This window comes from Typopeltis vanoorti, chromosome 19 (assembly GCF_054136105.1).
Source record: "Typopeltis vanoorti isolate ZY-2024b chromosome 19, IOZ_Tvanoo_1.0, whole genome shotgun sequence".
NCBI classification, from domain to species: Eukaryota; Metazoa; Arthropoda; class Arachnida; order Uropygi; family Thelyphonidae; genus Typopeltis; species Typopeltis vanoorti.
Genome location: NC_143567.1, coordinates 69,349,485 through 69,852,887, shown reverse-complemented (window position 1 = coordinate 69,852,887; position 503,403 = coordinate 69,349,485). Strand labels below are relative to the sequence as shown.

General features: G+C 35.4%; 1 protein-coding gene across 1 annotated transcript; it reads right to left on the bottom strand.

The window, feature by feature from the left end:
* Positions 1 to 98,755: 98,755 nt before the first annotated feature.
* Positions 98,756 to 478,514, bottom strand: PolQ (DNA polymerase theta). The gene is made up of 23 exons (XM_090409009.1): positions 478,334 to 478,514; positions 471,561 to 471,859; positions 468,215 to 468,275; positions 453,576 to 454,194; positions 417,638 to 417,921; positions 403,590 to 403,746; positions 398,359 to 398,455; positions 372,204 to 372,571; positions 352,875 to 353,021; positions 335,925 to 336,137; positions 317,393 to 317,532; positions 274,695 to 274,893; positions 258,849 to 259,003; positions 234,805 to 235,129; positions 205,234 to 205,477; positions 184,552 to 186,806; positions 173,202 to 173,348; positions 166,903 to 167,184; positions 151,979 to 152,131; positions 127,484 to 127,665; positions 113,367 to 113,588; positions 101,551 to 101,794; positions 98,756 to 98,955 (listed from the first exon to the last, which is right to left on the bottom strand). Exons 2-23 carry the CDS (start codon positions 471,842 to 471,844, stop codon positions 98,756 to 98,758), a joined length of 6,978 nt encoding a protein of 2,325 aa, XP_090265135.1. The 5' UTR covers positions 471,845 to 471,859; positions 478,334 to 478,514.
* Positions 478,515 to 503,403: the final 24,889 nt, after the last annotated feature.

Here is a 503,403-nt window from a genome sequence, read left to right as displayed (position 1 = left end):
TCTCAGTTAACTATGCTAGATTATTTGCAGTACAATTTTGATAATTGAACTTGTGATATAAAACCTATATCTGTACTTTTTTTTTTAATAATTGATATACTGTCAGTCTTTGCATTGGATTTTGCTAGACATTAATTTAATAGCTTAAATTACATACATTTACTATTCTGGTTTTATTATTAACAAAATGAATGCCACAATTGAAATAATCAGTAGTGCCTTGGTAAAAAAAAAAAAAAAAGTGTGTGTGATAGACAAATCATCATTGCATACAAAGTGGTCAAAGGGTGTCTGACTGCATCTACAGGGTCAAACACCCTTTTGAATGAATCGCATTCTAAAGCAGGAGCTGCATAAAAAGAGTCATGGAACCAATATTTTGAGAAGTGTGATAAGGCTCAGGAGCAGTTTATATAAGGAGCATGTCCGGAGAGTGCAGCCATTGTGAAAAAAGTGAAATGGGTGAGATTATGAAACATGTTAGCTGAACAGGACAAGGGAAAATCAAGAGAATTTTTTTCACTGTGTAGCAAGTAAAAGAAAACATAACCATGGAAGAATAACTTTAATGAAATTAAATGGTAGGAAAGCATCAGATGCACTACAAATAAGTTATTCTATTTTCAGGTTAGTATGTATACTTTCTAGGTACACCCATTAGCTCTCTGAATGCCAAGGGAAAACTGAATGAGAGAATAAAGAGGTGGGGTACAGGTCTTCAAGCCATTTCAGGAGCTTGATTTGAATACCATAGTGTGATTGGATAGAATATTGGCATGGGTTCAAAAGAAATGTGCATGAGTGTTGGCAGTGTCTCTGATTGTTCAGTTTGAGTTTGTGTTCCATCATACAAAGGTGTGCTAGCATTGAATTCATAGACCAAAAAGGTATCCAAAGGGTAGATCATCTTCGTCTGAGGGAAGCATGGTTTAGTTAAGGGTAAATATTGGTTTAGCAATCTGATCATATTCTATAACTGTATTTCTGAATTTTCCCAAGGCATTGATAGGTAAACAGAATACTTGTAACATGAGTAATTGAACTGACAAGTATTAGATATGTATCAAGGCACTAAGTTAAAGAGAAGAATGACCAGTAGTGTACTACAGGGCTCTATACTTGAGCCACTGTTTTTAATCTAAATATTATAAGGATATTAGAGGAAGGATACTATTCCAGCTATTGCTAAAGATGCTAAATTGGAAGAGAGGGATAAAGAATTGGTTTCAGGGGACCATTTAAGCCACTGCATTGGACAACTGCACAAATTTATAACAAAAAAGAAAGTTATTCTCCCACTTTCAAGGACCATATCTGGATGTTGTCCACAGATATGATCACCTGGGTTTCAAGGAGATGGAAAGACAGCTGAAACAATTCAGTAACTGACAACTACTCATCTATTAAATTGTGCCTATTAGGATAGATTGAGAGAATGTGGTCTTCAAAGGTTGAGATAGACAAAGAGGTAATATGATAGAAATATTCACTTAATAATTTGTATGTTTCTAAGTGGATCTTACAGTATACAACATACAAATGGGTCTAAAACTTGAACATCCTTAGACTAGCTAGGAATATGAAGAAGTATGTGAGGTCTAGATTTTCCCTTGGGAGTGTGTTGGAAATTACTGTTAGATGTTAGGAGTTCATATCTGGTTAATGTATTCAGCGGGTCTTGATACTGATAGATATTGAAGCATTTGTAACCAAAAGAACTGTCCCACAATGAGTGTCCTTGGATTTCTTGGAGGAGCCATAATAATAATTCACTACCTTAAGTTCTGAATTGTATAAATTATTATTACGGGCAACTCCAAGGAGTCCTTAGACTCATTGAGGGAGGCTGTAAACATCATGTCAAGAACTATCACATGTTTGTGCAATATCTATCATACTTTGCTTTGAACTCATTCACAGTCATGGCACTGACAACCTAGTCCTAATACCCTTGCTAACCACACTCAGTTTCCATGGATGGCCCATGGTTCTCCCACCACCACACCTATTCTAAAAAATTTCCTTTGAGTTAATCTTACAAAAACCCTTCAATAATTTGTATGTCTCAATCATATCACCCCTTTTCTGCCTGTCATCCAGTTTCTGTAACCCACAAATCTTCAACCTGTTCTCGTAAGGTTCATTCCATAGACCCGCTACCATCTTGGTCACTTGCCTCAGGATCCTCTCCACCTCCTCATCACCAAGAAACCCTGGTGCCCAGATCTGCACGCAGTAGTCAAGATGGTGTCTTATCAATGCTTGATAAAGAGGAACAATAACCTGCTTGTCTCTATTCGTCAAAGTATTCTTTAGTAACCATGTGAACTGATGAGCTGCTTTAGCCACTTTTGCTATATGCCCCTAAACTTAACTCCCTATCCACTAACACTCAGAGGACTCTGGCTTCGTTAATTTCCTGGAATACAGTTCCACCCCAAAATACATAGCCTTACACTTTGCCACATTAAACTGACATCTATTCTCCTTTGCCTTGTCTGCCAATCTATCCAAATCATCCAGTAAAATCATCTGTATTAACTGTTGTTCTACCCGACTTGCATCATCAGCAAATAACTGACCAGTTCTGAGATCCTTTCCTCAGTGATGTCGCGTGACCATTTCGGCTGGGTGTGCTGTCGTGGATTATGTAATCTGCACTGCAAAATTCATGTCAGTTTGACTGTATGATTGCATTTTTATCGATGTATGAAAATTTTAAGAGTTATAGCACATCAGTGCTCATCTTATTGATCTAATGCAATTAATTGTCATAACTTTAAATACTTTAATTTATAGTTAATTGTAACCAAATCTGTGCAGAGTGGTGGACAATGTATGATAAGATACTGTATATTAGAAAACAATAATGGAGAATGCTATATTTGGTTGGTATTTTTGAATTGCTCAAAGGCGTAGAATTTTGAAAAGGAGGATGAGGCTTACCTCCTTTGACTACAATACTGTTCCATTGTAAATATGGGCAAAAAAAAAGTTATATTTATTGAAAATTATATATTAAAAACTTGTCTATATTATATATTGTAATTGTCTGAAAATACTAGTGGTGGTAGTGGTCGGCTGTAGATGGCGTTGGTGTAGATGAAGGTAGTTGCGGTTGGTGGAATGGTAAAGACAGAGCTGTAGAGTAGGTATCCTCCCTCGATGAGTCTTTGGACTCCCTGGAGGTGTTATGTAATAATAATAATAATATATAAAAACTTGCCTATCACATCACTTCACGCACACAAAACAGATGAAACTCAAAACAAAAACAACAGCTCATGACAATGTTCAGTTGGATTGGTTGACACAATAACCAATCACTGCCTCTAGATGTTATTGTATCAGAGTTCACCTTACCTCGCCTTCTGAGCAGTTTAAAACTACTAGCACAATAAGAATTTAACCTGCTGCACCATCTATACATCTTTTCAAAGGGCTCAATGGCGTATGTATTTTAAATGCACATTAGGGCTATCAATGTGAATGCAATGCAATGTTTAAATGTCAAAGTTTACTCTTCGTGAAGCATTAGTATTTAATTTTAGGAATCACGTGAAGTCTGGAAACAATTAGTGGAGTCTTTAAGGAATAAATGCAAAAATATCATATCGGTGATATTGCTATTCAGTGGATGCACTGCACACCCAGAATATTCACCCCTGCCTTTCCTATATCGTTAATGAACAAATTAAACAGCGGTCTAAGAACAACCCTGCGGCATGCCACTAGTCATAGGCTTTCTTTGGAACTACTCCTGAATAAACTACTTTCTTATATTTGATATCTCTCCATCACCCACTCTCTTATCCACCAAAATAAACAGTAGCAGCCCAAGAACAGGAGCCCTGAAATATGCCAGTAGTCACAGGCTTTCTTCTGTACTACTCTGATATCTCTCCATGAACCACTCTCTTATCCACCTCACCAACCCTATATCCATCCCCACGTGGTGCAGTTTACCGATTAGAATTCCATGTGGTATCCTGTCAAAGGCTTTTGCGAAGTCCAGCAGTATCACTGTAAACCTATTACCTTTATCTAACTCAGCTCTCACTGTACTATAAAACTTGAGTAAGTTACTATGGCATGACCTAAGTTGCCACCCCTATACAGTGTCCCATTTCTGTCTATCCATTCTTGTATTTTGCTCTTGACCAACTCCTCCAGTACCTTGATGCCAGTTCCTGATGTGCTGATCAGTTGGTATTTTGCTACATCAGTCTTGGGGCCTCCTTTATGCATTGGAAAGGAGGCTCCATTTATAAATTTAATTTAATTAATCAATAAATTAAAATTTATTCTGCCAGAGAGGCATGTGGTGAGGTTGTGTGCAAGGATAAAAAAATCAGAACTCCCTGGTGGACACAGGAAGTTAAAGAGGCAGTGAAGGAAAAGAAGAAAGCATATCAAAAGTTCCTGGCAAATAAGTCAGCTTTTACTCTTACAGAATACAGAGACAAATGTAAGAAAGCTAAACAGTGTGTAAAACTAGCTAAACAAAAGTCATGGGAGGACTTTGGCAAGAATATAGAAAATAAATATCAAGAAGGTGGCAAAATATTCTGGAGGTTGTTGAAGAAGCTTAGGAATGGAGGAAAGAGTGCTGTAAAAGGAATTAGAGATGATAAAGGTGAAATGAAAACAGGAGAAAAAGATATCCTTGAAGTATGGAGTAATTACTTTGAAAAACTGCTAAATGAAACAAGCAGTGATGACAGCACAGTGATAAAAAACACTGACCAGGCATGCAGTCAGGAATACATATCCATACTTGAAGTAGAAAAAGCCATCAAAGGCTTGAAATGTGGAAAGGCAGCAGCAGGAGTAGATGATATTCGACCAGAAATGCTGAAGTATGGTGGTATAAAAGTCTTACAGTGGCTGCACTGCATAGTTCAGAAAGCCTGGACAGAGGGACGAATTCCCGATGATTGGAGTAGAGCTCTCATAGTACCCATATATAAAAAGGGAAATAAAACTGAATGTGAGAATTACAGAGGTATTTCCCTACTGAGTGTTCCTGGCAAGATCTATGCAAGTATACTTGAGAAACGGTGGAGAAGAATTGTGGAAGAAAAGCTTGGTGAAGAACAAGCTGGATTCAGGCCAAATAGAGGCTGTCAGGATCAGATCTTCACTTTACGACAAATAGTCGAGAAAGCATGGGAATATAACAAAGATCTGTATTTAAGTTTTGTCGATTTGGAAAAGGCATATGACAAGGTGCCAAGAGAGAAGCTATTCAATACGCTGCAGTTATATGGTGTCAATGGGGCATTATATCAAGCAATACTTAGTCTTTATTTGAGTTGTGAGTCAGCAGTTAGAATTGAAGGAAGTACAGGAAGATGGTTTAATGTTAAATCTGGTGTGAGACAAGGATGTACATTATCCCCTCTGTTATTCATTATCTAAATGGATCACATTATGAAGGAATGTGGTATTAAACCTGATATCAAAATTGGAGATGTTAATGTCAGCTCTTTGCTTTATGCGGATGATGTTATACTCCTAAATAAATCCGCTACAAGTCTGCAAGATTCTCTGACTAAATTGAATAGCTGTTGTAATAGATATGGTATGAAGGTCAGCAATAAAAAGACAAAGACAATGAAAATGTCAACTGTGTTGTGAATGGAGAACCTGTGGAACAAGTAAAACATTTCAGCTACTTAGGCACAATTTTTACTGAAGATGGTAAAGCTAAATATAGAAATAGACAACAGAATCAGCAAAGCTGGTATCGTGGGAAGTCAATTGAATAATTTCATATGGAATAAGAAAGAAATTAGTCGGAACAGTAAATTAGCTGTATACAAGACTGTGTTCAAACCAATTTTAACTTATGGATCTGAAAGCTGGGTCAGAAGTAAAACACTTGACCAAAGACTAGAGACCGCAGATACGAGAGTCCTGAGAAAGATTAGAGGCGTGAACAGATGGCATCAATGGCAATATCATATTAAAAATGAGGATATTAGGAAAGAACTTGACATCATCCAGAAATGCGTTAGCAGAGCTGATCTCAGATGGTATGGTCACTTAAATAGAATGGGAGAGGAAAGATTAGCAAAACAAGTGTTCTCTGCCAGGTTGGCAGGAAAACGACCCAGAGGAAGACCAAGATATAGGTGGATTGATATGGTACAAAGTGCCTTAGATGATAGAAATATAAGATCTGATAATGTTGGAGTCTTGACAAGTAAAAGACTGATTTGGAGGAAAATTGTAGATAGGAAGTTAGTAATGATGTAATTTTTTCATGTAGTACTGTCATATCCTGTACACCCCTTGAGGGTACATGGCAGGAATTTGATGATGATGATGATTAAAATTTATTTTTAATTCATAACCTTTTTGGACAAATGGATTGGATGGTCAATTTCTTTAATTCTTTTGGGTCAGGTGATAATTAAATTAAAAACTTAAATATAATTAAATGAATTGAATTTAAAAATAAAAAAAAGATATATAAAGAATGTATATATATCTACTTTCATTTTATGTAAATGAATAAGACTTACCATACACTTTTGCAAAGAATTACATGTGAGGAGCATTAAAAATACATGAAATACACTTTACATCATTAGTCTCGCTTTTACCCTGGCTTGGCTAGTTGTTATTTGAAGGCTTCTGCTTTAATTTATTAATATTTTGCATTTAAAGTGGCTGCATAAACTTGAAATCTTCACTTCTCATTCATTTCTGTCTTGTCCAGATTTGGCCATTTTCCTATCCATTTGCATCTCTCATTTTATTCTTACACTACTTGCCTCTGCATTTGTAAACATTTCTTCATTCTCAGATGAGACTGAAGAAATGTTTTTTTTTATAAACTACACTCCTTTCTCCTTATACAGCTCTAACAGTATTTATGGTTATTGGAAGTTTTTTCACTTGGTTAGACTATAAATTATATATTTAGTTTAATCCTTTATCCAGGTGTAAGCAAACAAAGTTTGCACCTGAAGTATCTTCAGGACTGGGAGACAACTCGTAGCAAAGGTGGACTGACTTCACATCACTTGCTTTGGATGCTATCCCAAAAAGTAATATCTTCAGGATTAGGCAACCCAGAAAAATATGACTTCTGCATTACTTCTCCAATCCAGAGTAATTTAATTATAAGGTGTGACACCTTTTGGCAACTGGTATAGGAAAATATCTGTATTACTTCAACTTAGTATCACCTCTGGATCTGGCTCCCACTGAAGAGACCTCAATAAAGATTGAAACTGGTCTGTGTAGTGACCCTTCCCATAATGCACAGACATTATACATGTCTGCAAGGAGATGTGCTTTGCATTATGGGATACTAATTCAAGTGATGTGAAGTCAGTCCACCTTTGCCATGAGTTGCCCCAGTCCTGAAGATACTTCAGGTGCAAACTTTGTTTGCTTACACTTGGATAAAGGATTAAACTACATATACATATATAATTTATAATATTTATGGTCTTTAATCACTATATCAACACAATATCGTCATACCTTTGCAACACACCTTCCTTTATTGGGGGGGGGGGGGGGTGGGGGGGGGGGGGGGTGGGGGGGGGGGGGGGTGGGGGGGGGGGGGGGTGGGGGGGGGGGGGGGTGGGGGGGGGGGGGGGTGGGGGGGGGGGGGGGTGGGGGGGGGGGGGGGTGGGGGGGGGGGGGGGTGGGGGGGGGGGGGGGTGGGGGGGGGGGGGGGTGGGGGGGGGGGGGGGTGGGGGGGGGGGGGGGTGGGGGGGGGGGGGGGTGGGGGGGGGGGGGGGTGGGGGGGGGGGGGGGTGGGGGGGGGGGGGGGTGGGGGGGGGGGGGGGTGGGGGGGGGGGGGGGTGGGGGGGGGGGGGGGTGGGGGGGGGGGGGGGTGGGGGGGGGGGGGGGTGGGGGGGGGGGGGGGTGGGGGGGGGGGGGGGTGGGGGGGGGGGGGGGTGGGGGGGGGGGGGGGTGGGGGGGGGGGGGGGTGGGGGGGGGGGGGGGTGGGGGGGGGGGGGGGTGGGGGGGGGGGGGGGTGGGGGGGGGGGGGGGTGGGTGCCTGTTTGTGATATTTGCAGATGAATTGGTCTCCAAAAGACCGTCAAAAAAAAAGCGCCCCATGTTGGCCACTGATGATACAATACAATGTACAGGACCGAACCCGATGGTAACGAATCCGGATGCTTTCTGATTATAGCGCGATGTGTGAGGAATACCGTTGAATCCGAATAATCCCCAGGAGATTGGATACCCTTGTATGGAACAGGTTCGTGGTTTTTTCATCTTCATCAAACTCCTTCCTTTTCCTCTTTAATTAACTTTTTCTTTGTTAATTATGGAATTACAAATAATTACGTTATTTTTGCATATAAGTATAGAAAGCAAGTGGAGGAGGGTGTGTCGTGCTTTGGAATTTTAATAACAGGAACAATAAATGTCAGTATTTAAAAACAGCTATTTTAAAAACAAGGGGTACAATTTATAGAAATGGGTTTAAAAGGGGTACACAAGTGGAAAAAGGTTGGGAACCACTATCCTAGTATACTTACAGATGTCACGTGGTCACGAACTAAATCTCGATGAACCTCAAACCCAAAATTATGCTCAGTCATATCCAACGTTTCGTTGCAGATACGCTTGACGTCTTTTTTTAATAGCCAGAGTTGTCTTTTCCCAATATGCTATCAACCATTCCATCGAGAATTCTAAAATTTTTCGACATTAATCAATGTTTATTTTCAACAATAAATGGTTGAACTATTATTCTACTATAAGGTATAATGATTATAACAATCATTGTTATAACAGTTATTGTAATTATTGTTATGGATACAATAAACAAACAAACTAATTATGGTACATCCTGTATAAACCACAAATAGTAAACATCAAATAAAAGAAATAAAAATTGTTGAATCAACTAGCTTCTTAATCCTGATGGTGTATGTGTTCACGATTAAATTAAAAATAAATAAATAAAAAGCATGTATTAGCGGAATCATTTCTAAACTAACAACCAGGGCAGACCTAGGAATTTTGTCGTCCCGTGCAATATCATATTTGTCTCCACTTCCCCCCTAAAAAAACCTCTTTTAATGACTTCTGATGAGGCACGATGTTAAGCTAGGCTTCAATTTGTCTGATCATAAATTCTAAATAGTAGCATTAGCTAATGAAAATTCATAAGTTAATAAAAAATTATTTTCATTCGCTTCGCTAAACTATATTTTTTACAGAAAGAGAGGCAATTAACCCTTTTGGGGTGGAATTTTATTCTGAAAATGTGCATCTGCACGGGTAATTAAAATCAAGCGAAGACGGGTATACTCGTCAAACGCAGAGTAAGTGCACCTGCTGTAAACTGTAATTAAATTATAACCAAGTGGCAATTATTAAAAGTTAGTTTATTTGAAAAATCAATAATTTTATTGCTCCAAAATTCATTAACATTACAAATACTATAGTACGCCCACAGATTCGAGACCCTTTGAAACTTCTGCGCATGTCAACAGAAGGGGGAATCCATTCCGATAATAGGGTAATCAATCCGTATTATGGGATGAGTTGTTTATTATTACACGTCGAAAAATTAACTTCTCTTTTATAACCATTGTAGTTTTTAAAGTGGTAACTAATTTGCTTATATAGCAGTTGGAAAATTTTATCTATAAAGCACGTGATTTCGTGTGTGTATCGCTGAAACTCTTTAATCACCAAGTAGTTAACGTAAATTCGTACATTTTTTATTCTCTTTCATGGATGTTTTTCGGTGTGTAAGCAGTAAATACATTACATGTCATCCTGGGAGAAGGAAAGATATGACTCCTTGATTGAAGTAAAAGAGATATTTCGCGCGCGCGCGTGTATGTGTGTGTGTGTGTGTGTGAGAGAGAGAGAGAGAGAGAGAGAGAGTCCGTTGTTTGTTATAACATAATGATAGTGTACGAGTGAAGATCTAAAAATTCACCTTGATTGGTTTAGTGGTTAGCGTATCGGGTCTTCAACCAAGAGGATGTGAGTTCCTTTCCAGCTGAAGGAATGAATGGTTGTGATTGTCTTAAGATCAGTTTCATCGCCAAATGTGAGACCACCCTCCCTCTAATGGGAAGACTGAAGTGATTTAAAAATTTCCATGTTTGATGAAAATCTAATCTTTCTCCGCCCATGGGACGCATATACTACAGGCTCATTAATAAACATTCCGTGTGTGGAAGCCTGCATAAAAAAAAATAATAACAATAAAAAAAATTAGCAATTCCTAAAAAACTGGGTATCTGATATTGACTGACGCATGCGTGTTGTCTTTTATTTTTTTCCCTTTTCTCAAACTAAAATACAGTATTATATTAAACCAGAGAGTGAAGAAAAATGAACAGAATGCTACTCCTGGAAATTTACGTTTCTGTTCGCATGATTATCTGTGCTTGTAGCACAAAATCAAGATTGCCGAGGCTGATAAGTGGGAATTACTCCGCGAACAGCCCAAACTGTAACTGACAGAAGTAAACGAAGCGAACAATTCTGCACCAGGTTAAAAAATGGCATTGGTCCGTTGCAGTTCATATGTAAACTTAACATCTTATCAAATGTATACGAATACTCTGAGATTATTATTATTATTATTATACGGGAACTCCGTGGAGTACGAAGACTTATCGTGGGGGATCCAATCTATCCACACAATCGATCATAACTCTCCTTGAACCCATTAACACAATAAGCATTCACAACTGACTTTGGCAACCCATTCCACTCATTCAAAACTCTCCAAGCAAAAAATCTAGTCCTCACACCGCTACTAACCACACTTTTATTCAACTTCGAGGGATGACCCCTTGTTCTGATCCCTCTAGCCAAGTGAAGTGCTGGAAATTTCCCCTGCATCTATCCTATAAAACCCTTTAAGCACCTTACATGTTTCCATCACATCCTCTGTTTTTCTCCTATCAACCAACTTCTGATCCACACATCTTCAGTCTATCTTCATATAGGGAACATTCCACAGGCCACTCACCATCTCGGTCACACACACCTTTGAATCTTCTCCACCGCTTCCTCATCCCCCAAAAACCAGAACAACAGACCAGAAAACAGTAATCCAGATGTGGACGGACTAAGGCCTTCTGACGAGGAATAACAACTTCATTATCTCTACTTGTTAATGTGTTCTTCAATGGCCAAATAATCTTATTGGCTGCCTTAGCAACCTTATCAATATGTCCTCTAATCTTCTTCTCTCTATCACCACATCTAAATCACTAGCTTCATGTATTCCCTTGACTACAGTGCCATTAATGTGATACACAGCCTGTAATCTATTTATCCCAAAATGCATAACTTTACAGTTATCCACATTAAACTGAGACCCAACATCTTTTCCCTCTATTGACAGCCTATTTAAATCTTCCTGCAAGCTTTCCACATCGCTTTGATTAACTATTACTCTACCCAATTTCGCATCATTAGCAAACAACTGAATATTTCCTTGCAGGTTATTTCCTATATCATTTATGTACGAATTAAACAGCAATGGTCCCAGCACTGAACCTTGCAGCACCATTAGTCACCTGTTTTTTGCCTCAATTCTGCCCCTCCATATAACACTTTTTGATATCTGTCCAGCAGCGATCCTCTTATACACTCAACCAGTGTGATATCCGTTCCCATTTGTTCTAATTTTCATAAGAGAGTTCCATGTGGTATTGTCTCAAATGCATTTGCAAAATCCACCAAAATCATCTTGTAGCCAATTATTTATTCGACTGCTGTTACTCTATTGTAAAAAGTTAGTAAATTACTAAGATATGACCGATCCTTCATAATACCATGTTTACCCGCACATAGTATGATATTTTTATCTACCTATTCTTCAATTTTCTTTTTTACAATTTTTGTAGAACTTTTAGCACCACATCCGAGATACTGATTAGTCTATAATTTGCTATATAACTATACAATGCAGTAACACATCTCACAGTTCAATAGTAATAATGATGATGGAATGATTCTGTACTAATATACATAATTTTTCTGCATTTTGTCTTTTGTGTTTTTTTTTAATATTTTTTTAAAATTCTATATTTAATAGATATTTTACTTCTCTACAAAAATTCAGTATACAAATTACTGAATACATTCTTGTTGATATATCTGCTTTCTTTCTTGAAGCTTCTAACGAGTTTATTTATTTATTAATTATCTTGAAAACGGTAAAACAATAACAGGGGAAAGTATGGGAGCCACTTCTGACCAAATCAAGATCAAGATAAGATAAGGAATCGTGACGTGATTGGTTGTTCATTTGATGACGTCATTATGTGTGATGTCATTAGTTTGTAATGTTTGAAATTTCCCTAGGGGCATAGGTGTCAGTGACGTCAGTTCTTGTGTTTTGGTTCGCCTATGAAATTATGGGTGATGGTAGATATTAGGATTCGTGTTGTGATTGGTGGGGCACTTCTGAACGATCAAGAATACATAAGGGATTGTGTCGTGAATGTTTGTTTTTATCAGATGAAGATAAGTGACGTCATTTGTTAGTTGTAAATAAGTGACGTTGTTGTTTTGAATGGAAAATGGCAATATTTTAGTGGATAAGCATTCGTGTCGTGAATGGTGGGACACTATGAACCAAATAGGGGTAGGGTGCAAGGGGAAGCAACGTCAGTGTCCTGGATGTGTGTTGTTATGAGTTGTAGATAAGTGAATGGTTTGCATATGGCGTTATGGGTGATGGATAGTGATAAGATAAAGATTGGAAATGTTTGGAATTTTGCTGGGGCCCTCATCTGTCAGGAACATCACGTGGTGTGTTTGGTTCGCTTAGAGCATTGTGTGTGACATTTAGAGATAAGCAATCGTGACGTTTTGTGTTTGGAAATTTGTGGGGAACATATGTCTCTCTGTGATATCACATGGTGTTTTGGTTTGCCTAAGAAATTGTGGGCGATGTTTTTGAGATAAGATATCTTGGAATTTTCCCAGGGTGACCAACATCCATTATTGCCATCATGTTTTATCTTTGGTTGTCTATAGATGGCTGTACTAATTTTCCAATACATTTTGGGGTATTTCTTTCCTGTTAAAGGGTGGGAATTCTTAGAGTAGAGTCGTGATGGCGGCAGTGTTTAAGCTTTTCTGGATAATTTAATTACATATGCTGGTGTCCCTCAAACATGCACTTTTTTTTTGCTCCGAAGTTATCACTATCAGTTGGAGGTGACATCACTAAAAGATTATTGGCATATGACAACCTCTTTTTCGAATTTACGTTATCTTGTTTACAAATGGGTAATGGTGTTTTTTTTAGTTTACATATAAACGGAGACTTAAAAGCTTACAATAACATTTTTTTTGTATGTAGTCTAAAAATTCTAATGATAATTTAAATTGACTTAGTCTTTCCAGAATGATTCTTCTTAATGCAAATAGATATTCCAAAATAGTTGAATTTTTATCCACATCACAACACACAAAATCTTGAAAGAACGAAATTTCTGTAATAACCTGAAAAGCTATTTGACTTTTGTTCCTTGGATTTTCTGTCCGTTTGGTACACCGTTAATTCCTTAGCATTGGATCATACTATGTTTTTATTCCCAAAGTGGTGAGTGTAACCTCAAACTGTCTTTTGCTGACTAATATATCTGCCAGTGATCAGTAATTGTTGTGTCTACTTGTGAACTTTTCTGACTGGGGGGGTTGGAATTCTCCAATCCCCCCAGTTTGATAATACTTCCCACACCACAATCCAATCTTCACCTTTTTCATGACTCATGTTCTCCCTTTGATGTTTTGCGCGGTATTATCAGTTCGGGGAAGTAGGACTGTTTTTCTAGTGTAAAATTCTTATGACACATCCTAAAATTATTCACCTGATTAAGGATTTTATAAACTTATTGTTTTCAAGTAGATGGCTTGTTTGTTTGCTTACATTTTGTGTAGCTAGGAAACTGGAATTTATTTCAAATGAATATTAGCTCTGTAATATATGTACTTTGTTAATTTCTATGTTACCTTTTATTTGACTGTAATATTATTAACAAATTGTATTTATTGAATCTAACATACAGAAATTAAATAAAGTGAAAAAGACAGGTTTTTTTTTTTTTCTTATTCTTCTGATTTCACATTTGCGCTGATGTTCATAGTGTATGATTTTCCCACGTGAATTATACACTGCTTATGTATAATTCACGTTATTTTTCTCCATGTGACATTTCAAAAAAGTTCAACTATGGTTTTTACATAGTTCAATTATGTAAAACTCATTTCCGTTAGTCCCGATTGACCTGTTGTCCTCTCAGTCCGACGTTTATTTCGCAATAGGGATATTTATATATATATATTTTTAACACAATTATTATATTTCTTTCTAATACAAATAAATAATTATTTATTCTTATTTCAAATGAAAATTAGCTCAGAAAGAAATAAAGAAATATTGTAAAGAAGAAAAAAAATGTTTACCCTCAAATAAATATTTATGATCACAGCAAACAAGAAATTCATCATGTTTTTCAAAGTTTTGAAATTCATGCACATATTGTTTTCATCATTTGGTATCATTTAAATGAAGAACGGGTCTGGCTATTAAGTTCGTTAATGTTTTTTGATTTTTCTCTTCCAATGGCTAGTATTTTTTGATATATGCATGTTGATTCACTTGTTATCTACATGCTACGATACCTTTTTTTTTGTCACTTTTCAGGTGAAATATTCTCCACTAAAATTGTGCCTATTAATTTAATACCCATTTCCTTTTGCTTCCAAGAGTTGACAGAGTTTCACTGAGTGGATTTTCAAAAAAAAAAAAAAGTCTCTGGTTAGTTTGTGGCATGAAATTTCACAAGGAAAAAAAATGTTATGGTCTTACTTAAATTTGCATAACACATCAACGACACCCAATTTGTTCATTTAAATTTACACATTTTATTTGAATGAAATATTATTTACAAATTGTATTTACTGAATCTAACAATACAGAAAATAAATAAATTGAAAAATACATCAAAGGTTCTCCCCATGCTTATGGAATCTTTCGTTATGTTTCCAAAAGCATTTAAAAGTATACACGTTATGTTTTCACGTTTTGGGCATCCAATTTCATTTAAATCAAGAACAGGCCTCCCTATTAACCTCGTTAATGTTTTTGATTTTTCTCTTCCTTTGGCGAGTAATATATGATATTTGCATGTTGATTCTATCATCCAATTTCTTAGTTTGTCAAGAGATAGTGAACCAATTTCCCAATTCAGCTGATGGTTATATTTTATTAACCAAGAATTCTGTTTTTTAACTCTTTCAGATAATTCTTTCCAACTACAATGTATTTTGTAGTTGGAAAGAGGTCCATTTCGTAGTCAACTCTTCTTTGCAAGTAGCCGAGGATATCAGACCACTTCCTGCGTAATTTTTCCCAAGTGGTCCTGGATAAATACATCACAATGTACGTGTCTTCTAAAATAATTATCGATTTCCATCCTTTTAGAGCTATGTGAAGAGTTTTGTCTCGTGTTATTTTCCTGAAGAAAGAAAATGTCAATGACTTTTGTGACTCACTAATTATTTTACTTTACTTTCCTGGATACAAAACACCACAACACAATACCATACCTGCAATGGATGAACGAATTGCCGTAACTGCAAAGACACTTGACTCGTTTGCTTTTCCTTATAGTACTGTTTACCTGACCCTTAACCCTGATTGTTCCTTCTAAAATGAAACTTTCACGCAGATGATTCACGAACATCTGTTGGATATGATGTTGATGTAAGATTATCTTACTTTGAGACATCATAGGGCAAATCTTATCTCTGTGGCTCGAAGGGTATTCTGTATTATTTGTCCTTATTATGTTAAGTATTTTATCCTCCAAAAGTGCTTTTGACTAGACCATATGACTAGTTCTCTCACTCATATGTCCGAAATTGTTGGGATGGGGAAAAAAAATTGCATTAGGTGGTGGAAGTGAAAATGTCGTCAAGAGGATGACAGAGGACTTCCCTGCAATGCTCCCCCACCCCACTCCCTAACCTCATCATCCCCCTATTCTCCCCCTTTCCTCCAGAAGATGTGTGCTCAGGCTAGTGGAGATGAGCGAGCTCATCATTTGTGGATATCTTTTAGTGATGTCACCTCCAACTGATACTGAAAACTTTGGAGGAGGAAAAAAACAACAACCTCCAACCGATACTGATAAATGCAGAGCGAAAAAAAAAGAAAGAAACGCTTCCCTGCAATGCTCCTCCACCCCATACTCTAACCCCTCATCCCCTCTCTCCTCCAGAAAATGTCTGCTCAGTCTAGTGGAGATGAGCGAGCTCCTCATTTGCGGATATCTTTTAGTGATGTCACCTCCAACTGATACTGATAACTTTGGAGGGAAAAAAAACACGCGTTTTTTTTTTAATTGCAAAAGGTAGTTGACTCCATAAATCAAATATAAAAAGTGCTGTTCACTTTTTAATTTCACAGAACGAAAAAAATGTTAGGTCGTATCCTAATAATCTCTCTCTCTCTCTCTTGCCATATCATGTCCACATATATATCTTTCTGGTAAACTTTTTTTTTTTTTGAAATCTGTGCACCTCCCAATATGGAATCTTTGAACTAAAAAAATAATAAAATTAAAATCTCTGCATTGTGGTTGCAGGTTTGGCATGAATGTAACCAAGATTTTTTATATCCCCAGTTAAAAAGCTAATATTTTTATGATTGACTTTCATGTGTAGGGTGATTGATTCAAGAAACAAAGCATAGGCTGCATGCCCCTATGCTTTGTTTCTTGGGTGGCGGACTTGTGTACATAACTCACAGAGAGTGCCCAGACTCCAGCCCAAGTGTGGCTTCGGACAGTGTCCCCTGCATACCATTGACCTGGTCTCCCTTCGTGCACTACCTAGAAGGGTAAGCAGCGTCAGGATTATTCGCCAACTGATCAGGAAGCCTCCAACAGGTGCGTTACCACTGAATTTGATCCCGTGCATTATCTGATGGCCAGCCTGTGGAAAACGGTTATTATTATTAAATCTCCGTGGAGTTAAAAGCCTCATCGCGGGAGGCCCCACTGTTTTACACACACACACACACACACACACACACAGTTTATCACACCACGCCTGAAATATGTTGATTATCTCCGTAATCGCCACATTCTCGGGCAATGCATTCCAATCACTCACCTCTCTCCATGCAAAAAAACCTGCTCCTCACCTTGCTCACACTCTCCTTATACAGCTTCCAGGGATGACCTCTTGTACTCTCCCTATGTTCACCCATTTTATGCAAAACATCCCCCACATTAATCTGGTAATAATCCCTTAACCGCTTATATGTCTCGATGATATCCCCTCTCTTCCTTCTATCCACCAATTTCTGCAAATTGCATTTTCTCAATCTGTCTTCATACTCAACATTTCAGAGACTAGAAACCACCTTAGTCAATCTCTCTGGACCTTTTCCAATATCTTCTCATCTTTTAAAAAAACCAGGTGACTAAATCTGCGCACAGTAATCCATGTGCGACCTCATCAAAGCTTTATACAAGGAAACCATAACATCCTTAATTCGACCAGTCAGTACCCTCCTCATCATTCCCATTATCCGCTGTGCTGTCCTCACAATTTTAGCACCATGTCCCCGAAATTTTAGCTCCTACAATCACTCTCAGATCTCTCATCTCCTCTACCTCTTCCAAGATATTTCCACCGATTGTGTACTCTAAATCCCATCTCTGCTTCCCATATTTCAAAACCTCACACTTCGCAACATTGAATTGACATTCCATTCAGCCAGTGTATTCATCATCTTGCTAAACCCCGTCATCCACTCTACTTCTGATAATTCTTCCTAACTTTACATCATCTGCAAACAACTGCATATCACCATTCAGACTTCTACATACAAATTACACAACAATGGATCCAATAAGTCAAGACTAATAACATTTCCACTTTGCTGCTCTAAGAATGGAGCAAATACTTATCTGGCTGATGCATTTGAGGCATACGGTAAGACGCATGCAAGCTGGAAGATTCTTTTTTGTCAGGTAGCGAGAAAATTTCTGTTGCTGTACGCCATGTCTCTTAACAAGCAGGAAATGAAGAAACGAGAAATTAGATTACTACATTGAGATAGAATAGAATTATTGCACATAACATTTGCAATCAATTGTTTAATAGGAAAAATATACTTAATACGAAAAATACAGCGTATATCTGTATGACCGATAGTAATCACAAGTCATGTGAACCAGCCTGAAAAAATCCACTTTCATATTGTGTATTGTTACGCTCTCTCTCTCTCTCTCTCTCTCGATGCCATGAAAAAAATCATCAAATAACCATGAGCTCTGCTGTTGGTGACTGTTTAGGACAGGACCCTCTGCCCACCGATTTCCAAAAAGTTAGGACTAAAAGAGCTCTGCCAATTCCTTTCAGGGAATGAAGAAAAGTGTCTGATTAGAATGCGTTTTATTTATTTTTAGAAATATATTTATTATTTATTGTTAATTTGGGAGTAATTACTTTAGTATTTATTGTATAACTTTATTATTCAGTCATACAGCCACCGTGAACGATGTCAATAATTTTTAAAATTTAGTAAGGAAGACAAATTAATGGCGGTAGAACTAGAATCACAGTAAATTGAAACCGTCATTTTTACAGCATTAAATTTACATTAATTTTATAGTATTAAAATTTTACAAGTGATGCAAAAATTGATTGGTTTCGTCTGCTGGGTTTTTTTTTTTTTTTTTTTTTTTTAAGATTTCTCTTAAAACTATTACATCTGTTAATTTAAGAACAACATAAAATTATAAAAGAATAATTAATGCTGATTTTATCATTTTGAAAAACTTAATAGCTAATAAATGTATATACTTACTTGCTCATAATAAATTTACAAATGTACCTATTTGTTTCTTTTTTTCTTCTCTCAAAACCAGCTAAACACACTCGTGTGTGTGTGTGTGTGTGTGTGTGTGTGTGTGTGTGTGTGTGTGTGTGTGTGTGTGTGTGTGTGTGTGTTGACCTTCCGAAATGAGTTCTGAAATTTGTTGTGTATTAGTAATAATAATTTCCTCTTAATAATTAGTGATTCAGTCCCAATTATGATTCTGAACGTTAGATCTATCAATTCAGAATCGATTCTCATAATCACAATAAGTATCATAATGACGGTATTACTGTTTAGGGAGTAACGGGGTTTAAAAATAAAAACAAATAAAAATTAAAAATATATATAAATACTAATTTTATTTTTTAGCAATATATATATATATATATATATATATATTAGGGTTACCAAGTAATTTTATAAACTTAGTAATTTTACTCCTAATCCCATGTAAGCAAAGTAGTTAAGTTTGCGCCTGAAACGTATATATATATATATATATATATACAGATATATAATATAATGTATATTATATATATATATATATATATATATATATATATATATATAGTTACCACAACTCATTGTGGTAACTCATTCTGATCACTATTCTTAGTATTTTCCATAATGTAAAGCATATCTCACTAAGAGATGTATATTGCAATACATTATGGGTGGGGTCACTACCCAGACCGGTTTCAACCTTTTTTGAATGTAAAAGTGAAGCGGACTCTAAAAATAAGACGATCCCGAAAGATCGCCCAAATCTGCGTTGTTCTACTCAATGACAGGCTCACCCCGTCACCGAGAAGAACTTCTCAGTATTGGCTCTACCCAGTGGCAGGCTCACCCCACCACCAAGCAGAGCCATAATCTCAATGGTGGCCCCACTCAGAGACAGGCAAAAACCTATCCCCAAGCAGAGCCTCATGGAGCCCCCACCAGTTTCAACCTTTTTTGAGGTCTCCTCAGTGAGTAGCTAGACCCTAAATACCAAGGTTGTTAAAAGAACTGGGAGATGGACTGAGTTCTTGACTCTTTATCCCGTCATCTGAATGAAGAAAATCTGTGTGGACGGGGTGTTATTGAGCTAAAAACCCTAGTCATGACTGGGTAACGGCAATAGCCGAGCCTCAGTTAAAACTTCACTGGCTACAGCATTGCCACCCTGGAAGTCCTAAAAAGGACTTCTTTTTTTTTTTAAATACCAAGGTTTTAGTAATACAGTGCCTTATCAACTTTACCTATGCAAGTTGTTAAACGGTGTTTTTATTTTGAATAATCTCTGGAGGAGAAATAGATGTAAATGAGTTTTTTTACCTTGGGAATAATGTATATTAGGGTTACCAAGTAATGTTATAAACTTAGTTATTTTACTCCTAATCCCAAGTAAGCAAACAGTTAAGTTTGCGCCTGAAACGTAGTTCAAGTCTAAAGGTGGTGCAGCACCAGGCAACTCATTGTAAACGTGGGTAAAGCTCTGATCACTATTTTTAGTATTTTCCATAATGTAAAGCACATCTCACTAAGAGATGTATACTGCAATACATTATGGGTGGGCACTATTACTTGGTAACCCTAATATACATTATTCCCAAGGTAAAAAAAAACTTATTTACATATATATACTGTATATATATATAATTAATAGAAGCTTAGTTCATGTTTAATAGTTTAATCCTTAGCTTTAATTTTATTTGTTCTCCCCATTTGTGCTCTAAAGTGGTAGTTTTTATAGAGAAAATAACTCCGTTATTATTATTTCATTAAAAATCACGTGATTGAAAGTTGTATCAGGAATTTGTTTATGTTAAAATCATAAATTCTCCGTGAGTTGTATCGAAGCCCAAGTTGCACAACCTTCCTTTCCATGAAAGTTGTGCAACCTAGACGTCTGTTGTGGGTCTCTTCCAATAGTCATCCTCCTGTTATCGAGAAAAAATACGGTCTTCTCATCCGTTTTTAAAATAGCTGTCATTAATAATTAATGACAGCTATTTTTAAACATATAAATTTACTTGTATTCGCCTGGTCGTTGCGGCTACACTGTTAGCCCATACAAATCAACTCACTGTACGCCGAATTTCTTTAGCGCTTTACAGCTAGCTAACTTGGCATATATTTTTACTTAACATTTCGGCAAGACAGTTGATTAGCCAATATCAAATACTGTCCACATCTTATGACAAATTTATTATTATGGAAAGTATTATTGTTATTATTATTATTTAAATTTAAATGTAAAAAAGAATGCTAAAAAAAAACGGTGCATGGCTTTCTTTAAATGACTAACTCGTTCAAGATGGGACGCAGTATGGTGACCTCGGCTATTTGTTAGTAATCGCCATTCACGATAAATATTAATGAGGCTGAAGAGGAATCAGTACAAGGCATTTAACTATTCTAGACTAAATACGAAAATTACGCCTATCACCAATGAAAGTATGAAGTACACAGCGCAATGCAAAAAAATAGATACATATGCTTATAACAGCATTAAACTTCTTGGAATCAGCGATCCAAGCTGCATTTCTTAATAAATACAGCTGTCATCTGACGCCGCACGTTGAAATGAAAATTTGCAACTGTGGCGACCTCTTTAAATTACTACGGAAGGATCTTTAAAAATAAAAAAGACTCCAAGGACAAACAATACATTTGTTTTCACTATAACCTGTCTCTGTAGTTATATTAATTCCTAAAAATTGTGGCGAACGACCTCTTTAAATTACTGCGGAAGGATATTTACAAATAAATAAAAAAAATAAAATAAGACTTGAAAGAAAAACAATATGTTTGTTTCCACAATGTCTGGGTCTGTAGTAAAATTAATTCCTGAAAATTATATGGTAACCATATCGAAATGGTGGTAGTAAATTACGTCTTATTTATTCCAGTTCCATGCTGTTCTGGATGCATTAAGTTTTATTAAGTACAGCAGTCCCTCGATTAATGCGCCCCGATTAGTGCGTCATTTTTTTCGATAACCCAAATTCGATTAGTGCGCCTATATACATCTTAAAAATAAATGTTACAGATTTTAAAAATTTTCGATCTATACATTTTTTACGGCTAACTATTTTAAAAAATCACTCACCATGATGAAATAACTTAGTTACCGATTTCAAGCATTTTACGAAATTGTTTTTTAATGGCATACTACACTATTTTCAATGTACGCTATGTTCCAAATTTACCGCCAACATTTATGTCGTCTGCTTTACATAGCATTTTGCTGATCATATCTCGTGCAATTGTTTTCCGTACTTTTTTTATTTTAAATTATTTTCCTAACCTTTAATCATGAGTAAAAGAATTCGTGAGCAAAAAACAGTAGTGCGAAAATTATTCGAAAAGTAATCTGATTGCAAGAAAAACTTGAAATAATAAAGAAAAATGAACAAGGCGAGTCCAGAATGTTAAAATTTAAGAGTTAAAATTAAAATTAAGGGTCAAAAAAGAAATCTGAGGAACGAATTATACATTTTCCCATATATTTGATTAGTGCGTTCTCGATTAATGCGCTTGTTTTAAAGAACATTAGGCACATTAATCGAGGGATTGCTGTACACAAGTTTTACTTCTATAAATAATATTTTATTTGCAATATCCCTAACTCCTATTTCTCCCTAGCGCCTCCATTTAATGAACATGAAGGATAGATATCTCCTTGAATGTATTTCACATTAAATAGGGATTCTACAAGGATCTATCTCATAAACTTATACGTTTATTTTAGTATTTTTTTAAATGTCATATGGACAGCGGCATAATTAACATATCGCTAAACTATACTTTAGACTTTTTCTGCTCCTCGGAGATTTATAGTTGTGCTCCCGAAAACCAGAAAAATTGTCAAAGTTTCAAATAGTCCAATGAGTATTTAGTAATCAGTACTATTTAGTTCGTTAACCTGTGTGAGAACAAAAGCGTGGGAGCTGCTATATATGTTGTACGGAGTTTACCATCGATTTTTGTGAGTGCATTCTATCGTAGGAAACGAAAGGATACCATTTTTGATAAGAACATAAGTCATGTTTAGAAATGTGCATATGAAAAATTGGCAGTTCTGGAACCTCTTTTAAGTGACCAGTAGGTGATTGCACTGAGACAAACAGAGAGATGAATGTCGGCTATCTCTGTATTAATTTAATACGAGCGTCCAAGAAAGTATTGCTTAATGAATTCGGAAGGCCTTTCCGAATTCATTAAGCAAAATTAAGTCTAACTGGCTCGATAAAAACAGTCGTCACTTTTGCTACATACAGGATTTTTAACATTGCGTAGGTAGGATTCCCATAAAAGAAATAAATAAATAAAGTACAAAATAAAATGCTAATCGATTCGAAATCAAATTGTGGAAGCAGATGCCAGAGTATCGTGCAATTTGCACTGTAAATATTATTGTAAATGTACAGGGACACAACAGCAGAATTCCTATCAATAACAATGATATATTTTGTAAACCAATGCTAGTGAAATTAGCGTTTTTCGCTTGCGTGTTCACAGGTTCACGAAATTTTGGCAATTTTCTACAAAGTCCACAGAACAAGTGATGCTGAGCTCTTTACTGTATTGGGCATGCGTATTTTTGAATGTCAAATGGCACTGTTCAAATACTGCAGAAAAACTTCAGTTTCATGATTCCAGTAAGTGTGTTAAGCAAATTCAGATCGGAATATGGAAAGGGTTTGCCTTAATGACTTGTTGGTGACATAAACAATTATAGGAATCTGGTCGTGTTGACAGAGGTAACTGTAACCAGACATTGGCTGAGAATCGACTTTGAAGCGATAAAAGAAGCTTTTTAATGTGGTTCTGATAAATTCATTTGTCCAGCTTATTACAAACTGTTTATATCTACTGTAATGCAGTGCACAAAAGATAGTTGTTTAAGATTTATATGAGTACTTTGGTGCACAAGTTTCAAGCAATGCCAAACGATAGAAGGTGACAATGAATTTCTTGACTACGTTTTCTTCTTCGATCCACCAATTACACCGAAACAGTAATCAAATTTAGAGAAATGAAAATCCGCACACGTTGTTATGGAGCAAGACTGTGACAATCCCAGATCGAAAAAGTGGCGTCCTGACTTCAGGTTCGGTGATTGGGACATTCTTCTTTAAAGAAGCACAGCAAGAGTCTCCGCAGCTCATTCGGCAATGATAGCGTATCCTTTGTTTGGATTTGGACTCGCATTCCAATCTCGTGTAGAACGTGAACCCTTGCAGGATTTTTGAACTGAAGGTGAATTGAATAAGCTAGTCTCATGCCGAATGGAATGACCGAATTTTTTCGTCCTGTAAACTCGGATTTTTCATCTCGAGAAACAGACAAACCAACCAGAAGAACACACGCAATTAACACACATAATATACTAACCTCATAGTCTCAGTTGCAGTTATCCTAAATAATCTAAACCAAACCTTCCTTCCGGAATGGGAGGGCGGGTTTGTCGCATCTTAAGTTTCGACCACCTCCCCTTGGAAGATTTCTTCTTATGGAGTTCCATAAAGGACTAAATGCAGTAGAAGAATAATTCGGCTCCTTCGACGTGTATCTATTCTGAAAGTTTACCACATATATATCATTTTGTTAAAGCTGTACTCTAAAATGTATAAAGTGTATTGAAAACCCAGTCATTTTTCCCCACTAAAGCCATTAAAATTTCTTTTAATGGCTTTAGTGGGATAAAGCCCCACTAATTAATTCCTCAAAAAAAACTGTGCAGCTCTTTCTCCCTTGACATTTATAAGCAGCATGTGTTATGCAGGTTATCGACTGCTATTACAGAAAGACAAACTATTGTGAACAGATGAATGCCTTTGCACCGTTGTATGACCTTGAGAATATTAATTCTCTATGAGTAACAGAAAGGAAGTCTGGAAATTGAGGGGAGAAAAAGAAGAATGAATACAATAAATTTCCTTTCCTGTGCTCCTGAGTCATCGTTCGCTTAAAAAAATAAATAAAATATTAAAAAAATGCTCCGCATTTTTATCCAAACTTATATCAAACTTATACCCAGTCACCATATTAATATGCTATATGTTTAGAGCCTTCTGTGAACCTCTGTAGTTCAGTAGGTGTAGACAAAGCCAGTTGGTTGGAAAGACCTGGGTTCGATTCCCATCACCTGAGGTGAAGAACCTTTATCTGGTTTCTTTCGACGAAAGGTGAGTTAGCAGGTCTCATATAGGAGTAGGATTTTTTTTTTGCACCCGGAAACTCGGGTTTTTTGTCCCCTACAAACAGGCAAACCGACCCCTGAACACAAACACAAACACACACGGATTACATTCAGGAATACCTAAACCCCAGCCATAGGCCTGATTCATTAGTTATGTCGGTCCCGAGCCCGGATAAAATTAGGGGGAATTGAGATGGTGCCGTCCCTGTAAAAAGGGCCTCACGGCCATTGTTCTATTTCATACGCTAAATAAAATAAACGCCTTTTGTGGACGGAATTTACATAAAAAATAACTAAAAGTACCATATCATAGCAAAGCATTGGATTTATATGCATACATAAATAAAGTAGAGAATGTTTAGAAGTGTACCAGATTTTTGCTCTCCAAATTCTGTCGGCTTCATTCTACTGATATTAAGTTCTTATTACTTCGCTGGGAGGGGGGAAAGGTATTTCTCATTCTCACTGACACTCAACAATCTCCTTTTATTTTTTATACATTTTTTAATCGAATTATATTCTTAAAAGTTGGAAAAATATGATACTTCACAACTTTCTTCTGGACAAGAATTTATTTCTTCGTTTTCTTTTTCTTTCTTTCTTTCTTTCTTTCTTTTTTTTTTTTTAATTCGTTTCCATAACGGTTTAGAAAATCATAGTATACCCCTTGCCTCTACTCAGATAACAGCCGTTCAAATTCGAACTTGCACTAGAATTTATGTAAAGTAGAGTAGTAAAAAGAAGCACTATTCTATACTACTTGTTTAATTCTTTTTTTTTTTAATTTTATTCAGATATACAACAATATATGCTTAGAAAAACAAATTCAAGAAAATCAAGTTTTTTAACTTGATTTTTTTTTACTTCACTTTTTTTCCTGGCACTATATTCCATAGCGCACTTGTAAAGTACCCAGAGGGTTGCTAATGTCTTGATTTTATACAGCGCCTTTTAATAATCTTCACAGCGAAATTATCTATGGTCAGCATATACATCTCTTCTCTCTCTATTATAAAAATATAGAGGACAGATGGAACGATACCCATCAAGCATTAGCGACGACACAAACTAGGATTGGCGCGGAACGATACAAACGCAGTAAACAGCGCGTCAATCGTTTCTCATAAAGCAACTTAAAAAATAGAATGTTTCCGAAGAATGTAACATAAATTATTGTCATAAATTATATATTAGGTTATGATATGAATACGCTTTTATTTTTTCTTTTCACCCCATTTTTATAGTTGGGAATCTAAATATTTGAATCTGCCGTTGCTGCACTCATTTCACTCAGACATTACTTTGTTATTCTATGCGAATATGAAATCATTGATAATTTTCCATCATACTGAAAAAAATTTATTCTTAAATACATTTTTTTTAATAAACTGTCATAACAGTAAAGACCGTTTTAGCCGAGTTAGATAAACGCCTTATTTTCTTTGAAAAATAAAATAAAAATAAAAAGTAATATGATATTGTATTTATTACTTTTCATTCCAGTGGCGGACCTAAAGAATATGCTCGCGATGTTATCAATAATCTCAGAACATTTTTTTAAACTTTTTTTTTTAAATTTGATTTTATCGTTTTGTTTTCTATAATTTAATACCAGTGTACAGTGTATTGTGTTAAATATTAATCGCAATACATTTATGTTTAATACGTTATACAATAATATAATAAGAATTATCCTCATATAACGAAAAATGAAACCACGTCTTTATAACAATCCAAAAAAAAAAAAAAAGTCTTAGCAAAAGAGAATGAACGTATTTTATGATTACGTTAGGCAAACTTAAGATGTTACTACAGATAAGGGAGAAAACCTTAACACACTCTTAGGTTATTATTAAAAAAAAAAAAAAAAAAAGGATGACGTTAAATAGTTCCATAATTTAAAAGAGACAGAATAATAACTGTTCAAGTCATTCACCCCTTTTTCAAGTTCCTAATAAATGTAAAGATTGCTGGAATCGAAGAGAAAGGAATGAACGAAGTGTATGCAGCAATTTCAGCACTGACAAATAATTAACTCAATTAAAACATTAACGAAATTAACTCAATTAAAATATTAACGAATGTAAGTGCAGTACATTTTTATTTTATCCATGTTATACGCAATGACCCTTAACAGGGGGGGGGTGATAGCTTGTTATGTTCACTTGAAGGAACTGATTATTCCTAAATATATATTTCTAATTTTTATAATTTAGTCGTTGCTAACTCGCATTTCACAAGTGAATGAATTATCTCATCGTTAATTCTATTCCCGCAATATTAATTTTATTATATTATTAATAATTAATAATTATAATATTGTTTATAATAATATATAAACAATATTATTAAAAAATATAATAATAAAAACACTAATGTTATTTACAAATATTATTTTTTAAAGAACGTGATGAAGTAGTTTTGTGAAGTTATCACCAGGGGATCATGCATAAGCACTACGGAACTGCAGCACCCCAATTTTTCTCGATATATAAATATATTTATTAATTTATTTCTATTTGCTTGTAATATTTAATTTTATCATCAACAATCCTATATAGTTCTCTTATTTTGTATAAAAAAATAATAAAAAAATCCATCTTGTAGCACTTAGGAGGACGAAGGACGCTAGCAGCACTGTGTTTACCACAGTATCATAGTGCTACTCGCTCAAGCATATATTTACGTCATAGTGAGATGCGAGCTATTAGCATAATGTGGCACTGTCCGTCGCGCAGTTCCAGTTGTTTATATGCAGTTTGCGTCGTATTAGTGCTTTATCTTTAAATATTTGGACATTGCAATTAAAGACATAACATTTGTTATAGTTTTTATTTTAGAACATTATTGGGGTTATGATAATGGATTTTACTTTTAAGTAATTTTGAATTATATTAAACTGTATAATTTTATCGATAATAAACAATATTTTTTCATGAAACAAAACAAGAAGAATATATTTTATTTTTAAGAATTATACCAAACTGTATAATTTTATGGATAATAAACAATATTTTTTCATGTTTAATTTTTTTTTTAATTTTTACCATAATTTTAATATTTTATCCCAACACGTATACACTGTACATACAGTGTGTATGTATATTTCGAAAGTTGCAGCACCCCCACGATTTCAAGCCACGAGCTGCCACTAGTTATCACTATGACATACCTGGTTTTGACTCTTGTAAAACAAGACAAACATTCAAAACTTTTCAACCCAACATGAGTTAGCCATTCTCAATATGGTAGTGAAAGGAATTTTTTTCCATATCTAGGGATCTCACAGCAAAACAGACTTTAGAATGCAAGCAAACTCTAAACTGCATTGAATTGATGTGAATTTTGTACTTGGAAATGTAAATAGAAACACTTCATAAAAATGTTTTTGTTTACTCGTTTTTACTATTGGTGGCAAATGTTAAATCCCGATTGTCTTGTTGATGCTAGCAACTGAAATTTTTTACTCTTGTTTCTATCAAAAGTCATTTTTTTAATTACTTTTGTTAGAGAACAGTATAGTTTTAAAATAATCTTTAAAATCAACATGAAATAAAACCAATAACTAATAATGGTTTTTAACCAATATCTTATTAGTTAACCAAATTAAACGAATTAAACTTATTTAACAAATAATATATTAGTACGTTATTATCTCTGTTAATGATGTCTTATCGGCAGATAAAGCAAAAGTATGTATTATTAAGGCGATGTTGGAAATATTGAAAGTTCATAATTAAAAAAAAAAAAAAGGAGGGATGTGGGGAAGAGTAATATAGGGGGGAAAAGTTAAACAACAAGGTGATGATTTAATATTGTTTTGGTTTGATTGCAGAGTGTTCTTCTGTTTTCTTTATGTTTCTTTATGTTGCCCGGGGTGACAGTCTGGGCTAGCCGATTTGTGATACTGTTTCGTAAAATTCGCGCAATATAAAATCTAATACGATTGAACGTTTTACTTTTAACTAAATATTTAAACAAAACTTACTTGGTTACTTTTTTTTTTTTTTAAAGGAATATCATAAATTTAACTTTTATCAGCTAATTACCAAATAATAATTATGGCAATGTAATGAAATAGAAATCACTACTGTTATATTCAATAGTCTAAAAATCACGTCTTTATCCCTGAATAAATATATTCATTCATCAGTGGCTTTAACGGGCACTTAAGTGCCCACAGCCTTCGAGGCATCCTTGTTGGCATAAATCAAGGGGTAGAAGTTGAGGTTTCCCTGCTCCTGAATCCAACCTTGAGTGCCAGAGGCCACGAGGGGCAGAAAGGAAGTAATTCATCCCTTGCTCAGTCCGACCTCGATTTCCGATTGATAGAGTGCAGCAGTATGCAAATAGGAAAAAAAAGATGAAACAAAGACGAGTGAAGGGAAAAGAAGACAGAAGTTTGCAATGCCTTCTTTTATCCGACTTCTTCCGATTACATCTCAAGTGGCCCAAAAGAGGTTTCTCCTCCAAAATATGCCATCCTCGAGTTCCTTCTGAACGGAGGGAAAGGAGATGGCACGTTGGGATGCTTTTCTCCTTTTTCCAACTCCGGAAGTGAAACTTCTTAAGCGGGATGGAGATGCAAGTTACATGCAAAATCTTCCAAATCCCATCTAAATGCCTCCCCCTTGCATAACGGAAGATAGCAGTTGGTGATGCCTTTCTTCTTTATGCAACATTCGGATCTCAAGTGGCAAAAAAAAAAGAGGTTTCTCCTCCAAAATAGGCCATTCTGGAGTTCCGATTTATGTCTTCTGAACGGAGGGAAAGGAGATGGCAAGTGGCGATGCCTTTCTTCTTTTTCCAACTCCAGAAATGAAACACCTCAAGGGGATGGAGAAGCAGGTTTGCTGCAAAATCTTCCAAATCCGACCTTGAAGACTTCACAGGGGGAAAGGCATTTTCAGAGGCTTTGCTTGTAATTCAATTTAGAATAAGGTTCGAGGGAGAAAGGATCGAAGGTGTCCTCCTTTTTTCACCTATTCTGGAATGTCGGTGAACAGCTCAAGGAAGAAGGAAGAGAAGAGAAAAGTTCCTCCTTCTAAACAGCATCCAGAACCAATTAGCAACTCATAAGTTCAGGAACAAAGTTCATCTTCTTTTTGCCCCTTTCGATAGGACCGCGAGAACCGATTAAGAAGCTTTGAGAAAAATGAAGGAATCTGACTTTCCCTTACCCTGAAGGCTGAGGCGGGGTCGGAGAGGGCTGGAGATTCGGCTATTTGATACTTAACCGTGGAAAGGAAGGAGAGCTGCTAGTATCCGTCAAAGGTCTTACGGGTGACTGAAGGCCCACGGAAGCCATTTCTTCTTATTTTTCTTATTTTCTTATATTGAATTTTCTTTTTCTTCTTCCTTTCCTTTTCTTATATTGAATTTTCTTTTTCTTCTTCCTTTCCTTTTCTTCCTTTTTTTGGAGAATATTAACCTTTTCTGGAAAAGAGCGAGAAACCTTTTGCAGCAGAAATGCGAACAACAGTGAGGTGTGTTTCATAGTGTCGGACGATTTCTTCTTTGTATTCTTTCTTTCTTTTCCGGCAGTTCCGACTATAGATGAACATTTTCCGTATAAATACAAACAGTAGTGAGCTGAGTTTTGTACCATTGCTTCTTGCTTTTTTTTTTTTTCAACAAGTGTTTTTTTTTTTTTTTTTTTTTGAGAGAGAGAGAGCATCTAAGTATGAAGATATAGCGAACAATATATACAGGCTTTCAATAAAAATAAAAGAAAAGAAAAAAATAAAAAGAAAAGAAAAAAAATAAATTTACAAAAAATTACAGGAATTTTTTCTTCTTTTAAAATTAAAATTAAAAATTTTTTTTTTTTTTTTTTTTTTTTTTTTTTTTGGAAAGAACATCTAGATATAGCGAATAATATGTACAGGCTTTCAATAAAAAGAAAAGAAAAGAAAAAAATAAAAAGAAAAGGAAAATAAAAGAAAAAAAATAAAAAGAAAAGAAAAAAAAGAAAAGGAAAAGAAAATAAAAAGAAAATAAAAGAAAAAAAATTCACAAAAAATACAGGAATTTTTTCTTCCTTTAAAATTTAAATTTTTTTAAATTTTTTTTTTTTTTTTTTTTTTTGGAGAGAGCATCTAGATATAGCGAACAATATATACAGGCTTTCAATAAAAATAAAATAAAAAAATAAAAAGAAAAGAAAAAAAATAAAAACAAAAGAAAAGAAAAAAAATAAATTCACAAAAAATACAGGAATTTTTTCTTTTTAAGTTTTTTTTTTTTTTTTTTTTTTTTTTTTTTTTTTTTTGGAGATAGCATCTAGATAGAGTGAACAATATATACAGGCTTTCAATAAAAATTTCAATAAAAATAAAATAAAAGAAAAGAAAAAAATAAAAACAAAATAAAAGAAAAAAATAAAAATAAAATAAAAGAAAAAAAAATAAAAGAAAAAAAATAAAAATAAAATAAAAGAAAAAAAATAAAAATAAAAGAAAAGAAAAAAAATAAAAATAAAATAAAAGAAAAAAAAAAATTTTTTTTTTTTTTAAGTTTTTTTTTTTTTTTTTTTTTTTTTTTTTTTTTTTTTTTTTGGAGATAGCATCTAGATATAGCGAACAATATATACAGGCTTTCAATAAAAATTTCAATAAAAATAAAATAAAATAAAAAAATAAAAACAAAAGAAAAGAAAAGAAAAAAAATAAAAGAAAAGAAAAAAATACATTTTTTTTGTGTTTTTTTTTTAAGTTTTTTTTTTTTTTTTTTTTTTTTTTTTTTTTTTTTTTTTGGAGATAGCATCTATATATAGCGAACAATATATACTGGCTTTCAATAAAAATTTCAATAAAAATAAAAGAAAAGAAAAGAAAAAAAAATAAAAACAAAATAAATGAAAAAAATAAAAATAAAAAAAAATTAAATTTTTTTTTTTTTTTTTTTTATGGTTCTTTTTTGTTATCTGAAAAGAGAAAGGAAAAAATAGGTGATAATTACCAAACTTGCTATAATTATCTCAACAATTAGCTACTACTATTATTATTATTATAAAAAAACGAAATAGACGTTTTAATACTGACTGAAGTATCTACGACAAACGAAGAGGCATCCACCTACCAAATGCCACACTTAAAACAACACAAATACTGCAGACAAACAAAGCGAGGCAGTGGTATAATAATATTTACCAAACATAAACTAGAAGTAATAGAAATAAACTAAAAATTAGAATACGCAGAAAACGTATGCATCGAAATTAAAAACATCAAACTCCCTGATATTAAACGCAATATACAGACTTAAGCACCACGAAATTCCTAGAAGAACTAAACAGATGGCTTTCAGCCACGGAAGTAGGCGCCTCAGAATACTTGACAATAATAGGAGACATTAATATAAACATTAGGAACATAAATAACAACACAGAACAATACCTAGACCTATTATCGGCATATAACATAACCCCATGCATACAGTCGTATATATACACGAGAAGAGATTGTCGTAAACACAAAAACCTCATCCTGCATTGATCATATAAATATAAGGGCCCCCTCCAAACAGCCACACAGCAGCCGTCATAACATCCAAACTGGCAAACCATTATTTCACAGCATTACAGTTACACACTGAACAACCAGAACCCATAAAAATCACAGAGACTACAAAACAGTATTATAATTCTAAACGAAACAATAGTAAACGATGAAATCAGAAAAACAGACTGGATGCAGATAGCATCTTTAGCCTCTGCTGAAGCTGTATATAATAATCTTAAACTTGCATTTAACAAAATATATAACAAAGCATTAACAAAAATAAAAATACGCCCCAAAACGAAACAAAATCCATGGATGACAGACAACATACTAACAGACATACAAAGAAAAGATGCCCTATGGAAGCAACTTAATTTAAAAGCTGAATACAAAAGAAAACGGAATTTTCTAACAACCCAGATTAGAACGGCAAAAAGAAACTATTACAGCAACAAATTAACAACTCAGAATGACATAAAGGAAACCTGGCACCTGATTAATGAGATGGTGGACAATATACACAGAACCACTGCCTCAGAAACAATAAAACACAGCTTTACCTGCGACCCCAAATCCCTCAAACAGTTGTTAAACAACTTTAATCAGCACTTCGTGAACTCTGTCTAAAACTACAAGAAACAACCTTTCCTCACACAAACGAACATTCTCCACTAGATCCATGAGCAACCCAGTCGATGTGATTCCCCATAGCAACAATAGAAGAACTATCACTGGCAATTCAACAAATTAACCCTAACAAAGGACCGAAGATAGACGGAATCAGACCAAAAGACATCAAGAAACACTCAACCAACCTACTTCCAGTTATACAAAAACTGTTAAATAAAATCTTCGAAACGGGACACATACCTGAAACACTGAAGACTGCATTAATCACACCCATACACAAACAGGAAAAGAGAACATTATAAGTAATTACAGACCCATCGCCATGTTGTCTGTAATCAACCAAATCATTGAGCGCATCGTGCATCAGAAAATCTCCACATACGTTGAAAAATTTCAAATCATACCCAAAACACAACAGCAAAGAGGTACACGTAACCTGTGGAATACCGCAAGGAGCTGTCCTATCTCCCATTCTATTTAACATATATATACACACACATACACGACATAAGCCACCTTCCCCTAAAAAGTAAAATCTTCCAGTACGCAGACGACACGGCCATAGTATCCATTCACAACAATGCAAATATCGCTTACACAAATATGCAACACGACATCAATCAAATCACTAACTGGTTAACCGAAAACGGCATATATATAAACCCTGGAAAAACAAAGCTAATGGTATTCAAAAACCCCCAAACCCTGCCCATAGAAACTAAATATCTCACTATCCAACATTCATCCTCCTATACACAAAGCGCAGAACCTAAAATCACAACTATGACACAGGTGAAAACAATACGCTATCTGGGACTTCACTTCGATGCTGATCAAAGTTGGAATAGCCATACAAGCTACCAACATACCAAGCTTAGAATAATAGCAAGCAAACTATACAGATTAAAAGACATTGTCCCAACCCACATAAAAATACTAATCTATAAAGCATTATGTGAAAACATTTTAAGATATGCAATCACATCATATGCATTCTGCACAGACTACAGACTTAACAGGCTACAATGGTTGCAAGATAAAATGGTAAAAACTGATATTCTGGGAACAACCCACTCTTATGCAGGAAGCACGGACAAAACACAAAATATTTAAGGTGAAACACTTATGCCACTACACAGTCATGTTAAAACATTACTACAGCCCAACCTATAGAGTAATCAGAACAACATATCAAATAACAAGACCAAAGTCAACAAACTACATAACATATAAGTACAACAATCACCACGGCAAAGCCACCCGAAACTTCTACGTACCTGACATGATAAACAAACTGCTGTTCGACAACAGAAACCTAGGAACATACAGAGAGCTGAAACAGGCTCTATATAAATATTATAGCGAGAATGAAAATTAGAGCAATTCCTGTTTCTCTCCCCCCACACACAAACCTATGACAAACCCCCCCTCTCAAAAACCATCACTACAAGAACACAAAGAAACAAACACACCATGTCTAAATCCAACCCTATTTGCACACACACACACACACACACACACACACACACACACACACACACACACACACACACACACACACACACACACACACACACACACACACACACACACACACACACACACACACACACACACAAAAGTTAAATTGTAATAGCAGTCGAAGTCTTCCAAGCAAGTACCAACAAACAGTAAAATCAACACCTGGCTTGTGACCAGTATAGAAACATAACCATGAAACCACCACCATCTATCATCTATTATCTTCCTCAGATAAGCTCTGCTAAGCTTCGAGGAAGAAAATTATTAACTTGCAAGTATCTGTTATTCACAATTGTAATGTGTTATAAATACTATATATATATATATATATATATATATATATATATATATATATATATATATATATATATATATATATATATATATAATATATATAATTATTACAGCATCTATGTATGCAATTTATCTGAGACATAAAAAAATAAAAAAATAAATTATTATTATTATGTATATTCTATATTCAAAAATTCTGTATAATCTTTATTGTTAATATTAGAACATGTGTTGTAAATACATAATATAGAGGCAAAAAAGTATTTTTAAAAATTTTAATTGAAATCCAATGTAGAAAATGTAGCACTTTGTGCTGAATTCTGTAAAATTATAAGTTGCAATGTCACTCAAAATGTTTATTGTATGTGTAAATATTTTAGCAAATCAATAAAAAATATTATCATTAAAAAATTATTATTATTATTATATAACACCTCCAGGATGTCAAGGACTCATTCAGGGATGCTATAAATCATCCAAATCCACTGTAATACCTTCCGTTAAATTTATTCACACTAGATGCACTTACTACCCAAGGAAACTATTCCACTCATTTATGGCTCTCTGGGAAATTAAACCTAGCTCTCATCCCTTCTTGACTGTGAACAAAGTTAACTTCCATGTCTTCCCCCGTGTTCTTTCCCCACCTTCCATATAACGAAAATTTTTATCAGACGATATTCTATAATACCGGTTTCGAACATTATAGACCTCTATAATATCACGACTCTTTCTCCTGTTAATCGGCGTATGTCATCCACATACTCGCAATCTCTTCTCATAATCTAAATCCCATAATCTGGATATAATCCTTGTCACTCTTTCCACAGCTGTTTTATTCCCTTGAAACCCGGGATACTATATCTGCGCATAATAATGCAGGTGTGGTCTTATGAAAGCCTTATAAAAAGGCAAAATGAGTTCCTTATCCTTACATATCAAGGTCCACTTCAACATCGCATTTATCCTCTGAGTTGTATTTGAAACTTTTGCTATGTGACCTTTGAACTTGAAATTCCCATCCACCAATACACCATGATCTTTTTCCTGCTCAGTTTCTTGTAGCTTAACCTCGCTAATATTATACGCTGATGGAACTCTAATCACGCCAAAGTGCATAACTTCATACTTACTGACATTAAACTGAGAGCCATTTTCGTTTGCCCAAATTTCCAGCCTATTCAAATAATTTTGTAATTGCTGAATATCTGTAGCATCAGTGATTGCGCTGCCTATCTTCACATCATCGGCAAACAATTGCTCACTTGATGTTAGATCCTTCCTGATGTCATTAATGTATAATGACATCAGGAAGGATATAACAACAATAATGACCCAGGGACTGAACCCTGAGGTACACCACTGGTCACCTTAAATCTGGCAGATCCACACCCACTGTATACCACTTTTTTGACATCTGTCTGTCAACCCTCCTCTATAGTCTCCAGTTTATGCAACATCCCTTCGTGCGGAATCCTATCAACTACCTTAGAAAAATCCAACGTCATCATAGCGTATCCATTCCCTTTATCCAACTCGGCTGTAACATTGTTAAAAAATATGAGCAAATTGCTAAAACATGATCTTCCTTTAGTAAATCCATGTTGCTATGCTTGTCTACCCATTTCTGTATGCGAGGTCTTACCAACTTCTGTAAATTCTTCACTACCACACCAGAGATACGGATAGGTCGGTAGTCAGACGCATTAATTTCTGCATCACCCTTCTACGATGGAACTATCATACATTCCTTCCATTCCTGTTGTATTATTCCTGAACTGAGACTCAAGCTGTACAAACATGTGAAAGGCCTAGCCAATTCTGCTGAGCATTCTTTTAGCAAACGGGCTGATAGTCCATCTATCCCTTTAGACAAATTATTATCCGTTTTGTGCAACAGGTCTTCAACCTCATTTTCATGAACCTCTAATTCTTCATCCAATGTACCAGTAGCACTGTTCATCATGTTACATAAACCTGTTTGATATATCTTAGCAAAGTGAACACTCATTAACTGAACTATCTCATTAGCTTCGACACTCGAGTGTCATCTGCATTCAACAAAGTTATTCTTTCTCATTCATTAATTTTTTTTTGCTTGCGTCATCACAACGAAATTCTTTTGGATTGCTTTTAGCTTGTATGGCCAATTTCTTTTCATACTGCGATTTAGCTTTCCGCACAATACTTTACTTTTCTGGCCTGAGCTTTATATATTGCATAACTCTTCCCCTCTTATTCTCAGATCATCTTCTTCATGTGGATCTCTTGCTTAATAAGGTTGCACATCCATTTCACTCCCAAGCTATCTATTCTTCGAACACTAAGCATACATTCAGATACTGCCTCATTTAAGCACTTTTTCAAAGATTCCCATGCATTGCTAACAATTTTTCCATTCAGTAGCTGATACCATGGGACCAAGAATAGTATTCTCTTAACTAAAACACTTTTTTTGAATGTTAGTTGATCATAATTTCCAGCTTTGTAGTTCAGCATGTAACCTGTTTTAATCGGAGAATCAATACAGTTAGATACTTCCCAAAAAAAGCACAGCATGATCGTGTCACCAATTGGTGGTAAAATAACCATATTCTTAACAGAGACACCTTCTGACGCTGTGAGCAAATCCAACATTCTTCGACCTCGAGTTCCTTCTTGAGAACATGCTGCTTGAGAAAGTTGACTAGTAACAATTCAATAAATTCTTCTCTATTCTTCTCATGAGATTTCTCTTCTACCCAATCAATGTTTGGAAAATTAAAGTTACCCATAGTGATCAATCATTTGGTATCCATAAGGCTAAATTGGCGATGCATTTCTTCGTCCCCTGCAACTGAGCCGCCATGTCTGTAGCGACACCCGCCACATATTTCATTCTCTTAACCTCCACTTTACCAAGAGAGATTTAAACTCGTTACTTTTCAGACATCAGACTTAAGTCATCTTATATCATTAGCAGTACTCCTCCTCACACTTCTACTATCTCTTCTGTCATTTCTAAAAAATAGTATACCCATTACACTCGATCCCGCTTTGCATATCTGACTGTGATTTCACTAATGCCAACAATCTTAAGTCACATCGCATTCAATATGGCAATGAATTCAACCCTTTTGTTTCTGATGCTCCTGGCATTTGTATATTGACATAATAAATTGCCTATTCTTATAATTAAATATGCAATTTATTTGGTCTTGTTCTAGAATTTTCTCTTTTCCCTCCCCAGATATACTTAAAAGATCCAAACCGAAAGCATATTTGATCATTCCTTCGCCACAACTATGTTCCATAACTATGTTCGAAGACATTCATATGTTTATCCCGTTTGCATACCACAGCTGAACTTTCACACCCACTTTTTTCTCCCTTGACGATCTAGTTTCCTTGACTTTCTGCATTAGGTCTCATACCAAGAAGTAATTTCTCCAGACTCCTGATGCCAAATGAATTCAAGTGCAGACCATCCCTCTTATACCAGTGTTTTCAGCCATCTAACTCACTCCACACATTTAAAAACTCACATCCGTTTCTTCTACACAGCCCGCGCGTAAAATCATTTGCGATCACTGCCCTCCTTAACTCAGTACTCTCATATCTGGGTAGCAATCCTACAATTTTTACTCTCACATTTCCTTCTTGCTTGTTCCAACAGACCTTTCATATCTTCTCTCATAGGATATTTGTCACTACTTAAACTATTAGTACCTACCAGAACCACCATCTCTTTTACTTTTGTTTTCTGGTTTTTAATTATGTTTGTCATATTTTTAACACCTCCCCCCGGGGGAAACTCGAAGTGGTTACTACTGCCGAGTTTTAGACAAGCTCTCCATTGGCTTTCATTACGGGTCTTTATGGATATTTAACATATAAATCCACCCATTCTCTCCTCGACATCTACTCAAAATTAATGCTTTCATTATCAGAAAATTAACAAAAACTATCTGCTAACACCTTTCATATCCCAACGAAAATAGGTGACGCCATTTAGCTCTTAACAAACGCTTTGAAGAATGGTCGATCTCCACCCTTAGTCTTCACTGATAGCAAGTCCAAGGCTCTCAATGATTTTCACAGATATCTGGGGAGGAGAGTAGGGCAGACAACTTCTGTCCTACTCTCCTCAATTCATCATCAACATCGTTATGATTTATTTATTATTGATAATAATATTATTTACCATGGAAATTGAACTTTATAAGGAGGGCTACTCTCCAACCAAGGTCACGTTAAAACGCCTAATGATGATGTCCTGCAACAGGTGCATTGAGTCACTGAGAATGAGAATGTATATTGCAATGGCTGTAAAAGTAGACTGCACTATTGATGTTCTAGATTATCAGAATGTACTTGAAATGCTAAAGATGCAACAAACGCTGTTGCCCACAGCATTAGAGAGAAAACAATCCATCAAAGACCAACAAGGCAAGTCATGTCCTGACTTATTTTACCAATAACACAGACATCATGAAACGCATATAAGATTTATTGAATTCACACATGGAAAAAATAAGTAAAAAAAAACATATTAGAGCCCCAGCATAAAAAATGTAATAAAAATCTTGTGTGGATTGGTTTATTCATTTCATTTCGTATGGTGATTCAACGGCCGTGAGCCCTTTTTATGGGGAGGTACGGCACCGGCATAGGGGGCAATCATCTTGATTGTAATGGAAGTCGCACTCCCATGGTCCCCTAGCTGGATCAATCCTCTTCTTCTACTTTGAAGAAGATCCACTCACTTTATCTTTCCTATAAGGCCTTATCAGCCAACTCTTCTTATTTTATGACCCTTACGCTATTAGAGTACTAGAGGGCCATAGCTTCATTTCTGGCCTATATCTGTGTCCCCTTCTATAAACCTTTACTATAATTCTACTCTATTCTCCTATAATATACTCTTTCCTCTTCAATATACCCCATTTCTCCTATGGGTTTAAATTTGGAAGAAGGTTAGTCCAGAAGCGTTAAGGTAACAGCCCTACCACTGGACTATCCATCGCCTGGCTAGTCACCTGATATGGAGAATATTATTCTACTTTTAGGCCGACAGAGAAAAGTAATCGAAATGAATCTATGGAAAGCGAACGTGGATTGGAAACGACAAAATATAGAGAACTGGAACGTAAGAGGAATAGCATATAAAGAAATAGAATTAGACCAAATATTAAAAACAAAATTAAAATTTCAAATAGCAGTAGTCGCTGAAAAATAAAAAGAAATTAAGAGGAACTACGAGAACTGAAAATTTTAATGTAATATATAATGGAGTTGCCAGAGACCAAACAGCACAAGCAGGCATTATGATTTGGATTCATAATTCCCTTTCAAAACAGATAAGATAACGAGGAAGTGACCACTTCCTCGTTAAAATAAAATTAAGATTACCACCTGAATGGCTACAAATAACAAGAACAGAAAGAAAATTTAAAACATTTGTTTATAAAAGTAAATTATTAAATGACACAAATATACAATGGCTATATGAACAAAGAATTAACAAATATCTAGATAAAATAAAACAAAATGAAGAAATGGAAATAGAATGGCTTAATATAAAAACGATACTAAATACAGCAGCAAATGAAAGACCAACAAATTCAATAAAAGAGAAAAAAAAACACCGAAGATATGGGATCATACAATCAAAGAAATAATTCAAATGAAAGAAGAAGCGTACTATAAATGATTAAGTAGTAAAAGATTAGAAGATGAAATAGAATATAAAAGAATAAGAGCCACTGCTAAAAGAGAAGTCAGAAAAAGACAGAGAATCATGGAACAAATTTGTTTCTAATTTAGAACATGATTTATATAAAATAAGTTGAAATGTATATATACCCAATGTATATAAGTTGAAACCCTTAAGTACAGATACAAAAGAAAACATAAAATTAAACTTCGAATTGAAATTAGAAGAAATTCTAAATTTCTATATAGAATTATGGGCAGACAAATACTTTAAAAACGATAACTGGCAAACATTTAATGAAAATGAAAAACCTAAAGAAAAATTAGAAATCAGCCTGAAAGAAACAAGAAACGGAAAATCACATGGAGAAGATAAGCTAGGTTCAGAACTATATAAATACGCAGGAACAAGATTCAAAGAAACACTCCTATTATTTTTAAATAAAATATATTCAACTAGTAACCTCCCAGTAGAATGGAAAAAAGCAATTGTGATCTCTATCTTTAAAAAATGGTAGTAGAGACGATCCTAAAAACTATAGAGGTATAAGTATACTAAATTCCTGTTACAAAATATATAACAGAATTTTAAATAACAAAGTAATAAAACATCCTGAAAACTATTTTAGAAGTACAGAATGGATTTAGAAAAGGACGATCATGTATAGACCCGGCCTTTTGCCTACAATTAATAACAGAGAAAGAAGAGAGTACAATTTAGAAACACATATTGCATTTATTGACTTTGAAAAAGCATTTGACAAAGTTAAAAGAAACATATTATTTAACATATTAAAAGAAAGACAAATACCAAATAATATCCAAAACGCTATCATAAGTATTTATGAAAATAATCAAATACAAATAAGACTAAATCATGAGCTATCAAATAAGAGAGAGAGAGAAAAAAACCAAGAGTCCGACAGGGATGTCCCTTTCGGCAACTCTTTTTAATATTTATCTAAATGAAATAATAATAAAATGGAATGAAAATTTCCTTCAAGGTATTAAACTTTCTCCTACTGTGAACTTAAACACACTCCTTTTTGCTGATGATCGAATAATAATTACAAATTCTGAAGAGAACTTACAGAAAGATATAGTCAAAGATTATGGAATGATAATATCAACAGAAAAATCAAAAAAGATGGCCTTTAAAGGACAAGATCAAGTAAGAACTAAAATAGTAATAGATAACAAGATCTAAGAACAGATGAATTCATTTAACTACCCAGGATGTATTATTACATATGAAAATGAAAAAGACATAAGCGTAAAAATTGCAAAATATTTAAAAACAACAGGTGTTTATATTTAAACCAAATCAAGTACAAAAACAAACCAGACTAAAGATATACAATACATTAGCCTTACCGGTCTTAATGTATGGAAGCGAAATCTGGACAATAAAACAAAAAGACAAACAAAGATTAATAACAGCAGAAATGAAGTTTATGGGAAAAACTGCAAAGTATACCCTATTTGATCACAAAAGAAATGAAGAAATTATGAAAGAATTAAACCAAGAACTGGTAATAGGAAAAATTAAAAAATATAAACACAAATGGATGGAAGTCGTTGAAAGAATGAAAACAGAAAGATTACCAAAACAAGCCTTAAATTACAAACCACTAGGACGTCCTCTTAAGAAATTCAACGATGACTTCTAAAAGGCACGAACAGGCCACTCTAGGCCTATATCCTTGACAGGCATGATGATGATGGAAATATAACAGATAAACCGACCGAGAGTTCGCTTACGGAAAATACATCTCTCCCAAGCTTCGAGTTCCTTAGTACTGAGAGTTTTTGCTCTCTTAGGTTTCTGCCTAGTCTCTGACGAAACCCAATGAGTTTAAAACAGCTGTCAGGCTAGTGAAACCTTATCAAACAAACAACACTGGAGGCGAATATACGGACGCTTACTAGCAATCGTGCTTCCTATCGTTTGGCTGGGTTAACTCGTAATATGGCGGCAAGTGTATTTCCGTAAACTCTCTGGTCAAAACTTCGCTGAAAAACTTTTATAGTTTCTAACTATATTCGGCAATATAGTTAGAAACTTTTATAGTTTCTGTATTGGACTTTGAAATGTTGGATTTAATATCCACTTAATTTATATAATTTTGCATCGCCGAAGTGAAGCCTTTTGGCCCTTCATTTTAGTAAATAACAGATAAATTTATTTACTTTTAATTTCAGGTCATTAGTTTTAATCCGTTATACGTGTGTTCAGGCTTAAGTGCTGTGAAGAATTCATGTTAGAGATTTAACGGAATATGAACAGCACTGAGAAAGGATCGAAACTAATTTTAATACTTCCAATATTTCTTTTCCGTCACAGAGACATCTTCGGGGATTAAAAAACTTTTTGTAACAACACAAATACAATACAAAGTGAAACTAAAGTCCTATCTAGGTGGTGCGCCCTCTATGGCATTTGCAGGTGGCCTGGGATGTAAAGAAGGATCTCTGATAATTAAAGTTTCCCAAATTTTGGGAAGTTTAATGCAACTGTATTTGTTTAAATTAGGTTAATTCCTGAGTGCAGATGCATATTCAAAGAATAGTCTTTCTTTTTTGAATTTACTATGGTGGAACATGATAGTTTTTCCTCTGGAGATCCTGTGGGATGTATATAAAACATGGTCTGCAAGGTCAGATTGACCATAATCGTGTTTGCAGATGTAAGAACTGTGTTCTTCTGAGCTGCCTGTTTGTCCGAAATAGGCAAGTTTACAGGAACAAGGTACTCTATATACACCAGGCACTGAAAGAGGAGGGAGCTGGTATTTAGTGGAGCGGATAAGGGCAGCAAGTTTACGGTGGGGCTTAATAGCTGAATGGAGGTTGTACTTTTTTAATGATCTGGCTATTTTTTTCTGAAGTACCACGGATGTAAGCGATGGTGATGGCATTCCTGAAGAGATTGTTGGGGAATGGGGAAGGTCTTGATTATTTTTTTAATTCTGTAGTCATTATAGCCATTGGAAAGGAAGCTACTGTGTATGTGTTTGAGTTCGATTTAAAGGGTAGTTTTATTGAAACAAAGATTGTGGGCCCTATTAGTCAGAGTTTTAATAATGCCATATTGCTGGGAGGGTGGTGGGAGAGTTTGTGAATGTATCCGCCTGTATGAGTAGGTTTTCTATATGCAGAGAAAGAAAGGTTACCATTAGGAAGGTGTGTTACTAAGGTGTCTAGGAAGGGTAAACTATTGTTATTTTCCTTTTCCATCGTAAACCGGATTCTTGGATGTAGACTATTGAGGTGAATGAGGAAGGAATCTAATGTGTCTGGGCCATGAGGCCAAATAGAGAACACATCATCTACATATCTCAGCCAGATAGAAGGTTTTAGAGGGGAAGAGTCAATGGCTCGTTTTTCAAAATTTTTCATGTATAATTGTCGAGGGGAGGGGGAACCCATAGCAGTTCCGTCTATCTGTTTGTAGATTTTGTTCTTCCAAGAGAAATAACCAGAGTTGATGGCAAAGGAAAAGAGCTCTAAGATATCAGAAGGAAAAACGTTTTTTAAGAGTGTTAAGGTGTCAATTAGGAGAAGATTTGTAAACAAAGAAATTATGTCAAAGCTGACCAATATATCTGTATTATTTAAAGTAAGATTTTCAATTAAGTTTTTAAAATGGGTGGAGTTTTTTACATAAGATGAGGTAAGACCAGTGAGGGGGGGGTCAAAGAGTTAGCTAGCTGCTTTGATAATTTGTAGCAAGGTGCATTGGTGGCATCTATTATAGGTCTTAGGGGAGAATTAGGTTTGTGGATTTTGGGAAAACCGTATATCCCGGGGGAGAGAACAGAATGGTTTGAGTTTTTTTTTTGTAAATGCCAAAAGATATCGGGACTCAAGAGTTATTCCTAACTGTGTTAAGCTTAAAACCAAATTTAAATCTAATAAAGCCCTCCGAATATACAAACGTCCTAATCTGGCACTATTACGAGAGCAGATTACTAAAACTCGCGCCAACCTCGCTAGGACAAACGCCGCCATTGGCTCATTACAGACAGAGCTGTCTGCTATACTCAATCCTGAACTTCGGTCTATTCTCCTTAGCAGTTTAAATTTGCAACCTTTGCAAATTTAATAATACATCAAAAAATTTTTAAAATAACATCAGACTTGACGTAGCTAGCATTCTCTCCCGTTCTTCACCTCCTAAAGTTAATTTATCTTCCAGTCAACTCTCTGCCCTCAAAAAATTACGGAAAGAAAAAAGTATTGTCATCACCAAAGCTGAAAAGGGTAATGGCACTGTTGTTCTCAACGCCTCAGAAAATGGATATTATTCTCCGTGATCGCGCTACCTACATACCACTGGAACACAATCCCACAAAAACTCAACTTGCTGGACTCCTGACATCACAAAAAATCTCAAACCATTCTGTTCTCTCCCCCGGGATATACGGTTTTCCCAAATTCCACAAACCTAATTCTCCCCTAAGACCTATAGTAGATGCCACCAATGCCTTGCTACAAATTATCAAAGCAGCTAGCTAACTCTGCCCCCCCTCACTGGTCTTACCTCATCTTATGTAAAAAACTCCACCCATTTTAAAAACTTAATTGAAAATCTTACTTTAAATAATACAGATATATTGGTCAGCTTTGATATCATCTCTTTGTTTACAAATCTTCCCCTAACTGACACCTTAACACTCTTAAAAAACGTTTTTCCTTCTGATATCTTAGAGCTCTTTTCCTTTGCCATCAACTCTGGTTATTTCTCTTGGAAGAACAAAATCTACAAACAGATAGACGGAACTGCTATGGGTTCCCCCTCCCCTCGACAATTATACATGAAAAATTTTGAAAAACGAGCCATTGACTCTTCCCCTCTAAAACCTTCTATCTGGCTGAGATATGTAGATGATGTGTTCTCTATTTGGCCTCATGGCCCAGACACATTAGATTCCTTCCTCATTCACCTCAATAGTCTACACCCAAGAATCCGGTTTACGATGGAAAAGGAAAATAACAATAGTTTACCCTTCCTAGACACCTTAGTAACACACCTTCCTAATGGTAACCTTTCTTTCTCTGCATATAGAAAACCTACTCATACAGGCAAATACATTCACAAACTCTCCCACCACCACCCTCCCAGCAATATGGTATTATTAAAACTCTGACTAATAGGGCCCACAATCTTTGTTTCAGTAAAACTGCCCTTTCAACCGAACTCAAACACATACAAGTAGCTTCCTTTCCAATGGCTATAATGACTACAGAATTAAAAAAATAATCAAGACCTTCCCCATTCCCCGACCATCTCTTCAGAAATGCCATCACCATTCCTTACATCTGTGGTACTTCAGAAAAGCCAGATCATTAACAAAGTACAACCTCCATTCAGCTATTAAGCCCCACCGTAAACTTGCTGCCCTTATCCGCTCCACTAAATACCAGCACCCTCCTCTTTCAGTGCCTGGTTTATATAGAGTACCTTGTTCCTGCAAACTTGCCTATTTCGGTCAAACAGGCAGCTCAGAAGAACACAGTTCTTACATCTGCAAACACGATTATGGTCAATCTGACCTTGCAGATCATGTTTTGGATACATCCCACAGGATCTCCAGAGAAAAAAAACTACCATGTTCCACCATAGTAAATTCAAAAAAGAAAGACTATTCTTTGAATCTGCATCTGCACTCAGGAATCAACCTAATTCAAACAAATACGGTTTTGGGAAACTTTAATTATCAGAGATCGCTCTTTACATCCCAGACCACCTGCAAATGCCATAGAGGGTGCACCACCTAGATAGGACTTTAGTTTCACTTTGTATTGTATTTGTGTTGTTACAAAAAGTTTTGTAATCCCCGAAGATGTCTCTGTGACGGAAACGAAATATTGGAAGTATTAAAATTAGTTTCAATCCTTTCTCAGTGCTGTTAATGTTCCTTTAAATCTTTTAATCCTATAGCATGCAACTGCATACGTAGAGGGATTCCAATTTAAGCATGTGCACTACCCTTTTTTTAATTCATTTCCAGCTGTTGTTCGATACTAATCATGTCATACTGATATGATACATAAGACGAGATATTTACATAATAAAAAAAGTTATTTACTGTGGCCTACGTGTTATTCTATTCAATGCGATAGAGTATCGCACTGAATAGAATCAGCTAAAGCCTTTTATTCCCTTGTAAATAGGGAATAGGCGAGGCGTTTTAGTCCTATCTAACTTCTGGAGATGAAGTGGGCAGTTCAGTCTCCACTGGTTAGCCAATTAGAGATAGTTTGCCGAAGGCTATAACTGATTTACGCGGCACGTATTGAAGAGACGGTTAATAAGTGCCACCATCTCGTGGTCCCTAACTCTAACTCAATATTTTTAATATCTTAAATAGTGGGGGTTCTACGGGCGATTTTCTTGAGTTTACGGGACCAAAAACCCGAGTTTCCGGAGGGGAAAAAAAACCCGCTTAGCCATACAAAGATCGACAAACTCAGGAAACAATGGAAAAAAAGGCTTAGAAAAAGTTCTTCTAGTCGCCCTTTCTTTGGGGGGGGGGGGGGGGTCTAGCGCCGAGGAGTGCAAACCACTTCCACTGAGCTACTTGAGTACCAGTAAAATTCGTTTCATGCTTATGTAATGATCTAGCTTATCTGTTGAGGTATTTAGTTTTATCAGTATTAATTTTAAGCCGCTTATTTAGTTTCAACGTATCATGGCTATCCGGTTTTCTAAATCCTCACTGATAGTTTCCGTATACTATATATTAATGTCGTGTCAACAGTGAACAACATCATTTTATCAAAATTATATTGTTTGCTGATTGTTATGTTTGTACGCACAGGTCATTTATATTTATTAAAAATAAGATGAGTCCTTATTTTCGCTGTCAGGATGAGTCCTTATTCTGACAGCGATCCTTAACATATAAAAATTAAAACATATTTAAAAAACAGTATTTTGAAATAATCCAAATGAGATACTTACTATATAACTGCACCACTTCCGGTCTTTGCCTTCTTCCGGAAGAGGCTGAAATGTATTAGAAATACCAATATTAAGGAACAGACTTTTTTTTATTAGAATTTTTATTATTTGAATGTACTCGAGAAGCATCGCTTTATTGAGTCAACTATTCTTAATGTTTCAACTGTGAGTTTGATTAGGTTTTATAACTGACTGAAAATTTAAAATTATTTTCACTGTACTTAATGCACTAGAAAGCGAAAAGAATTTAATTAATATCTGTGCTTAATGTAATTAAAAAAATAAACTAATTAAACAAAAATACACCTTTCTTACGGAGTTATGTTGACGTAACTGAGTAGATGGACAGTCATAAACGTGATTTACGTAATGACAGCATGGATAACTGGTTCTAATCTACGATACGAAATGCTTTACATCCTGCCTATGACAAACCGAGTTTACGAGAGGGGAATCTTCAAAACCCCCCCCCCCCACCTACGCGTTGAGTCCAGCTAACGTGTTTCTACTTAAAAAGTCCTTTTAAAGGTTTAACTTTTAATTTTTATTAATCTTATACTTATAATTTTATATAGCTTATAAAAATTTTAATATTTTCACTTTAGTTTCAAAGCAAAAATAAATCGATACGAAGTTTAGAACCATTTTCCGAAACGTAAAAGGAAGGAAGCGACTCAGTTGAATTATTGTGCGATGCAAATTTCCTGTAAAAGATCAAATACTACGAGGCATTTTGAACGTAGGCAAGATTTTAAAAAGGGCCGAAAAAAATACAGAACCTTCAAATAGATCGAAAAGAATTAAAGCTGATCAGTCGATTATAGACTTCGGTAATTTCAGATTGGCCTCCGAAGATGAAATCTCAATTCTAACAACTACCAACAGTTCTTTCGTATGCAAATCAGTTTCAAAGCAGAATTACTTGTTACCACGTAAGAACCAATCAGAGTTCTTTACTTAAGTTTAATTTTCGACTCCTACGAACATTAAAAGAAGAGCAAATATCAAACATTAAAGAATTAATAAATCCTGTTTTCGCCTTACTTTGGAGGAAGCCTAATATTAGAAATAAAAGTGATTTTCAATATCGTTCTTCAGTTAGACAAATATTTTATATGTTTCTGTTTTAAACATACTTGAATAGAACGATAAATGGAGAGAGGATGATGCCCAAATTTGGATATGAAAGCTCAGTTGAAAACTTCTTGCCATTTATTGGCACATTTTATAAAAATATAATAAACAACATTATATACTTAACAAATAATTTCTCGACAGGATACGTGTTTAATTTCAACAGGAGTAATAAAGTTAAATGTTATACTCACCTTATGAAGAAGCCGAAGAGGCTTTTACGTGGCTTCTTTTTTTCTGAAACACACACAAAATGCACATTATTACTTATTATTCTGCTTTAACGTAAATTTCAACTTTTTTTTTCTTTTTCTTATCCTCATCAAAATGAACTCGACAAATTTTCAATAGCTGATTATGTACATATTGATGAAATGTTCACAAAACTAAAATATTTTATGCGTGCGTATGTATATATATACATACTAGGGGGGGCTCTTCCCCCCTGACGCCTACAGCCCCCCCCCCCCCGAGTTCCGGACTGGTAGGCTGGTTCTATTTGAATTCTGATGACTCGAATTTTGAAAACTCGACACTCGGGTTAGCCCCTGAGTTTCAAATAACTGGACAAAAAACGTGACACAAAAAAAGTTACAAAGAAAGGCTTATCATTTTATAAAGGCTTATCATTTTAGAGTATATATCCGAATGTAGCCAAATGTTAAATTAGAAAATAACTAATTTTTCTTAAAGACTACTAGTTTGGTCTTTCTAGCATCTAGAAGACTTCATCGGATGCGTAGTAGTAACAGAGAAGTAACAATCAGAAAGAATGTGGCTGAGGTTGACATTAATGTGAACATGATTTAGTGCAATTTCTGTTGATTCCGATTTTTCTTTCAACTTCATGATAGCATTTATATATCTATCTATCAGTGGGGCCACGTGATCATTCCGATTGGGTGTGCTGTCATGTTTTTCAGGAGTGTGTGGGGAGGGAGAGCTTGGAGACAAATAATTACATCAATAAATTTTTATAATTATTGATTTAATTAAATAATTACATCAATAAACGTCTTTTAGCTTATTTTTATGCAATTATTTGTCGATGTAAACTATAAATACATTATTTTCATTTTGTATCATTTTTAATGATCTTTAATTCTTGGGGGGGAAAAGGCATTCAGAATTAATAGTTTTTAGCACAATTTCATATATTAAAAAATTGATTGGCATATTTTATTAAAAATCAACTAATTAATTAATCCTAAATTAAATTACTTCAGATTAAAAGCAAAAAAATAATATTAGTAAAATAACAAGTAAAATAATGTTAAATGACATACACGTACCTTTAAAAAATGTATTTTTTTAAAAATTTGTTTCACTATAAATTTACAATTCACACTTCACTCTGTAACTTACTAGATAGAGGACAAACTAACCAGTCACTCTTCACAAATCAGAAAAAGATGAACCAAAAACAGGAACACGTGTTTTATTACTGCAATAAAACATGCGTTCCATAGCTACTCCGCGACAGGCCAACCCATAATAAAATTTTAAGACAGACAAAGCGTTCCCAGGGTCGAGGGTGTAAGCGTAAATTATAAGCGTAAAAATTTTACGCTTATAATTTGTGGAATTTTTTAATCGATCCCGGGGGGGGAATTCCCCTTCCCCCCGCGGACGTCCATTACCGTGTGATTGCATTTGATTGATGTATGCAAGTTTTGACAGGGCATAGCGCATCAGCACTCATCTTAATTGGTCCACCGCAATTAATTGCAGGATAACTTTGAATACTTCTGTGTACAGTGTGGGAACAATCTGCTTTATGATCGATTAGAAAACCTATAAGTCGTTGGGTAGAGCGAATAGCACGATCCTATAAATTCTAAAAATAAGCAAGTGAATTTATGATGGCATAATTAAAAAAAAAAAAAAACTTATGAGAGAGAGAGGAAGTATTGCAGGAATAAATATGGTTTGATGGAGCAGCAAATTATCTCGTAAAATTTGTTTCCCATGTTATGTGTATTTCTCTGGTTTGTGTATATTTCGCTCTGTTTTCCAAGAATTTTATTTTGTTTACTGAGACTCAGTGTACATAACATCCGATCATTATCGGAATTATCCACACTTTCGGGAATCCTAAATTCATTAGTTTTTTGTTTAGTATCAGCGGTTCTTCTGTCGTATCAATCTCATATATGCCGGTATTTTGTTCTAGATCAACAACATCTTATAATACACAGAATATTAATTTATTCGTGAATAGATATTTTTTACTGTCTGTTGTTTCCGAAGACTAGAATAAAAATGTCTCTATACCGTTAAAAAAACTTTGCAACCTCAAAAGATGCTATACTGCACAAGCAAAAGAAAAAACAATTAGCATTTTTCTCCCAACATCCACCTTCAAATTTTCAGTTCGGGAAAACATGTGTAACAGCAGTTTGTAATAACGCCATCCGATACAGAAAGCGCTCAACTCATGACAACATTCAATTGGATTGGTTGACACAATAACCAATCACAGCCGCTAGGTGAGCTCAAAATTTAAGCTCACCTAGTCACGCTTTCTCAGCAGTTTAAAAATAATACAACACTAAGAATTTGACACGCTGCGCCCTCTTTACATCTTTTCGAATGGCTCAAAGGAGTATGCATTTTGAAAGCACACCCGAGCTATTAACGCGAATGTGACGCCGTATTTAAGCGGCGAAAAGCGCCTTTTTCATGAAGCACTAATACTTTATTATCCTCGTGAAGAGGACAATGAAGCATTAGTACAGTATATTGTGTTCAATTTTAGGAATCGCGCGCGAAGTCTGCAAACAATTGGGGGAGTCTTTAACGGGAATAAATGCAAAAATATAATATCGGTGATACTGATATTTCGTGGATGAGCACCGCACACCTAGCACACAAGGAATATTCGCCCCTGATATATATCTATATATATATATATTATCCAGTGTGTTTCGGTATTTTTGATTCAAGTCTGTCCAATGTTTTCCGTTAAATTTATTCTACCCTTCTCCCATGTTGAATCCATTTGAACATTTTTAAACCCCCACATCCTTTACACTGAAGCCACCTGTTGATTCTTCCTCTAATATGAGTTTTTCAGTTCTGAAACCAACCAACCAACTGAAGTACCCATCTATTGAAATAAACCATTTTCTAGAATCTTGTTCCGAGCTGACTAAGTTCGGTTTTACACACTCCAACTTTGAAACGTTCGTTTTGATTCTTAGTGAAGCATTAACATTAACTGACTCACCCTAACCTGTCAAGATGATGAGCTAATGTAGTAGTTTTTATCGATTTTTTAAGTTAGAAAAATTTAAAAATAAAATTTTAAAAAACCTCAGTACTATATTTTCTTGTAGATATAATGATATGTTAACCTGTCAAATATTTATTGCTGTTCCTCACTTAATCACGGAAAATGTGGCATCCTTTAGACATCTTCAAGGAATTATGTGTAGGAGTGTTGATGCTTTGAATCTCCAATGTACATTGCTAGGCTTCTGTTCCGGCAGGAGGGTCGAACTGCATACAGATCCCTTGGAGCCTCAATCGAATGCAACGAGCGATAATAGAAACTGTATTCCATTTAGTCAAGTTCTTGTGAATAAAAATTGGAATCTTTTGATTAACGAAAGTTGAAGGAAAAGCGGAATTGAGGTACATGAAAGAGTTTATTCCTGCATGTAGAATCACGGGATGAAACGAACGTAAATTAGTACAGTGGTTGGACTGAGGGTTGGATAATCTGGAAACTTTACTCTGAAGTCCAAACATGGAACTTTTTTCGGAGCAGTTTCAGACCTCCAGTACATAGAGAGGTGGTTTCACTACAGATGACGAAAGTCCCTTAATACCCTCCTCTCTTCATAATATAATATAAATTCTCAGCACGTATGCATTGAATCTTAGCTAGGTTATTACTGAAAAATTAATCCGGAAATTTCTGTTTAAAATATTAACAATTATGTCAGCAACTTAAAGGTTTAGGACAGTCCAGTGTAGAATAAAATAAAGTAAAAAATAAATACAGGAAACAGCTTACTTTCAACAGATGGAAGATTTTTATTGTCAGAATCTTTTACTTCTTTTTGAGTTATATCATCATTATTTTCTTCGGATGTTTGCATAAGGTGAACGAGACTATTTAAAAGAAATGAAGCAGTTCGTTTTCATTTTCATACATGAAATAAATAAAAAACAATGATATATACGTCACTGGATATTTACCTTTCCAGAATATGTAAAAAAACACAAAGAATAGAAAAGAAAATCATCGTCATAAGATTCCTCCCCACCCCTAAGTCCACAACTTCTTTCCCCAGGCCAATGTATTCGGTGTTTCACTCTTCTACATACATGAAAAGTAAGTTTTTTTTTTTTTTTTTTTGAATAAATATATTCAATTTTTTTTTTAAAGATTTCGAAAATTTGAAAAAATTCGCAGACGAACCGTGTAGCTTAGAAATATCGAAAAAATGAAGAAAACGTTACATATGTAATGAATGCATAAAATATAAAGGTAGATACAAGTCTATTTTATCATTTACTACCATAAAATATACACACGTCTACTATAAAATAAAAAAAAAAAGCTAAAATTTATCAAAACCTATACACAAAAACTTACGGACCCATACATGACTATTTGCAGTCGCGAGAAATGTAAACAAACGTAAAGATGCAGGGTTAAATCATCGCTGCATGAAGTACCTGTTACTTAGTTAAATTAATTAATTAGCATAAAATAAAAAATATAACGAGTCATTGATTAACGTATAGGTTAGGCTACTGCAATGCACTGGGCTACCATAAAGCAATCATGCCGCTGCTTCTTCGTATCAACGTAGGACTCGTGTTATACCTGTAAATAACTATGAATTTCTTTTCACATTATCTTTTCATTTTTGATGTCTAATGTTAGTAATACTTATAACATCTATAATATTTTGTATCATATATAAGACAATATTGATGTAGATGATTCATCTCGTAAACAGACGACATAAACTTACGGTATCGATACATTTCTTTCTTTTAAAGTGACACGGTGGTAGTTAAGAATTAATGGAGAAATATTTCAACACACGTGTTAAAATAATTATTCGTATTAACTGTTATGTCAGCTGCTTAAAGGTTTAGGAGAGTCCAGTCTAGAATAAAATGAAAAAATAAAATAAATAGAGTAAACAGCGTACCCGTGTTCTTGTATCTCTTCATCTTCACCAGATATTTCTTTGCTTTCTTCGTCTTCCTCTATTCGTGGCATGAAGTGAACGAGGCTATTCAAATGAGAGGAAACTCTTAATTTTCATACATGGAAAAAAAAAAAAAAAAAAAAACTAAACAGTTTCTTTATACGTCACTAAATGTTTACCGTAATGGATATATTATGTTTAAAATAACGATTACTTTGTCGATTTTGGATCTTGCTCTTACTTGGTAAAGTAGGGTAAGATCAAAATCTAAACACTGTGAGCCCCCTATCACTAAGCCTGAGTTTGCCAGCAACAACCTATGAACCTTACTTGCCCCTTTCCAAAATTATTTGCAAACTTGGAATGGAGGAAAGCAGATACACACTTTGCAATCTGCTTTTCAGAAGAGACTTACACCTTCCAATATACACCAAATCTACAGCAGTCTAATGGAAGAGTCCAGCCAAAGGACTTCCTTCATCAATTCCATATCATCCCAGCAAACACCGTTTCACTGGGACCTACCGTTTCTCAACAGCCAACAAACCTAACGCCGATATTGAGTGGAGAATGAGCCACAATGCTTTACACACTCCTGGTAAATTACAATGTTTCAATCCAGGTCTTTCGGTTAACTGTCTGTTCTTCTAACAAGCAGGAACGGTCCGAAATACCTACTTGGAATTCCCTTAACATCAAATTAATCTGTCCCTCTCTGGGAAAGGCAGCAGATGTCTCCATACAGAAGAGGAATATTGCAATCTTGTGCATGCACGCACAGTGAAAAAAAAAGTGGTATGAGTTCGCATGTGTATATTGACCGGTAGGTGTAGCCTCGCGGTAAACAGTGAGGAATAGACTGCCTGAAGGAAGACGTGTGACCAGTGTATCCAGGAGAGGGAGCGAGTTCTGATTTTCAATTTCAATATTAAATTGTATGCGCTCATGTTGTTTGTTCGGGGGACTAAGGAATGTTGGAAGTTTTTTCCGCTTGGTTAGACTATAATAAATTTAGTTTAATCCTTTATCCAAGTATAAGCAAGCAAAGTTTGTGCCTGAAGTGTCTTCACGACTGGGGCAACTCATGGCAAAGGCGGACTGAGTTCTGCATTATGACTTATGCAGTATGACTTCTGCATTGCATCAACCATGGCATCACTTCTGGGTCTGGCTCCCACTGAAGAGACCTCAATAAAGGTCGAAACCTGTCTGGGTAGTGACCCTTCCCATAATGCATAGCATTATACATGTCCGCAAGGAGATGTGCTTTGCATTATGGGATACTGAGAAAAGTGATCAGAACTCAGTCCACCTTTTCCAGGAGTTGCTCCAGTTCCTGAAGATACTTCAGGTGCAAACTTTGTTTGCTTACACTTAGATAAACGGTCAGTGGCAGCCCGTACATAAGCACTGCGACACTGCAGCACCCCCAAGGAAAAAATGAAAAAATTAAAATCTGTTTGTGTTTATAAATAATAGCAATGCTTACAACATTATATAAATGCAATACAACGTGTTAAAGGTTACAACTTATGTTTTGACATTGATTGAATAGTTAATAATTGGAATTGTTCGATTAACGTTTTAGATTACGAAACAAATGCACTGCGATCTAACGCCGATATTCGTTTGCTCTTGTCATTGCACATTACGTCATTTCCAACTGTAACTGCTCAAACGACAGTGTATTTTTAGTATCCTTACGCGCCTTATTTCTGTGAGATATGAAACGTTTGTTATTGTGTGCGTAGTGAACTATTTTTTGTAAATCTTATTTTATTTTGTTAAAATAACATATAATTATTTATTTATTATAGATACAAGGCTGAATTATGACGAGTGTCACTGTTGAAAATATGAAAAGAATTATATATTTTTTCAATTATCGTTACACGAAACAAATGCACTGTGATCTAACGATCTAACGCCGATATTCGTTTGTGCTTGTCATTGCTATTGATACGAAACTTTTATTATTGGCGTTTGTTCGTGGTGAGGATGAAATATTTTTAATATGTAAATTTATTTATTAATAAATTCGTTACTGATTAGGAAAAAAAAGTTTTTTTTTTTTTTTTTTTTTTTTTTTGTATATGCATACCCCCAGGCCGCTACTATAAAGGATTAAACTAAACATATAATTTATAGGCTAAGGAATGTGTTTGAAGTTTGGCGGCCATGTGGCCAGATAACGAAAACATAGTCCAAAGTGTAGGTTTTAGAGTAAAGGAATCAAGAGCACATGCTCAAAAGCTTCCATATAAAAGTTAGCAATTGGGGGGGGGGGGGAGAAATAGTGGTGAGTCCATAGCCGTACTTACTTTTTGTAGGTAAAATTTATTTTGCCACTCGAAGTATCCGGAACGTATTACGTGGACAAAGAGAGCCGTAATGTCGGTCGGAAATTTGTTCTGTTTGAGAAGAATTGTGTCAGTGATTGGGATATTTGTGAAAAGGGCAGAAACGTCAAAACTGACTAATAAATCATCTTTTCCGAATTTTATGTTTTTAATTTTGTTTATAAAGTGTTGTGTGTTCTTTATACAGGAGGGGGGAAATGATCTACCAACTGCTTGAGTGGTGATGCTAATTTCTTTGGCTAGATGATAATTAGGGCTGTCTATTCCCTCAACTATGGGCCGAAGCGGGACGTTATGTTTGTGTACCTTGGGAACACCCCATATTCTGGGAGAAAGGGGGGGGGGGTAATGGCCACACTTAAGTAATTTCACAGTTTTTTCCTTTATCCTATTAGCGGGATTATAGTTCACAAGCTGCTAAATGCTGCAATCGGAGACTAGTTGATTCTTTTGATGAATGTAAGTTGATCTGTCAAGAATGACCATGGTTATAATTATATATTGATTTAATCATATCCGATTTTGTTATAATTATATCTTGATTAGCTTTGAATGACTTGATCGCCGACAGTTCTGTTTTCGTAAATTGCTACCTATGATTTTCTTTTTATTCATAAATTGCTGGTTTCTAAATGAATTTTATCAGCTATGCTATTTGGAAGAGACTTAATGCCTCTTTCTATGTGGTATATAACGTCCAGTTTATTAACAATTCTAGCCGCTATTGCCAAGTTTAGGCCTTTATCAAGTAATGCAAGTTGACCGTTATTTAAGGTGTGGCTAGATAGGTTGATCACATGACCATTGCTTACATGTGGTTGGTCGCTCTTGTCTCACTTGTTTGTCGATCACTGTTGGAGTTATTTGCAGGGGAAGAGATATCCTGATTCGTATAAATTGGCATTCAAATTTCGCTTATTTTAAAGTATGAAATTTGACCTCAAGTTTTTATTTATTACTTTTCAGAATATGTTTAGCTGAATGATCAGGGATTCTTTCAAGTACATTTAAAATATCTGGATTCATATAACTAGAGAGTTCGGATTGTAAATTTAAATCTGGATTTTGGGTCATTGCTAGATTTTTGCGGGATGTTTGAATTTGTTCTCTAAGTATTGCTTTCTCTGTGCGTGCATAGATACGAAGTGCTTGAGGGGAAGTAAATTTCTTTTGCAGCTTGATGCGGTTAGGAATAAGATTGCTGTCTCTGCATCTTTTGAAGCCTTTGGGCAACGTGCTCTTGATTCCTTTACTCTAAAACCTATAGTTTGGCTTAGATACGTTGACGATGTTTTCGTTATCTGGCCACACTGCCGCCAAACGTTAAACGCATTCCTTAGCCACCTGAGCAAACAGGTGTCTAAGGAATGGGCGCATACAACAGGTGCTAAACATGAGCGCATACAATTTAAAATTGAAAATAAGAACTCGCTCCCTTTCCTGGATACATTGGTCACAAGTCTTCCCTCAGCCAGTCTATCCTTCACTGTTTATCGCAAGCCCACACACACACCGGCCAATATATGCATGCTAACTCACATCATCACCCTTCGCAAAAATTTGGAGTCATTAACACCCTCAAAAACAGACCTATAACAATTTGCTCTAATGAACAAGCTCTTAGACAAGAATTAAAAATTATTAGCAATACATTTATAAATAATGGCTATAGCAAAAATACTACTAATAAAGTTCTTCATAAAACTACATCAAAAAATAATATAGATTACAAGCAAAACCATAGCTATCCCATACATTAAAGGGTATCAGAAAAAATTAATAGAATCCTACAGCATTATAATCTTAATGCCACTTTTAAACCACCTTTAAAATGAAAAAAAAAACAAAAAACATATTCAACCCCCTCTAAGGATCCTTTCCCTCCATTGGCACACCCTGGAGTTTATTGCATCTATTGCACATGTAACTTATCTTATATTGGGGGAACTGGACGTACCATCCCTATCCGTAAAAAAAGAACACAAACGACACATTAAATTTAACAATTTTGGTGAAGTAGGCCTCTCAGATCATGCTCTTAACACTACACCAAATTGATTGGAAAAGTACTTGTTCTTTGCATCATACAAAAACCTGGTATGAACGGAAATTTATAGAAGCCTGTGAAATTTTGATTAAGCACCCTAATCTTAACAATAATGGTGGCATAAAAATCCCAAGAATTTGGATGGTACACATTCAGCCCAGTTAGTTTCCAGCAAACCCTAACTTTAGGACTGGAAGCAATTTTTCAGCTTTTATTGGCCACTATCCATATTAGTGTGTAGTAATTTATATGTACACTTATATAGCAGGATATCAGTGGACCACAAAGAATAGGTTTAAAAATTTTCAGGCAACTACAAACAGCAGAAAATGATCAATTAAGATGTTTGGAAATAATCTAATTTCCAAACGGATTAGACAGAACACTATAAAATATTGTGGAATGAAAAACTAGAAATACAAAACAATGACAAAATTCACAAAATTGAAGATATCAATACACGGGAAAGTACAGAAGAAATAGCAATGGAAGAATTAGAAAAAGAATTTAAAAAAATCAAGAAATAGAAAAAAAAACCAGGCCTGGATGGAATATGCATTGAGTTCTTTAAATATGCAGACACTAGCTTAAAAGAAAACCTACTTAAACTCTTCGATAATATCTGGAAATAGCAAAAGATCCCAAAAGAATGGGAAACCGGAGGAGCAGTAATAAATATTCACAAAAGAGGTCCCAAGGACAAATGTGGAAATTACAGAAGCATTACTCTCTTAATAACAGCATCTATGCAAACATTTTAAAGAACAGACTAATTAAATATACAGACAATTATTCAGAAGAAGAACAGTGTGGTTTTAGAAGAGAGAGAGGATGCACAGATGCCTCTTTCGCAACGCAACAGATCATGGAAAAAAGAAAAGAATTTAATCTTCCCGCTTTTCTTCTGTTTATTGACTACGAAAAGGCGTATTCGATAACTTGAACAGAAATCTTCTCTGGAAAATATTCCAAGATGATAAAATACCTCCTCAATTAATTAATGCAATAAAAAGTCTATACAGAGATACAAAAATTTGCAGATGGAACGTCATCAGAACCTATAACTATAAATAAAGGAGTAAGACAAGGTTGTGGCTTATCCCCAATCCTATTCAACATTTATATAAGCAGAATCCTAAAAGAATGGAAAAGAACTGTCAAAGATGGAGTTAAACTAACAAATAATATATAGCTAAATACAATACTTTATGCAGATGAGCAAGTACTATTTTCAAATTCAGAAGATAAACTCCAAATTGTAACTAACCATCTAAGTGAAATAGCGAAAAAAAATTTTTAATGAAAATCTCTAAAGCAAAAACAAAAGCTATGGCAATGTGTGGAAACACCATTCAATAACAATAAAATAATAGAACAAGGGGAAATATAACCTCGCAATACAATACTGATTCACAATTGGAAGTAAGACTACAAATTTACAATAGAATGAATGGCATAATTTTGTTTTATTTACTTTTTTTTTTTCCTTTTTTAAACTTGTTGCTCTACGGCTTAATTTAATTTTGTACCTAATAAATAATAATAATAATAATAATAATAATAATAATAATAATAATAATAATAATAATAATAATAATAATAATAATAATAATAATAGGACTCTAGCTTTGATATAGTAAGTTTTTTTTTTACACCAGAGGTCTGCCCAATAGTTGGTATGGGTTGGTTAGTAACTTTAGCACACCATGTAGTTTGTAGTGGCTTGTTTCTTTGTATATGTGTATACTCCAATGATGACCTTGATATTAAGGTCGAAACGTCCAGTGTTTATTTTGGTTTTTATTAAACTAAAGTTTTACTCTAACACTGTAGTTGTTTCCAGAATTTTCATGATGTGAAAGCGGATTTTCTTGCAATTTAATGGTATGAATAATGATCATTTGACCATACAGAGTAATCATCTTGCTTGTAAAGGAAGTGGCACTCCCATAGTCCTCTAGCTGGATCTCTCCTCTTCTTCCTCTACTTTGAATAAGATCCACTCACTTTATTTTTACTATAAGACCTTATCAGCCAACTCTTCTTAATTTATGACCTTCGAGTCATAAAATAAGAAGAGTTGGCTTGATAAGAAGAGTATGGTTGAGACCCCATAGCCTTCGAGTACTCTAATAGCATAAGGGTACGCGAAGGCTATGGGGTCTTTCTATTTGTGGTCTATATCTATCTCCCCTCTATAAACCTCTACTATAATTCTACTCTATTCTACTATAATTACTTCCCCCCCTTCAGTATACCCTATTCCTCCTATGGGTTTAAATTTGGAAGAAGGCTAGTTCAGAAGCCTTAAGGTAGCAGCCCTACCACTGGACTGTTCATCGACCTAACATGGAGAACATCACTAATTTTAAGCCGACATAGAAAGGTAATTGGAAAGAATCTATATAACCCGATATCGGAATGGAAAAGGTAAAACGACAAAGGAATTGACAAAATATAATACGTATAGTAAATTGGAATCCAAGAGCAATAGCATATAAAGAATTAGAATTTGATCAAATATTAAATGAAAGAAATTTTCAAATAGTAGTAATCACTGAAACAAAAAAGAAATTAAAAGGAACCATGAGAACTGAAAATTTTAATGTAATATATAGTGGAGTTAACAGAGACCAAAGAGCACAAGCAGGAGTCATGATTTGGATTCATAATTCCCTTTGTAAACGGTTAAAACATTATCAATTATGGAATGAAAGATTAATAGAAGCTAGAATAAAAATGCAGGCCTGTGTAGCTCAGTGGAAGTGGCGCTTACGTCCGCGAAGTTAGACTTAAGTTCAAGTCTAGTCGCCGACTGGAGGAACTTTTTCTAAGCAGGTTCCCGAGTTAGTCGATCTCCGGCACGGGTAAGCGGGTTTTTCATCCCGTAAACTCAAGAAAATCGACCGTAGTACCCACATTATTTCAGACAGTAACATATTTTGTTAGAGTTAGGTACCAAGAGATGGCAACACTTGTTTGCCAGCCTCTTCATCGATGGCTGCTATAATTAGTAATAGACATGGGCCAACTATCTCTGATTGGCTACCGGCGGAGATTGAACTGACCACTCAGCCTCATAAAGCTAGATAGGGTAATAAGACCTCGTTTACTCCCTATAAGGGAAAAAAGGCGTTAGCTGATAGAATAAAAATAGATAGAGGTTATTTAACAATAATTGGTTTTTATGTCCCAGAAGAAGGAAGAGAACAGGATAATATTGCAAAATATTTATAATAAAAGAAATAAAAATGATTATGTAATATTAGCAGCAGACTTAAATGCAAGAATTGGAAACACGAAAATTAATAATAATATAGGAATATATGGAGAACATTCTCTAAACAGGATTGGTAAAAAATTGATCGACTTTGTAGTTTATAATAACCTAAAAATAATGAATTCTTTCTATAAACATAAAGACATACATAAATATACTTGAGCAGCAAGAGGATGGAAATCAATATTAGATTATTTTATCTTAATGAAAAGACATCAAAGTTCTCTTTAGATGTTACAGTTCACAGAGGATATGAAATAAGTAGTGACCACTTCCTTGTTAAAATAAAATTAACATTACCACCTAAATTGTTACAAGTAACAAGAATAGAAAGAAAATTTCAAACTTTTGTTTATAAAACTAGACTATTAAATAGCAAAAATATGCAATCGCTATATGAACAAAGAATTAGCAAATATCTAGAAAAAATAAAACAAAATGAAGAAATAGAAATAGAATGGCTTAATATAAAAACTATACTAAATGCAGCAGCAAATGAAAGCTTAGGAAAGACCAAAAAATTCAATAAAAGGAAAAAACTGAAGATATGGGATGATGCAATCAAAGAAATAATCAAAATGAAAAAAGAAGCCTATCACAAATGGTTAAGCAGTAAAAGATTAGAAGATGAAATAGAGTATAAAAGAATAAGAGCCATAGCTAAAAGAGAAGTGAGAAAAAGACATAGAGAATCATGGAACAAATTTGTTTCTAATTTAGAACATGATTATTTATATAAAATAAGACCCAGTGCATATAAGATTTTGAAACACCTAAATGCAGGTACTAGAGAAAGCGTAAAATTAAAACACAGAATCGAAATTAGAGGAATTTCTATACAGAATTGTGGACGGACAAATACTTAAAAAAGATAACTGGCAAACATTTAATGAAAATGAAAAACCTAAAGAAGAATTAGAAATCAGCCTGAAAGAAACAAGAAACGGAAAATCACCTGGAGAAGATAAATTATGCTCAGAATTATATAAATATGCAGGAACAAGGTTCAAAGAAAGACTCCTGTTATTTATAAATAAAATCTATTCACTAGTAACCCTCCAATAGAATTGTAACCTCACTATCTTTAAAAAAAGTGGTAGAGATGACCTTAAAAACTATAGAGGTATAATAAATAAATTTAGAAAATATATAGAAGAAGTTTAAATGAAAAAATTAATAAATCCATTCTGAAAACTTTATTTTAGAAGTACAGAATGGATTTAGAAAAAGATGATCATGTAGAGACCCAGCCTTTTGCCTACAATTAATAATAGTAGACGAAACTTTTAGAGAATACAATTTATAAACACATATTACATATCGCATTAAAAGAAAGACAAATAGCAAATAATAATGTAAAAGCTATCATAAGAATACTGTATATGAAAGTAATCAAATACAAATAAGATTAAATCATGAGCTATCATATACGAGAGAGATAAACCAAGGAGTCCGACAGGGATGTCACATTTCAGCAACATATTTTAGTATTTATCTGAATGAAATAATAATAAAATGGAATAAAAATTTCCATCAAGACATTAAACGTTCCCTACTGTGAACTTAAACACTCTCCTTTTTGCCAATAATCAAATAATAATTACAAATTCTGAAGATAACTTACAGAAAGATATTTTAAGTTTAAATGAGATAGCCAAAGATTATGGAACGATTACGAAATCAACAGAAAACTCAAAAACGCATTTAAAGGACGAGAACTTAAATAGTAATAGATAATAAGATCTTAGAACAGGTGAATTCATTTAATTACCTAGGATGTATGATCACATATGAAAATGAAAAAGATATAAACGTAAAAATTGCAAAATATTTAAAAATAACAGGTGTAATTAACTCTATATTTAAACCAAACCTAGTTCAAAAACAAACAAGGCTAAAAGTATACAATACATTAGCCTTACCGGTCTTAATGTATGGAAGTGAAATCTGGACAATAAAACAAAATGACAAACGAAGAGTAACAATAGATGAAAAGAAGTTTATGAGAAAAACTGCAAAGTATACTCTATTTGATCACAAAAGAAACGAAGAAATTATGAAAGAATTAAACCAGGAATCGGTAATAGAAAAAAAATAAAAAATATAAACACAAATGGATGGAAGACGTTGAAAGAATAAAAACAAAAAGATTACCAAAACAAGCCTTAAATTACAAACCACCAGGAAAAAAAAAACAAAAAAAACAGGACGTCCTCTTTATGAGATTCAACGATGACTTCTAATGCCCGAACAGGCCACTTTAGGCCTACCTTGATAGACCTAAAACCATAATGACGATGATTATTATAATCTGTCTACTTTATATTTAATTTAAAAAATTAAATAAAATATATATTTTTAATTAATTTAAATTTAACATACATATATACAGGGTGGTCATAAAATAACTTTCCCTATTTGGAAACATCCGTAGCTAAAACCAATAAACGGAATGAGACCAGATTTGATATTGAGACTTTTGAAGGCATGGGGAGATGATTTCCGCGAAAAAAAAGATTTTGTACCAAAAGTCGCCGATAGGGGAGATTTTGGCGTTGGCCGAGCCGAAAACAAGCGGATAATTACATTAAAGACAGATAAAATGGAATAATAACATATCGATGGTGTAAGCGACAGCCGCGTCACTCATTCCAGCTGGATATGTGGCGCGTTACAATGATGATAATAATAATAATAATTAAACTTAAACAACAACTTGCGAGAGACAAAGAAATTAATGTAGTGGTTGAAGCAGGAAATCATGTTTTATTCATCGGAATCAGGGTTCCCTGGACCACATACACGATTTTCAATGTGCTGACCTTTCTTGTGTACAACAAATTGCATCTGGTGCGCGACATGCTCTACAGCTGAACGTAAGGAGTCGGATTGGATGTTCATAACAGCCCGTTTTATGTTCTCTTTCAAGACATGCAAGTTGGGAATGCCACCAACATACACAACGCATTTCAAATACCCCCACAGCCAAGAGTCACATGGAGTGATGTCCGGGGATCGAGGTGGCCATGTCGCCAGAAAGAACTGACTGATAACCCTTTCATTACTGAAATGCTGGCGTAAAAGGCGCTGTACTGAACGTTCAATGGCCATGCTCCATCCTGCTTAAAACTTATGGAGTCCAAACATTGTCTTTGCTGCAATGCAGGAATGACAAACGTTTCCAGCATTCATCGATAAATCTCTACAGTAATGGAGCAGGTTACAGGACCTGTAGGGGTAATACGCTCAAAAAAGTATGGTCCTATTATGAAATTGGCTGTGAAGCCACACCACACGGTTTGAAAATGCAGTGGTACTTGCTGGATCGCTTGGGGATGTTCAGATGCCCAAATTCTGCAGTTGTTAGTGTTGACCGACCCATTCGGGTAAAAATGAGCCTCATCACCCCACAATATTCTCCAAGGCAATACCGTACCATTCTCCAGTGCTTGTACACGACTGAACTTATACGGATAAAAGTATTTCCGTAAGATTTTCCAGACTGTACCATAAGCCATATCAAGTTTGCGAGCTGTGTCGTCGAACATCGCAGTAGCAACGTCTGTTACTGTCTCTTCTTGCATTACTTTCCGTCCTCTGCCAGGTCTAACTCCTAGTGATCCAGTTTCTTCAAACTTCTTAATCATAGCTCTCAGTGCTACAGCTAACATAGGACCTGTACGCAGGTTATGAAGCCTTCTAAATTCCCGAAGGGCCGCTACGGCATTGCACTGTTTAAGGTAAAACAACTTAACAAGTAAAGCACGATGAGGCAAGGTAGGACGCAAATTGAGCATAATTCATCAGTCATTCGAATAACTGCCTGAACGTTCCCAATCCCTTTTTACGTGGAATTGCTGACGCTGCTGTCACGTACGCACAATAAAATTTGCATAATAATCCCTTTTACCTGCGTTTAACAAATATTTGACTGCTTTCGGCTCCGCCAGCCCCAAAATTTCCCCTATCGGCGACTTTTGGTAGTAAATTTTTTTTTCGCGGAATTCATCCCCACGCCTTCGAAATTCTCAATATAAAATGTGGTCCCATTCCGTTTATTAATTTTAGCTACAGATACCTCCAAAGAGGGAAAGTTAATTTATGGCCACCCTGTATATATATATATATATATATATATATATATATATATATATATATATATATATATATATATAAAAGTAAAAATTCAATAATTCGAAAAGTATAGACAGTAGAACGATGCGGTTTTCACAGAAATGCACAGAAAGTCATGGGAATTTTTAATAACGAAAATTTTTATTGCCAGAATAGTTACATTTTCACCGGCAGGTGGCGCTGTAGCGGTCCCGGAACTGCTACCTGTCACTATTTAAACCATGAGGTACGTAAATTTCAGATGTAGTGAATACTGAAGTTAAACTTTCAACATTTAACGTTTATTACCGAAGTTAAACGTTCCGCCAAGGTGAGGCATGTTATCGTTACGAGATAAAGCACTTTTAGTTAAGCTGTATTATCAGAACTCCGAACGTGCAAGTGCGGCTTTGCGTACCTATCGTTCGATGCGGGGTATTAGAAGTGGAAAGGGACCGATGTCTTGTTCCTCACTGATAGCTATGACGAAAAGGTTTGTGGACACTGGCAGTTTGAAAGCACGTGCAAGAAGCGGGAGACCCAAAAAAACTATCGCAGTTGTGCACGAGACCGACACACAATCGGCAGCTTCCGCACACGGGGAATGCAGTGCGCGTGAAATTTCAAGACGAACTGGCATTTCGTGCATGACTGTGTGGCGATCACTCAGGATCATCCTCAAGAGGTATCCTTACAAAATCCAACACGTACGGGAACTGAAACCAACCGATTTCGAGAGACGCCATGAATTTGCAAATTGGGCTTTTCGACAGATGGAAAACAATGCGGACTGGCTGTCAAATGTCCTGCGGACTGACGAGGCACACTTTTTCGCTTAATGGAAGTGTAAATGCGCACAACTGCTGCATCTAGGCGAGAGAGAATCCACACGCGATTGTGGAAATCCCTTTGCCTCAGCCAAAGGTGACAGCATGGTGTGGGTTCACTACGTCATTAATTATAGGCCCCTTTTTCTTTGAGGAAGTCCACAGCGGTACATTTCGAACTGTTTCTGTCACAGGCGAGCGTTATGCAGTGCTTTTAAGAGACAGCATCATTCCCTCCTTGCAAGAGAGGCAAGCGCTCCATAGTGTAACATTCATGCAGGATGGAGACCTCTGCACATCACAGGTGCTGTGCAGCACCTGCTGCGAAAAATAATACAAAATATATAGAAAATAATATATACAGCCATAGGCAGAGTAGATTACACCTTCTATGTCGCTGTGGATGCGCAGTGTTTTTATTGCCATGAAGAAGGGGCAATGCAGGAAAATCATGTCCCTATGTACTTAAGAATGAGACATCAGGTGACAAGAGCACAAGGGTTAGCGGATTAGAAAACAAGAAAGATCAAACCATTCCCAGGAAAGAACCAACACCTCATATACAGAACATTCCTTCAAACACCAAGGAATCAACATCAATTACAGCTAAAGAAAATGTATACCTTTGGAAGAACCGCTGCCTGCATCATCGACAAGCAACCCCTCAAGAAAAGGAAGCAGGGAACGAACAACCCACTCGAGTAAAATAACGAACAAGAGCAAGAAAATAGTGGTACAACAACTGCAGGCCACCCAAACAACAAAAGACGAACCACCGTCTGTGCACCGGAGATCCCCTTCCACCGAGCATTCTAGAATAATTGAAGAGAAGCCTACGAATTGTTTGCATACCCAGAAGATTATCGCTTCTTTATGAGCGTGTGAACAGCTTCTACAATCCAGTTGGTGTCCTTCGCATTCTGATCAATGGATCGTGATGGCAACAGTTCAACGCGGAGTGGGACTGTTCAAAAATTTATCAGTATTGGAAATTCGAGTCCGCGATTCTTGAATTTAGGAGAAGAAAAAAAAACATTGCAGATTAATTCGACGGATGAGGGTTATTTCAAAAGTGACTTCATTGCTAAATCTACGGCTGTAGCAATGAATGAGTTTTGTACGAAGCTTATATCGCACTCACTCAGCCAGAATGCTAATAAAATCCCGGTGGAAAACAAACTCATTCATTATTCTTTTGCTTTTCTTCTTGCATCTCATCCCCCCTCCCCCCACACGTTAAATGCAGATATTCAGAATACCAGCATTCTTTTGCAGAAACCCGTATATTGCAATTCACGTTTTGATTATAAATATTTCTTTTTATATGTTTTTTTTAGTATCTTAAACATATTTTCGTGTACTCGTATTTCAAGAAAGCTCCGGACAATTGAAAAAAAAAAAAAACTGCTCGATCATGTCACTAACAGTTTACATTTTTTCTTTCATTTTGTCCAATCAACTTGTTCTCAACAGTCAAATCGATTGGATATCACAACAGGAACCAATGCACGAACAACACTTACTTAAAACTCATACTGGAGTAAATGACTCTTATTTGAAAAGCGAGCAACATTTACATCGGGTAAGGCACATATCTGGTGTTGTTCTCTTAAACGAAATAAGATTTAGTACTGAATGCATCGATGATAAAATAAGATAAAGCATACGATAAAATAATTGCGACTCACTTTAGTATTCCGCCTCTTGCCCTTGTATGTTCTTTTTCCGCAGTATATTCAATAATGGAGTGGGTTACATTTCTAGCATGGACGGAGGTGTACCCTTTTGGTAGTTTTATCACGGCTTGTCTTACATTAATTCCGCACAGATGCACCAGCAGTTTGCTAAATGAAAAATATACACAAACACGTTATCAGTATTTATCTATAAAATTGAACTTAAAGACAACCAGGAATCATTTTTCTATAACGAAGACATTATCTATAAAATTTCGTTTAAAGTATTCGTCGCAGAATCTCAGAATTAAGAGATCATTTTATTTTATTTTATTATTATTATTGTTTACCAAATGCTGAGATCGTTAAGACTAAAAATACAAGCCGCTAATAACTCGTACGAAAATGTGAATAAGCAACTTGCTTGGTGCAAAGAACATCGTCGAGGGACCGAGACCAGAAAAACGAGTGGAAGGGAGTGACGAATCTGTTTTTAAATGTGATACTCATTACTATGAGTGGCAAATGCCAACTGAACGGTATCTGCCAGCATGTGTCGTCCCAACTGTTAAATTGGACGGTGGCATGCTACGGTCTGCGGATGTTTCTCGTGGTATGGACTCGATCCATTGGAGGTTTTGGACGGAAACATGAACGCCACGAAGTACCGGGACATTTTAAACAACACCACACTGCCTACACTTAACTACTTTTACTTTTTGTTTTACTTCTTGTTTCGGCACGACAATGTTCCATGCCATAAATCGCTCTATTTCGACATTCTTTGAAGATATGGGTCCTGTAGAGGTGCTTCGGGATGAAATTGATCGTCATATACAAGTTAGAAAGACACATCGAACTTCAGTGTCCGAACTGACCATTGCTTTGCAGGAGGGGGAACAGAAAAATATGCTTGCGACTGGATAGTAATATCTCATTGAAAGTGTGCCAAGGAGAATGCACAATGTAACTGTGGCCACGGGTGGGCCAACTCCTTATTGATTTTGCAACAAATGTAGTATTGTCTAAACAGCACTGGTGTCCGGACACCTTTTTCCACTTAGGGATTGTGCCGCAAACCAAAGAAAGAATGAATGTTGAAGAATAATTTCGGTGCATGCCGATGATAATCTAGCGTCAGAAGCTAATGATATTGCTCAATTAATAGGTGCTCACTTTGCGAAGATATATCGAACTGCTGTATGTCACATGGTGCACGTTACTGATGCATTGAATGAAAAGTTAGAGATGCACGTGAATAAGATTGAACGCTATTGCGTAACGGATAAGTATTGGATAAGAATTCGTCATTAGGGACAGATAGAATATCAAGATGTTTGCTAAAGGAAGGTTCAGTCGAATATGCTACACTCTGCAAGGAGCACCATGGGATTACTAAAGAATGTCATGTTTTAGCAATTTATTCGTATTTTATAACAATGTCACGGCCGAATTGTATAAAGGGAATGGATACGGTGTGATAATGTAGAATTTTGCTGAGGCACTTGATAGGATACCCCACTAAGGGATGTTGCATAAACTGGTGAATATAGGAGTCCCATATAAACTCTTGACTTGGATTAGGGGATGGTTGAGAGACAGATATCAAAAAAGTGGCATAGGGTGGGTGTGAATCCGCTAGATTTAAAGTGACCACTTTTGTGCCTCAGAAGTCAAGCCTGGGACCATTGTTGTTCAAGCTATGCATCAATGACATTAGGGAGGGTCTAAAAGGTGATATTCAATTGTTTGCGGATGATGCAAAATTAGGCCGGACAATCAGGGATGCTACTGATACATAGCGATTACAGAATGATTTGAATTGGCTGGAAATTTGGGTAAAGGAAACTGGCTGTCATTTGAATGTTATTTAATTGTAAAGTTGTGCAGTTTGGCGTGATGAGATTTCCAGCGGCATGCTGTATTAGCGGGGTTACGCTACAAGAAACTAATGAGGCTAGAGATCTTTGCATAGTTGTCGATAGGAATTTGAAGCTCAATGGTCACATAGCAAAAGTTGAAAATACAACTCAGGCGATGACTGCCGTACTGAATCGAACCTTGACAGATAAGGAAGTCATTTTGCCTCTTTATGAGACCTTGATATGACTACACTGACTATCGTGCGCAGATTTGGGCTTCTGTGTTCCAAGAGGATAAAGAAGCTGTGGAAAGGGTGCACAGAAAGTTACAAAGATTATATCGAGATTATGGGATTTAGATTATGAGGACAGAATTGCGAGTGTGTGTGTGTGTGTGTGTGTGTGTGTGTGTGTGTGTGTGTGTGTGTGTGTGTGTGTGTGTGTGTGTGTGTGTGTGTGTGTGTGTGTGTGTGTGTGTGTGTGTGTGTGTGTGTGTGACTCTGGTTAACAGGAGAAAGAAGGATGATATGAGAGAGGTTTATAAACTTCTGAATGGGTGTTATAAGATATCTGATTTAATTTTTTATTATATTGAATATGATACTCACAAATCGATGGGATCAAACTCTTCGGATAAATGATCGTCTTCATTATCATCTTGATCTTCTGGTTCTGGTTGTTTGTCTGGTGTTCTAAAATAAATGCAAGATATTGAAAATTACGCCGACCACGCGCACACACACGCGACTATTTCTCTGTGCTTTGCGTATACAAAATTATATATATAAAATAAGATAATTGTTATTACTATAAGAATTATACGGTTAATAAAAGAAAAAGTTTTTTATTGACGATTTTTCTTTTTGTTTAAGAAAAGCAACAGATTCTTATCCCGGAAATTATGTGAATCTTATTGTTGTTCTTGTATTCAAATCGAAATAACTAATTCTCTTCTGCATATGCTCATAACTTAAAAGAATCCTATTCACAAACCTCTCAAACACCATCACGAAGACATAAACTGGCCATATCCCATCCCAGCTCCCCCCCCCCCCTCGCAAAGAAGTTACACAGGTTTCCGAGCACATACGTATAAACAATTAAATCAACACCTGGCTTGCGACGGTTATTGAAACCAAACAACGTAACCACTGCGACCTACTATCTTCCTTAGATTCGTTCTGCAGAAGCTTCGAGGAAGAAAGCAGAAATGCCTCCCAAACAAACAAAATTACTATTATTATTATTATTGATTAAAAAAAATATCAATGTTCAAAAGTGATTTGAATCCATTCAGCATCCCCTACTGATAACAAAAAAATAAACTGTAAATATAATTTGTGAATTAAAGAGAACTGCAGATTGAAATATAACTGACAAAACGCTGAAAAGAATCACGTGCGTATGTATATAAAATTATTTCTCATCCAATATCGTTAATATGAAAAATATCTCGCTCTTAAATGAATCATGGTAAATATATGTTTGGGGGAAAATTAAAAATACATCGTTAGTATTATTATTTATACACTATTTATATTAATCAAGTGGATATTAAATTCAGCCATATTTCAAAGCAGAAGTAGAACTATGAAAGTTTCTTTAAAAAATTGACTATAGAGCTTACGGGAATACGCTCTTCGGCATTTACGAGTTTCCCTAGCACGGACCATATAGAAGGCATGAGCGCTTGCCCAAGAGTCCATATCCAAATTCGGAACAGCTGTCAGGCCAATGAAACCTTATGAAAATGGACCAATAAAAGGCGAATACATATGGACGCTTGGGCCAGCGATCATGTAAATATAATGTTGAATTATAATTATAATGAAAACATGATTTTGCATTGCCGAACTGAAGCCTTTTGCCCTTTTTTCTTTTAGTAATTATTTATACACATTTAAATACGCTATTCACTTAACATTATGTACTGAATAATACTTCAATTGTATATTTGTTAATATCCTGTACATGTGAAGGTAATTAACTTTGTCAAAAAAAAAATTACCATTGTTCTGTTTCTTCTTATTATTATTATTAGAGGGCGCTGTGTAGGCATACGAACGGTTACATGGTGATATCGCTGCTCCCGTTTTTATAGTTTTAAAGTGGTTCTAACTCCCGTTTTTAATTTAAAAGTGTTGCAAAGTAATTCTACTTGTTACGCTGAAGACAGTGATATAAAATTCACCGAAATCAGCTAAGTAGAATCCAGTCGCTCAAGAGAAGAAAGGTGAGTCATGAAAACAACCACTCCTGAAGGATCTATTGACCAAAGGAAATCATAAAACCTCAGAAAATGCCTCAGGAATTTCCCCTTTACATGTTCCTGCCTTTCAGAAACAACCTGGCAACGTAAATCCAATGCAAAACGAGAGGTGTGGAACTGCCTATAGTGCATGGAATAGGCACAACTGGAATTTTGAAGACTCAAAAAGGGGGCCCTCCCCCCTGGCGCCTACGGCGCCCAACCCCCCCGAGTTCCGGACTGGTAGGCCGGTTCTCCTTGAAGTCTGATGAGTCGAATTTTGAAGACTCGACACTCAGAGTAGCCCCGAGTTTCAAAATGTTTCAAAAAAAAAAAACGTGATATACAAACGTGACATAAAAAGGCTTATCATTTTATATATAGTATATAAGATAGATTTCATCTTAGGAGAACAAGCTGCATTCCTTTTTTTTTTTTTTTTTACTTTTTTTTAAAGGAAAAGCTGTAGTAAAGTAGCCTGCATATCCTTGTGAATAAGCTTCCATAGTGCCAGATCACTACAAGAATTTTGTAATCAATTTTTACTTAGTCGTGTTTCGTAAACTAGCATGAGTTTCTCCACTCAAAATTCGGGTTTTTAACCACATATAAAAAAAAAAACAAAAAAACTTAAGGTTCGAGAATAACAGATGTAAGTCGTTGTCTCCCATGGACTCAACTCTGATGGAGACCAGTAACCCACCATTTTTCAAACGTTTGTTATGACTAAAAGAGTTTCGTCTAAGTCCTTTAAAAATGAACGGCATCGATGGATTTATTTACATGTCAAAATATGATGCCTACCACAAATTGCTAATATTATAACTACTGAAATCGACAGATGTGTTTTTTCTGGCTACTACAGAAATAACTGATAGCGATCCTTACACATAAAAATTAAAACAAATATTTAAATAACAGTATTCCAAAATAATCCAAACATGATACTCACTGAATCTCGGTCTTGTTTTTCACTTCCTCATCAGAGGATCTGAAAAACAATAGAAATACCAATATTAGGGAAGCGACTTTATTTATTACAATCTTTATTATTTGAATGTACTCGAGAAGCATCACTTTCTTGAATCCACTATTCTTAATGTTCCAACCATGAATCGCATCTGATTGAAAATTGATTGAAAATTGAAAATTATTTTCACTCTATTTAAGTTCTAGTCTGCAATACCACGTGTTTTCTAGTTTGCGTATTTTCTAGGATGAAAAAGCAGAGTTCACGAGAGGGGAAAACTCCCCTCCGTGACCAAAGTATAGAGACATCATAATTTATGCTCACGCGTAGGCCTACATTTTACCGAGTAGGCATTCGGAACGGAAATCCTACGGAATAGGTTGGTTACTCCTTATTCTTGGAGGTGTCCTATGTCTGTAGATGTTCACGGGTGTGGTTTGCCTGTTCTGGGGGAACAGAGAAACCTGAGTTTCCAGGTGAAAAAAAACCCTACCTCCGTATGAGACCGGCTAACTCACCTTTAGTCAAAAGAGACCAGATAAATGTTCCTCACGTCACTGACGGGAATCGAATCCAGGTCTTTCAGACCCAAGGGCTTCGTCTATACTGACTGACCTATGGAGATTCTCCAGCTAACATGCTTCTACTGAAAAAGTCCTTTAAACGCTTTTAAGATAATAAAATTCCTATTCACTTATTTCCAAGCGAAAATAAGTCAATACGAAGTTTCCAAACACTTTACGAAATGGAAAAGGAAGGAAGCGACTCAGTGCAATTATTGTGTGATGCAAATTTCCTCTAAGAGATCAAACACTGGTGACTGACGAGGCATTTAGAACGTATGCAAGATTCACATTTAAAAAAAAAGGGCCGAGAAAAATACAGAACCTTCAAGTAGATAGAAAAGAATTAAGGTGATCAGTCAGATTTAATCTTTTGTAATTTCCGATTTCACCCAAAGCCTGGATTCAACACTATGTAAAATTCCAAACTATCTGGCAATAGACTAATTCTACTGCCTTCTTTAAGCTTTCCAAGAATTCTTTCCCACTCCCTCCACGCTCGTGTAATCATCGAGTGATGTCTTTGAGACACTGCAAGACATCCAAGTTTGCAACTTTATTCCTTCTCGAAAAGAGCTTCCTTCAAACTCAATTTCCTTAGTTCAACCTTTTGCCTTTTATCCTGTTGAGTGCTACCAAATAAACCCCTTTGTGCGCGATTTGAAAGTCGGAATGTGTACCTGCTTTCTACTCGAAATCATCAGTTATACAAACTGCCACAAGCTGAGTCGACTGAATTTGCGGTTTAAAATTCAGAAAGAATGTTCACCATTATATATAACTTGATTTTCATTCACTGTAAAACGATGGAATGATTTTATCACTAAGTCGATAAATATTTGCTAGTTAATTCTTATTAAATCAACGCAGCTCAAATACAAGTTCACAAAATAAAATTAATTTTTGTTTCCAGTAAATTCCCTACAACAATTATTACTTAAATGCAAGAGAAAATGACGAAGTAATCAGCATTTTTTATTACGGATATATTTACGAGCTTTGGAGTTCTTTACAATAAACAAAACAAGTGGTCATTCTGCTGCGTACAAGTCGCTGTTAGAGTCAGTTCCTTTGTTGTAGGACGATTCGTGAACTAGCCCTTGCCGATCATCGAGATCGGTTCTTTAAGCAACGCAGCCGTCCAGTAGTCCAATTTCTATGAACCACTGAACTTCTCATCTTTTTCTCTGGTGTATATGTGTGCGAGACAGAGAGAGAGAGAGAGAGAGTTTAAAATTTAATAAAAATCCGTAATCATTCCACGGTAGGTAATGTATTGCAGATTCGCACATTTTTGTGGGAGGGAGTAACCTTACCAAGTAATAAATAAATAAAACAAAAGCATGTGTAACGAGAGATTATTTCAAAATCCCCCTGTGGGATAAGAATTCAATTTCAATAGGAGTAATAAGGTTAACATTTCAAATCATTATCTAATGTGATGCTCACCCAGTAAAGACTACGAATCTCTGGTTCCCATTCATCCGAGATCTGAAATAAATACGCACACATTATTTAAAATGTAACTATTTTGAGTTCTTTTTATGTATAAAATCAAAAAAGAAAAATCCACCTGAGTCTTTTAATGTAGTAATGTACTGTAGATGTCCGGCCTTTCTTTGGGAGAGAGAGAGAGTAACATTAAAAATATTAAAATAATAATAACTAAAAAATAGCAACGATAGATTGCTTCAACATCTGTCTACATCATACATCTTAATTCCGATAGGAATAATAAGATTGATATTTAAAATCATTATCTGGTGTCATGCTCACCTGGTGAAGATAGCAAATCTTTGGCTTTTCTCCATTTCGTTGGTTTTTTCTGAAATAAACACACACACACACACACACACGCACACACACACACACACACACACACATACACACACGCAACCTTAAAATTTAAACAGGCCATGTGTACACAACCGCTCATCACTGTTGAGTGACGTCAAAATCCCTCGTAGAAAGAAGTCTCTCCAATTCGATCACTGGAATGCTTTGATTTCGAGTGGTCTGCTCCATCATGAACTTGAAGCAGCATTGTCTTTCTCTTTGTATTTAGCAGCTTTTGTATAAAATTGTGTTCTTTTCCTATCTTTTTTCTGGACTCGCTTTGTTCATTCTTCTTTATTATTTCAAGTATTTCTTCCAGGGAGATTACTTTTTGAATCTTTTTCACATTTCCACTTTTTTGCTCACTCATTCTTTCACTCATGATTAAAGGTTGGGAAAATACTTTAAAACAAAAAAGTAAGGAAAATAATTGCAAAGGAGACGTGATTTAATTGAATTAAATCACGTCTAATTGATGTACTAATTGAATCTGGGTATAGAAAAAAAATTACGCGCTAATCGGAGACGCATTAATCGAGGGATTGCTATAATATGTCTGCATTATGAAAGTGTTGATGTACCAGGGACTTTCAGAAAATTACACTCATTAAATTAAAATGATTCAAAAAATTAAAATGTGATGGTGTTGAAGAATTTTGAATTTTCCTTTGGAAAGATCAGAAAATTGGGAAGAATGTCTGATGCAGTGATCGTAAAACTGCCTCATTCAACACTTGATTATAAAACTAAAATATGTCACCATACCTGTCACTAGTGAACAGAAACTCGGGAGCAGTTTCATCATCACTAAGTTCTTCGGTGTTATCAATTTCCATCTCTGCTTCAATAGCCAATTCATCATCAGGAGGATTTTCATTTTTGTCATTTGATTCTTCAGTACTGCAAGATAAGTGGGAACATTAATTTTATTAAGAGATCCACTTGTGGAGAAAATTTATTGTTACGACACTTTTTTTAAGTGTCGTAACATAAAGTGTATGATCCAGAATCTTAAGTTCAATAATTATTTAGGAAAAGAAAGTACGGCTTTTGGGTTTAGATATTTACTCGCCAAGGGTTTCAGTGACGTTACCAAAACTGAGGTTTATTTAGATAAGATTGCCGAAGTGAACAATAAACGATATCTCGTAAAGTGTTTCCAAAAAAAAAAAAAAAAAAAAACAAAGAAAGAAAACCATTGCTAGGTCGGCTAAGACTGAAATCTACAAATTTGTTTGTTCTGGGTAAAACAGAAATCACTGGCAGCAATCCTTAGACATAAAAATTAAAACAAACATTCAAATAACAGTATTCCAAAATAATCCAAACATGATATTCGCAGAATCTCTGGCTCGTTTTTATCCGTCTCTTGCGTTTTTCCTAAGCATCTCAAAAACATTAGAAATACCAATATTAAGGAAGCGGCTTTTTTTATTAATCTTTATTATTTGAATGTACTCGAGAAGCATCACTTTCTTAAATCCACTATTCTTAATGTTCTAACCATGAATCGCATCTGATTTGAAACTTGATTGAAAATTGAAAATTATTTTCACTCTTTTTAAGTTCTAATCTGCAATACCGTGTTTTCTGGTTTGCGTATTTTGTAGGATGAAAAAGCAGAGTTTACGAGAGGGGGAAACGCCCCCCCCCCCATCTACGTATAGAGACATCATAATTTACGCTTACGAGTAGGCCTACATTTTACCGTGTAGGCATTCGGAAATCGTACGGAATAGGTTGGTTACTCATTATTCCTGGAGGTGTCCTATGTCTGTAGACGGGTGTGGTTTGCCTGTTTTGGGGGAACAAACAAACCTGAGTTTCCAGGTGAAAAAAAACTTTACCACCGTATGAGACCGGCTAACTCACCTTTAGTCAAAAGAGACCAGATAAATGTTCCTCACGTCACTGACGGGAATCGAATCCAGGTCTTTCACACCTAAGGGCTTTGTCTATACTGACTGACCTATGGAGATTCTCCAGCTAACATGCTTCTACTAAAAAAGTCCTTTAAAGGCTTTTAAGGTAATAAAATTCGTATTCACTTATTTCCAAGCGAAAATAAGTCAATGCGAAGTTTCCAAACACTTTACGAAATGGAAAAGGAAGGAAGCGACTCAGTGCAATTATTGCGCGATGCAAATTTCCTCTAAGAGATCAAACACTGGTGACTGACGAGGCATTTAGAACGTATGCAAGATTCACATTTAAAAAAAAAAGGGCCGAGAAAAATACAGAACCTTCAAGTAGATAGAAAAGAATTAAGGTGATCAGTCAGATTTAATCTTTTGTAACTTCCGATTTCACCCAAAGCCTGGATTCAACACTATGTAAAATTCCAAACTATCTGTCAATAGACTAATTCTGCGGCCTTCTTTAAGCTTTCCAAGAATTCTTTCCCCCCGCTCGTGAAATCATCGAGATGATGTCTTTGAGACATTAGAAAGACATCCAAGTTTGCAACTTTATTCCTTCTCGAAAAGAGCTTCCTTCAAACTCAATTTCCTTAGTTCAACCTTTTGCCTTTTATCCTGTTGAGTGCTACCAAATAAACCCGTTTGTGCGCGATTTGAAAGTTTGAATGTGTACCCGCTTTCTACTCGAAATCGTCAGTTATACAAACTGCCACAAGCTGAGTCGACTGAATTTGCGGTTTAAACTTCAGAAAGAATGTTCACCATTATATATAACTTGATTTTCCTACACTGTAAAACGATGGAATGATTTTATCACTAAGTCGGTAAATATTTGCTAGTTGATTCTTATTAAATCAACGCAGCTCAAATACCAGTTCACCAAATAAAATTAATTTTCTTTTCCAGTAAGTTCCGTACAACTATTATTACTTAAATGCAAGAGAAAATGACGAAGTAATCAGCATTTTTCATTACGAATATATTTACGAGCTTAGGAGTTCTGTATAGTAAACCAAAGAAGTGGTCATTCTGGTGCGTACAAGTCGCTGTTAGAGTCAGTTCCTTTCTTGTAGGGCGATTCGTGAACTAGCCCTTGCCGATCATCGAGATCGGTTCTTTAAGCAACGCAGCCGTCCAGTAGTCCACTTTCTATGAACCACTGAACTTCTCATCTTTTTCTCTGGTGTATATGCGTGCGAGACAGAAAGAGAGAGAGAGAGAGAGAGTTTAAACTTAAAAAAAAAAAAATCCAGAATCATTCCACGGCAGGTAATGTATTGCAGATTCCCAGATTTCTGTGGGAGGGAGTAACATTACCAAGTAATAAATAAACAAAACAAACGCATGTGTAACGAGAGATTATTTCAAAATCCCCCTGTGGGATAAGTATTCAATTTCAATAGGAGTAATAAGGTTAACATTTCAAATCATTATCTAATGTGATGCTCACCCAGTAAAGACTACGAATCTCTGGTTCCCATTCATCCGAGATCTGAAATAAATACGCACACATTATTTAAAATGTAACTATTTTGAGTTCTTTTTATGTATAAAATCAAAAAAGAAAAATCCACCTGAGTCTTTTAATGTAGTAATGTACTGTAGATGTCCGGCCTTTCTTGGGAGAGAGAGAGAGAGTAACATTAAAAATATTAAAATAATAATAACTAAAATATAGCAACGATAGATTGCTTCAACATCTGTCTACATCATACATCTTAATTCCGATAGGAATAATAAGATTGATATTTAAAATCATTATCTGGTGTCATGCTCACCTGGTGAAGATAGCAAATCTTTGGCTTTTCTCCATTTCGTTGGTTTTTTCTGAAATAAACACACACACACACACACACACACACACACACACACACACACACACACACACACACACACACACACACACACACACACACACACACACACACACACACACACACACCTTAAAATTTAAGCAGGCCATGTGTACATAACCGCTCATCGCTGTTGAGTGACGTCAAAATCCCTCGTAGAAAGAAGTCTCTCCAATTCGATCACTGGAATGCTTTGATTTCGAGTGGTCTGCTCCATCATGAACTTGAAGCAGCATTGTCTTTCTCTTTGTATTTAGCAGCTTTTGTATAAAATTGTGTTCTTTTCCTATCTTTTTTTTTCTCGACTCGCCTTGTTCATTCTTCTTTATTATTTCAAGTATTTCTTCCAAGGAGATTACTTTTTGAATCTTTTTCACATTTCCACTTTTTTGCTCACTAATTCTTTCACTCATGATTAAAGATTGGGAAAATACTTTAAAATAAAAAAGTAAGGAAAATAATTGCAAAGGAGACGTAATTTACAGGGGCGCACTAATTGAATCTGGGTATAGAAAAAAAAAATTACGCGCTAATCGGAGACGCATTAATCGAGGGATTGCTGTAGTATGTCTGCATTATGAAAGTGCTGATGTACCAGGGACTTTAAAAAATTACACTCATTAAACTAAAATGATTCAAAAAATTAAAATGTGATGGTGTTGAAGAATTTTAAATTTTCCTTTGGAAAGATCAGAAAATTGGGAAGAATGTCTGATGCAGTGATCGTAAAACTGCCTCATTCAACACTTGATTATAAAACTAAAATATGTCACCATACCTGTCACTAGTGAACAGAAACTCGGGAGCAGTTTCATCATCACTAAGTTCTTCGGTGTTATCAATTTCCATCTCTGCTTCAATAGCCAATTCATCATCAGGAGGATTTTCATTTTTGTCATTTGATTCTTCAGTACTGCAAGATAAGTGGGAACATTAATTTTATTAAGAGATCCACTTGTGGAGAAAATTCATTGTTATGACACTTTTTTAAAGTGTCGTAACATAAAGTGTATGATCCAGAATCTTAAGTTCAATAATTATTTAGGAAAACAAAGTACGGCTTTTGGGTTTAGATATTTACTCGCCAAGGGTTTCAATGACGTTACCAAAACTGAGGTTTATTTAGCTAATTGGCATAACTTCTGCCTAACCTCGTTTTCGCATCTCTCACATTCTGATGGGACCGTACTACATCATCGTTGAGTGATGGAGTCATCACTCAACCGCGAAGCATACCGTTCGACATCAATCTTTTCGTCCAACCAAGACAACTAACCCCGATAGTCTCTTCTAATCTTTCATCAGAAGGAAATTATTAAAGTCCTCATCACTCTTGATACTTAGTACATCTACTAGTCCAGACGATACCCCTCTAAATGTGCTCCAAACTTTTGCTTCAGAATTAACACCCATCCGCATCGCCTATATAGGCTGTTGTACTCATCTGGCATCTGCCGAACAGCATAGAAGCCAACCATTATCCAGCTGGTTTCTAAAAATGTCTCCAGCTGTCAAATTATCATCTGCCCATAATACTCTCGAAAGTGACAGAGGTCATCCACAACGATGACACACACACACACACACACACACACACACACACACACACACACACACACACACACACACACACATATATATATATATATATATCAGTGGCGTCGCGTGCCCATTTCGGTTGGGTGTGCTGTCGTGTGGGTTATGCAACCCAATTTGACCATATTCATGGGCGTGCGTCCGCAAAAAATTTTGTAGGGAGGTGACAAAGCTTGGAGACAAATAATTACATCAATAAATTTTTATAATTATTGTTTTAATTAAATAATTTCATCAATAAACGTCTTTTAGTATTTTTTGATGTAATTATTTGTCAATGTAAACTATAAATACATTATTTTCATTTTACATCGATTTGAATGATCTTTAGTTTTTGGAAAAAAAAGTATTCAGAAAAAAAAAAAGAAAAAAAAAGTATTCAGAATTAATACAGTTTTTTGCACAATTTCATGTATATGAAAATATTGTGGAATTTTTACTCCATCTTGTACAAATCCTTTCGCTCATCAAACTCATTGCACACGTCCACGAATTCCACACCACACCGTCAGCATAAGCTGCGCATAAAGTCATTGGCAATTATGGCCCTCCTTCTAAACTCCTCTCTGTCGTACCGCGGCAACAGACTCACCATCCTAACTCTGTCACTCTTTTCTTATGCTACCTTACTACAATACTTTCAAGTCCTCTCTCATAAAAACTTTATCTCCTTTCAATTCATTCGTTCCCGCCACAACTATCAATTCTTTCACCTTCTGTTTTTGTGCTCTAATACTCTCACTTACATCCTTAAATTTCGCACCCGGTAAGTACGATTTAGTTAAACTCCCATCTATCACACCTCTTAATAACGAGTCACCGTACAACACTCTTTCCTTCATTTCTGAAACTCTCCCACTCTTACGCTTATTTTTCCTTTCAAACATTTTCTTATTTCCGTTAGCCGAGGCACTCTGGAAAGAGTTTTGCAGGTGCTCCAACTGCCGCTGCGCATTGTGTATTACTCCGCGTAACCGTGCGATCTCACTCCTTACAAATAATTCCTCATTTTTTTTCATCATTTAAACCATTTTCTCTCTCTGTATAATTGCTTTCACTCTCTCTTTGATCACCGCTCTCATTGCCATCTTGTACAACATCGCAATTCCCTATCAAGCCATTATTTTCACTCCCATTCTGCCTTTCTTCAACCACAACAATCTCACGACATGACACATACTTCAATTCCTCACTTTCCTTACACTTTCTGCACATTCTCCCACCACCATCACTTTCCATCCAAACTCCAGCCTCCTTCGAGAATGCATACATCCCACACATATCACACTGGACAAACTCCCTCACATTAAAGTTTTTGAACAAAGGCCGTATTTTTGGACGCCATTATTTTTCGTCGCATTGGCGCCATGTGATTTTAAAGATACGTATTCTATGAAACGTATCTTTTAAATACTAAGTTAAAGAATTCACACCAAAATCACACAGACGCAACAAGCTACCCAGAAATAAACAATACTACGTTAAGATTTAAACCAATATTTCAATTTTCACTCACAATTATACTTAGCTTTCGGAGCTCTCTGAAAACACTCTGAAAACAAAGCTACCAAATTAAAGGATGACATTGTTTTTCCAGACCTGCGATTCGTTAAAGTATACAAGATTACTGAGACTCAGTGCACATAACATCCGATCATTATCGGAATTATCCACACTTTCGGGAATCCTAAATTCATTATTTTTTTATTTATTTTTATTTTTTTTTTAGTGTCAGCGGTTCTTCTGTCTTAATAACCTCACATATGCTGGTGTTATAAAGAGATTTGATCTCCGTTACCAATTGTTATAATAAAGAGGGGGATTATTAATTAATTTATTTATTATCAATCCTCATTTGTTATGAGATTTTCTTTACAACGATTATTTCTATTTCCGAGTGGTTTTATTTATATGTACAAGGGTACAATTCCAATTGGTGCAATGACTTTTAACGGTTTCTTTCAGAATTCGAAAAATCACTGACTCAAGACCAAATACAAAATATACACGTTCAGTAAAACAAAAACAATATATACACTTCAAATAAAATTACACAACTAACTACACAATTACGCTGAATATTCATTTTTATTCAGGAATAGATATTTTTTTTTACTGTCTGTTGTTTCCTAAGACTAGAATAAAAATGTCTCTATACCATTAAAAAAACTTTGCGACCTCAAAAGATGCTATACTGCACAAGCAAAAGAAAAAACAATTAGCATTTTTCTCCTAACATCCACTTTCAAATTTTCAGTTCCAGAAAACACGTGTAACAGCTGTTTGTAATAAAGCCATCGGATACAGAAAGCGCTCAACTCATGACAAGGTGACAACATTCAATTGGATTGGTTGACAATAACCAATCACAGACGTTGCTGGGGGGGAGCTCAGATTCTTACCTCACCCAGTCTCGCTTTCTCAGCGGTTTAAAAATACTAAAACGCTAAGAATTTGACCCGCAGTGCCCTCTTTACATCTTTTCGAATGGCTCAAAGGTGAATGCATTTTGAAAGCACACCTGGCTATTAACGCGAATGTGACGCAATGTTTACGCGTCGAAAAGTGCCCTCTTCATGAAGTGTGTTCAATTTTAGGAATCACGAAGTCTGCAAATGATTGGAGAAGTCTTTAACGGGAATAAATGAAAAAATTCAACATCGGTGATACTGATATTTCGTGGTAGCACCGCACACCCAGAATATTCTCCCCCCTGATTAATATATATACACACACCCACACACATATATATATATATACACGTTTATATTTTTTATATATTATTATAAACAATTACGTTTGCGCCTGTTAATATTTTAAACTTGCTTCGCCCCTTTAAGGACTGGCTTAAAGGGACGAAGCAAGAATGCTTTTCATCTTCCCCATTATCTGTGGAGGACACTGTAGGGATAAGGTGTTATTGAGCTATTAATTAAAGCTCCGATCATGGCAGGAAGGTAACAGCAATCGGATAGCCTCAGTGAGAACTTCATTGGCTATAGCATTGCCATCCATTACCCTCCAATGGTATTAATCACCGTATCTCAGGGTGAATGTTCATTCAATAGTCGGATTAACTTATTTATTTTTAGTAATACATAGCCTTATCAACTTTACCTATACAAGTTGCTGCAAGGTGTTTTTATTTTTAATAAGAATCTCTGGAGAAGATAGAGATGTAATTAATTTTTTAATGTATGAATACTGTATATTAAGGTTACCAAGTAATTTTATAAGTTTGGTTATTTAACTCCTAATCCCAAGTATGCAAACAATTAAGTTTGCGCCTGAAACATAGTTCAAGTGTAAAGATGGTATAACACCAGGGCAACTCATTGTAATGGTGGGTAAAGCTCTGATCACTAGTCTTAGTATTTTCCCATAATGTAAAGCACATCTCATTAAAAGATGTATGTTACAATACTATCTTTAGACTTCAACTATGTTTCAGACGCAAACTTAATTGCTTGCATACTTGGGATTAGGAGTTAAATAACCAGGCTTATAAAATTACTTGGTAACTCTAATATACAGTATATCCAAGTTCAAAAATTAATTACATCTATATTTCCTCCAGAGATTCTTATTAAAAATAAAAACACCTTGCGGCAACTTGTATAGTTAAAGTTGATAAGGCTCTGACCGCGCTAAACTAGGAGAAGGTGGATGGCGAATGAATGCAATCTTGGTAGATTCAATACCCTTGGAGGGTAATGGATGGCAATGCTGTAGCCAATGAAGTTCTAACTGAGGCTTGGCTATTGCTGTTACCCTCCTGCCATGATCAGAGCTTTAATAGTTCAATAACACCTTATATTATTATCCCTACGCTGTTCTCTACAAATAACGGGGAGGATGAAAAGCATTCTTGCTTCGCCCCTTTAAGCCAGTCCTTATAAGGACTATAAGAAAACTCGGAGAATTTGCTTGTTCTTCAAGTTTAAATGTTTTTTTTTTTTGTCATATAATAATTGATCATTCCTGCAAGATAAGTGAGAACATTAATTTTATTAAGAGATCCACTTGTGGAGAAAATTTGTTTTTAAGACACAAAGAGTATGGCTGAGAATCTTAAGTTCAATATTTGTTTAGGAAAACAAAGTAAGACTTTTGGGTTTAGAAATTTACTTGCCAAGGTTTTAAATGATGTCAATAAAACTAAGGTTTATTTAGAGAAGATTGTGTGTGTGTGTGTGTGTGTGTGTGTGTGTGTGTGTGTGTGTGTGTGTGTGTGTGTGTGTGTGTGTGTGTGTGTGTGTGTGTGTGTGTGTGTGTGTGGAGGGATTTTGAAAATCGGTTGCTTTGGTGCAACTGATGAATTTGTCTAACAACAAGAGACGAAATGAAGATTTAATTGTAGTTTATAAAAGTTAATTCAGTGCATTTATAAGAGAACAAGACAACAAGAATGCACTGCATTTGACTGAACAAAGATCTATGAAACAATATCATAAAAATAAGTCAAGAAGCAAGCTAGAACAAGTATATAAAGTTCATTTTTTTTTGTTTTTAGGGTAGGAAATATGTGGAATAGGATTCATCAATGGATTATAAAAGATTTGTAGAGGGTGCGAATTTATACAGAATTAGTTTTTATGGCGGAGTACGTAAATTAGAGTTTAAGTACGTTAATTAAATAATTTGGCATCGTTGAACACATCGGTATTCGAGGATGTCTCAGCACGACTATGCATAGAGAAAACAAAAAAGAAAAATGTTCCTTTCGCTATGAGTTTAGCATTTTAGGAGAAATAGAAAGGAAATGAAGTAAGAAAGGCCCATTCTTAATGGTATGATTGTATAAATAAATAAATGGTACAAGAATAATCGTGTTTCTTGTGGTCTAAGAACCTAACCCTGATAATCCCTTTGGAACTGTATGACTGTGAGACTGAAGTGAACATTAAACGGTATTTCGCGAAGTGTTGCCAAAAAAAAAAAAAAAAAAAAAAAATACTAGGTCGGCTAAGACTGAAATCGACAGATTTGTTTGTTTTGGGTAAAACAGAAATCACTGGCAGCAGTCCTTAAACATAAAAATTAAAACAAATATTTAAATAACAGTATTCCAAAATAATCCAAACATGATACTCACGGAATCTCCTGCTTGTTTTTATCTTTCTTTTGTCTTTTGCCGCAGCATCTGAAAAACATTAAAAATACCAATATTAAGGAAGAGACTTTTTTTATTACAATCTTTATGATTTGAATGTACTCGAAAAGCATCACTTTGTTGAATCCACTATTCTTAATGTTCCAACCATGAATCACATCTGATTTGAAAAATGGTTGAAAATTGAAAATTATTTTCACTCTTTTTAAGTTCTAATCTGCAATACCACGTGTTTTCTGGTTTGCGTATTTTGCAGGATGAAAAAAAAAAAAAACAGAGTCTACGAGAGGGGGAAACCCCAAACTCCCGTCCCACTGCCAATGTTTGAGACCAACTAACACGCTTCTACTTCAAAAGTCCTTTAAAGATTTAACTTTTAATTTTTTTTATTAATCTTATACTCATAATCATATATAGCTTATAAACATTTTATATTTTCACTTTAGTTTCCAAACGAAAATAAGTCAATACGAAGTTCAGAAACAATTTGCGAAATGTAAAAGAAAGGAAGCGAATCGATATTTGCTTTGAGGTTATTCCTCAAAGCAAATATCCTGTAAGAGATCAAATATTAGTGGACTGACGAGGCACTTAGAGCGTATGCAAGTATCACATTTAAAAGAAGGGCGAGGAAAATACAGAACCTCCAAGTAGATCGAAAAGAGTTAAGGCTAATCAGTCAATTTTCAACTTTGGTAATTTCAGATTATATATATATATATATATATATATATGAAATCACACTGTGTAACCGCAACTTAAGTTTAGAGCTTAGAGTATGCATGGTTAAATGCTATGTATGGTCTGTACTGCTGTACCGTGCAGAAACTTGGACCTTGAATAAAACATCGATGAAAAAATTTGAAGTCTTTGAGGTGTGGTTATACAGACAAATTTTAAAAAATACCATTGAGAGCAAAGACTTCCAATCAAAAAGTACTGGAACAAAAGAGGAAATCACGTAAACTTTAAGATACCATAAAAGAAAAAAAAATGTATATCTTGGTCTCCTAATGAAAAATATAAGATACTTCAACTGATTTTCAAAGGAAAAATAAACAGAATAAGAGTACAAGGAAAATGAAGAAGAACTTGACTGTCAGACATCAAACTGTGGACTGACATGAATTCTGAAAGCCCATTCAATTTACAAGGTGGTCGCACACCTTCGATATAAGATAATCCTCAAAGAAGTTTCTTCGCTGTTTTAATGAGCTACTGATTTTAAAGCTTCATCCGCTTCTCTTTTTTAATGTAGTTTTTAACAGCTTATGAATACAGGAGAGTTGGCGGCTGGCCGTTGCTATAGCAGCTTATCCAATGTTGAGAGGGATGTCTTTAAGGGTAGATGAACTATGGGTATACAGTCTCACCAGCCATATTCGGACCAAAAGGATAGAAAAAAAAATCGCTCGTGCTTTTAGAACTATGATACTACTATGGAGTAGATTACTCTCTGTTAGAAACAGCACTATATTTGCTGGCAGTCGGTACTAGATCCATCTAATTTTACTGTTCGATACTTCACAAATTCAAGCTTAAAAGTGGTGTGATCAGAGGGATCGTCGTTCACATCCGAGCACCGTGTGTGTGTGTGTGTGCGTGCGCGCGAGAAAGAGAGTATACGATAAAGAAAAAATCCTGAGTCCTACGGTAGTAATGCACTGTAGATTTTCAGCCTATCGTTGGAGGCGAGTAACATTTCAAAATAATAAAATTTATAAAAAATGGCAACGGTAAAGTATTTCAAAATCTCACTATAGGATTTAATTACTGTATTTAATTACAATAGGAGTAATAAGGTTAACAAATCAAATCATTATCTAATGTCATGCTCACCTGGTAAAGATGGAGAAGATGTTTCTCTTCTTGCGGCCGTTACGTTTTCTGAAATAAACACACACACATAAATTAAAACAGGAAATATTTTGCGTTCTTCGTGTATAAATATATATATTTGTGTGTGTGTGTGTGTGTGTGTGTGTGTGTGTGTGTGTGTGTGTGTGTGCGTGCGTGCGTGTGCGCGGTAGCAAGTATAAAATTAAAAAAAAAAAAAAACAAGTAGAAAAAATCTGTTTTCCACTGTAATTGTAATAATGTACTGTATATTCTCAGTCTTTCGTCGGAGGGAGTAACACTAAAAATAATAAAATAATAATAAACTCACCCTGGTAAAGATGGTAAATATTTGTTTTTTTCTCCTTTTCGTCATTTTTTCTGAAATAAACACACACACACACACACACACACACACACACACACACACACACACACACACACACACACACACACACACACACACACACACACACACACACACACACACACAAATTTTCAATACTGGGATATGTATGCATTAATAAAATGTTTACAAATGAAAATATTTTCAGTCTGTGTTTCTATATGTTTATGACCTCTGACCTGAAAAGTTCTAAGATCTGTAATACAACAGTGCAATGTGTGGTGGGTAAGTGACTAAGGAAAAAGAGGTAGTCTGCGGGTGTGTTTCTTATAATCACTTACTGTTGAAGGATGTTCCAACGAGGTGGGGTGGATTGAATGAAGAAAGAGGAGAATTTTATTCCGGATGCTTGGAGTTGGACAGTGTGTGGACGCTGTCTAGTGGCTGCTCAATTTCTTACGTGATTGGATGATGATGGAAGAATGGCAGTAGCCAGTTCAGCAGAGCAATGTCAATGAAAGAACCCACAGAAAAGTCATAATGTGGAAACAGAGCGCCAATGGAAAAGTGACGAAAGGACAGGGGTCACCTATTAAGCGGGTCGCCCTGTTCTGAATATCATCAAGAATCTCTAGGAAAGTTTTAGGTGCGCTACGTGAATGTTAGAATAGTATTGCAAGGTATATCACATCTACGACTTCTAAAGTGTTAGGAGTTGAGGAAGAAAAGTAATGATTTGAACAAAAAAGAACACCAATATTTTAGAGTCTGAAGAGATGTAATATTTTGAGCGAGCATAAATTGGATGCGATAGTTAGCCCAAGAAAAGAAAGTTGATCTTGATTGGTACATTATCAAAGGTGAGTGCGCGAAACAGTCACAGAAAACTCCAGTGTCTGTATCTACGAGGGCCCACGTAATATGGTATATACGTGACGTAATATATGATAATCATAATTGGACATAATATGTAAGTTATAGTGATCGCTTATAATATAAGTTTAAAATAAAGGCCAGCATAATTTAGTCCCATGAGGTAGTATCTCAATCTTTTTCTTAAAGCATATTCTGAGGTTATTGATTTTATTTCATTTGAGAGTTTATTGCAGCTGCTTGTTGCTAGGTTTTCAAAGGATTTATGAAAAACTTCTTTGTTTACCTTGGATGGTAAGTTCCAGCCACAGTGTAAATCATAATCTGCATTATACACCAAAAAACTTACAACGTTCTTTCTTACATATGACATGCAACCATAAAGATAGAGTTTCTGTAGTGGCAAAACATTAATGAATGGCAAACAGATCGTTGGTTGAATGTGCGAAGTCAGTAATGGCTATAGCTCTAATTATTCTATTTTGTATTCATATCAAAGGAATTCCTCTCTAAATCCTACCCACACATCATCGTGGTGGAGAAGTGAACGGGAGAGGTAGGTGAAGTATGTCGGAAGCTTGATCTTCCAGAAGGGCCACCCTAGGCATGAAGGATACATCAATATTCCCGGCTAACGTGGGATGCGTCTGGTGATTGGAATAGCAACCCGTCATTGGACGTAAAACAATATTGCTCGAGAAATGAAGACAAATATGAATCGGATGGAAAAATGGAATATCGATCGGAAAAGGCGAAGAAAACGATAATAAAACTAGCAACATGGAATGAAAGAGCGATTAATGGAAAAGAGGAAGAATTGGGGGGGGGGGGGGGTGGGGGGGGGGGGGGGTGGGGGGGGGGGGGGGTGGGGGGGGGGGGGGGTGGGGGGGGGGGGGGGTGGGGGGGGGGGGGGGTGGGGGGGGGGGGGGGTGGGGGGGGGGGGGGGTGGGGGGGGGGGGGGGTGGGGGGGGGGGGGGGTGGGGGGGGGGGGGGGTGGGGGGGGGGGGGGGTGGGGGGGGGGGGGGGTGGGGGGGGGGGGGGGTGGGGGGGGGGGGGGGTGGGGGGGGGGGGGGGTGGGGGGGGGGGGGGGTGGGGGGGGGGGGGGGTGGGGGGGGGGGGGGGTGGGGGGGGGGGGGGGTGGGGGGGGGGGGGGGTGGGGGGGGGGGGGGGTGGGGGGGGGGGGGGGTGGGGGGGGGGGGGGGTGGGGGGGGGGGGGGGTGGGGGGGGGGGGGGGTGGGGGGGGGGGGGGGTGGGGGGGGGGGGGGGTGGGGGGGGGGGGGGGTGGGGGGGGGGGGGGGTGGGGGGGGGGGGGGGTGGGCATGAAAAGTTGAATGCAAGAACATTATCTTCAAATAATACATTTATAATAATGACTTCTAAATATCCTAGCATTTAACAAATCATGTATGGCTTCCCTCAAGAAATACTGGAGTACAATATCAAGCAAATGTTCTGACTTCACTTTATGATCTCTTTCCACCAGGCAGGTTACATGAACAGCACTTAACACGTTTATTTGGGGCAATTGTAGTACTCTTGCCATCACCCTAATATCTGATGGAGCAAACAAAATACTATGTCCCACAGAAATTTCGTGCTTATATTTTGGCAGACACGCTACGTACCATAATGATTCTTTAATTGAAATTAAATCTGTGTAGGGGGAGGGAATCGTGTTTGTTTTAGGATATATCAGAAAAAATAACAAAGGAGAATGGTATATTTGATTTGTATATTTGAATAATGCAAAGGTGTAAATGTGTGAACCATCATTAATAAGCCATGTAGGAATGGGAAATGTAAAGACATACTTCTGGCTAGCTGGGTATTACCCTGGTGTTCAAATCCTAAGGAGGAAACGACATTTTTACTATGTGAAAAAATTTCCATGACCACAGCCAAATGGGACATAAATTTGTTGCAAGATACTAATAAATTATATTACACAAAAAATGCAAAATTTACAAATTAAACTGCAATACATTTTTGGCAAAAGTTACAAATTTCCTAAGGATGTAGTTAAGGAATTATTGTACAGTGGTTACAAAAAACTATGCAGAGAGATATTTCAGTATGGAATATGTCCACCCCCAAACTGTGATGCAGCTCTCACAATGTTATATCATGCTTGGCACCAAGCTATTCAGGAGTTCTTGAGGCAAATTTGTCTACTCCTCTTTCGGAGCAAGGATGAGACCTTGTTTGTTTTCTGGAGCAGAATTTTGAGCAGCAATGAGTCTCCCTATTGTGTCCCAAAGTTGTTCTATGGGATTGAGATCTGTGGAGCATGGAGGCCACTCAATTCGATTAATATCCTCAGTCTCCAAAAGTATCTCCACTGTTAGTGTACGATGTAGTGTGATATTGTCATCCATAAAAATGCATTCTTTGCCTACAGCACCACGGAACAATCGAACATGATGTTGAAGAACTTCATTGCAATATCGTGCACCAGTCATAGTTCCTTTTTCCAGCACTTGTAGCTCAGTGCATCCATTAAACATAACGTCTCCTCACACCAAACCCCAGCACAGACATATCTATAAATTTCAGGAACATTCTCATGACACTACCACTTTCATGTTAGATCAAGCGTCATCTAGAATTGGAGGAAAGACTAAAACGATTCTCATCTGTAAAAGTACAATAGTCCACTGGTGTCTTGTCCAATTTTTATGGATACAACACAGACTACAAGCCTTCAGGCATATATGCCTACTTGTTGCAGATGTCTTGCCATTGTTGAGATATCCACATAGCTGTGCTTGAATTGAGCCATCTTGCAAGATGACGTGCCATGGTGTGTCAATTATATTTTGCTCTTAAAATCAAAATCTGTCTTCATGCTTTGTGGTAGAGTGAAAGCCATCTCTTAGCAAACATCTGGAACATATTCCATTGGTTTGAAACACTGCCTAGATGCAATGCTATGTGAGATTCCAAACTCTCTAGTAATATTAGTAATTCTAAGGCCTTCTTCAAGCTTTCCAATAATTCTTCTCCACGTAAAATCATCTAGATCAGGAGTCAGCAATGCAGCACCCGTGTTGGCGCTGGGTTCATGGCGCCTGCAGCGAATCTTTAGTGCACCCTCAGAGAAATTATTATAAACTGCTTTATTTGTGCCTATTAAGATGAAAAACAACTGATCATAAGTAGTTTGAGTTGTTGACATCATCTAGTTATTCAATGCGACTGCTCTCACTACCCTTCACACCACTTCTTAACGTTGTTAGAACACCTTTTGTTTTTTAGTAAGTGTGTTTCTTGAATCACTCCCATGATCAGTGCCAAATATAAAATACTTTCTTCACGAAGATATTTTTAACCTTTTATAATGGATAAACATGAAAGGAAAAGAACGTACTATTTTAATGATGATTGGGAAGAAGAGTATTGCTTTATCAATCTTAATAGCAAATGTATTTGTTTATTATGCAATAACAGTGTGGCTATTTCTAAAAAAAAGTAAAACAGAAAGACATTTCAAAACCATTCATGCCAATTTTAATTTTGACTATCCAGTAAATCCAAAATAAGTAAGGAAAAAAAAAACATTTTATCTATGAAATCATCCATTACTAAAAAGATTTTCTCTTTGCAATCATCCATTATTAAACAGCAAAGTTTTTTACTAAACCGTTGCAACAGTCAAAAGCAGCAACAGAAGCATCTTTTAAAATTTCGCATTTGCTAGCTAAGAAGAAAACACCATTTACAGATGGAGATTTAATTAAAGAAGCTATGTTAGAAGCTGCAGATTCACTTTCTGAAGATTTCAAAAATAAAACCGAAATAGTTTCGGCTATGCAGATACATTATCAGCAAGATCTGTAACTAGAAGAATTGAATCAATTGCAGTTTATTTAGAAACAGAATTAGCAAATGTTATGGAAAAATGTATTTTCTTTTCGCTATAGCTGGATGAATCGATAGACATAACAGGTACATCACAATTAGCAATTTCAGTGAAAATGGTATTTGATGATTTTTCTACAAAAGAAGAATTTCTTAAAAATTGTTCCATTGAAGGGACACACTAGAGGAGAGGATATATTTTCCATTTTTAAAGATTTTGTACTATACAAAATATTACCAATTCACAAATTAACTTCAATTGCTACTGACGGTGCACAAGCAATGACTGGTAAGGAAAATGGATTTATTGGCTTGTGCAGTCAAGACCCTTTATTTCCTAAATTTATTACATATCATTGTATTATTCATCAGGAAATGTTATAAGCTAAAACTGTCAATTTTAAACATTTTGTTACAATTGACATTATGTCAATTGTAACAAAAATTATTAATTCGATAAAATCAAAAGCAACTCAACACAAGTTATTTAAATTACTTTTGAAAGATGAAAATACTAAAAATGACAACCTACTATTACATACTGAAGTGAGGTGGTTGAGCAGAGGTAAAATACTTGAGCAATTTATTATTCTTTTGACACAAATAAAAGAATTAATTACATCAAGAGGCGACTTTTATGAAGAATTAGAAAATAAAAATTGGTTAACAGATCTTGGATTTCTAACAGATATAATGGCAAAGTTCATCATCATCATCAAATTCCTGACATGTACCCTCAAGGGTTGTACAGGATATGATACTACATGAAAAATTTACATCACTACTAACTTCCTATCTACAATTTTGCTCCAAATCAGTCTGCTACTTGTCAAGACTTCAACATTATCAGATCTTATATTTCTATCGTCTAACGCACTTTGTACTGTATCAATCCACCTATATCTTGGTCTTCCTCTGGGTCGTTTTGGTGCCAACCTGGCAGAGAACACTTGTTTAGCTAATCTTTTTTCGCCCATTCTGTTTAAGTGACCATACCACCTGAGATTAGCTCTGCTAACGCATTCCTGGATGCTGACAATGTCAAGTTCTTTCCTAATATCCTCGTTTTTAATATGATATTGCCATTGATGCAATCTGTTCATGCCTCTAATCTTTCTCAGGACTCTCATATCTGCGGTCTCTAGTCTTTGGACAAGTGTTTTACTTTTGACCCAGTTCTCAGATCCATAAGTTAAAACTGGTTTGAACACTGTCTTGTATACAGATAATTTAGTGTTCCAACTAATTTCGCTCTTATTCCATATGAATTTATTCAAATGACTTCCCACCATACCAGCTTTGCTGATTCTGTTGTCTATTTCTATATTTAATTTACCATCTTCACTAAAAATCTTGCCAAAGTAGCTGAAATGTTTTACTTGTTCCACAGGTTTCCCGTCACAACGCAGTTGACATTTTAAACAATTCTACCTATTTTCATTGTCTTTGTCTTTTTAATGCTGACCTTCATACCATATCTATTACAACAGTTATTCAATTTAGTCAGAGAATCTTGCAAACTTGTAGCGGATTTATTTAGGAGTATAACATCATCCGCATAAAGCAAAGAGCTGACATTAACATCTCCAATTCTGATATCATGTTTAATACCACTTTCCTTCATAATGTGATCCATATAGATAATGAATAACAGAGGGGATAATGTACATCTTGTCTCATACCAGATTTAGCATTAAACCATCTTCCTGTGCTTCCTTCAATTCTAACTGCTGATTTCAACTCAAATAAAGACTAAGTATTGCTTGATATAATGCCCCATTGACACCATATAACTGTAGCGTATTGAATAGCTTCTCTCTTGCACCTTGTCATATGCCTTTTCTAGATCGACAAACCTTAAATACAGATCTTTGTTATATTCCCACGCTTTCTCAACTATTTGTCATAAAGTGAAGATCTGATCCTGACAGCCTCTATTTGGCCTGAATCCAGCTTGTTCTTCACCAAGCTGTTCTTCCACAATTGCAAAGTTTAATGATTTAAATCTACAATTACAAAGGAAAAATCCCATATTGCTGATATGATTAGTGCAGTCGATGTTTTCAAGTGTAAGTTGAAACTACTGAAATCCCATCTGATGAAAAATTTGTTGTCACATTTTCCAAATGTAAAACATATCAATGAAAGTTTGAATAATGAAACATTTAACACTACATCGTATATAAAAATCATAGACAGACTATTAGAAGAGCTTTCTTCCTGCTTTCAAGATTTTGCAACTTTAGAACCTGTTCTTAGATTTTTCCTAAATCCATTTAATGTTACTGAAGATGATAAACCTACTAAAATTTCCAATTACTTTGAGCTAAGTAATACAGTAGACTTGGAAACGGAAATAATTTTACACAACAACAGAATTTTAAAAGCTCATCAAGATGACAAAATGTTCTGGAAGTTAGTAGATAGAAATACTTTTCCAATTCTGAGAAAATGCACACTATAAACTTATTCATATTGTGCAACTACATACAACTGCGAGACCCTGTTTTCAAATATGGCATATTTGAAATCAAAATATCGATCTCAACTTACAGACTCACATTTGGATAATTGTTTAAGAACAGGTACTTCAAACTAGATGCTTGATTATAAAAAATTAGCAGATGATGTACAAGGCTAGGTTTCTCATTAAGTCCTAATGAATTTATATTTTTTGTATTCGTTTATTATTTTATATTCATTCATATATGACAAAAATATGTTGTAAAAGCAAGTTAAATAAAATAATGTTAAAATTTGAAATCTCAGTTTTTCTTAAAAACAACTAATCATAGAATCTCTAAGCCTGAAATGAGAGAATAAATGCCTGTGTCATGAGCCTTCCATAATTTTCAAATTTTATATTTTGCTCTTCATATTAAAAAGGTTGCCGACCTCTGATCTAGATAATGTCTTTGAGATATTACAAGATATCCAAGTTTGCAACTTTATTCTTTCATGAAAAAAGCTTCCTTCAAACACAATTCACTTAGTGCAGTCTTTTGCCTTTGATCCCGTTGAGTGCTATCATGTGACCCTTTTGTGTGCGTTTCAAAAAAATTTAAACATGTGCCTGCTTTCTACTCAAAATCATCAGTTATACAAATTACCAGAAGCTAATTTGCAGTTGTAATCTTCAGAAATGATGTTTGTTAGGTTTTTACACCAGTATATCAAGGATAAGGAGGAGGTGAACTAATATCTTTTGCAAGGATACCAGTTGTGGAAAATTTTAATACTTGGGCAACATTGTAAGGTTTGTCAAACAAGTAGTAGCAATGGAGTGTACTATCATCATAAAGCTATAAATGAGATTTGAGGTCAAAGAAACTTAAAGAACTTAAGCAAGGAGAACCTAAAGAGAGAATTCATATTGGCAAATCATGGATTAACTGGTAGTTCTCATGGTGAGAGAGAAGTAAACTGTTGATTACTTTCTCCATTATTTTTGAGAGCTCATGAGATGATCCCAATTGGTCAATAGCTCGATAGCAGATATCCGTTTTTTTTTTTTGGGGGGGGGGGAGTGGAATGAATATGGACTTGCTTTGGGACAGATTCCAACTAAATATAATAGAATGCAGAGATGATATAGATCAGGTGGTAGTTGTATAATACATCTATTAAAGTATATTTGGGGACATGAAGATATCATCAGGAACAGAAGCATTTTTTTTATCTAGATTGTTCAATCTTTATCTGATGTATGCATGCAGTGGATTTTTTCCTGATATAGCTGGAAGTGATTTTCCTTGATGTAGGAGTTAGAAGAGAAGAGTAAGAGTTTGATGTAGAAGAAGAAGAGTGTTTGTCTTCGGATGTTAGAGTAACACATTCTGGGTGGGAGATAAAGGTGACAGAAGATGCACCCAACAGTCTTTGTAAGTGACCAGATGACAACTAAGAGGTGACTTTTTTGCATTTAACTTTTCCAAAGTCAGAACTAAAATTTATAAATTGCTATTTTGCAATTCTTGTGGGATTCAGTGTAAGCTGAAATGAAGCTGGAGCTTTTGTCTTAAGCCACTTGTGATATATTTTTCTCTCTTGGACTTCCTTGCCAAACTTATTGAAAAATGATGGTTTAGATACTGGGTTTTGAATGGAGTGGGAAATAAAGGTCCTCATTCCAACATGGATAATTTCCATAACTCAATCAGAACAAATATTGTTCTGATTGTGAAAGATCTGGAGAATGAAAACAGTAAGCTGACCATAGGTAGAAGAGAAGAAGTCATTCCACTTGGCATTGGAATGCCCAAGGATGTGAAGCCTGGGAGTGGTTGAGTAAACAGCATTCTACTGGAGATGAAACGTAAAACATTATGTTTTACGTTTCATCTCCAGTAGAAGAAACGTAAAACATTATGGTCTGAGTTACCAAGTGAAGAGGTGATCTCAACAGTGTAAAGGAGAACTAAGTAAAGATCAAAGATATTAGATGAAGAGTATTCAGGTTGGTAGAATGGACAATCTGCATTATATCATTATAGCAAATACTTCAGCTTCATTTCCAATTTCACTAGCAGAAACAGAAATGAAAAAACAGAGCTAATTGGAGTTGCAGACATTAGTCTTCACTGTTTAGATAATTGGACAGCAGGAAATCAAATTTCAAGGATAAGAAGTCAAAGAGATCAGAATTATTTTCAGTAGAGTTGCATTAGGGACAGGAAATAAATAATATATAATGAGGCAAGGAAAGAAAATATTAAGTAAGAGAAGGTCAAAGAGAAGCATCAAGATTTGGCATTCTTTGGCTAGGAATATCAGACTACCGAAATGCACTTGTGCTATCTTTGTGGTGAAACAAATTATATAGAGTGCAATATGGATAGTTAAGGTGCACTGGTGTTGCAATTTAGGATTCAGTCAAAAACAGATTTAGGCTGGATATCTTGTTGGTGGTGAAATGGAAGTGGAAGAGATTTCTTTGGTATGGTTCCGTGTTTAAATTTTATTCTACAGTATTTTTTAAGGGAGGTTTTTTTTTTTTTTTGAACAGTAATGACACTATATTCATTCATTTGGCTTTTTTATCATGGTTGTATTTTAGAAGTTAAACAGTAGGAACATGAAGTGAGAGGAAGCAGAGAGCATCCAGTGTCTGTGTCATAATGCAAAGAGATTGGATGGTCTTTTCAGGCATGTGTAGAATATAATGGAAGTGTGGTGGAAACCCTATTACTGTCTTAAAAAAAAGCTAGCCTTTCTTGAAAAGGCTTAGGAAAAAACTCAATGAGTTTTTTAATGTTTATTTAAGTCTTTGTAAAACAAGGAATACTTTAACAAGCAATAGCAAGCATGTATTTAAAAAAATATGCATTCAGTACATGCACTTATGGGCATGTATCATTGGCTGGTCAGTAGGAAGGTTCTTTGTAAAAAATAACTAAAAATCAAAACACAGTTAGGAATGGTGTATTTGGTTATGGAAATGTCAGTCCATGATATACACCAGAAATAGCAAACAAAGCTGTCCTGATTATTATTATTATTTTTTTTAAGTGAAGCACATTTTGCTTTGATAAAAAGGTGAATATGATAGGATAATTAGAACATTTCTGCAACATTAAAATGAAACAATGATTTGAAAGAGATTTCAATAGACTTCTACCTGTTTTGCTTGTTGACGCTGCTGGTATGATACCAAATTTGGTTCAACTTGTTTTAAATGTGTTGCAATAATGTTGAATATATCTACATCACTGTTCAATATATCTTGCAATTTTTGATCACCAGACAAATGAGCAAGGATTCTCATCTCCAACTGTGAATAGTCTGCTGCTAACAGAACACCACCTAACAAAGAAAAACAAAAATGGAAATTATATTGAACATGAATTTCCTTTTTTCAAATCACAATTCTTTAACATTAAAGAACACAAAAATTTAAATAACAGATGTGGGGACTGAAAGGTAGTTATCATCAGAAAGGTAGTTATCTCATACCAGGTGACGACAATAATATGCCATCTGAAGACCTTCACAAACACCCATGACACAGTGGCATTCGAAACCACAGCATGTTCTTGGAAAGCAGGTACACTACTCATGACGTCAAAACAGATCAGCAACAACAGAAAAAGCTTTGCTTATTCTGTTATCTATGAATATTTCATTTATTGTCTTCACTAAAAATTTCAGCAAAATAGCTAAAACTGGTTCTCTAGGTTCTCCATATTCCCTGCATATTTTTCATATTTTATCTTTTTTATTGCCGATTTTCATATCAAATCTTAATGGCATTTAATTTATTTACACAGTAATGTTTTTGTAATAATGTTAAAGTAATAATGTTTTTGTTGCCGAAATGAAGCTTATTAGCTCTTTATATTTAAGTTATTTACACAGTCTTGAAGACATGAACTGGATTCGTTAAGAAGTATAATGCCACCACATTAAGAGCCAAGTTAAATAGCTCAAATTTTGATGTCAGGTTTAATTACCACTTTTTCTTCAAAATGTGTTTATAAATATGACAATATACAGCGAAGATAACATGCTGACTGAAAGTATAGGCTATACTACTCCAAAATGTTTTGCTTGGCAACAAACTTAAATACAGATCCATGTTATATTCCCATGAGTTCAGCTATTTGTCTTAAAGTAACAATCTGATCATGACAACACAGCTTGCTCTTCCTCAAGTTTCTCTTCCACAATTTTTCTTTGTCCCTTCTCGGTGTGCAAGCATCAATCTTACCTGGAACAATCAGAGAAATTTCTCTATATTTCTCTTTTTAAAGATGAATACTATGATAGCTCTGCTCCGATAATCTGGAATTTGATCTCCTACCAGGAATTCTGAATTATGCAGTGTAGTTATTACAAAACCTTCATGTCTGAATATTTGAGAATTGTTCTAATATCGTTTACTCCAATTGCCTTTCATATTTCAGGTTTTTCATCACTTTTTCTACCTTGAGATGATATGTGCTGCTGATTGAATTCCTCTTGAATGTTTTCTATCACTGTTCAGTCAATGGTTATCTCATTTAACAATCAAAGTAATTCAAAATTTTAATTCAAAGTAATGCTGATCTGGTTGGTCGAGTGGTTAGCATATCTATTCTCCAACCAACAGGTCAAGGGTTTGAATCCCACAGTGGACATGGATGTTTGTGAATGTCTTTAGGTGGAAGATGAATTTCATTGTCTGGTGTGAGACCACCATCCAACTTGTCGGAGGCCTGAGGTGGCTTGAAAAAGTTTTTATGTTTGGTCTCTAGAAGCAGGATTTCTAGATCTGGAAAAAATAAATAAAAATAACCAAACAAAACACACACACACACATATATATATATATATATATATATAAAATCAATTAAAAAATCCTTAGCCCACCCACAGTATGAATGCACTATAGGCTCTCAAATAAAACTTTTATAGATGGGAGTACATAAAAAGTTACTCTAAATATCCAAAGTACCTTTATTTAATTCTGTTTCTGAAGGCTATTTTCAATAGCCTTCAGAAAAGTTTGAGACCTTCATAATATTTATCTCCTATTTTCTTATCCAATGACTTTTATTTAGCTACTTTTTTTTTTTACATACAGGTAAATTTTCTTACATTGCTTAAGGTAAGAACTTACTATATTTCTTCTTCCTTTATGGACGGCCTCTTTAACTTATTGAGTATATTATGAAGCTGAATTTTCTATCTTTTATGAAATTCGTTAGATGGCTCCCTGTCTAACCTAGTGTTATAAACAATATTTTCCTCAGTTTTGCTACAGTGTGTCTAAGGTTTGTTGTTTTTGTCTTCAACCCCCCCCCCCCCAATATTTATATATTTGAAACTAAAGTTCACATTTGAAACTGCTTAAATTATAGCCTCCTTAGTTATTTTTTTTAGAACTTTTGTACATATGTTTCTTCTCAATTTGATACTCATATTTATCTTACTCAAAACTGAATTTGTCTTGTATCCTGATTAGTTCAGGATACAAGACAAAATATCTATTACATATTTATAGCATAATTTATATATAGGACAAGAGGACTGAAATCAGAAATTTTAATTTTTCATGAAAAGGAGTTCAAGAAATCAAATGATTTGGGTTTCTGATTTTATTAAAATTAAAAGAAAGAATAATTTTATGTACTTTAACAAAACATTCTAGGTTTACCAGATTTTTATAGGGATGATCCTATCTTTATACTCTATATTCACTTTATAATCTACGTTGAGGTTAAGAGATTCAAATTTACTGATAAAATTTTCTTTTAATAAATGCCTTTTGAAGAATCACCAAATACTATTTAACAAAAAATTCTGAAAAACAGTACTATTCAAATTTTCACACATAAATTTTATTTTTACAATTATTCGACATTAAAATATTCTTTTAAAGAATATTAAAAAATAAGTCCATATAAAACATTAATATACCTTTAAAAGGAATAAAGGCATTCCTAAGACTAATAAGACATGCATTTTCCTCCAATTTATAAGATGACATATTGCTTTGTAGGCTGGTGGAGCTAAATATGTCAAAATCTTTAGGAATACTCTGAAGATTAGGTTCATGCATTGTGGCTCGACCAGTTGATGTAAACATATCATAACTCCCATGCAAACGATCCATTAGTAAAGAGTAATTAAATGCCTTTCTTCTTAATAATGGAATAATTCCCTAGAAATAAGCAAAGCAGCATTAAATAAAGTATTCTCATAGTATCAATGTATTTTACAAGTCAAATTTGAAACCAAATAAATCATGGCATTCAACAAGGCTGCCCTTTATTACCATTACCCTTTAATATTTAATATATAGTGTTTCCTTGATATTTGCAGGGGATGTATTCCAAGACTCACTGTGAATAGTGAAAATCTGCAAATTATTGATGCTCCCTTCCCTGATTACTACCCTTTCGGGGGAACAAAAAAAGGGAAAAAAACATTTTTTTTAAAGTAAATCTACACTCAACTGTCAGTGTTCTGTGTTCAATTGAATATTGTAATAAAATGCAAACAATTTGCTAAAACAAGACTTTCCTTTAGTAAACCTATGCTGCTCCTTGCAGAGCATAGTTTGTTTGTCTACCCATTTCTGTATGCGAGTTCATATCAACTTCTCTAAAATCTTCACTACCACACCAGAGATACTGATAAGTTGGTAGTAAGGTACTTCAGTTTTTGTATCACTTTTGTACAATGGAATTATTATACCTGTGGAATCATTCCTGAGCTGAGACCCAAGTTACACAAACATGCAAAAAGGCCTAGCCAATTTGACTGAACATTCCTTTAGCAAATGTAGTGATATTCTATCTGCCCATATTGCCAAATTCATACATAGGTTATGCAACAGCTCTTCAACCTCATTTTTATGCAACTCTAACTTTTCATCCAATGTAGCACTGTGCACCATGTTATATACACCTGGTTAACATATATAAAGTGAGCATTCATTAATAGAACAAACTCATTAGCTTCTGACACTAGAGTATCATCTGCATTCAGTAAAGTTATTCTTCCACATTCATTCTTTCTTTTGCTTGCAGCATAACAATAAAATTCTTTTAGATTGCCTTTAGCTTGCATAGCCAATTTCTTTTCATACTCCAATTTAGCTTTCTGCACAATACTTGTTACTTTTCTGGCCTAGGCTTTATATATTTCATAACTCCTCTCACTCTTATCATCATGATATTATTTCCACATCATCTTTCTTCTTGTGGATCTTTTGATTAATAAGATTGCACATCCATTTCACTCCCAACCTATTTATTCTTCAACACTAGGGATACATTCGGATACTGCCTCATTTAAGCACTTTTTCAAAAATTCCCATGCACTGCTGACATTTTTCCCATTCAGTAACTGATACCATGGTACCAAAGAGAGTATTCTCCTAAGTTGATCATAATTTCCAGCTTTGTAGTTCAGCATATAAGCTGTTTTAATGGGGACATCAATATAATTAGATACTTCTTAAGAAAGCACAGCATGATCACTGTCACCAATTAGTGGTAAAATAGCCATATTCTTAACAGAGACTCATTCTGATGCTATGAGCAAATCCAACACTCTTTGACCTCGAGTTCCTTCTTTCACATGCTGCTTGAGAAAGTTGTCTCACAAAAATTCAATAAATTCCTCTTGATTCTTATCACAAGATTTCTCTTCTACCCAACCAATGTTTGGAAAATTAAATTCATCCATAATGAAAACTCATTTAGTATCCATAAGGCCAAATTGGTGATGCATTTTTATTCTTCATTCTTATCATGAGATTTCTCTTCTACCCAACCAATGTTTGGAAAATTAAATTCATCCATAATGAAAACTCATTTAGTATCCATAAGGCCAAATTGGTGATGCATTTCTTCATCCCCTGCAACTGAGCTGCCAGGTCTGTAGCAACACCCTACCATATATTTCATTTTGTTAGCCCCCGCTTCACACCAGATAGTCTCAAACTCACTGCTACCTGGGACATTGCTACCATCATTGTTTTCTTCTAGACCAGGGGCCTCCAAACTACGATCCGCGGGTCAGATGCAGCCCGCGACATGATTTTATCCGGCCCGCCAATTGGACTAATTTTTCAATAAGAATCCACAAAAAAAAACAAAAAAAACATGGGTGTTAATAGATTTCAAATGCATTAATTAAAATTAATTAAAATTAATTTTTTGAATTAATTAAAATTAATTAATTAATTCAAAATATATTTCCGAATAGCAAAAAGTAACCGTAATCCAAGTTACAGTCTTTCTGACTGTAAAAGGTCTGTTAAAATGGACTAACGAAGATTTAAATTTTACAAAATTTTCTTCAAATTTACAAGCAAATTTGAAGAAATTTGCTTGTAAATTTATCTCTATTTTTGGGATAACGTATCTTTGCGAACAAACTTTTTCCTGAATGAAATATATCAAGTCAAAATACAGGGAAAATTTATCTGATGAACATTTGAAATCGCTACTTGTAATTAGTACTTCAAAATTTGAACCTGAGTTTAATAAGATTTTAAAAACACAAACACAGTTACATCATTCACATTAATGGTTTTATTATAATTTGTGATGAAAATATGAGAATTTGCTGATAGTGTTCGTTGTCATTAATATACGATAATTTAATCTCACATACTCTGCAATCAGTTTTTATATGCTTTCAATAAAACTCATATATCTAGTTCTAGAGTTTTTATTTACTACAGCCCGCTGAACAGTGCTGAAGTAACCAATGTGGCCCTCGCGGCGAAAAGTTTGGAGACCACTGTTCTAGTACTTTACTGATGATGACACGCACACATATACAGCTGTGAATATGTAACACACAGCTGTATGCATGTGCTGTCTGTGAATAATTCAAACCACAAAAACAAGGGATCACTGTGTGTGTGTGTGTGCGCACGCGTGCGCGAATATATATCAATGCCAATATCAGATACTGGAGATTGACAGCACATGGAAATATCCCATTGTGAAGTAACAGACATCATAAAACACTGTTATATGAAGATGAATAGGTATATTAGGCCAATAAGGAAGATGAATTGCAAAAATCTATACACAATTTAAACCTTATTGAAACCATATTAAAAACCTTTTAAACCATATTAAAAATATCATATCAAGATAACTATAAAAAACTATAGCCTTTCATGGAAAGGAATCAGATGAATGCAAAGTATGTACTGAAATACATACTTTGTGTGATTACAACCAAGACAGTTTACTTACTCAAGAAAACTGCCTTGGTTAAAATCTCACTTACAAAGAAGAAAATGTTATTAATAATAAAATGTAAAAGTACAGCTGCTCACAGAATAATTAACCAAGATTTTATTAAACAAAAGTATAGAGCTATACCAGAATTAAAGCATACAAGATATTAGCAAGACCAATACTTACCTACAGGAGCAAAGCCTGGACCATCCGAAAACAAGATGAATGGCTTTCATCAGTTGAAATGAAATTAATGAGAAAAACTGTAGGATATACATTACTGGACCAGATGAAACACAAAGATATAATGAATAAACTAAATATGATATTTATAATAGAGTATTCAGCAATACAGACAAAAATGGGTGCAGCATATAAACAGAAAGTACAAGACCAGGATACCTCAACAGGTTCTTCAATGGCTTGGGACCAAAACAGGCCGCTAGGCCTACTACTTGACAGGATAGTGATGATGAATGATAATCAATGTAGGGTATGCACATTAAGTATGGGTCAAAGTGTAAATAACTGTAACAATCCGATGTTACCCAATGTTATTTTGTTGATTCCTAGATAACCAAGTTGCATTATATTTTGTTGCTTTAATATATATTATTCACAATAAATACAGTGCAGGCTCTTTCATTATGGAGATGTTCTATAACATTATTATTAAATGACACATCCATGAAGTCATCCAAGGAATCATGAGAGGGCACTCTACACATCACTGTCTATGCTATTTAATTTGTCATTTATACACTATGCAATCCATCAACCACACTGCATCATCAACTGCTCACTAATACATTACATAAACTATCCAAACACCATGCCATCTACTACCAACTAATAGTATTTTTGTCTGTCTATTTTAGTGAATATTAGTAATGTCAGTAATTATTTTTAGTTATATCTTACTTATTTTAGACAGTAATGCAGAGTGTGTGTGTGAAATTTAATACAGAATATCATTTAGAAAGTGTGTTTTTTCATGGCATTGATGTGTACATGGTAAATGGCAGACAAGGGTTTCTTGTTCACTGAATTTAGCAAGGGAATTTGTATGGTGTAGTGTATGCTATATGTATTAATTGGTAAGAGTGAATGGGTTATGGTATGAAAGCGAGAGTAAAGAGAGAGAGTTTGTCATAAATGTTTCATGTGTGAGTACAAGAATTGTGAATCATGTGAAAAGTGCAAAAATGAAGTGAAGAATGTTAATGATGTAAGGAAAGATAGCAAAAGTGTTCTGGCAAATATGGAAGTAGTGAAGTGCATGGAATGAGGACATGAAAGCAGCGGTTGAAGGTAATGTGAGTGATGAAGAGACAGTAAGGAGTGAAATAGCATGCTTATGTGGTGTCCTTTACAGGACAAAAGAGGAGCTAGAGTGACTGGAGAAATTATTGTTGTGTGGTACAGTAAGCAGGAGCATGAAAGAAAAAAGTGAATTGAGAAAGTATGAAAGTGTGAGAAACTGGAAATAAGGAGAAGGTATTGTATGGAGATTCAGTAATAAGAGGTATATACTTAATGGGAAAGTGAAGAAAGTATATTTTCCAAAGTGCAAAGATAAAGGATGTTAGTGAAGTTGCTAGTTTGCAGAAGGCAGAAGTGAAAGAGATGATTCTTATGGCAGGAACAAACTATCTGAAAGGAGAGAAATATGCAATGAGAGAAGATATGAAAGAATTATAGCAAGAAGCAAAAAGCAAGAGTAAAGAAGTAAAAATTGTGAGTCTACTGCCTTGGTGTGATACGACAGAGTCAAGAAGAAGGGCCATGATTGCTAATAAGTTCATGAGAACATTGCAGGAGGAATGGCATGCATTTTATAGACACATGGAGTGAATTTGATGGATGAAAGATGGTTAATATGGAAACCAAGGCTTGCAGAGTGGTGAAAAATTCTGAGTGGAACGGGAAGGGATTAGGCCTTTTTTGATTTGGATTTTATTGATGATGACTATTATTATTATTTTCTTTTTGAAGCTACTGAGATCTACAGTGTAACAAGAGTGCAAAGATGGAGTTTTGCAACAAGCTACTTGCAATATAGTGAATTTTTTTCTTGATGTGTCTTATCATTGGAGGATGGCTTATATAGTGGTCAAGAATTTTGAGTGGAATTTTTTTTTGGGGGGGGGGAATGAAAACTTTCATTCCAATTAGAATAATTGCTGTTATTTAGTCAAAGCAGGTGTTTGGATCATGAGAACAGAAACAGAAATGAAACCATGGTAAGGAAGAGCAGAAGTCACAGAGGTCATCCTATTTAGAACTACTCTAATGCTGATGAACACAAGCTGAGAATAATTCACAGCAAGAGAAACTTGGACAATATGATCTTTCCTATCAAGAGGAGAAAAGGTCCACAGTATAATTGGAAGGAATGCTGGTTAAGAAAAGATAAAGGATGTTTGTTGGCTGGATGGTGAAAACAGGTACATAGATGGGTTATTGATAACAACAAATATCTCAACATCCTACCAGCTTGAGTAGCAGAATTGAAGAAGGGAAGGGAGGATGAGTTTTGGACACCGAAGTTCCCAAGGAAGATTAACCTCACTGTTTGGGTATTTGGGTTGCAGAAATTAAGCTTTAGAAAAAAAGGACCAAAGATGCTAGACTTATCAGAATTTGGAGAGTGTTAAAGATAACAAATGAAAACTCTGTGTTGTGAACAAATTTTGAACCAGAGGACCAAATAGAAGGGGTTATAAATTTTGTTCACTGACAGTGGATGGGTAAAACCCAAGTCACACCTCCCAGTTGGTGCCCCCCCCCCCCCAGGAAATGAGAATATAATTCCAGTAGGCTAACATGGCTGGTAAAAGCATGTTAGGACAATAACCTGATATGTGGATTTATTGCTGATTATGAAAGGAATAGGAAATACAGAAAAATCATATAATACATCTCCACTCCTTTTCCCAAAAGTCATGAAGCCTTTTTGAAAGCATTCAAGGAAGCTCACAAGATGAAGCAGGAAGAGGCAGACACTCAGAACATCAACTATGGAGAAACCCACTCATCATATCTACTTACAATGTTCACATCCTCTTGTTGAAATCTGGAAAATTCCATGAACTTTGCACCAGAGCAGAGTTTGATGAACTCTGCATCCAATAACACAGGTGGAGAATAGATTTTGAACAGAAAAAAGACACATCAAGTTGCAAAAAATGGACTTTCATCTATACATCACCAGACAAATCTAGTAATGGTGGAATTGGAATCCTGGTCAACAAAAGGATCTATAGTCACATCTCATCTACCTCCAAAAGTCTCTGAGAGAATAATGGCCATAACTTTAAACTTTAATCCAGAGCAACAATAACCTGTACCTATGCACCCACTGAGACCTCTGATGAAAACTCCAAGAACGATTTCTACTTTCTACAATCAACTCCAAGACTTTTCTCTACACTGTCCCAACACACAATCTCCACATCATAGGTGGAGATTTTAATGCACAAATAGGATCAGATGTTTCAGAAATCACAAAAAATATAGGCCTATATGTAGAATAGTACAACAAATGAAAATGGATATCTTCTAGCTGAACTATGCAACACTCATAACCTTGTCAATCTGCAGAGCAAATTTCCACAAAACTGGAAGAAAATGGACCTGGGAACATCCAAATGTAACAAGATCACAAACTGATCATATCATAATCAATGGAAAGTGGGTGAGATCAGCTCAAAATTGCAGAGCTTACAACAGTGTAGAACTAAACTCCAATCACATAATAGTAAGTGCAAATATAAAACTCCACCTCAATGCTTTTACACCTAAAACAAAAATAATAAATAAATATCACTGGAATGACCTAACTCCTCCTACCATACAAACCCAGTATAAAGAAGCACTACAAAACAAACTAACAGACTGAACTCAGGACTATTAAATAATTTAAGGAATTTACAATGTATACTAGAATATTAAAAGAAAATTTAATAAATGCTTCCTATATTTCGGCAATGTCACATTTCCATCTTCATGGGAACATACGAATATGGCATGTGCACACAGGCACTACAAAAAAGAAAAGAGAAATGGTGCTTAAATTGAACACAATTTGGGATTACCTCATTATCCCGGCAGCGTTTTAGGAAGGTCAGATGATTTAGTTGTCTAGATATCTTCAACTTCAGTTTAGGAAGTATATTTATTAAATTACTTAATTTAATTAAATAATTAAAGTATTTATTAAATAATACAAATATAGGAAGTATTTATTAAATTTTCTATTAATTAATATTCCAGTGTGCATTGTAAATTCCTTAAATAATTTAATAGCCATGTGTTGCTAACGTATAAGCCTTTCTACAAGAATTACTATCATTCACGGAGATTTCATCGCACACAAGTCCTCGCCAATACAGCAAACTGAAGTTGAAGATATCTAGACAACTAAATCATCTGACCTTCCTAAAATGCTGCTGGGATAATGAGGTAATCCCAAATTATGTTAAATTTAAGCACTGTTTCTCTTCACAGAAGACTCTCCAGATTTATAACTGAACTAGCTTTGCCTTACTACGAGAACAAATTACCGCTACGTGCATTCTCCTAGTCAACAAAAACAAAGCTTTACGGGCGCTAGAGGAGGAGCTTTCAAATACGCTGAACCACAACCTTTGGACGATTCTCTATTACATCTCGTGCTCTTCGGCAACAAAAGTATTTGATAAGATACATAGTCGGCACATCAAGAAATTTGATAACTTGAAAAAGAACTCTACTTCTGTACTACAGCAACCATTCAGCACTGTAGTCAACCTCTCCTCCATTGTTTTGAAGCCTGAAGCATTCACACTGCTCTTGCACGTGGCCACAATTTCATCTTATCTCCTAAACGAATACCTGCTAAGGAAATAATGATCCAAATAGAACGTGGTATCTGCAATCTTCCAAACCATACCGCCAACAATGTCAGACTGGATGTAGCTGGTGTTCTCACCAAAGCAAGACCACCAAAAACCAACATATCCAAAGATGAATATAAAGCTCTACTAGAAATGAAGAAAAACAAGGAAACAGTAATCACCAAAGCGGATAAGGGACACACCACTGTGGTTCTCAACCAAAAGAACTACACAGATAAGCTTAATGCTTTATTATTAGATCGGGCTACCTACCTCCCTATTGAATATAATCCTACCAGCTCTCAAATTAAAACACTATAGGTTCCTTAAGAAGGTCACTTCTTGGCCTGTGGAAGTTACCAACAAACTGAAACCTTATAACTCTAAATCCCCCCCGATTATATGGGCTTCCAAAAATACATAAAATAAATGTGCCATTATGTCCCATAGTGGATGGCATTGATTTCCCCGCATATAAATTAGCCAAACATTTAGCTAAAGTGCTCACACGCTATACTGGCAACACACCATCACACACAAAAAACTCAGCCCACTTCAAAGCCAGTATAGAAAACCTCTCACTCCACACTGACATAATGGTCAGTTTTGACGTCTCCTCCCTATTCACAAATGTCCCACTCAAGGAAACCTTAGAGCTCATACAAGCCAAATTTCCTCCCGATATCTCAGCCCTATTTCAGTTCACTATGAACTCAGGCTATTTCGTTTGGCAAGGAAAATTCTACAGACAGATAGAGGGGACAGTCATGGGTTCACTGCTTTCCCCACCCTTGGCCAACTTCTTTATGGAGACTTTTGAAGAGAAAGCCTTAAACTCTGCCCCACAAAAACCCACTATTTGGCTTCTTTATGTGGATGACGTGTTTGCTATTTGGCCACATGGCTCAGATATGCTCCACTGCTTAAGACACTTGAACACCCCAACACCTCAGAATCCTGTTCACCCTGGAAAAAGAGGAAAATAATAGCCTTCCTTTCCTAGACACTCTAATCACTCGCCAACCTGATGGATCCTTGGTTTTTCTCTGTTTATAGAAAACCCACCCATATAGGCAGATACATTCACCAGCAATCCCCCCACACACACACACACAACAATATGGGGTTATTAAAAGACTATATAACAGGGCAAAATGAATCTGTTCAGATGACAGTGCCCTAACCACTGAACTAAACCACATCCTTAATACTTTCTTAGCCAATGGCTACAACCCTCAAAAAATCCAAAAAATATTTAAACCAGTAACCACCCCCCCTTCACAATATCACAATAAAGATTACACTAAATCTATCACCATTCCCTACATCTGAGCCACCTCTGAAAAAATAACCAAAATCCTGAAAAAATATGACCTTCTTGTTACAGACCATATAAAAAGTTGGCATCCCTTATCTGCTCTACCAAAGACCAACTGCTTCCCCTAGACCCAGTGGTGAGCTATGGAAATTTTAACAAAGGACTCACATCGCAGAGAAAAAAAAAAAAAAAAAAAAAAAAAAAAAAAAAAAAGCCGTATTTTTTTTTTTTTATTAATACAGATTGTGTACAAATTCCAATCAAAAAGTATGAGAGGACAATCAACCCTAAAGAATATCATTTTTAGACAAATATTTCATGATCTAAACATGAAATATTTGCACACACAAGGGAGAAGGGTAAAGATAGTGCATGCATTTATTTTATTTTCAAACTTGGGCGCATTCGTTATAGAGGAGTTGAAACAATAATTCCAAATAATCTATACGCTGCTGAATAGACTAATTTTTGTTAGGTTAACGTATGAGTTTGTCGCTTAATATGTTTCAAAAGAATTTTTTTTTTTGAAAAAATAAAAAAGGAAACAAGACAAACAAAGGGCTCGCAAATTTGAGAAAAATTTAACAAAGAGCCCACACAAGCCCCTTATAGCTCGCCACTGCCTAGACCTACCTGGGGTATACCAGGTCCCTTGCAGTTGTAAATTGTCAGACTTTGGCCAAACAGCAAATATCAGAATTTCAGAACACAAGGACTACATCTGGTTTCACCAGTATAGCCACTCTGGGCTTGCAGACCATGCTCTAGATACCTGCCACAGAATACATTGAAAGAAAGCCAAAGTAAAACACCAGCAAGTTCGAGTACGAAAGATTATTCATGGAATCAGTCTCAGCTCTAAAAAACATTCCAAACCTCAACAAATTTGGTTGCATGAGATTGCCCCAAATTTGGGAGACTTACATCATGAGAACATCAGTCCAACGGCCAAGACAACACCATTAGGACTTTAGGAACAACAGTAGTTTCTTATCTTTGGCCTGATTTGTTTCTTGTAGTGACTGCATGTATGTGCCATATTTCTATGTTCCCGTGAAGATGGAAATGTGACATTGCCTAAATATAAGAAGTATATATTAAATTTTCTTTTAATTAATATTCCAGTATACGTTGTAAATTCCTTAAATAATTTAATAGTATGTGTTGCCAACGTATAAGCCTTTCTACAAGTTTGAACTCAGATAGCCAAGAAAAGCAATCTGAACAACCAAGAAAATTACAGAGGAATCATACTACTTCCTACCACACTGAAAATCTATAACAAGATGCTTCTAAACTGAATTGAACCATATGTAACACTTCTTCTACTCAAAAATCAAGCAGGTTTCTTGAAAAACAGAAGCACTGTTGAACATATCCACTGACTTAGACGGTTGCTAAAAGAAGCAAGAAATAAAAACCTTCCCTTGATCTTAAACTCCAGAACTTTCTCAAAAGTTTTTGATTCAATCAATAGACAAAGGATTTTCAAATTGTCAGTTATTATCACATACCCTTGAAAATAATCAAAGCAATAGCAGAACTATACCAGATCTATAATGTAAGGGCAATCGAGAGCTTTTCTATTTCCACTGGAGTTCTTCAGAGAGACTCTTCGGCCCAATATCTTTTCATTATTAATCTTAATGATGTATTCATTAGACTCAGCAGGACAAACCCACATAAGCAGTTTTGTGGATGATGTTGTTTTGATTGATTCTAACATTTAGACTGCTCAAAACCACTTAGATAATTTATGTAAAAATGTAGCACTGATAAGGTTGGAAAAGTCCAAAAAAATAAATACAAAATAATAATAATAAAAATAGTAAAAAAAGCTTTTTTTTTCTTTTTTTTTTTTTGAAAGAGGCTATGAGAAGGTAGCAATGGATTGGCTGGAGAAGCTATTCATTACACATTACTAGCTCCTGTAGATTGCAATATTCTTGATTAAACATAATACAAGATCCTTATAAATAAATGTATATATCTAAAAAATAATCTGGAGTACTCAGGTCCTTAATTAAGGCTCACAACCCTGCCAAGTATTCTAGGCTATTGGAACTGCAATTTTAGGACAAGGTGATTAGCATTATGCCTAAATAATATATATATATATGTAAGTTCAAATGGCTGGTGTGCCTGATTGTGGTTTCTGGGAGGGGAACTCTGCCATTTCTGGAAGAGACCAGCTAACTTACCTTTGATTACTGATAAATGTTCTTCTCATCCTAGATGGGATTTGAACACAGGTCTTTTCAACAGAAGAGTGTTTGTACATGAATGCATAATTACTTTAAAAAAAAAAGTAAGTTTGGATTCAAATATTACCCTTTTAAGAGCTGAAGATACTCGTCTCCAATCTACTATGATCCCTGGAAGTGGATGTAAAGTTTTAAGCTTTACAAGAGATTCTTTAGATGTGCTGAATTCTTTATGCAATTTTTGACTTCTTGTTTGCATTCGATTTAAAACAAAGGATTTTGAAGTTGGCAGCATGCCACTGTTGTTAGTTATTGCTCCTGGTGGTAGACGAAGTTCTTTATATAAAATCTACAAAGAAAGGTATGACAATTTAATATTGTAACTCCTAAGAAACGACAGATTTAGTTTTTCCACACTGTAAAAACTAAATTAAGTTTCAAAAATAAAAGCCTAAGGGTAAATAAGGAGCAGTTTGATTAAAACATTCATAAAAGATAAATTTAAATAAACACATTTTCTAGTAATGTTTATTTAGAATTGATAATATTATAGACACTTATTATTATTACTTAACACCTCCAGGGAGTCCAAAGACTCATCGAGGGAGGGCACCTCCTCTCCACCACGCTACCAACCGCAAATATCTTCATCATCTACACCAGGCGTGGCCAACTTCATTCTATATAAGGGCCAATATATGATGAGTGGTAGCGTCACGGGCCGCACACTTTTAGACAGAACTTAAATAAAAATAAACTTTGCATTTTTTCAAGGCAATAGTTATATGTATTGAATAACTGTATTTATTAAATCATTTTATTACTGGGAGAACAATATAAAATACTTGAAAATAATATCTCTGAAACTGATCACTGTAACCAGAGCAGAGCTCAAGGATGCGTTACTCTTTCAATGATAGCGCATAGAAATCTACCACTCCCACTAGTACAACTTGCACAGAGAAGCAGTAGAATTTATAAATTGAGTAATCTTTTTAAAGCAATTTTGATTCTGTGTTGAGAATATAAATTGTTTCCATCATCAGAAATAATGAATATAACTAGTATATCAATCAGAAAATCTGAGGTCGAAACTAATAGCTAAATTGATAATACATTAATGTAGTTTTTATCCTGCTGCGGGCTGCACAAAATCACGTTAGAGGCCGCATGCGGCCTGCGGACCTGCTGTTGGCCACCTATGATCTACACCATTAGTATTTTTCACAGACAATCACAAACATCCATGCCCACGGCAGGATTCGAACCAGCAGCCTTTTGACTGTAGAGCGAATACGCTAACCACTCAGCCAACTAGGATGGCTCTATTTTTAACTCTTTAAAATTAATCAAGTTTAGTTATTTTACTGTGGTACATGTTTATTTACATATATTTATGGAAAACCCACAGATCCCTTTATGTACCACCATATACAACATAGGATTGTTAGAATTAGCATCACTGATGATCTTGAATATACTAGTGCTATTTTGTGGCAACATGAGCCAAATTTAAAAAAAAAAATTAATCAGGAAAATCATTGATATTTTTCAAATATCTGCAAATAAAACTTCTAATTTAAAGTAAATTTTTAGAAATAAGTTTTGCCGAATGCAATAAAGGAACAAAACAGTAATTAAACCCATAGTTCACTCTATACAATACTAGAATTATTTCATTTAATGATTAAATTAAGAGAATGTAGGTGAGATCCTACACTGAAAATAGGCACACAAAATTTATCTAATATGTTAATACATTCTTACTCTTTAAAATTTTGGGAAAAAAAATAACAATGGATAATAATAAGCATTATTATTGTTAGATAACGATGATAATGCTTCATATGACTTCTGAGTAAATGGTTCAATCAACAGGTAATGATTATTCAGATATTATTATTATTATTATTATTATTATTATTACGGGCAACTCCAGGGAGTCATTAGACTCATCGAGGGAGGCACCAAATCATATTCATCACAGCTATTCTACATTCATACAGTATCTATCATACCTCACCTTAAACTCATTCACTGTCACAGCATCCACCACAGACTCTGGGAGTGCATTCCACTCATTCACCACTCTACAAGTAAAAAAACCTAGCTCTAACACCTTCACTAACCACACTTTTGCCCAGTTTCCATGGATGTCCCCTAGTACTCCCACAACCAGCCCTGTTCTCAAAAATATCTTCTGAATTAATTTTATAGAAACCCTTCAGTAATTTGAATGTCTCAATCATATCTCCCCTCCTCCACCTATCAACCAATTTTTGTAACACACAAATCCTCAACCTGTTCTCATAAGGTTCATTCCCCAGACCTGCTATCATCTTGGTCACTCGCCTCTGGATCCTCTCCACCTCCTCCCCATCAAGAAGGAACCTAGGTGACCAAATCTGGGCACAGTAGTCGAGATGAGGTCTTATCAAGGCTCGATATAGAGGAACAATAACCTGCTTGTCTCTGCTTGTCAACGTATTCTTCAGCAACCAAGTGATTTGATGAGCTGATTTGGCCACTTTTGCAACGTGCTCCCTAAACTTCAACTCCTTATCCACCAACACTCCTAAATCTCATGCCTCATCAATTTCCTGGAGTACAGTTCCACCAATGTAGTAATCTGCTGCTAATCTTTTCACCCCAAAATGTATAACCTTACATTTTGCCACATTAAATTGACATCCATTCACCTTAGCCCAGACTCCAATCTATCCAAATCATCTTGCAAAATTTTGATGTCATCTGCATTCACTATTGCCCTACCCAACTTTGCATCATCTGCAAACAAACGAACTGTTCCAATATCATTAATGAACAAATTAAACAGCAGTGGTCCAAGAACAGATCCTTGTAGCACACCACTAGTCACAGGCTGTCTTGTGGATTCTACTCCTGAATAAACCACTCTCTGATATCTCTCTGTCAAACATCCTCCTATCCATCTCACCAACCCTATATCCATCCCCATATGCTGCAATTTACTGATTAGAATTCCATGTGGTATCCTGTCAAAGGCCTTAGCAAGGTCCAGTAGAATCACTGTAAACCCATTACCCTTATCCAGTATAGCCATCATTGTGTTATAATAAGTGAGCAAGTTACTGAGGCATGACCTACCCTTCACAAAACCATGCTGTCCCCGATACAGTATCCCATTTTCTTCTATCCAATCTTGTATTTTCCTCTTGACTATTTTCTCCAAGACCTTGATAATGATTCCTGTTATGCTGATTGGCCGGTAATTTTCAACAGCAGCCTTGGAACCACCTTTATGCAGCGGAACTATTTTCCCCTCTTTCCACCCCCTTGGGACCGACCCCGACCCGAGGCTCAAATTAAACAAAATGGTCAAGGGCACTGACAATTCTTTAGCCGCTTCACGTATGACATGAGCTGGTATACCATCCAATCCCACAGATGTATTGACATTGAGTTTCTGTAATAGACTAGTTACCTCTACTTCATTCATCACAATTCCAGTATAAGCTGTTGGTTCTTCCATTCCTGCAATGTCACCACCTGGATGATATACTCTTGCAAAGTGCTCGCTCAGTAATTCCACTATATCGACTGATTCGGTTACCTTCCTACCCTTAGCATTTTTTAAGATCATTCTACCATGAACATTTTTCCTTTTACTTGCAACATATTGAAAAAACTGTTTGGGATTCTCTTTAGCCTGCATGGCCAATTTTCTTTCGTAATCCGCTTTTGCTTTTCTTACCACCCTTGTTACCATTCTGGCCTGAGCTTTATACTGTTCCTGCGCCTGCTGGTCACCTTTCTCCTTAAATTCCCTCCACAATTGTTTCTTTTTTTGCAGCTCAAGTTTAATAGTGTTATTCATCCATTTAACCCCTACTTGATTTATTATTCGGACTCTTGGTATACAGTCAACCGTTGCCGCCTCCCATGCACTATCAACATCCAGCCCTTGCAGTTTTATATGGCATGGCACTGAACCAAGCACACACCTAAGCTTGTCACACTTACCAGCCTTATAATTCCACATGTACCCTGTCTTAATTGTAAATTCCACTCCTTTAGCCACCTCCCAAGTCATGACCTTATGGTCACTCTCACCAATTGGTGGCAACATGGTCATGTTCATTACAGCCACATTCTCAGTTGCAATTACTAGGTCAAGCACTCTCTCCCCCCTGGTATTTTCCACTACATGCTGCTGCAGATAGTTGCCCCTTAATAACTGCATAAAATCCAATTCCTTCCTCCCATGTGCCCTCTCCTCTTTCCAGTCAATGTTACCATAATTGAAATCACCCATAATAATTACCCTTCTTCCACTCATTTCTTCTATTTGCCTATGCATACTATCCCCACCATTGATTCCATCACCTGGTCTATAGCAGCACCCAATTGTATATTTTGTTCTGCTAGATTCTATCTCACACCAAACAGGCTCAAATGTGCTCTTTTCTCTATCCTGCAGTTCAACTTCTATACTCCTTGGCTGCAACTCATCAGCTATCATCAATAACACTCCCCCCCCCTTTTTATTCACCCTGTCACTCCTGAACACGCTATACCCGTCGCATTCAATCCCACTAGCTTTATCATCTTCTGTCAGCCATGTTTCACTAATACCAACAACCTGTGGTCTGGAAGTGCCAACCAAGGCCAAAAACTCTTCCTTCTTGTTCCTAATATTCCTGGCATTAGTGTACATGAATTGCAGAAGCCCATTTGTCCCATCCCTACTTTGATGCCTTATACTAACTCTCTCTCTCTCTCTATATATATATATATATATGTAGAAAGTATATATATATATATATATATAAACTGTGCTTTTACAAAAATAGAAAATCTAATTTAGTTGGCTTTATTTGACACCCGGTGGTTGTTAAGACCCATTTTACTGCTTTATTTAATAATTGATTTATTTGTTAAGTATTTTAACATCTAAAATGAAACTGAGTCTTTGGATCAATCTTGTTTAAGTTAATTTCCACCATACTGTAAAACTGTTTTATATTCTTTAATAACCCTGCACAGTTTTTTCCTTGGGTGGACATATTGTTGCCATTATCTTATATTTAACTCTCCAGCCAAAAACTGCAGTTTTTGGGTTGATGATACATAGATAGTGAGAATTATAGGTGGGACATGGAGTCTAAATCTCTTTCCTTAAAAAAGAAAAACATTTACATATACCAGAATAATGTAGTAGACTGCATCAAATGAATGTCTTTATTTTTTAGGCATTTTTTATTTAGGCATATTGAACCATTTTAGGCATTTTTTTAATGAATTTTTGTTATGAACTAATAGTACATTTGGGCAATAATGCAAGAAGCTAATTTTAAAAGCATTTGACACTCCTTAAGAAAATCAAACCCCAGGAAACTCCTTTACTAACATATGCATGTCAAACATGCACACCATGAAAATCCTCAACCTAGAAGTCCAAAATCTTGAAATTCCAAGACTAGCAATTATGGGAGATAAAAAACCTGAGTTTCTGGCTGGGAAGGTATTGTCATCTCTATAACAAGCCTTTTAATTTGTTTTAGACAATATACTACTTCTGAAGTTTTTTCAGAAAAAGTCTATCAAGCAAAGATTCCTCCTCATCTTGCAAAGTTGCGAACAATTAGTTGCACAAGCCCATTAATGCTCAACTAATGGCAGAACATCGACAGTATAATACCATGATTTATATTAACAATGAAAAATAATTAATTTCTGACAGTTATATGATTTGACAGACAAAGCAACTCATATAGATAGAATTAACTGTTCTACTATGACAGGCCATTAGCAATGAGATTTCTTACAGGATAAAAATGGACTTTGTAATATATATTAACCAAATTTTCTAATAAACAACATGATTAGTTTAGATGCCTGTCCTTTTGTACAGGACTTTGTAATATATATTAACCAAATTTTCTAATAAACAACATGTTTAGTTTAGATGCCTGTCCTTTAGTACAGGAAATGATATGCAATTCATATAAACAAGAACATTGTATAAACCAAGTTTGTATTTATTATATATAATACCAGCTAAGTGGCTAATTACATGGATAGTCCAAATAGGAAAGGATGCACGCTGAATTACAAAGCTGGAAATTATGACAAATTCAGGTGAATATGGTGCTTGGTTTTATGTTATCAGTTACTGAATAGGAAGTATGGAAAATATGCTTAAATGGTGCCATATCTGAATATATTATAGCGAGGGGAGTGGGTCTTTGGATGAGTTGAGTAAGCTTTTTAATTTTGCAGGGGGTTTAAAGAAAAAGAAAAGTTTTTTTTTTCTTCAAAGTATGCATTCTCAGTTGGGGTATAGCACTGAACAACTCTTAGCTTTCCAAATTTAGTTTTAAAATTTACTTATTATTTGCTCAGAAATTAGTTCCCACCCAATCATTGCTTGACTAAATATTTTGCTCATGAGAATTTCAACTCCATATTGATGTATATCAGTTATATTTGGCATCCCTGAAAAAAGAAATGCATTCCTATCGGGAAAATTTATTCTGCCATTACATCTTACTTTGCTAACCCCCAATAATTCAATTTTATATTTTTCCATCTCCTTTCTTAAGTTAGTTTCCTAATCTCTTAGTTTTCCTGTTTGATAGAGTGTTTTAACATTCCGTTAGCCAAATTGACCCCTAATTTTTCAAGTGTTAGTCGATACCATGGAATCCTGTCTGATTTCTGCATTTATCTGACTTTAAAACAATATTTAAATTTTCAGACACTTGCTGGTTGTTAGCCCATAGAGTTCCTATTCTGGTGGAAGGGCTGCTACCTCTGCATCTAGACAAGCATTTTATACACAAACATTTACTCTCATGCAGATGGTTCAGTCATACTGCCAATATGATAACAGGTTCTTCCATAAGAAAGTGAGGGTGGTATTTGAGTGGGAGAGGTTATATGTTATATATCATGAAATCAAGGACTTCATAATATTATGCAATCACCAACCCTTAGAACCCATTGTCAATTTAATGTTGCAAATTGCACTTTGGGTTGAAAAGGTTGCATACAGTGTATCATATTGATGGTACTAGATTGCAATAAATTGATGAGTCTAGGGACTTGGGGATTATGGTGGACAGAGAACTGAAGTTCAGATTGCATATGGCAAAAGTTGGTAAAATGGCTGAAAGGATTACTTAGATGCTGAAAAAAACATGCTAATGTCATGACACAAATTTGTGTACCTGGGTTTCTTGGGGACCGGGAAGTGGTAGAAGAGATTCAGAGATGAGGGACTAGCTGGTGACAGATCTGTGAAATGCTCCCTATAGGATAGGGTTGAAGGTTTGTGGGTTACAAAGTTTACTTGATAGGCAGAAAAGAGGGACAATGATAAAAACTTTTAAGATATTAAAGGGGATTTATAAAATTGATGCAAATATAGCAAATGGAGAATTAGGGGCCATCTGTGGAAGTTGTGTAAAAGTATGGTTAGTAGGGGTGTGCAGACCAGATGTTTTTTTGCATGGAGAATGATGAATGAGTTTAAGTAAAGATACAATAGGTTTTGTGTGTGCAATAGTTAGTTTGGGTCTCCCATGATGAGTCTCTGGACTCTATAGAAATACTGTATAATAATAATCATTATGCTGCAAGTAAAATAAGAATGAAAGTGGGATGAATAACTTGACTGAATGCAAATGGTATGCTGGTGTTTGAAGACGTGATTGTTCAATAATGAATACTCACTTCACTAAAATTTATCAACCTGGCTCATGTAACATGACACACAGTGCTCTCACTACACTTAATGAAAAGAGGTACCCAAGAAGAAGGTTCTAGAACTATTTCAAGTAGTGAGCACATCTGGTGTGTATGAGTTTAAGAGAAGATATAACATAAGTAACATGGGTGATGCATAACCTCCTTCAACTTGAGTCCCTAGAGCCCTCAGATAATAATAATGATAATAATTTATATAAATTTAAAAGATTTTTTTAATAACTATTAACTTCCCAAACGGCTGAAGTGGATGAAATACTCAGACTACCTCAGGATTTTTCATGGATCAAAACATGACTGGCATTCTGCCTTTTATCATGCAATTACACTCCTCTGCCATTAATCCCTTAAAGGTGATTATAGAGTCATTAATGCATTAACTGTAACAGAGTGAGTGACCTTTGTGTCACTAGACTTAAAGCATGCTGTTTTAGTTGGAATTTCCTTCAATGTCCTTCAATATTCCAACTTTTTGCTAAACAATTTATTTATTTGTGTCTATTCTCAAAAATAGACACAAATAAATAAATTGATAAAAATCTCAGATAAAAAAAATTTGATATGTGTGCAAATAAACAGTCTATTCTGAAATGTGATAAAAAGCTCAGCCTTAGCAATGAATTTATTTAGTAATGGTAAATTTATCATCTTGTATATTTCAGATCAGTGCAAAACAGGACAATTTATGCTCTTTCATGTTAATGACAATATTCCAGAAATTATTATTATTATTTATTTATTTTTGGAATTTTCGAATGCTTGTATTGAAAGTTCATTATGTTAAATATAATACCCTGATTCAATATTAAAAGTTCTAGCAGTCTCTAGAAAGCTCAGAAAATAATTTCAAGAGAGCAATAAACAAAATAAGGGAAATAAAACAATTTTGGAAACTATTATTAAAGACTTAGGTGCTGGTTTAAGGTTCATAATTAGGTTTAATGAAATAAATAAAATGCACAGAAATAATTAAACACAGGTTTAAGTGATCTGATATTTCATCTCTGTCACAGAGACATCATCTGGGATATAATATAAAAATTGTAATGATACACATAACACAATAATTAGAAGAAGTTAGACAAGAAGCCTATGAGGGATGTCCTCTATGGGGCTGTTGGATGGAAGGCCTAAGAATTATGAGGGAGAAGGGGATTCTGGATAAATCTGATAAACACCTAGAACAAAATGATATTAAAGCAACTGATACAACCACAAAAAAGAACATAATAGTAGCAGAGTTCTGAAGGTAATTTATATTCTTATATGTTCTTTTTTGTGGTTACATCAGTTGTTTTAATATCATTTTTGTTCTAGGTGTTTATCAGAACTTTTACCCCCCTCGTAATGTTTCTGAAATCTTGAGAAGTTTAACACAACCATATTTTATTAAGATTTGTATCATATCATATCAGTGGTTAAGCGTCCACAACCTTGAAACTATTCTTGGATTTCTTAACTGTAATTTGAGGTTAAGTGGTTAGCCGTATGCCTTCCCAGAGTGTCCTATGTCTGTAGATCATGTGTTCGTGGGGCCAGTTTGCTTGTTCTGGGGGACGAAAAACCTGAGTTTCCAGATGAAAAAAACCCCTGCTTCAGTATGAGACCATAACTCACCTTTAGTCGAAAGAGACCAGATAAAAGTTCCTCATGTCTTGGACGGAAATCGAATCCAGGTCTTTCTGACCAAAGGGCTTTGTCTATACTGACTGAGATATGGAGGCTCACATTTTATTATGATGTTTTTTTTTTTTTTTTTTTTTTTTTTTTTTATAAATCTGCTGCTAATTCTAAAAAAAAGTCTTTCAAGTTTCTATTTGCTATGGCAATCATGGCAGATGTCTTCATATAATGGCAAGTTTTGATGTTACCTCTTTGTTTATCAATAGCACCCTTTCCTCTTCTTGTACTTGAACCTTAAAAATGTTTTACCCTGATCTCTTCAATTCTGCCATCCATACTGGTTACTCCACTTGGCAGGACACCATATATAAACAGACAAAGGGTACAGTCGGGATGCTTAAGGGTGAAAGCCGTATAACTGAGAGGAGACCTCCACATAGCCTTTAAAGGAATGAGGAGAACTGACCTAATGTCCAATCCTAATCTTCTCATGGTGCACCCTGTTGGGTATCTACCTGGATACTGAACAAACTAGGATGGACTGGCAATTTGGGATTTAGCCAGCCAAATTGTATTCTTATTGGTTAAACCAAAATAAAAAAATGATGGTACGACATGACAAAATTTCATGCCGGCTGGGGCGTCGCCCAGTTAAACAAGGGCCCCGTTGTTTTCGCCTGGGAACCAGGGTGAACAGCGAAAAGTCAGCTACTAGAACAAATCTGAAAACATACCCCCAACTCAACATCACCAGAGTTAAAGATCGGTACTATCAAGATAAGAAGCCTGAATGGCAAAGAAATGGAGCTAGCTGAGGAATTAGATAAGTGCCAGATCGACATAATAGGGGTGACTGAAACTAAAAAGACAAAAACAGGTGAGATCTTTCTGAGGAATAAATACAAAATGTTATATTCAGGCAATGACAATCAAGGAAAAGAAGGAGTAGCCATAGTATTCAACACAAAATATGAGGTTAATCTTCTTGAATGGCAGTCAGTCTCAAGTAGAGTAATGTGGGCAAATATGAGAATGGGGAACTGGACAATGAGACTTATTTATGCCTATGGTCCCACAGAATGTTCTACTAAGGTAGACGTGGAGGAATTTTTTGAGGCTTTAGAAAAAGCAATTGACACAATGAAAAAGGAAAAGTTGGTCCTTGTTAGGGATCTAAATAGCAGAGTAGGAAATGATTGTGAGACATACAGAAATATTTTGAGAAAATTTGGAGAAAAGAGCAAAGCTAATAATAATGGCAAATATCTGTTGGATTTCTGCTCAGGACATGGACTGGTTATTACTAACACAATGTTCCAATATAAAAATGTGCACAAATTCACATGGAGAGAAGAGGTAAGGAATAAGAAAAGTCTCATTGACTATGCTATTGTTGAAAGTGATGTTTTCTCCCTGTGCAGGACACCAGAGTGTATAGAGGATTTGAAATTGGAAGTGATCACTATTTAGTCTTGAGCAGGATAAAATTGAATTTCTTATTGAAAAGAATAACATGTAAGAAAGTTTTAAAAGTTGAGCAGCTCTCAGATGTGAACTGTAGACTAAAATACACAAAGATTATTGAAGAAAAAATGAAAGAGTTTGAGAACAGGAATCGAACCTTGGAGATTCAGTGGCAAGCCTTGAAGAAAGCCCTGATTGATTCAGCGAGAGAGGCATGTGGTGAAGTTGTCTGCAAGGATAGAAAAATAAGAACTCCATGGTGGACACAGGAAGTTAAACAGGCAGTAAAGGAAAAGAAGAAAGCATATCAAAAGTTTCTGGCAAATAAGTCAGCTTGTGCTCTTAGAGAATACAGAGACAAATGTAAGAAAGCTAAACAGTGTGTAAAACTAGCTAAACAAAAGTCATGGGACTTTTGTTTAGCTAGTTTTGATATTTATTTTCTGTATTCTTGCCAAACAAAAGTTTGGCAAGAATACAGAAAATAAATATCAAGAAGGTGGCAAAATATTCTGGAGGTTGTTGAAGAAGCTTAAGAATGGAGGAAAGAGTGCTGTAAAAGGAGTTAGAGATGATAAAGGTGACATGAAAACGAGAGAAAAAGATATCTTGAAGTATGGAGTAATTACTTTGAAAAACTGCTAAATGAAACAAGCAGTGATGACAGCACCGTGGTAAAAAACACTGACCAGGCATGCAGTCAGGAATACATATCCATACTTGAAGTAGAAAAATCCATCAAAGGCTTGAAATGTGGAAAGGCAAAAGGAGTAGATGATATTCGACCAGAAATGCTGAAGTATGGTGGTATAAAAGTCTTACAGTAGCTGCACTGCATAGTTCAGAAAGCCTGGACAGAGGGACGAATTCCCAATGATTGGAGTAGAGCAATCATAGTACCCATATATAAAAAGGAAATAAAACTGAATGTGAGAATTAGAATTACAGAGTTATTTCCCTACTGAGTGTTCCTGGCAAGATCTATGCAAGTATACTTGAGAAACGGTTGAGAAGAATTGTGGAAGAAAAACTTGCTGAAGAACAAGCTAGATTCAGGCCAAATAGAGGCTGTCAGGATCAGATCTTCACTTTACGACAAATAGTCGAGAAAGCATGGGAATATAACAAAGATCTGTATTTAAGTTTTGTCGATTTGGAAAAGGCATATGACAAGGTGCCAAGAGAGAAGCTGTTCAATATGCTACAGTTATATGGTGTCAATGGGGCATTATATCAAGTAATACTTAGTCTTTATTTGAGTTGTAAGTCAGCAGTTAGAATTGAAGGAAGTACAGGAAGATGGTTTAATGTTAAATCTGGTGTGAGACAAGGATGTACATTATCACCTCTGTTATTCATTATCTATATGGATCACATTATGAAGGAAAGTGGTGTTAAACATGATATCAAAATTGGAGATGTTAATGTCAGCTCTTTGCTTTATGCAGATGATGCTATACTTCTAAATAAATCTGCTACACGTCTGCAAGATTCTCTGACTAAATTGAATAACTGTTGTAATAGATATGGTATGAAGGTCAGCATTAAAAAGATAAAGACAATGAAAATAGGCAGAATCACTGAAAATGTCAACTGTGTTGTGAATGGAGAACCTGTGGAACAAGTAAAACATTTCAGCTACTTAGGCATGATTTTTAGTGAAGATGGTAAATTAAATATAGAAATAGACAACAGAATCAGCAAAGCTGGTATGGTGGGAAGTCAATTGAATAAATTCATATGGAATAAGAGAGAAATTAGTCAGAACACTAAATTATCTGTATAGAAGACAGTGTTCAAACCAATTTTAACTTATGGATCTGAGAGCTGCGTCAGAAGTAAAACACTTGACCAAAGACTAGAGACCGCGGATATGAGAGTTCTGAGAAAATTATAGGCGTGAACAGATAGCATCAATGACAATATCATATTAAAAACGATGATATTAGAAAAAACTTGACATTTTCAGCGTCCAGGAATGCGTTAGCAGAGCTAATCTCAGGTGGTATGGTCACTTAAACAGAATGGGCGAAAAAAGATTAGCAAAACAAGTGTTCTCTGCCAGGTTGGCACCAAAACGACCCAGAGGAAGACCAAGATATAGGTGGATTGATACAGTACAAAGTGCCTTAGACGATAGAAATATAAGATCTGATAATGTTGGAGTCTTGACAAGTAACAGACTGATTTGGAGGAAAATTGTAGATAGGAAGTTAGTAATGATGTAATTTTTTTCACGTAGTACTATCATATCCTGTACACTCCTTGAGGGTACATGGCAGGAATTTGATGATGGATGAAGGGTACAGTCATGGGCTTTTCCCTCTCTCCTCCTCTGACAGCCAATTTCTATATGGAGCATTTTGAAAATCATGCTCTTGATACTACCATTCTCAAACCTTCTAACAGACTATGCTACATTGATGATGTATTCTCTGTTTGGCCATATGGCTCAGACACATTAGATTATTTTATTCTCCAGCTCAACACTTAGCATGCCAGAAACCAGTTCACTATAGAAAGAGAAAATAATAATAGCCTGCCTTATCTAGACATTATACATAGAATGACATGTCATGCCAATGACACTCTTTCTGAGTTTACAGAAAACCAACACACACACACACACACACACACACACACACAAACTTTCTCATTCCCCCCCCTCCAAAAAAAACAAACCAATATGGTATTATTAAACCGCTTGTCATCAGAGCCTCCAAGCTGTTCCAACCATATTTCGCATATACTTTGCTGAACTCTCCTTTATTCGACAGACTTTCTTGTCCGAATGTATACAATGCCAAAAAAAATTGACAATATAGTTGTTCTTCTCATTACCTCACATCCTTATGAACATATAAGGATACAAGTGGAGTACAAGAGAATAACAAGGTGACCTAGAAAAGAAGCCAAATGCAGAGTACAAAGTTTTACTACGACAATCAGAGAAATGTCATCAAGATCAGGAGAATTTTTTTTGGTATCCAGTTTGGATAAAATTCTTGTGATCTCTTTCTGGGGGGGGGGAGGAATCAAAGGAAGCATTAAATGTTGCATATTGGTGAGAGGAGAACATTTATCAAGATTCCTCGTAAAAGAACATGAGGAGAAGTAAAAAGCCAGGAGATTGGCTTTTATCTGTTGATAACAGAATTGACAGTATGACAGTCTGAGAGCAAAAGAGATGGAAGCAGAATTGAACAAAGGCAAAAAATGAGAAACATGAGCTGAGTGCTATTTGGACATAATAATGCAATTTTCCTGATTTTAGCTCTTTTAGGATTAGGTAGAAACTAAAATTTTTATGACCTAAATATTTAGGCCTTAATACAGATATGAATGTTTAAAATAATTTTATACATAAAACAGAAGCAACAAAACAAATTTAATATTAAGGTACTATACCCTGGCCACATCTTCTGATGAAGAAATTAAGAAATGCCTTCCTGCAAGCCGATATGCTTCTTTTTCCAATATCTTCAGCTGTTTTTGAAGGCTACTGCGATAGCCTATTGCTCTCTCACAATCGAATCCAAAACCATTTTGTTCTATTTTTGCTAAGGTAACAGCTGAAGCCATCTCAAGATCTGTGATAAATCAAATAAATATACATTAAAGTGCTGTTATACTAATAATTGGCATTTAGTGACTTTATCTCAGTACTTCAAGATATTTATTCCTAAGACCATTCTAACTCAGAAATATCATAATAACATAGATCCAATTCTCAAATATAGCACAAATGAGCAGGCATAAAGCCGGTGTACCAGATTTCACTTTAACTAGTGAAACAGCACAAGTCAGATTTCCCCACTTTGTCATATTAAGATGATTACATTATTATTGAAATTAATCATGAACACGCTGTTTATATTTTCCAGTGCAGAACATGCTGACATAGATTTTGCAATGGTAAGGCAACTATACCATTCATTAACATAATATACCATTGGCTTCCATAACAAAGAATCTGGTTCAACAACAAGAAAGTGACTTATTTTTGAGTGTGCATAAAATTACTCAAATGGTAGAATACATTCCATTTCTTTGTATCCAAAGAACTTTTGCCAACCTTCACAACCAATGCATGACCGGGCAGTATCACATACAATGGATGCTGTCTGTATCACATCTAGTAAATTTTCCACATATAGGGATATGGGTCTAATAAGCATTCCCACTTGGCTCAAATATGCTTTTTATGTAAAATGGTTCAGGTGTTATTAATAATTCCATGATAATAATAATATACTGTAAAAAAGTTATAATTTCAAAATTAAAACTTTTTTCTCATAACATAATAATAAAATAAACAACAATTTATTAAATTGCTTCAAACTAAACTAACATTCTGAGATCACAAAAACACATCTGATATATTACAAAGACATTACAGCTTAGTTGACTGAGTGGAGGGTGTATTTTTCTCCAACAGGCTGCTAGTCTGAATTCCATAGTGGAAAGAGAGATTTGTGCTTGTTTGTGAAGGTCTTAAATGAATTTCATATTCTGGTGTGAAGCCCCTCTGCATAATGGAGATATGAAGTGACTTGAAAAAATCTCATTCTGTTCTGGAGCAGGATTTCTGGATAATCTAAGCCTCAGTCTGCTCACCCATCCACAGTAGTAATCTCATCCATCATGTCAACATCTTTGTCAATCAGTATTTCACTGACTGTGAATCATAAGCAACTGCAGTTTTCAGATACTTTTGTTCAACTTGAAAAATTTTTTTTTTGTCATTTTTAATAGCCATGAGTTTTCCATACAAAGTGCTACTGATAAAGCACCTCAAAATCTCAAATGAAAACATAAAAGTTATGGTTTAGATGTGAAAGAAATTGTTAACAGAAAAAGAACTGGTGAATGAATGAATTAATAAAGCACATTCATTTTCCCAACCTGAAAACAACTGTTCATAACATCTTAAGGATAGAAATATTGAAGTAGGACTAAGATGATGGTAAGGTATTCTGAAGTGTAATTAATGTGTAGAAGGAATAATGTAGAGATACTGGAAAGATGATTAGCAACAGGAACATTTTTGTCAACAACATATGCCTATAATCAGGGCTTGAAAAATTCACTCTTCTGCTTGTCTATGATTGGTGAGAATTTTTAGTTGAGTAAAAAAATCAAGAGGCATTTCACAGTTTAATCATCGGTTTTATTCACATAATGATGTTTCATTTTCATGTAGTAAATAATTTCTTGTATATTAAACTTGCTTATTGTATCATAATAGAATATGACCAATGAGAGGATAGGATATGAATGCATCATTTTATCTTTGAAAGAGTAGCATGCATATACCACGAGATAACAGATAACAAGTCAACTAACAAGGAAAACTAAAACAGGTATACAGCTGACAGTGGTAATTTAGCTTATTTCTTACAAAGTGATGGAATAAGCAGAATTTGATACTTAATGATGTTGTTATATGCCATCCAGTCATTTCTGACTCTTGGTGATCTTGTGAACAAAGTCCCTCATCTCACTTGGTCTCGTCATTTCTTTCAGCAGTTGTAAGTTTAAGTTGGTTTTTCAATGATTCATCTGCTTGCATAATATGCCCAAAATACATTAACTTCTCTTTAACGATCATTGTCTCCAAGGAATATCCTGTCTTTATACTCTCTAAACCTTCTTATTAGTCATTCTTGTAGTCCATGGAATTCTTAATAGCCTTCTCCACACCCATAGTTCAAATGAATTAACTCACTTTCTGTCTTTCTTTTTAATGATCCTTTCTTCCTATATCACTAATATATCACCATCATCATCAGTCATTGTCGATCCACTGCTGGATGAAGGCCTTCTCAAGATTACTCCAAAACTGTCTTATCCGTGGCTCTCCTTTTCCATGTCACTCCTGCAAATCTGATGATATCATCAATCGACCGTGATTTAGGTCGGTGTCGTGGTCGTTTTTCCTCATGTGGAATCCAATCCAGTACTTCTATTGTCCATTGTTGATCTTGTCTTCAAGCAATATGCCCAGCCCATTACCGCTTCAGATGTTTCACTCTTCCTATGATGTCAGAGACTTTGGTTTGGTTTCTTATCCACGTATTCCTTTTGTGAACTAGTCTTGTGATACCGAGTCTACATCTTTCCACACTAAAGTGTGTTGCTGTTAATTTCCTTTGCATTTAGTGTCCAAGTTTCACAGCCATATGTCAATATAGGAAGAATACATTGGTTAAAAACTTTTCTCTTCAGGCATAATGGTAGTTGGCTTTTGAACATGAATGTAATTTTCCAAATGCTTTTCACCCAAGCATCGTGTGTCTTTTAATTTCATCCATGATATTTTGTTTCATTGATATCTGTTGTCTTAAATATATGTAATAGTCTACTTATTTAATTTCCTCATTATTGATTTTTATTATTTCTGGTTGGACATAGCTACTGAACATAACTTAGCCCTAATTTTGGAGAGATTGTGTCATTCTGTCTTATACCTCTCTGTATTTCCACAGTAAAGATGTTTCCATTGAAATGAATTGCTGCTGTGGCATTGATGTATGCTGATTTGATGGTTCTGATGTATGGCTCCTCTGCTTGTTGGTTTCATAATGCTCTAAGTATTACACAAGTTTTTAGTGAATCAAAGGCTTTCTCATAATCAATAAAACCAAGACATAATGGTAACTGATATTCATTACACCGTTCAAAAATCTGCTGTACAACTTGAATACGGTCCATTGTATTGTACTAAAGCCACTTCGAAAGCCTGTTTGTTCTTTTGGTTGTGCTAGGTCTAGAGTTGTACAAAGCCTATGAGCTAAGACTTTTGTAAACACTTTGTTAACTAATAGTAGACTGATGGGTTGGTAGTTCGTCAAGTCTTCTACCTCACCTTTTTTTATGTATCAGAATTAGGGTAGCCTTCTTCCATGTTCTTGGTACATCATTTTTCTTCAGGCATAAGGCAAATAGTTTTGCTAAGAGTTTGTAGATTATTTCTCCACCTGTTTTTTTAGACGTTCAGCTATAACTCCATCCTCACCTCCCATTTTGGAAGCTTGGATGCTACACATAACTTCTATTGGTAGAATCTGTGGTACTTCAGTTCCGTAGTTGTCTTCTTCTTCATTTAATTCATCATCCTGATATAATACTGAGTAAAATTCTTCAATTCTTTTTGCTATAGCATATCTATCACTGGTTATGGTCCCATCTTGTAGTTTGACTGCAACCATCTGTTTATTGCTGGTTGTTTTCTATTATGATTGTTTTCAATTATTTGTTGTATGAATTTGCAATTGAATTTTCTTGTTTCTTCTGCGATATGTTTTTCTGATCGTTTTGCACAAGTCAGTATATTCAATTTTATTCTGTAGGTTATTTGATTGTTTAATTTCTCTTCGTTTCTTCATAAGCTGTTTTGTTTCTTCAGATATTTTATTGTTTGTGTTCTGTGGTATCAGGTATTTCAAGTGAGCATTTTAAAAGGTTTTGAATAATAATGTCATTACTTTCTGATGGATCAGCATTGCCATCTATAATAAGATAATTAAATCTGTTGTTTAGTTTATGTTAGAATACACCTTTTTTAATGTTAACTTAGTGTTCATCTATGTTTTGCTTTGATCTTCGAAACATCTTTCTTCTTTCTTTTTGGCAGTTGTTTTTTGGATTTTACAGTGTAACATATGATGATCACTTCCAATGTTGAAGGTATTTATAACAGACCAGTCTTGAAAGATGTTCTTCTTGTTGCAGAGGATAAAATCAATTTCACTAGTTTTTCCCATTTGAACTTTTCCATTTCTGCACTTCTTATGTGTTTTTTTCTTGAAAAAGGAATTTATGATGTACAGTTTTTCTTTATCTGCAAATTCTATTAACCTTGCTCCTCTATCATTTCTCATGCTATATCCAAAATTTCCCATTGAGCTTTCATCTGATTGTTCTATACCAATTCTAGCATTGAAGTCTCCCATTACAATTTTGAAATGTTTTCCTTTATTGTAGAGTTGGGATACATCATGATAGAAGACTCTTTCTTTTACGGTTACACGGTGATTAGCATTCATATTTATGAATTTAGGGATACAAAACACACGTATTGAAATGTTATTTTACTTATTATTAATAAAATAACACTTAACATTTTGGCCTCTGTATTGAGGCCATCATCAGAAAGATACATGTGTATAGGAAACCAAGCTACATATTCTTGCACTCTATAAAGGTAAATTAAATCTATGCTGGTAATTAATCTTTTTCTTAGTCTGACCTCTAGTGATAAATAAATAAAAAATAATTTTAAAAAATTAATAAATAAAATAAATAAAAAACTACAATAAAATCTGCTAAAGTCCTCCTGTACTAAGATTCTTCTGGATATGTACAGTTCAGATTGTTATAGTACGATTTTCTTCTGGACTGGTACAGTTCAAGTTGCTATTGAATGTTAAGAGGGGGGGGGGGAAGAAAACACTTCACCAAGTCTTCTTGTATTGAGATTTTTTTTTTTTTTGGCTGGTTCTGGTTGCTATAAAGGTTGCAAATAGGTCCTCCACATCCTTGGAATGGTTAGACCATCATTTTTGCTCAGATTTGGATTATATTTGAGCATTTCACATGCTTCTTTAAATTTCCTCTTGAACAAGGTTTTAGTGCAGTGTATGGACTTGGTATCTTTCCAATCAATTCTATGGTATGTTTGGAGTGAGTGGTCAGAAACGCCGGTTTTTTCAAAATGGAGGTATTTAATGTGTTTGTGTTCATCCTTCCTAATTGGGATGGTTCACACCGTTTCTCCTATATATGGTAGGTTACATGTGCATTGTATTTTGTAAACCCCTGGGTGGGCTAGATGTGGAAGAGGATCTTTGGAAGAACTGAGTAGGTGTCTTAATTTTGTCGGAAGTTTAAAAGTGGTTTTGATGTTGTATTTGTGTAGTGTTCTGTCTATTTTTTCAGAAATGCCTCTAACATAAAGTATAGCAATAGCATTCTTGAAATCTTTTTTTGTTTTTAGTGGTATCTCTGTGGAGGATCTTGTGAATAGTTTTTTTACTGTATCCATTTTTTATAAATGTATGGTTGATGATCTCGTATTCCTGGTTTAGAGCTTGTTCATTTGAACAAATAGTTTGAGCTCTGTGTTTAAGGGTGCTTATGACCCCTAGTTTTTATGTTGGGTGGTGATAAGAATTTTTGTGTATGTACTGGCCTGTGTGTGTAGGTTTAAAGGAGACTGAGAAGGAGAGACAGCCTTAGGGAAAACATGTAACAAGAGTGTCTAGGAATGAAGAGAGTTGTTTTTTCTATTTCAATGGTGAATTGGATACACTTGTATTGTTTGTTCAGGTGGCTAAGGAATGTATTTAGTGCTTTGCGGCCATGGGGCCAAATGGCGAAAATACCATAGATGTATCTCAGCCAAATTTTGGGCTTTAGGTATGCTGACTCGAGAGCTCATTGTACCCATAGCTGTACCCTCTTTTTGAAAGTAAAAATTATTTTGCCACACACGAAATATCTGGAGTGAAGTACGTGGGCAAAGAAAGCCGTGATGTCGTGTGGAAATATGTTCTGTAGGAGCAAGATAGTATCATTGATCTGGACATTGGTGAAAAGGGAAGTTATGTCAAAGCTGACTAATAAATCTTGGTCATTGAGTGTAATGTGTTTAATTTTGTTTATGAAATGTTGTATATTTTTTATGTAGGAAGGAGAATGACCTACCAATTCCTTGCGTATGCCTACTAATTTTTTGGCTAAGTGGTAATTTGGGCTGTCGATTCCTTCAACAATCAGACGTAGTGGTGTGTCTGTTTTGTGTATTTTTGGCAGGCCATAAACTCTGGGCGCGTGGGCATAATGAGGTATTAGTTTTTTAGTTGCTTCTTCTGGCCATGTTTTAACGGATTTAATTAATTCAGTTGTTTTCTTTTTTGATGCGTTTTGTGGGTTTGTAGTTTACCATTTGGTAGGTGTTGTGGTCCGATACCAAATGGTTCATTTTTTTCTATGTAAGTTGTCAGATCCAAAACAACATGGTATTCCCTTTATCTGCTTTTGTGATTATAATGTCCTGGTTATTTTTTTAGGGATTTGAGGGCCAGTTTTTCCATTTTGTGTAAGTTGCTGCTTAGTTTTTTGTTTGAATTTAGTATATAAGATGTTTCCATATGTATTTTGTCAGCTAGATTGGCAGGGATGGATCTTAAACCTCTCTCGATATGATAAATGATATCAAGTTTGTTATACAGGAGGACTTTAGCAGAGTTTATTGTAGTTTTTTATTTATTTTGTTTATTAATTTTTTATTTTTATTATTTCTTATTTATTTTTTTATCACTAGAGGTCAGGCTAAGAAAAAGATCAATTAACAGCATAAATTTAATTTACCTTTATAGAGTGCAAGAGCATGTAGCTTGGTTTCCTATACACATGTATCTTTCTGATGATGACCTCGATACAGGGGTCGAAACGTCAAGTGTTATTTTATTAATAATAAGTAAAACAATCATTTCAACACGTGTGTTGTGTGTCCCTAAATTCATAAATGAATGCTGATCACCGTGTAACCTTAAAAGAAAGAGTCATCATAATCCATGGAGTTGAAAGTTTATTTTTCACTTGGTTAGAGTATAATAAAATTAGTTTAATCCTTTATCCAAGTGTGAGCAAACAAAGTTTGCACCTGAAAGTATCTTCAGGACTGGGGTAAAGTGGTACAACACCAGGGCAACTCGTTGCAAAGTGTTGTACCACCTTACCCCAGTCCTGAAGATACTTTCAGGCGCAAACTTTGTTTGCTCACACTTGGATAAAGGATTAAACTAATTTTATTATACTCTAACCAAGTGAAAAATAAACTTTCAACATCTTTCTCTAAATCCAGAGTAATTTATTAAAAAAAGGGTGGCACACCATTTGGCAACTCCTATAGGTAGAGATGACCTGCTAATGCTTCTGCCTGGTATCTCCACTTGGCCTGGCTCCTACTGAAGAGACCTCAATAAAGGTCGAAACTAGTCTGGGTAGTGACCCTTCCCTTAATGCATAACATTAGACATATCCACAAGGAGGTGTGTTTTGCATTATAGGAGATACTGAGATAGGAGTGTTGGTAGCTTGCTCCACCTTTGCAACGAGTTGCCCTGGTGTTGTACCACCTTATTCCAGTCCTGAAGATACTTTCAGGCGCAAACTTTGTTTGCTCACACTTGGATAAAGGGTTAAACTAATTTTATTATAATACATGGAGATTTGACCACAAGCAGCACAGCCACTATGGTAAGCTAAAGATACGCATATCGTTGTTAATTAATCAACTAGCCTTTTTGAAATAATGTAGAGACAGCAACTTAATACCCAACTGGATTAAACTAAAGAAGAAATTTACATCAGCTAAAGCGCTCCATATCTATGCCTGGTTGGAAAAAGCATTGTTATAGGAAAAGATCCATGAGGCACAAAAAAACTTAGCATCTACCCAAGCCAAAGTTTTACAACTAAAATTAGAGCTATCCAGCTATGTTAATCCAGAAATTTGGGATATTTTAGACAGAATCACAGATGACTCAGCCAAGCACCTATTACTCAAAAACAAGGAAAAATTAATAATAAAGTTTCAAGCACTAAAACAACATGAAAGCACGAGACAATCAGGATGCCATAACAAAAGGAGCAGCCAATCACCCACAAATGAAATTAGGAGCAACCAACCACCATCGAACCATGGCCTGGTTATCAACAAATCAAACAACAATCTCGTCTAAGGTGAACTCTCACTACTGGAGAAAGGTCTAAACTACGCCATTGTGCAGAGGTCAGTAAACAAACTTGATATCATTTATCATATCGAGAGAGTTTTAAATCCCTCCCCGCTAATCTAGCTGACAAAATACATATGGAAACATTTTGTATACTAAATTCGAACAAAAAACCGAAACAAAATGGGAAAACTGTCCTTTTAAATCCCTAAAAAATAACCAGGACATTTTAATTACAAAAGCCACTGTTGTTTTAGATCGGACAACTTACATAAAAAAAAATGAACCATTTGGAATTGGACCACAACACCTACCGAATGGTAAACTACAACCCCCACGAAACGCATCAAAAAGAAAACAACTGAATTAATTAAATAAGATAACACATGGCCAGAAGAAACAACTAAAAAACTAATACCTCATTATGTCTGCACACCCAGAGTTAATGGCTTGCCAAAAATACACAAAACAGACATACCACTACGTCCAATTGTTAAAGGAATCGACAGCCCAAATTACCACTTAGCCAAAAAATTAGCAGCCACACTCAAGGAACTGGTAGGTCATTCCCCTTCCTATATAAAAAATATACAACATTTCATAAACAAAATTAAAAACATTACACTCAATGACCAAGATTTATTAGTCAGCTTTGACATAACTTCCCTTTACACCAATGTCCCGATCAATGATACTATCTTGCTCCTACAGAACATATTTCCACAAGACATCATGGCCATCTTTGCCCATGTACTCCACTCTGGATATTTTGTGTGGCAAAACAATTTTTACCTTCAAAAAGTGGGTACAGCCATGGGCTCACCACTTCCCCCCCTCCAATAGCTAATCTTTATATGGAAGACTTTGAGCAACAAGCTTTCAAGTCAGCGTGCCTAAAGCCCAAAATTTGGCTCAGATACTTCTACGATATTTTCGCCATTTGGCCCCATGGCCATGAAGCACTAAATACGTTCCTTAGCCACCTGAACAAACAACACAAACGTATCTAATTCACCACCGAAATAGAAAAAAAAACAACTCTCTTCCGATCCTACACACACACTCGTCACAGGTCTTCCCTCAGGCTGTCTCTCCTTCTTAGTCTACAGCAAACCCACACACACAGACCAGTACATACACAAAAATTTTTATCACCACCCAATACAAAAACAAGTCATAAGCACCCTTAAACACAGAGCTCAAACCATTTGTTCAAATGCTCTAAACCAGGAATACGAGATCATCAACCATACATTTATAAAAAAACTATTCATAAGATCCTCCACAGAGATACGAATAAAAAAAAAAAATATTTCAAGAATGCTATTTCCATACTTTATGTTAGAGGCATTTCTGAAAAAATAGACAGAACACTACACAAATACAACAAAACCACCTTTAAACCCCCGACAAAATTAAGACACCTACTCAGTTCTTCCAAAGATCCTCTTCCACATCTAGCCCACCCAGGGGTTTACAAAATACAATGCACATGTAACCTACCATACATAGGGGAAACAGCGTGAACCATCCCAATTAGGAAGGATGAAAACACAAACAGATTAAATACCTCCATTTTGGAAAAACCGGCCTTTCTGATAACGCACTCCAAACATACCACAGAATTGACTGGAAAGGTACTAAGTCCATACACCGCACCAAAATCTGGTTCGAGAGGAAATTTAAAGAAGCATGTGAAATGCTCAAACATAATCCAAATCTGAACAAAAATGATGGTCTAACCATTCCAAGAATGTGGAGGACCCATTTGCAACCTTTATAGCAACCAGAACAAGCCAAAGAAAAATCTCAATACAAGAAGACTTGGTGAAGTGTTTTCTTCCCCCCCCCCTCCCCTTAACATTCAATAACAACTTGAACTGTACAAGTCCAGAAGAAAATCGTAGTATAACAATCTGAACTGTACAAATCCAGAAGAATCTTAGTACAGGAGGCCTTTAGCAGATTTTATTGTAGTTTTTTATTTATTCATTTTTAATTTTTATTATTTTTTATTTATTTATCACTAGAGGTCAGACTAAGAAAAAGATCAATTACCAGCATAGATTTAATTTACCTTTATAGAGTGCAAGAGCATGTAGCTTGGTTTCCTATACACATGTAACTTTCTGATGATGGCCTCAATACAGAGGCCAAAATGTTAAGTGTTATTTTATTAATAATAAGTAAAATAATCATTTCAACACGTGTGTTTTGTGCCCTAAATTCATAAATATGAATCATGATAGAAGGCTTCAATTTCTTCATCAGTATGACTTAATGTTCATGCATAAACTTGAATGATCTTAAGAGTGTAACTTTTTGAGATTTGAACAACAATTCTTGCTATTTGATTAGATATACTATCAAATTCTATTATTCTGTTCTTCAATTTTTGGTTAATCATGAATTCAGTTCCACTGATTCTTTCCTTATCTTGGCCTCTATAATATAGTATGACTCCATTTTTTAATTGAAGAATTTCTTCACCATTACGCCTAATTTCACATAGTCTGAGAATGTCCCATTTTAGTCGCTTTAGCTCTTCAATTAGTTCGGTTAGCTGTTAGTTTTTTTGGAAGGTCAGGACATAAATTCGCCACGCTGGCCCAGTGCAGGTTGGTGAATGGCAATATTTTCACATGGGATTGACAGTCCCCAAACCCCTGGTCCACAGCTCTTTATTCAATATATTCAGAGCTGCCCATATTCAATGGATTGTAGTCAGGGTTTTCCCCAATCACCATCTAGGGGATGCGCTCAGTAGCTCGTGGGAGCCCTGAGCTAATATTTAATAAATAAGAATACTAATATATCTTATTAGTCATTCTTATATAAATATATATAAATATATATATATATAAAATAAAACTTGACAGCCAATATTTCTACCAACTGCAGGTGAAGACCTCTCCCATTGCGGGAGGTTTTGGGTCTACTACTCCCATGGTGACCCAGTCCATATTGTTTGGAGAGTGGACAATCACAAACATCCATATGATGTTTGTGAATCCTATCCTAGGTTCGAATCCATCGAGCAAGAGTTGCAAAGACAAATTTTGTGTAAGTAAGTGATGGCCATGAATTTGGTGGTGCTGTGTACCAGAAGGTAAATGTGGACTTTGAAACAGCTCTCCAGTTAGCTTGGGTTTCCACTACTAATATAGCAAGATTTGGTATTGTTAAATTGTGAATGAAACTATGTTGTGTAATTTATTTTTTTTCATTCACATTTAACATTGCTTATTATGTATTAATCATAATTTGTATAAAGATTATTTATTGTTCCTTAATTAAGAATTACTATTTAAATATTTATTCTAAACTTTATCTACTATTAATTTATTAAATAATAATATGTGTAGAAATTTATGATAACTAAATATATATGTAAAGTAACGAAAAGTGTATTATAAATAATTGTATACGTAATGAAAGAGCGCTGATTAAGTAGCTCAAATATTCTGTTTATTCTTATTTGTGAAAATTTAACGTTATGTAATCACTTATGTAAGAGTAGAGCGTTGTGCTACATTAGCGAAATGTTTACGTTCATGCGTTGTCATGGAGACGCATGAAACAAACAAGCACGAGTCGAATACAGCGTGACCTTAGGACTGAAAGGGTTGGAAAAGAAATAAGAGAAGATTATTAATTAGAGAGAAGAGAGGAAGTTTTTGCGGAGCGGAAAGGAAAGTAGAATACAAGCAAGGAAGTGAAAGAAAATTATAAATTCTCTAGGGCAGAAATTCATGTTTAGAAGTGAGCCAAAACATAGTGAATCATATACTTAGCTGCAAGTGAAGTCAGCTGTGTTGTAAAGGAAGATTAATGCCGTAACCGGATAAATAAAGAACTGGACATTCAATGCAAAATTCTGATTAGTTCCAGTTAGTCTAGGATTACGTCTTAATTCTGTGTTGCCCTGAGAAGAATATAATGAATTTATCTAGTTTCAGAAAAGTAAACAAGGAAAGATATCAGTGCCTTATTGATGTGTTTTTGTTTAGAGTAGTGAAGCGCGATTAACAATAGTTCAGTTAAAGCGTTGAAGAATTTTATTTAATGTGTTCCGCTAGCTCAAATAAGTTAATTCATAAGTGTGCTCGCAATAAATTGATGAATTGAAGATTGTATCTGGTAAGAGTAGTCATACATGTTTGTTTATTCTAACATTAACTATAGCGTATCTCCGAAGTTCAAGGTCCGGAATAAGTTTGCTTGGAATATTGTCTACCTTGATTAGTGCCTGCTGTGAATTTAAACATTAAGTACAACTGATAGATATGTGCAGACTGATCAAATGAGAAGTTTTGTTGTATTAATTTGAGTTAAGAAAACTTGTAATTTTGAAGCTGTGAATTGCATGTTAAAGTTTAGAACATTGAATTGGAATGAGTGACTTAGCAAGATGTATTAAGTTATTTGTATTGTTTCATTTAAAAGTAGAATTCTTGTACTTGTTATATATTATATATTAAATGTTTTATTTTGTTAATCTAAATATTGTGATTGCCTGAATTCCTTTTTATTGCACCGTTCATAAATATTCGAATCTTGCAGGAACCCCAAGTGAAATAGTAAATAATTCGGCCTAAACTAATGAGAAGACTGCTAACTTAATTAAGAATTGATCCTACTATTTTATATAGACTAATCTAAAAATAGGGTGGCGCAGTATAATTATAAATTTCTCTATTTTTTGGATCGGTGGTCAATTTGTGATTAAGTGTTATGTTGATAAGAGTGACTTGAACCAAGATGGCGGATTTAGAACATAACATGAAAATAGAACGTCACGACAGTATCAGATGTGTGTAGAGTAGATAATGATACATTTTTCAGGGCAAAAGTAAATAATTCCAGCCAAAGGTCTATCATATATATATATATATATATATATATAAAAGAATATATATCATATATATTCTTATATTATATGTGGAGGAAACTATTATATATATATATATATATATATATATATATATATATATATATATATAATAGTTTCCTCCACACCCACAGTTCAAGTGAATTAACTCACTTTCTGTCTTTCTTCTTAATGATCCAGCTTTCACATTTTTATATCACTAATGGAAATACCACTGTTTTGACACTTCTGAAATTTGTGGATTTACTAATATGTGTATCTTTTATCATTTTTGTCAGGTTTAACATAACTTTCCCCCCCATGGTTATCATTCGTTTAATTTCATCTTCATATTTACCATAATTTCTTATTCTGTATCACAGTAAATTAAATAATAACTTTCAACAACTTCTATTTTTTTCTCACTCAATCATAAATCCATCTAAATTACCAGAAGCCATCACTTTTGTTTTGCTGATGCTTAAATTAAGCCTAGCTTTACTGCTTTTGCTTTTAACAAACAGAATCCACTGCTTCAGATCTTCCATAGTTTCTGCTGAGGGCTGTAACATCTGTACACCTTGAATTATTTATTTTATGCTACCAATCTTAATCCCTGCTGGGTCTTTGTCTAAGTTAGCCATTTCATAATATATTCATTATAAAGATTAAAAAGATAGAGCAGTAGTATACAACCCTGATGCATCCCTTTTTCCACTCTTGAAGACTGTCAGTTTCACTCATTATAAATTATTCATAAAAGACAGCAAATGATAATGGAACAAAATAAAATGGTCAACAGCTAGCTAATGAGTCACTCTATGGTAACTGTGTATGCGCGACCCATTTCCCATCTCTTATTTGGTGGTAAATTCTGAATGGACCTTACTTTCTGAACATGCCTCATAAATTGGATATAATCCTGGGCTAGATATATGCAGAGATAGACAAGGAAACACGTTAACTAACAAAGAAGAAATAAAAAACAGATGGAGAAATATTTCAATGAATTACTGAATAAGAACATTATTTCTGTAACTCAAAATTATATACTAGCTACTATTGTAGAAGATGAATCTGTAGCTATCATCAAGGTAAGAACTTGGTGAAACATGTATTCATTCAGAAATAGCATATCCCCAGGAATAAATAAAATTCCTACAAAGTTGCAGGAAAGAAAATAGAAGCAAAATATACAAATTTATTTTAACCATATGGAACAAAAGTAAATGAAAAAAGAATGGAGAAAGTCTGATGTGTCCTATATATATATATATATATATATGTTAAAGATACCAAGCTATTTTAAATCTGGTTTTAATCCAGATTTAAAATAGCTTGGTATCTTTAACATATATTATACCCAAGGTAAAAAACTTTCTACGTATATATATATATATATATATATATATATATATAAAGAAAGACAAAACAATTTGTGGAAATTAAATCACAGAGGTATTTCTCTGTTATGCATTAGAAAGTATTTACTTCTATTTTGAAGAACAAATTAAACCCACTTAAGGAAAATATAATTGGTGTATACCAAGCAGGTTTTAGGAAAGGCAAATCTACAACTGATGAGATACATATAGTTAAGCAATTATTAGAGAAATTTTAGTAATTTGATATAAATATTTACAGATTTTTATGGATTTCCAACAGGCATATGACAGCATTAACAGGGATAAATTATATGTGATTAGGATACTTGGGAATATCAAACAAGGTAGTAAGACTCACAAGATTAAAAATGGAAAATTCAGAAGCAAAATACTAAACGATTTAACAGATCCCTTTCCAACAAGGATATTATGATTATTAATATTATCTGAGATCTCCAGGGAGTCAAGTACTCATTGAGGGAGGCTATAAATCACCCAAAACAGCTGTCATACCTTCTCTTAAATTCATTCACACTAGATGAACTCACTATGCGTAAAGGCAAACCATTTCATTCACCCACTGCTCTGGTATACGATTTCTATCTCTCCAATCGATTCCAATTTTCTTCATTATTTGAAAAAGTTTTGGTTGCATTGGACATTTTTGAATGACTTTTTCAAATCTATAGAAGCAATGTATGTAGATTTCTTTATTTATTATTTGTTAGGGCTAGTATTGCTTCTCTAGTTCCTTTACCATTCTGGAATCCAAGCTGATCTTCAATAAATAACATTCAATTTTTGATTTTATTCTACACTTCAAAGTATAATCTTTGAGGCATGAGTGAGTAAACTTAATGTTTGATAATTTTTACAATCTGTTGCATTCCTTCTTGGGAACTGTTACCATCAAACTTTCACAGAAATCATATACACCATGTCCCTTTTAATAGATTAATGTAATTACTTTAAATATGGCTTCTTGTGTTTCATCCCTCAGATTTTTTTTTTTTTTTTTATGTCAGCAAGTATTTCATTTATGCCTAGTTTTACCAGTTAGGTAATTCATTAATCACTTTTTAATTTTTTTCATCGAGTATCTCTGGTACAAAGACTTTTTTTTTTTCAATTTCATTTTCTAGATCAATAATTTCATTATTCCCATTTTCTCCACTATATAAGTTCAATGATTGTTTATAAGATATTCCATCTTCTCTCTTATCTCTTTGTTACCAGTAAGTAATTTTCCTTTTTTTGTCTTATATTACTTTATTTTTTGTTTTGGGATTGCAGGTGTGCACAGCAATTATTCAATATGCCTTGTTAGCTCTTCCTGTCTTTAATTTATGTTCAACTTCTTTATATATTTCTTCTATCCAGTTCTCCTTTGCTTATTTCCAATCTTCCTTAATCTTGTTCCTTTTGATTTCATCTATAGCATCTTCATTTTGGTACTTTAAAAGCATGTTACCAACTATAAGGCCATGTTGTTTACAGGCCTTATAAATCTAACAATCTTTCTCCTCTAATGTTCTTCCTGATTGGTGTCCAAATCATCCAGTTTCTTCGCATTCACTCTCCTCCCAAACCACCGCATTAAATTTGCTCATTATAATTACATTATCTTTAAGTGAAGTTATTAATTCTTTCTCCAGTTATTTGTATGTCTCTTCTATCTCATGATCTTCCAAATTGGTTGTTGGCATGTATACCTGAATTATGGCAAGATCCACTAGAGTTGCAGTTAACACGTTCGCTGCCAACTACGAGTATACTAGTAGTTGGTATGTGAGTCACAAGCCAACTATGAATATACTCGTATGTCGATTACTGACCTCCTATACCAAGCACGAGTTAACCCTTAGTATAAGTACCTCAATTTGGACCCTTCGCTTGTGAAAAAAGCAGAGAGCACGTCTGGGGGCTTGGTAGAAGGGAAATAATTTCAGCTAAAATATAGTATATTATATATGTGCCTCAGAAGCCAACTACGAATATACTCGCATGTTGATTACCGACCTCCTATGCCAAGCACGAGTTAACCTGTAATTTGTAAATCAAAATAAAACTAATGAAATCAATAAAAATAATAAAATGAAATCAATAAAATAAAAACCAATTTATTCAAATTACGAATGATACACTTTAAAACAATTTTCCACACACAATGGTTAGTTTTTCCTCGCAAACAGGACAATAATAACGTGTTTCATGCCATTGTTTGTTTCATGTACATACTCGGCATGGCTTTGTCAGGCAATTTTTTTTTTCTGTAGGTGGTTGATATTCTGTGATGCTGTAAGCTCATCAATTCCAACAAAAACTGAAATTTGATCTCTAAATTTTATAATTACATTATATCATAAAATTGATGTGCATTTTGAATGTATATATCAAAAATGCGTATTGCCAGTTTCTTTGGCCATCTAATTGTCTTTCGTAAGGTGGAATAGTAAGAAATCATTTGATCAGAAAGATCGATGCCTGACATACCCAAATTATAGTCCCTAACAATATTTGGTTTTAAATGAATTTTATCATTCCGATTTTTTGCTTCAACCAGTTCAAATTTGTGTATATTTGAAATGGAAAGAACTTCCCTCTTATCCTTCCATTTGTGATGATGAATTCATTAAATTCATCATTGCTCATATTAGCATAAGCTTCTAATTCTTTATCAGTAAGTTTTCTTTTACTGGTCATGGTGAAACTGAAGGATTTTAGAGACTAGATGTAATAAACACAGTTGTCAGTGAATGTAATACATAGGTGGGGGTGATACGAGATTATTTGTAGTTGGCGTATGAAACAAAATTCTGTCTGATAAGGCGGCTACGAGATTACTTGTAGTGAGCTTGAAGACGTGAAAGCATTTTTTACTTTCTTTCTTTCCGTCATTTCTTCATAACAGATCCATCTATTTTGTCCTTTCTTCCCCTCTACTATAGATGATTCTGTGGCTTCCATTCCAGAAATGGAGACCTCTAATTCACTAAAGACACTCTAACAAACAAATCGTTGCAGACTGCAGCATTGCAGCTGACATTAAGATCATGCCAAGAAACAAACAGAAAGCAGAATAAACATATTTGGAATTAACAAAATTAGCATATGAGATAGAGCTAAAAATTAATCAACAGAAAACTAAACTAATGACTAATACCAGGCAAAGTTAACTGATACAATTATGAAAATTGGGAACCTTGACATAGAAAATGTGGAACATTCAGATATTTAGGAATAATGATTACAAGCCAGCCAAATGACATGGCAGAATCAAATAAAGAGGAATAATTAGGGGTTTTATTCTCTCTCTCTCATGTAAATTTAGCTGAAAATATATCCATTGGAAGATTAAAATACAAACATATAAATAAATTCTTCATCAATTCTTTTTTTTTTTGAAGGTTACACAGTGGTCAGCATTCATAGTGAAGAATTTATGGAAACACAACACACGTGTTATAATAATTACTTTACTTAACATTAAGCAATAACAATCGAAGTTCTGACCTCTGTATTGAGGTCATCATCAGGAAACACACACACATGTACAATATACAAGCTACATGCCATTGCACTATACAAAAGTAAAATGAATCTCATCATCATCATCATCATCAAATTCCTGCCATGTACCCTCAAGGGGTGTACAGGATATGACAGTACTACATGAAAAAATTACATCATTACTAACTTCCTATCTACAATTTTCCTCCAAATCAGTCTGTTATTTGTCAAGACTCCAACATTAAATGAATCTAAATGTTTGTTAATCATTTATCCTAGCCTGACCTCTGGTGAGAAAAAAAAACTGAACTACATTAAACAATTTCTGCAATTCTTTCGTATTGAGATTTTCTTCTGGGGTTGTTCTGGTTGCTATATTGGGTCCTCCACATTCTGGGAATAATTAATCCATCATTTCTGTTCAGATTTGGATGATGTTTTAGCATTTCAGAAGCTTCTATGAATTTTCTTTCAACCCAGGCACCATCCCAATCAGAACAGATGCCTCCACTATGGTAAAACAGGTCCATCAGACCATGCACTCCAAACATGCCACAGAATTGACTGGAAAGGCACCAAGTCCCTACACCACACCAGAACCTGGTTTGAGAGAAAATTCAAAGAAGATTGTGAAATGCTGAAACATTATCCAAACCTGAACAAAAATGATGGATTAATTATTCTAAGAATGTGGAGGACCCATCTGCAATCTATATAGTAACCAGAACAAGCTCATACAGAAGAAAATCTCAATACGAGAGGAATTTAGAATTGTTTATTGCAGTTCCGTTTATAGTTTATTTTTATTAAAAAAATTTTATTTTATTTTTTTCCACAAGAGGTCAGCCTAGGTTAAATGATTAATAAGCATTTAGATTCATCTTACTTTTGTATAGGGCAGTGTCATGTATCTTATACATATGTATGATGATGACCTGAATACAGAGGTCGAAATGTCACTTTCCTAATGTTAAGCAAAGTAATTATTCTAACACGTGTGTTGTGTCTCCATAAATTCTTCACTATGAATGCTGACTACCGTGTAACCTTAAAAGAAAGAAAAGCATGTAGACATAGGTTTCTGTGGTTAATCAGTTCTGTAGGTAGTTTTCGGTATTGAGACCACATAGTAATATAAAGAGTTTATTAAAAATAAACAATTAAAAAACCAGACAAGTTTCATGCATCGTAAGGCTTACATGATCAGGGGTAATGGTACATAAAAGTTTTATACAACAAAAGCTTATTGACAATTAATTACACATATTAGATGTGTTTTATAATTTGACAACTGTTAAATATTGATAAACTAGAATACAAATGTCATATTTGTTACTGTATGCATATTGGAACATTGCTAATAGTAGTTCTGTGGTTCATGAGTGCTATATCCTAGGTCCGGCAGTTAAATTTTTGATGAAGGCAGACCACACTTGATGTAAAATCAAGCCTTGATTTTTTTTTCACTGTGTAGGAATCCTGAGCATTTGTGTGGCTTCTTTAAATTTTCTTGTGAAACAGTTATTATCAATATATGACATTTTTGTCTGTTGCCAAAGTACTTGCTGGCCAGTAGTGGCTGTGTGAAATGCTAAACATGATTTGTGCTCCCTTCTTTTTTCGATGTCTTTTACATGTTCAGACATCCGGATCTCTCCCAACCTTCCCATCTGGCCTATATAACAAATGCCACAAGAGCAATGAATCTCACAGACACCTGATTTTTTTAATGGAGTGATGTGTCAGTTTTGATGGATGTAGGAATCTTGATATTTTTTGTAAAGGTAGAAAAGCCACTTTTATGTTGTACTCGTGGAGCAACATTGCCTTTGTCCATGACATTTTTGATGTACGGCAGCATGATGATTAGATTCTTGCAATCTTGTTTAAGTAAGGGGGTTGCAGAAGCTGTATTAAGAAATTTTTTTGATTGTCTTGGGTTCAAAACCATTGAAGTGTGAGGTTCTGTGCCAGGTAGTGTAATTCTTCATTTCTTTTAATTGGTGTGCTAGATATATTGTATGCCCTGTCTCATAAAGTTTTAATTATGCCTATTTTTTGCAATGGATGGTGGTGTGATGATAAAAATCTTCCCTTTGTGGTGGGTTTACTGCATACAGAGAAAGATAATTTTTCCTTCTTTGTTTACTTCAACAAGTATATCAAGGAAAGATAATTTTTTGTGCTTTCTAGTTCAATAGTGAATTTTATATTGGGATGCAAGTTGTTTAGATAATTTTTAAAAGCAATCAGCTCATCTACCATTCCTAACCAAATGATGAAAATATCATCAACATAACATAGCCAAATTTTTGGTCTTTTCTGATAGGTTTTTAATGCATTTGCTTCAAAATTTTCCATAAACAGGTTGGCTAGAGCTAGAGAAAGGGGGGGGGGGAACCCATGGCAAGTGCTTCTTTTTGTTGCCAATATTTGTCTTGAAAAACAAAAAAGGTGTTTTCCATGCAGTGTTTGAATAGTCCTACAGTGTCTGGTGGGAAAAGATTTTATTTTTAATAAACTCTAATATTACCATGTGGTCTCAATAGCAAAAACTAACTACAAAAAGAAAGCATTTCAAAGATTAGGGACCATATGAGAGTTCTGAGAAAAATTAACATGGCATTGATGGCAAAATCATATTAAAAATGAAGAGATCAGGAAGGAAGTTGACATTGTTTGCATTCAAGAAAGTATGAGCAGGCTAATCTAAGATGGTATGCTCACTTAAACAGAATGGGAGAGGCAAAGTTAGCAAAACAGGTGTTTGATGCCAAGATGGTAGGATAAAGACCCAGAGGAACACTACAATCTAGTGGACTGATTAGTTAGAAGTGCTAAGTCAGAAGACATTCTTCAAAAGACTGAAATGTCATATATGAAACAGACTAATTTTCCTCCTAATTTGGAGGAAAATTGTTGATAGAAGATTAGTAACTGAATCGTAGTATTGCCATAGTAGCCTATACCAGGAAAATGATGATAATGAGATCTGGAAATAGCATATGACAAGATGCAAAGAGAAAATCTGTTCTAAATGCTACAGTTACATTGTGTAAATGGGATGTTATATCAAGCAACATGTAGTCTATATCTGAGTTGTAAGTTAGCAGATGGAATTGAAGGAGATAGAAAAAGATGGCTTGATATTAAATCACTGTTAATCATTATCTATATGGATCACATTATGAAGGAAAGTTGCATCAGTCCTGATATCAAAACTGGAAATATTCAAATTGTCTCTTTACATAGGTGATATTGTTCTCCTAAATTTACAAAGCCAACAGAAGTCTGCAAGATTTTCCTAACTGAACTGAATAACAACTGCAATAAATTCATTATGAAAATCAACAAGAAAAAGACAGACTATGAAACTAGATAAGAACATTGAAAACATCATCCTGAATGGGAAACCTATTGACCAAGTAAAACATTTCAGCTATTTAAGCACAATTTTTAGCAAAGATGGCAAACTGTATATGGAAATAGATAACAGAATTAGTCAGAATACAAAAGCAGCTGTATGCAAGACAGAGTTCAAATAAATTCTAACTTATGGATCTGAGAACTGGATTAGAAATAAAACACTTGATCAAAGACTAGAGACCACAGATATGAGAGTTCTGAGAAAGGTTAGGGAAGTGAACAGGTGGCATCAATGGTGATATCTGTTAAAAATTAGGATATTAGGAAAGAATCTGATGTCAGCATTTAGGAATGGATTAGCAGAGCTAATCTGAGGTGGTATGGTCACTTAAACAGAATATGAGAGGAAAGGTTAGCATAACAAGTGTTTTTTTGCCAGAAGATGGCAGAAAATCACCTAGACGAAGACCAAGATCTAGGTGGATTAAAACAATAAGTACTTTAGAAAAAACCGAAATATAAGATCTGATTTGGAGGACAATTGTCGATAGAAGCTAGTAATTGTGTAACCTTTTTTTGATGTAGTATTATCATAACATCCTATAAATTCCCTGAGGGTACATAATGGGAATTTGATGATAACATAATGAGCTTCAAAAATAAAGATTTTAATATCAAAGAGTTAAGAGATGTGCTTAGGAAATTTACAAATATTTTGCATTAATGACTCTCTTTATGACCATGCTGCAAAAGTTAAATGTAAAAGTTAGGATGTTGTATATTGTATAGTTTTGTTCAAAAAATTATATCAAAGAAAACAAGATTTTATTAATAAAGACTTTCTGTATGTCTTATAGACTACCTTCAACCAACTGGTTGCTAGTTTCCCTTCTTACATTCAAAACATGTCATGATAGTTGATCTTCTCACTTCAGATTTCCTACCTATGCAGGACTTTGTACTTTTGCCCTCATTTTTGTTCCAATACATAAAAGACCTCCCCTCCCACATTCTCTCTTTAACTTCAAATCTCAACCAGTGTTTTCCTGATGACAGTGCAATGCATTCTTCTTTTTTGTTTGATGAAGCTAGTAGTACTTAAACATTTCAAGCTTTTGAATTTCCCTAACTAATGCCCTAAATATAGATCTTTGCTATTATTTGTACCTGTCTTGGTACAAACACATCGCATCCATAGTCTCCACAGCCGTCAAAAAAACTCATTGTTCTTATCTACTGTACCTGTGAAAAAAGGCATCCTTTCAGCAGTATAGGTGAGAAGATATTATATTTCCTATCTGTACAAATGCTGACACTATACAAATCTGTCCAACCTTAACACAGTGTTCTTATATTTGAGGTGGGTGCTGTTCTGCCACACCAACCACTACCATTTCTCCACTTCCCTTTAGTTCTGTAAAAACACAGTCACTGCTGCTCAACATCAATACAAAGTTCTGTCTCAAACTTACTGAACCAACTTCTTGCCCTATTCTTTCATTTCATTCTACCTATGTTCTTTAGAATGGCCTTTGAGGAAGGATGCTTTCTCCAAGGGACATGACCTTCAGCAGTTCAAACTACATATCACTGGACTTCTCTTTAATCCTTTTTTTTTTAAGTAACGACCACCCAAATGGTTGAAACCTATAGTACCTAAATGTAATGGACAGGGTATTTTTATTATTTATTTATTTTTTATACGCTTGAAAAGATTTTGTGTGTTGCAAGTCTTGAAACTTCTTGTGTGTATGGATGATATATATATATATATGTGTGTGTGTGTGTAAAATATAAACACCAACATGGGGAAAGGGCTATCTTTCTTTCAATGATAGTTTCTTGTTATTTTCTTTTTTAGTCAATGGATACAACCTCCATAACATAAACAAAATACTACATGTACCTCTTCTCTCCCCAATGTGATATATAAAATCGTAGCAAAACTATTTCCATTCCCTATACCCAGGATATCTCTAAAAAACAATAGCCAAAGTAATAAATAATTATAATCTTCACACTACTTTTACAGTACGAGTCAAACTGCCTTATCCATATTCCTAAGGACAAATCTACCTTCTGACACATTCAAGAGTGTATAAAATGTCTTGTGACATTTTATACATACTTATTAAAAATATTAATGTTTAGTCAGTTATGGACAAGAACTGCTATCATCTATCTGTTACAACTTAAGAACTGGATACGGTACCATCATTATGGTAAGTATAACTGGCAAACAATGTAAACCACTCCTTCATGCAGTATTAAATGAAAGAAAACTAAAGTACTACAGAGAAGTCATTATTACAAATTTGAGACTTTTTTTTTCTTGAGTCAGGTTTAACAATAAAGTATTCTCCAACAAGTATAGATGAATTAATTCATCCAAATTTGGGAGATGATTATTTTAAGACTACCTTTAGCCTAATTGGAGAGCAATATGGCTAGATGTTAGTTCTTCAGTTCATTACAATTCTGAATTTGAATTATTTGCAGTGTCTTTTTTTCCATGAAAAATGTTTTTTTGTGCTATAAGGATACTAGTTTGAAATACAGCCAATTACTAGCTTTATTTCAATGTCATATTTATAGCTGTATATAATAATTTACCAAATAAATTATTATATTTATTCTGTTCTCTGTATTATTAAGAGTCTATATTCTTTTTAGGATATACACTCATAACACAAAGTTTTATTTACAGCGAATAAATAAATGAACCTAAATGCTTTAACTTTAAATTTTACTAATTATCATTTGATTTAAGAAATTTGAATTCTATTGTTCAAACATGTTGCTATTTGAAAAATAAGTGTAGGAATAAAAAATAAAAAAGGATTTTTTATATGAAAAGTTTGCTAATTTCACACTGAATTAATTCAAATGCTCATTAGTTTCATGTACGACTGAAATTTGGCTAAGTCATATTAAAGAAGTCATTTAAAAATGAATTTGTTTAAAATGATTTAATACATTAACTCAGCGTGAATACTGAATATATTAAATACTGCTGAAAGATGCAAACCTGAAAACACTACTTCTAATTCTTTTTCCTCCAAATGTTCCCACAATTTATTCATTATATGAAATGTCAATACAACTTCTATAGAAGCACGTAATTTGCCTGTTATGCTACTGTTCACTGCCAATCCCAAACTTCTTTTTGACCTCTCGATACCTAATATATGAAAAAATCAAAAATGAGAATAGTAAAGTCACTAAAAAATAATGGCATTAATAAGATAACATAAATAATGCCAATAAAGTCACCAGACCAGTCCAAAATTCTGCATAGAATTTTTAACCTATCAGTGTCATGTGTCCCCATCAAATAAATGAGGACATCTTGTTTAAAATGTATCAGTTTACCAAAAAATCCAATTGTTTCATTGAGGAGTATTTTCCCTTGTATACATTACAAAAATAACATGCTTTATTATCTTTTCCTACCCTAACAAGCATTGCTTTGCAGCAATATCACTGTTGCTATCTTCAAAACATGTGATATATATTAGTGACTGTCAGTTAACTCATGTTTCAAGGAAAAGGCATGTACTGTTTACAATTAAATGATCAAGATATATCTACTACAATAGTAAGCCTTTATCATTTAGTTTTGAGCAGTGCATGCCTTTTCTCCAGGAAAATTTCTACTGACACAGTCTACATGATAGATGGCTCACATAACGTTCAAAAAATCAGAATAGTGGTGTCCTTCTGTCAGGAAATTTGAATAATGGTAGACCATGGTAGACATTTTAGAACATTACTAAAAGTTTCCTATTACTTAACCACTACAACTATTAATGTTCACTTTTCTTGAACAATTAAGATGATGATCACTTACTATTATAATAACGGAATTAACTCATGTAAAATATTCTTTATTAGTAGAATTTTCACCTGAGTATCACAGGCATCATCAGTACAAGTACAAAGGCTAATTAAACAATAACTGATATATTCAGAAAGTGCACCTAAGGTTAAATTTCCTAAATTTATTTCAACAACAACAACAAACAAAATTAAATTAAATTTCTATATATGTGTGTATACAATTACAAAAGATAGGAAAGATTTGCTCATTTACAGAGTACTATCTCCCACAAGGGGGAAAGACATAGACCATTGGATCTGTTAGGTTAGGGGAGTGAGTAATGTTTCAGATGTTTCTTTGTAAAGCTGTTCCATGAAGAACTGACTTTTGTGAATGACCTTTGTCTTGTTCCCCTGAACTCTATGTCTAGTGTTGATGGCATGCTCTGCAAGTCCAGACTGTTCAGGTTCAAATCCGAAGAGCAGATTTCGTTTTTGTCCGAAATATGATAACCCACAAGAGCAGGGAATTTGGTAGATACCTGGATAGCTGAGATGTGGGAGCTTGTCCTTTGGAGACATGAGGAATGTAGAGATTTTTCTGATGGGTCGAAAGGCAACAAAATATTTAGTGGTTTGAACACTTTAGCTATGCGTTCGCTAAAGAATTAATATATTGTAATTCTTTTCATAATAGTTCATCTGAAGAACAAAAAGAGTGGGCTCTATGAACCAGTGTTTTTATAGTACCTGCCATTTGACTGGGATGGTGATGTGATTCAGCATGGATGTACTAGCCTGCATGAGTCTCCTTCCTATAGACCATGAATTGTCCCATCTGGTTACCATCTGGTTGGCAAAGAATTAAGAGGTCTAGAAAGGCTAAATGCTTATTTACTTCTACTTCTAGGGTGAACTGGATCCTTGGATGAAGTGCATTTATTTTTGAGAGAAATTGTTGTAATTCTTCTGAAGTGTCCTTCCATATGGCAAAAATGTCGTCCACATATCTGAACCAAAGGTTAGGTCTAGGTGAAATGTTGTCAAAGATATGTTGCTCGAAGTGCTCCATTAAGTAGTTGGCAACAGCTGGAGATATTGGATTACCCATTGCTGTTCCTTTGATTTGTTGGTATAACTGGTTTTTGAAAGAAAAATAACCGGACTTTATTACAAATTCAAATAATTTGACTATGCCTGGAGGAAATTCTTGGTGCAGTAATTCAATGCTGTCTGCTAATGGAACATTCGTAAATAGAGAAACAACATCTAGACTAATCACAATCTCCGAATCATCTAGATGAAGATCGGAAATTTTATTTCTGCAATCCAAAGAATTTTTTTATATATGTAGCAGTTCTTCTGGTTGAAGAAGTGAGTAAATTTGACAGAAATTTTGAAATTTTGTAAGTGGGATTGATAGATTAAAACACAAGTTTGATTCACTGGTAAGCCACCCCAAATCTAGCAATATTGTCTGTGATACAAATAGAGTAGTTATTAATGTGTCTGGCTGCTAGCTAACAGACAGCGAATGTTTTGTTTTGTCAAAAAGTCATAATTTTGCCATTGCTCTGAATAAGATACCCATAATAGATTTTTTCCATAGCATAGATAGAGGTATTCGATCCTTATCCCAAAAAACAGCTAACAGGACAAGATTTGAATGCGCAAAAATTCTTTTTAATGCCAAGCCTCCTTGGCTGAACCTATCGTATGCTGAACAAAATGCACTGAAATCATTGAGGAATAACAAGAACTTAATTATTATGAAAGCTGACAAAGGAAAGGCTGTAGTCATTCAAGACAGAAGAGAATACGAGAGAAAAATATCACTGTTACTCTGCGACTATTCAACTTATAGGCCCCTCACTTTATATTTGACTACCTACTGGTAGTCAAATAAAATACTTAATGCTCTTATAGAACATATACTGATATGGGATGAAGATAAAAAGAAAACACTAAAAACCTCCTTCTATCACCCACCTAGATTATATGGTCTTCCAAAAGTACATAAGCCAGAATTCCATTAAGACCTGTTGTAGACTGTATAGGTTGTCCCACTCAGATCAAAATTTCTGTCGAATTTACTCACTTCTTCAACCAGAAGAACTGCTACATATATAAAAAATTCTTTGGATTTCAGAAATAAAATTTCTGATCTTCATGTAGATGATTCAGAGATTATTAGTCTAGATGTTGTTTCTCTATTTACGAATGTTCCGTTAGACAGCATTGAATTACTGCACCAAGAATTTCCTCCAGGCATAGTCAAATTATTTGAATTTGTAATAAAGTCCGGTTATTTTTCCTTCAAAAACCAGTTATACCAACAAATCGAAGTAACAGTAATGGGTAATTCAATATCTCCAGCTATTGCCAACTACTTCATGGAACACTTTGAACAACGTATCTTTGACAACGTTTCACCTAGACATAACCTTTGGTTCAGATATGTGGACGACATTTTTGCCATATGGAAGGACACTTCAGAAGAATTACAACAATTTCTCTCAAAAATAAATGCACTTCATCCAAGGATCCAGTTCACTCTAGAAGTAGAAGTAAATATGCAGTTAGCCTTTCTAGAGCTCTTAATTCTTTGTCAACCAGATGCTAACCTACAATTCACAATCTATAGGAAGGAGACTCATACAGGCCAGTACATCCATGCTGAATCACATCACTATTCCAGTCAAATGGCAGGTACTATAGAAACAATGGTTCATAGAGCCCACTCTTTTTGTTCTTCAGAAGAACTATTACAAAAAGAATTACAATATATTAATTCCTTCATAAAAAGAGCTTTAAGTAGTCGTGCTTCAGCATCCTCTTCAAATACAGAAGAAACATATGCTTCTTCTGTATTTGAAGAAATATTTCATTAGCGAACGCATAGCTATAGTGTTAAAACCACTAAATATTTGTGTTGCTTCCGACCCATCAGAAAAATCTCTACATTCCTCATGTCTCCAAAGGACAAGCTCCCACATCTCAGCTCTCCACGTGTCTACCAGATTCTCTGCTCTTGTGGGTTATCATATTTCGGACAAACAGGAAGATCTACTCTGATCCAGTTAGGAGAACATAAGTCGTGTATTCAGTACCTTGAACCTGAACAGTCTGGATTTGCAGAACATGCCATCAACACTAGACATAGAGTTCAGCGGAACAAGACAAAAGTCATTCACAAAAGTCGGTTCCTCATGGAACGGCTTTACAAAGAAACATGTGAAATGTTACTTCACTCCCCCCCCCCCTAACCTAAACAGATCCTCTATGTCTTTCCCCCTTTTGGGAGATAGTACTCTATAAATCAGTAAATCTTTCCTAACTTTTGTAATTGTATACACATATATATAAATTTCATTTATTTATTTATTTTGTTGAAATAAATTTAGGAAATTTAACCTTAGCTACTTAGGTGGTGCTTTGTGAATATATCAGTTATTGTTTAATTAGCCTTTGTATACTTGTACTGATGATGCCTGTGATACTCAGGTGAAAATTCTACTAATAAAGAATATTTTATGTGAGTTAATTCCGTTATTATAATAGTAATATGTCTACTCAAGGTATTTCCTTACTGAAACTTATAAGAAGATGATCATCCTACCAAATACCCCATTTTCCACAATCCTGATATCATTTTTAACACTCTCCTTTGCGCTGTCTCCACTGTATCCGAATCACAATGGAAACTAAGAGACCAGACCTGCGCACGATAGTCCAAATGAGGTCTTATCAAGGCCTTGTAAAGAGGCAAAATGATATACTTATGTCAAATTTCGTTTGAACATCATTTTGAGTTGTATTTGCAATCTTTGCTACATGGGCCTTGAACTTCAACTTCCTATCTACTAAAACTCCAAGATCCCTAGCCTGGTTAGCTTCTTCTATCATAATTCCACTAATATACGACATTCGATATCAAATCACGCCAAAGTGCATGCCTTTACATTTACTGACATTGAACTGGCATTCACTTTCCCATATCCACATTTCCAGCCTATTCAAATCATTTTGCAAGTACTGCATATCAGCTGCATTCCTGATTACCCTACCTATCTTTGCATCATTATCAGCAAATAGCTGTATGTCACATGTCAAATCCCTCCCAATGTCATTAATGTACAGATTGAATAACAATGGACTAAGTACTGATCCTTGTGGTACACCACTGGTTACCTTAAATTTTGCACTCGCATCTCTCGTATACCACTTTTTTGATATCTGTCAGTCAGCCATACTCTTATTCACACTAATAATTCATAATCCAATCCCATATTCTACAATTTAACATAACATAACAAACTGACTAAAATAATATTTGCTACCCATCAATGAAATTAAGATAATCAGAGCAGAATTTTTCTCAGTGTTTCCATGAAAAACAGTGACAAAGACAATTGTCTGTAATTTATTATTGTGATTGTTGAACAGTGTTGAACCACGATGAGTCTTGGGACTCCCCATGGAGTCCCAGGACTCATCGTAGGAGATGCAAACTTCTGCTTGAATTGACAGACAGAGCACTCACAACAGACTTTAGCAACTCATTCATCACTTTCAAAGTGAAAAATCTAGTCCTCAGACCCTTGCTAACCACACTCACTCAATTTTTAGGGATGACTCCTTGTTTTGTCCCTACTAGCCTAGTGCTGAAATATTTACTCTGCAACAATCCTATAAAACCTTTTTAGTAACTTAAATGTTTTCATTATATCTTCTCTTTCCCACCTATCGACCAACTTTTTGAACCTGTAAAAATCCTAAATTGATCATCACAGAGAGTATTTCAAAGACCATTCACCATCTTGGTCACCTCTGGATGATCTCTACCACCTCCTCATCTCCAAGAAATCCAAGTGACCAGACCATAGTAATTTAGATGCGGCCTTATTAAGACCTTATAAGAAGGAATTTTTAATATCTACTTAAATGAAATAATAACAAAATGGAATAAAAATTTACATCAAGGAATTAAACTTTCTCCTACAGTGAACTTAAACACTCCTTTTTGCTGACGGGACAAAATAATTACAAATTCTGAAGATAACTTACAGAAAGTTATTTTAGATCTAAATGAGATAGCCAAAGATTATGGTATGACAATATCAACAGAAAAATCAAAAACTATGGCCTCTAGAGGACAAGATCCAGCAAGAACTAAAATATAATAGATAACAAGATCTTAGAACAGGTGAATTCATTTAACTACCTAGGATGTATGATCGCATATGAAAACAAAAAAGATATAAACGTAAAAATCGCAAAATATTTAAAAATAACAGGTGTAATTAATTCTATATTTGAACCAAAACCTAGTTCAAAAACAAACCAAACTAAAAGTATACAATACATTAGCCCTACCAGTCTTAATGTATGGAAGCGAAATCTGGACAATAAAATAACAAGACAAACAAAGATTAATAACAGCAGAAATGAAGTTTATGAGAAAAACTGCAAAGTATACCCTATTTGATCACAAAAGAAACGAAGAAATTATGAAAGAATTAAACCAAGAACCAGTAATAGAAAAAATTAAAAAATATAAACATAAATGGATGGAACATGTTCAAAGAATGAAAACAGAAAGATTACCAAAACAAGCTTCAAAGTACAAGCCATTAGGAAAAAGAAAACCAGGACATCCTCTTAAACGATGACTTCTAAGGCCAGAAAAGGCCATGCTAGGTCTAAATCCTTGATACATATGATGATGATAAGGAGGAATTAATACTAATTTCTCGCTTACTCTGTATAAATGTATTCAGTTGACTTCCTACTATACCAGCTTTGCTGTTGTGTACTCCATATTTAATTTGCCAACTTCACTAAAAAGTGTTCCTAAATAGTTGAAATGTTTTACTTGTTCTATAGGTTCTCCATTCAGAATGCAGTTGTTTTCAATGTTTCTGATATTTTCTCTTGCCCAAATCATCATCATGAAATTCCTGATATGTACCCTCATATTCCTGATATGTACATTTTTTTTTTTCTATCTGATCCACACACAAAAGGCCACAAGACCTAAAGCACATTAGTGCAGTGTGTAGGTAAGAGGAATAGACGAGAGGAGGGGTCTGTTCACATTTACTTGAACAGCTGAGAGTTATAATCTTTGGAGCAGGCAGAGTGGGAGAGACTGGTCAAAGAACAGAAGCAGATGGAATGAAAGAAATGAAATGAAAGAGGAGGCAGTGAAGTTGGTTCAGTGAGTTTCAAAATGGACTGTAAAAGGACATTGGTTAGCAGTGCCTCTTGTTTTAATGATTTTGGAGAAGAGTAGAGAAATAATAGTGGCCAATTCAGCAGAGCACTGTCCATGAATGTATCTATAGAAGATGCACAAAGCAGAAACTGAACATCTGTGAAAGAGGGACTGAAGTGGGTTTGTGTGAGAGAGAGAGAGAGAGATCATTAATTAGCCAGATTGCCCTCTTCTGGATAGAATCAAACAATCTTAGTGAGGTTTTTGGTGCACCACCCCAGACATGGGGGCAATATTCCATGGCTGGGTGGATTTGGGCTTTGTATTGAGTTAGCAGCTGTGAGGTTGTGAAGTAGTGCCTTGTGCAAAAAAAGTACACCAAGTCTTTTGGTGGCTGCAGACGCTATAGTTGAAATATTGTTGTGTCAGGAAAGATCAGAGTTGCAGGTCAGTCCAAGAAGAGAAATCTGATCGAGTTTGAATATCTCAATATTACTGATGCAAGAGATCAGACGGAACTGAGTTTTGGTGGCATTGAAGTTTACAAGGTTGACCTTGCCCCACTGGAATAGAGCTAGTGGATCTGAATTCAGATCCTTGGTCATGGTATATGTTGAGGATTCTAATACTGGAGCACTAAAAGGTTTTTTTGAATGAAAAGAGGAATGGAGTGTACTGTCATCAGCAAAGCTATGGATATGATTGGAAGTCTGTGAGAGCAGGTCATTTATATACAAGAGGAAGAGAGAGTGGATGAAAGAAAAGAACAAAACCCTTGGTACACCTGCATTGGCGGGGAAATCTGAGGAGAGTAAACTGTCCACCATGACACGTAGTGAGCGACCAGTGAGAAAGTTGGTGATCCAGTTGCAGAGTGAGGAAGGCAGACCGTAGGATGGAAGTTTGGTGAGTAAGCCCTGTGCCAAACCTGATCAAATGCCTTTGAAATGCCTCCGTAGTGTAATTGGAAGAACGACAGTACATTGCGCCCTTCGATTGGAATAAGCCTAAGTTCGATTTTCGTTGCGACAGGAGGAATCTTTATGTGGACTTTTTCAATCGAAGGTGAGTTAGCCGATCTCATATGGAGGTAGCAGGGTTTTTCTCCCGGAAACTCAGGTTTTTCATCCCGCATACAGACAAATTGGCCCTTCAGAACACACACAATTTACAGACAAAAAATACTAATTGTGGTGGTGGGCGGTAGATTGCCTTGATGGAGATGATTGTTAGAGGTTCGGTGTAGTGGTAGAAACAGTTGTATAGTAGGTGTCCTCCTGTGATGAGTCTTTGGACTCCTTGGAGGTGTTACGAATAATAATAATAATGTTGAGGACAACCAAGTGAGTTTCTCCATATTTTTCCAAGGCCTGAGTCCATAGGTAGGTGGTGAAAGCAAGAAGATCAGCTGTAGATTGTGAGTGGTGGAATCCATACTACTGGTCACTGATTAGTTGGTATGTCTTGAGGTGGTTCAAGAATTGGTTGTTGATGACCTTGTCCATAATTTTTGAGAGAACAGAAGTGAGAGCAATTAGACAGTAGTTTGCTGGTTGACTTTTATCACCTCTCTTTGGGATGGGTTGGATGTGAACCTGTTTCCATGTTGTAGGGTAGATGCCAGTCGAACAGGATAGACTGAAGAGGCAATACAGGATAGGTGTTAGTTCTGGGGCAGAATTTTTTAACACAATAGGTTCAACAGATGACTTGTTTGTGTTTTCAAGTTATTAAGGATTCTTCGGATTTCTTTTTTGTCAGAAGACTATGGGAGACATGAAAGGAGCTGTTCCTTGTGAAGGGAATTTTGCCCAGTTCATTAATGCAAGAATTCGAAGAGAAGAGTGATGCCAGTAAGTTGGCTTTGTCTTTTGGTGAGGTGACTACAGTACTACCATCAAGATGTGAGAAAGGTGGAAACCTGGGTGGACGGAAGTTGCACCCAATGGCCTTGGATGCAAGGGACCAGAAGGAGTGGCTACCATTTGGGCAGGAGGCGAGTTTGCACAATTTGGCTCTTTCAAAGTCTGACTTGGACTTAGTGATGATTTTTTTTTGCAACTGTTGCAGGCTGCAGTATAGGCAGAGAAGGAAGCTGGAGTTTTGGTCTTGAGCCAATTGTGGTAAGCAGAAGTTTTTTTCTTTTACAGCATTGGCACACTTTTTTTTAAGAACCAAGGCTTAGATGGTGGCTAAGCATTTGGAGTGGAATAAGGAATGAAATCCTTCATTCTTGTGAGGATGATTTCTGTTATTTGGTCTGAACAGGTGTTTAGATCAGAAGAATTGAAGCAGTAAGTTGGACCATGGGAAGGGGAATAGAAGTCATGGAGGTCTTACCAGTTGGTATTCTTGAAATGCCAAAAGACATGAGACTGTGAACTGGTGGGTTAAGGTTGTTCTGTGACAAAAGACATGTGTATGAGGTTGTGGTCCAAGTTTCCAAGATGAAAACTGAAAACCTCAGTATACTTGGAAGAGGTCAAGTGTGTTGGCAAATTGGAGGGGGTTGTGAATGCAAACAATATCAAGTTCTTTCCTAATATCCTCGTTTTTAATATGATACTACCATTAATGCCATCAGTTCACTCCCCTAATCTTTCTCAGGATATTTTCTATCCTTTGTAATTAAATTTCCTAAATAAGAAAAACATTTCACTTGTATAATTTTGTTTTCCATTTTTAATTTTAACTCATCGTCATCATCAAATTCCTGCCATGTACCCTCAAGGGAGTGTACAGGATATGATAGTACTACATGAAAAATTTACATCTTACTAACTTCCTATCTACAATTTTGCTCCAAATCAGTCTGCTACTTGTCAAGACTTCGACATTATCAGATCTTATATTTCTATCGTCTAAGGCACTTTTTACTATATCAATCCACCTATATCTTGGTCTTCCTCTGGGTCTTTTTCCTGCCAACCTGGCAGAGAATAATTGTTTTGTTAATCTTTCCTCGCCCATTCTGCATAAATGACCATACCACCAGAGATTAGCTCTGTAAACACATTCCTGGATGCTGACAATGTCAAGTTCTTTTCTAGTATCCTCGTTTTTAATATGATATTGCCATTGATGCCATCTGCTCATGCCTCACTCTTTCTCAGGAATCTCATATCTGTGGTCTCTAGTCTTTGGTCAAGTGTTTTACTTCTGACCCAGCTCTCAGATCCACAAGTTAAAATTGGTTTGAACACTGTCTTTTGACTAATTTCTCTCTTATTTCATATAAATTTATTCACTTGACTTCCTACCATACCAGCTTTTTTGATACTGTTGTCTATTTCCATATTTAATTAATAATATCTTCATTAAAATTGTGTCTAAGTAGCTGAAATGTTTCACTTGTTCTATAGGTTCTCCATTCACAATGCAGTTGATCTTTTCAATGCTTATGCCTTTCATTGTCTTGTTATTATTATGTGACACCTCCAGGGAGTCCAAAGACTCATTGAGGGAGAGCGTGCCAACAGCATCGAACGATTGATCCCTTTCAACTACTAACCATGCTCAAACTTGCTTAAGTTTTTGCGAGCCATTAGTAGCAGTAGTGACCTTCATACCATATCTATTACAACAGTTATTGAATTTAGTCAGGGAATCTTGCAGACTTGTACCGGATTTATTTTAAAATATAACATGATCTGCATAAAGTAAAAAGCTGTCATTAACATCTCCAATTTTGATATCAGGTTTAATATCACTTTCCTTCATAATGTGATCCATATAGATAATGAATAACAGAGGTGATAATCTGCATCCTTGTCTGACACCAGATTTAACATTAAACCATCTTCCTGTACTTTCTTCAATTCTAATTGCTAACTTACAACTCAAATAAAGACTAAGTATTGCTCAATATGCAACAGTTATATGATGCCCCACTGACATCATATAACTGTTGCGTATTGAATAGCTTCTCTCTTGCCACTTTATCATATGCCTTTTCCAGATCTACAAAATCTGTGCACACCACCTCTTTCTTCTGCATACTACCACAACTACTTTTTTTTCTCTTTCTTTTCTTTTTGAAGTTAATATAAGACCATATTTTTTTCCTTTGTATGTTTATTTGATCTATTAATTTTCATCTACATAATGAAGATTATATTTTCATTATGCAGATATTATTTATCTCTCCTCCTTATTTTTACTCCCTCGGTTCTTTTGTAACTTCGTTTTTATTTATTTATTGTAGAGATTAAACAGAAGAAAGGAAAGCACACCACCTAACCTTTTATTTTGAAAGTTTTTCTTTGATTTTTATTTGTATTTTGGTTTCAATAAGTTATCATATTGAAAATTGATATTTTTGTTGTTATGTTCCATCAAGTCGTTTTCGACTCCCGGTGATTCTAAGAGCATATGCTCTCATTCAGATCTGTCTGTAGCCATATCTCTCAGAATTTCCAAGGACATTCCAGTTGTTTCTTTAACTCCAACCACCCATCTAATTCTTGGTCTTCCTCTTCTCCTGTTTCCATCAACTTTAGCAAGCATCATCATCTTTCCAGACTTGTTTGCTCGCATAATATGACCGAAGAATGACAATTTTTGCTGGATGATCATAGTTTCGAGGGAGCAATCTGGTTTTATTCTGTCTAATCACTGATTTATTGGTTTGCTTTGCAATCCTGGTATTCTTAGTAAGTGTCTCCAAACCCATAATTCAAATGCTCTATCTTCTTTCTTTCACTCTTTCTCAGGGTTCAACTTTCACATCTATACAGTACCACAAGGAATACCATTGCTTTCATGATTCTTATTTTTGTTGTGAGGCTAATATCTTTATCTTCAAAGATCTTGCTTAAATTTGTCATTGCTTTCTTTCCGAGTAATAATCTTTTTCTAACTTCTTCAGTACAATACCTGTCTTTATCAATTCAGGATCCTAGGAGAACAAAATTGTTAACTACTTCCATTTTCTCCCCATCTACTTCAAAATCATTAAGTTCACGTGTTGCCATAACTTTTGTCTTTTTGAGGTTACGTTTAAGGCCATATTTAGCACTTTCTTCTTTAACTTTCATAACAAGTTCCTCCAAATCTTCTTTGCATTCTGCTAGCAAAGCAGTATCATCTGCATACCTCAAATTATTAATATTTCTTCCACCAATTTTAATTCCAACTGGAGACTCCTCTAGCCCTGCCATTCTTAAAATGTATTCGCTGTACAAGTTAAACAGGCATGGAGATAAAATACATCCTTGTCATACCCCTTTACCTATTGTGAAATACTCAGTTTCTCCAAGATCTGTTCGGAGAGTAGCTTCTTGTTCATAATAAAGATTCCTCAGAATGATAATGAAATGTTCTGGTACTCCCATTGTTCTTAACACATTCCACAGTTTCACATGATCTACAGAGTCAAAAGCCTTACTATAGTCAAGGAAACAAAGGTAGACATTCTTTTGATATTCCTGTGCTCTTTCTATTATCCATCTCACATTGGCAATCTGATCTCTTGTTCCTCTGTCTTTTCGAAATCCTGCCTGTTCATCTGGCATTTCTCTCTTCATGAATGGTTCCAGTCTTTTCTGAATGATCTTAAGTAAGACTTTACTTGCATGAAAAATCAGCGCTATAGTTCTGTCATTTTCGCACTCTCTTGCATCGCCTTTCTTCAGGTATATATATAAATTGATTTTTTCCATTCCCTAGTCTATGTAGTTGTGATCCAAATTTGCTGACATAGAGTTGTTAAAATTTTAACTGCCTCTTCTCCCAGGGCTTTGAGCAGCTCAATAGGTATTCCATCTCCTCCTGGTGTTTTCTTACTGGCTAGCTGTTGCAGTGCCCACCTCACTTTACTCTCCAGTGATACTGGCTCCTGTATGTAATTATGCTCTTCAATTTTCTCAGTAATTTTGGAGTCCTTTCTGTAAAGGGCTTCTGCATACTCTTTCCATCTTTCTTTGATGTCTGCAGCTTCTGTAAGATATCCTTTGTGTTTCCTACTTTTCAATATTGCCACCTTGGCACTGAACTTCCATGTCAGTTCCCTGATCTTTTTTGGAAAGATCTCTTGTTTTTTTTTTCCTTTCTTGTTTTGGTCTTCTATTTGTTGGCATTCCTGGTTAAAGTATTTTTCTTGTCTCTCCTCTTTAAATAATACAGACACATTAGTCAGCTTTGACATCATCTCATTGTTTACCAATGTTCCCCTAAATGACAACTTAACACTCTTAAAAAATGTTTTTCCTTCGGATATCTTAGTGCTCTTTTCCTCTGCCATCAATTCTGGTTATTTTTCTTGGAAGAACAAAATCTACAAACAGATAGAGGGAACTGCCATGGGTTCCCCCCCCTTACCAATTTTTACATGGAAAATTTTGAAAAATGAGCTATTGAGCTATAGACTCTTCCCCTCTAAAACCTATATGGCTAAGATATGTAGATGATGTGTTCTCTATTTGGCATCATGGCACAGACACATTAGACTCCTTCCTCAGTCACCTCAATAGCCTATATCCAAGAATCCAGTTTACGATGGAAAAGGAAAATAACAATAGTTTACCCTTCCTACACACCTTAGTAACATGCCTTCCTAATGGTAACCTTTCTTTCTCTGTATATAAAAAACCTACTCATACAGGCAGATACATTCACAAACTCTCCCACCACCCCACCCCTCTCAACAATATGGCATTATTAAAACTCTAACCAATAGGGCCCACAATCTTTGTTCCAGTGAAACCGCCCTTTCAACCGAACTCAAACACATACACACCTTCCTTTCCAATGGCTACAATGATTATAGAATTAAAAAATAATCAATTCCTTCCCCACTCCCTGACCATCTCTTCAGAAGGACTTCAGAAATGCCATCATCATATCTTACATCAATGACACATCAGAAAAAATAGCCTCACACAGCATTTAAGCCCCACCGTAAACTTACTACCCTTATCTGTTCCACCAAAGATCAGTTCCCTCCTCTCTCAGTGCCTGGAGTATATAGAGTACTTGTTCCTGTAAGCTGGCTTACTTCAGACAGACAGGCAGATAGATCAGCAACAATCTGGTTAGAAGAACACAAGTTATACATCTGCAATCATGGTTATGGTCAATCTGGCCTTGCAGACCATGTTTTGGATACAACCCACAGGATCTCCTGGAAAAAAACCACCATGCTCCACTATAGTAAATTCAAAAAAGAAAGACTGTTTTTTGAATATGCATCTGCACTTAGGAATTAACTTAATTTAAACAAATACAGTTGCATTAAACTTCCCAAAATTTGAGAAACATTAATTATCAGAGATCACTCTCTTTACATCCTAGGCCACCTGCAAATGTCCATAGAGGGTGCACCACCTAGATAGGACTTTAGTTTCATTCACTTGTTTTACTTATCATTGTATTGTATTTGTGTGTGTTGTTACAAAAAGTAATTTGTAATCCCTGAAGATGTCTCTGTGACTGAGATGATATACTGGAAGCATTAAAATTAGTTTTAATCCTTTCTCAGTACTGATAATATTCCATTAAACCTCCACCATGAATTCTTCACAGCACTTAAGCCTCAACACACGGAGTATACTAAACCTGAATATATTACAAATAACAATAAATAAAACTGTACAAAACACATAAGTAATTCAACCATTATAATAATGAAAGTTGTTAATTTACAGAAATACCATTGTGAAACTTTTTATGACTGTATCAGATCATTCCATGTTTGTTTTCTCAAATTTTGTAATTCAATATTTCATGCTTGTAAAATATTAATTAATTCATTTAAATAATTCTAATTAAATTTTTATAATAATTCTTAAAAATAAACAAATAAAATCTTGGCAATCAAGTTAAAGATTACAGAAGATGAGATCACTAATATAACACTTTATTAATTTGTTCTCATAAAAATCAGTAACATATTAATATATATTTAAATTTAGACAAACCTTCCAACAGATGCATTTCCTCTGGTAGATGGCTCAACACTAGATCATTTAAAGATGGTTCACCTCCATCAGGATCAAGCAACCAGTGAGCTATCTTTGGGTCCTCCCAAAATATGTCACGTGTAGCATTCAGAATGATTCCACAACCACTTGATAAAATCCTATACTGTTCCTTTAAGTCAAAGATCACAACTTTCTTTTCTTGAAGCTGCATTTCGAGAAATTCTTGAAGAGCAGTAAACCTTCTTTCCAATGATAAGTTTTGATGATCTGGCAGATTTTCTATGTCGAAAATTTTAGTATAGGAGGAAAAAATCCAGTTATATTATTATTATTATTGTGATAAAGGAAGTTGTTTACAATGCTACACCATTAATAAGTGTTTCCTCTGATTAGACATTACTATTAGAAATAAATCTGAAATAAATTGATAATTGTGAAAATTTCTTCATTTTATATTGGTGTTTTCAGAAGGCTCAACACCAAATTTGGTACCCATTCCATTTGATATCCCATCATCCCAAAAGTTTCCCATCATATAATGGGGTACTTTTGGTATCTCAGGTTTAATATCAAACAAGGTATCCGTCATCCCAAAAATGTTCCTGTCCAATTATGCTGGAATATGAAAAGGCACCATGTGAATGAACAAATAGGAATTTATTTATTTTGAACTTGCTTGCAGTAGATTGCTCTGTGCTTCTATGCAATCATCATAATTAACTGTATTTGAAACTCCTGTTGAAGCAATTACAGAATCTGCTATTTCTCTAACGTCATGTAAAACTTCTATTCCAGTCATCTCTATTACAGTGGACTGTATTTCAAGATCACCATGCTGCAAGAATCACATTTTAACATCTATTTTTTATTATTCTCTGAAATTGTTTTTAGCAAGAGCTTTTTAATAAGTTGAATCATATAATGCATTCTGAATGCATGTATGATTCATAAGTCCAAAGGTTGGGGAACTAATGTAGAATTTGGAGGCAAAAATTCAACCTTAGCATGTTCTAATGCACATGTCAAATTATGTACCAAGCATCCTAGATTTTTAGGCATCCATTAAACATTGCTTGGGTCATTCAAGCATGTTTTGCACAATAATCACAAGTAATCAAACATTCTTATTGTGAATTTGCATCTATTCTGATGATCAATGGTTCCAGCTTCTCTGTGCTGGAAGCCTGCAGCAAAATGGGACAGTTAAGGTTTGATTTCTTCACCCCCCTGCATAGATTTCTCTTAACAGTGAGTGGATGATGAGGTAGTAACTACAGAACACTGCTGTCATTTCATCAGTGTTAAAAATATCATTAAGTATACCACAATTATAAGGATAATTGTAGTATACAATATTAATGATATTTTGATTCCCTGAAAAAACATACCATTCATTAACTTGATTCCGCAGTGTATTCTCTTTATTAAAATCCCCCCAGAAGCTATTCCATATTGTTTTAGAAACACTTGTTGAAAATATCAATGCATAAGTGAAAATTACTATGTTCTAAAAGTTTCCAAAAATCTAATACCTTTTTGCATATCATTACTGGACTACTAATTAGAATATTTCTTGACCAAACATTTTGTAACTGCAAAAAAAAATCAGCTTTATCAATGGCATCACATAAAGTACTTGGAATCTTTTTCCTTTGAGACCATGGGAACTCATTAATCTCATCTTCATTTTTTTTTTTTTTTTCCTGCAGACATGTCAAAGGAGCAATGTTCTAAAGACTTCACTTTTCTTCTTTCCAGCATCTGTTTTTTTTTTCCAAAACTGACAATTTTTCTTTTAATTTGAACTGTCATAATTTTTTTCTTTTCATGTATTTTAATACTCACGAAAATAAAATATTAATTAAATAACTTTGTAATCTGCAATAATTATAACTACACACAAAGTGAGTATGATATACACTAAGCCCAAGAACAGAAGACTAAACAACTTATAAATACAGACTTATTCTAGATAATGCAAATTTAGGTTATGTATGCTATACTGCTAACAGATTTATTTAAGAGTATAACATTATCGACATAAAGCCAAGAGCCGAGATGAATATCTCCAATTTCGATTTCAGGTTTAGCTATTTTCCTTTATAAAAAAAACCCATCCATATAGATGCCGAATAATAGCAGAGATGACATGCACTCTGGTCTTACACCTGAATTTATATCAAACCATCTTCTTGTACATCCATCAATTCTAACAGCTGACTTTGCAATGTAAAGGAACCTGATTTAATTGATGGATTTGTGCATTTCTGTAAGATGATTCTAGTAGCAAGGCTTATACGTTGGTCATATATAACTGGTAATTAGCTTACGGAATTAACAACGCATATAAAGGATATTAATTAAAGGCAACTTTAATGAATAACTTCAATATTTCGGCAACGTCACTTTGCCATCTTCAGGAACATAAAAATATGGTATGTGCATGCAGGTACTAACAAAAGCAATTGAGGAAGAAGGCAAGAAACTAATATTGTTCCTAAAGTCCTCATGGTGCCCTCTGGCAGGCTAATTGGGTTATCTTGGTCATTGGGCTGAAGTTCTCATAATGTAAGTCTCCCAAATTTGGGGTAGTTTCATGCACCCAAATTTGTTGAGGTTTGGAACGTTTTTTAGAGCTGCTGATGATTCCTTGAATAATCTTTCGTACTTAAACTTGCTGCAGTGTATTATTTTAGATTTCTTCCAACGAATTCTATGGTATGTATCTAAGGCATGGTCTGCCAGCCCAGAGTGGCTGTACTGGTGAAACCGGATGTAGTCTTTGTGTTCTGAAATCCTGATATTTGCTGTCCTGCCTGTTTGACCAAAGAAGGACAATTTCTAGCTGCAAGGGACCTGGTATACACCGGGTAGGTCTAGGGGAAGTGGTTGGTCTTTGGTAGTGCGGATAAAGGATGCCAACTTTTTATATGGTCTATAACAAGAAGTCAGGTCATATTTTTTGAGGATACTGGTTATTTTCTCAGAGGTGCCCTGGATGTAGGGGATGGTGATAGATTTGGTGCAATCTTTATTGTGGAGGGGGGGGGTTGTGGTTTACTGGTATTTTTTGGATTTTTTGGGAATTATAGCCATTGGCTAAGAAAGCATTGAGGATGTGGTTTAGTTCAGTGGTTAGGGCATCGTCATCTGAGCAGATTAATTTTGCCTTGTTATATAGTGTTTTTATAACTCCGTATTGTTGTGAGGGGGGGGGGAGATTGCTGGTGAATGTATCTGCCTGTATGGGTGGGTTTTCTGTAAACAGAGAAAACCAAAGCTCCATCAAGCTGGCAAGTGATTAAAGTGTCTAGGAAGGGGAGGGTGTTGTTTTCCTCTTTTTCTAAGGTGAACTGGACTCTGGGGTGTTGGTTGTTTAAGTGTGTTAGGAAGGAGTGGAGCATATCTGAGCCATGTGGCCAAATAGCAAACACATCATCCACGTATCGCCAAATAGTGGGTTTTTGTGGGGCAGAGTTTAAGGCTTTCTCTTCAAAGGTCTCCATAAGGAAATTGGCCAAGGGTGGGGAAAGTGGTGAACCCATGGATGTCTTCTATCTGTTTGTAGAATTTTCCTTGCCAAACGAAATAGCCTGAGTTCATTGTGAACTGAAATAGGGCTGAGATATCAGGAGGAAACTTGGCTTGGATGAGCTCTAGGGTTTCTTTGAGTGGGACATTAGTAAATAGGGAGGAGACGTCAAAACTGACCATTATGTCAGTGTGTTGGAGTGAGAGGTTTTCTATACTGGCTTTAAAGTGGGCTGAGTTTTTGATGTGTGATGGTGTGTTGCCGGTATAGTGTGTGAGCGTTTTGGCTAAATGTTTGGCTAATTTGTAAGTGGGGGGAATCAATGCCATCCACTATGGGACATAATGGCACATTTTGTTTATGTATTTTTGGGAGTCCATATAATCGGGGGGGTCTAGAGTTATAAGGTTTTAAATGTTAAAAATACCAAGCAATTTTAAACCTGGTTTTACTCCATTTCCCAAGTAAGCAAACAGACAAACAAGTCAAGTTTTCACCTGCAAGTGATGCAAGCCTAGCTGATCCTACAGGTAGTGCAAGACCAAGGCAACTCGTGGTAAAGGTGGCATAAGCTCTGATCACTAATCTTAATATTTACCCTTAATGCCAAAATGCATCTATAAGAAGGGGATGTATGATGTTTTGTATTAAAGGCAAGGGGGCCGCTACCCAGATCGGTTTCGAGCTTTATTGAGGTCTCATCAGTGGGAGCCAGGCTAGAAATACCAAGATTTAGTAATACAGAGCTTATAAGTATTTTACCAGAACAAGTTACCATAAGGTGTTTTAACCTTATTAAATAAAAATCTCAGGAGGAGATATAAATGTAGAAAGTATTTTACATTGGGTATACTAAATGTTAAAAATACCAAGCAATTTTAAACCTGGTTTTACTCCATTTCCCAAGTAAGCAAACAGACAAACAAGTCAAGTTTGCACCTGCAAGTGATGCAAGTCTAGCTGATCCTACAGGTAGTGCAAGACCAACGCAACTCGTGGTAAAGGTGGCATAAGCTCTGATCACTAATTGCTTGGTATTTTTAACATTTTCGTCTTTGGATAAGTTGGTTTTTGGAGGTTTTGCTTTGGTGAGAACACCGGCTTCATCCAGTCTGACATTGTTGGCGATATGGTTAGGAAGGTTGCGAATCCCACGTTCTATATGGATCATGATTTCCTCGGCAGGTATTCTTTTGGGAGATATGGCGAAATTGTGGCCACAATTTCACCACAGCTCCCAAAAGAATACCTGCCGAGGAAATCATGATCCATATAGAACGTGGGATTCGCAACCTTCCTAACCATATCGCCACGTGGCCACAATTTCACCATAGCTCCCAAAAGAATACCTGCCGAGGAAATCATGATCCAAATAGAACGAGGGATTCGCAACCTTCCTAACCATATCGCCACGTGGCCACAATTTCGCCATAGTCCCAAAAGAATACCTGCCGAGGAAATCATGGGCACAGCAGTTTTCATGTGGCAACTGTTGATGTAAGAGCATGTCAGAAGTTGCATAATGGAGCAAAAAGCTGTGATAAATTTTACTGTAAATAAGGAAAAACTACTACAGAAGTGTACCAAGACCTAAAAAACGTTTATGGCAATGGCTGAGCCGTGCACAGGTTGTTCCACTGAGTTTCAACATCTAAAGAGGGGAGGGAGTCCTTGGAAGGTTAACCATGCTATGGATGGCTAGTTTCTGCATGGACAAACAAATATGTAGTGCAAGCTAGGGAAATTGTTGCCCATGAAAGGCAAATAACCACTAGACTACTTGCTGTACAACTCAGTGTTGGTAAGGAGATGGCCAGATTAATCTTAGAAAGAGATTTGCACAAGAGGAAGATTTATTCGAGGTTTGTGCTGCATGTCAAAATTTCATCCATGCAGGTGATCAAGATTGTAATTGTTACAAAGAATTGTCACCAGTGATGAAAGTTGGTGTTTTCAATTTGATACAGAAACGAAACGCCAGAGCATGGAATAGTGTGAAATGTGTTCTTCCCAGTAGAAGAAAGTCAGGTTGCAAAAACCACGTGTCAAGATAATGGTCATGTTTTTTTCGACACTGCTGGAATTATCCACTACAAATTTATTGCCTGGGGGGGCACCATAGTGAATGGCCAGCATTATTTAGAAGTAGTGCAAGATCTGTACATCCACATGTCAGATCTTGCACTTCAAAGTCAGAAACTGTGGAAGTCTGTGATCTTTATGATCCCCCCCCCCCATTTGCTTCCACAGACTTTTTCCTCTTCCCAAAGATGAAGTGTGCCTTGAAAGGGGAGCGCTTCAGCGACATTGAGGACATCTGACGTGGTGTGAGGGAGTTTTATTATTTTTTTTATTTTGAATCTGTGTAATTGACAATTCCAAATACAGTTCTTTGTTTTGATATAATAATTGTTGTCTTGTTACTTAATGGGCACACTGTGTACATATTACATACTGAATGAAGTTTTTCATATAAAATTCAAACAAAGGACTTATAGCCTTAATTGTTCTTGAATATCCTGTGTGAGGACAAACATCCTACTTACTAGAGGTTTGCAGGTTCCCATCTTATCTAACTCTCAGCTCACTCATGTATTAAAAATATACAATAGGTTTGCAACCTTTTTTTTTTTTGGTTGGAATTTACATAAAGTAAAAATCAAACTCAAAACAGTGCTCATTTAATGAAAAATTGGTTAATTTTTTTATTTTTAAGAAAAACAATCTTTTTGTTCACTGAGGCAAAATGCAGACACATACATACCTTCAATACTCTCAGGTAACAATGAAATATAAAAGGCGGATTTTCCTTCCCAACATATAGCACAACCAGCAACATAGATATTTTCATCTATTATTTGAAATTCAGTTGAAGCATCTTTATCCTGAGTGTATAAAGTGGTTGTGAATGCTGGAAAAAAAAATGTAATTAAAAATAATAAAAATTATACAAATTATTCCAGATGTCTGCTTAGCTAAGGGATAATATTATCCCTCAGATAAGCAGATATCTGGAAAGACATCATAGGTTTGACTACAGTCACTGACTAGATAAATGTTTTCTAGGCTTCTTTTTTCTTCTTTCTCTTCCCCCCCCCCCCCTTGAAGCTAGTTTCCTGGTTAATTTCCAGTTTCTCACAGTTTCAAACAATTTCTTACAAAAGAAAATTAGGTTTTTAATTTCTCAAAAAAAGTGATTATAGAACTCTGTCAATACTTATGCAATAATACTAGTTAGAATTAGGAATACAAGGTTGTGGGAGTTGTCTGCCATATTCTCGGTTGCTTTTGTCTATACACGTGGGTTAGATATTGTGCTAATCCGCCATGATAACAAATCTCCAAACTTATTTCCAAAAAAGTTAGGGATCAGGAATGCTGCCTCCTCCCTATGGAATAATAATAAAAAAAAAAACTGCATAATTTCATTTACAATTATTTCCTTTTTTTTTCTTTTTTCTCTTTCTGTTAGACATAGCTTCTAATTTTTCAGTAAATGACAATGTAAACTAGATTATTAATTATAAAAAAATTTAATTATTAACTACCTATATTTCAGCAATGTTACACTGCCATCTTCTTCTTCACTTCTGTCTAAGATGGAATGAGTCTTCCCTTGCGCAGGATTTTCGTCTTCTCTATTCCTTGCTGTTCAAAAAAGTTCCTTAAACGTTCTGCATCCCGAAATGTTCTATATTAATTTCAGCCAGGTAATTCTTGGTTTTCTTTTTTCAGTTGGAAATGTATTGATTAGGACGTTAGGAAGTCTGTCTGAATCCATGCATATAGTGCGGCCAAACCATTTCAGTTGTTGTTTTCTAATTTTTTCTATTATTGTCTTTTTATACAATAATTCTTGTCTGACTGTGCTGTTTGTTTTCTTTTCTAACCAATGCGTTCTATTTATTTTTCTTAAGCATTTCATTTCAAATGCCAGTATTTTTTTTTCTTCTCTTTTCTTAACTGTCCCCGCTTCTGCTCCATACATGACTGTTGGTATAATTATTGATTCATATAATTTGATTTTGGCTTGCTTAGATATCTTGTTTGTTTTCCAGATTTTCTGTAATTTCCCCATGGTGGTCCATCCTATTGCTATTCTGTGTTTTATTGTTTTGAGTTCATCTATTGTTTCATAGATCCAAGATATATGAAGTTGTCTATTTGTTCTCCATTTAGGATGGCTGAGATGGTAGTTCTGTTTCTCCCTATTTTCATCACTTTTGTCTTTTGTATATTTATTCATGTCATATGTTTTACAGGTTTCGTTTAGCTTGTTTATCAACCTTTGTAGTTAATTTAGTTCTTGCAATAAGGATGAGATCATCCTCATATTTGATATTATTTTAAGTTTAAACCATTGACAGTGATTCCAGGCTCATTGTCCATTGCCTTCTTTACAACTTCGTCTAGATATATGTTGATAATGGGCATCCTTGCATTACTCCTTTTTGGATCTCTATGGGTTCTGTTGTGAGTGTGTACTTTTTAATTATTTCATTTGTCTTAGAGTAATATTTTATCAGAAACTGTATTATATATTTGTCTATTGCTTTTTCTAGTAGAACTCTGATGGTAGCATCTGGTTTCTGAAGCCATAGAGTACACACAACAAGGTGGTGGTCAGTTGGCACACTTCTCACACGAATGTCCAACAATTATATATATATATTGTAATTTTTTATTTATTTTTTTCTGAAGGATTTCTCTATTGAAGTATCAAAAGCTTGTTTAAAGTCCACAAAACAACAATACAGTTCTTTATGGTCTTCCCAGCTGAGCTCTGCTAGTTGGTGCAATGTGAAAATCTGGTCTATTGTTGAATAGTTTCCTCGGAAACCAGCTTGTTCTATGCCCATCAGTTATTTATAGGTGTTTTTTAATATATTTTGTATAATTCTTACAAATATTTTATAGGTATGGGAGAGTAAATTGATTGGTCTGCAATTTCTTTTGTCTCCTTTCTTGTATATTGGGATGATCTTTCCAATATTTCCAGTTCTCCAGTCATCTGGGATCTCTCCTGTTTGTATTTTTATTGAATAGGGTTGTTAAATATTCTATTGATGTGCTGTCTCCATATGACCACAGTTCAGTAGGAATAGTATCAATGCCTGGTGCTTTATTGTTTTTCATCTGTTTTATTACGTATCTAACTTCTTCTTGTAAAATTTTTGGGTGGTCATTATTTTCTTCTATTGTTTTGTTGTTCGCATTGTTTTAGGCTGTTTTGTTGGTATGCTTCTTGGCATTTTTTTAGCTTTTTCTTCTAACCATTTTTCTTTGGCTTTTTTGCACAGGTTATCAACTTTATTTTTTAGTGCTCTGTATTTTTCTCTATTCTCTTCATTGTTTTGTTGGTTTACAAGTATCTTGACCTCTCTTTTTTCTTCTATTGTAGCTAGGATTTCTTGGGATTTCAAAATAAACAAACAGTGGGTTATCCACTGTTTGTTTATTTTGGGTTTGGTACCTAGAGTGTTTTTTTGCAATCGATAACACTGTTTTTTTTCCTTCTTCTCAGTATTTCCTGCTGATCTGGAAGATGGAGGGTTTTAATTTTAAGCACATCTGTTCTAAAAATTGACTTCTGCTTGAGCTATCTTTTAGTTTTGATTGGTTGATGTTTTCTTCTCTTCTGATATTATTTTCCTGTTGAATTTTATCTTCACTTTGGCAGTTAATATTTCGTGATCAGTGTCGAAATCGAAGCTTTTTAATGTTCGTACATTATTTGCTGTTCTTTTCCATTATTTGTTTATGATGATATAGTCTACACAGTTCTTTATATTACCATCTGGGGATGTCCATGTATATTTATTATTAGGGCGTTGATAGAACAATGTGTTTGCAAACATTAGATCATTTGCTTTACAGAAGTGGAGTAATTGTTTTCCTTTGTCATTAAGCTCTCCGTATCCAAATTTCCCCATCACATCTTTTTTGTCTGCTGTGAACTGCAAAATAGATAATTCCAAAATCTCCCATCACTATCATGAGTTATCTACTTTTGGAATTATCTATTTCTGTTGCAGTTCTTCATAGAAATTTTCTATTTCTTCCTCTGAATGGTTACTGTCTAGTGCATATATTTGGATTATTTTAATTGTTTAACCTTTTTCTTTTGCTTGAAGTTTGGCTGTGATTATTCTAGGAGACACTGGTTTTATTTCAATTACTGAGTGTGTAAGTTTCTTCTCAATTAATAATGCAACTCCTTCTCTGTGTATGTTAACTTTTCTTCCTGAGAAGTATAGTCTTCCTTAATAATAATGAAGCCTAGCTTGCCATGCCTCTGCTACATCCTTTGGTCCATGGTTCTTTATTCAGAGCAACCGATTTGGGTTTCCCCCATCCACCATCCAGGGGGACATGCCTGGTAGGAGTGTGGTCTTCCACTGCCATCTTCAGGGATCACAAAACAATGATATGTGCATGCAGGCACTCACACTAAGTAAATGAGGCTGAAGAAAGGCAATAGAAGTTGGTCCTAGAGCCCTAAACAGTGTCCCCCTAGTAGGCTAAATTGGATTGTCTTGGCCATTGGACTAATAATCTGAGAATGTAAGCTTTCCAAATATGGGACAGTCTCATGCACCCAAATTTAAGGAATAGTCTTAAATTTGGGTGGATGAGTAATGAGAGGAATAGTCTTAAAGGCAGATTTAAGGAATAGTCTTTCATACTTGTATTTGCTGCAGTGTAATAAAGTGGCCTTCTTCCAGGTATCTTGTGGTGGATGTCCATGGTCAGCAAGTCCTGAGTGGCTTTATTGGTGGAACCAGGTGTAGTCCTTGTGTTTGGATATCTTGATATTGGCTGTCCTGCCCATTTGGTCATAGTAGAATAGTTTGCAACTGCAAGGGACCTGGTATACTCCAGGCCATTCTAGGGGAAGTGGCTGGTCTTTGGTGGAGGAGGTAAGAAATGCCAATTTCTTATGTGGTTTGTAACTGGTTACGAGGTCATATTTCCCTAGGGTTTTTGTTAGTTTTTCGGATGTATACCCCAGATATATGGAATGGTAATAGATTTAAAATAATCTCTGATTTGAATAGGGAAGGAGGTTGTGGTTACCTGCTTTAATATTTTTTGAATTTTTTGGAAATTGTAGCTATTGGCTAAGAAGATGTTAAGGATACGGTCAAGTTCAGTAGTTAGAGCATTGTTATCTAAACCAATTAATTTTGCCCTGTTATACAGGGTTTTTATAATCCCATATTGTTAGGAGGGGGGAGATGCTGTGACTGCTGATGAATGTATCTACCTGTATGTGTAGGTTTTCTGTAAATGGAAAAAGCCAGGAATCCATCAGGCTGGAGTATAATCATAGTATCTAGAAAAGAGAGATTGCTGTTAAGACTATTACACTTTTTTTATATAATGTTCGTCAAGTAGCTTTATTTTATTATCCTACATGTTTCGCCAATTTTTTTCTATCGGCATCTTCAGGGAATACAAACTAGTAAGCTATATGAAGGTAACAGACTAGGTTATAACTGATGGTTCTAATTCATACAAAAAATTAGTACTGAACGAGGCAATGCGTGTGTCTCGGGAACATGATTTATTCGTTATGGCTCATGATGTAATTGTCATGAAAGTTCATTTCTTTGATGTTTAATGATCTGATTAAAGCTTTCCAAATTTCTGTTAAGGTTAGACCTTGATTCCTGTTTAGGTTTTCAGTTTTACAGGCGACTGTAACTGCTTCCTTGAAGGTTCTTGAATGGTAGTTATCTTCTATATAGGGCATAAGGCTCTTATCCCACTCAATGTGATGGTTAGTATAGGCAAAGTGGTAAGAAAGGCCTGAAATGTCTTGTCTGTTGTTTCTGACGTATCCTATGTGTTCTTTCTTTCTTTCTTGTTTCAAAGTTTCGTTTCTAGAGGTCTGACCTACATAACTAATACCACATCAGCAAGGTATATTATATACTCCAGAGTACTTGTAGAATGGATGAGGATCTTTTGGTGATCTTAAAAATTTCCGAACAGTGTTGATTGGCTTGAATGCTACTCTGATATTATGTGGTTTTAGAAGGTTAGCTAATTTTTTTGAAATGCTGCTGACAAATGGAATAGTAATAGTACTGATGTATTGGATGTCATCACGTTGTCTATGTGGTATATCAGTCAAGAGAATCTTGTTGTAGAGTCTTTTTGGATAACCATTTAAAGATAGTTCTCTGGATATTGTAGTTAATTCCATTTGTAGATCATTCTTATCTGTTGTGTACTTTATAGCTCTTTTCTTGAGCATATGGATAATGCTAAGTTTCTGCACTATATGATGAGACAAGTTGAAATGGAGGTAACGTCCAGTATTTGTAGGTTTTCGATAAACAGATAGGTTGATACTATTATTGGTTTGTTTCTTTATTAGGATGTCAAGGAATGGCAGTTTTCCATCTCTTTCAATTTCTAATGTGAATTTGATGGTATGGTGGAAACTATTGATTTGGTTAAGGTAATCCATTAGTTCTTCTTTCGTATGATCCCAAATGAGAAAGATCTGTACCAAATTTTCGGTTTTGGAATGATCTGGGATAAGATTTTTTTCTTCTAGAAATAGGAGATTACTGTTGTTTTCCTTTTCCAAGGTAAACTGGATCCTGGAGTGTTGATTGTTTAAGGGTGTTGTGAAATTGTGGAGTAGGTCCAGGTCATGCAGCCAAATGGAGAACACATCATCCATGTAGTGTAGCCAGGCAGTAGATTGTGTGGGGCAGAGTTTAAGGCTTTTTCTTCAAAGGTCTCCATAAAGAAGTAGGTTAGGGGCAGAGAGACTGGAGAACCCATGGCTGTCCCCTATATCTGTTTGTAGAATTTTCCTTGTCAAACGAAATAGCCTGAGTTCATGGTGAAATGAAATAGGGCTGAGATATCGGGACGAAATTTGGCTTGGATGAAGTCTAAGATATCTTTCAGTAGTATTGGTAAATAAGGAGGAGACATCAAAACTGACCATTATATGTCAGTGTGTTGGAGTGTGAGGTTTTCTATACTGGCTTTAAAGTGAGCTGAGTATTTTTGCTTGTGAAGGTGTGTTGCTGGTATATTGTGAGAGCACTTTGGCTAAATGATTAGCTAATTTGTATGTGGGAGGAATCAAGCCATCCACAATGGGATGTAATGGTACATTTTGCTTATGGATTTTTTGGTAGTCCATATATGTATATGGGGGAGGAGGTCTAGTTAAAAGGTTTTAGTCTGTTTGTCACTTCCACAGGCCTGGAAGTAACCTTTTTAAGAAGCCTATGGAGTGTTCTGATTTGTGTGATGGTGGGATCATATTCTATAGGGAGGTAGGTGGAACGATCTAAAAGTAAAGAGGCAAGCTTACCGGTGTAATCTGATTGGTTTAAAACCACAGTGGTATTTCCCATATCTGCTTTGGTAATTACTTTTTTTTTGTTGCTTTTCATTTCTTGCAGAGCTTCAAATTCTTTTTTTGATAGGTTGCTTTTTGGTGGTTTGGCTTGGGTGAGAACACTGGTCACATCCAGTCTGATGTTGTTGGTAATATGGCTGAGAAAGCTGCAGATAACTCGTTACACTTATATCATTATTTCTTCTGCAGGAATCTTTTTAGGTGCTACTGCAAAGTTGTGCCATGCAACAGTGTGCTAATTTTTATAATTAATAATCTAGTTTAATTGTAATTTTCTAAAAAATTAGAAGCAATGTAAGTGTTTGGAACAAGATAAAAGGGATTCCATTCTTTATCTTAATTCAATGATTCTAACGAATCTTATTTCTAACCATAAAAAGAAATAATCACTGAGAGAATGATTACATCTTTCATTCTTTCTCCCCTTCCATATTCTTTTGGTACATATCAGATGGTAATGCTCACCCATTTCCTTTAACTGCTAAATCTAGTGCTTTTGGATTTTTTTTTTTTTTTTTTTTTTTTTTTATAAGTAGGAAGTTAAAAAATATAATTTTAACAAGAGAATCAACAGAATACTTAGCAGTACTGAATGATACCCTTGAATCAGAATTCCTATAAGATTTACATACAAGTGGGGTCCGGAAGGTTCTGATAAACACCTAGAAGAAAAATTATATTAAAGTAACTGATATAACCACAAGGAAGAACATACTAGTAGCAGAGTTATGAAGGTAACTTATGTTCTTTCTTGTGGTTATATTAATATCATTTTAGTTGTTTTAATATCATTTTTTGTTCTAGATGTTTATCGGAACTTTCCAGATCCCCCACCTCCTCGTATATGAGATAATGGACTCACTGCATAAACAAAGGAGGAAGTTGATTTGAAAAGAATCATGAAGAATAATTCATATTACTGTAAGAATGTTTATAAAAAATTTCTTTAACTTTTTTTTTGGTACTTTAAGTTAAGATTATCTAATTGTTGAGAATAATTAGATAATCTAGAAGTCCTACTCCAGATATTAAATGTGGTACAAGCCACTTCAGATCTCCAATAAGCAAGGTGTTGGTCTCAAACTGGGTAATGAAAACTGTCCACCACTTTATAAGATTTTCACAAAGATCCATGCCACAGTGGAATCCAAACCTACTGCCTGTTAGCTGGAAAGTACAAACAGCTTCCAATTCAGTCAACTAGGCCAGCAAGATATGCCCTTTATTTTCAGTTATCTCTTAGTCAAAAGAAAACAAAAAGTTTCTTATAACAATATTCTAGCTAAATAATCCTAGACAGCTGCTAAAATTTTTAGCTTGATTCAGCATTTCTTTTAATTTGCAAACAAAAGTTTGCAAATCTTATAACACAACAGTGACTGGTGACATGGGTAATGGTCAAAGAGTCTTTGACTGTTACCAATGTCTCACAACCATAGAGAGCACTTGTGAATATGTATGTTTCCAACAGTCTTAGCTTTGGTGGTAAGGCCCGTGATTTGTTTTTCAATATCTTGTCCACTGCCTGAAGGTTTATTTTTGCTTTTGTTATCCAAGATCTTATCTCTTTTTCACAGTCTAAATCATGTGTCATGTTGCTCCCCCAAGTACATGAAGCTTCTAATCTAATCCAGCTCTTGTCCACTGACTTTTATTTGCTTTTTCATCATCTTCTCTTCGAACATCATTGTTTTAGGGTTTTTTTTCAATGTTTATTATCAAAATAATGTCATCTACAAATAATAAATTATTGATTTTTGTATCTTCAATTGAAATTCTGCTTATGTTTTCCTTTGTGACATCCATTGCTCTTTCCAATAACATGATAAAGATGCTCAGGGATATTAGTTCTTGTCTCGTGTCCTGTTGTTCGGAACCATCTTCTTGTTTCTCTACAATTTCTCACAAAAGCCTTTGCATTGTAACTGATGTTCTGCAATAGACTTATCAGGTTCCTGTCCACTACATAAGATTCAAGTACAGCCCATGCCACTTTCTGATTTATATTGAATGCTTTCTGAAAGTCAACAAAACAGGTATGAATATTTTTATTTTTTGTTGATGATAATATATTAGGAAGAGTATGAAGGGATATTAACAGCAGAAATGAAGTTTATGAGGAAAAACTGCAAAGTATACTCTATTTGAGCACAAAAAAAACAAAGAAATTATGAAAGAATTAAACCAAGAACCAGTAATAGAAAAAATTAAAAAATATAAACATAAATAGATGGAACACGTTCAAAGAATGAAAATAGAAAGATTACCAAAACAAGACTTAAAGTACAAGCCATTTGGAGAAAGAAAACCAGGACATCCTCTTAAAAGATTCAATGATGATTTCTAAGGCCGGAACAGGTCACGTTAGGCCTAAATCCTTGATATGAATAATGATGATGATGAAGAAGGGACATTTCCATATAATCCTTGCAAGCTGAACTAGATACTGGTTCCCTGAGCAAATGACAATGAATTCCAGTTCAATGTTGTTAAGTGCAACTTTAGGCATTTTGAACTGAGGACACTTGCAAGCAAAGCAGTACATTAATGGTAATTTGCTATAATGTGGTGAATGAAGCTAGAGACCTTGGGTGGTGGTGAACATAGAGTTACGGTTAGGAGACATATTGCTAAGGCTGATGTCACATAAGATAACAGCAATGTTGAAAAGAACACTAACTTACAGGAATAAGGAGACTATTCTTGATCTATACAAGGCTTTGATAAGCCCTCATCTTATGCTGAGATGTGGATCACCTGGATCCTGAGTGAATGAGAGAGAGAGTCAAAAAGACCCAGACAAGCTGAGATGATAACTGGCCTACAGAACTGTGCATTTAAGAACAGACTCGGGAAATGTAAACTTCAAAGTTTCAGTACAGATTTTATAGATCATGGCAAATGGAAAGAGAACTTGTAGAAACTTAATAAGGATCATGTGGTGAGTGTGTGTGAAACGGAATGCCAAAGGATGCTTTTACAGAAAGATATGATAAACATTTAAGCAAAGTGTGAGCAGGAAGGGTCCTCCTGTGATGAGTCCTTGACTTCCTGGAGGGGTCTACATTATTATAATAATAATATTAGAAACGAACTTGATATAATTTGCATTCAAGGATGTGTGAGTTAATCTAAATGGTCACTTAAACAGAATGGGAAAGGAATGGCTAGAAAACAAGAATGTGTTAGGATGGCAGCATAAAGACCCAAGAGACCCAGAGAAAGACCAAGATCTTGGTCTTCTTCTGGATCTTTTTCCTGCTATTCTAACATCAACCATCCTTGAAGAATGACATATAAGATATAACAACACTGTTTAAAGATATGACAATACCTTATAAAAGTATATTAATTTGGAGGAAAATTATTATTATTATTATTATTATCTGAGACTTCCAGGAAGTCAAGGACTCATCGAGGGAGGCTGTAAATTACCTAACCCTGCTATCATACCTTCCCTTAAATTCATTTACACTAGATGCACTCACTACCCATAAGGGCAAATTATTCCACTCACTCACTGCTCTCTGGGAGAAAAACCTAGCTCTTAACCCTTTCTTGACTGAGAACAACCTTAACTTCCATGGATGCCCCCATGTTCTCTCCCTGCCTTCAATATAACGAAAAATTTCATCATTTGAAATGCTATAACACCCATTCAAAAGTTTATAGACCTCTATCATATCACCCCTCTTTCTCCTGTTATCTGGAGTCTGTAATCCACATACTCGCAATCTGTCTCATAATCTAAATCCCATAATCCGGATATAATCTTTGTAACTCTTCTTTGCACCCTTTCCACAGCTTCTTTATTCCCTTGGAACCCAGGAGACCAAATCTGTGCACAGTAATCTAAGTGTGGTCTTATCAAAGCCTTATAAAGAAGCAAAATTACTTCCTCATCCTTATGTGTTAAGGTTCGCTTCAACATAGCAATTATCCTCTGATTTATATTTGCAACTTTTGCTATGTGACCTTTGAACTTTAAATTCTTATCCTCCAAGATCCCTTGCCTCTTCAGTTTCTTGTAGCATAACCCCAGTAATATAATATGCCACTGGAACTCTAATCACACCAAAGTACATAACTTTACACTTACTAACATTAAACTGACAGCCATTTTTGTTTGCCCAGATTTCCAGTCTATTCAAATCATTCTGTAATTGCTGAATATCAGTAGCATCCCTGATTGCCTTGCCTATCTTCACATCATCAGCAAACAATTGCAAATCTGATGATAGACCCTGCTTGATGTCATTAATGTATAGATTGAACAATAAATGGCCCAAGGACTGAACCCTGAGGTACACCGCTGGTTACCTTAAATCTGGCAGATTCACACCCACTGTATACCACTTTTTGATATCTGTCTGTCAACGATCCCCTGATCCAAATCAAGAGATTATGTTCCAATCCCATATTCTCCAGTTTACACAACAGCCTATCGTGTGGTATCCTATCAAATTCTTTACAAAAATCCAACATTATCAAAATGTATCCATTCCCTTTATCCAACTCGGCTGTAACATTGTTATAAAATATGAGCAAATTGCTAAAATTATAGATAGGAAATTAGTAATTATATAAACTTAGCAATGTAATACTAATTGCAATATTCTGTAAACTTCTCTGACAGTACATATCAGGAAATGATCATGATTAAAAATAGTCATTATAACAAATACAGTCATAATAAGAAATTCCAAGTTCAAATACTTACCTCTTTTATTAATTCTTGAACCAATTCCAGTGACAGAGGACTTAGGAGGTATGCTTTCACAAGCAATGCTCATAGCAAAATTTGATTGTATCTTCCATTCTTTGAGAAATTCATTAAATAATGTTTCACTACTTGTTACATCAATGCTGTTAAATTCACTACCTGAACACAACGTTTTGAAGGTATTGTTATTACAACACTGTATTGAAGTTATACTTGAGCTGTTGTGAATGCTTGAATTCCTTTGTAATTCATCTAAAGAAGATTCACTTTTTAAAGTAGAATAATATTTTAAAGAAGCAGATGAATTCTTTGGAGGTGTAGGAGAGATACAGTCACTTAAATTTGAACTACTGTTTAAATCAGAACTATAACTGGAATTTTCTGTTGAGTCTCTCTTTTTTTTTGTTAAAATTTTTGGTGTCACTTGTGTAGTATGTCTTTTATTATTTAAAAATCTTAAATTGAAGATATCAGAATCTTTTTCCGGTTCAGAAATTACATGTAATGCATTTTCAGACAATGGATTTAAGCTGGATATTCCATAAAGTGGATTTATTAGACAAGTGTTTTCATTCTGATTAATTATTACTTCACACAAAGAATTTTCCAGTTCCATTACAGGATCTGAATTTTTGATATCCAAATGACATAAGCTCTCATTTGTCATTACAATATTGTCTGCCATTTTCACATAAGGAGTACAGGGCAAACTAAATTGTGAACTTGTATTTAATGCAACATTTAACCCATTTGAGAAACTTCCTCTGCTTTCAGTTTCGCTTCCATAAATGAAGGAGATATTTGTTTCATTTTCTTTATTTTTGTCTGTTTTTTCCATGGCACACTCAAACAGTTCTTGGCTAGGTAACATATTATCAATCATATTATTTTTAAAGTATAATTCTGTAGAAATTTTAGAATTAGCAGGCATAAAAGGAGTAATATTAGAAACACTAGAATTATTAAATAGATCTTCACTGTCTGGGATATCTGAGCACCTAACGTCAAGAGTTCTGGTTCTTTTTTTATTTGATATTTCATGTACATTATTTTGTTTCACCTTATCATAATCTGATGAACGTGAAAGAAATTTATCAGTATGTTTAATAGAAGTATGAATGTGAGTTAAAGCAATATTAATGCTTTCCTTTCTATAAGAATCAGATCCTTTCAATTCCTGGTCCTTTATTTCTATATTTACTCCATCCACAAGTTTTGCAGTCTGAGAATCCATAAACAAAGTGTCATCTAAATCAAATAAAACTGAATTTTTCAGTGGTACTCTTTCATTTATATAATTAAAACTTTTATTATCAGCAGTGCTGCTGTTACTAGCATTATTATTTGGCACTTCTATGGTATCACAGTTTTTCTGAAGTTGTAAATATGTTTTAATGGATGTACAATGATCTTTTGCACTAGCATTATTTGTTGGCATAACTGAATTTTTTATATCATTTTCCTCAATTTGTTCTAGTGCAAACATATGCTCTTTTTCTATTTCTGGATTAAGCTTAGATTTTTCTAAAAAATTCTCTGAGATTTTACTGAAAGATATATTATTAATGCATGGTGACCTATTTATGTTTTGCTGACCAGATATATTTTGCACTACAGAAACCTCTTCATCAATGCATTCATTTTCAAGATTCTTATCTTTATTACTGACAAAAGATGCTGACACATTTCCAGAATATTTTCTCACTGAATTATTCAGTAGTATTTCACTCTGCACTATATCTTCCTTTTCATTCAGAATAATATGTAAATCATTTTCAGGACAAGTATATTTATTTGAAAGTTTGTTTGTTAACACTTTTTCTATGGATTGATCTTTAAAATCTTTTTGAATGATGATTTCATTTACTTTGCAAATTTCTTTAGTAGCTAGTTCTGAATTACAGATGCTACTATTATTTAAAGACTTTAAAGTATTCATCAAAATTCTAGACTGTTTTACATCTGATGTATTTTCTTGTGCAAAATTAATTTCTTTATCTTTAGTATTAGGAAAAGTAATCTTAGTTGTGGTATTAGTTTTTTCCACATTTGTTAATTCTGACTGATTTGCATTTTTCTGCCAGTGCACACTTTCCAATCCCAAATGTTTCTCAATTGCAGTTCTTGCTTCATTTACAATTAGATGAGCAGCTTCTTTCTCTGTTTTACCCTGCTGTCCAGTAATCCAAACAGTTTGGGCCTCTCTTCTTTGAATAGCTTCATATTCTGTTTCTTCCTCTCTTTGCTTTTTACTGAATTAAATAAAAAGTGAACTATCAATTGCTAAACATATACTTCACAATTTGTTTATATTTATTTTCCTGTGCAGGAAAAGTAATAAATATAATTTTCTTAATCAGTTAGAAAAATTACATTTATTTTCAGTTACAGAAAAACATATTTAACATGACAGAAGATTTATTAAAATAAATATTTTATATTTGTTAAGTACATTAATATCTAGAAATAAGCACTACCAAATATAAGAGTAAGCTTCTTTTGAACATCAAGTAACCAAGCTAGACTAGGAATTCTTAAAAATATATTAATCATATTATATTATGTACACTACTCCTTACTCTTCTTTCTCCCCAACTTCCCATCCCTTTTGATTATTCTTCCCACAATCACTATTAGAGTATTCAAAAGACAGTTTTTTTTCTATATTAAAAACACTCACTCCAATATGCCTTGAGGCAACAGCCTTGCCACTTTCAAGTCACATGTATATCTACACTGTGGTTAAAAATACCACATCTTTTTTTTATTATTATTTTTAAATGGTTGTCCCATACATGAGAAAATGTTCATTTTATTGACAGTATATGAGTATCAGTGATGAGAAGAAAGAAAGAATGAAATTGATAACATTGGATTTGAACACTAACAAATTGTACTCTTTAAGAAATACACAGAAGGAGAGAGTTTTCCAAACAATAAAATAGAGGAATGACTAAATGAAGAGGAGAAAATTTTACACTGTAAGTTTGGAGTTGATCTGTGAGGGAGTGTTGAGTAGTCACTGCATGCATTTTCTATATTAGCTTAAATAATGCCTTTGGTATATTCAGAGATGAGTGATGGAATTACCAATGCCAATTATGATGAACAACAAATAAGGAGAATATATTCCCCTACCTGTAATTGGAAAACAGAGTATATGACTTCTGCATTAATTCAACCTTAGTATCTCTTCTGGATCAAGCTCCCACTAAACAAGACCTCAATAAAGGTCGAAACAAGTGTGGGTAGTGATCCTTCCTATAATGCATAGCAATATACTCTTCTGAAAGACAGTGCGCCTTGCATTATGGGATACTGAGGCAATTGATGTGATGTCATCAGCCTCTATATACAAGTAGCTAGCCATGAAAATACTTCATGCTCAAGCTATGTTTGCTCACATTAAACAATTAAACATTAAACTCACATTAAAGATTAAACAAGAATATAATTTCTTGACAAGTTTCATTTCTTTCCTTATGTTAAGAGGTCTTATTTTCATTTGCCATGGATTTTTTTTATTTTCAGTGGTGGATAGCCAGTGCTTGTCATTTCTTCTTCATGAGAAAAATTATATGTCATTAAAACTGAACTCCTCTAGGACACTTGTTATATTAATTGTGTTATCTTCCTTTGGGGGGGGGGGGGGAGGCAGAATCCATGATATCTTTTAACTAGACATCTATCAAAGGATCTTCTGTGATGCACATGCCACTATTTTTTAATAAGAGAATTTTCACATAGTGGACCATTTATGGTATGCTCTTAGGAGTGATTTCATATCAATTTTGACATATGTGTCCCTAACAATGCCTTCGTTACTGGTGCCTTATTACTATACTTTTGTAGTATACTGCCTCTTCACCTCCTGTTAAGTGATGCATTTTTTTTTATTTTATTATTATTATTTTTTATCTCTTTTTCATTCTTCCACCTTTGGCATTCTCTGGAGTACACTGGGTGGTTTCCCTCGCATGGAGCATTGTGGTGTTCTGCTGTTACAGTCTTTATTCTCATGACCTTTACTGCCACATCAGGCACAGATTGCAGAGCTATGACAGACAATTTGAGAATAACCATATTTCTGACATTCAAAGCAGTGCACAAGGTTCGGGATATAGAGCCTTACTGGGTACCTAAGATAATCTACTCTGATATTACACCTCTAGAAAAGTTCAAGCTTTTGTAGGGCAAACGTATTTGGAACCCCTCCAATAAATATTGCATAAAGTAATTTTTCGGATTGCATCACTGTTGCTGCTTCAATAACATTATCTTCTGAACAGATTTTGGATATCCAGCTAGCCCTTCTGGATAAAGAAGGGTGACATTTTCCCAAGTGGATATTCCCTTGTTGAATGCAGAATTAAGAAAAGTGGTGTAATTGTTGCAGCTTCTGATGCCTCTTTTTTCTTATTTTGGTTATCTGTTGATGTTTCTATGGTTTATAAACACAGGGCTTATTGAGGTGGTTTCCTGGGTGGTTTCCCTCGCATGGAGCATTGTGGTGTTCTGCTGTTGCAGTCTTTATTCTCATGACCTTTACTGCCACATCAGGCACAGATTGCAGAGCTATGACAGACAATTTGAGAATAACCATATTTCTGACATTCAAAGCAGTGCACAAGGTTCGGGATATAGAGCCTTACTGGGTACCTAAGATAATCTACTCTGATATTACACCTCTAGAAAAGTTCAAGCTTTTGTAGGGCAAACGTATTTGGAACCCCTCCAATAAATATTGCATAAAGTAATTTTTCGGATTGCATCACTGTTGCTGCTTCAATAACATTATCTTCTGAACAGATTTTGGATATCCAGCTAGCCCTTTTGGATAAAGAAGGGTGACATTTTCCCAAGTGGATATTCCCTTGTTGAATGCAGAATTAAGAAAAGTGGTGTAATTGTTGCAGCTTCTGATGCCTCTTTTTTCTTATTTTGGTTATCTGTTGATGTTTCTATGGTTTATAAACACAGGGCTTATTGAGGGCTCTGATAAACAAAAAATATTAATTATCTGGAGGAGTCTGATTCAGTGCCAGTGCTCTCCCACCATCCACAGAGCCATGCATGGGTGGTAACTCTCTGACAAAATATGACTGCGCTAGGGAGAGCAACACCAGGGCTATCACAGACACTATTCCAGCACCACAGCAAGCCTTGGATCCTGTCCCTGGACCAGAGGGGAAGGAGACTTACTGTAACACCACTGACCCTTGCAGGCAAGCCCACTAGTCAATTAATCCTGGCTGGGCCATCCAGAACCACCTGTTTTGCTGAAGTATTGCAAGACTACCAGAATCCCCCTTTCTGGATCTCCATAGATCGCACCACATGACAAATACTGCAACAAGGTATTAGAGCCCAGTGATGATGGTCTGGAAGAAGTTAGAGGATAAAAAAAAAAAACCTCAGTATAAACAGAGCAAAGAATATGGGAAGAAATGAATAATACAAGAATAAGAAACAGAAACTGAGATTTCCACCAAACTGACCAGTTAAATGCAACTTAAATTTTAGTTATTAAATATTACTAAAGGATTTAAGCATAAAAAAAATTTATCAGAAGAAATGATTGATAACTCAGTTTCCACATGTTAAAGCTTAAGTGCTGGAAGAACATCCTATTGGAGATTTAATAAAGTAAGAACAGCACTGGGAAAGGATTCAAAAACTATTTCAAACCCACTCACACATGCAGATATTTTCACAACTCCCCCCCCCCCCCACCTCTCAAGAATATGGCATCATTAAAACTCTAACCAATACAATAATCAGTCATCCCCTCAATCCATGGCATCTCTTCAGAGGGATTTTAAGAATACCATCCCTACGTCCAGGGTCCATCCATAAAAAGAGCCAGGTCCTTAAAGAAATACAACCTCTGCACAGTTTTAAGCCCCACCTGAAACTTCCTACCCTTATTTATTCCAGTAAAGATCAGCTCCTTCCTCCCTCAGTTCCCTGTTCCTGCAAGTTAGTGTACTTTGGACAGACAGACAGACCAGCCATCCTCCGCATACATGAACACAAAATATACATCTGCAATAATCAGTATGGTCAGTCTGGTGTCTTGCAGACCATACAATGGATACTACTCATAGGAACAACTGAAAAAAAAAAAAATCCATGCTTCATCACAGCAAATTTAGAAAGGAAAGACTGTTTTTAGAATCTGCAGCTGCCCTCAGAAATCAACTGAATTTAAATAAATACAGATGCAAGAAAACATACTAAAATATGAAAAACATTAATCCTCAGAGATCCCAATTTACAACTACTGCTCCTACAGATGCCCTCTATAGGACTCTAGCATTTTATATCCACGTACTCCCTGAAGGTATCTCAGTGACTGAAATGAAATATTAGAAAAATTAAAAGCTTTTTAATCCTTTCCCAGTGCTGTTCTTACTTCATTAAACCTCCAACAAAATAACTTAGATTCAAATCCAGTCTGGAACAGAAAGAAACTTCACAAGATATTTCAAGAGAAGGTAAGTCAGACAGAGGCAGTAGTCACCTGGAAAATTGGATTTTTTACTCTGCTATTGCACATATTCTTTGTATCACTTATCACTCTGCAAAAGTGATAAACCAGGCAATAATATATGCAATTGACAAACAGTGCATTATGCAGATAAACTCATCTGTATAATGTCCTATGAGAGCATCAATAAGTTATTGAAAGTTTTTATGTTTTGTTACAAAGTATATTATACTTGACAAGAAATTATATTCTTGTTTTAATCATGTACCCATGCATAAGCAAACAAAGTTCATATTTGCATGTGAAGTATCTTCACGTGCAAATCCAAAAGTTTTTTTGTTTTTTTTTTTAATGCCATGTAGCAAGTAAGTAAGAATGATTATGGAAGGATGGCTTTAATCAATGCCAAAGGTAGGAAGGTGACAGAAGCAGCAGAAGAAATAGTTAAGTGATCACTTTGCACAGGTGTAACATCCAGGTGGAGATTTTGCCATTGCTGGTGTGACAGAGATGCATATCAAAATTGAAGTAGATGAACAGGAGGTGCTCAGCATATTGAAAAATATCAATGTGAATACAGCAGTGGGACTGGATAGTGTGTTGGAAGGTGTGATACAGGAATATGCAAGAGAACTGGCAGCACCTATGCAGAAGTTGTTTAATTTAAGTCTCTGGCAAGGTTCCAAGGGAGTGGAAAGAGGATTAGATAGTTCCATTACATAAAGGTAGCTCCAAGAAGCAGCAAATTACCAACCAATTAATATCTCAAGTGTATATTACACACTTGAGTGGTGGTTAAAGTACTGGAAAAGTTGGTTAAAGGTAAAATCTAAGGACATGAATACATTACCCTATGGTGAACGGCATGGCTTTGTAAAAGACATTAATAATTTGCATTTTATAATAGAGTGACGGCAGAATTAGATAAGGGAAATGGCTACATCATGATACTGCTGGACATTGCAAGGCATCTGACAGAGTATCACATGGATAAATATTACTAAATTTGGAGCAAATGGCAATGGATATGAAGCTGGTAGCATGGAACGGGGGGGGGGGGGGACAGACACCAAAATAATACAAATTATACAAATATAGAGAAAAGTTTAAGGGGAGGGGAATATTCAGTTGTTTTGCTGATGATGAAAAACTAGAGAGAGCATTAGTTTATAAAGATGACGTAGATATCTTGTAGGATGATTTAAATAGGCATTGTGAACAAAGGATAACGGGTGTTAATTTAATGTTGCAAAATGTAAGGTTTTACACCAGGTTTAAAGATTATATACTTTGTATAACTGCTAATAATGGACTGCAGGAAATGGATGAGGTCAGAAACTTATTGGTAATTATGGACAGAGCTGAAGTTTAGAAGGCATATTGCAAAAGTTGGAAAAATGAAATGAAATGAAATTCATTCTCGTTATATGTCCAAATCACTACAAGCAGTTCACAAAAATTTCTGCAATACCTTATTCTATCTTTTCTTGTTTTTTACCAACACTGACCTCAAAATTTTCATTTCCATTGCTTGTATTGTACTCATGCCTCCTTTTTTTTTTTGTCAGTGTCTCTCTGTCTTGCTACACAACTCTTAACATGTTCATGTTTGGGTGAGAAGAACCTCTCAGTCTTCCTGCTTTTAGGTTGACAGATGTGCCACATATCATGAGAGGTTCTTTGATTATAACTAAATCTGCATGGGGAGCAAAAGTATGTGTTTGTTTCCGGATAAATTAGAAAACAATAACTGGGATGGAGCAAATTAAGGATGATCCTATAATATTTAAACATACATGCTTGCATTTATGATAGGCATAAAAAAACTTCTTTTGTTTTATTTTCTGACAATTTTCTTTTATTCACTAATGATCAGTGTACACTAAAGATCTGATGATTATCCTATCCTTCTCATTCATCCTGGAATGGGTTGAGTTTCCTCCTAATGAGGGGTTACTGGTGTATTAATGCAGCTGGTTCACCACTCCTTTGCTGCATCCCCTAAGGGTGATATTCATGGCTGTAATCCATGTGTGTTCACGGGGCCGGTTTGCCTGCTTGTAGGATGAAAAATCCCAGATAAACTGGGGGGACCTGCTGTCCACACCCAAGGCCAGCTAACTTGGCTATGGCTAAGTAAGATCCTTGAGCTCCTCAAGTTGTCGATGGGAATCGAACCTAGGACACTCCTTCCCCAGGCATATGGTTGCAAATCGCATAGCCACTAGGCTAACCACACAGACTAATCTGATGATTACAAGAGATTATCTCCCATAATCATCAGAGTTATCCACTTGTTCAAGAATTTTATTTTTATTATTATTATTTTTTTTAAAATTTTATTTGTCAGCTGCTTTTCTTTCATTTTTCCATTCATCTACCAGATTCCTTGCTTTTGTGGATTATATTTTGGGAAAACTGGAAGAACTGCTTTTATTAAGACATACTAGAAGAACACAAATCTAATATTAACACGTTCGCTGCCATGCTACTCAGGCATAGTTTGTTACTGTACACCAAACATTTTCATTTCTTCAAGGTCAATATGGGTAATCTCGTTGCCGGCGGTAAGCGTCATATGAGTATATTCGTAGTTGGCTTGTGAGGCTCATATACCATCTACGAGTATACACACTTTCGCTGCTAGCTCCGCACACCAAGCATTTTCACTTCTTCAAGGTCAGTACAGGTAATCTCATTGCAGGTGGTAAGTGTCATACGAGTATATTCGTAGTTGGCAGCAAATGTGTTAAATATGCTCCAGCCTGAACAGTGTGGACTCAGTGGAGCATACTATTTGCACTAAACACAGAGTTTGGAAAAGGACAACAATCTTTCATAAAAGTTGCTTCCTCATACAACATCTTTATAAAGAAAGGTGCGAAACTTTACTTTACTGTACTAACTTAAACAGATCCAATGGTCTACATCTTTTCCTTACTTTTTAAATCTGCTAATCTTTCCTGACTTTATTTGTGTATGCATGTATCTTTTTTTTCTTTCTTTAAAGTTTTAAGTTAGGAAATTATGGACTGTTTGCTTATCTTACATTAGCTAGTAAGGTGGTGCTTTTTACAATTGTCTGCTATTGTTTATTTGCATGCTATAATCCTGGATACCTTCCTACATTTATGCAAAAATTTTACATTAAAGAAGTATTTTATGTGAGTTTTCCTGTGTTTATGTTATTTTGAAATGCAGGTGACAAATCTGTGCACAGTAGTCAAGACGTGCCTTCATCATCATTATGATCATCTTTTTTTTTCTTTTTTAAATCTCACACACCAGAGATACAAGAACCTATAGTATATCGGTGCCAAGTGCGAGGTGCAGATAAGGGTTGAGAAAGAAGAAACCTATTGACATTCTTCTTAAAGAGCTGTAGGTTGAAACTGTTTGAAAACACATCATGGGAAAGGCTGTTCCAGAGGACAGAGGTAAACGGAATAAATGAGGAAGAGAAGATGCAGGTTCAATGAGTTTGCAGTTGTACTGTAAAGGAATGATTTACAGCTGCTGCTTTTATTTTAACAGGCCAAGCAGCCAATGGAGGAATGATGTTTGCTCATTCACTGTAGAAGATTCGCAGAGTTGAGACACTGTCTGTGAGATAGAGAATGAAGTGAGCCTGTGATGGAAGAAACTAGTATTAGCTGAATTGCTCTTCTTGGAAAACATCAAGAATTTTTAAGGAGGTTTTAGGTGCACAATCCCAAATGTGTGAATAGTATTCTAAGAATGGACAGATTTGAGATTTCTATTAGTAGCTGGGTAGGTGTAAGGCTGAATCATATCCTTACAAAAAAAAAAAGATAATAATTTCCCTATATTTACTTGTTAGCATGTTTTTCAACATACAAGTAATCCTTGGAGCTATTTGATCATTTTTAAATATAATAATATTTTTATTCGTATAACTTTTTTAAGGGAGCTATTTCATTCTATGCTATATTACTTTTTGGAAGTTTAGCCTTGTTTAGGATGCTTGCTATGTCTAAACTTACATTATTAGCCATTGCAGGTGAAAGATTGTAGATGCCCTTTTCTATATTCATCATGATTTCTAGTTTTGGAATTTGTTTTGGTGTAACAGCAAAGTTATGGCCCAGACTGAAAGTGTTCTTAACTTCTCCAGTAAGCACTTATGACAATAAATTCGTGACCACGCAAAGTTGCAGTTGAAATGTAATATGTTGCTGCTGTTGTAGGATTTCAAAATTTCTTCAAGTGCATGCTTTTAACTTTTATTAATTCTTTTTTTTGCTGCAACTTTGGAGATATAATGTAGGATAGTCCACAGTTCAGGATTTAAAACACAATTAGTTCTTCATGTAGAGTGATGATAGAGCTGTTTAACTTACTAAGCACTAGTAGTGGCAATTTGTTGCCGTAGAAATGCTAAACTTGCCCATCAGTAAATACGATGTGCCTATGCCGAATTTAACATTTCTTTAAATCTGAGAAAACCTGGAATAATATTGCTGTCACAGCATCATTTGAGGAAGGCTAACCTGTTCAATTTTCTGGCCAATTTCAGTTTCAACTTAGCGAACTGTTGTGCTTTGTATAAAATATCTTCTCCATGAAGAATCAATCATTAGTATTGGAGTTGTAAGTTAGAATCAAAGGAGATACAAGAAGATAGTTTGATGTTAAATGTGGTATGAGAGAAGGATGTACATTGTCTCCAATGTTATTCATCATCTATATGAATCACATCATGAAGGAAAGTAGAATTCATACTTATATCAAAATTGGAGATGTTAATCTCCACTCATTACTTTATGTAGATAATGTTATACCTCTAAAGAAATCAGTATAAGTCTGTAAGATTCCCTGACTAAATTGAATAACTGTTTTAATAAATTTGTTATGAAAATCTTCAATAAAAAGACAATGAAAACAAACAAAAACATTACCTGCATCCTAAATGGAGAGTATAGAGAACAAGTAAAACATTTCAGCTATTTAGGCACAATTTTTAGTGAAGATGACAAATTAAATATGGAACAGACAAACAGCAAAGCTGGCAAGGTCAAGTGAATAAATTTATATGGAATAAGAGACAAATTAGTCAAAACACTAAACTAGGCTGTATTCAAGCTAGTGTTCATCGTAATTTTAACTTATGGATCTGAAATCTGAGTTTGAAATAAAACACTTGATCAAGGACTGGAGACCACAAATGGCATCAATTGCACTATTATATTAAAAATGATTATACTGGGAAAGAGCCTGACATTGTTAGCATTCAGGAATTTGCTATCAGAGCTAATCTCAGGTGGTATGGCACTTAAATTTACAGAATGAGAGAGGTAAAGTTAGCAAAAGAAGTGTTTTTTTTTTGCCAGGATGGCAGGAAAAAGACCCTGAGGAAGACCAAGATCTAAGTGCATTGATACAGTAAAAAAAAGTCTTAGAAGATAGAAATATCTAATAATAACATAATATTGATAGATAACATATTAATTTGGAGGAAAATTATTGATAGGACATTCGTAATGTTGTAGCTTTACATGCAGAACTATCAAAATTTGCCAGCCTAAGCTTATCCATTCTCCAGCTAATCAGCTGAGGGTTCAAATTCTGCTATAGGCATGGATGTTTCTGATTGTAATTAGGTGAGAGATGATTTCTTTGTCTGGTGTAAGACCATGGTCCCACTTATTGGAAGCCTGAAGTGGATTGAAAATGTTCTATGTTTGGTCTCTAGAGCATGGTTTCCAGACTATGTAAAAAATAAATTAAACACACAAAAAATATATAAAATTGATTAAAAAAAAAAAAAACTTTTGTGTATGTGTGTGTCGCTCCCACCCACGAGTAACTTTTTTGTGGGTGGGAGCAACATAAAAAAAAATCCTCTAAACCCCCATGATAGGAATTAATTGACGATACACCAGGTTTAAAATTTTATTTTAATGGTGACACACCATTTTGTACTTGTATATGGAAAGTTTATGACTTCTGCATTGATTTAACCTCACTATCTTCATGGGTCTAGCTCCAACTGAGGAAATCTGAATAAAGGTTGAACACAGGCTGGGTAGTGACCTTTCCTATAATGCATAGCAATACACATGTCCAAAAAGGAGGTGTGCTTTTCCTTATGGGATATTAAGGTAAATGACGTGAAGTCAACAGCCTTAAATAGCTTAGCTATAAAGATACTTCATGGTCAAACTTTGTTCACTTATGCTTGGGTAAGGGATTGAAACAAGAATATAATTTCAGAGACATAGGTTTCAGAATCTATAGATGAACTTCTATAGAAGTTCATTAGACATTACAAAAACTTTGAATTCCTCTATATGGAAAGTAATATGCATTTATGATACTCCCACATTCACCAGGTTAGTTCAGAAGATATCATCTCTACCATACAACCAACAAGCTATGAATACTATAAAGATATGAATACTATAGTGACATGGGTTTACAAGTCTTTTGGTAGTAAATGATTTCTTTCACCCAAAGTAGAATACATCTTACTTATTGAAGGTCTGAAAAAAGTACAATATTTGTTTTCTAAATTTCCAGATTATCTATTTAAAAAAAAAATTATATACATATTGATTACACACACAAAAAGTTGAAGGACCTATAAGGACATCAGTGATATGTGTTGGGTGCAGGTGAGGACTCTGATAGAAGTTTATCAACTTTTTTTTGGTAGAGTCACATGTTGAGCTTTTTGGGAATACTTATGAGAGGAAGATTGTTCCAGAGGACAGAGGTGGAGAAGCAGGTTCAGTGCATTTGCAGTTGCACAATAAAGAAATGCTAGTTAGCTGTTGTTCTTGTATTAACAGGTGCAACTGAAGGTGGAGGAATGATGGTTGCCAGTTCAGTGGAGCAATGACCATTGAAGTATCTATAGACTAGACAGTGCTGAAATAATGCATATGTGAAATAGAGGTTGAAGTGAAACTATAAGATAGGGGATAACCTATGAGTTGAACTGCTCTCCTCTGGGAAGTTTAGGTGCACAATCTCAAACATGTGAGCAGTATTCTAAGCATGTGTGGACTTGGGATCTGTATATAGTTAAGAGTTGGTTAAGTGTAAAATAGCATCTTGAATGAAAGAGAATGCATAGTTTTTCTGGATATGATGCTGAGGAAGTTACTGATACATGTTTTTGCTAGGAGAGACTGGAGGTAAATGTAAATGTAAAGTCCAAGTAGAAATATCTGACTATGTCTGGTGATTTTTGAATTACTGAGGGCAAGTGTAGGTGTGCCAAGATCTCTTTTGTGAGAGACAGGCAAGACTGTTTTGGTGGCATTGAATGACTAAATTGTTCTCAACCAATTAAAGGATGCATGTAGATCAATGTTTAAGACACTAGTTGTTATTATTATTATGTGACACTTCCAAAGAGTCAAAGCACTTATTGTGGGGGAGAACTTTCCTCTGCACAACTACTGTCTACACTTCTTAATCATCTATCTGCTCGCTACACCATCTAGCCTCTCCCCATACCCAATAATGGTACATTTGTCTAAATTTGTGTGTGTGTGTGTGTGTGTTCGTTTGTTCGTTCTCTGGCCAATTTTCCTATATGCCAGATGAAAACTCAGAGTATTCAATTTATGCTCAAACTAAATGTTGATCACTTCCAATTCTCTCTATACTCTTGTCCTGAAATCAGTGGGAAGACATTACTATCAACAATAATTGGGTCACTGAGACTTTTCTTATTATTTGTATCTTTTCCCAATGTGAATTTGAGCATATTTTTATGTGGTGGTGTTAATAATAACTAGTCAGTGTCCTGAACAGCAATCCAAAAGGTAATACTTACCATTATTATTAGCTTTGCTGTTTGCTCAAAATTTTTCCAAATTATTTCTATACATCAGGTAATCATTTCTTACTTTGGAATTTGGACCTCTAACAATGATCAACATTGATGAGTATGTTGATTTTTTTTGACAAAAAAACCAATGTAATAAAAATATAACTAACACTGGGTTTATAGGTCATAATAAATATTTAATAAACCTACTAGTTTTGCCACTTAAGCCTAGCTTAAGTGGCTTCATCTGGGTTAGGATAAATTTGCAACAAGTAATAAAAATGTGAAATTTGAGTGACTTCCAAATGTCATACAAAATCATCTCATGGTTTCTGTTGAGAGTGCCTTGTGAGTGGATTACCATTGTAACCTCTCTGATGTTGCAGGTGCTGAAGTTGTCTTCTATTATATGGCATGGAGCTCTTGTCCCATTCAATGCTGTGGTGAGTGTAAGAGAAATGGAATGCTAGATCTGAACTGTTTTCTCTGTTGTTTTCGGCATCTCCAATATGTTCCTTTTGTCTTATTTCTAAACTTTTTGATGTATGTCCTATGTAATTAAGGCCACAAGAACATGGAATATTGTAAACTCCAGAATGTTTGTTGAAAGGGTTGTGGTCCTTGGCGAGCATAACAGATTTTGTACCACCATAATGGATTTGAAGGTCACACTAATGTCATGAGATTTCAGGAGATTTGCGATTTTTAGCGAAAGTTCGCCAACAAAAGGGATGGAAACCGAGGTTCTGTAAATGAATATCACTGATCTGTTGTGGACATTGACTGACCATGTGCCAGCTTTCAAGCTCCATGTGTTTCTGTTTTACTTGTATTTTTGTGTAACGGTTCCTACACATTTGGTGTTTTTAGTTATGTAATGATTCATATTTAACACTTGTATATTTATTTGTGTTTATCCTAACCCAGATGAAGCCACTAGCTTAAGTGGTAAAACTAGTAGGTTTATTAAATAATTATTACGACCTATAAAGCCAACGTTAGCTATATTTTTATAACGATCAATTTTTTATTTTATTATAGTTATTTTTTTATTTTTTTGTATCAGCTACCTTCTCTAATGGCTCAAAACTTCTTCTTTCCACTTCTGTAGGACTATAGGCACAAATACATATCATTGTTTAGTTCCCCATTCTGATATTTGTCCTCATCGCTCTATATGATACTGCTTGCTATTCCAGAAGATTATCCTTATATCTTTTTTTTTTGTTTGTTTCAAAATATCTCTTCACTTAAATCTAAAAATCTGTAAAATCACGAACTTAGGCAACAACCATGCCAAAAAGAAGGCACTTGAATTAGCTATTCTGCTTGATCTGATAATAAAATTTGTCTCTGTTCCCTCATGGGGCAAAGATGTTTACTCTATTTAAATTACCTCAGTTATACATTTCCGTGCTTTTTATGATTTTTATTTTCAATTAACCCCCCAACTGGCTACGACGTCGAGCTAAATCTGGATACGAAGCTCTAAAACCCATTGAATAACATAGATAAGACGTGCAATTTGGTGTCACTATTTCATCCACATTGGCCAGTAGGGAGGTTAAAAGATGAAACAAATACCTAACTGTTTTCGCTCATCTTAATTGGTCCAATGTAATTAGTTGTAGGATAACTTTGCTTACTTTCATTTATCAATTAATATAATTTTAAATATGGAAAGCATAAAGGTCAGATGAACAATAGCTATGCTTCATGCATGCTATTGTTCAAGATTATTTCAAGATTATCATTGGCAAATATTAGAATGAGATGAGGATAATTTGAATTCTGATATGATTTTTAAATACAGCCACATAACATGCACAGAAATCGTAAAAAGTAATCACTTGGGAAATTATTATTTTTCCGGAGTGAACCAAAGAAAGGCTGAAATAACTCATTTTACTTATTATACATGAGTCCAACCTCATTCGACTATAATCATACAATCCATGAAAGCTCTGGCAGAAAATGGGACATTCAGTACATCGTCAACACTGTTTCCAATTGTAAATATGGGCATGAAAGTTAAAATTATTTATAGAAATTATAAATATATATTAAAACTTGTCTATATCAGTGTCATAAAAATGTCAGTTCCCACTTCACACACGTAAAACAGAAACTCATGACAAATGACGACATTCATTTTGATTGCTTCACAATAACCAATCACAGCCACTAATGACTTTTGGATGCTGTTGTCTCAGCACACACCCTACCTCACCTTCTGAACCGTTTAAAACCACTAGAATGCTAAGAATTTGACATGTGTGCCATCTGTACTTCTGTTTAAAGGGCTCAAAGGTGTCAGTATTTGTGACAGCACAACTGGGTTATTAATGCGAATGTGATGCAATGCTTACATTTGGAAAAGTGTCCTCTTCATGAAACATTAATATATTGTGTTCAATTTTAGGAATTGCATGAAGCCAGGAAACAATTAGGAGAGTCTTTAACAGTAATAAATGCAAAAATATATCAATGCTATTGCTACTATTCTGTAGGTGTGCGGTGTACACCTAGCACACCCAGAATATTGGCACATATACTGCTTGGAAAGAAGTCAACGGACCATAGTGTGAGGAACAAGCAGCCATGTCATCTACCTTAATAAGATGCAGGACCGCCTTCCACTGCGATGACTGCAGCAATCCTATGGGGCATACTTTCCACAAGCATACAATAGGGATCAATGGGAATTTTGGACTATTCTTCCTGTAGCATGTATTCCTCCTGGACTGTTGTGGAGCAGATATCCCTTCACTTCACCTGATGCTCCAGTTCATCTCACAGATGTTCAATAGGGTTGAGATCAGGGCTCTGTGGAGGCCAGTCAAGTGTGGTGACATTCATGTCCACAAACCATGCTGTTACAGCAGCTTTATGACACGGTGCACTGTTTTGCTGAAAGAGACAATGGTTAGTTCTGTAGAAATGCCTCAAAGTGGGGAGCATTGCATTATCCAGAATGTTCAGATACCTCTTGGAGCTCTATGTTCATGGCACCATAAACAGATGTCCAAGGCCAAACCAGGTAAAATAGGCCCATTCCATCACCACTACCTCCAAGATTTCATAGTTAGAATATGCACTCTGGTAAGAGATGTTTACCAGGCATCAACCACATATGCTCTTTGCACCACTGAAAATAATGGTGCATGTTGGTTCAGATGATGTGGGGCTTGTATATTGCAGTCATACCATGGAAAACTATGTTGTGAGACTTGGTTCTAATGTGTTTTGTGCAAATTAATGTTCCATTCAATGCCTGGAACTCTGCATTCAACATGTCAGCCAACAAGTGGCGGTTTTTACATTATCCTACATAGCACTCTATGGTCATGTTTGGTGGGTCATCCACTGCAGCTGCATTTGCAGTTGACTTATGCTTCCATCTCAGGATGGCATCACTAACTGTTGACCTGGCATGGCCCTATTTGTCAATCCTCAAAAAAGGATATTGGATGGATAATGACAATGGAACAGACCAACATGGTCTATACCAGTAATTAGCGTTATGATGATGATATCATAACATTAATCACAATTAGGAGAGTCTTTAACAGTAATAAATGCAAAAATATATCGATGCTATTGCTACTATTCTGTAGGTGTGCACCGCACACCTAGCACACCCAGAATGTTGGCACATATACTGCTTGGAAAGAAGCCTTATGAAGCCCTATATATATAAGGCTTCTCACATCATAAATGAGATTCAGATGTAACCCTTTCAAAAAATAAAAGATATGTTGTGCTCTCGGAAACAGTTATATCCAATGGAAACAACAAAACATTTGTCATGAAGACCTATCTGACATACAAAAAAAGAAAGGATCTCAATATCCAAAGACAACTCTTCGACATATCCATCCAGTTAATTCCAAAGGCATTAAGCAAAAAATAGACTGCATTCCTGAGAGGACTGGTTCGTTTACTTCAGTTTTATATTTAACTCAAACTAATACACACTGCATTGTGGTATAGAATATTCTCTGACTGAAACAATATGAATATTCAAAATTTCAGCAGTGCTGAAAGTACATTTTTGCTCTGGATATCAAAGTATATATTATAGAATACACACTCGTCAGTATTCTAATTACTAGAACTAATTCTCATAGGACTTAATATCCCCTAATTTTGAACCATTATGGTAGGTCCAAGCTAATTAGATAAAAGGCACCTAAAGGATAGAACACATCATATTGATGTTTCTACCTCTGGAAAATAAAACTACATTTTCTTGAGTCCAACTAATTCAGCATAAAGTCAAAAATTTTAGAAAAAATTTTTTCAGTCATTAATAGCATTCAAATACCTGCAGGTTGTCATGGTAATTCATTCCTATCAGGTGTTTCAATGTCAGGAATGAGAAATTTTTTGAATAGAATTAAAACTTCGATTAGCATGAAAAGTTATTAATATCGTAATATAGTAGCAACACTCAATGACAGCTAGATAAAATTTTTCCAAAGATGATGGGATTTCCTGCTTCTGGATAAGAGGGGGTGGGGTGGGGATAAATTTTTAAAGTAGGTTTGTGGAATATTATCATTCAGTAAACACACTACTATCAAATAACAGCAAAAAAGTGACTGTATCAATGCAATATACTAAAAGGACAGAACACTACACTGATTATCATTGTTCAAAGTAAACTTGACTCTGAAATTTGTTCTTAACAACCTGGTACTCAATCAGACCAATCCAATTAAATTAGGTACAAATGCTGAATTCCTATGTATATATCACTGGTGATTTCTAAGATTCCTTAAACATGGTGTAACAAATATTTAAAATAAAAAGACAGTAATTATTATTGTTGGAAGTTTATTTTGCACTTGGTTAAACTATAATAAATTTAGTTTAATCCTTTATCCAAGTGTAAGCAAACAAAATTTCAGATGCAAACATATTTGCATCTGAAAATATCTTCGGGACTGAGGTAAGGTGGTACATCCCGTGGCAACTCATAGCAAAGGTGGACCAAGCTCTCATCACTCCTTGTGTCAGTATCTCCCATAATGCAAAGCACATCTCCTTGCAGACATGTATACTGCTATGCATTAAGGGAAGGGCATTAAGAGTGATGAGAGCTTGGTCCACCTTTGCTACGAGTTGCCAAGGGATGTACCACCTTATCTCAGTCCTGAAGATATTTTCAGGTGCAAACTTCGTTTGCTTACACTTGGATAAAGGATTAAACTAAATTTATTATAGTCTAACCAAGTACAAAATAAACTTCAAACATCTTTCTCTAAATCCAGAGTAATTTAATAATAAGGTTGTACACCGGTAGGCAACTCATATAGGTAAGTATGACCTCCCCATAGCTTCTGCCTTTGTATCACCACTCTGGGTCTGCCTCCCACTGATGAGACCTCAATAAAGGCCGAAGCCGGTCTGGGTAGTGGCCCTTCCCTTAATGCATAGCAGTATACATGTCTGCAAGGAGATGTGCTTTGCATTATGGGAAATACTGAGACAAGGAGTGTTGAGAGCTTGGTCCACCTTTGCTACGAGTTGCCAAGAAATGTACCACCTTACCTCAGTCCTGAAGATATTTTCAGGTGCAAACTTTGTTCGCTTACACTTGGATAAAGAATTAAACTAAATTTATTACAGTAATTATTATATGTACAGGCAGCTCCCAACTTTATGAGTTAATTTGTTCCAAATTTATTTCCCATACATGTAATGTTAAAACAGGAATTACATTCTCAACAATAAAATTTGACCATAGTAATGTTAAATAATGTTGTTAAGTTCTTTAGCACATAACTATGTAAACTGCATGAATTGCAGATTTTTAATTTCCTTCAAATATTTTTCTTTATCTTTTAAAATTATACACACAGTTGAAGTGCTTTGGTAATATTTCCACAAAGATATATTTTTGCCACATATTTGCTTATGAACTCATATTTTGTTTTCACTGTTATTCCTTTTTTTTTTTTTTTAATTAATATTATTCTTGATAAGATTATTTTGTTTCGGCATACTGTTCAGTATTAATAAGGGAGTAAAATTTGAAATAAGACAAACTAGCAGAAATGAAGAGTAAAACAACACCACTTTTTGTAACATCCGCATGGTAACTGCATTATGTTGCGTGAGTCAATGAGATGCTCTCCTCTGCTTAAACAAACATATGCACAGTAGTTCTGTATTGTATAGCAATGCATTAAGTTTGAAATGCAGTATTTATGAATATTTAGCATTAATTTATTGCAATTAATGTTGATATTTTTTGATTTTGTGGATACTTGGGGGAAAAAAAAAACCCTCATGAACCAATGAACTCATAAAGCAAAAACTCAAAGCGACCAGGTACTACTGTCTGTATTGTTAAATATTTTTGTGAAGTTATTCCTCTTACCTCTGAAATGGACTTGAGTTTTTTAGTAACAGTTCAATGTCATTTGGATCTGCTAAAGCAAGAGCAGCTAAACTTTCATATCCTCCATTATAAATAATTCTAGCTCTTTGTGCATTTAAAGTTGTCAACTGTAGCAATTCACACAGCTCTCTCTGAACTCCAAAATACAGTCGCTTTTGGTACTGAGATAACAGTAGTTCAAGATTACTCCATCCCAGACGGCCACAAAATGCTGTTAACATTCCTGAAATACATAAAAGAAAATGAAATCTGTTAAATAGTACATAAAACATAACTGTCAATTCCTTCACAACATGAAAGAACAGAATTTTTAAAATGTATTTGTGAGCTACACACTCTTTGATGTAAATGGTGTATTTTTTAAGGAATTTACAATTACCACCAAGGCAACCATAAAGCCTATGTATTATGTCTGTTTACTGTGTGTGTATGTGTTCTTCTTTCTGGTTTGCTTGCTTTTCAGGATAAAAAATCTGAATTTCTGATAAGAAAAACCTTTTTATCTCCATATGAAACTAACTCGCATTTGATTAAAAAGCCTTTATAAAGGTTTTTGTGTCATTAATGAGTTTTGAATCCATATCCTCCCAACCAAAGGGCATCATTTGTTACTGAGTGAGCCACTTTATTTATGATATATGCAATAGTATGATTTAAAAAAAAAAAAAAAAAAAAAAAAAAAAAAAAGATTCATAACCCACCTTTCAAAGGTTGCAATCCATTATTCACATAAAGTACTTCTTCAAGGTTCTTTGGACTGGATGGTTCCTACCAATCATTTGTGTTCTATTCTCAATGAGAGATTTCTCACCACTGCCTTAGTTCTGATTCCAATATTTCTTTTGTTGTATTTTTCTAGCAATTTCCCTTGTTCTGTTTCTTGCAATATCCTTTATGGGTTTTTTTTAAAATTTTTCTTGTGTTATTTTCTCCCTGATTTCTTTCATTCGATTTCTGGCAATTTCCCTGATCTGTTTCCAGCAAAACAGAACCCCCCCCCCCCCACTGGATTGGAATGCAATGGAGGTCCCCTATATCTCTGATCCCTAGGTCTGCTATAGCGATGGTCTAATGTAGTACAGGAAAACCTCACATAACGCAAATTTGACAATTCTTTATTATTGTAATCAGTTAGCATGATTAAGTGAAATGATATTATTTCCTGCTTTAAGCAAGTAATTAATCAGTTAAAGTAATTTTTTTATTATGTGAAATTTTACGTTAAGTGAAATTTTTGTGGCGAGCAGCAGCACATGTCAATGTAGCAGTCAGTGGATGGCAGTGCTGCAGGCAGTGGCCGGTGACACTTAGCAGTTGACTCAAAGCTGTCATTGCAGCACACGTGCAAACTCTGTTCTCTTGCTCAGTCACTTTTCCTTCATTTTGCTTTAATTTAGATACAATGATTGTACAAGACATAGGATACAGCGAGTCTACAGTTCGGACTATATTAATAAGAGCGAAGAATAGAAAGAACAAGGAAAAGTTGCTACTGCTTCTTTAAGCATGCAGCTCATCCAAAATAGAAGCCTTTAATGATTGAGATGGAATATCTTCTATCACTATGAATTGAGGATTGTAACCAAAAAAGAATACCTCTTAGTACAAGGAATATTCAGGCAAAAGCTCTCAATATTTTCACCTGATTGAAAGAGACCAAATTTCAAGAGGAATGTGAAAGTTTTACTGTGAGTTTAGGATGGTTTGACTGTTTTAAAATCTGAGCTGGACTGCATAACATAAGAATAACTGGGGAATCTGCTAGTGCTGATAAAGATTCAGTGGCCAAGGTTCCCGAAGAATTACAAAGGATAATTCAGGAGGGTGATTATGACGATCGTCAAATATTCAACATCGATGAAACTGGTCTCTTTTGGAAACATATGCAAAGGAAAACTTTCCTAGCTAAAACTGAAGCATCTCAACCAGGATACAAAGTATGTAAAGATCATCTTACACTTTTATTAGGAGGCAATGCAGAAGGCAACTTTAAATTCAAGCCTATGTTAATTTATCATGTGCAAAATTCACTATCTAACATTATTGAAGAAATCAGCACAATTGGAAAAGAAATTGGATTTAATAAACTGGATAATGAAGATGTGAGAAACTTGCTCAATTCCCATTCAGAACAGTTAAGGGAGAATGATCTCCTTCTACTAGAAGAACAGCATGCATATGAAGAAGAAGAAGAAGATAAGGAATGCAAACAAGAAGAGAATGTTATGACTAAGAAGCTACCTGCAAAAGAACTTGAGGTAGTTTTCAATCACACTGAGCATGCTAAGGAAATTTTGTCTGATGCTGATCCTGGTATAGAACAAAGCTTCAAAGTCTGCAGAAATCTTGATAAAGCAATTGCCAGCTATTGCAAATTGCATGACAAGATGAAAATGTCGAGCACTATTCAAACATCTTTACTTAATTTTTTTGTAAAAAAAATAGGTCAATCAATTAGACATTAAATAAAAATTTAAGCAATTGATTTTTATTAACTTGGATGATTTTATCCTCTAATGTAGCTTATAATTTTTTTTTTTCCAAATTTACGCTAACTGATGGATGTATTGTAATTATTCCTATAGTATATTGTATTCACTTAACATGATTTCGCTTAGCACACATTAATGATGGATTAATTGCATTAAGCGAGGTTTTCCTGTATTATAATATTAAAATTATTTTTAAGCTTTTTTTAGTTTTCTTTTCTAGGTTATGGATCTTTTCATCTGATAGTTGTGCAGAATTCAAAATATAAGCTAATTTTAAGTATAATGAATTTTAAAGAAACTCATCAAGCACTAGATTTTTAGTTATAACAGTTCTTTCAGAAACTTTTTTTTAGCTGCTGCTACAGCATACAATTAGAATCTTTCAGATACATAAAAATTGTTTAACAGAGGGGAGGCACAGGGGACAGAAAAAGCTGGTTGAGGCTGGGCAGAAGTTTGTGCATTGATTCATCAATCTTTATACACTGAACATCCATCCACTAACAACAGGAATATCTCTCTCTCTCTCACACACACACACACACACACACACACACACACACACACACACACACACACACACACACACATAAATTATTTTATCTTTCTCTGATATCAAGTCTGCAGCTATTGCATTTCATATGATGATCTGTTTGATTGGTGACTGACAGTTTTCTAGTAGTGGCAATACCTGAAGTGCTTCAACATTACTGAACTTTATTGGCACACAGGCAAGCATGCTTAGTTGGTTTCCAGTGCATTGCATTTAGGACTTGCTCATGGTCAATATAAAAACAGAAGTGTACTTTTTTTTTCATAGCTGTTCAGAGTTCTTTAGTCTGTTAAGAACTATTTTTACACTTTCAATTTGGTGTTGAGGTTGGAAGGAAAACATTTACAAAACGGATTAAATAGGAGCACAGCTTCGTGGTAACATAGTCTATAGCTGAGTTTCAATGGACAATTAGAAGTGAAGGAGATAGTTTGATGTTAAATCATATGAGACAAGAGTGCCCAACTACATAAACTGCTATTCATCATCTCTATGGATCAAACTATGAAGGAAAGTGGCATCAGGTGTGATATCAGAAATGGATATGCTAATTTAAGCTCTTTATGCAGATGATGTAATATACTCTTAAATAAATCTAGTACAAGTCCACAAAATTCTTTAACTAAATTGAATAAGTGCTGCAACGAATCTGGAATGAAAATTAGCAATAAAAAAGACAGGGACTGAAAACAGGTAGAAACATTGCAAACATGAGCTGCATTCTGAATAGGAACCTATAGAATAAGTAAAATATTTTAGATATTTAGGTACAATTGCAAACTGAATATGGAAATATTATTACTATTATACAGGAATATCCATGGAGTCCAGAGACTTGTCATGGGAGATCTACACTTTACCCATCATACCTTTCTTTAAGCTTATTCACTGTCAGGGTACTCACAACTAATTCTTGCAATCCATTCCACTTATTCACTACTCTGCACACAAAAATAGTCCACACACCCTTACTAACCACACTCTTACATAACTTCCTAGTTCTCTCTCTCTATTTATCATATATTGAAATAAATAACATAATTAACAAAGCTGATATGGTAGGAAGTCAAAGGAATAAATTATATGGAATAAGAGAAAAATAAGTAACATTAAACCAGCTGTATACAAGACGGTGTTCAAACCAATTTTAACTTATGGATCTGTGTGCTGAGTTAGAAATAAAGCAGTTAATTAAAGACTAATGACCAGAGATAAGATAATTCTGAGAAAAATTAAAGTAGCAAACAGATGGCAGAATAATATTAAAAATGAAGGTATTAGAAAAGAAGAACTCGGCACTCATAGCATTCGGAAACGTGTGAGAGAGCTAATCTCATGTGGTATGGTCCTTAAACAGAATAGTGAAGGAAAGGTTACAAAACAGGTGTTCTGATACCATGAAGCCAAGAAAATGATTCACAAGAAGAATAAGATTTAGGTGAACTTATACACCATAGTTAGATGCACCATAGAGATAATGCAATTTAGAGATAACCGGTACAAGAGAAAACAGACTAATTTGGAGGAAGCTGTCAGCAGGAAGTTATTAATAATGTAAACTTTTCATGCAGTACTATCATAGTATCATGTGTATTCCTTGATGGTACATGGCAGAAATCTGACAATGATTATGATGAATTTGAATGTTAGTAATGCATAGGAGATAGTTAAGAGGCATCTAGAGGAAGCAGTATTAAATTGTATACCTAAGGTAAGAGGAGTTTAATCAGGTAGGAGTTAGATGGATGAGTATTATCATTAAGTATGAGCTGCAAGAGAAGAAAATGCTGTAGAGGGTTTATTATTAGATTTGTTGACCAGCAAACACATGAACAGCACAAGGGTCTGGCAAAAAGGTGACCAGCATGATAAAGAAGGCAAAATCAGATTACGAGAAGAATCTAGCCAAGCAGTCCAAAGGAAATCTCAAAGAGTTATTTCATTAAGCAGATAAAATAGGTTGAGCTGAGAGACCCCCCCCTTTGCAAGGGTATATCATCCAAATGAGGTTACTGCTGTGACATATGTAACAGAGACTGCTGTGGAAACAGAGGTGGATGAATTGGAGATTCTTACGATATTGCAGAATATCAATGTAAATACAGCTGTGAGATTAGATGGGATATCAGCTAGGGTTTTGCGAGAATGTACAAGGAAACTGACAATGCCTTTGACTAGGCTCTTTGTTGAAGCAATGTTAAAAATCGTGGTTGAAGCAATGCAGAACTTTCCAAATAATTTATATTCTAACCAAGTGGGAGAAAACTTCCATTATCTTTCTCTAATCCAGAGTAATTTAATAATAAGGTGTGACACCTTTTGGCAACTGGCATATGGAAATATGAGTTCTGCGTTGCTTCAACCTTGGTATCACCTCTGGGTCTGGCTCTCACTGAAGAGACCTCAATAAAGGTCGAAACCAGTCTGGGTAGTGACCCTTCCCATAATGCACAGCATTATACATGTCTGCAAGGAGATGTGCTTTGCATTATGGAATACTAAGGAAAGTGATGAGAACTTAGTCCACCTTTGCCACAAGTTGCCCCAGTCCTGAAGATACTTCAGGTGCACACTTTGTTTGCTTAAATTTGGATAAAGGATTAAACTAAATATATAAAATTTAGAGTTGCTTCTGTATCACAGGATTGTTTAATTCTCGATCTTATGACTGAAAGTTTTTTTTTCCCCTCTCTTACATTCAACACAGAGGTTTTAGTCTTTTTCCCCACTTGAGATAATGGTAGCAATTCCTCTAAGGATGCGAACTCTAGGAGTTGAAATTCCAGGTTGTGAAGAAGCGAGATGGGTGATTAAGGTTTTAAAAGAGATAGTCAGTGCCAATAGGATTTATTCTTTCATCCTATATGGCAGAGGGAAATATTTAATTGTAGTTACAAATGTGGAAACCAGGGACAAACTATTACAGGGTTTTACTTTCAAGGGTAGCACAGTTATTCCTGTAATGGTTGGGAGCAAAGTAAAAAGAGTAAAAATCGAAAGATTTTCGTTGAAATATATAGAGAACAGTAATGAAATTCGTATACAGACATTCTCGAAATGGGATAAGATTAGTAACATACAAAAAGGTTCATCAGATGATGATCCAAACTGGTTTTCTGGTAATGTCACATTCACAATGGATATGAAGATGCCTGTATCAAATTTTGTGAACATCAGTACAACCCAAATTATGGTAAACTATCCTGGAGTACAAAGGTATTTTAGTTGTAGTTCAAAAAAGAACCTGCATTGTAGTTCATACGATCACTTGGGTGGTAACTGTCCCAAATCTAAATGTTTCAAATGTATAGCGATTGGACATATCAGAAATCAGTGTCTCAAACCCTGTAAGAAAAGCGAAAGTTCTGAACACCATGAAGAAAGGAGATACCATGATTAACGAAGTGTCACTGGTAAGTCTTTAAGTTTTGGATGAACTTGATGAGGTGTTCAATCTGTGAAGACCTTTTAGAACTTTTGCTGAAAGAGTGGGAGCACTGGTAGAGCCAATTAGAACACTGTATATATCAGAGAGGCATAATGAAGGGTACCCGGATCTTCCAATTCAGTCTAGTAAAGACAGGGCTTTTAAACAAACTACACTTGGTAAAATCACAAAAATTGTGTGACTAAATCAGCTAGAAATTAGCCTCAAAATTCCAGATTTGCAGGAGCCACTTTCCCAGTCAAATATAGATGGAATAACATCAGTTGAAATTACCAATAATGAACCGAGTATAACCACTGAACAGGTACAAAACAAAATGCAAAAACATGAAACTGTTCTACAAGGAGAAATTGGAAAAGAAAGAGAAAAGCAAGTAAGACAACTGAAAGAACTTAATATGCAGAGATCATCAAAAATGAAAGATGAATTAATAAAAAAATTGAGGATAAACAAAAAAAAGTGAAAAAAGGAACTACATGTAAAAGAAAAGGAAGTAATAAAAAATGTAAAGATGGAGAATGTTGTGGATTATCAAATGAAAACTCTTCAGGCTCAGAAGAGTTTATGGACTATGAAGAACCATCATCATTCTAATAAAGGAAAAGCGAGCGATACAATTAAAGAAAATATAATAAAGTTTACTGGTTCAGTTTTCTCAGGACGATTATCATCTACATCAGTGTTTCTCAAACTTCAGATATCTGTGTACCCCTTCTTAAATTTTCATTATTACCAAGTACCCCTAATTAATTAATTAATAAAATAAATTAATTAATTAATATTAATTAAAATTAAATGTCTATTTTATTTGAATTTATATGTTCATGTAAACAAAAAATATAATTTATTTTTAAATTTTGGTTCTCTAGAAATGTCAGACGACACACTCTTATCAATTTCATTTGATCCAGATGCAATATCAACGTTTTCTTGTTGCTTACAGCTACTTGTATTTGCTATATTGCTCTCTTTTGGGGTTTTATAAATCCAATCTTTAACCAACAATCCATACGTAAGAATTTGAAAGCTAAAAAAATACTGTATTTACTCGAATATAATTCTAACTTTTTCCCCAAAATTAAAGCTAAAAAATGGTGTTGCCAGATACATGCGGGAATTTTCTGAAAATAAAGTTTTCAGAAAAAAATTGAAAATGGTGCGACTTACCAAGAAGCCCCTACTCGCTATCACTACTTTTGGCATCGAGAACAGTTTCTTTGTGTGCATTGTCAAAGTCATCTACCCAAATAGCATCATTTTCTTTCCCATTATTTGAAGCAAAAATTACCAGTAATTTACAAGACTTGAGATACGTAGAGCAGCGAAGAACTGAATGATTGGTGGGGTATTAACAAAAGATCGCACAAACTAAAGACAAATTAGCATTTCAACAGTTGAGTTGAAATGCTAATTCCCTTCAACCGAATTCCATAATATCTGAAACACATTCACTATATATTTCTTAGTTTTAACATGTTAACGACAGGGGATGGTGTCAAGCAAAACCATATGTTCCACCAGCAACATATGGTTTTGCTTGGTCTATACAGCAGTTTCTGTTGGAGAGGGGATATGATTATTAGTTAGTGCCGTTTTATCCCGGTTGTCTCTAATCGCACTGTTTATTGAAAAATATAATGACTCCTTTAATTATGCATAGCTGAAAATTGCCACATACCCTCTAACGACCTTTCGCGTACCTCCGGGGGTACGCATACCACACTTTGAGAAACACTGATCTACATGAAAAGAAAATAATTAGCTTCCAAATCGAGAATGATAGGCATGAAATTGAAATAATGGAAAGCAACCATAAAAAACTGGAAAACAGTTTACAGGAAGCAGGCTACACAAAGATTGAAGATCTCATCAGGAACATCCAAAAGTTAAAAGTTAAAGATTTACCAATGACACTTCATCAATCATAGCATCCCCTTTCTGCATTGCCTTATTAAATGTACGAAGATTTCACAGACAAATTAAACAAGAAACTATATGGAAACTTATGCTACACCATAATATCACGTTTTTGTTTCTCCAAGAAACATACTTCTGCAGATATAAAGATATAAAAACTTTAACTGATAGATATCCACTTCTTTCTTATTGCAGCTTTGGAAGATTTAACAAGGTTTGAGTAGGAGTTCTTATTCTTGATAAGAATAAGAATTCCCCCCCCCCCCCATCTCCTTGGGTCATTCTGTAATATCCAAAGGGATGCAGAAGGGAGAATCTTGACGATAGATCAGAAATACTGTGGATGTGTAATAAGGTTTATAAATGTTTATGCTCCATTCAATGGAACATAGTTAAGAATTTATGGAGACATAACACACGTGTTAAAATAATTACTTTACTTAATATAGGAAAGTAACATTCAACGTTTCGACCTCTGTATTGAGGTCATCATCAGGAAAATACGTATGTATAAGATACAAGCTACATGCCACTGCACTTTACAAAGGTAAAATTAATCTAACTACTTATTAATCTTTTACCTAGCCTGACTGCTTTTGGAAAAAACTAAATTAATAATATTAAATTTTAAAAAAATATATATATAAATAGATTAAAAATAATAATAAAATTAAAAAAAAAACAGATAAATATAAAAATAAATTAAAATTAAATTAAAATACATAAAAAAAGCACATAAAATATATTTTTAAAATAAATAAATTAAAAACAGAACTGCATTAATCATTTCTAAAGTCCTCTCGTATTGAGATTTTCTTCTGGGCTTGTTCCGGTTGCTACAAGGGTAGCAGATGGGTCCTCCAGATTCTTGGAATGATCAATCCGTCATTTTTTTTCAGGTTTGGATAGTGTTTTAGCATTTCACAGGCGTCTTTGAATTTTCTCTCAAACCAAGTTTTGGTGTGGTGTAGGGATTTGGTGTTCCAGTCAATTCTATGGTATGTTCAGAGTGCGTGGTCTGATAGGCCTATTTTACCATAATGAAAGTATTTAATGTGTCGTTTCTGTTCATCTTTTCTGATTAGGATCATGTGTCCTGTTTCCTCTATGTAGGGTAGGCTACATGTACATTGGATTTTGTAAACCCCTGGGTGGGTAGGTATGAAAGAGGATCTTTGGAAGAACTGAGTAAATTTCTTAATTTTGTTGGTGGAGACACAACACACGTGTTGTGTCTCCATAAATTGTTAATTATGAATGCTGACCATCATGTAATCTTAAAAGACAGAATTCAATGGAACAGTTAGATGAAAATTTTTCCAGGAATTGAAGCCATATTTATATGGTGCCCACTACATCATAGCAGATGGAGACCGGGATTATATTGAAAACCACACATTAGACGAAATAGAAGGACACCTCAGGAGTGGGAAAGTGGGATATGCACAGCTAAAAACATGTCTCGACAATACTCAACTAGTAGACATATGCAGGATTCACAATCCTAATCTCCAGGCTTACACATGCATGAATCAAAGTATTGGTACCAATCTTGATCGAATTTATATTTTTTCTTCCCTTATAAATAGGATAATTCAGATAAAAACATCTTGATATCAACATGTAAGATCATAATCTAGTTCTACTTAATTCCACTGCATGGATCTTTTGAACCAAATTCCAGACCCTATGTTCAAATTGGAATAATTATTATTATTACATAACACCTCCAGAGAGTCCAAGAGCTCATCAAGGGAGGGCACCTACTCTACCACTCTCCGTCTCCACCATCCATTCCACCAACTGCAACTACCGTCATCATCTATACCTATGGCAGGATTCGAACCAGCAGCCTTTTGGCTGGAAAGCAGATATGCTAACCACTCGGCCAACCAGGCTGGCATAATGTTACCTGGAATTGGGATATGTGGTTAAAATTCAAACAAGCAGTAAAACAAAATAGGATGGAACGGGGAAAGGAAGAACAAGCTTTCCTCAAAAGGAAAAAGTTGAAAGACCTATATAAAGAGAGAAGCTAGTTCATAACAAACCAATGCAATGGTATAGAAGGTAGCAACATCAGCAGAAACATTAACACTGATTATTATTATTATTATTAATGTTCCGGGAAACTCCAAGGAGTCGACAGACTCATCGAGGGAGGCCCTAACATCATGTCAAGAACAACTATTCAACATTCACACAGTATCTATCATACCTTGCCTTGAACTCATTCATGGTCGTAGCACAAACAACAGACTCTGGAAGCTTATTCCACTCATTTACCACTCTCCAAGTAAAGAACCTAGCTCTAACACCCTTGTCAACCACGCTCTTGCCCAGCTTCCATGCATGGCCCCTAGTCCTCCCACCACCAGTCATATTTTCAAAAATATCTTCTGGATCAATCCTATAAAAACCCTTCAGTAATTTGAATGTCTCAATCATATCACCCCTCCTTCGCCTATCGTCCACTTTCTGCAACACACAAATCTTCAACCTATTCTCATAAGGTTCATTCCACAGACCTGCTATCATCTTGGTCACTCGTCTCTGGACCCTCTCCACTTCCTCCCCATCACGAAGAAACCCTGGTGACCATAGCTGGGCACAGAAGTCCAGATGGGGTCTTATCAAGGCTCGATACAGAGGAACAACAACTTGTTCGTCTCTGCATGTTAAAGTATTTTTCAGAAGCCAAGTGATTTGGTGAGCTGTTTTAGTTACTTTTGCAATGTGCCCCCTAAACTTCAACTCCCTATCCACCAACACTCCCAAATCCCTGGCCTCATCAATCTCCTGGAGTATGATTCCACCAATGCGATATACTGCTGCTATTCTTTTCACCCCAAAGTGCATAACCTTACACTTTGCCACATTAAATTGACATCCATTTTTCCTAGCCCAGTCCTCCAAACTATCCAAATCATCCTGTAAAATTTTGACATCTTGTGCACTCACAATTGCTCTACCCAACTTTGCATCATCAGCAAACAAGTGAACACTTCCTCTCAGATCCTTTCCAATATCATTGATGAACAAATTGAAAAGCCACTGCTTTTCAATTTGTTCATCAGAACAGAGCCCTGTGGCACTCCACTAGTCACAAGACGTCTTTTAGACTCCACTCCTGAATAAACCACTCTTTGATATCTCTCCTTCAACCACCCTCTTATCCATCTCACCAAACCTATATCTATACCCATCTGCTCCAGTTTACTGATTAGGGTTCCATGTGGTATCCTATCAAAGGCCTTGGCAAGGTCCAGTAGTATCACTGTAAACCCATTACCCCTATCCAGTTCAGCCATCACTGTGTTATAAAATGTGAGCAAGTTACTGAGGCATGATCTACCTTTCACAAAACCATGTTGTCCCCCATACAATATCCCATTTTCATCTATCCAATCCTGTATTCTTTTCTTGACTAATTTCTCTAAGACCTTGACAATGATTCCTGATATGCTAATCGGTCGGTAATTTACAACAGCAGTCTTGGAACCACCTTTATGCAGTGGAACTATTTTCCCGTCTTTCCACCCGCTCGGGACTAACCCAGACCCGAGACTCAAATTAAACAAAATGGTCAAGGGTACTGACAATTCTTTAGCTGCTTCTCGTACAACACGAGCTGGTATACCATCCAATCCCACAGATGTATTGACATTGAGGTTATGCAATAGACTACTCACCTCCACTTCATTCACCACAATTCCCGTATAATCTACTGGTTTATTCGTTTCTGCAATGTCACCAACTGGATGATATATTCTTGCAAAGTGCTCACTCAGTAACTCAGCTATCTCAACTGATTCAGTTACCTCCCTACCATCGGCATTCTTTAAAATCAATCTGCCATGTACATTTTTCCTTTTACTTGCTACATATCTAAAAAACTGTTTAGGATTCTCTTTAGCCTGCATGGCCAATGTTCTTTCGTAATCCTTTTTTGCTTTTCTTACCACACTCGTCACCCTCCTGGCCTGCGCTTTATACCGTTCATGTGCCTGCCGGTCACCCTTCTCCTTAAATTCCCTCCATAGTTGTTTCTTTTTTTGCAACTCAAGCTTAATGGTGTTATTCATCCATTTAACCCCTACTTGATTTATTATTCGGACTCTAGGTATACAGTCAGCCATTGCTTCATGCAAGCACTTCTTAACTACCTCCCATGCACTATCAACTTCTAGTCCTTGCAGTTGTACATGCCATGGCACTGAACCAATCAAACTCCTAAGCTTGTCATACTTTCCCGCCCGATAATTCCACATGTACCCTGTCTTAATTGAAAATTCTACACCTTTAGCCACCTCCCAAGTTAAGACCCTATGATCACTCTCACCGATTGGTGGCAATGTGGTCATATTTGTTACAGCCAAATCCTCAGATGTAATTACTAGGTCAAGCACTCTCTGACCCCTAGTATTTTCCATTACATGCTGTCGCAGATAGTTATCCCTTAATAACCGCATAAAATCCAGTTCCTTCCTCCCGTGTGTCCTCTCCTCACTCCAATCAATGCGACCATAGTTGAAATCTCCCATAATAATCACCCTCCTTCTACTCATTTCTTCTATTTGCTTGTGCATACTGTCACCACCATCTTTTCCATCACCTGGTCTATAGCAGCACCCAATTGTATATTTAGTTCTGCTAGCCACAATCTCACACCAGATGGCCTCAAATGTGCTCTTTTCTCTATCCTGCAATTCAACTTCTATTCTCCTTGGCTGGAGCTCATCAGCTATCATCAACAATACTCCTCCCCCCATTTTATTCTCTCTGTCATTCCTGAACACACTATACCCATCACATTCAATCCCACTAGTTATATCATCTACAGTCAGCCATGTTTCACTAATACCTATAACCTGTGGTCTGGAAGTGCCAACCATGGCCAAAAACTCTTCCTTCTTGTTCCTAATACTCCTAGTATTAGTGTACATGAATTTAAGACCCCCATTAGCCCCAACCCTACCTTGATGCCTTATATTAACTATCCCACTCAGATTTGTTGTCCTTATTTGCTCTGGCATATTATATTCATTCTTACATTCAACTGCCTCCATAAGGACTGTATCTCTACCCCCCCCTAACAAATCTAGTTTCCCTGAATTTGCACATCCACTACATTCAGCAACACTTTCTCAAGTCTTCTTACACCGTAACCATTCAAATGCAAGCCATCCATCTTATATAGATCCTTTCGCCCATCAAACTCACTCCACACATCCACAAATTCCACACCACTCGTCATACATAACCCACGCATAAAGTCATTCGCAATTATAGCCCTCCTTTTAAACATTTCACTGTCATACCGTGGCAAAAGACTAATCATTCTAACTCTCTCACTCTTTTCTTTTTCTACCTCAAACAATTCATTCAGGTCTTCTATCATTTCCATTTTATCTCCTTTCAAATCATTCGTACCTGCCACAACAATCATTCCATTCACCCTTTCCTTTTGCTCTCTAATAGACGCAGTTACGTCCTTTATGGTCGCACCAGGTTGGTACGATTTTGTACGATAGAGACAATTCACTAAATTCTGCAAAGAAAGGGCTATCATTCAAATCTGCATTAATGGTGAGTCCATCCCTCAAGACATCTTTGATTCCTTTCAAAAACACTTTGAAAACAAAAAACAAAAATCTGTTTGAAGACAATAGCACTGTTGGAAATTATAACTCTTGGAACATTAATGGCTTTCCACTTCATACCCAAGATGGACTTGACAGACTCATTACAGCATCTGGAGTTACCACAGCCTATAAAGAATGCCAGACAAGAAAATCACCAGGACCTGATGGAGGGATAGAACTTTACCACGAAGCCTGGGATTTTATTCTTCCCATTCTAGTTATACGATTTAATTCCTTTCTCTCATTAGGACACATACCAAGTGAATTTGTAGCAAATCATATCATCCTCATTCCAAAACCTAATAGAGATCACACCTTAATCAGCAGTTGGAGACCTATTTCTCTATCTAATACTGACTACAAGATATTTTTCCACATTATCAATAACAGGCTCAAAGTGGGAATGAGATAAATAATTAAAAGCACACAGGTGTATGGAGTTCTGGTCTGAGCAGTAGAATTTAATCCATTTCTGCTATGTGATCTAATCCGCTCAGTTAATACGAAAAAAAGCTGTTGATGGCAGTGCTGCTATCAGTATACCTTGCTCAAGCATTTGTAATGTCTGACATCTCTTTCTGTTCCACATCCACCAGCAAACTGGTGTAGGCAAAAAGCTGCTATACGTTATTAAAGGAGCCTAAGCCAATTCAACTACCTGCCTCCTAGTGGGTTCCTGTCAGATCTGGTCAAAATTTGAAAAGGAGTCAAGCAAGGTTACCCTCTTAGTCCACTGCTTTTTACATTGTTCTTGAATCTTTCTTACAGAAAGTTGACAATACACTTGCTGTACGAGGAATAACAGTTCCTTCAACTATGAAGGAAAATAAAGTATTAGCATATGCCGATGATGTAGTGGGCATATTGAAGGATAATGATTCCATATATAGCTTTTTTGATATTTTGGAAAAATTCAGAAAGATCAGTGGATTAACTACTAATGCAGATAAGACAAAATTAGAAGTTTTTGGAAAGCGAGACCTTGAAGGCATTCCTTTTGGACTAACCCCTAAGTGAGAACCTCTCATTATACTTGGAATTCCCTTCTCCACTTACCCAATATTACCAGTTCAAGAACTTATATACAAGAACTTTGAAACCTTAGAAGTCTGGAAAATGGGGCCACTTTCCTTTTCTTTTAAAGCCTACTCAAAACAATAATCTTTCCTGCTCAGTTGTACATAATAAATATTATAGACATCACAGAAGCTGAAAAAAAGCAATTATATAGTAAGCCTGTGCAATTTTTTTGGTCCAGCCGATACCAAGAAATTAAAAAGGAATTTCTTCAACTATCAAAGAAGCATAAAGGATTTGGGCTTCTGGTCTTAAAATTCTGCTATTTAAGCAATCCAGCTTCAAAAATCCATAAAATATTGCAGACCAGTCACACATGTGCAGACCTCTTGCACTACCTGGGTTTTCATCTTTCCCTGTTTGGAGTAAATGATTATAAAAGTCCAAAAGCTGAGATTGTTCCTGAATACTACAACACTATGCTTACTCTAAGACTGCTACAACACTCTGGCATTGACAATTTTTCCATTAAAAAAAATAAAATTTGGTATAAAGAAATCTTTAATCTCTTTAGGCATGAACTTCCACAGCTGGGGTACTGACAACAATACAGGTGACCCTTGAACAATGCAGGGATTAGGGACTCCAACCCCCCCCCCTGCATTGTTCGAAAATCCACTTATAGCTTTGGACTTCCCAAAAAACTTAATTACTAATAGCCTACCGTTGACCGGAAGCCTTACTGATAACATAAACAGTCGATTAACACATATTTTGTATATACTATATTCCTACAATAAAGTAAGCTAGAGAAAAGAAAATGTTATTAATACATTTATAGTACTGTACTGTATTTATTGATACCGTATGTTTATGTCGTCTGTCTGTTTACAAGATGAATCGCATGTCTGTCAGTACCTACATCAATATTGTCTTATATGATATTTGATAAAACACTGTAGATGTTATACATATTAATAACACTAGACATCAAAAATGAAAGGATAATGTGAAAAAGAAATTATTGATATTTATTTACAGGTTAACGATTCATGCATCGATAATGAAGTAGCAGCAATACAATTGCTTTATGGTAGAGTAGTGCAATCGATATGATTGCTTTGCAGTAGCCTAGCCTATATACTAATGAATGAATCGTTATAAATTTTTTACTTTATGCTGATTAATTAATTTAACCTTATTAAATAATAGTTAATTTTATGCAGTTATGATTAAACTGCATATTTACATTTCTTTACACTTCTCTCGACTAAAATTGCCATGTACGGTCTGTAACTGTTTGTGTGTGTGTAAGTTTTGATAAAATTTAACTTTTTATAATAGATTTATGTATATTTTTATGGTAGTAAATGATAAAATAGACTTGTATCCACATATATTATATGCATTCATGACATACCTAACCTTTTCTTAATTTTTTTGATATTTTTAAGTACACGGTTCGTTTACAAGTTTTTCAAATTGTTGCAAATCTCCAAATATTTTTCTAGTATAGTTGACCCTTGAACAACCCCAGGGGTTAGGGATGCTGACCCCCCCCCCCCATGTTGTTTGAAAATCTGCATATAACTTTTGACTGCTCAAAACCTTAACTACTAATAGCCTACTGCTGACTGGAAGCCTTAACGATAACATAAACATTCGATTAACACACATTTTGTATGGTATGTATGGATAATATACTAATCCTTAGCCTGTAGACTCCTCTCTTTCCTGAGATGGTCACAGCTGATTACTAGAGAGATAGGACGCGAGGTGGTTTCCCGTTGCCTTCCCTGCCATAAGTATTTATGACTGTAGCCGTGTGTGTGTTCACGAGACCAATTTGCCTGTTTTGAGGGATCAAAAACCTGAGTTACTAGGAGAAAAAACCCCCCACCTCTGTATGAGATTGTTTAACTCACCTTTAGTCGAAAGAGACCAGATAAAGGTTCCTCACATCATGGAAAGGAATCGAACCCAGGTCTTTCCAACCAAAGGACTTCATCTATAACTACTGAGCTATATTCTTACAATAAAGTAAGCTACAGAAAAGAAAATGTTATTAAAGAAAATCATAAGGAAGTGAAAATACATTTACAGTACTGTACTGTATTGTATTGTATTTATCGATACCGCAACTTTATGTTGTCTGTTAACAAGATGAATCGTATGTCTGACAGTACCTACATTATATGTATTGCTAACAGTAGACATCAAAAATGAAAAGATAATGTGAAAAAGTAATTCATATTTATTTACAGGTATAATTATTCATGCACTGATAACAAAGCAGCAGCAGCAACATGAATGCTTTATGGTACCCTAGTGCAATCGATTCGATTGCTTCGCAGTAGCATAGCCTATACACTAATTAGTGGATTGTTATAATTCTTTTATTTTATGGTAATTAATTAGTCTAACTAATTAATAACAGTTAATTTTATGCAGTTATGATTTAATACTTCATCTTTACATTCGTTTACATTTCTCTGAATTGTGAATAGTACCATGTACAGTTTGTAAGTGTTTGTAAGTTTTGATAAATTTTAACTTTTTTTATAATAGACAGAAACATAGAAAATATCAACTGCATCGTGAATGGAGAACCTATATAACAAGTAAAACATTTCAGCTACCTAGGCATGATTTTTAGTGAAGATGGTAAATTAAATATTGAAATAGACAACAGAATCAACAAAGCCAGTACAGTAGGATGTAAACTGAATAAATTTATATGGAATAAGAAAGAAATTAGTAAAAACAATAAATTAGCTGCATACAAGACAGTGTTCAAACCAATTTTAACTTATGGATCTGAGAGCTGGGTTAGAAATAAAACACTTGACCAAAGACTAGAGACCACAGATATGATAAGGGTGTGAACAGATGGCATCACTGAAAACAAGGATATTAGGAAAGAACTTGACATTGTTAGCATCCAGGAAAGTGTTAGCCAATCTAATCTCAGGTGGTATGGTCATTTAAAACAGAATGGGAGATGAAAGATTAGCAAAGGAAGTGTTCTCTGCCAGGTTGGCAGGAAAAAGACCTAGAAGAAGACCAAAATGTAGATAGAGTGATACAAGAAACATAAGATCTGATAATGTTGGAGTCTTGACAGGTAACAGATTGATTTGGAGGAAAATTGTTGATAGGAAGTTAGCAATGATGTAAGTTTTTCATGTAGTATTATCATATTATCCTGTACATCCCTTGAGGGTACATGGCAGGAATTCAATGATGATGATGTATTTTATGGTAGTAAATGATAAAATAGACCAGTGTCTACATACATTTTATGCATTCATGGCATATCTAACGTTTTCTTAATTTTTTCAATATTTTTAAGTTATGCAGTTCATCTGCAAATTTTTTCAAATTGTCGAAATCTCTAAAAAAATTTCCAATATCTTTATTAAAAAAAACCACATATAAGTGGACCTGTGCAGTTCAAACCTGCATTCTTCAATAGTCAACTGTACTTTGTTTCATAATTTATTGAAGTTCCAAGAATAACCCTAACAGGAGGGATCTTGCTTGGAGAATTGCATGTGGCCGCCTTCCTTCAATACCATTAAATGGAGGTAATTTAACAGGAGATCCAAGCTGTGACATCTGTTACTGATTGGAAACAGTAGAGCATGCATTCTACAGCTGCCCTCTTGCCCTGCGTATTTGGAACAGATTAAATAATGTGACAGACATTCAATTACTTATAACAGAACAGAATATTTTTTTGCAGCACCCACCACCTGTCAGCAATGAGAAGAGAAGTTGGATTTTTATAATTAACAAACTAAAATACCATTTATGGAAGGTTAGAAAGAAACGTGGATTTGAAAACCAGCAATATGACATCCAAATGCTTTATAATATTGTACTGCGGAAATTTTGCTGTTCAGTCATACATTTTTGTATTTAGAAAGAAGTATTCCAGGAGATATCAAATTTTTGACTAGATGGTGCAGACCATCCACATCATGCAATATTCACCAGGATGAGATAAAATTCTGTCTATTCTTGCTATGAGAGGTTTTTTAAATAGTTCCATCCTCTTAATTCAATGTGGTTTTATAGTTAATTGCAGGGATCAATGGAGAGCAATCCCAGGCAGAGAAGGCCAATTCAAGGTGGTTAACTAAGATAAGGCTAACCACCTGAGTATCACTCATCTTTGTGCTTTAGTTTCAATTGATCTTTTGGTTGTTCATCTATATGAGATTGGTGAAAAAGGAAAATTGATAGCCTTTGGCTATATAATGATATAAAAGAGCCAAGGCCTTTTTTTTTATCTGTCTTTTCTTTCTCCTAATACTATCAGGTTCTCTTGAACCCCTATACTAACTACTCTGGGCATATGGTTGAAACCAGTCTGGGTAGTGGCCCTTCTCATAATTCACAGCATTATACATGTATGTAAGAATATATACTTTGCATTATGGGATACTAAGGCAATTGATGTGAAGTCATCAGCCTTTATATATAAGTAGCCCAGTCATGAAGTGACTTTATGTGAAACTTTGTTTGCTTACACTTGGATAAAGGGTGAAACCAAGAATATAATTTCTTGGCATCTTTAATTTAAAAACAAGGAACTGGTGACCGAGCATGGGTGGTATAACCCTAACACCCTAATAGAGTGAATGATGTTAGAACTGCCTGTCCAGAGACATTAGGTAGCAACCCAACCACTGGAGTTACCCAGTGAAAGGCTAGTAACCTGTGCTAGGGATATTTGATATACTTTCAAATCTCAACCAAAGAAATGCTAGATGGGCTATCAGGGAAAACAATTATGATTCAGTAAAAGACAAGCAAAATTGGAAGAAGGAATACAGAATTAAAACTGCAACTTGAAATGTAAGGAGTATTACAAACGAAGAAGAGGAACTACAACAAAACTAAACCAAGCCAACATAAAAATATCTGTAGTAATGGAAACAAAGATAAAGTAAAAAAGTAATAATTAATAATAATAAATAAATAAATAAAAGTACGAAGGAAACAAATAACTATGTAGAAATCTATATAGTGGAATAAAAAAAAAGAAGAAGAAATAACAAAAACAGGTATAATGATACATAAATCTATAAAGAACAATATATTGTATATTATAATTACTGGAATGAAAGTCTAACAGAAATGAGATTCAAAACATTAAGAGGTCACATAACAACAATTTGGGAATATGCACCAGAAGAGAGGAAAGAAGAAGACAGTAAAACCTTTCTACAAAGAACTGCAGAAAGATATAGATAAAAAACAAATAAAACATACTATTTACTACTAGCAGGGAATTTAAATGCCATAATAGGAAAGAGAAAATACATCATCATCATCATCATCATCAAATTCGTGATATTTACCTTCAAGGGGGTGTACAGGATATGATAGTACTACATGAAAAATTTACATCATTACTAATCATGTACCATCATTTAATATTGTGGTTTAAGCCAATAGGAATACAATTTGGTCAGCTAAATCCCAAATTGCCTGCCCATCCTCATTCGTTCAGTATCCAGATAGATACCTAACAGGGTGCACCATGAGAAGGTGAGGATTGGACATTAGGTCAGAAGCCCTGGTCGATTCCCAGCATTCCTTTAAAGGCTATGTGGAGGTCTCCTCTCAGTTATACAGCTTTGATCCTTAAGACAGAAAAAACAAGAAATAATGGAAAAACAGGAAATGCAAATAATCAATACTACTAGCAGAGGATTTAAATGCCATAATAGGAAACTGGAAATACAAATAATGGAAAAACAGGAAAGATGTATTCATAAGAGCATATCAAGGCTTTGAATTAAAAGCCTGATCATTATATGATATTGGCAAAATTTTGATTTAAACCAAAGTGGCTAAAAATAAATAAAGTGAAAAATAACTATCAATCAAGTTATAAAACGTTTACACTACAAGATCCCCATACTAGGCAACAGTATCAAAAATGCACTGATTTAAAAACAGAAACCACACATGAATAAATGACAGAGAAGAGGAATGGGAAAATCTCAAACAGATCCTGACAAACGCAGGCAGCTGAAAGCTTAGAATAAAGAGCAAATGGAATAGAAAAAGAAGACTATGAAATGGGATAAAGAAAGAGAAAAGATAATAAAAACAAAAAAAGACAGCTACCAGAAATAGCTAAATTTTAAGACAACAGAAATAGAGTACAAAAGAAACAATACAACTGCAAAATGAGAAGTAAGGAAAAAGCATATATATATAGAGAGAGATGGAACAATTTGTAACAGAACTAGAACAGGATATATCTAAGCCACAACCAAAAACCTATAATATAATAAAGTACGTGAACAATGAAATAAAAGTCTAATCTTTAGAGGTACCTGTGGTACAATAAATTAATCACTTAACACGTATAAAACCAACAGTAATAACTTTAATGAATTAAAGGTACAAATATTTTGTACTGAAAGTAACAGTACATCATCAGTGTAGAACAAACAGTTAAAGGAATGGAATACAAAGTACAGAACAGTCGGTGGATCACCAATTAAATTGTTGCCACGTGCCAGAAGATTAATTAAAATAATATTAAATAATTCTTTAAAGATGATTATTCATTGGTGGTTGCATAAGATAAGAATCTCCCAAACTTTTGGGAGAGAGAAATAGTCATTTCGATTCAAATTCAGTCGATGCAAAAGGGCTTCACAACTTTCTTTAAAAAGGTGTTCATATTTAAACTTGCATCTGTGGAGCAGACAAGCTTTATCCCACTGAATATTATGATTAGTGTCAACACTATGTTGTGCTAGACCAGACTTGTGAGATTTCATGTATTCGATATAATATTGATGTTCCTTCATTCTTTATTCCACAGAATGGCCTGTTTGTCCAAAGTATATAAGTTACATTGAGATGGTATCTGGTAAACACCAGCCAATGATAGAGGTGCCAGTTTGTCTTTTGTAGATGGCAAAAAAAAGAGAAATTCTGTTGATGAGAAAATATGTGGGAATAAGATGATACTTCTTCAAAATTCTGCCAATAGGTTCTCAGATGCCTGAAATGTAAGGGACTGGAACTCTGTGGTCTGTTGAAGAATCCTGAGGTGTTGGAACACATGAGTCAATTATCGGCTGGATTTGATTAGGGTTGTAACCATTAGATTCTATTAACTTTTTTATAGTAAAAAGTTCTTATTCTAAGCTTAAAGGAGAGGAGCACAGTTTATGTGCTCTATTAATTAAAGATTTGATAATGCCAATTTTTTGAGAGGTCTGATGAGCAGACTTTTGATGAATGTATCTGCCAGTAAAAGTAGGTTTTCGATAGACACTTGTAGACAAATAATTCTTTAAAGAATTATTTAATATAATTTTAATTAATCTTCTGGCATACAGCAACAATTTAATTGGTGATCCACCAACTGTTCTGTACTTTGTATTCCATTCCTTTAAATGTTTGTTCTACACTTATGATGTACTCTTACTTTCAGTACGAAATATTTGTACCTTTAATTCATTAAAGTTATTACTGTTGGTTTTATACGTGTTAAGTGATTAATGAAATAAAAGAAAAGGTAAAAATACAATGGGTAACTTTATTTTCAAAATCTCTGGATTGATGAAAATTTTATACAACAAAGAATGAACTATCAGAAAATATTATGATGTCAGAACAAAAAAATATAATAAATAAGATGAAAAATACCAGGAAAAGACAATATAAACATGGAACTATACAAAAATGCAGGTGAAAAATTTAATGAAAGAATCCTAAAATTCTTTAACATGATCTGGATTTCTGGAAAAACTGCAAACTTTTGGGAAAAAAGGACATAAAAATGACTGCAATAACTATAGAGGATTTAGTGTGCTAAATGCAGGGTACAAAATATATGCAGGAATATTAAAAGAGAAACTAAAGAGTATTGCTGAAAAAAAAAACTAGAGGAACAGAATGGATTCTGAAAAAACCGATCTTGCATTGACTCAATTTTTACTCTAAAATTATTAATCGAAAGAGAAGTGAATTTCAAAAAGAAACACATGTGGTCTTCATGATTATGAAAAAGCCTTCAATGAAATTAATAGACAAGAATTATTTAAAATAGTGGACAGACTTATGTGTTCATCGTACATGTTATTTCTTAACGGTATATATTAGAACACAGAAAAATAAGTAAATAATTAATTTATGAACTTATTGCTGATATTTCGCTGGTGATATAACCAGCATCTTCAGAGCACAAAACACAGTTTGTCACAATACGCGAGACTATAACAACATGGTGTAATCAACGGACTAGTTAAACAAAATTGTAGCAGCAACACAAAGACTAGAGTCCTGATTTTGGCACCCTCTATCTTAAAAAAAAAAAATTGTGGGAACAGATTAACAGCACTCATCTGGAATTAGCAAAATCAAATTCAACCATCAACGCACTACGTGAATCACTATATAATATTCTGAATACGAAACTATGGGAGATCCTAGATAACATCACCGACACAACGGCTAAAAAAGAATTCAACATAGTCAAAAACCGGCACCAAAATAAGTTTGAAAATCTCCAACAACGCAACACTATACAACGACCACAATTACGACAAGACCTCATCGTCGTGAATTTATCGTCGCTCACCTTAAGAAAAGAAGCCATAGTGCTTTAAGTCGAGGGCACAATTTTGCCGTCACTCCCATGCAAGTTCCAAAAGCCGAAATAATGGTGTCCATCGAATGGGGAATATATGACCTGCCGCCAACGATAGCCAACAACATACGTTTAGATGTGGCCAACATCCTAATCAAGTCTAAGCCTCCCAAAAATAATATCCCACATAAGGAAATCATTGCTGTAAAAGAGCTACAGAATAATAGCCAGATTATCATAACAAACGCAGCCAAAGGGAATGCAACCGTGGTGATGGACACAACAGAATATGAAAACAAAATGCACACACTGTTACAAGATCAGTCAACATACAAAATTATAGATCGCAATCCCACCAACACACAAAAGAATAAGGCACATAAATTATTGAAAAAAGTCACTTCCTGGCCCAAAGACACAGTAAACAAACTCAAGCCCTTCCATGTTAAAACACCTAGGATTTATGGAGTACCAAAAATTCACAAACAAGGTACACCCTTATGTCCAATTGTGGACAGTATAAATAGTCCCACATACAAACTGGCTAGACATTTAGCTAAGCTAGCTACTAGCCACTCTCACAAACAATTCTTCCTCCTATGTCAAAAATTCAGCCCACCTAAAAAGCATCTTACAACACTATACCCTAAAAAGCTCAGACTTAATAGTAAGCTTTGATATCACCTCACTATTCACAAATGTACCACCAATAGAAACCCTCAATCTACTGAAGTCACCCCCCCCCCCCTCTGATATATTTGAACTATTCAAATTCACAATACATGCAGGATATTTCACATCAAAAGGAAAAATATACAAACAAATAGATGGGACAGTCATGGGCTCCCCCACTTTCCCCCCAGCCAACTTTTACATAGAACACCTGGAAAAACTAGCAATCAATACACCCACTCTCAAACCAACACTTTGGCTACAATATGTTGATAATGTGCTTGCTATTTGGCCACATTACCTAGAGACATTGGAAACATTCTTAGCGCATTTAAATAGCCCAACATCCAAAAATCCACTTTACAATGGAACTGGAAGCTAATAGCTGTTTGCCCTTCCTGGATACACTTATCACACATCTTCCAGATGGTTCCTTATCATTTTCAGTTTTTAGAAAACCCACACATATAGAGAGATATTTGCACAAACAATCATACCATAAGCGCTCACGAGCTCTTATATGCACGCACACATCTAACAATGTACCCTATCGCCTCTACTATTTATAAATAAAATAATAACAATCAGGAAACAGCATAACCCATTTAGTATACAAATAAACCCACAAATAAATATAGATACACTATTATTTGCAGATGATCAAATTATATTAGCTGCATCAGAAGACGATTTACAAAGATAAGTAAAACCATTAAATGAAATTTCAGAAAATATAACATGAGAATATCTAAAGTAAAGACAAAAATAATGGTTTTCAAAGAGAAAACCAAATATGTAAAATAATATAGATATAAAATATTAGAACAAGTAAACACTTTAAAATACCCGAGATGTGACTTATCATATTAATATGAAAAAGATATAGACATTAAAATATCATGTTAGGTTAAAGTAAGCGTCATAATTAATGTATTGAAGCCATTCCTCGTACAAAAACAGACCAGAATCAGACTATGTAACATCCTGTCTAAACCAACTTAATTATATGGATGTGAAACATGGCCCATAAAAAAGAATGAAAAATGGATTCAAACAGCAGCAATGAAATTTCTCAGAAAAACAGCTGGATATGCCAAGTGGGACTGTTGCAAATGAAATGGCTGTTGAATGACTGTCAGGTTTCTACTGGTTGCTGAAGAAAGCAAGTGCTGAAGTGTGCTCTTCTCTCTTAAGAAGTAAAGAAGTAAGGTTCCTGCAACGAATTGTGACTGTGGATGAGAAGTGGATGTTCTATGACAATCATACACGTTCGTCGCAGTGGTTGGAGTGAAAGATGCTCCAAAGGCACCTCTGCATCCAATGAAGATGTTGTTTACTGTATGGTGGTCTTCTGCAGGTGTTATTCACTACTCATTCCTTCCACGAGGTGAAACGATAAATGCAGCTCGATATTGTACAGATATGCGACAAATGCATGACAAATTGTGCCTTAAGCAACCAGCACTTGTGAATAGACATGGAGGCCTATTGCATCAGGATAACGCCCGACCATATACGGCAGTGTCAACCATACAGCAAATCAACAATTTGGGATACGAAATTGTGCCTCATCTTCCATACTCTCCTGACATTTCCCCAACAGATTAACATTTTTTCCGGCACTTGAGCCATTTTTTGTCCAAGAAATGCTTTGCCAACGACACATCAATTTATCAGGCAGTGGAGGACCTCATCACTTCCAGAGACACTGATTTTTACAAATGTGGTATAAATGACCTTGCCACACGTTGCCAACAATGCATTGATGTTGCTAGAGGTTACTTTGATTAAACAGGTATTCTTCTTCTTTTTATTCTCTTCTTTTTCAATCGTTCTTAAAATCGGCCATTTCATTTGCAACAACCCAACACCAGAGTAGTATGTACCTGAGAGGTTCATTACCCTTTTAGTTAATATCACAGATTCAGATTTGGGATATTACTATAATAAGATAACTTAATCAATTGAGATGGAGAGAAAGAAAATTCAAAAATAATATTTTCATTTACAGCAATTAATATTAGTGTAAATTTATGATATTACTTTAGCAGTGTGTGTAAAACGTTCATGTTTCACAAGCACTTTATACAAATTTGCATTATAAATGAAAACTTACTTCCTAAAGAGCCCACAAACTTAATATCAGACTTAAAACAAATACCATACAAGATTTCTTGTCTCTTCTCTTCTCTTAAAGATCAAGGATTTGATGAGAATACATAAACTTCAAACTTATAAGACAGTTTCTTCCACTCTTAACAGTAGCCACAGAAATCTAATTAGCTCACACATGTTTTTCTTTGAAAGCTTTCCAACATGCATCGAACTTGGGCTGAAGTCCCACAAGGTTTTGTTTTAAGCCCACTCCTATTTCTCATCTATAAGAACAATATTCATCCTCACATAATAAATGACACAAAAATATCATGCTATGCAGATGATATAGCAATCTGGCACACAAGCAGTAATCCTCAACAATCTGAAAAAGTCCTAAATAATTCAATAAAATGGCTCTGAAAGATGGGTTAAATTACAGATAAACCTAGAAAAAACAAAACGGAGTATCTTCTCCACTAATAGAAAAAATAAACACAATTACAACCCCCAAATCAAAATATATATAACAACAAAATAGGAAAAACAGAGTCTCCAAAATACTTAGGCCTAACCCTAGATACTGAACTGAGATTTACAACTCATATTACAAATATATCTAATAAAACTCTTAAAAAGCTTACTATCATCAAAATGCTTTGTGGAAACCAAAGTGGGGTGCAAAACCTAAAACACTCAAACTACATATATGGCACTCATATGACCCACTATGGAATATGCCTCATCAATCTGGGCTCCAGCTCCTACAAGCTCAAAAGAAAAAACTTGACAGAGTAGTCAAGAGTAGCAAAAATTATTATAGGTGCAGTCTCATCCACAAATAATTTAAAAGCTCAACAAGAGTGTGGGCTTCGCATACTAGAAGACAGAAGAAAACGCTCCACAGTTAAATTCACTAATAGAATCAGGAGCCAACAATAGAATCACATCTCACTCAGGACTTTCGATGCCTGGAAAGGAAAATCTAGACTAAAGAGATCATCTACTTTACAATATGATAATGAAATTAGAAACAGATCGACTTAGAGAACCTGTCCACTGAAATAAGCCAAGAGCCATCCTTTTCCACTATACTACCAAAAAATACAATGATTAACTTAAATCTCCTAGAACCTTGTTCAAAAAAGGATTCACAGCATGAAAATAAAAGAAAACGAGTAGACACTATACATCATTTAAATAATCTAAACCATGTCATTGCCTATACTGATGGATCATTTGATGAAGCACTCAACCAAGGAGGAGGAAAGAGGTTTTCTAACTCTACCTGGAGGCGAGGAAATGCAAATCAAAACCATACAAGCAGCTCTCAAGTTCTATTATTCTAATCCAGTAATAAACATTATAGAAGGAATAACCACGTACAGTGCCTCAAAATCTGCACTTGAGGTATTAAAAAATGAAAAAACAAAAGTCACACAGGAAAGCCATGAACTAACAATTTTAAATTAAAAAAATAAGAACTGTGCACTGCAATGGATACCAGCCCATGTAAATACTGAAGGCAGTGAGTGAGCAGACAGACTAGCCAAAGCAAGATACTTACCTGAAAAATTACACTCACTATCACTAACTGATGTTAATTTTGTCACAAAAATATGATTGGTAAAACAAACTATCAAGAAGAATGAAATCAGCAAAATTAATGAAAATAGAGAAATAACCACAATCATTACCAGACTAAGAATGGAACATTTTAAAGGCGTGAAAATTCATCCGGATAGTACTAGAAGCTATGAAATATGCAACTGTCCAGGAGTTGAACTAACACCTGTCCATATCTATTCTTGTCCAGCAATTGCCACTGCTCTACAGAAAATTGACAATAACCCTATAGAAAAGGCTCTACTCCATCAAAGTTCAACAGATTGCCTAAGCAGTTCTTACAGGCCCACAGTTATATCTAGAAGCTCTTCAATGGACTTGACAAAAACAACAACAACAACAGGATATCACACAGAACCTAATTATGTATGGCAGATCTTGAGGTTTCTAATAATTAGACACTACAAAGTTTGTCAAATGAAAAGGATGGTTGGAGTGTATTGTTGTCAGAAAAACTATGAATAGGATTTGAAGTGAATACAAGCAGGTCATTTATAAACAGGAGGATGAGAGTGGGTGAAAGTAAAGCCCTGAGGTATCCCTGCATTGGTGGAGAAACTTGACAAGAGGAAAACCATCCACCTTGAATCATAGTGACCAACCATGAATTTTGCTAAACTTTTATGTTGATTCCAGAGGCTGGAGGAGAAAGTTGGAAGATCATATCTAATCACTAATTACTGGTAAACCTCCAGATGGTAGAGAAGTTGGCTGGTGATGACCTTCTCCCATAGTTTTTGTAAGAACAGAAGAAGGAGCAATTGAATGGAAGTTTTTGGCTGACTTTTAATAGGCCAAACATGGGCCTGTTTCCATGCTGTAGGGTAGATGCTAGGTGAATAGGACAGACTAAAAGATAGGCGTTAATGCTGGACCCTAGTTCTTAGTACACAATAGGCTGGATACCATCAGGACGAGATGAATTGTTAGTGCCCAAGATTATTCTTTCTGGTAGAAGATTAGGGGTAGCATCGAGTGTGTGTGTGTGCATGCGTCTGAGTGTGTGTGTGGGGGGGGAGACTTTGCCTCATCATCAGTGCAGGAGCTGGATCAGCAAGTTAGCCTCATCTTTGGGTGATGTTACTATGGTATAATCTGGGTGTGAGAGTGGTGGAAATATCAAGATGGACAAAAGTTGAAACCAATGGCATTGGCAAGGCACCAAAAGGTTCAAATGCTGTTTGGACAGGTGCCAAGATTGCAGTGTTTGGCACAGTGTCTTCTCTAAAAGGATACTCAGGAATGATCATCACACTTTTTTTTTTTTTTTTAAATGCTCATTACATATCTATTTCGGTATTTTAAATCAGATCTTATGCTCAGAATTAAACTAGAAGAAGGAAAGATAATTCAGAACATGCAATGTTTACAAAAAAAAATCAGTAAGAAATAAATAAAAAATAACACACTTGCAAGTATTTATAATAGTGACATATCTAAAACTTTTATAAAATTACCAGCAAAAGTTGCAGCACTTTGTTGAAGTGATTGCAGCATACCCCGTGTGCAACCATATTTATCAGCAACAAACGAAAGAGGGATTTCATGAACTAAATCATTTAAAGCCAGTGCTACAAAGAAGCGCCGATGAATAGCCAGTTGGCGTGCTTGTTTAGGAACATTATTATTTATCTGTCCTCGTATAGCTCGAGATATAAATCTTTCTTCTACACCAACTAGCTCTCCAACATGCTTCATGTCTTCTGAAAGTTGCTCCCAAATAGAGAGAAAATCTAACCAATCCATAGATTCAAGCTGATCACTCAAATAAGGTGGAGTCACCTGCAAGAAACAAGAAGCATTTTTTAAAATCAGTCATGTAGTCAGTGCATAGTAGACTAACTCTGAAAATCTAAAAAAAAGGAGCTCCAAGCAGTTTAAAAAAAAAAAAAAGAAAAAAAAGTGTAGTATTAAAACTGAAGCGACTGCAACTGCATTATGTGCAAATATAATTATCACAGGTCATTTCATAAATTAAAGTATTTAGATAATCTGGAAACACTAACATGGAAAACATCAAAAGGCCACCTCAGGCCTGCAATAAGCAGGGTGGTGGTGTCACTGTAGCCCAGGGGTGGCCATGTGGCTTGCGTCCACACATCACGCAGCTCTTCACGCTCTACCAGGAAAAAAATAAACAAATAGAGCAGAGGAGACAACAAAAAAAAGGAACAAAATAAAAAAAAGAGAGATGAGGGAGAGAAAAACAGGGTTAATAAAAATTACTACAATAAAAAAGTTTAATTCAAAACACATTAAATGAAGTTTACTTTGAACAATTAGAATAATTTTAGTTACTTATTTACTAGTAGAAGCCTTCCTTGTATCTATTTTCTTAGAGAGCTCCTTAAAATTAGATGTGTAATTAGTCAAAGCAGTTCTTACAAGCTCGTTCAAATGTTCATCATTTAAAACAGATCTATATTTAGATTTAATAAATTGTAACTAACGTGTTGCGGTGGGCAGGCATAGATCAGCATCTCCACCTCGCCATGCATGCACGCACACACTTACACCATACTATCGCATCGGTCAAAGGTTGCAGCTCTTCTAAGTCTTATCGGAATTATTTTGGCTCCAAAAGGACACGTAGTTGGCCACCCCTGCTGTAGCCAATGAAATTTATTCATCATAAATAAAAATCTATGAATTTATTCAGAAACATCCATACCTGCAGTAGGGTTCAAACTTGGCATGTTGGTTGGAAAGCAGATCCATTATCCATTCAGTGACCAGGCTAGCCAACTATAATTATGTGAATACCATACTGTTGGGTTGGATGATGATGTGATTGTTTATATAGATATCTTCCTGTATACATTGGCTTTCTATAAATGGAAAAAGATAGTGAACTATATGAAGGGCAGGTGACTAATGTGTTATGAAAAGGCAAACAGTTATTGGATTACTTTTCTACTGAGAAGTGAATTTTGGAGTGTTAGCTGTTTAGGTAAGTAATAAAGGAATTCAGAGTGTCTTTCCCATGGGGCCAAATGGCAAACACATCATCAGCAAAGCATAACCATACAAAGGTTTATATGTAGTTGAGGTATTTTGTTTTCAAAGTGTTCCATGTAAAAGTTAACTAAAGGGGGAAGGACCATTGCCATACCATTAATCTGTAGATTTTTTCTTGTCAGTAAAGTAGCCTACATACATAGTCAATCTAAATAATTCAAAGATATACAGCGAGTGCTGTATGGGGATTCGCTATTAAGAGGCGTAATAATTGAGAGTTTAACGAAGTCGTACCAGCCGGGTGCGAACATAAAGGACGTCAGCGAATCTATTCGACTGCAAAAACAGAGGGTGAAAGAGATGATAATAGTGGCAGGAACGAATGATTTGAAAGAGGACAAAATGGAAATGATAGAGGATGTGAGGGAGTTGTTTGAGGTAGCAAAAGAGAAGAGTGAGAGAGTTAGGATGGTGAGTATCTTACCGCGGTATGACAGCGAAGTGTTTAGAAGGAGGGCCATAATTGCCAATGACTTTATGCGTGGGTTATGCATGGAGAGTGGTGTGGAATTTGTGGATGTGTGGAATGAGTTCGATGGGCGAAAGGACTTATATAAGATGGATGGGTTACATTTGAATGGAGTTGGTGTACGGAGACTTGAAAGAGTGTTGATGAATGATGTGGAAGTGGATGTACAGACTCAGGGAAACTAGATTTATTAAGAGGGGGGGGAGTAGATATGCAGACTTTAGGGGGGGAAGTTAAGTGTATGAATGAGTATATTATGCCCGGGCGAGTACGACGGACAACAAATCAGAATGGGATAATTAGTATAAGGAATCAAAGTAGGGATGGGACAAATGGGCTTCTGCGATTCATGTACACTAATGCCAGGAGTATTAGGAACAAGAAGGAAGAGTTTTTGGCCATGGTTGGCACTTCCAGGCCACAGGTTGTCGGTATTAGTGAAACATGGCTGACAGAAGATGATAAAGCTAGTGGGATTGAATGCGATGGGTATAGCGTGTTCAGGAGTGACAGGGTGAATAAAAAGGGGGGAGGAGTGTTATTGATGATAGCTGATGAGCTTCAGCCAAGGAGTATAGAAGTTGAACTGCAGGATGGGGAAAAAAGCACATTTGAGGCTGTTTGGTGTGAGATACAATCTAGCAGAACAAAATATACAACTGGGTGCTGCTATAGACCGGGTGATGGAGTGGATGGTGGGAATAGTATGCATAAGCAAATAGAAGAAATGAATGGAAGGAGGGTAATTATTATGGGTGATTTCAATTATGGTAATATTGACTGGAAAGAGGAGAGGGCACATGGGAGGAAGGAATTGGATTTTATGCAGTTATTAAGGGACAACTATCTACGGCAACATGTATTGGAAAATACCAGGGGGCAGAGAGTGCTGGACCTAGTAATTGCAACTGAGAATGTGGCTGTAACGAACATGACCTTGTTGCCACCAATTGGTGAGAGTGACCATAAGGTCATGACTTGGGAGGTGGCTAAAGGAGTCGAATTTACAATTAAGACAGGGTATATGTGGAATTACCGGGCTGGTAAGTATGACAAGCTTAGGTGTGTGCTTGGCTCAATGCCATGGCATGTAAAACTGCAAGGGCTGGATGTTGATGGTGCATGGGAGGTGGTCAAGAACTGTTTGCAGGAGGCAATGGTTGACTGTATACCAAGAGTCCGAATAATAAATCAGGTAGGGGTTAAATGGATGAATAACACTATTAAGCTTGAGCTGCAAAAAAAGAAACAATTGTGGAGGGAATTTAAGGAGAAGGGTGACCATCAGGTGCATGAACAGTATAAAGCTCAGGCCAGGATGGTAACAAGGGTGGTAAGAAAAGCAAAAGCAGATTACGAAAGGAAATTGGCCATGCAGGCTAAAGAGAATCCCAAACAGTTTTTTCAATATGTTGCAAGTAAAAGGAAAAATGCTCATGGTAGAATGATCTTAAAAAATGCTGAGGGTAGGGAGGTAACTGAATCAGTCGATGTTGTGGAATTACTGAGCGAACACTTTGCAAGAGTATATCATCCAGGTGGTGGCTTTGCGGAAATGGAGGAACCAACAGCTTATACTGGAATTGTGATGAATGAGGTAGAGGTAACTAGTCTATTACAGAACCTCAATGTCAATACATCTGTGGGATTGGATGGTATACCAGCTCGTGTCGTACGTGAAGCGGCCAAAGAATTGTCAGTGCCCTTGACCATTATGTTTAATTTGAGCCTCAGGACTGGGTCAGTCCCAAGGGGGTGGAAAGAGGGGAAAATAGTTCCACTGCACAAAGGTGGTTCCAAGGCTGCTGTTGAAAATTACCGGCCAATCAGCATAACAGGAATCATTATCAAGGTCTTAGAGAAAATAGTCAAGAGGAAAATACAAGATTGGATAGAAGAAAATGGGATACTGTATCGGGGACAGCATGGTTTTGTGAAGGGTAGGTCATGCCTCAGTAACTTGCTCACGTATTATAACACAGTGACGGCTGAACTGGATAAGGGTAATGGGTTTACAGTGATTCTGCTGGACCTTGCTAAGGCCTTTGACAGGATACCACATGGAATTCTAATCAGTAAATTGCAGCATATGGGAATGGACATAGGGTTGGTGAGATGGATAGGAGGGTGGTTGACGGAGAGATATCAGAGAGTGGTTTACTCAGGAGTAGAGTCCACAAGACGGCCTGTGACTAGTGGTGTACCACAAGGATCTGTTCTTGGACCACTGTTGTTTAATTTGTTCATAAATGATATAGGAAAGGATCTGAGAGGAACAGTTCATTTGTTTGCGGATGATGCGAAGTTGGGTAGGGCAATAGTGAATGCAGATGACGTCAAAATTTTGCAGGATGATTTGGATAGATTGGAGGTCTGGGCTAGGGAGAATGGATGTCAATTTAATGTGGCAAAATGTAAGGTTATGCATTTTGGGGTGAAAAGATTGGCGGCAGTTTACTGCATTGGTGGAACCCTGCTCCAGGAAATTGATGAGGCACGAGATTTAGGAGTGTTGGTGGATAAGGAATTGAAATTTAGGGGACACATTGCAAAAGTGACCAAAACAGCTCATCAAATCACTTGGTTGCTGAAGAATACGTTGACAAGCAGAGACAAGCAGGTTATTGTTCCTCTGTATCGAGCCTTGATAAGACCTCATCTCGACTACTGTGCTCAGATTTGGTCACCTAGGTTTCTTCTTGATGGGGAGGAGGTGGAGAGGATCCAGAGGCGAGTGACCAAGATGATAGCAGGTCTGGGGAATGAACCGTATGAGAACAGGTTGAGGATTTGTGGGTTGCAAAAATTGGTTGATAGGCGGAGGAGGGGAGATATGATTGAGACATTCAAATTACTGAAGGGTTTCTATAAAATTAATTCAGAAGATATTTTTGAGAACAGGGCTGGTTGTGGGAGGACTAGGGGACATCCATGGAAACTGGGCAAAAGTGTGGTTAGTAAAGGTGTTAGAGCTGGGTTCTTTACTTTTAGAGTAGTGAATGAGTGGAATGCGCTCCCTGAGTCTGTGGTGGATGCTGTGACAGTGAATGAGTTTAAGGCGAGGTATGATAGATACTGTATGAATGTCGAATAGTTGTGATGAAAATGATTTGGGGCCTCCCTCGATGAGTCTAATGACTCCCTGGAGTTGCCCGTAATAATAATAATAATAATAATAATAATATTGGGGGGGGGGATTAGACTTCATTAAATCAAGAGTGTCTATTAGTGGTACATTAGTAAATAAGGAAGTGACATAGAAACTAACCATTGATTGGAAATGAACTACAGAATTTTTTATAAAAGTAGAGAAGTTACCAGTAATAAAGGCAAGCAATTTAGCTAATTGTTGAGCAAATTTATAAGTAGGCCTACCTACACTATCGACTATAAAACATAGCAAAATATTAGATTTGTAGATTTTAGATACCCCATAAAAACGGGGTGGTTTCACTAGAACAGATTTTATTTTGTTGATGATTTCTTTGGGCCAATAGGCCCAAAAGGAATTTTTTTCAATAACTTATGAACTTTTTTCTTTTCAGACAAAGTGGGATCTCGATCTGCAATTTAGTAAGTAGAGAACTGTCACCTAGGAGATCCTATATTTTTGTTGTAATCCTCTTGATTCATGATAAGTGTAGTATTACCCTTATCAGCTTTAGTAATCACAGTATTTTTATTCTCATATAACTTTTATAAAGCAACTATTTCATTATGCATTTTAGGAGGTTTTAGACTGTTTAGAATGCTTGCTATATCTAAACATACATTACTGGCTATTGAGGGTGGAAGATTGTAGATACCCTGTTTTATATTCATCATAATTTCTAATTTTGGAACTTGTTTAGGTGCAATTGTGAAGTTATGACTTCGAATGAATGTGGCCATAGTATCTTCTGCAAGTGCCTGTGACAATATATTTATGACCACACAATCTCGTTGAAGGTACATTTGGAGTATAGTACATTAGCACTGTTGCAAGATTTCAAATTTCTTCAAGTGCCTGCATTTAACTTTTGTGAATTCATTTTTGGCTGAAACTTGTGATAAAGGTGATTCACATTTGAGGATTTAATATATTAAATAAGTCTTCACGTAGAGCTGTTATAGCTGTTTAACTTGATAAGCGCTATGTGAGTAGCAGGAATTTGTTCCATAGGAGTACAAAATTGTTTTTTTTTTTTTTAATTTTTTAATTTTTTTTTTTTTTTCACCAGAGGTCAGGCCAACAATTGTGGTAGCGGTTAGTCAGTGTCTTTAACGAACCAGTATGATTGTAGTATAGCTTGTTTCTTGTGTATATTTGTACGCTCCAGAAGATGACCTTGACATAAAGGTCGAAACGTCGAATTGTAAAATTTTAGTAATAATAAACTAAAGTTTTTATTCAAACACGGTAGTTGTCTCCATAATTTCCAAAAATGCATTCGGATCACCGTGTAAGCCTAAAAGAAAGGATAGGAGTACAAAATTTGTCCATCAGTAAACACAATGTGCTTTAGCAAAATGAAACTTTTTTTTTTTTTTTTAAATTTCAGAGAAGTAGAAATTATATCCTTATCGTGGCATCATTTGAGGAAGGTTAACCTGTTCAGTTGTCTGGCCAATTTCAGTTTCAACTTATCAATATGTTACGCTTTGTATACGATACCTATTCCATGGAGGACATAAATCTAAAAGACAAGCTTAGGCATTGGACTTTATTCATAACTTATGTTAACAGTATTACAACACTAAACAAACTAAATTATAAAAAAAGATGTTTATTAACTGGCTTATATTTCACTGGATTTCAAACCAGCATCTTCAGAGCAAACATGTTAGTTTGCTGACCTGGTTGGCCGAGTAGTTAGCATATCCACTCTCCAGCCAAAAGGCTGCAGGTTCGAATCCTGCCATGGGCATGGATGTTTGTCTGTGAAAATACTAGTAGTGGTGGTCGGCGGTAGATAGCATTAGTGTAGATGATGAAGGTAGTTGCGGTTGGTGGAGATGGAGAGTTGTAGAGTAAGTACCTTCCCTTGATGAGTCGTTGGACTCCCTGGAAGTGTTATGTAATAATAATAATAATTTACTTATGACAACAAGTGAAGCAATTCAAATTGTAAGGGATAAAAGATACAAAGCCGGTTACAATTTGAACTGTTTCACTTAATCACTGCTGCAGGTAAACTGAAACATATTGTTTTGCTCTGAAAATGCTGGTTTGAAATCTAGCTAAATACAAGTCAGTTAATAAACATCTTTTTATAATTTAGTTTGTTTGGTATAGTAATACCATTAAAATAAGTTATGAATGGAAATTTATTGACCATCTGTTGTCCTATTGATGCTGTAATAGTGCTTTATGAAACTGGTTCTTTTAATGAAATTTCATTTCATGTTCATTGTTGTTACTGAACTGCAGATGCCTATCATACCTAGATAAAAATTTTACTGCTAATAAATTTATTTGACATAAGTTTAAGTGTTCATCTTTAATTTTCTAAAAATATCTAACACCTAAGCTTGTTTATTAGTTCCTAATGAAGGAGGACACAGAAGACATTTCAATGAGATATTTAGAAGATCTCAAGGACTTAAAGAACAAAAAACGAAATTAATTCTAACTTCTATTATATGCCAACACCAGAAGACTAAAACAAATATGGATGAGCTTCTCATGATGAAGCATACTGATGCAAGGCCTGATATGATTGTGCTGTATGAGATAAAGGTCAAAGAGGAAAAATATGAATGTTTGATTGATTGATAGATACCAGATTTTTAACTTGTATACAAATGTTTACTTATATTACCTAGTCTCTAGCCATAAATACTGTTATTACAACTTGAACAGCACATAAAACTTTCATCTATCAGTAAATCATTTATAGCTTTCAACACATACACACCACATGTATAACATGCATATAAGCAGCCCTCAATGTTCGAAATGTCCTCCTTTTGCCTTCACATATGCTTGAAGTCTGTGAGGCCACATACTGATTGAAAGCACGCACAACATACAATGGAAAAGCTGCCACAGCATGCTCCAAATCCACCTTCAGACTGGTGATGCTGGGGTGCCGTTTCTTGCACACTACTCTCTCAAGCTCTGACTACAATTTTAAACCCCAATGGATTCAAACTGGGACTTCCAGATGGTCAATCAAGTGATGATATGTGGTTGGGTACATTTGTCTCCAACTACTGTGTGGTCATCGCCTTGTGTGCAGGGGCTGAGTTGTGTTGGACGGTCCACTGTCTACTGTGAAGCAAGATGTTTTTTTTTTTGGGGGGGGGGGGGGGGGGGGGCTAACACAGGTTTCAACAGAGTCTTGATACACTTTGGTGGAGGTTTTGACACCTTTCTAGCAGAAATGCAACTTGGATTTCCTCTGATATATCACCGCACTCTCACCAAACCAGGATGATAACCTCTCTGAATCCTGGGTGCTATGGCATGTGCCCATTCCAAGCATATACTTGATTGTTTTGCAGGTTAAATGCTCTTCAATGGTGAAAATCTTCCCAGCTGTAAAGCGGATATGGCTGTTGTTTGCATAATGCTGGAGAAGTGTCTTTTTTTATCACTCTATGCCACATAAGTTGTGGTGTTAGGAAGTGTCCAGTAGAACGATAATATGCTATCATCCTCAGGTTTATGTTTATGTTATGTCAGTGAATGTGACATTGTTCTCTGTAAAACATTCATCTCTTGTGACATCACTTTCTGTGTTCTCACAGGATTATGATGGAGGTGTGCCTTCACAGCTCTCATAAGCTGTTGCATCCTAACACAGCTTGTTCTTTGGTCAGATATGTCTCCTTTATCATTATAACAGTTAATAGTCCAATACACAAACATCCTACTGATCTCAAGTGTATTTACTGTGTTGAAAATCACAAGTGGCTACATTCTGACCTTGTGAAGTGCTATTACTGCTACACAGTTTTCATAAACTCCCCACTGCATATTAACCCCTACAGCTAGACACTGATAAACATGTGAATATTGGCTGCACACCGCACCACTAACGGAATTGGCCTTGCACAATTCTGAGGGCAGCACAGTGGTGTGCAGAAGTGGTAACAGTATTTATAGCAAGACTGTGTGTATTTCCTCTATATGTTTCACTGTCTATATGGCTAACAGCATGATTGGGAGCTAGCTTAACATAAATAAAGAACGACAAAAAATTAAACAATTTCCAACAGCAGTTAATATCTGAGCTGAAAAGACTGGAATGATGAAAAATGGAGGAGGACACAGAAGGAATTTCAATAAGATATTTAGAAAATATGAAGGACTTAAAGAACCAAAAATCTGAAACTGATTCTAATCTCTATGAGGTTACCCTCTCGTATATACCAACACTAGAAGCATAAAACAAATGTGGATGAGCTTCTGGTCATGACGAAGCATACTGATGCAAGGCCTGATATGATTATGATATATGAGATAAGGGGGATCATTCCAGTCTTTTTAACTTACAAATATTAACTGCTGTTGGAAATCATTCATTTTTTTGCTACTTTTTTATTTATGTTAAGCTACCTTCTGATGATGCTGTTAACTATATATATTAAACATGCAGAAGATATACAGCAAAACATGTATCATAATACATCTAGTATAAATAAACATTTGTATATGAGCTAAAAATCTAGTATTTATCAATCAAGAAAATTTACCCATTGTGAATCGCAAAAATATAATAAGTAACATGGTTTTATGAAGGGTAGATCATGCCTAGTAACTTGCTCACGTTTTATAACACAGCGACAGCTGAACCGGGTAAGGGTAATGAGTTTACAGTGATTCTACTGGACCTTGCTAAGGCCTTTGACAGGATACCACATGGAACCCTAATCAGTAAACTGCAGCATATGGGGATGGATATAGGGTTGGTGAGATGGATAGGAGGATGGCTGATGGAGAGATATCAGAGAGTGGTTTATTCAGGAGTAGAGTCCAAAAGATGGCCTGTGACTAGTGGCGTGCCGCAGGGTTCTGTTCTTGGACCACAATTTTCAATTTGTTCATTAACGATACAGGAAACGATCTGAGAGGAAGTGTTCACTTGTTTGCTGATGATGCAAAGTTGGGTAGAGCAATAGTGAGTGCACAGGATGTCAAAATTTTGCAAAATGATTGGATAGTTTGGAGGACTGGGCTAAGAAAAATGGATGTCAATTTAATGTGGCAAAGTGTAAGGTTATGCATTTTGGGGTGAAAAGATTAGCAGCAGTATATCACATTGGTGGAACTGTACTCCAGGAGATTGATGAGGCCAGGGATTTGGGAGTGTAGGTGGATAGGGAGTCGAAGTTTAGTGGGCACTTTGCAAAAGTGGCTAAATCAACTCATCAAATCACTTGGTTGCTGAAAAATACTTTAACAAGCAGAGACAAACAAGTTATTGTTCCTCTGTATGGAGCCTTTACAAGACCCCATCTAGACTACTGTGCCCAGATATGGGCGCCGGGTTTCTTCTTGATGGGGAGGAGGTGGAGAGGATCTAGAGACGAGTGACCAAGATGATAGCAGGTCTATGGAATGAACCTTATGAGAACAGGTTGAAGATTTGTGGGTTGCAAAAATTGGTTGTCAAATTACTGAAGGGTTTCTATAAGATTAATTCAGAAGATATTTTTGAGAATAGGACTGGTGGTGGGAGGACTAGGGGCCGTACATGGAAGCTGGGCAAGAATGTGGTTAGCAGGGGTGTTAGAGCTTTTTTACTTGGAGAGTGGTGACTGAGTGGAATAGGCTGCCAGAGTCTGTTCTGGGTGCTATGACTGTGAATGAGTTCAAGGCGAGGTATGATAGATACTGTGTGAATGTCGAATAGTTGTTCTTGACATGGTGTTAGGACCTCCCTCGATGAGTTTGTCGACTCCTTGGAGTTGCTCGAAATAATAATAATAATGTTTGCTATTTCCTGGGTACCTCACAATTTTTTTAAACTGAACAGTATATAAAAATTGAGTGGTGTTTTAATTTTTTCAATGTATGCATATCATAATCTAACTCAGTAAAACTTAAGTATGAATGCAAATGCCTATATTTACACAATAAGGATGTAAAAAAAATACTTTATTTAAAATTTTTTTATTATAATAAACTTTAAAATTTATCATCATCATCATCATCATCAAATTCCTGCCTTGTACCCACAAGAGGTGTACAGGATATGATAGTACTACATGAAAAAATTATATCATTACTAACTTCCTATCTACAATTTTCCTCCAAATCAGTCTGTTACTTGTCAAGACTCCAACATTATCAGATATTATATTTCTATCGTCTAAGGCACTTTGTACCGTATCAATCCACCTATATCTTGGTCTTCCTCTGGGTCGTTTTGCTGCCAATCTGGCAGAGAACACTTGTTTTGCTAATCTTTCCTCGCCCATTCTGTTTAGGTGACCATAACACCTGAGATTAGCTCTGCTAACACATTCCTGGATGCTGACAATATCAAGTTCTTTCCTAATATCCTCGTTTTTAATATGATATTGCCATTGATCCCATCTGTTCACGCCTATAATATTTCTCAGGACTCTCATATCTGCAGTCTCTAGTCTTTGGTCAAGTGTTTTACTTCTGACCTAGCTCTCAGATCCATAAGTTAAAACTGGTTTGAATACTGTCTTGTATACAGCTAATTTAGTGTTCCGACTAATTTCTCTCTTATTCCATATGAATTTATTCAATTGACTTCCCACCATACCAGCTTTGCTGATTCTGTTGTCTATTTCTATATTTAATTTACCATCTTCAGTAAAAATCGTGCCTAAGTAGCTGAAATGTTTTACTTGTTCCACAGGTTCTCCATTCACAAGACAGTTGACATTTTCAATGATTCTGCCTATTTTCATTGTCTTTGTCTTCGTATTGCTGACCTTCATACCATATCTATTACAATAACTATTCAATTTAGTCAGAGAATCTTGCAGACTTGTAGCAGATTTATTTAGAAGTATAACATCATCTGCATAAAGCAAAGAGCTGACATTAACATCTCCAATTCTGATATCATGTTTAATACCACTTTCCTTCATAATGTGATCCATATAGATAATGAATAACAGAGGGGGATAACGTACATCCTTGTCTCACACCAGATTTAACATTAAACCATCTTCCTGTACTTCCTTCAATTCTAACTGCTGACTTACAACTCAAATAAAGACTAAGTATTGCTTCATATAATGCCTCATTGACACCATACAACTGCAGCATATTGAATAGCTTCTCTCTTGGCACCTTATCATATGCCTTTTCCAAATCGACAAAACTTAAATACAGATCTTTATTATATTCCCATGCTTTCTCGACTATTTGTCGTAAAGTGAAGATCTGATCCTGACAGCCTCTGTTTGGCCTGAATCCAGCTTGTTCTTCACCAATCTTTTCTTCCACAATTCTTCTCAACCGTTTCTCAAGTATACTTGCATAGATCTTGCCAGGAACACTCAGTAGGGAAATAACTCTGTAATTCTCACATTCAGTTTTATTTCCCTTTTTATATATGGGTACTATGAGAGCTCTACTCCAATCATCGGGAATTCGTCCCTCTGTCCAGGCTTTCTGAACTATGCAGTGCAGCCACTGTAAGACTCTTATACCACAATACTTCAGCATTTCTGGTTGAATATCATCTACTCCTGCTGCCTTTCCACATTACAAGCCTTTGATGGCTTTTTCTACTTCAAGTATGGATATGTATTCCTGACTGCATGCCTGGTCAGTGTTTTTTACCACTGTGCTGTCATCACTGCTTGTTTCATTTAGCAATTTTTCAAAGTAATTACTCCATACTTCAGGGATATCTTTTTCTGCAGTTTTCATGTCACCTTTATCATCTCTAACTCCTTTTACAACACTCTTTCCTCCATTCTTAAGCTTCTTCGACAACCTCCAGAATATTTTGCCACCTTCTTGATATTTATTTTCTATATTCTTGCCAAAGTTCTCCCATGACTTTTGTTTAGCTAGTTTTACACAGCGTTTAGCATTCTTGCATTTGTCTCTATATTCTCTAAGAGCACAAGCTGACTTATTTGCCAGGAACTTTTGATATGCTTTCTTCTTTTCCTTCACTGCCTGTTTAACTTCCTGTGTCCACCAGGGAGTTCTGATTTTTTTATCCTTGCACACAACCTCACCACATGCCTCTCTGGCAGAATCAATCAATGTTTTCTTCAGAGTTTGCCACAATCTCCAAGGTTTGATTCCTGTTCTCAAACTCTTTCATTTTTTCTTCAATAATCTTTGTGTATTTTAGTCTACAGTTCACATCTGAGAGCTGCTCAACTTTTATTCACTTTAAAACTTTCTTACATGTTATTCTTTTCAATATGAAATTCAATTTTATCCTGCTCAAGACTAAATAGCGATCACTTCCAATTTCAAATAATCTGTACACTCTGGTGTCCTGCACCAGGGAGAAAACATCACTATCAACAATAACATACTCAATGAGACTTTTCTTATTCCTTGCCTCTTCTCTCCATGTGAATTTGTGCGCATTTTTATGTTGGAACATGGTGTTAGTAATAACCAGTCCATGTCCTGAGCAGAAATCCAACAGATATTTGCCATTATTATTAGCTTTGCTCTTTTCTCCAAATTTTCTCAAAATATTTTTGTATGTCTCACAATCATTTCCTACTCTGCTATTTAGATCCCCAACAAGGACCAACTTTTCCTTTTTCATTGTGTCAGTTGCTTTTTCTAAAGCCTCAAAAAATTCCTCCACTCCTACCTTAGTAGAACCTTTTGTGGGACCATAGGCACAAATAAGTCTCATTGTCCAGTTCCCCATTCTCATATTTGCCCACATTACTCTACTTGAGACTGACTGCCATTCAAGAAGATTAGCCTCGTATTTTGTGTTGAATACTATGGCTACTCCTTCTTTTCCTTGATTGTCATTGCCTGAATATAACATTTTGTATTTATTGCTGAGAAAGATCTCACCAGTTTTGGTCTTTTTTGTTTCAGTCACCCCTATTATGTCGATCTGGTACTTATCTAATTCCTCAGCTAGCTCCATTTCTTTGCCATTCAGGCTTCTTACGTTGATAGTACCGATCTTTAACTCTGGTGATGTTGAGTTGGGATTGATTTTCAGATTTGTTCCAGTAGCTGACTTATCGCTGTTCGCCCTGGTTCCCTGGCAAAAACAACGGGGGCCTTGTTTAACCGGGCGACGCCCCAGCCGGCATGAAATTTTGTCATGTTGTACCATCATTTTTTATTTTGGTTTAACCAATAAAAATACAATTTGGTCGGCTAAATCCCAGATTGCCAGCCCATCCTCATTCGTTCAGTATCCAAGTAGATACCCAACAGGGCGCACCACGAGAAGGTGAGGATTGGACATTAGGTCAGAAGCCCTGGTCGGCTCTCCGCATTCCTTTAAAGGCTATGTGGAGGTCTCCTCTCAGTTATACAGCTTTGGCCCTTAAGCATCCCTTTAAAATTTATTTCAATATGCAAAAAAGTTTTAAAAAGAATTAGTTGAGCTTTTACATGTAAACTGTAGACTCAACCATACAAGCATTATTCAAGAAAAAAATTAAACAGTTTGGAAACAAGAACCAAACCTTGGAGAACTCAGTGGCAAACTCTGAAGGAAACATCGATTGGTTTGGGTAAGGAGACGTGGTGAAGTTGTCTACAAGGATGGAAATGATTGGCATAAGAAGTTGAAGAGGCAGTACTGGAAAAAAAAGAAAGCATACTGAAAGTTCCTAGCAAATAAGTTGGTAGATATCCTAAGAGAATACTGAAAAAAATTTAAGAGAGCTAAGCCACATGTAAAAGGAGTAAACAAAAGTCAAGGAAAGACTTCAGTAAGAATACGGATCATGAACATCAGGATGGTGGTGTGAGATCTTGAATGATGAATCTATCATCGTATGGTTGAGTGTACAGTTTACATGTAAAAGTTGCCGAACTCATTCTTTTTAAACTTTTTTGCATATTGAAATAAATTTTAAAGTTTATTATAATAAAAAAATTTAAAATAAAGTTTTTTTTTTACATCCTTATTGTGTAAATATAGGTATTTGCACATATTCATACTTAAGTTATACTGAGTTAGATTATTATATGCATACATTGAAAATGCATAACCAACGTCTAAACCTTTCCACGAGAAAAGATATTCTAGATGTCTTGAGTAGTTACTTCAAAAGATTTAAATGAAACAAAGAGCGACAGAACAGCATTAGAAAATATTTAAGAGGAATGCAAACAGGAATAGATATCAATATTGAGGTAGTAAAAACTATGTTAACTCTGAAATGTGGAATTCAGCTGCAGTAAATGATCTTCAACCAAAAATGCACAAATATGCATAATTCTGAAGGTCTGATGGGAAGGTCAATTTCCAGATGATTGGAGTAGAGTTCTCATAGTTCCTATCTATAAAAAGGAAATATAATTAAAACTAAATGCAAAAATACAGAGAAATTTTTCTACTAAATGTTCCAGGTAAGATTAATACAAGCATGATTGCACAGAGGCTAAGAAAACCATGAAAGAGAAACCAGGAGAAGAACAAGCTAGGCTCAGACCAAATAGAGGTTGTCAAGATCAGATTTTCCCTTTACGACAAAGTTGAGAAATCCATTGGAATGGAACAAAGATTTCTATTTAAGTTTTGTAGATCGGGAAAAGGCATACAAGGTTCCCATATAAAATGTTTTCAAAAGCAACCATTATATGGGATGGGTAAATAGAACATTTATAGAGCAATATTACACATAGTCTATATTTAAGTTATAAGTTGACAGTTAGAATTAAAGGAAATACAGGAAGATGATCAGATGTAATATAAAGTTGCCCACTCTTCACTCTTATTCTCATCATCTATGTAGATTGCATTATAAAAGAAAGTAGTACTAAACCTGATATTAGAATTGGAGGCATCAATCTTGGCTCCCGCCTTTATGAATATGATGTTGTACTCCTACATATGTTCTGTGCAGGTCTTCAGAATCTTTAAAGTTGAACAACAAATTTGGCATGAAATCAGCAACAAAACTATGAAAATAGGCAAAGGGAACAGAAAACTTAAGCTGCATTTTCAATGGAGAATCTATAGACCAAGGGAAATATTTCAGCTATTTAGGCACAGTTTTTAGTGAAATATGGCAAATAAATTAAATATGAAATAGTGGGGATATGAAATAAGAGAGAAATTAGCCAGACCAGCAGTGTACAAGATAGAGTCAATCCAGTTTTAAGTTATGGATCTGAGAGTTGACTAGAAATAAAGCATTTGATCAAAGACTAGAGACCATAGATATGATAGTACTGAGAACAATTAGAAGAGTGAACAGATGGCATCAATGACAGAATCATTGATTCTGTCATTGATGCTAACAATCTTTTAGATGTAATTTCAGATGTAATCTAGAATGTATGGTCACTTAAACAGAATGGGAGATGAAAGGTTAACAAATCAGGTGAATGCTAAGATGTCAGGAAGAAGACCCATAAGAAGACCAAGATCTAGGTGGACTGATTCAATCAGAAGCACTCTAGAAGATTGAAATATCAGATATGACAAGTAACAGACTAATTTGGATGAAAACTGTTGATAGGAGGGTGGTAATAATCTAGATGTAAACATAAACCTACTTAAAAATACTAGAGAAATTAATAAAATATCTAACATTGTGTGATCTGGGCTTTTTTCCTTTTTTCCAACTAGGAAAGTTGGAGATGATGGTTCAAGTACTGAACAATGAATAGCACATGTAACAAAGTTAGAGTATCTGAATACCACATAACAAATTATTTCCCTATAATAGTCAAAATAAAATGCACTATAAATGAGAAGCTGAGGTCAATAAAACAAGGATACACCTACTGAAAACAAAGACAGTAGCAAAGCAATCAATCACACCAAATGGCAAATATATAGAGCTCTCAAGGAGGCTGATTTCCAAGCTTCCTCTGCATTCATTTAACATTCATTTGGTATCATGATAATGCCAAAGAACACAAGACTGAGAATGACTAGGTGAAGGGCATTTCATAATTAAGAATTTAGAGGTTAAGGTATGAGTTACCAACAGAAGAATGTCTTCGTTAGCCTCCTTCCATCCACTGCTGGCTATTCCAGTTCCTGCTGTACCTAATGTCCACTATCTCATGTGGACTTGGTATTTACTCAGTGTTTAATTTTTCCCATCTTTCACCTCTTAATCTGCTAATACGGCTAAACTATTTCCACGTATAATACTTCACAATATATTTACTTAGTCATCTCTCTAATTATATTCCATATTGTTATGTAAAGTATTCTTCTCTCCAAGGTTCTTTGGACCACACACACACACACACACACACACACACACACACACACACACACACACACACACACACACACACACCTGTTTTTTTAGTCAATGCCCACATTTCACTTCCATAAATAAACACTGGAATAATGCACACATTAACTTCCTTTTTAAATAGATATAGACAAATCTCCTAACAGATAATCTTTACAGACAAAATTCTTTATTTCCTTGTATGATTCTTCTATTTACTTCTTTATCTTGTTTTTCCTATTTCTTGTTTTTTGACAGACCACCAACAGTAGCTATACCAGATATAGTGACAAAGGTTAATGAAAATCACTTCAATGTAATTTTTACTGCTTCATACAAATCAAGAGATTTGGTTGTATATTTTAATGGCACCAAAGAAGCTATTTCTTCAATAATATTTGTTATCAATACCTCTAATAAAAATGGCAAGTTGAGCCGTATCTGTAGCATCAGTACTTTCATCTAACACCAAAGCATAAAATTTGAAATTGGCAGCTTTACTCTTCAGATCTCTTTTGATACATTTCCCTATTTCTTAAATTCGCCTAGCTATAGTTTGGTGAGACAAACTGATTTTAGAATATAAATTATATATTTAGTTTAATCCTTTATCCAAATGTAAGCAAATAAAGTTTGCACCTGAAGTATCTTCAGGACTAGGGCAACTCGTGGCAAGATGGACTAAGTTCTGATCACTTTCCTTAGTATTCAATAATGCAAAGCACACCTCCTTGTGGACATGTATAATGCTATGCATTATTGGAAGGGTCACACATGTCCACAAAGAGGTGTGCTTTGCATTATGGGATACTAAGGAAAGTGATCAAAACTTAGTCCACCTTTGCCACGAGTTGCCCTAGTCCTGAAGATACTTCAGGTGCAAACTTTGTTTGCTGACACTTAAATAAAGGATTAAACTAAATATATAATTTATAGTCTAACCAAGTGGAAAAAAAAAACTTCTGACATCTTTCTCTAATCCATAGTAATTTAATAAGAAGGTGTGATACCTTTTGGGCAACTGGCATATGGAAATATGAGTTTTGCATTGCTTCAACCTTGGTATCACCTCTGGGTCTGGCTCCCACTGAAGAGACCTCAATAAAGGTCGAAACAAGTCTGGATAGTGACCCTTCCCATAATGCATAGCATTATACATGTCTACAAGGAGGTGTGCTTTGTATTATGGGATACTAAGGCAGAACTCATGGCAGAACTTAGTCCACCTCTGCCACGAGTTGCCCTAGTCCTGAAGATACTTCAGGCGCAAACTTTGTTTGCTTACACTGGGATAAAGGATTAAACTAAATATATAATTTATAGTCTAACCAAGTGGAAAAAAAAAAACATCAGATTTTAGAAAAATCCATTTTTTTTATATCAGGACAAATTATATCTGTGACGCTATCTATACACTGCTTAATAAACTCACTCAGTAAATGGTTTTGATTTTTTGCAATCAGACTTGCTACCACATAAACTAGCTTTTATAACAGAGTCTGTTTGAGTTGTAACTTCCTTGAAAAAACTTTGTTGAGATAACACACTTTCTTTCATTTCCTCTATTTTGCCTTTACGAAACATTCCCTGATATATATATTGAATTAGGCAGCATGTCTTTGCATATAATGTCTTTTCAAATTATAATCTTTGAAAACTGACATGATTTCCAAACATATGAATCATAGTGCCTTGTTATTTTTCTCAGCAAAAAAGTGCTCATTTGTCCATTTTTTTGTTGAACACTCTTCCTTCATCTACAATTTTTCTTTTTCTTGGTTCTGCTTTCTTTTGAGATGACATTGAATGCAAGCTGAGGTAAAAAAATTAATAACTAAATAATCATTTATTTTTATAGTATTAGCAATGTTGTAAATGTAATTATAACAATATCATGAGCAAAAAACTATTTGATAAATTTTTGTACTTCCTATACCATAGCTGCTAAAAAATTATTTTAACTTATTAAATTATTTTATGAAATAACACAAGAAGCTCAAGCTTAATAATTAAAAAAGAATACCTATATATCTGTTTAATGACAAAAATGACCGTCTTCATAGGAACATGCACATGTAAGTAGGTTGAAATATTATTATCGGTAATCGCTGCATCTTCCTAGCCAAGTCATACAAGCACATGTAATGTCTGATACATGCAGGGGGAGAAGTTAGCACCACACTCTACCCTTCCCTACACAGCATTCTGTTGTCATCACTCATGCAGTCCATGCTCAAGCACCGTGCAATAGAGTCACATGGAACTTAATACACTCTTGGATGTGCAAGAAGATGAAGCTGATCCTTAGAAGAATGGATGAAGGTTGATAGTTTGAATGAATGATTTGAAAGTGGTATGGACATTATATAAGCAAAGAACTTTAGCTATCTTTACTGATATACTTCAAATGCAATATTCTATCTATAAAATATATAAAATACTGCATGTCCCTCTATCCTTTCCATAATTAACACACAAGATCACAACAAAACTATTCATATCTCTGTGTTCAAGGTACATCCGAAAAAGACAGCTGAAGTCCTCTGTTTTCTTTGTTCTCAATTTTTTCTGATATTGTTTACATTGCAAAACACTGTTATGAATAACAGTGTTTTACAGTATAAACAATATGAAAATTTACATTTTCATATTGTTTATATTTACATTTACATTTCACTTCCTCACACCACATTTCTCAGAAACTTAGTATTGTACACATGTTGAAGAACCGTGCCTCTCTCTCCTTACAACAGATCAACAAGACCTCCAGGAAGAACTATCCCCGATATCCACCAACCTTACCATGAATGGATTTCCTCGAAGACTCGTCCAAAAGATACTTTTCTCTGAACCCCAACAAAGACAATAAGATGATGTACATTATATTTCTACCATCGTCATTCCATACCTAGGGACAGTTTCCAATAAGATTGCTAGACTCCTTAGACCACATAAAATAAGAGTGGCCTTTAAACCCACAGAAACGATTAGACAATTCTTAAGATCTCCAAAAGATAGCCATCCTTTCTCCAAATATGCTGGAGTTTATAACATACCAAGCTTGTGCGGCTTGAATTAGATCGGCCAAACTTCAAGGAGCCTTGAAATTAGGCAAAAAGAACATATAGGTGACGTCAATAATAACAGAGAAGAAAAATCGGGGTTAGCATTTCATTTCTCAAGAACGAACCATACCATAGAGTGGGATAGAAGCACAATTCCTTACATGGAGGAGGACTTCTGCTCCCGAATTTTTAAGGAGGCCACAACAATTGCCCGCTGTACACAAAACCTTAACAGGAACCAAGGACTAATCTTGCCCGTGATCTGGAAGATCCTTATCAGATCCTTCAACTCGCCAGAACTGAATTATAGTGCCAACTATAGAACATTCCTAAATAACAACAAGTGAGATCATCCACGCTCTCTGAATGTATTGTACGCGCTCTGTTCTTTGTTTAATATAATTGGAATCAGCTGATTTTAGTTTGTAACAGTTTTTTACTTTTTAGTGCCTTACATCAGTTATGTATTGATGATGCCAACAGACTTAGTTGGTGAAACTAGTTGGTATAACTTAGTTGTTTATTATATACACTTGATCAATATAATCCCAATAAAAGTTTTTCCAATATGAAAATTTCTTTAGAACATATGTTATATGAGTAAAATCTCCCTTTAAGTAACTCACATATATCATATCTCCTCTTTTCTACTTCATCAGCTAGAAGTGTGAGATCCACAAACCTTTAGTTTATTCTTAGAGGGAGCACTCCAGAAACCAGTCACCATTCTGGATACTCTCAGAATCCTCCCCCCCACTTTCACATCCCCAGGAAAATGAGGTGATCAAATATGTGCACAAAAATCTAGACATTATAGTAGTATCAAAATCTAATGTTTCTTAACATCCAAGTGACTTTTCTGGATATTTTGCTTACTTTTGCAATATGTCCTCTGATTTTTCTCTCTGTTGCAGTCGAGTTCTATTTATGTAATACAGAGCCTAGTTTTTCCCATTCCAAAGTGCATAACTTAACATTTTATCATAATAAATTGATAACTATTATCCTCTTCCCAAACTACCAGATTATTTAAGGCCATCTATAAAATCCATTTTGTAACTTATATGTTTCTATCATATCCTCTCTTGTCTACTTCATCAGCCAAACTGTATAATCCACAAACCTTCAGTTCTATTCTTAGAGGGAGCACTCCAGAGTATCCAGTTGCCATTCTGGATACTCATCTCTGAATCCTCTCTCCCACTTCCACATCACCAAGAAAATATGAGCAACTAGATATTCCCCTCAAATCATTCTCAATATCGCTTATGTAATCTGAACAGCCTGGGGGAGACCTGACTCCCACCAAGAGCGTCCCTTGGGTAGCAGATGAGGGAAACCCCCCAATGGGTTGCTCCGAATAAAGAATAAGGAGTCATGGACCAAAGGATGCAGCAGAGGAGTGGCAAGCTAGCTGCATTATTCTGCCATTCAACCCTATGAATCAGGAGTCTCCACTGTGTCAAGAGAATGTTACTGCATCCGAGGAAACCGATGCGACTGATCCTAGATCACAGGGAGCAATTGAGAAGTTTAGTATGTGGTCAGTCAATAGAATTTCGCTTAAATATAAGGACACTGTTAAAACCTGGGAAAATAAATTTGATGGAAAAAGAACTTGCTAGGATTAAATGGGACATTTTAGGTTTGGCTGAAACCCATTGGACAGGAAAAGGAGTTATAAATCTAAATTCAGGAAAACTATTCTACTCTGGTAGAGAGGACAATATACATAGAGAAGGAGTCGCCATTTTAGTGAATAATAGTCTACAAAATGCAATCACATGAAGATGAAGAAATCGATACCTTTTATGATAAGTTGCAAGATCTAATAGACAAGACCAATAAGAAAGATATATTAATAGTGATGGGAGATTTTAATGCCAAAATTGGGAAGTTCACCCCAAGCAAGGAGGATGTTATGGGCAGATTCGGAGTTGATAACAGAAATGAAAGAAGTGAAAGAATTTTAGAATTTTGTAAAGCAAATAATCTATTTATCTGTAACACCCTTTTTATCCATAGACCTCCCTACAAATACACATGGACCTCACCAGATGGTACAACACAGAACTGTATTGATTACATTCTAATCAAATGCAATTGGAAATCATCAGTGCAAAATGTTAGAACTTTAAAAACTCCAGACTTCGACACTGACCATGAACTGCTAGCAGCAAAAATTAAACTAAAATTCAAGTATCGTATATCACGAGCTCCTATCAACAAAGTGGACCTGTCAAAACTGAAAGAGAAATCTATGCAAGATAATATCAGACACTAATAGGAAATGAGTTTAGAAGATTATCCTACGACAATATAGAAAATACATGGAATCAAGGTAAAAAAATTGTTATAAGTACTGCAATAAACATACTTGGTACAACATCAAGACCAAATCATGAATGGATAACCCCTGAAATTCTAAATACTTTAGAAGAAAAAGAACAGCAAAGCATATATTAAATATAAAAAATACAGAAGAAAATAAACAACATCATAAGAATCTTAAAAACAAAATTGATAAAATGTGCATATCTGCCAAAAATAACTGGTTGGAGGAAAAAGCAAAACTCTGCAAAGAAACTAATAAAAGAAATGATAATAAAACGGTATACAAAATTATCAAAGAATTAACTAAGATCTATAAAGATAAACCATTAACAATGAAAGATAAAAACAATCTAGAAACTGGGTCAATACAAAATATTAAAATAATTTGGAAGGACTACTATCAAACATTATTTCAAAAAGAACAGGAGGAGGAAAATATAACAGAAAAGATGATATATGAAAAGGCACCACTCATAACCTCAGCAGAAATTATAAATGCAATAAACCAAATGAAACTTTCAAAAGCAACAGGTAAAGATGAAATATCTATAGAACTATGGAAATATGGTGGCAAGGAAGCCATTAATTTCTTAATGAATTTATTTAATCAAATTCTTTATACTGGAGTAATTCCAACTGACTGGAAAACAGGAATTATTATACCAATTCACAAAAAAGGAGACAAAAGAATATGTGAAAATTACAGATCCATAACACTCTTAAGTCAGAGTTATAAACTATTCATTTGAATTATACAAAAGAGAACACAGGTGCTTACAGAAAAAATCATAGAGGAAAACCAAGCAGAATTCAGGCCACATAGATCCACTATAGACCATATCTTCACCATTAATAATATAGCAGAAAAATTAGCTCCAGAATATTAATTAATTGAAATCATTCCATACTCTACAAAAACAAAATAATTTCACTTTCCTGAAGTGCTTCCATTTGAGCATATGATTTTCAGTAACAAATGAAGTATACTTCACCCTTCCATGTATTATTTCCGGAATGATGAGCCAAGTGATTAGTGTATCTGTTCTACACCCAAGAGGCTACAGGTTCAAATCTTGCCAAAGGCATGGATGTTTGTGATTGTCCTACAAATCAATTACCATATGTACTGCTGTGACCTATGTCCTGGTGCAGTATGGCCTTTGATGTCATTGTGCCATAAAAAAAAATCAAATCATATCAAATCAAACCATGTATTATTAAAGTTTTCCTATTAACATTAGAATTCATCTAATCTGTGCACCGTGCTTACCTGATATAATATATGTAGTTCATTCTCCAAAACAAAGCATTTACGAGCTTGCTGTAATTCATCAAAAAGTCGTAAACTCTCGTCAGGTGACAATGATGAAGCTAAAACTGCCTGTCCAAGTTGAGTAGGCTGATATTTCGTCATCATTATTCCATCTATAATAGAAGTAGGCACAAAGAAAAACAAATAAAAGACTATGATAAACTTTAACAAAAAAGTTTATTAGAAAGTACTATAGCTAATCAGCATCATTAGAACAAACTTTGGTATAGTAACATTATTTTAAAGTATGTCCCTATAACAATATTAAAATGGTCTTTAAGTTTACACACACACACACACACACACACACACACACACACACACACACACACACACACACACACACACACACACACCCAGTGTGCCTGTTAAGTAATGAGACTGATTTTTTAGAGGACAACCCATAATGAATAAAAGTAACAAATATGTTTATAGTTTTGACCGCTAGAGTGCGATGTAATTGCAGGTGCAAGTGTTTTAGTAAGAGTGTGAGAGGGAGCGTGTCAGAAGTTGCATCATTGAGCAAAGAGCTGTGATAAAATTTTATTGTAAATCAGGAAAAACTGCTACAGAAATGTACCAATACCTAAAAAAGGTTTATGGTGATGACTGTCTGAGCCGTGCACCGGTGTTCCACCAGTTTTCAATGTTTAAAGAGAAGAGGGCATCCTTGGAGGATGAACCATGTTCTGAAAGGTCAGTTTCTGCATGGACAAATGGAAATGTAGGGGAAAATTGTTGCCCATGACTGGCAAATAACCACTAGGCTTTGTGCTGTACAGTTTGGTGTCATAAGGGAATGGCCAGATTAATTCCAGAAATAGATTTGGACAAGAGAAAGATTTATTCAAGGTTTCTCAAAATTTCATCCATGCAATTGATCAAGTTTGTGATGTGTTGCAAAGAATTGTCATCATCATCAAATTCCTGCCATGTACCCTCAAGGGGTGTACAGGATATGATAGTACTACATGAAAAAATTGCATCATTACTACCTTCCTATCTACAATTTTCCTCCAAATCAGTCTGTTACTTGTCAACACTCCAACATTATCAGATCTTATGTTTCTATCGTCTAAGGAACTTTGTACCGTATCCATCCACCTATATCTTGGTCTTCCTCTGGGTCGTTTTCCTGCCAACCTGGCAGAGAACACTTGTTTTGCTAATCTTTCCTTGTCCATTCTGTTTAAGTGACCATACCACCTGAGATTAGCTTTGCTAACGCATTCCTGGATGCTGACAATGTAAAGATAATTATTAATAATATCCTCGTTTTTAATATGATAGTGCCATTGATGCCATTTGTTCACGCCTCTAATCTTTCTCAGGGGTCTCATATCTGCGGTCTCTAGTCTTTGGTCAAGGGTTTTACTTCTGACCCAGCTATCAGATCCATAAGTTAAAACTGGTTTGAACACTGTCTTGTATAAAGCTAATTTAGTGTTCCGACTAATTTTGTTCTTATTCCATATGAATTTATTCAATTGACTTCCCCCCCATACCAGCTTTGCTGATTCTGTTATCTATTTCTTATGGGTGCTTAAGGGGTGCTTAAGGGTCAAAGCTGTATAACTGAGAGGAGACCTCCACATAGCCTTTAAAGGAATGCGGAGAACCGACCAGGGCTTCTGACCTAATGTCCAATCCTCACCTTCTCGTGGTGCACCCTGTTGGGTATCTACTTTGATTCTGAATGAACGAGGATGGGCTGGCAATTTGGGATTTAGCCGACCAAATTGTATTCTTATTGGTTAAACCAAAATAAAAAATGATGGTACAACATGACAAAATTTCATGCCGGCTGGGGCGTTGCCCGGTTAAACAAGGCCCCCGTTGTTTTCGCCAGGGAACCAGGGCGAACAGCGAAAAGTCAGCTACTGGAACAAATCTGAAAACAAACCCCAACTCAACATCACATGAGTTAAAGATTGGTACTATCAACGTCAGAAGCCTGAATGGCAAAGAAATGGAGCTAGCTGAGGAATTAGATAAGTACCAGATCGACATAATAGGGGTGACTGAAACAAAAAAGACCAAAACTGGTGAGATCTCTCTGAGCAATAAATACAAAATGTTATATTCAGGCAATGACAATCAAGGAAAAGAAGGAGCAGCCATAGTATTCAACACAAAATACGAGGCTAATCTTCTTGAATGGCAGTCAGTCTCAAGTAGAGTAATGTGGGCAAATATGAGTATGGGGAACTGGACAATGAGACTTATTTGTGCCTATGGTCCCACAGAAGGTTCTACTAAGGTAGAAGTGGAGGAATTTTTTGAGGCTTTAGAAAAAGCAACTGACACAATGAAAAAGGAAAAGTTGGTCCTTGTTGGGGATCTAAATAGCAGAGTAGGAAATGATTGTGAGACATACAAAAATATTTTGGGAAAATTTGGAGAAAAGAGCAAAGCTAATAATAATGGCAAATATCTGTTGGATTTCTGCTCAGGACATGGACTGGTTATTACTAACACCATGTTCCAACATAAAAATGTGCACAAATTCACATGGAGAGAAGAGGCTAGGAATAAGAGAAGTCTCATTGACTATGTTATTGTTGATAGTGATGTTTTCTCCCTGGTGCAGGACACCAGACTGTACAGAGGATTTGAAATTGGAAGTGATCACTATTTAGTCTTGAGCAGGATAAAATTGAATTTCATATTGAAAAGAATAATATGTAAGAAAGTTTTAAAGCGAATAAAAGTTGAGCAGCTCTCAGATGTGAACTGTACACTAAAATACAGAAAGATTATTGAAAAGAAAATGAAAGAGTTTGAGAACAGGAATCAAACCTTGGAGATTCAGTGGCAAACTCTGAAGAAAACATTGATTGATTCTGCCAGAGAGACATGTGGTGAGGTTGTGTGCAAGGATAAAAAAATCAGAACTCCCTGGTGGACACAGGAAGTTAAACAGGCAGTGAAGGAAAAGAAGAAAGCATATCAAAAGTTCCCAAATAAGTCAGCTTTTACTCTTACAGAATACAGAGACAAATGTAAGAAAGCTAAACAGTGTGTAAAACTAGCTAAACAAAAGTCATGGGAGGACTTTGTCAAGAATTTAGAAAATAAATATCAAGAAGGTGGCAAAACATTCTGGAGGTTGTTGAAGAAGCTTACGAATGGAGGAAAGAGTGCTGTAAAAGGAATTAGCGATGATAAAGGTGACATGAAAACAGGAGAAAAAGATATCCTTGAAGTATGAAGTAATTACTTTGAAAAACTGCTAAATGAAACAAGCAGTGATGACAGCACAGTGATAAAAAACACTGACCAGGCATGCAGTCAGGATTACATATCCATACTTGAAGTAGAAAAAGCCATCAAAGGCTTAAAATGTGGAAAGGTAGCAGGAGTAGATGATATTCGACCAGAAATGCTGAAGTATGGTGGTATAAAAGTCATACAGTGGCTGCACTTCATAGTTCAGAAAGCCTGGACAGAGGGACGAATTCCCGATTATTGGAGTAGAGCTCTCATAGTACCCATATATAAAAAGGCAAATAAAACTGAATGTGAGAATTACAGAGGTATTTCCCTACTGAGTGTTCCTGGCAAGATCTATGCAAGTATACTTGAGAAACGGTTGAGAAGAATTGTGGAAGAAAAGCTTGGTGAAGAACAAGCTGGATTCAGGCGAAATAGAGGCTGTCAGGATCAGATCTTCACTTTACGACAAATAGTCGAGAAAGCATGGGAATATAACAGAGATCTGCATTTAAGTTTTTTGTCGATTTGGAAAAGGCATATGACAAGGTGCCAAGAGAGAAGCTATTCAATACGCTGCAGTTATATGGTGTCAATGGGGCATTATATCAAGCAATACTTAGTCTTTATTTGAGTTGTAAGTCAGCAGATAGAATTGAAGGAAGTACAGGAAGATGGTTTAATGTTAAATCTGGCGTGAGACATGGATGTACATTATCCCCTCTGTTATTTATTATCTATATGGATCACATTATGAAGGAATGTGGTATTAAACCTGATATCAAAATTGGAGATGTTAATGTCAGCTCTTTGCTTTATGCGGATGATGTTATACTTCTAAATAAATCCGCTATCATTCTGCAAGATTCTCTGACTAAATTGAATAGCTGTTGTAATAGATATGGTATGAAGGTCAGCAATAAAAAGACAAAGATAATGAAAATAGGCAGAATCATTGAAAATGTCAACTGTGTTGTGAATGGAGAACCTGTGGAACAAATAAAACATTTTAGCTACTTAGGCACAATTTTTACTGAAGATGGTAAATTAAATATAGAAATAGACAACAGAATCAGCAAAGCTGGTATGGTGGGAAGTCAATTGAATAAATTCATATGGAATAAGAAAGAAATTAGTCGGAACACTAAATTAGCTGTATACAAGACAGTGTTCAAACCAGTTTTAACTTATGGATCTGAGAGCTGGGTCAGAATAAAACACTTGACCAAAGACTAGAGACCGCAGATATGAGAGTCCTGAGAAAGATTAGAGGCGTGAACAGATGGTATCAATGGCAATATCATATTAAAAATGAGGATATTAGGAAAGAACTTGGCATTGCCAGCATCCAGGAATGCATTAGTAGAGCTAATCTCAGGTGGTATGGTCACTTAAATAGAATGGGAGAGGAAAGATTAGCAAAACAAGTATTCTCTGCCAGGTTGGCAGGAAAACGACCCAGAGGAAGACCAAGATATAGGTGGATGGATACGGTACAAAGTGCCTTAGACGATAGAAATATAAGATCTGATAACGTTGGAGTCTTGACAAGAAACAGACTGATTTGGAGGAAAATTGTAGATAGGGAAGTTAGTAATGATGTAATTTTTTCATGTAGTACTGTCATATCCTGTACACCCCTTGAGAGTACATGGCAGGAATTTGATGATGATGATGATATTTAATTTACCATCTTCACTAAAAATCGTGCCTAAGTAGCTGAAATGTTTTACTTGTTCCACAGGTTCTAAATTCACAACACAGTTGACATTTTCAATGATTTTGCCTATTTTCATTGTCTTTGTCTTTTTATTGCTGACCTTCATACCATATCTATTACAACAACTATTCAATTTAGTCAGAGAATCTTGCAGACTTATAGCGGATTTATTTAGAAGTATAACATCATCCGCATAAAGCAAAGAGGTAACATTAACATCTCCAATTTTGATATCATGTTTAATACCACTTACAACTCAAATAAATAATACAGATCTTTGTTATGTTCCCATGCTTTCTCCACTATTTGTCGTAAAGTGAAGATCTGATCCGGACAGCCTCTATTTGGCCTGAATCCAGCTTGTTCTTCACCAAGCTTTTCTTCCACAATTCTTCTCAACTGTTTCTCAAGTATACTTGCATAGATCTTGCCAGGAACACTCAGTAGGGAAATACCTCTGTAATTCTCACATTCAGTTTTATTTGCCTTTTTATATATGGGTACTATGAGAGCTCTACTCCAATCATCAGGAATTCATCCCTCTGTCCAGGCTTTCTGAACTATGCAGCGCAGTCACTGTAAGACTCTTATACCACCATACTTCAGCATTTCTGCTCAAATATCATCTACTCCTGCTGCCTTTCCACATTTCAAACCGCCTTTGATGGCTTTTTCTACTTCAAGTATAGATATGTATTCCTGACTGCATGCGTCAGTGTTTTTTACCACAGTGCTGTCATCACTGCTTGTTTCATTTAGCAGTTTTTCAAAGTAATTACTCCATACTTCAAGGACATCTTTTTCTTCCGTTTTCATGTCACCTTTATCATCTCTAACTCCTTTTACAGCACTCTTTCCTCCATTCCTAAGCTTCTTCAACAACCTCCAGAATATTTTGCCACCGTCTTGATATTTATTTTCTATAATTGTCACCAGTGATTAAAGTTGGTGTTTTCAGTTTGATCCAGAAATGAAATGTCAGAGCATGGAATGGTGTGAAATGTCTTCTTCCCAGCAGAAGAAAGTCAGGTTGCAAAAACTACATGTCAAGATAATGGTCATTGTTTTTTTTTGATGCTGCTGGAATTATCCACTGTAAATTTGTTCCTGAGGATAGGTACCACAGTGAACAGTCAGTATAATGGAGTAATGCAATGTCTGTATGCCTGCATGCACTGTGTCAGGAAAGAACTGTTCAACAACAGGAACTGGTTTCTGTTGCACGACAATGAGGCTGTGTTGCATGTGAAGCAGTTTCTGGCTTCTAAGTCGATTTGTGTGACCAAACAACATCCCCCCCCCCTCCCTATTCAACAGATTTGATTTCTGGAGACTTTTTCCTCTTCCAAAAAATGACGTTTGCATTGAAAGGGAAGCGCTTCAGCAACATTGAGGACATCCAACAAGGTGTGACCCAGACAAAGGAGGTTCTCAATCAGGACTTCCTCCACACACATTTACATCTGTCAAATATGACAGATGTAAATGTGTGTGGAGTTAGAGGGAGATTATTTTGACTATAGTTCTTTGTTTTGATATAATAATTGTTGTCTTGTTACTTAACAGACACACACTGTGTGTGTGTGTGTGTGTGTGTGTGTGTGTGTGTGTGTGTGTGTGTGTGTGTGTGTGTGTGTGTGTGTGTGTGTGTGTGTGTGTTCCCCCTACAAGAGCAGTCAAAAACCTGTAACACAACAGTGCCTTATACAGGCAAATGTTCTGGAAGAAAGAAAGAATATGCTGACATTATCAAACAACTGAAAGTAATAGTTCAGTTGAAGGGGGGGGGATGAGATAGGAAGGGCTGATCCAAAAATCAGAAGCATATGGAATAAAAAAAGAGGAGGAGGACAAGAAGATACATTTGTATTAGTTCAGCCTAATAAGCTGAACTGATACAAATGAAACTATCACATGCTTGCACACTACGTTCATGTCCAGAGGAAAATGGAGGAATAGTGGAGGTTGGCCAGTATGGTGGAGCAGCATCCATGCAATTACAGAAAAGGCACAAAGAAAGAGAGCATGAATCTGTAAGAGAGGGTCATCAATTGAGCAGACCATCCTTCCCTTTGCTGGATAGCATCAAGGACCACAAGGAAGTCCTGGTACACCATCCCAATATGAGAAAAGCATTTCAACTGTAATGAATATCATTACAATATAAGGAAAGAAAAGTGAGATCACCTCAAGAAAAATGACAGGACTACATCCTGACAGCACCAACGTTTGTCAGATTATTCCCATTCAAATGGTGAATAACAAGAATGTCAATGTCCAAGATTCTGACTGTGTTGACAATGAAAAATTCCTAAGCCATAAAATTCCTATACCATAAAACTGTAGCATTTTGAAGAGCTTTTCTCTTGCTACCTTGTCATATGATTTTTCAGGTCTACAAAGCTTAAATACAGTTCTTTGTTATATTCCCACGATTTCTCAACTCTTTGTTGTAAAGTGAAAATCTGATCCTGACAGCCTCTATTTGGCCTGAATCCAGTTTGTTCTTCACAAAGCTTCTCTTCTACAATCCTTCTCAACCGTTTCTCAAGTACATGTGCATATATTTTACCAGAACACTCAGTAGAGAAATACCTCTGTAATTCTCACATTCAATTTTATTTCCTTTTTATATATGAGTACTATGAGGGCTCTACTCCAATCATCTGGAATTCATCCCTCTGTCCAGGCTTTCTGAACTATGCAATGCATCCACTGTAAGACTTTTTATACCTCCATACTTGAGCATTTCTGATCGAATATCATCTATTACTGCTGCCTTTTCACATTTCAGGTTTTTGATGGTTTTTCTACTTCAAGTATGGATATGTATTCCTTATTGCATGCCTGGCTAGTGTTTTTTACCACTGTGCTGTCATCACTGATTGTTTCATTTAGCAGTTTTTCAAAGTAATTACTCTATTTCAAGGATATCTTTTTCTCCTGTTTCGTGTAACCTGTATCATCTCTAATTCCTTTCAGCACTCTTTCCTCCATTTCTGAGCTTCTTCAACAACCTCCAGAATATCTTGCCACCTTCTTGATATTTATTTTCTATGTTCTTGATAAGTCGTCCCATTACTTTTGTTTAGCTAGTTTTACACAGTGTTTAGCTTTCTTACATTTGTCTTTGTATTCTCTAAGAGCAAAAGCTGACTTATTTGCCAGGAACTTTTGATATGCTTTCTTCTTTTCCTTCACTGCCTCTTTAACTTCCTGTGTCCACCATGGAGTTCTGATTTTTTCTATCCTTGCAGACAACCTCACACATACCTCTCTAGATAAATCAATCAGGGTTTTCTTCAAGGCTTGCCAATGAAACTCCAAGGTTTGGTTCCTGTTCTCAAACTCTTTCATTTTTTCTTCAATAATCTTTGTGTATTTTAGTATACAGTTCACATCTGAGAGCTGCTCAACTTTTATTCGCTTTAAAACTTTCTTTCATGTTATTCTTTTCAATATGAAATTCAATTTTATCCTGCTCAAGTAATTGGAAGTAATCACCTACTAAATGGTGATTACTTCCAATTTCAAATCCTCTGTATACTCTCATGTCCTGCACCAGTGAGAAAACACCCCATCATCAATAACATAGTCAGTGAGACTTTTATTCGTTGCCTCTTCTCTCCATGTGAATTTATGCACATTTTTGAACATTGTGTTAGTAATAATCAGTCCATGTACTGAGCAAAAATCCAACAGGTATTTGCCATTATTATTAGCTTTGCTCTTTTCTCCAATTTTTTCCAATATTTTTGTATGTCTGACAATCATTTCCAACTGTGCTATTTAGATACCCAACAAGGACCAACTTATCTTTTTTCATTGGGTAAGATGCTTTCTCTACAGTCTAAAAATTCCTCCTTAGCAGAATTCCTACTAAGTCCAAAAAATTCCTCCTTTATGCCTATGGTCCCACCTTCTGTGGGACCATAGGCACAAATAAGTCTCATTGTTCAGTTCCTCATTCTGATATTTGCCCACACCACTCTACTTGATATTGCCTGCCATTCAAAAAGATTAGCCTCATATTTAATGTTAAATACTACAGCTACTTTTTTTTCTTCCCCTGATTGTTATTGCATGATTAGCTAGTTTTTCACAGTGTTTAGCTAGCTTACATTTGTCTCTGTATTCTCTAAGAGCACAAGCTGACTTATTTAGCAGGAACTTTTGATATGCTTTCTTCTTTTCCTTCACTGCCTCTTTAACTTCCTATCCACCATGAAGTTCTGATTTTTCTATCCTTTCAGACAACCTTACCACATGCCTCTCTGGCTAAATCAATCAATATTTTCTTCAGTGCTTGGCAATGAATACTTGAAGTAGAAAAAGTTGTCAAAAACGTGAAATGTGGAATGGTTGCTAAGTGATATTCAACCAGAAATGGGCATCTATGGATATATAAAAGTTTTACAGTGGGTATGCTGCATAATTCAGAAGGCCTGGTCAGCAGGTCAAATTCCAGATGATTAGTGCTAAACGTGAAAATTACAGAGGAATTTCCTACTAAGCGTTCTTTATAATATTTATGCAAGTATACTTGAGAAATAGCTAAGAAAAATTGTGAAATGTAAGCTTGGAGAAGAACAGGCAAGATTATGGTGAAATAGAGGTTGTCAGGATCTAATTTCCAATTTAAATCAAATAGTTAAGAAATCATGGGAATATAAGAAGAATCTGTTATCTGAGTTTTGTAAATCTGGACAAGGCATATGACAAGTCGCCAAGAGAAAAGCTTCGAAATGCTACCATTATGTGGTGGAAATTGGACATTATATCAAGCAATACTTAGGCTATATTTGAGTTGTAAGTCAGCTTTTAGAATTAAAGGAGGTACAGGAGGATGGTTTCATGTTAAATTAGGTGTGAGACAAGGGTGAACATTATCTCCACTGTTATTCATCATCTATATGGATCACATTAGAAAGAAAACTGGTATTTAATCTGATATCAAAATTGGAGATGTTAATTTCAACTAATTACTTCATATAGATGATGTTATACTTCTAAATAAATCTAGTATGTCTGCAGGATTCCCTGACTAAACTAAATAAATGTTGTAATAAATTTTGTATGGAAATCAATAATAAAAAGATAAAGACAATGAAAATAATCAGAAACAATGAAAATATGAACTGCATCCTGAATGGAGAACCTGTAGAAGAAGTAAAACATTTCACCTATTTATGCAATTTTTAGTGAAGATGGCAAATTAAATACGGAATAGACCAACAAGGCTGATATGGTAGGAAGTCAACTGAATAAACTTATATTGAATGAGAGAGAAATTAGTCAAAACACTAAACTAGGTGTATACAAGACAGTGTTCACACCAATTTTAACTTACTGATCTGAGAGCTAGGTTAAAAATAAAACTCTTAATCAACGACTGGAGTTCACAGATATGAGAATTGCGAGAAAGATTAGGAGAGGGAACAAATAGTATGAATGGCAGTATCATATTAAAATGAGGATATTAGGAAAGAGGGTTGACATTGTTGACACTTAAACAGAACGAGCAAGGAAAGGTTAGCAAAACAAGTGTTCTTTGCAGGATGGTAAAAAAAGGATCCAGAGGAAGATTAAGATCTAGATGGAATTATACAGTAAAAAGTACCTCAGAAGACAGAAATATAAGTTCAAATAATATTGGAGTCTTAGCAGATAATATATTAATTTGGATGAAAATTGTCTATAGGAAGTTAATGTTATAACTCTAACATGTAGTACTATCATGATATCCTGTATATCCACCCACTGAAGGTACATATCAGGAATTTAGTGATGTATTTAAAAAAATAGAGTACAAGTAATTAATATCTTAACAAGAAATTAATTAATATTGTTAATGCAGCTGTTAATAACTGTGCTGTAGGCTTTCAAAGTAGGCTTTGTTATCACTGACCATTCTGTTATCATTCCTAAAGAAGATACATAAAGATAGACAAATGATTCACGATTAACCATAATAACAGGGGATCTTTCTGAAAAAAGACAGAGAAGTCTAACTCAGTCTAACTCGGATATCAGGCTTCTAGTTCCAATGACATTGTTTTCCTCTTTCAATTGTAGCCAAAAGTTGTGCTGCAGGATTAGTACTCATCTTATACCATCTCTAAATGTGTTGTATACTATAGAGATGGTATCATCAAGCCAGTATATCCTACAGCACACAAGGAACTTATATTCATCTTAAAAAGTCAACCACCAAACTACTATTGCGTTATCTGTTTATATAATCCTTCCCTCCCCCTTTTTTTTTAATTAGCTACACAGATTCTTTGCTGTTCACTACAACATGCACTTAAAACTAAAGATTAAGTTTTCACCATTCAAAATAAATCAGACCATGTCTTTTCAGCATTTTATTATCAGTGTGAGGGTGTGTGTGTGTGAGAGAGAGAGAATTTTATATAAAAACATTAAATCTGCATGAAAGAAACCTTTTTACTGATTCATTCACAAAAGGATACCTTAAATTGATGGGTCATGACTTTTCTATTAATTTTGAATTGTTTGTAGAGACAAAAGCATATTTCATCCATGATTAAAACATACACAAATTGTCAACAATCTAAGAACAGCTGACTACTCTAGTCTTTGAATTTTCAAAATCTGCACTCTTCAGTATACTTGGGCAATTCAATCCTGTGATCTTTCTCAAGAGAAACAGAAAAATAGCAGCAGCAAATGTTTCTTCACACAGTCATACCTAAAAGACAATGGCAATCCACATCTATTTTACTGTAGATATATTCAACGTCTATTTAGGCAGGAATCAAATGTAGTAATGATTTATTTCAAACTTTACTGGTAATCAACAAGAACACAATCACTTTCGAACATTCCTTTTCTACTTGACAATTATTACATCCATAAACACACTGTATAGCCTTCTCTTCAATTCACAGTGACAAAAGTTCACATGATATTTTTCAATAGGAACTTAAATAATGAAAACACATTATTTAAGTTCACATTAGAAAAATACTATTCATTCCTAGTAATAATTCTTTATTTTTAAAGAGATCATTAGCAACGCTCTCTTTTCTTTCTAATGTAATCCATTCATTTTTTAACTTCAATCAACACATATTCTTTTCATGTCCCTCAGCTGTTCTCTTCTCATATCAGTATAGCATACTCTGTATTAATAATCATGACTATGACTGACAGTACTCCATTCTAAGTGGTATAATCAATAAAAGCTTTTTTTCTACTTGATTCTGAATGAATATAGTTGGCAGAAAACCTTCTGCTGGTATTTTGATTCCAATGATACATTTCACTGAATCTTCTTTTGGAAAAACTCTGCGTCAGGAAAGCATATTTACACTTTAGGTAAAATGAATTTCATCAACTGGTGAAACCATCACAACCCTTACTGGAGGCCAGAGGTGATGTGAAAAAAGTTAAGTTTGGTTTTTTACAGAAGGGTTTCCAAATAACTAGAAGCCAGAAGCAATTACTGTTAACAATAATGAATAAGACTTTTTTACTTCTTGTGTGTTCTCTTGATGTGAAATTTTGTACATTTTTATCTTTATGGTTGGAATATAGCGTTAGTAATGACTAGTCCATTTATGAATAGAAATCTAGCAGGTACTTGGCATTAATATTAGCTTTGTTCTTTCCTACAAATTTTCCCAAAGCATTTCTATGTAATTTAGAATAATGATTAATTAATAAACATGTTAAATAATATTTCTATATAATTCATTTCCTATTCAAATGAAATCATTCATCTCAATGATTTCATCTGAACAGGGAATGAAACAAAATTAGTAGAAGCATGCAAGTTTAAGCATATAAACAATGTAATTTATAATGAATTCACATGTCAGATATCTGTTGACTGCAATTTAGAGAAGCTTAGTGTTTACCCAAATACTAAACAGCATCTCTATGGGTCATTATAATATTATGCTGCAAACTTGATACATCTTGAGGGGAAGGAAGAACGAACACACCCACCCACACAATCTACCAATAATTATCCAGACATCCCTGTTAACTGAAGTTATGGAACATTCCAGGTTTGATAACAATATAAAAATCGGTGCATACATAGTAGGAAGCAGGATTTCATTGTAGGAGTTGAATACAGGTGGTATGGCAACATGACATGGACTCAGTGACTTCAAGAGGTGTCACTGTGGCATGTCTATACGTGCCATTGTCACTCAACTGGAACATCCAAAATCAACGGTTGGTGATGTGATCAACAAATGAAGACGTTCTGGCATCACTGGTGCGGAAAACACCCAGGACAACCACTAAAATGACTGACAGGGACAGGAGAGTGTTAAAACAGGTGGCATTGCAAAAACCAGCTACAATCAGTACAAACTATCTGTAATGAGTTCCAGAGTGTCAGTAACACCATGGTGAGTACTAATACTGTACAAAAAGAACTCCATTTACTGAAGTGCTATCACAGATAAAATGCATTTCTTCTGTTTTGATTCATTATCATGACATTTTGATTAGAATTTTATTATTATTGTTAAGCTTTTTCTTGTGTGATGTTTGTGATATATACTATCTACCCATAATTATCTGGACACTTTAGTAATATGTAGTTTCCATGGAAGAGTAGCGATATGTAAGCTGAACATCACAACAACAACAAACAAGGCAGCTCACCTGGCCTGGTGCAAAGAGCATGTAGACTGGACAATTGACCATTGGAAAACAGTACTCTAGAGCAATGAATCACAGTTTACCTGTTTCCAGTCTGATGACAGGGTGTGGGTGTGGAGGCAGCCTGGTGAACGCTTGATACCACAGTGTGTTATACCCACAGTAAAGTTTGGTGGTGGTGGAGTTGCTCAGTACCTTGATATTCTGAATAATCAGGTACTGCCTACACTGTGGAGTTTTTATGGAACAGACCTGTGTTACTATCAAGATGACCACACCCCATGTGACAAAGCTGCAGCTGTTATGGAATGGTATGAAGAGATGGGTGTTAAACGACTGTCCTGGCCTGCGCAGAGTCTTGATCTCAACCCAATTTCAACACCTGTGGGACGAACTGGAGCAACAATTGAGGTTCAGAGCAGCACATCCTCTATCTGTTACTGGACTCAGTTCTACTATGATGGAGGAATGGAGACAAATTCCACCTGATGTCTGCTGCACATTGGTGGAAAGCCTCCCTCAAAGGATGCAGGAGATGATCAGAGCCAAAGGTGGACACCTGCTATTAGGGTTTGTTTGCTGATATCAAACTACATATTACTAAAGTGTCCAGACAATTATGGGTAGGTATATATCACAAACATCACACAAGAAAAAGCTTAACAATAATAATAAAATTCTAATCAAAATGTCATGATAATGAATCAAAACAGAAGAAATGCATTTTATCTGTGATAGCACTTCAGTCACAATTATATAAACTGCATTATCAATGTATTTATCAACCCACTAATAAATTTAATCAATTCTGTATTATTAATAAATATACAATATTTCTATATATTAGATATAAATGAATAATAAGTACAATAAACAGGTTTAAAATAAACCAACTGATGCTCAGTAAAACATCAACATCAAATTCCTGATATGTATCCTCGGGGTGGGGTATAGGATATCATGATAGTAAGACATGAAAAAAGTTACATCATTACTAACCTTCCTATTGATAATTTTCCTCCAAATTAATCTGTTATCTGTCAAGACTCCATAATTCCAATAAGTGAAAATATTAAGATATAAATTTTCAATGTGATATTTGCAATGTACACAAAAAGATCATGAAATATAAAGAGAAATGAAAAGGGCATCTATTCAGGATGAAAAATATCGGCTACCAAAAGAAGTGAATAAATATAGGCAAAAGGGAAAGAGGGAGACCAGTGAAGCTGGAGCAGGCAAGTGCCTAATCCTTCAAGAGAAGAAGAAATTTTCCATGTATATTTTCCGTGGGTCAGTGACATAGTTGTTGGAAGTTTTTACACTTGGTTATACTATAAATTAAAGATGCGAAGAAATTATATTCTTGGTATTCAAGTGTAAGTAAACAAAGTTTGCGCCTGAAGTATTTTCAGGACAGGGCAACTCATATATAGAGGCTAATGACTTCACTTGCCTTGGTATCCCATAATGCAAAGCACATATCCTTACAGACATGTATAATGCTATGCATTATGGGAAGGGTCACTACCCAGACTGGTTTCAAACCTTTAATGAGGTCTCTTCTGTGGTAGCCAGACAAGATCGAAGTAACACAGAAGTCATATTTCCATATACGAGTAGTCAAAAGGTGTCACGCCTATTATTAAAATGCTCCAGAGATAGTTGTTGGAAGTTTATCCACTTGGTTATAATATAAATTAAAGATGCCAAGAAATTATATTCTTTATCCAAGAATATCATTTCTTGGCATCTTTAATTTATAGTCAGTGACATAGCAACAGGAAAACAAAATGGCAGTCATCTGTATATCACTAATGTTTATTACAATCACATACAAGTACCTCTAACCCCTTTTTTAATTTTCATTTCCTGTTGCTTCTGTTTTTGAATGCACATGACTTTGCAGTTCAGCATTCATTTGGTTTGCAATTAACATCATCAAGTATTCTACTACAATCTACTAGATGATCTCAGTACCACTAGTTAGTAGTTCAGTCAGAAGAATGCTATTCTGATTATGCAAGGAACAAAGTTGGATGAATATTGAGCTGCATAGTAACATATGATTACATATGATTTGGGGTGGAGGAAAATGTTGTCCTTGCAACTGGGGTAACATCTACAATATGTCACTGTATAGTATACTAAATGATTTTAAATAATTAGTCAAACACTGACTGCTCTGCTGAGTTAAGAGTAAGAAAGTACAGCAGCTTAATTACCTGAACTCCCTATTTTCTGTAAATGTATAAATTCATTATCTATCAGATATTCTATACATGCATGAATTGCACTTATAACTCCATGCTCCAAAGAATTTTCAGAACATTTCTGCTCCTTTTTTAATGATGTGGCTAACAGCATGCAGGAAGCATACTGCACTACCTCTTCAGGCTTGCTTGCAACATGACTTGCAATTACCTAAAAAACAAACTCTTAGTGATTAATAAGCAGCATTTTCACTTAAATTATGCAAAGGATATATTAGAAATTAGCATGTTTAATAAGAAAATTAATATTTAGAATGAAAACTAAAAAAAAATATATGTTCTGATATTAAGAATTTAACTGTATTTATTAATAAATAACTACAAAATAAATGCAAGTATTTATTAATGCATGGCTTATGACAATCCTGAGAGGGTTGCAAAAAATCTTAAAAATAATGTTGAAAGTTTTGGAAGTTAGTTGGAAAAAATTTTGGAAGTTAGTTGCTGTCGGGATATAATATATTTTGGTTACCGTCGGAATCGAATGCATAATGGTCGAAGACAAAACGAAGCTAAGTTTTCATTACTGTATTTAGTTATATTTCATTTTATTTAGTGTACTTAAATGTTTTGTTTTGCTTGTAATTGTTTGTACTTTTTTTCTTATTTATTTAACGAAATTTATTAATTGAATAATTAATGATTACGCTATTCGGCATTAAGGAATGATGGCGGATTCAGCTGCAGTCACAAGTGGCGTATCGCCAAGTCCTCCACCATTTAAGAACTCTATTATAAGCAATATCATAAGGGACTTTGTGGCATGCAGTACTTGCGGCATGTATGCGTCTTGGGAATTGGATATGTGGCTTGTGAAAGAGGGCGGAGGGCGTATGTGCGCAAATTGCAGGCAGTGGGAGGAAATAAGTGCATTAGAAATATCAATATCCGACCTTGTTGCTCCAGGAACGGGGAATGAATGTAGGAAGACAAGTAGTGTGATAGGAGAGAATGAAAAAAATATATATGTGAATGAGAAAATAATAGTTGATAGTGTGGAAGGCGTGAGTGACTGTGAAAGTTTAGGAGATGGTTTTGTTTGGGAGAGTGAATTTAGATTAAGAGTGACTGACCTGCAGAGGGAGATAGATGAGCTGAAAGAGGAGGTGGAATGTCTTGTGAATGAGAGCAGAAGTATGAAAGATAAGATTAGGAGAATGGAAGAGATAAATGCAAGCCGAATCAGAGTAGGGGAGGGAGAGAATTTTGGGAGCATTAGAAGAGGAGAGAAAGGAAACAGTAGAAGAAAGGGAATGAATGAGAGGTATGGGGATGCTAGAAGAGGAGAGAATGGAAACAGTAGAAGAGAGGAAATGAGAGAGAGGTATGGGAATGCTAGCAGACGAGAAGATGGAAACAGTAGGAGAGATGGAATGAGAGAGAAATATGGAAGTGCTAGAAGAGGAGAGAATGGAAACAGTAGGAGAGACGGAATGAGAGAGGGATATGGAAGTGCTAGAAGTGGAGAAAAAGGAAACAGTAGGAGAGAGGGAATGAGAGAGATGTATGGGAGTGCTAGAAGAAGAGAGAATGGAAACAGTAGGAGAGAGAGGTATGGGAATGCTAGAAGAGAGAATAGCAGTAGAGGAGAGGAAATGAGAGAGACCTACGGGAACAAAAGAAGAGGAGAGAATGGAAACAATAGGAGAGAGGGAATGGTAAGAGGTATAATGTATGACGACTCAATGATCCATGGTGTTCAAGATAGGAGTGTTTGCCAGGAGGTACAATAGAAAGGGTGGCTATGGCAATTAAGAGAGGTGAAAGGGTGGATGAGATGATTGTGATGGTAGGAACAAATGCCTTGAGTGGTAATGTAAGTCGGGCAGCGAGAGATATGAGATTTTTGCTTGAGGCTGTACGGAAGAAGACAGAGAGAGGAAAAATAGTGTGCATGTTGCCTAGGTATGATAATGATGAGCTGAGCAAAAGAGCGGTGATATTGAATGGCATAATAGCGAGAATGTGTGACAAGAGAGGACTGGTATATGTGGATGCTTGGAGTGTGTTTGAGGAAAGAGAGGAATTGTATGCAAGAGACCGCTTACATTTGAATAAGGAAGGACGTAGGCATCTGGAGAGATTGCTGTTCTGAACAAGTCAGTGTGTCCCAGGGAGGATGATAGCAGGAGTGGCCTCTTGTGGGAATGGATACTTGGGAGAAGGGAGATGACATCAGGTAACACTGAGCCCAGTGGAGTCTAGAAGGGATAATTCTGGGTATAGAAACAATGGCATTTACATGCTTTATACTAATGCCAGTAGTATCCGGAATAAGGGAGAGAAATTGGTGGTGCAGATAGCATCAGCCTGGCCAAAAGTTAAAGTTATTGGGATCACTGAAACATGGTTGACAGACGGGGATATAATAACAGGAATAGAAGTCACTGGGTACAGCATTTTTTGTCAGGATAGGAGGGGAAAGCATGGTGGTGGGGTACTGCTTATGATAAGTGATGACCTATGTCCTCTAAGAGTGGAGGCTTTGAAAGGAAGTGAGACAAATGATTTTGAGAGCATATGGTGTGAGGTAGAGGTAGGCAAGACAGAATATTTAGTGGGGTGTTGCTACAGACCCAGGAGCACAGAGGATGGTGACCAGGAGATGTTTAGACAGTTAAGTTTGGCAAGTGCAAGAAGAATGATTGGTATGGGAGATTTTAACTACAGTTGTATAAAGTGAAGAGAGGAAGATGCATGTAGCAACATGCATCTTCCAGTTGGAGAGAGAGTGACCATATGGTTTTGACTTGGAAAATGAATAGATATGCAGGAGTATTAAAGAGACGGGAACTTATGTGGAATTATAAAGCAGGTGATTATAATAGTCTTAAACGTCAACTTCGGGAAGTTTCATGGAGGGAGGAATTGGAAGGCCGAGATATCATTAGCGCGTGGGAAATTGTGAAAGAATATTTGTTAGCAGCAATGGTAGGTTGTATACCACGAGTGAAGAAGAGGACACAATTCAGAGTAAAGTGGATGACAAACAATATTAAACAGGAATTGCATGCAAAAAAGATTTGGTTTGTTGGTTTATAGTTTATTTGGTACAAAAACTACAAAGGTCATACTGTACCATACTAAAGGTTATAACATTAGCATTTACAGAAAAATTGTTTCTCAAAGCAGCATCTCTAGGTAAACAGAACTGCTGCAGAGGGCACAGCAACACACAAGATCAGAGGTTATTACAGTAGTGCAAAAATAGTTAACAATATAAGTCAATACATAATATATGAAACACTAAGCCAAGGAATGCAGTATCTACATATATATAAGATTATAATAGATGCCTTTATAGCAGTACAAAAATAGACAAAAAGGGATTATTATACAATATGCAAGGATGAAAATTAAATTTAGCAATGCAGTAGAAACAGAATTTATAGAAAGTACACAAATAGGTAAGATGTCCTACAGCACTACATGATTATTCGAAAAATAAAGTAGTAAATAAGATGCATACATAAAATGCATGTTAAGTGATGCAATATCTACATATAAACAAAATTACTGCAGAGGTTTCAGCAGTACATAAACAGATAATTATAGGTTAACATATGTATATACAAAACAAGTCAAGGAAAGCAGTGTCTACATCTAGTAAGATTATAACAAACATTATTATACTAATAAAAGGAATTATTATACAGCATTGATGCATAAAATTTAAGTTTAGCATTATGGTATTTACATATTAACAAAATTACAGCAGGGTGATACAAATATACAAAATCAAGGCCTATGGTAATACATAATTGGTCAGATTTAACCTAATGAATAATATGTATGTATAAAAGTTAAGTTAAGCAAAAAAGTATTTACATATAAACAAATTTATGGTCAAATGTGTTTGTACAAATTAATTCTTTCTAAAAAATTAAAACCATCATGCAAATTGCCTGAGTCTGCTAGCATTTCCCTGGGTGTATATGGCTTGGTTAGATAGGTGAAAATTTCATTCCTCTCTCGTATAAATTTTTGACAATCTATCAGAATATGATGAATAGTGAGATGCGTGTTGCATTTTTCACATATGTAAGGGTCATCAGCTCTCAGTAAATGAGAATGCGTAAGGTGACTGTGACCTATGTGGAGCCTAGAAACAACCTCCTCTCTTCTCTTTTTACGTTGACTAGAATGCCAGTGTTTAATTTCAGGTTTAATGTTATATAATTTGTTTGTTGATGTTTCTTGCCATGTTAACTCCCACTGAGCAATTAGCTTTGATCTTATAAGTTGTCTGTATATGGAACTGTCAAATAGTATGTGGAGAAGGTATGGGCTGATTTAGCAGCTGCATCTGCAGCCTCGTTTCCTTTGATTCCAATGTGGCTGGGAATCCAGCAGAACTGAAAATTGTAATTAAGGATTTTCATTTTGTGAAGCAGGTGTAGCACTTCATAAAGTACTGGATGAGGATTATACATAGGAGAAGAGATAGCCTGTAAAGAGCTCAATGAGTCTGTATAAATTATACACTTTTGGTAGCAGTTTTCTTTTATATGCACAAGTGCAAGCTGAATGGCATGTAACTCTGCTGTATAATTACTGCATGAGCAGGTAGGCATATGGAAGAAAGTATTGAGTTTATTATTTAGAAGGGAAAGGTTATTATTATCAAGAATTTTTTAAATGCTTCGTCCTCGTCTATTAGTGTTGGCACTACCCTATAGAGTATTGTGACCGTTAAAGTCACCCATCAAAAGTATGGGTTCAGGCAATTGCGAGATAAGGTTATCAAGATCAATTTCATTTAACTCAGCATTTGGTGGTAAATAAATTGAACATACTGTAATAAGTAATCCCACAGAGAAGCGAATCGCTACCGCTTCCAGAGAAGTATTAAGTTGGACCTGATGGAAAGGAGTATGACTGCCCACTAGGATAGCTACTCCTCCATGAGCAGGACCATCTCCAGTTCTATCCTTATGTACAATAGTGAAATTCCTAAAGGTATGATCCTCACTGGGTTTTAAGTAAGTTTCCTGTAGACAAAAACAGAAAGGTTTGTGTTTCTGTAACAACATCTTGATATCGTCAATATTCTGGCGGATCCCACGACAGTTCCATTGTAAAAATTTTCCTATTGTTATGATTTTATTGACTTGTCTGGTTTTCGAGAGGTTGAGGGCTTACCTTTATCAGATTTACATTTATCCACTGTTTTAGGGAAGTATGGACGGCCAGTGTCCATCTCTTCCTCTGGTAGAGTGTTCAAAACATCAAATGTGTTAGGGTCAGTTGGTATGCTTAGTTTGCTTTCAGTGGGTATCGAAGTATCCATTTTTTCTGTGCGAGTGTCTGGTGGTTTATCTTTGAGTGAAGTCTCCACCATAATTTTTTTGACAGATGAGTTTTCATTGAATGGGACCATTTTTGAAGTTGTCTCTGGAGTAAGGACATAGGTCTTGTGATTAATGCACTCAACAGAGAAGCACTTACAATCGTCAAGTTCAGATATGGTGAAATTATCAAATGGTGGAATAGACATACATGTTTGAGTTGCTGTTGGCACTTTTTTAATTGTTACTTTTTCAGCATAAGAGGATCATAGAACAGATGCAATGGTGGCTAGCTTTCTTTTTGCATCCTGATATGTAATGTTTTGTTCTGTTTTTATTTTTTGTATCTCTTTTTCATCTTTCCATTTCTGACATGTGCGAGAGTATGCTGGATGATCTCCCTGACAGTTGACACATTTAGCTTTTTTTTCACAGCAAGATTTATTTTCATGTTCTTTACTACCACATCAAGTACAGGTAGTAGAACCACGACAGGCAGTTTGGGCATGTCCATACCTTTGACATTTAAAGCATCTCAGCAGGTTAGGGATATATGTTCTAACAGGACAGCTGAGATACCCTGCTTTTACAGATGTCGGAGGCCTAGGTGTATCAAAAGTAAGGATGATGTTCTTGGTTGAGAGTATCAGGATGCACCTCACACCATCACTCCTTGATCTTTAAGCTCTGAACATATCTCCTCATCAGGAACATCAAGGAGATCCCATTCTGATATCACTCCTCTACTGAAATTGAGTGTTCTGTGAGGTGTTACTGCAATTTGTATTCCACCCATTGTCGTTGCTCTCAGTAGTTTCTCAGAATGTTGTTTGCACATTGTTTCCACGAGGATATCACCAGAATGCAATTTCTTGACAGTTTAGGGAGATCCTGCCAGGCCTTCTAAACCTTTTTGGATAAAGAAGGGTGACATTTTCCCAATTGGTTTTTCACCTGTTGCATGAATGATTAAAAAGATTGGTACATTTTTCTTAGTATCCGATATCTTTTGTTTCTTGCTTCTGTTCCCATATGCTGTGTCTATATTATCAGTACTTGGTTGAGACTTTGTTAGGGTCCCTGAAACATTTGAGGATGAAGAATTCATATTTTAAGGAATTTTTAATTTGGCGCCAAAGCTCCCCACCCACCACAGAGCCACACATGGATGCCCACTACCCGGCAAGCAAAAAATGCGCTCAGGAGTGGAACGCCAGGGCTACCCTGGACGCTATACTGGCACTGCAACAGGTCTAGGATCCCGACCCCGGACCATGGGGTGAGAGACTTACTGCAATAACGTTGACCCTTGCAGGCAAGCCCACTAGCCGATTGATCCTGGCTGGGCCATCCAGGACCACCCGTCTTGCTGGGGAAGGGGGCCAAAGTAGTGCAAGACTACCAGGATCCCCCTTTCCGGATGTCCATGGGTCGGACCACACGGCAAACACGGCGTTGGATCCCAGTGATGGTGGTCTGGAAAAAGGATAGTGAAAAAGACTCAGGAGAAGTAGAGCAAAGAAGACGGGAAGAAAAGCAAAGAAAAAGTGGAAGAATGAAAAGGGCCAGTACCATCACTGGGAGGTCCCCTCCACCACGAGGGGTGCAAAAAAGAGGCTATGGAAGAGATATAAGGAAACATGAAGTGAAGATGCATGAAGAATATAAGACACAGGCCAGAAGAGTGACTAGTGTGGTAAGGAAAGCGAAACTGGAATATGAGAGGAGATTGGCCCTAAGATCCAAAGAAAATCCTAGGGAATTTTTTAGCTATGTGGCCAGTAGGAGGAGAAATGATTGTGGAAGAAAAACATTGTGGGATAACAATGGGAATAGAGTGACTAATGCAGAGGACATAGTGGAATTGTTCAATGAACACTTTATTGGAGTATTTCATCCTAGAGGAGTCAGTTTTAATGCGAGAGGGATAGGGCTGGTTCGAGGTTTAGATGTACAGAAGGAGGGTGTGTTTCAGATACTGAGTACTCTGGATGTCAGTAAAGCTTTGGGACTGGATGGTATTTCACCAAGAGTTTGAGAGAATGTGCTAGGGAACTGACAGTGCCTTTAACCTGGCTTTTCAATGAAAGTCTGGCTGCGGGAAAGGTGCCCAGGGAATGGAAGGAAGGTAAGATAGTGCCATTGCATAAGGGTGGTAACAGACTGGAAGCGTCTAATTATAGGCCAGTCTGTATGTCATCAGTGGTTGTCAAGAGCTTGGAGAAAGTAGTGAGGGACCGTATATAGCTTTAGGCAGATGAGGGTAATGTTATTTGTGAGAGTCAACATGGATTTGTGAAGAGATGCTCTTGTTTAAGCAATATGCTAGCCTTTTATAATAAAGTTACAAGTATAGTAGATGAGGAAAAGGCATATACTGCAATTTTCATAGACTTAGCGAAGGCATTTGACAGGGTGCCACATGATAAGCTGATGTTTAAGTTGCAGCACATGGGTCTGGATGTCAGATTGGTCAACTGGATTCAGGATTGGCTGTCTGATGGGTATCAGAGAGTTGTGTATGGTGGAGCAGTTTCAAGGAGGCAGAGGGTTACAAGTGGGGTCCCACAGGGTTCAGTACTAGGACCTATATTGTTTAACCTTTATATCAATGACATTGCCAGTGGATTGCAAGGGGATATTCAGTTGTTTGCAGATGATGCGAAGCTGGGAAGGATTATTAGTAATAGTGCAGATGTGGTAGCCCTGCAAGAGGATTTGAATAAGCTAGACAGATGGGCAAATGAATGGGAGTGTCAGTTTAATGCAGCAAAATGTAAGGTCTTGAGGTTTGGAACACATCGATGGGATGCTGCATACTTTATTGGAAGAGCTATACTGGAGGAAGTAGGGGAGACAAGAGATCTGGGGTTGATGATTGATAGAAACCTGAAATCCAAGGGACATATTGCAAAGCTAACACAAAGGATATTGCTGCAATAATGAGAAGGGCACTGACCTGCAGAGATCAAAGAGTTATCATTCCATTGTATAAGACTCTGATCAGACCACACTTAGACTATTGTTCTCAGATTTGGTCCCCAGGATTTGAAGGGGATAATTAACTGTGGAAAGGATACAAAGACGGATGACAAAGATGGTTTCAGGACTGTACAAGGATAGTTATGAGGATTGGCTGAGGGAATGTGGACTGCAGAGTTTGGTGGATAGAAGAAGGAGGGGTGATATGATTGAGACTTTTAAACTGTTGAGAGGTGGTTACAGGGGTTGACACTGGGGAGTTCTTTCGCTTGGTTGAACAGCGAGAAGGAGTGATGACAAGAGGCCATCCCTGGAAGTTACAAAAGGAAACTGTGAGCAAGAGGGTGAGGAGTGGTTTCTATGTGTGGAGGGTGATTGAACCGTGGAATGCATTGCCTGATGGAGTGGTGAGAGCGAGAATGGTCAATGAGTTTAGGAGTGGTATGATAGACTTCGTGTTTCTTAGGGGGGACTTCCCCTCGATGAATCTTGACAGACTTTATGTTCTTAGGAAGGGCCTCCCACGATGAGTCTTTTGACTCCATGGAGGCCTGAATAATAATAATAATAATAATAATAATAATAATAATAATAATGTTGAAAATTTTTTAAGAATTTTAAGAATTTTAAAATATATTAATTTGGTCAAGGCTCTAGTGATTACTTAATTTATTTTTATTTGACTACTGTCTATATAAATTTATTTAAACTGATAATTTAATATGAATTTAAATAAACAGGTACTTTAAATTAACCATAATTAAATATTTATAATCAAGAAATAAATATTCAATTATTAAGGCAGCTCAAAATCTGGATGAGATGGGAAGATAGCAAGAGAAGTCGTAAATGAATTAAATGTTTAAACAAAAAATTTATTTTTTTATGGAGCAGAAGACAAGTTCATCTCGCTATTCTTCATGTCATTCATTTTATTGGCTTCAAGCCAATAACAATTTGTCAAGCAATCCTATAGATATTACCTATATCTACAGTACATGTGAAGTAGTGAATGAGTGGAAAATCTGCTAGAATCCATTGTGAGTACTTTTAGTATAATAATAATATATTTTCCAATATACCAATGAATTAAATCCTAGCATTTGATAGTATTTGATATTATTTATTTGAAGTAACTCTCATTTAGTTCATAGAAAAACACTAAATATGGAATCTTGTATTTAAACCATTTGTCAAGTAACTAATCTGTGAATATGCAAAACTTGTTTTTGTCTTGTATATTAATATATATATAATAAAACATATGTCATATGCAAATAAGTGAGAGCTAGTGGACAAATATGTGGTTAGCTGCAATGTAAAAGCAGCTATTCTACTGATATTATTTTTAATAATTAGTGACATCATTGTAGGGCACCCAAAGAAAGACTATTCAAGTTTAATTAACTAGAGGATTATAAATAAAGCCAAGATTTATTTTTATAAAGCACCCTTGGATAGGAACATGCTTTTTGACTGCAGCTCTTAAAATAAAAAATTAATAAAATGATCATATATAGGTATCATTGCCTACCTTTGCTGTATGTTTGGTAATTACAATCTTTAAAACTTGAAGCAGAGATTGTAGATGATGATGAATGCATATGACATTAATGATGGGTGGAATAGTGAAATGAAACTCCATCGAATCTTCTTCCTTTTCCTTTCCAGTAACAGGCCTAGTGGCCTGTTAAGGTCTCTTCTCATCTTTTCAAAGGCCATCTCTATTCCTTCTCCCTTGAGGTCAATATCTCTGTATCTCTCTGGGGAATTTTCCTTCACTCATTCTTTCTGTATGTTGTCTTCATCTCTCTCCATAAAGATTGATGTAATCTAACACAGACATCACCTCAAGTTCCTTTAAGATAGCACTATTTCTTTTGAAGTCTAGTCTATTATATCCAGCTGTTTTTCACAGGGATCTCATTTCAGAGCTTATCAGTCTTTTTCTATCTGCTTGAGTTATGGTCCAGGATTCTGAACCACATATTAGGATAGGTCTTGCTATGAATTGTACTGAGTTATGAATTCTTATTCTTGTTTATGAAATGTGGATTGAATATCGATTAATAGCTTTTGTTATTCCTATATAATTGTATTTTGTTATTCCTATATAATGGTTATTTTATGATGCATGTCTTTCTCTCTTTCATCAGATAAGTGGTAGCCTAGATATTTGAATCTATTAATCTGTTCTATAATATATTGTTGATGCAAATTTTGCTTCTAATTGGGTCTCGGCCTTTAAATTCCATATTGTATGTTTTTGCTATTTTATTTAATGAAAAAGGCTGCTCACTGTAGTGAATCTTCATTATCTTCAGTTAGAACCTGATCATCGGCAAATAAAATTGCTTCGATGTTGGTGTAATCATTTATTTGAATATCAAAACTGGTTGTTTCCCACCCTTGTTGAACATCTGCATTTATGTGCTGTGATTCAGATTTTTGTGCAACTATCTTTATTTTAATTTGTTATTGTTATATATATATATATATATTGAAAATTGCTTTAATTAACTGGTCAGGAATATTATCATCTCTTAAAATTTGCAGTAGCTTATTACGATTGACTTTATTAAATGCCTTTTTATAATCTATGAATAATATGTAGGTCTCTAAATTGAATTCTCTTCTTTTTTCTATCAGGAGCTAGTGTCGATGCAGGATCTGCCTTTAAGGAAACTGTTTTGTTCCTCTTCAAAAATCTTTTCATAATATTTGATTAATTTAGTCTTTAAGTGACTTGAATATATTTTATATCCAGTATTTAAAAGGCTTATGCCTCTATAGTTTTGACATTCATTAATATTGCCTTTTTTGAAAATAGAAACGAACATGGCATTTTTCCAGTTTTCTGGTGATATTGGCCATTTAGGATCTTATTCATGAATTCCGATAAAGTCTGTATCTAAAGTTGTCTGCATAGCATTTGAAAAGGTTCATATTGATACCATTTTCTCCTAGGTTTCTGTGATTCTTGCACTGTTTAAGTTTTGATTCTAAATCTTAAAAAGTAAAGGAGTCTGATGAATTATTTGCAGACAATGATTCTGAGAGTGGGTTGTCATCAATTGTCCATAATTCTTTATAATATTTAAGCAAGTCCTCCAAAGGTATGGTATTGATCCTGATCAATTTTCTAAGGTTATTATTCAGTCTTATAAATTTCTATATTCGTGTTTGAGTTTATCAATATCATTTTCTAAATTGGTAACGAAATTGTTCCATTGAACTCTACGTCTTTTACGTGTTTCTCTTTTTGCTATTGCTCTTTTGTGTTTATATTTAATTCCATCCTCTATTTTGTTTGTGCTTAACTATTTTTTATAGGCTTTAATTTTTTCATCTTTTTTTCATCATCATCATCAAATTCCTGATATATACCGTCAAGGGGTGTACAGGATATGAAAGTACTATATGAAAAATTATGTCATTATTAACTTCCTATCTACAATTGTCCTCCAAATCAGTCTGTTACTTGTCAAGATTCCAACATTATCAGATCTTATATTTCTATCTTCTAAGGCATTTTTTACTGTATCAATCCACCTATATCTTGGTCTTCCTCTGGGTCTTTTTCCTGCCAACTTGGCAAAGAACACTTGTTTTGCTAATCTTGACTCTCCCATTCTGTTTAAGTGACTATACCACCTGAGATTAGCTCTGCTAACACATTCTGGATGCTGACAATGTCAAGTTCTTTCCTAATATTATCGTTTTTATTAATATGATATTGCCATTGATGCCATCTGTTCATGCCCCTAATCTTTCTCAGGGACTCTCATATCTGCAGTCTCTAGTCATTGGTCAAGTGTTTTACTTCTGACCTAGCTCTGAGATCCATAGGTTAAAATTGGCTTGAATACTGTCTTCTATACAGCTAAGTTACTGTTTTGGCTAATTTCTCTCTTATTGCATATAAATTTATTTAGTTGACTTCCTACCATACCAGTTTTGTTGATTCTGTTGTCCATTTCCATATTTAATTTACCATCTTCAATAAAAAGGGGTGCTTAAGGGTCAAAGCTGTATAACTGAGAGGAGACCTCCACATAGCCTTTAAAGGAATACAGCGAACCGACCAGGGCTTCTGACCTAATGTCCAATCCTCACCTTCTCGTGGTGCACCCTGTTGGGTATCTACTTTGATACTGAACGAACGAGGATGGGCTGGCAATTTGGGATTTAGCCGACCAAATTGTATTCTTATTGGTTAAACCAAAATAAAAAATGATGGTACTACATGACAAAATTTCATGCCGGCTGGGGCGTCGCCCGGTTAAACAAGGCCCCCGCTGTTTTCGCCAGGGAACCAGGGCGAACAGCGAAAAGTCAGCTACTGGAACAAATCTGAAAACAAACCCCAACTCAACATCACCAGAGTTAAGGATCGGTACTATCAACGTAAGAAGCCTGAATGGCAAAGAAATGGAGCTAGCTGAGGAATTAGATAAGTACCAGATCGACATAATAGGGGTGACTGAAACAAAAAAGACCAAAACTGGTGAGATCTTTCTGAGCAATAAATACAAAATGTTATATTCAGGCAATGACAATCAAGGAAAAGAAGGAGTAGCCATAGTATTCAACACAAAATATGAGGCTAATCTTCTTGAATGGCAGTCAGTCTCAAGTAGAGTAATGTGGGCAAATATGAGAATGGGGAACTGGACAATGAGACTTATTTGTGCCTATGGTCCCACAGAAGGTTCTACTAAGGTAGAAGTGGAGGAATTTTTTGAGGCTTTAGAAAAAGCAACTGACACAATGAAAAAGGAAAAGTTGGTCCTTGTTGGGGATCTAAATAGTAGAGTAGGAAATGATTGTGAGACATACAAAAATATTTTGGGAAAATTTGGAGAAAAGAGCAAAGCTAATAATAATGGCAAATATCTGTTGGATTTCTGCTCAGGACATGGACTGGTTATTACTAACACCATGTTCCAACATAAAAATGTGCACAAATTCACATGGAGAGAAGAGGCTAGGAATAAGAAAAGTCTCATTGACTATGTTATTGTTGATAGTGATGTTTTCTCCCTGGTGCAGGACACCAGAGTGTACAGAGGATTTGAAATTGGAAGTGATCACTATTTAGTCTTGAGCAGGATAAAATTGAATTTCATATTGAAAAGAATAACATGTAAGAAAGTTTTAAAGCGAATAAAAGTTGAGCAGCTCTCAGATGTAAACTGTAGACTAAAATACAGAAATATTATTGAAAAGAAAATGAAAGAGTTTGAGAACAGGAATCAAACCTTGGAGATTCAGTGGCAAACTCTGAAGGAAACATTGATTGATTCTGCCAGAGAGGCATGTGGTGAGGTTGTGTGCAAAGATAAAAAAATCAGAACTCCCTGGTGGACACAGGAAGTTAAAGAGGCAGTGAAGGAAAAGAAGAAAGCATACCAAAAGTTCCTGGCAAATAAGTCAGCTTTTACACTTACAGAATACAGAGACAAATGTAAGAAAGCTAAACAGTGTGTAAAACTAGCTAAACAAAAGTCATGGGAGGATTTTGGCAAGAATATAGAAAATAAATATCAAGAAGGTGGCAAAATATTCTGGAGGTTGTTGAAGAAGCTTAGGAATGGAGGAAATAGTGCTGTAAAAGGAATTAGAGATGATAAAGGTGAAATGAAAACAGGAGAAAAAGATATCCTTGAAGTATGGAGTAATTACTTTGAAAAACTGCTAAATGAAACAAGCAGTGATGACAGCACAGTGATAAAAAACACTCACCAGGCATGCAGTCAGGAATACATATCCATACTTGAAGTAGAAAAAGCCATCAAAGGCTTGAAATGTGGAAAGGCAGCAGGAGTAGATGATATTCGACCAGAAATGCTGAAGTATGGTGGTATAAGAGTCTTACAGTGGCTGCACTGCATAGTTCAGAAAGCCTGGACAGAGGGACGAATTCCCGATGATTGGAGTAGAGCTCTCATAGTACCCATATATAAAAAGGGAAATAAAACTGAATGTGAGAATTACAGAGGTATTTCCCTACTGAGTGTTCCTGGCAAGATCGATGCAAGTATACTTGAGAAACGGTTGAGAAGAATTGTGGAAGAAAAGCTTGGTGAAGAACAAGCTGGATTCAGGCCAAATAGAGGCTGTTAGGATCAGATCTTCACTTTACGACAAATAGTTGAGAAAGCATGGGAATATAACAAAGATCTGTATTTAAGTTTTGTCGATTTGGAAAAGGCATATGACAAGGTGCCAAGAGAGAAGCTATTCAATACGCTGCAGTTATATGGTGTCAATGGGGCATTATATCAAGCAATACTTAGTCTTTATTTGAGTTGTGAGTCAGCAGTTAGAATTGAAGGAAGTACAGGAAGATGGTTTAATGTTAAATCTGGTGTGAGACAAGGATGTACATTATCCCCTCTGTTATTCATTATCTATATGGATCGCATTATGAAGGAATGTGGTATTAAACCTGATATCAAAATTGGAGATGTTAATGTCAGCTCTTTGCTTTATGCGGATGATGTTATACTTCTAAATAAATCCGCTACAAGTCTGCAAGATTCTCTGACTAAATTGAATAGCTGTTGTAATAGATATGGTATGAAGGTCAGCAATAAAAAGACAAAGACAATGAAAATAGGCAGAATCATTGAAAATGTCAACTGTGTTGTGAATGGAGAACCTGTGGAACAAGTAAAACATTTCAGCTACTTAGGCACAATTTTTACTGAAGATGGTAAACTAAATATAGAAATTGACAACAGAATCAGCAAAGCTGGTATCGTGGGAAGTCAATTGAATAAATTCATATGGAATAAGAAAGAAATTAGTCGGAACACTAAATTAGCTGTATACAAGACTGTGTTCAAACCAATTTTAACTTATGGATCTGAGAGCTGGGTCAGAAGTAAAACACTTGACCAAAGACTAGAGACCGCAGATATGAGAGTCCTGAGAAAGATTCGAGGCGTGAACAGATGGCATCAATGGCAATATCATATTAAAAATGAGGATATTAGGAAAGAACTTGACATTGTCAGCATCCAGGAATGCGTTAGCAGAGCTAATCTCAGATGGTATGGTCACTTAAATAGAATGGGAGAGGAAAGATTAGCAAAACAAGTGTTCTCTGCCAGGTTGGCAGGAAAACGACCCAGAGGAAGACCAAGATATAGGTGGATTGATACGGTACAAAGTGCCTTAGATGATAGAAATATAAGATCTGATAATGTTGGAGTCTTGACAAGTAACAGACTGATTTGGAGGAAAATTGGAGATAGGAAGTTAGTAATGATGTAATTTTTTCATGTAGTACTGTCATATCCTGTACACCCCTTGAGGGTACATGGCAGGAATTTGATGATGATGATGATGATGATGATCTTCAATAAAATCGTGCCTAAGTAGCTGAAATGTTTTACTTGTTCTACAGGTTCTCCATTCAAAATGCAGTTCATATTTTCAATGTTCCTGCTTATTTTCATTGTCATTATCTTTTTAATGCTGACCATCATACCTTATCTATTACAACAGTTATTCACTTTAGTCAGGGAATATTGCAGCTCCGTCTGCATAAAGCGAAGAGCTGAGATTTAACATTTCGAATTTTGATATCAGGTTTAATACCACTTTCCTTCATAATGTGATCCATACAAATAATGAATAACAGAGGGGATAACGTACATCCTTGTCTGACACCAGATTTAAGATTAAACCGCCTTCCTGTACTTCCTTCAATTCTAACTGCTGACTTAAAACTCAAATAAAGACTAAGTAGTGATTGATATAATGCCCCATTGACACCATGTAACTGTAGCGTATTGAATAGCTTCTCTCTTGGCACCTTGTCATATGCCTTTTCCAGATCCAGAAAACTTAAATACAGATCTTTGTTATATTTCCATGATTTCTCAACTATCTATCGTAAAGTGAAAATCTCTATTTGGCCTGAATCCAGCTTGTTCTTCACCAAGCTTCTCTTCTACAATCCTTCTCAATCATTTGTGAAGTATACTTGCATATATCTTACCAGGAACGTTCAGCAGAAAAATACCTCTGTAATTCTCACATTCAGTTTTATTTCCTTTTTATATATGGGTACTATGAGAGCTCTACTCCAATCAATCTGGAATTTGTCACTCTGTCCAGAAGTCTGCAGTGGCTGCACTGCAGACTTCTGAAGTCTGCAGTGCAGCCACTGTAAGACTTTTTTATACCTCCATACTTGAGCATTTCTGGTCAAATATCATCTACTCCTGCTGCCTTTCAACATTTCAGGCTTTTGATGGCTTTTTCTACTTCAAGTATGGATATGTATTCTTGACTGCATGCCTGGTCAGTGTTTTTTACCACAGTGCTGTCATCACTGCTTGTTTCATTTAGCAATTTTTCAAAGTAATTACTCCATATTTCAAGGATATCTTTTTCTCCTGTTTTGTGTAACTTTTATCATCTCTAATTCCTTTTACAGCACTTTTTCCTCCATTTTTGAGTTTCTTCAACAACCTCCGGAATATTATTATTATTGGTATCTCCATGGAGTCAGTAGACTCATTGCAGTAGACCCAAACTAGCAAAACAATATCTATCATATCTCTTCTTGAATTTATTTACAGACAAAGAACTCACAACTGAGTCAGGCAATGAATTCCACTCATTCACCACCCTCCAGGCAAAAAACCTCGTTCTCACACCCTTGTTAACCACACTTTTCTTTAATTTCCAGGGATGACCTCTTGTTCTTCCATCACTATCACACAGCTGAAACATTTCCCTGCATCAATCTTATAAAAACCGTTTAGTAATTTAAATGTTTCTATCATATCTCCTCTTCTCCGCCTATCAATCAACCTCTGCAATCCACAAGCTCTCAATCTATCAATGTAGGGAGCATATTTTACATCACTCACCAACCTAGTCACTCTCCTCTGAACCCTCTCCACAACCTCCTCATCTCCAAGGAATCCAGGCAACTAGACCTGAGCATAGTAATCCAAATGTGGAAGTATCAACGTTTTATAAAGGGGAATAATAACCTCTTTATCTCTGGATGTTAGTGTGTTCCTCAATAACCAAGTAATCCTGTGTGTAATCTTGGACACCTTAGCAATGTGTCCCCTGAACTTCATCTCCCTATCCACCAACACCCCTAAGTCCCTAGCCTCATCAATCTCTTGGAGTACCATTCCATCAATGTAGTACACAGCCATTAATCTTTTAATCCCAAAATGCATAACCTTACACTTTTCCAAGTTGAACTGACATCCATTACCCTTTGCCCATTCTGCAGCTTATTTAAATCATCCTGCAAACTCTCAACGTCAGCTTGATTTTTTATTGCACTACCCAACTTTGTATCAGCGGCAAACAACTGAATATCTCCCCTCAAGCCATTTCCTATATCATTTATGTACAAATTAAACAACAATGGCCCAATATCCATTCCCATCGGCTGCAATTTGCGTAACAGTGTTCCATGGGGTATCCTGCCAAAAGCCTTAGCAAAATCCAGAAGTACCACTGTGTAGCCATTTCCTTTGTCCAACTCAGATGTCATTCTATTATAAAAAGTTAATAGATTGCTAAGGTAGGATCTACCTTTAACAAAACCATGTTGACCCCTATCAAGTATCATATCCTGATCCACCCATTCTTGAATTTTGTCTTTAACCAACTTTTCCAATACTTTTACCACCACTCCTGCGATGGTGATTGGTCTGTAATTAACGACCGCAGTTTTAGAGCCACCTTTATGCAAAAGAACTACTTTGCCTCGATTCCACTCCCTAGGGACCATACCAGAGTTCAAACTTAAGTTAAATAACCAAGTAAGAGGCATTGACAATTCCTTTGCACATTCATGCAACACATGAGCTGATATTCCATCTAAACCTACAGCAGTGTTTGCATTTAAATTTTGCAATATATTTAATACCTCTGATTTCTTAACTTCAATTCTCACATGTTATTGCTATAGGTACAGAGATATCCTCACTTGGGTGACAGACTTTTGAAAAGTGATCACTCAGTAACTCGACTGTTACATCTGAATTTGTCACCTCAATATTATCAGCACCCACTAAAGTTATCCTTCCGAAGTCATTCTTCCTTTTACTTGCCACATAGCGGAAGAACTCTTTGGGATTACTCTTGATCTCATTGGTTAAAGGCTTCTATAATCTGATTTAGTTTTTCTTACTATGCTGGTAACCTTCCTAGCATGAGCCTTGTACTGCTCATGGGTGTACTGATCACCTTTCTCCTTGTACATTCTCCATAACATTTTCTTTTTTTTGCAGATCAAGCTTGATACTACTGCTCATCCATCTAACACCAACCATGTTTGTCTTCCTGACCATGGGGACACAATCTGATATTGCTTTCCTCAGATACCCGCTGATTTTATCCCATGCATTGCTAACATCTTTTCACTGTAATATGTTCTGCCATGGGATGGCTGGAAGCTCACTCCAAAGCTTGTTATAATTGCCTAACCCGTAGTTCTGTATATGCCCCTTCTTAACAGAAAAATCCATAGATTTTGCAACCTCCCAAGTCAATACCACAAGATCGCTCTCAACATTTGGAGGTAACGAGGACACCTTACTTATGCATATATCCTCTGAACCAATGACCAGGTCCAACACTCTCACACCACGTGTCCCTTCAGTTATGTGCTGTTACAAGTAATTATCTCGCAGAAGACATATGAACTCCATTTCCTTTTTGCCACGTGATATTTCCTCCTTCCAATTGATATTACCATAATTAAAATCCCCCATAATAATCACTAAACCTGCACTCATTGCACTAATTTGCTGATGCATGAATTCAATATCACCCCCCCCCCCCCTGTACTCCCTGACCTATAGCAGCAACCAACTGTATATTTGGTTGCGTTGGTCACTATTTCCCACCTGACCACCTCAAATGAACTCTCATTGACATGTCTATCATCTTGATATACCACTTTCACAACTAATCAGCTATCATGGAGGAAAATTGTAGATAGGAAGTTAGTAATGATGTAATTTTTTCATGTAGTACTGTCATATCCTGTACACCCCTTGAGGGTACATGGCAGGAATTTGATGATGATGATGATGATCAGCTATCATCAACAGTACTCCTCCCCCTGTTCTATCTTCTCTATCCTCCCTGAAAATACTATACCCATCACATTCAATTCCAGTGACCACATCTTCTGCTGACCTACAACTTTTGGTGAGATTGCAGTGACTAATGCCAAAAATTCTTCTCTCTTATTTCGAATGCTTCTTGCATTGGTATACAAAAATTGCAGATTCCTTTTAGTTCTTGTACTGGCTTTAGAACTGATATACATGTCACTAATTTCAGTAGTCCCATGCCGATTTTTATCCCCTCTATTCTGCAATTTATTCTGCGAATAAGGATCAACAAATATACAATCACTGCTAAAGTTTCTCTCTCTTACACTCAACCTCACTGCTAAAGTTTCTCTCTCTTACACTCAACCTCACTGCTAAAGTTTCTCTCTCTTACACTCAACCTCACTGCTAAAGTTTCTCTCTCTTACACTCAACCTGTTCCATTTTAGTTTCCCTGCTCAATTACTTCAACTTGTTCAAAAAACAGTAACTTCTTCAATCGCTTATGACCTTCCATGTTCAGATGCAACCCATCTCTAGCATACAACTGTCTTTTTCCTTCAACACACTCCAGACATCAACAAATTCCAGACCTCTTTTTTTTTGGACATTCTTGCAATCATATCATTCATTATCATCGCTCATCTACTTAACTCATAATTGTCAAAATGAGGTAGCACACACACTATCCTCCCATTGACACTTTTCTTCTTCACAATATCTAACAATGTTCTTAAATCTTTTGCTACCCGATTTATACTACCAATTGTGAAATTCAATATTTTCATCAGTGGTTTTGATAAGTTTGCAACAAATTTTGATAAAGCAGATATTGTGGTATTCTTATATGATTTGAAGAGGCTATTAGGATAACCTTCTTTATGTATTTTGTTCTTCCCAAAGATGGTACGTGGGTATTTTGTTCATAGTAAAAGATTTTTTAATCATGAATTTATCTGTTTTATCTTTTTTTTTAATTCATGTAAATAGTTATCTATTTTCTTCATTAGATTTGGAATTGGATCAAAATCTATTTTTCTGCATGTATTAGGGTGTGAAATAGTATTTATTGTTTTGTTTCTATAATTTGATTTATTAATAAGAACAACAACATCTCCTTTATCAGTTTTTGTTAACAAAATATTGTGGTCATTTCTTAAGGATTTTATTGCATTTTGTAAATTTAGGGGAAGATTTGGTTTCATAATGAGTTTACTATTAATAATATTGTTTATTTTTTTGAAATATGTCTTTGTTAGGATCGTTTTCTAGTTGCTTGAGCTTCTAAAATATCTTCACAAGGAACCTTTCTTTGGAGAAGAGTGAAATTTAGGTATTCAAATAATGAAGTTTCATTCGGTGTTAGATGATGATTAAAAACGGTTCACTACTAAGTTACAAATATTTTCTTTTTGGGAAGCGTAGCAAGGGGGGAGTTTTTTTTTGTGATAGAGTTGATTTTTAATTGTATTCCATTTCTTGGAATGTTTGGTTTAAAATTGAGTAGAAATAATAACGATTTCTAATACTATGTCATTAGTAAAGTCTGTTTCATTCATTAAGGATTTTAGCCTGTTTTTGTTTTATGAATATATTGGTAATCTTGTTTTTTTTAATATGAAAATGATTCCTAAGAATTTGTTTGATAAGGGAATATGATGCATTAAAACAGATTCTGTTCTCATTGATAAATCAGAATATAGAAATATTCCAGGCAGGCCCAATAGCACTCTGAATGTTGAGTGAAAAGCAGATACCTGGAAAAATGGGAAGGACTGAAGGCTTAGAAGTGTATGAGGAGAATGCATTTCAAATACTCTGGAGGTCAATAAGGCAGTCAGACTGGATAGGATTTCACTGTGTGTTTTGAGAGAGAGCTCAAAGAAAGTCTATCCTGAGAAAGTGCCCAATGACTGAAAGAAGGGTAAGACAATCCACTGTATAAGAGTGGTGGTGGAAGAATACAGGCATCAAACTATAGAACAGTTTGTATCTCTGTCAAAGTTCAGTATTTTTTATTTTTTTAAATTTTTTTTGCCTATGAAAGTTAACATGGATTTGTTAAGGGGGTGTTCTTCTTTCAGTAATCTGCTTGCCTTTTATAATAAAGTGACAAGAGCAGCTGATGAGGAAAAGGCATATATAGTTGACCTTTGAAGAACGCAGGTTTGAACAGCGCAGATCTATTTATATGCTTTTTTTCTATTTTTTTGGAATAAGTATATTGGAAAATTTTTTGGACGCAGACAAACCACATAGAAATATCAAAGAAATATCAAAAAATATTTGATAAGGGCAGTAGATATATAGATTGTGGAATATTGTGGAGTACAAAGGAGAGTGTTAAAAATTATATCAGGATTGTGGAATACTGATTATGAAGACAGATTGAGAATTTGTAGACTGCAGACACTAGCAAACAGGAGAAAGAGGAATGACATGATTGAGACTTACAAACTTCTGAAAGGGTCACATAGGATTTCAATTGATGGAATGTGTCAATTTATGGAGGGTGGGAAAAAGACGAGAGGGCTAGATTTTTCTCTCAGAGGGTGGTGCGTGATTGGAATGGATTGCCATTGGATGTTGTGAGTGCAAGCAGTGTGAATGAATTCAAGAATAAGTATGATAGCTGGTGTGTGTGTGTGTGTGTAGTATGTGGCCTCCCTTGATGAGTCTCTGACTCCCTGAAGGTCTCTCTTAATAATAATAATAATATTAAGAAAAAGTTAGGTATGTCATGAATGCATAAAACATATGTAGATACTAGTCTATTTTATCATTTACTTCCACAAAATATACACAAATCTATTATAAAAAGTTAAAATTTATTGAAACTTATGCACACAAACACTTATAGACCACACATAGCCATTTGCAGTCAAGAGAAAAGTAAACAAATGCAAAGATGCAATATTAAATCATAACTGCATAAAATTAATCATTAATAATTAGTTAAACTAATTAATTACCATAAAATTTTATAATGATTAATTCATTAGTGTATAGGCTAGGCTACTGCAAAGCAATCATATCAATTGCATTAGGCTACCATAAAGCAATCATATTGCTGCTTCTTTGTTATCAATGCTTGAATCATTATACCATACATAAATATAAATTTCTTTTTTTTGCATTATCTTTTAATTTTTGATGTCTAGTATCAGTAATACATATAACATCTCCAGTATTTTGTATTATATAAGCCACTATTGATGTAGGTACTGACAGTCATATGATTCATCTTGTAAAGAGATGATGTAAACTTACAGTACTGAAAAATACAGTACATTTCTGTAAATGTATTCTCACTTCCTTATGATTTTTTTTAATAACATTTTCTTTTCTCTAGCTTACTTTATTGTAAGAATACAGTATATAATACACACCATAAAAATGTGTTAATCAACTGTTTTATGTTATCAGTAAGGCTTCCGGTCAACGGTAGTTAAGTTTTTTGGGAATTAAAAGTTATACGTGGATTTTCAAAAAATGTGCATTGGGGGGGGGGGGGGTCCCTAACCCACACATTATTCAAGAGTCGACTGCATTGCCATTTTTTTGGATTCTGCAAAGGTATTTGATAGTGGTACCACATGATAAGCTGATATTTAAGTTGCAACACATGGGGTTACATATCAGATTAATTAAATAGATTGGAAATTGGCTATCTGATAAATACCAGAGGGTTTTGTATGGGTGAGCTGTATCAAGGAAGAGGAAGGTCACAAGCGGGATTCCACTAGGATTAGTACTGGGACCTTTGCATTCTAACTTTCATGCCAATGATATTGTCACTGTTTCAGGTTGATATTCAGGTATTTAAGGATGATATGAAGCTTTGGAGAGTTATTGGTAATATTGTGATGTTTTGGCTCCTCAAAAACATTTTAATAAGCTGGAAAGGTGGGCAATTGAATAGGGGATGTCAGTTTAATATACCTAAATATAAAGTCTTTAAATTTGGGATCCGCAGATGGGAGGCTATATACTCTATTGGTGGATCTCCACTAGACGAAGTGGATGAGGCAAGAGATCTTGGGATGATTATTGATAAAAATTTGAAGTTTATAGCACATACTGCAAACATGGTGAAGGCAACACAGACGATTGCTGCAATACTAAGATGGATTTTGACCAGTAGCGATAAAAGAGAGTGGTGATTCCATTGTATAAAGCCCTGATCAGACCACATCTAGACTATTGTGGTCTGATCTGGTTACTGGGATTTGAAGAGGATAAATTAACCTTGGACAGAGGGTACAAAGGCAGATAACCAAATTTATATCAGGACTCTAGAATGTTAGTTATTAGGATAGAAGGGTAGACTGAGGGCATGCAAACTGCAGAGTTTGGTGGATAAAAAAGACAAAAGAGGTGACTTGATTGAAACATTTAAACTGTTAAGAGGTATTTACAGGATTGACACTGGGGGGTGGGGGGTCATACAGTATAACAGAAGATTGGAACAAGTACAAGAGGCCTTTCTTGGTAGATGCAAAAGGAGGTGGTGAGTAGGAAAGTGAGAAGTGGCTTTTTTTCATGGAGGGTGGTTGGACCATGAAATTCATTGCTGACAATGTGGTAAACATGCAGACAGTGAATGGGTTTAAAGAGTAGTATGAGAGACCTTTGCGCTGTCTTAGATGGACCTAACCTCCATGGGGGGAAATTTTCATACAGTAGAACAAGAAAGAGAGAGAGAGAGAGTAACAAGGACAAGAGGCTTTCCCTGGAAGATGAGAAGTGACTTTTTTTTTTTGCATGGAGGGTTGGTTGGACCATAAAATTCATTGCTGACAACGTGGTAAATGTGCAGATGGTGAATATAGACCAGTATAGACTTTGTGCTGTCTAAGATGGCCTAGCTTCCACGATGAGTCTTATGACTCCATGGAGATCCATAATAAAAATAATAAAAGCCACAAAAGAAATGAAATTCCTATGTAGTAATAATCGCTACACACTGAGATTGCAAAACACAAAATACATAAAGAATCAATACACATTCAATAACAGATAATCTTTTATACATGTATGAATAGGGAAATATATATACAGGAATATTCATGTGACAAAACTTATGAATATTAATATAACAAAACTCATGGAGATAGTCAATTAGATGAAAGTGAACCAAATTACTCTGTTTTGTGCCAAATGATAAATGTCAGATGGTTCACGAGACTCATATTGAAAAAGAAGTTTATGTATTGACACCTTTACCTACATTCAGTGCTCTTGCTCTCTACAAGCCAACTGTTGGACACAGAGGAAGAGGTTAGAAAACTAAGCTGGTGTCCCAAATCTCAGCTGACTTTTCTGAATTGTTTCTATTAAGTATCCTTGCTGGCTTTCTTCAAGCATGATAATCTTAGGAATATGATCTTGCCAATACATCCTAGTATTCTTGAAAGGTATGCTGTCCCAAAGCTTTGATATATTACTGCTTGTTGAGTAGTGATGTTCCATGTTCCCTATGCACCACATGTATATATATATATGGTTTGACTGGTAGTTTTGTACAGACAAATTTTGGTAGTTGTGATAATAAGATTGGATTTCCAGATATTAGACTTTTAAAGAACCGAAGGGCTTCAAGCTTTCTTTTCTTTATGTCAGTTAGCATATCAAATGTAGGAACCAAGATATTGAAAATCATTTACTTCTTCAAGAATGTGGTCATTTAGCCTAATATTTTTAGGACTTTAGTTTTACTGCTATTGATAACAGATAATAAGAGATAAAATCTAAAAATAATAAAAAAAGAATACATCGACTGGTAAACCTGAATAAAGTAGAAGTCAAGGATGACGAAGAAAAAAGATACAACAAGACTGAAAGCTACTGAGTCCAAAATCTCTAGAAAGATGATGACAATGACATTAATTCCAAAGTGGGTGGACTAATGGACAATGCTTATCCCAGCATTATTTAACAATCCTCATCAATGTTAATTCAATTATTTATTTATTTATTTAATTTTTTTATAACTTTGTTACTAATCCCTGAAAGGACTCATAGTTAGGACACATGCCACTCAACTAAAATCTGTGGTGACTACACAGTCTATTCTTCTTTTATTCATGTTTGTGCTATTATTCCTTCATTTAAAATGTGGTAAAGATGTTATCAAAACAATAAGCAAAAATTTTATTAATAAAGCATTTTTCTGTATGTAAGTAATCCATTTAAGAAATAAAATTTATCAATACTAGTTCTCAAATTTTAGTAAACTTAGATTCTAGTTGCAAAAAAAAATTATAACCTTCCAAGGGTTAGATTAACAAAATATATACCATTATACAGTGCATTTCACTTATGGAGTATATTTTGCATCTTCATCTGTGCTTAAATCTGAATTTGACTTAGCCATAAGTTTAATTTACTGTTAGTATTTTAGGAGGGGAGAGGGGGAACCCAAGCCACACCTCCTAAATGGTATTCCCTGGAAAATGCTGCATATATTATCAGTGGGCTAGTGTTAAATTGTGAATGAAGAATTTCGTGATTTATTAATACTTCATTCATGATTTAACATGAATTGCATTTCCTGAGCTAAGTTTGCTCCTAAATAAATTGTATTTAAACACTTATTGTTATTTGTTCATTGAAATAATAATTGTAATTTTTTTTAGTTATTTTATCTTGTCATCATCATCATCATCATCATCAAATTCCTGCCATGTACCCTCAAGGGGTGTACAGGATATGACAGTACTACATGAAAAAATTACATCATTACTAACTTCCTATCTACAATTTTCCTCCAAATCAGTCTGTTACTTGTCAAGACTCCAACATTATCAGATCTTATATTTCTATTGTCTAAGGCACTTTGTACCATATCAATCCACCTATATCTTGGTCTTCCTCTGGGTTGTTTTCCTGCCAACCTGGCAGAGAACGCTTGTTTTACTAATCTTTCCTCTCCCATTCTATTTAAGTGACCATACCACCTGAGATTAGCTCTGCTAACACATTCCTGGATGCTGACAATGTCAAGTTCTTTCCTAATATCCTCATTTTTAATATGATATTGCCATTGATGCCATCTGTTCATGCCTCTAATCTTTCTCAGGACTCTCATATCTGCGGTCTCTAGTCTTTGGTCAAGTGTTTTACTTCTGACCCAGCTCTCAGATCCATAAGTTAAAACTGGTTTGAACACTGTCTTGTATACAGCTAATTTAGTGTTCTGACTAATTTCTCTCTTATTCCATATAAATTTATTCAATTGACTTCCCACCATACCAGCTTTGCTGATTCTGTTGTCTATTTCTATATTTAATTTACCATCTTCAGTAAAAATCGTGCCTAAGTAGCTGAAACGTTTTACTTGTCAATGATTCTGCCTATTTTCATTGTCTTTGTCTTTTTATTGCTGACCTTCATACCATATCTATTACAACAGCAATTGAATTTAGTCAGAGAATCTTGCAGACTTGTAGCAGATTTATTTAGAAGTATAACATCATCCGCATAAAGCAAAGAGCTGACATTAACATCTCCAATTTTGATATCATGTTTAATACCACTTTCCTTCATAATGTGATCCATATAGATAATGAATAACAGAGGGGGATAACATACATCCTTGTCTCACACCAGATTTAACATTAAACCATCTTCCTGTACTTCCTTCAATTCTAACTGCTGACTTACAACTCAAATAAAGACTAAGTATTGCTTGATATAATGCCCCATCGACAGCATATAACTGCAGCATATTGAATAGCTTCTCTCTTGGCACCTTGTCATATGCCTTTTCCAAATCGACAAAACTTAAATACAGATCTTTGTTATATTTCCATGCTTTCTCGACTATTCGTCGTAAAGTGAAGATCTGATCCTGACAGTCTCTATTTGGCCTGAATCCAGCTTGTTCTTCACCAAGCTTTTCTTTCACAATTCTTCTCAACCGTTTCTCAAGAATACTTGCATAGATCTTGCCAGGAACACTCAGTAGGGAAATACCTCTGTAATTCTCACATTCAGTTTTATTTCGCTTTTTATATATGGGTACTATGAGAGCTCTACTCCAATCATTGGGAATTCGTCCCTCTGTCCAGGCTTTCTGAACTATGTAGTGCAGCCACTGTAAGACTTTTATACCACAATACTTCAGCATTTCTGGTCGAATATCATCTACTCCTGCTGCCTTTCCACATTTCAAGCCTTTGATGGCTTTTTCTACTTCAAGTATGGATATGTATTCCTGACTGCATGCCTGGTCAGTGTTTTTTATCACTGTGCTGTCATCACTGCTTGTTTCATTTAGCAGTTTTTCAAAGTAATTACTCCATACTTAAAGGATATCTTTTTCTCCTGTTTTCATTTCACCTTTATCATCTCTAATTCCTTTTACAGCACTCTTTCCTCCATTCCTAAGCTTCTTCAACATCCTCCAGAATATTTTGCCACCCTCTTGATATTTATTTTCTATATTCTTGCCAAAGTCCTCCCATGACTTTTGTTTAGCTAGTTTTATACACTGTTTAGCTTTCTTACATTTGTCTCTGTATTCTGTAAGAGTAAAAGCTGACTTATTTGCCAGGAACTTTTGATATGCTTTCTTCTTTTCCTTCACTGCCTGTTTAACTTCCTGTGTCCACCAGGGAGTTCTGATTTTTTTATCCTTGCACACAACCTCACCACATGCCTCTCTGGCAGAATCAATCAATGTTTTCTTCAGAGTTTGCCACAATCTCCAAGGTTTGATTCCTGTTCTCAAACTCTTTCATTTTTTCTTCAATAATCTTTGTGTATTTTAGTCTACAGTTCACATCTGAGAGCTGCTCAACTTTTATTCACTTTAAAACTTTCTTACATGTTATTCTTTTCAATATGAAATTCAATTTTATCCTGCTCAAGACTAAATAGCGATCACTTCCAATTTCAAATAATCTGTACACTCTGGTGTCCTGCACCAGGGAGAAAACATCACTATCAACAATAACATACTCAATGAGACTTTTCTTATTCCTTGCCTCTTCTCTCCATGTGAATTTGTGCGCATTTTTATGTTGGAACATGGTGTTAGTAATAACCAGTCCATGTCCTGAGCAGAAATCCAACAGATATTTGCCATTATTATTAGCTTTGCTCTTTTCTCCAAATTTTCTCAAAATATTTTTGTATGTCTCACAATCATTTCCTACTCTGCTATTTAGATCCCCAACAAGGACCAACTTTTCCTTTTTCATTGTGTCAGTTGCTTTTTCTAAAGCGTCAAAAAATTCCTCCACTTCTACCTTAGTAGAACCTTCTGTGGGACCATAGGCACAAATAAGTCTCATTGTCCAGTTCCCCATTCTCATATTTGCCTCCATTACTCTACTTGAGACTGACTGCCATTCAAGAAGATTAGCCTCGTATTTTGTGTTGAATACTATGGCTACTCCTTCTTTTCCTTGATTGTCATTGTCTGAAAATAACATTTTGTATTTATTGCTCAGAAAGATCTCACCAGTTTTGGTCTTTTTTGTTTCAGTCACCCCTAATATGTCGATCTGGTACTTATCTAATCCCTCAGCTAGCTCCATTTCTTTGCCATTCAGGCTTCTTACGTTGATGGTACCGATCTTTAACTCTGGTGATGTTGAGTTGGGGTTTGTTTTCAGATTTGTTCCAGTAGCTGACTTTTCGCCCTGGTTCCCTGGCGAAAACAACGGGGCCTTGTTTAACCGGGCGACGCCCCAGCCGGAATGAAATTTTGCATGTTGTACCATCATTTTTTATTTTGGTTTAACCAATAAGAATACAATTTGGTCGGCTAAATCCCAAATTGCCAGCCCATCCTCGTTCGTTCAGTATCAAAGTAGATATCCAACAGGGTACACCATGAGAAGGCGAGGATTGGACATTAGGTCAGAAGCCCTGGTCAGTTCTCCGCATTCCTTTAAAGGCTATGTGGAGGTCTCCTCTCAGTTATACAGCTTTGACCCTTAAGCACCCCCTCTTGTATAAATTATTAATATAACTTGTAAATGTATCCTAAGTGAACTGTAATATATGCATTTTATTTGTTGTTACAGAAAGTGAAAGTATTTCTAACTGACTCTACTAATGTGATTTGATTGGCTGCTGTCAAAAAACTAAGCTATTTTATGATAGTGCGTGCCTTAGCATTGAGAACTGTACAACGATCACGTGATAATTTCGTGGTTTGGGCGGGAAAAAGAGAGAGGATTTATGAGATAGAGGAAGAAGGAACCAGTAGGAATATGGAGCGAGTGTAGATAGGTAGTGAGACGTGACCTAACCTGAGATCGAATGTCGCAACAAAGATTTGGAAGCTTGTTCCGATTTTAATGAATCTTACTTTGAACTCATAATTATTTATAGTTTCCTGTCACCTTGTAAAGGAATTTACCTGAGTGAATGGATAATAATAATATGATTGAGATTTATCGTAAGACAAGTTATTACGAGCAAGAAAATATCTTTTCCAATCTTGGCAAATAAGTTATTGAACTCAGGAATACCATAAGTTTTGTGTTGCCTATAGTGGAAGATTATCGAATGCCTAGAAGTATTGTAAGAGTTTTCCATAATGTGCAAGCTATGATGATCATATCGGTAAGAATATCTATTCTATAACTAACTTGTGATAGTGTTACTTGTGTCCGGAGAACTTGGTCAAATTTCGAGTTGCTGGAGCCAGCTAGTCAAGCTTGAATGAGTGATATTATAAAACATTTCCTTGTGAGATTAATGTGAGAAACTTCATTGAAGAATTAGTTCGTGTTTGAATGTGTTATCTCACTACGTATATGTAAAATCGAGACTGAGCCTTTTAAGAACTATTTTAATCTTCTGACAAATATTGATGATGCTTGTTAAGTGTTTGATAAATTGAAGTTTACGAATATTTCACTGAGACTAAAAAGAACTAACTTTTGAATGTTTTGCTGAATATTGATATTGTTTAAATTGAAACTAAGTTGAAATCCTAACGGATATGAATTGTGAAAGTCATATATATAAGATGCACTTAGCTGAGTAGAATCTTAATACTTTATTGAATGCATATATTATTTTCTAATTGTATTGATCTTAATAGAGTTCTTGTTTCTTATGTAAGAATAATTTTGTGAGAGAATTAAATATCTTGTTTAACTTGATTCTTGTGCTTGTCTAATTTCAGTTTCATTGCACCGCTCATTAAAATATGAATCTTGCAGGGAAACCCTATATATAAGTAAGACAATTTCAGCCTGTAGTAAGTTCTTACAGCCAGCCATATGCTAATTGGTACTTGATTCCCTCACAAAAATTGTGTGATTTCAAACATAATAAAAATTTTCTTTATGTTTGAAAGTGGGTCAAACAACAGCTAGCAAATATAAGGTTGGACGAAAGACAAACCCAACACTAGCATAGCTGCTGAAGCATGTTAGGGTCAATCATCTGATACATAGATTATTGATGATTATGAAAGGAATAAGAGATACAGAAAAATCCTGCATGCAACCTCTATTCCTTTTTCTCAAAGAGAAGTTATGAAGCCTGTTGGTGAAAGCCTTCAAAGAAGCCCACAAGCTGAAGCAGTAGACACTCAAAACATGTAATCTGGAGAAACATACTCATAATATCCACTTACAATGTTCATAATGTTGATGCAGTCTACATCCAAGAACATGGAGAACAGATTTTGAATGGAATGAAATCACATCAAATTGAAAAAAAAAAAAAAAAGAAAAAAAAAAAGGACTTTCATCTATGCAAACAAATCTGGTAATGGAGGAATCAGAATCTTAGTCAACAAAAGATCTATAGTCACATCTCATCTATCTCCAAAGTCTCCCAGAGAATAATGATAATAACTTTAAACCCTAACTGAAAAGCAACAATAACCTGTACTGAGACTTCAGATGAAAACTCCAAGAATGTTTTCTACAGTAAACTCTCAGACTTTCTCTACACTGTCCCAACACACAATCTCCATATCATAGGTGAAGATTTTAATGCACAAATAGGATTAGATGTTTCAAGAATCACAAAAAATATAGAGCTTTTTATGTACCATAGTACAACAAAAGAAAATGGATATCTTCTAGCTGAACTATGCAACACTCATAACTTAATCAATCTGCAGAGCAAATTTCCACACAAACCTGGAAGAAAATGGACCTGGGAACATCCAAATGGAACAAGATCTCAAACTGATTGTATTTTAATCAACGGAAAGTGGATGAGATCATCCACTCAAAATTGCAGAGCTTAAAACAGTGTAGAACTAAACTCCAATCACAGAATAGTAAGTCTACATATCTTCATCTCAGAGCTTTTAAACCTAAAACGAGAATAATAAATAAATATTGCTGGAATGACCTAACTCTTCCTACCAAGCCCAGTATAAAGAAGTGCTACAAAACAAACTAATAGGAAGCCCAATGCCCGAAGAATCATTTCAGAGCTTCACTCATATTCTATCATCCATCCAATGAAGCAGCAACAACAACTTTGGTCATCAAGACTTCTTCATCTTCTCAAAGGAAATGGGTAATGCAAACTACTGAAGAAGTGATAAAAAAAAACACAATGACATTAAGCAGCAATACAGGAGTAGGCACAATCTATGGTACACGGTCAACTGGGCAAAACCAACTGGGCGATGGCCAAGTGGGCAGCGAACATCTGGGCAATAAAATAATAGATCAAATATACAATTCTATTCTATTGATCTACTACCTGGCAAATTTAAATAATATTTTTTTGAGAAACGAATTAAAAGAACAGTATAAATATAAAATTTGAAAAATCTTGCTTATAATTAAGTTTATTTTTATTGTGTAGAATTACGAAATTGTATAGAAGTTATACTGAAATTTCCCATGCAAAAAATGAGTCAGCAAGTTAATAAATATTTTCGTTTATATCATAATGACAATATTAATTTTTGGTCATGAAAGTTATGCAATGTGGAGCCAAAGCATGAATGAATGAATTATTTGTGAATGACACATTTTTACTTTTTACTTTTCTTTTTGCTCAAATTTTTGTTATTTTGGCTAGAAAGGATGGAGGTCCTGTTTTCCATGTTTTGTATTGTTTACTACCTAATAAGACTCTTGAAACATACACAAAATTATTTTATATGATACATGAAATGTGGCCATTACTTGATCCCGAAAATATAAATGTTGATTATGAAATTGCCATTCATCAAGCTTCACGTAGTATTTCTGCAAGCTAACATAAATGGTTGCTTTTTTCATCTCATACAAAATCTTCGTAAGCATTTAGCTTAATGCAAACTTTTAACCAGATACAATTCTGATACGCAATTCACTTTAAATTCAAAAATGATCACTTCACTTGCTTTCATACCAGAACAAGATATTATTTGCGCTATTTCTGAACTTGAGAATCATTTATCCAATGAATTTGAAGCTATTTTAGAATAGTTTACGAACACATACATAGGCCATCTAAGGAATAATAGAACCAGGGCTCCACCAATTTTTCCCTCAAACATTTGGTCTGTATACCAAAGAACAACAAATGGAAGCGATAGGACAAATAATTTTCAGGAAGCCTGTCATCGAAAATTGCAATTGAGCTTTGGTAGCAGCACAAGTCATCCAAATTTATGGATTTTTATAAATGAACTATAAAAAATTCAAAAAACATATGATGTTGATTATGAAAGAGCAGTAGCAGATTTTTCAACATCAGCACAAATGTAGACGTTGTGATGAAGGTGACCAAAGAATTTTAAAAAAAGTTATAAATGACGATAGGGAAAATATAATATAATATTTATGTTGTTGTGTCGTCCATCTTGCTAACTGATTCATTTATGATGGTTAATCAAACTTATCCTTACTTCTTTAAATTCCGTTTTTATTTGTTAGATGTTGATCAATACTGATCCGAATATAAAGAAATTTATATTATCCTGCGCCACCTTATATCAGATTAGTCTATATAATATAGAGGAATCAATCATCAACTAACGTTTTCAATCTCACTCTTCTACAGGCCGAGGTTAATATTATCTTTTAAGGCTTCCGCAAGGTCCTATAAATTTTTTTGTGAGCGGTGCAATGAAAGAAAATCAGACAAACTTCAAATTTAATTCAATAAAACAAAACATTTAATGCAGGGTTATATAATATGTACATCTAAGTATAATTTTCTAAGCAAGATAATCTAATTGAACAATAATCAAAATATCTCTGAGACACTAGTAGCCACTCGGTTTGGTTTAAAGATTAAAGTTAAATTTACAGATCTTATTCTTCAATGCTTAAATACTATTATCACAACTTGTCTCTATTCAATGAGATAATTCAATTCTTTTATACATCAACTTAGTTCAAATACTCATAACAAACAAAAAACATTAGGCATTAAACATTCAGCTGTCAATTCTATATCCTTCCGAATAATTGAAAATGGTTCACGCAGTTCAATGTTCCAGAATTTTACAGTAATTACTCTTAAGGTAGAATTCTCTAATTCTCTCTTAGTCGACAAACACTTAATTTAATTATGAGGCAGTTATCATTTCAAGGTGGAAACACTTTAAAGCTCCTTACTTTGGCTATTTTTAGTAGAATGCCATAGTTAATGTTAAGATATATCAGGCAGAGCTAACTCTTATTTCTTCACGCTGAAATATAAAAAAGACTGCTCTTATTGGGTTACACCTTTTACACATTGGATTCACTATAGGCACATTTAAAACAGTAGTTAACTATTACTTTGAAGTAACACTATTCAAAAGAAATCTTCTATAATAACTGAAATATTAAACATAGAGCTTCACAAGTCATGAGCACTCGTTTTAGGCAATCTACTTATTCCTTATTTTCTTCTATGCATTAAATTCAGCTTTGCACTATTCTTCCTCAAAACAATTGGAATCCATCGTAATTTTAGAATTCCGTAGAAATATTCCGAATTGCCTATTAATTTCCCAGTCCTTTCTTAATCTTATTAGATATATGAAGAGCCAAAGGCTTCAATTTGGCGACATATGACTTGTTTAAGTTAAGGGATATTACATCCCATATCATTTCTTAGTCGAATAAGAAACTCAAAGAGTTTCATGCCGAATATAGTAGAAACTATATAAAGTTTGGCGATTCCAAGCGTAAGCAAATACCTGGATACTGCAGCAACTGACCTTTAAGGTAGTGCAAGCTGAGGCAACTCATGTCAAAGGTGGAGCAAGCTCTGATCACTATTCTTGATATTTACCCATAATGTGAACTTAGCTCCTAGGAGCTGTATTACTGTTCTATATCATTATGAGAGGAGGTCACTACCCAGACCGGTTTCAATGTTTATTGAGGTCTCATCAGTGAGTAGGTAGACCTAGTTAATATCAAGTTTTTAGCGAACAGAACTTACAACCCTTCTATGAGTATTGCCGAGAGGTGTCCTAATAAATTATTAGATATATGAAGAGCCAAAGGCTTCAATTCAGCGACATATGACTTGTTTAAGTTAGATATTACATCCCATATCATTTCTTAGCTGAATAAGAAACTCAAAGAGTTTCATGCCGAATATAGTAGAAACTATATAAAGTTCGGCGATTCCAAGCGTAAGCAAATACCTGGATACTGCAGCAACTGACCCTTAAGGTAGTGCAAGCTGAGGCAACTCATGTCAACTCAGCTTGCACTACCTTAAGGGTCAGTTGCTGCAGTATCCAGGTATTTGCTTACGCTTGGAATCGCCAAACTTTATATAGTTTCTACTATATTCGGCATGAAACTCTTTGAGTTTCTTATTCGGCTAAGAAACGATATGGGATGTAATATCCCTTAACTTAAATTTTCTTAATCTATTTATGGCATTTCCCAAATCCCCTCACTGCCACCCGTTACTTCACTCCTTGCTGTCCTGAACGCTTCTCCCTCTCTTTACTTTCGTTTTCCAATTAAAATCGTTCATTCTTCCTGCCAAAATCCGGTTCTAGCTAGTTCAGCTTACATCTACTGGCTTCACTCCATATCACAGCTGTTCACTTTCTAAACATGCGCTGACTAAAACAAGCTCCGTTTCTCCTTCAGCAGCCAATCAAATTCAATCAGAAGAATTACATAAAATCACTCTTAGGTACAGAAACAAAATACAAGGATATTTTACAATTCATATAATATATTTGCACAACTTCTTATAATATTAACACAGGAATAAATAAAATAAATTGAATGACATTTTAACACAGAGTTCCTTCATTACTAATACATATCTCAAAATTATATAATTAAACAATAATAAACAAACTCAAAGTAATTATATGAATAATAATTTACAAGCAAAAGATTGACATTAAATAATATTTACAAGTCTTGCTTAAGTTATGGCAGATTATGCTAAATGTGAAGGAAGAGTTATGATTCCCAAATATCTTCATTCACAATTTAACAACATGGTATTGCATATAACTATAATATGAAATGATAAATTTAAAATAAAAATTTTGTTTTGAATTTCATATACCTTTTTGGTTTAATGTATATATATGTAACATGTATAGATATGTTTGTTAATTACCAAATAATATTAATAAATGAATAAAGAAACTAGATTTTTTCTTTATTTTAATATGGTGCAATTATACCTTTTCATTTTTAAATCATTTTCAGACCACTCTTTTTAACCATCTCTTTCTTAAATAATCCTACAAATTTTGATATATGATATATTTCTTCAAAAACGAATTCTTCGAAAGTAAGTTTTTCGAATGATCAGTTCTTCGAAAAAAATTAACTTTTTTAATTTATTGAAAATTAGAACATTGGAGGCAAATTCACACAGGTAAGCTTAGATTAGGTCGTTAGGTCTGGATTATTTTTAGCTTTTTTTTTTTCAATTATGTGGAAATAACTAATAACTCATAGTTCATAAATTATAACTCATACCTCATAAGTCTTAACCATATTTATTTTTATATATATTTTACCAATATTTACAAAAAAAAAAAAAAATCCGCCAAATCGTATCCCTGCTAAGCAGACAAAAATCTGTAAGTTTCTATCGCCCACATGACGGGTGCCCAATTAACCACTGCCCAGTTGTTGTGTACCCCAATCAATACACACAATTAAAATAACTAAATGATGAAGTATATGTAGCCTTTCGAAATGACAAGGAAAACCATATCCATGCTATCTTCAAAAATCAGAAATATATCAAAATATCTATAAAACCAGAGAAATGTACCAGTTTGCTAATTCTTTATGCAGCAAGGACAGAAAGGCCAGAAGACTAAGAATAAAAACTAAAAATAGCAAAATATCTGAAAACAAAATGAAGAGTTCTTAGTTTGGAAGAATGAATTTAAAAAAAAATCTACTGAATAATTCATTAGTGAACTTTGCTGTACTTGCTTTGCCAGAAATAATAATCCAAAAAGAACTTCCCATTATGTGTAACCATTGCACAATGCAAGAAGAATTTGAAAGCTGTTCTAAAAACCCAAATGAATGACAAAGCACCTGGACTGGAAGGTATAACAGCAGAAGCTATTAAACATGGAGAAAAGAGTTTTGGAAACAACAGTTAAATAAATTTAAATTTTATTTATTAAATTATTATATTTATAATTATAATTATTATATTTATTAAATTAAATATCAGTTAAATTAAAATTAAATATCAGCTCTAACCACATCCAACATTCCATCACAATGAAAAAAAGGTCTAATAATACCAATACTCCAAAATACTTCCTATTTAACTTTAAACCAAAATGAACTATATGTAATACCTCTTCTACTCAAAATTCGAGTGGGTTTCTTGAAAAAAAAAAAAAAAAGAAGCAGCACTATTGAATACATCCACTGTCTTAGAAGGTTACTAGAAGTAGCAAGAGATAAAACCTTCACTTGATCTTAAACTTCATAGATTTTTCAAACGACTTTGATAAAATAAATAGACAAAGGATGTTCAAATTTCTCAGATATTACTGCATACTCTTAAAAATAATCAAAGCAATGGTCAGAATTTTCATTAAGTTTTAAAAGAGGTAAACCGTGAGTAGACATAACTATACATAATAAATAACGGAAAAACTCACGTAGAAATATTATTTAATAGTATAATTTTCGCCTGTGTGTCACAGGCATCTTCAGTACTGAAGATGCCTGTGACACACAGGCGAAAATTATACTATTAAATAATATTTCTACGTGAGTTTTTCCGTTATTTATTATGTACAGAATTTTCATGCAAGAATTAATGGAGAGATGACTGAGAGCTTTCATATTTTAAATGGAGTTCTTCAGGAAGACTCTTTGGCAACATAATATAGTTTTATCATTACTCTCAATTATGTATTCAGATTCACAGGAAATGGATAGAGAATAATTCTCAAAGATTCAGCAGGATAAACCAACATAAGAAGTTTCTGCAGATGATGATGCACTGATTGACTTTATATATATATATATATATATATATAGTTTTATTATTACTCTCGATTATGTATTCAGACTCACAGGAAATGGATACAGAATAATTCTCAAAGATTCAGCAGGATAAACCAACATAAGAAGTTTCTGCAGATGATGATGCACTGATTGACTTTATATATATATATATATAGTTTTATTATTACTCTCGATTATGTATTCAGACTCGCAGGAAATGGATACAGAATAATTCTCAAAGATTCAGCAGGATAAACCAACATAAGAAGTTTCTGCAGATGATGATGCACTGATTGACTTTAACATTCAGCCTGACAAAAACCACTTAGATAATTTATGTAAAAATGCAGCACTGATAGGGATGGCAGTCAACAATAGTAAAATAAAGTCCTAAAGAACCATAATAAAGCTTAATAGCATAACTAACACCAACAGGGAAAAATACATTTACTAAACTCCATTTAAAATATTTCTGATATTTCTCTGGTTTTCTAAACAGCATCAAGAGAGCACAATTAAACTATGACAGGCACACAGCACTAAACTAAGTAATTGTAGATAATTTAAATTGTAATGACATCTAATGTCCTTTAATAAATTTAGTTTAATCCTTTATCCAAGTATAAGCAAACAAAGTTTGCGCCTGAAGTATCTTCACGAAAAGGTGGGCCAAGCTCTCATCACTCCTTGTCTCAGTATCTCCAATAATGCAAAGCACATCTCCTTGCAGACATGTATAATGCTATGCATTAAGAGAAGGGCAACTACCCAGACCAGTTTTGACCTTTATTGAGGTCTCGTCAGTGGGAGCCAGACCCAGAAGTGGTGATACTAAGGCAGAAGCAATGGAGAAGTCATATTTACCTATACAAGTTGCCAAAAGATGTACCACCTCATTATTAAATTACTCTGGATTTAGAGAAAGATGAGATAAGGAGTGATGAGAGCTTGGTCCACTTTTACCACGAGTTGCCTCAGTCCTGAAGATACTTCAGGTGCAAACTCTGTTTGCTTACACTTGGATAAAGGATTAAACTAAATTTATTATAGTCTAACTAAGTGGAAAAAACTTTCAACATCTTTCTCTAAATCCAGAGTAATTTAATAATAAGTTGGTACATCTTTTGGCAACTTGTATAGGTAAATATGACTTCTCCATTGCTTCTGCCTTAGTATCACCACTTCTGGGTCTGGCTCCCACTGATGAGACCTCAATAAAGGTCAAAACCGGTCTGAGTAGTTGCCCTTCCCTTAATGCATAGCATTATACATGTCTGCAAGGAGATGTGCTTTGCATTATGGGAGATACTGAGACAAGGAGTGATGAGAGCTTGGTCCACCTTTACCATGAGTTGTCTCAATCCTGAAGATACTTCAGTCGCAAACTTTGTTTGCTTACACTTGGATAAAGGATTAAACTAAATTTATTATAGTCTAACTAAGTGGAAAAAAACTTCCAACATCTTTCTCTAAATCCAGAGTAATTTAATAATAAGGTGGTACATCTTTTGGCAACTTGTATAGGTAAATATGACTTCTCCATTACTTCTGCCTTAGTATCACCACTTCTGGGTCTGGCTCTGGCTCCCACTGACGAGACCTCAATAAAGGTCGAAACCGGTCTGGCCCTTCCCTTAATGCATAGCATTATACATGTCTGCAAGGAGATGTGCTTTGCATTATTGGAGATACTGAGACAAGGAGTGATGAGAGCTTGGTCCACCTTTACCATGAGTTGCCTCAATCCTGAAGATACTTCAGTCGCAAACTTTGTTTGCTTACACTTGAATAAAGGATTAAACTAAATTTATTATAGTCTAACCAAGTGTGTGGGGGGGAAACTTCCAACATCTAATGTCCTTACGTGGCACCCTCTATAGGTCAAATAACTACAAAGTTAATTCAGAGAAGTCTGGCTATTAGGTCTTAAAATGATAGCCTCCCAAATCTTTGGTAGACTGGTAAATTTGATAAATTAATGCAATCAAACCATACTTCTTAAGGTTGGGAGAGTACTTCATGGCTGATGCTGATTCTAAGAATAGCCTCTCAGACTTTTAATGATGCCATACTGTTGGGAAGGGTGGTGGTATGATTGTTTATGTAAATACCTGCCGGTATGAGTAGTTTTCTGTAGACAGAGAAGGATAACGAGCCATTAAGAAGTTGTGTCACTAGTGTATCTAAAAAGGGGAGACTACTGTTACTGTCTTTTTTTTTTTTTTATATGGTGTTGGCTGTTAAGAAACACCAAAAATGTATCTAATGTGTCCGGACCTTGAGGACAAACTGCAAACAAATCATCAACATAGTGCAGCCAAACTGTTGTTTTTTGTATGTCTATATTGAGAGCTTGGTTTTCTAAATGCCCTATATAAAAGTTTGATAGAGGGGGGGGGGGGATAGTAGTCCCATCTAGCTGCTTGTATATTTGTTGTGTATGTCAGAGAGAGAGACTATCATTTTAAGACCCAATAGTAGGACTTCTCTGAATTAACTTTGTAGTTAATTCAGAGAAGTCCTACAATTACTTGTTTTAGTGTTATGTCCTGTTAGTTTCATTGTGCTCTGATGATGATGTGGGGTAGAAAACCAGCAAAATATTAGTGAGTTTAATAAATTCATTTTCCTCTTGGTGTTAGTTATACCATTAAGCTTTATTATGGATAATGAACAATGCCTAAGCCTTTCTGTATGAGTCATAAAGAAGAGAAAAGAATAAACTATTAAGCTAAATTACCATATTTTTGAAGAAGTAAATGAATTTCAGTATCTTGGTTCGTAAATCAATAATTCAACTGACAGTGAAAAGAAAGCAAACAAAGCTCTTAAATTCCATAAAAGTCTAACTAATATCTGGAAATCAATCTAATCACTACAAATACAAAAATTTGTTAATATCATCAAAGCCTTCGAACAATACTAGGATATACATGGCAAGATCATATTACTTGTTGTTCTTGAAGAAAGCCAGCAAAGAGCCCTAATAAAAATAATTAAAAAAAGTCAACTGAGATGATTAGGACACCAGCTTGGACATCCACCTTTACGTTTATTTTTCTTGCTCTCTACAGGCCAACTAATGGACATGGAGGACGACAGTTTTTTTCAATACACAAGCAAACTAGTTTTTGAAGTTGAGGTTCATCTCAATTTCCATCTGACATTTATCATTAGGCACAAAACAGAGCCACTTGGCTCACTTTCATCCAATAGACTTGGGATTTGTCCAAAAACTCTGGACTTATCCCCAGAGTTTTTGTTATAAAACTATTACTGTATATATTTCCCTATTCATAAATGAATAAATGATGAAAGTTTTTTACCTTGGGTATAATATATGTTAAAGATACCAAGCTATTTTAAATATAGACCTGGTTTTTTACTGCATTTCCCAAGTAAGCAAACAGATAAGTGAGTCAAGTTTGCACCTACAAGTGTTGCAAGTCTAGTTGACCCTGCACATAGTGCAAGTCAAAGCAACTCGTGGTAAAGGGAGTATAAGCTCTGATCACTAATCTTAATATTTACCCTTAATGCAAAGCACATCTCCTGGAGGAGATGTATGATGCTATGTATTAAAAGCAAGGGCCACTACCCAGACCGGTTTCAACCTTTATTGAGGTCTTGTCAGTGGGAGCCAGGCTAAGAAATACTAAGTTTAAGTAATACAGAGTTTATAAATATTTTACCAAAACAAGTTACCATAAGGTGCTTTGACCTTATTAAATAAAAATCTCAGGATGAGAGATAGATGTAGAAAGTTTTTTACCTTGGGTATAATATATGTTAAAGATACCAAGCTATTTTAAATATAAACCTGGTTTTTGACTCCATTTCCCAAGTAAGCAAACAGACCAGTCAGTCAAGTTTGCGCATGCAAGTCTAGCTGATCCTGCACATAGTGCAAGTCAAGGCAACTCATGGTAAATTTAGTAATTCTTAGCCTGGTTCCCATTGACGAGACCTCAATAAAGGTGTCGAAACTGGTCTGGGTAGTGGCCCTTGCTTTTAATACATAGCATCATACATCTCTTCCAGGAGATGTGCTTTGCATTAAGGGTAAATATTAAGAATAGTGATCAGAGCTTATACTCCTTTTACCACGAGTTGCCTTGACTTGCACTACGTGCAGGGTCAACTAGACTTGCAACACTTGCAGGTGCAAACTTGACTGACTTGTCTGTTTGCTTACTTGGGAAATGGAGTCAAAAACCAGGTTTATATTTAAAATAGCTTGGTATCTTTAACATATATTATACCCAAGGTAAAAAACTTCCTACATCTATCTCTCATCCTGAGATTTTTATTTAATAAGGTCAAAGCACCTTATGGTAACTTGTTTTGGTAAAATATTTATAAACTTTGTATTACTTAAAACTTAGTATTTCTTAGCCTGGCTCCTACTGACGAGACCTCAATAAAGGTCAAAACTGGTCTGGGTAGTGGCCCTTGCTTTTAATACATAGCATCATACATCTCCTCCAGGAGATGTGCTTTGCATTAAGGGTAAATATTAAGAATAGTGATCAGAGCTTATACTCCCTTTACCACGAGTTGCCTTGACTTGCACCACGTGCAGGGTCAGCTAGACTTGCAACGCATGCAGGCGCAAACTTGACTGACTTGTCTGTTTGCTTACTTGGGAAATGGAGTCAAAAACCAGGTTTATATTTAAAATAGCTTGGTAACTTTAACATATGAATAAATTATGATAATTTTAGAAGGATTATTGTGATGTAACATTAATTATATCATCGTAAAAAATTTCCTACAATACTTTCTGTATCAACAGAAATTCTTTTAGATTAAAAATGTCTAATTAAAAGGATTCTTAGTGATATAACAAGTTATATTTTAATATCCATTACCTCTAGAATGGCTCTTCTCATACTGGAGCGAGGATGTAAATCTTTATGAAGAAGGCATGAAGATACTGGCTGCATTTCTGATTTTATTAATGCTAATGCTTGTTTACGCTCATTTTCTTTGCACAACAGGATACTTTCACCTTTTTTTTTTTTTACACAAGAATGTAAAATAACAAGGATAATTAAAACTGATTGATACTGATATAATATTAATATGATTGATATTTAATGTCAGTGTCCCCTTTCAGAAGATATTTTTATTCAAATTGGTTTTTGGTACATTATGTTTTAACTGTTTACCTTAACAGATGACAGACAAGATGACAATTATATTATCATGTTTTCTGACTTTCAGATGACTTATTTTATTATTATAAATAAAAATATCTTATTTTATAAAATATGATGTTAGTTATTAATAAACAGAACTGATATTATGCACATTTACACTGCTTTCGGTGAGCAATGAGAGATCTAGGATATATTAATAGGATAGAAAATAATTTACTTTTCACAAGTGAAAAACTGGCTTGGTATAGGTTCAGGCAGAATTGAAAACAAATTAAAAATAATATATAATAAGAATGCTATGGGTTCTAAAATGATATTAATAGAGTAATTGCATGGTAAAAACTACACATGCATTTGGAACTGAAATACAAATAATTATTATAGCTATGAGAAAGAAGAAGAAGAAGAAGAAAAAGTTAAGCACCATGTTAGCATGGTACTTATCTTATTAACCATTTTTAACATTATGATATTATTATGCTGTTAAAAGAAAGCATATAACCAAGAGATACTCTCAACCTCCTTAACACATGGGTGTGGTCAATAATACAGAATGGGAGGTGAAAGAAAGACTAATGTATCAGATATATGAAGAAAAGCAAGGAAGAAAAGACCATAAGAGATATAACAAGTAAACAATGAAATATGAAAGAAACTGTTCACAAAAGTATCAATATATTCATGATCATGCAGCCTACTATACTACCTTACACAACATCTTGTGAGAGTAAATGTCAGAACTTGTGATGACAATAATAATAATAATAAGAAGAAGAAGAAGAAGAAGGGGGGGGGGGGGGGGGTCTATGAAATCTATGACATCATGATGCAGCTTTAATGGTGCCTCTGATTCTGATATTATATACATTAAGAGGCATTTAAAATAAATATTATATAAATATAGCAGTATTTCAGAATGATTAATTCCATTTTGTTGATATAAAATTAAGTTAGAATTAGAGAAGAATATACAAATCAATCAACAACAGAAATGATATATCACAACTATCAGGATACATTTAAATTTAAATATATTCTGTAGTTATAACAAATGAGTTATTGCATTTCAAAAGATTTGCACTTTTATTATTAGTATTAAAATAATTCTATACTTTCCTAAATATAAAATCTATTATGTCTGCTGAAAAAATTATCACTCCCATTTAATTTAATAGTTGTAAATCAGCAGTTAGAAGATGGTTGAATGCTAAATCTGGTGTCAAGACAAGGATGTACATTATCCCCGGTTATTCATTATCTATATGGATCACATCATGAAGGAAAGTGGTATTAAATCTGATTTCAAAATTGCAGATGTTAATCTCAGATCTTTGCTATCTGCAGACGATGTTATACTTCTAAATAAATCTGCTAGAAGTCTGCAAGGTTCAATGACTAAAAAACCGTTGTAATATATATGGTATGAAGGTCAGCAATACCAAGACAAAGACAATGAGAATAGGCAGAAGCACTGAAAATATCAACTGTGTTGTGAATGAAGAACCGAGAACAAGTAAAACATTTCAGCTACTTAGACATGATTTTTAGTGAAGATGGTAAATTAAATATGGGAATAGAGAACAGAATCAACAAAGCTGGTATGGTAGGAAGTCAACTGTATAAATTTATATGGAATAAGAGAGAAATTAGTCGTAACACTAAATTAGCTGTATACAAGATAGTGTTTAAACCAATTTTAATTTATGGATCTGAGAGCTGGGTCAGAAGTAAACACTTGACCAAAGACCACAGATATGAGAATCCTGAGAAAGATTAGGAGTATGAACAGATGGTATCAATGGCAATATCATATTAAAAACGAGGATATTAGGAAAGAACTTGACATTGTCAGCATCCAGGAATGCGTTAGCAGAGCTAATCTCAGGTGGTATGGCACTTAAATAGAATGGGAGAGGAAAGATCAGCAAAACAAGTGTTTTTTGCCAAGTTGGCAGGAAAAAGACCCACCAAGATATAGGTGGATTGATATGGTACAAAGTGCCTTAGACGATAGAAATATAAGATCTGATAATGTTGGAGTCTTGACAGGTAACAGACTGATTTGGAGGAAAATTGTAGATAAGAAGTTAGTAATGATGTAAATTTTTCATATAGTACTATCATATCCTGTACACCCCTTGAGGGTGCATGGTAGGAATTTGATGATAATGATGATGATTTAATTTAATGGATGGAAGTGTATGCAAATTAACAGTGAAATCATAGTTTATTTTGTATCTTTAGCTAACATTTCACTAATGCTGTACTTGTATCCATCAGAATGTAAATAAAATCTTCCTGTAAATAAAATGTAATAACATGGCTGCAGAAAATCCAATGCATGTATTTTTGAGGTGTACTTCAAGAACATGTATAGAGATTTGTAGGAATTAGCAGAGCCTGTTCCTATAACTAGAAAGATAAATAACACAGTTAAGGAGAAATATCCCCCAGAATTTGGACAGTGGCATAATCTTTCTCATTTAGATTAGGAATTTTCCGCCTCTTTACAAAGATCATTATATCTAAATTTGTATTTAAGAAAAATAACCTGTTTTGACAAAGGGGTTTTCATGTAATGCCTCCTATTTTGGACAAATTAGCCACCCAGCCAGAAATATGCTTCAAAAGCATACATGACCACAGAATGTTTTCTTGCATGTCTTTTTTTTTTTCCACTTTGGTTTTACCAACACAATATATTTTGCTTTAACGTAGCAGATAAGACAAAAAGGTGAAGATTTGTTCTTTCTAACTAGAAACAAAAGTAAATTTAACTACTACATAAATGTACAAAGAGTAGATCAAAATGTGGTGATCCGTCACAGTCCGCATAGCCGTCAGCCAACAAACTGAAGGACACAAGCTGTGCACAAAGTGCCACAGCTGTGAATCCGAAGTTACCGAAAGAAAAAAAGGTATATTGCAAGATTTGTGTTGCAACTGGCTACATACTTCCTGCATGAAAATAGATGAATCGCTGCACAAGCTTTTTATCAAACTGAACCAGCCTTTTTTCTGTTTGATGTGCCTTCCTTCCTTTCGTTAAACTGCTGCTAAACCTAGGCAAATGAATTGAAAATCTCGAACAACACCTTAATAATATGATCGATACTTTGTCTCTGAAATCCGAAAGTTGGAAACTAAGCTCGAGATATACTCGATGACTAGCGGCCGACGCAAGTGCATCCGTACCCACTAATGAATTCCACAATCTAATCACATCAACGGTACACGTGTCGCTCGAGGCCGAAAACAGGAGACTCGATGCCATTATTCTGAACTTACCGGAAGAAAATGGCAAATCATTAAAAGAAGACTTTAGCAAACAAGCTAGTGAATGCAACTTCGACAACAGAAATATTGTCAAATGCCATTGTTTCGGACCCATAAACAAAAGAAAGAATAGAACGAACTTTCCAAGTCTCGTGAACGTGATCTGTGATACATCGACAAACACATCCAAATTAATAACAGTGATAAATAGAAGATAAAGGACAGTTGTCCCCAATCGCGTGTATGTGCTTAACCTGATTTAACCTTTGCACAAAGGGAACAAAGATACCGACTCTGAAGACAGCTAGAAGAAAAACGCCAAAATGGAGACAACAGCTGGACCATAGACTACAAACAAACCAAACTAGTGCAAAAAACCAAGTAGCCACCAAGGCAACCAGTATGAGGCACTGCATAGGAAACATGCAAGATCCTTGCGGTCAAAGCCATCACTCACAGAATCTTGCATATCCACTACGCCAACATCCGCGGTCTCAACTCCAACTTAATAGTGTCCATTATCATCTGCAGTCAACTAAACCCCACCTACTCTTCTTAACAGAAACTCAAATCTCACCTTCGCCCAGCACTATCCATCTCAACCATCCAAACTATACGCTATTTAACTCCTTTCGGCTGAATGGTGTCTGTGCATATATCTGCTCTGACATACCCTGCCAGAGAGGACCTAACCTGGAATCACCCAACTTTGACCTTCTTTGGTTAAAAATATCCCCCCCCCCCAACACTCAGTCAAATTCATCTGCTGTCTCTATCACACTCCTAATACCATCAACCACTCTGAGCTCTTTAATTTCCTCTCCTTAAAAGTTGATTTTCTTCAGTCCCACTCTCCTAATAGTGATACCATCCTCCTAGGTGATTTTAATGTCCATAACACCAACTATCTTTCCTCTTCCAGTTGTACAGATCCTGCAGGCAGAGATGCTGAAACATTTGCCATCACCAATAACCTTACACAAATTGTTCACAAGCTGCCCAGAATACCAGATAACCCAAAATCACTCCCCAAATACACTAGATCTCTTCCTTACCAATGATCCTTCCAAATATACAGTGAATGTAGTGAGCCCCCTGGGTAATTCTGACCACAACCTAGTGTTCATCTCCTGCCCCATTCGACAACGCTTACACAGTCACATCCACACAATAGTTTGGCATTATAACAGTGCCAAATGGGACAGCCTCCGAGACTACTATGCTTCATTTCCATGGTTAGGCTATTGTTTGCAGACTTCCAATCCAAACATATGTACCGAACGTAACACCAAAGTAATCCTCACTGGCATAAAAACATACATTCCCCACTTCTCTGAACCGCCATCCCCTATCCAAACCCTGGTTCTCCAAAAGATGTACCAAGGCTGTACAAATGAAAAATCAGGCATATCACAACTGGCTCAAATTAAGAACCCCATCCTCTTTCAGTGCCTATATTGAAGCCAGAAACAGATGCAAAAAAATTATCAATGATTCCAAAACAGAATTTGAATGGGCAAAAAGCAGGAAACTTGCAGCCTGTCCTAACAGCAGCCATGCCTTTTGGCCTCTTGCCAAAGCAATTGGTCACAACTTTTGCCCTACACTACACTCACCCCTATCATTCCCAGATGGCTCAATTGCAACATCACCTACAGAAAAAGCTAATCTCCTGGTAGTTGCACACTTTGCCTCCAACGCATGCATAACTGACAACGGCAAATTCCCCCCCCCCAGTCATTCCAACTGCCCAACATACAATGCCCCCTGTATCCTTTTGCCAGAAAGAGTTCATAAACCTGTTGTCAAAATTAGACACAAAAAAGCTCCTGGCCATAATGGCATTCCTCCAATTGTCCTGAAAGTCAGCAGAACTGACTCCTGTCCTATGCCGTCTGTTCATACTCTCACTCCACTTATATATATCCCAAAGCCTGGAAATTGGCCTATATTCAACCTATTCCTAAAAAAGGTGACAAATCGTTGCCATCTAACTACTGCCCTATCTCACTAACCTCAATCCTATCTAAAGTGATGGAGAAAACCATCAATTCTCAACTCTCACTCTACCTTGAAGGTACCCAGCTATTAAGTGACCACCAGTACAGATTCCGTCGATGCCGATCAACAGGTGACCTGCTCTTGTATATCACCGATCTCTGGACATGTGCTATGGAAAAATTTAGCAAATCCCAAGTAGTTGCACTTGATATCTCTAAAGCCTTTGACCGGGTCTGGCACAAAGGCTTACTAAGAAAACTTCCATCATTCGGACTGTCTCAGGACTTCTACAGATGGATTGCCAGCTTTCTGTCTGGACACACACACTATGTGTGATGGCTCCCTATCCTCCCACCATCCAACTAATGATGGGGTCCCACAACGTTCAGTTCTCTCACCGACCCTCTTCCTTCTGTATATCAATGACCTACTTCAGTTGCCCTCCAACCCAATACACAGTTTTGCAGATGACAGCACATTGCACTCCTCCCTTTAATTTGATAAACCTTACCCTACACAACTCACTTCAATCCACAGAATATCAACCACAACTTCCCTTCAGACCTCCAAGCCATCCTCCAATGGGGGTCAGATAACCTCGTCAACCAGTTCTGTCTTATTTCTCACAAAAGAGAACCATTTTCCCCCAGTATTATTTTTGATAACACTCAAATTCCCAGACAACATGAAATCTCTCTTCTCAGAATTACCTTGACATCAGGCCTCTCCTGGCATAAACACATCACAACCACTGCAACCTCAGCTTCCAAAAAACTAGGCTTTCTCTTTTGCTCGAGACATTACTTCACCTCAAAACAGCTGTTAACCTTATACAAATCACAAATCCTCCCAGCTATTGAATATTGTTCTCACATTTGGAGTGGGTGCCCCTAAAAGCTCCCTCAATATACTTGACTCACTACAGAGGAGAGCAGTTAGACTGAAAATGATCCATCTCTTACCAACTCACTCTCTCCCCACCCACTTTCACATAGACGTTTAGTCTCTACAATTTGTATAGTCTATAAATATTTCCATGGAAAATGTTCATCTGAAACAGCATCAATAATTCCCCCACTCTGTACTAAACCCATTGGAACAAGTACAGCTGCCACCCAATATACTTTCACAGTACACCTTGAAACCCACAGAACAAGTTTCTTTTCCTCCTCCTTCATCCCTGCTACTGTGGAACAGTCTTCTCCCTGATGTATTTCCCAAAGAATACAATATTCGACTTTTTTTTGACCCACTGCCCATGTACTAAGGTAATATAGGTTGACCACCCAACCTCTCATATATGAGCCCAACATTTAAAAAAAAAAAAAAAAAAAAAGAAAAGAAAAAAAAAAAAGATGTTATCAATTTTAGCTTGTTTCAACTGGGGGGGGGGGGGGGGATCACATGCCTTTGAAAATCATGGTCAAGCATATTTGACCATGATTTTTTTTAAATACATTCCAATCACAGAAATGCAGACATCTCCTGTGTTATGTACATGTGTGAATATAACACAGAATGGGTGCTTAAGGGTCAAAGCTGTATAACTGAGAGGAGACCTCCACATAGCCTTTAAAGGAATGCGGAGAACCGACCAGGGCTTCTGACCTAATGTCCAATCCTCACCTTCTCGTGGTGCACCCTGTTGGGTATCTACTTTGATACTGAACGAACGAGGATGGGCTGGCAATTTGGGACTTAGCCGACCAAATTGTATTCTTATTGGTTAAACCAAAATAAAAAATGATGGCACAACATGACAAAATTTCATGCCGGCTGGGGCGTCGCCCGGTTAAACAAGGCCCCCGTTGTTTTCGCCAGGGAACCAGGGCGAACAGCGAAAAGTCAGCTACTGGAACAAATCTGAAAACAAACCCCAACTCAACATCACCAGAGTTAAAGATCAGTACTATCAACGTAAGAAGCCTGAATGGCAAAGAAATGGAGCTAGCTGAGGAATTAGATAAGTACCAGATCGACATAATAGGGGTGACTGAAACAAAAAAGACAAAAACTGGTGAGATCTTTCTGAGCAATAAATACAAAATGTTATATTCAGGCAATGACAATCAAGGAAAAGAAGGGGTAGCCATAGTATTCAACACAAAATACGAGGCTAATCTTCTTGAATGGCAGTCAGTCTCAAGCAGAGTAATGTGGGCAAATATGAGAATGGGGAACTGGACAATGAGACTTATTTGTGCCTATGGTCCCACAGAAGGTTCTACTAAGGTAGAAGTGGAGGAATTTTTTGAGGCTTTAGAAAAAGCAACTGACACAATGAAAAAGGAAAAGTTGGTCCTTGTTGGGGATCTAAATAGTAGAGTAGGAAATGATTGTGAGACATACAAAAATATTTTGGGAAAATTTGGAGAAAAGAGCAAAGCTAATAATAATGGCAAATATCTGTTGGATTTCTGCTCAGGACATGGACTGGTTATTACTAACACCATGTTCCAACATAAAAATGTGCACAAATTCACATGGAGAGAAGAGGCTAGGAATAAGAAAAGTCTCATTGACTATGTTATTGTTGATAGTGATGTTTTCTCCTTGGTGCAGGACACCAGAGTGTACAGAGGATTTGAAATTGGAAGTGATCACTATTTAGTCTTGAGCAGGATAAAATTGAATTTCATATTGAAAAGAATAACATGTAAGAAAGTTTTAAAGCGAATAAAAGTTGAGCAGCTCTCAGATGTGAACTGTACACTAAAATACAGAAAGATTATTGAAAAGAAAATGAAAGAGTTTGAGAACAGGAATCAAACCTTGGAGATTCAGTGGCAAACTCTGAAGGAAACATTGATTGATTCTGCCAGAGAGGCATGTGGTGAGGTTGTGTGCAAGGATAAAAAAATCAGAACTCCCTGGTGGACACAGGAAGTTAAACAGGCAGTGAAGGAAAAGAAGAAAGCATATCAAAAGTTCCTGGCAAATAAGTCAGCTTTTACTCTTACAGAATACAGAGACAAATGTAAGAAAGCTAAACAGTGTGTAAAACTAGCTAAACAAAAGTCATGGGAGGACTTTGGCAAGAATATAGAAAATAAATATCAAGAAGGTGGCAAAATATTCTGGAGGTTGTTGAAGAAGCTTAGGAATGGAGGAAAGAGTGCTGTAAAAGGAATTAGAGATGATAAAGGTGAAATGAAAACAGGAGAAAAAGATATCCTTGAAGTATGGAGTAATTACTTTGAAAAACTGCTAAATGAAACAAGCAGTGATGACAGCACAGTGATAAAAAACACTGACCAGGCATGCAGTCAGGAATACATATCCATACTTGAAGTAGAAAAAGCCATCAAAGGCTTGAAATGTGGAAAGGCAGCAGGAGTAGATGATATTCGACCAGAAATGCTGAAGTATGGTGGTATAAGAGTCTTACAGTGGCTGCACTGCATAGTTCAGAAAGCCTGGACAGAGGGACGAATTCCCGATGATTGGAGTAGAGCTCTCATAGTACCCATATATAAAAAGGGAAATAAAACTGAATGTGAGAATTACAGAGGTATTTCCCTACTGAGTGTTCCTGGCAAGATCTATGCAAGTATACTTGAGAAACGGTTGAGAAGAATTGTGGAAGAAAAGCTTGGTGAAGAACAAGCTGGATTCAGGCCAAATAGAGGCTGTCAGGATCAGATCTTCACTTTACGACAAATAGTCAAGAAAGCATGGGAATATAACAAAGATCTGTATTTAAGTTTTGTCGATTTGGAAAAGGCATATGACAAGGTGCCAAGAGAGAAGCTATTCAATACGCTGCAGTTATATGGTGTCAATGGGGCATTATATCAAGCAATACTTAGTCTTTATTTGAGTTGTGAGTCAGCAGTTAGAATTGAAGGAAGTACAGGAAGATGGTTTAATGTTAAATCTGGTGTGAGACAAGGATGTACATTATCGCCTCTGTTATTCATCATCTATATGGATCACATTATGAAGGAATGTGGTATTAAACCTGATATCAAAATTGGAGATGTTAATGTCAGCTCTTTGCTTTATGCGGATGATGTTATACTTCTAAATAAATCCGCTACAAGTCTGCAAGATTCTCTGACTAAATTGAATAGCTGTTGTAATAGATATGGTATGAAGGTCAGCAATAAAAAGACAAAGACAATGAAAATAGGCAGAATCATTGAAAATGTCAACTGTGTTGTGAATGGAGAACCTGTGGAACAAGTAAAACATTTCAGCTACTTAGGCACAATTTTTACTGAAGATGGTAAACTAAATATAGAAATAGACAACAGAATCAGCAAAGCTGGTATGGTAGGAAGTCAAGTGAATAAATTTATATGAAATAAGAGAGAAATTAGTCAAAAGACAGTGTTCAAACCAATTTTAACTTGTGGATCTGAGAGCTGGGTCAGAAGTAAAACACTTGACCAAAGACTAGAGACCGCAGATATGAGAGTCCTGAGAAAGATTAGAGGCGTGAACAGATGGCATCAATGGCAATATCATATTAAAAATGAGGATATTAGAAAAGAACTTGACATTGTCAGCATCCAGGAATGCGTTAGCAGAGCTAATCTCAGATGGTATGGTCACTTAAATAGAATGGGAGAGGAAAGATTAGCAAAACAAGTGTTCTCTGCCAGGTTGGCAGGAAAACGACCCAGAGGAAGACCAAGATATAGGTGGATTGATACGGTACAAAGTGCCTTAGACGATAGAAATATAAGATCTGATAATGTTGGAGTCTTGACAAGTAACAGACTGATTTGGAGGAAAATTGTAGATAGGAAGTTAGTAATAATGTAGTTTTTTCATGTAGTACTGTTATATCCTGTACACCCCTTGAGGGTACATGGCAGGAATTTGATGATGATGATGATGATGATATATTCACAAGTAGCTTGCAATATAATTACCAATAAACTATAAGAAACTGTTTACTAAGTGTAGGGTAGGCATGTCTCCTAATGGGATAATAATAAAAAAAAAACATTAAACAAAAGAATTTATTCGTTTAATATCTCCCCCTTTAAAACTCCCATTAGGAGGCAAATTCATGTTATGCTTACTGAATGAGATTCTTACAGCTGTCAGGTGGTGAACTATTAATCTGCAGTCCACAAGAACAACTAATGATAATTGTGTCTGTGTTATGCAAATATCATAAAATGATTTTAAAAAATTTGAGCATTAAAAATAATTATTTCCTAAAATTGAGAGAGATGCAAATATTCATTAATATTGAAGGTAGGTTTAGGAATTAAGAATTCACAGTTTTCCTTGAGTATGCTTTTGATGAATTGACATTCATATCCTTTAATCATTCTAAATTCACAATATTCAATGGATTTTTTTTTTTTTTAATAACAGGAAGTGATCAGACAAATATTTTTTTCCAATCTGGATGCCACAAAAGTTCTCAGATCTGGGAATTCTTTGATTTTTTCAACAGTTTATGGTCCAAAACTGACTTGTTTTGCATTTCTACTGAAACGCAAAACCAATTGTAATTAAATTTTATTAAAATGCATCCTGAAGCTTGGAAATGAGTCCACTTCAAGTCTATTCTCAATTCTTTCTTAATAAAAAAATCTATTGTCAGTCAATTTTTGAAACTACTACCAGGAAACCTCCCAACTAATTAATGATTGACTGTATGGATTGTGCAACTGTCAATCAATAGTCAATCTTCATGCTTACCATATCCTGACTTTTCACAAACAAATAACAAGTGAGCTAATTCTTCTATGACATAAACAGTAAGAACATAGCTCCTCAGCATTAAAAATATAAATAAATAAGGTCTTTTTTGCTTAAGTCATTACTTTAATTCTGAACAACTGTTAACTCTATACAAATCATAAATCTGTCAAATAATTACTGCTTTCATATTTTGGCTGGTGCTTCTAAGAACTCCCTAAATATCCCTTACTCAGTACTGTTAGATCCTGAATGAAGGAATCTTGCAAAGAAATCATTCATTCAGAATCTAACATACTAAACTTACTAATAAAGAGAAATACCTGCACATCAGCTGAAATCAAAAGTGAAACTTCTTCACTTTATGTATAAAATTTGCATTCCTTATTTTATGTATGATATATTTAATCTATTGTGTTCATATTAAGATTTTATTAGAGTATGTCTTAAAAGAGGGATAATCTGACTTAATTTAAGCCTCACTTAAGCTATGTAAAATTAACTGTGAGTCATCAAATAGTTACTAAATAATAATTCTTGGAAGGTATAAAACTAGACATATACAGCGTAACGCTGGTGGCAGTAGCTTAAGCGGAATGTATATTGACACGAATTCTGGCAATACAAGAGCATAACAGCATCAGGAAAAAGCAAGGGATGAACCCAAGGGGTGAAAAGATATGGGTTGTGTGCAAAGGGGACTGAGGAAAAAGAGGGTGCTCTAACAAAGAATATAAGGGGACGAGCATCGTATCGGAGGTCTCTCTTGTCGTATCGTTTTCCTGTTTGGTGGCTCGGAAGTTAGCAGGAGTTCGCGTAAAGGGGGGGGGGGGGGAATGAAGCATCTGTGCTAAGATAAGATGTCGGACAGCAGGCTTTCTTGAAAATGGAGCAGGATTCTAAAAGGTAAAAAATTTCCAGTCCTAGCAGAATCGAGCTGTCGCTGAGAAGTCCCATTGAGTTGTTCCTGAAACGCAAAGATTTAAGTCCATTTTCAGCAGAAATAATGAAGATAGTGTAACCCCTACGTTGGTGTATGGACAACCAATAGACAAGAAGTAACCAGATGTACACGTGGTGCTGAAAGACATGGAAAAAGTTCGGTAAGGTAAAATTACTCTATTTTGTATATAAAATTCATTAGAAGAGAGAAGATTGTTTGTCAATGTAAAAATCAAGAACAGTACTCTAAAGAACTTCGTGGACAGTCTCTAATTCAACTGATGTGCAGGTATTTCTCTTTATTAGTAAGTTTAATATGTTAGATTCTGAATGAATAATTTCTTTGCAAGATTCCTTCATTCAGGATCTAACAGTACATAAGAGAGCACTTAAGATGATTAAGACCTGTCTCTCACCAATTTATTCCACTCTTTCACAAAGAGATTCAAGTTCTTGCTGTATACATTTTCCAGGGATATTTCAAACCAAGTTGTTTAAGTGGCAAAAAAGCTAGAATGTCATCACCATACATGAGCCAGACATCTGGTTTTAAAGTGGAGGAATTTACAGTTTTCTGCACAAAGAATTCAATATGACAGTTAACTCGAGGAGAGAGCCAATTATAATATTTCTGTTTTGTAAGTCTTGGAATTTAGCAAGCTACTTAAAATAGATAGAATGTAAAACAGCCCTACAGCATTAAACGGGAAATTTTGTATTAACAGGCCATTTTTTTTTAAATATATTTTTGACCCCCCTCCCCCCCTTCCAAAGCACATTTTTATGAAAGGAAGAATAAGGCCAACAATCAGGGAGCAAGGCTGCTAATTTTTTAGACAGGCAAGAGATAGAACAATCAATCCCATCTGCCATTGAATGTAATTACTAGTGACCAGAATGAGATTTCAGACTATTTAAGTTCCCCATTTGTTCAAGATTTAACTAGGACATGATCAACCATTTATATTATTTATTTATTTCGTATGGTGATTCAACGGCCACGAGCCCCTTTTACGGGAAGGTACAGCACCGCCTCAATCCCCCCTATTTTTATTTTGGCTCGGGACCGGCATACCTGACAATTCAGACCTATGGCTGGAGGGATCTTAGGTATGTGTGTGTGTGTGTTTACGGGGCTGATTTGCATGCTTGTAGGATGAAAAACCCCAGCTAAACTGGGGAGAAAAACTTTGCTGTCCACACCCAAGACTAGCTAACTTGGCTATGGCTGAGGAAGATTCTTAAGCTCCTCTCATCACCGACGGGAATTGAACCTAGGACACTACTTCCCCAGGCATATGGTTGCAAAGCGCAAAGCCACTAGGCTAACCGAGCAGACATTACACATATCCTTTACTTAACGTGGGATTTGATTAATGCGGCGAAATTAATTGCGGCAATCCCTTGATATATGTGGCAAGAGTTTTGATTAACACGCCTTTAACCCTGGGGAGCTTGCAGCTGATCTGACAGATACATGCAAAATGTTTAATATAAATATTCTTACACAATTCAGTGTATAGCCTGGAAGTCACTAGTAGCTATGCATTCATATGTAATGAGTGATATTCCACACTGTTTTACTTGCTGTCAGTTTGGTTTAACACATGTTATGTAAAGGTTTGTGATATTTGACAGTGAATTGTATCTGAGAGATACCACGACCTCCGATGTCAGCATAGTATGGTTTAGTTTTTTTTTTTTTTTTTTTATTCTTTGTTCAATAATTTCTAGATTGTAACTGAAAATAAATAAACCATCATGTATTACTGAAATAGAGAGCCAAAGGCTTATTTATCATACTCGTCCTCTAGGAGATGTTCTTTACATTAGGAAAATACTAAGGAAAGTGATCTGGAGCTTACTCCACCTTTACTACAAGTTGCCCATAAGGTTGCTTATGCTTGCATCTGCCGAAACTTTTATATATTTTCTTATATTCAGCACGAAACTCTTGTAGTTTCTACATTAAGCTATGAAATAATGTTGGATTCAATATCCACTTACAATTACAATTTGTACCATCATGTATTATATTTGCAGTGTTTTTTCTTTATGATTTATGGCTTATTTGCTGAGGTCTGGAGAGTCATTTTGCTTGTTATCATAGAATTTATGCCGATAAGAAAAAAACTAAAACTGTTCAAATGACTCTTGATAACTTCTTTTGATAAACAAAAAACTGCAGTAAATAATGTAGGTACAAGTATTTATTAAACATTTACTTTGCATTCATTTTTTATCTTTCCTAAAAGAGTACCACATAAAATGAATTATTAATACAGTAATCGATCATGGACGAATTACAATTTTTACCATTGATTATTAGATTTGATAATGCGATTTTGATAACATCAAGGGATGAATTAACCGCGTTAATCGAGGGTTACTTGTATTATTATCTGAGACCTCCAGGGAGTCAAGGACTCATTGAGGGAGGCTATAAATCACCCTATAAAATTGAGGGAGGCTATAAATTGATGATATGCTTTAACATCAAGGGATGAATTAACCGCGTTAATCGAGGGTTACCTGTATTATTATCTGAGACCTCCAGGGAGTCAAGGACTCATTGAGGGAGGCTATAAATCACCCAAACCAACTGTCTTACCATCCCTTAAATTCATTCACACTAGATGCACTCACTACCTCCTGAAGGCAAACTATTCCACACACTCACTGCTCTCTGAAAAACCTAGCTCTTATCCCTTTCTTGACTGTGAACAAACTTAACTTCCATGTTCTTTAATGCCCCATGTTCTCTCCCCACCTTCAATATAACGAAAAATTTCATCAGATGATATCCCATAACACCCATTCAAAAGTTTGTAGACCTCTATCATATCACCCTGCTTTCTCCTGTTAACTAGAGTCTGCAATCCGCATACTCGCAATCTGTCCTCATAATCTAAATCACTTAATCCAGATATAATCTTGGTAACTCTTCTATGCAACCTTTTCACAGCTTCTTTATACCCTTGGAACCCAAGAGACCAAATCTACGCATGATAATCCAGATGTGGTCTTATCAAAGCCTTATAAAGATGCAAAATGATTTCTTTATCCTTACATGTCAAGGTTTGCTTAAACATTGCAATTATCGTCTAAAGATGAAGTCATATTAAAGATGAAGATATTAGAAAGGAATATCCCACAGTCAGTGTTCACCAATGTATACTCAATGGTCAAAACATTAGAGATATCTATCTAATAGCATGTTAGTCCTCCTCCATTGCAAATAACAGCCTATACTCACTGAGACATTGATTCCACTGGATGCCAGAGGTAATTCTAGCTATGCATGTTGAGAAATTCGATCAGATATGAAATTTTTTACTGCAGTGCACATGCTGTATCAAGGTAGATTGATGTACCTTACACAACTGTCCCTGACTCCCTGGAGGTCTTTCTTAATAATAATAATAATAAATCTGGGGACCTTGGGGCGGGGGGCAATGGATGGTCCCAAACCTCAGATGAGTGTTCCTCGAGCTATGCCTGGATGGTTGTAGTCCGGTGGGAAGCGCATTGTCTTGCTGAAACAGACCACTGTCTGCAGTATTGCAAAGGCCATGAAAGTGTGTAAGTGATCAGTCAGCACATTCTGGTAGTCTGCAGCATTTAAGGACCTCTCCAAACACACTAAGGGATCTAATGTGTCACATGAGAAGGCTCTCCAAACCATCAGAGGGCCACCACCTCCTTGAACAGAGCTGATGCAGAATGATGGGGCCATTACCCCATGCCATCAATGTCACTCCCGTACCCGTCTGTCAGCTTGGTACAACTGATAATGGGATTCATCAGACCTCACGACACTGGTCCACTCTGCAGAGGTCCAGTTTTGATGGTCCTGCACCAGAAGAGGTGCAATGCCTGATAAGACTGTCAACAGTGGCACACAATTAGGATGTCAGCTCCCATGGCCCATGTTATACAGGATATGCCATACTGTTCGCTCACTGATGCTGCTTGGACCTACGACATTGACACTGGATATGATTTGTGCCGCTGTTGCCCTGCACAAGCCTGGACAGTATATATTGCCCCCAGTCATCAATGCTTGTGGTCGATCATCACTTGCTCACTGGGTGCTGGTACAACTGTTGATGGTATACTAGCGGTAGGGTTCTTACCACTTGGGAAATAGAATGATCCATCTGTCTTGTGCCGATAATACATCCATGATCAAAGTCACTAAGACTGCCACATTTATCCATGTTCATCAAATGCAATACACCGTTGGAAATCCCCAATGCCTGCCTATTTACTGTCTGCATTCAGTTTGGGTACGTTTCAATCTGCATGGGAGATGCCAGCATGAACTTCCTATCACCCAATCTCTAATGTTTTGTCCACTGAGTGTATAAGAAGAGTTAGTTTAAGATGATACAGTCATCTTATCATCTTTAAGATGATACATAAACAGAATGAATGATAAGAAAAACAAGCATCTGAACATTAATTGGGAAGGCGTATGTGTGTGTGTATGCATGGGGAGGTAGAGAAATGAAGTACACCTTGAAACCCACAGAACAAGTTTCTTTTCCTCCTTCTCCTTCATCCCTGCTACTGCTGTGCTGTGGAACAGTCACCCCCTGACATATTTTTCAAGGAATACAACATACAGGCTTTTAAATCAAATGTAAATAAGTTTCTCCTTTCCCAACCCACTAACCATATATGGTATTAACATACTATAGGTTAACCAGCCATTCTCTTGTATATGGGCCCAACATAAAAAATATTAAAAAAAAGCTTGATAAAGTTCAGAGTGCTCTGTTTTGATCAAATCAAAGACCTGACCAATAATAGGCTGCTTTTAAAGTTGCTCATTAAAAACTAGTCACAAAATCAGCATTATAGCATTAAATCGGTAGATTGATGACGTTTATTGAATGGTAGGTCTCGTTTTTTATAGCCGCCATAGCACAGTTGGAAGAACAATGGAACATTGCACCCTTCGATTGGAAAAGATTGGAATTCGATTCTCATCGTGACGAGGGGAATCCTTATATGGGCTTTTTCAGTTGAAGGTGGGTTAGCTGATCTCATACAGTGGTAGCAGGGTTTTTCTCCCGAAAACTCGGGTTTTTCATCCCACGTACAGACAAATCGGCCCTCAGAACACATACAATTTATACTATTGTTGGTGGTGATGATGGGAGATAGATGGCGTTGATGGTAGTAGTGTTGTAGTTGGAGAATTAAGTAGTAGTGGAGGGGATGAGATGTATTTAGCGAAGTAGAGTAGTGTGCCCTCCCACGATGAGTCCTTGGACTCCCTGGAGGTATCACGTGATAATAATAATAATAATAGTAATAAAATATAAAGTATTAGGCTGTCATATTATGTGATAAAATTCTTGATGGCTTACATCAAAAATTATGATATCTTTTAAAGTTGACTTATCAATATGCTTTAAATAGAGAGTGGCTATAAAGATGGGAGTGGACACAATTCCTATGGTCCTTACTAATTTGATATAATGAAAGTCAACTGTATAGCTTTTTTCCTCCTTCTGTGATGACAATATGATGTAATATCAGTGAAAGATCAACAGAAATAAAATATTATTATTATTATTATATGACATCTCCACATCCAAGGAACTAATTGTGGGAGAGCACTCTACTCCACTCCACTAATTAATCCTCCAACTATACAGACAACGACACTACTAAAGCACGATGATGGATATCCTCTATCACCTATCACTGCCCAGAATAGTATTTTTTTGTCTGTAAATTGTGTGTTCTCAAGGCTGATTTGCATGTATGCAGGATGAAAAACCTGGGAGAAAAAATCCTGCTACCTCTGTATGAGATCGACTAACTGATCTTCAATTGAAAAAAGCCTATGTAAAGATTCCTCTCATCATGATAAGAACTGAACTCAGAACTATAACTGCTTAAATTAGGTTATGATGATATCACGAGAACACCGGGTCCCACAAGCATGTCAGAAAATCTAGTACCAACATGGATGGGAAAGGTGGCAGGAGGTCATAAGACATATCAGCTGATGAATGATTAGGATATGCAAAAGCACACAACGTATACATACCCTCTACAATTTTTTGCATAATAAAATGTGAAATGGAATCATTATTTAATGGTATATCATTAATGTAAGAGATGCAAACCGCTTATTCTTTCCAGTCATTCTTTCTCAAATATGAAATTTTATTCTAACATCTGGAAGATAATACAGACACATGCACTAAAAACATTAACAAACAGAAAAAAATGCCTGGTGGCATTCTTCATTTTGTTTTTATTAATAAAATTTAAAAAAAAAAATCATCATGCTTGGTAATAATACTATATAGTTATAAAATTTCACATTATTACTTACCCTCAGTATCCAATCCTTTTCGGCCAGCTCTTCCTACCATTTGTTTGTAACTTAATACATCAATAACTGAGCCATGTGCCATAAGAGAACGTATAATTACTCGCCGTGCAGGAAGATTTACACCAGATGAAAGTGTTGAGGTTGCAACCAAAACCTTGATTATCCCTTGGCGATAAGCACTTTCAACAATATCTCTTTCATCAAAACTTAAGCCTAAAAATTTATACCATACATTTATGAACTTTACTTTCATATAGCTTGGTTAAGAGATCAAAAATTCAGCTTGCATTTAAACAAAATTAGGAAATCACATGAACAACATAAGTATCACAAGCAGTTAGAGATGTGCTGCAGTTTACATCATAAACCTGCTCTATTAATATGGGATTGGTTTAGATGACATAAAACCAACACTATTAAGAATGAACTTCACAAAATGAGCATAAAAATAGCTGTAATCCCAGGAGGACTCACCTCTGTGCTTCAACCTTTAGATGTATCAATAAAAAACCCATTTAAAGGATTTATGAGGGGAAAATGGGTCAACTGAATGCAATCTCCAAATTTCGAGGAAACATCTAAAGGCAGGAGAAAGACGGCTACCATTTCACATGTGTGCGAATGGGTAAACGGTTCATAGAATGAAGTGAAACCCAAAATTATTATTAAATCTTTTCAAAAGTGTGGCATTAATAATTCTCTTGATGGTACAGAGGATGACTTATTATTTCAAGAGAGCAATGACTTGGTTTCTGATGAAAAATCAAGTTCAGAAAATTTTGAGAGTGAAGATGAAGATCAATAGAGATTTGAAAAGAGGATTAATGAAATTTATAAAAATCATTTTCTTTATATTATTATATATTATATTATATTTATATATTATTATATGTCAGATTTTTTTAACGATTTGATGATTTTTAAGAATTATTGTTTTTTAATTTAATAAACAAATAATACATGCATTAAAATTTAAAATAAAAATAATAATATTTACATGAAAAATTTCATGCATAATTCATGCATCTTATATGTGAAGAATATTTCTATTTTCCACTTTGGTCTGAAAAAAGTTACATACGAGGGTGGTCTGAAAAGTTCTCAGCCTAACAATAAAAAAAACGAATTTATAATTTAAAATTATTTTTATTTTTCAACATAATCTCCCTTAAGACTAATACATTTATTCCAGCGATGCTCCAGCGTCATTATCCCATCCCTGTAGTGTTTCTCAGTAAGATCTGCAAAAAAACCCTCAACGGCTGCAATCACCTCTTGATTCGAAGAAAAATGATGACCAGTGAGGAAGAGTTTTAGTTTTGGAAAGAGATAGAAGTCAGAGGGAGCCAAATCTAGGGAATAGGGTGGATGTTCCAACAATTCATAGTGCAGATCCCTTAATTTTCCCATTGCCAAAACACCTTTGTGGGCAGGTGCATTGTCCTGATGGAAGATGATTTTTTACTTCTGCAAACAGAGTCTTTCCTCACGAATTTTTTCGTCTAGTCTGGTTAAAAGATTGGAATAATATTCCCCAGTTATTGTTTTACTCTTTTCAAGATAATATATAAAATGCCTTTAGCATCCCAAAATACCGATGCCATGACCTTTCTTGCTGATGGAACCAACTTTGTCTTCTTTGGTGCTGAATAACTGGCTTCTGTCCACTGTATTAAATTGTATTAAATATTATTAAGCTATTTTATTTATTACTATATTAATATTATAAGAACTTGTATTTGATAATTTAACTGCGCATTAATTGAAATGTAAATATTCTCTATTTATTCCTATTTGTAGAAGTTTAATGTTATGCAATAGCTCAATTTTATTATATTTTGCTTGGTTGTCATGGAGATGCATGTAAGTAAGCGAGCGCGAGTTGGAACACCACGTGAAGAGAAGGTTTATTGAAAACAGTTTTAGTTAAAGAAATCACGAGAACAATTTAGGTGGGAAGAACACATATATAAAAGGGAAGAATGCTAAAAATATAGGGAGATTAGATAGATTAAGAGAGGGAGAAAGGAGAGGATTGGCATTAGGTTGGAATCGGAGCATTTGGCATTCGGGAATCACAGTGCGATAATAGCGAGTCGGCAAGTCACTCAAGCAGCTAATAAAGTCTACTAGTCGAGAGGTGGTTAGCTAATAAATTGTAGAATAACAATTATAGCTACGGAAGACAGCTGAGTGACTACTAAACAGACTAGCGATATTTGAGTTGAGATTCAATTTCAGGGTCGACCTTTCAAGGACATACAGAACCTTGAAGCAAAGCACAGAGTTATTAGCAAATAGTAGAGGCTGTAAAGTTGAAGTTTACCGTTAGCTGTAGTTAGAAATATATTGCCTAAAGAATTAAATGAATGCAGGAAGAATGAACAGCTGTGCATATAAAACCTCAAGTTAAGGAATTATTGTGTATTGCCTTAATTCATAAGTGATTAGTAGTATTTCATGCAAGAACATTTGTTTATGTGTATAGTGACCGACGATTAATTCAGTTATTGCTTAGAAGATTTATTTAATGAGTGCCGTATACTGTTTAAAGTGTTTACAGTTATAAAAAGTGTTTATGTATAAGTAGATGAAGAAAAAAGATTATCGGTAAGATTATTCCAACCATTAATATTTCTATACAGAGAAGTGTGTGAGTTTCATCCTAGAATTTCCTTACACTAACAGTAACTATTACAAAGATTAGCTGAAGTGTAAATTTAAAAGTGTTTGTTTGTGAAGAGGTGTTACTGCAATTTTATTGTATTTGGAACTTAAGGAACTGTGAGAAAACTGTAATAGAGATAGCAGAATTACCATTGTATGCCTGTACTGTCAGGAAGGCTGAAGTGTTTCTAATAACTTAATTAGTGATTTGAAGTTAAGTGTAAAATTTGTGATTTTAAAATTAAATGTTTGTTTTTGTTAATCAAAAGTTGTATTTTGCCTGAATCTCTTTTACTGCACCATTCATAAAATATTCGAACCAAAGTGGGAGTGATAAATAAGTTAAATATACTTGGCCAGTATATATAATATTAACACCTAAAAGGAGAGATAGTTGTGAGTTGGTTTATCTTCAATTCTTGAACTAATTCAGATATAAAGTGGTGCAGTCTTTAAATATAAATTTTCTTTATATTTGAATTAGAAATCAACTAGTAACCTTCTATTTTGTTTAAGAACATCATAGTAAATAACATGTTGGATCCAAGGTATAGATTAAGACGAAGTAGGATCGAACATTGGTGAGGAGCATATAGTATTTACCTATTTTGTAGGAACTGTAGTCATTACCTAAGAAAGTGTGGCAAAGATAGTTAAGTTCTGTGGAAAGGGTTGCATCATTAGAACAAACAGCCCTGGCTCTATGTGTAAGTGTTTTGAGAATTTCATGTTGTTGGGATGGATGATGGTGTAATTGTTTATGTAGATATCCTCCAAGGTATGTTGGCTTTCTATAAATGGAAAAAGACAGTGAATTATCTGAAAGGAAAGTTACTAATATGTCAAGAAAAGGCAAATAGTTATTCTTTTTCGAAATGTGAAATGAATTTTTGGGGTGTTGACTATAGATAAGTTGCAAAGGAAACCATGGGGTCAAATGGCAAACACATCGTCAACAAGCCATAACTATACTAAGGGTTTGAAAGAAATATCAGTGATTAGTATTTCATCCTCAAAGTGCTCCACATAAAAAGTTGCTAAACGGGGGGGAGAGAAGACCCATTGCAGTACCATTCATCTATATATTTTTCCTTGCCAAGTAAAGTAACCTGCATACACTGTAAATCTGAATAATTCAAAGATATCAGAGGAGAAGTTAGACTTTATTGCTTTGTTTTATATAGACTTGCAGAGCTGACAAAAATCACTCACCTACCCCCACAGGTAATGCTTCCCCATTGTAAAAAATTTCTGTTCACTTTAAAACTATCTTAAAAATCAATGGCATGGGTCAGTGACCCACACATGAAAGGTGGAGAGGCCTATAACATATCAGTGCCACGTGTAGACAAAAAAATTATACCATTACAAAATTTTATCATTATACCACTATAAAAAATTATACCACTAAAAAAGACCCTTGATTTGATAGTTCCATTGTCTCCCAGAAATATCTGAATTATTCAAATTTACAGTGCATGCTAGTTATTTTGTATTCTTCTTCCTTTACATATTAGGAGTAGTGGCTTTTTACAGTTACATATTAGGCTATGAGGCCACAGCTATAGATATAGGACACTCCTGGAATAAGGATTGACTGATCTATTCCGTGGGATTCCCGGTTTTGAATCGTATTAGGCAATGAGGTCTAATACGATTCAAAACCGGAAATCCCAAGGAATAGATCGGTCAATCCTTATTCTAGGAGTGTCCTATGTCTGTAGCTGTGTGTGTTAATGGGGGCCGGTTTGCCTGTTCTGGGGGACGAAAAACACGAGTTTCTGGGTGCAAAAGACCCCTACCTCTGTATGAGACCAGCTAAAAGTTCCTCACGTTACCGACGGGAATCGAATCCAGGTCTTTCCAATCAAAGGACTTTGTCTATATTGACTAAGCTATGGAGGCTCGTTATTTTTATAGAAAGGCAAAATACACAAAACTGATTATATAGAGAAGCATGTGGAGAATTCATGACTAAATTTAACACATGTCAACCATAGTAGTAGGTTTTTTATTACATAAATATTTCGCCCTAAGTATCTTAGGACATCATCAATACAGTATGGCAATACTAGGAATGACAAAAGAAAGGGTGCGTATGTACAAAGGAATCCAAATTGCGTGCAGTGGCGCATTGCAGCCTGAACTTAAATTGAATTAAATTACTTAAATTAAATTAAAATTAATTACAGTTAAGTTATTATTTTACACAATTTTGTATGACAATTTCCCATACTTTAGGGATAGCAAGAACATCATTGTGGTTTAGATTTGGTCTGTGGAGTAGGGCTTCAGCACCTTCTTTATATAAACGTTCATATTTATATGACGATCTGTGTAGAAGTTTTGTCTTTTTCCAATGGATCTTGTGGTTTGGGTTTTCAACTCCGTGTTGAGCGAGGACTGATTTATGCGGTTTGATGAGGTGGATATGGTCTTGATGTTCCGAAATGCATTTAAAAACTGATCTGCCTGTCTGTCCAAAATAAGAGAGCTTACAGGAGCATGGAACCTTGTATACATCAGGTAGTAGCATAAGTTAAAGTTTGTCTTTAGGTGAGGGTAACAAGTTTTGGATCTGGTTGATGGGTTTGTAGATGGCAGCAGGATTGTATTTCTTCATAATTTTCGAGAGCCATTCGGAGATGCCTTTGATATAAGGTATGGAAATCCTATGGGGTTGTTCTTGTCTAGGTTGAAGTGCAGAGAAATTGCTGATGATTGTTTTGAGATTATAACCATTTAGAATGGCTGTGTTTTTGATTATTTCCAATTCTTGTTTTAGAGAATCCTCAGAGGAGCATAATCTGTGTGCTCTGGTTACTAATGATTTAATGATGCCAAATTTTTGAGAGGGATGATGAGCTGAAGTATTGTGAATGTAGCGGTCTGAAAATGTCAGTTTATGATAGACAGAGGTGGAGATGAAACCATCTTCTTTTCTTTGGATGTGTAAATCCAGAAAGGGGATGCCTTGTGGGGATTCTTTTTCTAATGTAAATCTGATGCAAGGATGAAGGAGGTTGATTTTTTTCTAAAAACTGAAGTAGCTCTTGTTCAGAATGATCCCAGACTGCGAAGATATCATCGACATATCGAAGCCAGAGTTTTGGTTTGGGTTTGAATGCGAGAATTTTTTCTTCTAGATATTCTATAAACAGATCTGCCAAGTTGGGTGACAGGGGAGACCCCATTGCTGTTCCCTCCTCTTGCTTGTAGATTTTTCCTTTCCATGTGAAGTAACCAGAAGTGATAACAAATTTGAAAAGTTCAACAATGTCCAACGGAAATAACAGAAGATGAATTAAATATTCTAGCCAAGAGGCCATAAGTTTGCCATTCCCTCTAAATGTCTCCCATATCTAGATTTCATACACAACATTGAAAGAAACATCAAGCACCTCCCCAGTATTGAAGCCAACAAAGTTCATTTTGAAATAGCAAAACTAATTTTTGATGCCAAACCTTCAGTTTTAAACATTCCACCAGCAGAATTGAAAGCTCTTACCTCCTTAAAACATAATAAAAACATAATCATCACCAGAGCCAACAAAGGAAATACTACAGTGGTTCTTGATACTGTTTCATATGACCGAAAAATGAATCTACTACTCCGAGACCAAAATACTTATGCAAAACTGGACTATAATCCCACAAAAAGACAGATGAAGAAACTGAATAAGCTACTCGATGAAACAACATTTATATGAAGAAACTTCAAAAAAACTCAAAACATACCATGCTAGACCTCTGAGAATATACGGTTTACCCAAGCTTCACAAAAACAACGTCCCACTCACTCCTGTCGTTGATTCAATTAGCAGCCCGACTTACAAGTTATCAAAATTTTTATCAAACCTTCTCTGTCCCCACATAGGCCATTCAACCTCTTCAATAAAAAACTCGACAGATTTTCACACCAAAATAAAAGACATTCAACTGCTGACAACAGATATGCTAATTAGCTTCGACTTCGTCTCTCTCTTCACCAATATCCCCCATAAAGAAACTGTAGACCTATTAAATCAAAAATTTCCATCGGACATTGTTGAACTTTTCAAATTTGTTATCACTTCCGGTTACTTCACATGGAAAGGAAAAATCTACAAGCAAGAGGAGGGAACAGTAATGGGGTCTCCCCTGTCACCCAACTTGGCAGGTCTGTTTATAGAATATCTAGAAGAAAAAATCGTCGCATTCAAACCCAAACCAAAACTCTGGCTTCGATATGTCAATGATATCTTCGCAGTCTGGAGTCATTCCGAACAAGAGCTACTTCAGTTTTTAGAAAAAAATCAACCTCCTTCATCCTCGCATCAGATTTACATTAGAAAGAGAATCCCCACAAGGCATTTCTGGATTTACCCCTTTCTGGATTTACACATCCAAAGAAAAGAAGACGATTCCATCTCCACCTCTGTCTATCGCAAACCAACATTTTCAGGCCGCTACATTCACAATACTTCAGCTCATCATCCCTCTCAAAAATTTAGCATCATTAAATCATTAGTAACCAGAGCGCACAGATTATACTCCTCCGAGGATTCTCTAAAACAAGAATTGGAAATAATCAAAAACACAGCCACTCTAAATGGTTATAATCTCAAAACAATCATCAGCAATTTCTCTGCACTTCACCCTAGACAAGAACAACCCCATAGGATTTCCATACCTTATATCAAAGGCATCTCCGAACAGCTCTCGAAAATTATGAAGAAATACAATCCTGCTGCCACCTACAAACCCATCAACCAGATTCAAAACTTGTTACCCTCACCTAAAGACAAACTTTAACTTATGCTACTACCTGATGTATACAAGGTTCCATGCTCCTGTAAACTCTCTTATTTTGGACAGACAGGCAGATCAGTATTTAAATGCATTTCGGAACATCAAGACCATATCCACCTCATCAAACCGCATAAATCAGTCCTCGCTCAACATGGAGTTGAAAACCCAAACCACAAGATCCATTGGAAAAAGACAAAACTTCTACACAGATCGTCATATAAATATGAATGTTTATATAAAGAAAGTGCTGAAGCCCTACTCCACAGACCAAATCTAAACCACAATGATGTTCTTGCCATCCCTAAAGTATGGGAAATTGTCATACAAAATTGTGTAAAATAATAACTTAACTGTAATTAATTTTAATTTAATTTAAGTAATTTAATTCAATTTAAGTTCAGGCTGCAATGCGCCACTGCACGCAATTTGGATTCCTTTGTACATACGCACCCTTTCTTTTGTCATTCCTAGTATTGCCATACTGTATTGATGATGTCCTAAGATACCTAGGGCGAAATATTTACGTAATAAAAAACCTACTACTGTGGTTCACGTGTTAAATTTAGTGATACAAACAACTGGATTGGACAGTACTGAGTCCCTCCCTTTCCCCACCTTCAGCTAATTTCCACACAAAGAGAACTATTTAGCTCTATGGTCCAGACACATTAGATATATTTTCAATGCATTTAAACAGCCAACATCTAAAAATCCACTTCACAATAGAATAAAGAATCAAACAGTCAATGCTTTCAAATGGTTCATTATATTTCTCTATTAAGAGAAAGTCAATACATTTCAGAAGATATTTACACGATTAATCACACCATCATAGAGAGCAAGGCTGTCTGATCCAATGAGGCTTCAACTACCTTTGCCACACATTTTTAGCTATAATCCCCCAAAAAATAGATAAAATACTACATATGACTGCAGTCTAACTATTACTATCCCACTTGGTTATACTATAAATTAAAGATGGCAAGAAATTATATTCTTGGGTAATCCTTTATCCAAGTGTAAACAAAAAACATGACTTGTCTTATGACTTTCATATTACTTGCCTTAGTATCCCATAATGAAATGCATAGCATTATACATGTCTGTAAGGATATGTGCTTTGCATTATGGGATACTAAGGCAAGTGATATGAAGTCATTAGTCTACGTATATGAGTTGCCCAGTCCTGAAGTTACTTCAGGTGTAAACATTGTTTGCTTACACTTGGATAAAGGATTAAACCAAGAATATAATTTCTTGGCATCTTTGATTTATATTACCATCCCATATATTCTGAAAAGATATTCAAAAGTGTTTAATAAATATAAGCTCTGCACTACACTATTTTGTCAATTTTTTCTATATGAAGTACTGGCATGTACTTGTGACCTGGCTCATATTTGAGAGTGATATTGGTTTTTATGAAATGTGATGTTTTAGAATTGTTGATTTTATTACTGAGAAAAATAGTAGTTGTTATAGGTAAGTTACTTAACCTACAAATAATCTCGACACAGATGGCTTAATCCAAAATCCGGATAAAAATCTTGCACTTGAGCTGCTTAAAAAATTATTTAAAAAATTTGAAAACGAATAGCCAGGATTCTTAAACCTCTACTCCATAATAAATAATGACATAAAAGGAGATGGCATGAGACCAGAGGAGGAAAAAATTGACTTCGTGGTTTCCCCACCAACAGAATTCCTAGAAGTATATGAGTGCAAAAAGTTCACAATGGAGGAAACATGCAGAGATAATAGGATAGATTATGACATCCAGAATAATGACCCTTCCAGCTCTATTAAAGAGAAGGTGCCTCCAGTCATCCTGTGAAAAAAAAATAAATGGACGACACTCATTTCAGACATGAATGATCAGGAAATTGTTTACTCATTGGCTATAAACACTGATGAGGAAATCAACATTCAGCCCACCACAGTGAGAGATTTTCGCCACTTAACCAAAGTAATGGACAGCCTAAATATACAATATCATACATTCTTCCTCAGCTCTGAAAGAAATCTAAAGGTAGTTCTGAGAGGAGTAACAGAAGGCATCACTACGGAGGAAATAGTGACTGATCTCTGTTATCACGGTCTGCCGCTGGTTAAGGTCAGCAGAATGTTTCGAGCTGACAAGAGCGCAATGCCACTGGTTTTAGTGGAAATTCAAAATTGATATTAAAATGTATATGATCTAAGATTGATCTGTGGGCTCAGGATAACACCTGAACCTTTAAGAAAAAGAACATCATCATGTCAGTGTCACAGATGCTAAAAATATGGCCATGCTCAGAAATTATGCAGAGTTGATTACAGCTGTTTAAAATATGGTGAGAACCACCCTACTAACACCTGCACCAAGCCTAAAACCACAAAGGCCAAATGTGCCCACTGCAGTAGCCTTCACCTGGCCAATTACAAAGGATGTAGCTACTATCCAAAGAACAGACTGGCAGTAAAAAGTAGTCAGTCCACCTCTCATCCTCTCACACAGCTAAAGGAAGCAGAATATTTTCAAACTCATCATACACAACAAAAGGAGGCAGAATTTCTGCAAACTCAAGCAGAATTTACAAAGCAAACAGATATTCATCATAAGGGCAAAACTTATGCCAAAAACTCACTCCACGAAAGCAACTCACCAAGATCAAACACATCTTAACTTGACTGCGATCATTACTGCTTTTTTTCTCACTACTATGCTTCAGGATTTCAGTAAATAAAAACCAATCACTAACCTCTACACAAAAAAAAAATATAATAAAATAAAATAAATAAATAAACAAACCGATTCCTTCAAGAAACTCACTCTATCCTAACAGCACTCAGTTATGATTAAAAATAATTTTCTTTCCAACTCCCTTCTAATTGCTGCTTGGAATATCAACAGCTGAAAAAACAAGATTATGAAACGTCAAGAATTTTCATTAAGATATAATCCAGACATTTTACTAATAAATGAAACCCATCTAAGTCCTGCAGATAATCTGAAATTGAGAGGATACCTGCTGTACAGAAATGACAGACTGGATTACAGAAGCAGTGGCACTGCCATTTTTTTTAGCAAGAACTACATTAAGCACAATTTAATAACCAACCCATCAACTACAAATTTAGAGATCACAGGCATTAAAATATACACCAATGCAGCTGGTAAGCTCAAAATCTATGTTGCTTACAACTCACCAACAAGAACTTTACTGTCAGCTAATTTAGATGCCATTCTTGGCATCAGGGAGTCCATCATCATCACTAGGGATCTGAATTGGAATAGCCAAACAACCAATAAAAACGGTTGCATTCTATATATTTATACTGAGTCAAATTATATTGTAGTGGAAGATATGATGTCTTAGACATTGCAATTCTACAGAATGTTAAATATCAATACCATGTCATATCATATAAATATCATTGTCAATTAGGCAATCAAGAACAACTATCTCCCTCTCACTCCTTCATAGGTTAGGAAAATTTATCAAAAGTACTCCCTGAATACAGTGGTCCTTTACCCAACATAAAATCAAATCAACAAAGCACTAGCAGCAGCCACGAAATCTACAACTATTTGTAAGCCTAAATGTCTTGCAGAAGAAAACATGAATAAAATTAGAGAGAAAAATCTAGCAAGAAAAGATACTATAACACACATGCTCCTCAAGATAAAAAAAACTCCTCAACAAACTGAACAGTTCAGCCAGTTAAGCTATCAAAAATCATAGAAACCAGCAGTGAGAAAATAAATTATCATGTATTAATACTACAGATTATTCCATCTGGAAATTCTTATAAAATTTCAGAAACAAACGTACCCCCCCCCCCCATCCAATCAGATCAGGATCTAGCACACACTGATGCTGAAAAAGCAAACGCGATAGCATGTAATCTGAAAAAAAAGTGCAGTCCTGCACATGAAAATTTACACATCAATCATTTATATAAGGTTCATCACCATGTTAGATGCACGCTAAAACAACCTGACAATAATTTAATTCAATAATTACTTCACCAGCAGAAATAATTAACATCATCAAGTATCTCAATAATAAAAAGTTCCAGGTCCAAATGGTATCACAAACAAAGTTATCAAATTACTACTCTGCAAAGCTATAGTGCAGCTTGTCAACATTATAAATGCAATATTTTCCTCCCTTGCAAAAAATTGCTGACATTTCCAGTTCACAAACCAGGCAAAGACATACATTTATCTCAAAATTATCACACAATCAGCCTGCTATCAAACCTATGAAAAAATTATCCTCTTCAGACTTCAAGAATCAGTTGACAAATTAAATTTCATACAGTATGAACAATCTGGCTTCCATCAAAATCACAGTAACATCCAACAAATTCATTGTCTAATTGAATACATCACCACAGGATACAACTGGAAACAACACACCGGTGCTGTATTCCTTGACATCGCAAATGCTTTTGACAAAATTTGGCACTATGGTTTGCTTTATAAACTTATTATTACTAACATATCTCGGAAGATGATACATTCAATCACATCATATCTTACAAATAGAAAGATGCAGGTCAAAATAAATGGAACAAGCTCATGCCAACATAGAATTTTGGCTGGAGTTCCACAAGGATCCTTACTGGCACCAATATTGTTTGCAATCTACATGGCAGCTATCCCATAGATGACACAGCAGTATTAGCTAGATCACTCTATCCACACCTTGTAACTAAAAAACTTCAAGATAGCATTTTAAAGCTAGAAAAACGATTTTCAGACTGGAGACTTCAAGTAAACCCTCAAAACAAGTGTAGCCATACTCTTCACTAGAAGATCAGCATCTAACAAAGGGGATATTATCCTATTTGATACCAAAATTCCATGGCAAATTGACAAGATTGTGCTTCAGCAACCATTCAACATCTGTGTGAAAGTATGCAAAGCTATTGCTCACCTCTATCCCTTGATTAATCAACACAGCAAATTAAGCACAAGGAACAAACTAATACTCTGTCAGATGGTGATTCGTTCTATAATCACCTATGCCTCTCCAGCTTGGAGCCATACTTTTGCAACAAGTACAAAACAATTATGAATGATATTAAATGCTCTGTGGTTCATTAGAAATGATCAGATTTACCATGATGCCAAAATTCCATATAGTTCCTCAGTCTCCTGCTCTCTAGCAGCAAAATTCTTTTCAAAAGCGGCTATGCATCCTAATCAGCTGGCACAACAAGCTGCAGATTACAGTGAAAATGACTTCTACAAGCACAGAAGACCTAAAGCTATTCTACTACCTAGTGATACCACTTAACTCGTCAGCCCCCCACAGGGAGAGCTAAATGCTCGTAAATTTTTTTCCTACCAAAGTTTTCTCTGTACCAGACAATGGGGAGTATAAAGAGCATTAACCTTCACCATTTTTATTATTATTCAGGCCTAGAGGGAGTCAAAAGACTCATCGTGGGAGGTCCTTCCTAAAAAACACAAGACTCATCATGGGAGGTCCCTCCTAGGAAACACAAAGTCTATCATACCACTCCTTAAACTCATTGACCATTCTTGCTCTCACCACTCTATCAGGCAATGCATTCTATGGTTCAACCACCTTCCATGCAAAGAAACCACTCCTCATCCCTCTTGCTCAGAGTTTCCTTTCATAACTTTTAGGGATGGCCCCTTGTCATCACTCCTTCCCACTGTTCAACCAAGCGAAAGAACTCCCCAGTGTCAACCCTGTAACCACCTCTCAACAGTTTAAAAGTCTCAATCATATCACCCCTCCTTCTTCTATCCACCAAACTCTGCAGTCCACATTCCCTCAGCCAATCCTCATAACTAATATTGTACAGTCCCAACACCATGTTATCCACCTTTGTACCCTTTCCACAGTTAATTTATCCCCTTCAAATCCTGGGGACCAAATCTGAGAACAATAGTCTAAGTGTGGTCTGATCAGAGTCTTATACAATGGAATGATAACTCTTTGATCTCTGCAGGTCAGTGCCCTTCTCATTATTGCAGCAATATCCTTTGTGTTAGCTTTGCAATATGTCCCTTGGATTTCAGGTTTCTATCAATCATCAACCCCAGATCTCTTGTCTCCCCTACTTCCTCCAGTATAGCTCTTCCAATAAAGTATGCAGCATCCCATCGATGTGTTCCAAACCTCAAGACCTTACATTTTGCTGCATTAAACTGACACTCCCATTCATTTGCCCATCTGTCTAGCTTATTCAAATCCTCTTGCAGGGCTACCACATCTGCACTATTACTAATAACCACTCCCAGCTTTGCATCATCCACAAACAACTGAATATCCCCGTGCAATCCACTGACAATGTCATTGATATAAAGGTTAAACAATATAGGTCCCAGTACTGAGCCCTGTGGGATCCCACTTGTAACCCTCTGCCTCCTTGAAACTGCCCCACCATACACAACTCTCTGATACTTATTGGACACAATCCTGAATCCAGTTCGCCAATCTGACATCCAGACCTATGTGCTGCAACTTAAATATCAGCTTATCATGTGGCACCCTGTCAAATGCCTTCGCTAAGTCTATGAAAATTGCAGTATATGCCTTTTCCTCATCTACTATACTTGTAACTTTATTATAAAAGGCTAGCATATTGCTAAAACAAGAGCACCTCTTCACAAATCCATGTTGACTCTCACAGATAACATTACACTCATCTGCCCAATGCTCTATATGGTTCCTCACTAATTTCTCCAAGATCTTAACAACTACTGATGACACACAAACTGGCCTATAATTAGACACTTCCAGTCTGTTACCACCCTTATGCAATGGCACTATCTTACCTTCCTTCCTTTCCCTGGGCACATTTCCCGTAGCCAGACTTTCATTGAAAAGCCATGTCAAAGAAGCTGTCAGTTCTTTAGCACATTCTCTCAAAACTCGTGATGAAATACCATTCAGTCCCACCGCTTTATTGACATCCAGAGTACTCAGTATTTGGAACACACTTTCCTCCAGCACCTCTAAACCTCGAACCTGCCCGATCCCTCTAGTATTAAAATTTACTCCTCCAGGATGAAATACTCCAATAAAGTGTTCATTGAACAATTCCATTATGTCCTCTGCATCAGTCACTCTATTCCCATTTTTATTCCACAATGTCATTCTTCCACAGTCATTTCTCCTCCTACTGGCCACATAGCTAAAAAATTCTCTAGGATTTTCCTTGGATCTTAGAGCCAATCTCCTCTCATATTCCAGTTTCGCTTTCCTTACCACACTAGTCACTCTTCTGGCCTGTGTCTTATATTCTTCATGCATCTTCTCTTCACCTGTCTCCTTATATCTCTTCCATAGCCTCTTTTTTTTTGCATAAAGTTCCTGTTTAATATCATTTGTCATCCACTTTACTCCAAATTGTGTTCTCTTTTTCAATCGTGAAATACAGCTTACAATTGCTGCTAACAAATATTCCTTCACAATTTCCCAAGCACTAATGATATCCTGTCCTTCCAATTCCTCCCCCCCATGAAACTTCCCCAAGTTGATATCTAAGACTATTATAATCATCTGCCTTATAATTCCACATACGTTCCCGTCTTTGATACTCCTGCATGTCTATTCATCTTCCAAGTTAAAACCATATGGTCACTCTCTCCAACTGGTGGGAGAGATGTCATCTCAGTTATTATAAATTATTCTGATGCTATGACTAAATCCAAAACTCTTGAACCTCTTGTTCCCTCTATTACATGTTGCCCAAGACATTTGTCCCTCAAGAATTCTAGAAATACTATTCTCTTATTGCTACATGTATCTTCCTCTTCCCAATTTATACTGCTGTAGTTAAAATCTCTCATAATAATTATTCTTGCACTTGCCAAACTCAACTGTCTAAACATCTCCTGGTCCCTACCCTCTGTGTTCCTTGGTCTGTAGCAACATCCCACTAAATATCTTGTCTTTCCCACCTCTACCTCACACCTTATGCTTTCTAAATCATTAGTGTCACTGCCTTCCAAAGTCTCCGACATGTCCACTCTTAGAGGACATAAGTCATCACTTATCATAAGCAGTACTCCACCACCACCACACTTTCCCTTCCTATACTGCCTGAAAACGGTGTACCCAGCTACTTCTATTCCTGTTATTATATCCTCTTCTGTCAACCCAATAATCTTTAGCCTCAGTGATCCCAATAATCTTTAGCCAGGCTGATGCTATCAGGGCCACCAATTCCTCTCCTTTATTCCAGATACTACTGGCATTAGTATAAAGCATAAAAATGCCAATGTTTCTATACCCAGCATTATCCCCTCAAGACTCCACTAGGCTCAGCATTACCTGATGTCGTCCCCCTTTTCTCAAGTACCCATTCCAACAAGAGGCCACCCTTACTACCATCCATCCTGGGATATGATCTGGCTTATATGGACAAACAGGAAGGTCTGTTGACATTCGAAATATACTTATCAGGATTGTTATGGCAAGTCAGGACTGGGAGACCATGTTTTAGACACTCCTTTCACACAACATTAGATGGAAAAAAATCAAAGTGCTACACAGAAGTCATTACAAGTCAGCGAGAAAGTTTTTGGAATCAGCAGCAGTGAAACATTCTCCAAACCTCCAAGTATGGCTGTATCAATTTGCCAAAAGACTGAGACAGCTATTTTAAGACTAACTTAATACTTACAAACTTTTTTCTCCAGTAAGGATGCACCAAATTAGAACTTTAACTTGTTGTGTTATTTATTACAATTTTAAAACCATTCCCATTATTAAATAATTGTTGCTGTGTGCTTCCTATGATTAACTATTTGTGTTCCAAAGATGTCTAAGTCTAAAACAAGCTAAATATTAGCAAGTAATTAATTAAACAAATATCTTATTTATTCTTGCAAAATTAAACATTTTGCCATCTTCATCTCATTAATAACAAGAATGTCAATGCATACTTCTCTGATTCTTCTGTAAGTCCCATTTATTTTTCATTGATACTTCTTACCTCGATGGTGTCCGCATGGTTAGCCTAGTGGCTGTTCGCTTCGCAATCATATGACTGGGGAAGGAGTGTCCCAGGTTCAATTCCCGTCAAAGACGGGAATTGAACCTGGGAAATTGAAAATCGCCAGTTTATCTGGCGTTTTTCATCCTGCAAGCAGGCAAACTGGCCCCGTGAACACACATGGATCTACAGCCATAAATACTTAACCCTCCATGAGGGGGCTCAACTCGCCCCAATAGGGACAAGGGAGAAAAAGGGAGGAAACTCCATACGAATAACCTTGATGGTGTCTTACTTCAATTCTGCTGATATTGAGTTTGAGTTTGTTCCATTAGTTTAAGTTTTCACTGTTTGTCCTGATTCTCACTCTATAGTTCTTTGTCAGCATCATCAAATGGTTTCAGAAGCAAAACTGGCCAGCCCAACATTCAATATTAATTAATTCTTTAAATGTTATAATGTTATTAGGAGACTGCATTAAAAATATTACTTTCTTAAAATTAATTAATTAAATCTGTAACTTACCTGCATGATGGAATGCAACCCCAAATGGTACAGTTTTTGCAAGGATGTGATCTAATCCAGCAGGTGAGTGTTTAAGCTGTTGCAACACATCACATAAACTCTCTCCGTTTAAAACTTCTCTTAGGCAATGTCCAACCTTCTTAGCAGCTGTACATACATATATATATATATATATATAATTAAACACCTTTATTTAATAAAGATTCTTAAAGTTAGCTTATTTTATTTTATTTTTTTTGAATTATAGAAAACAGTAGTTTTCAAACTAAAATTTTAATATAATAAATTTAGTTTAATCCATTATCCAAGTGTGTGCAAACAAAGTTTGCGCCTGAAAGTATCTTCAGGACTGGGATAAAATGGTACAACACCAGTGTTGTACCATTTTATATGTTGTACCTATATATGATATGTTGCAAGTACAATAAATATGGTATACTCCAGGGTGGGCTAGTGGAGGGAGTGGGTCTTTGGATGAGTTGAGTAAGCTTTTTAATTTTGCAGGAGGTTTAAAGGTGGATTTGAGGTTATATTTTTGTAGTATTCTGTTTATTTTGCCTGATATTCCTTTAATGTAGGGAATGGTTATAGTTTTACTGTAGTCTGGTTTGTCTTTATTTTTCATTGAGGTTTTGTAGAGAATTTTGTTAATAGTGTTTTGGCTGTATCCGTTTTTTTTTGGAAAGTATTGCTGATAATTTTAAATTTGTCTTTCAATGCCTATTCACTGGAACAGATTGACTAAGTACTGTTTTTTTAGAGTGTTGATGATGACACCTAGTTTTTGTGTTGGGTGGTGGTAGGGGTTTATGTGTATATATTGTCTCATATGTGTCGGTTTCCGGTAGACAGTGAAGAAAAGATTGCCAGAGGGAAGACATGTGACAAGTGTATCTAGAAACGGAAGTGTGTTATGTTTTTCAATCTATTGTGAACTGTATGCGTTTGTGTTGTTTGTTAAGGTGGCTAAGGAATATGTCTAATGTCTGGCGGCCATGGCACGAGATTGCGAAAACATCGTCAACGTATCTAAGCCAGACTTTGGGTTTTAGAGGGGAGGAACTTAAAGCACGTTGCTCAAATTGTTCCATGTAAAAGTTAGCAATGGGGGGGGGGGGGGGGGGATAATGGCGAGCCCATGGCTGTGCCTTCTTCTTGTAAGTAGAAGGCGTTTTGCCATACAAAATAACCAGTACGTAATACATGTGCAAAGAGCACCGTGATATCTGGATGGAATTTGTTCTGTAGGAGAAGGCCTGTATCATTGATTGGGACATTCATAAAGAGGGCAGAGATGTCAAAACTGACTAATAAATCATCTTTTTCTAATGTAATGTCTTTGATGATGTTTATGAAATGTTGTGTGTTTTTGATATAGGAGGGGGGGGGGGGGGAATGACATACTAACTCCTTGAGTGTTGCCGCTAATTTTTTGGCTAAGTGATACGTTGGGCTATCAATTCCTTCAACAATAGGTCTTAGCGGTGTGTTTTCTTTGTGAATTTTTGGCAGCCAGTAAATTCTTGGGGAGCACGCGTAGTGTGGAAATAATCTTTTGACCGTATCTTTGAGCCATGTGGTAATTGACTTAAGTAGTTTCTCTGTTTTGTTTTATATTCTATTGGATGGGTTGTAGTTAACTAATTGGTATGTGTTATTGTCAGAGACCAGCAGATTCATTTTTTCTACATAAGTGGTATGGTTTAAAATAACGGTGGCATTTCCTTTATCGGCTCTGGTTATTACTAAGTTCGGATTTGTTTTAAGTGATTTTATCTGCACAGTTTTATATACAGAGATAAAATCAGTGATAAAGTATACAACAATAATTGTAATGGTTATAGTTTTACTGCTTTTTAAAACTTTAACCATTCCCTATATTAAAGGAACATCAGACAAAATAAACAGAGTACTACAAAAATACAACCTCAAAGCCACCTTTAAACCTCCTGCAAAATTAAAAAGCTTACTCAATTCATCCAAAGACCCACTCCCTCCACTAGCCCACTGTGTTTAGTTATGTTGCTTGTTATTGTTTCGTTATGATTTAAAATGTTGGCAGTTTCTAAACGTATTTTGTCTGCTATGTTATTTGGGATGTATCTTAGGCCTCTTTCAATATTACAAATAAATTCAAGTTTGTTTACTGATTTCGGTGCTATAGCAAAATTTAAACCTTTGCTAAGTATAGAGATTTCGTCTTTGTTTAGAGCGTGGTTAGATAGGTTGACTATGTTATTGATACCTGTGGGCGATTGGTGGCTCCTGTTGTTACTTGCTTCTGGTTGATTATTGTTGTTCACCATGGAGAACTTTGAATATGGTGGCTGGTTTTGTCATTCTTTTAGTCTTTGGAATTTAAGTTTTCTTTATTCGTTTGGAGGATGTGGTTCGCTGTGTTGTCCGTAATCTTTTCTAGGATCATCCAGATATCTTTGTTTACATAGCTTGAAAGTTCTGTTTTTTTCCTTTAGTAGCTGGTTTTGTGTAGCGGCTAGGTTCTTTCTGGCAGCTTGGATCTGCTCTCTGAGTAGTGCTTTCTATAGTATGGCAAAATACCTTCTACCTACAAAACGAAGGCACAGCCATGGGCTCGCCATTATCTCCCCCTATTGCTAACTTTTACATGGAACAATTTGAGCAACGTGCTTTAAGTTCCTCCACTCTAAAACCCAAAGTCTGGCTTAGATACGTTGACGATGTTTTCGCGATCAGGTGCCATGGCTGCCAAACATTAGACACATTCCTTAGCCACCTCAACAAACAACACAAACGCATACAGTTCACAATAGAGATTGAAAAAACATAACACACTTCCGTTTCTAGATACACTTGTCACACGTCTTTCCTCTGGCAATCTTTCCTTCACTGTCTACCGGAAATCAACACATACGGGACAATATATACACATAAACTCCTACCACCACCACCACCCAAAACAAAAACTAGGTGTCATCATCAACACTCTAAAAAAAACAGGACTTAGTCGATCTGTTCCAGTGAACAGGCATTGAAAGACAAATTTAAAATTATCAGCAATACTTTCCAAAAAAAAACGGATACAGCCAAAACACTATTAACAAAATTCTTTACAAAACCTCAATAAAAAACAAAGATAAACCAGACTGCAGAAAACTATAACCATTCCCTACATTAAAGGAACATCAGACAAAATAAACAGAATACTACAAAAAGAGAACCTGAAAGCCACCTTTAAACCTCCTGCAAAATTAAAAAGCTTACTCAACTCATCCAAAGACCCACTCCCTCCACTAGCCCACCCTGGAGTATACCATATTTATTGTACTTGCAACATACCATATATAGGAGAAACTGGACGCACAATTCCTATCAAACAAAAAGAACATAAACGACACATTCAATATAATAATTATGATGAAGCTGGCCTTTTGGATCATGCCCTGAATACCTTACACAGAATTTACTGGAAAAGCACTAGCTGTCTACATCGCACTAAAACATGATATGAACAGAAATTTAAGGAAGCCTGTGAGATCATTATCAACTACCCCCAATCTGAACAATAATGATGGTCTTAAAATCCCAACCATATGGAAAGCATATATTCGATCCATGAAACCTTCCTCACTAAGAACAACTATAAATAAGACTGCAGAAAATCCAGTATTTTAAATAACAATTGTAATACTAAAAATAGGACATCATTGTTTCTGAAAGAAAACCATCTGTAAGAAAGAATGTTTAATCTTGTCATCATAAATGGAATTTAGCTTGATGTAATTTATAAATATTTTTTTTTTTTTCACTAGAAGTCATGCTAGTTGTGATCAAATCACTGTTTCTCTAGCTTACAGTTAATAATGTAACTCAGCCTGTCTTGTATATTTATGTATGCTTCAGATGATGATCTTGATATGAAGATCGAAACGTTGGGATAATAAAAAAGTTTTTTAAGACGGTTGTAAATTCCATAAAATTTTTAAATGAATGCTGATCACCATGTAATACTAAAAGAAAGGATCATAGTAGGTCAACTTGCGAGAACAGAGGACTTTATATACACCAGGAACTGAGGGAGTGAGTCCCTTGGTAGAAATGGATAAGGATAGCTAGTTTCAAGTGGAGGTTGAAAGCTGTGAAGAGGTTATATCTTTAAAATTCTGGTACAACTATGACAAGCACACAGCACTCAATCATTGTAGAAATAATTCAAACTGTAACTGAAATGAATTAATCTCCTGACACAGCCCCGTCTATGGGCCAGATAACCATTAAGTTAATTTGGAGAGTTAGGCCATATGGTCTCAGAATGATTGTCTTCCACATCATTGGCAAATTAATGCAGCCATACTTGTTGTGGTTGTGGAGTGATTCATAGTTGGTGCTGATTCTAAAAATAATCTCTCAGATCTATCTATCCTATCCCAATGGCTTTAACAGGCCTTTAAAGCCCACAGCCTTCCAAGCATGCTCGGATTTCGTAACTGAAATACGAGGATAGAATGGTCACTCCTATGCCTCAAGGTATTCTTGGCTGTATCCCTGTGTGTTCAAGGGGCCGGTTTGCCTGCTTGCGGGATGAAAAACACCAGATAAACTGGCGGAAAAAACCCTACTGCCCATGCCCAAGACCGGCTAACTTGGCTATGGCTGAGGAAGATCCTTCAGCTCCTCACGTCTCCGACGGGAATTGAACCTAGGACACTCCTTCCCCAGGCATATGGTTGCGAAGCACAAAGCCACTAGGCTAACCGCGCGGACCTCAGATCTATAGAGATTTATATTTTATACCAATATCGTAATCCATTTAATCCTATGAGTATTCAGAGCATGGTCTGCCAGTCCTGACTTACCACACAGATGATCATGGATGTAATTTTTGTGTTCTTTAAAGTAGATGTTTACTGACTTACCAGTCTGCCCAAAAAACTAGGCTAAACTGTAGGCACAAGAAACTTTGTACACTCTAGGATATGTAATAAGATGAAGTTGATCTTTACAATGGATGAAAGTGGCATGGAGATCATATATGCAGAGAACTTTAGCTATCTTTTCTGATGTATCCTGAATATAAGGAATGGAATGGTTTTGTTGTGATCCTGGTTGCAGGAAGGATGGAGGTGCATCTAGTATTTTATCTATTTTATAGAGGATATTGTTATTGGCTAAAAAAAAAAAAGAAGTGTTGTGAAAGTACACAAACTCAGTTTCAAGGACTATGTCATTTGAACAAAATAGCCTTGGCTCAGTGTGCAAGTGTTTTAAGGTTGCCAATACTGCTGGTAAGGATGGTGGTGCAATTAATTATGTAAATACCTTCTCATGCATATGAATTTTCTATAAATAGAAAAGGATAATGAGCCATTAAGTCAGTGGTTCTCAAAGGGAGCGCCCCAGAAGATTTCCGGGTGTGCCCTGTGGTATTCCAGAAAAATATGTGCCCATATATAAAAATAAATATAGTTACTCTATTATACCTTTTCATTACAGATATACCGCACTTTTTGTGAACACATCTATTATGTTAATTAACAGTGGTTTTTCTTGCAAAGAGAACAAGAATATAGTTTATTCTTGTTGTGTATATTACTTATTTTAAAAGTGTTGGAAGTGGATGTTATGTGCATATTACTTATTTTCAGATAAATACACCCAAATAAAATGGATAGATTTCTCAAAAAGAAGCATGATATTGAAGAATCAGATTCTGGAAGTGAGCAAAAGTTAGTGCAAGTAAGAAAGCAAAATCACGGCCTACTCGCAAATATAATGAAAGTTATTTAAGCTTTGGTTTCACTTGGACCAGAAGTGAAGATCATCCTTTGCCGCTATGTTTAGTATGTGGATGTAAAATGGCAAATGAATCATTGCTTCCTAGTAAATCGAGTAAACATTTTAAAACTATACACTCTAATTTACAAGATAAATCTGTAAGTTTTTTCAAGAGATTGTCTGAACAGCAAACAAAAGCAGCAAATTCTTTTAAAAGTATAATGACTGTTTCTGATAAAGCTCAAATCGTTTCTTATCAAGTCCCAGAACTGATAGCAAAAAATATGAAAGATCATACTTTAGGTGAGTCACTTATTTTGCCTGCATGCAAAAAAATGGTCATGACAATGCTAGGAAATGACGCAGCAATGAAAATAAGCAAGATTCCTCTGTCCAACGATACAGTTCACAGGCATATTACAGAAATATCTTCTGATATCGAGAAAAATGTATGCAGTAATAAACTTCAGTATTTAAATTTTGCATTGCAAGTTGATGAGTCAACAGACATTACCAACAAGGCGCAACTCTTAACATTCGTCCGTTTTATTAATGAAGATCAAATAGTAAATCAGTTTCTCTTTTGAAAAGAATTAAGTGTGTCTACAAAAGGTGAGGACGTTTTTAACATTTTGAACAGCTATCTTGATAAATGGCAGTTAACATGGAAGTCATCTGTAGGCATTTGTACAGATGGAGCCCCTTTCATGGTAGGCTGTGTTAAGGGCCTTACATCTTTTGTAAAAAAACAAAATGAGAATGTTATCGTAACTCACTGCTTTCTTCATAGGGAGGCCTTGATGGCAAAAACATTGGGAGAAAAATTAAGAGAAGTTTTAGATCAAGTTGTCCAGATGGTAAACTTTATTAAAACAAGACCTGTCAAATTGCGTTTATTCGAAAAGCTTCATATCGATATGGATTCACAACACAGACGGCTGCTTTTACACACTGAGGTGAGGTGGCTGTCAAGAGGGAAAGTACTTACCTGTGTACACAAGCTACGACAAGAACTTCTTGCGTTTTTTGAAGAGATGAAACAATTACATTTTTGTAACCTCCTTCGGTGCGAATTTTGGATTGCCAGGTTACAGTATTTGGCTGATATATTTCATCAGCTCAATATTTTGAATACTAGCATGCAAGGGAAAGAAGAAAATATTCTCACATTCACTGACAAAATGAAAGCATTTCAGAGAAAACTACAGATTTGGAAAAGAAAAGCTGTTGAAGGTAATTTGGAAATGTTTCCATTGGTAAGTAACACTTGCATAAATGAAACACTTCCAATAATAGTTGAACATCTAACAAGATTAGAAGAAAAATTGAGTTCTTATTTTCCATCACTTAACACTGAATAATACAATTGGATTAGAAACCCATTTATGGAAACTTCAAGTGATTTTGGTTTAACATTAACAGAAGAAGAACTGGCAGCTATATCCACTGATCGTAGATTGATGATTAAACATAAGGAATTGTCTCTTGAAGCCTTTTGGATTTCTATAAAAGAAGAATATGTGTCAATATCTAAAAAAGCTTTGAACATTTTACTTCAATTTTCAACATCATATTTATGTGAATTAGGATTTTCTACCCTCACCACAATTAAGTGTAAAAAGAGAGGAACTCTTCAATGTATACGAGGAAATGAGAGTTTGCCTTTCACTAGGACACATCAGGCTCATTTTTCTCATAAACACAAGAATGAATAAACTTAAGGTATGTTTCATTTTATTTTTTTTTATCGCATTATTTTTTTTCTTTTTTTTGCAAGATGTTATTAATATTTGACTTAATTATTATAACATATTTCTCAGAAATTTGTATATAGTGCACCTACAATTATTTGTAGGATTTTCAATGCGCCCCGACTTCAAAAAGTTTGAGAACCACTGCATTAAGTAGTTGTATCACTAGTTTGCCTAGAAAGAGGAGACAACTGTTATTTTCTTTTTTCTTTCTGTTGTAAAGTTTGGAGTTTCATCCATTGTAAAGATCAACTTCATCTTTGTAGGATGGATGGGGGATGCATCTAGTATTTTATCTATTTTATAGAGGATATTATCATTTTCTAAAAAAAAGTGTTGTGAAATTACATAAACTCAGTTTCAAGGACTATGTCATTTGAACAAAATAGCTCTGGCTCAGTGTAAGAATAGGCCATGAGATGAAATAGCAAGTACATCATCAGCATAATGTAGCCAAACTACTGGCTTAAGAGGAGCTGTGTTAGCCCTTTTGATCCCAAGAATTTTTTTTTAAAGGCAATTTTTTTCATATTATTTAGTTGAAAATGTGTCAAAATGCTACACTATACAGACAGTTAAAAAAAAAAAAAGCATAATTTAAAAAAAATATATGTGTACTTGTATGAGTACAATGGGCAGATCAGGTATCAAAATTAACAAACTGCTTAGCAGAGTGATGCCCAAAATACTTGATCATGGCTTCATTGATTGAGAGATGTTTGTTGAATATGCCAAAATGCTGAAATTTTTTTATTTAGTTTATCCATTAGAGATCTTATTTTATACATTATATCGTTTTTATCTATTTGTGAATTATTGGCCAAATGTAGATATTTCTTGAGTTGTTAAAAACGGTTCCTTGACATACTGTTGGTCACTGGAGGAACCAAGACATCCTCATCTAAACACCAACAGTGACGCTCTATTGGCAACCTGTGGTATCCACTCAAAAGTATAATTGCGATAAATACCTTGATGTCTTCTTCAGGTACTTGAAATACATGATTATTGTTCTGCGTAGCATAGAAATTGGTCTGTTCAATCACCATCATCATCAAATTCCTGCCACGTACCCTCAAGGGATATATAGGATATGATAGTACTACATGAAAAATTTACATCATTACTAACTTCCTATCTACAATTTTCCTCCAGGTCAGTCTGTTACTTGTCAACACTCCAATATTATCAGATCTTATATTTCTGTCGTCTAAGGCACTTTGTACCATATCAATCCACCTATATCTTGGTCTTCTGCCAACCTGGCAGAGAACACTTGTTTTGCCAATCTTCCATCACCCATTCTGTTTAAATGACCATACCACCTGAGATTAGCTCTGCTAATGCATTCCTGAATGCTGACAATGTCAAGTTCTTTCCTAATATCCTCATTTTTAATATGATATTGCCATTGATGCCATCTGTTCACGCCTCGAATCTTTCTCAGGACCCTCGTATCTGCGGTCTCTAGTCTTTGGTCAAGTGTTTTACTTCTGACCCAGCTCTCAGATCCATAAGTTAAAACTGGTTTGAACACTGTCTTATATACAGCTAATTTAGTGTTCTGACTAATTTCTCTCTTATTCCATATGAATTTATTCAATTGACTTCCTACTATACCAGCTTTATTGATTCTGTTGTCTATTTCCACATTTAATTTACCATCTTCACTAAAAATCGTGCCTAAGTAGTTGAAATGTTTTACTTGTTCCACAGGTTCTCCATTCACAATGCAGTTGACATTATCAACGATTCTGCCTATTTTCATTGTCTTTGTCTTTTTATTGCTGACCTTCATACCATATCTATTACAACAGTTATTCAATTTAGTCAAGGAATCTTGCAGACTTGAGGAATCTTGCAGTTAGAATTGCAACCTTCAATTCTAAGTGCTGACTTACAACTCAAATAAAGACTAAGTATTGCTTGATATAATGCCCCATTGACACCATATAACTGTAGCGTATTGAATAGCTTCTCTCTTAGCACTTTATCATATGCCTTTTCCAGATCTACAAAACTCAAATAGAGATCTCTGTTATATTCCCATGATTTCTCCACTATCTGTCGTAAAGTGAAGATCTAATCCTGACAGCCTATATTTGGCTTGAATCCAGCTTGTTCTTCACCAAGCTTTTCTTCTACAATTCTTCTCAACTGTTTCTCAAGTATACTTGCATACATCTTACCAGGAACACTTAGTAGGGAAATACCTCTGTAATTCTCACATGCAGTTTTATTTGCCTTTTTATATATGGGTACTATGAGAGCTCTACTCCAATCATCTGGAATTCCTCCCTCTGTCCAGGCCTTCTGAACTATGCAGTGCAAGATTTTTATACCACCATACTTCAGCATTTCTGGTCGAATATCATCTACTCCTGCTGCCTTTCCACATTTTAAGCCTTTGATGGCTTTTTCTACTTCAAGTATGGATATGTATTCCTGACTGTATGGCTGTTGAGTGTTTTTTTTACCACTGTGCTATCACTTCTTGTTTCATTTAGCAATTTCTCGAAGTAATTACTCCATACTTCAAAGATATCTTTTTCTCCCGTTTTCATGCCACCTTTATCATCTGTAATTTTACAGTACTCTTTAATCCATTTCTAAGCTTCTTCAACAAACTCCAAAATGATATTTCTTTCCTATGTTCTTGCCAAAGTCCTCTCATGACTTTTGTTTGGCTAGTTTTACACAGTGTTTAGCTTTTTTACATTTGTCTCTGTATTCTCTAAGAGTACAAGCTGACTTATTTGCCAGGAACTTTTGATATGCTTCTTCTTTTCCTTCCCCACCTCTTTAACTTCCTGTGTCCACCATGGAGTTCTGATTTTTCTATCCTAGCAGACAACCTCACCACATGCCTCTCTGGCTGAATCAATCAAGGTTTTCTTCAAGGCTTGCCAGTGAATCTCTAAAGTTTGGTTCCTGTTCTCAAACTCTTTCATTTTTTCTTCAATAATCTTTGTGAATTTAAGTCTACAGTTCACATCTGATAGCTGCTGAACTTTTATTCGCTTTAAAACTTCCTTACATGTCATTCTTTTCAATATGAAATTCAATTTTATCCTGCTCAAGACTAAATAGTGATCACTTTCAATTTCAAATCCTCTGTACATTCTGGTGTCCTGCACCAGAGAGAAAACATCACTCTCAACAATAACATAGTCAATGAGACCTTTCTTATTTCTTGCCTCTTCTCTCCATGTGAATTTGTGCACATTTTTATGTTGGAACATGGTGTTAGTAATAACCAGTCCATGTCCTGAGTAGAAATCCAACAAATATTTGCCATTATTATTAGCTTTGCTGTTTTCTCCAAATTTTCCTAATATATTTTTGTATGTCTGATAAGCATTTCCTTCTCTGCTGTTTAGATCCCCAACAAGGACCAACTTTTCCTTTTTCATTGTGTCAGTTGCTTTCTCTAAATCCTCAAAAAATTCCTCCACTTCTACCTTAGTAGAACCTTCTGTGGGACCATAGGCACAAATAAGTCTAATTGTCCAGTTCCCCATTCTGATATGTACCAAATTACAAAATGATGGTCTGTTCAATAATAACGGTAATAATTTCTTTATCGATAAATCTTTCGAATATTTTAACTGGAGTTTTATTTTGGATTTGGTCCCTCACATTACTCAGACAGTCCATATACCCTGTAGTTACTGCCATACTGATGTCTAAGATATCTTCTGCTCATAAGGGCTCGTTGGTAATTACTTTACCTTGTGCAGCCAAACAACATTATCTTATCATGGCTAGAGGAAGATCGTCATCATCATCATCATTATCGCCTGTCTGATTCATCACACGCATAATGAAGCTCTATTTTCCCTGGAACGTCATTGGGAAGGTGGTCAGGCTGAAGGTCATCGTCATCAATATCCTCATTATACGTTTCATAATCAACATCGGGAGGAATGATAACTACGGATGTATCTTGGTGATTGGAATTTGCTACGTCGTACACAGCTAACCCAAGTGTTCTGTAACGCTTTCTATAAAATTGAACTGGACTTATTGGCTGAAATTCATCAGGATCCATGTTTTTAGAGGTATTAAATCTAGAACAAAAAATATATATACTGACTCCTTATAAGCCCACTGTTCTCAAATGAGTACAGGTCCATTTTGTATGCGTTCTCAACCAGTAATCAAACAGAGGTGCTGTTATATCAAAAAAATGTATTTAGTACTTACCTTTGTAACACAAAAGTCAGCACAATGAAAAAATATTCGAAAAAACTACAAGGAATAAAGCACTTGAATTATCATACAGGAACTGACAGTTCAGTTTTAGAATATGTACTGAAAAAGTATGACTACAGAGTCACCTAACTTTTAATTCGCGAAAATGTGGCAGAACTTGCTAAAACTGTAACCTTCCCTGATATTTGACTGTCATGCAAGAGATGTCACAACTAGGCTATTTCAGGTGGTGTACTCAATGAGTATGCTGGGATAAAATGAGTTAAGTGGGTTATCAATATGTTCCACACAGAAGTTGGCTAGTGAGGAGAAGCCATTGCAGTCCCATCCAGTTGTATGTATATTTTACCTTTCCATAAGAAATAACCAGAATAAATGGTGATTTTGAATAATTCAAATATGTCAGATGGGGAAATGTGGCTTACTTTCAAAGGTATATTAGTGAACAGTGAAGTAAAATCAAAGCTGATCATACTTCAGAATCTCTCAGGTAGACTTTTTATTAATGTTTTAAAGTGAAGTGAATTTTAATAGATGAGGGAGAATTGTCTTTATGGAGGGAATGTGATTTGGGAAAAGGTCTATCCAGATTATAAGTAGGACTGTTTATGCTTTCAACTACTACATGAAGCAATGGGGGGAGAGTATAAAACATTCCTGAATTTTGAGAACTCCATATATCTGGAATGGTTTGACATGAAAAGGTTTTAACTTTTTAGTGATCCCTTTGGGCGAAGATGCAACTTTTTCAATAATTTATATACTTTTGGAATACTTCTGGCATAAATTGTTTTTGGAAGTCAATAATCTGATAAGTGGACGTGTCCTTAAGGAGATTACTCATTTTTCTGTTATAATTGGAAGCTGAATAAGGAGGATGTGAGCAAGGGAGTGAGAAACTGATTTTTTGCATGGAGAGTTGTGAATGATTGGAATGCATTGCCTGAGAGTATGGTGTCTGCAGAGAATTTGAATGTGTTTAAGGTACAGTATGATGAGTTGTGTGTATGACAAAAGGAACCTTTCTAGATGAGTCTGTGACTCCATGGGGGGTCTTAGGATGATAATAATAATAATTTGGTTGATAATAACAGTTGCATTTCCTTCATCTGCCTTGGTTACTATCCTTTTTCTTTTGTTGTTCCTGTATACAGCTTTTTAACTGTCAAAATTTCTTTAGAAGGAATGCTACTTTTAGGAGGTTTGGATTTTATGAAAAAAGCAGCCACATTTAAATGAATGTTATTAGCTACTGTGGGCAAGAGATTATAGATACAAAGCTCTATATTAGTCATTATTTCCAAAACTGATACATTTTCTAACCAATGGCTACAACCCTATAAAACAGATAAAATACTACAAGTGCCTCCTATCCTTCCTGCAACCAACACATAAGATTACAGTAAAACCATTCTCATCCCTAGTATCGGTATTAGAAGAGAATCAAACCTTTCATTCAGCTAGCTACCTTCATGCACTCTTCTAAAGATCAACTACATCCTCTTGATCATCTTGGAGTGTATATAAAGTTTCTTGTGCATGCAGTTTAGTCTACTATGGACAGACTGGTAACATCCACCTTAAAAGACACAAAAATTACATAACCAATCATCTGTATTGCAATGGCAGACCATGCTCTGGATACTCCATCACATAGGATGAAAAATAGAAGATAATACAGGTGTTACATAGAAATCTCTATAAATCTGAGACTATTTTTAGAATCAGCATCAGCTGTGCAGCTTTCTCCAACCTCAACAAGTATGTAGCTGCATTAATTTGCCAAAGATCTGGGAGAAAGTCATTCTAAGACCAGATAACATGACTTCTCCAAATTAAGTTAATGGCAAATTTGGAGAAGTCACGTTATTTTGGAATCTGGCCCATATATGGGGCCATGTTAGGACATTAATTCATTTCATTACAGTTTGAATTATTTCTACAATGACTGAGTACTGTGTGCTTTTCACAGTTGTATTTTGCTATGAAGATGAAAGATAGAAAACCATTGAAATATATTAGTAAGTTAGATAAATTAATTTTATTTTTTCTCCTCTTGTTGTTATTTATACCATGAAACACTATCATAAATATGATCTTCCAAGAGAAATATCTGGAATGGATGGCAAAGGAAAACAGAACAGGAGGAAAACGTTTCATAAAAGTATTTAAGTGTCATTCAAGGGAACATTAGTAAACAGTAAAGTAATATCAAAGCTGAACAATATATGTATATTATTTACAATTAGAAAACTATTTTCAATAGAACTTTTAAAATGAATATGCAATATACATTATGGCTAATGAGGGGATACAAAATTTCACTATCTGAATAATTTATAATTTATAATAAGGGGTGCTTAAGGGTCAAAGCTGTATAACTGAGAGGAGACCTCCACATAGCCTTTAAAGGAATGCAGAGAACCGACCAGGGCTTCTGACCTAATGTACAATCCTCACCTTCTCGTGGTGCACCCTGTTGGGTATCTACTTGGACACTGAACGAACGAGGATGGGCTGGCAATTTGGGATTTAGCCGAACAAATTGTATTCTTATTGGTTAAACCAAAATAAAAAATGATGGTACAACATGACAAAATTTCATGCCGGCTGAGGCGTCGCCCAGTTAAACAAAGTCCCCGTTGTTTTCACCAAGGAACCAGGGCGAACAGCAAAAAGTCAGCTACTGGAACAAATCTGAAAACAAACCCCAACTCAACATCACCAGAGTTAAAGATTGGTACTTATGATACTATCAACGTAAGAAGCCTGAATGGCAAAGAAATGAAGCTAGTTGAGGAATTAGATAAGTACCAGATCGACATAATAGGGGTGACCGAAACAAAAAAGACCAAAACTGGTGAGATCTTTCTGAGCAATAAATACAAAATGTTATATTCAGGCAATGACAATGAAGGAAAAGAAGGAGTAGCCATAGTATTCAATACAAAATACGAGGCTAATCTTCTTGAATGGCAGTCAGTCTCAAGTAGAGTAATGTGGGCAAATATGAGAATGGGGAACTGGACAATGAGGCTTATTTGTGCCTATGGTCCCACAGAAGGTTCAACTAAGGTAGAAGTGGAGGAATTTTTTGAGGCTTTAGGCAACTGACACAATGAAAAATGAAAAGTTGGTCCTTGTTGGGGATCTAAATAGCAGAGTAGGAAATGATTGTGAGACATACAAAAATATTTTGGGAAAATTTGGAGAAAAGAGCAAAGCTAATAATAATGGCAAATATCTGTTGGATTTCTGCTCAGGACATGGACTGGTTATTGCTAACACCATGTTCCAACATAAAAATGTGCACAAATTCACATGGAGAGAAGAGGCAAGGAATAAGAAAAGTCTCATTGACTATGTTATTGTTGATAGTGATGTTTTCTCCCTGGTGCAGGACACCAGAGTGTACAGAGGATTTGAAATTGGAAGTGATCACTATTTAGTCTTGAGCATATAAAATTGAATTTCATATTGAAAAGAATAACATGTAAGAAAGTTTTAAAGCGAATAAAAGTTGAGCAGCTATCAGATGTGAACTGTAGACTAAAATACACAAAGATTATTGAAGAAAAAACGAAAGAGTTTGAGAACAGGAATCAAACCTTGGAGATTCAGTTTCAAACTCTGAAGAAAACATTGATTGATTCTGCCAGAGAGGCATGTTGAGGTTGTCTGTAAGGATAAAAAAATCAGAACTCCCTGGTGGACACAGGAAGTTCAAGAGGCAGCGAAGGTAAAGAAGAAAGCATATCAAAAGTTCCTGTCAAATAAGTCAGCTTGTGCTCTTAGAGAATATAGAGACAAATGCAAGAATGCTAAACACTGTGTAAAACAAGCTAAACAAAAGTCATGGGAGGACTTTGGTAAGAATATAGAAAATAAATATCAAGAAGGTGGCAAAATATTCTGGAGGTTGTAAGAAGCTTAGGAATGGAGGAAAGGGTGCTGTAAAAGGAGTTAGAGATGATAAAGGTGACATGAAAACGGGAGAAAAAGATATCCTTTAAGTATGGAGTAATTACTTTGAAAAACTGCTAAATGAAACAAGCAGTGATGACAGCACAGTGGTAAAAAACACTGACCAGGCATGCAGTCAGGGATACATATCGATACTTGAAGTAGAAAAAGCCATCAATGGCTTGAAATGTGGAAAGGTAGCAAGAGTAGATGATATTCGACCAGAAATGCTGAAGTATGGTGGTATAAGAGTCTTACAGTGGCTGCACTGCATAGTAGTTCAGAAAGCCTGGACAGAGGGACGAATTCACGATGATTGGAGTAGAGCTCCAATAGTACCCATATATAAAAAGGGAAATAAAACTGCCTGTGAGAATTACAGAGGTATTTCCCTACTGAGTGTTCCTGGCAAGATCTATGCAAGCATACTTGAGAAACGGTTGAGAAGAATTGTGGAAGAAAAGCTTGGTGAAGAACAAGCTGGATTCAGGCCAAATAGAGGCTGTCAGGATCAGATCTTCACTTTACGACAAATAGTCAGGAAAGCATGGGAATATAACAAAGATCTGCATTTAAGTTTTGTCGATCTGGAAAAGGCATATGACAAGGTGCCAAGAGAGAAGCTATTATCAATACTTAGTCTTTATTTGAGTTGTAAGTCAGCAGTTAGAATTGAAGGAAGTACAGGAAGTTGGTTAATGTTAAATCTGGTGTGAGACAAGGATGTACATTATCTCCTCTGTTATTCATTATTTATATGGATCACATTATGAAGGAAAGTGGTATTAAACATGATATCAAAATTGGAGATGTTAATGTCAGCTCTTTGCTTTATGCGGATGATGTTATACTTCTAAATAAATCCGCTACAAGTCTGCAAGATTCTCTGACTAAATTGAATAGCTGTTGTAATAGATATGGTATGAAGGTCAGCAATAAAAAGACAAAGACAATGAAAATAGGCAGAATCGTTGAAAATGTCAACTGTGTTGTGAATGGAGAACCTGTGGAACAAGTAAAACATTTCAGCTATTTATGCACGATTTTTACTGAAGATGGTAAATTAAATATAGAAATAGACAACAGAATCGACAAAGCTGGTATGGTGGGAAGTCAACTGAATTTATTCAGTTGACTTCCCACTCAAATTCATATGGAATAAGAGAGAAATTAGTCGGAACACTAAATTAGCTGTATACAAGACAGTGTTCAAACCAGTTTTAACTTATGGATCTGAGAGCTGGGTCAGAAGTAAAACACTTGATCAAAGACTAGAGACCACAGATATGAGAGTCCTGAGAAAGATTAGAGGCGTGAACAGATGGCATCAATGGCAATATCATATTAAAAATGAGGATATTAGGAAAGAACTTGACATTGTCAGCATCCAGGAATGTGTTAGCAGAGCTAATCTCAGGTGGTATGGTCACTTAAACAGAATTGGCGAGGAAAGATTAGCAAAACAAGTGTTCACTGCCAGGTTGGCAACAAAACGACCCAGAGGAAGACCAAGATATAGGTGGAGTGATACGGTACAAAGTGCCTTCGACGATAGAAATATAAAATCTGATAATGTTGGAGTCTTGACAAGTAACAGACTGATTTGGAGAAAAATTGTAGATAGGAAATGAATAATGATGTAATTTTTTTTCATGTAGTACTATCATATCCTGTACACCACTTAAGGGTACATGGCAGGAATTTGATGATGATGATGATGATGAATAATTTATAGCAGGGAGATCAGTAACAGTACTAGGTCTTAGAAGAAATGTGAATTTGTAGATTTTAGGTAAATTGTATATCCTGGGGAAGGAGAGAAATGAAAAGTTTTAAGTTTTTTTGAGATTTCAAGAAGCCTGTATGATGCTTTTTTTTTTAGCAGACTTTTTTAATTTTGTAATCTGAGACGTAATCTAATGGAATGTAGGCAGATCAGTCTCTGAGAATGATATTCATTTATCAATTATATTCACTAGCATAAAAGATTATTGTGTGAATGTTTTCAACCACCAAGCTTAATGTTATAAGCTATTTCTAGAGCTAAGATATGGATTTTGTATTTGACATTAAACATCAGGTCTAGTATCAATACTTGTTTCTGTGCTAGCAAAATTGTGGCCAAGACTGATTTTTTCTTATTACCATCCTGGTCACCTTATCATCCTCAAAATTATAATCACACATTTGTTTATCTTCCTGACTGAGTATGCAAGCTAATACAGCTTCCCTTGAAATATCTCTTGACCATTTCCCATGTTCTAACATCCTTCTCTTGCAGCTTCTTATGCCAAAACACTGCTCCAAGTGTTTTGTCATAAGAAGTGTTTTGAAAAGGACAAAATGTCAAAACACTGCTCCAAGTGTTTTGAAAAGGACAAAATATGTAGTCAGTTGTTGCTGCTATAGCAGCAACTGACTACATATTTTGTCCTTTTCAACACTCTATCTCAACAGTAGAGTCATATGCTCTACATTCCACAACCCTGTTCATCCTACTATACCTCTACTATTGATATAATCCTGCAATTCTTCTTGTCAATGATATCCATATCTGCCTTCCTGAAATAACTTCCCTTATTGCTAATGCATTTGGCATTAGTATACATGAATTGCAATATTCCTTAGGCTCACAAGTACCCTTCATCTGCAACCTAAGAAACAGCATTTAGCATCTTTGGATCATTCTCACAATATCATACACATACTCTCCAACTTACTTTATAACAACCCTAACTTCTCTGATTTTGTACCTCCATTCTCTCACAGAATCATTTCTTCAAATCTAAATCTATTTAACTGCAAAGAATTAACCATATATGTAAGACATTTCGTCCATCAAATTCACTATTTAACCTCTAAACAGTACATCACAACTCCTCCTACACCCATGATCCCTCTCAAATTCTCTTCTCTTCTTTTTTACTCAATGCTAGTAACTCTTTCATATGATATCCTGTGTCATTCTGTATCTTTCAAATCATTCTGTATCTTTCTAAAATGATCAATCTGTTCACTTTTCTGCTTTACTGTCATACAGCATCATTAATATCTTTAATCATCACTCATTAAGAGAAAAAAATTACATCACACTCATCAAGCACACACACACACACACGTTGATGGAATCACCACAGAATAATTTCCTTATTCACTCTTTCTCATATTTTTTCATATCCATTTTTCTCCTGTATCTTTTCTCTCTCTCTCTCTCTCTCTCTCTTCCATATTCTCCTGTTTTTACTTTCTCTTCTTTTTCATATCCTCCTGATTTTTCTTTGCAACTTTTCTTCTGCAGCTCAAGCTTATGCTTTGTTCATCTTCATCTTGTGAGCACCTATTTCTTATTTATTTCAAATACTGCTACCCACCAGTTTCATCTTTCACCATTTCTGTTGTATTATCTGCAGCTGCATTCCTATCAACACAAGAACTTTAATACACACTTTCATGCCTTTTCATTATATGCACATAACTGTTTTCTTGCATTAGACACATTCCATACTTCTGGTATCTTCTGACAGAAGATACCAGAAGTATGGAATATGTGGAATAATGCTTTCTTTTTTACCTAGTATGTACAATATAATACTTTTAAAAAATCAATTTTTTTTTTAATTAATGACAAAGAAAAAATGTGACTTACCACCAGTTTGTGCTGTTTGCTGTGGTTTTCCCAACTGAAATATTTGTTTTGCAATAGTTTCAGCCAATTTTTCACACCAGTTTTTAGTTGGACAGAAAATAAGTACTGAATGTCCTAGTGCTACTGTTTCTATAGCTAAAAATACTGTACAGTCTGAGTCACCAGGAAAAGTGATTTCCTGGTCATTAAGGTGACGAATTTCTTGTAATGAAGATGCATTATAAATCACGCTTCCAATTTTAATATTCTCAGAAAGAGGTACAGGACGAAAGCTAGTACAAAACAATTCAGCATTCAACCAATCTGCTAATAGATCGAGGTTAGGCAAAGTAGCACTCATGCCAACTACCTGAATCGAATGATTTTTTCTAAAAAAAGAAAAACCAATTTTCAGTATTAAAATAATAAAAAATTGTTTAATGAGCTTCACTCAAAAATTATGGATTTGAAACCAATTAAATCTCAATTATGGTTATAATAGTTATAACACTGACATCTAGTTTTTGGAATAGAATTACACATCACATAAGCCAGAACTTAAAAGATAATATCTACATCATTAGAAAGTTTTTACTTGGTTACAAAGTAAATTATACTTGTACAAGAAATTATAATCTTGTTTAATCCTTGACCAAGAGTGCAAGCAAAGTTTGTGCATGAGGTATCTTCACAACTAGGCTACTTGTATATAAAGATTGATGACTTCAAATTATTTGACTTAGTATACTATAATGCAAAGAAAATTTCCTTTCAGATGTGCATAATGCTAAGCATTAAATCGAAAACAGTCTGGATAGGGTGATCCTCTGTTAATGTTTAGCATTATGCATGTTCAAAAGAATGTGTATTTTGTATTATGGGATACTAAGGCAACCAATGTGAAATCAGCCTCCATATCCAACACTATCATCACTCTATTACAAGAAATTAAAAAATTATTAAGGCATGATCTACCCTTAACAGAGTCATGCTATCTGCATAGTGTGTATCATATTCTTATCCCTATTCCTGATTCTTATCCACCCAATTATGTTTATGACCAACTTTTCCAATCCATCACTACCAAGATACTGACTGACCTATTATTTGCTACCAAGTCTTGATGCAACAGAACTATTTTGCCTTTCTTCCACTCCCTTGGGACTTTACCAGAGCTGAGACTTACGTTAAACAACACAGTCAAAAGAAATATCAATTTCTTTGCACTGTCTCTTAATAATGACCTGATATCCAATCTTTTTCCAAAGCAGATTTTTGTACTGAGATTCTGCAATATCCCAATTATTTCCAATTCATCAACCCTATTTCTCACATCAGTTCTGTCATAGCAATATCTTCCCTTGGATGGTAGACCAGTAGCCTAACTATTTCAGCTGCTTCTGTCACCTCACTACCATCAGCACTCATTTAAGTTATCCTTCCACAGCCATTCTTTCTTTTATTTTCAACATAACAATATACCTCTTTGGGATCCCTCCGGCCTACTTGGCTAATTTGTTTTCCACTTTTCTCTTTATATACTTGTCACAACAATTTTTATTTTCAGGTCCTGCTTAATGATACTACTTATCTTACTCCTACATAATGTAGCCTCCTGATCTTCGATATACAGTCTGACACTGCTTCCTTCAGACACAACTTCACCATTTCCCATGCACTGCTAACATCCTTCCCTTGCAGATTCTTCAGCCATGACACTGCTTCAAGCTGCTTCCTGAGCTTATCATAATCATCTGTCCTATATTTCTGCATATACCTCTTCTTAACTAGACATTCTACATTTGGCAATCTTCCATATAAAGACTGTGTGATCACTCCCCCCCCCCCCAATCAGAAGCAATGTGGCTACTTTGGTTATGGAATGAATGTCTGATTCTATAACCAGATTGGACAGCACTCTCAAACTTCCAGATCCTCTCCATCACATACTATTTCTCTTAGCAATTAGTAATTATCTCTTAGCAGATGAATAAAATCCATTTCTTTTTTACCGTGTGATCTTTCTTCCTTCCAATCTATGTCCCAGTAGGTGAAATCACATATAATAATTAATCAACTTGTACTCACTGAGCTAATTAGCTGATGCATGTCTTCCACATCATCTTTTGCATTGCCTGACCTACAGAAACCAACTGTATATTTTGTCCTATTAACAAAATATACAGTTGGTCATACATCACCCACACTATTCATATTAATAAGTTTTTCAACAGCTTTTAAACACATGCAGACTGCAACTACAGCAAGAATGTATAGCTGTAAATTTATCTTTGCAACAACTTAGAGACGATGCTGTCAAGCCACACATTTCCCTTCTGACATTAATGAGTTATTTAGACTCATTATTTATTCAGTTTATTTTTCATAGAAAGGAAAAAAATATATGAACAACTAGATAAGACTACAGAGAGCAAAATCAAAGACAAAATTTTGTCATCATTCCCAGGGAAAGTACCTGTTTGAGAAATCATGACCAGCGTGGAATGTGATATCTATGATCTTTCTGCCACAGTAGCTAATAACGATATTCATTTAGATGTGACCAGAAGTCTAACAAAATTCAAACTTCCCAAAAGCAGTATTCCACCTAAAGAACTATTAGTCATCAAAAACTTATAAAAAATATATAATAAAAGCTGCTTTCTTTTTGATAATTTTTTGGACCCAAAACATTCCTTCTTTCCCTTCTCATCCATTCCTTAGGATGGGTTGAGTCCCCTAATGAGAGGTTTATGACAAATTAATGCAGCCGGCTTGTCACTCCTCTGCTGCATCCCCTAAGGGCACGTATTTTATGACTGTAATCCATGTGGATTCACAGGGCAAATTTGCTTGTTCTGAGGGAGCAAAAAACCCAAGTTTTTGCTCCCTCAGAACAAAGGGTTAGAGAGTTTTTTAACCCAAGAGGGTTAAAAAACTCTCTAACCTCTGTATGAGACTGGCTAACTTACCTTTAGTTGAAAGAGATCAGATAAAGGTTCCTCGTGTCAAGGATGGGAATCGAAACCTTGATAATGTTAAAAAAAAATTTTTAAATACCCCCCCCCCATTATTAAAAATTCTACTCACTTTAAAATCATGATAGGAAATCTTAACCTAAAAAATTTAGATGTCATGGTCAGTTTTACATTTCATTGTTCACCAATGTATCTTCAATAGAGACCCTTGACCATATTAAACCATATTTGCCCTCTGACATTTATGAGTTACTGAGATTCCCTATTTATTATTATTATTATTGTTGTTGTTGTTATTATGTAGCACCTCCAGGGAGTCCTTGGACAGGGTGGACTCCATACAACACTACTACTATCAATGCCATCTACTGCCCATCATCACCACCAACAACAACAGTACTTTTTTTATCTGTAAATTGCATGTATTCTGAAGGTAAATTTGTCTGTAACTCACCTTCAGTTGAAAATGTCCATATAAGAATTCTCCTTGTCATGACAAGAATCAAACCCAGGTCTTTTCCAAGGGCACAATGTTCTGCTGTTCTTCCAATTGTGCTATGGAGGCTATTCAGGTTATTTACATAATAAAGAAAAATATATTGGCCATCAATGAGGGGAGGGGAGACTGCAGAGGTTTTCCCCTGCAAAAAAAAAAAAAAAAAAAAAAAAAAACACTGGCCAATTTCTATATGGAATTTCTGGAAAACCAAGCACTCAACAGAGTTAACTTAAACACACATCATCTATAGCAGGGGTTCTCAACCTTTTCCAGTGGCATACCACTATATTTAATTCAAGATATTAGATGTACCAGTAAGACAGTGGCTCCTGTACCACCAGTGGTATGCATACCATAGGTTGAGAATCTCTGATCTATAGCAAATAGCAAACACGTCATTTATATGGCCTTATGACTCAGCATGTTAGATATGCTTTAGTACATTTAAACAGCCAACATCCAAGAATACACTTCATTACAAAAAAAGAAAGCAACAATTGTCTCTCCCTTCTGTAACATAAGTATACTAGTAACCACACTAGTAATGGGACTACCAAATAGTTCATTATCCTTTTCTATTTATAGAAAACCTGCACATGTCAAAATGTATTCATAAGCAATCACATCAACTGCTCACCCAACAGCATAGCATCATGAAGAGACACAGAGAGCCAAGGTCATTTGTTCAAATGACAGCCCTTGAAACTGAACTCAGCTATCTTCACTTCACAACACTTATAGCCAATGGATACAACCTCCAAAAAATTAATTAATTAAATAAAATAGTGCATGCCCCCTCTATCCCTCTTGCAATCGACATATAAGATTACAATATTCCCCTGAGAGACTATTTTTAGAACAGGTATCAGCAATGAAGCACTCCCCTAACCTTAACGAGTATATCTGTATTAATTTGACAGACAGTCATTCTAACACCATATTAGCATGAACTTCTCTGAATTAACTTCACTGTTATCTATCCCAAGAGGACTTACACAAGAATGTCTCCTATCTCTAGTATTATTTTGAATATACATGGATGAAAGGATCAAAGAATGGAGGTTAACATAGAAAGAAAGAATTCCCACAGAAAAGAATTTCATCTTAGATACCTTACTGTTTGCAGATGATCAAGTGATAATATCTGAAACAAATGAGTACAATCTACAAAAAGAAGTACATAGACTGAATTTAAAAATAAATCCATAAAATATGCCAATCTCTTAAGCAAAAATAAACTATGGAATTTAAAGGAAAAATGCTGATCTGAACTAAAATAGTAAGAAATAAAATAAATGAACAAATCAATAATTTTAATTATTTTGGCTATAAATGAAGTAAATGAAACCAATAAACAAAACATTAAGGTAAGCAATGGTCACCAAAAAGCAAACTAAGAATGTATAATATTTTATTAAATGCCAACATTAGTATATGGTAGTGAAGCATAAGCAATAAGAGAAGGAGATAGGAAAAGAATCACTGCAGCAGAAATATGAGAAGAACAGGTTATACAAGGTTATACAAGACTAGATAAAAAAAAAGAGAACGGAAGACATACTGAATTAACTAAACTACATACCAATAATGGAACAATAGAAAAATACAGAACCAAATAAATAGGGCATCTACAACAAATGACATATAATAAAATACCCAGAAAGATGATGAACTACAAATCAAAGGGTGAAAGGGTGACAGAGGCAGGTCAATATAACACTGGACTGAGACCAAAACAGATCATCTGGCCTAGATTCATAAAAGGAAGAAGAAGAAAAAGCTAATCTTTCTATTCCCTAGTCACTACTGCATAAATATAGCATCTTGCAGTTATTATTTTTTAATGACTTCCATTTATTTTTAATGACTTCAGTTTATAAAATACCAGAGTATTTTATAAATGTAAGCATGATGGCATTCTTAAAATTTTGTTGTAGGAAGTGTATTAAGAATTTTTTTGAAAATTAAGATACCTCCTCCTGTACTTAAAGATTTTACAAATGCAATCATGCTACCTTATATCAAAAATGTGACAGACAAAGTGGCAAAGTTGCTCCATTAGTACAACATTCAGGTGGATTTTTTACCATTGCATAAAATCTCCAGATTCTTACATCCACCAAAATTTCCAAATGAAGAAACCAGGCGTTTATGAGATTCATTGCTATTATGGCATTTGCTATGTAGGCCAAATGGGAAGGTCCACATGTCTGAACACATAAGAGATGTCAAAAAAAAAAAGAAAGCATAAATCAGGTTTGACATCCTATACAACTACAACACACCATTGTTAAATTGTGAATGAAGAATTTTATTATTTATTAATACTTCATTCATAATTTAACATATATTGTATTTATGTTAAATACAAGCTAAGTTTGCTCCTATGTAAATTGTAAATTAAACACTTACTGTTAAATTTTTATTGAAATAATAATTGTAATTTTTTTTAGTTATTTATTCTATATAAATTCCTTATATAACTTGTAAATATATCCAAAATGAATTGTGATATATGTTTTTTATTATTGTAAATGAAAGTGAATTTAAGCAATTTTGCTAATGAGATTTGATTGGTCACTGTCAAGGAAACAAAGTTATTTTTAGGTAGCGCGTGATTACAGTGTGAGTACTGTATACAAAGGGAGAAGCGAGTTGTTATGAGCTGAACTGGTCAGAACCGGATTTTGGCGGGAAAGAGGAGAACAGAGTTAATTCGAAAACAAAAGTAAGATATAGAGAGAAGCCATAGAGAGAGAGAGCATAGAGTGCGGTAGCGAGTGGCAGAGGGGGAATTTATATATGCCATAAATTGACAAGGAAGAACCGGGAATTAATCGAATTATTTCTATGGGAGTTCTGATACTACGATAAATTCCAAATGTTTAGTAGAAGAATAATGCAGAACTGAAGTTGATACATAGAAGAAAATAAGGAATTAGTAGATAACTTAAACCAATTTGTGTATTTCTGTGTCTACAATCCAGTTATTATAGTGTAAGATTTCCTCTGAATTGTGTTGCCATTACGTAAAAGTCAATGAGAATTTCAAATGTGCCTATGCGACTTCGATGTGTAGAAGCAGTAACCCGGTAAGAGTTGCCATTTCTATAACCTGTGAAGTTATAACTGTTAACTCCGTCGGATATATTTTGACCTTAGTTGTGGTGTTATATCAATTAATGGTTGGATGTAAGATGTACTGAAGTACTTTCCCCTCGAAATAATAAGTGTTATGTTGTTCTAATAAGTGTTAGTTAGCTGACTGAGAAAGAATATAGTGTAGCCTGTCATAAAATCAGTTATTGTAACATTAGGAAGCTTAAACTTTTAAGAACTATTCTCAATTTAATTGACTGAGCATAAAGAACTGAAAAGTGAATGTTTGATGGTTAATGGATTGTAATTATTCTGAACACTTTAAACTGAGCTAATATATTTGTAATATGGCTCATCTAATTCGATAGAGAGAACTATGTGAAAGAAATTCTGATGCTTTAAGAATTAAGAAGTGTTAACATTAGTCGTGATCCTCAAACCTAATTGAGAAGTTATTAATGTCTGAATGTGAATTCTTGTAATTTTTCAATTGAATAACTTTTTGCAGATAGTTATGCTTGAATGTATATGTTGTACTATTCCACATTAAATGTTTTCTTTTGTTGAGTTAATCCTGGTGTTTGCCTGATTTTCTTTCATTGCACCACTCATAAAATTAATCGGACCTGTGCGGAAGCCTTAAAAGCTATTAATAACCTCAGCCTGAAAACAAAGTGGTAAAATAAGTATAGTTGATGATTGATTCCTCTATATTGTTTAGACTAATCTGAATATAGGGTGGCGCAGTATAATATAAATTTCTTTATATTCAGATGAGCATCAATCAACAACTATCGAAGAGAAACGAAATTTAAGGAGGGAAAGATAAGATTAACAAACCAACAAAAATGGAACAGTCAGTTAAGTGGGACGTTCCAACATCATCAAGTAGTTTTTCAACAAATAAAAATGCCTTATACTGATCATAATTGTTTTACAAGGTAATTCAAGGAACCCTCTACAGATCCCACACAGTTAACAAAAATCAAGGCTTAATCCTACACTAAGTTTGGTCTGCTTTTCATTAAAAATCTAACTGCCATGGATCTAGGATATAATATATATGATGCTACAGAATGCGACAGCAGCAACTAGCATTGTTCCAACATGTATACAGTAATTAATCTACTGTTTTTATTCTAGTTATTTATATGTATAAATTGTGAAATTTTGATAATATCTAATATGTATAATTAATTTTTTTCTCTTTTTCTGTACAGCTTTTGCTAATACTTCAAACAATGTAAGTCTAATGACTTATGAAACTTGTAGGGTTATATTTTATTAAACTCATTATCCTAAAACATGTGGTCTTAATGTTGGAAACTATCTACAGACTGGAAGAAGTTTTAAAAGCCATAAAAAAAGAACACTTAGGTGATGTTGAATATAAAAGGAAAGGTAACAGTTGCCTCACTGTGTGCATTTTCTAAGAACCTCATGAAAAGGACAGATCATCTACTTTGATGTCTTATCTAGAAGACAATCTCTTTTTAAGGATGTTTAAGGAATCCTTTGGAATGATATCATTGCACAGCACATTAAAGAGGAACCAGGGCCTTATACTTCATGACAAGTCTCTTATATGTTTATGCAATTTATCAGACCACCATTATGCAAATAACCATCTGAAGTCTTAAATTCAGTATTTTATGCTTCATATTTTAAATGATGCATATGACTACCCCTCCACCTAACACCATTATTAATGTTATACATTTAAAAATACTGCTGTTAGTTCTCAGATTTTTTTGTACATATATTCTAAGATGTTCTTCTTCCTGATGAAGCTGTTAGTTAATAGACAGCCAACATAGAAGTTTAGTTATTTTTACACTATCCCTTAGAATAGGTTCTCAACGTGGTGTATGCATACCTACTGGGGGTACGTGGTAAAATTTTGGGGGATACACCATGAGAGCTCAAAAGTTGCTAGATCTAGTAACAAAGTCGCTAGGCTGACAACACTGATATTGATTAATTTCAGAGAACTGAGTGACGAAGCGTGCCACAGTAGTTCCGTGTCTATACACATTTGTCAATCCTCCATCTCCTTCCCTACCTACCTACCTAAGCCAAACCTACCCGAACAGCTAATCCACCAAAACAATGATCCTCCTGATCCCCAAGACCAGTCAAAACATCCATTCTAAGTGATTAAATGTGCCTTCTTACTGCATTTTAAAATTATAATTTTAAAAAATATATATTTTACTATTTCATAAAATAATAAAGAAATTAATGTTTTAAAATTCTGAGAGGCTGAACTTTTTTGATTATAATTTTTAATAAAACAATAATCCCACTTACAAAAAGGTTAGAAAATTATTGCACATCAGCACTACATAAGTGCTATAAGTCTCTAAGGTCAGATAATTTCAGAATATGGCAATACATTCCAAGCATGTATTTGTTGTGATTTATTTCACTTGCTATGCTTAAAGTTACTTTTAGTCTTCAATTTACTGTGAAGTTAAATGAACGTGTTTCTAAAGCGGCTTGAAACATGGATAAACTGATAATTAAGAAGAAGAGTAACATGAAGCCAGTGCCGACTGCTTCTATATCTATGACTACGTCATCATCCCATGTGAGTAAAGAGGTGGATTCAGCAGTAACTAAAAGAACATTAAATGTTAATCAATCAAGATATTTTAATAAATTTAGTTTAATCCTTTATCCAAGTGTGAGCAAACAAAGTTTGTGCCTGAAAATATCTTCAGGACTGAATATGGTGATGTACTACCTTACCAGGGTAGGTAGTACAACACCAGGCAACTCACAGCAAAGGTGGAGCAAGCTACCAGCAGTCCTATCCAAGTATCTCCCATAATGCAAAACACATCTCCTTGTGGATATGTATAATGTTATGCATTAAGGGATTGGCCACTACCTAGACTAGTTTCGACCTTTCTTGAGGTCTCTTCAGTGGGAGCCAGGCCCAGAGTTGGAGATACCAGGCAGAAACAATAGCGAGGTCATCTTTACCTATACGAGTTGCCAAAAGGTGTGCCATCTTTTTTTTATTAAATTACTCTGGCTTTAGAGAAAGATGTTGAAAGTTTATTTTTCACTTGGTTAGACTATAATAAATTTAGTTTAATCCTTTATCCAAATGTGAACAAACAAAGTTTGCGACTGAAAATATCTTCAGGACTGAATATGGTGTTGTACTACCTTACTGGGGGGTAGGTAGTACAACACCAGGCAATTCACAGCAAAGGTGGAGCAAGATACCAACACTCCTAAGCCAGAGCAATTTAATAAAAAAAGGTGGCACACCTTTTGGCAACTCCTATAGGTAAAGATGACCTCGCTATTGCTTGCTCCACCTTTGCTACAAGTTGCCTGGTGTTGTATTACCTACCCCGGTAAGGTAGTACAACACCATATTCAGTCCTGAAGATATTTTCAGGCACAAACTTTGTTTGCTCACTTGGATAAAGGATTAAACTAAATTTATTATAGTCTAACTAAGTGAAAAATAAACTTTCAACATCAATCAAGTGATTTGTTAAATTGTTTATGTCACTCTTTGTGTTTATTGATATATGTAATTTATGAATACAAAATTTAATGTGTGTGTACACATATATATATATATATAGTTTTATGAAAAAAAAAAAAAATTGAATGATTAGAACCGAGATTTAATTAAAAAGGTTTTAATATAAACACACTACTAGTTTCGGCCTGTAACAGCCTTCTTCAGGTGACATTATAAAAGAAAAAACACTAAACATTGAGGGTTAAAAGACTATGAACAACATAGACAGATCTTTATACATAATTAGCATGAAAACGTTGTAGTTGTATTTGAAGCTGTTCTTTCATTTGTTGCATTGTTGGGAGAGTGCGTGCTTCCTGCATCACGTGAACGCCAGTACATGATTACAGCTGAATGACTATCTGGGAGGTTGTAGCTTAAGTTGTTATTTAGATGAACAGGATTGAAGATGACTTCTCTTGATTCCACAATTTTTCTCTCTATTTCGTCACTGCAACGGAAGATGTTTGTAGATTTTTCCCAGCAGACTTTGTGACTTTGGTTATCATCATTAGGATTAGCCGAAAAAAGGATATGACTTGATAATGCACTTGCTCACTGTCTCTTGTAAGTAATGTCTCTCGTGTGTTCTTCCATACGCATTTCGACAGATTTGTCTGTCTGCCCAAAATAAGGAATATCGCAGTCACATAATATTTTATATACGCCAGGGTATTTGAGTTGATGATGACAAGGTTTTGGGTGGCTAATTAAGGAACGGATCGAAAGTGGAGTGAACAAGGTTCTGATATTGTATTTTTTTAGAACTTTTGCTAATTTATGTGAAACAGTACTTATGTAAGGAATAGATATATTGCTTTTGAATCTATTTGTTTCTTCTGAGTGATGTCTAGGAGGATTAAGAAGGAATTTGTTAATGATTTTCTTGGAATATCCATTAACTTCGAAAGAAGTTTTCAGATGGTTTATTTCTGTAAGCAGTTCATTCGGATCATCAAGAAGAGAACGGGCTCTATGTCCCAAGGTGGAAATTATTCCAAGCTTATGAGGAGGGAAATGATGGGACTGACTGTGCAGATATCTGTTGGTATGTGTGGGTTTTCTATATATCGATATTTTTAGTTTACCAGAAGAGCGAGTCAGTTTGACATCAAGAAAAGGCAAGGAATTATCCGTTTCAAGCTCAGCGGTAAACTTAATACTTTGATGTCGGCTATTGAGATGTTCGAGGAAAACCATAAGGGATTCATGTCCATGGCTCCAAACAATGAAGACATCATCCACATAACGTTTCAAAACTTTAGGTGTTAAAATAAAGGAAGAGATAGCCTTGGTTTCAAAATCTTCTAAGTAAATATTTGCAAGAACCGGAGATAAAGGATTACCCATAGCCAGTCCATGATTTTGTTTGTATATATTATCTTGAAATTTGAAGTAACCGGACCTGATGCAATGTGTAAGCAAAGGCTAACATTTTTTTGGATAACTTGTCCTTGAGTAATGTTAAGACTTCATCTGTTGGGACATTAGTGAACAAAGAAATTATGTCCAAGCTAGCCATGATGTCATTTTCATCAACTGTAATATCCTTGATGTATGTAACAAATTCTGTAGCGTTCTTGATAAAGGATGGTGATTTCCCTGAAAAACTTTTGAGGTATTTGGCAAGGTATTTTGAAAGATTGTATGTAGGAGAATCGATACCTTCTACAATTGGGCGTAATGGGGTGTTCTCTTTATGGATTTTAGGAACACCATATATGGGAGGAATTAACAGATGGAGAGAGCGTAGAGATAAACGGACGTTTCGGGATAATTCAGTTGTTGTTTTTAATAAGTTGTTTGTACGATTTTGAAGTTCACGAGTTGGATCTCTCTCAAGTATTGAGTAGGTATCATTATGTAGTAATTCAATTATTTTATTCTTGTAATCTTCAGCGTTCAGGATGACTGTTGCATTTCCTTTATCTGCAGGGAGGATGATTATATCTCTGTTGTTTTTTAAACTTTTAATAGCTTTGCGTTCAGTTGAAGTAATGTTGTCTGCAGGTGGTTTTGCGTTATTGATAATAAAGATTGATTCAATACGTAGAAGGTTTGCATCTTGTGAAGGGAGAGAAGAGGCAGCTTTTTCTATTTTTGTAAGTAGTGTCTCCTTTGGTATTAATTTTGGGGAAGGAATGAAGTTTAGACCTTTACTAAGGATGCTTTGTTCTACATCTGAAAGTATATAGGAGGATTTGTTGATAACGACTTTGTCAATATTGATGTGTGGTTTTGAGTTCCTATTATTTTGTAATCTCTTTAACGTTTCAAATTTTCTTATAAGATTTACTTTGTTATTATATTGTATTCTTGCTGCTTGAGATTCACAGTATGTATTAAAGGTATGCCAACTTTCATTATCTAGAGATTCTTCCAGTATTTCAGCTATGGTTCTTTTTTTATTGAAAAGAAAAGCGAGAGTGCGTTTAGTATCTGATATTCTTTCAGACAGTAGGTCTAATTTAGCTTTATGATAGATTCTCTTCGCACGTTCAGTTGTTATGTTTTCTTTAAAGCATATAAATTTAGGAAAGATAGCATGGAATTTGCAACGTTTTAAGAAGACCAACCTGTTAATGTTTAGTACAATCCTCTTTAGTGTCTTGTTGAAGTTTCTTTTATTATTGATAATAGAAGCCTCGTCATGAAGGTTATAGATGACAGAATGATCATTGATTTGGTTAACATACATAGTTTTATGAAAAAAAAAAAAAAAAAAAATTGAATGACTAGAACCGAGATTTAATTAAAAAGGTTTTAATATAAACACACTACTAGTTTCGGCCTGTAACAGCCTTCTTCGGGTGACATTATAAAAGAAAAAACATTAAACATTGAGGGTTAAAAGACTATGAACAACATAGACAGATCTTTATACATAATTAGCATGAAAACGTTGTAGTTGTATTTGAAGCTGTTCTTTCATTTGTTGCATTGTTGGGTGAGTGCGTGTTTGCTGCATCACGTGAACGCCAGTACATGATTACAGCTGAATGACTATCTGGGAGGTTGTAGCTTAAGTTGTTATTTAGATGAACAGGATTGAAGATGATTTCTCTCGATTCCACAATTTTTCTCTCTATTTCGTCACTGCAACGGAAGATGTTTGTAGATTTTTCCCAGCAGACTTTGTGACTTTGGTTATCATCATTAGGATTAGCCGAAAAAAGGATATGACTTGATAATGCACTTGCTCGCAGTCTCTTGTAAGTAATGTCTCTCATGTGTTCTTCCATACGCATTTCGACAGATTTGTCTGTCTGCCCGAAATAAGGAATAATGAGTATGGAAGAACAATGAGAGACATTACTTACAAGAGACAGCGAGCAAGTGCATTATCAAGTCATATCCTTTTTTTGGCTAATCCTAATGATGATAACCAAAGTCACAAAGTCTGCTGGGAAAAATCTACAAACATCTTCCGTTGCAGTGACGAAATAGAGAGAAAAATTGTGGAATCGAGAGAAATCATCTTCAATCCTGTTCATCTAAATAACAACTTAAGCTACAACCTCCCAGATAGTCATTCAGCTGTAATCATGTACTGGTGTTCACGTGATGCAGCAAGCACGCACTCTCCCAACAATGCAATAAATGAAAGAACAGCTTCAAATACAACTACAATGTTTTCATGCTAATTATGTATAAAGATCTGTCTATGCTGTTCATAGTCTTTTAACCCTCAATGTTTAGTGTTTTTTTCTTTTATAATGTCACCCGAAGAAGGCTGTTACAGGCCGAAACTAGTAGTGTGTTTATATTAAAACCTTTTTAATTAAATCTTGGTTCTAGTCATTCAATTTTTTTTTTTTTTTTTTTTTTCATAAAACTATGTATGTTAACCAAATCAATGATCATTCTGTCATCTATAACCTTCATGACGAGGCTTCTATTATCAATAATAAAAGAAACTTCAACAAGACACTAAAGAGGATTGGACTAAACATTAACAGGTTGGTCTTCTTAAAACGTTGCAAATTCCATGCTATCTTTCCTAAATTTATATGCTTTAAAGAAAACATAACAACTGAACGTGCGAAGAGAATCTATCATAAAGCTAAATTAGACCTACTGTCTGAAAGAATATCAGATACTAAACGCACTCTCGCTTTTCTTTTCAATAAAAAAAGAACCATAGCTGAAATACTGGAAGAATCTCTAGATAATGGAAGTTGGCATACCTTTAATACATACTGTGAATCTCAAGCAGCAAGAATACAATATAATAACAAAGTAAATCTTATAAGAAAATTTGAAACGTTAAAGAGATTACAAAATAATAGGAACTCAAAACCACACATCAATATTGACAAAGTCGTTATCAACAAATCCTCCTATATACTTTCAGATGTAGAACAAAGCATCCTTAGTAAAGGTCTAAACTTCATTCCTTCCCCAAAATTAATACCAAAGGAGACACTACTTACAAAAATAGAAAAAGCTGCTTCTTCTCTCCCTTCACAAGATGCAAACCTTCTACGTATTGAATCAATCTTTATTATCAATAACGCAAAACCACCTGCAGACAACATTACTTCAACTGAACGCAAAGCTATTAAAAGTTTAAAAAACAACAGAGATATAATCATCCTCCCTGCAGATAAAGGAAATGCAACAGTCATCCTGAACGCTGAAGATTACAAGAATAAAATAATTGAATTACTACATAATGATACCTACTCAATACTTGAGAGAGATCCAACTCGTGAACTTCAAAATCGTACAAACAACTTATTAAAAACAACAACTGAATTATCCCGAAACGTCCGTTTATCTCTACGCTCTCTCCATCTGTTAATTCCTCCCATATATGGTGTTCCTAAAATCCATAAAGAGAACACCCCATTACGCTCAATTGTAGAAGGTATCGATTCTCCTAAATACAATCTTCCAAAATACCTCAAAGGTTTTTCAGGGAAATCACCATCCTTTATCAAGAACGCTACAGAATTTGTTACATACATCAAGGATATTACAGTTGATGAAAATGACATCATCGCTAGCTTGGACATAATTTCTTTGTTCACTAATGTCCCAACAGATGAAGTCTTAACATTACTCAAGGACAAGTTATCCAAAAAAATGTTAGCCTTGCTTACACATTGCATTAGGTCCGGTTACTTCAAATTTCAAGATAATATATACAAACAAATTCATGGACTGGCTATGGGTAATCCTTTATCTCCGGTTCTTGCAAATATTTACTTAGAAGATTTTGAAACCAAGGCTATCTCTTCCTTTATTTTCACACCTAAAGTTTGGAAACGTTATGTGGATGATGTCTTCATTGTTTGGAGCCATGGACATGAATTCCTTATGGTTTTCCTCGAACATCTCAATAGCCGACATCAAAGTATTAAGTTTACCGCTGAGCTTGAAACGGATAATTCCTTGCCTTTTCTTGATGTCAAACTGACTCGCTCTTCTGGTAAACTAAAAATATCGATATATAGAAAACCCACACATACCAACAGATATCTGCACAGTCAGTCCCATCATTTCCCTCCTCATAAGCTTGGAATAATTTCCACCTTGGGACATAGAGCCCGTTCTCTTCTTGATGATCCAAATGAACTGCTTACAGAAATAAACCATCTGAAAACTTCTTTCGAAGTTAATGGATATTCCAAGAAAATCATTAACAAATTCCTTCTTAATCCTCCTAGACATCACTCAGAAGAAACAAATAGATTCAAAAGCAATATATCTATTCTTTACATAAGTACTGTTTCACATAAATTAGCAAAAGTTCTAAAAAAATACAATATCAGAACCTTGTTCACTCCACTTCCAAAGATCCGTTCCTTAATTAGCCACCCAAAACCTTGTCATCATCAACTCAAATACCCTGGCGTATATAAAATATTATGTGACTGCGATATTTCTTATTTCGGGCAGACAGACAAATCTGTCGAAATGCGTATGGAAGAACACACAAGAGACATTACTTACAAGAGACAGCGATCAAGTCATATCCTTTTTTCGGCTAATCCTAATGATGATAACCAAAGTCACAAAGTCTGCTGGGAAAAATCTACAAACATCTTCCGTTGCAGTGACGAAATAGAGAGAAAAATTGTGGAATCGAGAGAAATCATCTTCAATCCTGTTCATCTAAATAACAACTTAAGCTACAACCTCCAAGATAGTCATTCAGCTGTAATCATGTACTGGCGTTCACGTGATGCAGGAAGCACGCACTCTCCCAACAATGCAATAAATGAAAGAACAGCTTCAAATACAACTACAACGTTTTCATGCTAATTATGTATAAAGATCTGTCTATGTTGTTCATAGTCTTTTAACCCTCAATGTTTACTGTTTTTTCTTTTATAATGTCACCTGAAGAAGGCTGTTACAGGCCGAAACTAGTAGCGTGTTTATATTAAAACCTTTTAAATTAAATCTCGGTTCTAGTCATTCAATTTTTTTTTTTTTTTTCATAAAACTATGTATGTTAACCGAGTCAATGATCATTCTGTCATATATATATATATATATATATATATATATATATATATATATATATATATATTATTGTTATACTATAACTATAGTTTTATTTATCTATACAAGGGGTAGGCCAGTTACATACACATTTCCAAGGGGTACGTGAAACATAAAAGGTTGAGAACTGCTGCCTTAGAGAAATGTCCATAACTGTAATTTTTGTTACATAATGTCCTTATTGTTTGGTTTCAATATGTTTAGTCTCGACAAGGTGATAAAGAAATAGGTACATTATTTAAAGAACCTTAAATGAAAAAAAAAGCCTCTCTCTCTAAACTTTTATTGAAAAGAACATACAGACAATTTAATCATATACCTTCTTGTAAAGCTGAAAGAATTATCAAGGAGTCCAAGGATTAATCATGGGAGGAGACTCTACACCACTCCACTATATACATCACAACATCTCCCCTACTACTTAATTCTCTTACTATGCACAACTACCATCAACATCTACTGCCCATCACTACCTCAAAAAAGTATTTTTTGTCCATAGTTACGTGTGTCCTGATGGCCAATTTGCCTGTATGCAGGATGAAAAATCTGAGTTTCCGCATGGAAAAATCCAGTTACTTCCATATGAGGTCTGCTTACTCACCTTCAATTGAAAAAAAACCATATTCCAAATTATTCCCCATTACATGATCAAATTCAAATTACCAGACTAAAGCTATTTTCTAAGGATCTCTAATTTTTGACCAATTCTCCAAATATTTGGAATTCCATCAATAACATACATTTCAAAGACTTGTCAAAAACATTTAACTTCCTGTACAGCTCCAATATGGATACAACCATTCCTTACCTATGGTAAAAGTAGTTATCTCTCCATTGACAATCTTATTCATGCAGAAACTTTCATTTTATAAAGGTTTTGTATTACTAAATCACTTAAGGAATCGAACAACGTAGATACGAATAAAAATTAAATTACACTTTAATAAATATTTCCGATATTTCGGCAACGTCACTATGTGCATGTGCCTTTTTTTGTAAGTTCCTTTTGAAGATGGCAACGTGACGTTGCCGAAATATCGGAAATATTTATTAAAGTGTGATTTAATTTATATTCGTATCTACATTGTTCAATTCCTTAAGTGATTTAGTAATGCATAACCAATGTATAAGCCTGTCTACAAAAATAAAAAGGTTTTGAATTCACAGTTACTCAGCTCCACATTCTTGAAAGAGCCACCAAATATTTATTTCAAGAAGATGCTTTAAACAAGATCATCTGTCAAGAAGGAACATTACTGCATTATAAAGAAAAATCCTTATGAGATTATGTAATAATCAAGATATAATCATTCTTAAAATGGATATGATAGTTATCTTAAACAACAGTAACTGCGATGCCAAAATCCCCTGTATATTAAAATAACTTTCACAGCTTAGACGTGTAATAAAAATTATATAGAATTTGTTCAAAAATTCCAATATATTTCTTCATCCAAAGTTAAGTGGACATCATCAGAGATAGACTGTTAACTACATTCAAAAGATGAATCAAAATAATGAGTCATAAATCATGTATATATTAGCTTGTGTCTTGTTGCAGCTGAAGTACATGAATATTAAACTATTAGAGTTCAAAGGAATAATTATAGTAAGTTGCGTAGATAAAACAAAAATTCAGCTGCAATCAAGACATGAGCTAATATACACGATTTATGGCTCATTATTTTGTCTATCTTTCTGACGATGTCTATGTAAAACTGGATGAAATTTATAAGAGTTTTTGAATAAATTCTATATAATTTTTGTTACGTGTGTAAGCTGTAAAGTTACTTTAATATGTCTAGTGCACATTCCATTAAAACTATTAAAATCCCCAATATGTTGTCACTCTTCCACTTAGACCCTATAATCCTATTTGATTGATACATAACAGAAAATTCATGGAAAACTGGTTTCTCAGAGTAAAAAAAAGCAACTTAAATCATGACATGCAATCTATTCTAGATTTTATGGAGTCCAAAAATACATATCTTATATTTCTCTTCATTCAATAGTAGATAGAATAAGTTCTCCCAACTACCTTCTCTCTAAATATTTATCCGTGCTTCTCAAGAAGCACGAAACATTCAAAACCGCTTTAAAAATTCATCTTGTTTGTAGAGAGAATAATGCCATCATTATTCACAAACAAAAATTGACTACTATGACAAACTCAATTATCAGCAGAAATCAAAACAGGTGCCATCAACATAAGAAGCATAAATGAAAAAGAAGCCAAACAGGGAAACTAGAAAAGTGTCATGTGAACATAACTGATATCATTAAGACAAAAAAGAAAACAGATGATATCCTACTAAATAATAAATATAGGATGTTAAGGAAATAGTGATCAGCAAAAGGAAAGAATAGTGATAACATTCAACACCAAATACAAGAAAAAACTACTTGATATTTGCACACATAACCAAGTCAAGTAAGTTACATGCACAAATTTCAAAATGGGGAATTAGACAATGAATCTTATTATTAGGGGAATGCCTCTCAGATATGAGTGGTAGGAGGGGAAATGAAATATCTCCCATGGACCAACAGGCAACAGCAGCATCTGATCCATGGTGGGTGGCTGCAAACAGCATATGTTCCCCATGTTAGGGGGTGGCTGAACAAACCATTAAATTTGGTCAGATGAGGATCAATGCGCTGATTGTAAAAACAAAACACACGATTGAAATCTGGTGCAACATGAAAGTAAGAATGCTTCCATTATTTTTCTGCATACTCTTGTTAAGTGTTCAAATCTTGGGAGATGTCAGTTAGGAATGCAACTGTATTGCACCAGGTTTCATCACTAAGGTCAGTGAGCTCAGACTATTCAGATGTGAAAACAATTAACTCTTCCCTCAGTTCATAGAACCTTGAAAGCACTTTTCCTTAAAATAGCCACCTCACTTTGGTATGCAGTAGGAGCTGTGTGTGTGAGTGCATGCGTGCTTGCATGCATGTAAGCAGCTTCCATGGCAGAACACAGTACTGAAACAACTTCAATTTTAATGGCCTAATCTTGATTTAGTTAACCATCATGATCGTCTCATCCAGTATTTTTGGAGTACTACTGATTTTGAAATGAGGGCCTCTCTGTGAAGGAAACTGTGTGTGTAAAAACAATGGCAAGGTTCTTTTGCTTGGTCAGTGCAATGAATCCTCATAGGTTTCCTGATGAAGAGGGAGCACTGTCCATGCAGATGCCGATGCATGATTTCCATGATCATGAGAATTAAAATAACTGTCAACAACATCAAGAATATCTTGGTCTTTTTTTTCTGGAAGTAGTTTGCAAAATAAAGAAATTGTTCAATGATGTCTCCATTACAAACAAACCTGCTGATGAAAAAAAATCAGTGTTTTTAATGTTATCACTCATGACTCAACACCTTGAGACATATTTTGTATACACCGACTAATAGTGCTATTTGATATAGGAACATTCAAAATCTCTTTTTCATATTCCTTGCCAAACATAATATTTACAATTTTACAGCATGCTGGGAAAATTAGTGATTCAGCAATTGTATGTGATGTCAAAATTTCACAATTTTGGCAATGGCATAACTTGCTTCTTGAACACTGTCAGGAAAAAGTTATGGTTTGGGTCAATTGTTTAGCCTGGCATGTTTGATCAGCTATAAGCCTATTAAAAATATTCTATTGGTTTCTTGCAAAAATGTGAGTGCATTGTGTTAAAGTGCCTTTTCAAACTTACTAAGAACAACAGCGGGTTTTACCAGTTTCTCATCACAAACAACACAACACAGGACATGGCTGCTTTTCTCCGAACGAAATGAATCTGAAGGACAAACAGTCTTCGTTATACTGGTGCATGATGGTTTTAGAACTAACTCTAATGGTACTGTGTATGTTACTATCTGAACTAGTGCCAGACACACTTGATTGATTGTCATCACCTAATTTATGTTTTTTAATTTTAATCTATCTGTATCTAATAAGCCCTAAAATAAACAAAAATAAAACACTTGATTTCAGAAAGAAGAAAATAACTCAAACAAAATAGCAATAAAAAATAAAAATGCATTAGTGTAAACTCACACAAAAACAATACACCCTGTTCGAACAGCTGACTGAAGACTGGCATAGGTGGACTGACAAGAGTAAAAAGTAGGGTGTAAAGATACATTGCAAAGTTACTTTGGAATCAGGAACAATAGAGATGGAAGTTCTTGGGATTTTACTATAATAACTTCTTTTTAAAAAAAAAAAAATACTATTATTTTTATTCTTATTGGCCTTTTATGAAAAATATACAGTACTTCTAAAATTTACTTCGATTACTTTATTCCTCAATTTTTTCTTGCTTCTTTTTAACCCACCTTCAAACTCCTACAGCACACCTTCATGGCACACCAGTTGAAAATCACTGATTCCAATAAAGATGTGCATAAATTCACATGGAAAGAAGACATAAGAAAAAAGAAAAGTCTTATTGACTATATTCAATGATGGTGATGTCTTCATATTGGTTCATGATGCAAGAATATTAGGCATTGAAATAGGAAATTAATCACAATTTTATTTTAAGCAGAATAAAATGAATATCATATTGAAAAAAAAAACTTTGTACAAAAGTTTTAAAAAGAATTAAAGATGAAAAACTTCTACAGGTGAACTGCAGACCCAACTACTCAAATAGTATTTGAGGGAAAAAAAAAAAAATGAGAGTTCAGAAACAATAACCAGGCCTTGGAGTAATGGTGGAAACCTTTGAAGAAAACAGTCACTGATTCCATTTTGGTAAAATTGTCTGCAAGGATAAAAAAAATCAGAATTCCATGTTGGATGCAAGAAGTTGAAAATGCAATTAAAGTTTTACAGTGGCTACACTATACAAAGAGAGGCTCTATACCCTTTCTTTTAGGCTTGCACGGTGATCCGAATGCATTTTTGGAAATTATGGAGACAACTACCGTGTTTGAATAAAAACTTTAGTTTACTATTACTAAAATTTTACAATTCGACGTTTCGACCTTTATGTTAAGGTCATCTTCTGGAGCGTACAAATATACACAGGAAACAAGCTATACCACAATCATACTGGTTCGTTAAAGACACTGACTAACCGCTACCACAATTGTTGGCCTGACCTCTGGTGAAAAAAAAAAAAAAAAAAAAAAAAAATTTTATACATCAGCGCTAAAGTCCTATTATTTGTGTTGTCTACTATATACTAACATTATATTAACATCATTCCAGCCAGTTGGAGTGGAATGGTTTCTAATAATAGCAGATTGGCTAGAGTCCTGACTTGTGTTGAATCTTTCAAATTAGGTTGGCTGAATGTGTGCCATCCAGATCCTTGGAATTTTCATACCATCTTTGTTGTTGATGTTTGGGTGGTTTATCAGGATTTCGCAGGATTCTTTAAATTTTCTTTCGTACCATGTTTTTGTACGGTGTAAGGAGCAGGTGCTTTTCCAGTTGATTTGGTGTAAGGTGTTGAGTGCGTGGTCTGAGAGACCTGCTTCACCATAATGGTTATATTTAATGTGTTCTTTTTTGCGTATAGGGATTGTCCGTCCTGTTTCACCAATGTACGGTAAGTTACAGGTGCAGCGGATGCAATAGACTCCAGGATGTGCTAATGGGAGGAGAGGGTCCTTAGAGGAGCTGAATATAGTTTTAAGTTTAGTGGGTGGTTTAAAGGTGGCATTAAGGTTATAATGTTGTAGGATTCTGTTGATTTTTTCTGATAACCCTTTAATGTATGGGATGGCTATGGTTTTACTGTAGTCTAGATTCGTTTTTGTTGTGGTTTTATAGAGTATTTTATTGACAGTATTTTTGTTATAGCCATTGTTTATGAATGTGTCACTAATGATTTTTAGTTCTTGTTTCAGGGCCTGCTGGTTAGAGCAAATAGTTGTGGCTCTGTTTTTAAGGGTGTTTATGACTCCATATTTTTGTGCTGGGTGGTGATATGAATTCGCATGTATGTATTGGCCCGTGTGTGTAGGTTTTCGGTAGACCGTGAAGGATAGATTGCCTGAAGGAAGACGTGTAACTAGTGTGTCTAGGAACGGGAGCGAATTTTGGTTTTCGATTTCGATGGTAAATTGTATGCGTTCGTGTTGTTTGTTTAGGTGGCTGAGGAATGTGTTTAGCGTTTGTCGACCGTGCGGCCAGATCGCGAACACGTCGTCAACGTATCTGAGCCAGATTGTCGGTCGAAGCGTGGCGGAATCAAGAGCCCTTTGCTCAAAGGTTTCCATGTAGAAGTTCGCGATTGGGGGGGATAATGGTGAGCCCATGGCCGTACCTTCCTTTTGTAGGTAGAATTTGTTTTGCCACACGAAGTAACCGGACTTTAGTACGTGGGCAAAGAGGGTCGTAATGTCGGGCGGAAATTTGTTTTGTAGTAGGAGAATTGTGTCATTGATGGGGACATTAGTGAAAAGGGCAGAAACGTCAAAACTGACTAATAAGTCGTCTTTGTCGAGTGTTATGTTTTTGATTATGTTTATAAAGTGTTGTGTGTTTTTTATGTAGGAGGGGGAATGACCTACCAACTCCTTGAGTGTTGCCGCTAATTTCTTGGCTAGGTGGTAATTGGGACTGTCTATTCCTTCCACTATTGGTCGAAGGGGCACATTTTGTTTGTGTATTTTCGGAACCCCATATATTCTGGGGGGGCGGGCGTAGTGGGGTTTGAGTTTTTTAACTGTGTCTGGTGGCCAAGAAGTGACGGACTTTAATAGTTTTTCTGATTCAGATCATCCATGGAAATGATACCCACAAGCGCTGCAATCGCTATGGTAAGCTAAAGATCCGTATTTCTCCCACTACGCCCGCCCCCCCCAGAATATATGGGGTTCCGAAAATACACAAACAAAATGCGCCCCTTCGACCAATAGTGGAAGGAATAGACAGTCCCAATTACCACCTAGCCAAGAAATTAGCGGCAACACTCAAGGAGTTGGTAGGTCATTCCCCCTCCTACATAAAAAACACACAACACTTTATAAACATAATCAAAAACATAACACTCGACAAAGACGACTTATTAGTCAGTTTTGACGTTTCTGCCCTTTTCACTAATGTCCCCATCAATGACACAATTCTCCTACTACAAAACAAATTTCCGCCCGACATTACGGCCCTCTTTGCCCACGTACTAAAGTCCGGTTACTTCGTGTGGCAAAACAAATTCTACTTACAAAAGGAAGGTACGGCCATGGGCTCACCATTATCCCCCCCAATCGCGAACTTCTACATGGAAACCTTTGAGCAAAGGGCTCTTGATTCCGCCACGCTTCGACCGACAATCTGGCTCAGATATGTTGACGACGTGTTCGCGATCTGGCCGCACGGTCGACAAACGCTAAACACATTCCTCAGCCACCTAAACAAACAACACGAACGCATACAATTTACCATCGAAATCGAAAACCAAAATTCGCTCCCGTTCCTAGACACACTAGTTACACGTCTTCCTTCAGGCAATCTATCCTTCACGGTCTACCGAAAACCTACACACACGGGCCAATACATACATGCAAATTCATATCACCACCCAGCACAAAAATATGGAGTCATAAACACCCTTAAAAACAGAGCCACAACTATTTGCTCTAACCAGCAGGCCCTGAAACAAGAACTAAAAATCATTAGTGACACATTCATAAACAATGGCTATAACAAAAATACTGTCAATAAAATACTCTATAAAACCACAACAAAAACGAATCTAGACTACAGTAAAACCATAGCCATCCCATACATTAAAGGGTTATCAGAAAAAATCAACAGAATCCTACAACATTATAACCTTAATGCCACCTTTAAACCACCCACTAAACTTAAAACTATATTCAGCTCCTCTAAGGACCCTCTCCTCCCATTAGCACATCCTGGAGTCTATTGCATCCGCTGCACCTGTAACTTACCGTACATTGGTGAAACAGGACGGACAATCCCTATACGCAAAAAAGAACACATTAAATATAACCATTATGGTGAAGCAGGCCTCTCAGACCACGCACTCAACACCTTACACCAAATCAACTGGAAAAGCACCTGCTCCTTACACCGTACAAAAACATGGTACGAAAGAAAATTTAAAGAATCCTGCGAAATCCTGATAAACCACCCAAACATCAACAACAAAGATGGTATGAAAATTCCAAGGATCTGGATGGCACACATTCAGCCAACCTAATTTGAAAGATTCAACACAAGTCAGGACTCTAGCCAATCTGCTATTATTAGAAACCATTCCACTCCAACTGGCTGGAATGATGTTAATATAATGTTAGTATATAGTAGACAACACAAATAATAGGACTTTAGCGCTGATGTATAAAATTTTTTTTTTTTTTTTTTTTTTTCACCAGAGGTCAGGCCAACAATTGTGGTAGCGGTTAGTCAGTGTCTTTAACGAACCAGTATGATTGTGGTATAGCTTGTTTCCTGTGTATATTTGTACGCTCCAGAAGATGACCTTAACATAAAGGTCGAAACGTCGAATTGTAAAATTTTAGTAATAGTAAACTAAAGTTTTTATTCAAACACGGTAGTTGTCTCCATAATTTCCAAATATGCAAGAGGCTCTATACCATTCCAGATGGTGTAGAGCTCTCATAGTTCCCATCTATAAAAATGAGATATAAAACTGAATGCAAATATTAGGAATTTCTCTAATGAATCTTCCAAGTAAGATTTATGCAATAATATTTGTGAAACTAAGAAAAACTATGAAAGAGAAACCTCTGGCAAAGTGAACAACACACTGGATTCAAGACAAACAGAAGTTCATAACAGAGCTTCATGGTATAAACAATACCAAAAGAGGAAAAAAATACATTTATTAAACTCACTCATACTTCACTGGTTTTCTGCCTGGCATCTTCATAGCACAATTATAAATGTGACAAGCAAACAGCACTGAAGTAAATAAAGGTGGAAAATAATTCAAATGGCCAAAGCCAATGATGTTTGTTCTAATGACAGCCTTTGAAACTGACTTCATGGACCATCACAACACCTTTTTAGCCAATGGCTACAGCTTATATAAAATAGATAAAATACTGCACTTCATCCTCCTGCATATGGAGAATTTGAAATTGGGAGTGACTGCCATTGAGTTTTGAGCAGGATAAAATTTAATTTCATATTGAAAAGAAGAGCATGTAAGAAAGTTTTAAAGCAAATCATCAAATCATGTCAGGAATTTGATGATGATAATCAAAAAATCAAATGGCAGAGGAACATCATTAAAAGTCCACAGGAAGCCAATCCACATGGAAAGAGGACTTCATGCTAGCTCCTTTCATCAAATACTGAGAATTATCAGAATCTTAAAAAACTATGTTTTAAGAATAACAGTGGTAACAATCAAGTGAAAAGCTTTTTTATAATACAAAAGTTCTATGCTTTTAAGATTTTGTCATTATTTTAAAAATAATTAAAAGTGCATTTCAGAAAATAATATTTCTTCTAAGACAGATTTACAGAATGCAGTAACATAATTAACACTCAACTTTAATTCTGTCATTTCATTATAAAACTTACCTTTTGCTAACATATAAAATTTTTGTTAATAACAACTCTAATAAGTAACCTCTATGTTGATCACCCAACAGATGTAGTTCATCAACTACAACTATTCCTAAAAAAAAAATTACACAGAATGAACAACAAATTTTAAACATCCAAACATTTTATTTACAAATAAAATTTCTTTGTTACATAGAGAGCTCAGATGACCAGAAATTGTTTAATCGTATTCTGAGTGCAATGTATAATTCAACAAGTATAATGCACTGTGTTATACTTCAAGAAATTATATTTTTGTTTTCATCCATCATATTTTGAATTTCATAAGCAAACAAAAGTTTGTACATAATAATTAAGTTAATAATAATAACTTATACACCCTCAACAGATCTATGGGTGCATTATGGCAATGACATATTTACTATTTAGCCGCAATAAATCAAAACTGAATATTTTCCTTCTGATTCTCATATAAAATATACACTTAACAAAAAATCAGTTTTCCCAGATGTTCTACTTACTCAAAAACCAATGCCATGCATCAACTATCACAAAAATCTGAGATTCTTAAAGCAGTGGCAAGGAGAACCCACACCATTTGCTTCACAGGAACTGCCTTAGAACAAGAACTCCATACAATAAACACAATGCACTGAAATGGTTATTGTTCAAAAGTGACCTGAAGAATCACAGATAATTATGACCCATCTACATCCATCACTATAGTAAAAGTGTGAATTTATCATAACATTTGCATTTTGATTGGAAAGACAGGTTAAAATGCTGTTGAAACTGCAAGGCATCTTCTTGGAAACTGATTTTGAATTATAACAAAACAAACAAATTAGCAAGAAAACACATTCAATTAATAGCCATAAACTAGTTTCCTAGCTTTGGCCATAATTCTAAACAACAAATTCCACTATCATAACTGCTGAAAGATACTTCATATTTCAGAATAACTTGCCAGATCTTGAAAAATTTCAGTCATTCACTACCTTAAAAACAATAACTTTAAAACTACTTCAAAACAAATAATTTTTTGCTTTCTACCAAGGACAAGTAGACTTTTCTATCACTGCTCAAGACAAGAACACTAAAGCTACATTTATTACATTAAAACTCATAAATCTGGACTATTACTCTTCTAATTTACTGAACCACTAAGTTTCTTTGCTGCCAGTACCATCTTTCTCCACTCTTTTCTATCTGTGAGTACTTCCAGTCAATCCAGAATTCTGATCTCATCTTTCTTGGATGCTATCCTCCCAACATCGCCATGTTCTTCCTCTAGGTTGCTTTTCATTAGGCCTGATTTTAAATGCTTCCTTAACCATTATCCCCTCACCTATTCTATCTATATATTCAAGCCATCTGAGTCCACAAGCTCTGATTTTATCAATTAGTAGTGGAGATCTATAGAGTTGGAATAGCTCATAAATCAGGATTGGACTAGCCTGGCAAAATATTGAAACTAGGAGGGTCTTTGGAATAACACTAGGTTCATTCATAAAAGCCATTTTTAGATCTAAATGGTTATTCAAGAAGCATTCAGAGACACTTTTACATCATCAAAAAATAAATCAGAATTTGGAAAGAATTTTCCAAAAGTTTGGTGGACTGTGATCTTCTTTAAGTCAAAACTGTTCTGACAGAAACTGTCAGATCAGGCAGATCAAATCTCTCCATTTCATTCTATCCTCCCAAATTCTTCCTTCATGAACACTATGCCAATTTAGATTTCTCTTTTCTAGATCTTCTCTTATCTGGTCTCTCCACCTTTCCCATGGTCTTTCTCTTGGTCTGATGGTATGGTTCAGTTTTTCCCGGTTTGGCCTCAGACCTCTGTTTGTGGTGCCACGAACATAGAATTCCGAGATGTATCTGAACATTCTGGACAATGCAATGCATCATACTTTGTGGCATTTCTACAGAACTGACCATTGTCTCTTTCAACAAGACAATGCACTGTGTCATAAGGCTGCTGCTGTAACTGTGTGGTTTGTGGACATGAAGGTCACCACACTTGACTGGACTCCGAGCCCTAATCTCAGATGGCATTCTGAAAAAATTAGGCAAGTGAACAGATGACATTAGTGACAGAATCATATTAAAAATAACAATATTAGGAAGAACTTAACATTGTTAGCATTCAAGAATAGGTGACAGCGCTATCTCAAGGTGTAGAATACTCTACAAATGTTCTATAGTGACCAAGCAAAAAGTTATCAAATATTAAAATCAAGGCAAGTGACATGTACACTTAATCATTTGGTACTGTCATAGTATTCTGTACATCACTTGAAGCTTCGTATCAAGAAATCAATAATAAAAATTTGTACTTCCCATATGATCTCACAGAATTATCAACAGAGATCAGTGCGGAAGCTCTACAGAGGTATGAGTTTTAGTTTTTACATCCAGCATATATTTGTACACATTCAGAATTTCCAAAAGTACAGCCAGTCATAACCAACTGCAATTCTTCGTGATAAGAACAGGTAGTTAAAAAAATTGATTCATTTGTGGCTCTGGGTGAAATACTAATTGAAGAATTTCCCTTAGTTTTAAATTTCTGTTTAGAGATAATTTGTTCAAAAATGACATATTAACACTATGTCAAAAAAAATCCATTTTTAATTTATTCATGGATAAATCATTGCAACTTTAACTATGCTGCTCATCTAAAACAAAAGTTCATTTTTCCACACCAGACTAGCTCTAAATAAGCAAATCCCCACAAAAATATTTACAAGTATCAGAAAAGCAAGAGTTCCCTACTTTTTCAAATTATCTCAAGAAAAACTGACTAAAGAATGTTTTTCATAACCAAAATGATAAGTGATGTCAGTTTCATGAGTGTTTAAATCCTTCATTCTGATTCCTAACCAATCTAGGTCCTGCACTTCTTGATTCTCATCCTTTTTCAATCAACTCTCACTATAACTCAAAGGAACAACATGAATAATTTCTTGTAGAATAGCATTGCATTGCATATGGAGATTTGGTTGGGCTTGTAGGTAGTCTGTTATTGTGGGTAAGTTTGTTATAACAGTGATAGCTATATTGAAAGTTACTGTATTTTTAATCTGATCTTACAGAATCTACCAATCATTGTTCAGACATTTTAGCAATTTACAATTAATATCAGCAGGCAAAATCTAATATTGGGTATGTCCACCTTTGGCTTCAATCACCTCCTGAACTCTTTAAGGGAGGTTTCCACCAATGTGCAGCAGACAGCAGGTGGAATTTGTCTTCATTCCTCCATCAAAGCAGCATAGAGTTCAGCAACAGATCAAGGATGTGCTGCTCTGGACCTCAATTCCAGCTCCAATTCATCCCACAAGTGTTCAATGGGGTTGAGGTCAGTACTCTGTGAAGGCCAGGGCAGTCGTTTAACACCTATTTCTAAAAACCATTCCATAACAACTGAAGTTTTGTGGCATGGGGCATTTTCATCTTGATAGTAACACGGGTCAGTTGCATAACCAAACTCTCCATAGTGTAGGCAGCACCTGATTATCCAGACTACCAAGGTACTGAGCTGCCTTCATGGAACCACAGACAATGACCAGTCCTACTCCGAACAAGCTGAATGAACCCCCCCCCCACACACACACACCATTACTCCTCTATCACCAAACTTTACTGTGGATGCAACACACTGTGGTAACAAGCGTTCACCAGGCTTCTCCACACCCTGCCATCAGACTGGAAACAGCTGAACTCTGATTCATTGTTCCACAGTACCGTTTTCCACTGGTCAATAGTCCAGTTCATGCTCTGCACCAGGCCAGACAAGCCACCTTTTGTTATTGTGATGTTCGGCTTGTGTGCCACTGCTCTTCCATGGAAATCCAGCATATGGAATTCTTTTCATACAGTATTAGTGCTTACCATGGTGTTACTGGCAATCTACAATCGGCACAGATGGTCTGTGCCGATTGTAGCCAGTTTTTGCGTACTGCCCATTTTAACACCCTCCTGCCCTCTGTGAGTCATTTTCAGCAGCCGCCCTGAGTGCTTTCCTGCAGTAGTGATGCCAGAACATCTCCATTTGTTGGCCACATCACCAACTGCTGGTTTTGGATACTCCAGTTGAGTGGCAATGCCACATATGGACATTCCAACAAAGTGACAGTCCACAATGATACTTCTCTTGAAGTTGCTGAGTTCACATCGTATTGCCATACCACTTATATTCAACTGCTATGATGAAATACACACCAATTTTTATGTTATTAACAAACCTTCAATGTTCCATAACTTCAAATAACAGGGGTGTCCAGACAATTATTGGTAGATAGTGTATATTTCTCTTCTAAGGCACTTTTTACAATATCAAGATGTAGGTGGATTGATCCAGTAAAAAGTGCCATAGAAGACAGAAATGTAAGATCTGATAATACTGGAATGTTGACAGATAGCAGGTTAATCTGGAGGAAAATTGCTAATACGAAGTTGGTAATCATATAACTGTTCATATAGTACTATCATAAGATCCTGTATACCCACCCCTCTCCCGAGAGTATATGTCAGGAATTTGATGTTGACAATGATGCATTTTTATTTATTTACATGTTTACTTTTTTCTTTCATGCACACACACACAAAAAAAAGCTTCGTATATAAAAGATGCTGAAAACATCTTTACTAATGAGCATTCTAAGATTTAAAAAAAATTCTAAATTTCATCTTCTTCTTCCTATCCAGGTTCTAGGCCAAGTGGCCTTTTCTATCTTCTTCTTGGTTGTCCCCTATTTCTTGTTCCTCTTACTAAATTTCACATATATATATATATATACACTGTGCGTGTGTGTGTGTGTGTGCATGCACGCAAAACAAATGCCTAAATGAAGCTTATTTAGTTTTTTATTTTTTTTTTATGGCACAAATATATCAAGGGTCATACTGTACCAGGACACAGGTTACAGCAGTACACATGGTAAATGATTAGTAGGACAATCACAAACATCCATGCCCCTGGAAGGATTCAAGCCCGCAACCTCTTGGATGGAGAGCAGATAATCTAACCACTTGGCCAACCATGCTGGCACTAAATTAAGCTTAAAAAGTAAGTAAAAAAATGCTAAACTATATAGTCATACTCAGGCAAAAAAGAGTCAAATACTTATAAAAAAAAAAAGGTGCACCGGAATTTATACTTCAAATAAAGGAATATTATAGAAAGCTACATTGAATTTTACATAAGAGTATCTATAAAAGAAATTTAAAGTATTTACCTAACTGATTTAATTTATCTTCTTCTAAGATTCTATTAATTAAGTTATTTGCTTTTTCTATTGTACAGATGGCAAGATCAATAGACTGAAGTCCTCCTGGTGGATTATGGCTACCAATATATCCATCTACCCTTATTCCAGCATCAGAAAAAGTTTCCTGCAGGATAAATAAAATCAAACTATTTCTTTTAAACTAAAATTTGATACAAATATAGTTAAAAGATTTTGATCAACATGGTATGTTTATTAATGATCTGACTGTGCACATCCTAAACAACATTTATAAAGAAATAAGAAACTGAGAATATATTTTATATTGTTACAGTAATTTAATATTATTAGGGATTGCTTAAAAGTCAAAGCTTGATAACTGGGAGGAGACTTTCACATAGCTTTCAATGAATGTAGAGAACTGACCAAAGCTTCTCACTTAATGTCCAATTCTTCACCTCATGGCACACCCCATTAGCAAGCCTCTACCCAGATACTGAATAAATGAGATTGTTTTTGTTTTAATGGCACAACAACATCTATGTTCATACTATGCCAAAACACACATAATAAATAAGCAGCATATATAGATCTGAAATCTACATAAAAAAGATGTAAAAAGAAATATAAAAAAAGTATTAAAATTCATAAAACATTCATAAAAACTCAGTTTTTAAAAACATATATATAATAAATTAAACTAATAAAAACAAATATATATATATATATATAATTTATATGAGATAGTAAGCATTAATACCCTAAAAAATTTAAAAACCAGGTGAGACTCAATGAGTCAGATAAAATGTGCTCGAGCGTATAAGGGCTCAGACAGATTATGAAAGTGGCTGCACTCGTTGGAATAATGAGGGCAGTCAATTAAAATATTAAAGATAGCTTGGTGTCACATAACTCACATATAGATAGGTCATCACCCTTCAATAGAAAGGAGTATGTAAGATGACTATGACCTATGTGGAACCAAGCAAGAACGACTTCCTCTTTATGGTCACTGCATAGACTAGACTGCCATAATTTAATTTCAGACTTAATTTGGTGGAGCTTATTATTAGTGTACTCCAAGATGACTGCCACTGGAATAAAAGTTTGTGTCTAATAATCTACTGGTAAGCAGTATATTGTGCAGGCAGGCAGTGGATGCCTGATCCACCATCTGCCTATACCAGATATTGACCCAGATGCAATATCTGCAGCCTTGTTTCCAATATGGCTTGGAATCCAACAGAAACAAACATCTAAGAGTAGCTATTTCAGAGACCTAAATGTTTCTGTAGCTGTAGACTTTGAACTGCCTGAAGAGAACTTTGAGAGAACAAGCTGGGAGTGCTTAAGAGTCAAAGCTGTATAACCGAGAGGAGACCTCCACATAGCCTTTAAAGGAATGTGGAGAACCACCAGGGGCTTCTGACCTAATGTCCAATCCTCACCTTCTCGTGGTGCATCCTGTTAGGTATCTATCTGGATACTGAACAAACGAGGATAGGCTGGCAATTTGGGATTTAGCTGACCAAACTGTATTCTTATTGGCTTAAACGACAATATTAAATGATGGTACAACATGATAGAATTTCATGCTGGCCAGGGTGTCGCCCGGTTAAACAAGTTTTCGCCAGGGAACCAGGTCCCCGTTGTTTTCGCCAGGGAACCAGGGCGACAGCGAAAAGTCAGCTACTGGAACAAATCCTAAAACACACCCCAACTCAATATCACCAGAATTGAAGATTGGTGCTGTCAACATAAGAAGCCTGAATGGCAAAGAAATGGAGCTAGCCGAGGAATTACTGTATATTATCAAGTATAATGCGAACTAGAAATTCCGTTTGAAAACTAGCCCTAAAATGCCATGTCCACGTATAATGCAATCTGTTAATCTTGTTCCATAACATCATAAATAATACAATATCAGTTAATGAAAGAAATATTTATTTTAAAACAAAATGTCAAAATACAATACGAATTAACGAAAGAAATATTTATTTTAAAACAAAATGTCAAAATCCTTTAAATTCTTCTTCATCTTTTGAGTCATCAAACATTTCATTTATAAATTCATCTGTAGGGATTGCGTCATCAGTGTAGCAGTTGTCGTCATCGTCTTCATGCTCTCCATTTTGTTGTGTGTCATCCTCGCTTTCGTATATAACATGATCTTCAGATCCATCCATCCATTGAATTACTTATTCCACATTTAAGAAATGAGCGTTGAATCATTTCAGATGGATCCCATGCTTCTTTAACCCAGCTGGTGACTATGGTGATCTCAGGCTTCTGAAAATTCCCACCCCTTGTCATCTTCGCCAAGCCAGATGACATCCATTCTTTCCATTTTTCACGTAAGTGATCTTTAAATGGCTTATTCAAGCTGACATCAAGCGGCTGCAAAACGGAAGTTAGACCACCCAGTAGGACTGCTAGGTCTGTACGTAGCTCACGTGCTATCTCTTTGCTTGCCTCCATTAAATATGCCTGGAACATATCCCAGACTAGCATGCTTTGTTGACATAACAAGCTACCTGAATGTATGTTCCATACTTGATCCAGCCACAATTGTAGACCTTCTTCATCCATCCAACCTTTCTGATTGGCGCGAACAATTACACCTGATAGAAATTTCATATGCTTCAGAATTTTCTTCCTTTTAAATATCACTATCGTCTTTAATTTGGTTTCATCTGCCATGCATGCTAGAACAATGGTATAATGCGTTTTTTCATGTCCCGTTTTTCACCAACTGAGTTTACTGTTCGATTCCAAGGCATATCAAACTACACGGGCTTCTCATCCATAGTGCCAATTTGGGAAAGTTCATATCCATGACACTTCCGTAATTTTATGATAAATTTATGGAAGGACTGCTCTTTTTCTTCAAGCTGCTTTAGTAACTTCTGTGCAATTTTCGTTCGGTGTCGTAATGTTAATGCTTTGCATTCCATAAATCTGTTGCACTACCCAGGTGAAGCAAGAAAAGATGAAATACCTGGTGTGTCCTTGAATTTACCATTCTTGAGTTGTAGAGCTCAAAAACGAATTGCATTTCTTGTTACTATAATTGCATCTTGTCGGTGCGTCAAAATCCATTCATTCAGCTCTTCTTCGAGTTCTGGAAAGGATGCTACATCTCCATGACGGGCAAATTTCATTTTGGGGATTTTTTCAAGACTGTCTTTTTGCTTACTCTAAAGTCTAATATTACTCTCTGCTACACCAAATTCTCTCATAGCAACACTGTTATTATGTTCTTCTGCAAACTGCATGATATGCAATTTAAATCCTGCTTCAAAAGATGAACGTTTACATTTCTGTTGGCTCATTTTCAGGCTAGGTTTGTTTAACGAATAATATTAAAATGAACTGTGGTTAAACCGATATACCTAACTGTGCTCTATCTATCTCACTGTGCTCTATCATTAACACTACTTACATTACTGGCTTTATGCGAAGATACGATGTGCGCTCGTAGGCAAATGCGAGTGGGTCAAGTAGATTTGATTGTATAGGCATTAGGTAGCATATATTGTGTGTCTAATAAGATGTTATATTTTTTAGGATCCGCATATAATGCGAACCCCTAACTTTTTAAGTAGTATTTTTACTATACATTTTTTGCATTATACACGATGATATATGGTAGATAAGTACCAGATCGATATAATAGTAATGACTGAAACAAAAAAAGACCAAAACTGGTGAGCTCTTTCTGATCAAAAAATACAAAATGTTATATTCAGGCAATGACAATCAAGGAAAAGAAGGAGTAGTCATAGTATTCGACATTAAACATGAGGCTAATCTTCATGAATGGCAGGAAATTTCAAGTACAGTGATGTGGGCAAATATCAGAATGGGGAACTGGATAATGAGACTTATTTGTGCCGATGATCCCACAGAAATTTCTCCTTAGGTAGGAGTGAAGGAATTTTTTGATTCTTTAGAAAAAGCAACTGACACAATGAAAAATAAAAAGTATTGAAAGTTTATTTTTCACTTGGTTAGACTATAATAAATTTAGTTTAATCCTTTATCCAAGTGTGAGCAAACAAAGTTTGCACCTGATAGCATCTTCAGGACTGGGGTAAGGTAGTACAACACCGGGCAACTCGTTGCAAAGGTGGAGCAAGCTAACATCACTCCTATCTCAGTATCTCCCATAATGCAAAACACATCTCCTTCCAGATATGTATAATGTTATGCATTAAGGGAATGGACACTACCCAGACTAGTTTTGACCTTTATTGAGGTCTCTTCAGTGGGAGCCAGGCCCAAGTTGAGATACCAGGCAGAAGCATTATCAAGGTCATTTCTACCTATAGGAGTTGCCAAACAGTGTGCCAACTTTTTATTAAATTACTCTCGATTTAGAGAAAGTTGTTGAAAGTTTATTTTTCACTTGGTTAGACTATAATAAATTTAGTTTAATCCTTTATCCAAGTGTGAGCAAACAAAGTTTGCACCTGAAAGCATCTTCAGGACTGGGGTAAGGTAGTACAACACCAGGAAACTCGTTGCAAAGGTGGAGCAAGCTAACATCACTCCTATCTCAGTATCTCCCATAATGCAAAACACATCTCCTTGCAGATATGTATAATGTTATGCATTAAGGGAAGGGCCACTACCCAGACTAGTTTCGACCTTTATTGAGGTCTCTTCCGTGGGAGCCAGGCCCAAGTGGAGATGCCAGGCAGAAGTAGGTCCTTGTAGTCCATAGACAAACCCCAACTCAACATCACCAGAGTTAAAGATCGGTATCAACATAAGAAGCCTGAATGGCAAAGAAATGGAGCTAGCTGATGAATTAGATAAGTACCAGATCGACATAACAGGGGTGACTGAAACAAAAAAGACAAAAACTGGTGAGACCTTTCTGAGCAATAAATACAAAATGTTATATTCAGGAAATGACAATCAAGGAAAAGAAGGAGTAGCCATAGTATTCAACACAAAATACAAGGCTAATCTTCTTGAATGACAGGCAGTATCAAGTAGAGTGATGTGGACAAATATCAGAATAGGGAATTGGACAATGAGACTTATTTGTGCCTATGGTCCCACAGAAGGTTCTACTAAGGTAGGAGTGGAGGAATTTTTTTGAGGCTTTAGAAAAAGCAACTGACACAATGAAAAAGGAAAAGTTGATCCTTGTTGGGGATCTAAATAGCAGAGTAGGAAATGATTGTGAGACATACAAAAATATTTTGGGAAAATTTGGAGAAAAGAGAAAAGCTAATAATAATGGCAAATATCTGTTGGATTTCTGCTCAGGACATGGACTGGTTATTACTAACACCATGTTCCAACATAAAAATATGCACAAATTCACATGGAGAGAAGAGGCAAGGAATAAGAAAAGTCTAACTGACTATGTTATTGTTGATAGTGATGTTTTCTCTCTGGTGCAGGACACTAGAGTGTATAGAGGATTTGAAATTGGAAGTGATCACCATTTAGTCTTAAGCAGGATAAAATTGAATTTCATATTGTAAAGAAGAACATGTAAGAAAGTTTTAAAATGAATAAAAGTGAGCAGCTCTTAGATGTGAACTGTAGACTAAAATATATAAACATTATTCAAGAAAAAATTAAAGAGTTTGAGAACAGGAATCAAACTTTGGAGATTCAGTGGCAAGCTCTGAAGAAAACATTGACTGAATCTGCCAGAGAGTCATGTGCTGAGGTTGTCTGCAAGGATAGAAAAATCAGTACTCCCTGGTGGACACAGGAAGTTAAAAAAGGCAGTGAAGGAAAAGAAGAAAGCATATCAAAAGTTCCTGGTAAATAAGTCAGCTTGTGCTGTTAGAGAATACAGAGACAAATGTAAGAAAGCTAAACACTGTGTAAAACTAGCTAAACAAAAGTCATGGGAAGACTTTGGTAAGAATATAGAAAATAAATATCAAGATGGCGGCAAGATATTCTGAAGGTAGTTGAAGAAGCTCAGAAATGGAGGAAAGAGTGCTGTAAAAGGAATTAGAGATGATAAAGGTGATATGAAAACTGGAGAAAAAGATATCCTAGAAGTATGGAGTAATTACTTCAAAAAATTGCTAAATGAAACAAGTAGTGATGACAGCACAGTGATAAAAAAACACTAACCAGGCATGCAATCAGGAATACATATTGGGTTGTAAGTCAGGACTGCTTGAAGTAGAAAAAGCCATCAAAAGTCTGAAATGTGGAAAGCAGCTGGAGGAGATGGAATTCAACCAGAAATGCTCAAGTATGGAGGTATAAAAGTTTTACAGTAGCTACAATGCATAGTTCAGAGGGCCTGTACAGAAGGACGAATTCCAGATGATTGGAGTAGAGCACTCATAGTACCCATATATAAAAAGAGAAATAAAACTGATTGTGAGAATTACAGAGGTATTTCTCTACCGAGTGTTCCTGGTAAGATTTATGCCAGTATACTTGAGAAATGATAAAGGATTGTAGAAGAGAAGTTTGTGAGGAACAAGCTGGATTCAGGCTAAATAGAGGCTGTCAGGATCAGATCTTCACTTTACGACAAATAGTCGAGAAAGCATGGGAATATAACAAGAATCTGTATTTAGGTTTTGTAGATCTGGAAAAAGCATATGACAAGGTGCCAAGAGAGAAGCTATTCAAGGTGCTACAGTTGTATGGTGTCAGTGGTTCATTATATCAAGCAATACTTAGTCTTTATTTGAGTTGTAAGTCAGCAGTTAAAATTGAAGGAAGTACAGAGAGATGGTTTAATGTTAAATCTGGTGTCAGACAAGGATGTACATTATCATCTCTGTTATTCATTATCTATATGGATGACATTATGAAGGAAAGTGGTAGTAAACCTGATATCAAAATTGGAGATGTTAATGTCAGCTCCTTGCTTTATGCAGATGATGTTAATATTCTAAATAAATCCGCTACAAGTCTGCAAGATTCCCTGACTAAATTGAATAACTGTTGTGATAGATATGGTATGAAGGTCAGCAATAACAAGACGAAGATAATGAAAATAGGAAGAAGCATTGAAAATATCAGTTGCATGGTGAATGGAGAACCTACAGAACCTACAGGCACAATTTTTAGTGAAGATGGTAAATTAAATATGGAAATAGACAACAGAATCAACAAAGATGGTATAGTGGGAAGTCAAGTGAATAAATTTATATGGAATGAGAGAGAAATTAGTCAAAACACTAAATTGGCTGTATACAAGACTGTTCAAACCAATTTTAACTTATGGATCTGGGAGCTGGGTCAGAAGTAAAACACTTGACCAAAGATATATGATCTTAGAGTCCTAAGAAAGATTAGGGGCATGAACAAATGGCATCAATAGCAATATCATATTAAAAATGAGGATATTAGGAAAGAACTTGACATTGTCAGCATCCAGGAATGAGTTAGTAGAGCTAATCTCAGATGGTATGGTCACTTAAACAGAATGGGCAAGGAAAGATTAGCAAAACAAGTATTTTCTGCCAGGTTGGCAGGAAAAAAGACCCAGGGAAGACCAAGATATAGGTGGATTGATATGGCAAAAAATGCCTTAGATGATAGATATATAAATATAAGCTCTGACAATGTTGTAGCTTTGACAGATAATAGATTGATTTGGCAGAAAATTGTAGGTAGGAAGTTAGTAATGATGTAAATTTTTCATGTAATACTATCATATCCTGTACACTTCTTGAGGGTAAATGTCAGGAATTTGATGATGATGATAAAGAGAACTTTGTGACTCTGAATATATTATACACCTTTGGCACCGATACAGTCTGAAGTAATTTAAAATGTTGGCTGGTATTAGCATAACGTGTTAACTTGCTCCTGGTGGCATAAGGCTATCAGTATTTTCTCTTCAAAAATATATAATCTTTGATACATTTTTCACTTTGTCACTAAAACTACAAACATTTGGTGTAAAAAAGGGTTCAGAGCTTGTGTTATTATATTCTTGGTTGAAAAATTCTAGTCCCACAAGGGCACGGGCCATGCAACTAGTATATTATTAATCAGTATGAAAAACACATGCAATAACTCACTCTTGCCCTCCTGATATAGACAGACAACTACAAATTATCTCACAGTTAGCAGTCAATGTGTTAATGCAAACTATCAGTTGTAATGTTACACTCTAGGTACACTGATTTTGAACAATGTGTAGACAGGCACAGAATCAGAGTATTTGCTTCTGCATGTTTGAAAAGCTGTTGTAGACAACAGAAGCATGGAATATTTAGGTAGCTTACAGAAAGAAAAGCTACATGATGTTATGCATAAATGACATGGAGGTAGTGTAATTAATGGCATCTGAGCTATGTTGTTTACCACAATGTCCAGAGCTTGCAAAAGAGCTTTTATCTGCAAATCAAAGGGTTTTATGATAGTCTGTCAAGTGTTGTACAGATTCTACCCATTGTCAACATAAAATAGTTGGCATATGGGATGGTCTGGGCAGATATTTTATTTCAGTCCTTTATATTATTTATAGGACTGAAATAAAATATTTGTCCCCCGCCCTCAATTGCTAACTTTTACATGGAATATTTTGAGTAACGTGCTCTAGATTCCTCTCCTTTAAAACCCAAAGTCTGGCTTAGATACGGTGATGATGTTTTTGCTATCTGGCCCCATGGCTACCAGACATTAGACACTTTCCTCAGCCACCTAAACAAACAACACAAACAATTCACAACTGAGATTGAAAAGTAGAACACATTCTTGTTTCTAGATACACTTGTTACACATCTTCCTTCTGGCAGACGTGTAACAAGTGTATTCCTTCACTGTTTACCCGAAACCGACACATATTGGCCAATATATATACAGTCAACCCTCCTGTAATGCGATTAATTCGTACCGCGTTATATGGGAACCACCCTTTAAACGATTTAAAATTTGGATTTTGTCCTCAAGAGATATAAACTTTCTTTTTAACTGTTTTCTTATTTCTTTTGTGTCTGACATTATGCAAACCTGGGGTTAACAATTATTTTATTATTATTATATTACAACAAATAAAAAATATTACCTACAGTATTGTGTAATGTCCAATTACGAGAACACAAATTAAGCGAGCAAAAGGCACTTTACTGAACAATAATTGTGATATGTACGTCTGCACGGATTTACAGACAGTTTCCTACTAAGTTGCACTTAAAACTGATGACAAAGTGGGTGGTTGAAACAGCAAAAGTTCGGTAGCGCTATTGGATAAAAAAATTCACGCAAATACGCAACAGCCAATCATACGGTCTATTTTAAGCATTAAAACAGAGCACTGTGAACAATCTCGCATCGTTTCTTCGCTTATAGGGGAATTCTCTGATAACTGAAATTGGAAAATGGTGATGTACCTTCACCAAAAAGAAGGGAATTCCCCGTTAATTTCAACTGTAAAAATTTAACACATAGATAAATTCATGCTATAGAGAATCTTCTTAAACCAATTAAGTTGACGGAATGTTGTTGAACGGAAACCGCGTTATAAGAGTACCGCGTTATAGGAGGGTTGACTGTACACATAAATTCCTACCACCACCCAACACAAAAACTAGGTGTCGTTAATAATCTAAAAAAACAGGGCGTTGAAGATTTGCTCCAATGAACAAGTGCTTAGAGATGAATTGAAAGTTATCAGCAATACTTTCCTAAAAATGGTTACATCCAAAATAATACTATCAACAACATTCTTTACAAGATCTCACTTAAAAACAAAAAATAAACTAGACTGCAATAAAGCTGCAACCATTCCATACATTAAAGGGACATCAGATAAAATAAGCAGAATACTGCAGAAATACAACCTTAAAGCCACCTTTAAACCTCCTGCAAAATTAAAGAGCTTACTCAACTCATCCAAAGACCCATTCCCTCTGCTGGTCCACCCTGGAGTATACTATATTCATTGCACCTGTAATCTATTCTATATAGGGGAAACAGGACACATAATTCCTATCATACAAAAGGAACATAAACCACACATCAAATATAATAACTACGGTGAAGCTGGCCTTTCTGATCATGCCCTGAACACTTTACATAGAATTGACTGGAAAAGCACCTGTTGTTTATATCACACCAAAACATGGTATGAATAAATTTAAGGAAGCCTGTGATATTCTTATCAACCACCCAATTTTAACAATAATGATGGTCTAACAATCCCAAGAATATGGAAGGCACATATTCTACCCACTAAACCTTTCTCCCTAAGAATTAACTATAAATTTCTCCCTAAGATATAATTATAATTGGATTTAAGACTCTGGATTACCTATGGTAATCCAGGGTCTTAAATCTAATATAACAATTGTCATGGTAAATTAGGATATCATTGTTACTGTAATAAAACTATCTATATGAAAGAATGTTTCTCTGATGTTATCTCAAATAGAATATAGCTTTGATGTAGTTTTTTTACTTTATTTTATTTTTATTTTTATTTCTTTATTTATTTTAATTTTATTTTATTTTTACTACAGGTAATGCCAGTAGAATAACCATTAATCAGATCATTGTCTCTTTAGCATACTGTGTGAAATGTAATTTAGCTTGTCTCCGTATATATATATATATATATACTCCAGATGATGACCTTGATATGAAGGACAAAACGTCAGGAAATTAAAATAATTATTTATAACACAGTTGTAGAGTCCATAATTTGTCTAAAATGAATACTAACTCTTCTTGCAATTAATATTATTCACAGTTCTGTGTCATGGTGTTCCATTTATCCAGTTTCTTTGATGGTAGCTCTTCTTCTTCTGAGTACCAATCATCACATCATCTGTAAACACAGCTGTTTCTTCTTTTTGGTCATTAATTATATACAATATATATATAATTTTCTATTGTCTTATCTGCAGTGGGGGGTATATGTTCCAAGACCCCAGTGGATACCTGAAACTGTAGATAGTATAGGATTTGGTACTATGTTTTTTTCTATACATGCATACCTATGATAAAGTTTAATTTATAAATTAGGCACAGTAATATATTAACAACAGTAACTAATAATAAAATAGAACAGTTATAGCAATATATTTTAATAAAGTCATGTGAATGGAATCATAGCAACCTCAGCATACGATTCTTTTTTTAAATTTCTTTATGAAATCAAAAACTTTCACCTTTTTACTTACACAAAGTACTTTACTGCTTCGATTTGGCATATTCGAATTGCAAGCATCACTACTCTTGTGCTTGGGACCATTATTAAGTAAAATAAAGGTTACTTGAACTCAAGCACTGTGATACACAACAGTTGATCTGATAACCAAGATGGTTAATCACTTAGTAGCCATCTTACTAAGTACTAATGTATACGCATCTTACATATACGCAGGTAGCATATACACTACAGTGTGGATACACTTGACAAAAGAATGATTCACGTCTCGGATGGGATAGGACAGCACAAGATTTTATCATGCTACTCAGAATGGCACACAATTTAAAACTTATGAATTGTTTATTTCTGGAATTTTCCATTTAATATTTTCTGATTGGGGGTTGACTGCAGAAAGCGAACACATGGATAATGGAGGGATTACTGTAATCCAGAAACCCTATGCTAATGACCAAGCATATAGAACTTTTTCGAGCATTTCAGAGCAGTGGTCTACTGCTTGAGGCTGCCAATAAGTACGGATGTGGTTTCACACCAGGTGGTGAACTTCATCTCCCACCTAAAGACGATCATAAACATCCATACCCATCATAGGATTCGAAGCCACAGGCTGCTAGTTGGAGAACAGATACACTAACCATTCTGCCAACCAAGATGGAAAATATACAGTTGACTCTCACTATAACAAAATTGTTAGAGTGAAAAGCACAGCAACAGTTTATTATAGTCCAGGCATCTACCAGATTACCTGCTTGTGTGTTATCTTATTGTGGACTAACAGGAAGATCTGTTTTTATTTATCTAGAGGAATACAAGTCTTGTATTAAATACCATGAGCCTGAACAGGCTGAACTTGCAGAACATGCTATCAACACTAAACATAGAGTTCACTGGAACAAGACAAGAGTCCTTCATAAAAGTCGTTTCCTCACAGAATATCTTTATAAAGAAATGTGTGAAACTTTACTTCACTGTCCTCACTGAAACAGATGAATGGGGTTACGTGTATTCCCTTTGTGGGAGATAAGAAAAATTAGCAGATTTAAAAAGTGCAAACTTTATTTTGTGTGTGTGTGTGTGTGTGTGTGTGTGTGTATATATATATATATATATATATATATGTATGTAGAAAGTTTTATACCTTGGATATAATATGTGTTAAAGATACCAAGCTATTTTAAACCTGGTTTTACTCCATTTCCCAAGTAAGCAAACAGACAAATAAGTCAAGTTTGCAGCTGCACGTAGTGTGAGTCTAACTGACCCATAAGATAGTGCAAGTCTAGGCAACTCGTGGTAAAGATTGAATAAGCTCTGATCACTATTCTTAATATTTACCCTTAATGCAATGCCCATCTCCTTGAGGAGAACTACCCAGACCAGTTTCGACCTTTATTGAGGTCTCATCAGTGGGAGCCAGGCTTAGAAATACCAAGGTTAAGTAATACAGAGCTTATAAGTATTTTACCAAAACAAGTTACGAAAAGGTGCTTTGACTTTATTAAATAAAAATCTCAGGATGAGAGATAGATATAGAAAGTTTTTTACCATGAGTATAATATATGTTAAAGATACCAAGCTATTTTAAACTTGGTTTTACTCCATTTAGTAAGCAAACAGACAAATAAGTCAAGTTTGCACCTGCACATAGTGTGAGTCTAACTTTAATGCATAACATCATACATCTCCTCAAGGAGACGGGCATTGCATTAAGGGTAAATATTAAGAATAGTGATCAGAGCTTATTCAATGTTTACCACGAGTTGCCTAGACTTGCACTACCTTGTGGATCAGTTAGACTCACACTACTTGCAGGTGCAAACTTGACTTATTTGTCTGTTTGCTTACTTGGGAAATGGAGTAAAACCAGGTTTAAAATAGCTTGGTATCTTTAACATATATTATACCCAAGGTAAAAAAACTTTCTACATCTATCTCTCATCCCGAGATTTTTATTTAATAAGGTCAAAGCACCTTTTGGTAACTTGTTTTGGTAAAATACTTATAAGCACTGTATTACTTAACCTTGATATTTCTAATCCTGGCTACCACTGATGAGACCTCAATAAAGGTCGAAACTGGTCCGAGTAATGGCCCCTTGCCTTTAATGCATAGCATCATACATCTCCTCAAGGAGATCGGCACTGCATTTAGGGTAAATATTAAGAATAGTGATCAGAGCTTATTCAATCTTTACCACGAGTTGCCTAGACTTGCACTACCTTGTGGATCAGTTAGACCTGCACATAGTGTGAGTTAGACCTGCACGTAGTGCGCAAACTTGACTTATTTGTCTGTTTGCTTACTTTGGAAATGGAGTAAAACCAGGTTTAAAATAGCTTGGTATCTTTAACATAATTATATATATATATATATATATATATATATATATATATATATATATATATATATATATATAATTTTTTTTTAATAAGTTAGGAAATTATTGACCTTTTTATAGTTATCTTAATTAACCACTCAGATGGCACTTATTAGAATTGTCTGTTATTGTTTAATTACCATTCTGTGATCTTGTACTGATGATGCCTATGATACTTAAGCAAAAATTCATATATTTTTTTCCTCCGTTTTTATAATTCTATTGGGTTGGAATTTTCTAGTAGTTTGTTATAAGTGGTGGTTGCTATAGTGAGAGAGAGAACTACATCTTTGTATGTATTATTCCATTTTAATATGCTGTTTTGGCATGATCAGCATGCTGTAGTAAATTCTCTTTAAAATACCATTAGTATTGTGGGACGTTAGGTGGAACTTTCTAGTAGTTGGCATTAAGGCATTGGTTATAACAAGTGAGTTTGCTCTAATGGCATTCTCTACAGTGAAAGTTGACTATAACATTACATGTATACTTCCCAATATTGAAATATAATTAAAAATATTTTAAATACCTTCTACTTAAAATGATAATCAAATATACCTGTAAAAAAAGCATCTTTTCCCTTGCAACTGAAACAAAAGGTAATATCATGATAGCTTTCTGCTTGGCTTCCAGTATCCTTTTAAGAATCAAAATTTCTGCAACTATTGTTTTCCCTGAACTTGTTGGTGCAGAATAAACCAAATTTTTCCCTTTAAGTACATTTCCAGTACTAAGGCAGTCTGCTTGCCATTCAAACAAGTTTGTTATACCATGTTTATGGTATGCTTGCAGCACAGAACTAGGTAAGCTCCAAGAGGACAACAAAATTTTATCTCTAGCATCTGTTTAAAAAAAAAACAATATATATATATATACACACAGAAAGTGACTGAAAATATAAATTTCTTAAATGTGGCAATAGTAAAGGAAGTTTGTCTGCAATATTCTAGAATGCAAATAAGAGTCTCCCCCTTATTATAAGTTTTAAGCTAACATAAGGAAAATGAAAGATTAAATGATTTACAAAAGTAACACATATAAATAAAATCAATGAGTATTATTGGTTACCCGTGTATGACGGTCTCGTGAATATCAAATACATAACTCAAACACATCAACACAAAAACTCTGATACATTTGTAATATCATAAAAGAAAAACATTTCTTATAATCATCTATATATTTAATACATATTTTTAAAACCTTGTTCATCACTGAGATCCACCTAATATCTGGGAATAAAATAAAAATGACCAAAAATTATTTTTGTTAATTTTTTGCTTTAAATGGAAGCTTTAAGTAGCATACATTTGAAGAAAATTTAATGGTACTCAAAATTTTTATCGAGAGGTCACTGAAATCTAGTTCATATATAATGTACTTTTCTCATGAGAGCTGATTCTGGAAACCACAGTCTTCATATCATAAAATTATCAATCATTTCAGCAAGTCCTTCCAACGAGGGAGAGCAGGACATGTTAATTATAACCAGTGCTGTTGAGGCAGGATGGTAACAAATGCTCTGAAATGTCCTTTCAAGAACTGACACAGTCCTTTATTTCTTGTGAGAAAAGACATCATTTTGCACAAAGGATGCATCTGTTATGTGAGGAATCATCTATTTCATTATCTGAGCCCTGGTTCTGTAAGTAGTATGCTAAGGCTGTTCAAAAGAAGAATCAAACATGTTGACTGGTTTCGACCTTTATGAGATCTGGGTAGTGGCCCTTCCCATAATGCATAGCATTACACATGTCTGTAAGGATATGTGCATTGCATTATGGGATACTAAGGCAACTGATGTGAAGTCATTAGCCTCTAAATACAAGTAGCCCAGTTGTGAAATTACTTCACGTGCAAACTGCTTATTTACACTTGGATAAACAATGAAACCAAGAATATAATTTCTTGGCATCTTTAATTTATAGTGATTCTGACAAGAAGAATATTTATATAGACTTTTTCAACTGAAGGTAAGTTAACTGATCTTATGGAGGTAATAAAGTTTCTTCTCTCAGAAATTTGAAATTTTCATTCTGCACATATGCAAATCAGCCAGTAGATAACTCACCATCTACATGCTATGCTACGTAATGTATTAGTGGGGAGAGGATGGCACAGTGTGGATGATGGATTAAGTGGATAGAGGGTTGTAGTTTAAGGTGCCCTCCCATGATGAATCCTTGAACTCCATGGAGTTGTCATGTAATAACAATAATAATGAAATTGGCTTTCATTGAAATCTCAATCCTCAAAGAAAATGAAAAGTGTTTATATTAAAGCTTGAAATAGCATATCAGCATTTCCAAAACTGATTTTGAAAGAGCCAAAAAAAAAAAAAAGCAGGAAACTTGCAATATGTCTAAATGGTATTCATCCTTTCTGGGTCCTATCCCAATTGTTGGCTCTTTTTCCAACCCAACTTTCATCTTTTTTTGCATTGATGGATCTATGTAATAAACTAATCTCTTTAGGTTATTACTTTCCCTCAAATTCTTGCATGGATGATCTTGGTAAGTGTTTTTATTCAATGCCTCCTTTAATTGTTTGCCAAAAAGAAATCAGAAGAATCTTTTACAAACTGATCTTGGTCTTCCTCTGGGTTATTCTTCTGCCATTAACACCTGCTTTGCTAACTTTTTATCTCCCATTCTGTTTAAATGACTACCACCCGAGATTAGCACTGATCACAAATTCCTGAATGTTATTTCTCAAGTTCCTTCCTTAACATGTTCGTTTTTAACATGATTCTGCCAATGATGCTATCTGATCACTCTTCTAATCATTCTGAGAACTCTCATCTTCTATCTCTAGTGTTTGATCAAATACCTTATTTCTATTCCTTATTAAAATTATTTTCAATGCTGCCTTGTATATGGCTAGTGTGGTGTTTTGGTTAATTTCCTATTCTGTATACATTTAATCAGTTGATACTCCAGCTCTACTTATTCTGTTGTCTATGTCCATATTTAATTGTCCACCTCCACAAAAAATTGTGTCTAAATAGTTGAATGTTTTCCTTGTTCTATAGGTTTGTGATTCTCCATTCAGGATGCAATTTAATCCTTTCAATGACATTGCCAATTTTTATAGTTTTAGTATTTTTATGGCTGATTTTCATATCAAACTTGTTATAGCAGTTATTCAATCTAGTCAAAGAATTGTGAAGACCTGCATCATTTTATTTAGGGATATAACACCATCTGCAGAAAATAGAGTCAAGCTGAATTATCTCTAATTTTATTATTAGGTTTGATGCTGTTAGCCTGCATAATGTGATGATGAAAAATAGTGGGGATAGTGTGCATTCTTGTCAGACTTGACTTAACATCAAACTCTCTGATGTTACATCTTCCTGTACTTCATTCAATTCGAAATGCTGACTTACAACTAAAATATAGACTGTGTATTGCTTTGTATAATGTTTCATTTCAACCATATAATTGTAGTGATTTTAAAAGTATTTCTCTTGGCATCTCATAACTTCTTTTCCAGATCTATAAAACTTAAATACAAATCATTTTTATATTCCCACGATCTCTAAAGTATGTCTTAAAGTGAAAATCTGACAACCCTTCTGGCACCTGAACCCAGTCTTTTCTTCCTTGATTTTTTCTTTCACAATTTTTGTAACTCATCACAAGTATGTTTTGTTTGAATCTTACCTGGAACACTCAGTAGACAAATTACTCTGTAATTCTCGCATTCTTTTATTTTCCTTTTTTTTATCGACTGGCACTAAGATAACTGTATAGATTCCAATCATTCATTTATTCAAAATTTTAACCTTTAAAAGTCACTTTTTTGGAATTATATGGAAGTCACTGTAAAGCTTACGTACTTTCATACTTCAGCATTTCATCAGATATCTACTCCAGCTGCTTTTCAATATTCTTTAAAGGTTATGTGGGGGGTCACATCAGTTATCTAGCTTTGATTCTTAAGCACCCACTTCAGCATCTTCAATGAATTACAAAAATTATGCAGACATAAGAATATATTTTAAAAGCTGTATTCGATTTAATAAATGAATTTCTATACGTGTGCTGAACAACAGACTTTAATCTTTTATTGATAAGGAATTTTTGCAAATTGGACAGGCAGAAAAATCTTCAATTGTATATACACTATCCTATCAAAAATCACAGGACATTTGCAGATAAAAACAAATTTTTATTGAATAGAGATAAATAATGTGTTTTCCCAGCTCTGAGTGTAATATCAGCTTATGGAAAACTTTCTACTTATTCCTGGCCAAAAGTTAGTGGTTTCATGCTCTATTATTCCCTCAGTAACTAAGCTCAGGTTCTATTAATGAAGAAACTTTTCTCATTCATCTCCCAGATGTTTAGCAGGTTCAGGTCATGGATCTGATCCGGCTAGGGATTGATTTCTCACTTCAAGCCAGAAGTTTAATGTCTTGTTATGTGGAGCATTGTTGAGCTGTAAGGTTTAGGACTGATATAAATTGCACCAACAGAGGCCAACAGAATTGTCTAGCATATCAGTGTAGGATACAGCAGTCATAATTTCATGCACTTAACCAGTGAGCTTGCTGCTACAAATGCATATCCTCCCTAGTTGGAGAAATGTTAACTAGATCTCTAGGTGGTAGATGTTCTTTCATCTCCTGGTGACATAACTACCTTGCTTATTGGATGCCTGAGGTGGCTGCAGCCATATCCGGTTGCTAGAGTAAGTGTTCCGGTTTATTTCTCCCCCCCCCTTTCTCACATGCAGTGTAAGGTGATATCCTCAATGGCATACAAATCACACTGTAGGGAGCTCATCCTCCCCATTTGAGGGTATAACAGTAAAATGATTCTACAGGGCAGCTGTGATAGTGCAACCAAATAGTGCAACCTGGATAGTAAGGAATCTAGAGGGTATCTGATCAGCAAGTGCCAAATCCTGCTACCATTTATTTTGCTAGCTTATGACTGGAGGGAGACCAAGTATGTTGGTCTGCAGGACAAATTGTTGAAGCCACCTGTGGACAGGAGAATGGATTCTTTCTGGGTGAGCAATATGCTTGCGAGTCTGTAACCCCCTCACTGCATGCTCTTATTCCTTATTATTTCTTCTTCCCTACATATAATGAATTACAACTGAATGAAACATGATTTTACTGTCTATTTTTATGTTTAATTATTCACCTCCACAAAAAATTGTCTCTAAACAGCTGAATGTTTTCCTTGTTCAATAGGTTCTCCATTCAGGATGCACTTAATGCTTTCAATGCCATTTTCATAGTTTCAGGAAGGGTTCTGCGGATCAAATTCTCCATAAAAATACAAGCAAAGAAATATAAGAAACAACAAAAATCTAACCAAAAAAAAAAAAAAACCAAAAAAAAAACATTAATTCTTACTGACAACAGCAGCAAAAAATTTCTGCTATATCCACTTCACCAATATTCGTGGCTTAAACAGCTATATAAATTATGTGCACCACCACCTACAGTTCACCTAACTAGAATTGATATTCCTGACAGAACTACCCCTCCCCCCCTTCAGGCTGGCAACTTGAACAAGCAGGAGGAAAAAACCCTGCTATCTCTATATGAGATCAGCTAACTCACCTTCAATTGCAAAAGCTCACACAGATTTTCAATTCTCATCACGACGAGAATCGAATGCAGGTCTTTTCCAACTGAAAGGCACAATGTTCCGTTGTTCTTCCAACTGCACTACAGAGTCACTTAATACCCTGCTTAATGCTGCTGCATTTAGCACTGTTTTGTTATAGTACTCAGGCTCAGTAACTCCCAACAGCAACTGTTGTTGTTGTATCACTAACATTCATTCAGCGTGCAGACATACATATAGCCAACTGCTGTGGATGGATCTGGAAGTAACCACACTTCAGAAGACAGTAGGTATTCCTAGATTTGTGGAAAACCCACAGACCAGTCCTGTATACAAATACAGCTACAATCTCAGAGATCACAATTTACAACCTAGACCTCCTACAAATGCCCCCTGAGGGGGCATTTGTAGGGGGCCTTAGATAGAACTCTAGAATCATAGCCACGTGTTTTATTCAGTATTGTGTTGCCTTTGTGTGTGCGTGTGTTTTACAATTGTTAGTTGTAATCCCTGATGATGTTTCAGTGAATGAGATGATATTGGAAACATTAAAAATAGTTTTTAATCTTTCCTACTACTGTCAATACTCCATTAAAGTGCCAACATGACCACTTAATCACATGGCAATTCTGATAATACTAATGTGTACAAATGCTTTATTTTATCATATATAACAAAACTTGAAACTTATTTATGCTCAGTATATATATAACACTGTAAAAAATAAACATAATAATAAATCATGATTATGGTGAGATTTTTAAAATACATCAAGACAAGAATTCTTTTTTGATATCTATCTAGATTGTTCAAAAACTCTCTGATGGTTTTCTGGCAGGAGAAGTGAGCTGTGCTGTTCTAAATTTGGAGGTGATTTGCTTTTGTCTTCTATACTACAAGAGCCAGTTGGAAGATAAAGAAGAAATGTGAGAGAGCACTGATGAGCAAAAATTACACTCAACAGCCTTCGCAGACGACCAAAAGTCACAAGTGACATTTTTGCATGTATTTTTTTTTTTTTTTTGCAATTTCAAAGTCAGACTCAGATTTGTTATAGTTAGTTTGCAACTGAAGATACAGTTCTTGTCTTGAACCACTTATAATACTTTTTTTTTTTTTTTTTTTGATAGCCTGAACACACACTTCTTGAAAAGTCTTCTTGGATGGGAATATGAATGGAGTAGTGAATGATGTTTCTCATTCCAGCACTAATTTTACATGATTACAGTAAGTATCTGGATCTGGAGAACATGCAATAGTCTGACATTGGAAAAGAGGAACGGAAGTCCCAAAAGTCATCTCACTTAGTGTGCTGCTGTATGGCCAAAGGATGCAAGGTCGAGAATAATTGTTAGAAGAGAATCATTTGCTTATAGGAAATACTTTGGCATCTTTTCTAGCTAGATCAGTAGAAAATGAAAAAAAAAAGGAAACCTTTAGCTTAAGGTCTCCAAGTCCCATTATGTAGCATTCATTTACTGTTCACATCCCCTAAAGTCCAAGAAGTCATCTCACTTAGTGCTACTGTATTGCCAAAGGATGCAAGGTTGAGAATGCTGGAGGGCATTCCACTAGAGATGAAAAACACACAAGATTATAGTCCAAGTTATCGAGAGGAAAAGTGACCTCAACATTGTACTTAGGAGAACAAGTAAAGAAGACTGTCTAGTGTTCTGGTTGATAGAAGAATCACTGGCTTATAGCAATACTTTCATCTTTTCTGGCTAGGTTAGTAGAAATCAAAAAAAGGAAACCTTTAGCTTAAAGTCTCCAAAGTCCCATTGTATAGCATTCATCTACTGTTAACAATACCCCTAATTCTGAAAATTACTTTGATTTCCTATAAACTAACTATCCAAACAGTGAGGTCATCTTCCTTGGTGACTTTAATGTTCACACTGTTAGGATAGTTGGACTGAAAATAATCAAATAATTTTCAGAATTGAGGCGTGTGATAACAATAGGTGAAGGCTACATAATGGGACTAAGAAACCTTATGCCAAAGCAAGTCAAAAAGAAGACATTTAAGATTTTGCTTACTCCAGCAAGGAAAACCAGATCACACAAAGGCAAATATACCAGTCTTATTGTAGAAGGAATTGTACAGGGCATAATCTGGACACTGGCAGTTGTTGTAGTAGCTGCAATTTAGAGCTCAGGAGGTCAGATTTACATGCTTGTAGGTGAAGGTGCATATTATTTAAGTTAGTGTTTATGTTGTTGAAGTGGATGAGGAAATATTTTTTTAGTTTAAATTTTTTGAGGTAGGTCTTTTTTTTTTTTTTTTAACCACATCAGTGGCACTATATTTGCTCATGTTTATTATCAATATGATGTTTCAGATAAAGAAAAAAAGAGCAAAGTAGACAAACAGTGAGAAAACAAGACACTCTTGGACATGATGCCCATATAGAAAGCACCCTGTCTTTAGTGATCTTTGCATAGTACTATACAACCTGCATCCAGACATGATGTGCAATATATATGGCAGCAGGATTATACACTAGCTGATTGGGAAGCCTCTCAATGCATTATCATCAGGTTCAGCCCTGTGTACTATTTAAAACCCACCCTACAGATCATTATACTGGCATACTCTCCAAATATGAGAAAGTTCTAGATCTCTACAGTATATATGGTAGTACTTGAAGGGTATCACTCATATCGTGTATTTAAAGATGGCCAGAAACCTGTCTAGGGACCAAACATGGCACTGGTTACTTCACGCATCCAATAAGCAGAGTTTGGTGCTTTACCAGGCAATAAAGTTCTACAATTTGGCATTTCCTCCTAGGATTATCTCAAACAGTGTGAACATTTGCTGATAATGTCAGGACCTTTTCAGTGGAAAAGGGCCACTCTTTGAAAAGGTAAGACTAACATCACCATAAGAGGCTGTACACTGTGCTCATCTGATCCATTAGTGGCCAAAAGATTTCCTGTGAAAGTGATACAGGGTGTTCGGGATAAATTTGACAGTTTCGTAAGGAAAAAGAAAATCTTCTTTGTATCTATTAAATTTAATGAATTGACAAAAAAACATTACAGGCAGAGTTAATTACAATACTATCAACAAGATTTACTCAAAATAACCACCATTAGCATCGATCACAGCTTCAATTCTGCTTCGGAACCTCGAACAAGCTGATGCTACAGTTTCCCTGGGAAGGGCCGCAAAAACTGTTTTAATTTTATCCATTAACTGGGCTTTTGTATTACTGGAAGTGCGATTGGTGTCTTTTTCAACTGCGCCCCATACAAAATAATCCATGGGTTAAGGTCTGGGGAGTTTGGAGGCCAAACATTTGGACTGGTGAAGTCGTAGAAATTTTCAGACAACCATTTTTGACTTTTCCCAGAGGTGTGGCAAGGGGCCGAATCCTGCTGCCATACATACGGCCTACCATTGGCTACCCTTGTTATCCAGGGCTTGACTACAGTTAGCAACTCCACGAACAAAGCCCGAATTCCAATGCCAGGGTTCTTCAACACCTGTTCCTGCAGATTTGCGAGGAATTCTGCTGTACGAACGCAATCAGATCGTCTGCTAGGGATCTTTCTTCTTGCTACATCCTCGTAGTCACCATCACAAGTCTCTAGTTCATGCCTGATTGTTTTTACTGTATTCAGGGAGCATTGGGCAGCAGTCGTAATATCCTTATTTTGATGGCGGGCACGAATCATCATGATACAAGTTATTCTCTTCCATGATTCAGGAGGGTTCCAGCTATCCATCCTTTCTGACATCTTGTATATGAATGAAGAAGGGTCCAAACTTTTAAATGAAGAGAAGTGTGTGTTAATACATGTAACTTACGGAAAAATATAATTAATTATAAATATGTCAAATTTATCCCGAACACCCTGTATTTATGACTTTATACAATATCACGGCATTCAAGATGGGAAAAAATATGATATACATTAACAAATGGCAACATATTAAGTAAAAAACTATCAAAGGAGTTTAGCTTAGCCTTGTACATTCAAAAAAGACAAAAAAGACATTTAAAAAAAAAAGACAACTGGCAAACAATTAACGAAAATGAAAAGGAAATAACTAAAGAAGAATTAGAAATCACCCTGAAAGAAACAAGAAATGGAAAATAAGCAGTGACCACTTCCTTGATAAAATAAAATTAAGATTACCACCTAAATGGCTACAAGTAACAAGAACAGAAAGAAAAATTGAAACATTTGTTTATAAAACTAGACTACTGAATAACACAAATGTACAATGGCTATATGAACAAAGAATTAACCAATATCTAGATAAAATAAAACAAAATGAAGATATAGAAATAGAATGGCTTAATATAAAAACGATACTAAATGCAGCAGCAAATGAAAGCTTAGGAAAGACCAAAAAATTCAATAAAAAGAAGAAACTGAAGATCTGGGATGATACAATCAAAGAAATAATAAAAAAGAAAAAAGAGGCCTATCACAAATGGTTAAGCAGTAAAAGATTAGAAGATGAAATAGAATATAAAAGAATAAGAGCCATAGCTAAAAGAGAAGTCAGAAAAAGACATAGAGAATCATGGAACAAATTTGTTTCTAATTTCGAATATGATTTATATAAAATAAGACCCAATGTATATAAGATTTTAAAACACTTAAATGCAGATACCGAAGAAAACATAAAATTAAACACTGAATTGAAATTAGAAGAATTTTTAAATTACTACACAGAACTGTGGACAGACAAATATTTTAAAAAAGACAACTGGCAAACAATTAATGAAAACGAAATAACTAAAGAATTAGAAATCAGCCTGAAAGAAACAAGAAACGGAAAATCACCTGGAGAAGATAAGCTAGGTTCAGAACCAAATAAATATGCAGGAACAAATTCAAAGAAAGACTCTTATTATTTTTAAATAAAATTTACTCTACTGGTATCCCCCCAATAGAATGGATAAAAGCAATTGTGATTCCTATCTTTAAAAAAGGTAATAGAGATGACCCTAAGAACAAAGGAAGTATCAGTACACTAAAATCCTGTTACAAAATATATAGCAGAACCTTAAATAGCAAACTAATGAAATATTCCGAAAACTTTATTTTAGAAGTACAGAATGGATTTAGAAAAGGTCGATCATGTATAGACCCGGCCTTTTGCCTAAAATTAATAATAGATAAAAGAAGATAATACAATTTAGAAACACATATTGCATTTATTGACTTTGAAAAAGCATTTGACAAAGTTAAAAGAAACATATTATTTAACATATTAAAAGAAAGACAAATACCAAATAATATCCTAAAAGCTATCACAAGTATATATGAAAATAATCAAACACAAATAAGATTAAATCACATGCTATCATATACGAGAGAGATAAACCAAGGGGGTCCGACAGGGATGTCCCCTCTCAGCAACTCTTTTTAATATCTACTTAAATGAAATAATAATAAAATGGAATAAAAATTTACATCAAGGAATTAAACTTTCTCCTATAGTAAACTTAAACACTCTCCTCTTTGCCGACAACCAAATAATAATTACAAATTCTGAAGATAACTTACAGAAAGCTATTTTAGATCTAAATGAGATATCCGAAGATTACGGTATGATAATATCAACAGAAAAATCAAAAACTATGGCCTTTAAAGGACAAGATCCAGCAAGAACTAAAATAATAATAGATAACAAGATCTTAGAATAGGTGAATTCATTTAACTACCTAGGATGTATGATCACATATGAAAATGAAAAAGATATAAACGTAAAAATTGCAAAATATTTAAAACTAACAAGTTTAATTAACTCTATATTTAAACCAAACCTAGTTCAAAAACAAACCAGACTAAAAGTATACAATACATTAGCCCTATCAGTCTTAATGTATGGAAGCGAAATCTGGACAATAAAACAAAAAGACAAACAAAGATTAACAACAGCAGAAATGAGTTTATGAGAAAAATTGCAAAGCATACCCTATTTGATCATAAAAGAAATGAAGAAATTATGAAAGAATTAAACCAAGAACCAGTAATAGAAAAAATTAAAAAATATAAACATAAATGGATGGAACACGTTCAAAGAATGAAAACAGAAAGATTACCAAAACAAGCCATTAGGGAAAAGAAAACCAGCACGTCCTCTTAAACGATTCAATGATGACTTCTAAGGAGTTTAGCTTAACCTTGTACATTCAAGGCTTATATAAATACTGCATGCATTAATAAAATTATTCCATTCATCCACCATAAGAAACTTTTTTGTTGCTTCTGTCCTTATGATTTCACTATAGAAAGAAATGACTGCACTGCCTTTATGAGAAATGATAACTTTCTTTTATCTCTAGAGCTGAAAAACTTTCTTAAATCCATGTCTAGAAGAATGATGTATACAATGACATACACATTTAAACAAATTCTTAAATGTCCTTCTAAAATCTGTTGAAATTATGGAATTCTAAGCAAATTTTTTACACAAATTTTTCAACATCAAATTTCATTATCTCTCATAATGTAAAGCACATCTCCTTGTGGATATGTGTTTTGCATCTTATGAGATGTGTTTTGCATTATGGGAGATACTGAGATAGGAATGATGTTAGCTTGCTCCACCTTTGCAACAAGTTGCCTGGTGTTGTACTACCTTATCCCAGTCCTGAAGATACTTTCAGGTGCAAACTTTGTTTGCTGACACTTGGATAAAGGATTAAACTAAATTTATTATAGTCTAATCAAGTGAAAAATAAACTTTCAACATCTTTCTCTCAATCCAGAGTAATTTAATAAAAAGGTGGCACACCGTTTGGCAACTTCTATATGTAAAGATGACCTCGCTATTGCTTCTGCCTGGTATCTCCACTAATGGGCCTGGATCCCACCGAAGAGACCTCAATAAAGGTCGAAACTAGTCTGAGTAGTGGCCCTTCCCTTAATGCATAACATTATGCATATCTGGAAGGAGATGTGTTTTGCATTATCGGAGATACTGAGATTGGAGTTGTGTATGACAAATTTATTTGTCTTGCTATGGCACATGCACTGCATGAACCTACAAAATTCTCATTTGACTGCTCGACAATTGCAACTTTAATCATTTGTAGAATTTCAGATTTATACCCTCTTCCTAGATGGACTGTCAAACTGCCTATCTCTTCAAATCAATGAATTATGCATGACACTACATTTGGTGTCATGCTGCTACAGCATTTTCCCCCCATTCCTACAGAAACGCTTCACAAGCAAGGCATGCTCAGGCAAAGTAAGGCCCATTGCACAAATCGAATAATTGTAGAGTCGGTCTCGCTCCTTTGTTAATACCATCTTACAGCTCACGTGGTATGTAAAATTCACCATCTTTTCTCACTCACAGCACCATATTTTCCCTTTTGGTCATATTTTGAACCGAATTTTTTTTTATTGTCAAAATCTCTTCCCCATGATTTGGTTAAGATACCCACTAGGTTTGAGGTTATTTCGTCTACTGACTCTCAATATATATTGCTCTGAAAAGGGATACTTTAATTTGAAGCATCGTGTACTATTGGTTTCTTTTTGTGGTTGAATTACATCATAAAAAAAGAAATACAATTTTTTTTTATTTAATAATAAACATTTTTAAAGAAAGTTTTAAAATAAACCCAGTATATAATACACCTCTGAATGAAAAAATTCAAATAATCAAAGAAAATGTGTTGAATGATATGCAATTCTAATTTATTGCAAAGAAAATAATTATTACCAAATATGAATTAGCATCATCTAAATCTACAAAGCATAGATTTAGTTATAATTTACATACTTTGTAGATTATATAACCATGTAAACACAAAAAATGTAATATAAAGCATAAGAACACTGTTATTTGAAAACATTCACAAAATTAGAATCATTTTTAATGTGGTTCAAGATATTAGAATATTACAAATTTTTCCGATTGGTTTTGAGGCAAGCATAGAAATAGCATATGTTTCAGTAGCTGCTGCAGGACTAACTCATGTGTGAGGAATCATTAGTGCATGGATTTCAGTTAATCATTTGTTAAACAAGTGACATATCAGAAGCTAAGAAGTTTTGTATGGTATCTCTACACAAAGAATGCCAAACTCAACAGTTTACAGCTAAGGAATTGAAATGTTCTCAAGTGAGCATGAGTAGAGTTTTGAGACAGTATTCTAATAACCAGAGTTTTCAAAATAATCACTGCAATAACAGTCGAAAGGTAATAACTACATCAAGAGATGAGAGGAGATTGAAGAATATTTTGAAGAAAATTGCTTCTGAACTGTAAGGTATTTTCACAGAAGATGGAAAGAACTAGTTTTCTTACCGATGAAAGTACATTTTGCGTGTTCCATGGTCATAAAGGGATATGTGTTTGGCATTTTAAGCAAGAAACATTTGATAAAGAATGCATGAAACGTACGGTGTACGGTGAAATTTGCAACCTCTGTCGGGATATGGGCTTGTGTGACTGCAGAAGATCCAGGTAGGCTGTGTATTGTGTACAAAAGAGTCAATTTCAAAGTGTACCAAGAAATTCTTGAGCACTTTGTGTTACTGGCATCAGAAGATTTATGTGATGGTAATTTCCTTTTTCAGCAAGATTCGGCTTTTTGTCACACTTCCAAGACCACTACTAGATGGCTCAAAGAAAGGCAAATCAACATAATTCCTTGGCTGGCAAACTCACCAGAATTAAACTCCATAGAGAATTTGTGGGGAATTATGAAGAATCCTCCTCAAGAAATTTCCCCCAAGAGAAAAAATGAACCTGTTTCTAGTCTACAGATCACATAGCCATGTTTTGATAAAAAAAAAAAAAAGCATGTGAACTGCTAGTAAATAATATGCCCAACCGTTTATTATTATTATTATTATTCATGCTTCCATGGAGTCAAAAGACTCATCGTGCGAGGTCCTTTCTAAAAAACACAAGTCTATCAAGACTCATCGAGGGAGGGCCCTCCTAGGAAATACAAAGTCTATCATACCACTCCATAAAATGCATTGACCGTTCTCACTCTCACCGCTCCATCAGGCAATGCATTCCATGGTTCAACCACCCTCCATGCAAAGAAACCACTCCTCACCCTCTTTCTCACGGTTTCCTTTCGTAACTTCCAGGGATGGCCCCTTGTCATGACTCCTTCCTGCTGTTCAACCAAGTGAAAGAACTCCCCAGGGTCAACCCTGTAACCACCTCTCAACAGTTTAAAAGTCTCAATCATATCACTCCTCCTTCTTCTATCCACCAAACTCTGCAGTCCACACTCCCTCAGCCAATCCTCATAACTAATATTGTACAGTCCCAACACCATGTTATCCACCTTTGTACCCTTTCCACAGTTAATTTATCCCCTTCAAATCCTGGGGACCAAATCTGAGAACAATAGTCTAAGTGTGGTCTGATCAGAGTCTTATACAATGGAATGATAACTCTTTTATCTCTGCAGGTCAGTGTCCTTCTCATTATTGCAGCAATCCTCTGCGTTACCTTCACTACCTTTGCAATATGTCCCCTAAATTTCACGTTTCGATCAATCATCAAGTCCAGATCTTGTCTCTCCTACTTCCTCCACTATAACTCCTCCCATAGAGTATGCAGCGTCCCATCGATGTGTCCCAAACCTCAAGACCTTACATTTTGCTGCATTAAACTGACACCACCATTCATTTGCCCATCTGTCTAGCTTATTCAAATCCTCTTGCAGGGCTACCACATCTGCACTATTATCAATAACCCTTCACAACTTCGCATCATCTGCAAACAACCGAATATCCCCTTGCAATCCACGGACAATGTCATTAATATAAAGGTTAAACAATATAGGTCCCAGTACTGAGCCCTGTGGAACCCCACTAGTAACCTTCTGCCTCTTTGATATTGCTACACCATACACAACTCTCTGATACCTATCGGACAGCCAATCCTGAATCCAGTTGACCAATCTGACATTCAGACCCATGTGCTGCAACTTGAATATCAGCTTATCATGTGGCACCCTGTCAAATGCCTTTGCTAAGTCTAGGAAAATGGCAGTATATGCCTTTCCCTCATCTACTATACTTGTAACTTTATCATAAAAGGCTAGCATACTGCTAAAACAAGAGTGCCCCTTCACAAATCTATGTTGACTCTAACTGACAACATTACCCTCATCTGCCCAATGCTGTATATGGTCCCTCACTACTTTCTCCAAGATCTTACTAACTACTGATGACACACAAACTGGCCTATAATTAGACACTTCCGGTCTGCTACCACCCTTATGCAATGGCACTATCTTACCTTCCTTCCATTCCATGGGCACCTTTCCCGCAGCCAGACTTTCGAAAAGCAAGCTCAAGAGCACTGTCAGTTCCTTAGCACATTCTCTCAAAACTCGTGGTGAAATACCATCCACTCCAATAGCTTTACTAACATCCAGAGTACTCAGTATGTGGAACACACTCTCCTCTTGCACCTCTAAACCTCAAACCAGCTTTATCCCTCTAGTATTCAAATTGACTCCTCCAGGATGAAATACTGCAATAAAGTGTTCATTGAACAATTCCACTATGTTCTCTGCATCAGTCACTCTATTCCCACAATGCAATTCTTCCATAGTGATTTCTCCTCCTACTGACCACATAGCTGGCCTGTGTCTTATATTCTTCATGCATCTACTCTTCGCCTGTCTCCTTATATCTCTTCCATAACCTCTTTTTGGCATGTAGCTCCTGTTTAATATTCTTTGTCATCCACTTTTTTTTGGTGCTAACAAATATTCCTTCACAATTTCCCATGCACTAATGATATCCCGGCCTTCCAATTCCTCCCTCCATGAAACTTCCCCAAGTTGATGTCTAAGACTATTATAATCACCTGCTTTATAATTCCACATACGTTCCCATCTCTTTGATAATCCTGCATGTCTATTCATTTTCCAAGTCAAAACCATATGGTCACTCTCTTCAACTAGTGGGATAGATGTCATCTCAGTTATTATAAGCTCTTCTGATGCTATAACCAAATCCAAAACTCTTGAACCTCTTGTTCCCTCTGTTACATGTTGCCTAAGACATTTTTCCCTCAAGAATTCTAGAAATTCCATTCCCTTATTGCTACATGCATCTTCCTTTCCCCAATCTATACTGCTGTAGTTAAAATCTCCCATAACAATCGTTCTTCTTGCACTTGCCATGCTCAACTGGCTAAACATCTCCTGGTCCCCATCCTCTGTGTTCCTTGGTCTGTAGCAACACCCCACTAAATATCCTGTCTTGCCCACCTCCACCTCACACCATATACTTTCAAAATCATTAGTGTCACAGCCTTCCAAAGCCTCCACTCTTAGAGGACATTGGTCGTCACTTATCATAAGCAGTACTCCACCACCACGTTTTCCCTTCCCATCCTGCCGAAAAATGCTGTACCCAGCAATTCTATTCCTGTTATTATATCCTCTTCTGTCACCCACATCTCTGTGATCCCACTAATCTTTGGCCAAGCTGATGCTATCAGTGCCACCAATTCCTCTCTCTTATTCCAAATACTCCTGGCATTGGTATAAAGCAGCACTTCCCAAAATGTGGGCTGCGGCTGCCTTGGGGGGCCGAAGGTTTTGTTGAGGGGATGGGGGGGGGGGGTGAAATAATGAAAACAAATTTAAAATGTTTTAAGACTAAGTAGATTTTTTTTATTTTAAAAGAAACGTATTTAACTTTTATTATTTATTATTTCTTTTTTGTTATTTTTTATATTTTAATGGAAAAATTCACATTGGTGTTAGTTCACAAACTTTGCTTCCTGCGTATTTCGGTGCTTAATGAATATTAGTAAATATTGCTTATTCATATGTTTCATTTCAAAGCAGTGGTTAATTGTATTTACTTCGAATGCTCTCCAGGGAAGCTCCAAATCTTCCTGTCCCTTTCATCACGCGTTCGTAATCAGGGACTGTTGTTATTGACTTTATATTATCAATGTCATCCGAGCTAGTTTTCTGTTACCAATAAAAGTTTCGCATATACTTCACACATGAAAAAAAGCTTAAACAGGTTCATGTGGGGAGATAATAACTTGCTTGCAGTGGTAAACAACATGATATCCTCCCTAACAGCCACTATACTGCAGAGGCAATAAAAACAAGTACTTTTATTATGCCAGTGAATAAGGTATGAGGAGTCTGTGTAATATATTTCTCAACAAATAGTGCAATTAGAGACAACTGGGATAAAAACACACTAATTAATGAATCACATGTTCCCTCATACAGAAACTATGCTGTATAGACTGAAACAAAAGCATATATTGCATGGGCAAACACAGTATCTAACTAAAAACTATTCTTATTAATTAGATGTGTGTGAGTTCGATTTCCCAAGGCAGCAATAAAATTCAACCGAACGTGTTAAAATTCGTAAAAGTGTTAAAACTAAGTAATATATATATATATATATATATAATGAATGTTATGGCAGTTTCACATATGGAATTCGGTTGAAGAGAGTTAGCATTTCAACTCAATTGTCAGCTATGCTTTTATCTTTCAGTTGTGCGATCTTTTGTTAATACCGCACCAATCATGTGCACGTTTTAATAACCTGCCTTTGCTGTCTGTTTCGCGTTAGGCTTAATTACCTTAAAGGGAGAAAAGTCACAAAAGAGAAAAATGTTCCTAGTCCGGGGATTCCCTTATTCAGGTAATATTCACTAATTTCATGTTATCAGTCTGTGGTGTGCCAGTATCGGTGAGTGGTGATATTATTTGATCTATTCTATGTTAAAAAATTTAACCCTGAGATGGATAAGTGGCTGATAAAAAATAAAAAAAAAATTCCCACGAACAATCAGAAGAAGAAGAAACAGACTCAAAAAAAAAAAAAGGACAGTATTTCATATTTTACCAGAACAGCCTGCATCGTCTTCAGAACCAAGCGGTAAGAGGCAAAAAATGTAATATATGCATTTGATTTTTGCAATATTTGCTGTGTATGTTTTGTACTGAATATAAATACAATAAATATTATAATAATATATCTCTCTATTACGATTTTTTTTCGAGGGGGGGCAGTGAAATATTTTAATTTTTGCAAAGGGGGCCCTGACATTCAGAAGTTTGGGAAGCACTGGTATAAAGCATAAAAATGCCATTGTTTCATTAATAATTAAGGGGATACAAATCCCTTGTTGTTCAACTGCCAGTAAGCAAAACTATAAGATCAAGAACTACGAATCTATGAGTTCCATATATACCGAAAAACTATCGGCGAATCCAAGTGTAAATGACCACTTGGTAGTACAACACCGAAGCAACTTGAAGCAAAGGTGGAGCAAATTTCAATTTATGTTATAATATACAAACACACCTTTATGGCATTCGTATAGTAAAGGTATGTAAGTTCTTTTCACTTAAACCTTGTTATCTTACAGGTCTACCTACTCACTGATGAGACCTCAAAAAAGGTTGAAACCGGTCTGGATAGTGACCTCTCCTCATAATGAAATTACAGTATTACATCCCCTAGGGGCTGTGTTTTTACATTATGAGAAAATATCAAGGATAGTGAGGGAGCTTGCTCCACCTTTGCTTCGAGCTGCCTTGGTGTTGTACTACCAAGTGGTCATTTACACTTGGATTTGCCGATAGTTTTTTGGTATATATGAAACTCATAGATTCGTAGTTCTCGATTTTAGAGTTTTGCTTACTGGCAGTTGAACAACAAGGGATTTGTATCCCCTTAATTATTATTAAGGATGCCAGAAAAATAGCTGTTTGGCTTTCAATTAATGCTTGTTTCTATACCCAGCATTATCCCCTCCAGACTCCACTGGGCTCAGCATTACCTGATGTTGTCCCCCTTCTCCCAAGTACCCATTCCCACAAGAGGCCACCCCCTGCTACCATCCACACTGAGACACACTGACTCGTTCAGAACAGCAATCTCTCCAGATGCCTATGTCCTTCCTCATTCAAATGCAGGCAGTCTCTCGCATACAATTCCTCTCTGCTCTCAAACGCACTCCAAGCATCCACATATTCGAATCCTCTCTTCTCACACATTCTTGTTATTATGCCATTCAATATCACTGCTCTTCTGCCCAGCTCGACATTATCATACCTAGGCAACACACACACACACACACTATCTTTCCTCTCTGTGTCTTCTTTTGTACAGCCTCAAGCAAGAATCTCATATCTCTCGCTGCCCTATTTCCACCACCACTCAAGTCATTTGTTCCCACCATCACAATCATCTCATCCACCTTTCACCTCTCTTAATTGCCATAGCCACACTTTCTATCGTTCCTCCTGGCAACACTCCTCACGCATCCTATCTTGAACACCACAGATCATTGAGTCCCCATACATTACACCTCTTACCACCATTTATGAATGGTCATAAAAGCTAAGGGGGAGACAACAAAGTTCTAATTATCATGTTGTTTCTCTTTGTAATTTTTGTGCATTTATTTTTGCATTATTCTAATATTTTGAATCATATTAAAAATTATTCTAATTTTGTGAATGTTTTCAAATAACAGTTTTCTTATAATTATAATTTTGTGCGTTTACGTGGTTATATAATCTACAAAGTACGTAGATTTAGATTATGCTAATTCATATTTGGTAATAATTATTTTCTATGTTAGAAATGCAAATCATTTAACACATTTTCTTTGATTATTCTAATTTTTGATTCAGAGGTGTATAAGAATAGCGTGTGTAATAAGATTCTCATCTTTTCTCACACATAATCTCTGTAATTGTTTAAATGTTGTTTTAAAAATGATTATTGTGAATCTTTAGTAGTCCCCCATCCCCATCAAATTTGTGATATGTGCTCTCAAGGAATGCACTGAATACTATGATAGCACTACATGAAAAGTTTACATTATTAATAATTTCCTATTAACAATTTTACCTACAAATTAGTCTGTCAGGACAACATTCTCAGATATCATATTTGGGTCTTCTAAGGCACTTAAATACATCAATCCATCGATCTGCCTTTTTCCTGTGTCCTGGCATCAAAAAGCTTTCATTAACCTTTCATTTCTCAATCTGTTTAACTGACCATAGTTTATTCTTAATATCTTCATTTTTAATAAGTTTCTCCTACTGATGCCATCTGTTCACTTGCTAACTTTTCTCAGAGAAACTCTCACATCTATGGTTCCCAGTCCATGACCTTTTATTTTTAACCTAGATCTCAGATCCAGAAGTTAAGATTGGGCTTGAACACTGTCTTATACATAGTTACTTTGGTATTTTGACTAATTTCTCTCTTATCCCAAGCAAATTTATTAAGTTTCCTTCCTGATATACTAGCTTGTCTCTGTTGTCTATTTCTCTAGTCAATATTCATGAAAATAACTGACTAAATAAAGCTGAATGTTTTACTTTTCCCCATTCAAGATGCCTGATGTTTTCAATGATCCTTATTTTCAGTCTGTCTTTAAACACCAAATTTGTTACAGCATTTATTCAAATTACTTACTGCGCAACTTACTTACTGTGCAAGATTATGATATCATGATTTGATATCAATTGTTATTATGCTATCGAATCTGTAGATATCGAATTGTGATATCTACAGATTCATAACAGATATCACAATTTGATACCACATTATGAAGGCAATGACCTAATGCCACTCACCTTCATAATGTGATCCATGCAGATGATAATGAATAACAGTTATGATAGTGTGCACCCTTCTCTCATATCTGACTTTACAAACTCTTCCTGTACTTCCTTCAATTCTGACTACTGACTTACAACTTAAATATAGAGTATAAATAGCTTTGTACCAGGTCTCATTTACACTACCTAGTTAACATTTTTTTAGCAGCTTTTCTCTCAATACCCTGTCATTTGTCTTCTCCAGATCCTTGTTATATTCCCCAGACTTTTCAACTATTTGTCTTAAAGTGAAAAAATCTAACAAACTCTATGTGGCCTGAACCCATGTTCTTCTCCAAGATTCCCTTCTGTAATTTTTATTAGCCTTTTTCTCAAGCATGCTTGCAAAATCTCATGATCAATAAAACCAAGACATAATGGTAGTTGGTATTCATTACACTTCAATAATCTGTTGTACAACTTGAATATAGTCTAATGTGAATTCAAAAGCCTGCCTATGCTTTTGGTTGTGCTAGGTGAAGAGCTGTACAAAGTCTATGAGTTAAGACTTTTGTAAACACTTTGTAAATCATCAAGAGTAAACTGATGGTCAATAGTTTAAGTCTTCTAACTTCAGCTTTTTTTTTTTTTTTTTTTTTGTATCTGAATAAGGGTAGCCTTTTTCCATACTCCTACTACATCATTTTTCTTCAGACAAGGGTAAAAGGTTTTGACAAGATTTTGTAGATCATTTCCCACCTGCTTTTACAAGTTCAGCTATGATTCCATCTTCACCTGCAGCTTTTCTATTTTGCATGCTTTGGATGTTCCATATAACTTCTTCTGGTAGAGTTTGTGACACTTGGATTATTTTGTAGTGTCTTTTTCTTCATTTGCTTCATCATCCTGATATAACATTGAGTAAAATTCATCAAATTCTTTTCTATAACATATCTATAACTGGTTATGTTCCCATCTTGTAATTTGACTGCAACCATCTTTATTGCTATTCATCAATTGTTGTTTGGCATTTTTGAGACTACGGCTGCCTTCAACTGTTTGCTGCATGAATTTGCAATTGAATTTTTTTGTTTTTCTTGATACATTTTGACTGTTTTGTACAATTCAGTATGTTCAATTAAATTCATTTATATTCTGTGGGTTATCAGCTTGTTTCATTTCTTCTGAGATTTTGTCTTGTATCTGTTCTATGGTACCCCAGCTATTTCAAGTGAGTACTACAAAAGGTTTTTGGTAATAATGTCATTACTTTCTGATGGATCAGCATTGTAATCCATCTTAAGATTTTTAAATCTATTGTTTAATGCATGTTGGAATATATCTTTTTAAATGTTGAATTTGTGTATGTTTAGCAATACATACAAAATGTCTTTATCTTCAGTTGGGGAAAGTTTTTCTACTTGGTTACAAAGCAAATCATAATAAACAAGAAATTATAATCTTGCTTTAATCCTTTACCAATGAGTAAATAAACAAACTCTTTCCATAATGCATAGTAATACATATCTGAAAGAAACAGATTTTGCATTATGGGATACTGAGGCAATTGAACTCAACAGCCTCTATATTCAAGTAGACGAACTATTTTTTTGGAAGATAATACAATGCAATGCAAACTTTATTTGTTTACACTTAAGTAAAGAATTAAAACAAGAATACAATTTTTGCCTATTGTAATTTACTTTATCTTCAGTTTTCACGTCACTCTTATCATCTGATTCATTTTTATGATGCCCATTCCTCCATTTCTAAGTTATTGTTGTTTTTTTTTTCCCTACAGCCACCAGAAGATTTTGTTCTGGAAATTGTAAGCTGATATATATCTTCTGCTCTCTATTCTCGCCAATGTCTTCCCATGATTATCATTTAGCTTCTTTTACATAATCTTTTCTTTCTTACATTTTTCTCTGTAAGCAAATGCTGACTTACTTAGGAAATTTTGTATGCTTTTTTCTTTTTCATGATTACCTTTCTGAATGTCCACCATGGAGTTCTGAATTTTTTTATAACTTCATTTAACTTTATTAAATGCCCCATGACTGAATCAATCAATGTTTTCTTCAGAGATTGCCATTGAGTTTTCTAAGCAATAAATAAAATTTTTTAAATTCTTTATTTTCCCTGAATAATATTGGTACATTTGAGTTATAGCTCACCTCTGAAATCTGCTCCACTTTGATTCATTTTAAAATTTTCTTACAGACATTGATTTTCAATAGGATTTTCAATTTCATCCTGCTCAAAAACTAAACAAAAACAAACAAACAAACAACAACAAAGAAAAAATAGTGTTCACTTCCTATTTCAAATCACATGTCTTAAACCAACATGAAGATACAGCTATCAAAAATGACTTTTCTTATGGTCTGCTCTCCAGTTGAACTTGTGCACATCATTATGTTGGAACATGGTAATGACTAGACCAAGTCCTGAACAGAAATCTAGAAGGTACTTATTATTATTAGTTTTACTCGTTTCTTCAAAATTTCCCAAAATAATTCTATATATTTGTCGTCATCATCATCAAATTCCTGCCATGTACCCTCAAGGAGTGTACAGGATATGATAGTACTACATGAAAAAAATTACATCATTACTAACTTCCTATCTACAATTTTCCTCCAAATCAGTCTGTTACTTGTCAAGATTCCAACATTACCAGATCTTATATTTCTATCTTCTAAGACACTTTGTACCTTATCAATCCACATATATCTTGGTCTTCCACTGGGTCGTTTTGCTGCCAACCTGGCAGAGAACACCTATTTTGCTAATCTTTCTACGCCCATTCTGTTTAAGTGACCATACCACCTGAGATTAGCTCTGCTAACGCATTCCTGGAGGTTGACAATGTCAAGTTATTTCCTAATATACTCGTTTTTAATATGATATTGCCATTGATGCCATCTGTTCACGCCTATAATCTTTCTCAGAACTTTCATATCTGTGGTCTCTAGTCTTTAGTCAAGTGTTTTACTTCTGACCAATCTCTCAGATCTATAAGTTAAAACTGGTTTGAACACTGTCTTGTATATAGCTAATTTAGTGTTCCGACTAATTTCTCTCTTATTCCATATGAATTTATTCAATTGACTTCGTACCATACCAGCTTTGTTGATTCTGTTGTCTAATATTTAATTTACCATCTTCACTAAAAATTGTGCCTAAGTAGCTGAAATATTTTACTTGTTCCACAGGTTCTCCATTCACAACACAGTTGACATTTTCAATGATTCTGCCTATTATCACTGTCTTTGTCTTTTTATTGCTGACCTTCATACCATATCTATTACAACAGCTATTCAATTTAGTCAGAGAATCTTGCAGACTTGTAGCAGATTTATTTAGAAGTATAACATCATCCGCATAAAGCAAAGAGCTGACATTAACATCTCCAATTTTGATATCATGTTTAATACCACTTTTCTTCATGATGTGATCCATATAGATAATGAATAACAGAGGGGATAATGTATCCTTGTCTCACAACAGATTTAGCATTAAACCATCTTCCTGTACTTCCTTCAATTCTAACTGCTGACTTACAACTCAAATAAAGACTAAGCATTGCTTGATATAATGCCCCATTGACACCATATAACTGTAGCGTATTGAATAGCTTCTCTCTTGGCACCTTGTCATATGCCTTTTCCAAATCGACAAAACTTAAATATAGATCTTTGTTATATTCCCATGCTTTCTCGACTATTTGTCGTAAAGTGAAGATCTGATCCTGACAGCCTCTATTTGGCCTGAATCCAGCTTGTTCTTCACCAAGCTTTTCTTCCACGATTCTTCTCAACCGTTTCTCAAGTATACTTGCATAGATCTTGCCAGGAACACTCAGTAGGGAAATACCTCTATAATTCTCACATTCAGTTTTATTTCCCTTTTTATATATGGGTACTATGAGAGGTCTACTCCAATCATCGGGAATTCGTACCTCTGTTCAGGCTCTCTGAACTATGCAGTGCAACCACTGTAAGATTCTTATACCACCATAATTCAGCATTTCTGGTCGAATATCATCTATCCCTGCTGCCTTTCCACATTTCAAGCCTTTGATAGCTTTTTCTACTTCAAGTATGGATATGTATTCCTGCCTGTATGCCGTTTGAGTGTTTTTTAACACTGTGCTATCACTACTTGTTTCATTTAGCAATTTTTCGAAGTAATTACTCCATACTTCAAGGATATCTTTTTCTCCTGTTTTCATGTTACTTTTATCATCTCTAATTCCTTTTACAGCACTCTTTCTTCCATTCCTAAGCTTCTTCAACAACCTCCAAAATATTTTGCCACCTTCTTGATATTTATTTTCTATGTTCTTGATAAGTCCTCCCATGACTTTTGTTTAGCTAGTTTTATACAGTGTTTAGCATTCTTGCATTTGTCTCTGTATTCTCTAAGAGCACAAGCTGACTTATTTGACAGGAACTTTTGATATGTTTTCTTCTTTTCCTTCACTGCCTCTTTAACTACCTGTGTCCACCAGGGAGTTCTAATTTTTCTATCCTTGCAGACAACTTAACCACATGCCTCTCTGGCAGAATCAATCAATGTTTACTTCGGAGTTTGCCACTGAATTTCCAGGGTTTGATTCCTGTTCTCAAACTCTTTCATTTTTTCTTCAATAATCTTTGTGTATTTTAGTCTACAGTCCACATCTGAGAGCTGCTCAACTTTTATTCACTTTAAAACTTTCTTACATGTTATTCTTTTCAATATGAAATTCAATTTTATCTGCTCAAGACTAAATAGTGATCACTTCCAATTTCAAATCCTCTGTACACTCTGGTGTCCTGCACCAGGGAGAAAACATCACTATCAACAATAACATAGTCAATGAGACTTTTCTTATTCCTAGCCTCTTCTCTCCATGTGAATTTGTGCACATTTTTATGTTGGAACATGGTGTTAGTAATAACCAGTCCATGTCCTGAGCAGAAACCCAACAGATATTTGCCATTATTATTAGCTTTTCTCTTTTCTCCAAATTTTCCCAAAATATTTTTGTATGTCTCACAATCATTTCCTACTCTGCTATTTAGATCCCCAACAAGGATCAACTTTTCCTTTTTCATTGTGTCAGTTGCTTTTTTTAAGCCTCAAAAAATTCCTCCACTCCTACCTTAGTAGAACCTTCTATGGGAACATAGGCACAAATAAGTCTCATTGTCCAATTCCCCATTCTGATATTTGTCCACATCACTCTACTTGATACTGCCTGTCATTCAAGAAGTTTAGCCTCGTATTTTGTGTTGAATACTATGGCTACTCCTTCTTTTCCTTGATTGTCATTTCCTGAATATAACATTTTGTATTTATTGCTCAGAAAGGTCTCACCAGTTTTTGTCTTTTTTGTTTCAGTCACCCCTATTATGTCGATCTGGTACTTATCTAATTCATCAGCTAGCTCCATTTCTTTGCCATTCAGGCTTCTTATGTTGATAGTACCGATCTTTAACTCTGGTGATGTTGAGTTGGGGTTTGTCTATGGTTATTTGTGATTGTATTTGTATTTGGATGTTGGGAGTTATTTGTGTGTATGGTTCTTAGTAGAACCATAGACACAAATAACTCCCAACATCCAAGTCCCCATTTTGATGTTTGCCCACATCACTCCACGTGATGTTGCCTGTTATTTAAGAAGATTATCCTTGTTTTTAATGTTGAATGCTATAGCTATTTTTTTCCCTTTCCCTCATCATCATCATTGGCTGAATATAACATCTTGTATTTGTTATTTAGAAGAATCTTATCTGTTTTTGTCTTTTTTTTTTTTTTTTTATCAGATCAATTATGTGAATGTAGTTCTCCTTTAATTCTTTCCCTTCTTTTCTGTTAATACCTCTTATGTTGATGGTACTTTTCTTAATTCTGCTGATGATGAGTTGAAGATGGTTCTCCCCAATCCCCTATTAGCATGAAATAAATAGTGGTTTGGGAAGAATTGTTAACGTGTTGCTTTAGTATGAAATGATATGACAAAACATGTTTCAGTTGTTTCTTCTCATATGTCTGAAAGAAATATTTATTAAGGCAAGGAAACATGTGATAATGAGACAATTATGAGAGAAATTGCCGGCCTGTTCGGCCAAGTGGTTAGCATGTCCGCTCTCCAGCCAAACAAAAGGCTGCATGTTCGAATCCCGCATTGGGCATGGATGTGTTAAATTGTGATTGATAAAATTCCTAAGAGAATTTACTCTTTCATAATTTAACAAGCAAAGAACCTATAATATAAAATTTGCTTGCATCTAAGAGTGTAAACTACATATATGTGAACAAAATTGGATATATTAAACAAAAGGATAATAATTGTGAAAATGCATAAGAAAGAAGTGTTATTCCATTATGTAGAAAGATTACTTAAGCTAGTTAAATATTGGCAGTAAAATTCTAGAGAAAAAGAACATTAAAGTATGATTAAAGCAGTATACCATTCCTAGGAATTAGACAGACAAAGCTTAGAGGAATGACTCACAATTTTTAATGATAATTGTAGCACAGGATTAAAGGAAGTTGCCGCAAGCATATCGTGTGCACATGGCACATGATAAGTAGGCAGAAAAGAAGAAATCCTCTACCGAGAGATATCGCGTTGAGCGCTATCAATGAGTCGGGGGGAGGGGAGATTACGGAAGGTGCCGATAGGGTGTGGAGATATAGAAGAGTTAGGACCTTCCTCCCCCCCCCACGAGGCTTTTTTCCTGGTGGTTTTAGTTTTGGTGTGTGGACTTCGCAAGTGGAGGGGTGGTTCAAGAGTGTGAGGGGGAAATCTCTGCCCTGATGCCCAGCAGACGGAAACGGTAGATGCCGCGTATCCATGGGAAAGGTTATGCGTCGCCAAGGTCTGAGGTGAATCACATTACTCCAGAAGAAAAGGGTAGTCTGCGAAGAGGCCTCAGAATCTAGGTAAAAGGGCAACACGTGCGAAAGAGTGACTTTGCCCCAAGGATCCTATTGAAAGGAAGGCATAACCTACTGAAACGAACGGGCCAGCATATAATTGAGGAATTCCAGGTAACAATCCCAGCACAAAGAAATCAATTTGAGGGTCAAAGGATGAGTAAAGAGAGGAACAAGCACAGGAAATAACTATAATACGGTATCGTAAAATTTTATTGTTAAATAGTATAAATGAATGATATGTGAATCAAGATCTAAGAAATTAACAAAGATAAAGAGAGAGGACTTGAAAGTATTGTTAAAGGTAGCGAAAGAAAAGAGTGACAGAGTTAGAATGGTTAGTCTGTTGCCGCGGTATGACAGAGAGGAGTTTAGGAGGAGGGCCATAATCGCAAATGACATTATGCGTAGGTTATGCAGACGGTGTGGTGTGGAATTCGTGGACGTGTGGAATGAGTTTGAAGGGCGAAAGGACTTATACAAGATGGATGGCCTGCATTTGAATGGACTTGGTGTGCGGAGACTGGAAAGAGTGTTGCTGAATGAAGTGAAAATGGATGTGCAAAACCAGGGAAACTAGAACTACCAAGGAGGGGGGGGATGGATATGCAGACATCAGTGAGACAGATGAGTGTAAGAATGTATATAATGTACCCGAGCCAGCACTAAGGACAAAAAATGGGAATGGGTCATTTAGAATAACGCATCGATATAGGGGTGGGACTAAGGGATCACTGCATTTCATGTATACTAATGCCAGGAGTATTAGGAACAAGAAGGAAGAATTTTTGGCCTTGATTGGCTCTTTCTAGCCACAGGTTATTGGCATTAGTGAAACATGGCTGACGGAAGATGATACAGTTAGTGGGATAGAATGTGTAGGTTACAGTGTGATTAGGAGGGACAGAGAGAATAAAATGGGGGGAGGGGTATTATTGATGATAGCTGATGAACTGCAGCCAAGGAGAATTGAAGTTGTATCGCAGGATAGTGAAAGGAGCTCATTTGAGGCTATTTGGTGTGAGATTGAGACTGGCAGAATAAAATATACAGTTGGGTGCTGCTATAAACCAGGTGATGGAATAGATGGTGGAGATAGTATGCATAGGGAAATTGATGAAATGAGTGGAAGGAGGGTAATTATTATGGGGGATTTCAACTATGGTAACATTGATTGGAAGGAGGAGAGGACACATGTGAGGAAGGAAAAGGATTTTATTCAATTATTAAGGGATAACTATCTGAGACAGCATGTAATTGAAAATACTAGGGGTGTGAGAGTGCTTGACCTGGTAATAGCATCTGAGAATTTGACTGTAATGAATATGACCATGTTGCCACCTATTGGTGAGAGTGATCATAAGGTCTTGACCTGGGAGGTGGCTAAAGGTGTGGAATTTTCGATTAAGACAGGGTATATGTGGAATTACCGTGCTGACAAGTATGACAAGCTTAGGAGATTGCTTGGATCAGTGCCATGGCATGTACAACTGCAAGGGCTGGACGTCGATAGAACATGGGAAGTGGTCAAGGAGCATTTACAGGAGGTTATGGCTGATTGTATACCTAGGGTCCAAATAGTAAAACAAGTAGGGGTTAAATGGATGAATAACACCATTAAGCTTGAGCTGCAAAAAAAAAAACAATTGTGGAGGGAATTTAAAGAAAGGGGTGAGCTGCAGGTACACGAACGGTATAAAGTGCAGGCCAGAAAGGTAACGAGTGTGGTAAAAAAAGAAAAAGCGGATTATGAAAGGAAACTAGCTTTGCAAGCAAAAGAGAATCCCAAACAGTTCTTTCAATATGCTGCAAGCAAGAAAAAACTGTACACGGCAAAATGATTTTAAGGAATGACGATGGTAAGGTGGTCACTGAATCAGTCGATATAGTGGAGTTACTGAGCGCGCACTTTGCAAAAGCATATCATCCAGGTGGTGACATTGAAAAAATGAAGGAACCATTAGTTTATACGGGAATAGTGATAAATGAAGTGGAGGTGACTAGTCTATTACAGAACCTTAATGTGAACACATCTGTGGGATTGGATGGTATACCAGCATGAGTCTTGCTTGAAGCGGCTAAGGAATTATCAGTGCCCTTGACCATGTTGTTTAATCTGACAGGTCTGGTTTAGTTCCAAAAGTGTGGAAAGAGGGGAAAATAGTTTCACTGCATAAAGGAGGAGCCAAGACTACGGTTGCAAATTACCGACCGATCAGCATATCAGGAGTCGTTGTGAAGGTCTTGGAGAAAGTAGTCAAGGGAAAAATACAGGAATGGATTGATCAAAATGAGATACTGTACAGGGGACAGCATGGCTTTGTGAAGGGTAGATCATGCTTCAGTAACTTGCTCAAGTTTTATAACAAGGTGACAGCTGAACTGGATAAGGGAAATGCATTTACAGTGATACTGCTGGACCTGGCAAAGGCGTTTGACAGGATACCACATGGAATACTAATCCGTAAACTACAACATATGGGAATGGATATAGGGTTGGTGAGATGGATAGGTGGTTGGTTGATGGAGAGATATCAAAGAGTAGTTTATTCAGGAGTAGAGTCCAAAAGACAGCCTGTGACTAGTGGTGTGCCGGAGGGTTCTGTTCTTGGACCACTGATGTTTAATCTGTTCATTAACGATATAGGGAAGGATCTAAGTGGAACAATTCATTTGTTCGCTGATGATGCAAAGTTGGGTAGGGCAATAGTGAATGCAGAAGATGTCAAAGTCTTGCAGGATGACTTAGATAGATTGGAGTTCTGGGCTAAGGAGAATGGATGTCAATTTAATGTGACAAAATGTAAGGTTATGCATTTTGGGGTGAAAAGATTAGCAGCAGTATACCACATTGGTAGAACTGTACTCCAAGAGATTGATGAGGCCAGGGACTTGGGAGTGTTGGTGGATAAGGAGATGAAGTTTAGGGGGCACATTGCAAAAGTAGCTAAATCAGCTCATCAACTCACTTGGTTGTTGAAAAGTACCTTGACGAGCAGAGACAAGCAAGTTATTGTACCTCTGTACAGAGCCTTGATAAGACCTCATCTCGACTACTGTGCCCAGATTTGGTCACCTCGGTTCCTTCTTGATGGGGAGGAGGGGGAGAGGATCCAGAGGCGAGTGACTAAGATGATAACAGGTCTATGGAATGAACCATATAAGAACAGGTTGAAGATTTGTGGGTTGCAGAAACTAGTTGATAGGCGGAGGAGGGGAGATATGATTGAGACATTCAAATTGCTAAAGGGATTCTATAGGATTAATTCAGAGGATATTTTTGAGATCAGGACTGGTGGTGGGAGAACTAGGGGACACCTATAGAAGCTGGGCAAGAGTGTGGTTAGCAGGGGTGTGGTAAATGAGTGGAATAAGCTGCCAGAGTCTGTTGTGGGTGCTATGACGGTGAACGAGTTCAAGGCAAGGTATGATAGATACTGTGAGAATGTAATCGCATAATTGTGTGGACATGATGTTTAGGGCCTCCCTCGATGAGTCTAAGGACTCCTGGAGTCGCCCGAAATAATAATAAAAATAATAATAAAACTTAGGACTGTAGCAAATTATAAGTTGTGAAAGTAAACAAGTGTAACTTAAAGAGTGATAACCTTAGGATGTGTGAATACAAGGTGATAATGTATGTCTACTAGGTTTTAATTAAGAGAGTTATGAGAATCTTATGTGTGAAGTGATATAGAACAGCTCTATTGTTAATCCTACGTGAGTTATGAGAATTTACTGTTCGTATTTGATAACTATGGTAGCACATAAATTTGTAGTTTAGAAATGATCTTTTCCAGACTTCCATGAACTGTATATATATTAGAATGTTAAATAAATCTTTTGCTTACTCTGATTCAGTTGTTTGTTAGTAATATCCAATGCACCACATGCTAAATATGCGAACCTAAGGGGGAGATTTGAGTAGTGTGTCTACGGTCACGATTGCACAGTTGTTAGTCACTGAGGTATAGCTGGGTGTTCACTTCTTGTTAAGATTTTTTCCTTTAAACTAATTGTCCTAAGTAGCACAGCAAAAACAAATAAATGTCTTAGAATTTTATGAGAAGCAGAACCTCAGAAGCTTTGTTACATTTGGATTTTGGCTCTACCCCAGGGCAATTCCCTTTGTACTTAGTACCACGTGACACCAAGGGGCGAATAAATGTAAAGAGCATTGATATCAAAGTTATTAAGAAAAGGTGACACAACAGATGTTTGTGGTTGTCTGTGGAAATACTAGTATTAGTTGTGGGCGGTAGATGCCGTTGGTGTAGTTGTAGTTGAATTGAGTGGTGAAGGCAGAGAGCTGTAGAGTAGGTGCCCTCCCCAAATGAGTCTTTGGACTCCCTGGAGGTGTCACATAATAATAATAATAAATAAAGATTGATGGCAACCAAGGTGTAATTTTTAAATGTGTTTTGAATTACACATCTTTATACACAGAAAATGTCATCAATCTCAATATGTTCTTTCCCTGGGTCCTTATAGTGATGCTTTCTTCATCAAGAAATGAAATGCAGCAATTCATATACAGTTGCAATCTTGTATTTCTAACTGCCATATTTGCAATAACACTGATAGTGTTTGTCATTATGATTATGTGTAGATCGATCTCAAATTGAATCATTAAGCATCTTCTCAGTTTAGAAGGTATCTACTCTGAATCAATCAGAATCCTATCTGCATTCAAATACAATTCAGATAAGTGAAATCATTTTTTTCTACGATATCTTCTATTTTAATTAAATGAGGCCTGCTCAATTAGAATAATTATATTTGTCTGAAATAAAACTGCAGGTAAACTGATGTAATATATTTAACATGGTATAATTTATGCCAATACTTATGATAAACACAGAAAAATGTTTAATGTAATACATACTTTTTATTTCAACAAGTACTTGATATTGAATATACAAAGATAGAGAGGAGTTAAATGATTTCAAGCTAGTTTTACAAATGTGTTATAGGTTTTTACATTAGTACTCTATATGATCAAAGGTATCCAGATACCGCTCTGTAATTCATAAACTACTGTCTAGCTACAGGAATCAAACCTTGGAGATTCAGTGGCAAGCCTTGAAGAAAGCCCTGATTGATTCAGCTAGAGAAGCATGTGGTGAAGTTATCTGCAAGGATAGAAAAATTAGAACTCCATGGTGGACACAGGAAGTTAAAGAGGCAGTGAAGGAAAAGAAGAAAGCATATCAAAAGTTCCTGGTAAATAAGTTAGCTTTTGCTCTTAGAGAATACAGAGACAAATGCAAGAATGCTAAACACTGTGTAAAACTAGCTAAACAAAAGTCATGGGAGGACTTATCAAGAACATAGAAAATAAATATCAAGAAGGTGGCAAAATATTCTGGAGGTTGTTGAAAAAGCTCAGGAATGGAGGAAAGAGTGCTGTAAAAGGAGTTAGAGATGATAAAGGTGACATGAAAACAGGAGAAAAAGATATCCTTGAAGTATGGAGTAATTACTTTGAAAAACTGCTAAATGAAACAAGCAGTGATGACAGGACAGTGGTAAAAAACACTGACCAGGCATGCAGTCAGGAATACATATCCATACTTGAAGTAGAAAAAGCCATTAAAGGCTTGAAATGTGGAAAAGCAGCAGGAGTAGATGACATTTGACCAGAAATGCTGAAGTATGGTGGTATAAGAGTCTTACAGTGGCTGCATTGCATAGCTCAGAAAGCCGGGACAGAGGGACGAATTCCCGATGATTGGAGGTAGAGCTCTCATAGTACCCATATATAAAAAGGGAAATAAAACTGAATGTGAGAATTACAGAGGTATTTCCCTACTGAATGTTCATGGCAAGATCTATGCAAGTATACTTGAGAAACGGTTGAGAAGAATTGTGGAAGCTTGGTGAAGAACAAGCTGGATTCAGGCCAAATAGAGGCAGTCAGGATCAGATCTTCACTTTACGACAAATAGTCAAGAAATCATGGGAATATTTAAGTTCTGTCGATTTGGAAAAGGCATATGACAAGGTGCCAAAAGAGAAGCTATTCAATACGCTACAGTTATATGGTGTCAATGGGGCATTATATCAAGCAATGCTTAGTCTTTATTTGAGTTGTAAGTCAGCAGTTAGAATTGAAGGAAGTACAGGAAGATGGTTTAATGCTAAATCTGTTGTGAGACAAGGATACATTATCCCCTCTGTTATTCATTATCTATATGGATCACATTATGAAGGAAAGTGGTATTAAACATGATATCAAAATTGGAGATGTTAATGTCAGCTCTTTGCTATATGCAGATGATGCTATACTTCTAAATAAATCCGCTACAAGTCTGCATGATTCTCTGACTAAATTGAATAACTGTTGTAATAGATATGGTATGAAGATCAGCAATAAAAAGACAAAGACAATGAAAATAGGCAGAATCATTGAAAATGTCAAATGTGTTGTGAATGGAGAACCTGCGGAACAAGTAAAACATTTCTGCTACGTAGGCACGATTTTTACTGAAGATGGTAAATTAAATATAGAAATAAACAACAGAATCAACAAAGCTGGTATGGTAGGCAGTCAATTGAATAAATTCATATGGAATAAGAGAGAAATTAGTTGTAACACTAAATTAGCTGTATACAAGACAGTGCTCAAACCAGTTTTAAGTTATGGATCTGAGAGCTGGGTCAGAAGTAAAACACTTGACCAAAGACTAGAGACTGCAGATATGAGAGTCCTGAGAAAATTATAGAAGTGAACGGATGGCATCAATGGCCTTCTGTGAAATATCATATTAAAAACGAGGATATTAGGAAAGAACATAACATTGTCAGCATCCAGGAATGCATTAGCAGAGCTAATCTCTAATTAGCAAAACAAGTGTTCTCTATCAATCCACCTATATCTTGGAAGACCAAGATATAGGTGGATTGATACAGTACAAAGTGCCTTAGACAATAGAAATATACGATCTGATAATGTTGGAGTCTTGACAAGTAACAGACTGATTTGGAGGAAAATTGTAGATAGAAAGTTAGTAATGATGTAATTTTTTTCATGTAGTACTATCATATCTTGTACACCCCTTGAGGGTACATGGCAGGAATTTGATGATGATGATGTCTAGATGTCACTACGACCTCACTTACCAGTATAAAAGGAGGCATGCGCTGTGTGTTGTTCACTGATAAGAAGTATGAGCAGAATGGGTAGGTTAAGGGAGCTCAGTGACTTCGAAAGTGGACTAGTTATTGGTTGCCACATCAGTAAGAAATCTGTCAAAGGCATTTCAATCCTCTTCAAGTTGCCCAAGTCAACAGTTGGTGACGTGATTGTGAAGTGGAAACGTGAAGGCACAACCACAACAAACCTATGGTCCGGTAGGAGCCGTTTAATGACAGACAGAGACAGTCGAGCGTTGAAGGTGGTTCCTGGAAACCACCAGACATCAAGTGAAACAATCACCCAGGAGTTCTGCAGTACTACTAACTGTCCAGCCAGCACCATGACTGTTGCATCGAGAGTTAAGAGAAATGGGGTTCCGTGGTCAAGCAGCTGACCATAAACCAAACATTTCTCCTGTGAACGTTAAGCACCGCCTTCAGCAGTATAAAGAGCGATGCCACTGGACAACTGGAAACGTGCGATTTGGAATGATGAATCATGCTTTACCATGTGGCAGTCTAATGGGAAGATCTGGGTGTGGCGAATGCCTGGAGAACGATTCCTGCAAGCATGTGTAATGTCAAGAGTGAAATTTAGAGGTGGCGGTGTTTTTCATGGAATGGACTTGGCCTTCTCATAACACTACACAGAAATCTAAATGCAGAAGGATAGAAGGACATTTTAACCTGTTGCGTACTGTCTATGATACAAGATCAATTCAGTGATGACTACTGTCTGTATCAGCATGACAGTGCTACCTGCCATAAAGCAAGGTCTGTGAGGGAATAGTTTGTGGACAATAACAGTCCAGAAATGGACTGGCCGTCCCAGAACTCTGACCTGAATCCCACAGAACACCTTTGAGATGAATTAGAATGCCGCTCCAACCCACATCACGAACTGCTCTGGCTACAGCTCTTCAGGAAGAATGGGCTGCCATTCCTCCAGAGACATTCCAACACCTGGTAGAAAGTCTCACTGCGTATTAATGTCCACTACTGGAAAGTGTGTCACAGGGAAAGTCTGATTACAGTTTCGAGTAAGTATCCGGATACTTTTGATCAGATAGTGCATATAATGCCAAATATATAACTGCTTACAGTAGAACTAATTAAAATTACAATATTTAAAATTTAATTATTAGAATCAAAAGAAAAAATTCTGTTACTAAGTTGATCATTATTCAACATAAAAAGATTGTAATGGATAATAAGAATATTTTCTAAAAATATACTACAATCACTAATTTTATTAACACTCACCTGATACAAATGAGGTTTTGTCACAAGTAAGGTAACTTTCTGTTGAATGTTCGTTCTGCTCAAGGATCTGACAATTATTTTTGAAAGTACTACCTGTCACATGACCGACATCACTGGTTTCATTCTCAGCATCAAGGTATTCACTGTTTGTTTTACTTTCAAACAAACTTTTTCCATCATGAATTTCATTTTGTGATTTACAATCCTGACCACTCTCTTTATTAGATATTTTACAAACCTGATCATCATCTTCCAGGAATATTTGACTGGTTGCCTTTACCGGAGATGATACAGATAAAAGTGGTTTATGGGGAACCAAATCTGATTTTTGCAGTTTTGTATGCTGATTTTCAATGTGACTCTCATCTAACAATGTGGAATTAGTAGGCTGCTCCTTTGATGAAAGAGATATAGAAATTTCAATTGGTTCAACTGAGACACAAGTAGTTCTACAGCAAGGAGGAGATCTTCCTTTTTCAGCTAGAGTTTGTCCTGCATTTATTTCCTTGTTATGCTCCTCCTGAAGCCTGTCTAATTCCAAAATTATTTTTTCATGAAATGAACCTTCAAGTGATGGAAATTCTTCAGTAAATGATGACTCATTTATTTTGGACATATGCTGTAATAAAATAATCCATTGCATTATGATAAACACATAAATGCTGCACAATTTTGTTTCGGAGAAGAGAATAATAATTATTTATTATTATTATTTAATTTTGCCAATAAGATCACCTTCCAATTGTTGTAATGTAACATAAATTATTGATAATGTTTGGATTATACAGTGTAAATATATATAGATATAAAAATATAAATGTAAAATGAATAATGATACAAAAATGTAAATTTAAATTTAATAGTCTGTCACTTAGAAGCTACATAATATGTGCATTGTATGCAATGGAGCGTGTAGGAAATACATTACCTCCTGGGTAGACTTACTATTGGGAGGAAAATGCAAAAGAATACATACATAAAGATGTTGGAAGTTTTTTTTCCACTTCGTTATACTATAATAAATTTAGTTTAATCCTTTATCTAAGTGTAAGCAAACAAAATTTCTGCCTGAAGAATCTTCAGGACTGAGGGAACTCATGGTAAAGGTGGAAAAAGCTCTCATCACTACTTGTCTTAGTATCTCCCATAATGCAAAGCACATCTCCTTGTGAACATGTATAATGCTATGCATTAAGGGAAGGGCCACTATCCAGACCGGTTTTGATCTTTATTGAGGTCTCATCAGTGGGAGACAGACCCAGAGGTGTTGATACTAAGGTGGAAGTAATGGAGAAGTCATATTTACCTATACGAGTTGCCAAAAAGGTGTCTCACCTTATTATTAAATTACTCTGGATTTACAGAAAGATGTTGGAAGTTTTTTTCCACTTGGTAAGCCTCAGTCCTGAAGATACTTCAGGTGCAAACTTTGTTTGCTTACACTTGGATAAAGGATTAAACTAAATTTATTATAGTCTAACCAAGTGGGAAAAAACTGCCAACATCTTTCTCTAAATCCAAAGTAATTTAATAATAAGGTGAGACAACTTTTGGCAACTCGTATAGGTAAATATAACTTCTCCATTACTTCCACCTTAGTATCACCACCACCTCTGGGTCTGGCTCCCACTGACGAGACCTCAATAAAGGTCGAAACCAGTCTGGGTAGTGGCCCTTCCCTTAATGCACAGCATTATACATGTCCGCAAGGAGATGTGCTTTGCATTATGGAAGATACTAAGACAAGTAATAATGATTGCATAGTCCACTTTTACCACAAGTTGCCCAAGTCCTGAAGATACTTCAGGTGCAAACTTTGTTTGCTTACACTTGAATAAAGGATTAAACTAAATTTATTATCATACATACATGAAATACTCACACACACAAACATGCATCAGCAGATGTACATGTTTTTGTGGAGCGGGTGGGTTGCAGATGAGTTTTGAGAAATACGTTTACTGACATTTTTCTTGAAAAGCTGTAGGTTGTAGTTGTTTGGGAATACTTCCTTCATGAGAAAAGCTGTTCCAGAGAATACACAGAAGGAATAAATGAGGAGAAGCAGGTTTGGGGGTGTTTGCAGTTGCACAAAATAAGGATGATGGGTGCCGCAGCTCTTGTTTTAATGTCTTGTCCTAATGTTTTAATGTTTTGTCGTGGCCCAACCATCTATGAGCTGAACAGCTCTAGCCTGGGCAGCATTGAGAATTTTTAGTTAGATGCAATACCACAAATGTGCGTGTGGCATTCTAAGGATAGGAAGATTTGGGATTTATACATAGTTTGTAGCTGCTTGTGCGAAAAGCAGGACATTGAGTGTAAGAGAATGCCTAGTATTTTAGATTCCAAGAAAGCAAAAAGAATGCAAAAGAAAAGAAAGCAAGAGTAGAAAATGATTGTTAGACATATAAAAATATTTTGGGAAAATTTGGAGAAAAGAGCAAAGCTAATAATAATGGCAAATATCTGTTGGATTTCTGCTCAAGACATGAACTGGTTATTAGTAATAACACTATGTTCCAACATAAAAATGTGCACAAATTCACATGGAGAGAAGAGGCAAGGAATAAGAAAAGTCTCATTGACTATGTTATTGTTGATAGTGATATTTTCTCCCTGGTGCATGACACCAGAGTGTACAGAGGATTTGAAATTGGAAGTGACCACTATTTAGTCTTGAGCATATAAAATTGAATTTCATATTGAAAAGACTAACATGTAAAAAGTTTTAAATTGAATAAAAGTTGAGCAGCTATCATCAGATGTGAACTGTAGACTAAAATACACAAAGATTATTGAAAAAAAAAATGAAAGAGTTTGAGAACAGGAACCAAACCTTGGAGATTCAGTGGCAAGCCTTGAAGAAAACCCTGATTGATTCAACTAGAGAGGCATGTGGTGAAGTTGTCTGCAAGGATAGAAAAATTAGAACTCCATGGTGGACACAGGTAGTTAAAGCAGCAGTGAAAGAAAAGAAGAAAGCATATCAAAAGTTCCTGGTAAATAAGTCAGCTTGTGCTCTTAGAGAATACAGAGACAAATGCAAGAATGCTAAACACTGTGTAAAACTAGCTAAACAAAAGTCATGGGAGGACTTATCAAGAACATAGAAAATAAATATCAAGAAGGTGGCAAAATATTCTGAAGGTTGTTGAAGAAGCTTAGGAATGGAGGAAAGAGTGCTGTAAAAGGAGTTAGAGATGATAAAGATGACATGAAACTGGGAGAAAAAAGATATCCTTGAAGTATGAAGTAATTACTTCATAAAAAATTGCTAAATGAAACAAGCAGTGATAGCACAGTGGTAAAAAACACTCAACAGGCATACAGTCAGGAATACATATCCATACTTGAAGTAGAAAAAGCCATCAAAGGCTTGAAATGTGGAAAGACAGCAGGAGTAGATGATATTCGACCAGAAATGCTGAAGTATGGTGGTATAAGAGTCTTACAGTGGCTGCACTGCATAGCTCAAAAAGCCTGGACAGAGGGACAAATTCCCGATGATTGGAGTAGAGCTCTCATAGTACCCATATATAAAAAGGGAAATAAAACTGAATGTGAGAATTACAGAGGTATTTCCCTACTGAATGTTCCTGGCAAGATCTATGCAAGTTTACTTGAGAAACGGTTGAGAAGAATTGTGGAAGAAAAGTTTGCTGAAGAATAAGTTGGGTTCAGGTCAAATAGAGGCTATCAGGATCAGATCTTCACTTTACGACAAATAGTGGAAAAATCATGGGAATATAACAAAGAGCTGTATTTAAATTTTGTCGATTTGGAAAATTCATATGACAAGGTGTCAAGAGAGAAGCTATTCAATACGCTACAGTTATATGGTGTCGATGGGACATTATATCAAGCAATGCTTAGTCTTTATTTGAGTTGTAAGTCAGCAGTTAGAATTGAAGGAAGTAAATGAAGATGGTTTAATGTTAAATCTGGTGCGAGACAAGGATGTACATTATCACCTCTGTTATTCATTATCTATATGGATCACATTATGAAGGAAAGTGGTATTAAACATGATATCAAAATTGGAGATGTTAATGCTTTATGTGGATGATGTTATACTTTTAAATAAATCCCCTACAAGTCTGTATGATTCTCTGACTAAATTGAATAACTGTTGTAATAGATGTGGTATGAAGATCAGCAATAAAAAGACAAAGACAATGAAAATAGGCAGAATCGTTGAAAATGTCAACTGTGTAGTGAACGAAAACCTGTGGAACACATAAAACATTTCAGCTACTTAGGCACGATTTTTACTGAAGATGGTAAATTAAATATAGAAATAGACAACAGAATCAGCAAAGCTGTAATGGTGGGAAGTCAATTGAATAAATTCATATGGAATAAGAGAGAAATTAGTCGGAACACTAAATTAGCCGTATACAAGACAGTGTTCAAACCAGTTTTAACTTATGGATCTGAGAGCTGGGTCAGAAGTAAAACACTTGACCAAAGACTAGAGATCGCAGATATGAGAGTCCTGAGAAAGATTACAGGTGTGAACAGATGGCATCAATGGCAATATCATATTAAAAATGATGATATTAGGAAAGAACTTGACATTGTCAGCATCCAGGAATTCGTTAGCAGAGCTAATCTCAGGTGGTATGGTCACCTAAACAGAATGGACAAGGAAAGATTAGCAAAACAAGTGTTCTCTGCCAGGTTGGCAGGAAAACGACCCAGAGGAACACCAAGATATAGGTGGATTGATACAGTACAAAGTGCCTTAAACAAGAGAAATATGAGATCTGATAATGTTGGAGTCTTGACAAGTAACAGACTGATTTGGAGGAAAATTGTAGATAGGAAGTTAGTAATGATGTAAATTTTTCATGTAGTACTATCATATCCTGTACACCCCTTGAGGGCAAATGGTAGGAATTTGATGATGATGACAAATAGTTGAGAAATCTTGGGAATATAACACAGATTTGTATTTAAGTTTTGTTTAACTTGAAAAGGCATTTGACAAAGTGTCAAGAGGAAAGCTCTTCCAAACACTACAGTTACATGGTGTAAATGACATTATATGGAACAATATATAGTCTCTAAGCTGTAGGTCAGCAGTTAGAATTGAAGAAGGTACAGGAATGTGGTTTATTTTAAATCAGGTGCGCAACAAGAATGCACACTATCTTCACATTATGAAGGAAAGTAGTATTAAATCTAATATCAAAATTGGTGATGTTAATCTTAGCTCTTTACTTTATACAGATGATGTTATACTTCTGAATAAATCCAGCACAAGTCTACAAGATTCTTTGGCTAAATTGAGTAACTGTTGTAATAAATTTGGTATGAAAATCAGCAATAAAAAGAAAATGAAAATAGGCAAGAAACATTGAAAACCTCAACTGTATCCTGAATGGCGAACCTACTGAAATGTAAAACATTTCAGTTATTTAGGCACAATTTTTAATGACGATGGCAAATTAAATATGGAAATAGACAATAGAATTGGTATAAAGCTGGCATGGTAGGAAGTCAGCTGAGTAAATTTATATGGAATAAGAAAGAAATTAGTCAAAACACTAAATTAGCTGTATACAGGACAGTGTTGAAACCAATTTTAACTTATGGATCCTGAGAGGTAGGTTACAAATAAAACATTTGATCAAAGACTGGAGAACTCTGATATGAGAGTTCTGAGAAAGATTAATATGGAGTCAGCAGATAACATCAATAGCAGTATCACATTAAAAATGAGGATTAGGAAAGAACTTACCATTGTTGGTATTCAGGAATGTGTTAGTAGAGGTAATCTCAGGTGGTATGGTCACTTAAACAGGACATGAGAAGAAAGATTAGCAAAACAAGCATTCTTGACCAGGTTGGCAAGGAAAAAAGACCCTGAGGAAGAACCAACATGTAGATGGACTGATACAGTAAACAAGGGCCTTAAAAGGCAGAAATAAGATCTGATAACTTTGGAGTCTTGACAGATAACAGATTAATTTGGAGGAAAATTATTGATCAGAAGTTAGTAATGGTGTAACTTTTTTCATGTAGTATTATCATAATAATTATCCTGTAGATACACCACACCCTCCTGAGGGTTGTTGTTGAGGTTATAGCCTTTTGGCTGTTTAGGGGCAGCTATATATATGCTGCCATCTAGGAAAATGATTATGAGCAAGGTGGTTTCCTGTTGCCTTCCTTGCCATACTATATTGTATGACTGTACCCTGTGCGTTCACAGGGCCGATTTACGTGCTTGCGGGTTGAAAAATCCCAGATAAACTGAGGGGAAAAACCCTGCTGTCCACGCCCAAGAGTGGCTAATTTGGCTATGGCTGAGGAAGATCCTTAAGCTCCTCACATCGCCAATGGGAATCAAACCTAGGACACTCATTCCCCAGGCATATGGTTGAAAAGTGCAAAGCCACTAGGCTAACTGCATGGACCTCCTGAGGGAACATATCAGGAATTTGATGATAATAGCCAGAATACCAGATAACACTCAACATCATTCTTGAAAAGGTCCAAACATCTCTTTGGATCTTTTCATTATTAGCTGTTCCTGCAAATACACTGTTGATGTTCACTCTCTTCTTGGCAATTCTGGCAGTAACTTTATCCATGTCTCTTTTTTCTACAGATTGATCACCACCCAGCCAATTACAACCTCATACCCTATGGCACTACAGCTATGCCAAGTAGGATGACTTTCAGGATTTCTATGCCTCTTTTTCATAGTGGGGTTACTGTTTCTGCTCTCTGATCCAAACATTGCTCTGATCAAATAACTGAAATAGTCATTTTTAGAATGAGGGCCTTCATTCCCACTCTGCTGTCAACTAACAATCATTAACTAAGCACTAGTTCGCTACAAAAAAATAAAATAAATAAATAAATAATAATGTGCCTTTGCAATCAAAGATAAAAATACAGCATATTATATTCAATGATGCAAGTCAAAAACTTCAGTTACTCACTCAGCCTACATATTACTCCAAATCAAGTATAAAATAATAACAATTTTATAAGGGCCATATGCTTTCTTCCTACTCATCTGACAACTGAGCCTTCTGGTCCCTCACTAAGGTTGTTTGGTGTACTTCTGCACTTCCTTGTTCAACTTCAATCACATGATGGCACCATGGTAGCATAAACCCAAAGATAAGGTAAATCTCTTGCAATCAGTCTTTTCCTTCAGCTTTTGTATAGATGACCAAAGCAAATCATCTCCCACAATGCCACAAGTTGCTCACTGCATGCTTCCTTGATCTTTTGCTACAATGACATCAGAAAAATCCTCAGTAGTGGTGATACTAATAAGTCTCCTGGTTCTTACAATATCTCTCCACTAAAAACCTGTGCTCCAAAATTAACACCCATCCTGTATTAGCCTATATAAGCTGTTGTTAAACTGTGAATGAATTTATTTTGTATGTTTTTATTCTTCATTCACATTTAACATATTCTACCATATACTAAGCATGACTTGTATAAATATTATTTGTTAGTCCCTTGCTTAAGATTTATTATTCATGTATTATCCTTGCGTTTTATCAGTAATTATTTAATTATATTTTATCTTATTACTTTATTCTTCAATAATATTATGAGGAATTCTATGTATGTAACTTTTATGTGCCTTATATAAACTGTAACATATATTCTATTATTATTATTTGTAAATGAAAATCAGAGAGAAATTAAGTAACTGTAATATTTTATTATTATTTTTCATTACTCAGTGTAAAGGTATAACCTTATGTAACGCTAATGCTTATGTTTACGTTCTATTTTAATTGTTGCCATGGAGATAGAAATGAAATAGAATGCACGAGGTAGAGCATGAGCTTCGATAATTGGGAGAGGAGAAATTAATGAGTTGGAGGAGTGAACAAGTTTTAAGTGGGAAGAAGGAAGGCATAGAAGCCAGTGAAAAAAGTAAACAAAGAGGACTGAAGGGCAGGAAATTCAAGGGAGTAGCATCCAGAAGTGTACGAAGACGAGGAGGAAACTTATAGATAGCTGAGAGTAAAGTCAGCAGTGGCAGTAATAGGAATTTAGTGCCGTAATAGGATAACTAAAGGACCAGAAGATTAATAGAAGATTCAGAATAAATCCACCAAGTTTTAGAATTACTACGTATTCCTATATTGCTTTAAAGAAAGATTATACAAAGCTCAATTTGTTATACAGTAGTAAACATGGAATAATTATTCTGCCCTATAGTAAGCCATCAAGAATTGTGTAGTGCGATAGTTAATGATTCAGTTATCTCCTTGAAGAATTCCTTTAGATAGTGTTCCATCGGAGTAATAAGTGAATACAAGTTGAAAATGTGCTCACATTGAATCTGATGTGCTGAAGATTAATCAAGGTAAGAACAGTCCTATTTTATTTATTTCAGTGTGAAGGTTCATCAATCTAACAGATAAGCTTAGGTGTTGATGATTATTCATGACTTATTTTTCACGGTATTAAAAATACCACAAACACTTTTATCAACAAAGATGTTTTATTAACGCTTATATTTCGCTGATTTTCAACTCAGCATCATCAGAGCATAACACACTTATAAACGCGACAGTGAGTGAGTGAAACAATATAATTGCAAAAGACAAAAGATCTAAAGTCCTATTTTTTGGTGCCATCTAACGAAAAAAACAAAACAAACAAAAAAAAAAACACAGCAGTTATCCAGGAGTTTTTCTTAGGATAACCGTCTCCCAAATTTTTGGCAAATTAATGCAACCATATTTGTTAAGGTTGGGAGAATACTTCAAAGCCAGTGCTGACTCAAAAAATAATCTTTCAGATCTATAACAACTCCTAAATAGCACATTCGTTTTCCTCCATCTAATCCTGTGTGAAGGAGTGTCCAAAGCATGGTCTGCCAGTCCCAACTTGCCATAGTAATAGTAGCGAATGTATCTTTCATGTTCTTCCAGGCGGATGTTCACTGATCTTCCTGTTTGCCCATAATAGGCCAAGTCACAGTCACACAGAACGTCATACACTCCTGGGTGTGCTAAAGGGTGAAGTTTATCCTTAGGCGAGAGCATCAGAGTTGCTAGCTTGACATGAGGTTTGAAAGTGGTGCGAAGGCCATGTTTCACCAATACTTTGGCTATCTTTTCCGATGTACCTCTGATATAGGGAATAGAAATGGTATGTTGTATTCTTGTGTATTAGGGGAGGGCAGAGTAATGGGCCTATGTAGTATTTTATCTATTTTGTAGGGATTGTAGCTGTTGGCTAAGAACGTATGGCGCAAGTATTGGAGTTCAGTGGTCAGAGCTATATTATTAGAACAAATGGCTCTGGCTCTGTGTGTAAGTGTTTTTAAAATGTCGTACTGTTGGACTGGATGATGATGTGATTGTTGTGATGATGTGACAGGAAGATACCTACATAAACAATCACATCATCATCCAGTCCAACAGTACAGCATTTTAAAAACACTTACACACAGAGCCAGAGCCATTTGTTCTAATGATACAGCTCTGACCACTGAACTCCAATACCTGCGCCATACGTTCTTAGCCAATGGCTACAATCCCTACAAAATAGATAAAATACTACATAGGCCCATTACTCTGCCCTCCCCTAATACACAAGAATACAACATGACCATTTCTATTCCCTATATCAGAGGTACACCAGAAAAGATAGCCAAAGTATTGGTGAAACAGGGCCTTCGCACCACTTTTAAACCTCATGTCAAGCTGGCAACTCTGATCCGCTCGCCTAAGGATAAACTTCCCTTTAGCACACCCAGGAGTGTATGAAGTTCTGTGTGACTGTGACTTGGCCTATTATGGGCAAACAGGAAGATCAGTGAACATCTGCCTGAAAGAACATGAAAGATACATTCGCTACTATTACTATGGCAAGTCGGGACTGGCAGACAACGTTTTGGACACTCCTTCACACAGGATTAGATGGAGGAAAACAAATGTGCTATTTAGGAGTCGTTATAGATCTGAAAAATTATTTTTTGAGTCAGCAATGGCTTTGAAGAATTCTCCCAACTTTCACAAATATGGTTGCATTAATTTGCCAAAAATTTGGGAGACGGTTATCCTAAGAAAAACTCCTGGATAACTGCTGTTTTTTTTTATTTATTTTTTGTTGTTTTTTTCATTAGAGGGTGCCAAAAAATAGGACTTTAGATCTTTTGTCTTTTGCAATTATATTGTTTCACTCACTCACTATCGTGTTTACAAGTGTTGTGCTCTGATGATGCTGAGTTGAAAATCAGTGAAATATAAGCGTTAATAAAACATCTTTGTTGATAAAAGTGTTTGTGGTGTTGTTAATACCATGAAAAATAAGTATTGGATTCAGTGTGAAGGTTTAAGTGATAGTTCTGTCTCGAATATCCTAACATTTACTGTGGCATTTCAATGAATTTAGCTGTAGTTAGAAGTTGAAAATAATTCCCCTTGAAGCAATAACTGCCGCGATTATTAATGTTATAAGTGCTTGCTAAATGTTAAGTATAGAGTGTAATAGAGTGATACCAGGAAATTTATTTAGCAAGAAATTCTGTAGTATTGATCAGCGTGAACAATCTTTGTAATTGAGAGAACTGTGAATTTTGTGTCTAAAGATTTGAAGTCTAATTTAATATGAATGTTTTGACCTGACGAACTAAGTTAATTGTATTGTCTTATTTTCGGAGTTAAAATTTATGTATTTGTCATATAACCTTGCATTAAATGTTTTGTTTTGTTGATTTCAATATTGTGTGTGCCTGATTCTTTTTCATTGCACTGTTCATAAAAACTTCAAACCTTGTGGGAGCCCTAAGTGAAAATTATTAAATTCGGCCTGTATGAATAAGGAGACTGCTGAGTTAATTGAAGATTGATTCTACTATTTAACATAGACTAATTTAAATATAGGGTGGCACAGTATAAATATAAATTTCCCTATATTTTGATTAGTAATCAACCAGCAATTAATTTATTTTATTAAGAACAACATTACAACAAGATGGCAGACCATATAGACAAGAGGACATTCCAACACTGTTATACCCATCTGACATCTACACAACAGCAAGGAACTAAACATTTATCCAGCCTGCTTCCCTCACCTGAACACTCTTGAAAGTAATGAAACTTGTGTTTGCTCTTGATATTTCCAAGGCATCTGATCATGCCTGCGTTGTCGTCTTCTCATCAAGTTATGTACACATCTTTATGTTGGAACATGATGTTAGTAATGACTAGTCCATGTCCTGAACAGAAATCCAGCAGATACCTTATAATTAGCTTTGCTCATTTTTCTAAATTTTCCAAACAATTTTGATATGTTTGGTATTCATTTCCTACTCTGCTGTTTAGATCAGCATGGGCCATCTTTTCCTTTTTTTCCCCCTTATGTTAACTCAAAATTGTTTTCTCTTCTTCTTTAGTGGAACATTCACTCACTGATACCATAGGAACAAGTAAGTCTCATTGTTTAATTTCCCATTTTGCCATTTTTGCCCACATCATTCTACTTGAAATTTCCTGCCATTTAAGAAGACTGTCTTCACCTTTAGTATCGAATAATGAAGAATGTTTAAAGTTCCATTAAATGAAACAGTGTATTTATAAAACTGAACTCTGTTAAAAGAAGAAAATTAGACAGTCTGTCAGCGATATCAGCTTAAATGTATATTTATTAAAAGTCCACAGCAATAACTTTAATTAATAAATAAGGTAGATATTTCATACTAAAACTAATAGTACATCTTCAGTGTTACAAACAGATAGGAATAGAATACAAGTAACGAACATTCAGTGGATCACCTATTAAAATACAATGTTGTCACGAGCTAGGAAATGAAAGAAATTAATAAATAATTATTATTTAAGATAATTAGTTTTTTAATGATTACATAAAATAAAAGTCTCCCAGATCTTTGAGAGAGAGGCAATCATTTCGATTTAAATTCGGTCGGTGTAAAAAAGCTTCACAACTTTCTTTAAAGAGTCATTCATATTTGAACCTGCATCTATGAAGGAGAATAGCTTTATCCCACTGGATATTATGGGTAGTGGTAATACTGTGCTAGACCAGACTTCTGAGATTTGTTATAATCAATATAATACTGATGTTCTTTGATTCTTTTTTTTTTCCCACAGAACAGCCAGTTTGTCCAAAATAAGAAACATCGCATTCACAAGGAATTTGGTAAACACCAGCCAAAGACAGAGATGACAGTTTATCTTTTGTAGAAGGCAATAAGGAAGAAATTTTGTTGATAGGAATATAAGTGGGAATCAATTGGTACTTTTTCAAAATTCTACCTATAGGTTCTGAGATTCCTGAAATGTAGGGGATTGGAACTCTGCAAACTGTTGAAGAAGTGGGAATGATAGGAATATAAGTGGGAATCAATTGGTACTTTTTCAAAATTCTACCTATAGGTTCTGAGATTCCTGAAATGTAGGGGATTGGAACTCTGCAAACTGTTGAAGAAACCTTAGGTATTGGAACATAAGATTCAATTATCTGTTGGATTTGATTAGGGTGGTAATTATTAGATTCCATTAACTTTTTAATGATGGAAAGTTCTTGTTCTAAGATTTCTGGAGAAGAGCAAACTTTATGTGCCCTAAAAATTAGAGATTTAAGAATGTCAAATTTTTGAGATGTATGGTGAGCAGACTTTTTATGAATGTATCTGCCAGTAAATGTGGGCTTTCAAAAGATGCTTGTAGATAAGATACCAGAAGAAGACACCTCTACCTACAAAGAGATCACGCATAATCCTACAAATTCACAGATTAAACGATTAAATAAATTACTTGATGAGGTCATCAGTCGGGACCCAAATTATGTGGATAAATTACGCACCTACTTTGGAAGATCTCCCCATCTATATGGTCTCCCGAAAATCCATAAAGAAGGCTATCCAGTATGACCAATTGTGAATTGCACTGATTCTCCTACTTACCGAATTGCAAAAGTCTTGTCTCATTCTTTAAGTGCTCCCACTGGACATTCCAGATCCTACATAAAAAATTCAACAGATTTCCTGGAAAAAATCAAGGATTTAAAAATGAAATAGTCTGAATTGTTAGTCAGTTTCGACATTGTATCTCTGTTTACCAATATCCAATTAGCCAACACAGTCAATTTATTATATGAAGATTACCCTCCAGATATCGCAAAGATTTTCGAATTTGTTATTCATTCAGGTTATTTTAGTTGGAAAAACAAGTTGAAGGTACTGTCATGGGTAGTCCTTTGTCTCCACCTTTGGCTAACTATTTTTTGAAACAATTCGAAGAGACTATGTTTTCATCCATTCACTCTCAACCATCTCTTTGGTATCGTTATGTCGATGATGTTTTTGTCGTTTGGTCACATATCGAAGATGAGCTTTCCACCTTTCTACAACAGATAAATAGTCTTCATCCTTGTATCCAATTCACCATGGAAAAGAAAAATTCTGATACTTTATCATTTTTGGACATCCTGCTTACTCAAACTTCTTCTGGTACCTTATCTACAAGCATCTTTCGAAAGCCCACATTTACTAGCAGATACATTCATAAAAAATCTGCTAACCATACATCTCAAAAATTTGGCATTCTTAAATCTCTAATTAATAGGGCACATAAAGTTTGCTCTTCTCCAGAAATCTTACAACAAGAACTTTCCATCATTAAAAAAAAAATGGAATCTAATAATCAAATCCAACAGATAACTGAATCTTATGTTCCAATACCTAAGGTTTCTTCAACAGTTCGCAGAGTTCCGATCCCCTACATTCCAGGAATATCAGAACCTACAGGTAGAATTTTAAAAAAGTACCAATTGATTCCCACTTATATTCCTATCAACAAAATTTCTTCCTTATTGCCGTCTACAAAAGATAAACTATCATCTCTGTCTTTGGCTGGCATTTACCAAATTCCTTGTGAATGCGATGTTTCTTATTTTTGACAAACTGGCCATTCTGTGGAAAAAAGAATTAAAGAACATCATTATTATATTGATTACAACAAACCTCAGAAGTCTGGTCTAGCACAACACAGTATTACCACTACCCATAATATCCAGTGGGATAAAGCTATTCTCCTTCATAGATGCAGGTTCAAATATGAAAGCCTCTTTAAAGAAAGTTGTGAAGCTTTTTTTTACGCTGACCGAATTTAAATCGAAATGATTGCCTCTCTCTCTCTCGAAGATCTGGGAGACTTTTATTTTATGTAATCGTTAAAAAACTAATTATCTTAAATATTAATTATTTATTAATTTCTTTCATTTCCTAGCTCGCGACAACATTGTATTTTAATAGGTGATCCACTGAATGTTCGTTACTTGTATTCTATTCCTATCTGTTTGTAACAGTGAAGACGTACTATTAGTTTTAGTACGAAATATCTACCTTATTTATTAATTAAAGTTATTACTGTGGACTTACATGTTGATTTTAATAATTATACTATGCCATAGGTTCCTCTAAAAATAAGAATTAAATGTATATTGAAATAATCACTGCACAGAATGAGTCAGTTAAGTTTATTCATTCAGTTTTAGGCATGTCACTTGATGGGTGAAATCATTATAGGTGATTTCCTGGATGTGAGTGTGACAATTTTTGGAGACTAAACTGAGAGTAGAAAACATTTAAAATGACTTATGTAAGTAAAACTTACCTTTAAATTGTTACATAAATTTTCTCTGGCATTCTTTGAGATTTCAATTTCCTTTCCACTTCTATAAATATGTGGGGGGGGGGGACAAAAAACTTTGAATTAAAATAGTCCAAAATAAATATATTCACTCTTCTATTTCTTTATATTCCAGTGTAACACTATTAATTTGCTACAGATGGATTACAAATAATTCAATCCAAGTGTTAATAAATAGTAACACCACAATATATAAAGGGAAAGTTCTGTGATTCAAGGAATTTTACAAAGTCTTAAAAGCATAATTACTAAATTATACTTTAGAGATTACCAAGGTGTCACACCCATGTGTTTCTCATGGTTGTGGCACTCAAGTAACTGTTGACAAACAGAGGCAGCACATAAAAATCTGTTACACAAAAGGTAGACCATTCAAGCAATATTACAAATATAAAATCTACACAGAAAGGATTTTTTTTTTTGTCATTCATGCTGAAAAGGCAAACTGTAAATTAAATAAGTTTGGGACATAGAAAGCAATTCTGAAATGAGAATAGGGAGCAAGCAATTACTGAAATGAAGGCCTCTCCCCATACCATACAAGGCGAAAATCACCAATTTGAACCTCGATTTTTCAATAATAGTAACGAAATATTTAAAGAAAAGAATTCTGCATGCTGAAATCAAAGCTTCAGCATCTCACTCAGCCTAGTCACACAGTAGCTGCAAAGAGACCACTAGCTAATTTAAATCCTTGGAAGGACAAAGTGCAATAAACTTGCCTTCTGTTCAAATAGCAGTTGAGCATTCTGGTCTCTCACAAAGGCTAATGTGCACAATTTCTCTATTAATGTTTCAATCTCTCTCTCTCTCTCTCTCTGATGACAAGATGATACCATCCTGGTATAACCTGGCTGACCTCCTAGTATTGTTCTTCTCTTCTAACTCTTGCACCGATGATCAGATCAGATCAAGACAAAGCACTCCAAGACTACCAAAAACTGTATTCTGCATGTTTCCTCTGGTCACCTGTCAGACATCAAAAGAATGCTGAATAACATGGATAACAATGTCTTCTGGTCCATGTTCATGACATGCTCAGTAAGATCCAACTTTTCTTATTAAAGAAATACCATACAGCAGACTTCTGATTAATCATGAGCAGATCAGGAACAAGTAGAAATGAAAAGAAATTCATATAGTATTTGAATATGCACTTTAAAACTCAAGGATTCTTTCTCTGTTTTTTTTTTCTCAGTTATGTTTCATCAACATGATTCCAATAACAAGACTTTTCATTATTCTGTCAGTTTTACAACTATATAGACTACATAGATGATTTTCTTATTTATTTCTGAGGATTCAGATGACTTTTTCCCACAATATTTAAAAGGAAAATAGCTGTTTCTTCAATCAAATTCAGATTCCTATTTATCAAAACTCCAAAATCACTACCCTGATTTCACAAAATTATGTAACATTTAATTAATGGGAAGGAAGTGAAAATCAATTCTGAAATAAAAAAATATCCAAAAGAGGTTACCAGCTAAGCAAACCAGTCACAGCACTACATCATACTGAATTCCAAACAGAATACATGAAGCAAAAGGAAAGCACAATTCTTCCAGACAAAATGATGCTTCAAAACTTATGGAATATTATATACAGGAAGGTCAATCAAGGGATCAAACTCTCTTCTTCAGTTTTAGTTTTTAAAAAGTAATAACATTTTAAAAATTAAAAAGTACAATAACAATACTCTAGATTTTTCCAGAGTTGTTACTATACTAATAATGTATAAACTTCATAAAATTTTATAAGTTGTATAAAATCCATAAATTTGTGTCATTTTATAAATCCTGCATAATAATGAATAATAAATACTAAGCTAATTACATATTCTTTTTACTTCTTATCTAGGGAAATTCTCAACAACTCTGGAAAAATAATCGGGGGGGGGGGGGAACTGTATACTGGGAATCTACTGTGTGTACATCTCAATGACAGTATACTCCTTCCTTTTTTTTCCTGGAATTTTACCTTCTATTACTGTTTGAGAAGTCTTCCTTCAATCCTTTCAATGTGTCCAAAGTATTTCAACTTTCTTCTGTCAATATCCTTAAGGAGCATTAAAGTTCTACTGATCCTTTCCAACACTCATCCATTTGTCTGCCTTTCAGTATATGATATCCTCAACAATCTTCTGTAACACTACATCTCAAAAGCAGCAATCCTTTTTTATCTGACTTCTTTAGGTTCCAAATCTCACATCTGTAAGTCGCTGTAGGAAAAACAGCTGCATCCAAAATCCTCAACTTTGTTCCCATGGAGATAGATCCATCCTTTCATCCAGATTTAGACAAGTCTTTGATGTTTTAGTCATTCCTAATCTTCTTCTGAACAGCAATTCTTCACATTAATAATGGATGTTAATCGTTAATAATGCATATTTACTAGCATACATAAAATGAAAAATTATTTTTTTGTAACATGTACATATCTACATATAGTCAAATTTCAAAATGTTCAACAAAAAAAGGAATAGTTTATTATAGTAGTAAGTTTGGTATAGTGAGTACATTTTAGCATAACATTACTGCCTACTAGACTTTCTGGTAGTTGTCATAGAGAGAGAGTGAATTCACTATTGCATATATGTGTGCCATTGTGAGAGCTAAGTGCATAATTTTACCACTTAGTTTTTCTCTTTGACTATTTATCTCACAAAAGGTTGTAAACCTACAGTGCATTAGTACCATGGATAGGTTAAGAGATAAATAACATGGAAATTCTAACAGGAAAAAACATCAATATTGAAAGAAAGAAAAAAAAGTGCATCAGAAATGTCTAATGCTTCAAAACAGCAACATCATGTTCTAGCATTATTAAATTGCATAAATGTATATCATCTTTTGTGAATCATTGTCAATACAATATATAAGCTGCTTCAATAAATTAATGTTTATGATACAAAAGTAATGAGAAATGAATTTAATTACTTATGATTATGGGACAATTTTTGCTAAATCCAAACTCTTAACACGTTTCTACTAATTCATTGCTTACTGCACATGAGTGATAGAAAATGATTATTACATTGCAAACTGCAATAAATTGTCAAACAGCATTCATTCCAAATCTTTTCTTCTCTGTATTACACTGCACTTCGTCCATTTTAAATGAATAAAATGCACAAAGATTGGGTCTTGTTATTTTTTAAATGACAGGACCACATTCTCTGTGTTAGGATTATCCATAGGTTTAATAGGTTTTATTTTACTAATTAAAAATAATCACATCAACAAAACAACAACAAATACTGTAATCAATTCAACACATAATAATATGTTATTTGAATAAAAGCACAAACCTGAAATGCTCAAAACAAGAATTGCTAACAGATCCATTCCTACATTCTGGGGAATGCTGTGAAGAAACAGATGCTGATCTTCTAGTATAATATCTGTTTGAACTGGTAATATTAAAATCATTAGAAGATGACCTTTTTTTTTGGTGTTTCTTTCTTTTTGATTTAGAAACTGGAGTATGTTGCTCCGATTCAAATGAAGAGCAATTTTCTGAAGAATGAAGAGGAGGTTTGCTTTTAGATTTAAAAAGTTTTTTTTGTTTCCAGGTTTCTGTTAACTTTTTCATTTCTGTTTAACAATTCTGTAAAATATAAATACACATTGTTTACACAAACAATACAAGGAGAGAGAGAGAGATTAAAAATAAAATAAAATAATTATTTTAATACTCTAAATAAAATTCTACATACGAAAATTGTTTATAATTAAAATGTTATAATACTAACGATCTGCTAATGCCTATTATTCCTCAAAAGTAGGAGAGGGTATTTTAGTCATGTCTACCTTTGGAAGACTGAAGGGCAGTCAATTCCCATCCTAAGTCAATCAGAGATAGATGGCCCAAACTCTCAATAATATTAAAACAGCATCTGGTGAAGAGAGTACAGAAGATACCTATTGTCATTTCATGGTCCCTAACCCAATATATTGTCTGAAATGTTGAAAGTTCAATGGTCAATTTTCTTGAGTTTATGGAATCAAAAATCAGTTTCCAGAAGGAAATATATTTGTATATCTATTTCTAGCATGGGTATGCAAGTTTTTTTGGGAACTGGTCAAAGAAAGGGTTAGAAAAAAAGTCAACAACTAGAATTGAACTTGGAATGGTCTTCAGGCAGCCGAGTGCTATAGATGCATATGCCATTTCCCCAGGACTATGCAAGGCTTATAATTAAATTATAAGCTGCAACAAATATGGCATGAAAATCAGCAATAAAAAGACCAAAACTATGAAAATAGGCAGGAGCATAGAAAACTTCAGTTGCATTCTGAATGGAGAGTCTATAGAACAAATAAAATATTTCAGCTATTTAGGCACAGTTTTTAGTAAAAACGACAGGTTAAATCTGGAAATAGACAACAGAATAAGCAAAGTGGGTGTGGTGGGTAGCCAGCTGAATAAATCTATATGGAATAAGGGAGAAATTATTTTAGAGAGAAATTGTGGGTTAGAAATAAAGCACTTGATCAAAGACTAGAGACTACAGATCGGGTTCTGAGAAAAATTAAGGGAGTGAACCAATGGCAGAATCATATTAAAAATGAAGATATTAGAAAGGGACTTGACATTATTAGCATTCAAGAATGTCCAAGTAGCCAAGTGTTGGGGGGGGGACTTCCTGTTGCAGGTTTAATGGAATATTTACAGCACTAGGAAAGGATTAAAAACTAACTTTACTGCTTCTACTATTTCGTCTCAGTCAATGAGACATCTTCAGGGATTACGAATAATTCTTGTAACATACACACAAATACAAGACAATACTAAGAGAAACATATGGTTGACTCTAAAGTCCTATCTAAGTAGTGTGCCCTCTATGGGCATTTGTAGGTAGCCTAGGATGTAAAGTGGGACCTCTGATAATTAATGTTTCCCAAATTTTGGGAAGTTTTATACAACTGCATTTATTTAAATTCAGCTGATTTCTGGGTGTCACCACAGATTCTAAAAACAGTCTTTCTTTTTTGAATTTACTATGGTGGAGAATGGTGGTTTTTCTCCAGAAGATCCTTGAGTTGTATCCAAAACATGATCTGTAAGGCCAGATTGACCGTAGTCGTGATTGCAGATGTATGATTTGTGTTCTTCTAAACAGATGGTTGTTGATTTACCTGTCTATTCGTAGTAAGCCAGCTTGCAGGAAAAAAAAAATTTATATACTCCAGGCACTGAGAGAGGACGGTTATTCTGATTATTTTTCTTGAAAGAGCAAAATTTACAAACAGAGAGAGGAAATTGTTAGGGGTTCCCCACCTCTCACCCACACTTGCCAATTTTTACATAGAAAATTTTGAAAAATGAGTCATAGACTCAGCTCCTCTCAAACCTTCTATCTGGCTAAGATATGTAGATAATGTGTTCGCTATTTGGCCTCATGGCCTAGACACATTAGACTCCTTCCTCAGTCACCTCAATAGCCTACATCCATGAATCTAGTTTACAATGGAAAAATAAAATAACAACAGCTTACCCCCTCCTAGACACTTTAGTAACATGCCTTCCTAATGGTAACAACCTTTCCTTCATTGTATATAGAAAACCTACTCACATAGGCAGATAAACTCTCCCACCATTACATCAATAATATGGCATTATTAAAACTCTGACCAATATAGTCCACAATCCTTGTTCCAGTGGAACCTCCCTTTCAAATGAACTCAACCACATACACAACACCTTCCTTTACAATGGCTACAGTGATAACAGAATTAAAAAAATAATCAGCTGCTTTCCAAATCCCTGGCCATCTATTCAGAAAGATTTCAGAAATGCCATCACCATCCTCCACGTCCGTGGCACATCAGAAAAAGCCAGGTTCTTAAAAAAAGTACAACCTCTACATAGCTTTTAAGCCCCACCGTAAACTTGCTACCCTTATCCTTTCTACCAAAGATCAGCTCCTCCTCTCTCTGTTCTTAGAGTATATAAAGTACCCTGTTCCTGCAAGCTTGCTTACTTCCGACAGACAAGTAGATCAGCAACCATCTCTTTAGAAGAACACAAATCATACATCTGCAATCACAGTTATGGTCAATCTGACCTTGCAGACCATGTTTTGGATACAACCCACGGTATCTCCTGGAGAAAAACCATTCTCCACCATAGAAAATTCAAAAAAGAAAGACTGTTTTTAGAATTTGAAGCAGCACTCAGAAATCAACTAAATTTAAATAAATACAGTTGCATAAAACTTCCCAAAATTTGGGAATCGTTAATTATCAGAGATCCCAATTTAGAGTCACCTACATGTTTCACTTGGTATTGTGTTGTATTTGAATGTGTGTTACAAGAGTTATTTGTAATCCCTGAAGATGTCTCAGTGACTGAGATGAAATATTGGAAGCTTTAAAATTAGTTTTTCCTAGCACTGTAAATATTCCATTACACCTCCAACATAGAGCTAATCTAAAGTGGTATGACCACTTAAATAGAATGGGTGAAGAAAGGTTAGTAAACAGATGTATGATGGCAAGATGGTAGGAAAGAGACCCAGTGGAAGACCAAGGTCTAGGTGGATTGATTCAGTCAGAAGTGCCTTAGAAACATGAAATGTTAGATATGGCAATATTGGAGTGCTCACAAGTAATACATTAATTTGGAGGAAAATTGTTGATAGGAGATTAATAATAATGTAAACTTAATCATGTAATGCTGTCATAGTAACCCAAACAACCCTTGGGTGTACATATCAGGAAATCGATGATGAGCGATTTAGAAGGTGTGTTTCAGACTAAATGAAAATAGAATGACTGCCAATCGTTATCAAAAATATGGGAAAGTCTGATTAGAATATCGCATAATTAATTTTTTTTTAATACTGTTATGATTAACCTTTTACTCAGTTAGAACATAATGTTACCGGAAATATAACATCACACAGCTCACGCCATTGAAAATTAATCCATTGTTTGCATTCTATCTTGTATTAACTGTTTTTTGCCACTGAAGATGGTCTGTAATTTTCAGACTGAAATATATGGCCTTATAATAAATTTATCATCTTTACTTTGTGTTCACATGTAAATAATTCATAGGACAGACTGATTACAAGTACTCCACAGAGATTGATAAATAAGAGAAGGTGATATAATAGAGAAACCAGTTGGTAAGTGGAGCATATCAGATGAATATAGGGGACCCTTGTGGGCAGCTTAGGTGATGAGTTATTCAACATACGTTAACAGTATTACCACATGTTATTTTATTAACTGGTTATTATTTTGCTGGATTAGTTTTTTTTTTTTTTTAACTAGCCTTTTCAGGTGCCACAATACACATGATGACTGTAGAAAACAACTTAAATAGAAATGAACAATTTGAATAGAAAATGCCTGCTACAATAAGTGCCTTCATAGACAATTGAAAGAACAACGGTATGTTGAGACGGAGAGTTGTACAGTAGGTGTCCTCCTGTGATGAGTCTTCAGACTCCTTGGAGGTGTCACGAATAATAATAATAATTTGAACTGTTTCCTGTGCTCATTGTCGCTTGTGTATTGTAACAAAGTGGTGTTCTAAAGATGTCTTATTAATATACAGATAGCTTAATACTACATACACTTGCAGTTCCACTCACTTCTAATATTTGAACTATTCTACTCCTTCCTCTCTTGATACTATTCTCACCATTAGACAATTCCAATAAGCAGTATCCACATTCACATAAGTATCCATCCAATCCTGCCTGTTCAAAGTCATCTCCTCTACCACTTTTCCATGACATTCTGATATTCACATCTTTTCCTTACACTTTTCACTTAAATACACTGTTCATTAAGGAATGATAACTTCTTTGGCAACCATTTAAAAATGTCCATCTTTTCTCGTTTTCATATCCATTTTTTCCTCTCATGCCATACTTCCTCCAATCAACTGCATCTTAAATGTCTACATACAGATCATGATTACTTACACACTATCTGCAAGCACAGCTGTTCTTGGCCCAAAATTAACTGTTTAGTAAAGTGCCCTTTGGATGGAAATAACTGAATTCCAATCTTGTCAAGGGTGTCAGGTGATCTCATATGGAGGTGTGTGTTTCAACTGTGAAGAACACACACACAATTAGGGAACGTAAATACCAACTGGCCTTACGGCCTTGGCTTCTTCATCCATTATTCTAAACATCCCCCCCCCCCCTTACCTAACTACCTGTGTTCATGATCTTTCTCTTAAACTTAGCTAACTGAATTTATTGTATAAGATTATTAGGAACATTTCTGCTCTCAAAATTTATGATTATGTACCACAATCGATTGCTTTGCTTCCTTGCATCGGATGTTATGTTAATAGTAATGATATTCACATCTTTCACTTACCTCTGTTTTCAATAGGGAAAAAAAAAAAAATTGCATAATAACTGGTATTGAGTGTAAAGGGTACAGTATTTATAGGAAGGATACACAGGATAGGAGAAAGGGAAGCATGCTGCTAATGATACCAGATAACTTGAATCCAGTTAGAGTTGAGACCTATGATTGTAATATTAGTAACAGTTTTTCATATGGCAGTCAGTTTGAAGCCATCTGCCGTGAGATGGACTCGAACAAGATCAAATACATAGCAATGTGTTGTTACAGACCTGGTGGATCATTTGCTAATGATGAAGAAATGCATCACCAAATGGAAAGGGTCCAAAGGCGACTGACTAAGATAGTTTCTGACCTCTGGAATGTCGAGTATGAGGAAAGATTGAGCAGATGTAATTTACAGTGTCTGGTGGACAGGAGGAAGAGGGGAGTATAAAGGGTACAGTATTTATAGAAAGGATACACAGGATAGGAGAAAGGGAAGCATGCTGCTAATGATACCAGATAACTTGAATCCAGTTAGAGTTGAGACCTATGATTGTAATATTAGTTGAGACCTATGATAGAGACCTACAAGTTGGTAAGGGGTTATAATAGGATCAAGGTGGAGAAGTTCTACAGAGAATAGTGGGAGATCAGAGGTAATCCCTGAAAACTGTATAAAGAGGGTGTGAGAGGCAGGTTTTTTTCATGCAGAGTTGCGAATGATTAGAATGCCTTGCCTGAGAGTGTGGTGTCTGTAAGGAGTTTGAGTGTGTTTAAGACACGGTATGATGAGATGTGTGTGTGATAAAAGGACCTTCCAGATAAGTCTTTGACTCCATGAGGTCTTGGAGGTAACAATAATAATAAATACAGATGATAGGCACAAAAAGCGTAATCATAACAGGCGATTTTAATTATCCAAACATTGATTAGGTAGCAGTGAATCAGTGAATAAAATATCTAATCAGTGAATTTATTGAGCTCATTGAGGCATAGAGCCACTGGATGTTGAGTATGAGAGCAGCGTAAATGAATTCAAGAACAAGTATGATAGCTGGTGCATGTGGCCTCCCTCGACAAGGCCTTACTTGGACTACTGAGTGCAGAGCTGGTTTCTGTGGCAATTCTGATACAGTGGAGAGTGTGTCAAAAATGATATTTGGATTGTAAAATATAACTTATGAAGACAGATTGAGAATCTGTGGAGAGCACACATTAGCAAACAAGAGAAAGAGGGTTGATATGGTTGAGACTTACAAACTTCTGCAAGAGTCATACAAAATATCAGTAGATGGAATTTTTCCTTTTATCAGGGTGGGTGAAAGACTAGAGGGTATCTTTGGAAGATGAGAATGAACGTCATCAACAAGGAGATGAGAGCTCAATTTTTCTCGAACAGGGTGGCGTTTGATTGGAATGGATTGCCATTAGATGTTGTGTGTGTGCAAGCAGTGTGAATGAATTCAAGAAGTATGATAACTGGTGTATTTTGTGGCATCCCTCGATGAGTTTCTGACTCCCTTAAAGTCTCTCTTAATAACAATTATTATTATTATTAAGTGACACCTCCAGGGAGTCCAAAGACTCATCGAGGGAGAGTGTGTCAACAGCATCGAACGATTGATCCCTTCCAAATACTAACTGCGCTCAAACTTGCTTAACTTTTTTTTTTTTTTTCGTGAGCCATTAGTAGCAGAGGCTCTACAAATCGACCAACCTTTGCCGGCAAATAATATAACAAAACGAATGACGTACATACCATTACACGAAAAACTACAAATTACCAGCTATTTCATGTGCCAATTTTGGGAAAAGCATACATAACTTTTCCCGTATTAATATTAATAAATAAAAATCACATCTGTCAAAATTCATAGGCATATTTGCATGCATTTAACGTTAAGAATTTAAATACATTATTGTACACTAAAATTAGCGAATTTTCGACCACACGCCAGATAAAATTTTAAATAAAACGCGTTTCAATCACCCTCGATACCAATGCACTTTCAAAGTATATTGCAAATAAAATGTTTGTAAATATGAAACTTTATCTAAAATTTCATATTGCTGAAGGAAACAAATTATCAAATAATGTTAACTTATTTTTTATGAAAGTAGTAATAATTTTAAATAATAACGTCATGTTTCATGTAAACATGTATTTCGTTAAAAGACTGTGCATTAATAAAAGTGGTTTGGCGAAAATATCTATTAAGATTTCGTTATACTGAAATAGATAAAATTCATGATATAGTTACTTAAATATAAAGAGCTAATAAGCTTCATTTCGGCGATATAAACAATATTTTATATCCCCCAATATCCCCTTAATTTAAAATATTATTCATGATATAGTTTTAGCGATTCATTTTATTCGAGGATTCTGCCTTTAATGAATTTGTCGAATTTTAGTATTTTGAATATTTATAAATACTGTACTGCATTTGTCAAGGCACTTTTCTTGCCATTTTGTTTGTAACAGAACCGTTTGAAAGGCTATCAAAAAAATCATCGCTATTTCTAAGCGAAATAAATATTTGAAACTTAATTAAAGCCTTCATAATAAACTTGAAAGGTTACGAGAATGAAAAAAAAAAAAAAAATCCGCTACACGACTTTTGTCACTTACAGAGAGACTAAGCAAGGTCATTTTATAATGTCAAAACTAGATAAGTAAAAGTTTTTCAAAGACGGGGTTGGAGGCAACAAATTCAGAAGTCCAAGTCTCTATTTCGGCTGTAGAGCCATAAAAAGAAAAACTATTGAAGGTTGAAGAAGAAGTTCAATTGCAACCAGTAGTCACTCACAGAAAGTGAGAGATCTCAGCCAAAACGATCATTAATTATAAACGGCACCCGGTAAATAGAAGCGAAAAATGCTACTATTTTCAATACCCACGGGAATCGAAGTATATTATTGTCTAAAATAGTGTTTTATATAATAGTGTATAAAATAGTTGGAGTCTACGGTAGAATTTATTGAGTTTACTGGAGAAAACCCGAATTCCCACTTGAATGTGCCAGAAATTGACTAATCCGGGAACCAGTTGAACAAAGGGTTAAAAGAAGTACCTCTACGACCGAAGTCAGGAAAGGATTCTTTGAGCGGCCACGCAGAAGTCTCTCTCTCTTTCTTTGAAATAATGATGGATTTTGAATATTCTTCAATAAATAGTTTTGCATCACCAGTCTGAAGCATTTCTATTAAATTTAATAGAGATAGGAATTTAAACTGCTCACAAGATGACCAAGCGATCGATTTATTTTAGTTGAATCATTTAAACTAGAAATTTTGGAAAATTATTCCAAATGCTATCAATGATTTGCACAGGATGATGGCATATAATAAAATTTGAAATTTAGGATATTCATTAAAATTTGCGAATTGACTTAATAGACCATTTATATTGAATAAAATTACTGCAAAACAGTCATTTCTGTTACTAAACAACTCCTAGATTCAAAGTTCTTTGATAATTATATGATCATATGACGTGAGATAATACAATTATCAAGTTTAAACCAAAATCTGCTAACACCTTTCATTATCCCCAAAGGAAGAAGGAGAGACCATTAGGGCTATGTTTTTGAAATCTCAGGGGAACCAATCAGGGATTGCTGGCCCATGATCGTATATATTTTCTAATTTACGTCAAGAAAAGAGAGTTAAGCAGACAACTGCCACCATCTCGTGGAACCTAACATTAACACTAGATATTGTTTTCTGAAATAATGTAATTTCTAAAGTCCATTTTCTTCATTTGCATAATTATAATCCGATTTTCTAAAGAAAATAATACATCTACTACCAGAGATCGACAAACTCAGAAAGCCGTCAAATAAAGGCTTAAAAAAAGACTCTTCTAAAGAGCATTTAGAACCGTCTTTCTACAGGCTGCCAAGAGCTAGGGATGCAGATATCATATAATAATTTTCATAACATTACAAGACCGTTTCTAGAGAAGACTATAATAATAATAATAATAATAATAATAATATTTTTTTTATTCATCTCTCAAATATTTGCATGTGATGTATACAATTATCATCTCGAGTAACATTCAGTATATTATTTTACAAGGTTCAGCATTAAGTGGCACATATAATGAAATTTCAATTATAATGATATTAACATATGTTTTGTTATCTTTTAAAATAACAATAAAATATATAAATCAGTTAACGCCTTTTATTCCATTATAGGGAATAGGCGAGACTTTTATACCCTCTCTAGCGTCTGGAGACTGAGTGAGCAGTTCAGTTCAGTCTCCACCGGTAGATAATCAGAGATAGCTATCCCCTTTTTACCACTAATTATAGCAGCCATCGATGAAGAGGCTGGAAAACAAGTGCTGCCATCTCTTGGTACCTAACTCTAACAAGATATGTTACAGTCTGAAACAAAGTGGGTACTAAGGTCGATTTTCTTGAGTTTACGGGATAAAAAAACCCAAGTTTCAGGGAGAAAAAACCCGATTGCTGTGCCAAAGATCTACTAACTCGAAAACCGGTCGAAGAAAGGCTTAGAAACAGTTCCTCCAGTCGGCGACTAGACTTGAACTTAAGTCTGACTTCGAGCGACCAAGTGCAGAGGACGCAGCGTTACTTCCCCTGAGCTACACAGGCCTAAAATAACAATCAGAGAAACTAATTTACAATTATATAGTTCAGAGTTACACAAATTATATAATATTACATGTAATTTACTTTTTTTTTTCAAAGTTTGAGAAAGACTGATTATACAACAGTATTTATACATAAAAAATCATATATTTCCTATTTCTCACAAACATACAATGTAAACTCATTATTTACATATTTTTTAATAATAAGAACAGTTTATTACATTATTTTTTTCATGCTACTTTTTTTTATTATCACATAATAATCAGTATCTTCAGTATATTCTTTCTTTATTGTTTTATATACTTTACTGTCCGTTTTACATTTCTACATTTGATTATAAGGCTTACGTGTAGATGAGTGAGGCAAGTTAATCCCACCTACTTCGATGCTTGGGTTAGTTTTTATGAAGAGAGTGGGATTTAGCCTTCACTATTTGTGTTGTTGTTACTGTTTATGCATTGGATGTAGGAATTGGATGCTGGTGATTTGTGATGTGTATATTAGTGTTAATGGTGTATTATCTTTGTTGGTGTATTTTCCAGAGTTCGTTTTTTTAATGTTATGTAGTTATCTGTGTATTTTAAATTTCTTGGTAGGTTGTTGAGGTGCGTTGATATCTGATGTGATCTCACAAAAGAACCGTATGAGTTGTTGAAGGGTGTAGGGATGTAGAGAATTGTTCTAGGTCGTGTTATACGATATACGCTGTACATTGCGCCCTTCGATTGGAACAGGCCTAAGTTGGATTCTCGTAGTGACGGGAGGAATCTTTATCTAGACGATTTCAATCGAAGGTGAGTTAGCCGATCTCATACGGGGGTAGCAGGGTTTTTCTCCCGGAAACTCGGATTTTTCATCCCGCATACAGACAAATCGGCCCTTCAGAACACACGCAATTTACAGACAAAAAATACTAGTTGTGGTGGGCCATAGATGGCGTTGATGGAGATGATTCGTAGTAAAAGTTCGATGTAGTGGTTGAGACAGTTGTAGGTATCCTCCCGCGATGAGTCTTCGGACTCCTTGGAGGTGTCAGGAATAATAATAATAATAATAAAATGTGCCTCTGTTGTTTCGATAGGTAATTTTGAAATAATTCCTTGTTAATGTTATGTAGTGTTTCAGGTTTTTAATGTATTCTGTGCGTGTCGCCATGTGCTGGTCGGATATTGGTTGTTGCATATAAGGTGTCCAAATCACTGTTGACAAAATTTTCCGGGTAATGTTCCTAATTTTATAAGGTGGCTGTTTGATGTGTTTGTATAGACTGTAATATATCTGAGTAGGGATTAGCGGATACCGTGATATAGGTGGGAATAATGTCTTTTACTTGGAAGAGTTTTACTTGTTTTTGTCGAGAGCTTTGTTTATTGAGTCGGCGATGTCTTCTAATAAATAAAAAAAATTCTAGAGAAAATAACACACACACACCAGAAGTGTGTGTTATTTTCTCTAGAATTTTTGAGATGACTGGTAGGGTAGCTATTGGTCTGTAGTTCTGAGTTTCGTTTCTTTTACCTTGTTTGTATATTAGTGTATATCGAATATTATGTTCACAAGTCTCAAAAGTATTGGATTTATTTGTTCAAAGATGAGTGAAAAAATCAGATGTGTTATAATGTCTGTGAATCTTATTTTGTCTATTCCTGGAGTGGTCTTTAGTTTTAGTTGTAGGAGTGCTTTTTTCAGTTCCTGTTTTGTTAACGGGAAAATAGAGTAAATCGTTTGTTTCTTGTTGACTTTTGTGTCGGTATTTTTTTTTTATCGTTGGTAGTTTTTTTTTTTTTTTTTTTTTTTTTTAGTTCTGTGATATTATGGTTGAACGAGTCTTCTAGTTCCTCTTGGTTTGTGTCCTGACCTAAGCTTTATGCAATAAAATCTTGTGCTGAAGTTTCCTTTTTTCGAGTTACTAATTCGTTGAGTGTAGCCCATGTTTGCTCCATGTTGTCGTTGTATTCCCTGAATTTTTGGAAGTAGTAGTGTATACGAATTTTTGTTGTTAGTTGATTTCGTGTGTTTTTGCATAAGGTTTGTAAATGTGTGTTACTGGGTGACTTTTTAAGTTTTTTTATAGATTTTCTTTTACAGTAATACTATTTAGTTTGTCGTCTCGTTTGTGTAGACTTTGTTGCTTTATTGTATATTTCTGTGAACTTTAGTTGAAAATTCTCGTATAATGTTACAGGATCATTCATTTTAAGTAGGCAATTCCAGTCTGTATTTTTTTATTGGTTATCGACAAATCTCTTTAGTATGATCGAGTTTTGTAGACTTTTGTGGTGGTGGGAGGGGGGTAGATAAAGCGAAGTTGAGACAAAGTAGTGATCAGCAATATTGAGGATAATTACTGATTTTGTATATGTATGGATGGGAGCCCGTATGTTGGTATAATGAATGAATGTTCTCTTGTTGGGGAGTTCATGGTAGGGTTTATGTTGTACTGACTTAGTATATCAAGATATGTGTTAGTGGTTGAAGAAGTGTTGTCAAGAGTATTTATGTTAATGTCTCCTATTAGGATGAGCCTGGGTGTTGTACGGGGTTCGATGCCGCTTAGCCATGCTTCTAACTCATGAAGAAAGCTGAGCGGATTATTATCTAGGGGTATGTATATTGTGTTTATTGTGTATTTGATACTGTTGTGGCTATTTGTGATTTCCAAAATTAGTGTTTCCGCATGTTCGAAGTGAATTTGTTTATCAGTCACATTGTATTTTTCTTTGATAAATGCCACAATTCCACCTCCTCTTTTGTTTGGTCTACATAAGTTGTAGATTTGATAATTATTTATGTTATATGCGTAAATTTCTGTGTCGTTTATTGCAACTTCGGTCAGTATTAGCGCATCTATGTTTATCATGGTATAATTGGGCTGTGTTATCAATGTAAGCCAGATTTTTTATACTTCTTATGTTTGTGTGTATGATAGTGACTTTGGTATTGGTGGAAATGTTGCGTGACCATTTCTTCAAAGAGTCAAAACCTTGAAGTTTATGTTGTCTGGATATGTTCGCCTATGTTTGAGATCTCCATTATATATTTTTTAAATGAGTTCTAATCTTATTCTTAAGGATGTGAAAAGTTAGTGTTTTATATTGTTAGGCTGTGTAAGTCGGATTCACTTGTAATTATATGAACTCGAGAGTTTTCATTCTTTCTAATAAATATCTGTGAATCCTTAGTCCACAGGAACTTATAGTTTTTCTCTGTTTTTGTCTTTTTTTCTTGGTATAAAAGATTTTTGAAGTATGGAGTCCAGTGTTCCGTTATATACATTGGTCTTGGGAGTTTCTTGTCAGTTATGATCGTTGTTATCGGCCTTATTTTCTTACTTGCTGCAAAAATGCAAGTAAGAAAGCAAGTCTGTTGGTAAAACTAGCGATGATTGTTGCCGCCTCTCTTTGTTTGTTTTGTGGGATTCGGTTAATAGAGGTGATATCTGTGGTTGCAATTTGAATCCTAATGTCTCTGCCGATCTATTGCATTATGTTGCTAAAGTCTTTTGTATTTTCTTTTGTTATTCCCTCAATTTGAAGTTATTTTTTTCTTTCTTTTTGTAGTATGTGCTCCATTTGACACTTGAGTTTGTTTACCTCTTTCTACAGTTCTTCATTTTTGCGCTTGAGTGTTTCTAGTGTTTCAATCGTTACCGTTAATTTTGTCTTTATTTCTCACACGGTTCCTAACATTTCTTCAGAGGTCTCGTTATTGAACTGTATGTAACGTTCATACTCCTCAAATTTTTGGTTGATTTGTTCCATGTGTGTGTATTTAGCAAGTCTTTCACCATAAGTTTAAATGAATGAAAGTTATCTGTAATTTTAGGATCAGGAAGCGGCTTACCTTGATGTGCGTCGTTACTTTTCTTTGGTGCCTGTTCTTTGTTCTTCGTTTTCTCACGGCATTGTAGACATCGACATTCGCGGAAAGCAAAATAAGCCGTTTCGCGGCTTCTTTTGCTTTCCACGTGCTTTCTGCGATCCCTGAACAGTGGAAATGTTTTTTGTCACATCCAGAACAATGAAGCCCGTCCCTTTCGTCGCTTAATGGCTTGTCGCACTTATTACAGCTCATTGTTTAACCTTCGCTGTCTTGGTGATCTTTAGACTTTCTTCCCGTTAGCGACTATAGTGCGGCTTTTAAAATGGCAACGTCCTTTGTTCTTCGTTGGTTGGTGACTGCAGTTCGCTCTATGACTTTCAACACTGAAAATTTGAATATTACATTTTCCGATTTTGCTGATTTAAACGTACCTGTCTTCAGCGTGACTAGTATAATTAAATAGCAGCAATTAAATAGAATTAAATAATAATCATAATAATAGATAGGGTATAAAGTCCTCGCCTACTCTCTATAAGGGAATAAAAGGAATACATTTATTTATTTTGTTATATAATAATAATAAAGGAGGCCTGTGTAGCTCAGTGGAAGTGTCACTTGCTTCCTCTGCAAGTGACGCAAGTCGCTTGCAGATGTCGCTCGAAGTTTCACTTAAGTTGATATCTTGTTACATGGAAGAACTTTTTCTAAGCCTTTCTTCGACCGGTTCTGATTAAGTCAATCTCTGGCATGGTCAAGTGGGCTTTTCCTGCTTGAAAGTCTGGTTTATCATCCTGTAAACTCAAGAAAATCGACCGTAGTGCCCACATTATTTCAGACAGTAACATATCTTGTTAGGGTTAGGTACCAAGAAATGGCAGTACTTGTTTGCCAGCCTCTTCGTCGGTGGCTGCTTCAATTAATTATAGACATGTACCAGCTATCTCTAATTGGCTACCGGCAGAGATTGAACTGCCCACTGAGTCTCCAAAAGCTAGGTAGGATATAAAGGTCTATAAAGGTCTCTTCTACTCCCTATAAGAGATGCGTAGTAGCATCAGGTTGCCGAAAAAGATCGTTCTAAGTTCGATTCTAAACACCGAACACAGGAACTTATTTTTCTAAGCCTTTTCTCAACAGATCGCCCAGTAGGATGATTTACTGCATCGATTTTTTTTTTCTCCTGAAATCTCGACTTTTTCGTTGTGTAAACTCAAGAAAAAAAAATGAAATCACTGATAGTCTTATGCCAGGTGACCAAAAGCCCCCTTAATACCTTTGATTTCTCTTACAGAGTGTAGCAACGCGATTTCAACCCTATCAAAGTATTTCATGACTGAGGGAGGGAACTACCATCTCCACCGATATTATGACTAACAATCCGGCCTCTGGTGAAAAGAGGTAGCTGACAAGTTCCACCATTATTATGGTCCGTAAGCTTAACACTATTCATTTATTGTTTGAGATAGAGAGTTCTACGGTCGATTTTCTTATGTTTCCCCAGACGAAAGCATCCGGGAGAGAAATCCGTTTACCTGTGCCATAGATCGACTAAAAGGGAAACCGGTTGAAGAAAGGTTTAGAAAATGTTCCTCTATTCAGCGATTAAATTTCAACCCAGGTCTTCCTTCAGGCGAACAAGCATTGTAAAATGCAAACACCATTAGCATTAGTGATTGGCTAAGTATGGCCTAACTTCCCACTTTCTGCTAAATTTAATCACGGTTAAATGGCCTGTCTACTCCAATGGGAGAATAAAATGCTTCTCTGGATTTTCCCTCAAATAATGAAAAGAATGAGTCCTTCATTTCATAATGAGTATCAGAGGCATAATTTTATTTTGTCTAATTCTTTCCATTGAACTGGTTTGTTTGAAGCCCCTCAATAAGTTTAATAATACACATTAATAAATAGCAAAGAATCTAGCTTAATAACTAAAGATAATAAGATCCAAACAGAAATAAAGATCAGAATCAAAGCAACTAATAAATCATATTTCTCCCTTCAGCAACTTCTCTCATCTAAAAAGCTGTCATATGAATCTAAAATAAATACCAGAATGTTCATTAGACAAGTCGTATTATATGGTGCAGAGACATGGAACATAACAAAAGCTGATGATCAATTACAATGCTTCTTGAACAAAATCTTAAAAAATATATTTGGTCCGGTGAAAGATCCTGTGACGGATGAAAGGAGAAGACGAACGAATAAAGGGCCACTAATAATAAATGAAACCAGAGCTAGTTGCATGAGATGGTTAGGACACCTGGAAAGAATGGAGGATAACAGGCTAGTGAGGAGAACCTTTCTACATCACCCAAATGGAAGACGTCCTGGAGGAAGACCTTACAGAAGATAGATGGATAACATTGAAATGGACATGAAAGAGCTGAAGCTGCAAAGCTGGAAGGATTTGGCTAAAGATCGGAAGAAATGGAGAAATATGGTGCTTGCAGTTAAGGGTTCGTGAAATTCAAGAAGAAGAGGAAGAAAAGAATCTAGCTGCAAATGATGATGTGTCTGCTCTGCAATAGTCTATGAATTCAAATCCTGCAGTGAGCAATGTCGTGAGCGCCTTAAGGGTAGAGAATTTCATTATACAGTGGCTTGAAAAAGTAACATATTGGTAGGTATTGAATTATCTAACTGTAACTCATCTGTAGCAGAAATGTATAAGAGATTTAAAATCTTCTTTGTGTGTGAGTGAGATACACGTAATAAAGAAGAAATTGTGAAGGAAGTATTATTATCATTTCAATTCTTTGATAATAACAATTCCTCAGTGGTAAAGAAAAATTAAATAAAATTTGTTCTAAATACATAAAATAAATACACTATTTACGCAATCGAAACACAGCTGAAACAGTAGATTTTAATTTGATTAATTGTGCAGTTAAATGCAGAATCAACACAAGAATCTAACTGTGTCAAATAATATCGCATTGTACAAAATATTTACTCGTTTTTTTTTTATAAAACAGGTAATTGTTTTGTAAATGTTTTTTACAAAACAGGTATACTCGATATAGAGGAAGAACCTTAAAAAGAGATGGAATTGAGTCCGAAACAGGCCACTTGGCCTATAAGCCTAGAAAGGAAGAAGAAGAAGAAGATGTTCAATAATTGTAAATAGATAGATTCTTCGAAAGTGCACCAAGTGCACTTTCGAAGAATTATAACTGCGATGATCTTGAAAAAAGACTCGCACGCTAAGGAGGCGGTATGAATTTTTACAATATGCAGATAATTTACAATAGTAACATAATATTACCATCAAAAACTGAACGTTTCACACAAAATTAATATTGACTTGAGGAATACGTTAAGAAAACTTGATTATATTACAAAATTGTAATAAGTCTCATATTCTAGATACACGAACTGTTACAAATTAATGTAATAATCAAATGAAGGAACTTCCAACTTCTATGTAATACTGGAACTATTGGGAAGAATGGGGTTACCTCACAGTACTACAAGAAAGATGTCATATTAGTGTTAACTGAAGTAACTTCAAATTAATAAATAAGTCCACTTATTCTTTATGTTATCATATTTATATTATTATACCAAATGAAAGCAGACGTCCTTTAGCACTGACTTTTTGATGATCGGTGGTGAGCCTATTTCAACCTTTCACCAACAGTAATTATTGAGTTCTTGGCTATTAATGAACTATGATTTTCAACGGATGAAAATATACAGGTAATACCATCCACGAAAATATATGTAGCTCAGCGGATGTGGCGTTTGCACACCACGACACTTGACCGAAAGAAGGAAGACCTGGTTTCAAATCTAGTTGGCGACTAGAGGAACATTTTCTTTTTTCATGTTCCCGGTTCCCGAGTCGATCTCTGGCACGGGTAAGGGCTTTTTTTCTCCCGGAAACTCGGGTTTCTCGTCCTGTAAACTGAAGAAAATCGACCTTAGAACCTACACTATTTCAAGCATTAAATATGTTGTGTTAGGGTTTGAGACCCCGAGATGGTGGCACTTGATGAGCAGTCTCTTCACTGCGTGCCACTTAATTAGTGATAGCCTTGGGCCAGCTATCTAGGATTGGATACCAGTGGACATTGAATTGCCTACTCTGTCTACAAAAGTTAGATAGGGCTGAAACGGCCTCACTTACTTCCCATGGGATAAAAGGCATTAGGTAATTTTTTTATTACCATCCACGATTCTACCCCCTAGCAGATAATATATGTAGGATATAGAGCTGGTTCTACTTGGAACTTTCTTTTTCAGCTCCTGAGTTAAAATCCCAATGATTTCAGAGAAACGGCCTACGTATATTAATGACATAATATTCTCTCTGGAGAAAATCAGAACAAAGGCGTAAACAAATTTTGCTAATCAGCGAATAGAATGAATGGGACATATAGATGATTTCGTTGCATCTGCCAGAGCTACACATGACACTCCATTTCCATACAGCTATATATTTCCATTTTAGCTACGCAGCAAAAATGGTGCGATGATTTTAGATTTATTATTCATATATATAATTCATATATATTATTCATATATATTATTCTATAATTAAGGGTGTGAAGGATGGTAGAGTAATTAAAGCATGTTATCCAGGATCAAAGATTAAGGATATAACTGGGGCTGTGAAATTGCAGAAAGATAGAGTGAGTGAGATTATTGCAGTTATAGGGACGAATGATGTAAGTAGCGAAAGATTTTCTGTAAGATGGGATTTAAAGGATTTAATGATAGCAATGCATGCAAAGAATGAGAGTGGAAAGATCATTAGTGTGCTACCACGATTTGATAGTGATGAAATGAACAAAGAGCAATTATAGTAAATGGAATGGAATGGTGTCAAGATTGTGTAAAAGGTTTTTCAAAGAAATGAAACTGAATATTCATTTTATGAATGTCTGGGATGAGTTTGATAAAAGGAAGGAGTATTTTAAGAGAGATGTTTGCACTTAAATGGATTAGGAGCTTGGCATTTAGAACATTTATTGATAAAGGACAGAGTAAAGGGTCATGAACAGGGAAATTGGATTTGTCAGGGAGGCAGGCGAGAGAGTCAGCTGTAAATAGTACTAAGGTCATTAATCACTGTGAATTTGGGATTAATTGTTCGCAGAAGGTTAACAGTATATAGAGTGGGCTAATTCGCACACTGGGAGATTATGGGAGGAAGGGAGTATTGCAGTTTATGTATACTAATGCTCGAAGTATTAGGAATAAGTGTGAAGAATTTTTATCATTACTTAGTACAACATGGCCAAAAATTATAGGAATTAGCGAAACTTGGTTAACCAAGAATGATATAGTTATTGGGATTGAATATAAGGGGTACAGTATTTTCAGGCAGGACAGAGATGACAGAATGGGTGAGGGATTTTATTAGTGATAGACGAAACATTAAAGCCAAAAAAAAAAAAGATAGAATTACCTCAATGTGACAGCTATGTATAGGGCAGTTCATTAGAGGCTGTTTGGTGTGAGATAGAGATTAACATGTCGAATTATGTAATTGGTTGTTGCTATAATCCAAGGGGAATAAGGGAGAATGTAGATAGCATGTATTGGCAAATTAGCACGATGAGTGAAGGTCAAGTAATTATTATGGGGATTTTAACTTTGAGGACATAGATTTGGGGAAGGAATGGTCACAAGGAAGAAAGGAAATGGAGTTTATACAGTTGTTGAGAGATAATTACCTGAGACACATGTAATGGGAGGGACAAGAGATTCTAGAGTGTTAGATCTGGTCATAACATCGGAGAACATATCAATAAGTAATTTAGTTACAATATCTCCACTTGCGGAAAGCGATCATGTGGTCTTGACCTGGGAGATTGTAAGATGTGCTTAATATTCTATTAAGAATGGATATATGTGGAATTACAAGGCTGGTGATTATGACAAGCTGAGAAGGCAGCTTTCAGCTGTACTATGGCTTGAGAAATTCAAGAGGAGAGATGTTGATGGTGCGTGGGAGATTCTCAATGAATATTTGAAGAAAGCGGTATCAGACTGTATTCCCAGAGTCAGGAGGAGAAATCAATTAGGAGTAAAATGGATGAATAATACTATTACACAGGAGTTGTAGATAAAGAAAAGGTTGTGGAGGACGTATAAAGAAAAAGTGATTTGCTTTCCAATGAGCAATATAAGGTACAGACAAAGAGAGTAACCTGTATGGTAAGGAAAGCCAAAGCTAATTATGAGAGGAAGCTAGCTGATGAATCCAAAAGAAACCCTAAAGATATAGATATTGTGGCTAGTAAAAGGAAGAATATCCATGGAAAGATTACTTTAAAAAGTGTTGATTGTAGGGAAATTACTGAAGCTAATCAAATAGTTGAGTTTCTTACTGATCATTTCGCAAAAGTGTACCATCTTCGTAGTGATAGTGCACTGTCAAATGTACCATTGAAATGCTAACACTGCGATTTGGGTTAAATGGCATATCGGCCCATGTGTTACGAGAATGTGCAAGAGAATTAGCAACTCCTCTAACCAGGACGTTTAATTTAAGCCTCAGTTCTGGTAAAGTTCCAATAGAGTGGAAAGAGGGGAAAATAGTTCCATTGCACAAGGGAGGCTCTAAGACTGAGGTTGCAAATTATAGGCCAATCAATATGTCTGGAGTATTGGTTAAGATATTGGAGAAATTGGTTAAAATTAGAATTCAGACCTGGGTGGACAGCAATATGATACTTTTTAAGGGGCAACATGGTTTTGTTAAGGGTAGGTCTTACCTAAGTAATTTGCTTACTTTCTATAATAAAGTAACAGTGGAGTGAGATAAAGGAAATCCTTACTCAGTGATACTGCTTGACTTTGCAAAGGCGTTTGACAGGATTCCACATGGAACTCTGTTACATAAATTAGAGCAAATGGGTATGAAGCTGAATACAGTGATGTGGATTAAAGGATGGCTGGTGGAGAGATATCAAAGAGCGGTTTACGGAGGAACTGAGTTCAGGAAAAGGCAAGTGACTAGTGGTGTACCTCAGGGCTCAGTGCTTGGTCCTCTATTGTTTAATTTGTACATCAATGATATTGTAAATACCTTGAATGGAAATATCCACTTGTTTGCTGATAATGAAAAATTGGGAAGAGCGATAATCAATTCAAATGATGTAAATATTTTACAGGATGACTTAAATAGGTTGACGGTATGGACTGAGGTAAATGGCTGTCAGTTCAACGTGGCTAAGTGTAAGGTGATGCACTTCGGGAGGATGACATCGCATGCTGTTTATTATATTAACGGAACTGAACTGCAGGAAGTTGATGAGACAAGAGACTTGGGAGTTATTGTGGACAGAGAAATTAAGTTTAAAGGGCATATTGCAAAGATTGCCAAAACATCACATCAAATTACATGTGATGTTTTGGCAATGCGGCCTTATTAATGCCTTATAGGGAAGTTATTGTTCTACTCTATAAGGCATTAATAAGGCCGCATTTGGACTATTTTGCACAGATCTCACCTTAATGTTAACAAATAATCATAAACTAAGGAACGAAAAAATCGCAATATGTACAAACACATTCTCTTGTCTGACTTCACATAAATATAGTCGTACAATCAAAAGATGTACAGTAATATATTAAGACTTGAATGACGTTGCACTGTAATATTGTTGCATGAAATACCAGAAACCTCATTATGTCTAGTTTCTACGAAATACATTAAAGGACAGATTATGCATAACATATATCATATTCTAGACAGGTTTATGAAAATATTCATAAAATTTATCCGAAAACAAAGGTTTACAACAATGAATGGATATGTGCAAAATATTATAACCAAGAAAACATTTTATACTTAATGTTATAAATTATAAAGTAACATAAGGGCTAGAAAAAAACGGAGAAAATTTGAATGAAAAATATTCACTTTCTAAGTGCACAAATAGTCTTATATAGTTCAGTGGAAATGGTGCATAAGTACTCTGCGCTAGGCCGCTAGAAGATAAATTTATAGTTCAAGTTTAATAGCCGAGTGATGGAACTTTTATAAGCCTTCCTTCTACTGGTTTCAGAGTTAGTCAATCTCTGATACGGGCACCGTTTTTTCTCCCTGAAACTCAGGTATTTCGTCAAGAAAATCGACGATACAACCCACATTACTTCAGACAGTAACACATGCCATTAGGGTTCGGATTAGGTATCAAGTGATGTCAGCACTTGTTTATCTGTCTCTTCATCGGTTGCTGCCTACAAATTGTGATAGTCATGGGCCAGCTATCTCTGCTTGGCTACCGGTGGAGATTCAACTACCAACGCAATCTTCAAATGCTAGGGTTAAAAGGCGTAGCCGAATACCTACAATTGAATAAAATGAGTTAGCTGATTTTTTTTTCATAAATGCAAAAGTTTTAATGATTAATATGAGCTTACACGTTTAAACAAAGCTCCTGGGATAGTGAATGGTCCTCCAGATTTTCAGCTTTAGCAGTTTCATTTATAGTAAAATCACTCGTTGATGATGTATGCTACCAATTGTGTCAATCGTAGTTCTACTGTCTTTTTTATACACAGTTACTCTGTATATAAAAATAAAAAAAATTCCACGAAATCTTTATTTGAAATTCTAAGTTCGATTCAATAATCGACTAGAGGAACTTTTTAAACTATTGTTTTTCGATCAGTTCAAGAGTTAGTCAACCTCTGGCACAGGCAAGCGGTTTTGTTTTCCCGGAAACTCCGTTTGGTTCCTCCAATAAGCTCAAAATAATAGACCGTAGAGTGCAAAATATTTTAGATAATATTAAAAGAATAGTAATAACGCATTTTTTTTTACTGAAATCGCTAATGGAATTTGTTTCCCCTGGATGAAAATTAAAGATATGACAAACATAATTGAAAAACAGAAAAGAAAAGTAAAAGAGATGGTAGTTCTGGTAGGAAATGATAATGTAAGTAGCGACAAATATAGTATGAGATAGGATATGACAAGTCTGTTAAAAGAAACGAGAAACAAATGTGAGAGAGTAAATATCTTAGATTTGCTACCTATATACAACAGTATTGAGTTAAAAAAGGAGGGCAATGATAGCAAATGATTCCATGTGCAGGCTGTGTAAAAGAAATGTATGCGAGCATTTAGATGTGTGGGGTATGTTTGATGGCAGTAATAATTTGCATAAGAGAAACGGCTTGCACTCGAATTAAATTTGTATCAGGAGCCTTAAAAAAGTACTTATTATTATGAGACCTAATGCACACATTCAGGGAAACTAGACCATCAAAGGAGGAATGGGAAAATGTGTGTGAATGTTCAGCTATCTTATGCAGACATGATAAAAATGTAAATGTCTTAGGACATTGTTATGTATTTAGCGAAAGGGTGAAATTACATGCTTTGGGTTCTTACCATTGGCGAATATTTGTGGAGGTAAAAGAAAAAGTTCTACAACAAGCTTAGATAGATTTCATATCTAATTATAAGATTAGGCTAGGAGGTAATTTGTTCTCTTTACAGAAATGCCAGGAGCATCAGAAAAAAAAGCGGGTTGAGTTCATTGCTTTATTGAATACCAATGGCCTAGTGTGGATTACCACGTGGAGTATTGACATTAGTGACATCTGGCTATCAGAATCATACAATGATTGGAATCGAGGGTAATGGGCATACTATTTTTAGGAATGACAGAAGACATAGGAGAGGAAGGGAAGTATTACTAATGATATTATTATTATTATGTGACACCTCCAGGGAGTCCAAGGGACTTATCGAGTTACGCAACTACTCGACAAATCTCTGTCTCCACCAGTCAGTTCACCAACTACAACGAACTAAAGCTCTAAATAGAAGGTATGCTTACTTGCTGCCATTTTGGATCTAGGATCGCCCACAGTCGCATTCGTTCGAGGTCTCGATTTTTTTGACTTTATAGCGAAATGGGAGGTTGCTCTGCTCCAATCCTAAAGTTCATATTGAAATATAAGAAAAATCTTATGAACTTGCATACAGTACATATGTTGGAAATACTGTTATTCTGTTACACAGATCCCCCCCGGTGTGTATGTATGCGTGAATATATGTAAACATAAATTACTTATAAATTATCATTGTTTCAAAGGTAATTACGAGTCATATGTGTTTTGTTTCATTTTATTATTAATATTATTACATGACACCTCCATGGAATCCCTGGACTTTCAGTTCCGTATTTTAAAGTACGGATTTAGACAATGCAGAATTTCTAAAATTAATAACAGTATTTTATCAAAATCGCTAATTCATATAAAGCAGTAAAACCAATAACAAAGGACATGGGAAGTCTTTTCTTTACGAATTCACGAAGAATAAATGCTTATGAACGTTATACAGCCACTTCTATTTACTGATAAATGATGCGAGTTCTAACCGCTAGGATAGCTCCAAAATGGCGGCAAGTACGGGGGGGGGGAACTGGGTAATAGAATAACAGTATTCCCAATATATGTACTGTATGCAATTTCATAAGATTTTTCTTATATTTCAATATCAACTTTTAAAAATCAAGCAAGTCAATGATAATTTATAACTTATTTATGTTTACATATATATATATATATATGTATGTAAAATGACATCATGGCTAGCTTGGACATAACTTCTTTGTTCACTAATGTCCCAACAGATGAAGTCCTAACATTACTCAAGGACAAGTTAACCAAAAAAATGTTAGCCTTGCTTACACATTGCATCAAGTCCGGTTACTTCAAATTTCAAGATAATATATACAAACAAAATCATGGACTGGCTATGGATAATCCTTTATCTCCTGTTCTTGCAAATATTTACTTAGAAGATTTTGAAACCAAGGCTATATCTTCCTTTATTTTAACACCTAAAGTTTGGAAACGTTATGTGGATGATGTCTTCATTGTTTGGAGCCATGGACATGAATCCCTTATGGTTTTCCTCGAACATCTCAATAGCCGACATCAAAGTATTAAGTTTACTGCTGAGCTTGAAACGGATAATTCCTTGCCTCTTCTTGTTGTCAAACTGACTCGCTCTTCTGGTAAACTAAAAATATCTATATATAGAAAGCCCACACATACCAACAGATATCTGCACAGTCAGTCCCATCATTTCCCTCCTCATAAGCTTGGAATAATTTCCACCTTGGGACATAGAGCCCATTCTCTTCTTGATGACCCAAATGACCTGCTTACAGAAATAAACCATCTGAAAACTTCTTTCGAAGTTAATGGATATTCCAAGAAAATCATTGACAAATTCCTTCTTAATCCTCCTAGATATAACTCAGAAAAAACAAATAGATTCAAAAGCAATATATCTATTCCTTACATAAGTACTGTTTCACATAAATTAGCAAACGTTCTAAGAAAATACAATATCAGAACTTTGTTCACTCCACTTACAAAGATCCGTTCCTTAATTAGCCACCCAAACCCTTGTCATCATCATCTCAAATGCCCTGGTGTATATAAAGTATTATGTGACTGCGATATTCCTTATTTCGGGCAGACAGACAAATCTGTCGAAATGCGTATGGAAGAACACATGAGAGACATTACTTAAAGAGACAGCGAGCGAGTGCATTATCAAGTCATATCCTTTTCTCGGCTAATCCTAATGATGATAACCAAAGTCACAAAGTCTGCTGGGAAAAATCTACTAACATCTTCCTTTGCAGTGACGAAATAGAGAGAAAAATTGTGGAATCTAGAGAAATCATCTTCAATCCTGTTCATCTAAATAACAACTTAAGCTACATCCTCCCAGATAGTCATTCAGCTGTAATCATGTATTGGCGTTCACGTGATGCAGTAAGCACGCACTCTCCCAACAATGTAACAAATGATAGAACAGCTTCAAATACAACTACAACGTTTTCATGGTAATTATGTATAAAGACTGTCTATGTTGTTCATAGTCTTTTAACCCTCAATGTTTAGTGTTTTTTCTTTTATAATGTCACCTGAAGAAGGCTGTTACAGGCCGAATATATATATATGTATATATATATATATATATATATATAAGGTTTAATGACTATTACCGAGAAAAAAGATGACAAGATATATTTAAAAATAGATACTACTAGTTTACTAGTTTCGTTACATGAACATCTTCAGGTATCACATTCAAAGAAGTATATAAAAATTACAGAGACTTAAAATTGTACTAACAGAACAAGTATAAAAAACAGTAGCGTGTTTGAAAAAAATGCAAGTATGAGTTCCAAACAAACGAATACTACGCGCTGTCGCGAATGCGCCAGTACTGAACAGAAGCAACGTGTGCGTCAGAGATATTGTAACTCAGGCTGTTGTTGATATGAGAGGAATCTAGAGAAATTTCCCTAGATTCAACAATCTTTCTTTCGAGTTCATCGTAGCACACATGGATGTTAGCAGTTTGAGTCCAGTTTACAATGTGCTGGCGGCCTTCGTCTGAGTTAGCTGAAAAGAGAACGTGGCTAGAGAGAGCGCTAGCTCTAGTCCTGTTATAGGAGATATCTCTACGGTGTTCATCCAAACGTAGAAGGATGGATTTAGCAGTCTGTCCATAGTATGGCTTTCCACAATCACATAAAATCTTGTATACTCCTGGAAACTGAGTAGGAAGATGTTTCTGTTTATTATTTCCACTTTAGCCCACCGAGCCAAATTATTACTTACAGAAAAAACAGAAATTGATAATGAACTCCGTTTTCTTAAAAAAACGTTTATTAACAATGGTTTCTCTCCAAAGAAAATTGACAAATTTCTTTCCCCCAGGCACTCAACTACATCTGAAGATCCCTCTTCCCCAAGAGCCTTCATCTCCTTGCCTTACATCAGCTCTCTTTTACCAAAACTGGCAAAGATTCTCAAGAAATTCAACTTCAAAACGTGCTTCACTACGCTTCCAAAACTTCTTTCATTACTTAGTAAACATAAACAGAAACATCTTCCTACTCAGTTTCCAGGAGTATACAAGATTTTATGTGATTGCGGAAAGCCATACTGTGGACAGACTGCTAAATCCATCCTTCTACGTTTGGATGAACACCGTAGAGATATCTCCTATAACAGGACTAGAGCTAGCGTTCTCTCTAGCCACGTTTTCTTTTCAGCTAACTCAGACGAAGGCCGCCAGCACATTGTAAACTGGACTCAAACTGCTAACATCCATGTGTGCTACGATGAACTCGAAAGAAAGATTGTTGAATCTAGGGAAATTTCTCTAGATTCCTCTCATATCAACAACAGCCTCAGTTACAATATCTCTGACGCACACGTTGCTTCTGTTCAGTACTGGCGCACTCGGGACAGCGCGTAGTATTCGTTTGTTTGGAACTCATACTTGCATTTTTTTCAAACACGCTACTGTTTTTTATACTTGTTCTGTTAGTACAATTTTAAGTCTCTGTAATTTTTTATATACTTCTTTGAATGTGATACCTGAGGATGTTCATGTAACGAAACTAGTAAACTAGTAGTATCTTTTTTTAAATATATCTTGTCATCTTTTCTCTCGGTAATAGTCATTAAACCTTTTTTATAATATTCCAACCGAGTAAAAATGAATTTTGAAAATATACAGGGTGTTCGGGATAAATTTGACATATTTATAATTAATTATATTTTTCCGTAAGTTACATGTATTAACACACACTTCTCTTCATTTAAAAGTTTAGACCCTTCTTCATTCATATACAAGATGTCAGAAAGGATGGATAGCTGGAACCCACCTGAATCATGGAAGAGAATAACTTGTATCATGATGATTCGTGCCCGCCATCAAAATAAGGATATTACGACTGCTGCCCAATGCTCCCTGAATACAGTAAAAACAATCAGGCATGAACTAGAGACTTGCAATGGTGACTACGAGGATGTAGCAAGAAGAAAGTTCCCTAGCAGACGATCTGATTGCGTTCGTACAGCAGAATTCCTCGCAAATCTGCAGGAACAGGTGTTGAAGAACCCTGGCATTGGAATTCGGGCTTTGTTCGTGGAGTTGCTAACTGTAGTCAAGCCCTGGATAACAAGGGTAGCCAATGGTAGGCCGTATGTATGGCAGCAGGATTCGGCCCCTTGCCACACCTCTGGGAAAAGTCAAAAATGGTTGTCTGAAAATTTCTACGACTTCACCAGTCCAAATGTTTGGCCTCCAAACTCCCCAGACCTTAACCCCATGGATTATTTTGTATATGGGGCGCAGTTGAAAAAGACACCAATCGCACTTCCAGTAATACAAAAGCCCAGTTAATGGATAAAATTAAAACAGTTTTTGCGGCCCTTCCCAGGGAGACTGTAGCATCAGCTTGTTCGAGGTTCCGAAGCAGAATTGAAGCTGTGATCGATGCTAATGGTGGTTATTTTGAGTAAATCTTGTTGATAGTATTGTAATTAACTCTGCCTGTAATGTTTTTTGTCAATTCATTAAATTTAATAGATACAAAGAAGATTTTCTTTTTCCTTACGAAACTGTCAAATTTATCCCGAACACCCTGTATATCCATTTCGCTATAAAGTCGAAAAAAATCAAGAGCTCGAACGAATGTGACTGTGGACGACCCCTAGATCGAAAATGGCGGCAAGTAAGCGTATCTTCTATTTAGAGCCTTACAAAGAATCGCAACCACCATCATCATCGTCTACACCAACGCCATCTACTGTCCACCACCACCATCGCTGCTCATTTTACAGACAATTATAAACATTCTTGCCAACTTTTGGCTATAGAGCGGATGCGCTAACCACTTGGCCAACCAGGCTGGCAATCAAACGACTTAAGACCGATTAGGGTAGAAACGCAAAAAAACTATGATAGTAACAAGGTCCCTGGTAGTGTTTATTTTGAAGCTATCTGGTGTGAAGTGAAGGCTAACAGCATGAAATATATGGTTGGTGTTGCTACAGAATTGACGGTTCAGTAGCAGCAGACGAAGCAATGAATCGCCAATTTAGCCTTAACGAGTGATCATTACGCTGACTTTAATTTTCCAAACATTGATTCGGTAGAAGAGAAATCTCATGATAAGAATGATAAGGAATTTATTTATTTGTTGCGAGAGAACTTTCTCAAGCAGCATGTGAAAGAAGGAATTTCAGTTCAAGGAGTGTTGGATTTGTTCATAGAATCAGAACGGGACGACTCTGTTAAGAATATGAGTATTTTACTATCAGTTAATGACAGAACTCATGCTGTGATTTCTTGAGAATAATATAATTTTATTGATTTTCTCCATGGAACAGGTTACATACTATACTGCAAAGCTAGAAATTATAATCAACTTATGAGAATGCTATTTTTGTCCTGTGGTATCCATTATTCAATGGGAAATATAGGAGCAATGCACGGGAATGAAAAAGATCTTAAATAAGGCTGTATCTGAATATATCCCTAGTTTTCGAAGAATAAAGAGATTGGGAGTGAAATGGATGCAACCATATTAAGCAAGTGATCCACAAGAAGAAAATGATGTGGAAAGAATATCGTGATAATAATAGTAAGAGGTGTTACGAAATATATACACATCATACCAGAAACTTAATGAGTTTTGTGAGGAAAACTAAATCGAGTGTGAAAAGAAATTGACTATGCAAGCTAAAGGCAATCCAAAAGGATTTTTTCATTATGCCGCTAGCAAAAGAAAGAATGAGTGCGGAAGATAACTTTACTGAATGCAGATGGTACTCTAGTGCCATAAACTAATAAAATTGTTTTCCATTAATGAGTACTCACTTTGCTAAGAGTGCCACTGCTACATTGGAGGAAATGTTAGAGTTGCATGAAAATGAGGTTGAAGAGCTGTTGCCAAAACTCAGGAATGATTCCACAGAAACAGATGCAATATATGATAGTTCCATTCTACCATGGTGGTACAAAAAAACTGATGAATCTAACTAGCAATCTATCCGCAGTGACGTCGAGAACCAACTCCAAGGAGGGGAAAAAGCTCTTAGCAGTCGTCCCTAAAAATTAGAATTTATGGGCCCCTAGCAATCACTGGCACGGGGAATCTCATTCTCTTCACCATTTCTCGACATACCTCTCTATCAGTATCTGTGGCGTTCTATTGAAAATTTTATAGAAGTTGGTAAGAACTCGCATACAGATATGGGTAGACAAACAACCTATACCCTGCAAGGAGCAGCAAAGGTTTATTAAACGAACATGTTCTAGCAAATTGTCATATTTTATAACTCTGTTATAAAATATGACAATTTGGTAAGAACATGTTCGGCCAAGTTTGATAAGGGAAGGGATACACTATGATGATCATAGATTTTTTTTAGGTGTTTGATAGGATATCACCAAACGAAAGGCTGTTGCATAAACTGGAGAATATGGGATTGGAATAGAAACTGTTGATCTAGATCAGTGGATGTTTGACATACAGATATCAACAAGGGATATATGGTGAGTGTGAATCTGTCAGATTTAAGGTGACCAGCGGTGTGTTGCTTAGAATTCAGTCATTGGGCCATTGTTGTTCAATCTATACATTGATAATATCAGGATATGTGCAATTGTTTGCCGATAATGCGAAGATAAACTGGGCAATCTGGATTGCTACTGGTATCCAGCACTTACAAATTGATTTGAATAGGCTGGAAATTTAGGCATAAGAAAATGCCTATCAGATTAATAATAGTAAAGGTAAAGTTATGCACCTTGGCGTAATTAGATTTCCACTGGCATATTATATTAGCGGGGATATGCTACAAGAAAACGGTGATTGAGCCTGCGGATTTTCGCATAATGGTGGATAGGAATTTTTATTTCAAAGCAAAAGTTTCAAATACATCTCAGAAGATAATTGCGATGTTGAAGCGACCGTGACATATTAGGATAAGAAAATCATTTTGTCTCTTTATATGGTTTTACTGATTGTGCTTATTGTGCGCAGATTTGGTCCCATGGGGATAAAGAGCTGTGGAAATGGTTAGAGGAAGTGTTTCAAACATTACATTCGTATTTTGGGATTTAGATAATTACGGCTGATTGCTAATATATGGATTACACACTCTGACTAACAGGAGAAAGCGGAGATGATATGATAGAGGTATATAACTTTTGAATGGTGTTATAGAATATCGTCTGATGAAATTTTTTTTTATATTGAAAGAAAACACTTGGGTGTCTATTGAAGTTAAGATTATTTGCAGTCAAGAAAGGGCTAAGAGGAAGGTGTTTCTGTCAAAGAGCAGTGAAAGAGTTTGCCTTTAGCGACAGTAAGTGCATATAGTATAAATGAATTTAATAGAAGGCATACTGGTTGATTTGGGTGATTTATAGCCTCCCTCGATGAGTGCTTAACTTCCTGGAGCGCTCAGATATAATAAATTATGATAATAATAAATAATCACAGTAATATTTATGCGTTCAACGAGTCCTAATAACTTGTGAGTCACTCCTCCCTTAGCAATGATAGAGAACCAGAAATACACATACATAGTTTCTACAGATAGTATTTTCCCTATTTACTGAGGGTTTTGTTTATTTTTTGATTTTATTCGTTTTTGTAAACTTTACCTAATAAAGTTATAATCTCTGTATTCTTTGGAGAGTCCCCTGAATATTTTGACTTTACCTTAGGTATTAAAAAGTATTGGACTAAAGGACTTTTTCTAGGCATTTTTCAAGTTACCGAGATATATAGTCGATCATCAACCCAAACAAAACAGTTTATTTTTTTTCCCCGGAGACTTCGGATCTAATTCAATATCTCAAAAATGATTTTCTAGTGATGCGGAGAAGCCCGAGGAAGAAAATGATTCCAGAGAAGTATGTACATCTTTTACGAGACGTGATCGTAGTAAAACGAAGATGAGATGTGCAGCAGAATCACTGAGCCATTCGTAGTAAAAGTCGAGGTTCATCAAGGGTCAGCTCTTAGCCCCCTCTTATTTACTCTGAGTTGGCTTTGTATTAGGAACACCCATGTAATAAAGCATTGGTCCACCGCTCTGTGCAATCGGGGCTTTCAGACGCCTAGGAACAGATTCCACAAGATGTCGAACATTATCCATGCGTAACTCGACTCATGTCCACTGCAGAAACTCTGTCAGTTCACGCTCATTCTGTAAAAGAGGATTAGGAGTTCTAACTCCCAGTTTTAGCACATCCCATTCAATTAGGTTACAGTCAAGGAGGGAAGTAGTATGGGGCCAAAGCAATTTGGCCAATTCGTTCTAGTGCTCCTCCAACAACTCGGTAGTTGCACGAGCCAGATGTCAAGGTGCCTTTTCCTGTTGAAAGATGGCACTGTGGTAGTAGACCTCCTGCATATATGGATGGAGATCGCTGGCTAATAGGTCTCTGTAGAGTTCATCATTCATTATTTTTCGGATGATAACCAATGGACGTAGAACGTGCCAGGAAATTTTTCAGAGTATTATTATTATTATTATTCCTCATACCTCCAAGGAGTCCGAA

Excerpts from the sequence above, each read along its gene's own strand:
- PolQ (XM_090409009.1), bottom strand. The coding sequence starts at position 471,844 with ATGAAAAAGTTAACAGAAACCTGGAAACAAAAAAAACTTTTTAAATCT. Across the intron at positions 167,185-173,201 it reads GTTACCTGAGAGTATTGAAG|AAAATCTGCCAGATCATCAA; the intron begins GTATGTATGTGT and ends TTTTCGACATAG. Across the intron at positions 113,589-127,483 it reads CATCAGAAGATGTGGCCAGG|ATTTTATATAAAGAACTTCG; the intron begins GTATAGTACCTT and ends CTTTCTTTGTAG.